The sequence below is a fragment of the Bos mutus genome, chromosome 24, assembly GCF_027580195.1.
Source record: "Bos mutus isolate GX-2022 chromosome 24, NWIPB_WYAK_1.1, whole genome shotgun sequence".
NCBI lineage: Eukaryota > Metazoa > Chordata > Mammalia > Artiodactyla > Bovidae > Bos > Bos mutus.
The window spans coordinates 42,094,913-42,671,628 of NC_091640.1; the positions used below are offsets into that span (position 1 = coordinate 42,094,913).

The 576,716-nt window shown below is 46.3% G+C and overlaps 3 protein-coding genes, 2 long non-coding RNA genes and 1 pseudogene across 12 annotated transcripts; 3 read left to right on the forward strand and 3 right to left on the reverse strand.

The window, feature by feature from the left end:
• Window positions 1–108,965: 108,965 nt before the first annotated feature.
• On the forward strand, window positions 108,966–115,163 carry LOC138985416 (uncharacterized). 5 transcript variants are annotated; one of them, XR_011462478.1, is made up of 6 exons: window positions 108,966–109,104; window positions 112,101–112,169; window positions 112,811–112,967; window positions 113,332–113,453; window positions 113,544–113,714; window positions 114,203–115,163. It is a non-coding gene; the product is annotated as an uncharacterized lncRNA (long non-coding RNA). The 5 variants fall into 5 exon arrangements; XR_011462476.1 differs by having other exon boundaries at window positions 113,530–115,163; XR_011462474.1 differs by having other exon boundaries at window positions 113,544–115,163.
• Window positions 115,164–149,407: 34,244 nt separating this feature from the next.
• APCDD1 (APC down-regulated 1) lies at window positions 149,408–181,907 on the forward strand. The gene is made up of 5 exons (XM_070362036.1): window positions 149,408–149,733; window positions 163,691–163,874; window positions 166,883–167,414; window positions 179,419–179,740; window positions 180,830–181,907. The coding sequence occupies exons 1-5, from the start codon at window positions 149,676–149,678 to the stop codon at window positions 181,279–181,281; spliced, it is 1,548 nt and encodes a 515-aa protein (XP_070218137.1). The 5' UTR covers window positions 149,408–149,675; the 3' UTR covers window positions 181,282–181,907.
• A 16,653-nt stretch (window positions 181,908–198,560) lies between these two features.
• On the reverse strand, window positions 198,561–199,795 carry LOC138985343 (uncharacterized). Its single transcript, XR_011462426.1, has 3 exons — window positions 199,676–199,795; window positions 199,358–199,556; window positions 198,561–198,926 (listed from the first exon to the last, which is right to left on the reverse strand). It is a non-coding gene; the product is annotated as an uncharacterized lncRNA (long non-coding RNA).
• A 77-nt stretch (window positions 199,796–199,872) lies between these two features.
• On the forward strand, window positions 199,873–212,001 carry NAPG (NSF attachment protein gamma). Of its 4 annotated transcripts, none has more exons than XM_005901114.3 (12): window positions 199,874–200,029; window positions 201,891–201,958; window positions 203,655–203,739; window positions 204,551–204,568; window positions 205,228–205,258; window positions 206,224–206,333; window positions 206,441–206,507; window positions 206,769–206,839; window positions 207,920–207,998; window positions 208,885–208,964; window positions 209,406–209,535; window positions 209,916–212,001. In XM_005901114.3, the coding sequence occupies exons 1-12, from the start codon at window positions 199,974–199,976 to the stop codon at window positions 210,057–210,059; spliced, it is 939 nt and encodes a 312-aa protein (XP_005901176.1). In that variant the 5' UTR covers window positions 199,874–199,973; the 3' UTR covers window positions 210,060–212,001. The 4 variants fall into 4 exon arrangements, with proteins under 4 accessions (XP_070217590.1, XP_005901176.1, XP_070217591.1 ...); XM_070361490.1 differs by lacking the exon at window positions 199,874–200,029 and adding an exon at window positions 200,204–200,414; XM_070361491.1 differs by lacking the exon at window positions 199,874–200,029 and adding an exon at window positions 200,462–200,644.
• Window positions 212,002–220,266: 8,265 nt separating this feature from the next.
• Window positions 220,267–476,157, reverse strand: PIEZO2 (piezo type mechanosensitive ion channel component 2). Its single transcript, XM_070361473.1, is given in 55 exon segments — window positions 220,267–223,041; window positions 224,354–224,537; window positions 225,563–225,642; window positions 227,071–227,199; window positions 229,389–229,561; window positions 230,997–231,089; window positions 231,375–231,563; window positions 233,006–233,153; window positions 233,847–234,005; window positions 234,736–234,950; window positions 235,042–235,189; window positions 236,214–236,346; window positions 237,315–237,567; window positions 241,046–241,228; window positions 242,701–242,959; window positions 243,211–243,540; window positions 245,895–246,062; window positions 249,651–249,817; window positions 250,968–251,134; window positions 253,957–254,016; window positions 257,781–257,895; window positions 262,578–262,684; window positions 266,828–266,899; window positions 267,890–268,011; window positions 270,136–270,225; window positions 270,875–271,034; window positions 272,010–272,106; window positions 274,451–274,694; window positions 276,290–276,455; window positions 276,864–276,965; window positions 277,055–277,259; window positions 277,802–278,002; window positions 279,360–279,485; window positions 279,753–279,929; window positions 280,445–280,605; window positions 280,978–281,180; window positions 289,281–289,454; window positions 291,731–291,879; window positions 292,974–293,248; window positions 294,651–294,774; window positions 295,425–295,655; window positions 298,108–298,256; window positions 299,261–299,399; window positions 300,357–300,395; window positions 303,345–303,464; window positions 305,904–306,066; window positions 324,244–324,259; window positions 324,262–324,456; window positions 325,702–325,818; window positions 325,821–325,911; window positions 337,781–337,943; window positions 357,195–357,237; window positions 389,081–389,206; window positions 435,493–435,588; window positions 475,308–476,157. Coding segments are annotated over 55 exon segments (8,313 nt in total). The 5' UTR covers window positions 475,372–476,157; the 3' UTR covers window positions 220,267–222,788.
• A 31,237-nt stretch (window positions 476,158–507,394) lies between these two features.
• Window positions 507,395–507,494, reverse strand: LOC138985473 (U6 spliceosomal RNA; annotated as a pseudogene).
• Between the last annotated feature and the right edge of the window lie 69,222 nt (window positions 507,495–576,716).

Consider the following 576,716-nt stretch of genomic DNA (forward strand, 5'->3'; position numbering starts at 1 on the left):
CGGCCCAAACCCTCCCCTAGTTCTCTTTTGCTCATGACCTGTGTCTAACCATGCAAGGCTTTTTGCATTCAGCCATGGATAGTGGAGATGGGAAAGACTTTCAACTTTGGTCAGTTTACACACAAAGGAAATGAAGTCCAGAGAGGTTGGACCACTTGCCTGCGGTCACACAGTGTGTTACCTATAGAACTGAGACTGGACCCCAGCTCTTTTGGCTTTCAGCCAGTCTCTCCCACTTCTCTGTGCTTCTGGATCAAGTGATGTGCACAGTGAGGATAATTCAGAATTGAATATATCCTGTGCACAGTTTGTAAGCACTGCTGTAGGCAATAAGGTATGCAATGCCGAGTGGGTACAGAGGCTCAGGGATTCTGAGTCCCACCCCTGCCTGCCCATCAGCTGGGCTCCCGGGCCAGTCACTCTGCCTTTTTGGGCCCCATTTTTCTTGTTTTAAAATAAAAAATTTGGATTCTAAGGCCTCTTCCAGCTTCAGAAATTGGAATCCGTTCCTAAATTGAGCCACACTTAAAGAAAGCTTGTGGTTTAAAGGTGTTACCTGATGAACACTGGGTCTTTCTGGATAAGGGTCGTTACACACAGAAGAGGTTGCTCTGATAATTTCAGATTTCCCGTGTCAGTCTGTTTGGAGGTGAGGTGGTTCTCTGAGGCTGTACAGCCTTGGACCACAGAAGCAGAGGGCGCTGGCAGCATCTACACGGAGGCCCATGACGTGTGTCCCAAACAGAATGGCCTGTGGCCTTGCCCAGAAGCCCAGCGCACCCTCATCCATGCTGGGCCCCCGGGGCAGAAGGATGAGATGCTGGGGCCTGAAAGGACAGTGACCATAAACACAGGCCCTCGCCCTGCAGGCAGGGTCCCCCACCTTCAGCTCCTACCTCCATACACCTACCCCACAGACCGGCCAGCGCCTTGGGGCTTCTCACTGTCCACAGGCTGAGAGAAGGCTCATGAGCACGGACAGGCAAAAATGAGGCCCACGCGGTCATCCATGTTCAGCAAGGGAGCGGTCTTATGAATAATTCAGAGCTGCTACAGATCCACACAGCTTTCCCACATCGCCTGCTTACAGGGAGTGCTCCATAGATGTTTAGTGAATGACTGAATAAATTAACATACAAATGAGTATTCTGCAACGGGTTTTGGTATTTCCATTTGCACATCTGTTTGTTAAATGGTCTGAGGATCCACAGCCGCCCTCATAAAACAGTGAAGGCACACACGGCCTGGAGACCACACACACCAGAGCTTACATGGCTCCCTGCTGTTCACCTGGCAGTGGAGACTGGGGGCCCGAGCCCTTCACCTGAAGCCCAGCAGCTTAGAGCCCCCAGGCTCCTGACACACATATTCTGTGCTGAATCTGGGTGGTTCCACCCTCATCCTGGGTTGTGACTGTCTCCCCTGGCCTTGGTCAGAACTGCAGATGGCATGGCCCCCGTGACGCTCACACCCTCCTTCCTGGGACCTGTGACCACACCATGTGTCACGTTTGCAGATGGTTACTCACCAGGATTCTTGGCCTCCTTCATCAATGGGATTCCATCAGAGACCAGACAAGAAATTTAGGCCAGTCTTTACCTGGGCCCTGGCCATGGGGCTTCCCTGGTGGCTCAGATGGTAAAGAATCCGCCTGCAATGCAGGAGACCTGGGTTCAATCCCTGGGTCAGGAAGATCCCCTGGAGGAGGGCATGGCAACCACTCCGGTATTCTTGCCTGGAGAATCCCATGGACAGAGGAGCCTGGTGGCTACAATCCATGGGGTCACAAACAGTCAGACCTGACTGAACACATGCACACAAGATATAGAGCTACCAGCCCACATTCAGTAAAGTCTTGGGAGATGCAGCTGGAAAAATACTTTTGGAAATATACAGTCAAGATATCTCATGGCATGTTAAAAGAAAAATCTTAATATCAAAGCAAAGCAAAAAAAAAAAAAAAAAAAAGCCCTTAAAGTGGCATCTGTATATCCATCAGCTACACAGATGAGGAGGTTGGAATTAGCTGGAGTCTGGAGGGAGGGTATTTCCTTCAATGTCAGTTCCTTCTCCCCAGGATTTAAATGTAGAAACTGTTCAGAGAACAGCTGAGTTGGGGTGAGACAGGAATAGTGCATCTCCAGCAGGCTCAGAGCCCACGTTGCCATCCAGTTCTGGCTCTGCCCTGCTCAGCTCTGTGGCTTTGAGCAAGTGACTTAACTTCTCTGTGCTTTGGTGTCCTTGTTCTCAAGTGTTGTTATGAAGATGGAAGGGATTAAAATATATCCATATGTATTGTTGGAGAAGGAAATGGCAACCCACTCCAGTATTCTTGGCTGGAGAATCCCATGGACAGAGGAGCCTGGCAGGCTATAGCCCATGGAGTGGCAGACAGAGGAGCCTGGTGGGCTACAGCCCATGGGTGGCAAAGAATCAGACACAGCTGAGCATGCATGCACACATATGTAACATGTTCAGAGTTTTGCCTGGAACAAGGCAAGTGTGTTGTGTACATGTGGGCTGTTCCTGTAGGGTCGTACGTAACAGGGCCTTCACACTGACTGGGTGATGCTGACTTCCCAACAGTCCTCCCCATCAAATGAGCCGGCAGGACCGGGTGAGGGGTGAACCCTGGGACCCGCTTTCTCACCTGAGGTTTTCTGTCTGGTACCTTCCGCCTGACTCAGCCCTTCTTGGGTCTCTCAGGAGCCGGTGGCCAGTGGGATTCTGTGAGCAGGTGAGGTCACTGCCTTCTTTCTCATGAACCAGGATTGCTGTTACAGATGGATAAACTTAAAAAAAAAACACATCTTATTTAGTGCTCAGTATTTAAAAATTATGCCAATTGCTTTAGTGGCTCAAGATCAGCCAAAGAAAAAAGGGGGAAAAATTTGCCTTTCAACAGAGTGATCCAAAAAGCTGAAATTCCCCCTTGCTCCACCCTGCACCCATAGGCTTATTTATGGCTTTCTTTTCGGAATTCCTTCCTTTGGTGGTGAAGACAGGCACGGCGCCTTTGAAGTGGGCCAGACATGTTTTCTGCACGTGTGAGCGGCTGTGGTCTCTGCAGGCCTGGTGCAGATAAACCAGTTTCCCTACGATTTCCAGCCATTGGTGAAGGATCCATGTCCTGCAGGACTGTGCAAACGATTTGATCATGGCGGACAAATAAGGGGGCTTCACACGCAGCCTCTCAGCCCCTGGGAGTGCTGGCCTTCAGGCCGCTGCAGGCTCTGTGGCCCAGGACCCGCTGCGCTGGCCCGCAGGCTCAGCATTGCTCTCTGTCCTGTCTGCATCAGAGTGGCCGCCGTGTCGGAAGCTGCTCTGCATCAGTTCTGTGTCGAGGAAGCAAGTCCCACAGCTCAGAGGAACGAGCACAGGGGCCGGGTCTCCACGTGTCAGCCTAGGTCCCAGACAGAGCGTCCACCTCGGGATTCCGTTCCCATTGCGGTGACGGGTTGGTCCTACTGAACTTTTGGCCTCGCCTTTCCTGCTTAGAGCAGAACCTATGATTCTGTAATTACATATCAATTAATGTGACAACTCACAGACCAAGTACAACCAACATGCAGGAGGCCCTTGGTAAACTTTACTGCCGTGACTCTCATGATCACATGTGGCTTTAAACAGGGATTTCAAAGGAGTTCCCTGGTGGCCTGTTGGTTAGGATCCAGACTCTCACTGCTTCAGCCTGTGGTCAGGAAACTGAGATCCTGCAAGCCACAGCCAAAAAGACTCAGAAAACCATGATTTCAGAGAAAAGCAGCTCTGAGATGGCATCAGCGATTCTCCTCTATGCAGTCTTGTCCAGGACTTTCCCTTTCTCTGAGTTAATATTCCTAACACTCTCTGGTCTGCACCCACTGAGGTCCCCATATCATGTCTCTCCTTCCCTACAAAGTCAATACCCAAGAAGTTGGCTTGGCTGACTTTTCCTAACTTTCCTTTAACCACCGACCCTCCACTGCAGTCTCTGCCACTAACAGCCACTGGAACCGTGGCTTCTTCCCACAGCCATGCCCTTGGGAAGCACCTTGGCCCTTTACTGCTCCGGGTCATGTGGCCCCTTGGCTCTGTCTGCCCTGACCACTGTGATGTCCAGAAGGGTGGCCCCTGGACAGATAGTTATTGAACCAGGCAAATACATTGTTCATTTAATTATGTAGCACTTAAATTTAAAGCAGCTATCAAAAAACTGTTCAGTATGACTGCACCACTTGGGTGTGTGTATCTAGTGTTTTCAATTGCAAAGGCTATGAAATCTAAACACAGAGCAAGAATTTCTGATGAAAATTCAGCATCTGAAGGGAGATGTGCTGAAGGGTAAAACACACACCAAGTTTCTGGGATCTGTTTCGAAAAGAAGATCGTAAAATCTCCCAGTACAGTTTATATAGATTACATTTTGAGATCATAATATTTTGGCTGTGTGGGATTAAACGCAATTTATTATTAACATTTATTTCACCTGTTTGATTTTCTTTTTAATGTGGCTACTAAGTAGAACCTTTGTGGATGGCATTTTATTTTGAGAACTTTTAAGATCTAGTCTCTTATTGTTTAGTTGTGAAGTTGTGTCCGACTCTTTGTGACTCCAGGGATAGCCCGCCAATCTCCTCTGTCCATGGAATTCTCCAGGCAGGAATACTGGAGTGGGTTGCCATGCCCTTCTCCAGGGGATCTTCCCCACCACCAGGGATTGAACCTGAAACTCTTATGTCTCCTGCATTGGCAGGTGGGTTCTTTACCACTAGGAATCCCCTTGTATTAATTATATACATACAGTTAATATATTCTATTGAAATTTAAAACCATGACAGTAAAATTGTTCTGGTGAATGTCGAACTTGTACGAAAGTCCTGTCAACCAGATGTGGAATTTTGCTGGCATTTCCTGGGATAACAAGACTTCTGGATTCTCCTCCCCTCACAGTGGAGCTTCTGCTCCATCCATCAGGATGGCCTGGACACTCCAATCAACTAAGGAAATAATCAGCACCATGCTCTCAGGGGATCTGTTGATTTCTGGTCCATTTGTTATTCATAACAGATCAGACGGTTTCCACCCATCTGGACAGGTTTTATTCATCAGTGTGTGTGTCACACGTGTGCACAGAAAAAAGACTTGCCAGGTTTCATTAAGCAGAGACTTCAAGGAGCACATGAGATGCTTTGTTTCTTTTAGGAGAATACCTGGTGCGCACCGCCTTTGATCTGGGCACGAGATTAGTGGTGAGTCAGATGGACCCTTGTTAGTGCGGAGTCAGATGGAGCAACTTTCCGATGTCACAGGTGAAATCGCTGAGGCCGAGCTGCCCAGGAGTGACGTTAGTTCAATAACTTAAAGCCACATGTAGGAAGAGGGAAAGGCCTTCGCATTGAAAGCCTGTCCACGGTTTGCTGGACCAAAGACAGGAGGTGAATTTCAGTTTGTCAATATTGTAAGTGTGCTTTGGGGCAAGACTCGTTGACTGGGCAAGAAAAAAGCATTATTTTACTCATGTACACGTCTCTGAAAAATTTCCTGAAGTTGGAATGAAAGAGGACAAGGTAGAGAGTGTTAAAGAAGTCGTTCAAAACAGGCCATGGTGCCCAGACCTGGACCTTAACCCAGGGAGGCATCAACTCTCCTTCAACCAGGGAATTCTTTCAGGCTGTGTCTGAGGGTATAACTGTGGACACACAGGTCCCAGGGGTGATGGGTGACCCACTGTAGGTGTGTTTCACTGAAGGAGCGACCCCTGTGCGACTGGGAAGGGGGCACGAGGTGGTGGCTGTTTCCTTGCTCATCAGATGGCCTAGGTCAAGCCAGAAGCCATGGGGCAGCTTACAGACCAGGGCAGCTCTGGGTCCCAGGCATCTCCTCGTCATCAGTGTCTCCTGCGGGTCACCCACGTGATCCCAGCTGGAGAGACGGTGATGCTGTCCCTGTCTGTCTCCCCAGCAGGGCCCTCTTCTCTCCCTGGGGCCCAGCCCTGCTGACCTCTGGCTGAGCACCAGCCCCAGAGGTGGCTCACTGGGCTCTGGGACCCGTCTTGCAATTAACCCCAATTTCCAAAACAGCTCAAGTGGTCTGTGGCAGGAACACACCTTTGACGTTTCTGAGAAGAGTACTCTGGGGAGAAAGGCGGTGGGCTCTTCTCTGCCCCAGAGATAATGACAGGAGGCGAGAGTGTGCACTAGAGGCTGGTCCAGGGACATGCTGCTGGGGTGGGTGCCCGACCTTGGTCGCTGTAACTGAAGACCAGGGGGAGTCTGGCTCAGAGAATCTTGGAATCAGGTAGGCTGTCTCTTTACCACATGTATGGTGTTGCCGCTCGGCAGCTCCTGACAGGAGACCAGATCTCAGAACAGTGATGGCCCTGGTTCAGGCCCCAACCCACCTGCTGCTGACAACTCTTGACCTCTGACAACCTACTTACTCACCTCAATCGAAATATGAGGGAAAGAGCAATTCCGGTGTTACTGGTTATTTGGATATTTAAGCCACATGATTTTTGTTTCAATGCCATGTAGTCCACAAAGTGTTACACAAATGTTCTCTTTGTTGATGTTCTTTAAAAGGGCTTTCCTGGTGGCTCAGATGGTAAAGAATCCGCCTGCAATGCAGGAGACCTGGGTCCAGTCCTTGGGTGGGGAAGATCCCCATGGAGAAGGGAATGGTAATCCATTCCAGTATTCTTAAAATAGTAGAACAATGGGTTTCCACTTATCTGTCTCTAACAATGTTGTGGAAGGAAAGACATGGATGCATTGAAAGTCAAACCGCACTCAAAACAGCAGGTGAAAATCACCACCATTCCCTGGTGACCAGCCATCGAAGACACTGGGATGGATGTCACAGGCTTGTCTCTGCCTCATCTGAGGCAGGCCCAGTCTGGACCAGTGGGAACCTTCAGAGAGAAACAGGCAGGGACCAACACACACCGATCCTCATGTAAAAGGGAGAGAAACTCCCCAGCTCAAAGCCAGGGAAGCCAGGTCCTCAAGGCCTACCCCACTCCCAAAAAGAAAGGATGGGATTTGTTATTTTAAAAGATATAAAGACCAAACTCAAGCAGGATCCTGCATGGAAGTTTCTACCAGGCTATGTTTCTCAAAGACTCCTTCTCACGATCATTTCAAATCGGCTGAATTCATAAAACTTTACTGTGCGGTGCTGACCTCCTCTCATTCAAAGGTGTTCTGAGCAGTCTGACACTTATCAGAGCGCTGTGATCTGAGAACGCAGGGCAGCGCTGTGGACTTTGTTTGGTGACTGCATTTGCAGACGAGGTCCAGTGAAAATCTGTCCTGTTCTTGAAGGCCTACCTGCGTGGGGTGGGAGCACTTTTACCTCTGAAGGCAGGCCCAGTGGTGTCCCAGCTGGTGTGGTGATCGCAGGACAGCCTGGTCTGCACCAGGAGGGTGGGGAGAGGATGCGAGGACAGGTGGCAGGGGGTGGAAGCAATGACTCCAGAGGTTTGGGGACAGCAGGGCCCCATGAGAGGCTCCCTGGAGCAGGCGGTCATGAGACAAGGAGGCTGCTGTTTCAGACATGTGGCCCCCTGCAATCTGGCACCCACCCCTCAGAACCACAGTTTGTGGGGCCACCTGGGGGCAGAGGCTGCTGTGGCCCCTCCCCCCCGGGAGGGGTTCTGACCCGTGTGGCCTGCGGCGGGCTGGGACATCAGACAGGTGCTGGGGGTCAGGAAAGGGGTAGAGGTGATGCAGGGGGTGGGGGGTCATTCAGGAAGGTGCTAGGGGGTCAGACGGGTGGGGGGTGAGGCAGGGAGCAGGGGGGTCAGGCAGGGGGTGAGGAGTGAGGCAGGTGCTGGGGGGTCAGGCAAGGGGACTGATGCCCTGGGGAGTCGTGGGTCCTGAGGAGGCACCAGTCTCCCTTTCTGTCTCCAGTTATCCTGCTGAGGAGCTCTGCAGGGACATCAATGCCAGGCCAGCCCGAGGAGACACTCCAGAGACCCCCACACTTTGCGCACAGTAGGGTCTTCATGGGCATTTATCCATCTGAGCTGTTTATTCCTACGTGGTGGATCCTATCTCACCCCGGCCATCCCAGTGGATAGGAATTGACTCCTTGTACCAGAAACGCTCATGGTTACCAGGTCCCCTGATCTTTTTCAGTCACTTGAGACACTTTTCGCTTTGTAATTTAAAAAGCCCACAAGTTCAGTTTAAAGAGCCTCTCAGCTGTGCAGGCGGGAGGAGCCCGGGGACCCCACCTGCTCACAGGCTCCTCAGGAGAGTTCGGACAAGAGGTGAGAACCCACGTTCAGGGAGGCTGAGAAAGCATCTTCCTTCTCCCCGGGGCTGGTGGAGGGGAGTAGAGCGGGGACCCTCTTTTCCTGGACCCCTGGTCTCCACTGCAGGTCAACATCAGCTCCTGGAGGTGACCTTGTTTCTAGTCAGGTGATTGCTGCCAGGAGCCCAGGAGCTGGCTCCCAGGTGGATGAAAGCTGGGCGGAGGGGGTGGAGGCTCCTCCGAGGTGCTGGGGGAGGGCAGGGTGGAGGAGGGCTAGGGTGGGAGGGCTGTGAGCCCAGGCTCCCTATGTGAGCAAATGTTACAGATTTGTGTGCAAATCACTGAGACCTTTTTCTTTTTTGGATTCTGATAATTATTTTTTTCTTAATCTATTTATTTTTAATTGAAGGATAATTACAATATCGTGTTGGTTTCTGCCATACAACATCACTGAGATTTTAACTATATGTATTTCTGCTGCTGCTGCTAAGTTGCTTCAGTCGTGTCCGACTCTGTGCAACCCCATAGACGGCAGCCCACCAGGCTCCCCCGTCCCTGGGATTCTCCAGGCAAGAACACTGGAGTGGGTTGCCATTTCCTTCTCCAATGCATGAAAGTGAAAAGTGAAAGTGAAGTCACTCAGTCGTGTCCGACTCTCAGCAACCCCATGGACTGCTGCCTACCAGGCTCCTCTGTCCATGGGATTGTCCAGGCAAGAATACTGGAGTGGGTTGCCATTGCCTTCTCCGATGTATTTCAGCAGTTTGAGTTAAAAGATCAGACCAGAGGCTGGGCCTGCTAGTGTGAGTCAGCAGCTGGTGTTGCCCCAGCGGGTCAGATCGTTGGATTTGGAAGTGCATATATGGAGATCGCTAGACCTAACCCTTCACTGTTAGATGTGGGATGACCCAGGCGCAGGGAGGGGAACACGTCCTCAGATACAGCCTCCCCTGACTCCCTGCTCCCACGCCTGGCTTCCTCCTGCCAGGTCCTGCCCAGGCAGGCGGCCTCCTGCCAGAGTGATCAGCGATGCCTGGCATCGGGGTGGGGGTGGGGAGCCTTTGCTGGAAGCTGAGCTGGAAGAAGCGAGGGCGGGTCGTGCCCTGCTTCCAGGGAGGAGGTGGGGAGGCAAGAGCCTCTGCTTGTCCCCTTCTCTGTGGCCCCCGCCGGAAGCAGCAGGAGAGCTTTCAGCAGCCGTGGGGAAGTGCACATGGGCTGGCGCTTTGTGTCCTTTCCAGGACATTTGATTAGCTTCCTCGACTTTATATATAGTTTTCCAGGAACAGGCTGATGAGCTTCTCAACACAGGGATATTAATACCCCAAGCAAAGCACATGAAGGAAAACAGCCACCAGGGTGGGACCGTCGGGAGATGGGGAGGGGGAGGAAGAGAGGGACTCATGGCCATGGAGAGAAGGGACACAGGCACGCCAGGGCACCTGCTGTGGATTGCGAATGATCTGTTTTATAAGCAGCTTAGAATCCCAGGATTCTCTATAGCCCACAAGGTGACAGGAAAAGTTGCTTCTGATGATTGAATTTCATATAATGTCATAACTTTATATATTATTGTCTGATACTCAGTGGACAGGAATTTGAGCAAACATCAGGAGATGGTGAAGGACAGGGAATCCTGGCGTGCTGCGGGTCATGGGGTCACAAAGAGTCGGATGTGATTTAGTGACTGAACAGCAACATCTGATACTCAGCATATTGGGGTCAGCATGTGGGAACTACTTAGCAGTAGTTTCCACTCCCAGGTGGAGCAAGTGGTAAGGCACCCGCCTGCCAACGCAGGAGACATAAGAGCCTCAGGTTTGATCCCTGGGTTGGGAAGATCCCCCAGAGGAGTGCGTGGCAACCCACTCCAGTGTTCTTGCCTGGAGAATCCCATGGATAGAGGAACCTGGTGGGCTACAGTCCATGGGGGTTGCAAAGACTTGGACATGACTGAAATGACTTAGCACAGCACAGTACCACTCACAGACAAGCTCCCCCCTCCCACCCCGCCCCTGCAGGTTGCTAACCCTCCATCATGGCGTTGAGAGGACCCGAGACGGAGCCTCAGCTCAGCCCGTGCAGAGGCCGAGCCATCCCTGGAGGGTAGGGCACTGTTTTAGGAAGACAATCTGGGGGCAGCTCCACAGTGGAAAATCCCTGGTTCTGTGAGCATCCAGGGTTAAAAAAAAATGTGGACTTATTTCCTCTAGGAGGCATGAATGAAAAACACGGCTTTTATTGCACAACTGGAAAACTAACCAACATGGAGCTAAGGAAGACTGTCTTTGCTTAACTGAGCTTGACAAGAAAACTATCAAGCCTCAGCTTTGGGTAAGCAGCTTCACTTTTATCCTGGGTGAAAACTTGAAAGTAGCAAGTGAGTTTGTTCTCAGGGACACATGTCACACGCACAGAGTGGACACCTCGTGTATTTGTGTGTGTGTTTGAGTTTGAGCCCCTACAAATGGGATGGTGGGTGTGGAAGCTGGATGAGGCAGGAAGGTGGGGCCCTGGCTGTGTAGGGGACATGCAGGTTTGTGGGACCAGCTGGAGAGAGGAGGAAGGTCTGGGGCTGCGGGCTGGGAAGGTTTGGGTCCCACCCCCAGGGGTCACCCTACCCTGAGAAATACTCCATCGAGGGAGCAGGAGAAGTAAGGGGGCTGTGTCTTCTGGGGTTGCTGTAACTTGGGAGGCTGGGAGCCCAGGTGACAAAGGCTGGGCCATGTGACGTGTGGTCCCTCCCCAGAAGTGCACTGCCTGGAGCGCTGTGGGGATGATCCAGAAGAGATGCCCTATGTAAGCCCAGGGCCAGGATGAGGGAAGCCGGGCCCAGCAGTGCTTATGTGTGTAGGGCCAGACTCCACACATGTGGACACAGTGCCCCATATTCTGTAGGGGAAAAAGTAGGGTCCTGACTGGAGATCTTATAGAATCCTTGTGGACCAGACCAAAGACTATTGCAACGACTAGGGGTTTGAGGAGGGTCAGAGACCAGGGTCCTCTCAGGATCGAGGTGGGTGAAGGTGCCCACACCACGGGAACCACAGGGCTATAGCCAGGAAATTGGCCCACTCAGTTGCCCTCCCAGCAGGACTGAAATGCCACGGAATCTCAGGAGGGGAGGGGGCCCAGACGGCAGGGGTCTCGAGGGAGCCGCTGGGTGAGTCAGGGGCCGAGACACACTACGGGAGGCCGTGTTCCCCACCCTCCTGCCCCCATTCACCTGCTCGAAGGCTGGCAGGTGTGACCTTTTTTGTAATCAGGGTCAGTGCAGACGTTGTGAGTTAAGCTCACATGGGAGCAGGGTGCGCCTGGAGTCCAGACGCCGTGTCCTTGTCAGAGCAGGAGAGGACGTAGAGATGCGTGTGGAGGAGGCCGCCTGGCCGACGGAGGCGCAGATGGATGCCACACGTGCCGAGGACCACCTGGAAGGGGCAGGAAGGGTCCTCCCTGGAGCCTTCAGAGTGGGCACCGCCCTGGCCACACTCTGATTTCTAACTTGAGGCCTCCAAGGCTGGGAGAGAGTATATTTCAGATGTTTTAAGCCCCTGGTTTGTGGTCGTTTATTCCAGCGGCCCCAGGAAATGAGACCGAGAGGTTTATAACACCCGACTCCTGCGGCCTCTAAGGTGTCAACAGATTTATATCCAGACACTCACACAAGGGGAGAGGAGTCCGGGCAGCCTGTTCCTCTCTGGAGGCTAAGGACCAAAATTCACCAAATAGCGGCACGTTGAGGATTGCAGGGCTGCGTGAGGCCCGGTGTGAGGGGGTGCTCGCTGACAGTGGGGGTTCTGGAGAGGAGCCAGGGTGTGGGGGCATGACCACCACTCGGTTGCTGAGAGCGGGTCTGCAGTGAGGCGACTGTGAAGCAAGGCCGTGACTGCGCCCCACCCCCCCAGTCTCCCTCTTGGCTGTTTCCCAGGGAGACCGTGCCCTGGGGGAGGGGGAGATGAGACTTCGGCGGGGTGGGGGAGGGTATGTGAGCCTGGCTGGGACTCACGTGCCACCACAATCCATCAGCCAGGGGAGGGGGTGTTGGGGTCAGGTCCCCCGACAGCCGGCCAGGTGTGTCTCTGAGTCTGTCCCACGTGTATGTCTAGTTCTCGACTCCATCGTCTGGACGGACACACTTGGCAGAATTCCCACGTTGCTCCTCTGACACATGGAGCGACCCACAGGCTTTCGGGTGGGAAAGGCCGAGTGGAAGACTCCAGAACAGCCTCTGGGCGTCCCTGGAACTGCAGAGCTTGGGGCCACTACCAGGGATGTGAAGGTCAGAGTGGTGCAGCCTGCCGTATTTCCGCTTACCTTGCCTGTTCTGCCCATGCAGAAGATGAGTGGGTTTGAGGGACCAACTGTGAATCACTGTGGACCCAGTCAGATGGTGGCTCAGTGCAGGGGCTACTCCAGGTGCGTGTTCTCCGTGTCCTCCAGTGTCTGGTGGTATGCAGTCATTAGGCTGGAGGGCGCTTTTCCCACTGTACCTGTTGGAAAGGACCACGAGAAGCAGTTTGCCTCCCAGCAGGGCTGGTAACACACCTTCGGTGAACTGACTATCTGTCCCTCTGCCACTGTATGATCCATGGGGCCAGTGATCCACGGGGCTCATGCTGGTCTCTGCACCAAGCAGGGTAGTGCACTGGCCTAGGACATCATGGTAACTGATGACCTCACGCTGACCGGACTCCAGGGACTGAGCTGGAGAGAAACAACCCAGACTCCGATAAGACCTGTGTGTGGCAGAGAGTGGACGTTGATCTCACAGAAACTCTGTGGACATCTTAAGGGGCCCAATGCTCCAAAACTTGTCAGAAGGTAAGTTTTATATCTCACACTGCCTCTGCTAAGAAGAAAACACAAAGTCCAGTGGGCTTTCTTGGAGCTTGAAGGCAGCAAATAATTCCTTTGGCCACATCACTCTGACCTATTTGCTGAGTGACCCTCGAGGCAGCTGGTTTTAGTGGGTCTCTCGGCAAAAGAAGGTTCTGCAGCTGATGGCCATTTAACTGGAAATTTAGCAACAAGCGAGGGAGGTGGGAGCCTCAGGGAAACTGATAAGATGTGTCTGCCGTCTCCAAAGGCCACGAGGCAACCCTTTTCATGTTTTACCCCCTAAGCACATGTTCATGGAACTGGGATTGAGTAAACAGGCTTCTAAGATGAATTTGGAGATATTTCTTATCTGGATCCCTAAACAAACAAACTGACCAGCCAGCCAACCCCAGAACACTATAAGGGTTACAGGAGTCTTAGTTCCAGAGATCCTTAAGGCTAGAGCTTACAGAAAATTCACTGAGCACCATTAAGTGTGTCTATCTTTGTAGGGTAGGGGACTTGTTCGTGTTTATATCATGGAGGGAGCACAGTCATGAGACCAGAAGCTTGGTGCTTTCATAAGAGCTCTGATCAAACTAGGAAATCTAAGTTCTCATCTGGGTGTTCCCAGAAGAGTCGCTTACTCACTCTCTCTAGTTCAAAACTTCCTCATCTGCAAAACAAATAGGCGGGTTCAGATCAGAGGAGAGATTAATCTCCCGATTCAGTCCCAATCAACTGGAGACCAGGGGGGCGTGGGGACAGATGTCTGCCTGGAGCTTGTAGTTTAATGAGAACCAGCTCTTCAGACCATGATCTCTGAGGCTCAACTTTGCCACTTGTCAGTTTTGTGTTTGAGTTCCCATTCCCTCAGTTTTAAAGTGGAAATGCTATAGTGTAATACCTCCGTGATGTGGAGCTCATACCAGTTAAACGGGTGTCTATCAGGTTCTGAGAACTGTGCCTGGCACCTGGCCAGAGTTCAGGAAACGTTAACCGTTGGTGTTAGAGTCAGCGACAGTGTTGCCATCATTTAGTCCCTGCTTCTTGTTCCCAGGCGCCATTCTGTGCTCTGATGGCAGAACCCGCTGCCTGCATTTTAGAAATACTGACTCCTGGTTCCAGAACTGGAGATTTTGGTTCCATGGATCCAGTTTGGGAACAGGGATCTGTATTTCTGCAAAGTTTTTCAGATTCATGATGACTGGGAGCCTTGTTTTGAAATCTAGGCTCTTGCCAACACATACATGTACACACACACACACATGCAAACACACACACCTCAGGTAAACACTCCCACATTCACATCTGTGTAATAAAGTCTATTTAAAAACAGAGTTATAATTAGAAAATTCCTGAGTCTCACAATAAAACACTTCCTTATTTGTACCCGGCCTCTTCTAAATGGTTGTGGTGGCCGAAAGTGCCCGGGTGAGGAAGCCCTGATTAGACTTCTTCATCTGACTTGCAAGAAGGCTTTGGGGAAAGACTCGCTTGGAGGAACGTAGGGGATGGTCGGCGTCTGGACACTACTGCTGGGTGATGGCACGTATCTGGCGCTTGGGACCAGTGGAACATACTCCCTCCGCCTTTCCCTCCAGATGTCAGAGGATGTGAGAGACAGCCCAACAGTGATCCCTTGATCAGACTCTGGCCGATTAGAACCTGCAGCCCAGCAGGGCTCTCCGGTGTTTAGCGCAGATGTCCAGGTGTTTCACACTGCCCAACGGGCCTTCGGTCAAACAGGCTGTGGACCTTCTCGTCCTCTGCCCCTTACACACACGTGCCTTGGAGGCCCAGAATCAAGTGTGACAGCTGCACATGTGCGAGTGGGCATCCCAGAGTGGATGTGGTGGACACTGTCTGGCTTCCATGGAACCTGAATTAAGCAAACACCCTTCACATTCCTGCTGGGCTCTGCTGAGCCTTCTCAAGGTTGCTGAAATTGAATTCAAAAGCCAAACACGTGCTCTGGCCGGGCTCATAGAGCAGCTGCCGATTGCAAACACATGGTTCAGCTATGCATGAGGTGCTCGGGGGTTTGGGGTTGCTGATTAAGTGGGATAATCACCAGAAACATCATTCAAATCCCTTGCCCTGTACACAAGCACATTTAAAATTTTTTCTTTCTTAAAAGCACCAAGTTAAAAAAAAAAAAAACTCAGATGAAAATGCTTAATGATCCTAAAGATGGAAGCTAAATTTTGGATTTGAATTTTACAGACATCAGTGGAAAATGCCACATAAAGCAGGATGCTGTGCACTTAGCTTGCTCTTGCAGCCTTGGGTGCAATTTCTGAAACAAGGGAGATTAAGATCCATGACCATAAAGAGTCTGATGAAGGTATCTTTGGGTCACAGGCAAGAAAGAAATCCAGCAGGAGACAATTCTGTTCCATCAGTCAGGGTTGCCTGTGGGTACCAGGTGCCGTCAAGCCACATGCTTGACTCAGAGAACAGTCTTGGGCATAGAGGGGGCCAGAGGAGGGGGTCACAACCTTGCATCCCCTCCAGAATCCTGGGTGGAAACACTTCATTACTGGCAAGTGTCCAAGTCCTTATCTTTGCCAAGTGACTCTCTGAGCAGGTCTGGTCTTAGCAGCACGGGGGAGGATGCTGTGGGTGGAGTTTGAACAAGGATGGTGGTCCCGCCACATGGAGGAAATGGAAATCTGCTGCACAGAGACCCTTGCTGATGACCAAGCCATTTCACCGTTGGGAGTATTTTCTTTTGCTGTGTGCCACTAAGCTAACACCCAGCTGTGGGAAGTTGTACGGGTCAGATGGGCAGAGTGCGCCCAGTGCAGTTTGGAGGGCAAACAGTTTGCGTTACCTGTGCCCACAACTTTTTTGAAGTGACAGGGGTGTTGAACCCCACAGTGGGTCTGTCTGCCCAAGTTTCAGGGTTCCCAGTGAGGCCCTGGTTATCAGCGAGGGCCACTCTGAATTAAAGCAGGGCACCACACGTGAGGATTTGTGTCCTGTTATGACCAACCTAGATAGCATATTCAAAAGCAGAGACATTACTTTGCCAACAAAGGTCCATCTAGTCAAGGCTATGGTTTTTCCAGTGGTCATATATGGATGTGAAGAAAGCTGAGCGCCAAAGAATTGATGCTTTTGAACTGTGGTGTTGGAGAAGACTCTTGAGAGTCCCTTGGACTGCAAGGAGATCCAACAAGTCCATTCTAAAGGAGATCAGTCCTGGGTGTTCTTTGGAAGGACTGATGCTAAAGCTGAAACTCCAATACTTTGGCCACCTCATGCAAAGAGTTGACTCATTGGAAAAGACTCTGATGCTGGGAGGGATTGGGGGCAGGAGGAGAAGGGGACGACAGGGGATGAGATGTCTGGATGGCATCACTGACTCGATGGACATGAGTCTGAGTGAACTCCGGGAGTTGGTGATGGACAGGGAGGCCTGGCGTGCTGCGATTCATGGGGTCGCAAAGAGTTGGACACAACTGAGCGACTGAACTGATGCGGACAATTTTTTTTCACTTTGTTTCATTTCTCCCCGCCTCCAGTGCGAGAGTAGGGTCCACGGTAGCTCCTGGTTGTCCACAACAACGGGTTGTGGGTGGGCTCTGGGTTTACTGGCCTGTGGTGAACTGGCCCCTGGCTTGTGTGGTTCTCCCAGAGCCCTCTGCATCGCCATCATCTTTTATGTTTGCTAACATAAGATTACCCCACTGGAAAAGACCCTGATGCTGGGAAAGATGGAGGGCAAAAGGAGAAGCAGGAGGCAGAGGATGAGACGGTTGGATAGCATCCACCAACTCAATGGACGTGAATTTGAGCAAACTCTGGGAGATAGAGAAGGACCGGGAAGCCAAGTGTGCTGCAGTCTATGGGTTTGCAAAAAGTCAGACACGACTGTTGAACAACAACAACAAAAGTGTTCAGACTCTTGGTATTGCCTTTAGCTTTAGGTGAGAAAGATTAATCTCTGCTTGAGTGAGAGCAAGTTCTAGTGTTTCAGATCATCAGATTTTCAACGTCTGGTATCTTCTAATCACCTTGTAGTAGTGCATTTAATGATGGATTTATTGCATTTATTACAATCACGGACTGCTTCACAGTTACATCAGTAAACAGTGTTTCTACTCAAAGCTCTCCTGTAACTGCTGAGCAGTTGTGAACTTGCTCATCTTCCAGTCTCAGGACAGCGGGTCATGTACTCAGCAGTGATAGATGGTTCTAACTGCTTTTCTCCAAGTGTTTATTTCTGCATTTACTTACGAAGTAGGCATCTGTCTCCTGTGTATATGGCCTCTGTTCCAAATGTGCCAAACATGCCCCATCCAGTTCACATATGATCACTGCTCCCTGAGATGTATGAGACCTCATGGTCCCAGGAGCTGTCAGATCCAGGGGGGACCCTTCATGTGCCCAGGACTTGGGGGGACTGGGTGCTGGTTATCAGCAACTTGGACTGCTTCCCTTGACCTCTGTAATATTTTGCTGTCCTTCTAACTCTGCTGACTCATCTCTTAAATGTCAGAATTTCTCAGAATTCAGCTCTTGGTCTTTTCCTCTCAAGCTGTTGCCCAGGCTGGGCCACCTCATCCTGTATGCCAATGACTCCTGCATCTTTCTCTCAAGGCTGACATTGCCCTGGAGACCTGCCCCCTGTCTCCACCCCCACCCCAAGGGTGTCTATCAGTCTCTGTCTGAGATTGATGTCAGCCCCCTGTGTTCTCAGGTTCTCTGAAAATTCCTCCTCCAGGAACTGTGTCCGTGTTGATCATGAGGGGGTCAGAGGTGTTCAAGATCAAACACTGAAGGTTAGTCTAATGTATTAGAGTGGATTTTCCCTGAAAAGCACAAATCTCTTACCTTGAAATCTTTCTGGAGTGACTGAGAAAGGGTGGCGTTAGGGCCACTTTCTTGGCAGGCCGTGGAGGGTGTTTGCCTCTCTGGGTGAACCATCCTGGGTGTCAGGGACCAGGAGAGTTTGGGAACCAGTCATATCTTATCCTGTTCCTGGTAGCTTGTCAGGCTGGGAGTGAGTGCATTGAGAAGATGGAGACGATGGGGTTCGAGGAGGGTCCCCACCCCTCAGCTCTAGGGCAACCGTTACACATGGCGTTGGCCGCACAGAGTTCCCCGGCTGTGCTACATCCTGGGGTCTGTGCCCAAATCCACAAGGCTGCTGGAAACCCTCACTCATTCATTCATCAAATATAAGTGAAGGGGTGACCTGGCAACACCCCACCCCCTAGGCTTTTACCCGAAGGAACTGACGCAGGGGCTCCAACAGGCAGGTTCACAGCAGCCAGGAGACACAAGCAGCCCAGATGCCCATTGATGGATGGATGGATAAATAAAATACGGTATACATATGCAATAGAGGGGTTTCCCAGGTAGCTCAGTGGTAAAGAACCCGCCTACAGTTCAGGAGATGAGGGTTCGATCCCTGGGTTGGGAAGACCCCCTGGAGAAGGAAGTGGCAACCCACTCCCGTATTCTTTCCTGGAGAATCTCATGGTCAGAGGAGCCTGATGGGCTACAGTCCATGGGGTCACAAAGAGTAGGACATGACTGAGCATGCACACATATACGATGGAACATAATTCCACAGTACATAGAATGAAAACACAGATAAACCTTAACAACGTTATGCTCAGTGAAATAAACCAGAATCAAAACCACAAATAGGAGTCCACTTACATGAAATATTCAGAAGAGGCAAATTCATAGAGACAGAAAGTAGAGGTTTCCAGGGGCTGGGGGGAGAGAAGAGAGGGGAGTTATCACTGAAGGGGGACAGAGTTTCTGTCTGGGATGATGGGAATTTTGGAAACACATTGTGCTGATGGTTGCACAGTACTGTGAATGTAATTAATGGTTGAAACAGCTAATTATATATATATTTCACCAGAATAAAAAAATATGTAAATGGAGGGGTGACAGTTACCATTATGGTTCCTAGTGTGCTTCTGCACACCTGTGAGGGGGCGGTTCCGGGGCAGGAGTCAGGCCTGGTGGCACTGCAGCCTCCAAGTCCAGCCCCAAGGAGGATCTGGAGGTGGGTCTCAATGCTGAGCCGTGAGAGGCATCTTATTAATAATACATGGAGAGAACTTTTTATTTCCCTGGGACTCAGGTGCCAAATTGGTAAGCCCCTTTTCACTCTACAAATGTGGGAGTTTACCCCTTCTTTTCGGAGAAGCCAATGGCACCCCACTCCAGTACCCTTACCTGGACAATCCCATGGACGGAGGAGCCTGGTAGGCTGCAGTCCATGGGGTCGCTAAGAGTCAAACACGACTGAGTGTCTTCACTTTCACTTTTCACTTCTATGCATTGGAGAAGGAAATGGCAACCCACTCCAGTGTTCTTGCCTGGAGAATCCCAGGGATGGGGAGCCTGGTGAGCTGCTGTCTATGGGGTCGCACAGAGTTGGACACGACTGAAGCGACTTAGCAGCAGCAGCAGCATCCCTTCTTTGTGGAGGGGGCAGAGAGGCTGCCTGTGGGCTGGGTGAGTGTTCCCTGGTGACACGCTTTAGAGGGCCTGGCTGTGGAACGTGGTGTGGAGGACCCAGGACACGTGTGGAAGCTGCACGTGGAAAATGGGGTGGAGGCGGCGGGGAGGCCTTGACTCTTGGTTCAGAGTGTGTGCTGGAGCCCAACAGGCTGAGGGTTCCTGAGCAGTGTGGATGGGAAAAGCTGACCTCCCGGGGGCAGGTGAATGCTTCCTGGGTAGGCTAGACTGTCCGGCAGCTCCCCGGAGGCCCACGTGACCCACTTGACTTCAGTGCGGGGCAGGCACTGGCATCCGCAGGTTGTAATTATGTTGATCATGATTCTTTTCCACCCCAGGCTCTCCTTTTTCTTCTTCATTTTTCTCCCTAAAAAAAAAAAAACACACACACACACACACACAGAAAAGCACTCCTCCCCGTTTCCTTCAAAGCTCTGTGGCATCTTCAGATCTGGGTACTTGAAAGCTAAGGCTGATCTTAATTTCCGATGGACGTAACGTGTGTTGGAAATTCTTTTCCACATCAAATTAAGTCTGTCTTGGACTGATTTCCTGGAAGTGTTTTTCATTAGAATAATAGTCCTCAGCTGAGAGATCAGAAGACCTGCTACCACAGAAGGGGAAACAGAAAAAGAGACAGGGTATCGTCAAGTGCGCCCCCCAGGAGGCACCCAGGGGACGTGGCCAGGGAGAAATGCTCCCATCTCCAGGCTGGTCCCCGGAAAGCGGCTCTGGGTCTGATGGGCTACCAGTAACTTCAGTAACAAAGCCTTTTTTTTTTTTTTTCACTGAAAGCATAAAGAAGAGAGAAACTGAATTCAACCAGCCAACCCGCCAATTGAGTAGCCAAGTTCACTGTGCACCTACTGACTGCCCACCCATCTGAGGTGCCAGGCATCTAACCATTAACAAGACAAAGTCTTGAACGAGAGTAAAACTCTCATGGGACTTGACTCGGGGATGAAGACAGAGCTCCTCCGTCTGTGGTGATTTCTTTCCTTGGTGGAAACATGCCCCTCTGTGCAATGCACACGCGCACACACTTGGCCTTGCCTACAAGGGTTCCAGGAGGGCGGAGGAAATCCTTGAGAAATTCTTTCCTCCTCCTCCCGTCTGAAACTTGACTTGTTTACTGCAGCCTGTTAACGGCCTTGAGAGTGTCTTTAATCCCTAGCCAGGGTCTTTAAATGTAATACATCAATAACAGGTAATTACTCACTTTGACCTCCTTGCTCTTTCCCTGTGCCCTGCAGGGTGAGCCTTGGAACTTCCAAGTCCTGTAGCAGATTCTTCCCATCAAAGTGTCAGAGCTCGGAAGGCGCACATCGGGGTACTGGTGCGCTGGCTTTAATCCATCCCCCACCCCCTCCTCTCGTCCCAGCCTCGTGGTCACTGTCGGGGGCTGGCGTTCTACCTGCAGGTTTAAAGTCGGCACCACTGCAGGCCCAGACGAACTGGCCCCGTGCACCCACCTTGCTGCCCCGAAGGGTTGTATGCGGCTGGTTAGTTGCTCCCAGCCTGTCAGGTTGTTCCAGTTTTGTATGTTCAGGAAAATCCTGTTAAGTTCAAAACTTCCTTTTGCCCCAAACCGATCTTTGCTCTGAGAGGCCTGAACACAATGGTCGGAGGAGCTCGCTCCTTGGTTTGGTGCCTGGAGCTCCTGTAGCAAGATTCCCAAGGCGGCAGGGTTTGTTTGTTCTGTTGCCAGCTCAGGGCTGGACGGCCTGGTCCCTGGCTCTGGTGAACTGCTGGATCAGCCCTGTCCTGAGGACAGCGTTGTGCGCCGTCTATGGGCGAGGATGTGTCTCCCCCACGGAAGCCACGTGCATAGCCTGCCTTCCCTTCCTGACACGTGGGAAAGTGAAAGTGTTGGTTGTTCAGTTGTGTCTGACTCTTTGTGACCCCATGGACTGTAGCCCACCAGGGGCCTTCATCCGTGAAATTCTTCAGGTAAGAATACTAGGGTGGATTGTCATTCCCTTCTCCAGGGAATCTTCCCGACCCAGCAATCGAACCCAGGTCTCCTGCATTGCAGGCTGATTCTTTATGATCAGGGAAGCCCATACATGTGGGAATAGCCACACAAATGCTCTAACTTCATTGCTAAAGCATTGCATTAAATGCTGCAGGCTTGGTTCTCTGTTCAAATGACATCCTTACTGCCCACCCCCAGCTCCCTTGTGTGGATGAAGAGATGTCCCAGACATCAGCTGAGGCAGGGACACTAATGACCATAAATGCTGATCACTCAGAGGAAGTGAAGTCATAGTGTGCAGAGTCTTGTCAATACATCCTACCTGGGGCTCCCACAGAAATGACATAAGCAGTGAATGAGGAACCCACTGGAGGCTTAAGGGTTGGCCCCACCAGGGCTTCCCTGGTGGCTCAGAAGGTAAAGAATCCTACTGCAATGCAGGAGACCTGGGTTCGATCCCTGGGTTGGGAAGATCCCCTGGAGGAAGGCATGACAACCTACTCCAGTATTCTTGCCTGGAGAATCCCGTTGGACAGAGGAGCCTGGCAGGCTACAGTCCATGGGGTGGCAAAGAGTCAGACATGATTGAGCACAGCACAGCACAGAGTTAACTTGAGGGGAACACTGAACATATTTCCTGACACTGGAAGCAATACCTACGTTTCTAGACCCAAACAATCAAAACTGCACAATTGAATCCTGTGATGTTACTCAGACGGTTTCCGCACTTGCTAATGATAGAAACTCACTTTGAAGGTAGACACAACAAGGTCTTACAGGATGTTCTGGAGTTTCAGGGGGAGCTGTGACTAACAGAGTGGAAACTTTCACTTTTAAACCTGATTTCATCCTTAACCTTGCTGGTGACCTCTGGCCTCTCACCTACTCTTTTGGTGCCTGTTTTCCAGTGATTGTGATGGCTACGCCATATCAAAGGGGCCTCTACATGTCATGGAGACCTCACATGATAAGAAATATGTTTATACTGAAGAGTGCTGAGGACGTCAAACTCCGTCTCTACAGCATGTCCTGTATTTCAGTGGTCCCCAGCCTTTTTGGCACCAGAGACCAGTTTCATGGAAGACAATTTTTCCATGGACTGGGAGTTGAGGGGGGATGATTCAAGTGCATTACATTTATTGTGTACTTTATTTCTATTATTATTACGTCAGCTCCATGTCACATCATCAGGCATTAGATCCGAGAGGTTGGGACCCCTGCTTTATTGTAATCAATGTGGTAAAAAGAAAAGTCATTTTTTGGATGTTATGGAGCTCCACATGCTTCTGGGCTGAAGCCCACTTTCCACAAGCTGACCATCAGCTCCCTAGCGTGCCCTGTCCAGTCAAAGACAAGCATCCCGAGAGGCATTGGGGGCATTCCATGGGAACGATGACCAGTAGTCTCTTCTGCCCATCACAGAATCTTCTGTAATTTTTTCCAGCAGAAATTAAAATAAAAGAGGATCTCCCTGGAGTGCCTGGCAGATGGTAAGTGCTCAGTAAACACTATTTATCATCATATCATTGTTGGTTTTTTTTGCCCAAGTCCCGGGCAGAGGAACAGCTGGTGGTTGATGTGAGGAACTCCTGGACCAAAGACGCGACCACCATTTTTTCCTTTCCTTTGGAAATAGACAGATCAAGCCACCAACATTCATTTCTCACAAATCAGTGCTTTTTATGTTAGGAAATCTTTTCTCTGATGTGCACACAAAAATCCTCCTTTTCCTTGATCCCTTCCAATTCTCAGTTCCTCATGGAAGGAAAATTTCTATCTGACTCAAACTTGTAGTTAAGTGCAAGAAAAAACTAATGATGTTCCTCTGTTAAGGAAAGAACAATCTGTAAGTTTTAACTAAAATTCAAATGATAAAGTTTAGATTAATCATCTCAGCAAATAGAAGCCAAATATCCATCGCTCTGAGTAGTTGACTACTCAAACATTGAGACAAGAATAATGTAAATTAGAAGATTTAAATATATTAATATATTTAACTTGCCTTTATATATTTATCTGTTGTTGTTCAGTTGCTAAGTCATGTCCAGCTCTTTGTGACCCCCATGGACTGCAGCAAGCCAGGCTTCTCTGTCCTTCACCATCTCTCAGAGTTTGCTCAAACTCATGTCCATTGAGTCAGTGATGCAATCCAACCATCTCATCCTCTGTCGTCCCCTCCTCCTCCTGCCCTCAATCTTTCCCAGCATTGGGGTCTTTTCCAATAAGTCGGCTATTCACATCAAGTGGCCAAAGTATTGGAGCTTCAGCTTCAACATGGGTCCTTCCAATGAATATTCAGGGTTGATTTCCTTTGGGATAGACTGGGTTGATCTCCTTGCAGTTCAAGGGATTCTCGAGAGTCTTCTCCAGCACCACAGTTTGAAAGCATCTATTCTTTGGCCTTCAGCCTTCTTTATGGTCCTATTCTCACATATATTTACTTATTGTTAAAGGTTTTTTTTTTTTGGACCATTTTTAAAGTCTTTACTGACTTTGTTACAATATTGCTTCTGTTTTCAGTTTTGGTTTTTGGCCGAGGCATGTGGGATCTAGTTCCCTGGCCAGGGTTAGAACCTGCACTGCCTGCACTGGGAGGTGGAGTCTTAGCCGCTGGACCACCAGGAACATTCCGACTTACTTTTCTATCTCTCTATTCTGTACAGGCAAGCCAAACACTCAGGCAGGTGAGACTTGCCATGCCTGCCTGAGTCCTGTGTCCAGGGTTCTGAGCTATTTCTGTGTTTTGAAGCACTGTTGTTCCTGACAACTACGGTTCACAAATGACTTGTGTCCAGCCTTTCTCAGAAATCTAGCCCTGGTCACGGGGAGGCCGATCCGGAGGAGAGACGGAGCTTGAGAAAGTGTGGGCTCTGTGCAGAAACCACCGCAACCAAGAAACTCAGCCTGTGCTTCCCTCATCATCAGTTTATTCTGAAATAGACTACTGTTGACCATGATGGAAACTTCCTGCTACTAAAAGAAGTGACGTGTTTGTCCGAGGAGCGAAACAAAGCTGACCCAGCTGGGTGGCCTGGGGCAGTATTGACCATGACTGATGACGACTCAGCTTTTCACTGTCCCAGAGCAGCAGAAGTGAGCCTTACCTGTAAGGTTTTTGCAACCACCTGAGAGGGTGGAGGAAAGGACTGCCCTGTCCCACTCCGGCCTAGCTGTTGGAGACCCATGGCCTGCCTCACTGTTCACACAGGCAAAGCCAAGGTCCCTCCCCGGTGACCTTAGGGGACGCTCTGAAACTGGGGAGATCCTAGAACAAACTGTAGGAACCTGTAGGAATGACGCATAATCATACCTTATAACATTTAAAACGTGAGATAATTAAACTCTTCATAATCCACTTGTGGTTTAGGATGTATGTCTCCTATAAGAATATTCTAATAATGCTTTATACATGGAAAATGTTCACTAAACATCTTCCATCAAAATCTCGCACAGAAGATTCTCTGGGTCCACGTCTGAACTACAGCCCATCGCTACGCGTGTCAAGTGTGGATTTGTTTATGGGAGAGTCTGGGCTGCTGTGCGTACAGGAAGCAGGTGTGTGACTTGGTTTGGGGTGACTTAATGTCACCTCCTCACTGTACTCCACTGCGTATGAAGAATCACAGGATTAATTTCTGGGTGTGGACGAGGGCCGATGGGGGGTTGCTTTATTATGTTCACCCTAGCCTCTCCCCAAGGGACAGTGTGAGCACGTGCTGCAGCAGACGCCGGATGCCAAAAATGCATCCAGAAGTGCCCTGGGACTCTGCCGTCCCCCCACAAAATTTGAGACAGCTCTGTATTCTTGGTGAATGGTGTTTATTTGCTGTTCCAGCTCCTCTTCTGGCCTCAGCTCCCTCTGCCTTTAGGGCTGTCTGTGTCACCCCTGTCTTGGTCTGCGGTGCTGAGCACAGAGTATCTGGTCACACAACTGCTTCTGGTGCCAACACACGTTTTGTCTCCCATTGCTGTTAACTCTGCAGCGAAGAGGGGAGGTTGGTGGGGAATGTCCTGGGTCTTTCAGGTCCTACTTTGGTTTCATAGTCCCTGTAATCCGAGCTCCCCAAACTGAGTGCTTGGGTGATGACTGTCGGATGATGGCTTTATCCTAACCGGTTACTGGACAGTCACGTTTGGAGGTGTGTTTATGCTGTGATTGAAATAGGGGTGCTCAGAAGACCCTGGGGGAGTCTTGCGTGGACAGGCGGTGCTCCTGCTGCTATGAGGTCAGCTCCATGTGATGCCTGCCCCCTGCCCAGAGACCCCTGGTGCAGCTGACCTGTGGTGGGAAACCCACAGCTCTGTGTGCATGAGCCACTGCTGCTGCCCGTCTGAAATAGCCACGGCTGTCATGGGGGCGGTGGGAGAGGGTGGTCATGACAGAAGAAGGGCGGGGGCTCCCTTAGTGAGGCCTCGAGGCTACGGAAGAGGCAGACTGTCCGGAGGTTCATGGTGGCAGCTCTGACTCCATCCACCGTGGGCTGGGGGATCCGAGAGGTGCTTGGAAGGCCTCACGTTCCTCTTATTTAAGAGGTGTGTGCGCACATTTCTGGTGCAGCTATTTATAAGCACACTCATGTCTCAGTCACCGTGCTTATTAAAGGCACAAATACTTTACCTCTTAGCAAAGATGAAAATAGTTTTCACAGATTTCCTGGCAGGCAGCATCACAGCCTCGCCAACTCCTTTCATCTGCAGATTTCAGCCTCATAAAGTATTGATCTGGGGAACAGAGCTCGTTTCAGGGCCACATTCCCGAGAAACATAAAACCAGCTCCCCCAGGAATGGAGTGCCTGCCTCCACCCGAGGAGATCATGAATGTAAGCTAAGTTGTTCAGTCATGTCCAACTCTTTGCGACCCCAGGGACTGCAGCATGTCAGGCTTCCCTGTCTGTCAGCAACTCCCAGAGCTTGCTTAAACTCATGTCCATTGAGTCAGTGATGCCATCCAACCATCTCATCCTCTGTCTCCCCCTTCTCCTCCTGCCTTCAATCTTTCCCAGAATCAGGCTCTTTTCCAATGAGTTGGCTCTTCCCACCAGGTGGCCAGAGTACTGGCACTTCAGCTTCAGCATCAGTCCTTCCAATGAATATTAAGGGTTGATTTCCTTTAGGATTGACTGGTTTGATCTCCTTGCAGTCCAAGGGACTCTCAGGAGTCTTTTTGAGCACCACAGTTGGAAGCATCAGTTCTTCAGCTCTCAGTCTTCTTTATGGTCCAACTCACGTTCGTACGTGACCTGTCATAGCTTTGACTTACATGGACTTTTGTCAGCAAAATGCTGTCTCTGCTTTTTAATATTGCTGTCTAGGTTTGTAGTAGCGTATCTTCCAAGGAGCAAGCTAAAAGAAAAAGTAAAAGTGTTAGCTACTCAGTTGTATCTGACTCTTTGAGACTCCATGGATTGTAACCTACCAGGCTCCTCTGTCTCTGGGATTCTCCAGGCAAGAATACAGAAGAGGGTAGCCATTCCCTTCTCCAGGGGATCTTTCTGACCCAGGGGTCAAACCTGGGTCTCTTGCATTGCAGGCAGATTCTTTACTCTCTGAGCCACGAGGGAAGGCCTGTGATAAAAGAGATCTGGAGTCAACTCCTGGTCTGTTCATTATTGTTTCTTGGGGGGTTGGGGTGGGGTGATGGTTTCTACTTCTCAGAGGTGCTCTGAGGATGCAACAGGACTTCAGCACAGTGCTGGCCACAGAGTAGGTGCCCCCAAAACAGTAACTACAGTTAATAAGTATTGATTGGTTCATTAATCACATGAACAAATTAGCAGGGACCCATGAGATTTTGGCTATCTCCCTTCAGGGTGTGTAGCCTAAATACCAGCTTCTTTCTTCCTAGATCATATTCGTCAAATTCTCACCAAAGTGAGTGCATGCTTAGTGGAGAGCAGCTCAAGAAGAAGCCTACAGACCTGGCCCCGCGCTGCTCCCCTCACAGGTGGTTCCTAAGCAAGTGTCCAGCGAGGCAGGCTCATGAAAAACAGGCTGGCCAGGAGAAGCCTCTCATGTTTAATACATGTTTAACACACTGTAGACCCAGGGAATAGTAAAAATAAATTAAAGGCTGTGATGTCACCACTTTTTGAAGCCCTTAAAAATTCTTTCTCTTTCAACCATGGGATGAGCAAGCATGATTGAAAACTCTGTGATGCTTTAAAGCGGATGACATCTTCTTACGGTTTTTCTGATGACACCTTTAGAAACATGGCATCTTCTTGTGGTTTTTCTGATGACTTGCACCCATTTTTCAGAGTATTGCAGGCATTTTCATTTGTTTTTCCAACACGATGACTGCCTAGAAGAGAAACTTTGACAATAATACACAGCTTTAATTGTCAAATGCATCTTTGATGATATTTATGGGCAGAAATGGAACATTCTGGTGAGTGAAACAGAAACCTTCTTGGGGGATGGATGGTGGAGGAGTGGGATGGAGTTTCAGCATGGAGGCTGGAGGGGACCCCATTGGGCAGCAGCCTCCGACTTTTCCAGGAGAGGCTCCCCTGGTGGCTTCAGACAGTGGGCTCAGAGCAGTCGGGCCCTTGACTTCAAGGACATGCTGTCCAGGACAGCAGCTTGGCTGAATCGTCCCCAGACCTGGAGAGGCATCTACTGCCACACGGTAATAAAGGTCCTCGAGCCGTGCTGCTTCCTGAGGGGCCATTTTAACTTCCTCGGCTCCCACCCCTCCTCCACAGCCTGCCCGTGTCTCCTGTCTCCCATCCAACCTGATCCAAGCTGTGGCTCAACTAGACGCAGCCTGTGAGTTGCGCTCGTTATGGAAGCTACTGGATAAGTGAACACTGCTGACACTGCTCCAGATCCCAGGCCCCGTCTCTTCTCCTCAGCTTCCTTCCCATTCCCTCCTCTCCAAACACAGGGCTGGCGTGAGCGATGGGATAGCTGACGGAACAGAGGACGAGAGCCAGGACTCTCTAGGTCGTGCTCCTCCCCTGGACGCCGGAAAAGGGAGTGAGAGCAGGGGGAAATGCCTAAGTGTCCTCTGCTCAGCCTTTGCGTGTCTTTACAGGTAGTCCTAGAGAGGACTCCCTGCTTCCCCTTTCAGACCCTCCTCATAGCCTCTGTGTGCAGTCCTGGACGAGCCTATCCTTCCTTCACTCCATCTGGTTCAACCCCATCCAGTTCAATCACCTGGAAACCAAGGCTGATCTGTGCTGGGCACCAGCCACCGGGGCCCTCTCTCTGCCTTCGGGAGCTCAATTAACTGCTGTAATAATTTGTTATTATAAATGTACATGTTTATTTTAGAAAACCTGAAAGCTAGAGCAAAACACAAAAACTGGAGGGAGGGGGAAAAACACCCTTGATCACACTGGAGAGAGTCCACTTAGATAATTTTACTATGTGGATGTAGGTACATATATAGTATATACTCCCACACAGTTGACTTCTGTGTTTTAATTACACGTTGCCTTGAATCTTGGTTTATTTACAGGAGCTCTGTCTGGGTACTCTCTGCCTACCCGGGGTCTCAGTGTCTCCATCTGCACCCTCGGCGGACAGCAGCGTTGGTTGTTTCCCTCATGAACATGTTGAAAGGCTGACGCAGAAGTAGACCATTACCTGTGGTCCATCCAGCTTACTTAATCTGTGCCTTATCTCTGCGGCTCCTGAGGCTGAGTCCACAGCACAAAGAATGGCTCCATCTTCAGTCCAGGGCGTCTTGTCCATGGGAGACCAGCCATCCCCAGCCTGGCTTGTTGGGAGGACACCCTCAGCTCTGAGCAGGCAGTTAGTCAGAGCCAGGAGTCAGAGGGCAAGCAGAAATGCAGCCCCTCTGCAGAGGGGCCTCAGGACCTCTTCCCAAGGGCAGGCAGTTGAGAGGAGCCTTATCTGCGAGGGTAATCTTCAGGAGAAGCTGGACGTTTTCTGTACTACAAAGGCGCTGCTTTCTTCCCAGCCCTGACAGGCGCTCTGGAGATCAAGAAAACTGTTGGCCACAGTTCTGAAAACTCCAGATAAAGGCTTTGATTTGTTAATTAAATTTTTGCTATCTACATTTGATATCTCAGCCAAATTGTATCCGCTGCAGAAACATCAAGAAAGTCCCCCACTTCAAAGGGGCGCCCACTCGGTGACCTGTAATTATGGAATTTACTGCTGGGGAAGCGATGTCTGGGGCTCTCCTGCCGCCCTAGCGCCCTGCACACCACCCCCACGGTCCTTGCTGGTTGGCTGATGCCAAGGGGCTGGGCTCAGGGCAGGGGCAGAGAAGCAGGGAGCCCACCTGCCTGCCGGCCCCGCCCACCCTGGAGAACAGGTCTGTTTATTGAAATTAGAGAGGGGCACCTACTGGCTGGGCTTCCCAGGTGGCACTAGTGATAAAGAACCCACCTGCCAATGCAGGAGACTTCAAGAGATGAGGGTTCAGTCCCTGGGTGGGGAAGATTCCCTGGTGAAGGGAATGGCAACCCACTCTAGTATTCCTGTCTGGAAAATCCCATGGACCGAGGAGCTTGGTGGGCTACAGTTCATGGGTCGCAGAGAGTTGGACATGACTGAAGTGACTTAGCAGCCGCAGCAGCAGTAGCTCCTGCTGGCTTCTGGCTCCAGGCAGGTCTCTGTCATTCGTTCCCTGTGGGTGTGGGTTTTATTAAAGGATAAGTAGGGGCCCTTATGCTTCCCTGGTGGCTCAGGCAGTAAAGAATCTGCCTGAGAACCCAGGAGACCTGGGTTTCATCCCCGGGTTGGGAAGATCCCCTGGAGAAGGGAATGGCAGCCCACTCCAGTATTCTTGTCTGGAGAATCCCATGGATGGAGGAATCTGGTGGGCTACAGTCTATGGGGTCCCAAAGAGTCCTTATATAGGGCTGCTTCCCCGGGGGAAGTGACTTACACATGCGCATGCACATTCAGAGTCTGCGGGCAGAAGGCACCCCAATCCAGCCAGGGTGGAGCCTGCCTCCTGCCCTTTATCCTCACCTGTTCTCAACATGCTCAGTGCCACTCCCACCTGCTGCTCTAGTGTCTCCTGCTTAGATCAGGGGTGGACATCTTGCAGCTGGTGGGTGTGGGGTTGGACGGCACCCGGGAAAAGGCAGAGCTCGTGCCATCAGGAACCATAACAGTAATTAATCGCCAGGGTAATAATCATCTTGCTGTAGTGGCAGTGCATTTGAAAGAATGTTCGTTGGATGTATTTTTTTTAATGTCCTGGATGAGCAGGAAGATTGGGCTTTTGAAGACATAAAAGAAACCCGAGGAGGACCAGTCTGGGATCCATGTCAAGGGCACCCATCGTTGTTATTCAGCTGCCAAGTCGTGTCCAGCTCTTTGTGACCACATGGACTGCAGCAGGCCAGGCTTCTCTGTCCATCACGTCTCCTGGAGTTTGCTCAAACTCATGTCCATGGAGTCGATGATGCCATCCAAACATCTCATCCTCTGTCGTCCCCATATCCTCTTGCCTGCAGTCTTCCCCAGCATCAGAGTCTTTTCCAGAGTCAGCTCCTCACATCAGGTGGCCAAAGTATTGGAGCTTTAACTTCAGCATCAGTCCTGAGGGCATTGGTGGTAGTCACTAACTTGGCACCATTGACCTTTCTGGGCATTTTTTCTTCGAAAGTGTTTGAAAAGTGTAAATCCAGGAGACAGAACAATGAGGGCGAACCCCAGGGCCCTGCTTCATGTGTGGACTCCGCCCTTGCCTGCTCTTGAGATGGGGGCCAACTGACCTCTGCTAACCCCCGCCTTCCCGGTTTTAAGGGTCCACACAGACCCTGGGACAATTTTGAGAACCATCGCCGTGGACTCTGAGTTCTCAGGTCTGGCTCCTCAGGCTACCAGTGATTCCATGCTGCTGGCCTGGCTCCGACTTCTGGGCACTGACGGATGGAATGGTACTCTCCCATCTTTCCCTCTGCTTCCTAGCTGCTCTTGGAAGCTAACACTTACTCTAGTCTCTCCAGCTCCTAGGCCCTGTCCTTGCCCTTGCAGGGTCCTTGCAGGAGTGAGCTCACCCTGAAGTTTGCTTGTTTGCAGGCTGAGAGCTGGTGCCAGGCCCGTGTGTGCCCTGCTCACTGCCCCTTAGCCCCTGCAGCCAGGCTGCATGCAGGCCGAGGGTGAGTACCAGCTGGGGTCAGGGCCAGCCCCTGGGAGCCCTGAAGCTGCTCCTGAGCCGGACACCGGGCAGCCTCGGGTCTCAGCCAAGCACGGGCCTCGGAAGCCCAACTCTCGGGTTGTTTCTTCTTCTGGGATGTTGTCTGCTTGAACACAGCACAGGGAGCCAGAAGCGTGGGAGGCAGGCAAGTGTGCCCCACTTTCACCAGTGAGCCCAGAGACCAGAGAGGGCCATGACGGCCTGCCCCCTGGGTCTGGGCACTTGTTCCTGAGCCGGCCCTGCTCTCAGGCCCTGGTCTGGCCTTTGGGCTCAGCCTTCTGCCCACTCTGCCTCCACGCCCCTCCCACGCCCCCACCCCCGGGATTGGCAGGTGCAGTTTCTGTTGCTTCCTGCCCCTGAGTCCTGTCCTGGGAACGTGCCTAAGGGCAGGGCCCCTGGATGGTCAACACCCGCTGAGGAGCGCCTCCTCCTAGTCATAGGAGGTACTTCAGAGCAGAGTAATCCCAGGCATAAGATTCTGCTCTTCTGTGGCTCAGAAATCTTCAGTGTCTTCCCCGAATCAACCAAGTAAAGCCAAAGCCCTAGGAATCAAATGGCTGAACCACTTGCTTTGTGTCACTATGTTCTTTGTCTCGCCCGGCACCAGCTATAGCCACATGAGTGCCCTTCACATGGGTCTAGGCTCCCTGATGACAGCCCCGGGGCCAGGTGCGTCTCAGAATTTGGAACTCCTCATATTTCAGAAAGGACATAAGGTGCACGTGGCATGTACCATACTAAGTATGAGACACAGAGACTGTAAATAGCTTCATGGCCATTCAGGGCAGGTTTTGCTGCCAAATGAGGTTTGAAACCTTTGTGTTTCTGTGCTTTGTGAATTTCAGGCTGGAGGCAGAAGCACCGAGGGCATGTCTGTCGTCATCACCCTGAGCTGGGTGGCCTCAGAGGGACTGAGGGACCTTAACTGGGGCTGGAGGGACAGCAGGCCCCAGGTGATGGGTGGGGTCAGAGGACATCCTGAGGAGCAGGGGCCGGGCACCACCCATCAGGCAGGGACCAGGAAGGCGCCCCAGAAGGCGCATTGTGCTGGTAACCAAGGTTACCCTGGGAAGGACAAACACTGGCACAGCTGGGCCCTGTGGGAGATGCCTGCAGTGAGAGACAGAGCCAGCATCTCCAAGTGTTCCTTGGCTACTTGATGTCTGACTAATTCCCATGGTGGTTGGGAGCTTCTCTGGTGGCTCAGATGGTAAAGAGTCCGCCTGCAATGCAGGAGACTTGAGTTCGATCCCTGGCTTGGGAAGAGCCCCTGGAGAAGGGAATGGCAACCCACTCTAGTATTCTTGCCTGGAGAATCCCATGGACGGAGGAAAACCTGGTAGGCTACCATCCATGGGGTTGCAAAGAGTCGGACACAACTGAGCGACTAACACTTAACACGCACATAGTGGTTGGAATGTTCCTGTGGACACTGGGAGGACTGGGTGGACGGGGAAGCCGTCTCTGGCAAGACTCGGAGAGGCCACATGCGGTGGTGCTGGCACCGTGCTCATCTTCCAGAGAGGATGCTGCCGTTCAGTGACTCCCCCAAGGCGAACAGACAGGAGATACCCAAGGCCGGCTCCCTTGATTGATTCTGAATTTTCCTTCTTTACTAAACCATGGCCCCATGTGCTCTGAGACTCCATGCCAGAGGGGGAGCAGGAGGGAGGGGGAGTACGTGTGAGGGCCGCACGCACCCAGGAACTCAGCTTCAGTGCTGTAGCTGATGGCCAGTCAGCAAGCCCCTCGTATCATAAGCAAGGTATTTCTTCTCAGAGCCATCTGTCCCCAGAATCTGAATAACCAGCTGCATGGGACTGGGAAGCCGCAGAGAAACAGTATTTCTGAAATAATGGAGCTTTGGCTTCTGCAGCTTTATCTGGATGCCTTGAGTTCTATTCCAACCACATTATTTTCGAAATTGGCATAGAGCATTTGCTTTTTCTCCCCCCTACCCCAGTTTGCTGTGTACCATTAAGGATATTTTCATGAGATTGTTTTCACACATGCTTTGGGTTATTAAAAAATTGCTTCTTCCTGTCTTGCCAGAAAATGGAAAGACTTCAGGATAATTCAGTCCAACAAGTGTTTGGATTTTCTAGGCTGTCACAGCGCTCCAGCCTCATACTTTGTATGAACCCAAAAGGGAGGAAAGGATGATAAACTGGCTGAGGAGTTCTGTGTGGAAAAATGAGGAGACTCCTCACAATGGGAGGCGAAGGGACAGGTCATTTTGTCCAGAGTGAGAGAGACGGCGCCCAGTGCTTATGGACTTTTGTCTGGTTCCATGCTACGTGACCCAGCTAACGAGCTTTCCATAACCTGCCTTTGGAAAAGTATCCATAAACATACAGGGTTTCCTAGATTAGGAAAAACTCCTATTCTCATGAATTTTCTTGCGATGCTGTGTCCTTCCCTGACAATTCTGTTCATTCTGCCTTGGTGGTTACACCCCCCCAGTAGGACAGTTGACAACATTTTTTTCCCCCTCAGCCGCATCTTTCAGCCTGCAGGACCTTAGTTCCCTGACCAGGGATAGAACCCAGGCCCTTGGCAGTGAAAGTACAAAGTCCCAACCACCAGACTCCCAGGCTGTTCCCAACGTTGTACAGCTCCTGGTTTGTGTCTGTCTGGTGTAGCCCCATCGTGTAGCCTCAAAACACCTTGAACTTGCTGTGTGCTTCTCCACTTCCTGAAGGCTCAGAGCCAGGTTCAGAATGTGAGGTGATCTGAGCTGAAGTTCAGAACTGGCATTACATCTGAATCTGAGAATCAGGGAACTATTGGTATTTTCCAGTGAGGAAGGACATAGGACCAGCCGCTCCCCTACTGGACCTGTGGTCCGTCTCTCAGAGCCTCATGACCTTGAGCAAGTTACACGACTTTCCCAGGCTCCATTTCCTCATCTGTGAAGTAAAGAGCCTCTAGGGCAGGGCTACACAAGTGAAGTGCTTGGCACGTGCCTGACTGTTGGCCACCGCTGGTGCTGGGAAACAGAGCTCAGGCTCCCGACAAGTCGCGGGAGATTTAAAGCAGATTTTCTCAGAGTTTGGATCCTTGGCCCCCTCTCCATGGGGTGTGGCCTGCTTCTCCTGCAGTGGCTGTCATCCCGGGCTGGCCTCAGATCCCTGGGATTGGCACCTCTCACCCCTGGTCCTTCACAGCTACTAGGAGCATCCTTTGCTCTCCCTGCATCACCTCACCAGGCCCGCTTCTCTGCGGTTCCCAGGTGAGCAGCCGCAGGGTCCCTGCAGGGCCACCCTGGAGGGTGCGTCTGCACGGTCATCAAGGTAACCCCGAGGTGAGTGAGCACAAGAACGCTCCTCCCTCCCACTTCAGCGGTCTTGGTCCCCCTTCTCTCCCCTTCACTGTCACCTTCTGCTCTTAGGCCACCAAGCTGGCAGCACCTCCCTCCACCACCCGCTCAGCGCTGTCCCAGTGTTGAAGCTTCGTGCTTTCGGACGTCAGCACTACTCTGCAGGGGCTGGCTGCATGGGTCTGGGACACTGAGTAAGCCCTCACAGCAGACTCAAGCACTGACCTTATATCAGGAGAGGTCCCTCCCCTGCATGAGGCTGTCAGGGACAAGGACTCCTCGGGCCCAGCAGCTCCAGGTGCTTAGATACAGAATGGAAGCAACTGGTCTCCACCCGGGGTCTGGGGTTCCTCCCAGGGCCCCAGCCACCTTCCACACGTCCATGTTTGCAGAATGGTCGCTCCACCTAGGCCCCCAGTTCCACCAGGTCACCTTACACAGGAAAGCCTGTTCTTGTCCTGAGTCGACAGGGGGCATCTACAGGAGAGTTTCCCTCTGTCTGTGGCAACAGATTTTCAGATTTTCCTGGTTGTGATGCAAATCAGCCATGCAAGATCCCTCTAGATCTGGGCATGGGTCGCCATGGCTGCAGGGTCTCCCTGGACCTGGCCCCTGGCCGCGATCACTGATCACTTTACCGAGCAGTTCCTGGCTCAGTCATCACTGAGTAAGCCAGCCGGACACCATTAGTGGTGTTTGGCTGTTTGGCTAAATCTGCCACCATTTCCTGTGTGACATGCCAGGTCTGTTCTGGTCCCATTATGGCCTGTGCTTGTCCCCACTTATGAATGTTCATTCTTATGGGAGGAGTCATGGTAACACCTCGGTCATCTCACCTGGCTGGTGTCCAGTTCTTAATGGAAACACTTTAGGAGTATCTTTTGTATTTGAAAAAGCAAACAAATGTGCACTTTCTCATATTAATCTCGGGCAGGACAAAAATTCATGTCAGGAAGAACAAAGCGCTCAGAATAGCGTCTGAAATGTAACTCACGTCTAAGGTGTTTCTGTCTCAGAGGGTCGCAATCCGGCTGTCTCATGGAGGCAGTTCTCTGATGCTAACACCCCGGTTGTGATGGATGTGAACAGTGAGAGCAGGTCGTCCCTTGAATGCTGGAACGTGGCTCTTAAATCCATTTCTTCCACTTGGAGACGGGACAAATGGTATCTCTCAGACTTTATCTCAAATGTGTGTCAATACTGTTGTGATTGATACATACAAACCCAGCTGAACATTACTGAGTTCATGGCAGCTTTCTGTCCCGACAATCAGCACATATCTTTCTAATCAGTGTATCCCAGGCATAGCCGCCACTACACAGAACGGGCAGACTCATCATTCAAGTGGGACCTTTGGGCTTGGAAAGTTCTGGAACCCATGAGGACCTTCCGGGGAGCAGAGCCTTTGTAGCTGTCTTGTCCAGGCTGCCCCTCCACAGTGCAGGCCTCTACTGGGGCATTTGAGTCACTGAATCCTTGCATCAAAATGATACATAAGGGACTTCCCTGGTGGTCCAAGTGGTTAAGACTCTGTACTTTCACTGTCAAGGGCCCGGGTTTGATCCCTGGCTGGGGAACGAGGATCCTGAAAGCTTCCCCCACCGCCAAATGATTCATAGAACAGCCCTCAGCCATAACTTATATCTTGATGCACATATAACAAGTAGGTTCCCAGCACCAGGATTTGAGCCTTGGGTGCCCAGGATGGGGTGCTTGTGGAGGACAAAAGGTTCTTGGCTGGCCTGGGCAGGTTTCGGGAGGGTCCAGCCCTGGGTGTCCCCCATGGGTCCTGGCCTGACTCAGAGCCCCAAGAAACCCTGCAGAGGGTGTCAGACCCCAGGGTGGTTGAAGCAGGAGGAGGCCTTTCTGACCTAGTTCCTCCTCCGGGTCCCCACCCTGTGCTCCGCCGGCCCTTCCAGGAGACCCGGCAGGCTCCCAGAGCTGCTGCTGCTCACTTCAAAAGAAAATGTTCCTTTTATCTCTGCAGTGAGATTAGGAGTCCAGGCACACGGACTTGTGTCTGAGCACTTTAAACACACTCCTGGGAAAACATAAACAGGATTTATACGAAATGCTTTAATCCCCCCAGAGAGCAATGAACTCTCATGAAAGGACACCAGCCGGCCAAGAGTTGGGCCAGTGGATGTTTGCTTGTGTCTGTTCCTCACCTGGGCCTTGGGGGCGGCCCCTCACCAACCATAAATGCCGCCCCATATGCCTCTCGAGGCAGGTGCTGAGCGGAGGAGACAGGCCAGCAGGAATGGTCTGGGGCTCAGGGCCTCCTGTTTATAAACAAGCCTCCAGGTTCAGTTTCAATGGCTCTTTCTTCTGCTGGGGAGTCTAGATAGTCCTCAGGAAGTTCTGCCGTCCACATGTTCCTAAAAACGTGAAGTGTCAGTGGGGTTTTGGGGAGACTGAATCATCAGTCCACACGTGTGTTGAGATGTGGCCATGACCGTGAATTCTTCTGAAAAGAAGTAGCTGATTGGTGAATCAGGACTTTGACAGCCTCACAGAATGCAATAAGCGAGTGGATTTCACCACCATCTCCTGCAGTGGTCTTGTTTTGTGTATAAGGGCCCAGAGAGGCCACAGTCTTTCTCAGTGTCCCACAGCCGCTGTGGGACGTGAAACGTCCAGATGTGTTAAAAGCAGGACGCGTCTGTGTGTACATCCTTCACTGTATGTTGTGATGACACGTCAGAGTTTCCGCTTCAGTTCAAGAGACCGAGCAACTTATAGACTCCGTGGTAGGAGAAAAGATACACAGCTGCTCACATACACACCCACACACACACACCCACACACAAGACACACATGCACACACCTATACAGATACACATGCACAGACACACACACATATACACACACACAGGGACACACACACATGTGTGAGCACATTTTATTTTTGCAAGGGAAATTGGGAAAAGAAGTGTTGATGCCAACTCCCACACCCTTAGAAGAGAAGGCAAGCCCTCTGTTCACTTGAAGTGTCTGAAATATTAATTATATTTTCTTAAAACTACTTGAGTTCTTAAAGTGGAGAGGGATTTTAAAGTCAGGTGGGACCAAGAGGAAATGACTTAAATATCTATTTCTCTTCCCTGTGAGTTAATGTCTCCGTTGTCCGTGTTCTATTATGTCTTTGGAAATAATGACTCTGCAGGTTTATTTTCCTTTTATTTATTTATCAATCCACTTTTTTGGCAGCCCTGTCTGGCTGCAGGGGGACCGGCTCTGGGCCTGTCCGGAAGGGCTGTGTGCAGGGTATTGTTTGCCTTCTGTGTCTGAATGAACATCTGGCTGAAACTCTCAGCCCAGGGCCATCGGTTTGTTTTTAGTGGGTGGGAGTCGGGGGGAGCTTATGAGTTTTCTGCCCTTTCACCCTCATTGGCCTGAGAGACTCTTGGCTGCCCTCATTGGTGGAAAAGGACCAGAGGCCCCAATAGAATCAATACTTTCTTCTGTTGCAGGGCCTCTGAGCTGTTTGTGATGGAGCCACGGTGGTCAGCAGCGCCTATTCTGCTGCTGGAGGGAAAGCGGGAGGACCCCAACTCTCAGGATCACAGCTCCCCCGCTGTGTCCCCAAGGATAGAGCACACATCCCAGCAGGACAAGCAGTGCCACAGACCTGCCTGGAGGGGTCGGTCCTGGACAGTGTGGCCGAGCCCCTCAAGTGTGGGGCGTATCTGCCTCGGTCCTGGCCTCTGTGTTGCTGTAAATGGGACTTGAAAGCCAGGCTCTCAGTGGATTAGGCCTGAAGATTAGCAAGAGTGTCCTGTGCTGAGAGGCCTGCGTTCTTCTCCCTCTCCTGAGACCCCGAGGGTTAGCGAAGGACCAGTGTGTCCAGTACTCTGGCGGCAGCTGTCAGACAGGCAACCCGGGTGCGAGAGGTGGGGGTGCAGGAGGGGGCTGTGTCCGCTCACTCTGCTCTCCCCCGCCCCCCGACCCGAGCATCCCTGTGCCCACCACCCCCACCTGGTGTGTCTCCTAGACAACCACCAGGGAGTCAAAACCTGGAAAAGAGGGGCAACAAGGTTCTCTTCCAGAAACAGCTGGGCTCCTGAAGCCACTTAGTGCAAAGGCTGGAGGGACCATTTGATGTTAGGGGTCATGGGTGAGAGTCCTGCTGTTGGTCTGGACAGACGAGCAGGGTGGGGCAGCAGCCAAGCTCCCTGAGGGCCCACTCCCCAGGCCTCTTCAGGGCCTCGCCACCCTCAGCGGCCTCTCCATCCTTGGGGCCTCTCCATCCTCAGGCGCTGGGCTCTCAGATGCCGAGGGGACAGATGTCATTCACTGAGCAGGAAGCAGCTTGCAGGTGCCCTGACGTGGACGAGGCCCTTGTGAGTGAATAGCGTGCTGTTTTCTGCATTCCCGTGGGTAGAGCTGGGAGCCAGCGGGCTGCTAGCCTTGTGGGTGCTGTGGGATCTTCTTGCGAGGATTCTTTGTGTGGTTCAGTCCTCTGTCCTCACAGCAGCCCTCGAGCCCCAGGGACTGACTTGGTGGTGCAGCTCCCCTGGGAGCAGGGGGAACTCGCTCAGGGTCACGGCTGCTAATGTGTGGCTGATGGAGGATTCAAATCCAGAATTTCCGGTTTACTGGGGGTGGCGAGGTGGGGGTGGGGGATGCCAGGGCCACCTCCCCTCCCCCCGTTAGTCAAGGAGGTGGATTTTCCACTCCGTGGTGGGATCTACACTTGGATCAGGGGAGGCGCCCCCTCAACCCCACGCTGCCCGCTGCACGTGGTGACCAGCTGCGCTCCCGCCAGCCTGGGTGGGGATGGAGCAGAGCCAAGACTGCACATCAAAGACGGGCAGGGGTGTGTGCAAGCCTCCTTCCTGGCTCCCTCCTCCCTCGTGCTTTTCCGAGTGCTGGTGTGGACAACCGTGGCTGAGCACTGGGGATCCCGTGGTGCGGACAGAGTCTGTTCTCCCAGCTTCATCCAGTCCAATGTCAACTGGTGACAGGTGGGCAGGCGACTGATGGTGGAAAGAGCGACAGAGGCTTCTTTTTAGGATGTTCTTATGACTTTCACTGGGAGGTAAAGACCTCCCAGTGAAAACTGCTTAAAGTAAAACAAAACAAAACAAAACAAAAAAAAACAAGCAGAGATCAAAGTGCGTTGATTCTTAGTCATTTAACAGCGCAGGGAAAGGAGTGATATGACCAGTTGTTCAAAGGGTCAGAAAGTATAAAATTCCTTTAACAAAATTCTATGGAAGGTGATAATTTAGAAACAGAAACCTATGAGGCACCTGAGTTGTGAACAAGCTGCTCAAGACCCCTGGACAGGTTCTAGTCCAGCGGGGAGACTGACCTTCAACAGTCTCGGTCCCCAAACCATACAGAACACTCTGGACCAGAGAGTGGGGGTTGGGGGCTTTTGGGGGTGCAGACACCTCAGAGTCTTCCCCACGATGACAGTATTTTGGCTAAATGTTGAAGGGTGCCTGGGATGTCCGTAGGCAGAGCCGAGAGCAGGGCACAGGCTGAGAGCAGAGCACCCATGGGTGTGGAGGTAGCAGGGGCCTGATGAGTTTGGGGGCCGGCTCCAGGACCATCATTCTGGAAGTAAGCCATGCTCACTCTCCATGTAGGTGACAGAAAGGGACTCTGACTCATTAGAAGGTAAAATGCCTTTCACTGTGTGGTATGAGGATGCCCCAAGCTTTGGGGGTAACAGACTAGGTTGAGGTCTTGGCTCTGCCACACTGTTCCTTCGTTTGAACCAATGGTGTGATAAACAAAGAACAAGCTAGAAACACTCACCCACACTGGAGATGGTGAGGCCTGAGCTGGGGCAGCAGCTGTAGGGGGAAGACAGCAGAGAGGAGATGTTTTTGAGAAGCAGGAGGTGATGGATGCCGCAGATGTGAGGTTGAGGGGATTTGAGGCTGGCCTTTTGGTGGGACCGTTGGTCAGACAGACAGACACCCAATGACACCTGTATTTCAGGTAAATAAGGAATGGATGCTTTTAGTATCAGGATGTCCCATGCAATATTTGACACAAACTTATAAAGGTATGGGCTTCCCAGGTGGTGTAGTGGTAAAGAACCCACCTGCCAATGCAGGAGACATGAATGAGACGTGGGTTTGATCCCTGGGACAGGAAGATCCCCTGGAGAAGGGCATGGCACCCCACTCCAGTATTCTTGCCTGGAGAGTCCCGTGGACAGAGGAAACTGGCAGGCTATAGTCATGTATACATTTTTTAAATCTGACAATCTTTCTCTCTGGGCTTAAGGTGGAGAAGTCAGCTACACAGAGAACACAGAAGAACAAGTAGTACTGGTGATGAACCCAAACCTTTGCAGTGAGCAGGAGGAGACGTCCAGTCGGCCGCTGTTGGATATGTGCGTCTGAAGTTTGCAGAGCTGTCTGGGCCGAAGTCACCAGCATATTTCTATAGAGGTTGAAACCACGGAATGTGGATGAATTTTCTTAGGCACTAGAGGAAGTGAGGGAAATCGTAGCTCCAGGATGGAACTCTGCTCTTTAGGTGACTTCGAGAAAGTCATTCATCTTAGAAATGCGGTTCCCCGCCTGTAAAAGGAGAAAAATAAAACCCACGTGAGACACGGTATCTTAAGGTGTGACACCACGTGAAAGGCCCTCGGTACTTTGCCTGGCTCTTACATTTATCAACATCATCCTTGTCATCATAAGTGTTACTTAAATGGATCGAACAAACCAGTGGGCAAAGACGAACCAGTGTCTGCAGAAACAAGTATGTTAAAACATTAGCAAAATAATACCCTTATTAAGAAACAAATGCAACAAGAGTAACCACAAAGCCCTGAACTATGGGTTATTTTATGTAGTTCAAATAGTAAGAGAAATCAGAGGGATACATTCTTTACTGCAATAATCTCAATTTTATTAATTACATTCTCCAAAGGATGAAGTGAAGAAAGATAATTTGCACACCATACCAACAGTCTTTAACAAAGTGTTTATTTTCTTTTTCTTTGGCTTTTCTGGGAATAAAATATTTCAAGATGTAAGTAATATTCATTCTCGATCAAATTGCCAACATCCGCTGGATCATCGACAAAGCAAGAGAGTTCCAGAAAAACATCTATTTCTGCTTTATTGACTATGCCAAAGCCTTTGACTGTGTGGATCACAATTAACTGTGGAAAATTCTGAAAGAGATGGAAATACCAGACCACTTGACCTGCCTCTTGAGAAATCTGTATGCATGTCAGGAAGCAACAGTTAGAACTGGACATGGAACAACAGACTTGTTCCAAATACGAAAAGGAGTTCATCAAGGCTGTAAATTGTCACCCTGCTTATTTAACTTCTATGCAGAGTACATCATGAGAGACGCTGGACTGGAAGAAACACAAGCTGGAATCAAGATTGCCAGGAGAAATATCAATAACCTCAGATATGCAGATGACACCACCCTTATGGCAGAAAGTGAAGAACTAAAGAGCCTCTTGATGAAAGTGAAAGAGGAGAGTGAAAAAGTTGGCTTAAAGCTCAACATTCAGAAAACGAAGATCATGGCATCCGGTCCCACCACTTCATGGGAAATAGATGGGGAAACAGTGGACACAGTGTCAGACTTTATTTTTCTGGGCTCCAAAATCACTGCAGATGGTGACTGCAGCCATGAAATTAAAAGACGCTTACTCCTTGGAGGGAAAGTTATGACCAACCTAGATAGCATATTCAAAAGCAGAGAGATTACTTTGCCAACAAAGGTCCGTCTAGTCCAGGCTATGGTTTTTCCTGTGGTCATGTATGGATGTGAGAGTTGGACTGTGAAGAAGGCTGAGCACTGAAGAACTGATGCTTTTGAACTGTGGTGTTAGAGAAGATTCTTGAGAGTCCCTTGGACTGCAAGGAGATCCAACCAGTCCATTCTGAAGGAGATCAGCCCTGGGATTTCTTTGGAAGGAATGATGCTAAAGCTGAAACTCCAGTACTTTGGCTACCTCATGCGAAGAGTTGACTCATTGGAAAAGACTCTGATGCTGGGAGGGATTGGGGCAGGGAGGAGAAGGGGATGACAGAGGATGAGATGGGTGGATGGCATCACTGACTCAATGGATGTGAGTCTGAGTGAACTCCGGGAGTTGGTGATGGACAGGGAGGCCTGGTGTGCTGTGATTCATGGGGTCACAAAGAGTCGGACACGACTGAGCGACTGAACTGAACTGAACTGATAGCAGGAGAAAGAATGTTAATTGTCTGAATTGGCCCACAAATACACACAGACAGACAGACAGACAGACACACACACACACTCAAACCCCTACCTGATCTGTCTTCAGATTTTGCCTGGACACGCCAGCCCCACAATGACTCACTGTTTGTTCTGTACACATGGAATGAAGCAGGACCACCAGGGCTTTTTAATCTTATACCAGAGGTGGGAAACTAATGCCTCAAGGAAAGGAAAAGGGAACATCGAAATGTTTGGAAAAAACTCAAAAAGCTAATTCCTCAAAGGATTCCTTGGACCTCATCTTGGGTACCGTAAACAGTTTTAGAGCAGTCTATGTTCATAATCTATTCAAACATTTATTTCAAGCTTCTGTTTGATGCACATATTCTGTTTGTTTCCCACTGGGTATCGAAGTAGCATCCTGACATGTTCCACCTGTCAGTTAAGCCGCCGGAATTTATAAAAGAGCTCCCAGGGCCTTCCTCTAGTGCAGTAAATTATCACTAGGAAACCAAGAGGTATAAGGATCAGATGAGTCTCTGAGTTTCTAGGTGGGGAGTTGGGGTAGGGATGGAAGGGAAGGCTCCGGTTTAAAGACACTTCTTCCACACTTGCGGCTCCAAGAGAAACACTGAGGAAACAGGAAGCCCCTTGTTCATTGCCTTGTTCATTTCACACCCAGAGGCTTTGCAGCCCATGCAGGAGTTCGGTTCTGTGAGATGGGAATGGGGCAGACAAGCCCACAGCGCACTTCCTGTTACACGATGCTGTAGGGCTTTGCTTAACGAAAAGAACAAAGTTCCAGGAAGGGAGAGCCTGAGATTAACTCTGCCTGGGTGGGACCAGAAGGCTTACCCTGAGTTTTCCAGCTGGTTGCTCAACCAGTCTTAAATGCAGAGGCTTAAGAACAGAAACCTATTGCCTGGTTTGTCATGGTCCAATAGTCTCCTACAGAACTAGCTCAGCCTCCCCTGGACAAGGCCTACACTTACTCCAGCCTCCGTGTGGCTGGGTCCCCTCATGTCTGTCTGCATGACTACAGCCTAAGGCACGGGCTGGCCTCCCAGCGCTGGGGCCCACCGTGCACAGTGTTTCCTACAGGTTTGCTATTGACGTGACCAGATGCAGGGGCTCTGGAAAGCACGGGTGCCCTGGAGGAATTCCTGTTACCTTCTGTCCTCACCCACATAGTCTCTTCTAAATGAAGGGCTCCAAGTGTTTGGTGCCGGTCGTTCTGCGTCTTTGTCGGGGAGATGTCACCCACGGGGCAGGAGGGGAAGGCAGATTCAAATAGTGACAACTAAGTGTAGAGATTGATACCTCAACCAGCGGATTAGAATTGCAAGGGCGTTATTATTGTTATTCCTGTTATTTCAAACTCACAAACCACTGATGGGCCTGTTAAGAAGACTTTGACCCAACTGACCGATTCTCGGGACTATGAACTGGCTTCTCTGAGAAGCGATGGGCCTGTTGTGAGCCCAGGAGGCTGTACAATCACTTTTCTGCTCTTACTCTGCTGTCTCTTCTCATCTAGGGCCCTACACTTTCTTTGGAAACAAAAATCGTAATAAGCAGCATTCAGTGAGGGCATACACACATTTTAAAAACCAACCGACCAGATTTCCTTTCATGTATATTGGTATGGAAAGGTCTGCTATGAGAAACCTTTTGGGAACTATAATCATGTCAGCAATCATTTCACTTAGTTCAGCAGAGAAACAAAACTCATACTTTTTTTTTTTAACTTTAAACTTTTCATTTTGTATTGGGGTATAGCTGATAGTTTCAGGTGAACAGTGAAGGGACTCAGTCATACGTATACACGGATCCGTTCTCCCCCAAACTCCCCTCCCATCCAGGCTGCCACATAACATTGATCAGACTTCCTGGTGCTATACAGTAGGTCCCTGTTGGTCATCCATTTTAAACATAGCAGTGTGTACATGCCTTTCCCAACCGCCCTAACCATCCCTTCCCCCAGGCAACCATAAGTTCATTTTCTAAGTTTGTGAGTCTCTTTCTGCAAAACACAGGCTCTTTTAATTTGATTAACTAAGGCCTACGGAAGAGAATACCAGTGTGGGGGCAAGGTGGTGGGAGATCCTTGGACCACTTTGTGCATCAGTTCTCTCTGGGTGACGTGTCTGTCTTCTTTCATTACTCACCTGATGGAGCCCTGACAATGCTGGGTATGGAACCAATAAAAAGTTTCCACATATCGTCAGATCCGCGGTTTATTCTCAGGTCCATCATCCTTGATGCTCTGTGCTTCTTTTTCAGCAGATTTGCCCTGGATTCCAGTTCTTTGCAGACCTTCAGACACAATTGAACGCCTCTGTGAGGGAGGAGGGAGCTGGACTTGTCACTGCGTGTCCGATCTTCCCAGACTCAGATGAAGGAAGGCGGGACTAGTCCTGGGCCAGACCTCAGCCTCCCCATCTCTTTCGCATCTCACCACCTTAGAAAAGAGAGAAGGACTTCCCTGGTGGTCCAGTGGTTAGGGCTCCAAGCTTCCACTGCAGGGGTCACGGCTGTGACCCCTGGTCAGGGAATTAACTAACTTAATAAATAAAAGAAAATACAAAGAGAAAACCTAAAATACTGAAAACCACTTTGCATCCGGGGAGGAGGCCTCATCAAGGGGCCCCACCCACCACCTTTGTATTCACCATCAGGCCTGTGAATCTCTGGATGTCAGTTTGCAGGGTCACAGAAGGTCTTCCTTACCCAATGTCTATATTGAAACCACCTGGATGGGCTTTCATAAATGAAGACTTAATTAAGAAAGCCAAGACATTTGTTGTTCATCAATAGTTGAATGAGCAAACTCAGGAACTAAAAGCCAACCAGGAACAAATGAATCACCAGCAATAGACTCATGTCAGAGCCTCTGAGAGTTTTCTAGGAAACAAGCACGTTTAATTCAGAATTGAAAATGCCTTTTGCCATCACTAATAAAACATTTTCTAGTGAACAGAGGAAACGATGATTTGATTCTCCACATGTATGTATACACGTTATATATATGTATGATATAAATATGGATGTATATGTACACCAGCAGGTATGGCCATGTGTTATAAGCTTTCTTTATGACCCACTGGAGACCCCATCCCATGGGAGATGGAACCTGAGGTGCCTAGGGGTGCACGCTGGGCACATACACCCTCTTTCTGGTCCAGATCAGCCTTTCCACTCCTGAGTCAAGTGACTCAAGAGAAACGTGTGTCCAGGACGTGGCTGTTTTCTGCAGCTTTGTTTGAAGTAGCCACAACAGGAAATGACCCAAATTTTATTGTAAGGATAAAGGAGAATCATCTTCTCCATTTATGCAGGCCCCCAAGACCATTTTTCCTCTCTTAAGAGTATTTTCTGGGAGAAATAATGAATCTGCATCCTTGCCCTGTTGGGATACATGTGCGTCTCTCCAGGACTGAGCCTGGTTTCCAACCTGAGTGTAGACAGACTCAGGAATTAGTGCCAGGCTCCCTCCCAGGAAACGTGGCACGGAGCAGGAAGATGAGAGAAACCATTGTCCTTTTTGCACCTTTGCTGCATAAACGTGTCGTGTGTTCCCCTCACTTTGTAGTTGTTTCTGGGCCTCCTTCCCTGCAGGTAAATCTGTTGTTTCCTCCAGAGTGAGGCATGATCCCTGTGCTTTTATGGGTCCAGAGGGTCTTTCTCTTGGCCTGATCACTCTGTGCCCCCACCTACCCCGCTGCCTCCCAAGGTGGATGGATAAGCACTCAAGCTGATACGTGTTTGCACCCAGCTCTCTCGTACCTCTTATGAGCAACCGTGACCCAGGACAAGTGGTCTTCACTGCCCTCAATTTTCTGCATCGTGAAACTGGACTAAAGAGTTAAGATGTTTAAGAGTCAATGATTTAGAGAACCTTTGTGATTTTTATCTTCATCTGAATGAAGAGTTGGTAAGAGGGTTTGGATGGGAGTTGGAGAGAGGGGACATCTTCCCTGACAGCCCACCCTCTGCCTGTGGGACAAGTGGGCCTCTGACTCTCCCTCAGACACGCCTTCCCCGCAGAACTGCTGCAGTTACAGCCGTCTATTATCCTTCTCCAGGGCAAGGACCATAGTTTATTCCACTTTGTCTCCCTAATACTTAGTACATAGCTTCATGGGCCGGTCCTCAGTAAATACTGATGATGAATAAGTGGGTCTAGGATAGATGAACACGTGTTGAAAACAGATGGAGTGAAAACAATTAACAAAAAAGGGCTAAAATTCTACTTCAGCGATTCTTGAGGAGGGGGAGCCAGATGACATCTAACAACTCATATGGGTTTTAGTCACTAATTGTGTTTTGATATTTAATAAGCCTTCATGCAAAGATGAGCTCGATAAAGGACAGAAATGGTATGGACCTAACAGAAGTAGAAGATATCAAGAAGAGGTGGCAAGAATACACAGAAGAACTGTACAAAAAAGATCTCCACGACCCAGATAATCACGATGGTGTGATCACTCACCTAGAGCCAGACTACCTGGAATGTGAAGTCAAGTGGGCCTTAGAAAGCATCACTATGAACAAAGCTAGTGGAGGTGATGGAATTCCAGTGGAGCTATTCCAAATCCTGAAAGATGATGCTGTGAAAGTGCTGCACTCAATATGCCAGCAAATTTGGAAAACTCAGCTGTGGCCGCAGGACTGGAAAAGGTCAGTTTTCATTCCAATCCCAAAGAAAGGCAATGCCAAAGAATGCTCAAACTACCACACAATTGCACTCATCTCACATGCTAGTAAAGTAATGCTCAAAATTCTCCAAGCCAGGCTTCAGCAATATGTGAACCGTGAACTTCCTGATGTTTAAGCTGGATTTAGAAAAGGCAGAGGAACCAGAGATCAAATTGCCAACATCCACTGGATCATGGAAAAAGCAAGAGAGTTCCAGAAAAACATCTATTTCTGCTTTATTGACTGTGCCAAAGCCTTTGACTGTGTGGATCACAATAAACTGTGGAAAATTCTGAAACAGATGGGAATACCAGGCCACCTGATCTGCCTCTTGAGAAATCTGTATGCAGGTCAGGAAGCAACAGTTAGAACTGGACATGGAACAACAGACCGGTTCCAGATACGAAAAGGAGCTCGTCAAGGCTGTATATCGTCACCCTGTTTATTTAACTTATATGCAGAGTACATCATGAGAGATGCTGGGCTGGAAGAAACACAAGCTGGAATCAAGATTGCTGGGAGAAATATCAATAACCTCAGATATGCAGATGACACCACCCTTATGGCAGAAAGTGAAGAACTAAAGAGCCTCTTGATGAAAGTGAAAGAGGAGAGTGAAAAAGTTGGCTTAAAGCTCAACATTCAGAAAACGAAGATCATGGCATCCGGTCCCACCACTTCATGGGAAATAGATGGGGAATCAGTGGAAGCAGTGTCAGACTTTATTTTTCTGGGCTCCAAAATCACTGCAGATGGTGACTGCAGCCATGAAATTAAAAGACGCTTACTCCTTGGGGGGAAAGTTATGACCAACCTAGATAGCATATTCAAAAGCAGAGAGATTACTTTGCCAACAAAGGTCCGTCTAGTCCAGGCTATGGTTTTTCCTGTGGTCATGTATGGACGTGAGAGTTGGACTGTGAAGAAGGCTGAGCACTGAAGAATTGATGCTTTTGAACTGTAGTGTTGGAGAAGACTCTTGAGAGTCCCTTGGACTGCAAGGAGATCCAACCAGTCCATTCTGAAGGAGATCAGCCCTGGGATTTCTTTGGAAGGAATGATGCTAAAGCTGAAACTCCAGTACTTTGGCCACCTCATGCGAAGAGTTGACTCGTTGGAAAAGACCCTGATGCTGGGAGGGATTGGGGGCAGGAGGAGAAGGGGACGACAGAGGATGAGATGGCTGGATGGCATTACCGACTTGATGGACATTAGTTTGAGTGAACTCCGGGAGTTGGTGATGGACAGGGAGGCCTGGTGTGCTGCGATTCATGGGGTCGCAAAGAGTCAGACACGACTGAGTGACTGATCTGATCTGATCTGAAAAAGTGTTCCTTTAAGTGGGCTTCCCCAGTGGCTCAGATGGTAAAGAATCTGCCTGCAACGCAGGAGCCCCAGGCCAGGCTCGATCCCTGGGTCGGGAAGATCCCCCTGCAGAAGGAAATGGCAACCTACTTCAGTATCCATGTCTAGAGAATTCCATGGACAGAGGAGCCTGACAGGCTATAGTCTATGGGGTCTCCAACGAGTTGGATACAACTGAGCAGCTAACACTTTTACTTTCACTTTCAGAGGAGTGCAGGAGATGCTGTGTCCTCTACAGGAAGCAGGTGCTAAAAAGAAGGCATGATCTGGTTTCTTCGACTCTGCCTGGAACTGGACTCACATCCCCTCCACCCTGCTCAGAGAACAGAGGCCATCTCAGATCATCGGGAGAAAGCTTGGCTCAGTTCATCTCATTAAAGAGTTGCCTTAAACACTCCCAGGCAGAGGCCCAAGGGGGCTTGGCCTGGAACAGATTTAATTCTTTTATTTAGTGCCCCTGAGGATGTGGGAGTGGCGTTCACCTGGCCTCCGAAGTCTAGGAACCACGTCACAAAGCCTTTGGGTTCAGGCACTTCTGTTACCCTGAAATGAATGAATTGTGCTTGACCCCACCGTCCTGAAAGGCCACGTCGGGCCCGTCGAGGTCGAATGCACTTAATCGTTGGGGATTTCCTGTCTGGAGAGTGAGGGGTGCAGCTCTGCCAAGTGTAATTAAACCTTCGCCCTTAGATGGTTCTCAGCATTTATCCACAGCAACATGTGGTTTGTGTCCTGCCGGGACTTTTAGGGTTATTGCATTGACAGAGAGAGTGGTAAGGGGATGCTTTTTTTCCTTTAAATTTCCCACTTGTCTCTGAACTGCACAGTTTTCCTGAGGAAGAGCTGACCTTCCCAATACCCACAGAGTGCCACCCTGTTCTCCCCCATTTCTCTCCTTACACTTTGAGGGGCTCAAGGTTTCAAGGCTATGCTTGGCTTGGTTGCTTCTTTTCAATTGTCCAAAAAAGCCTGTCCATTCTCCTCTGATGTGGGTTTTCATTTCAGATTTATTAAGGTGTTGGAACACCCTTCCCTTCTGAGTTCTGAGATGATCAAGTGCACATTTCATCTCTGTGTTTGTTTTACACATAAAGCATTTTGGACCACTGGGCTTAAGGCATTTCACTCATATTTGTGTGGAATAGTCCCTTCTTCAAACTATGCTCTCTCATCTTTGCTGAAAATAGAAGCCAATCTATTTCTGTGAACTATAAATACAAATCCATGATAAAGGACAAAATACAATGATGGAAGGAACTCAGGTGATTCTCGCGTTTGATAGCTTTCAACTCAGAAGGTGGAAAAAAAACAAGGCAGATGGGACTGGGTTTCTGGGAGAAGATTCTGACTTCAGCTTCAGCCCCTCCACTCCCCACCCCCTCCCCCTACCCACCCCCCTGTTGGATAAAGGTTGGCCTCACTGTCTTGTGTGTGTATCCTTTTGGGCAGAAACCACTTTCCCGACCACCGAAGGCTCCCGGATGCCTGTCTTCTTGGTCAAGTTCCCAGGCCGGGACATTAGCAGGATTGGGTGCCTGGGCAGCCCTGGAGAATGCTTGCCCTGAGATGCCTGCTCACATCTGGTGTTTAGAGAGAATCCGAAGCAGTCTGCATCCTTCTTGGCCTTGACAGAGTCCATAGTGCATTTTCCCAAGCACTTTGCCCCTTCATTTTTAAAGTGATCTATTTTCTCAGGGAAATTCAGTCCGTATGTCTCTGACTCACTTACGCTGAACTCATCAGACTGCCATCAATTGGTGAAGTCCGGTGGTGTTTGCAGCACCCAAGGGAGCTGTTGCCAAGCTTCGCAGGGTATGGGGTGCATGGCCTGTACTCGTCCCGCTTCAGACCACGTCTCCTCCCGCAGAACCTCACGGGGCCAAAGTAAACGCAACTCTCCATGCCTAGAATCTGTGAGTGATCCCCCTAAACCTGCCTAAGGACTTAATAAGAAAAACCTGGGCTCACTTCCCACCTCCCATCTCCTCTCCGCTTCCCTTTCCTTAGAAAGCACTCAGCGTTGTAAATGAGTCTGGGGAGGCAGATAAATGTAGGGAGTTCTGACATCGGTCTGATGACAAAGGGCCAGCCCGGCCTTGGGTTCAGCTGGGTGACTGCCATTGACCTGACTTTCCTCGCCTGGGGAAGACAAATGAGCATCGCAAACAAAGAGCAAGCAAAACTCAGGTTCTCTAGAAGCCGACCTTCCACAGGAGCACCACCAACCCCGACAGGCTTCCCAATCTGCTGTGATACGTGGACGGTGGACCCCAGCGAAGGGCTGTAAGACCAGAGGCTGACTGAACACAAACACCGACAGCGGTGCCCACCGCTGAGGCTGCACGGCTGAGGCTTCTGCTGCTAACTGCTGCCCAGGGCTCAGCAAGATGCTTCATCATCGCAGAAAATGCAGCTATGTTCAGTTCTGTGGGAGGAAAATAAGTGCCTGCACGTGTTTTAGACATGTCTTCCACGTGGGCGAGGGAAACAGCTAGAAAATTCTGGTAAAACAAAGTTAACCCCCAAAGTTGAGTAACCATGACATACTGCTGCCTCTGATATTTAAAGGCAGAGGATGACAAAAGTCACCTTTTGTTGGTTGTTTCTTGTGAGCCAGGAATGTCACATACCTTACGTGCAATCCTACCCTGTCCAGGGGTTATAGTCACTTCCCTTGTACTCGGGAGGACTCGGGTGGAGGTGGCACCTTTAGGAGGTGGTGGTCCTGACCCCTAGCCTATCCAGCCCCCACCCCCCAGCTGCTTCTCCCAGGACATCATCCATCAGAGATGTGCAAGAGTCTGCTTCTCTCAAAAAGGGAGTCTGCGTTTTCTCTCAAGGAGGCTGTAGTCCAGCCTCCCTCTGCAGGTCAACACAGGACTGAATCAGACACCACCCAAGCCAGGAATCAAGGCTGAACTCTTCAAGGAGAACCATGTGGCAAGAAGGGATGAAGAAACACTCACCACATCTGGAGGAGACTGGAATTTCCCTGATATTTTCTTGAGAAATGATTTTGGAGAAGCCAAAAGTGGAGTCAGAAAGCAGGGCTCCCGAGGTCCTGGGGCACACACACACGTGCCCAAGGAGGTAGCTGGGCTTCAGAGGCGGGGTTGAAGGTGGGAGACCTACCACATCCATTTCCCCACCAGCTGCCTGAAGGGGCATATGAGACTCGCGTGAAGTGCCTTATCCTAGAGTCTGCTCATGGCCAAGGCCCTGTCGTAGGTGAACTTGAATCTGTAAACAGTTTACATTTGACCAAGGCAATGTTTTTCTCAACACGGAATGGCCATATTGGTTTTTCTACATGGCACCCAGAGCTCTAATCAAGGCTGGTCTGCGGGCAGACTTCTGGACAAGATTGTGGTTTTCTCCTATCTGTTTGCTGGGTGTGGTTGGCACCAGGGATGGGGTTATACCGGATTTAAGCACATCTCACTGCACATAGCTCAGCTGGTAAAGAATCTGTCTGCAGTGCAAGAGACCCCAGTTTGATTCCTGGGTCAGGAAGATCCCCTGGAGAAGGATAGGCTACCCACTCCAGTATTCTTGGGTTTCCCTTGTGGTTCAGCTGGTAAAGAGTTCGCCTGCAATGAGGGAGAGCTGGATTCGATCCTTGGGTTTGGGAAGATCCCCTGGAGAAGGGAAAGGCTACTCACTCCAGTATTCTGGCCTGGAGAATTCCGTGGACCATATAGTCCATGAGGTCACAATAAGTCGGACACGACTGAGCAACTTTCACTCCTCACAGAAACTGGTCTTCAGAATCAGGCCAAACCCAGGTCCTGTGGCTGGTTCTCAGCCTTCCTGCTTCTGGTCAGTCCAGAAATTCTGGATTTGGGGGTGAAGCCCTGTCCATCCTTCTTCTAAGCCCCTTAGAAGACCAGATGTTCAGAAAGATGTGCTTCAAAACACAGACCGAAAGAAAATCTTTCTGGACACTTTTCAGTCCCTTAAAATGTGTGTGGGTTTTGAGACAGTAAAGAACTGGCTTTAATCTTGGCAAAGCTGAGGGAAACCAACATGGTTCCTTATCAGCCCAATTATTTATCAGGAGTGAGATAACTTGGAGAGAACTTCACAACCAGCGGAAGGTGCTGGGAGATTGCTCACAAGCACTAACTCTGAGGTCCCTTTTGAAGCCTGTCTTCCCTGGCCCAACATGAAGCCAAGGCCGCCCTGATTCCCATGTGTGGGTGGTGGGGCCTCTGGCCGTGTCCAGTTAGAGGAATTCAACAAGGAGGCAAAGCGGGAATGTCTATTGATTCTTCTTAAGGTTTCCCAGTGCATTTTTAAATTTAGTTTTTATTTTATATGAAACATCTATTGGGTTTTGGATGTTCTATTATAACTGGGGGAGGCTGAGCCAACTGTAGTGTGTGTGTGTGTGTGTGTGTGTGTGTGTGTGTATGTGTGTGTGAGCAAGAGAAACACAGAGAGCCAGAGATAGACACTGAGAGACTAAGAGACAGAGAGCAGAGTGATTCTCCCTCCCTGAAGCTCCCAGAACACATGCTCTCCAGTCTGTGTCTCTGAGCCAAGCTGCGGTTCCCACCACCCTCTGGCCTTTTCAGATGTGACCCAGATGACAAAAGCACGCAGGATTTGAACCCTCGTGAAAACTAGTGTGACCCACTCCCTCCAACGACAACACACGGAAATTAAAATTCCCAGAATCCATGACCCCTCTCAATCATCGGGAAAGTCCCATCTCAGCCCCGACTTGAAGGATGAATGTGTTAGTCCCCCGCAGCCCTGAACAGGGCTCAGAGCAGAGCTTTGATCTTCCTGCATGAGAAGAGTGACTTTAAATTATGAAAGATTGCTTTTGATGATGGGAATAAAACGGGTCTGCTCCCACCATGCAGGCTCCTCGTCCTCCCCTCTCACATTCCTGAACTTCCCATCTGAGTATCCAAAAGCTGACAGCTCAGGGGAGAGGCGGGGGGGTGTGTATGTGTGACAGCTCTGCTGGAGGTGGGGTGGTCAATGGGGGTGGGCACTGGGAAACGCCAGTCCGGGTCTGGTCCTCTGTGCCTGGTGCATGGATGTCCAGCCCACATGATAAGGTGCCAGCATGGGCTTGCTACTGGCAGGGGTGGGGGGAAGGAGGCAGGAAAGGATACAGGAAAGGATGCGGGGGTGGGGAGGCTGTGGAGGGGAGATGAAAGGACAACTTCTAAGGCTCCTTTAAGTTGTACCATCTTGAGCAGAGCCCAGCCTGAATCATGTAAAAACTGGCTGCACGCCCACATCTGGCGATGTTTGAATGGTTTTATAAGCAAGAGCTCTGCACCCAGCATGCGGGTTGTCCGGAGGTAGGGGGGAGGCGCCTGTGAGGGGACCCTGGACTGGTGGCCAGATGGATGCCATGGGCAAGAGGGAGCCTTTCTGGGCACTTGACCTTCTGGTGTGGCCAGGTGACAGGGTCCTGTCCTCCCCACCAGTACATGATCTGCATTGTTTCAAAGCCTCCCCTCCCCTCCTGAATTGAAAGCCACACCTCTGCTCTGGTGTCAGACTGGGAAGTGGAATTTTCTCCAGGTTCTCTGGGAAACACGACCTTTTCCTGGAGCTGTGATTTCATCCATTTTGCCCAGACCCTTCCCCCACATGTCCTCTGCCCCAGTGGGTGATCTGAGATCCTCACCCTGGGGCCCTGGTGTTAACTCGCCTCCATTTGCTGCTTTGGGGCCCAGATGCTGCAGGCTCATGATGGCCCTGACCGGGTCTGAGGTCACAGCTGACCGTGCCCCCATGGGTCCTGTATGTCGGGGTCCCTCCTACAACAAGGGCTAACCTGGCCCAGTTTCCACAGCTCCCAACCCACCCGACACTCGGGAAGCATGGAGATATGGACCTGAGTCCTCTTCCCAGAGGAACAAAAGAAGCGAATGTGCTGGGTGACACTCGAGGGGCGGGATGGGCAGGCATTCAATGCTCTGGCATTGCTTCCCAGAGAGAGACCCAAGGGGGCCGCAATGAGATCACCCTGCAGTCCCCGCCGGCCCCGAGTGTGTGGAAGTCCTCGGCTCTGTCAACTACAAATTGTCACTTATCAAGCTCCATAGAGAACCAGGTCTTGAGGCCTCCAAACTGGCCCTGAAGTCCCTAAGACAACACAGTTACTGGTTCACGTTAAGGCGATAGCATGAGGGTTGCTTCTCGGACTTCTAGCTCTGGCAGGCAGGGTCCTGTAACCACCGCCGCATGCACGCAGCCTCTCACAGGCCTGGCCAGCTCTGCTCTGCTTTCCATAGACAGGAGGAAAGAGAAAGGAAAGGCAGAGAGAAATGGAAGTTGAGAGAGTACCTATTGGACATGGGTTTTGCTGAGCTCATGTTTTCACGGCGAATAACTTAACTACTCCTTTTAAAAGACAGCCTTTGCCATACATCAACATTCATCAGCCATAGGAGCCATATGTCCTCTCCCTCCAGAAACTTCCTCCCACCTGCCACCCCTCTAGGTTGTCACAGAGCCCCGGGTTGTGTTCCCCGAGTCATACAGCAAATTCCCACTGACTATCTATTTTACATATAGGGCAACACAATACTATGAAGCAATTATCCTTCAATTAAAGATAAATTTTAAAAAATCCTCTGAATTTCCTCTTTCCTACAGTTTCTATTTCCCATAAAAAGTGATTTTGGAATTTGACTTAAGCTTTGACTCGGTAGGCCGACCCCCCAGGGACAGTTTTCAATGGCCTGTAAAAGCTGTCACCCACTACCGTAGTCCAGCCCAGTGGACCACAGCCACCCAGCTCAGAAAGCCAGGGTCTGACAGGTGTCACTTAGAGGCTGACAGGTGTTATCCTCACAGGAGGCCGGGACCAGAGATGCAGCAGGCAAAGTTGTCCATGTCTCTGTCCTCCCGTGACTCTGGGTTACAATCCACTTGCATTCAACCTCGTGCCCTGGATCCCTGGTGTGTTGTCTCCAGAAACTCAGTGAGAGGCAGACTGCAAAGCTCTGAGGAGAGCGTGGGTAGGCATGTGTTCTCTGCAGTGGGCCTGGCTTCTTTACACATGGCCCTGGTTGGGATTGGGGGTTGCCTGGGGGAGGAAGTGATAAAATGACTAATAAAATGATCAAGTCTCTAGTGTTGAGTGCTGACTTAATCTGGGCACTGGTTTAGGCAAAGCGATTTGCCTCATTTGCCTTCAACCTCCAAAGACATCTTCCTGACATCCCCCTTGACCAGGCATAGGGAGATGGACCACTGCCTTTGCCAGGACTGACCTGGGCCGCCCTCTGCTTCTGCAAGCTGTCAACCTACCGAGGGGGTTGGTGCAGATACCTATGAGATATACACAGCAAAACGCACGGAGAAGGGGCCTCACACCTAGGACAGGAATCCTGGCTCTGCTATTGGTAAGCTGTGAAACCCCAGATAAACCATTTACACTCTAGCCTTAGTTTTCTCATCTATAAAATGGACATAATAGTACCTATGTCTTAGGGTACCTATGAGTGTTCATTGATTACAAAGCATGTGCGATGTTTAGCACAAGAGTAAATGCTTAATAAAGAGTGGTCATATTATTACTATTATAACCCCAGGAATCATTATTACATGGTTTAAACCAGGAATTCATAACTTTTTCCAATATGCTATTTAAAAATAAAAATGAAGTCAATCAGACACCTAAAATCTTGCCTTCTCTAAGCCTCAATCATAGATCTGGATTCTGACGTCCAGCATCTTGAAAATGGGCCTGAAAATGGGTTCCAGGGGGCTCACTGGCAGAGTCCCCAGGGAGGTGGCATTGGATAGACACTGCTTAGCAGTGACTTCCTGACAAGGCACAGAGGATGTTACACTCATGCACTTGGAACCTGACATTCCCAGTCAACCCGGGGCCAAGCTCTGAAGATGACGTCGGACCTCACAGGCGGAAAACTGGATCTTTGGCTGGAATCCTTTGTGAAGTGTGGGAAGAAGTCCCTTTACAGGAACCCACAGCTGAGGCATGGGATGAGGAGACGGGCCACGCAGAACCAGAGACTGAGCTGGAGGGCTGTTTGGCAGACCAACTCAATTAGAAGAACTCTGCTCAGTGGAAGGTCTTGGAGCGTCTATAGCGTGACCCAGTTTTATTTGTAGGGTTTAGAGCTTCTGGTGGACGCTGTCCACAGTGAGCTCATTCCAGTCTCTAGAGTGACCAGAGACAGCAGAAATGGATATATAATCTTACTTGGAAAATCCTATGGACAGAGTCTGAGCCTGGTGCGCTACAGTCCGTGGTGTCGCAAAGAGTTGTACTTGACCTAGCGATTGAGCACGCACACAATCCTCCAAAACTCATTTGTTTCAGGCATACGCTTAAGTTATGATTGGCTTATTTTGCGTGAAAATCTGTGGATTATCTTAGTAAAGTCTCTCCCAGATTCTCTAAGTTGGCTGTGAAGGGTGGTCAGAGGTCACTGTCTCCGACCTTAACCTGTCCTTGGCTGTCTCTCTCCTCACTGGTCTGGTCACATCATGGCTGTAGAGGTGCAAACACCTCTTGCTTTCTTCAGTTATCTGGACACAGACGGTCTCTTATTTCCAGGTGTGTGGAGGAGAACAGGGTGTGATATTTCCTAAGATGCAGGTCAAGTTGAGGGGTGATGGAAGACATTGAAAGATAACATATAACTGGCTCCAGAGGGGATTGCACCCTGCTTCAGGAAGACCTCCCACCCATCACGGGGAGGACGGGTCATCTTAGAGCCCCCGAGAAGCAACCCCTCATGATGACTCTGGAGCCCAAAGTGTGTGGTGCTGTCCCACACACGGGGTGACCCAACACGTAGCTGTGATGGAAGGGTGCATGGAGAGGGCTGGGGGAGTGGGCGGCTTCCTTGAGACTGTCACGCTTTGTGCTCTGAGCTTCCTCAATCCGTGAAAAGAGCATTTCTCCTCTGAAGGAATTAAAAAAAAGAGTTTGACACCTTTGCCACCAGCTACAACATAAAAATCATGCGGACCAGAGCTACAGGGACCAGACACAGGGAGCAGCATTTTCTCAGCTCAGAGAGGCAGTTGGCGGACAGAAAACCCACTGAGACCCCTGCTAGATTCTCCTGTGTCCACAGCAGTGCTTTATTTTGTGGCATCTAGAGCCACAGAGATCTATTTCGATAATTAGTGAGTCTGAGAAATATTGTGTTGTTTAGTCACTAAGTTTTGTCCAACTCTTTGTGACCCCATGGACTGTAGCCTGTCAATCTCCTCTGTCCATGGGATTCTCTAGGCAAGAATACTGGAGTGAGTTGCCATTGTCTTTTTCAGGGGATCTTTCTGACCAAGGGACTGAATCTACGTCTCCTGCATTGGCAGGTGGATTCTTTACCACTGAGCCATCAGCTAAACCCTTGCGAAATACTAGCAGCGAGTATTTTCCAAACAAAGAAAGGCAATTGCCTTCAGACCCTGCAGAGGACTTCAGCTACTGTGAACTTTTCATTGTGTGAAATCTCGTGACCGAAGGTGTGTGGCAGAAACTTCCCACTGGCCCCCAAGGTCCATTCCCCCCTTTGCTCTCTTAAGGAAAGTATTTACTGAGCTTGTTTTAGGCATTTGGCTGCCTGGATGGAGACTCATCGAGGCAGGCTTTGACTGCCTCTTAGGAGGGTGGTGGGAGTGATACGTACAACGTGCCATCACCCCAAAAGGAACCACCTGATCCCACTTCTGTATCCCCCTCTGAGTGCTGGGGGATGGGGTGGGCATCAGTGTGTGTGCAGAGGGGATAACACACAAGTAGGGGCTCTGAACTTGGGTCCACCTCCCTTTGGGGCTCATGCACTCAGACGGCAGAACTCCATCCTGACTTCCACTAATCCCTGTCTGACATCTAGCCTCTCCTTCATTGTCAGATGTAGTTGATAGACAGCTGTTGTCAACAGAATCTGTGATTTTTACCACCATAGAATTAAGGTAATTTCATATGGCAGATCCGTTTTTGCAAATGTCCTGAAATACCTCCATTCCTCCTATCCTCAAAATTATAATTGACGTGAGGTCTGTTGGGAGACCTGGTTACTTAATGTGCTTGTGGGTCAGTGGTAAAGAATCTGCCAGCAATGCAGGAAATATAAGATATGCGGATTCGATCCCTGGGTTGGGAATATTCCCTGGAGGAGGAAATGGCCACCCACTCCAGTATTCTTGCCTGGAGAATCCCATGGACAGAGGAGCCTGGCGGGCTACAGTCCATGGGGTCGCAGAAAAGTCAGACACGACTTAGTGACTAAACAACAGCAAAGATTACAAGGGAAATTAATTACATTGAAGAACAATATCAACATAGCTGGTTCTTTTATGATCTTATGAGTCTAATTTCATGCAGGTAAAAACATTATTCTAAGGTGGCATCCATCACCTTTATCAGACTGCTGAAGCTCCTGATGAGCGATCAGTTGTTAGGTTTTTGACAGGTCACCTTTAGCAAGGTAAAACTCCATGCAAACCACCTTCTGAAACCCTTTGCTACAGTCACTGCATGTCACCCTCTGGTTCAGCCCACGAGGATGTAGCTGACCCCTGTGTGCTGGCTCCTGCCCCTGGGGTCCCCTGTCTAATTTCTCTTGGCTTGTTTCCCACTCAGGGAAATTGCCAAATGCTCTTCTCCTTAAAACGTTTTTCCATGAACTGCACTGACTCGCCTCCCATTAACAGTGCACCATGTGTCCTGTGTCCACATTCCAAAAAGTCTCCCTTGGCTGAAGGCCTTGCAGAGCACAGATAGTTCCGAGGCCTGGGGCTCGCTCGGCTGGCGCCTTCTGGCCGCTGCCCTCCCCCGCCCGGGCTCAGCTCTGTTGGCTCCTTGCACAACCATCTGGGGAGCATCGCAGAACGCTTTTGAGGGTTCCAAGAGAAGGTTTTCCAAGAAGGGCAGGTCTGGCCTGGTCGGGATGTCTGGTGAGCTTTCTGTAGTTTGTAGCATCTGCCAGTTAAGACCTGTTTATTATTTGTTATACTCTGTGTGCAGGGGACCTGGGTGAGGTCTCACCCAACCAGAACGGACCCACGTGCACCGTTTCGATGGTCCGAATGTTATGGACAGAATGGAGGATAGCACGGCCGACCACAGCTGCTGTGAGAGGCCTGGGAGAGTCAGGGTGACAGGGCCACAGCCCCCCAGAGTCAGACCTCGGTGCTTGTCTGTAGCGTGGCCGGGCTGGCCTGTTTGGGTCCCTGGCAGTGAACTGTCTGTAATCTTAGCTTTCGTTCCCCTGGGACAGAGCAGCCATAGACAGGAGCCTCAGGCCCGGGCAACAACACTCGAAGTTAACGCTTCCCTCTTCTCCACCTTGTCAAATACAGGTTGTCCCTCAGTTCAGAGGCAGCTGGTACTGGGGGTCCCTGCAGACAGCAGTCCTCAGATGGGGAGAAGGGTCCACGCTGGGAGGAGCTGGCCTCACAGGAGGTGGTTCAGGCTCACTGCACACTGGTGGGGCCGATGCCCACCCTCTGCCCCTCCCTCTCCAGCCCACATCTGCCTCTGGCTTGGCACTGCTTGCCCGGTGGTGGGGAAACTCCCCCTGTAGGTCACGTGGTGAGGGGTCCAGGGAAGGAGGGGGCCCCTGCAGAAGGACCAAGAGCCGTGGCCCTGGGGCACTGATGGGAGCCTGAGGGGTCTGTTCAGAGCTGCCTGCATGAGTTCAGGGCCGGGAGGGCTCAGCTGTGCACAAAACAGGCTCAGGCTCTGTTCCCCGGAAGACACATGTGGCTCCACTCAGGTCGCTCTGGATCATCACGCAGTTTCCTCTTGTTGCTTGCTTTGTTTTTGTTTGTTTTTGAAGAATTCACATTTCCTGTGCCCAGGGTTGTCCAAACACCCCCGTGCCCTGCCCTTTCCAGATGGGACGTCCTTTGAAGGCGCCCTCCAACCCCCTCCCACCCTGAGAAGAAGCTCTCAGAGGCCTGACACTGGGGTGTTTGGAGCGTTTTCTGTTTTTCAGAGCCCAGGGCCTTCGGGAGTATTTCTCCCAGTGGGAGGGCAGTCCTTTGAAGGTACTTTTGTTTTGAAAGAGACAAATCAGCTGAAGAAAACAGTGCAAGCTCTCTGGAGGGGAGTGTAGGGGTTCAGAGACGTCAGATGAGAAACGCGGAGACTCCACCTGTGGCTGGACGACACTGGGGCACCTGGGGTCACACGCATCCCAGCACGTGTGTGTCCGGGGCGCTCACGTTCATGTGAGGGGGCTCTCTTTGTGAGAGAGACCATGTACTTGTCCTCTGCCAGGAGGACTACAAACAATAAACCCAGGCCCCAGCAGAAGGGGGCCTCCTCCCCTCCTGGGCCCCTGCTCACCCACAGAGGGGGGTAAATCCCATGAACAGGGGAGCCTGGTGGACTACAGTCCATAGAGTCGCAAAGAGGTGGACATGACGTAAGTGACTCAGCATGCACATGGTGGTTCTACTTTTAATTTTTTGAGAAATCTCTGTACTCTTTTCCACAACAGCCACACCATTTTACATTCCCACCATCAGTACATTGTCTGGAGAATCCCATGGCCAGAGGAGGGTCCCCTCCACCCCAGGAGGATGCATGGCTTAGCTCTCTCTGTCTCCCTTCACCTTGAATCTACCTTCTGGCTACAAGCCTCCCCTGTCACGTGTGTTTCCAGACAGTAGATGAACCTGGGGTTGCCTGACCCATGAGCTCTCTCCCTCTTGGGCTCCTGGGAGCTCTGTTCTCTGGCAGGTGCAGGGCAGGTCACAGCATCCCTGTGTGGTGGGCGGGCACCACTCTACAGCCCCAACTCTCCCTTTCGATGTTTCCCAAAGTCTCAGCTGAAGAAAACAGAGTTGGGAAATGTGCTTTGATCTCTGTCAAATGATCTTGTTTGGGTTTCTACGTGATGCCCAGTGCCTACTTTTCATTTGGTTCAGAATCTGCAGAAAGACTGAAATGGATAACAGTTGAGGTTTACTGAGGATTTACCATGTACCAGGGGAGCAAAGTTTTGCAGAACTGAGGTAAAATGTACCAAGTCTCCGGCTGGTCAGTGCTGGACTGACCGCCACTGGTGGTACTGAATTCCCATACTTCCAGGAGTTCAGAATTCAACAAGTGGGACCCTAACACACTAAACAGCTTCTGCAGAGGAAAGGAAACTATTGACAGAATGAAGAAGCAGCCTAATGAGTGGGAGAAAGTATTTGCAGGTCATGTATCTCATAAGGGTTAATATCCAAAAATATGAAGAACTCACTAACTCAATAGTAAAAAAAAAAAAAAAAAAACTAACCTAAAAAACCCAATTAAAATACAGACAGAGGATCTGAATAGATATTTTCCCAAAGAAGATATACAGATATCCAAGAGATACATGAGAAGATACTCAGCATCACTAATTGACACAGAAATGCAAACAAAAACTGCAATGAGGTATCACCTCACACCTGTCAGAATGGCTATTATAAAAAAGACAAGAGATAACAAGTTTTGGTGAGGATGTGAAGAAAAGGGAGCCCTTGTGCACTGCTGATGGGAATGTAATTTGGTGCAGCCATTGTAGAAAAGAGTACAGAGATTTCTCAAAAAATTAAAAGCAGAACTACCATGTTCGTGCTGAATCATTTCAGTCATGCCCAACTCTTTGCTACTCTATGACGTAGCCCGCCAGGCTTCTCTGTCCATGGGATTCTCCAGACAAGAATACTAGAGTGGGTTGCTATGCCCTCCTTCAGGGGATCACCCAACCCAGGGATTGAACTCGTGTCTCTTGTGTCTCCTGCATTGTGGGCAGATTCTTTACCTCTCAGCCATGGGGGAAGCCCAGAACTACCATGGGATCCAGTAATTCAACTTCTGGGTGTTTATCAGAAGCAGATGAAAACGCTAACTTGAAAAGATACCTGCACCTTCATGTTCATGGCAGCATTATTCATAATAGCTAAGACATGGAAAAAACTGAAGTATCCATCAATGGGTAGAATGGATAGAGAAATTGCAGTATACATATACAGGAGAACATTATTTAGCTATCTAAAAGAACAAAACCCTTCCATTTGTGACATGGATCACAATAATGCACCTTGAGTGCGTTATGCTAAGTGAAATTAGTCTGAGAAAGACAAATGACATATAATCTCACTTATTTGTGGAATCTAAAAAAGAAAAAAAAAAACCTCATTCATGTAGAGAACAGATTGGTGGTTCTCAGAGGCTGGAGTAGGGGGTGGGTGAAATGAAGGAGATCAAAAGGTACAGACCTGCAGTTATAAAGTCAGTCAGTCCCGGGGCTGTGACATACAGCATCAGCGTGGTGACTCTAGTCAGTAATACCGTTTTGCAAATTTGGAAGCTGCCATGAAAGTAGATTTTTAAAGTTCTCATCACAAGGAAAAAAAAAGTTCTGCAATTATGTGAGGTGATGGATATTAACTAGACTGTTATGGTGATCATATTGCAAAATATACAAATATTGAATTATTATATCATACACCAGAAACTAATACAACACATGTCCATTATGCTTCCATTTTAAAAAGAATAAAGTTTAGCAATTTAACTAGAAAAAACTTCCATGGGACAGAGAATGAGGTGAAAGATAAAGGCAGGGAGCTGGAGAGAGACCCAGAGATGGTTGATGGAGTTGGTCCTCAGAGCGCTGACAGGTACAGAGAAGTCCCCACTCCCCACGCCCTTGCCGGCCGGTGCTAGGGCTCACCGCTGCAAAAACCAGAGATTTGTTGACCATACATCCTGGATGTTCTGGGATCTCCCTGATTTCAACTGTTTTTTCTTCCTGCCAGCTACTTCCAACATGACTCCAAAAATAGAGATGATGTAAGTGTGGAGGTTTTGGAAGCTTGAACCATCTGTCTGGACTTTGAAAACATCCTTGTTCAAGGATGGAGAATCATAAACACAATTTCAAAACAGGACTTTTTTTCCTCTCTCATGTCTCCTTTACCAGTATGTGAGGTAAAGGAGAAAAAGCAAGAAAGTTCCAGAAAAACTTCTACTTCTGCTTTATTGACTATGCCAAAGCCTTTGACTGTGTGGATCACAACAAACTGTGGAAAATTCAAGAGATGGGAATACCAGACCATCTGACCTGCCTCCTAAGAAATCTGTATTCAGGTCAAGAACTAACAGTTAGAACTGGACAAGGAACAACAGACTGGTTCCAAATAGGAAAAGGAGTACATCAAGGCTGTATATTGTCACCCTGCTTATTTAACTTATATGCAGAGTATATCATATGAAATGCTGGGCTGAATGAGGCACAAGCTGGAATCAAGATTGTTGGGAGAAATATCAATAACTTCAGATATGCAGATGATACCACTTTATGGCAGAAAGTGAAGAAGAACTAAAGAGTCTCTTGATGAAAATGAAGAAGAGAGTGAAAAAGTTGGCTTAAAACTCAACATTCAGAAAACTAAAATCATGGCATCTGGTCCCATCTTCATGGCAAATAGGTGGGGAAACAGTGGAAACAGTGAGAGGCTTTATATTTTGGGGCTCCAAGATCACTGCAGATGGTGACTGCAGCCATGTAATTAAAAAATGCTCGCTCTGACCTAGACAGCATATTAAAAAGCAGAGACATTACTGCCAACATAGGTCTGTCTAGTCAAAGCTATAGTTTTTCCAGTAGTAGTGTATAGATGTGAGAGTTGGACTATAAAGAAAGCTGAGTGTCGAAGAATTGATGCTTTTGAACTGTGGTGTTGGAGAAGACTCTTGAGAGTCCCTTGGACTGCAAGGAGATCCAACCAGTCCATCCTAAAGGAAATCAGTCCTGAATATTCATTGGAAGGACTGATGCTGAAGCTGAAACTCCAATACTCTGGCCACCTGATGCGAAGAACTGACTTATTGGAAAAGACCCTGATATTGGGAAAGATTGAAGAGGAGAAGGGGATCATCGAGGATGAAATAGTTGGATGGCATCACTGACTTGATGAACATGAGTTTGAGTAAGCTCCTGGAGTTAGTAATAGACAGGGAAGCCTGACATGTTGCAGTCTATGGGGTCACAAAGAATCAGACATGACTGAGTGACTGAACTGAACTGAAGGGAGATGGTGCTAAGAGAGGAAAAAGTGAATTAAAAAATGTATAAAAATACACCAGAGCATTTTAAATGCAGTGTTCATTTTCTCTCTTCAGCTCCTGTGGAGTCAAAAGGCAAGGCCAGTGGCCGACATTCCAGCCAGGAGCTAGGATCGTATGGGGCCCAGTGGTCTGCTTTAGAGTAACCACAGGACAGCTTGGGATGCGGGAGGGGAGCCAGGGCCAGGGCTGGGGGCCTCCTTCCCTTGGTGGTTGAGGGGGTTTCTGATCTCACCTGCCCAGGGAATGGAAAGGGTTATTGGGTACATGCATGCTAAGTTGCTTCAATTATGTCTGATTCTTTGTGAGCTATAGACTGTAGCCCATCAGGCTCCTCTGTCCATGGGATTCTCCAGGCAAGAATACTGGAGTGGATAGCCATGCCCTCCTCCAGGGGATCTTTCCCACCCAAGCATCGAACCTTCGTCTCTTGCATTGTCTCCTACATTGAAGGCAGATTCTTTACCACAGGGCTTCCAGGGAAGCCTGGAAAGTGTTATTAGATTTGGGCAAACCCCACCAGAAAGTTCTTATTTTCTGGGCAGTGTGCTTCTTCCACTTGCATCCCCTTGGACTGAGATGCTCTCCCATGAGCCTTCGTTTGCAGAAGGGAAGGTCATCCCTGATGGTAAAGACAGTCTCTGATGAAGCACTCATCTTAATGAAACAGAGGAAGCACTCAGGCACTGGCAGTGAAGGTGGGTGGGGGCAGGAAGTGGAGCCAGTCCCTTGGTGTTTCAGGCCAGACTTGGGGTCTGTTTTCTGGCACCGCCTCTCTAAGGGTCTTGTGCAGGGAAGCTGGTGTCCTCCCCAGCACTTAGGGTTCCATGGCCATGAGCCGGATCTTGCGTGGCTGCCTGAAGGGCTCTGGAGCCAGCAGAGTCCTGAAAGCTCACTGCAGCCTCTTAGGCAGAATCCCGTGACCTTGCGTGTCACTCAACAGTCCTCTGCTTCCCAAAGGCTCCCCAGCCTTCCTTGCAGCCTCGCCATGGTCAGCAGCTGGTCTAGTGACTTTTCCTCTCCTCCCATCATGATGGCCGATCTAAAGTCTGGGCAGACTGGGGAAGTAGGGAGTGCCCAGCAGATACGGAATTTCTGCTTCTTCCTGTAGATTCTCCCACTGTCTACTGCTGCCGACAGCAGCTGCTGCCAAGCCACTCTCTGGCTCCTGCAGAATTTCTGTGGATGTCCACCCCCTCATCCAGGGGGTCCAACCCCGCCTGGTGAGACACTGAGGGGTTAGTGGAATGCTGCCATGTCCCCGAGATAAAGTGGCAACTTCTACCCACAGTAAGCACTGTGGCAGTGTTTTTGGGAAGAACCTTTGAGGAGAGTGCCTTCCACTAGCAAGCTCATTCTGGATAACGCCACAGAAAGGCTTACCTCGGCGCACATGCCAAATCCTTCATCAAATAGCGACGTACAGTGGGAGCTGCCAAGACTCACTGGACGAAAGCCAGCATGACTTCTCCCTCCAGGGCTATAAGCAGATGGAATTCAGTGTATTCCACACAGTATGAATGAATGAGGCAGGGAAGAAAGTGCCTCAGAGAATCTGCTACAAATACCTTAGACGATAAAAAGACTGTTTCTTCGTATTAATATTTTATTGTCGGCAGTCATTGCCAGTTGGCTGGGCTTCCTGCTTGAATGAGCAGAGCTGTCACTCTGACTCCAAATGCTGCTGCTTTTGAGAAAGCCCACGCAGGCACACTGTCAACCAACCACAGACCAGTCCTAAAGGGTGCCAAGCAGGCGATGCCTATAATCTGAAAAAGTCAGGCAAAGTGTCCAAGATCACATCAAAGGGGAGGGAAAAATGAAGAAAAAAATTGTACCTTCCATGAAACTATTATCTCAGACTGAAGATGCAGATGAAATCTAACCAAACTAAATTGCAAATTAGACTTTTCAAAATGTCTAAATGAAAAAGATAAATGTTGCATGAGATCATTCATTATTTGATCTTTCCCCTGATAGTTCCATATTTATGAGAAAGTGGTGTGTATGGTTTAGCTTGTGCCCGGTAACATACATTTCTCAATGGGGTTCCTTGTCATGTTGGTTGGGAAGCACAGTTGACCATTTGGAGAGACAACTGGTCTTAATTCTAAACTCCTGAGGCATAGCCTCTAGAGGCCCACAAAGATTCTGAGGTTTCTAGGGTTCTGGTGTATAGAGGTAGAGGCTACTGAAGACCAGCATCCACCTATCCTCCCATCTATCCATCCATCCATCTACTCATCCATTTTCCCATCCATCCATCCATTTACCCATCTACCACCCATCTTTCCATCCAACCATCCATCCATCCATCCATCCACCTATCTTTCCATCCATCCATCCATCCATCCATCCATTTACCCATCTACCCATCCACCCATCCTTCCATCCAATTACTTACGTACTCATCAGGACAGGGTTTTGCAGAATGTCTTTGACTTTCTGGTCGTAGAAAAGTGAGCTCTACAGGAAGTTAGAAGTGACTCCTTTACTGACAGGAAGTATAGCATGACACGTTCATGAAAGAGCTGTACTTCAAGGGATCAGGACAAAGGCTCCCAAACGCAGCAGGAGGGCTCAGCATATGACTCACATGTACAACATTAGGACATAAGCTGGTTTGAAGCTGAAAAAGGCCCGTGATTGAAAGCTGCTTGGTCATCAACGTGATGATCACTATGGGTTTCCTGGGGGGCTGCCACGTGATTATGGAGAAGGAACCAAAGGAGGATTGTTCTCCCACCTTCTGTCCTTGTCTGAGAGATGAGGATGCTCCAATGATGGGGAATTTGGCAGCTAGTGAACCGGCTCAATACACCAACATCTTTGTCAATGCTGATGTATATTGTTTCATGTTAATTAAATAATATCCTGTGCCAAAAGATTTTTATAAGAAATGGTGCACAGAGAAAGAAATACAATCTTATTCAATTTAGTGTTTAATACAAGTTAAACAGGTAGCAAACAAGGTAGATTATTCATAAAATAATGAATCATGGCCTTTCACGTCTGCAGAGTTGGCATGAAGTCATTCATTCACTCAGCAAATATTTACTTCCAATAGAACTTTTTCTGTGCTGCTCGGGGTAACTCACACTCCTTCAGCAAGGCTGATGCCATGTGAAAAACGGCCAGTGGTTTCAGTGTTCACTCTGGGAAGAAACACCAGTTTGTGCCAAACAGAAGAAGCCGCTGGCTGCACGTTCCTGTCCTTATAACCCTCTGAGCAGTTATGCTGACCCCAGCCACCATGACCTGCATCGCTGAGATGCCCACGGCCAGTGGATTGAAGTCTGCTCATCTCTTGTGCAAAAGTCCCAAACAGGTGATCCTGACCAGTGACCAGCTCTTCTCCAAGCAGTGGTTCAAACTGTAGCTCTTTTCCTTGTACGGTGCTGTCATCCTCACCACCTGGCTCATCTGCACCTCGTCCATCCAGAAGAAGAGGGGCAGGAAGTCTTAAAGGGCCAGGCCCACTGTCACACATCCACCCCCCTTTCCGCTGGTCAGAACTCAGCTCATTCAACCTCCAGGCCTCAGGAGACACTAGGACAGCCTCGCTGTGGGCCAACAGGGAAACTGGTACAAATGCATTTCTGGAAAGTTTACAGGGTGCTGGGCGACGTGCCAGGGCAGCAGGTTTCCATGGTGTCCACGCGTGCAGAGGGTTCTGGTCACTTGTTGAGTTCACAGGCAACAGGTTCACGGGCAGGGCTGGGAGTGGGACCAGGGCACCTGGACCAGCACGCAGCCCACCGTACCCCAACCTCCTACCTCGGCCTTGTCAGAGACCACTGGGAGCTGCTTCGGGCTCACACCCGGGCACCATGGACTGAAGGAGGACCTGGCCTCGGCAGCCAGGACGTGGGGGATGCGGGCACAGCACAGCCGTGCCTTAGCTGAACTTCTCCTAAATTTTGTGGCTGCGTCAAGTGACACGTACTGGGAAGAGCTGCAGAAGAGAAAGACACCTCTCTAAAGACCCGCATGAGGCATCACCACCTCCCATGATGGAATCTTTCTCTGCATCCAGATGTGCAATTTCCTCCTTTCACCTCCTGCCTTGTAAAGGGACCTCGATTCTAGTTTGCTCTTCACTACGGACAGAGACCAGCTGCTCCTTTTCCAGCTTCTTAGACATGACATAAGGTTCACTTAGGTTAAATTTCACCTTTTTAACTCTCCAGGCTGAAGCCATGTTGGTTCCTTGGCTTGTTTCCCCTCCAGGGGCCCCAGGCGAGAGCTGATAGCGCTTCCTGGTGGTCTCAGAGGACACAGCCATCTCGCCAGGGAACCTGAGGGACACAGAATTCTGGCTAAGGGCCTGGATCTGCCTTTGCCTCTGACTGTGGGACCCTGACTACAGGACCAAGTCTTCTGAACTTGAGTGCCTTGAAGGAAAGGGTCATTTATTTCTAAATTTCTTCAACACCTAAGCTTCTTAGGACTCCTAATAATTCTATTTCTTTTTTAAAAATCTTGACTTAGAGTGCACCAACCCCAAAAGAAAATAAATCTTTGTTAAAAGTGAAGGGACACTAGTTGTATTTTCTGGGCTGTACTTGTCAAGTAAGATTCAGCAGTTCTGATACCTGCATTTGATCACTGTGTGTGTGTGTGTGTGTGTGTGTGTGTATAACTCAGGACTTTCTTTCAATTAAATTCTTATGGAAGAATTTATGGATAACTATAGGTACATGATTCAAAAGTATAAAAACTATGCGTGTGCATGTTCTTAGTTGCTCAGTCGTGTCTGACTCTTATGACCCCATAGACTGTAGCCTGCCAGGCTCCTCTGTCCATGAGATTCTCCAAGCAAGAATACTGGAGTGGGTGGCCATTTCCTTCCCCAATAAAAACTATAATAAAGTGTAAAAAAAAAATCACAGCCTGAGGGTCTGACTCTCACACTTCTCTCCTCCCACCCTTCTTTCCTCCCACTCTATTCTCTATTACCCCTTTTTTCCTATTTGCTTCTTGTCTATTATTCCAGTATTTCTTTATGTGAATACTAATAAATACATTCCTGCCCTCTCCCCAGTTCTTATTCTGTCATCTGCTTCTTTGCTTTTTCAAAATTTATTTTCATTTTTGTAGTGAGATAGACTTGACATATAACATTATATCAGTTTAGGTGTGCAGCATAATTTCACATCTGTATCTGTACTGAGCGACTGATCTGATCTGATCTGATCTGTTGTGAAAGGATCTCCAAAGTGTCTAGTTAATATCACCTCACATAGTTATAATTGTTTTTCTTATCAGTGTGAACTTTTAAAATCTACTCTCTTAGTAACTTTCAAGTGTGCAGCACAGTATTATAACTACAGTCCCCATGCTATACATTATAGCCCCAGGACTCACTACATTATAACTGGAAGTCTGACCCCCTGCACCCACTTGCCTCCCCACCCCCACACCTCCCTGTCTCCTTCTCTGTCTCTGGCTTCTTTTCACACCTTTCTTCAGACCGTGTCCCCATCGTTTTTCACGGCTGCATAGTATTTCAGTGTATACAGCATCATAATTCATTGACCTCGCCTGATGTGGATGGACACTGGGGGTGTTTCCAGTGTCTTTGGATCACTGCAAAGAGTGTTGCAATGACTAGCTTTGTAAACATGCTATTTTGTATGTGTTCAACTTATTCTGAAGTGTAGATTCCCAGAGGCAGAACTGCTGGGTCAAAGAGTGTGTGCACTGGAAATTTTGCCAGGTATTTCCAAACTGCCCAGCGTGGGGTTGTGTCATCCTTACACTTTCACCTTCAGTATATGAGCATCCCACTTTTCCCCAAATCTTAGGATATTTGCCAAACTGGTGAGAAATGACAATTTGGGACAGTCTGGGTTTTGTTTTTCTTGTATTAACAAAGAGGAGCCCAGGGCCTTTGAAGACAGCAAAAGAGTTTGTTAAGTGACTGAGCCTCTCCAGGGCAGGAAGTCTGTTTTATTCACCACTTTTCTCTAAACCCCTGGTGGTTCAGATGGTAAAGAATCTGCCTGCAATGCAGGAGACTGGGTTTGATCCCTGGATGGGGAAGATCCCCTGGAGAAGGGAATGGGAACGCACTCCAGTATTCTTGCCTAGAGAATTCCATGGACAGAGAAGCCTGGAGAGCTATAGTCCATGGGGTCGAAAAAGGCTGGACATGACTGAGCAACATCCACTTTCTCTAAACCAGCAGTTCTCAACCAGGCTGCACACAGGAATCACCTGGGCAGATTTTAATAGGTGCAGAGCCAGGGTCCGCCCAGATCATGAAGACAGAACCCGGGACATCGCTTCAGCTCGTCGCCCCACACCCAAGTTCTCTAGGTCGTGTGTCTGTCTTTTTCCTGTTATGCCCCTGTGGCTTCCGAGGCCAGTTTCTGTCTTCTGCTTTTCCTTAGCCACATGGGGACATTCTAGGTCTTGTTTGCAGCGAGCAGTGCTTCCTGCTCGGGAGCAAAGCTGCAAACAGACTCTCCGTCGTGTGACAGGTCACGACAAGCCCCACAAAGCATACTGAAGCCCTGGCCTTGGAGGCGGGTAGCTCCACCCCCCTGGCCAGTGCCTGCAGGCTCTACAGCCCTACAACAACAAGGTCAAGGCAGGCTCAAGTTCACGAGCATGCTTTTGCCCTCTAAGAATGTGTCCAGCTTTGTTAGGGTAGAACAGCTCTGGCTTTTCAGAGACTAAAGCATGTTCCAACTGCAAATAATCTATACTGAGAGTGTGTACGTATTAATAAACGTAAACAGATATTTCGATAAAATGTAGAAATACGATGGTGAAACTCTTCTGCACCAGTTTCAAAACCGTCTCCTCTTACTGACAATTATAGCTGAGGAATTTGGCAGAGGGATGAAATCTTGGCTGCACCTCTGATCTGTCTTTCAAAAACCATGCAGGCTGCAGGGGATCACGTGGCGTGAGGGCTGTCAATGGTGCAGTGTTCCCGCCACTCTGCCGACACCCCAGAGAGAGAGAGTGGCTCACTTCTTTCTCTTTCAAGCTGGAGGATTGACTGGCTTGAGTGTGGGAGGTTCTTAAGGGGTCGTGGGGATGGGCTGGGGGGTGTGTGCCTTCAGGGTGGGAGGCGGCTGCCCTCAAGGTTAGAGGTGACCACCAGGGGCCTGCGAGGATGCCCTCAGTCAGCCGCAGAGGTGCCTGGAGAGAGAGCAGATGGAGTTTGTAGAGGCCGCTTCCTGACCGCACGGACCTGACTTGGTCCAGCTGCAGCCACCGGACAGAGCGCCCTTTGATGGCAGGGCCAGCCCTGACCTGCTGGCCTGGAAACACCCTCCCAGGGTGCGTGGGCAAGTCAAGGAGAAACAGTGCATTTATCAGTGGACTTGGAGAGAGTGAAGGAGAACTAAGTTTGCAGACAACTGATCATTTTCTGTTCTTTTTCTAATGTATTAATAATGCCAGCGTTTTGTTTCTGAGCATCCCTATGACTTGGAAAGGTGGCATTAAGACTTTGAAAATGAGCAGGACTCTCTGACTGTCTTTAAGGTCACAGACATCACTCCTGCTCTTCTTGTTCTTACCCAGAAAGAGTGGTTCCCTCCCTCAGGATGAAACTCGGGGGAGTCCGATAAATTGGAGGCTTAGCAAGTGAGCGGGACTCCTGCTGCTCAGTGGCCATCCTCTTGCCCAGAGCCGAGACCCTGATCTTCTCCGCCAGCTAGTTTCCTTTCGACCCAAAACACCCATGAATGAAGACCACAGGTTTCAATTGGCCGCACTGTGAATTCAGAAATTTCTTTAAAAACAGGGAATATGGAAAGTTGTATCTGGGCATCATACCAAGAAAAAAAAAGAGAGAAGTTTTAAAATCAGCATTTTTGAAGTAATGGAGCACAGTTTACTTTCCTCCATGAAAGTCCCCCAAAAGATCCTATCGAAGACAATTTCCAACGTGTCTGCACAAGTGTGGAGATAAGACTTTGTTCTCTATAAGGTTTCAGGGGAAAACATCAGACAAGCTGGCTGTCCAGCATCACAAATTCAAAATAGTTACACAGCGTGGATTTTAAATGTCTCATCTGGTTGTCTGGGTTCCCACAAGCCCCAAAGCTAACACTTGTCTGGTTTTCTTTTGGTGACATCTAGGAAAATTGCGGCTTGCTCTTCCTGGCCTCTTTCCCCCAGTGCTACTTATCTGACAGCAAACTTTTCATTCCAGGCAGTGACTTCGTGGCACCAGAAGTCACTGCTCCCCTCACAGCCTTTCTCTCTGTCTCCACGATTCTGAGACTCAGAGGCAAATGGCACTTCTCAGAAAAGACGAGAAAAATAGAATCCGAATAAATGTGTCTCGCGGTGGCCAGGGCTGTTTCAGAAAGTCCCACATCCTCCGGGGCTCGCCTCTCCTGGTCTCCAGGGAGTGGTCCCACCAGTGCCTTTCCTGCATCTCATCCCAGAGTCATGAAGGTTCTCATTATCTTTCCGATGTGAAACCTCAGCTTTCAGAACCAGTTGTTTCAGGAGGAAAATGAAAAGACGTGGGTGCCTCAGTCTACTGGAATAATTAGAGGAACAGAATTCCAAACTGGATCGTCAACAGCCCTCCCCTACAGAGCGAGGACAGCGCCTGGGTGGGTTGATAATGCAGAACCTTCGCTGGCTCTTGGTGGGCCAAGCCTGTCCATCCTCTGCCCGGAAAGAAGCCTCTTTCCTCAGCAGTCCTGCCAGAGAAGCCAGGGTCCAGAAACCTCCGCTGGAGGCTGGCCGATGCCGATGCCACATTTCAAGACCCTGCGTCTCCCCAGCACCCCCAGGAGCAAGCAGAGGGGTGGTGCCCTTGAACTTGGCCCAAAGGCTCAGTGCGTCCTACTCCAGGACTCATGCTTACTGAGGTTCTCCCCTGCAGGTCACAAACCACTTGTGGGTCAGGAAGCTCTGAGAGCACGGTGACCAGCATTTACCAAAATAAATCACTAGAATAGAGAATATCCACGTGGCTCAGGTGGTCTGGCTGAGTTTTATTTCAGGGAACTTGCATTTCAGTTATGTGTATGAGTGTCTATGTGTGTCCTGGATGGTGACATGAAGTGTGGTTCATGATGTGGGTCAAGCTCAAATGAGACTGAAAGTTCATTGGGTTGGCAACAGATTCTCCAGCAGAGGCAGCTGGAGGGGTCTGTAATTGCACAGAGGTCACGAGCACCGGGTTTTAAAAATACAGAAAAATAGAATGCTGACCCTGTACTACGTTTCTCCAACCTCCTTGAGCAAAATCAAGGAGGAAGACTGGGATGGTCAGAAGTCTGCTGGACACGGAGACAGAAGCTACTAACAACTGAGAGCAGGGCATGCGGGCAGGTGTCCCCTCCCCCAGGGAAGCCTTCTCTGTGGGGGAAGTGAGGGCACGTCTTTTGATTTCTCGAGGTGGGTACTGCCACTCTTCATCTCAGTCTTCAGTCATCTGCTTCCTGACATGTCCCTGAACACAGTGGTCCAAATGCCAGATGCCCAAACTTCCTTCAAACTGTAAACGCAGATGCTTTCTTTTAATGTTAGCATTTTCAATAAAATCCTGCAATAAAATAGCTTTCATCTCAGACATCAAGGTCTACCACCCTTCATCCTATATTGAAACAAGCTAATCGGCAAAGTGTGAACACAGTTTAGTGCCAGGCACCCCAGATAGGAGTCCTGGGGGCGGGCCTGGCCTTCACCTCTGCACCCCTTGCTGTGTGTCCTCCTGGGTCATCATCCCTCCTGGGACCTCTTGTCCAAGCCACTAAGTGTCTGAACCACTCCAGACAATTGGAAGGACGCTCCACTGTCTCCAGTCGAGGGAACGCTTCTCTTTGTGGCTGAGGACAGTGTTGCTCGCTTGCATTTCTACTTGCTGTGTGCTTTAGCCGCTCAGTCATGTCCAACTCTGTGTGACCCCATGGACTGTAGCCTGCCAGGCTCCTCTGTCCATGGGATTCTCCAGGCAAGAATACTGGAGTGGGTTGCCATGCCCTTCTCCAGGGCATCTTCCTGACCCAGGGATTGAACCCACACCTCCCGTGTCTCTTGCATGGCAGGCAGATTCTCTACCACTGAGTCACTTGGGAAGCATTTCTACTTGAGGGGGTTTAAATCACAGCCTTCCTCCTGTCTCTGAGGCAAGATCAGCTGACAGCGGTTGGTCCTAATACATGTCTAATGGGCACAAGTCGGGGCCATATGTACTAATTTAAGGTTGAATAGATGCCAGGATTGACTTAACTGGGTTGTCTGAATGGGAGAGGTTGTCTGCATTCACAAATTATTTAGTATTGATAAAGCCACTTTTCTCCCAGAAACATCAACCATTTTCTGACCAATACTTCCATTGCCTCCTAAATTCACTTAATCCCATTCAGTGTAGACACACCCCAAGGCTCTTGACTCCGAGATATTAAAAGATAGGGATCTAATAAATGCCACGGAATGTCAGGTCAGTGATCCCCCACATCCAAGCTTGTCTCTGACCCAGGTGAGGGGCAACGTGTGTTGCTTGAATGTTATAGTTCTAATCTTGCCATTTTCCTTTTCTTTTTCATTGGTCTGAAAGGAGTAATGAGCCCACAGAATCTGCCCTCAAGATCTACTAATAAGGTCTATTATGCACGAAAGCGTCTAAATCCATTTTGAATCTATTTACAAGTTCCCCTGACATCCTCAGTATAATTTGCCCCATATGTTTATAACCTATTGTAGTAAACAATATTTCTTCTATTTGTCACCAGGACGACCTCCCTCAAACTCTAAGGGGCCTGTCCTCCAGCTTAGCGTTCTGAGATTCTGTAACAAAGTTGTGCCCTTCCTAGCCACCTCCATCCTGTGGTCTCGAAGCTTCTTTCCAGGCAGAGGGATCCATCCCCTGGTGGACACAGCTCTCTTTCTAAGACCAGGAACTTTTGAGCACTCATCCCCCTCTGGACTTTTTGTTCAGTGTCCTCCTTGATACTTGTGGGCAGAATTATCCACAGAATTCCAGAGACAAGCTGTGGTTTTGTTGAGAGTCACTCTTTCAGAAGAATTTCCTGTGACCCAGGGTTATGTCTGGGTTATCAGTGAAAATTCATCCCAATTATGGTGGTGGTGGTGGTGGTTTAGTTAAGTTGTGTCCGACTCTGTAACCCCATGGACTATTGCCTGACAGGCTGCTTTGTCCATGGAATTTTCCAGGCAAGAATAGTGGAGTGGGTTGCCATTGCCTTCTCCAGGAGATCTTCCTGACCCATAGATCAAACCTGCATCTCCTGCTTTGCAGGTGGATTCTTTGCAACTGAGTCACCTGGGAAGCCCTATCCCAATTATACACAGACCAAAACAGGCCTCCTACAGCACCAGGGGGTGACCCAAGTCCATCCAATCAGCAGAATGACTCATGGAGGATCTACTATAAATTTACTCTGAGAGGCCCCTGCTTATCATGATCTTACTCTAGTTAGAGGGACTATATACACAAATACTCCAGAAAAAAGTCGTGAGCAAAACAATGCATATCTACACAGTGATATAATTGTGGGAGAACTGGAAAACTGGGCTGTGATTTTATGAAATTCAAAATAATTTGAAAAAATTTTCAGAATTTTTAGAGGAGAAAATGTCATGAGCTCCATGAAGGGGGCAGAGTTTTAACAGGGTCTTAAAAGATGGGGTAGAAAATAAATCAACAATAAGACTCGGATGGTAAAGCGTCTGCCTGCAATTCAGGAGACCTGGGTTCAATCTCTGGGCCGGGATATCCCCTAGAGAAGGAAATGACAACCCACTCCAGTATTCTTACCTGAAAAATCCCGTGGACAGGGGAGCTTGGCAGGCTACAGTCCATGTGGTCGCAAAGAGTCAGACATGACTGAGTGACTAACACACACACAAGAGAACAAAGAGTTTGTGAGGTGTTTCCGAGTCTGCACGGCACTTGGACTTGGGAGAGGTCCGTTCCACGGGTCAAGGTGGGAATGCGTCCAAAGCCTGGTCCTGGCCCGGCCTTCTGGCTGGTGTCCCAGGAACCTGCTGCCCAAGGCCCACCTGTGCAGGGCCTAGCTGTCCAAGCCGATGGCACAGAAATCAGTGTGAACCCTCTGCCCTGACCTGCCCCGCGTGGAGCTACTCTCCTTCTGCCTTGGACTTCCAAGACTTCACCTGCATTCATTCTGGGAAAATCTGGATTAAGTATCCTCAGTGAGCCTAGAATTTGGGGATTAAAAAAAGCCTATTTTGGTTTTTATTTTCCTAGGCCGTGCCTAGCAACTTCTGTTTTTTATTTTTTGTTTTTAGTTCTATTCTTCCCTAATGGGTCTGCCACCATGAAAAACAAAGTACAAAATTTCTCAAGAAGTACCATACTGCATTAAATTGTTAATAAATCATTGCATTTTAACTACAGTGGCAGAGTTCTGGGAGTGGAGATAAGGGAAGAAACCATTTTCCTTTATTCTGGCCAAGTTGGCACTTCTGTCGAAGGCCTGGCATGGGAAGTTCCATCGAAACAATTTGTTTAAGAGCAGAACCCAGCTGGGGCAGGCCACAGGAAAGTCGGCTCTCACCCCACACCAACCAGGGTCCAAAGCCATCATCCCGCAGAGCCTGAGGAAGAAATGCATATTTCCCTGAACTTTCAGGAAAGTTTCTTGGAGAGGGCAAAGGAAAAGTCACAGTCCATCGCTTGGAGTAGCTGAAACTCCCCACAGACATCGCTTTGATCCCAAAGCTTCTCTTCCCACCAGCTGTTTCTCCTCTTACTGGGCCCTGGCCTGGCCCTGAAACCTGCCCTCCCTCCCCAACATCCTCTGCTTTCTGTCTCAACTTCATCCCTCACTCAACAAAACAAAGTCCCCTGAGTTGGTCCAACATGCGTCGCTGGGGACAAAGGGCTATCCACCACGTGTGTGTGTGCTACGTCACTTCATTCGTGTCTGACTCTTTGTGACTCTATGGACTGTAGCCTGCCAGGCTCCTCTGTCCATGGGGTTTTCCAGGCAAGAATACTGGAGTGGGTTGCTATGTCCTCCTCCAGGGGATCTTCCCAACCTACGGACCGACCTCATGTCTCTTAGGTCTCCACCATACCTGCCATCCCCAAAACAGATGCTCCCGTCACCCTATTGTGAGGGAGGGTGGAACTTTTGCAGCACAGCCACCACCTGCTTCCTTCTTCCCTTCAGGGACTCTCTTGCTGCCACTCACGTGGAGAAGGGGCACCCGTCCCTGGGAGCAGCCACCCTGGGGTCCTCCAAGCCCTAAGGGGGTCTGACTTCTTGACTTGCTCTGGTGACCCTCCTGCAGCCCCAGCACAGCACTGACCCCAACCCAGGCCTGGGGGGAGGGAGGCTGGCTGAGCCCATGTTCCCACCCCCGAGCTCCTGGTCCCAGGGCTGTCCCCCCGCAGGTTCCCAGCAATAATCCTCCTTTGCTCCCATTTTGGAGTCCCATTGCCTTCCTGTCTGTCCCTATTATCCTGAGCACCTCATTTTCCTCCAATCCAAACCAAACAGGAGTTTATCAGTCCTGGGAGGAATTTTGCAGGCTCCTGCCTGAGAGATACCAGGGGCTTCCTGTGAGCCCGGCCCAGCGTGGTGGATGGGCTTGGGCAGGTCAGGGTCGTGGCTGGGCATCTGAATGGGCCCAGGGGAGCCTGTTCTTTCCCTGCCCATGCCACCGGGGTCAGGAGAGCCTCAGACACAAACTCCAAAGCCTGGGGGCCAGACCTTTCCTGCGGGCCCAGGTTGCACTGAGGAAGATGCAGTAAAGAACACAGGGAGCCTGCAGCGGTGGGTCTGGGGGTGCTCATTCCTCCAGAGCTGATGGGATACAGGGATGTCCGCTCCCCCACTCCGGTGTACAGGTGCCTGGGACGGGGGTGGGGTCCCCTCCAGCTCTGTCCTTTGGAGGCAGCACCGGTGTGGACAGACTCTTCCTACCTGCTGGACGCTGGGGGAGGCTTCCATCCCCCCCAGGCCCGGGACCCAGTCAGGCTCCCTCCCCAGCCATGCAGCAGTTTCCCCATCTGTCCATCAAGGAGGCTGGGACTCGGTGTCCAGAACCCCTGTGGACTCACTCGTGTCGACAAACCGGGCAGAAGGCTGCACTCACAGGTCAAGGGCAGGCGGCACTGAGTCTTGCCCATGTTGTAGGGGTGAGCTGGGCGCTGGGGACACAGGACGGGTGAGCTGAAGTCTGCCCTGGAGAAGCTCTGGCCCAGAGAGGAGGCGCCCGTCACCAGGCAGTCACAGTCCTCATGTTGTCACCCTGAGGACGCAGCTCCGGCAGGTACTATGTTTGAGGGACACACAGGTGACCTGGGCATCAGGTGTGACCCCAGGGGAAAGCGCTGTGCTCACTCCAGCCCTGCCTGGGGATACATCCGTTGGAGTCAGAGTTAGGGCTCTGAGCACCCCAGGCAGATCCTGGGCTCTGTGTCCACTGGGAGGGTGGCCAGCCTCTGGTGGCTCGTCCAGGCCCAGGGGCAGACTCTGTCCCCCTTTTCTCAGCCCTTTAAGAACTGAGGCAGAAGCTTCATGCAGGCAGGTTCCACTTCCCTCATGGGCTGGTTCCCCTAACCCCATGCCTGTCTTGTAGGAGGGAGAGCTCTGGAAACTTCTGGGTGGACACCCCTGGTTCATCTCTTACTGACTTCTCTGAATCTGAGCCTCTCATTCCTGACATCTAGGGATTCTTGCTTTAGTATTAAACATGTAGAGAGACCAAACCCGCTATTTTATTACATTTCCCCACATTTCAGATTTGGGGGCCGGAAGGAGGGGAGTGGGTTGGAGTCTGCTTAGGCCTGGACGCAGTCCAAGGTCATCGCCAGCCCAAGAGCTGTTGGCATCCCTGCCGAAATGCCCCTTCTCAAAGCTGGCTTCAGTCTCTGGACTTTTCACCTCGCAAACTCTGAGCAGGATGGGTAGGATGTGGTCAGGGGAAGGTGGGATGTCGGGGCTGGGGCCACCGCAATAACCCAGGTGAGAGGTGACGAAGTCCTGAGCCGAGGCAGTGGGAATGTGGGTTTTTAGGAAAAACACAAAACTGAAACTTGTATCTGGTCTGCCTCCCACTAGACATTTTCCACACATTTTCTCACTTACTGTTTGCAACACTCATGAGAATTTCACATTAATTATTATCCCTGTTTTACAGATAAGAGGTTCAGAGAGATTAAGTAAATTGATGCAAGGCTTCCCTGGTAGCTCAGACAGTAAAGAATCTGCCTGTTATGTGGGGGACCCCTGTTAGATCCCTGGGCCGAGAAGATCCCCTGAAGGAGGAATGACAACCCACTTCAGTATTCTTGCCTGGGAAATCCCATGGACAGAGGAGCCTGGTGGGCTATAGTCCATGGGGTCAGCAAAGAGTCGGACACAACTGAGCGACTAACAGACTATAACTAGGAAGTGGGTGAGTCAACATGTGGGCTGTTCTTTTCTTGACACCAAGGAAATTCTAGTGGGAGCCAGGGGTAACTTGTATGTGGAAGACGAAGAAGGGGAGGAGAGAACAAGACCCTGGAGGACCCTGGCTTGGGCAGCTATCAGATGGGGACGGTGCTGCTGGACCAAAACTGGCAGGAGGCCGAGGGCCTGGGGAGGAAGGAGACTGGGCTGTGTGTGCAGCACCAGGAGGTCGAGGTAGAGATTCCTAGTGGACGATTGGAAATAGGGCCTAGGGAAGAGGTCAGCTGGAGACCCAGCCTAGCCATGGGCTTGCTGCTCTTTATGGAAACCAAGGGGAACGATGAGTCTTCAGTGAGTTGGTAAAATGAGAAGAGATGATCCTGAAAACATTAACATCTATGAGGGGCATGGGTGGAGCCAGGCAAGGGGCTGAGAAGGATGGTGAAAATGTACCCAGCGTATCCACAAGGAGAAGGGACTCTCAAATGAAAAGGAGAGATCTTTTCTTTTTTGAATAAAGAGGGAGTTTTCAATACTAACAAACGCTAAAGAAGTCAACAGAAAAAAGACGGAAAAGAAGACTTGGCTGGTTGGGAAGTCACAGACAAGCTTCACCACGACAGAGTGGAGGAGGACGAACCTTGAGAGGGGCCCAGAGACACAGCAGAGAAAGTTGGACACTTGAGCGGGACCTGGAGCATGTGGGTTGTGCCAGGCAGAGGGAGGGAAAAGGCATTCGGGCAAAGGGAACAACATGAGGGGAAAACAGTTCCAAATCAAGACATTTGGAATCCAGCTAGAGCTCTTTGGGTTTTCACAGACAACATGAAGTTGGCAACACAAGTGTGTCAGGCCATGTGCTGTTTGCAACATTTTGGAGAATCTTACGATTTTCCTTTTCACTGCAGATGTAAAAACTGAGATTGGGAAAGCGAATTAGTGTCTTCCAAAGGGACATAGGGTTTATTTCTTTATGAAAACAGAGTTGGGGCTTCACTGGTGGTCCAGTGGTTAAGACTCCACATTTCTGCAGGGAGCGTGAGTTCGATCGTGATTGAGGAACTAAGATCCCACATGCTACACAGAGTGGCAAAAAGAAAAGAAAAGAAAACAGACTTGAGACCAGACTGTAGACTCTCCAGACAGATCTCCTAGAGTTGTCATGATTTAGAAGGATGACAAATGTTGGCCGTTGTGACAAATAACCCCAAAGACAGTATTAGCACCATCAGATCTCGGTTCTCTCCTAGATCCTGGGGCTGGGGGGTTCCGGCAGCCCTCCTCCACAAAGAGACTTGGGGATCTATGTCCCTCATCCCTCAACCTCGTGTCCCTTCACTTTCAGCCACATGGATGGGACAAGAGACCACAGAGAAGTCATACTGGGCACAGAAAGAATGAGATCCCACCTTTGTGACATGTCTGAACCTAGAGATGATCACACTAAGTGGAGTAAGTCAGACAGAAAAAGACAAACACCACACACTATCGCTCACATGTGACTCTTAAAAAACAAAAACTGGACCCGTACACACGGAAGAGATTGGGGGCGGCAGCCAGAAGTGGGGGGAGGGAGAGGGTGAAACCGGTGATGGGGTCAAAGGGCGCAAACTCCCAGTTAGAGGATGAGTGAGTCCTGGGGACTTAATGCACAGCGGGTCGCTCCAAGGGTAAATTTTACAAGTTTTCATCACAAGAAAAACACTTTCTGCGAGTTGTGTGTGGTGATGGATGCTATCTAAATTTACTATGGTGACCAATTCGCAGTGAATACAGATACCAAGCCATTATGTCATACCGCTGAAACTAATATTTGTCAATTGTATCTCAATGAAATAAATAAAAATAAAACAAAGCCCCAAATTTTCTGTTCCTAGAGCTCTTCCCTTAGACTGTGAGCACCTTGCCTTCAGGGTTAAAGACAACAGGAGAGTGTTGAGAGGTGAACAGAAGTGAGGCCCAGGTGAAGTGGGTTTTTGGAGTAAACTCAATTCAGGGGATGCCAGGGGAACCATTACTGTGGTTGGTGCTGTGGGGGCACCACACGGAGGGGACCCCGAGTCGACTCCGGAGCTGAGTGCACAGGGGGATTATTTCATGTCACAATAGTGCTGTGTCAAGACCCTATTTTGGCATATTCAACCAAGGACTCCTTATTTTTTTGTAAGGATAATATAAACATATTAACAGCAATTCTAAGAATGAAAATGATACCTGCACATCATTCTACTCTAGTTTCCTTATTTCCTTGCAGTTTGTTTTAATCTGTGTGTAAATTCTTCATAGAGTGGCCCATAAGTGGCCTGACTGCCACGGCCAAGGCATGTCATGCAGACGAGGCCGTAGGAGATTTCTATTCATTTTGGGGCCATTAGGCTGAGTGGATAGACAGGTGATCAGCTTGCTAATCCTATGATGTGGCAGCAGGCAGCCACACAGTAGGGATTCAAATTTGGCTGCTAATATTTTCATTTCCTTGAGTTAATGAAGAGGCTGGGTTGAGAAATTTAAAGTTATTCGAAACAGCTTAAAAATTCTCCTACGTGCTCTGAGTGATGTTACTGAGTTTTCCAGAAAGAAAAAAAAAAAAAAAATGGAGCTCCACTATCTAATGAAAAGTTCAGTAACTTTCTCAGCTGTGACTGTGGCCTCTGGTCAGTCACAGGCCAGGCTGGTTCTCCTCCACCTTCAGGGAACTGACCTTGAAGACCAGGGACAGAAACTTGACCCTGGTTCCGCTCCTCTCAGGACCCAGTCGTGCGGCTTGGATGATGCGCTTGTGTTTGAGGGAAGGGTGGGACCCCCAAAACGGGAGCCTGCTCAAAACTTGAAAGCAGAGCTGGGTTTTCATGTCGCCTTTATGTTTTATGAGTGTTGGGAACATGCTGGCTGTTTACTAATTATCAAAGCAGGTTTTATGACTTCCCTGAAGGAAAACAAAAAAGGAAAGGATCCAAGTGCATATTCCTCTCGGCCTGGGATGAAAGCTTGACCTTTTGTGCCCTTAGGGACGGGGTGGTTTGCAGCCCTGGAAAATAAAACTCAGGATGCATGTTCAGGAAGGCGGGAGTCTTTGAAGTGAGAAGCCCAACAGGAACAGCTGTCTTGATGGCACTGCCACGCTGGCCTGGCATGACAGACCGGTCCACGCACCGCTGCTGGCTTCCCACGGGGCTTTGCTGATGTCCCGTGGACACTCAGTGCTGATTAACAAAGGACACATTCAACAAGCCCCAGACCCCAGGGCATCTCCTTGTCTCTCCCGGAGAAAATAACACGGCCTCATTCTCCCCACAACCAGAACCAGACTTGCATGGAAGCCTCAGAAACAAGGGAAATACCGCTGAAAATCTCATTATGATGATTTAAGACTCAATCAAGTTTGACTGGAACAAAAACACTTCTGCCTCTTTAAGCTTCTGAGGCCTTGGAACTGGCATGGAGTGGAAAAATATCTTCTGCGAGGAAATTTTTATTTTCTCATTGGGATCTACGTATTAGGTTAAGTGCCATCAATCACCATCGAAAAATTAGCATAAAACATTCTTTTCCCTGGAGAGGATGTGGAAACCCTTGGAGCTCGTCACTTACCATAACCACTGGGCCGCAGTATTTATTTGCATTCTTACTTTGGTCTCTTTTCAATGGACAGGCCCTTTACGGCTTCCTTCCTGTTTCTATCAGCGGAAATTGAACAGTCGAAAAATGGTAAATAACTTAGCTCTCTCAGTTCCCAAGGCTGAGGTCCTTTCTTTTATTTTCTCTTAAAAATCAGTTCGGTTATATGGCTTTCTAAAAATAAAATTTAGGGTTGCCTTTATTGTTCTAGCTTTGTGTTATCCTGTTTGAAGTCTTTATGACAATATGCCATTTCCAGTGAAAAATACGATCTATGGGAAATGAGTTCTATAAATGGACTCACAGGAGTCGTAACATATGAAGTTCAGGGTGGTCCTTATCACTGTGACGGCAGGTAACATATGTCAGTCTCTCGCCTCAGCCCCCTGCTCCACCTGTATGGAGCCACTAGTCTCAGGCAGACATGTCACCTCCGTCAGGTCTCCCTGTGCCGGGCTGGAGTAAGATCCCCTCCTCCCTCCCTCTCCCGCTTCGCTTCACTCTGGGTTACAAGCCTTTCAACTTTGTTTGTGGTTTTCTCAATGTGCCAGATTCCCACCTGCCTCCATGACCCCACATACCACAATCCTCCTCCTGAGAAAAGTCCTTTCCTCGCTATTTCCTTGAGAACATTCAGAAGTTCCCAAATCTGCTCTCCCAAACTTGCTTCTTTATCAGCTTTAATTCCAGTTGTTTGTGTGGATGCCTTGTCCTGAACCGTGAGCTCCTCCAGGGCCAAGACTGTGTCTTAATCACCCCCTGCCAGCTCTGGTGGACACCAGGTAGCCAACAGGTGGCCCGTAAATGTCTGATTAGCAGATGGGTTATGTCCACCAACTATACCTCTTGAGGTTGGTTCCTGGTGGCAGGTTTTGTAGCCTCGAACTGGAGCAGACTCTGCATGGACAGCCTCAGGGGATGTTTATTTTAACAAGCACAGTGATCCAGGGATTAGAAGACACCAGATCGGAGAGATAGCACCTCCCCCACCCCCAGGGATTCTGGGCATAGCAGGTATGAAGGAGGCTCAGAACCACACTCTCCTCCCGTGACTGCCCCCAGGAGGCAACCCGGATTCAAATCATTGGCGTTACCGAGAGAGAGGTGAGTTCAACCAGCGAAGTGAATGTTTAAGGACATCCTCCCAGCTGGTTGCAGACACAGAGGGTTTGGTCTTGGGGTTATCACCTTGCAGAGTAGTCACCAGTGGTGGTGCTGTGCTGTGCTGCTAAAGTCGCTCAGTTGTGTCCGACTCTTTGAGACCCCGTGGACTGTAGCCTGCCAGGCTCCTCCGTCCATGGGGTTTCCCAGGCAAGGATACTGGAGTGGGTTGCCATGCTCTCCTCCAGTGGATCTTTCTGACCCAGGGATTGAATCCGAGTCTCTTACATCTCTTGCAGGTTATTTACCACTACTGCCACCTAAGCTGTCAGAAGACAGGATCCTGGAGATTTTTACTTCTCACAAATGATATCAACCCCCTATCCCCCTAATTTTAACCTTTGCTTTGTTGCTCTTGATAGAAATGATCTGTGGATAAGACTTTGCCATAAAATGGGCTTTCTGCGTCCTAAGCTTCTTTGCGCCTAACCCCAGTCTGGGAGATGGCTGCTCATTGTATCTCTTCTTATTACTTGGTGGAGGCGCCAGAATTAGCCATGGGGAAGGATCCCTTTCTGATTCGTTTTCAATTATCAGAAGATTTGCCAGGGTTTCAGGAGGGGGCCTTGCTCATCCCTGACGCCCTGCGACCCCCTCGAGTGAGCCTCTTTTATCTCTTTCTGGATGTCCTGCTTCCCTGCATGCCACGCTGCGCTGGCTAAATAAACGGGTAAGTCTAGCTTTTGTGTCCTGCTAATCCTTTTATTTCCTAAATCTTATTTAATCTGAGCAGCTTCCTTTCATCTCTTTAACTGTCCCCAGGGTCACCCTCACATCTCATCAGCCGTCCTTGAAAATGCTGGGTAGAGTTGAAAGGGTTCCCGTAGTGTCCCCGAGTCTCGATGGATTCCAGGCAGGCCAGGCCACACTGACCAAGGGGCAGACTGGGGACAGACCCCTCCTGGGCGCCCATGGCCCTGGGTGATGCCCACTGGTGGTGGAACCAGCCACTGACCTCTAGACTCTGTGACAGAAAGAGGCTGTGTTTCTGACCTTGGAAACATGAGGACACGGCCAATGACAATATTAAGTTGGGCTCAAAGAAACACAGTAGGGCTAGTTCATGCTAATGAATTTTATTTTTGTCTAACTCAAATGAAGTTTGGGTTTGAAGGAAATAGAATAGTAATTAATACAATGCCACTGCTTAAAGACACCCAACAAGAAAATCCACATAGATCCAAAATGAACATTTCTGTGTCGGTGCCTACTAGATGCTTATTCGGAAAAAGGATGATATAGAATCATTGAAACACCTGCCCCATTGAGTTTATGATGTTTATCATCACGGTCTTTTTTTTTTTTTTTAATTAATTTAATTTAATTTTTAAACTTTACATAATTGTATTAGTTTTGCCAAATATCAAAATGAATCCGCCACAGGTATACATGTGTTCCCCATCCTGAACCCTCCTCCCTCCTCCCTCCCCATACCATCCCTCTGGGTTGTCCCAGTGCACCAGCCCCAAGCATCCAGTATCGCATCACGGTCTTTTTGCTGAACTTTGTTTTGGTTTGACCCCCGGGTACACGGGCCGTCTTCCCAGTTCTGAGCTTCTGCCTCATGGCCTGTTCCTGCGTTGCTGGATTTATTAGTTCTGCTTTCGGGAGAGTAGCTGGAAATTTCTGAATTAGGAGGTGGAAGTGTTGAGGTTTCACTGAACTTTGACTTGGTCTGTCAGCACCTGTCTGGCTTCAGCTAAGCCTTGGTGACTCCCAGCACTTTTGTAACGCAAACCAGGAAAATTATTTGGCCCTTGCAGGACTGAGTGAGGATTAGAGGGGATGAAAACTGGAGCAGCTGAAGCGAGTGACACACAGGAGGGGAAAACAAATGTCAGTTCCCACCGCCTACAAGGTTCTCTTGGGGGAGGATTCATGAGAGATGCGTGTGTAAGAGACCCAAGCCCCGCACAGACAGTAGGGACACCAGTGGTGTTTGTACACGCCTTGTGTACGAACAGGGTTATAAACTGTGTGAATTTTAAGGATATTGGTGAGGGTGTCCCTGCCTTGCCAAGACCCTGGAAATAATCGTACCAATACAAACGTGGAGGAAAGGCTTATCTCCAAGGCTAATGTGATGAGCGGTTGGATTCTAGTTTAATTAACCCATATTGGGGTCAATCAAGAGAGAGACTTTCTTCCCAGATGAGTCAGTGGGGTAGAGAACGTGAGGGAGGTGGAGAGGCAGATTGGCATGGCAGCTGACTCCCCGGGAAGCAAGATGCTCTCCGTGAAGGGCATACACTCTCTGCCCTGCAGCATCAAGGCTCCATCCTGCTCCACTGTGTTGGCAAGCACCTTTGCTTCCAGAGAGAGAAGGGAGATGCCCCTGGTGGAAATGACACATTTACCCAAATTCTCTGGGTTCTCAAGCTATTGCCCAGGAGAATGGTTCTATTCTGTGAGAAGTTTTCAGAAGTCTACTTTAATCTCAGTGCAAATCTAGAAAAATCACTTGTTTTAGAGAATTTTAAAACATCTGAATTGCACTATGACAAGGCTCAGTTGATAAAGAATCTGCCTGCAATGCAGAAGATCTGGGTTCGATCCCTGGGTTGGGAAGGTCCCCTGGAGGAGGGTTCTTGTCTGGAGAATCCCATGGACAGAGGAGCCTGGTGGGCTACAGTCCATGGAGTCACAAAGAGTCAGACACGACTGAAGTGACTTAGCATGCACGCCCATGGGAGAACACGTGACATTGGGCCGAGGTCTGGAGACCCAGTTCCGGGGCAGCACCTGCTGGCCCAGTGCTGGACGAGCCTTTAGAAACGGCCCTGCATTATCCAGGATGGGAACCAGGTATAAGGAGGGCAAAAGTGTGGTCTGGAAAAGGTCTCCCTTACAGCCGGCCTCTGGGATGGGCCCTTCGTTCCTAACCTGGAACTGAGCCTCTGACTCCTGCTCAAGTCATGGGGCGGCAGCCAGGTGGGTGCCAGGGAGCCCAGCCCAGCTCCCACCTTCCCATGGGAACAGGAGGAAGAAACAACAAAGAAAATGCCAAGAAAATCAGCCTGTCAGCCAGGAAGCCCCGGGGCCTTTGCTCAGCTGCACAGGCCACCACAGATGTGTCAGGCGTTCAGAGGACCCGGGAAGGTGCTGGCCATGGCTCCTGGCGCCCTGGGGAGGAGGCAGGAGAGGTGGCTGAGAAGTCACTCAGATGCTGTCCTCAGGTGGAGGTTTACCGGGACCACCTGGTCTGTAGGGTAGGTTCATGGAGGCCAAAACAGCGACCACCACCCATCTGGGGATGCTGTCTGCAGACCAAGGGGCCCTGTGCATGTGACCCTCTCCGAGACTGAGGACCACTGTCCACACCTGCCCTGCCACACGGAAAGGATCCTGCCAGCTCTGTGACAACACACAAGTGCCCAGTGACTCTCCACCTGTGAGCTGATGGGAGATGAAGGGGGACAACCAGACAGTGGACTGTTCTGGAGTCCCTGTGGAGCAGAGGCGCCTGGCAAGGAGCACTGGTGGTTTGGGCTCCCCTTCCCTCTGTGCGGCACATCAGGGAGACTGACTACAAAAGTGAACCTGCTCAGCTGCTTCTCGGAAAAGGAAAATGCTGGGATGAGGTGGATGGTGGGGAAGAGACAAGGAGGCAGTCACTCCTGGCCGGGGGTGGGGAAGTGTCCTCTGGGGAGCCGCAGGCCCCACCTCTCAGCCTCATTACCACTGTGGCCACATCCCCGGCCGGGTGCCCACATCACTGGGGTCTCTTGGGAGCCCAGCCTCCGCTCCCCGCTCTGTCTTGCCTTGTGGCCCGCCTGGCCGGACAAGGGCCCTCAGTGAGGGACTTGGCCGCCAGCCCCCTGTGGCAGAGAGTCCGAGAGGGAGGTGGGATCGTTTCCAGTAAGAGAAGGAAGTGGTGAAGCAACGCGTGACAGGGGCTGCCCTCTCGGAAGTGTCTGAGGGTGGAGGGCAGCCTGGCCTGGCCGGCTTCAGCTGCCCTTTGGAGATCCCGGTGCAGATGTCTATGGTGGAGACCCTGAGCAAGCCCGCATCCCAGGGCACTGGCTCACGAGATCGCAGGCTGGCTCTGCACCCACACCGTTGGGAATTTGCACCCTGAGTTCAAGGATGCTGAGACACTGGAGGAAAGTCAATCAAGGATAGAAGGGTCACTTTGGCTGGGCTGTGTTCCTCTCGTGGTACATGTCATCGGAGTGGCTGGCAAACTAGTTTTGAAAATGGATCAAACACTTAGGATTAATCCTTCCAATAAACCCTTCTGTGAATGTGAGAACTTATCCTCTATGAAGTTTTATCCACAGCAGTGGGAGCAGTGCCCATCCATGGGAACACACAGAATTTCTCTTGGGAATGAACAATCTGGGTTCCAGGTGACCCCATTACATAGTCTCGGGCCCGAGGCCAGGTTGCCAGAAACAACAGTGAGGTTGGAACTTCAGGGGTGATGCAGGGCTTGCAGCTCCAAAGGGGCCTGCCAGTCAGGGATCCGTCAGTACCAGCTGTTGGGGGGCTGGCCGGGGACCCAATTTCTAGGCACTAGGCTTGTGACTAGACCCTCATCCATTTCTTCCAGCTCCCTAGGCTGCCAGCACCCAAGAGTGGATTACTAAGACTAATTCTTGGTGCATTGGATAAGCCACCAGCACCTGAATGACCCAGGACACCTTGGTTTCCTAGACCTTATGAATTTTAGGATGCTGACAGAACACACACACACACATTCATATGTGCACAGATATTCACACACACTCTCACCCGTGTACTTACACACACCCCACGTAGACACACACACGACATCCGCAGACACGCAGCTCGCTCACACACTCACAGCCTGCCACCGATGCTGCAACCGGAACAAGATGGTCTGCTTGCAGGGACGGGAGAAGGGTGTTTGTGGAGATGGGAGGACGCCAGCAGAGCAAAGACATTCTGAAGCCTCTTTGTTTTCCACATCCCGAGGAGGATAAATCATATCTGCCTGGCAGAAAACTTATTTTCCATGAAAAAAGAGGGAAACCCTGTTGATAATCTAAGTCATTGATGGGTTGTGGAAAGTATGAAAGCAGGAAAGAATCTTTGGAATCACACAGGCATGCACACATGCACAGACACACGCACACACACACACACACACACCCCTCACTCATGCATTTGCAATCTGAGACTCCCCTCAGATTTCTCTCTCTTGATAAAGAAGCTCTTTTATTTTCTACAGAAACCTAAGAGCAGAGTGGAAGGTATCAAACTATCTGGTCCAGTTCAAATTATTTTCCCCTTGAACCATAATTTTACCAAAACATCTTCACTTTCTTACATTAAATATAAAGCAGATTGTAAGGAATGTCCAACCTCATACTTCACACTTTCCCAAACAGCTTATGTTTACCTGTGTTCTGCGTTTGCCCCTTGGAAAGAAATATTTCTCTCCAAGGCCAAGCCTGAGATGAGGGAAGCCCTTGAAGCGGGGTTCCTGGTGAGAACTCATCTGTGGGCAGAAAAACCCAAGAGTGATCCTGGTTAGATGCAAGCTGGTGCAGAGGATGGTGGTCCTTGGAAGTGAACCTCAGAGAAAAAGTGATTCTGGCCTCAGGGTAGCCCTGCCGGGGACCTGGGCCATGAGCAGAAGCGTGAATCATTTCCTCGATTCACTTCCCTCCGACATCTCAGCATCCTTGAACTCAGGGAGCAGGTTTGCCGTCTCCTGGTGAGACTACTGGGCTTTTACACAAAAAAAGCTGATCATCTACTTTGGGAAAACCCTGTCCCTTGGGTCCCCGAATCTTTGGACTTTGAGCTCATGGTGGGGGTGGCGGGGAGCAGTTGTAGAGGCAGGGTCCTGGCTAAGAGACAGGGCAGCCTCTCCAGGAACCACCCAGGTTGTAGCGACCAGGTCCGCCTGTGCCTCCTCCTGAGGGAAGTGGACGGCAAACTCTGTGTCCATCAGACTGTGAGGCCCTCACTCTCCCTTCAGCTTCCATTCTGGAGCTCCGAGCTTCTGTGTCCGCTCAGAGTACTCAGGGAGCTGTGATGGATAAATTTCCAGACGTGGCCCCTAGAGCTCTGAACCTAGTAAGCCTCGAATTTTTAATAACACTGTACACATTTCTGAAGTAGTTTGTCAAGTTCCCAAATCTGACATGTTCCCTTACACATAAAGGAGCATCCTGAGGAAGCAAGAAAAGAACATAGATTCCAAACGGGTGTGCATTTCTCCTGTTGGCGAATCTGAAAAGGCAGGTGACTGTACCTCACTACGGATTTCAGTTCCTAAGGGTTTTCCTCTCCTGTCTCTAACTAACACATTGGCATTAAATTCATCAATCTTTGTGTTTTTAGCCCATATGTTTATCTTGGGCTTCATTCCAGAGAGAATTTCAAAGCCTCTCACAAACCACATCGTATATAAGTGGAAGTAAAATTGATAATAAAAAACGGGGGAAAGTACAGACTAAGAGTCAACACTGCTCAGTTTGAAAAGAGAAGTGTTCATTGTTAAGTGGAAACGTCTCAATCTAATTCTCATACTTCATTCCTTCAAAAAAACAGGATCCTATGAACCCTTTACAACCATTCATAGCATTATTAATGTGACCTCAATGTTCTAAAAACTTTAAAAATTCAGAAAAACTATTTTTTATGGAGAACTAACACATTATCAGGAAAAATATCAGGAACACACATTATCAGGAAAATGAAGATTAGTATAAATGATCGAAGGCCATCAACTTTAATATTTAGGTGAGCTTCCTTCAGTGTGGACATATATGTGAATATCCATAATAAGAAATTGGATATATCATAACTGAGGTTATGCTATTGTAAGCTTTTTCAATTATGCTTTATATGAAATGTTCAGAATAGGCAAATTTATAGAGAAAGAAAGTAGATTAGCCATTGTCTAGGATTAGGAGTCGGAGAAAGCAATGGCACCCCACTCCAGTACTCTTGCCTGGAAAATCCCATGGATGGAGGAGCCTGGTGGGCTGCAGTCCACTGGGTCGCTGGGAGTTGGACACGACTGAGCGACTTCACTTTCACTTTCCACTTTCATGCATTGGAGAAGGAAATGGTAACCCACTCCAGTGTTCTTGCCTGGAGAATCCCAGGGACAGGGGAGCCTGATGGGCTGCCGTCTCTGGGGTCGCAGAGAGTCAGACATGACTGAAGCGACTTAGCAGCAGCAGCAGCAGCAGGATTGGGAGTTGGGAGGGGAAGTGAGGAGGGAAGGCAGGTGACTGCTGATGAGTAAAAGTTTATTAGAGTGAAAAAAATGTTCTAAAATTATTGTGATGGTTGGGCCACTCTATAAATCTGTTGAAGATCATTGAATTGTACACTTTAATTGGGTGAACTTTACACTGTGTGAATTATATATCAGTAAAGCTGTTTTAAATGTTTCAGTTTCACAAAATAAATTCTATATTTTCTTTGCAATTTTCTTTCACCACCTTATGTTGAAAGGAATATCAGTATATGTTAGTTTGTTGCATAAATTGTGAGATTGTAAGGGTGATTACTTTGATATAGTTTTAAAACTTTACAAAATATTTTAATAAAATGATATGTTCTTCCAGAAAAGAAAAGCCAATTCCTGAATGAACATTATAATAATAGATATGGACACGTCCATCCATACACCTATCCATCCATCTATTCTCCCATCCACCCATCCATCTATCCTCCCATTCATGCATCCACCCTGCATCCATCCAACTATCCATCCACTCATCTATCCATCCTTCCATCCACATATACATCCATCCATCATTCCTTCCATCCATCTATCCTCTCATCCATGCATCCACCCATCCACCCACATATCCATTTATCCATCTATCCCTCCATCCATTCATCCATCCATCCATCTATACATCTAACCACCTATCCACCATTTATCCATCCATCCATCATCTATTCATCTACCCACCTATCTATCCATCCATCCATCCATCCACCTATCCATCCATCCACCATTCACCCATCCACCCACTTATCCATCCATCTATCCCTCCATCCACCCACCTATCCATCCATCCATCCATCCATCCCTCCATCCATTCATCCATTCATCCATCCATTCATCTACTCATCCATCCATCCATCCCTCCATCCATTCATCCATCCATCCATCCATTCAATAGCCATCCCCTGTCTGGCCACCTAGAACCCAGCAGTGAACACAAGGCATGTGGCCTTGTCTTCACCAGACGATGCTCTCAGGGGCCGCAGCAAGTGAATCTGTGAACACCTGTCCCTCCAGTCATTCTTCTACCATTCACTAAACCAATTTGTTACTAAAACATGACAAGTATCTTTGAAAGGAAATGCTTGAGGCAGGTATAGAGTCATAGAATTTCAAAAGGTCCATAGCAATTTCTGTAATTCTATCATTTTATGGACATGAGAGTTGACCCAGAGGAGTTCAGTGATTTGATTGAGGGAGTAAGTATGTAGCCAAAATGGAAACTTCTAAATTGCACAAACTCGTGTACACGACCCAGTGAACAAGAGTCATTTTTCTCTCTGGAGGCATATTTATAAGGCAGATTTTCTGGGAGAGTCCCAAACTTAGGTACTTTTATTCTTTTCCAAAGGCCATTTAAAATGTATAAGTATATAGATTTATTTCTTTCCTTTGTTAAGACTTATAAAAAATAAATTCCAAAGTCAAGAGTGGTGTTTTTCTACAGCGTGGTTTTGATTCCTTCGTCAGGCCATATTTTTGGTTTATAAAATACAGTCACTATAACCACATTCTTTTCAAAAAGAGTAGGTGGCTGAGGCTTTGGAGTGTCCTGCCAATGTCATTAACTTGCTAAACCTGAACTTCTGCTTTCTCCAAATCTTTAATTACTCCCTGCCTCTCTCAACCCCGTCAATATTACAAGCAATTAAATTGCAGAGGTAACGTCATCTTGTTGACATCTGGAAGGCATTACCACTTGCCGTCTTCCTCTCAACCAGACCCCAGGCCGAGGCTAAGCAGGACCCCAGCACCAGTGTCTATGAGGGATGGACGTCCAGCCTGGGGTCTCTGGGTCACTCCAGGCCTGAAGATGGTGGTGTCTGGGGAGGCTGTCGGAAGCATGGATCTCCAAGAAACAGCAGGGTGATTCATCAGTGATGCTGGCCAAGACTTCGGGCAGTAAAAAGTACCAGCAACTCACACAGAGCCCAGCCATTATGCTCTAACGCAAGATCCAGGCACCAAGGAAGGATTTGTTCAATGAAAGGATGGATAAATAAATGATTCTTTAGTGGTAAACTTTCCAGCACTTTGTTGGGCTGGCAGGAAGCCACCTAAGGGTAACGTCTTGGATGACATTAATAGAGGCACATATGCAGCCTGAGGTTAGACACCCGCTGACGTGGGGGGGCCATGAGAGAAACAGGGGTCTTGTGACAGAGTCCCCGGAACTCTCCACTTTCCTCTGGCCTTTATTTGCTACGCTGGCAGCTAAGCCTCGTTGCACATGTGTTTATCAGGGGCCCATAGATCCTGAGCTGAAAACTCATCGTGAAGGTGCTGGAGCCTCTAGCTTGCCCCCTGCTTCTGGGACATCTCCTCTGATGCTCTTCCAATTCCCAACCTGTCTTCTTCAATGGGAATCACTGTCATTTAGAAGAACCACTTCTTGCTTAAAAAATAAAAAGGGTCAAACTATCTTGTTCTCAATGCCAATTGTCTTAAACACAAGCCACAGCTGGGAAATAGAAGAGGAGCCCTGTCCAAACCTTTCTTGCATGTTTTCCTTCGAGGACCCACACTTTTCATGGGTCCCATGTGAGACCACATGCACAGACAGGGAAACAGGCCGGCGGACAGCTCGGGGAAAAGCCCACTAAAAATAAACAGCTCATCCTGCTCTGCATTTTTAAAGACTCCTCCATGTAATTCAAGAACCATCATTTAGACGCAGCCCTGATGGAGGCCACAGAGCAGGAGCGCCCGGCTGCTCCTCCTCCGGGGTGAGTCAGCCCTAAGAACAGGTTAGACTACGGCTGGGTCAGGAGGCGCATTTCTCTCCAAAATCTGTTCTCTCTAGATAATAAGGGGGTGAAGAGTTTAAAGCCACCACTTACGATGTTCTGAAATGTTCTCTTAAAAGAGAAAAGCCCCTTGGAAAAAGTTCCCAGGGCTTCAGAGATGGCAGGGTGGGGCTGGGAGGACTGGGCAAGAGCCTCCTCTGGGTAATGGGGTTGGGCATCTTCTCCTCAACTTGGGAACCTAACCGAAGAGGAAAAGAAGCAAAGGAAATCTTTGCTCCAGCATTAGGCATGTGGTTGGCATTCGCCAAGTGTTTGTTAATAATAATGACTGGTTGATGCCAAACCCCCTTTAGAGCAAATTGTCCCAGATCCAAATTCCACAACAAGCCTGAGGATCCAGGGCCCTGGCAGGAAGCTCGGAGGGTTTGGAACGGTTCACACATCGCACAGCCGCCCGCCCGGCAGTGTGTCTCCTCCCAACCCCTGGCTCCACTTTCAGCACCCCCAGATCCAGTGGGGTGCCAACTGGAAGCCCTCTCCCATCTCCTTAGATAATAAAGGGGTGTCACTTTTTCCCCAACTGTACCAGGGTTTCTACATCGCCTTCACAAGATAAACCAGGTTCTACTGGGTTTCTACTCTGGAGGGCATGAATCAAGACAGACTTCATGAAAGCAAAGGACCCCCGGTGAGTGGGAAACGATTGGGAGTCTGGGGTTAGCAGACCCAGACTCTTACATATAGGATGAATAAACAACAAGGTCCTACTGGGTAGCACAGTGAACTATATTCAATATCCTATGATAAACCACAATGTAAAGGAATATGGAAAGAATATATATATGTAACTGAGTCACTTTGTTGTATGATAGAAATTAACACCACTCTGTGAATCAACTATATTTCAATAAAACTTCTTTAAAAAAGAAAAGACAGTAAGGGAGTTGGCAGCTGCTCCAGTGACCAGGTGATGGGGGGAAGGCTGGTCACTTCTCCAAGTCCCTTCTCCTCTGCAGAGGGCAGAGGGCCCACCCTTCTCTGCAACTAACAGGATACTCTCCTGCTTCCGGCCCTGCTCACCTCAGGGAGCGTCCAGCGCTTGGGATAATGTCATCACCAAACATATTTCCCCCACATTTGCAGGGAGCAAAGAAGTCACACTTTCAAGTCTCTCAAAGACAAGGTCATGAGCCCCTGGCTTAATGAGGCCACACCATGATCATGGCCACTCAGCCCCGGGAGCCCACACTCCAGGTGCCCCCATGCCGCCTCATCCAAGAGGAACGGAATCAGATTCTCATTGTCGCTCAGCTTGCCAGAGAGTCATGGGTTTTGCCAACTTCGATGTCTTTTCTGCCAACACACACGGTTATTCACACCATTTCGACTGCCAGAGTGGGAGGGTCTGGGTGGCTCAGCTCACAGGTACGGTGCAGAGAAAGAGGCTGAGTTGTGCATTATTTGAATTTACTCTCAATAACTAATTTTACTGAGCTCTGTTGTGTATTAACATATATGGGAGAAGGAGATTCGTAACAGTGAAGGGGAAAGGAATTTCATGTTTTACAGATGGGGCTCAATTTCTTTCCAATAAGAGCATAGCTCCACCTCCTCCACTGCAGTCAGCAGACGTACTCAGCAAGCTAGGCCCCTTGTGTGGGGTGGGCGCTCTGATGGGACCCTAGAAACTCAGAGGTGAGGTGCAAGACACAGTCCTGTCCTCAGGGAGCTTCTGACAGCTCAGAACACAGACCGCCAAGCAAAATATGACAAAAATGAAATTCCAGTGTTGTTTCTTGATTTTGGTGTTGACTGTATAGATGTGTTCCATTAGTGAAAATTCAATGAATTGTACACTCATCTCTGTGTGTATACCTTGGAGTGTGTACACATATATGTATCATCGGTCTCAGATGGTAAAGAATCCACCTGCAATGCAGGAGACTGGGGTTCAATCCCTGTGTTGGGAAGATCCCCTGGAGAAGGAAAATGGCAACCCACTCCAGTATTCTTGCCTGGAGAATTCCATGGACAGAGGAGCCTGGTGGGCTACAGTCCAAAGGGTTGCAAAGAGTCGGACACAACTGAGCAACTAACACTTTCAAAAAACTAAAGACATGTTGGAAATCTAAAGACTTGTTCCAACATGTGATCGTGTGCAAGGGGAATAGACTTTTTCCCAAATTCTGAGGATCTTTCCCCTAAAACACCCTGCCCTTTGGGGAAGGGGTGTCTGAGCCTGGGCAGAGGTCTGCTCACCAAGGGTTGGGGCATCTCATCTGGTGAGAAGCTGCCCTGGGAGGATCCCAGGTGAGTCCAAGTGTAGCCCCAGGAGTCCTGCCATGGCGCAGGGCTGGAGTGGCCCCTAAGGGTTCGGGTGATGGCCAGACGGTGGTATGTTCACGGTGGGGCTGGTGGAGCGGGCGCTGCCATGTCATCTACACTCCCCATGCCCGCAGCTCTCACATGGGCGGGGCATCTGCTCGTGTCCCTTTGGTGGTCCTCACTGACTTCCTTAAAGGGGGTGGTGAGGTGAGCCCGTGACCACCCCAGCTCACTGCCTGCTCAGGTTTCCAGCTGCAGCTCCAGGCGGGACCGCGGTGGAGGCCGGATGTCTCTGGAACAGAGCAGACAGAATGAGACAGGCTGGCTGGACTTGATGGAGCAGGATCTTGGGGAGGAGAGAGCTGCATGGACAGAGACCAGCTCCCGGTGCAAGGTCAGCTGGTCAGCTGGGGCTCAGGGCCCTGGGGAATCTGAGAGGCGTGGGGGCCTACCCCACATTTTCCTGTTCAGAGGGGCAAGGAATCTGGAGTATTTACCACCACCACCCCACCCCTCTACTCATCTGCAGGGGTGAAGGCTGTGTCGTAAACATCAGCCCTCCAGCATTTCTGACTTACGGTCCTCCCAGGGTAGAAAAAACCCTAGAGGGAGGGTCACAGCTGGGATGAGGGTAAAGCACTGACAATGCCACATTGCTTTTCCATTTCTTCTTTGCATGGAATTGTTTGTTTTTCCATGAACTGGTAATGAACTTTTAAAAATGTATTTTATACATCTATCTACACAATCCGGATATTTTCTCTTTTATTCTCCTGACATAGTGAATGACACTGATTCATTTTCAATTGTGAAACCGACCTTGCTTCCCAGAACAAACCCAATGTTTATGATGGCTGGTCATTTTTATACACTGTTAATATTCATCTGTATACTATAAGCATATATGATTTAAAGTAACCACTAGACTTTATTTAAGACTTTTGGATCTTTGTTTATGAGGATGACTGGCCTACAATTTTCTTTCTTTCTAGAGTCCTTGTCACTGGATTTTGTTGTAAGTTCTTCTGGGTTCATAAAATAAGCAAGGAAGTAGGCTCTTTTTTATATTTTCTGGAAAAGTTTATGTAAGACTCATGAGAAGAATCTTCCAGTAATCCTCCTGGGTCTGGAGATTTTGGGGAATGTGTTTAATTACAAATTCAAGTTCTTTACTAAAAATAGTACTATCTGGTTTTCGACTTCTTCTAGAATCTGGTTTTGGCAATTCATATTTTTCATGTCATATTATCTAAATTGAAAAATAAGTGCAAAGTGAAGGTTGGAAAGATATCAAAGATAATTGAATTTAATTATTACTACAAATGTCTGAGTGATCCGCTGATAGGCTGGTGATGACTCATGTATTTAATAAGTCAAAGGAAATGGCAACCCACTCCATTATTCTTGCCTGGAGAATCCCATGGACGGAGAAGCCTGGTGGGCTACAGTCCATGGGGTCGCAAAGAGTCGGACACGACTGAGCGACTTCACTTTCACTTTCACTTATGTCATTTATTGTGTATTTATTTCCTGAAATTTATTTTCTTGCCTTCCTTCCTTCCAATGGAGTTACTAGTTTTGTTTTCGTAATTGAAATTTTTATGTAATTTGTGTTCTGTTGTCATTAATGCCTAATGAAGCAGACTTTCTCGAGTCATTACAGTTATTACACTGACTTTAATTTCAATTTGGAGAAATTCTTCTGCCAAGAGAACCAACTGGAATGTCAACAAAAGTGTTCAAGAAATTCTTAGATTCAGATGAACTGAAAATGTGACATCATAATATATACACAATGGGTTATTTGAGAAAAATTGTCTCTATCACAGAAAATTTTATGAAATATTTTATTATTTAAATTGCTATCATTTATATTATGACTTTTCACCACTGATATCTACACAGTATGTTAGTTTTTCCTCTTCCAAATTTTAAAATTCTGGGTTACAGTGAAGAAAGTTGAAAATAGCAGTTTTACTGCTCAATTTTAAATTTCTTGAAATCTCTAATTTAGATTATACTGTAGCTTAATCTTTAATGGCCAGAATACTGTCTCTATAGAAATTGGGTTTGCCATTCTTTGTATGTGAATCTTTTCAGTCATGTGAACATTTTAAAAACATTTTAAAAACATCATTTTAAAAACTCTCTTATAGTTTATTGGAATGCCACTCATTGCAGATTTCACATACAATTTCTCTTTTTCCCAACACTTTATCATGAATAACTTTAAAGACAGCAAAGTCAAAAGAATTTTCAGTAGACACCTTGTGCCTACCGCCTGTTCTCTACCTTTGACATTGTTCTATCAATTTCTTTATTCCGTATCTACCCGTCTCTTCATTTCTTATACATACAGAAGTATACATGAATACCCTCACAGCTGAGACCACATCTTCTTGGTTTATATTCATGCTATACATCTTTATTGACATAAGAATCCTTTGGGATTTCTGGTCAGAATTCTGCTGACACCTGTTTCTTTGCCCTCCTATGGTTATTCACCCTCACAGGCTCTCTGAGAAAGGCTTTCGAATCGCTGCTTAATGTTCAAAGTTTTTTCAGTTCCTAAGTCAAACCTGTACTTCCTATAGCAGGTGTGAAAGCAGTGAGCTGCTCACAAATCCCAGCTTCCTTGTTTACATTCTGAAGGCAGATCAGCAGACATAATAAATATTAGTTGTTCAATGTGCCTTTTTATCAAGTATGACCTGGTTAAGTAATACTCAATTTTCTCAGGTATACATTTTTCTCTTTCACTTTGTTATTGTTGTTATTCAGTCACTAAGTTGTGTCCAACTCTTTGGCACCCCATGGACAGCAGCACGCCAGTCCTCCCTGTCCCTCACTATCTCCCAGAGTTTGCTCCAACTCATGTCCATTGAGTCAGTGATGCTATCCAACCATCTCATTCTCTGTCGCCCTTTTATTCTCCTGCCTTCAATCTTTCTGAGCATCAGGGTCTTTTCCAGTGAGTCAGCTCTTCACATCAAGTGGCCAAAGTATTGGAGCTTCAGCTTCAGCATCAGTCCTTCCATTCAGGGTTGATTTCCTTTAGGATTGACTGGTTTGATCTCCTTGATCTTTTTCACTTTATCGTTCCTCAGACTATTAATCTTATTTTGAATTCTCCCTCCTACAGATTCATCATTTGTTTAATTGTTTTTATCTGTCTTTCACGTTTACCATTCTAGAATCAAATTCTGAACTTGTTCCTAAAAATGCCTTATTATGGTCTTTACATATTGTGCTGCGAATGCCTTCAAAAGCAATCTAACACTCAGTTAAATACTGGGCATGTAACTTTCTCAGAATACCACACCAATGTTCTCTGTTAGGGTTTTCTTGCCATTGTTGAATACTGTTGTTTACTCCTTAATCAGCTTTAATAAAAAGTGTACTTATGGCATGTACAGGCTTTCCTGGTGACTCAGATGGTGAAGAATCTTCCTGCAATGTGGGAGACCCAAGTTTGATCCCTGGGTCAGGAAGGTCTCCTAGAGAAGGAAATGGCAACTCACTCCAATGGTCTTACCTGGAGAAGCCCATGGACAGAGAAGTCTGGCACGTTACAGTCCATGGGGTTGCAAAGAGTCAAATACGACTGAAGCGACTGAGCACACACCGCCTAGCTGTGATTTGGGGGTAGGGGGCACAGCATTTTGTGCAGGTTTTGTAAATGTTATCTTTAGGAATGCTCAACCAGCCAAATTTCCAGCCATTAACTAGAAGACAAAGCTAACTTCTAATGTGCCATATTTACCCAGGCTGTCTAGAATCAAATCTCTTTTTCAATAGAAAAAGAGTCCTTACTGAAAAGAAGGTAAAACTAATGTCTTTTTTTAAGCCTACTGACCTTGAGGCTGTAAGAGAATTGGAGGTCCCATAGATGCCCCTCAGAAAGAACCACAGAGACAGCTGAGAACTGACCTGCATCCTACTGCCACCCGGAGTCTGACCCTGGAGTTTGATTTGGCTGCAGGAGAATGAACAGTTAACTGCGGTGAGCATTGCAATCTGCTCAACAAAGACTTCCCTCCTTATTATTTTTCTCCTACTTCTCATAAACCCTCCCTCGAGGACCATTTCAGCAGGAACATGATCAGAGCGTCCTATGAAATGGCTGTGCTTTGGTTACAGAAGCACTTAGGAAATATGGTTTCCCAACCACATCTTGGGAACAAAGAGGTCAGACGCAGTTTTCATGTGTGATGTTCTATTGTTTTGTAGGAGAGGAATCCTGAGTTTGCCAATGTTTTGAATGGCTAAAAGAACAAATGAGACTGGTCCATATAAACCCGCCTTACGGGTTTCACGAGCACACAGATGCACCACGGAGTGAGGGCCTGGAGCAGACGTGCCCTGGGAGGAGAGGGTCCCAGTCCAGAGACGTGCCGGGTTTGACTTCCTGCAGTATTTGTGTGAGGACACAATGCTCTGGGCCTCTGCTGGGAGGCTTCTCCCCACCCTGATCTGTTCCAATCACGCAGAATGTAATGAGTCCTCAAAGGGAAAACAACTTCCATTTCGGCCTGTGGAGCATTTGTTTATAGCTGGGCTTGCAAAGAAGAATCTGGAATTATTTATTGGTAATTTGCACATTACTGAATAACAGATGGTCTGCAGAAGGGAGTCTCTTTTGCAACTTAAAAAATGGTTGGATTTCACATGCCTTCTGTGGAAGGCAACTCGTGTTGCATGAGAAGTCCTTCCAGGGCCGCCGAGGCCAGGCGAGCACCCTGAAGACGGCAGACGCATGTTCAGAACTGGGGAGCCTCTGGGTTGGCGTGGTCCCGCACTGGTCTGAGTGATCGTTGAGACTCCTAGTGACACGTGAGGACAGTGACCCACGAGAGAGGGTCAGAATGGAGCCTGTGACCATGTTTCCCCAAAACAACTGAGTAATAAAAACAATAACAGTTTCTTGTTATTTCCGAGGATCCACTGCACTCAGTGTCTTAGCACAAAAAAGAGAAGAGAGGATGGGAGAGGATGGGGTGGGGTGGGGGAGGGGAGGATCAGGATCGGGGGAGGGGAGACCACAGGACCTAAATCCCGGCAGCTGCCTACACTCCCGGGTGGGGTTGCTGTTACCAACTCCAACGATCTGTGCAGACACGTGTGATGTGCGGTGTCCTACGAGGCCCAGAGACAGCGAGGCCTCTGGGAGCCCTAGCGCTGTGTCCTCCCAGGGCGTCGCTTCCCCCTTAGGAGCAGCTGCGTGAGTCCAGGCCTCAGGCCACGTGCCCTGGGCCCTAGAGCCTGGGGCTCTGAGAGGGGGCTGGGAAGGTGACAGGCCGTGCTGGAGGAGGTCCCCAAGCTGGTGGGGACGTGGAGGGGGCGCCGGGACACACCACTGCCCAAGACGTGGGAGCCCTTTTCTTTTGGACGAGGAGCCAGCCCTGCTGCTCACTCTCGGGGCTCTGGGCCTGGCGGGGGCGCTGGACTCGGGGGCTGTGGAAGGATGAGGAAGGGCTGGAACCTTTTTCTGTACTCAGACTGAAGATGACAGAGGCGGGTGAGCTGCCTCTCAACCAGGAACGCTTAGGGGCTCAGCAGTGAACCAAGCCAGTTTGTTCTGTTCTCAGAAGGAAGACATGCGATGCTACCCTGAGAGTGTGAATTACTGACAGCTGGCAAAAGGCCCCTGGGGTCCCCGTCTATACTGAAGCCCTTCAGACCCCAGGAGGAGGAGCACCTGAGGTGGTCATAAACACACAACACACTTCCGGGGCTTCCACTTTCCAGATGGAATCTGGATGGAATTCGCCCTGTTGAAGTGAGGTGGACTCTAAGGCCCAATCTGACCTTAGTGTGTCCTGCGCCCCCAGAAGACCAGTTCTTCAATAACAGTGTGACAGCTTCTGTTGGTAGAATATTCTTAGTGTCCAAAAGACTTCTCTGTCCTCTGTTTCACAGATTTCTATAATTAAATAACAAGTTTTTTTCCAGAACACATTTATGGAGTTATTGCAAATGGAGTGGTGCTAGCGGTGAACCCACCTCCTGATGCAGGATACATGAGGTGTGGGTTGGACCCCTGGGTTGCAAAGATCCCCTGGAGAAGGAGATGGCAGCCCACTCCAGTATTCTTGCCTGAAGAATTCCATGGACAGAGGAGCCTGGTGGGCTATAGTCCATGGGGTTGCACAAAGCTGGACATGAGTGAAATGACTTGGCACGCACACACACACTAAATGGCAAAGGGCTAAAAACACCAGAAGATCAGCAGAGGACGCTGGACTTTCTTTCACAGGTACATCTAAAATGAGGAAAAGGAAAGTGTATAGGAAGGAGGGAAAGGAGGAGAAAAAGACCCTGAGATGAGCTATTTCTGTTATCACTTGGAAGCAAGTCCCTCTGGAGGCATCAGCCCTGTGAGCTGAGGCCAGCCAGAGAAGGTGACAGAGAGGAAAGGGGACTTGCCTAAGAGACCACGTTCCTTGGTGACACAGCCGGAGAGGGCCCTGCAGCTGCTCAACAGAGGAGACACCCTGAGGAGGCCTGAGGAAGCAGGGGACTCTGTGTCACTAGGTGGCTGCCTGAGAAACCCTGACTGGCTCTGTGTCTGAAGACTTGAAGAAAGCACCATCCATGTGCCTGGGTGTGGGGCTCACAGCCTCAGCCCCGCAGCAGATACTGTGACAGGCCAGTTGGCTTTAGCCTGGGCTGGTGTCATTCCCCCTCAGTGCTATGGGTTTAATCGAGGGGGAGCCCAAGGGAGGGAGAGTGAGACCCCAGCCTCACGCCTTCCAGCTGCCTATGGCTCACTTCCTCAGCACCCTGCCTTGTCTTGTCTCTCTCTCTGGCTGGGCTCAAGGGCTCCTGACTGTGTGGCTTCATGGCTGGGTCCCCTGTCACCCACCCTCAGTCCCTCCTACCAGTGTGTCCCTCCATGTCCACCCCAGCACAACCCACATCCTCTTCTACTCCTCACCCTGCAGCCGGGGCCCCCTTCTCCAGCCCCTCCTGGCTGCAGCTCCAGACTTGTGCAAATTGGGGGTCCCCCATCCCTCCCCATTTCCCATGTGCTCGCACAGGACAGAGCTCATAGGAGGGCCGGTTAATCTTGTCCCTCTTTATCAGCCCTGGTCAACAGAAGGGAGGCCTGACTTGGCATAGGAGGAATTTAAACTGGGAGGGCAGAGAGGTTTGGGGATTATCTGTGGATTTCCTTTATTTGTTCTCTTTCCTCCTCTGCGGCGGCTAATCCAAATTTGATGGGAAGCGAGGCATCAGCTGCCTCAGGGGCCTCGCGGGACCCTTTGTGATGTGACTTTTGTCACTTCTCGCCTTTGTGTCCCAGACCTACATTTCTCCCACCCTCCAGCCCCACACATTGTGCTGCTGTGTTTCCTGAAGTTCCAACTGGTTTTTGACCCAAAGTTGGTGCTACAGGCCCACCTGCAGGACCTCAGCTGGCCTTTTCAGGCTCAGAGAGTAGGTGTACTCCTGGCCTCGGGCCGGATGCCCTCTGTGTTTGGGGGCACTCTGGGGACCAAGCACCTTCATTCTACAGATTCTGCTCCCCACCTGTTAGCACCCCAGCCCCGCAGGGGCCCTGAGGAGAAAGGGACCCCAGTGCTCATATTCTCCTGGGACTTGGGAGGCTGGGCTGGAGGCCCTTGGGAGGCAAGCCCTCATCCCCCAGCCACCCGGGCGCTGCATCAGGAATGTGCCAGCCCTGCCACCTGCCCCCTCAGGAGTTCCACACCCGCTGCATGAAACAACAGCCTGAAGAAGGGTGTTTGATCAGAGACAGAAGGCAAAACCCATTGACGTATTTTTCTTAAACTTTAAAATCCCCAGGGTTGGTCTTTTCTGAGCCTGATTCTGACAGTTCTGACAAGGTTTTAATCAGTACCACCATCAACTAATTTACAGCAAATATTTTCCTTTTGGACTGGGTCTTACAGTCCTCTGGGGCTCCCCTGTTGGCTCAGTGGTAAAGAATCTGCCTGCAATGCAAGAGACGTGGGCTTGATCCCTGGGTCGGGAAGATCCCCTGGAGAAGGAATTGGCAATCTGCTCCAGTGTTCATGCCTGGAGAATTCCATGGACAGAGGAGCCTGGTGGGCTATAGTCCATGGAGTCACAAAGAGTCAGACACGACTGAGTGACTAATACTTTATAGTCCTTTAAGCTCTGTGTGAATTACTATGATTTACAATATCTGAATTTTTCTTTCAATTACCAGGAAGTCAAAGGCAAGTTTCATAAAAAAAAAAAAAAAGACATTTTATTAGAAATTAGGAAGTTGGATTTACATCATTCAAGAATAAAAGCTATATGACCTCACTAATCCCATGGTATATTTGAGGGCTGATTTAATTGAATTAGTCAAGAGAAGACAGAGATAAAAGGAATTATTCCTCTGCTAACAAATGAAAATGAATTGTGGGTAAAGCAAACCAGACCATCAGTTAACTTCAGAGTCTGCTAGTTCAAGTTTAGGGGGAGTGAGTCAGCAGAGCCTGTGCCCAAAACGGGAGCAACCCCAGGCAGGAGCAGGAGGGCTCTAGACTCTGAATTAAGCTCCAGGCAACTGTGTCCCCCGCCCCTGCCCTCCCTCCCCGAAATTGGGCTCTCAAATTCTAAGAGTGAAAGTTAAGTTACACAATTGATTTTTGAAACCAACTTTTATAGAACTTCAAAGTTAAGGAGAGTCATGAGATTTTTTTACTTCTAGTTACAAATTTGTCCTTAAACCTTTTTGACTTACAATTGCATCGATGGATTTAAAGGAATTGCAGCCTGTGTGAGTGTGTCGTAAAAACCCAAGCCGGTCTCCCCAGCTGACCTCTGAAGTAAACAAATGCACTTGGAGAGATCTTTGACCACAGAAGTTTTCTTTCTCTTTGGAACAATATAAAGTGGACTTCTTTGAGAAATAATTTAAGCAGCAGGAAAGAATCTAGTAGTCAGTGAAGAATTTGCAATAGAAATATCCTCGTAACACATCGCTTATTCCAGCTCACGAAGTTCCAGTCTCCCCAGCACTGGGAATGTCAGCTAACAATTTTGATCCTCAGGCTGTGTGCTTAGTTTACCACATTCGCTAATAACTCCCACTCCTCCTCCAGAGGCCATTCTGAGCTGCACCTTAAAGAAGGAACATAATGAAGTTTTACATTTTGATGAGACCCCTCTGTGTGCACACATTTCGGGATTTGTTCATTCCACACATTACACTGACTGCCAAGGGCAACTGGATGGGAAGAGCCCCACCTGTCAAAGCTGGGGCCCCACCTCTTGACACAAGACTCAAGACCCCCAGGAAGGGCCTGGCACGGTTTCTGTAACTTGGAGAAACATATGAAATCACTGCGTCCTCTTTTCCTGCCTTCCCGCCCCCAAATCCAAGGACTTGGGACATCTAGAAGCGGGAGACCCGTTGGTTTGCTGGAGGGATGGGTTATTGAAGCAGCTTTCTCACTGACCTTCTTTTCTCTTTCTTCTCAAACCACCATATACTCCACTGCCTGAGCAATTTTCTGAGATGCAAACAAGTCCACATTAACCCAGTGTGTGAAGCTTTCAGTAACCCTCTGTGGCTTAAAATCATTTCCAAGGATACAATCTTTCATGATCTGGTTCCATTCCAGCTGACCCACCTGAACACCTAGGATGCTAAGAATGTCCCGTCAGTTCCACTCAGTAGACCAAGGCTATTTTATGGTACCTATAGTGCTCTTTTTGCAACGGTAGTGCTGAATTACAGATGCTATGTAGCATGGATAAACCGTGTGGCTGCCAGAAACTTCAGAGAAAGAGGCCCCAAAGAAAGGCTAACTATGCATTTCATTATTACTTCATTAGCTGAGTCATATCGTGTCTGACTCTTTGTGACCCCATGGACTATAGTCCACCAGGCTCCTCTGTCCATGGAATTCTCCAGGCAAGAATACTGGAGTGGGTTGCCATTCCCATCTCCAGGGGAATCTTCTCCACCCGGGGATTGAAGCCAGGTCTCCTGCAATGCAGACAGATTCTTTACCATCTGAGCCACCAGGGAAGCCCTCATATCTGACTACTCAAACATTTTTGAAAGACAAAGAGCAGAAATGCATGACCTCTTAAATCTCATGTGTTGATTGCACATTGTATTTTAGGACTCCTTTTGCTTTTGGTTTTCAGTGGGTTAGGCAGAGTCAGTGATACTGTCGATGTGGTAAAGAGGTGGCAGCTGAAGTTTTGAGGAAATTTCCTGTGCTGCTGTTGGAGGAGTTAGGGGGCAGGAGAGGAATAAGCAGAGGGACTTCTGTTTGTCAGAGTTCCCACTGCAAAGTTCTCTCTTACTCTGTCCATTTCGCTGACCAGTTCACTTCACCATGTCTTCAGAGAGGATGAAAATTTCACCCATATGTCCAAACTCAGCCAGAGTCCCACCCAGTGCAGCGAGGGACCTGTCCCTGTGCTGGCTGCTGGGTCTAGAAGCACGGGACCTGGTCTTTATGTCACAGAGACCAGAATCAATGGTGGCACCAGGTATGCAGACAAGTTACAGGGTTGGGCATGCGCGTAAGTCCTGTAAGGATACAGAATGGGAGGAACTGGGAGGAGATGAAGGAAGCCCCTAAATGCCTCTGGAACCAGCTCTGGCTGTTTCCTTTAGCTAAATTCGCCCAAACATGTATGCGTTTCTATAAACAGCAGTGTTTCTTTCAGTGATTCTGTGGGATTTCTAAAATGTGCATCTATTTAGTCTAAGATGAAATACTGGTTATAGGATGAAAAAAAAATTAAACATGCATTCCTCAGGGCCCCGAGCCCCAACCACAGACTGAACTCCCCAAAAGAGTCATTAAATCACAATGTATGCTTAAAATAACAGATTTGAAAGAAAAAACGTTCCAAGACATTAAACTTCAAAATGATCTCTGACTGTAATCCCTTCTGCTTTTTGGGTCTGGACAGCATTTGCCCCCCTCCCCCCAAAACATCAAGGGGGAGACCGGCCGGGCTCCTGGGAGGGGACGCACTTGGCCTGCTGAGTGAGAACATGGCATCTGGGCTCTGGGTGTCCCGGGGGATGCAATGTTCCAAACTAATGGCGTGTGTGTGGACATCAGTCGGGAACCAGCTTCAAAGCCCTTGGTGGTTTAGTTGCTCAATCGTATCCGACTCTTTGTGACCCATGGATTGTAGCCCACCAATCTCCTCTGTCCATGGGATTCTCCAGGCAAGAATACTGGAGTGGGTTGCCATTTCCTTCTCCAGGGGATCTTCCTGATTCAGGGATTGAACCCCAGTCTCCTGCATTGCAGGCAGATTCTTTACCAACTGAGCTACCAGGGAAGCTCATAGATAACTTTTTTCTCCTGAAGATTCTGAGAAAGTGGAGCGGTGGATATAAGCAAGATTCCCCTGGGCTGGTGAGTAGGAAATTCTCTGAGGAATCAGGAGGGAAATCTCAGGTGTCTTTCTTCAAGGGGCAGCCTGGTCCTTGAGGCAGGGTTCTCAGATCTGGGAACGGACACGAGTTTCCTGTCAAAGTCCCTGGGAGGCTTTGCCTCCACCCCTTGGAGAGATGGGGGGCATCTGGCCTTCACCATCTGCTCCCCAAGAACCTCTGCCCCAGAGAAAGGCAAACTGGGGCAGCCACACTAGCCATGCAGGAGCAGAGAGGTGTGGGCACGGAAAGTGTGCCCAACTCCAGAATCCACATCTCTATCCTAACCGCTGATGGAGCAGACCCAGAAGGTCAGATACGTTTCCACGACCTTACAGTAAAAGCACGATGTTCGAGAACAGTTGCTTTCTGACTTTCATCAGCAGCCAGGTTCTTACAGTCTATCAGAGGAAGTCCACAGCCAGGGTGGGAGCGAGTGTGAACGAGATACCGGGGGAGGGGGCATCATCCCCTCTGTTCCAGGTCAAGCCCAAGGGCAGGGCGGGACCCTGGATGGGGAAAGAACTAGAAGCCATGTCTTAAAAGGAATATTTCAAGCACTAAATGTTTACTGGAGACAAAACACAGAGCGTAGATGACAGGGTTTCCTCCACATGTTTGAAGCACCATTGTCTGGAGGAGGAAGGAGCTTTGTTTTGTTTGGCTCCAGAGGATAGAATTAGAACAGATAGGAAGAGGTTGTAAGGATCCAGACTTTGCATCAATAGCAAAGAACATTCTAACAGAGCTGTTTAGACAGAGAGTGGTCATTCTCCAGGGAGCGAGGGGCTCTGTCTTTGAACCTGTTCAGGAAGGGCTGTGAAAGCACCTGTCAGGGATGCTGGTGGAGGTGCCTCTGATTTGGGAGGGGCGACCGGGCTACTTGGGGGTTCCTTGTAAGAGGGGAGTTCTCCATGCAGAGCCCTGGCCGCTCTCCCTGCTGGTGCTCCAGGGGAGAACAGGGGCTTGATGCCTCATTGCGTCTGCAGGATGAGCTGTTTCTGAGTTGGCAAGTGGGGATACTGTAAACATTCTCCTACTCTGCTCCATGTTTGTACAAACAAATGTGTTTTTGCTGAAACTAATGTAAATACGTGCTTACTAACGAATGCACTCACCCAAGCACTGATGAGCCAACAGACCTCTCTTTTCAACCCAAATAGCTTAGCCCAGTTGTTTTATACATTAACCAATTAAAAAAACAGAGTCCACATTTGTCTTCCTTCTTAGCTACAGAAATTACTGGTAACAAATCTAAAGTCGCAGAAGCTTCCAGGGAAGCAGGGAGGTAGAGGTGGATGGAAGCGGAAACATGTGGGCACACAGCTGAGATGGAGCCCCAGTGTTTTGTGGGAAACTCCCACAGGGTCCAACCCCACTGCAGGAATGTGACCGCTGGTCACCCGTCCCTCTAAGAAGAACAAGCAGAAGGCTGGGTCCTTGTTAAGCTAATGGACACTCTAGTCATTGTGGAGCCAAGAGTGGTTTACCCAATGATACCCCAGTCTACAAAAGAAAACAGTAAAAGACCAATACACCAGAAGTATCCACACCTCAGGGCCATCCTACAGGGATTTAAAAATGAGCAATAATTTAAACTTCACATCACCAACAGCAGCAGAAGGATACGGGCCGTGGTTTGTGGCCCATGGTGATGGCATAATCCACAGGCTACAAGTGACCATCTCAGTGCAGCCACAGAGACCGCTCAGCGAGGACACACAGTGGCCATGGTGACTCCATCAGAGACTGCTTGTTGCGTGAGCATTTCAGGATTTCATCCAACAACCACTTCCTACTGAATTGAGTCTCATTCCTACAGAATGAGACTCCAGAGTCCTGGAGAAAAGCGGAAATTTGAAATGGGAAGTTGTAGTAAGAACAGGCTGATGAACCTGGCAGATCTTTTCTAAAGAGAAGTTCAGTCATTTTCCTCAGACATTTTACAGCAGTTCCTGATGACGTGGTCTTGCCAAAACCATCACTGCTCATCACAAGGGTTTCCCGGTAAATCACATTCACGCATCCTCTACCACTGCCGGGTGTTTGGGGGCCATGTTTCAGGAGGTGAGTGAGAATGGCTTAGTGTGATGTTCAGATAGAAATCGACAGAGCAGGCTTGCTTGTGGACTTGGTGTGGGAGAGGGTATGTATTATATACACTGGTTTAGAAAGAACTCTTGCCTGTAAGTCAGTGAACGTGGATCCAAGCTCAGTTCAATTCAGTTGCTCAGTCGTGTCCGACTCTTTGAGACCCCATGAACTGCAGCAGGCCAGGCCTCCCTGTCCATCACCAGCTCCTGGAGTTCACTCAGACTCACGTCCATCGAGTCAGTGATGCCATCCAGCCATCTCATCCTCTGTCGTCCCCTTCTCCTCCTGCCCCCAATCCCTCCCAGCATCAGAGTCTTTTCCAATCAGTCAACTCTTTGCATGAGGTGGCCAAAGTACTGGAGTTTCAGCTTTAGCATCATTCCTTCCAAAGAAACCCCAGGGCTGATCTCCTTCAGAATGGACTGGTTGGATGTCCTTGCAGTCCAAGGGATTCTCAAGAGTCTTCTCCAACACCACAGTTCAAAAGCATCAATTCTTCGGCGCTCAGCCTTCTTCACGGTCCAACTCTCACATCATACATGACCACTGGAAAAACCATAGCCTTGACTAGATGGACCTTTGTTGGCAAAGTAATGTCTCTGCTTTTGAATATGCTATCTAGGTTGGTCATAACTTTCCTTCCAAGGAGTAAGCGTCTTTTAATATCATGGCTGCAGTCACCATCTGCAGTGATTTTGGAGCCCAAAAAAATAAAGTCTGACACTGTTTCCACTGTTTCCCCATCTATTTCCCATGAAGTGATGGGACCAGATGCCATGATCTTCATTTTCTGAATGTTGAGCTTTAAGCCAACTTTTTCACTCTCCACTTTCACTTTCACCAATTCACTGGGCAACCTAATTAAATTCCACATCTGTTCACCAGAGGGGAACCCCCGGCTGCCTGCACCTGCAGACCAGTGTGGACCTATCCAATGTGAACTCAGAAGCACAGGTGAGATTTTGTGGGTAGTGGGGAGAGTGTGGACCCACGTAACCTGGGTTGGAATCCTGCCACTCGCCACTTAGTCACTCAGGCTTTAGTTAAAGTCCCCAAGACTCAGGTTTCTCAGTTCAAAAATCCCTAATTTTAGGGCAGGGTTCAGCTTTGAATAAAGTTCTGTTTAACTGCTCCCAGGGGAGGGACTTGAGAAGAGGAAGTTCTGAACAACCGTCTCTCTTGGCCGACCCTCACGAAGCACTTCGTGCTTTGCAGACATTGTGCGGAGTGACTTCCCGTGTTCTGTCATTTCAGCTTCAGGACAACCTCGTGAGCAGTATTAACCCCACATCCATAGGGCAGGTGAGCATTAGAAGAGTTCCATGACTCACTTAATGCAACATTATTTCCATTTTTAAGGAACCAGAGATTCATTCACTTCAGTTACTCAGGGAGCTGGCTGGTGTCTGACAGTTTCCCTGGCTCTTTTTGGGGAAATAGCATCACAGCTAGCATATTAACCACCAAAGATAAGAGTGTCTTATGACTGTAGACTTTTTCCTCCCTTTTTTTGGGGGCTCAAAATGCTATTATCCAGACTGATTACCTGCCTTTGTTACGAGACCCAGCTCAGAATGATTTTATTTTATACACAGATCTCAACACCATTAAGACTTGCCAGTATTTTGGGCCTTTGATAGAACCTGCTTTAGAGTCTGAACACTTCTCCACATGGGAAGTCTGGCCGATGGAAGTCCAGCTGGACGAGCAGAAGCCTTCGCAGGGCCCTTTGTCCATCCTCTCAGATCCCACGTGAGTGTTTCCTTTGTGAGATGCTCTCAGTGGCTCCTCCCCGGAGAGCATCCTGTCCATGCTTCCCTACCTGTGGCTCTCTGACACCTTAGAGTCAGACATGCACCTTCTCTCTGGGCAGCGGGATGCTCCTGGCCGGGGAGGCGTGGGGGTGGGGGAGTGGTGCGGGGCTCACCCTTGCCTGAGTTCCCCCGGGCCGGGGAGGGGGGCGGGGCTCACCCTCGCCTGCGTCCCCTGCATGTGTTACATCTCTGGGTGTGTGTCCCTGAGAGTCTGACACAGGCCGCGTGCATCTGCCTTCCGGGTGCCTGTTCTCGGCCACGCTTAAGTTGCAGCATTTGCCTCCATGTGCCATGCCCCTCAGACCACCGTTTATCATCTCATCTCTTTCCCACGGTCGACTTCTCGTCCTTTCCACGTTAAGTGGCATCTCAGCACGATTCCAAGTGAGGTTGGATGTCGGCTTCAGAAATACCATTGCTGAGGGTGAGTATGGTCCCTTCATTTTCCAGCTGGAGACTTGAGTCTCAGAGAGGTTAAGTGATTACTCCCGGTCACACAGCTCCTAAATTGCAGACCCAGAGTAAGCCCTTGTTGGGGAATGAGGAAGACCTGAGCAAGTCGAAACTCACCATCTTGTATCCTGCTCCTTCAGAAGGTTCCCCAAACTCAAGTGGAGCCTCAACAGATCACCAATTTTCCTCTGCTTCTCCTTCCTAGACCTGAGGGCTGCCAGCTGCTGGGAAGGTATATGGATTCATCATTTGCTGTGGGGCTGTTCCTGCACATTGCTCTACGTGTGGGTGGTGGTCCATGTTCTTTGTCTGCCTTCCTTGTTGCACGGAGGGTCTGCTCTCTCTTCTAGCATCTCGATGATCCCTGTAGCACCTGTCCCCACCCCCCGCCACATTTCTCTTGTGTGTGTGCGTGCTAAGTCACTTCAGTTGCGTCCAACTCTTTGAGACCCCATGGATTGTAGCCTGCCAGGCTCCTCTGTCCATGGAATTCTCCAGGCAAGAATACTGGAGTGGGTTGACATTCCCTTCTCCAGGGAATCTTCCCAACCTAGGGATCAAACCCGGGTCTCTTACATCTCTTGTATTGGCAAGCAGGTTCTTTACCACTAGCACCACCTGGGAAAACCCATGTTTCTCTAAGGGGGACGGATTCTGCTTTGGCTGCTGTAAGAAAAACCACAGGCTGGGCAGCTTAAACAGCAACCAATTATTTCTCAGGGTTTTGAAGGCTGGGAGTCCAAGATCAAGGTGCCAGCAGATTGCATATCATAGACAGAAGGGGAAAGCTCCCCTGTTTATTTTCTCAAGGTCACCAGTCCCATCATGAGACCTCCCCGCACCAAGGTCTAACTACCTCCCAAAGGTAATTACCTCTCAATTAATTTTAATTACCTCCAAAAAACCATCCCATGGGGTCAGAGTTCCAGCATTCGAATTTGGGAGACACAAGCCCATGGTCACAATGGATCCCAAGGCTGCACACTGTGCCCTCAGCAGGGGCAGCTCCAAGCAGGCATGTCTGTGGAGTGCTGGAGGGTTTGAGGTTGGCTGTGATGGAGGGTTTACACCATGGAGACCAGCAAATTCCATAAAGCAGGCCTTTCTTCTCTTTGAGAGATGGTCACCAGTAGACCCTTAATTGGGCTACTTAATCATCTTTTCTCCCATGACCTGTTCTGCTACTTTATCATATATTAAGTTCCCCTACTTTATCATATATTAAGTTCCCCAAATACAAGGATCTGTGTCTGAGCTCTCTATGCCATTCTGTTGGCCTATTTCTGTTCTTCGATGAGTGACATACAGTTTTTAAAATGTGCCTGTGTAGCATATCTTAATAGCTCATGGAACACAATTCCACTCTTCTTTTTCAAAGTTGACTTAACTTTTCATTGACAATTAGACATTAGAACATTATGCCACATATATTTCAGAGCCAGTTCACCAAATACATTAAAATACATCTCTGACATTTGATTGAGGTTGTTTTAAAATTATAGAACAGTGTTGGGAGAATTAATTTGTCAAAAATTTGTCATTCTATCCAAGAACATGATTAATTCTCCATTTACTTAAAGTCTGTTTTACAAAATTTCATTAAATTGTAACATTTTCTCATTTTCTAAGGAGATTTTATTCAAAATTTGTTAGTTTCTGATGCTGCACAGATATTGTTACAATTGTGAATGACAGCTTAGTACTTCTTTTTTTCTGTTTTTTAGCTCAAAGAATGCCGTTGAGTTTTAAAATTTGATTTTTGGTAAACTCTCATTGTTTCTGTTGGATATTTTGAATTTTCTATGATCACAGTGTCTGAAAATAATGATATATTTATCTCTCCCCTTTTAACTACACTGCTGTTCTTTCTCTCTCTTTCTTTCTAATAATGGTTACTACCTACAGTACCAGGTTCAGCTGTAGCAGTGATAATAAACAGTTAACAGATCTTGATCTAGAAATGACCTCAATATTGGAACTATCAAAAGATGCTAAATATGTAAAATATTTAAATAAAGACATCAAATGTGTTAAAGAATCCAGTGCAACAGATGGACAACATGCATGAACAGATGGAGAATTTTGGCAGAGAGATAGAAACTATAAAAAGAATCAAATGGCAATGCCAGTAATTAAAAAAAAAAGAACATACTATCAGAGAAGAACTCTTTCAGTGAACTTATCAGCAAACTGGCCACATCAGAATAAAAAAAAAAATTAGTGAATACTGATAGGTCAATAGAAATTAAACCAACTGAAACTCAAAGAACAAAGAGACCAAAACAACAAAGCAAAACATGTAAGAGCTGTAGGACAATTTGGAATCCATGTGATTGGAGAGGACAGGGAAAGAGGATGGGCAAAGGAAATACGTGAAGAAAATTGTTTTAAATTAGAGAATCAACAAACTATAGATGCAAGAAGCTCAGGAAAATGGAAATCAGAAAAACAAACAAATCTAGATACATCATAATCAAACCCCTGGAGACCAAAGATAAAAGAGAAAAATCTTGAAGGCAGCAGCAGAAGGAAAGTTAAATAGAGGGAAAAAAAAATTATAGCCAATTTTTCATCAGAAATTTATCGAGCCTGAGGAAAATCAAGAGATGTCTTTAGAGTGCTGGAAGAAAAAATCAATAAACCCAGCGTTCTGTGTCCAGTGAAAATATCTTACAGAAATGAAGACAGAACAAAGACTTCTTAACAAAACCTGAAAGAATTTACTGCCAAGAAATATTGAAGAAACTTTTTCAGGAAGAAAGAACAGGCTAGCAGATGGAAATGTGGTTGAACACAAAGAAAAGCAGGATGATGGAAATAATAAAAATAATGTTCCATATAATAGGCACTTTTCTTACTTTTAATATATTTGAAAGATCATTGAATACTCAAAGGAAAAATATTAACAATGTGGGGCTTATGACATACACAGAAATAAACTGAATGACAACAATGGCATTTTACACACACACACACACACACACACACACACACACTTGCTATAATAAAAGACTTAAATGGATCCAGAATCTTCCAACATAATACCCAAATATCCAGGACATAATTGAAAACTGCTCATCATGCCATGAACGAGGGAAATCTCAACTTGAATGAGAAAAGACAATTTAATGCAGGCTAGCCCTGAGGTGACAACAGAGGTTGAAATGATCTAACAAAGATTTCATAGCAGCTATCACTAAAATGCTTCAACAGGCAATTTTGAACATGTTTGAAACAAATGGAAAATATACAATCTCAGCAAAGACATAAAAGAAGTACAAAGAAAGAAGGAAGAGGCAAATGGCAGTTTTGTCACGAGTGTGTGTGCTCAGTCGCGTCTGACTCTTTGCAGCCCCATGGACTGTAGTCCACCATGTTCCTCTCGTCTCTGGGATTTCCCAGGCAAGAATACTGGAGAGCATTGTCGTTCCTACTCCAGGGGATCTTCCGAACCCAGGGATAAAACCCAAGCCTTCTGCATCTCCTACACTGGCAGGCAGATTCTTTACCACATGCCATCTGAAAATGTAAAATACATAACCTGGAGGGCCACTCACTGAGTCTGTGATGGTGGTTCTCTTAGGAGGGGCGAGCGAGTTTTACTTGGGGGTCAAGGTTTGAGGCAAGTTTGTCATCTTCTACATATTTCATTTTAATAAAACCCAGAAAGAAAAACTAAATACTAACTTTCTTGTCTTTTATAGGGAGCATTTGGATGTTTGTATATACTTCTGCTTTAAATAAAAAAAGAAGAAAGAATATCTTTAGAATAAAGGCCAGTGAGAACGTGTGCCCTGCAGGTAAAGGGTGCCAGGTCCACTGGGAGGACAATCTCAGTGATGCTAAGAACTGAGAAGATGGTCTTTTAGATTCTTACATAAAAATGGTCATAAATCTGTCCTTTGATTGCTCCAAATATTAATAAAACTGTATACTCTATACAAAAAAGTTCTGTGCTTACTAAGAATAAAGTATGTGCAAGAAAAATGTTGAGTCTGGGTCCTGTCTATATTAAAATTTTGTACTCACTGGGGTGGGTTATCATTCCCTTCTCCAGGGAATCTTCCTGACCTGGGGATTGAACCCACATCACCTGCATTGCAGGCAGATTCTTTACCATGGAGCCACCAGGGAAGCTTTAGAGCACTCACCACAGCAAAGGTTGTGTGATTCAAATAAGAGGCACTTGTTGCTATGGAAACTTTGAAGACTCAGTAACGACTTTGGGATTATTTTATTATCTGATTGGTAGGGTTATATGAGGACCAAGTGATGTAGTTGTAGAATCTACTGCATTCTCTTAACTAATATAGGGGTAGGCCACTATTTTCAGTGTACTTACTAAGAGGTAAGAAGTTCATGGTGATGCAATAGCCACATCCCTGGTTTTGTTTTCATCTGGTAATTTGATATCATGGCCTTGAAGATAAGTATAAAGCACAGGAAGACTAGTGCCTGTTTGGGGCAGAGTATCTGACTAGTTTTTAATCAGTTACTGGGAGAGTCACTGGCATCTCTGGGCTCCTAAGAAAACACAGTTGGAAGATGGGATGTAAATGAGACGGGAACCGCTTCATGCATCTGCGCCAACTTTTCCTGGTTGAATGGTTTTCTAGAATCACATTAGAGCCTATTCATTATTTGGAGATTGAAGGCCAGCTTCTCACAGACCCCTCCACCCAGGGAGCCCTCGCCCTTGAGAGCTCTGAGAGGCTCTCCTGGCAAAACACGGGCTGCTTACCATCTGTCTCTTGGTGTTGAGGGGGGGCGGCTGAGTGGAGATAAGAGATGCCATGGATGGATCTGTGGGGTCAGGCAAGAGTGGGGCCGCCTCCCCTCTCTCATGCCCTGCCCATGGGAGGTGTTAGGGCCTCTTCTTGGCTTGGGCTACTCCCTCTGAGAAAGGGACACAAGGCTGAAATCACTCAGAGCAACAGCCGATCGAAAATCAATTTATACTTAGGTTTAAAGTCCTATATATACTAAAGGACACCTGTGCCATTTCTTACTGTGCAGGTTCTGCACATCTGTGAGGATAGGAGATACCAAGATGGTCTATATAAGGATGAGTAGGAGATGAAAATCTGGAGACTTGAATCCTGAATTGGGGTCTGGTTGAGAGAGGGGAGGGGAGGGGGAGGAAGGGGGTGATCAAGAATTTGCTTTTTTGATAAAAGTTCTTTTTAGGCTGAAAATGCTCTTGGCATAATGAGTTAGATAAATATATTATCATCTGTTTTTCCTTTTATTTAAACAAAAACGGCCCATTTCTTAGGGCCCATTTCTTGGTATTGTTTAATCACAGGGATCTGTGATTTGAGAAACCAATGCCCACCCATCCGTCTAGTTCATGGTTTCAGCTACAAGGCCCAGAGAACTGAAGCGAGAGCTCTGGGTTCCTAGCCCAGGGACCTCCTTCATGGGAGAAGTCACTCAGACCACCAAGCTCTCTGTCCTTTGATGAAAACTTGAGTCAGCCTCCCAGGATGATATTGGATTCCAGCGTAGAGCAGCCAGAGATAGCTGAGGGGAAGGACCTGCATCCTGTGTCACCTCCCCAGACTCAGGTGTCCTGAGTGGCTGCCTGGCCTGTGCCCTCCTCACCCCTTGGGGCCCCTCAGACCCTCAGGTGCAGCAGGAAGGGGCTCAGGCAGACACAGTTCCACCTGAGTGTGCAGCCCGAGCCTCCTGCTCTTTGTCACGACACCAGCCTTCACTGGGTCTTCCAGGGCACCGAGGGACAGCAGAGCAAGGATGCTGATTCTGGGGACATGTCCACAGCAGTTTCTGGGGTGGGAGCTCAGAGACATCATCTGAGAACAAAGTCTGTTCCCCGGGGGCGCATCTCAGGGATCAGTGGGGTACCCGGGTCCACCTCACTCTGCTGTTCACAAAGCAGAAGCAGCCACTCCTTGGACTTTAAAACCTAACTTCTAAAGACCCACAAGTTTCTCTCCATGCGGCTGAAACTCAGTCACACCCGGTGATGGTCCTGGAGCCGTCTGGTCCACACAGGTTCAGGGGGATGCAGCCTTGTATCCTGGTCGCCTAAGGGCATGGCATCAAGCAGGTCAGCTCTAGGACAAGGCTCACTGTCGCTATCTCCCTTGGGTGAATGTTGGTAAGATTTAACGTCTTTCTAACATGCAAAACCATGTTCATCCACACACACAGAAGGGCAAGTGGCGCGTGCGCTTAGTTGCTCAGTCATATCCGACTCTTTGAGACCCCATGGACTGTAGCCCGCCAGGCTTCTCCGTCCATGGGATTTCTCAGGCAAGAATACTGGAGTGGGTAGCCATTCCCTCCTCCAGGGCATCTCTTAACCCAGGGATTGGACCCACATCTCTTGTGTCTCCCACATTGGCAGGCGGATCTTTTACCACTGAGCCACCAGGGAAGAACAGAGGGCGCAGGACAGCCTAAATCCTAGCCAAGCACCCAGCAAGAATTTGCACATCTTGTAGACATATTAAAATAGTTTACTGTTCTTCAGGCTGTACTCTGATGGGTTGTCTTCCCCAGGGGATAAGCACCTTGAGATGAAAGAAACAAACAGGACAGAAGAGGGCAGATGAATAAACTGAATGTCCACACACCTCTCGAGCGAGCCAGTGTGTCTGGGGAGGATGGGTGGTCCCCCGTGGCCCACCCACATCCTTCCTCCTTCTCAGATGACCCCGCCCCACCTCCCTTGGCATCCCAGGCCAGGGGTGGATGGAATGCAGTATCCACAACCCCCTAATGATACGACTCACACTCTCAGGCTCCTGAGATGTGTAATTATGCAGCCAGGGTTCTGAAAAGGCTGGTTAAACATCAGAAGCTTCATAGCAATATTTCCACACTAAGAGAGATTTGCCATGGTGAAAAAAAAGAGGTTCCTTCATGTGGCATGGCGCCCTCCTTGGCGGTAGGGTCACTGAATGCATAAATTTGATTTTCAGACTCAAAGGTCCTGATGCCTTTTGTAACTGGCTGGGTAATCCTCGGCCACCCGGCCCCACTGTCCACTCAGACTCCCCATCACGGGAGGGCAAGCCCCCTTCCAGGAATTCCTGAATTTCCGCAGAGGCTGAAAAAGCTCCCTAGCAACTCGGACAGCTTCACATCCATGCCTGGGTGGGGGTCGGGGGTGGAGGGTGGGGGGGTATTTGCTCGGCCGGTCCCCACCCCCACCCCAGCCCCAGCACACAAAAAGGCTTCTATTTTTTCCAAGGATTACATGCCGGGCAGAGAAAGGAGCAGCGAGGGCACGTGATGTGTGTGTGGGGGGGTGATGGTGTGAATGGCTGGCTGAGCGGGGCTTTGAGCCTGCGGCTAATTTACTGCCTGGGTTTCCTTTCCTGTGGCTTTGAAGGGGCCGTTGTACTCCACCCACCAGAGTCATAATCACCCTGCCTATCCGCCTAACCACCCAAGGAACTCCAAAGCACTCTGATTTATTTGCTATAAAATTGAATAAAAGGGGTGCTCGAGAAATCCTTATCCTTAAAGCCCGTTGCTTCAACGCCAAATTTCTGATAAGGCCTGCAAAAACACCTTATTCCAGCCTGAGAGGGGCTTCTGAGCTCAGCCCCCAGGCTGGCCTGGCTCTGCAGGGAGTGTGAGGGCCCAGCCCCAAGTCTCTACCCCCCATCTGCCTGAAAGACCCCCAGTGTCTCTCCTCCAGCCTTTTCTCTGATTGTGGAGTCCAAACAGGACAAGCTGGGGTTGGTCTTTCTGCCGAACGGTCTGATCAGAGCCAATGCCTTCCTCTGTTCCTGGAGGTTCAGGGCAGCCCAAGAGAATGGGGCCCTAAGAGGATTAAACAGTGGATGAGGAGAGAAGCCGCGAGCAAACTGCAGGAGTCGAAGAGGGGGAAATGGCACAGGGGATCACAGAGTCTGAAAGCCATGAGTACATGTTCCTTTCTCTCATCTCCAATGCTAGTGGCAAATTAGGAACAATGAAGATGCTAAGTTTTGACTCTAGTTTTAAATGGTGAAAGGTCACCAATCTGCCAGTTTCTCTGTGCACTCACAGACCTGATAACTAGAAAAAATGGCTTAAAAACACGTCAGGATTCAAAAGTGCCTTAAAATATGATTTTGCTGCTGCTGCTGCTAAGTCGCTTGAGTCGTGTCTGACTCTCTGCGACCCATCAATTTTCAAACTGGCGTTTTTATGACTCCAAAGTTAAGCTTTGTAACACTGCAGTATGAGAATCAGTTAAACAAAGATTGCTTATACCTGAGATGTGGGGTCCTTCCACACCATCCCTGTCTCAGAAACAAAATTTAAATACAAGATGATTTATCATTTATTAAGAAAAATGTGAATCTGGAAGTTAAAGATGGCTGCATTTGTGTGATGTTAGTGGCATAGAGTAATCAGGTGTGCTCTTTGATTCCATTCTTCTTGTCTGTAATCACTCACCCTGTGTCTCAGTTCTATGACTATAATTTGGACCCAAATGGACCATTCGGCCTGATGACAAACTGCACAGTGTCATTTATAGCTAGGAGGTTTGAATAAAACTTGACATCATTGTGGACCCTCACAAATGCTCCCGACCCTCCGCCTCATCTCAACCCTGTCCCATGATGTGAAAATGGATTCTGGAAACCAGAGCAGGACCCAGGGCCCTGGTCACGTGGGGGAGGTGAGGGTGGGGTTGCAGGGCCCCCAGCCTTGCACGGTTCCCCTGACAACTGCCTGCATCTGGAGCACATTGAATAACCTCATCCTTTATGTGGGCCCATTATGTTCTATCAAAGCCATTATCAATGATCAACAGAGGGCAGAAGATGTTTGAAATAAAAATGTAGAGGAAATACTAATACTTAACAACGAAGAAAGGGATCTACGTGAAACGGCGTTGCTGGTGACGGTGACAGGGAAACAGGTCCTGGGCCTGCTGTGCGTCCTGTAAACTCACTGGCTTGGGCGATACTTTTTGAATCAGGTGAAGATGGGAACTTCCGCTCTCACACATTCGAGAAGACGCACAGCCCATGTGTAAGCCGGTGTGTATCTTGAATGGCGCTCAGAAGGTCATGGCCATGAAGCCGGGTTTTTGGCACATTGTTATCGATGAAGGGAAAACCTTCACAAGAACACCTCTCTGAGAAAGAGGCCCCAAACAGCGCGGATCTAAAGGAAAATCTTTCCCACAGGACCCAGCCCCCCAAAGATTGCTGAGAGAGGGGCCACCATGACCCCACCATTCACAGAGGGCTGCCTGCCAACCTGGGACAGGCTCCACAGGACAGTGACTCCTCGGGGGACCCACCCCAGGTTTCTGGAAATTGAGCCTTAGACACTGGTGCTCCAAGTGTGTGTTTCTACCTCAGGCAGAGACCCGGCTTCTGTGCTGCAGGGACGGCCCCCGCCCCGATGTGACTCCTAGACACAGAGACTGAGTCCATCAGACCATGCTGGCCTTTACCTGGGTGTAGCAGACAGGTGTGCATGTGCTCACTTGTGGGCACTGGACTGGGGAAGGGAGCCAGCATGTCCCCTCCTCAGCGGTCAGGAGGGAAGACGAAGGCACTTCCACCCTTCCTGCCAAAAAATGCAAACTCCGATTACGTGCACGTGAGAGAGAGGACACTGGGCTCAGGATCCAGGTCTTGCTTCCCACCAGCACAGAGCAGAGATGTGGCCGGAAACGCTGGCCTGGAGGGAGCTCCACAGAGAAGCGGCAGCCTGGCACCTGTGTAAATGTCCACCCCAGCGAGAGTGACCCCACCGTCACCTCCACGTTGTTTGAACCCGAGCTCCCCCTCAACCTGAGCCTGTTTCTTGGCACACGTGCTGGCCCCTACCAGGCTGAGCCCCCTCCTCACTGCAGGAAACCTCCCCGAGGTGGGGTTGCCCCCTCACCCCGACATCAAGGGCTCAGCATGGAAATAGCCCAGCTGGGCGCCTTCTCCAGCCAGGATACTCGACAGCCCACGTCCATTGTTTGCAGAGTAGACGCAGAGTCCACGGTCAACATCCAGAGGAAAGGAGGGGCTTTCCCAGCAGGCAACTCCAGCAGCTCTCAAACACCCCGGCACCTTCCCATCTGCCCCCACTTTCTCACCTGCCCCCTACCTTCTCACCTACCCCTCACCTTCTCACCTGCCCCCCATTTTCCCTCCCCCTACCTATTCACCTGGCTCCCCCCTTCTCACCCATCTCCTACCTTCCCACCTACTCCCCACTGTCTCACCTACCCCTCCACCTTCTCACCTGCCCCCCACCTTTCCATGCTCCCCCACCTGCTCACCTGGCCCCCACCTTCTCACACATGCCCCACTTTCCCACCTGCCCCTACCTTCCCACCCTCCCATCTTCCCACCTGCCTCTACCTTCTCACCTGTCCCCCCATGCCCACTCTCCAGCCTCCCCAGCCCCGGGGGAGGCAGTGGGTGCTTTTGGCAGGTATGACCAGGTGTTGTCATGCCCCCAAACTGATGCAAGAAAGCACTCTTGTTAGGTCGATTGATGAACAAGTGGTGTGAGCACTCACAGAAAGCACACTCGCATGTTATCCCCAGGGCTTTAGCTTTCCTGAAACCTAAGCCCACATCCAGTTCTATGGACCATATCATAGAACTGACTTAGACATAAGATGGATAAATTATCCATGGATCTCTATATAGTTCCATAATGTTGCTTAAATAAGTACATGAAGAAATTAACTTGGAAAGTAAACACGTCACCCCACCTGTGCATACTCACAGCGTCACCAACAAGTGTCAGCCCCCCAAAGGTACCGTGATCAGCATCAGAAACTGGACAAAAACCGTCTCTGAGTGACAAAGCCCGGTCCAGGTAGGCCTGTGAGGAGACTGTTCCATTTCCTGTGGTGAGGTGAATTATTTCAGTATTTCTGATGCTGTGCATATTAAGAGTAAGCTTGCTGTTCAGATCTAGCCTTTCCCATTCCAAATCCTACCCCCTAGAAATAACCTAAGAAAAAACTTTAATGATTTGTACAAAATACGGGGAAATTGAAATAAACCCAAATACCCTCAGAATAATTTGCACAAAAGGGATGTCTTAGATCTTTCAAAGTTATGAGAGTGTGGGGTTCAAGGTGATGAGAGGGGATTTGGGGGGCCTTCCCAGGTATAAAAGCCCCTCCGTGTCCTGATTCTCATTTGTAGAAAAAAAGGCTTTTGTCTCCCAGGCCTTCCCCAAATTCCAGAGAGCAGGCTCCAGAAGTTCATGATTAGGATAAGCAAGTCACCTTACTGTCCGAGCTCCTCCTGAAGGAATACAGGTTGTTAGACCCTGATGCATACCTGTAAGATGTTCTGTAGAAACTAAGACCCCCACCCAGGTGTAGGATGGTGACTGCACACTGACTACAGCATGCAAAACCCAGACTGTTTGGAACATCACCCCATTACCTCACAACAACCCATCAGAAGTTCCGCCAGCCACTCGTGCAGCTTTCAACCCTCTCCCCTCACACCGTCTTTAAAAACCCTGAAAGCCATCGGGAGTGTGGGTCTCGAGTATGAGCTGCCTGCTCTCCTTGCCTGGTGCTGGCAAATGAACACTTTGCTGTGAACACCCACTGTCAGAGTCTGGCCTTCTGCGCCGTGAGTGCTTGCCAGGGGGCTGGCTGCCCTCTGAGCTCGTCCATACGGGCTTGTTCACTCCTGAGGAGACATTTCAGAGACAGAGCAGTAGCCGCTGGGGCTGTAGAGTAGGTGGGGGGCCGGTGCTTCAGTGGGGAGGGGGGCAGGAAGGGGCGGGTGTTTCCTGTTCACTGAGTGTTGAGGGCTTCAGATGCCTGTTTTCTCGTCCAGTCCTAAAACCTTAGGAGGCAGAGACTCTTACCACCAACATCCCCACATCCAAACCCACATGTCCTCCTTCTGCCTGTCCTCTGCCTCGTCTTTCTCTCTAAACTTATCACCACGGGGCACAGTGGACGTGTCACTTGGTTCTCTACTCTTTTGTCCTCTCTTAGGACTTCCCTGGTGGCTCAGATGGTAAAGCATCTGCCTACAATGCAGGAGACCCGGGTTTGATCCCTGGGTCGGGAAGATCCCCTGGAGAAGGAAATGGCAACCCACTCCATTATTCTTGCTTGGAAAATCCCATGGACAGAGGAGCCTGGTAGGCTACAGTCCATAGGGTCACAAAGAGTCGGACACAACTGAGCGAGAGAAATCAAACAGAGCGGTCATCCTAACTTGCCCAAGGCAGTGGAGCTGGCCCATCATGGCCCTGGAATTTGAACTCTGAGTGTCCCTACCTGGAACCCATATGCATTCCTTTCACTGTCCTGATCATCAGAAAACATGCATGGGTGCTGAGTGGAACTTTTTTTTTTTTTTTGCAGTCTCCCCACTTCTCATCCCAGTGACTAATGATTCTCCTCAACTATTGTTAACGTTTGAAATAGTTCTCCTTCCCTCTGCGTGTCCAGTCCTCACAGGAAGCAGCTGCCCTGTCTCTCCCCTGAGCCCACCTTAGTTTCTCTTTCTAAAGACGTGATGTCCGTCTCCTCACTTGGGTCCTTGGATGTAGAGGGACAGGTTAACAGAAGACCCTATGGCTGCTCCCCCATCACTGTCCCCACCTTTGCACTAACCTTTCCCCATCTTGTCAACTGACACAGCAGATTTAAAATCACAAATTTTGTCTGTGCGTCCGTTCCAAAGATGGTGTTACGTGGGCAGAGGGTGAAAAACTGCCTGCAGCCCCGCAGCCCCCTTGGTGAGGCAGGAAGCCTGCCAGGCTGTTCCAGCTCCTCCGGGAGTGGAATCAAGACCCAGCAGGTCTGAGCCAAGGTCCCAGCCTCTCTGTTCAGACTTGGTGATGGCACATTCCTCACGTGCCTTCCCATCTGAGTGCCCATGGGGTGCTGCTGTATGGGCAGGGTGCCCTTGCCCAATGACCTTGGATGACCCAGCATCTCTTTTCTGGGGGTGCCTCTCTGCCCCCCAGTACAACGTGAAAGGTGCCGATGGAAAGAGAGCATCACAAGCAGGGGATGGAAAGTGCTCACTCACACCCCAGCTCCAGAAAGTTCCACCCCCAAGAGTCTGTCTTTCTCACTCATAAGAAAGGCTGAGAAAGCTTCCTGCGCTTTCCTCTCTGGAGGCACCGCTGGAGTCGACTGGTGATGGGATTCCTTCTTATGACTTGAAAGGACCAGGCTGCCCACACCCGGCTCCTGAAAGCTGATGATCCTCCTGGTTCAGAACGCCCTCCCCGCGAGTGTCATTCTGCAGGGCCCCTCCATCCTGCCGCAAACACCAGCTCCCTACCCCTTCTGTCCCCAGTGACAGCTCTGCAGGGGCATCTCTGTGATGCTGGATTTCAACTCTGAGCCCTGAGACTGCACACCTTCAGTGAGTTCTGGTCCTTGGAGACCTTTCAACTGGAAATCTCTAGAACATTCTGTGCCTGATGGAGTTGTAGCTGGGCAGATATCAATTACCCACTTTTCCAACGGGGATATAGGTTCTTTGAAGTTTAACAGCACTCAGAAGCATCTTGGAAATGGTACCAAGATGATTATTTTGGTACAAACGGCTGCTGTGACCTGGGTGTCACCCAGGCAAGCTGGTTTAAGACATTCAGAGAGGAATATGAGCCAGTCATGTCTGATACTTTTTTCTAGGTTTAAGGGAAGGAACAAGAAATGCCAAGTTTTCCACATATAATCTCGGTGGGTGGTTTGGAAGAGCCGCCAGGCCCCTGGGGATCAGTGTCACTCCTGACTTAGGAAGTGTGTCCTGAGACATGTGAGAACCTTGCACACAGTGTATGAAGGGCAAATTAAAACGTCCAAGCAGCTGGGAATCAAAGTCTTCCCAGAAGAAAGTGAGTAGGACAGACAGGCAGCGTGAAAACCCTAAACCAAGGAAGGGCTGGAACCCATTTGGACGGCAGTGGTGGCCAGTCCCCCTGAGTCACATGGAGGTGTTTTTGCACCTTTCTCCTTGGCTCCCTGGCTCCCTTGGGTCCCCAACAAGCAGCCTTGGTGCTCAGGGTCTCCAAGCCTGCCTGCCTGACTTAGAATGCGTGCCCCGCCTCCACCCCCGTCTTTCAGCCTGTGAGCAAGTCACTCACTGTGGGAGCCTCCCTCCCACGCAGCAGGCCCCGGAGCGCTGCACCTGAGCGGGGGCGGAGGGGCTGCGCGCCAAGACCGGGTGTGGTGGCATCAGCAGGCCTTGCCCCTGGGCTCTGACTCTGAACAGGCAGGAGAACACTCCTCAGTGGAACTGAGAGTGGGAAGTCCTTGCACGGGGGCTGGGGGAGGAGCGGAGGGGAGCCCAGACTGGGGGCAGTCAGCCAGTTGAGTAGAGATCAGGTGGACTTGGAGGAACCCCTTGAGCCATCAGGGCACATCCAAGGCCAGGATGGAAGGGTAGGATGGACTAGAACTGGGCAGAAATGGTAGAATGGGATCAACAGGGCAGCATGGAGCAGGAGAATGTCCCAGGGAGCTAGGGTATGGATGGTCCTGTGATGTATGTTGGAGGACCAGGCAATGACGTAACATGTGGTTTCATTTGGAGGGAGTCTTGGTTAAGGGAAATGGACTGAGGGCTTGTAAAAACTGCCTGGGTTTGCAGTAATCAGCCCTTAACCCATCTTATGCAGCTCCACTTTTTGAGGGCAGAGTAATAGCCCACATTCAGAGCTCTGGGTGCATCCTCAATCTGCCTTTGGAACAAACTTACTGAAGAGGAACTGCTGATTGCTGCATTTTATAGATAAGAAAACTGAGGGGTAGATGCTAGTTAACTTGCCCTTGATCACATGAGCAGCAACAGGCACAGGCAGGATTCAAAACCAAGTCTGTCTGACATCAGAGCTAAGTGGTGACATAGACTGTCTTTCTCTGTGGCCTTGCATGTCCTGTAACAAGGGGTCACCCTCCTCTTGGGGTCAAGAAGAGGCTTTCAGGGGTTAGAGGGTAAGCATGTGACTCCTTCTCAAAGATGCTTCAGATAACAATAAACCTTCCCAAATGGGACCCTCAAAACCACTCCAGAGCCCCTCCCCTGCCCCTCGCCGGCAACACTCATACACATCTGAGGGACTGCAAAATGGCCACGGCCCTTGTCTAAGGAATACACACAACCTAACTGCAGTAATTTGCTGTGGAATTTTGCCATCAGCCTGTTTCCCCTCTTTTGAAAGTTGAGGTCATTTTCTTCCCATCTCCCACCTGTGGCACTTCTCTCTTGTTTTTGTAGGATATTGTCAGTAACATTACCAGGAGTGGTGTCAAAATCCTACCTTCAATTCTTGGGTTTTATGAATCAAGTTGTTGAAATCATGGGGGAAATGTCTCAAAGGTGGACTTCCTCCCCATTCAGGCACTTCAAACGTTTCTAGTAGATTTCAGTGGACTTCCCATCATGTCAATAAACAGGGCAGGTGAGTGATACTTGTGCACGAACTATTTCTTCTCAGTTAAATATTTTAACATATACTTTACTACAATTTCCACTCAGGGAACCCATTGTAGACCAACTGTATTTTTGTCACCTTAGTCCTACCAGGACTACCAGCCGCTGGCAGTTACGTGGGGACCATGGTAAAGGAATCCACAGTTTTCATCTGGGGACAATTGTTCCATCTGCACTGGTTGACCCCTTCTTATCGACAGCATCAAACAGAGAGGTTGGTATTTGGAGGTTTTGTTAATCCTCAGGAGTCAGGTCTTGTCCACAGTGTGTGGTACAAACGGGACCTCTGAGAACATCTAGTGAATCAGCGGGGCCCCAGGCCTGGTGCAGATGACTAGGCTTCCTCTGACGAAGGGGAGGGCCAAGAAGCTCTTCTCTGTGACACTGTAGAGGTGGTCACATGTCAGTCTACGTTTGTAAAAAACCCATCAGATGTGCAACACAAAGAGTGAACCCTACCGTAAACTGTGGCTTAGTTCAGTAGTAATGTGTGAAGATGGCTCATCAGGTGTAACAAAAGGACCACACCAACACAAGATGTTAGTCACAGGGGAGATGTCGAGGGGAGGGAGTCGAGGGTTTACCGGGGTTCTCTGCACTTTTCCCTCAATTTTCTATAATCCTAAACAACTAATAAAGTGTTTTAAATAAGAACAAAAGCCTCCTCTTAGCCAGTACACAGATCTGCTGCAACAAAATTAAAAACAAAGAGCGGGGGTTAGGGGTGGGGAGAGAGAGAAAGAGAGAAGGAAGGAAAAAGAAGATAAAAAAAGAGGCATTAAATGACATAGGGCTCAATTAGGAAGAACACATAACTTAAGAATTGGAAGAAGTTCAAATATAACTTGAGGGAAAGAAGAAATTTTCCAAGTGCTTCACACTATAGGATTTTGAAAATGCAAGTTAATAAATGATCATGGGATGTGGCTGCGATCTAGCCAAGAGAAATGTAAAGTAATGCCGTATCCGCTGCAGCAGGACCGAGGTTAACTGAATGTACCAGTATCGCGTCACAGAGTAAACCGGCAGTAACACGAGCACCCGCAGAATGCCGGTATCCCGGTCAGGGATTAACACCTAGGGGACAGCGATCCCAGAAGCCGGGCGGTGCACTCAGGAAGGGCTGTCTGTGAAACCAACCCCCCTCCTACCACCACCTCCAGAAGCGGGGGTGGGTGTGGGTTCTCCACTGCCTTAACCCTGACTGTCAGAAAGGTGAGCATGTTTGTCTGGGGCTCGGGGCCACTGCAAGCACTTGGGACACATTAGAAAAAGGCACCAGCTTCAGTTAGAATATGTTGAAGAATAAAAAGACGCCCGTCTGGCTGGACCAGTCACAGAAGGCACCACCTCTGGGCAGTCACCGTACGGTGTCCTTCCCTCCCCACCCTGTCTGGGGCCATGGCTCGGCAGAGAGCAGGCTGGATGTCACCATCCCCCCCACCCCAATGCCTGGTGCAGGGCACAGCCTGCACCCCCATTCCTGCTTCTTCACCCGGAAGGACTCACACACTGGAGTGCAAACCCAGTTCCCAAGCCCTGGGTGCCAATCCCCCTTTGATGCAAAAATGCACTGATGCCCTAGGAGTTTTTGTCCAGGAGACCCCAGTCCACCTAAGGAGGCAAAACCACTCCTTCCTGTTCAATATGGAAATGTACAATACACGCACATGTTCTGAGTCACTTCAGTCGTGTCCTCCTCTTTGTGACCCGATGGACTATAGTCCACCAGGCTGCTCTGTCCACAGGATTCTCCAGGCAAGACTACTAGAATGGGCTACCTTGTCCTCTTCCAAGGGATGTTCTGGACCCAGGGATCGAATGTGCATCTTTTATGTCTCCTTCATTGGCAGGTGGGTTCTTTACCACTAGTGACACATGGAAAGCACCAGTACATGGGCTTCTAAAACTATTAATAAATATAAAGATAGACTAATCAGATTAAATTTATTAGATTAATTACTTGTGTTAATTTACATGTATAAACAGAACAATAATATTTGTGGGTTACACCTGAAGTCTTAAAATAAGATGTTAATATTTGCCATTTTAATCAGTTGGATAGTCATTTGAAGCCAAATAGCTCATAGATCATCTTTTCTGCACATAAAATCACTGCTCTAACATTGGAAGGCAACCCATAAAACAATAGGCAAAATAAGCTTAGAAAAAAACATATAGAGGATTATGGAATTGTACAGTGGCAAAAATAAATTGAGCATGGAAATAGTACCACCACATGATCAACCAGTAGATTAGAAACAGCAAGAAACACAATAGTTAAGGTCAGAAATCAATGACCAATGTAAAAGAGTGCTTTCATATGATCGCAGTCAAGAGAAAAAAGACAAGTCGCTTACAACAGAGACAATGTAACACGTAAAAGTGGATGTCCTTAAGAAAGAAAGTCAGCCAAAGAAAAACTATCAGTGCTCAAAAATATTAATCATGAAAAGAATTTTCCTTAAATTCAGGGAGAAGGGAAACTCCGGATCACAGAGCACATTTTCCAGAAAATTGATACCTAAATTATGATCCTGGTTGTTATTTAATTCTCCAGGAGTTGTCTAAGTTAAGAATCTTCTAGGGAGTATCTGGCCAGAATCAGGCTTGTCCACAGCAACATTCGAAGCCCAGAAACAGTGGAGCAAAGTTGTAAGGGAAAGAGAACATGACCCAAGGATGTTACACCCAACCAAGATGCGTTCAAGTACAAACATCCCCAGCTTGAAAGGACTTGAGAAATACAGCACCCTGGAGTCCTTCCTAAAGAACTACTTGCTGGTGTGACCAAGGAATAAATGGAGAGACTGAAGTGTAACGTTCAGTGCCAGAAGATATTGAAGCAGCCTTCAGGGCTCCAAGCAGAATCAGGAGTCTCTCTTTTCAGCATTTGAGAATGATATCCAGCCAACCAAGCGATAAATCAAAAGAAACAGGGCATAGAATAGCCTCAGTGAAAGAACGGGGAGAAAGAAATCGTTTCAAAAGAGAGCTATGCTACAACGTGAAATAGAAATGTTCTAGAACTCTGGCTCACATCACAGGCTCAACTCATGGGTCTCGGTCCCTGAGGAGTATAGTGATAAGGTTGGAATATGAGGCATGTCTGAGATGGGATAGCTTGGGTGGGGTCGCCTTGTAATCTGAGAGACCAAGAAGGTTTCTGTCTCCATTGGGAGTGGGCACAGCACAGCCTTGAAGGGGGAGGGTGTGTGGAGAGGCAAAGTAGGTAACGAAGCCCCAAAGACCCACCCGCCCATCCTCGCCCTGCCCCTGGTCTCCAGTAGCCTTGCCCGGGGGACCTGCAGGACACACCTCTTCTGACGAGCCAGGCAGGAACCCCTGGAGGGATCTATCCAGGGAGCGAGCGGCTGGTCTCCTCTGGATGAGGGAAGGGACTATCTCTGTGCTGGTCACCCCACACACCACTGTTTCAAATACCTTCACCTGTTCCTGAATTTTAAAGCAGTTACCCCTAGAGACTCTGATGCTGGGAAAGACAGAGGGCAGGAGGAGAGGGGGACGACAGAGGATGAGATGGTTGGCTGGCATCACTGACTCAATGCACATGAGTTTGAGCAAACTCTGGAAGATAGTGTGAAAGACAGGGAAGCCTCGTGTGCTGCAGTCCAGAGGGTTTGTAAATAGTCGGATGCGACTGAGTGACTGAACAACAGCAACCCCTAGAGAAAAGCCAAAAGCCTGATTGGTCCGTTTGCAAAGCAGTTATTCACAAGTGGCACTGAACTCCTGTCCGGCTGACTGATTCACACTGTCCAGTCAGCAGGAATGTCCAGGAGGAGATGCTCAGGCCGCCAGGAAACACCCCTGGGTCAGCATGGTTCACAGAGACCATGTTTGGAGGGGCTGATACTCAGTGGGCCAAAAATGAGAAGGGATTCATTTCAAGCAACGGATATTCATTTAAAAATTATGATTAGTCCCTGTAGGGTACACCTGAAAACAGGCAGAGGCCAGGAATGTACCCAGCCTCACTGATGTGGAGCCCAGAGCAAAGACCAGAGAAAACAGGCATGCTAGGGCTAGGGCAGGGAAGAGCCATGAATGAAATAGAGCAGACGGCATTTGCCCTCTGACTCAGGCAAGATGCCTCCCTGAAGGAAACCGGGGACCAAAGAGATGCTTGGAACACAGCTGTTGCAAACAGCTTCTCACCAAGGCTGGTCCCCACGGCCCTGCAGAGACCACAGCACACATGCTGCTTCTCGCCAGCCAGGAAGAGGTTAAGAACACCGTGTTATTGGTGAGTAAGGAGTTAGAAGAGTTGGGTAGGAATGTAGACTCACAGCCTTTTTGCTGGCTGACCCTCAGGCCTCAGCCGGTCATGTCAGCTGTCAGTGTCTCAGCTTCCTCATCTGTGAGAGGTTGGTCCACTCGTTCAACCCCTCTTGCACACCAGGCATCACCCTGAGCCCTCAACCCTGCGTACTTTAGGGCCAGCAAGCCCAGCGGATTCCACCTCTTAGCATACGAGCATCTGTTCCATCCACGTGTCACATGTCACACAGCAACCACTTTGCCTTTCTCCCTGAATTCAGCAAGTTCCCCAGGCAGCTTCCCCTTCTTCTAATCTATCATCCACATACCTTCCAGAGTGATTGTCCCAACACACAACCTTACTGTGTTTCTCTGCTGAAGCCCCTTTGATGGCTGCTGGTGGCTTCCTAGTCAGAGTCACAGCCTCTTGACCAGATATGAGTGATGCCCACCTGCCTGGTCACATCCCCAGTGTTTCCCAGGTGAACAACTTTCCAGGTTCCCACAGGACTGTCCTGTTTCAGTCATGCATCCTGGGAAACTTCCGGTCCTTGGCAAACCAGGACAATGGGATGGGTCTCACTACCCAGACTCTTCTCTGCAGCCCTCTGCTCCCCCAAGGCTCCCTGTGGGCCATCACTCCTCATATTCTGTGGGTTGAGAATGGTCTTCTTATCTCCTTCTATAAAATCCAGCCTACATCTCATCCTCCAGGATGGTGGGTGGGCACCATCTCAAAGGGTCGCCGCCAACCAGAAGCTCTAGAGCCCTTTGTGACCTTGTCAGAAATGCACATCTATGGGCCCCACCTTAGACATACTGACCCAGAATCTCTGGGGTGGCCCCAAGTGCTCTGGGCTTTGGCAAACCCTCCAGGGATGCTGTTGTACCTGGAGGGTGAGAATCAGTTCCCCAGAAATCTTTCCTAAGCAGGGACCACTCTCCAGCTGGCTCATCAGCCCCCAGCCATGTCCACATCACCATGAGCCTGGTGGTGTTTTTCCTGTTGACACTCGAATGCAGTTATTGGCTGACAATCCACCACCTGTCCAGCAAGTTCTCTGAAGACAGCATTGGCATTTTCTGCTGCTCTCCAGGTAACACCGGTCTATCTTTGCAAATTCTTGGCAGTTTTATTAACTCTTTTATTAACAGAACAGACTTATTAAGTTCTATTTTGCTCCCCAGGTCAAACCATGTTACAGAGAAATGTGTGATCCCAGGGGAAAGGATGTGGGGAAATGACAAAGGAGCAGGTGTCCACATGTTGCCCAGAAGCATCTGTAAGAGTGAGTTTTGCCCTAATTCTCACTAAAAGCCACAGTTCTTGGTTCCCCTCATTTTGTCATAATGATAGACATTCTTTTCCTGATCAAAGGATCATCACTACTTTTCATAATATGTTACCCTTGAGCTCTAAGGCTATGCACTAAAGTTTTAGACATTAAAAAAAAAAAACCCTCTGGGGAACCAAAATTTGATTTTGAATATTTTACAGCCTCTGAGCCGGCACTGTCTTTGTACACTTTTGGTCTCAATTAAAACCCCCACCACATGCCTGCTATTAATAATGACAGCAATTTACTTCTGTTGAAATTGAAAGCCTTCAGGTCCCTTTGAAAAACCTAAATGCATTTCACATGGTTTACAGACATGTTTCAAAGCTTTCTTCTCTTTTATAGCTTTTTTCCTTTGTGTTTTTTGAAGTAGACTTAATCTTCAAAGTCTATGATTGCCATCGGGTGCCTGAAGACAGAGATCTGAGCACACACAGCTGCACACGCGTGTGAGTGAATTTACATGGATACCAGTATGTATATGCTGTGGTCAAATCGTTCTGCCTTCCAGGACAACTTGTTATTGTTCATGTAAATGTGATTTAACTGATTTTTTTCTCTAGCATTTTTCCTTGACATTTTAAAAGCCAGTGAAACTATGGAAAAAAGAAAAAAGAAAAGAAAAAAAAACTTTCAATGAAGAAACATAATTGTTTTCAGCAAGCCGCATGTGACATTTCAGATGTCTGTTTTATACGACATTGTCTTGAAAGAGTAAGCATTTGGGAAGATTTCTTGAAGTAAATCATTAGAAGGAAACCTAAAACAAATCATTAAGGTTCATCAAATACACGAGAAGAAGAGATGGGCTTTGGACCACATCAAATGCCCGAGTTTTCATAGTCCAGTTTCATATCCTGAACACTGAAAAAACAGATTCTGATACAAAAAGATTACACCCCTGCCCAAAAGAAGTGCACATGTTGGCGAGTAGCTGGTGTGGGTGAGGGGAGATGTCTGGAAGCAATTGGGGTGAGACGTCCCCAACACTCAGTAGGAAGCAGACCCCATACCAGGGCCCTTGGTTTCTGAAGGACTTGGAAAAGTTAGGGTCAAAATTAACTTCTGTTGAGTTCAGTTCAGTCGCTCAGTCATGTCTGACTCTTTGTGACCCTATGAATTGCAGCACACCAGGCCTCCCTGTCCATCACCAACTCCCGGAGTTCACTCAAACTAACGTCCATCAAGTCGGTAACGCCATCCAGCCATCTCATCCTCTGTCATCCCCTTCTCCTCCTGCCCCCAATCCCTCCCAGCATCAGAGTCTTTTCCAATGAGTCAACTCTTCGCATGAGGTGGCCAAAGTACTGGAGTTTCAGCTTTAGCATCATTCCTTCCAAAGAAATCCCAGGGCTGATCTCCTTCAGAATGGACTGGTTGGATCTCCTTGCAGTCCAAGGGACTCTCAAGAGTCTTCTCCAACTCCACAGTTCAAAAGCATCAATTCTTCAGTGCTCAGCTTTCTTCACAGTCCAACTCTCACATCCATACATGACTACTGGAAAAACCATAGCCTTGACTAGATGGACCTTTGTTGGCAAAGTAATGTCTCTGCTTTTGAATATGCTATCTAGGTTGGTCATAACTTTCCTTCCAAGGAGTAAACGTCTTTTAATTTCATGGCTGCAATTACCATCTGCAGTGATTTTGGAGCCCAAAAAAATAAAGTCTGACACTATTTCCACTGTTTCCCCATCTATTTCCCATGAAGTGATGGGACTGGATGCCATGATCTTCGTTTTCTGAATGTTGAGCTTGAAGCCAACTTTTTCACTCTCCTCCTTCACTTTCATCAAGAGGCTTTTGAGTTCCTCTTCACTTTCTGCCATAAGGGTGGTGTCATCTGCATATGTGAGGTTATTGATATTTCTCCTGGCAATCTTGATTCCAGCTTGTGCTTCTTGCAGCCCAGCGTTTCTCATGATGTACTCTGCATAGAAGTTAAATAAGCAGGGTGACAATATACAGCCTTGACGTACTCCTTTTCCTATTTGGAACCAGTCTGTTGTTCCATGGCCAGTTCTAACTGTTGCTTCCTGACCTGCATATAGGTTTCTCAGGAGGCAGGTCAGGTGGTCTGGTAGTCCCATCTCTTGAAGAATTTTCCACAGTTAATTGTGATCCACACAGTCAAAGGCTTTGGCATAGTCAATAAAGCAGAAATAGATGTTTTTCTGGAACTCTCTTGCTTTTTTGATGATCCAGCCAATGTTGATAATTTGATCTCTGGTTCTTCTGCCTTTTCTAAAGCCAGCTTGAACATCAGGAAGTTCACGGTTCATGTATTGCTGAAGCCTGGCTTGGAGAATTTTAAACATTACTTTACCAGCGTGTGAGATGAGTGCAGTTGTGCAGTAGTTTGAGCAGTCTTTGGCATTGCCTTTCTTTGGAATTGGAATGAACACTGATCTTTTCCAGTCCTGTGGCCACTGCTGAGTTTTCCAAATTTGCTGGCATATTGAGTGCAGCACTTTCACAGCATCATCTTTCAGGATTTGAAATAGCTCAACTGGAATTCCATCACCTCCACTAGCTTTGTTTGTAGTGATGCTTTCTAAGGCCCACTTGACTTCACATTCCAGGATGTCTGGCTCTAGGTCAGTGATCACACCATCGTGATTATCTGGGTCGTGAAGATCTTTTTTGTACAGTTCTTTGTGTATTCTTGCCATCTCTCCTTAATATCTTCTGCTTCTGTTAGGTCCATACCATTTCTGTCCTTTATCGAGCCCATCTTTGCATGAAATGTTCCCTTGGTATCTCTCATTTTCTTGAACAACATTCTGTTGTTTTCCTCTATTTCTTTGCATTGATCGCTGAGGAAGGCTTTCTTATCTCTTCTTGCTATTCTTTGGAACTCTGCATTCAGATGCTTATATCTTTCCTTTTCTTCTTTGCTTTATGAACATATCAATAAGAATCCTTAAAAAAAAGCTCCAATATTCTTTAGTAAACCATTTTGAAAATGTATCCAATTAGAAGTTGAAAATGAGTCATTTAAGAGAAACAGAAATTAAATGAAACAGGCTAGAATTCCTTTTACTATATTTAATTGGTCAACAGTTTTTGCTTTATAATTTTTAATTGACTGCTAGCAGCTCTATTTGATTGTTGCTTTTTCAGGTAATGTTTTTTTAAAAATGTAATAGTCAATATGTTTATGAAGAGTTCAATAGGTGAAATTATACACACTTTCTTAGGTTAATACTCTAACCTTTGTCCTTAACATTTTATTTTGAGACCAAATGAACAGAGTTCAGTAATCCCCTTGAGGTTTTAAATTTAGCTGTATATGGTTTGAAGAAAGCAGCTTCTGACCAATGGAGACAGGATCATCTTCCATTTTCCTTGCCTGAAGGAAGGGTTCCAATTTCCTCCAACTTTATGAAAAATCTAAAGCTGATGGCTCAACATTTTTGATTACATACCCCTGAGTTTTTAAAAAATCACTCTACTATATCCTTAAAAAAATACACAAAGACTATGATTTCTAAAAGGGTAAAAAGAGGATAAACTGAATAGACTCTTGAACACTATTAATGGCATTAAACGATATCTTTTTGCATCATGCTGGACTATGCTTCTTTGAACATCTAACATAAGAATAAAGTAAGCAAAATGCCACTGTTTTCTTTCCATCCCCCACAGGCATGGGGTGGACATGTGCCCTCTGAATGGCTTTCCCAAGCATGTTTGTGTCCATCTTCCTATCTCCAATCTCAGGTTTGGGAAGAGGCATCACCATGAGTTGGGATGTAAAACCCACTGGTACCAATTATACCTGAGACAGACTTTCCTTTCTGTGTCTTGGGCCTGGGGACAGGAGGGTGCCTGGCCTTCCTAGACCACCCTGGGCTTCAGCAGGAGTACCGGGGGCACAAGGGGCTTCTTCAACCCTCCACAGCAGCCAAGGTGGAGGCCCCAGGATGCTGGAGCCACGGGGCTGGGACCACTTGCTCTGGGCTGACCTCCCAGTGACCAAACATCCAGCCCCTCTCAGAAGGAAGCCCCCAGGGCTGAGGGTTTCCAGCCAGTTCTCCCGGGGCCTCTTCCCCCCACACCTGGGGGTGTTTTCCCTGTTCAGACTTATGTGAGTTTCTATTCCCAATGCATGTTACTTCATCTAACCCTCAGCAAGGTGGAGGCCACCCCAGGTAGATTGGCCAGAATATTCAGAGCCCAGCCACCTGCAGTCCTCAAATAGTCCTGCTCCCCGGGCCCCACCAGGAGACACTCAGTTTGTTCCTGTGTGTCTGATCCACAGCTCCCAGCCAGTTCAGCCCACAATGGGGCCACCTGATGAAGTACATCCTTTGTCACTTGCTTGAGGCTGGGCAATGCCACCATGGAGTTGGGACACAGAGGATCAGGACACCGGAAGCTTACTCAATGCAGACACGAACTCCTACCCTGCCTCCCTGCCCTGGGCTTGTTCAGCACGTGGTTTGGTTTGGTTTCACAGAACCGTGTTGTCTAAGCTACTGACACCATCCACCCTTCATGAATTTCATAGGACAAGCTGGTTCTCCCTGATATGGTTTCAATATTTTCCTTCTTTGTATGAATGCGTCAAAATGCTCCCAGGAGATTGTCAACTGGCTGGCAGTGTTCACTTGGCCCAGTTCTGGTTTGTTTTTTCTCCAGTTTATTCATTTACCATGGGTATCCTGGGAATGTGGGAAGCAGGCACCCCTCACACCCCTGCAAACACACACACACAGACCCACACACACAGAGCGTGGTTGTTTACCATCTGCCTGAAAGATGGCTCCATTGTGTAGTAAGAACAATGTCATTTAATACAGCTATTTTTCTTCGTGTGTGTAATTTTAGGCTGGTTTTTAGCCATTTGGTATATTTCATGAGCTGTAAGTAAAACTACACCCCTCAAAAAGCAAATGAGCTAAAGCTAAACTATTTCATTTTTCCTTTGTAACAACTTTCGTCTCCACTTGAAATGAAATTAACTGAATAAGTTGAAGACCATGCATCTAAATATTATGAGAAGTTGTTCTTTGTGCTCAGTTGCTTCAGTCATGTCCAACTCTATGACCCCCCACGGACTGTAGCCTGCCAGTCTCCTCTGTCCATGGGGATCCTCCAGGCAAGAATACTGGAGTGGGTTGCCATTTCCTTCTCTAGATCTTCCCAACCCAAGGATAGAACCCAGGTTTCCTTCATTGGCAGATAGATTCTTTACCATCTGAGCCAAAATAGTAAACTTCTCAGCAATGAAAGAAGGGATCTTAAGGCATCAATTAGGCTCTGCCCTACTGGTTTGTGTATTTGAGCCAGGTACACTGCTTTTCATAATGAGCTCTAAATAAGTCTGTGATAGCTGACATTTATGTTCAAGTCCCAGGTGTAGAAATAGACTCCTCTGTTTTCCGTAGGTAGCACAGAACTGGAACAATTTTCTTGAGTTTTGGGACAGCCATACCCTCATGCAGTGTAGTTGACTTGGCAGGTCCATCATGACACAAAGTACCATTGCTGGGTGACATCAGCATTTTCCCATGTCATGAAGCATCCCTGGACAACACAAAGGCCGTGTGTCGGTGTGTTCAATAACCGAATCATAGTCCAGTTCTTGGAATGCATCAACTGCCCACCTGTCATGGGAGGACTTGTGGGTGAAGCCACTGACCAACAGAGAAGAGGGACCAGGAGTCCCAGGTCCCTGGCTTGCTGATGATGGAGAAATTGCCACCAGAAAGTGGAAGATGTGGTGATCTGGGGCAAAGTGTGGAATGAAAAGCAGACAGAGCTTTTGGTGACTGCCCTGTCTATCAAGTCTCTTCCCCAGGGGTGGGAACAGGCCAGGGGGAGCCATGGGTGGGCGGTGGCGGGCCCAAAATGTAGAGAGGAGAGGAGAAGCCATCGGCCCACAGACCTAGAGATCTGAGCCACATCTTCCTTGATCTTCCTTTGCTTTCATGTGGGAACGGGGAGGGTTTTGCAACCTGATTTACAGTTCGGATAATTCAGGTGCTGAATTTATGTTACGTAAGGTGGAAAACAGAACAGAACTAGATAACACTGACGAGTCAGAACAGAACCTGAATGCAACGCTCCCAGGGGTGTTACCAAATTCTCCATCCCCAGCTAAACATCATAAATAAAACCACTAGAGCCATCACATAAATCAAAGAGAAATCTGGCTTTGCAGAGTTCAAAATAAACACAGTGAAGCCAAGTCCTGCTGCCCCCTCGCCCCTACCCCCACAGGGAGCTGGAGCCCCGTCCACACAGGCACAGAGGTTCCCAGGTGCCCAGGCTTGGGTGGCTGCTCCAGACGGTGCTGGGGGAGCTATGCTTCCACCTTGGCCCGGAAATCCTGCGTCTCTCACTCACCTCTGGGCTCCTGCATAGTAGAACATCTCGTATCCATGCATCGACTGGGGGTCCATAAAGAGTTACTAACTTGGGCACTGGGCTAAAGCTGATGAGAAAGCTAGACAAAATCTGAGAAAACAAACTAGAGATGCATATAGCTTTCTGAGGTGTATATGGTTAACTTATTTTCAGCTGAATTCTTGTGCTTTTTGAATGATTGTGTGCGTTTAGAGAAGGTTCCCCGCTGCTGTCTTTGTAAGGAGAGAGGCAGTAAAGGCATCGAAATCTGTATACGAAAATAAAGAGATGCTAGGTTAGGGCATGATGCGATCTGACATGAATGAAATACACAACGTCTGTGTGCAGACAGGCACCACCTCAGAGTGCCATGTGTCAGCCAGAGATATTAGCACAGACACGATAAACCTCTCCAATGTCAGGTTTACGTGTCCAGGTCAGGGCCGCCCTGGCTGTCCTCCGGCCTGCACAAAACCACATGAGATCAAGAGGGACCACGCATCTGAAAGCCTTTTGAGGATTATAGCATGTTACACAAGTGTGGAGATTAAGCATGACCGTGGACTTGGCACTGCTGAACTTGGTGGCCCAGAGCACTGTTTAGTTTTGGCTCAGGCTGCCCTGGAGACCTAAACTTCAGGTTGCTGGAAGGTGGTGTGTACGGCCAAGCCTGCATGTCTCGTCACTCTGACACATACACCCGAAGCCAGGACAACAAAGACGTGCACTCTACAGCTGGAAGTTCACAGCCACAGGGCAGCACTGCAGTGGCTATCTGGTCAAACCACCTGTTTCACTGATTACAATGATCTGTTCTAAAAACTAGGCTGTTTGGATATTTTATACATAAAACGAACAAAGCTAGCGGAGGTGATGGAATTCCAGTTGAGCTGTTTCAAATCCTAAAAGGTGATGCTGTGAAAGTGATGCATTCAATATGCCAGCCAATCTGGAAAACTCAGCAGTGGCCACAGGACTGGAAAAGGTCAGTTTTCCTTCCAATCCCAAAGAAAGGCAATGCCAAAGAATGCGCTCGTTCACATGCTACTGCACAATTGCACTCATCTTGTGCTAGAAGAGTAATGCTCAAAATTCTCCAAACCAGGCTTCAAAAGTACGTGAACTGAGAACTTCCAGATGTTCAAGCTGGATTTAGAAAAGGCAGAGGAACCAGAGATCAAATTGCCAACATTCGCTGGATCACTGAAAAAGCAACAGAGTTCCAGAAAAACATCTACTTTTGCTTTATTGACTATGGCAAAGCCTTTGACTGTGTGGACCACAACAAACTGTGGATAATTCTTAAAGAGATGGGAATACCAGACCACCTGACCTGCCTCCTGAGAAATCTGTATGCAGGTCAAGAAGCAACAGTTAGAACTGGACATGAAGCAACAGACTGGTTCCAAATCGGGAAAGGAGTACGTCAAGGCTGTATATTGTCACCCTGCTTATTTAACTTATATGCAGAGTACATCATGCGAAATGCCAGGCTGGATGAAGCATGAGCTGGAATCAAGATTGCCGGGAGAAATATCAATAACCTTAGATATGCAGATGACACCACCCTTATGGCAGAAAGCAAAGAAGAACTAAAGAGTCTCTTGATAAAAATGAAAGAAGAGAGTGAAAAATTTGGCTTAAAACTCAACATTCAGAAAACTAAGATCATGGTGTCTGGTCCCATCACTTCACGGCAAACAAATGGGGAAACAATGGAAACAGTGACAGAGTTTATTTTCTTGGGGGCTCGAAAATCACTGCGGATGGTGACTACAGCCATGAAATTAAAAGACGCTTGCTCCTTGGAAGAAAAGCTATGACCAACCTAGACAGGATATTAAAAAGTGGAGACATTACTTTAGCAACAAAGGTCCATCTAGTCAAGGCTATGGTTTTCCCAGTAGTCATGTATGGATATGAGAGTTGGACTATAAAGAAAGCTGAGCACCGAAGAATTGATGCTTTTGAACTGTGGTGTTGGAGAAGACTCTTCAGAGTCCCTTGGACTACAAGGAGATCCAACCTGTAAATCCTATAGGAAATCAGTCCTGAATATTTATTGGAAGGACTGATGCTGAAGCTGAAACTCCAACACTTTGGCCACCTGATGGGAAGAATTGACTCATTGGAAAAGACCCCGATGCTGGGAAAGGTTGAAGGAAGCAAGAAAAGGGGATGACAGAGGATGAGTTGATTGGATGGCATCACTGACAGGATGGACATGAGTTTGAGTAGGCTTTGGAAGTTGGTGATGGACAGGGAAGCCTGGCATGCTGAAGTCCGTGGGGTCACAAAGAGTTGGACATGACTGAGCGACTGAACTGACACATAAAACAGTGAACTGCAGACCCAAGTACCCAGATATCAACTGCAATAAATGTCCAGATAACCTGTCTAGCAGCCCCTTTGAGTTTGAATATCTCAGAACAACATGGAAATCAATTTTCTACTTCTGAGAGATAAACGGCATTTATTTATGTATTTTTTTAGAGTACGGCCTTGGAGCGCTGTTGACCCAGATGATAAAGAATCTGCCTGCAATACAGGAGACCTGGGTTCCATTCCTGGGTGGGGAAGATCCCCTGGAGAAGGGAATGGCTACCCACGCCAGTATTCTTGCCTGGAGACTCCCACGGACAAAGGAGCCTGGAGGACTACAGTCTGTGGTTCTCAAAGAGTTGGACATAACTGAGCAAGTAACACTTTAGAGCTGAAAACAGCACCTTCCTGGGAGTTAGAAAACCTACTGCTTCTATCCTCCAAAAGTTGTGTGATTTCTAGGCAAACTATTGAATCTCTCTGGCCTTCGTTTTCCCCTCTGTAAAAAGAGATTAGTAATAGCTGAAGTATTTAAATCAAAGATAAACAATATTGAATGTGATATTATGATGATGTAACCAGATGGGAGAAGGCCATCCAGATGTCCAGTTGAAGTGAAACATAATTTGGTTTCATAGAATCAAAATGTACCCAGTGAAATAAAGAAATGAAGTTATTGCACAAGTTTAGTATATCCTTAATTAAAATAGCAGTCATCTTATAGTTTATTCTTTTAACACAGTGTTTCTCAAACTTTTCTTCATTGTTGCCCCCTGAGAACTGCTTTGGAGAAGGCAATGACAACCCACTCCAGTACTCTTGCCTGGTGGGCTGCAGACCATGGGGTCGCTAAGAGTCGGACATGACTGAGCAACTTCACTTTCACTTTTCACTTTCATGCATTGGAGAAGGAAATGGAAACCCACTCCAGTGTTCTTGCCTGGAGAATCCCAGGGACGGGGGAGCCTGGTGGGCTGCCATCTATGGAGTCACACAGAGTTGGACACGACTGAAGCGACTTAGCAGCAGCAGCAGGGAACTGCTTTAGACATTTTTTCTTAATTTGTCCCCCATTAAGATGTGGGTAACGTGGGTACACATTTCACCCTTTGGAGGGCCACAGATTATTGCAGTGGCTGCGTTTTTTTCACACCCTCCCCCACCAAAAGCAATCTGGGATGGGGGGTGGTGCGGTGCAGTTGCGCCAGGTGGTCCAGCGGCAGGGCTCAGTGTCAGCGGGTTATTTTTAGGGCATGCTTACAGAGTGCTGGACCACGTGCAGGCCCATAACCTTATTCCTCCCATCTCACAGCTGTGTTAAACAGCTTGCCTGAGGCCCCAGAGACGAGGGATCTGAGCCTGGAGACTCTGGCCCCCTAAGCAGAGCGCCATCCTGCCTCTCATTTGTCGAGCGTGTCTGAGTGTTGCTACGAGAGCACGAACAACCTAGGGCATGCTGAGGTTGAATGCCAGAGCTTCTGTGTCCTCCTCCTGCTTCTGTCGCCATGTCCTGCCGTGGCCAAGGGTCGTGTCGGCCTCATAAAGACTCTTTCTTGATGCTCTGATCTTATCCAGCCTCATCAACCAGCACAACAAACGCCCATTATGGAAAGTCTTTCGAAGGAGCCAGGGGAGGAGATGTAACATAATACCCAATTTTCTTCCTTTCCTCAAAGAGCCAGATGATCGAGTGGAGCAGATAAAGCAATTCGCAGCCAGCCAGCCCTACAGGAAAGCATGTTATAAGAGGATGTGAAAGTACAGACAGAAATGCTACTAAAGTCCTGTATTGCCTCCTGCCCCCGGAGGATCTCTATTTTCTTTCAGTGGGTAGGGCTTCAGTTTGTCAGCAGCTCCCCAAACAAATTTGTGACACAGGGTGAAGAGACTGTTAGACTGAATCAGCCTTATCCACGTCTGCCCCTGTTTTCAGATGCACGCATGCCAAGTCGCTTCAGTCAGTTTGGACTCTTTGCGGCTCTATGGACTCTAGCCCACCAGGCTCCTCTGTTCGTGGGATTCTCCAGGGGAGAACACTGGAGCTGGTTGCCATTTCCTCCTCCAGGGGATCTTCCTGACTTAGGGATCGAACCTGTATCCTCTTATATCTCCTGCATTGCCAGGCGGGTTCTTTACGGGTAGCATCACCACTTGGCAATTGATTAACACATGCTAACGGATGGATGGGTGGGTGGATGAAGGAACGGTTGCTAAGCTCACAAACATTTGAATGTTTTCTCTGATAACTATGAATGTAAAATGGAAAGTAAACTTTAATTTCTTAAGCTCAGAAGACGGCTGTTCAGAGATGCATCTAAAAGGCATGTTATTTTCAAAATAGAGTTTACTCTAATTAACATGTCTTAAAGACATAACCCAGAAGGCCATCCCTTTCTAAGGACTCTTCGGAATAATTTTATTAGCTCTGCCTCTGAGGAAGATGTGTAGGATTTTTCAAGTTTATTGTCTTTACCAGTAAAGCTCTGCTGTGGGTGAAATACTGGAAACACTGGCTCAGGTGATCAAAGGGGTAGGGAGGTAACCTGGCTCCGTTTCTGTCCTCTGGGCTCTTACATACCGAGGAATCACTGTGGTGTCATGGGCTTGGCATTGACATCTAATAGCAAATTATGAGAGAAGTCTATTCCTGGAGACCTTGCCCATCCTCTGAGGATGTGGGATGATGCTTTCAACCACATTCACGGTCAGACAGGTTCTGAAATTGATGCTTTAATTCCTCTGACTCTTCTTTTTTTTTAAAAAAAAAAATTTATTTATTTGGCTGCATCAGATCTCAGTTGGGAAACGTGGGATCGTCATTGTAGTTCAGGCTCTCTAGTTGTGATGCACAGGCTTAGCTGCCCTCTGGCCTGTAGGATCTTAGTGCCAATGGAACACTGGGGAAGTCCCCCTATGATCCTTCTTAAAACTGTCATTTTTCTTCAAGAACTGAAAGGCCTGGGATCTCCGAAATTCCAAATGATTTGCAGGACCGCATGCCTTTAGATCAATTTCACAGACATTAGGAAATCAAATTGTGGCCAAAGCTTTAAAGGATTTTGGTCCTTGTGTTTCCCAAGATAACACAAGTGACACTGAGCTGCTCTGTGGTCCCTAAGATATAAGACACCTTCTGAGAAAATCCAGCTAAGGTGACCATCCAAGCTCTGTGCCCAGCACAGTCCATCCCTGAAAACCTGCTCACGATCCAGGATTACTGGGGGAGAGCAAAGGACTGGTTTTCAAAGACTGAGCCAGCTACCGAGGCTCCGAGGATCTTCAGTGTTCATGGGAAAAGACTTCTTGGTAAACATGTGAGCGGCCTTGTGAGTGGGTGACTGAATAGTCATGGGTTCCAAGTGCGCCTCTGAAATGGAGCAGCCACTCTGTGTTTCTTCTTCCCCATCAACATGACAAAAGTTATTTATGAGTAGCTCCAAATAGTCTAACATGCTTGCTTATTGATGCTGCTAAGGGCATCTTGTCCAGCTGTGCCTGCCTGGAACTCTCCCAACACCACAGGACCTGCTCAAGACTTGGTCCTTACAGATGCCCCAGGGAAGTTCCTTGTGCTGGTTTCAGGGGGCCAGCTTCTGAGGTACAGCCCATAGTCACCTTATGACCTGCCTGGAAATGCCTCCCTTCCAATTCTGTGACTCTAATCATCTATCCACATGTAATCACTCTAAGACAAACTTAAATCATTTGTTTGTTTGTTTATCACTGTTCTCTTCCAGAAGTGAGTACACTAATATCAACTGCAAAAAATAATATAGAAAATGAGCCCTATACTGAGAACACTCTATCTTTCTAGACCAGCACAAGGCGGTGAGGGAATTTCAGGGAGCAGCAACTCTGGCTGGATGTTGAGGGTCAAGCATTTTAAGCGATGACATCACATGTGGAAAATAAACTGGCAAAACAGATTTGAAACTGGTGACATCATTCTGGCTCTGTTTCTACCACACCAGTAAGGCCAGTTGGAAAGACAAAAATGGTATCAATTTGATGGTTATAATGACACCAAATCATGGCTGACCTGTTGGTTTTCTTCTCCTTTTAAATGACAGGATCAAATAATCATTTATGAAAATTATCACCTAATTGTTCTGCTAACATGCGATGAATGACCTTCACATTTCAATGACCAGTTGCTTGTACATAAACACACCATCCTAACACTCTCTCGTGTCATTGCTTGCTTCAAATATTTCCTGATAGACTAAAAGGCATCCAATGACGAAAGGCATAGAGAAGCTAGACACCTCCCAGTGTGTGTTGTTGGTGACAAGGCTAAGTCCTGTTTAAGCAGTCAAATATGCTGTTTATATCATTCCCAACTGGCCAACATTCACGAGGAAATCAAGTTCCTGCTTTAAACCCGACTGACACATGGGCAACATTCAAATCCCACAGGTCATAACTGACTGCCCAAACCTAGAAACAGACACAAGCAAGGGATGGAGAAGAGTTGGTCCAGAGAGAGATGCTGCAACGCAAGCTCAATTCAGCTATGTTCCTGCTCCAGGGTTTTATGACACAACTGTCCCTTCTTTCACACATGAGTGTCTTTCATCCTCCAGATTTGCAAACATAGGCACATAACCCTCACCACATCCTCATGAGGTAGGCAGGTGGTACATGATATGATTCCTCAAACTAAAGATGAAAGGTGATAGTGATGGTGATAAAAATTAAAGTACATCAAACAGTATCAGCACCATCACATCAAAAGACCTGTGGCTTTCTCAGGGAAAAAAAAAAAAAAAAAGGAAATTGTCACACGTGCCCTCATCTGTTTTATCAAGTTTTACGAAGATGCTGAAGTTCAACTAGTGCTGAGAGTCTATAACACAAAGAGTTGAATTATTGATGCTACTTTGTTCAAAGGGGCAGAAAACTCATGGAAGTCACTCCTTCTAAGTGTTTTATTTATGAAAAACACCAGCAGAGACCAGAATGTTCTCCCGATTCCATGTGGTCCCTGCTTTTCCTCAGGCAGTGTGAGGTGAGATTCAGCCTCCTTTACTGACAAACCTCCTCCTGAGCGCCCGGAAGCCTTGGAGGAGCTCAGAAGAGAGAACTCCAGGCCCACCAGAGTGAGCCCCCAAGTCGGCAAGCAAGGCAGCCACCTTGACCAAAAGCAGCTCCTGGCTGTCCCTGCCTTTGTATCTTCAAAGCCCAGGAAAAACTGAACAAACTCCCAAGACCCACAGACCTTAAACAGAACCAAGCTTTGGGCCGGGAGGCAGGGGAGATAGGGGGAGACCGACAGAGAGTGTGCCCCTGAAAATTTCCCCCTGTCCCCACAAGTCCTCGTCTCCTGGAAGGAGACTGGAAGAGGGGTCTGCATCCCTCCCCGCGCCTGCTCGTGAACCCCCCGGGGGGGAGGCTCTCAGCATCCTCACCGGGGTGGGAGGAGCCTTTTCTCCCCCCTGCCACCTCTCCTCTCCTCTCCCTCAGTCGCACGAACACCCCAAGCTTGGAACGCGGACCTCTCTTCGAACCCACTGGAGACCCCGGCCTTGCAGCGCCCCACTCTTTGTCCCCACACTTGCACAAGTGGGGAATCCTCCCCGGTGAGAGGAGGGAAGACACCGGTCCAGAGCTGCCCGGAGTGGGGAGGGCAGGGACGGGGAGGAACATGTGTTCCTCCTTTCGGGAGGGGGTCCTGGGCCTAGACCTGTGAAACTCTCGCAGGAGAACCTGTCCTAGAGTGGGAGTCGAGGAGGAGGGAAGTGGGGCGGGCCTGGGGGAGGAGAGGGGATGAGGTTTGAGAGGAGGGGCGCGGCAGGGCCGCGGGATAAGAGGAGGGAGAAGATGGGGGGAGAGCCGGAGGGACAGGGGAGAGGAAGGGAGCGAAGGGGCGGCTATGGGGCGGAGCAAGGCCGGCGGACCCCAGCGCCCTTCTATTCCCCCAACGGGTCGGGAGGCTCCCCGGCCCTCCTAGGCCCTACCCTATCGCCCCGCCCCATTGCCCCGCCCCACTCAGCCCCCGACCCGGGCAATCACCCCGCCCCGTCCAGGCCCCGCCCCATTCTCGCCCCGCCCTCCAGGCCCCGCCCATCCAGCCCCTTCCAATCGCCCCGCCCCCGCTCCGCCCCGCCCCTGGCCCTTTTCAGGCCCGCCCCGGCTCCGCCCCGTTCCCGCCCCGCCCCCTCCAGGCCCCGCCTTGCCTCTTCCCGCGGCGGCGCCCTGGAAATATGAAGAGACACAGCAGCAGCGGCCAGTGCAGCTTGGAGCGGCGGCGGCGGCCGGGCGGGCGCGGGGCGGCCGGGCGCTCAGGGCCAGGCGCGGGGCGGGAGGCCGGGAGCGGAGGGGCCAGGCCGGGCATGGGGCGCGCGGCGGCCGCCTGAAGCGTGCCTGGCCCTGTCCCCGCGCCGCCGGGCCGCGCCGCCCGGACTGCGGGCGGGTCCCGGGGAACTGGGTCCCCGGACGGCGGGCGGTGCGGCGCGCGCGGGCAGTCCCGGAGGAGGCCCGGAGATGTCCTGTGTGCGCCGCCTCCTGCTCACATCCCTGTTCCCGGCCCTCCTGCTTCACGGTGAGTCCGGGGGTGGGGGTGGGGGGGGAACGGCAGCCGAGGGTGTCCCCGCGGGGACTCCCTAGAACCGAGGTGACCCCGCGGCAAGGCACAGCCCTATCCTGGGCGCCCTGAAAGAGGCTCGCGTTCCCCGGCGTCGGCCGTGCTCTCTCTGGAAGGGCGCGCGCTCAGACTTTCCGTCCAGGTCCCACGACACTTGTGTCCACTTCGCGGGGCTTCGGACTACAGGCCGTCAAGGACCCACAGGCTGTGCGCCCTTCACAGAGTGTCAGAGCGCAGGGGGCTCGCGCTGAGCTCCAGGCTTTGGGGGGAACCGTGCAGAGGACTGTGATCATTTCAGGGCGAAAGCAGCGCGGGTGTTCTTGCGCGCCCCTCGGAGAACGAGTGTCTCAAGGGGCTGGGCAGGGGTCTGTCCCAGGTGGACCGGTAGGTTCTCTGGTTGCACTTTCAGGGAGTGGGGTCCTCGCAGCAGCAGAGGGGCAATAATTAAAACTAGTCCCCTCAGTTCTCCAGGACCTGAGCTTGCTTCTCTCCTGCTCTCGTGGGTTTTGTTTATGCTTGGTGTGTCACATGTTCTCAGCGGTCCCAGTAAACCCCCAGCTAGAGAGCAGCAGGCTTTACAAGTACTCCAGAAATTGCACTAAAGAAAGTAAGACAGCATTGCTCCGGGATGGGAAGGTGGACTTGTGGGGCTGGGTGGTGGCAAGCACATGTGCTGATCCAGATGTCCTGGGTCAGCTTTCCCTACAGGTGAATGCCTGGCCCTTTAGTAGAGTGTCCACCAAGAGCAGAGCTCTCCTGTCTCCACACCCACCATGACCTCTGCACGTCAAATCAGCAGGTCAGCACCCTCACAGCCTCTTAGGTTTCTGATCCAGCTTCAGAAGGTGGTCAGGCAGTGACCCTTCAGACCATCTAGGAGACGGAGGGGCAGCACCCTGGGAGCCCTGAGCGACTGTTTTCTCTGTCGTCCTGCTCAGGCGGGTGGCGTGGGCAGTACAGTTCCAAGGGCCCTGTGAACCCGTTGGGCTGGGCCAGACCTGCTGGACGGCCAAGGTGTACCCAGAACCCCAGCGATCCCAGACTTTCAAAGTCAGGTTGGAAGACTGGCAGTTCGAGGGCCAGAGAAAGAGAGAAGGTGTAATTACAGGGTTGCGCTCCTCGGCCCATCTGCTTGGAATTACAGAGCAGTCTTCATCTTTGGCTGAAACATGAAACAAATCAGAGCCCACGGGCAGATCAAACGGCAGCTGCCACCCACACCAGAAACGAGAGGCAGAGAGAGAGGATGAAGAGGAGAGTGTCCCCTAAAAAACCTCTCATCGTAGTTGAAAGAAAATGGGCATATGGGTGAATGCCTTTAAAGTGAAAAAAGTATTTGAAATTGGCATGAACAGAATTTTTTTTTTTTTTTGCACAAGGCCATTTGCCTTTTGGACTACAAAAGCCATCCTCAGAGACGCAGCCTAGGCCAACCCATCCTGAATTTTTCCTCGTTTCGAGCTGTGGAAGTTGAAACCACACTTCCTGCACCACAGTGCAAGCTGCGATAGTACCAAGGGGTAAGGGGAGCCCAAGTGCAGCCTCAGTGTGGCTCGAATCTAGCCCCAGATCTCTGGACTCCAGCTGAAGTCAGCCTGAGCTCCGTGGGGTCGGGGTTTACCCAGACCCACAGTGTGCCGAGAGGGAGTCAGGAAAGGGGCATAAGCCAGTGGGGCCAGCCCCTGTGCACGTGTGCGCATGTGCATGTGTGTGCAGGCATACATATGATGAAAGGATGTAAGATAAAAAAACAAGGTTTGCCAAGTTTAAGGGGATGACGAGGATAATCCTACAAAAAGTCATCCCATTTCAAAGTGAACCTCCTGTGGCAAAATTATGCACACTGATGTTGCCCACAGACCAGCTGCGCTCGTGGGGGCTCCAGCACAGAAGAGAAAGTGAGGGAGTAGTACTTCTGGGTATAAATCTCTGTGACCTGAGAGAGGCTTGCTTGTTACGATGCCTTAGGGTAGTGTAGAGCACCAGGAAAGAATTGAGTATTCTTCCTTTCCCCCTTTTCTGACCTGTTTTTACTTACTTGAAGTACTTTTAACAAAATATGAGCATTAGTCCATCTAACCCAAGGGAGTGGCTTCAGAGTGTGTCTTACTCTGTAGTTAGGGGTCTTGCAAGTATTTAAAGATTCTGTAGTAACAGATGGAGCTTGATCGTTTATCTTAAGAGAAGTCATCAGTCTGAAGAAAATTGTCTGCACTCTTTTAGAATGGCTTAATGATATGTCTACTGGTATTGGAAAAGATCCTGATGCTGGGAAATATTGAAGGCAAGAGAAGAAGGGGGTGGCAGAGGATGAGAAGGTTAGATAGCATCACTGACTCAATGGATACGAGTTTGAGCAAACTCTGGGAGATAGTGGAAGACAGGGAAGCCTGGTGTGCTGCAGTCTATGGGGTCACAAAGAGCCGGACATGACTGAGTGACTGAATGGCAAACAACCTTAGGATGCCATTTGTTTATTTATTAATATGGTAGCAATTAGTAGATTAAAACATATTTTCTATGGTGATGCATGTACTTGGGGCCAACTTTAATTAATTTAGTTCCTGACATCATTTGTAGATTATTTGTTCCACCAAGTCTCATTAATAAGATTACAGAGTGCACAAGACCTTCAGGAAGATTCCAGGTGAAGACGCTGGAGAAACTATTGTGTTTGGCATCTGATCTTTGTTCAGTTTGGGGTTACTTTTATTTCAACTCAGGCAAGTCATAAATCACCCCTAGATCCTATTGGTGAGTAAATTAGGATCTGGCAAGACAGGAGCCTTTTGTTTATTTTAGCTTTTTTTTTTAAACTGTAAATGTGGTGAGAGACCCAAGTTCAAAATGTGATGATGTGAAAGCATGCGTGTCAGTTTTACTCTCCCCTCCTTCACCTCCTGAGAACAATTACATTTCTTAGTCCAAATAAAGCTGATTGAATGTCGTGAGGGTCTGCAGCTGAGGGATGTCCCTTGTTGCTGTTTTCTTTGCTTTGATGAAAAGTCACAAAAGTCATCCCGCTCCAGAACACAGATTAACACGAGGCGTTTCAGAGTAAGTGGTGCTGTCGTGTGCCTGAGTGCTGATTCTCTCTGCTGATGGAAACAAAACGTGTGGGATGAAGTTTTGGAGCCCATGTTGGGGAGATGGTCTTCTCCTCAACACCGTTTACTTTGTAGCATTCATTGACTTTTCTGAAATGGGAAGACACTTTTGAGCTATTCTCTTTCACTCAAGTGTAGTCTCTTAAAGTTGAAAAAACAAAAAACAACCAAAACTGTGTGGATTACCAAAAGATTGTTTAACCAACAGAATGCAAGGAAACATTGCAATAGGGTAAAATAGAATCTTTGAAATATGATTTTTACTGAAGGCAGTTCTTGTGACCAAAAATACATTGCCTTTCCTATACCTTTTCCCCCCTAGTCATAAAATATAATCTTGAAAAGAAATAGGACTCAGCTGCTCATAGCAGGGAGCAAGGGTCGTAGGCAGATGGTAAATATTCTTTTGTGGAAGAAACCGACCGGCCTTAAGCATGTGGCTGAGCTGACTCGTTGTAGCTGTGTTCCTTCTTTTTCTCCCTAAGTGAGTAAAGAGCTCAACATCAGTGGGAGACAGGGCTGTGCAAATGCACATCGTTAAGGGACAGACTGATGACAGCCTGATAGAACATTTGGGACTAGAAATGTGAAAAGGTATGTTGGTGATTGTGAGCATCTGCTGGAAGCTTACGTGGCGTGAGTGTCTTTAGGAGCCCCTGCGTGGGGTGGAAGTGATCCTGGGGAAAAGCTCAGGAGAGTCTGTCACCATCCCAGGAGGAGTGCCTACTGTGTCCTGACATTGTGTGCACAGGCCGTTTAGTTCTTCTCGCTTTGGGAATAAAATTATTTTGGAAAGTCGTGTAATCGAAGGAACCTAGGTCAGAGAAAGGATGTGAAGTCACCCTGCAGTGACTGAGGGTCTCCTGTTCTCGAAGGGTTTTCTAGCCTCCTTCTTTCAGCCATTCAGTCACCAGATCTGTCTACCAGGGCCTCCTGGTGCCTGTGTCCCTGCTGGCTGGGGACAAGGCTGGGAGGAGGGGCAGTCCCTTCCTGAAGATTCCTGAGAACACCTGGGGAAGGGGAGAGCTTATGGAGAGCCCAGAGCCAGGAGGTTGGCGTGCTGCCCTGACTGCAGTGTTTCTCCCTTCTGGGAGTCCCACACTCCACACACTCACACACCGTGCACATAGACACACCATACACACACACACACACACACACACACACACACACCATAACATATACACTCACACCGTAACACACACCGTACACATGTATGTACACACACCATACATACACCACATATACACACACCACATACACACACACCATACACACACACACATCACATATACACATACTATAACATATATACACACACCACGTACACCGTCATACACCATGCATAGACACACACACCATGAACACACCATGCACATATACATAACATGCATACACACAGCATACACCACACACACACCATACATACACCATGTACACACACACCATACACACATACCATACACATCCACACACGTGCCATAGACACGTTCAAACACATACCATACATACACCACATGTACACCATGCACATATACACACACTATACACAAACACATACATACCACATACACACCATACACACAGGTACCACATACATACCATGTATACACCATGTGCATACATACTGTGAAGACCCCAGGTGCACACACACACAGTGCCCAAACACCACACACACACACCATGCACACACACATCACACATGTATACACAACACACCTCATGCACACAACATACACACAGACACACACCATATACATAGTCACACACACCTCACACACACACATGGCTGTGGCGAGCAGTCTGTGGTGGCAGCCGTCAGCTCCAGGCCCAGCGGGCAGAACAGCCATCTGTGGTTCAACCCCAGCGTCTGGCCCGGACACCGAGGCCTTAGAAGAAAACGACTTAGAGAATTACCTCGTTTTCATCTGAAGTTAAATGAAAGCAGGAATTTGAAATCTTGACTTTATTGTGTTTCTCATAAAGGGAAAATGCTTTCAGATAAGAAAGTTTAAAGACTGGCAAAAGCAACTCTCTCAGCTTTGATCTCCGGAGACATGGAAATAAAAACAAGAGCATGGTGAGTGTAGGTGCCCGTCTGGAGTGAACTCCAGCTTTTGTTCCAAGACATGGCAGCCGTGTGGGCGGTGGAACAGACTGCCGACCTCACGGCCCACTCGCCATCTCGAGGGCCCCCTTCGTGGGCTGGGCGATGTCTTGGTGGAGTGATCACTTGCATATCCCCTGTTGTCCCGTCGTCTCTCCATGGATTTGTTTGCATCACAACGCTCCACCCAGAGAGGCATCCTCGCTCTTGTGCAAGAGGGATGCAGGTCACGTTGCATCCAGGATACCAGGTGCCTGGTGAGCGGGGACGGGTCTTTCAGAAACCTGCCGCCCTCCGAAACCACCATTGTGTATGTCTTGATGTTACACTTACTTGGCTGTTTTGATATAATTTTTTTAAGCATTAAAGCACCTTTTCAGTGACTACCCAGCTCAGAGGTGAGTTCAGTCCCAAGTGTCCAAGTGTGCCTGGAAGTGTTTCCTTCCCAACTGATTTCTTACTTTATTGTGTGGATGGTGGTTTGGAGTGTTGGGTCCTCAGTCTAGATGGGCAGGTCAGAAACTGCAGGGTATATCGAGGGGCCTCAGATTTTTTAAATGTTACTGAGAACTTGGGGATGTGGCCACACACCATATCTCTCTCCCAAGTTTCCCTTCCCGTGTCAGTGACGGGTCCGGCCTCATATAATACAACCTTGCACCCGGTAGGCCTGCAGCCACCTGCTGAGGGGTGAAGGTTGGCTCTGAGTCACTACTCTGTCTGCCCCCTACACCCGCCCTTCACCTTCTGTCTGATCCTGTCCGTGGCCTGGCTCACTCTTCAAGAACAGCATGGGTTCAGGGATCAGCGTGGGTGATGGAGAAATACTGCATTTGTCCTTGTTGAAGCCAGTGTTCAGGGGTGCTTACTGTGAGCAGAGCCTGGCAACCTGGAGGCTGTAAACAGTCACCTGGCCCCATGGGCCTTGAACTTAGGTCACAAATCCCTGGGTAAATGGTTAAACCTGTGTCTCCTCTCGTTTGGGGAAATCTGGTCTTTTATTTGCTATCTCTGGGAGTTTTCACTGTCTGAACAGTAGACTGTCAATCATGGTAGAAGTAAAGGTCATTCTGGAGTCATTTAGGACTTCTGTTGTGAGTGATTTTGCCCGTGGGAATGAGTTGATCTTGCACATACACATGTAGGAACACACATGCACGCACATATCCAGGCATGTGAACACACCCTCCAGAGCCCCAGGAACTCATGTAGTTCTCTGCAAGAGGTCATCTATGAAGTTGTCCCCCGAGCCTTGAGGAATTAGTTTGTTTTCAGCAAGAGAACAGTCTCCTTCCAGGGTCCTGTACTTGAAAGAAGCTGCCCCGTTGTCATACCATTTGATCTGGGCCCAGGCCTGAGACCTCAGATGTCAGAGACTGTTCTGTAGTGAAGTCACACTGATAGCCACTTCATCAGAGCACCACTGATTGGGCCGGCTGGGTGTGGCTGTATCAGGGCCTGGCTCTTCCTAACACCCTTGACCTTGAAGACTGGTTTTCCTCTGCTCCTTTCTGTTCATGTGCCTGATATTTGAGAAACGAGATAATATGTGAGTCAAGTGAATCTTCAAGTATTTTGCAGATGGTAGTTACCATTCCCATTCCTCTAATTTTTAATTTGTACTGGGGCACAAAGGCACCTGTTCGATGACCAGCCAGAGTCACCTTGAAGCCTAGAAACAGCCCCTTTCTACCTGTGCTGGTGCTGTTTAACCTTTGAGATGCTCTTTTCCTTGTAGTTATTTGCAACAAAACTTAACGAATGAGACCCGATGTGCTAGTCTTCTCAACTGACCAATACATCTAGACTCCTTAGTTCACCAAAACCTTGATGTTATTTGTGTGTGCATCATACATGTGTATTTCCTGACTCATATGAGAAACACAGAGAGGGGGACCCTCTCATGGCCTAAATAGGACTGTCACCTGCTCACCGATGACTACTGCATCCAGAGCACCACCCACAGGCACTGCTGTTCCTAACAGTGACCTCACCGTGCACCACCTTAAGAACCTGAAAGACCGTCATGTCAACTGCACTCAATGTCCAACGGCAGAATTGTCAGCAACCAAATATGGCGACGGGGCTTCCCAGGTGGTGCTAGCGGTAAAGAACCCACCTGCCAGTACAGGAGACTTAAGAGACTCAGGTTCAAATTGGGTTGGGAAGATCCCCTGGAGGAGGGAATGGCAACCCACTCCCAGCATTCTTGTCTGGGAAGTCCCATGGACAGAGGAGCCTGGCGAGCTACAGTCCATAAGGTCCCAAATAGTTGGACACGGCTGAAGCGACTCAGCACAGGACAACACACAACACAGCAGATATGGTGATTAGCCAATGCACTTCTGATTATACCGATAATCTAATCAAATGCAGGGTTTTAAAGTTATTATGCGTGATAAGACATTTACTATTATAAGTAATAAGTACACTCAGGTAGTAACTGTTATCACAGTCGCCGCCTTGGAGTTGGATGTCGATTTAAGCTGTTGGAGACAGGTGAAAGTGGACCCTTAAGTATTTTGCAAGAGTTTGTTTCCAGACTTAGTGCTGATTAGTAATACTCCTGGTTTCCTCTCTCTGTCTTTCCCTCCTTCCTTTCCTTTTTAAATACCTTCTTGGTGAGACCTCTCCCTACCACATGCCAGAGATGGTCCATGCCTCTCTAGAACCACAGAGAAGATTTACTGCTTGTTGAAAGCAAGTCCCTTCGCTCATCTTTCTCACATATTCAGGCAAAATTGATACACTGAGCCATGGCAGAAGCTTCATAATTGATCCTCCTGCTGCTCATCCCTCCAAAAAAGGGAAAAGCAGTCTTTCCCAAATGGAATCCTTATCCTGTGTTAGTTTGCCTAAAAGCTTTGGGTTCCTCTTCCCTGGTCCAGCCCACTCCATGCTCAAGATGACGTACACGGGGCTCTGTCCTTGGCCACACCGGGGTCTCTCCTCCATGAGGCCTCTCCATCCTTCCTCCTTGTGCTGGGCGTGGGCTGAAAACTGTCTTCAGGACACAGCGGCCCCTCCAGGAACCCCCCCCCCCCAAGGCTGAACTCAGAGCCTACTCCCCCTCACGAGCCCCTCCATAAGCCCTGGGGTCTGGTTTCTCCCCCAACTGTAGGATGTGCCTACAGAGTGAATGCCTGGCCCTCCAGAGCCTTTCTGATGGTATGAATGAGTGAGTTGCTAGTTTCAGTCCCAGATTTGGAGCTGACACAGTCCTGGCAATGCGAGAAAATGGGGCCCTGGGTTGGCCAGAAGTCTAAGACTGGTCTTGGAGGGTACCCGATGGCTGATCCTGGGAAGGGAGTCCTGGGGTGTAAGGAGTTGGGGCGGTCCACATGGCCTCCCCTGCAGCTGAACTAGGTGCCTCATGTGGCCTTTTCACTCCCAGCCGTTGATTGAATATTAGACGGAACCTGGCTCAGACGCTAAAGAATCCACCTGCAGTGCAGGAGACCTGGGTTTGATCCCTGCGTTGGGACGATCCCCTGGAGAAGGAAATGGCTACTCATTTATGTATTCTTTTTTTTAATTGAAGGATAATTGCTTTACAGAATTTTGTTGTTTTCTGTCAAATTGCAACATGAATCACTCATAGGTCCCTCTTGAACCTCCCTCCCATCTCCCGCCCCATCCCGCCCCTCTAGGTTGATACAGAGCCCCTGTTTGAGTTTCCTGAGACATTCAGCAAATTCCCGTTGGCTATCTATTTTACAAGTGGTAATGTAAGTTTCCATGTTACTCTCCTCATACATCTCACCTTCTCCACCCCTCTCCCCATAAGTCAGTTCTCTATGTCTGTTTCTTCATTGTGACACTCCAGTATTCTTGCCTGGAGAATCCCATCGACAGAGGAGCCCAATGGGCTGCAGTCCATGGGGTCGCAGAGTTGGACACAACCGACTAACACTTTTCACTTTCACATGGGGCAGGTGTCCACGACTCACACCAGGCAAGCTGGGTGAGTGTTGGCAACCTCATCCAGAGCTGACCCTTAGAGACAGCTTCTCCTGCCTGCTCCCACTTGACCTCTTCAGTTTTGCTTCCTAAGAATCATCAAGGTGATGGGTACTTTGAAGGAAAAAGATAAAAAGAGAATAAATTCCAGTCCCATTTCCCACCCTAGAGATTCATCCCTACCTGGTGGGTAGCCCTGTATCCCAGGGAGGGGTTGTCTATTGAGTCCTCAATCCTGCTGGCCTCCTGGGCAACACCTCGCCTGGGCCCCGATGTGGCTCGTTGTCCAACAGGAGCAGCAGCAAGATGGAGACTGGTCTCTAGAAGCCCTTTGCCTGCTCTCTGCTGCTGCTGCTGCTAAGTTGCTTCAGTCGTGTCTGACTCTGCCTGCTCTCTAGTGATGTGCAATTGGTAGTTTGGGGATTTTCTTTCTTCCTTCCCTTGTTATAAAGCTGCCTGTGGGCACCCTCCCTGGGTGGCGTCCGCCTCCTGCACAACCACACAGGTCCTGAGCACCATGCCCTCTTCCCCCAACCCCGAACCTACCTCCTCTCCAGACCTGGCCACCATCCACACTGGTCCTCAGACATCCAGCCCAGCGAGACCTTGAGAGTCTCCATGTTGGGAAAACTCAGCTTCATTCTTCTTTGTGCTTCCAGCCCCTACGCTGCACAGAGTGGCAGCACGTGGGCACTTGTTACGGTGAGTAGCGCTTGTCACCGGCCTCGGGCTCCCATGCTCCTGTCCATCTGGGTCACCAGTGAGTCGGCTGCTGGGAGCCCAGACCTCTGGGTACTCTGTCCATGCAGAGCTCAGAGTGCACCAGGGTCAGGGGGACTCCCTCCATTATGGTAGCTGTCTTGTTAGGAAGGGCTTTCTCAGGGCCTCCAAGAGCCTGACCATCATTTAAAATAAAAGCATGTGTGCATGCCAAGTCGTTTCAGCCTTGTCCAACTCTTGGCAACTCCATGGACTGTAGCCCACCAGCATCCTTGGTATTCTCCAGGCAAGAATACTGGAGTGGGTTACCATGCCCTCCTTCAGGGATCTTCTTGACCCAGGGATTGAACCCACGTTTCCTGCGGCCCGTGAATTGCAGGTGGATTCTTTACCACTGAGCCACTGGGGAAGCCCTAAAATAATAGCTGCTGCTGCTGCTGCTGCTAAGTCGCTTCAGTCGTGTCTGACTCTGTGCGACCCCAGAGACTGCAGCCCAGCAGGCTCCCCTGTCCCTCGGATTCTCCGGGTAAGAACACTGGAGTGGGTTGCCATTTCCTTCTCCAGTGCATGAAAGTGAAAAGTGAAAGTGAAGTCGCTCAGTCATGTCTGACTCCTAGCGACCCCATGGGCTGCAGCCTACCAGGCTCCTCCATCCATGGGATTTTCCAGGCAAGAGTACTGGAGTGGGGTGCCATTGCCTTCTCCAAAATAATAGCAACTAACATCTAATAAGAACCGTGAACCATATGCTAAAGGAAACGCTCTTGGTGAGTCCTGAGACTGACTCCAGGACCCTGCAGTGCTGTCACCTCCTCCTTACAGGTGAGCGCACGGGAGCTTGTGGGGCCGAGTGATGGGTTTGTGGTCATGGTGCCGTTGTGTGTTTCATCGGTTGTAGGACTGATGTCTTTTCATAAATAAGGTCTTTACAGTGGGTGTGCATCTTCCAGTCACTGTGAGCCTGTGGGTGGCAGTCATGCTGGGGACGTGGGTCTTCACCTGCGTGAGCCTGGACCCAGCTGCCCGTACTGTCCTCACCTCACTTCCTCTCTGTGCGCTCTTATTACTCTCCACCTGTGGTATAGTTGCCAATAGCTTGGTCCTGAAAATAGAGTGAAAGTTTGAGCCAGGTGTTAGAATTCACTTGTAAATTCTACTCTCAACTCTGAGAACAAAAGTGAAAGTAAGTGAAAGTGAAGTCGCTCAGTTGATCTGACTCTTTGCGACCCCATGGACTGTAGCCCACCAGGCTTCTCCATCCATGGAATTTTCCAGGCATGAGTACTGGAGTGGGTTGCCATTTCCTTCTCCAGGGGATCTTCCTGACCCAGGGATTGAACCTGGGTCTCCCACATTGCAGGCAGACGCTTTATCATCTGAGCCACCAGGGAAATCCACTCTCAGTGCTGAGAACAAAACCAGGGTGGAAATCAGGCAGACCAGTAAGAGAGCCGGGGGTGTCCCGTGACATCAGTGGGTCGAGTGTTTATCTCAGAGTGAGGGTGGGAAGTAGCTGCCCTTACATGTTTCCTCACTGAGAAACAGTTATGTGGAAGGGAAGATGCCCACAAAAAGACAAGGCTGTGTTTGAGCTTTGTGGTCGAGATCCTTGTAGAGCAGAGCCATTACTGTCCCGAGTGAAGCTTTGCAGCTGAAGGCCAGATCTCTCTGCAGAGATGAAGCAGTCAGAGGCCGTATTCTGAGGGTGTCTGGGCACGGCTGCTAAGGCCTGTGTCACTGTTTAAATGCAAGTGCTTTTTGTCACTGGTAATAAAATAACGATGCATCTTAACAATCACTGAAGTCTTGGGTTTGATGAAATCTATTAAGTGGCTGATCCGGTTTCAAACCTAAGTAGCCCAGTTCCGGCATTTCACCCATATCCACTCCCTTCCAGCTTTCCTTAGCTTTACGGGGACACATTTGCAGAGTGTAAAGGGGTTTATATAAATCAGTTTTAGAACAGAGCTTGGCTTGGTTGATCTGAGAGCATGGCATCTTGACTGAATGCTGAGTGTCACATTTAAAAGAGAATCTTCTCCAGTTCCCAGTGTCTCGTGACTTGAAGACTTGAATTAAAGTCTATTTTTTTTAGCCACATAACAATTGCTCACACAGTTGACTGCTCAACAGATGACAAGTTATACTGTATTATTTCTTTGTTTCATTCCCACCAGGAGACTCAGGAAGTGCTTCCTATTGTCAGGATGATCACGGCTCTTGGGGCTGGTGGAGGCACCCCTCTCCAGCCTCAAGTTCAGAGCCAACTGAGAGAGGTCCACACAGGTGCCAGACAAATGGGGACTGAAACCCTGGAATTGGGATAGATACCCCACCAGAAGACAGTGCGGGTGGACGTCCATGTAGGATTGCTAACAGGTCGCCCCTGACTTTTCCAGACTTTCCTCCTTCTCAGAGCCACAGCTTACCTACTGAAGGGGCCTCACTGTGGGGCTGGCAGAGGGGCTAATCAAAGTGTATGTGTTTTGAAAACAGGCTGGCTTTGCAAAGAGAAATAGCCAGGTTAGTAGGCTTGTGTCCTGCCTGTTTCCTTCTCCTCTTTGGGGAAGGTCGGGAATGGAGTACCCAGGACCATCGCTACAGCAGAAGGGCCTTCACTGGGATGGAGTTCAAGGCCACAGGAAGGGGCTTCTTACTTAACAGCCCTAAGCATTGGTGTCTACACCACCTGATGCAGATTTCTGAGTTTTAGCGTCACCACATTACCAGGTGGCACTACTGGTAAAGAACCCCCTGCTGATGCAGGAGACATAAGAGACATGGGTTCGATCTCTGGGTCGGGAAGATCCCCTGGAGGAGGGCATGGCAACCCACTCCCGTATTTTTGCCTGGAGAATCCCATGGACAGAGGAGCCTGGTGGGCTACAGTCCATAGAGTCACAAAGAGTTGTACATAACTGAGCACACACACATACACACACTCTAAGTTGGGTGTGATTCACATGGTTTGCCCGAACAGATTTGGTGGTGACATAGCATTTAACATTTATTATGAAACGATTACCACAATCAGTTTTGTTAACACCCATCTTTTATCGTTGTATGTTTGTCTAATAGTGGTTTTGTTTTGTTTTTTGCTAACACAGTGCTGAATACCTAGTGGGTCCACAATAAAGACCCATCAGATCATGAGTTACTTCAGGAGTGACTCTTAGAAGGAACAGCAGGCTTTCAGAAAGACAGCTCCGTCTGTTTTCATTGCCTTTTCCTGAACACACGGTGGTATGCACATTTTGGCCAACCTGGTCCACATGTACTAAAGAGACGTTTGTCCTAGGTCCCCTCTACCCTGGAAAACATTTACAAGTGTTCAGTCTTCTTAAACCCTGTAACATATGTTTGTTTGTCACCAACTTTGAGTGGCAGCTTTGGAAGATCACTGAGGGAAATCACCCCTGCCCCCTTGGAGGGTGAGTGGAGGCCTGGCATCACCTTTAGAGGGTATCCACTTGGAGACCGATGAGCCCAAGATGCATGAGGTAGCACGAGCAGAAGGGAGCCCCTATGGCAGGGTGTCTCCTGAGCTCCATGGGCCTCTCCTGCCATCTCCTTTCACCCTTTTGCTGAGGCCACTGCTGTCTGTGTGTCACTGGCCTGTCCACCTCCCCGACCTCCCTTCCTGCCATTCTTCCAGCCCTGTCTCCAGCCTCAGTGGCCCTGAGGCACGGGCTTCTCTCCCCTGCAGCCCTGCACAGCTGCTCCCAGAGGCGTGGCCTTGTTGGCTGGTTCAGGAAACTGGGTTTGGGCTCTGGCTTTGCTAGGGACTCATCAAGTGACATCATGGAAGTCACGTTCATTGTCTCCCCAGATCCCATATTCTCAGCTGGGCAAGGATCTCCTGAGACCCTTTCCCACTGAGGCATGTGAATTCCAGGAGAGCAGGAATAGCCACAGACCCAGCGTTTCCCACCTGGGGGACGGCCCTGCCTCGGGGAAGTTCCTCCGCCAGTCTCACGTCTCTAGGGCTCCACTGACACCTGCTTCCACGTTTCTGTTTCAGGGCTGGGAGAGGGCTCTGCTCTCCTTCATCCGGACAGCAGAACCCATCCCAGGTCCTTGGAGAAAAGCGCCTGGCGGGCCTTCAAGGAATCCCAGTGTCATCACATGCTCAAACACCTCCACAATGGAGCCAGGATCACTGTGCAGATGCCACCCGCCATCGAGGGCCACTGGGTGTCCACCGGGTAAGCGGCCGGGTGCAAGGGCCCAGCAAGTGCACTTCTTAGGGTTTCTCAGGTGCACAGAGACTTTCTAGAACCCACAGTGATCCTGGGGTTGTCTGAGTTCTCACTCAGAGCCAAGCGACTCTTGGAAGCCTGGGTTGATGAAGAAACAGAGCTCGGTCCTGCAGAAATCTTAGCCTGGGCAGTGGGGATACGGTGCCACTGTGAAGCCACCTGGGAGTGAAAGCGTCCTTGTTTACTGAACCTGAGGACCACTCGTGTATGAAAAGAACCATTAGCAAGTGAAATTAGCAAGGAGTCTGTGTTTCACCAGCCCTGAAACATGACGTGCAAGCTTCTGATGGTCTAAATAGTCTAGCGGTATTCTGGTAAGTTGATATCCAGCTTCAGAGTCTGAGAGTACGTTAAAAAGGACCCACACTGCCTGGACCAGCCAGGGCACAGCTCTTGGCTTCTTTTCCAGGCTGTGGAGCTGAGATTTATCCCGGTTTGAGCTCTGGCTTATCTTCCATTAGAGCTTTTAAAAATAGCCCAGAGGCAGACCTGTAGTCTTCACCCTGCCCATTAAATTGTTGCAAATTCACATGGCTAACTAGGCTAGGGAATAGTGAGATCTGACGCCTTCTGTGCAGACCCTGCCCAGGTGCCTCAGGAAGGGTTCACGGGCATCTGGAGAAGAGAGGAAAAAGCGAATAAGACAAGGGAGACCCAGAGGGTTTTTGTTTTTGTTTTTTCCCTAAAAATGGGGTTTCTCAGAATAACCTCCTCATCAGTATTGGCACAGACAATCTTAATGCAGTGTACTTTTAAATAATTTATCATTTTGTTCAACAAATATTTCTGAAGTGCACAAATGTTTACTGCGCCTGAGCACAGTTCTAGACTTTGTGTGTGTAGCAGAGAGTGAAACAGACACGTCTTCAGGAATTTCACAAATAAACACACGAAGTGTTACAAGGAGGGAAAAAAAACAACAGGTGCTCCAGGAGAATATCAGGGCTCCTATTTTAGGACGGGCTGGGGTGGGAAGGGCTACCAAGATGAGGACACTTGAGCTGAGATGTCCTTGGCCATGCAAGACTGGGAAGAGCTCTTGCTGGGGGGCAAGCAGAGGCTGGACTGAAGAAGCACCACGGTAGCCCTTGTGCCTGGGACAGGGGTGGGACAGCCCCCAGCAGGCCAAGGAGGAGGCTAAGCCGGCTCCCAGGGCCCCTGCAGACCAAGTCTCTTGTGAGTTTGGCTTTTAATGAAAGAGAATTGGGATGCCATTGAAGAGATTTCAGCAAGGGCCCTGCTAACAGCCTGATGCAATGTGACTGAAGGATGCTCTGGCTCAAGGGGATGGTGGAAAGAGTGACTGGGGATAGTAGGGTTCTCGGCCTCCTTAATCAATAGAAATCAATCAGAGGCCGGACAAGAAATTCAGGCCAGGCTTTACTGGGGCCCCTGCTGCAGCAGAGGGGAGCAAAAAGAAGTAATAGGTTGCCTTGCTTGCCCGGGTGGCTCAGTGGTAAAGCATCCGCCGGCCAGTGCAGGACACTCGGGTTTGATCCCTGGGTTGGGAAGATCCCCTGGAGGAGGAAATGGCAACCCATCCCAGTACTCTTGCCTGGGACATCCCATGGACAGAGGAGCCTGGCAGGCTACACCCCATGGAGTCACAAGAGTCAGACATGACTTAGCGACTAAACAAGGATAACAACAATCCCCCAAGGGAAGGGCGAGCTTGTTCCTTACATGGGATGAGGGTAGGGGATATGTTGTTCAGGGTTCGGCAGGTGGGATGGCTTAGGTGGTCTGCCCACCTCTTAAGTGGTGTTGAGTGCAGGGGGTACACACAGTCCCCTGGTTTGCTCCCGGCTCTTCAGAAGGCAGTGGGATTTTTGGTCTTTCTGTATCTTGTCCATAATTTGCCCAACTGCACATGCACACAGTTATTTTTAGTCTCGTAGTTTCTGTGTATCCATTGCTGGAGGAGTGGTGTGTCCAGGTGCAGGCACTGCAGCCAAGGGTCCTAGGTCCCAGCCTGTCTCAACTTGGGGACGACCAATTAAAAAGCTGGAGACTAGTTCCAGCTGGAGATGGCTGAGGGCTGGGTGAGGGGAGTCAGTCCGGGGGCTGATGGAGAAGCAAGTGGATGTGAACTCAGAACTGGATCAGCAGATTCTCAAGTGAGATGAGGTGTGAGAAGTCAGTGGTGCTTTTGTCTAAACCATGGCAGCAGACATGAATGCCTCTTACATGGAAGGACTCCTCTCTCCCTGGGGGATGGGGGGAATATGGGTTTCTTCTCCCTCTGTCACAGAGACAGATGCTCAGAGGACCACTGGGTGCCATATGTCCACTCAGCATCTGCTGGCAGATGAAGGTCTCTCCCCAGCGAATGGCACCCACTTCCAGTAATGCTCAGTTTTGTCTGACTCTTTGTGACCCATGGACTGTAGACCCCGGTCCATGGGATTTCCCAGGCAAGAATACTGGAGTGGGTTGCCGTTTCCTCCTCCTCTTCCTGACCCATGGATCAATCCCATATCTCCTGCATCTCCTGCATTGCAGGTGGATTCTTTCCCACTGAGCCATCAGGGAAGCCCTAATGCCCATCCACCAGTTTGTAAGCTAACAGTAATTTTGAGAACCACTGGCCTTTGGGATGTCAGCTTCACAGCTTGATTTAGCTACACACGGCTCAAACCAGATTTACCATACCTACTAGGTTTATATATAAATAATAGACACAAGCAGGTTAAAGGCCAAGACTGGTGAGAGGAACGTCCCAATGTCACCAAGACTAGGATCTGGCTAAAGGTGATGAGTGGACGGATTCTCTGGCCAGCCCACTGACCGCAGCTGTGAGGTGTGGGGCCAGACCCCTCTGATGACCTCCCCTGCTTAATGTGCTCACAGTATCCCTCCATGTTTCCGGAGCTGTGAGGTGAGGGGTTGGGCCCCTGTGATGCCCCCCTCTTGCGGCTCCGGACTCACTGGGTGTCTGCCCCGCTTTCCCGCAGCTGTGAGGTGCGGTCGGGCCCCGAGTTCATCACCAGGTCCTACCGATTCTACCACAACAACACGTTCAAGGCCTACCAGTTCTACTATGGCGGCAACCGCTGCACCAGCCCCACCTACACGTTGGTGGTCCGCGGCAAGATCCGCCTGCGCCAGGCCTCCTGGATCATCCGCGGCGGCACCGAGGCCGACTACCAGCTGCACCGCGTGCAGGTCGTGTGCCACTCAGAAGCGGTGGCCGAGCGTCTGGGGCAGCTGGTCAACCACACGTGCCCCGGCTTCGTGCCTGCCGGGGGCGCCTGGGTGCAGGACGTGCCCTACGACCTGTGGCAGGAGGAGGGCGGGCGCGAGTGCACCCGGGCCGTGAACTTCGCCATGCACGAGCTGCAGCTGGTGCGCGTGGAGAAGCAGCACCTGCCGCACAGCCTGGACCGCCTAGTGGAGGAGCTCTTCCTCGGGGACGTGCACACCGACACCGCCCAGAGGATGTTCTACCGGCCGTCCAGTTATCAGCCGCCGCTGCAGAACGCCAAGGTAAGGCGCCGGGCTGGATGTGGGGGGCGGAGCTAGGGCTCTCCGCAACACCGACGGGCTGGGCGGGGCCAGTTATCAGCTGCTGCTGCAGAAGGCCAAGGTACCCCGCTGGCCCTGGATGTGGGGGGGGGGGGGTGGGAGTGGGGGGCTGCATCATGGGGGGACTGGGGGTTCCAGCTACCAGCCGCCCCAGAAGAACACCAAGGAACCCTGACGCCCCAGTGTGCCCCAGATGTCGGGGGTGGCTCTGTCACAGAGGGACCACTGGGGGTGATGGGATGGGAGGGCCACAGGCCAGGGGACAGAGACCTGGGTCAGGGCACCTGGGGGCTCACCTCCAGCTCTGTGATGGGGCCTGGTTTTCCCATCTGATGAGGGTGATGGGCCTGGGTTGGTGGCTCAGAAGGGCCTTGGTGGCCATCCTTGAAAATTTCTAAGTTTTCTTTCTGTCCTGACCCTCTGGGAGCTTCTTCTATGAGTCCAAGAGGAAAGCTTGCAGGAAATGGAGGGGGGTTATGATCTTAGCACCTGGAAAGACAGAGGGGCAGCCAGGTGGGGATCCCCTGGCCCTGGAGGTGGGCGTGGGGGTGAGGGCTGTGGACCCTTAGAGCCTCCTGCTCTGTCTCCACAACAACCCTGTGAGGCTTCAAACGACCACCCTCTTAGCACAAGAGCGAGCAGCTGAGGTGTGAGGGGTGGTCTCCTGCCCAGGGTCACTGGTTAGTGACTTTCAGAGTCAGAGCTTGAACCCAGATCTTTCCCGAGACTCCACCCTCTCCCGGTTGGACTGAGACCTAAGTCACTCTGACGCTGGGGAGGATGTGATGGGGACAATGAAAATCTTGAATTCTGACCCCCTAATTACACTTGGATTCACCAGGCACTTCCTTCCCGCAGGCTCGGAGTCTGTGTCTGCAGTAACAGGATGGTTTCCGCCACAGCATCTGGGGAGGCAGGCAGGGGGCCTGGGATGTTGGGGGGAGGGCCAGAGAACCCCTTCCCCTCCCCACCCCCCCGCATCAGACCAGCTTTTCTGGAATCCTCTTTAGAACAGCAGCTCTCCAATCCAGGGCTTGTCTGACTTTTGCTTGGTGGTTTATTTGTTGGATTTTTATTTTTCTGTCTTTTTAAATTTATTTTTAACTGGGGGAGAATTGGGCTTCCCTGGTGGCTCAGCTGGTAAAGAATCCACCTGCAATGCAGGAGACCTGGGTTTGATCCCTGGATTGGGAAGATCCCCTGGAGAAGGAATGGCTACCCACTCCAGTATTCTGGCCTGGAGAATTCCATGGACTATATAGTCCATGGGGTCTCCAAGAGTCGGACACGACTGAGTAACTTTCATTTTCTTGCTTTATAATGTTGTGTTGGTTTCTCATCCGGTTTGTTCTCTACCCTCTGAGGGCGCTTATGGCTGGTGAGGGTACCGCATGGTATTGCCCCCCACCAGACCGCAGTTGTTTTCTTTCTGTGACTGCGAGCTTGTGCCATGAAAGTTGGGAAAGTCACCTTTGTGACGACTGTGGGACATCTGCTAGGAGGCCAGCCTGGAGACACTGCTTCCTCTGGGTGCGTGTCTCAGGGACATCCCCTCCTCGGGCTCCAAGCAGACCCAGGTCAGGTCTGTGTGCTGTGCCCTGCAAGTTCCTGGGCTATCTGGAGCAAAGATGGGACAGGGTCATGGGGGAGAGGGCAGCCCACCTGCCCCTAGGACCCCAGGCACCCTCACAGAAAGAGGGGAGGCATGGGCTCTGCCTGCTCCGCAGCCGATGGAGGGGCCCCAGGCCTGGCTCCTGGCAAGTGAAAGGATGTCGCAGGACCTCTGCAGGTGGCTGCCACGTCCAGACACTGTGGCTCCTCTCCAGACTTCTGGTGTCGAGACACTGTGGGAAGGGGGTTTGCAGACGTGCACTTGGCATCCTCTGAGCCCAGTCAAGCTGACATTCACATTGTCTCTGGGAGTGAGTGAGTGTGTCACTGGCGAGGATGGCCTGCAGCTCGTCTGGAAACTCCGAGGGAGCCAGAGTCCCAACCCGGCCTGGCTGAGCCTATTAGAGGATCGCCTGGGAGCAGAGCCTTTATTCCTGCTTATGGTCCAGCGAGGATGCTAGTGAGCAGGATGGTCAGGGGCCAGGAAGGAGAGGGAGGCCAGACGGAGGCCCCCTTCCCGGGAGAGGCCGCAGATAGCCTGGACCTGACCTGGGGCTGTGTGTGCACATCATGGGGTCCAGGCCCTGCTTCCTCACCTGAGGATGCTCACATGGGCTCTTTGATCTCCTGCACTCTCCTTACACCTGGAAAAGCAGGGAATGCCTGCACCCAGCTCTCTCTTCCCACCTCTGTCTCTGCCACTTCTCAATGCTCTGCGGCTCTTAAAACAAAGTTAAAGGGTAAATCCTTGCTCCTGAGCTGGTGGCTCCAGAGAGGCACCCCCATTCCTGTGCCCACTGGGCTGACTTCCCTCACCAAGCCCTGCCGTCTTTGGGAGAGCCAGGTTCACACCCCAGCTCCTGGAGCACACACATCTCGGAAGTGAGTCGTGACATATCAGCATGGGTGGCAGCTATGAGGCTGATCTTCTTAGGATTTTCATTAAAAAGTCAAGGCTTTGATTTCTGACAACGTTGGACCTTGGAGATGGAGCCAGTCCCAGGGTCCAGGCCTCCCGGGGTCACCAGCTGCAGGCTTGACAGTGTTTTTCTGACCTCTGGAACTAAATCTTTTCTGTAAAAGAAGCAGAATTGATGGGGTTGACATGCAGAGCACCATCAGGCATTGGGAGAGGCTGCCCACCCGGCCTGCAGCAAGGAGCCCTCGGGGCAGGTGGCTCCTGCAGGGAGGGTGTCCAAGGAGGGCTGCCCAGCGATGACGAGGCTGTAAGGTGGCTCCTCCTGTTTTCTCTTCCCTTCTCTGCAGGGAATGTTTCCCCAGATGCTTAAGAAGTAAACTCTTTAAACCCCAGGCCACAATCCCTCTCCTTGTTAAAGAATCGCTAAGGGTGGAGAAAGCCTTGGACCATAGAAACTACCCAGGACACACTGTCGAGTTTTGTTGTTTGTTTTGTTTCAAAGGAAGGTATTGAACAGTGTGAAGAGTGTGATATCATGTGTAAAACTAGCAACAGAAGAAGAAGGTAGGCTGACCAGGGACCTGGTGTTTCTGCAATGTCGGAACAAGGAGGAGGGGACAGTACGGCCAGGGACAGATGTTTGTCACCAGGAACGTTTCTGTACCTTTGTGCTGAGATCTTACGCTATCCAAACTTGTTACCACACTCAAATTCCAAAAAGGCAGGACTCCGAGGCTCGGAGGAGCGCGGTGGCCACAGATGAAGTGGTGGTGGGGCTGGGCGGACGCGGGCCGGTGTCCAGGGCCTGGGCTGTGCTCTCTGCGGAGGCCGGCCCGGCCCCGTGGCTCGGGGAGCTGAAAAGGCCCGTTCTTCTCCTGTTGTCCCTGGCGTGTGCGTCTGGGCCCGCTGCTAGCGAGTGGTCAGGAAGTGTTGCTATCCCTCCCCAGGCGGGCCGGGAGAGCAGGTCAATGGGCTTGGCCTCCAGGGCCTCTCCAGGGCCCTAGGTGCTGCCTGCCCACTGGCTCCCGCAGGCCCGCCCTCCCACTGCCTGGGAGAGGAGGGGCTGGGGGTGCTTCCGGACAGACCACAGGCCCAGCCGCCCCCCATCTGAACCCTTCACCTCCTCTAATCGCCAGTCCTTAGAGACCTGGCTGAAAATTAGCTTAAATGCTAAATTGAGTTTAAAACCACTCGTTTCAGCCCCTCTGGAAACGGGACACCGTGTAAAAATAGAAAATTTAAATCAGCTTGTTTTTCTTAGCTTTATACAACTTTGCTGTGAGGTTCAGAGCCCTCAGCAAATACGCGATGTTTGAAGAGACTCAGGTGAGCCTCCTGGGAGGATTCTTCCGGATGAAGTTGGCTACTTTTCATTAAAAAGAAAAACAGGACCCCCTAAAGTAACCCTGAAAGAAGAGGCTCGGCCTGAGTCGAGTTCAGCTTCAGGGCACGTTCCCCTCTGCCTGGATTCCTGTGCTGCGGAGGGTTAGCCAGGCGCCTTCTTTCCTCGGCAGAATCAAAAGTGATTAGAGCAAAGATTGCCGGGGTCGCTGGAAACACCAGGGCCTCAGGATCAAGCTTGCAAGCAAACGGAATTGGGCTTTTTCCAAAACCCTAGGCCGGTGAGGCCACAGCATCGTAAATCAGAGAGGTGTCTGCAAACCAGACCACTCTCCCCAGCCACGTGCCTGAGGTATTTGTCCTGGAATGTGATGTCGGGGCTGCCTGGCAAGGAAGAAGCCCTGCAGCGTGTTTTGGGGCTGCCTGAGCCCTGGGAGGAAGCAGGGGTTCCCATGTGCTTTCTGTCCTGCATTCTCTGCAGACCTCTGGGCTTGAACAGCCATTTGTCTGGAGGGAGCTTGTCTTTCCAAGGCTCTTCAGGGCATGTGAGAAATACAGGTTTACAGTGACATCTGTGACATCCCAGGGACCTTGGACCAGTGGCCATGGACAGCAGGTGTTCTGCCCAGCTCCGGGAGGCGGGTCTGTGGCAGGAAGGGTCTCTCCTTAGGCCTGTGGTTGGCGTGACTCTTGGTGGGCTGTGAGTGAGTGTCACAGGTGCACTGGTAGAAGGATCCAAAAGCTCACAGAGGAATCCAAGTCCCTGCTCTTTTCTGCCACTGCAGGGAAAGGAGAGGGGTTTGTGGAGGTGATGGGAGTTGGAAGAGGTGGTCGAGGACGGGGGATTCAAGGAGTCAAGACTGAGACAGTGTCAGAAGCCAGCTTACCTTCAGGATGCTGCTGTAAAGAACCGTGACCCTGCCCCTGGGGCTGGGTGCTGCCCAGCAGTGATGGGATCAGCTGATGGGCTCTGGACTCTGGAGGGCTTGCTCAGGTGGACACCCCGGGGCCAAGAAATGTGTTATCACACAATGGCCACTCCTCATGGCTGCTGGCCTCTGCTGTGTCTGTAGAACCTTGTTTTCTGTTTTTTTTTTTTTTTCTTGATTCCTGAGTGCAAGATTGCTTTATTCAGAGAGTCAGCAGACCAGGAAGTTGTTGTTGTCAGGGACCATGCATGCGGTAAGCATTTCATCCCTTAAAAGGGCAGGAGGCCGGGAGGATGGCGTGAGCTCCTGGGTGCAGGAAGTCAACTGTTGGGAAGTCCAGGGGGAGTCCTGGCATTTGGGGTGTTGGCCAAGCTGCGGGGAGAGGACAGGGCAGAGGTCAGATGTGGGGTCTACTGCCTTCATGGCAAACTCGACTGTGAAGATGAGTTGCCTTCAGCTCTTTAAATGCTCTAGGACACAACCAAGTAAACGTTAATTCAGAGTTCCTTCTGAAACCTCCCCTGTAGTCATCTGTATTGAAGAGCCAGCCTTCTTCTCAAGGATCTTTCTATCCGGCTGTTGCGTCTGGGCGCAGTGTGTCTGCAACGGCAAGCTGGAGGCAGGATTTTCTCTTGTGTGATTTATAGGAAAGGTCTTTGGGAGCTCCCAGCTCAGACTCTAAACCTCCTAGGAAACCGTTTCTAGGAAATGCAGTGTTGTTCCCCAGGGGATACACCCAATGCCCCATCCTACCTCCAGGATGCAGTGTTCCCTCGACTCTGCTCTGGAAGCATCAGGCAGCCACACACAGAACTGAGAAGCGGCCGAGCCTCTCTTGCCCTCTCCCATTGTCCTTCCAGCTGGGCCCCTCCGTGGTGCCTGCATCACAGCTACGGGGTTGCCGGGCAGCATCTTTGTGCGGCTGAGTCCTCTTCCCTCAGCACCCGTGTCAGCTCCTGGCCGGCAGTAACCAGGCTGAGCGGGGTCTGAGCGCTGCTCCGGTCTGGCCAGACAGACTGCCAGCCTCCAGGGGTGGGGAGTGGGGCCTAAGGCTTCAGTTATAGACACCCAACCCATTTCTTGCTGCAGGTCACTCCTCATGTTGAAACGCTCTTCCCCCTTAGTCATCGTAAAAGCCTGCTATTTAAGTAAATCATCTGAGGGACTTCCCTGATAGTCCAATGGTTAAGAATCCACCTTGCAATGCAGGGGACACATGTTTGATCCCTGGTTGGGGAACTAAGATCGTACACGCCACAGAGCAGCTAAGCCTGCCTGCCGCAACTAGAGAGTCCTGTGCTGCAAGGAAGGATCCCAAGTACCGTGACTAAGACCCGACCCAGCCAAATAAATAAATATTTTTTAAAAAAGAAAAGCATCTTGGAAAAGAGAAATTTCACACCTGGGGCAGTATCTCAGCCTTAATTTCTGCTTCCCCACGGTTGTTCCTATAAGTCTTTTGAGTTTTATTCAAGCCAAAGTGAAAGTGAAAGTCGCTCAGTCATGTCCAACTCTTTGCAATCCCATGGACTTCCCACCCGGCTTCTCTTGTCCATGAAATTCTCCAGGCAAGAATACTGGAGTGGGTTGCCACTCCCTTTTTCAGGGGATCTTCCCGACCCAGAGATTGAACTTTGAACCTGGGTCTCCTGCATTGCAGGCAGATTCTTTACCATCTGAGCCACCGGGAAAGTCCAATATTCAAGCCAAGGATGGTGGTAATTAACAGCACAAATCAGAACTTTTAAAAAAATCCTGTCCACAAGACAGAAAGTTGTTCTCTTTATCCAACCATGACTGAAACTGTCCCCTTGTTGACAGTGTCCATCGAGAGGCCAGAAATCCCACACTCATTTGTGACATTTGGTTTCTTAATACCAACTGAAAGAGTTGTTTAAAATAGTGACTAGTCAACTCAACAACAATAACAATAAAAGAAACCCAATTAAAAAATGAGTAAAGGGAGTTCCCTGGTAGTCCAGTGGTTAGGATTTCAGGCTTCCACTGCCAGGGCACAGGTTCAGTCCCTGGCTGGGGAGCTGAGATTCCACACCATGTGGCACAGCCACAGAAGATGTACAAATTAGCCCATAAGCGCATGAAAGATGCTCAGCATTTCTAATCCTTAGGGAAATGCAGATCGGAACTGCAGTGGGTTACCACCTTCACACCTGTTAGGATGGCTGTTACCAAGAAAGGAGAAAGTAGCAATTGGTGAGGATATAGAAAAAGGGGACCTTTGTGAGAATGTACGGTGTGCAGCTGCTGTGGAAAACAGTATGGCAAGTCCTCAAAACGTTAAGCACAGAGTTGTTGTTGTTCAGTCGCTCAGTCGTGTCCGACTCTGCGACCCAATGACTGTAGCCCACCAGACTCCTCAGTCCATGGGATTATACAGGCAAGGATACTGGGGTGGGTTTCAATGTCCTCCTCCAGAAGATCTTCCTGGCCCAGGGATCAAACCTGTGCCTCCTGCAGTGGCAGGCAGATTCTTTACCACTGAGCAACCAGGGAAGCCCAAAGACAGAATTACAATCCAGCAATTCCATGTATTGACCCTAAAGAACTGAAAGCAAGGTCTGAGGTATATTGGACAGCCAGGTTCACAGAATCGTTCACTGTAGGGAACAAGTGAAAGCAGAGCAGATGTCCGCCGGCGGCTGATGGCTAAACCACATGCGCACGCACACAGTGGAGTACCACTCAGCCTTAGGAAGGAGATTCTGACACAGGCTGACATGTGAACGAACCTTGAGGACGTTGTGTTAAATAAGCCAGTTACGAGAAGGACTGTATGATCCCACATATACGAGGGACCTCAAGTTGTCATATTCTTAGAGACAGACAGTAGGATGCTGGTTGTCAGGGGCTCAAATGAGGGGGGACAGAGTTTCAGTTTGGGAAGATAAAGAAGTTCTGGAGACGGCTGGTGGTGATTATTGGACCACTATGTGAATGCACTTTAATGGAAAGTTTTATGTATATTTTACCATTACAGGGGCTTCCCAGGTGGCACTAGTGGTAAAGAACCTGCCTGCCAATGAAGGAGACATAAGAGACATGGGTTTAATCCCTGTCTTTGGAAGATACCCTGGAGGAGGGCATGGCAACCCACTCCAGTATTCTTGCCTGGAGAATCCCATGGACAGAGGAGCCTGGCGGGCTACAGTCCATGGGGTCTCACAGAGTCAGACACGACTGAAGCGACTTAGGATGCATGAAGTCAAGTAACTAGTTTACAAATTTGGCAAGATCAATACCCAAGGGTCAGCTTCCTCCCACTCCCTCCCAGCTGATGGATGACAAGCTTCTCCAAAACTACCCAGCCTGCCTTTCTCCGCTGCCAACCAGAAATGGTTCAGTCGGGACCCTCACTCACATGAAGGGACCAGAGTTCAGCAGGTCTTCATCTCAGAGTTCAGGACCCCTGCCCTGTCATTCTTAAAGAAAAACACCAGACACCACCGTGCTGGGCATGGACCAGCCTGGGCCCCACAGTAGTGCCCCCTCCTCTGAGCTGGTTCTTTTCTGAAGAGCAGTTGATCCCTGGTGTCATCGGAGCAGCTCTTCTAAGAACTAAGACCCCTTGTTGCTGCCCCATCCGCCCAGTCGAAGAATTCTGGGCACTTCCTGAATGATATTGGTGTTTGAGGAAACAAACAGATCTTTTCAGGGACTGAGGCTCGTGTCTTCCTAGATTGTCCAGAAATGAGGTGGTCACAAGTGATGTTTTTAAATTCCCAGATAGCAAACCGAGTGGTGGAAGCAGGAGCAAGCAAGTGGAGGCTGGGTCAGCCTGTCGGGACCTGCAGTGCATGTGGGCTGTGTAGGATCTGGCTGGTAGGCAGGAGTGGGGGAGCAGTCAGCAGGCTGCCAGCTGGCGAGCTCCCAGGGGAGTAGCCAAACTGTCGCTCCTTGTGTGTGTTTTGGAAGCAGCCTGGTGTGTGCTCTCAGAGGGCTCTCTCTCTTTCCAGGGTGTCTCCTGCACCACCTGGCATGGTTGCTAATAGGCACCAGCATCAGAATGTTTGTGAAATCTCAGAGACTTGAGTCTGAGTACTGGGCTGGTTTCACTCAGATATTGTGGACTGGGGTGGGGAAGCAGGGACAGCAGGTATAGTTTGATCAAGGTGCTGCTCACAATAACACTAGCCATTAAGGGGCTAACTTCCTGGATGCGGGAGCTCATACAGTGTTACAGGCATTATATTAGCTTTCCATCCCAGACTTTGCGTATCAGAACCCCCTTTTGGGGTAAAAAATACTTGAAACCTTCACTTCCTAGAAATTTACAAGAAAATACATCATGGCAAAATTACTGAATTCAGTGATGCTTTCTTTCAACTAAATTTATCTTTTTCATCCTATCATGCAGCACATACAGCAGAAGTGCTGTTTGTTTGGTCTTCCTACCAAGTACCAGCACGCACAGACCCAACTTGCTGAAACTTCTCTATGTAGCAATTCTCAGAGTACAGAGTGGGACCTGCCTTAATCTGTGCTCATTTCCTACAGCATTTATGCAGGTATAACAGTGCTCATTTTATGCATGGGGACGTTGACATGGAGAGATTGGTAACTTTCCTACAGTCCCCGGCTGCAGTTGCTGGCCCTTGGATCTCCTGCCATGGCTGGAATCATCATTTTTTGTGCAAAGAAGCCCTCGTGTGCTGTGTGCATGTGTCCTTCCAGTCCGTGTCCTTGTGGTGGCTTGCAGACAGCCCCTTGCTGACCACGGGCTGTAGGGCACTTTCTTGTGTATCTCAGAGATCTGGGCAGGAAACCACAGGTGCACAAACACATGGGGCCTGGGACAGAGGAGCCTCTGTGCTGCCTATTGCATCTCCTCCTCAAGCCCCAAACAAACCTCCTCTCCCGAAAACAGTGCCTGGCTCCACTGATGAGCACAAGGTCTGTCAGTGGGCGTCACACTGTCCCAGAAGGAGAGTGTCGAGGGGGCGACTGGAATGCCCTGGTCCCCTCCTTTGCCCGCCCGCTCTCAGGGGCAGCCCCTCTCAGAGTCAGTGCGAGGGATGGAAAGGCCTGGAAGTTGGATTTCTGCCCAGAGAACAAGTGCCTGCCTGCCGAGTGACCACCTGTCAGTCCTGCCCGCAGGCTAGGAGCTGTGCCTGGTGGGCCCCAGGCAGGGGCAGAGCCAGGGCCACCCTCCCACCACAGAGCAGTCACATGGGCATGGGCTTCTAGCGTGGCCGGCACCTGGCAACCCGGGTGGCAGGGAGAGGGGCAGAGAGGATGCCTGTTTGGGGAGGCAGCCCTGGCCACAGGCCTCCTGTGCCTTGGGTCCTGCAGCTGGCAGTGGCTATCTGTCTGGTCACGGAGCTGCCCTCCCAACTCCCAGACCTCAGCTTTTTCTATGAACCCCGAGCCTTGCTCCAGGCAGACAGCATCCACATGGCTGACAGTCTTGGGGCCCCTACTCAGAGGGGGTTTTCTCAGCTGCAGCCCTAGACAGCCCTCGTGAAGAATCCATGTTGATGCCCCAAGGCAGGCCCAGGCAAAGAGGCACTCCCCACAGACAACTGGCTGCTCTCACACTAATTACATGGCTTAAAGCCATAAAGCAGAAATCACAAAGAGCTGGCACACTGTCCAGACCTCGGGCCAGTGGATACAGGTGGGTACAGGAGTGCCCACATCCTCCCTGGCCTCTGCTCTTGCCTCCTTGAGGCCAAGCCCTCATGCCCTCTTTCTTGGAGACCCCTACCCTCATGACACAGCGCCCCGAGTCACCCATGGTAACTGAAGTGCTTTTTTCCTTTTGACCGTGTGTGCATCCTAAGTCTTTTCAGTCATGTCTGACTCTTTGCAACCCCATGGATTATAGCCTGCCAGGTTCCTCTGTTCATGGGATTCTCCAGGCAGGAATACTGGAGTGGGTTGCCATTCCCTTCTTCAGATCTTCCCCACCTAGGGATTGAACCTGCATCTCTTATGTCTCCTGCATTTGCAGGTGGATTCTTTACTACTAGCACCACCTCGGAAGCCCTTTTTCCTTCTAGTGTCTCATAATTATTTTCAGTGGAAAAATCTAACTGTGGTAAAATATAGGTAACAAAGTGTACCATCTTAGCCACGTCTAGGCATCCAGTTCGGTGATGTCAAGGACATTCGGTTTGTTGTATAACCTTCCTCTTCATCCATCCCAGCCCCCAGTTACTTCTGTTCTGCTTTTGGTCTCCATGGATTTGTCCACTTGAGGTCCCTCTATGTGGGATCGTACGGGGGTTTGTCCTCTGTGACCGGCTCATTTCACTGGGTATAATGTCCTCCAGGTTTGTCCATGTAACAACCTGCATGTGTCAGAATCCCCTTCCTTTTTCAAGGCTGAATCCGATTCCTTTGTATGTCTGGACCACATTTTCTTTATTCAGCCACTGATACACAATGTTGCTTCCGCCTTTGGATTATTGTGAATCGTGCTGATGTGAATATGGGTGAACAGATTCCTCTTTGAGGCCCTGACTTCAGTTCTTTAGGGTATAAACCAGAAGCGGGGCGCCAGGTCCTAAGTGAATTCTTTTCCGAAGCAATTACATCATTTTACATTCCCACCAGCAGTGCACTGGGGCTCCGGTTTCTCTACGTCCTCATCAAGACTCTCATTTTCCGCTAGTCTTGATAGTGCATGCTAAGTCGCTTCAGCCCTGACCCTATGGACTGTAGCCCAGCATCCTCCTCTGTCCATGGGATTCTCCAGGCAAGAATACTGGACTGGGTTGCCATGCCTTCCTCCAGGGTATATTCCCCACCTAAGAATCGAACCTGGGTCTCTCATGTCTCCTGCATTGCAGGTGGGGTTCTTTACCGCTGAGTCACTGGGGAAGCCGGGTCTTGATAGTACCCATCCTAATTGGGCAAAGTGGTACCAGCCTTTCTTTTTGACATCAAGTGTCCAGGACAGGTGGTATGGAATAAGATGTAACAGGATTTTCAAAGGGCCTTCAGATCACAGCTGAAATACTTAGGCCTGGCTCTACCATCAGCCCACACAAGCGTGCACTGGTGAGAACAGGCGGGCACACACGCCCCCAGGCACCCTCGGGTACCCTGGTTACAGGGTACGGGGCCCCGGGGGAGGCAAAGGCTGTGCGTTTGCACTGCCCTCTTGGACACCATCTCTTCCCACCTTGTGTCTGGGCTGCAGAACCACGACCATGCCTGCGTCGCCTGCCGCATCATCCACCGCTCAGATGAGCACCGGCCGCCCCTGCTGCCCCCCAAGGCGGACCTAACTGTGGGGCTGCACGGCGAGTGGGTGAGCCAGCGCTGCGAGGTGCGGCCCGAGGTCCTCTTCCTGACGCGCCACTTCATCTTCCACGACAACAACCATAGCTGGGAGGGGCACTACTATCACTACTCGGACCCCGTGTGCAAGCACCCCACCTTCACCCTCTACGCTAGGGGTCGCTACAGCCGTGGTGTGCACTCCGCCAGGGTCCTGGGCGGCACAGAGTTCGTGTTCAAAGGTAGGGCCCGCCCCGCCCCGGAGCTGATGTCATGGGGGCGGTCTGGGGGCGTGCCTGGAGGCGGAGCCAGGGCACAGGGCATCTTCTCTGCAGGGATGCTGGGGAGGAGACCTCCAGCCTCCAGGGCATCATTCACTGCGGCCCCTGGGCTGTGGTCAGTGGCGCCTCTGGTGCCCCAATGTTTCCCCGTCTGGCCCTGGAGAAGATGCCACCCACTGGCAGATGGGAGGTCGGAGGCCTGCAGGCAGGTGAAGGGTGACACCGCCAGGCCGCCGTCAGCCAGGGGGTCCTATGGGCTCTGTTTCTAGGCTTGTGTGAGCTTGTGCATCTTTTTAGGCAGGCGTCCACCCTGTCATGGACAAATAAGACAGTGGTGTGACCCCTCCCATGACAGCATCCCAGGGTTCAGTCCATTTATTATGAAGTGTATCTGACAATGCAGATAAGCCCCCTGGGGCACCTGAGCCCTATAGGGAGGAAGCTAGGCTCCAGGGAGAATGGGCCCTCCATGGTGGTAGCCCAGAGAACAACCCTCTGGGTCTAAGACCCCCCACAGCTCTTGTGTGTACACAGAATATGGCCCCTGAGAGGGGCTTGAAGTTGGTTCGGGTTTCCCTTTAATGGATTTAAGCATATTTTTCTTGCTTGCCACCTAATAAACCTTAGTCGCCCAATTCACAGGCCAGTATTAATTTGCATGACTGCTCGCTCATATAGGTGTGTGACACCAAAACTACTTAAAAACCTCAAAATCTATTCATAAAAACAAATTCCAGTTTTTGTTGACGATGGTGTCCATCCCAATGAGTGGGGTCCCCAGAGACCACTTCCCGGGCACAGTCTGGCTTCCTAGGACAGGCTGGGTCAGCCGCTCTGTGGGCTCAGCATGGACAGCGGATGGGCTGGACCTCCCCTGGTGGTCCCTGCAGGGTGCCGGGGGTGGCCACTGGTCATGTCCACACGTGATACCCTTTCCATCTGAGAGTCCCTCCTGTGGGCCATGGTCTGCGGGGTGGGCTGACAGCAGGGGCCTGGGGCGTGGTGCCACCAGCAGCCGCGCGTCAGGGAGCCATCTTGTCTCCTTGGCAGTGAACCACATGAAGGTCACCCCCATGGACGCGGCCACGGCTTCGCTCCTCAACGTCTTCAGCGGGAACGAGTGTGGGGCCGAGGGCTCCTGGCAGGTGGGCGTCCAGCAGGATGTGACCCACACCAATGGCTGCGTGGCCCTGGGCATCAGGCTGCCTCACACAGAGTATGAGATCTTCAAGATGGAGCGGGACACACGCGGCCGCTACCTGCTGTTCAACGGACAGAGACCCAGCGACGGCTCCAGCCCGGACCGGCCCGAGAAGAGAGCCACGTCCTACCAGATGCCCCTGGTGCAGTGCGCCTCGTCGGCGCCCAGGCCTGAGGACTTCTCCGAGGACCCCGGGGGGCACGGGCACCGCAGCCGGGCCCCCGGGAGCAGCCCAGGTCCCCTGCTGCTGGCCGGGCTCACCGGCCTCTGGACTCTGTCACCCTGGCTCGGCCTCGGCTAGAAGTGCCAAGGGTGTGATTTTTTTTTTTCTCACACCAGGATGCCTTACAATTTACAGACTTTCTTTATGAAAAGAAGAGACACTTCTTCCTCAGATGCACTTGAGCGGCTGAGAATGGTGCTCCTACCCGCCCGCCACCCCCACCTCCCCAACCCGCCCAGCCTGAGTCATGAGCTGTTTGAAGAGTCAGCTTTGAACTCCATCCAGTCGGGTCCCGGGCCTGGGCGTCCTCACCATATAATTGCACTTTAAGACCGCAGAGGGTTTCGGGCGAGCGTGTTGGCAGAGGCAGCGGGGCAAGAACTCCACCATCTTCTCTTCTTCCTTTCCATCATTGTGCGTTTTGGGGTGGAGCTCTGGCTTCAGCTTTTCCTGCTGCTTCTCTGTGGCTGCTTCCTGCTCCTGTGAACCTGCTTTGCTCTCTGAGTTCCCAGCAAGGGATGCAGAGCAGAGTTGGTTGGGACTGTGATCCAGACATTTTTTTTTTTACATAAAGAAGAGACAGGGAGCAGGAAAAGACATGGGTGTAAGGGAACAACTGTGCCAGCCTTTCCGCAGAAAGAGAACGAATCCACACTTTCAGATGTTGATAAGTATCTGTAATTAAAGTTTCAGAGTCATTTAAACTATGGTCATTTTAGCTTGTTGGGAAAGGAGGTGCTGGTCTGTGCTGGTCCCCGGTTGGCTACCGGACGCTCATCACTCTTACCGCCCAGGCACAGAGTGGGGCGGTGCAGATCAGCACCCTTCCCACTGCAGACGGACAGGAGCCACGGTTCAGGGAGAATGACCCGAGTGACGCGGTGCCTGTTTGGTCTGGCCTCCTCTCTGGGGGACCCTGTCCTGGCTCACGTGGTGCCTAGACCTTTACTCTGTCATCTCTGCTGCTTCAAAGACTAAGACTCAGAGACCACATATGGGCGCCATGGCCCTGGCTGTCCAGAGGAGGCAGTGGGGGCGTCCTAGCCGGGTCCCCAGAGACCATTCACCCTGCTCAGGGTTCAGGCCGGGCTGACCCAGCTCTGTCACTGCAGAGAGTCTCAGGGCATCGTCGACAGAGTCTGTGAGGGTGCACGAGTTGCTGTGGCTTATTAGGAAATATGCCCTCTGAACACCGAAGGTGGTGGCCAGGAGAGACCCATGGAGGGAAGCATGAGTCACTGAGAGAAAGCCTGGACATAACTAGAGCCTGGCATGCAAACCATGATTGAGGTCAAGAGTGCAAGCCATGACTGAGGTCAAGAGTCCCACCTGTACTTAAGAGCTGCCTTTATGAGACGCTGTGGTGATAAGTTATAAGGGGGCATGGGGGACCACAGTGCTGTGTCTTTAGGTGATATTTTACATTGCGGTTGAGGGGGCTTATTCCAATGAAAGTACTAACTTAATGTCTGCCCAGTTTAATAAACAGAGATGTCAGAGATAGTCCCACAATATACATTTTACCTGTGGATCTATTTAATTAACACTAATGCTGTCTTTAAAGGATATAATAAAATTATGTAAAAAAACAAAACAAAACAATGTTCACTACAGAATACCTCTGTGATTTACCATAAAAATGTTGGCTTTATAGTCACTCAGCTGGGCTCAGCTGTTCATACTATTTAAAAGTACACTCCATGTGTGTATACACACACACATATATACATACCCATATATATGCACATATACCCCAATACACAGGTTTTAATGTGTATACAGTGTGTGATATGTATGTGTCTTAGGGACAAGATGACATTCATGTGGTCTTGTCACTTTCTGACCCACTACAAATCATGACAGAGAATGACCAGTATAATTTATTCACAAATTATCATCAGTTGGATTTGTGCCTGTCACTCACCATCTCACCCACATACTTCACGTCCTAAAACTAAGCTGCCCGCGTAGCCTACAAAGATTGTCTTATTTTAAGAGATTCTCTATCACCTTGAAGAAACACAGTGGTCTATCTTTTAACAGTCATTCTGTTTCAAGAATTGGAAATTTTAACTTAAGGCCAAGGTGCTGTTTCTGAGGAAGGAATGGCTGACTCTAGAATAGTCCATAAAAGCTGAAAATACTCCATAATCTGCACTCAGGCGCTGGCCAGTCTACCCTAAAGTTAAAAGCTGGTCATATTTGTAGCTCCAAGATTGGGACAGGCAGGGCATGAACACTGGCTGGCTCTCCTCGGCGTCGCTGGCCTCTGGAACTGGACGTCTCGTCCTGGGCAGCAGGCTGGTCACAGGCAGCTCAGAGAGCTGCTTCTTGGTCAGCAATTCAATTTGAGTGTGACCTGGGCTTCAGACTGTATAAAATCCAAGTTGACCCAGGACTCAAGATGGAGCTTTTAGGGTCCCAGTGTCCCCAGTACAGACATGACAAGCACCACTGTCCGTCCAGGGCCCAGCATCCAGCACTGCCAGGACTGTCCATCCTGAATGGTCCATCAAAGGGTTCCAAGGCCTAGCCGCCCTTCTGAGTGACCCCGCGCTTCCCAACACGGAAGAGCCCTGTTCGAAGGGCGGGCAGCCCAGGACCTCGCACACACACACCAGGTGGAAACAGCCTGAGTGCAGGCCTTGTCGCTCCCGGCTGAAGGGAAATCTTGATGACGGTAGAAGCGCTGTTCTCTAGTTCATCAACTCTAAACATCCTCCTGAAAACAGCGATGATGTTCATAGCCATCCACATAAACCCTGTGATGTTCTGTTGCGAATGGTACGTCCCATCCCTATAACACATACTGCTGCTGCTGCTGCAGCTAAGTCACTTCAGTCGTGTCCGACTCTGTGAGACCCCAGAGACGGCAGCTCACCAGGCTCCCCGGTCCCTGGGATTCTCCAGGCAAGAACACTGGAGTGGGTTGCCATTTCCTTCTCCAATGCATGAAAGTGAAAAGTGAAAGTGAAGTCGCTCAGTCATGTCCGACTCTTAGCGATCCCATGGACTGCAGCCCACCAGGCTCCTCCGTCCATGGGATTTTCCAGGCAAGAGTACTGGAGTGGGGTGCCATTGCCTTCTCTGGTATCATACTAGATCCCTGGTATTTCTTTTGGAAAATAGAAAAACCAATCCTTAAATGTATGTGGAAACCATAAAGGACCCTGAGTAGCCAAAGCTATCTTGAGAAAGAGCAAAACTAAAGGAATCACATTTCCTGATTTCAGAGTACATTGCAAAGCCACAGTTCAGTGTGGCACTGATACAAAGCCAGATACACAAAACAGAGACCAGAGATAAACCCATACTTCTGCAGTCAGCTGATCTTCTGTTAATACAAGGGTGCCAGGAAGATGCAAGAAGAGTCTCTTCAACAAATGACACTGGAAAGACTGAATATACACATACACTAGACTGAAATTGGACCCTTACACCAGAGGCAAAACAAAAAAACAAAACAAGTCAAAATGGATTCAAGGCTTGAACATAAGGCCTAAAACGGTAAAACTCTTAAGAAGGAAATACGGGGGAAATGTATCATGATATTGGCTTTGGCAGTGATTTCATGGATATAATTCTAAAAGCACAGGCAACAAAATCAAAAATTTAAAAATGGACTACATCAAACCAAAAAGCGTCTGCACAACAAAGGGGAAAAATCAATAGAGGGAAAAAGCAACCCATGGAATGAAAGAACATATGGCAAACCTTTTATCTGATAAGGGGTTAATCTCCAAAAGGAACTCCTACAACGCAACAGCAGCAGGAAAAAAAAAGCAAGAAACTCTCTTTATAAAAATGGTCAAAGGGGGACTCCCCTGGGAGTCCAGCGGTCAAGACTCTGCACTTCCAATGCATGGGTGCAGGTTCAATTCCTGACTGGGGAAAAAGATCCCACATTTCTGGGGGCAAAAAAACACCCAAAACATAAAACAGAAGCAATATTCAATAAAGACTTTAAAAATGGTCCACATTAAAAAAAAAATTGGGCAAAGGATTTGAATAGACATTTCTCCAAAAAATATTCTATTTTATATTTTCTCTTCTTTGAGTAATTTTGCCATGGAAACAAGTGGATGTGTCAGAAATGGATGGCATAAACATGGAAGTGCAGGCTTCACAAAAGAGCTGGTCAAAGATGAGAAATAGCTCTGATTTCCAAACAAAATTCATTTCAGTAGCCAAGAAAACAGAGTCCCTGGTGCGATAAAGCGCGTTCTCTGAAGAACCCCCTTTGAGTGTGCTCCAGCATGAATGTCTGCCCGCAGCATTCACAACAACCTAGCCAACCTCTGCATTTCCTTATTAGCTTGAAATTAAATAGCAGGAAATAGCCAGGGGCACCAATAACACTGCAGAACCTTGTGCCAACTTCCAGCTGGGTAGACGGCCCTGTGGAGCGAGTTTCTTAATACTTTGAAAAATTCCACTGAAATGAGAGATAACAAACTTGAAAGGCAAGTCCTTTGTGCATCAATAAATCAGACATCAAAGTGATGATTGGGCCAGAGATCTAAAGAAGTCGTGTGTCATTTTCAGCATAATAAAGCTGTGAATATGAATTCAGATGAGCAGCCTGCCTGGAAATATAGCAAACCATGTGCTCTATTTCTGGAGTAGTCCTTCTCCCCGGGGGGGTGATACAGATTTCGATTCCACGGTATCTTGCACACTTGTTCACTCATCTCATCACATTTCCAGACCACAGAGAGCTGTAAGTTACCTTTTCCATTGCAATTCACTCCAAAAGCATTGGAATATTGAAGAAAATGGTGATGATTAAAACAACTAAAAACTCATAGGAGCTCTGTGCAAAATTCTGCCACACAGGCAAACAACTATGAACAAACAAGTTTAAAAACAGTTAATTCATGCTGTCCACCTGAAAGTAACACAACATTGTTAATCAACTATGCTCCAGTATAAAATAAAGAAATGAAATGAAACAGGTATTCAACCTGTTCTTGTTAGGTCCTTGAGGTCCCAGCGTCCTTCTCAGGCTGACTGCATAGTTAACTGCTCCTCGCTGGGGGTCCTGCCACAGCCCCGGGGGGTGCTGGCAGGGCTGTGACTTACATCAGTTACTCTAAGCTTCAGACACTTATTTTGATTATTCTTCACTTATTTTTGCATGACCAACATTAAGTAAACTGATCGTTAGACTATGCCCTGCCACCATTTAGGAATAACAGTGATGTTGCTATAAATAGAGGATTTTATACTCAAAGAAAGTTTTGAATTTGTCTCGTTCCATCATATACTCAATGCAGTGACCCTCTCCTGCCCCCAGCCAGTGTGGTTACTCATGAGGACATCCGGGGTCAGCCTGAAAGTTTCCAGAGTCGTTGCTGAAAACGTCAGGGCATGTCATTCCATTTCTGAACACTTATAATTCTTTAAAGATTCTAATATTGGGATGAATATTAGACCCTAGTTCCACCCATGATCCTAACTCTCTCAGAAGGAATTACTCCTTCTCCACTTGACAGGCTTCCAAACAACTGCTCTCCTCAGGTTTCTTCTTTGGTAGAGTTTTGTTCACATTTTCCTAATATGATTTGGACCCTGTGCTGCAAATCACTGCTCCGTTCTTTCTTATTCAGTTAAATTTCAGTTTCTATAATTAACAATCTCTAAAAATACTGAATAAAATATCATAGATACAGATGGACCAATGAAAATAATCTTAGCACCACTACTTCCCCTAGTCTAGACCAGCTCTGAAAACAGCTGAAAATGTTAATTGCTCAGTCATGTCTGACTCTTTTGCGACCCCATGGACTGTAGCCCACCAGGCTCCTCTGTCCATGGAATTCTCCAGGCAAGAAAACTGGAGTGGGTTGCCATTCCCTTCTCCAGGGGATCTTCCTGACCAGGGATCGAACTCGGGTCTCCTGCATTGCAGGCAATTCTTTACCATTTGAGCCACCAAGGAACACCAACTCTGGTGGAACCAATATGTTAGTTAGTTTTTTATTTTTTTAAAAAGACATTCATTTTTGTCACTGAGGTCCTTAAATATTTAGAAGTTGAAACTGTCTCTTTTATGGTTTAGAAATGTCAGGACTCAACAAACCATTTGGAGAAGGAAGTGGCAACCCACTCTAGTACTCTTGCCTGGAACATCCCATGGACGGAGGAGCCTGGTAGGCTATAGTCCATGGGGTCGTGAAGAGTCAGATATGACTGAGTGACTTCACTTCTGCTTTTCACTTTCATGCATTGGAAAAGGAAATGGCAACCCATTCCAGTATTCTTGCCTGGAGAAACCCAGGGACGGAGGAGCCTGGTGGGCTGCGGTCTATGGGGTCACACAGAGTCGAACATGACTGAAGCAACTTAGCAGCAGCAGCAGCAGCAACAAACCATTGCTATAAGAATCTTGAGAGGAATCACAGGTTTTTTAAAAAAGAAATAATTTGTGTACGTATTGGTTGTCTATGTCTAGAAGCTATTCCAATGTCTGCTCTACCCCCCACCCCCCTCGCTTCTGGCATCTACGGCCGTCATCAAATGTAATCCACAAAATAACAGATGCTGCATGAAGATACTTGTTAAAATATTTTACCATTGACAGATTCCTTGCTTATCACAAGCTCACAGAAGACACTTAATTGCAGGGCCTGTTTGGGAATCACTGGAGTCACCTCCACTGGGTTTCCTTTCCATGTGGAACCAAAAGCTTCAAGGATTTGACATCTTTCCGGGGGAAGATAAAAGAGGGAACATCACCTTGGTCTGATAGCAAGTGATTGTACTTAGCATAGAGGAGTGGTTATAAAGTTCTATTTTGCTTATCTTAGTGCTTTGTTGTTTATGCTTTTGAAAATCTGTATTCTTGGCTTTGCTCTTACTGCCTTAGCTTAGATTTTACTGCATTAGCTTAGCATGGTTAAATAGTTTGAGTTCTTTGACTTGCAATCAATGTTTCTTTATTTACTTATTTTTATCCCACTTTATTCCAAAAATGAGTCAAGGCAGTTTACGGAAATACCTACAATTCAACGGGACCGAATAGAATATAAAAATAGCTGAGTACATCTGGGCAAACAAAATCGAAGGCTACAAAAATAAGAACAATCCAGATGTGACCTGGTTGTTCTCAGGATGTGCTCACAAATCTTAGCCCCTCTTTAGAGGGGAGCTACAGTTAATGTCAGGCTTTCTAGAAGCCAAAGAGGTAACGTGACAAAATTTCATGTGACTCGAACAAATTAATTACTCAGGAAAAAGAATAACCTTTTCTGGAAGCAGAGAAAGAGAGAGAGATTCTCCTCGGGACACTTGTTCAATAAAGAAGAACCACGCGTTCATTCCCCAGTTTATCTAGCACATTACTCCGATTCAGGGCTTCAGAAGCTCCATAATCTTTGCATCCTACCTGCTGAGCTGGGTGCCCCTTTGTGCACTGCTTAGAAGATACTCCAGGTCTGCCCCAAATCTAGTCCCAGTGAGGAAGTCTCTTAAATTTAAACCCCTGAATCCATCTGAAATTACCCTCATGGCCCAGGGATCTTCTGAAAACCTCATTTTCTTATTTGTGTACCTTTGAAGTCTATGGCTTTCATGTTCGATTACTTTGTGAAACACGGGGGTCTTCCTTTCCTGGGCTCTGTGTAGCAAAACTGGACTTTGATCCTTCAGTTAAATCTAAGGAAGAAAAAGGAGTGAAGAAACCTCCCATAAAAGTGAGATGTTATTATGCGCTAATGAAAGGCAGACTGTCTCCTGGTAACAAAAAGTCGTTTTGCCACACAAAGCTGCGTTCCCGTCAAGGACTCTGAATGCTCTGTGCCCAGAGGGGACCCGTAATCATGGGATCCCGTTACCAGGTGTGTCAATAAATGCCCAAGCCCGCAGTCCTCTCTGCTAAGCTTCAGTTCAGTTCAGTTGCTCAGTCGTGTCCGACTCTTTGTGACCCTATGAACCGCAGCACACCAGGCCTCCCTGTCCATCACCAACTCCTGGAGTTCACCCAGACTCACGTCCATCGAGTTAGTGATGCCATCCAGCCATCTCATCCTCTGTCGTCCCCTTCTCCTCCTGCCCCCAATCCCTCCCAGCATCAGAGTCTTTTCCAATGAGTCAACTCTTCGCATGAGGTGGCCTAAGTACTGAGTTTCAGCTTTAGCATCAGTCCTTCCAAAGAAATCCCAGGGCTGATCTCCTTCAGAATGGACTGGTTGGATCTCCTTGCAGTCCAAGGGACTCTCAAGAGTCTTCTCCAACACCACAGTTCAAAAGCATCAATTCTTTGGCGCTCAGCCTTCTTCACAGTCCAACTCTCACATCCATACATGACCACTGGAAAAACCATAGCCTTGACTAGACGGACCTTTGTTGGCAAAGTAATGTCTCTGCTTTTGAATATGCTATCTAGGTTGGTCATAACTTTCCTTCCAAGGAGTAAGCGTCTTTTAATTTCATGGCTGCAGTCACCATCTGCAGTGATTATCCAAGTTCAAATCCTAGATCTTGAGAGCAAAACCATTTAGTGCGCAACCTCAATGAGAAAGGGTCTGTGTGTGTGTGTGTGTGTGTTTTAATATCCAAGGATGTTCTTGCTTAAACTGCTGTGGGAGGGGGCGATCAGGGGGTCTTCACAGTCCCCACCACAAGGGGGTCTTGATGTGGCCAACCCTGAGGGTCTCCCCTCTCCAGTCCAGTCAGGCCACATCCTTCACCCCAGCTCTCTTACAAGGTGGTTGGCAGTGGAGAATCTTTTTTCCTTTTTTTATCTTCAGGATGCTTCCTGCCCAGACAGTCCCCCGGTTCCCAAGTCAATACATCAACCCTGGGCTTCCCTGGTGGCTCAGACGGTAAAGAATCTACCTGCCAATGCAGGAGACCTGGGTCTGGAAGATCTCCTGGAGAAAGGAATGGCAACCTATTCCAATATTTGTGCCTGGAGAATTCCATGGAATGTAGCCCACCAGGCTCCATTACAGCTAGGCCACATTCCATGGGGTCGCAGAATCGGACACAACTGAGAGACTAACACTTTCACTGGGTGGTGTTTCTTTCTGAATAGTCAGCTGACTCTCAGATCAGAAACACCAAAGAGAGGATTTTTAGTTTATGTGGGCACCAGTTGCACCCCTGAGCCACCCCGTCACTGATGGGCCTCCTGGCTCTGATCCGAGGATTCCTCTCTCTCTCCCACTTCTCCCTCTTTCTGCAACTCTTCCTTGTTTTCTTGCAGAGAGTTTTTTTAAGTCTTTCAATGCAAGCAACTTCTTCTCTGGGAAATCCTGTTCCTCCTGAGATGTGTGTGTGTGTGTGCACATACTTGTGCTTGTGTGTGCATGTCTGTGTTTTGCATCACAAAGTTTTCTCTTTGCCTGTCCCAGGCTTTACTGGGAGGTAAAGTTCCTTCTTGGCTGCATTCCAGCTGATCTCCAGACAGGAGGAGAAGGCAGTGGCCTCTAAATGAGTTCAAAGTGAATTTGAAGCAGCATCTACACAGCCTCCTTGCACTCTGCTCCCACGTGAGCTGGAATAGAGGTCATCACTAGCAGCCAGCCCAGGACTTCGGGGTGGGTCTGCTTGTTTTTCTGCAACGTTGAGAAGCAGTCGGCCCTCCCCGGACCTGGCTACAATCTAAGAGCTAACCCAAAGTAGACTCTTTCTCTATTTGCAGTCATCCCCCGTTCTCCATTTCCTTCTCCCAATAAATGTGTTTCCTCGCTGCATCATACTTGCAAGAGCCAGTCCCTCTGTGTACACACCACTCACCCATTGTGCAAACACCGGTCATTCTAAAGAGCAAACTTCACATGGGAAAAACAGCAAAGTTACCCAGATGCTGCTTTCCTCCTAATTATGGCATTATTATTATTATTCCTCCATCTTTTCCGCTAACTTTGAGGATTCAGGCGGAGCCTGCACCATCTTGAAAGCATCACCTGCCGAGTGCCGGGGCCACGCCCACACCTGAGCACAGGTGGAGCACACAGCACCCCTGGGCCATGCCCACACCTGAGCACAGGTGGAGCACACCGCGCCCCAGCTGTTTTGGAGGCTGCCGTATCCATTGTTTATCCTGGTCCTTAGGATCTTGTCTCCCTAATGCTTTCCCGAGCTGTTTGAGTTACATCCACGCCCAACCCACCTCCTGGCAGGTTCTGTCTCCCCAGTGAAAGTGAAAGTGTTAGTCGCTCGGTTGTGTCTGTGCCCCACTCTTTGCGACCCGCCAGCTCCTCTGTCCATGGGATTCTCCAGGCAAGAATCTGGAGTGGGTAGCCATTCCCTTTTCCAGGGGATCTTCCTGACCCAGGGATCGAACCCAGGTCTCTGGCATTGCAGGCAGATTCTTTACCGTCTGAGCCACTAGGCTCAGTAGCACTTTCCGTATTTGTCATTTTTTCTAACGTTATTTAACAGCTGTCACTTCTGCTACCGAGGGAGGCCCTTGGCAGAAGGGCCGGGCTGACCGGCCCACACTGTCCACACCTGGATTGCCAGTATTTCGCAAACACGTGCTGGATTAAGGAGTAAACAGTGAATGTGCCACCTGGCTCCCCCCACCCACCTTAGAGCCTGGCTTGATTCAAAACTGCCCCAGATGGAATTCAAAGTTACAGAATATTACAGAATTTGAACATCGTGTAAACAGATTTCATCATGGCCTTGGCAATCGGCAGAACCCTGGCTTCAGAAAGCTGTCTTTTGTTTGAGTTCAGAATGTTTGGTTCTGTGTAAAACATCCAGACATTATTTTTAAGATGAATGTTACCCTCATCCTAGGTCTAAAGCTATTGTTGGGAGCAAAGACAGTAACTGTAAGTGCCCTTTGGCACAGGGAACCCAGTGCTTGCCTGAGAAACAGAGAGGGGACCCCTCACCCACGAGGCAGAAGGGGGATCTTGTCTTGGAACTATGTCCAGATCATCCTAGCAACACGGTGAAGATCTGTGTCTTTTCTGGTCGGTGCCTGGACAGCAGGGCGGCCCACGCTGGGCCCCGAGGGCCAAGAGCATGGACTCAGTCCCGCTTGACTACAAGCTGGTCCTTGGTGTGGATGGGGGGCAGGGGAAGAGGGACAGAGCAGAAAGGGGGCTGTGCTTCCGGTGAGGGCTTCTGTCTACAACCCAAGAGTCTTGGTAAACTGAAAAAGGGAAAGCTTAAGTTGTTATCTCTTTAAAATAAATAAGACATAGAAGATTGTAAGTCAGTAAGAGGGCTGATTTGAGAGTCTATTTGGAATATCAAAGACGAGCCTGTAGTTTCAACTACACTGCCGGCTGGTTGATGCTTATCTAAATTATAGGTCCCGTCTTGGATTTAAGATTCAAAACCACAGAATTTCAATTCTACAGCAATAAATGCTGTAGCTTCTGAAGACAGGCTCTAGAACTGGAGCGTCAGGGCTGCTCCAAGGGGCTTCTGTGTTCAGGCGGGTCCCTGGGGGCTCTTCACACACCCCTGCCTTGGGCATGGGATCATGCTGGGTTTGCCAGGGGTCAGCACAGACCCCTGGAAACAGGGGAGTCAGAGTCGATCATTGCTAATGTGAAACTCTTCCTAGAATCGTCCACAGACCCACTCAGTTCTCACCAGGGTCACAGCTGACCTGCTGGCTCTGAACAGGGTCAGCTCACTTGTCCTTCTGTCCCCAGGGTGACACTTGGTGAGTGGTAGAAAGCCCACCAAGTCCGTAAGAGGCTGCCCTGGAGCATCCTTCCAGAGGTAACAAGGCCGGTGGAGGAGGACCGAGGGGAGCTGGTCCAGAAGCAGGTCAACATGGAGGGCAGGGCTGGGCTTGTGCGCACACGATGGGCAGGCTGTTGGCCCCCAGGGATGGGGGGAGCTGGAAACAGGGAAACCAGAATCGTGGAAAACAAGAAAAGGGTGCAGGTATAGCTGGCAGGAGCTTGCTGTCTGAGTGGTGGCACATCAGCACAGGAACTAAAGCCCAGGTCCCGGCTCTGCAGAGGGTCCTGGAGGCTTGGCTGGCAGTCTTTCCCCTCCACCTTTTTGCTTTTTTGCTTTTGGTTTTTCCTCCCTTTTTCTAAGCAGCTGCAAAGAACCACAGGAAAAGCGTGTCACTCAAAGTTATTTGTCCCAGTTGTGGTGACTTTAACTGCTCTGGAGACTCCAGGTCAGGATCCAGAGGCAGATTGTGAGAAGCTCAAGTCCTCAAGCTAAGACCCTCTCCTGCCCTCCAGGCCTGGCTCCTCTGTTTCCGCTGCCCCTGGGCTGAGCCATCCTCCCCTTCATCCCTTTCCTCTTCCCAACATCCCCTTCCATCCTCCCACTGCCCCACGTTCCCCTCTCTGGGTGGCACAGCATCAGCAGAGCAGACGGATGGGGAGGGGAAGTGGGTATCCAGCCCCTGGAGTTGCTACATTCTCCTCTGCCCATGGGCACGTGCTGGAGCCTGGTAACTGCAGTACTTAATGGAGGATTTGCAGCCCTGCAGCCCTTGGCCGCCCACGAGGTTCAGCTGCGAGGGATTTCCATGTCCTATGTGCTCTGGGCGGAGAGTCTCAGCCGATGGTTCTGAAAAGCTGTGCGTGGAAAAAGCATGGGAATGACAGGAATGACAGAGGCTGCTATGGACAGAGCGCGCTGCGTGTCAGCCCCGAGTCACAAGCTTTGGACCGTCAGCTGTAAAAGTGACTGGCTTACAGGCCGGGCTGTTGGTGGGCTTGTCCACCGCGGCTCAGCAAACGGTCTCAAAGCTCGGGGGCTGAGAACAAAAGGCTATGGATGTCTTTCTCCATGGTGTGGACTGGATCCTGGGTGGGGCACATGGGGGGCCCCCCTCTCTCTGCTTCATGACATCTGGGATCTGCCCTGCAGTGACTGCCAGTGGGTGGGAAGAGCTCCATGGGCCCCTCACCATGAGCTCAGGCTTAGACTGCCCGGGGCTCCCAGGACCACAGGAGGTGGGCGCTGGAACCGCCCCTCCTCCAACTCTACTGTCCACACAGTCACAGGACCACCTGGGGGCAGCCTAGGAACAGACCCCACCTCTCACTGGGACAGGTGTCCAAGATTTGGTTGCTACTCTGAATCCACCACAGTATTATTCCCATTTTACAGAAGAGGAAACCAAGGCTCAAGAAGCCAAATGATTTCTGTCTTATAAGAAACACAGCCGAGGCCAGAAAGGATGATGAACCCCAGGCCTGCGCTTCCCAGGATATAGCCCAGCTTCCTCATCCTGCAGACCTGATTCAAGATGAGACTTGGTGAGGGGCTGACAGCTCTCCACAGGGTTTGGAATAAAGCTGAGCAAATCATTTTGCCACCGTCCTTTATACTGTGTATTACTCCCTGAAGAGGCCCCTTCTGTCTGGTAAACAGCTGCAGAATCTACAATTTCCATTCTGTTTGAGAGGTTGTTCAAGGTAAAAGAGGTGGAAAAAATACCGAGGAGTAAAATCACCAATTTAGATGAGCGCTACCTGGCTCAGCGCAGGTTTCTATCCTCAGAGGAGAGAAATGTATTTACATTTATGAGAGGAGCCGGGTCCAGTGGGAACCTCGTGTTATTATTAGACTTCCTCTTGAGAAGGATTTGTAAATGAGAACGTAACTTGCTATTTTAGTATTTTGTTTTTCAGGGAAGAAAAACCCTTTGCAAAAACAAATTTAAAAGGAAAAACTTATCCATTTAGAGCACTTGTTTATTTTCTTATTTGCCAGGCTAAATCCATCTTCTTTCATCTTTGATTTCACTGGGGACTGAGGAGGATGAGGGCTTTTCTTCCTTTTTCTGAATCTGAAAGGACTCTTCACATTCTAGCAGGATTGAATCCTTTGGCATCTGCGGCCCTTCTGCTTGCCTGGTTCTCCGGCGGAGCTGCGGGCAGCAGCGCCGCTCAGCGGTCAGATAGGGAAGGGCAGGCAGGGGGCGTTGGGGGACCTGGGCGGGGGAGGTGGTGGATGTGGCCACGGCCCCTCTTTGAACCTTTTCTCATTTTTTAGTGAGCGCCCTATCATAGTGCTGCTATTCTATCTCCTTAGCTACCGAAAATCCCGCGAAAACGGGTCTTTCAGCTGTTTTTGCAATCCCAGTGCAACTGTGGGCTTGACATTTACACGTTTGAGTCAAATCTCCTATGGTACATATTTATGAGTACTTTCTTAGCTTCTCTGTTAACATGTATTCACTGCTCATCACACAAGTAGCTGGAAGTTGTATTTAAGAGAGAGATGTGTTCTTGAAGATTTTCAAACATAATTCAAACTTTGGCTAGTTCTAGGCAGATCTCAGGAAGGGGGTGTGGGCTCACTGGTGCCCTCTCTTCCTGGAAGGGCCAGACGGCCCCTCCCTATCCACAGGCTGCCAGCTTCCTAGCTTTACCAGCTGTGCTCCTGGGCCGGACTGACCCTGGCTCAGGCCTTCACTGGGCAGGTCACCTGCCTGAGGAGGTAACCACGCCCACCTGGGCAGGTGCGCTTTCCCAGGTCCCTCCTTCTGTTCTGTTCCTCCTCCTTGGCCGCCCCAACCACCACCCCCGCTGTTTATTTATCATGTCTCTACTCCTGGATCACACTTGCCACCTCCCTGGGGGTGGGGTACAACCTGGAGCATCCACTCCACAAAGATTTGTTGAGTGAATGCCTAAAGAGCAAACAGGATAAACCCAAGTGGCATCTGCTTCTTCCCAACACCATTACGTTGAGGGCTTCTGGAGGAATTTTTCATTTGGAAGATGCATGTTATTTTTTTAAAAACTTCATAGAAAAAAGTCAAGTGTTAATATTTTAAATTGTATTATTTCAAATTTCTTAATTGACATTTGCACAAAATACAGCCACATGAATATATTCTTGCAAGAGAGTTAAACTATTATAATTTAAGGCTAAAGTCCTTTTTACAAATACACCTATGGGATATAGTATTAAAAAGAGACTTTTCACAGAGTGGAACTAGATCACCTCCAAGCAGTCCAACAAAATATAGAGTAGGACCCACCAAGCCAAGTCAGTAGGCGGTTTTATTCCCTTTGATGCTTTTGAACTGTGGTGTTGGAGAAGACTCTTGAGAGTCCCTTGGACTGCAAGGAGATCCAACCAGTCCATTCTGAAGGAGATCAGCCCTGGGATTTCTTTGGAAGGAATGATGCTAAAGCTGAAACTCCAGTACTTTGGCCACCTCATGCGAAGAGTTGACTCATTGGAAAAGACTCTGATGCTGGGAGGGATTGGGGGCAGGAGGAGAAGGGGACGACAGAGGATGAGATGGCTGGATGGCATCACTGACTCGATGGACGTGAGTCTGGGTGAACTCCGGGAGTTGGTGATGGACAGGGAGGCCTGGCGTGCTGCGATTCATGGGGTCGCAAAGAGTCAGACACGACTGAGCGACTGATCTGATCTGATCTGATTCAAAGGGAACAAGGGACTTCCCTGGTGGTCAGTGGTTAAGACACCAAGCTTCCAGTGCAGGGGGAACAAGTGCAATCTCTGATTAGGGAACTAAGATCCTGCATGCCACACTGTGCAGCAGATTTTTCTCTGTCTTGAGTGATGCTCATCAAGAGGACTGTGCTGGTTCAAGCACCTGCGAAAGTGACTTATTGTTGGACATCAATACTGTAGATCTTCCCAGCTCTACTGCACTCAGAGCTCTTGGGCAGCACTGCATAACTTACCTACAACATAGTGAGGGCATCGCTTTTATGTGGAAAGTCCAGTAAGAAAGCAAAACCGAATTTGACCCTGTCATCCAAAGTCATCATCTCTTTTGTTTGGGAACTTCCAGGTTGTAAAAGTACGTGCAGGTGGTGCCACCTGGTGTTCTTAGGCAGAATTGCAGGACACACAGCCCACAGGCCTCTGACTGCAGAGCCTGAGAGAGACAGGTGGGAGAGGGCCACTTGACAGCCTTCAATCAAACCTAGTAAACTCTCAAGTCCAACTTTCAAATTATTAGTGAAATTTCAAAAAAGCTCCATATGTAGTACAGTGCACTGTGATTTTTTTCTTTAAAAACATTTGGAAATCTATAATCCGTCCATGTACCTAAATGGGCGTAATGTGAGTTATTATTAATACAGTACAGTTGACCCTTAAACAACATGGGATGAATTGTGTGGGTCCACTTATATGCGGGTTGCTCAGTAAATATATTGTGAAATTTGGGGGGATTTTCAACAACTTGAAAAGCTCACAGATGAACTGCATGGACTAGAAATATTGAAAAATTAAAAGTGTATCATGAATGTATAAGATATCTGTAGACACTATTCTCCCCTTATATATGTATAAGGGGAGTGATATTTAATATAAAATTAATGATGTTATTTTCTTACTGCCTTATAGTTTTATTTTCAAAAAAGCACACGACTGTACAGTATGCTTGTCCTGTAATTGAAGAAAAAGCCTATCATCAACAGATGAGTATTATTTAAAAGTATAACAATGCTCCTATTATTGTATTATTAATATAATACTGTATGCCATAAAAGTTTTAAAACGATTCACTCATGAGTATGTAGGCTGGGTTACCAAGCAGCAATTGTATGGATGCTGCTGCTGCTGCAAGTCGCTTCAGTCATGTCTGACTCTCTGCGACCCCAGAGACGGCAGCCCATCAGGCTCCATCTCTGGGATTCTCCAGGCAAGAACACTGGAGTGGGTTGCCATTTCCTTCTCCAATGCATGAAAGTGAAAAGTGAAAGTGAAGTCACTCAGTCGTATCCGACTCTTAGCGACCCCATGGACTGCAGCCTACCAGGCTCCTCCATCCATGGGATTTTCCAGGCAAGAGTACTGGAGTGGGGTGCCATTGCCTTCTCCGATGGATGATGCTAGGCGACCATAAAACATCTGTATTTCTGCTTATTCGTTATCAACACATCAATTATTATCCTGTAACTCTTTCGACCCCATGGACGATAGACTGCCAGGCTCCTCTATCCATGGAATTCTCCAGGCAAGAATACTGGAGTGGGTTGCCATTCCCTTCTCCAGGGCATCTTCCTGACCCAGGGACAGAACCTGTGTCTCCTACATCACAGGCAGGTTCTTTTCCATCTGAGCCACCAGGGAAACCCCCAAATAAATATGAATTTCTTTTTTGCATTAGCTTTTCATCTTTGACATCCAGTGTTAGTAATACTTGTAACAACTACAGCACTTGTACCACATGAGACAATTTTGATGTAGGTTGTCGTGGTCTTATCATTTAGTTGCTAAGTCCTGTCTGACTCTTTTGTGACCCCATGGACCAGGTTCCTCTGTCCAGTGGGATTTCCCAGGCAAGAATACGGGAGTGGGTTGCCATTTTGCTCCTCCAGGGCATCTTCCTGACCCAGGGATCAAACCTGCGTCTGGGTGCATTCTTTACCACAGAGGCACCAGGAAGCCCCGTTTAATGTAGGTCCTGACAGACGATTCATCTTGCAAACAGACCAGGTAAAGTTATGTCAGTAAATACAGCATAGGACTGTAAGTGTATTTTCTCTTCCTTTTGATTTTCTTAATAGTATTTTCTTTTCTCTAGCTCACTTTATTATAAGAATCGAGTACATAATACATATAACATACAAAATATGTTAACTGTTTATGTTTCCGGTAAGGTCTCTAGTCAACAGTGTTTATTTGCTAATTTTTATTAAACAAGAAGAGTCGGAAGGTAGGGAGACAGGAAGATTCTGTTGGGAGTTCTGAGGGGGTTGGGGTGTGAACAGCCATCCAGGTGAGTGGGCACGCGGCGTGACCGGGAAAATGCAGAGTCTATCCGCAGCTCTAGAGGCCTCCTGGAGGTTTGTGAGCAGTAATTAGGTGGCAGTCGTGTCAGCACCTGCTTTGTTTTCCTCCAGTCCCTTCAACTCCCTTCCGGAGTCGCTGGGGGGCGCTGGGGGTTCCCCAGACGAGGAGAAAGGAGGCGCAGAGGGCGGGGGGTGGGGTGCCGGGACCCCGGAGAAGCTAGTGATTGAGCCCAGAATTCACGCTGGGTAAAGGGGGACGCTAACAATAGCAGCGGGAAGGGAACGGAGAGTTCGGCGAAGGTGAAGAATTGTCGGAGCTGCAAGGGCAGCAAGAGGTCAAGGGCTGCCTGAACTGACCCGAGAGGCACAGTGCCTAGCTACTGGTTACCAGTGACTAGCGAGGTCCGGGTGTGGCTCCGGGACCGGTATCTAGATGGTGGGTGGAGACGGAGAGGAAGCAAGGGCCTCGCGGGAGTCACCTGCGGACGCTGGAACCACCGTGAGTCGTGGGTCGGCAGCTGGTTTGCTAGTATTTCTGCGAAGCTCTCGCCCCTGACTTTAGCCGGCTCGCACCGATGAGCATAGGCCCGTGGTTACCGGACAGTGACCCGGATGGACAGTCAGGTTGGCAGATTGACTGACAGACGTTTGGCGGAGATGTAGAGCGAATGATCCAGACTGTTAGGGCAGAAGAACGAAAGGAACAGATCGCAGCGCCCACGCGCGTTCTAGGGAGAGGGAGGCGTGGGGCCCGGCCTGTCGCACTCTCTGCCGACCTGCCGTGGTTAGAACCGCACCTGATACATAACAGGTGCTCAACACACCTGAGCTCAACCCCGGCAATGGATGCCCGAACCTCCTTCTCTATCCACTGCGCCTGCGCGAGAGCCACGCGTGCGACCATTCCGCGCGCTCTGCGCCTGCACAACGTCTGCCTGCATAGCGCCTGCGCGGCTGCTGGGCCGCTTCGCTGCGCTAGGTTTGAGCCCTGCGAGCCCCGGTAGCACGGCGGCGGCGCCATCCCGGCCTCCTCCTCGGCGTTCCCACGCCCACTCGGCGGGCTCTCGGCCTCCACGTCAGGGCCGCGCCGCGGAGATGGCGGCTCAGAAGATAAACGAGGGGCTGGAACACCTGGCCAAAGCAGAGAAATAGTGAGTGAGGGGCTCAGCGCGGCCTTGGGCGAGCGCCGGGGTCGGCGCCTCCTAGGCCAGTCTGAGTCAGCACCGGGTTGGGGGCGCTGCCGCGGGGGCGGAGCCGGGCAGGCGGGGTGGGGTCGCCGCGCCCCGGAAGCGCTGCCCTCCGCCGCCGGAAGTGGTCGTGCCTGGAGTAGTGGGGGCGCCGACGGGTCCGAGTACATCTCTCTGCATCTTCGAGCGGATGCTCCTGGTTCCAGTCTCGTTGGGCAGCTACCTGGCCCAACTATGTTTTAAAATCTCTAGTTTTTCTCAAGTGTAGCAACAAGACGACTTAATGGATATGTCTTGTCTTTGGTGGGATTTTAAAAGTTATGTTATGGTGGACATTGGGGCTTCCCAGGTAACTCAATGATAAAGAATCCATCTGACAGGGCTGGAGACGGGGTTTCGATCCCTGGGTCAGGAAGATCCCCTGGATAAGGGAATGGCAATCCACTCCGGTGTTCTTGCCTGGAAAATCCAATCGACAGAGGAACCTGGCCGGCTACAGTCTATGGGGTCACAGAGAGTCGGACACGACTGAGCGCGCGCGCACACACACACGGTGGAAAACATAATGAGGACCTCGGGGTAGGGGTGGAGATTAGAATTTTGCTTTATTGCGATGCTTTCTCAGTTTTGTGGATTAGAGTAGACAGGCTGCATTTTAACCATTTAAGCTTGAGAGTTGTTTACAAATTTGAATCTTACAGCAGAATTACACAAACATAAACTTTAAATTTATTTGGCCAAGTTAAAAGGAACACAAGAAAGGGTGGACGTCTGCAGGCTATAGGGGCTTCCCCCTCTCTCAGTTAAGGTGCCCCCTCCCCGATTCCGTGGCTTTCACTAACTGAATTCAGAATTTAAGACGGTATTTATTTAGCAATTCTTATGCACACCCAAGTTTGACAGTCACAGGGTTAGTTTAAGCTGTAAGTCTGAAGTTACAGAAAGCATCACGGAAAGGACAAGGAGATGTGGCCTCGGGATTGGTTGTCCTGTGGTCCTGGAGAGCAGCTGCTCTCCTTCTCCAGTCCTGCTCTCCTCCTCCTGTTGCCCTGCCCTCTCTGGTGGCCCGTCCTGGCCACTGCAGCTCATTGCAGCCTTCCTGCTGCCGCCCTCTGTCGCTCTGAGAGTTTGTCTTCAGCAGTCTTCTGGCTTCGCTCTGCAGTCTCCTTGGAGCATCTTAACTGGGCGCTGGTGTGGCCCGTCGATGGCTCAGGTCATCTGTGCCTCTACCGAGCTGCAGTCTTAGGAATCCAGCCGCTCACTGCGGTGCCTCGACTGTCCCAGTCATCTGTGCCTCTGCTGAGCTGCAGTCTCAGGAATCCAGCCGCTCACTGCGGTGCCTCGACTGTCCCAGTCATCTGTGCCTCTGCTGAGCTGCAGTCTCGGGAATCCAGCAGCTCACTGCGGTGCCTCGACTGTCCCAGGCTTTAGTGCGCCACAGGGCTTGTTACACCCTGGATGCTGCTGATGGTACCCTGTTTCTGGTTCAGCAGGGCCGGGGCAGGCTTAACAATTCATACATTTCTAGCGAGCTAGCAGCAAATACTGGCACTGCTCGTCTGGGGACCAGGCAGTGATTACCTCAACTCTCCTTGGATGTTATGTAGACATTTCAGAAGGGGGAGACTGTGTCTGTGACAGTGGGAGGGAAAGTGATGAAGTGTGTAGTTACCAGGAAATTTGGACGGAGGTAGACTAATGGGGACTTTCCAGTTGATGGTTTCCCTCCCTCCCTATTTACAGACCTACAAGGTCCTTACAAGCAGGGTTCTGATTTAAGAATGTGGTTGGTAACTTCTGTTAACTGTATCTTCCTTTCATTTAGCCTGAAAACTGGTTTTTTGAAATGGAAGCCGGATTATGACAGCGCCGCTTCTGAGTATGGAAAAGCAGGTATTTGTGACAGTTGCCCTGCCACCCGCAGTGTGTTATGTTGATCTTGGCATAATTCTCACTCTTAGTGTTTCCTATGGCATCTTAGTTGTTAGAAAAAAACAGCCAAAGACCTGCCCAGACCCTGTGCTTTTCTAGGTGCTGTTTGCAGGTGTCTCGAGTGCCGAGTTGCAAACCCAGCTGCCTCCCTCGCCCATGAGGGCAGAATGTGGGGTGGGCGCAGCTGTGGGCTTTCAGCATCATTAGTGTGTTCTTGAACTGCAGTCAGTTCATACTATATACTTCCAGGAGTTTGTCATACTTTTCTCCCAGCTATTTCTGAATAAAGACTTTTTTGGTTCACTTTGTAAAGCACGTAAGCCTCATTCTCAGCAGTTGTGCACGGCGCGTGTTAGACTCTTATTCTTTACAGCCTTGCTTGGAGATGTGCTGATAGGTTTTCGTCCAATGTTAAGTTTATAGGCATATTTTAATATCTTTATTTGCATATAAGATAAAAGCATCCTGAAATTTCCAACAGAAAGAGAACTTATTAAGAATTCAGCATTTTCAGTTATGGAATGACAGCTTTCAGCGTATCTCTGATGATTTTGGATATAAAGCATAGCACAATTTTGAAATAGGCTGAACACATTTTATTGTGTGTTTCTGCAGTGGTTGTGATCACATGTGGTAGCCTTGGGTAGAAACCACCTAAGAAATCTGCTTTTGGCAGACTTTAGTTTCAGTATATCACCAGGAAGAAAGAAGTCAGGAAAATTGAAACTAATCAGCGCAATGTAGGATATAGTTTCTACAGAATAATTATTAAAATAATTACAGATTCACATGTTACATGGGTTTTATGGACACTTCATACAAGAATGTTTTTGTAACTGGAGAGCATGACATTTTGCAGATCTCCTCCATGAGAGAAATTTAACATGGAACTGTTATATATGCATTTGAGACCATTTCTGCTTTCAGAAATAAGTACTTCAAGTCAGATTTTCCCGTTAAAACATTGTTTGTTTTCTTTAAGGGTTTATGCAAGATACATTTCATCAGTAAAGTTTTATGACAGCAAAATGTAGAAATTCAGGGATGAAATGGTTTGTTGTTTATTTTCAGCATTTTATTAAAGATAATTTTAAGAGTGTTTTTAGCAAGTGATGTTTTCTTAAAGCAGTATACTTTTCACTTATTTGTAAGCAACACTTCATGAGCTTTCCAAAGTCTATAAGATAGTATTTAAAGATTGTGCTAAAAAAGATTATAAAAATATTGAGTGTGCTTATTGGACTTCAGTTTCAAAATAATTTAAACGATAGAATAAGCTTTAACTGAGTACTGTTTCTGTTGTTAACTGTGAAACTGGTGAGGGAAGGAGCTGTCTTTGTGACGCCACCTGTTGTTTGCGTTGTTGCTTGATTGATGTGATCTAGGTTCCTCAAAGTGTACGTGCTGGTGTTAGAAAGACTTAAAAAAAAACTTTTGAAAATACTTGTGGATTATTGATAATCAAAAAAGTTATAAGAAAATGGCTTAGAAAAAAGTAGTATTTATAGTTTTATGAAATTTCCTAAGTATTTGATTAAGTGTTAAGTTTATATTCTAATACCTTACTTATCATACAGATTTCGGTAGTGATTCATTTGAGGTTTTTTTTTTTAATGATGGAAATAGAAAAATCTGTTTTTATTTTCCTCTATTTCAGCTGTTGCTTTTAAGAATGCCAAGCAGTTTGAGCAAGCAAAAGACGCCTGCCTGAAGGAAGCTGTGGCCCATGAGAACAACAGGGCGTATCTTTCACCCTTTGGAAATGGTTATGAGTTTGCTGCTTTTGGGGTACAGTGCTGTTAGCTTAGAAGCCTCTTAGAGCAACTCTGCATGTCTAAACTCTGAAGGTGATTTATGGAGACTTGATCGTGATCCACACTGCTTTGCAGAGCTGCCTTTGAGAGTTTATTGATTCTGGATTTGCTCGATGATGGTTTTACTTGGGATGAAATGAGGGAGATGGAAGAGACAGGTGCTGAAAAGCAAAGAGGTGGTGCAGGTAGACAGAGTGGCTGCTGTATAACTATTTTCAAAGTGTAGTCTTCCTTGGGTATTTGAAATAAAATTTTTAAGTAGTTGAAAACAAATTTTCCTGAGGTATTTTATAATCTTACTGACTAAAAAATGTTTGTTTTACCTCACATGTAGATAATGGTTATAGTAGTCTTGCATTTTTAGTAAAACATCAGGTTAATGCATAATAGAAGTAGCTTAAAAATCTGTGTGGTGTCTTGTCAGTGTTTTTGTCAACTGCGTAGTTTTTATGTAATTGCCTAACATCCTCAGGCATTAAATGACCTCTTTACCTGGTTGACTCCGGGAGATGGTGATGGACAGGGAGGCCTGGCGTGCTGCAATTCATGGGGTCGCAAAGAGTCGGACACGACTGAGCGACTGAACTGACTGAAACTGACTTACCTGCTTTGTGGGGTTTGCCTTTTTGAACAGATTGGAGCAGTGATTTAGTTAGCCTTGCTTTTTAAAATAATGGATCTTTAGAAACTGTTTTGTTTTTTTTTTTTCCCTTAATTGTGCGTTATTACATCTATTCAGCCTTTTTCATGCTGCCAAGTAAGTAAATTTCTTCTATGTGTTCATGTATTTGTAGGTTATTATGTTTTAAGTGTTGCTGCTTTCCCTTAGGTCAGTAAATTTTTCCTAGTTATAAGCCCAGAAATAGTGCATTCATGTGTACTGCTGTAAATAAAATAGTGCTTTATATTTGTTTCAGTCTTCACCTGAACCTTAAAGATGAAGTCACTCCTCACTAAGATATTCAGTGTTTAAATCACCATCATATTTTTAGAACCATTTTGTTTAGTAACCTGTGAAAAAACGAGTGAGTTAGAAACCCTGTTTTTCCCCTCTTTCTTAATATAGCTACTGGTGCCTGTTCAGAGAAGCAGAAAATTTTCTTTTGCTTCTGAGGAGAAAATACTTGTTTCAAAACTTGGATTTAGGTTTGTCAGGTAGAAAGTCATTTAGCTTCTGTGAGCAATCAGTTAATTTTGCATTGGCAAAGAGAATTCTCTTTACCTTGGATGCCTGCTGTTTCTGAGGCATTGTTGCCCACATAGATAAATGGAAGAAAAGTGTTGTTGTGTCGTAACAAGGGCCTAAAGTAAGTATGTGTTGCCTGAGCCAGTTTAGACTGATGCAACTTCTCGTATCTGGTAGGGGGTTTCTCCTCCCTTCAGGATCTCATCTGAGAACTTGTATTCTCTCTGCAGAGCATACGAGCAAGCCGGCATGATGCTGAAGGTCAGTGACGTTGGGGCACATCTGCCCTGTAGGTAAAATGAGTTACGGTGTGTAGTCTTAAGGACGAGACCAGCAAGTGTGATGTCCTCAACGATTTGTCAGCTTAGTGAAGGATGAATGGGCAGGTTTGAAAACAAGCCATGCAAGGTCAGCATGGAGACACAGCACGTCAGCCTAGAGTAGATAACACCTGTAAACTTTACACCTTGCTTTTTCATGATTTTTTCCAGTTTTTAAAAAAGGTTTGGATTGGGGATGCTAGATGTATGGCTCATGTGATGCTGAGACTCAGTTTACTAGTAAGATATGTAGAGTTACTCTGTTGACGGCACTCAGAGTAAGAGGGCTGCAAGCACAAGTGCACACAGGGGGATGGCTGAAATGGAGGAGGCAGGCCTGGACGTGCCGGGGGTGGGGAGAAATGCAGCTTCCAGGAGGGGGTAGGTCCCCACAGCTGCCACTCTGCCCCGCTCGCCAGTGCCGTGTGGGGGCATGAGCCTGCTGATGCTTTTGATATTTTAATATATGAAGCCACCAACAGATCTTCTGTGGACGTGTCTGATTATGAGATGTGAATGGTTAAAGCGCAGTGACCTTGGAAATGAGACCCAGCCCTCGGGCTCCTGGTTTGCGGCCTGGTTTGCACAGGCCTTGTGTATAGCAGGCACTCATGAGTATTCCAGGAACTGTAGCTGCTCAGGAAACACTGAAGAGCAAGTGGGCTTCTCCGTTTGCATAGTTTCTCTGAAACCCTGTGAAGGACTGGGCTCTGCAGGATCAATTGGTGTGTTTCTGGTTTGGCTGAAGGAAGCCTGATGGGGAGAGTGACCTTGCGAAGGCGTTTCATTTTCAGTATGTGTATTGTGTCATGTTTTGGGTCTTTTGCCTTCTTCAGTTTCAGATTGTTAACTCTATATTTCTTAATTCATGCATTTACTGCTTTGTGCCCTATTGTATGGCTAAAGGAGATGCAGAAACTCCCGGAGGCTGTTCAGCTGATCGAGAAGGCCAGCATGATGTACCTGGAGAACGGCACCCCGGACACGGCCGCCATGGCCCTGGAGCGGGCTGGGAAGTGAGTGTGGACAGGGGCTCCGCCTGGGAGTCTTTTTGCTTTGATAAAGTCCGGTGCAAACAAGTTTTCTGTTTCATGTATAAGTCAGATATTCTTATTTCATTTAGGCTGATAGAGAATGTAGATCCAGAAAAGGCTGTGCAGTTATATCAGCAGACAGCCAATGTGTTTGAAGTAAGTGAATTTGTTTCCTCTACGTAGACTTAGAATCTTTAGTTTCATGAGAAACACAGCGGCTACTTTGAAAGCTCCCCTGAGCTCACAAGTGAGCTCTTCTTCTGGGAGCATTGAGATGGGTTCTAGTGGCTTTGGTGTCACTGCCCCCGCTTCCCCTCCCCCTATCCAGTGGGGTTACTTTTTAATCAAATCATTGTTGGGGGAGGAGAAAAATTCCTGCCTTAAAGCCGCCCACACTCTCTTCTCTTGGATCCACAGAATGAAGAGCGCCTGCGGCAGGCTGTCGAACTCCTGGGGAAAGCCTCCCGGCTGCTGGTGCGTGGGCGCAGGTACGTCTCACACCGCTGTGCTCCTGTGACCTCCAGGCCATGTTTAGGCAAGGGCTTGTTGATCGTTTGGGTGCAACCTGGGGCACACCAGGCCCATAAGACAGCAGCACATTGTGTTAAACATTGAAAGATCCACTGCTGCTCTAAGTGCCGTCCCAACATGCGTTGGGGCCTTGTTGGTTAAGACCTGGCTCGGCTGCTCTATGGCTGTCTGGTCTCTTACCTGGGGAGGGGAGGTCGCAATGTCTCTGGGGGACAAGTATCTGTAGTGCTCACCCAGGAACGTGGACAGGTTCCTGACAGCTGGACAGTGTCATCACACAGGTTGTTTACCATTTTATCCTTCAGACTTAGGACCCACAGCATGAGTAGCTGGATCCCAGATAACTAGGATCCTGTGGAATTTCCGTTTTTTACTTCACTGCAGTTTAAGCTTAGTAACCTATCTCCATTATTAATAAAGTTGTGCAGAGGAGAGTGTGTGCGAGTGGACAGGAGAAGGTGACTGTTGAGGATCGTGGTGTGGAGCAGGATGTTTGCTCACCTCTCCCTGTCTGCCCACTCTGTGGCCCCCCGGCCCCAGTCACTGCCTGTTTTGGGCCCCAGGAGCTGTCAGGGCCTGACGAGGCTGGGGTGGGCACTCGAGGGTGCAGACACGGTGGGGGTCGTCCTTACAGCAGCCAGTGCTCCTGCGGCGTCTGCACGGACTTCCAGGGAAGGAGAGGGCTCTGCGATGGTGGAGTCAGGCCTGTCTCTCCAGGGCTTCTCACAGCCACTCTCAGAGCAGCTAGTTGAATCTGATGGATGCTCATTATTGGATGGTCCTTACAGACCCGACTGCCATATGAAGCAGCCTGTCCTGAAGTCCTCTCGCTCTGTCTGCTGGGGGTCGAGGAGGGAAAGTCAGATGCAGTAGTTACACCGACTGCGTGGAGCTCTCGGAGGGCGCGGGGCAGTGGCTAACGGGCCCGATGCCACCTTCATTTCTCTAGAACCTGTGACGTCAGACACGTCACACCATGGTCTCTGCTGTGGGGCACTTAGACCTGCCTTGTTCAGCATTTCTTGTTTTGTTTTCAGGTTTGATGAGGCGGCAATCTCTATTCAGAAAGAAAAAAACATTTATAAGGAAATTGAGAATTATCCAACTTGTTATAAGGTATGCTTTCAAAGTGCTTAGTTTTGGCTTTTCCTTGAATCATATTGATGTAACTATGCCTGAGACTGTGTTCCATGAACATTTGTTAATTTTTTAAAATGATACCTTCTGGACTTCTGTTTTTGGCTGAGATGGAGTGATCCTACTGTTGCCTCTCCCTGCTGGTCAACAGCCAGCACTGCTGGGCAGAGCACAGGAGACAGTGCCCTGAGGACTCTGAGCATTGAGCGGGTGCGAAGGCTTCTGACTTCATATCCCCTCTTCCTCTTAGCTTCAAGAGAGGCACCCCCCATCTTCTAAACAGAGGGTCTGGGGAAGAGGCCCCCATAGAAACCCTGTCTCTCTAGCCAGAGGAGCTAGGGAAAGGGGCCCAGAGAGGAGGGCTGCAGGAGGGGGCTCCCGAGTGTGTGTGCATGTGTGTTTCGGGGGGTCGCCAGGCCCGGAGCAGAGGGGCTGAACTAAGACCAGAGCCGCTGCCCAGGAAGCAGACCGAATGTGTGGCCTGAGCCTGGGCTGGTGGGCGGGTCGGTGCAGGGGCCAGGGGCCAGTGACTGGACAGAGGGAGCCAGGAAGACGTGACGGTTGTCAGAGAAGAGACCCAGGTGTTGGCGTCAGCATATCTAGACCGTAAAGTGGCTGTGACAGCTGCTCCATGCGACCAAGGGCAGCACTGGTGGAGTTGTAGATAGAGGGGCTGGTTTAATAGAAACTGTAAATGAACGAAATGAGAGTTTTAGAGCTGAAACAGAAGGTCTGAAACACAGTGGCGGATGGGCTTCATCTGAAAATGGAGATGAATGTCAGATGCAAACCAAGTTACGTTCCAGGTGTCGTGGAGTCGACTCCGCGTGGATGTGAACCTGGCCTAACCCCTCTTCTGTTTCAGAAAACAATCGCCCAGGTCTTGGTGCACCTGCACAGAAACGACTATGTGGCGGCTGAGCGCTGTGTCCGCGAGAGCTACAGGTGAGGCCCGGCCGTGCGCCTGCTCTGCTGGAACGGGTGCCCTGCCTTCAGAGGCGGGGCTTTTGTTTTCTGTGAAGTTCAGGACAGGGCGAGTACATGGCGAGCCTTTCAGCTTTTGCAGCAGGGTTTTTATGAGTTGGGTTCTTGGCTGTGTTTCTCTCCTGGTGCTTCTGTGGAAGTGAGTGACTTGAGTAATTTTGTGATATTTGCCATATAAGAAAAAAAGAGGAAGTCCTCAGGTGTATGTTTCAGGAAGGTCAGGATGAGGGGTTTCCTCACAGGTGATGTTTAAACTGAGCAGCCTGAGGCCAGGCCCCCTGACACTGGGCCCCAGGTCCTCTGCTGGTAACCATCCTGGGCGTGATCTGCGCTTGTACGTGGTCAGACCTGTGCTTGGGGGTGGGTGTGCAAGGCCCAGCACCCATGTGCGTGTCCCGGCAGCATCCCCGGCTTCAATGGCAGCGAGGACTGCGCTGCCCTGGAGCAGCTCCTGGAGGGCTACGACCAGCAAGACCAGGACCAGGTGGCCGAGGTGTGCAACTCGCCGCTGTTCAAGTACATGGACAACGATGTAAGTGCCCACCCCGCCCCCTGCCCTGCCCTCCTGTCCCCTTCCCTGAGGCCGATGCTCAGAGAGGAGGCTCGCAGGGTGCACGTTGAGCAGGTATACTGTGGGGACACCCCCTGCTCGGTCTGCGGGTCCCCCTCCAGGTCACTGACTGAGTGAGTTTCTGTCAGGCTCACGGGGTCTTGGGGCCCCTCAGGCAGTGGCCACACTGGTCGAGCCCCCGCCCGGCGGCCCAGCAGTGTTGGGTTTTATGGCGGTATTTCCCTCCGAGTGGTGTCCAGGTTTCCAGGGGGCAGAGACCAGGACCTGGCGCACAGGTGAGAGCCGTGGTATCGAAGGTCAGGCCCAGACGTCCAGTCTGAGCTGCGCTTTGTCATTGACAGTACGCAAAGCTGGGCCTGAGCCTGGTGGTCCCAGGAGGCGGCGTCAAGAAGAAGGCAGCAGCTCCCCCACAGGCCAAGCCTGAAGGCACCGCTGCCCCCGCCGCTGAGGAGGAGGAGGATGAGTACGCAGGGGGGCTGTGCTAGGCTCGGCCCTGCCTGCATGACTCACCCCCGGACTCCACGGAGGACAGACTCACAGGGTCCTGGCTCTGATGCTGTAAGACAAGTCTTGTTCCTGGTTCCCGGACCACTGCCCTGCCCGCTGCCTGGAAGCATTTCCTTTCTTTCCCTGACAAGAGCTCTTCTCAGACACCAGCAGGAATTAATAGAGAAACATCCCATCATGTCATAGTGTAGTTGATTTTAAAATTGGCAAACCCATTTCTCGACAGACTTGTTCTAAACAAAAGGGGTCACACGCATGGGCAGTCTTTGCTCTTGGGCTCGTGTCATTTGTTAGAGAAATTGTTTGCATTTTATCTCATAATTGCTGCTAAAAGTGAAGTTTACTGGTTAAACAAAGTAATATTGTAAACATTTGTTTTCATAAGGAGATTTATGCCCTGTGATAATTAGAGACACTTAAGTTATTAAACCCTCAGATGGAGTGTGGGCCAGGAGGCTGTTCTGAGCCTTACGACGTTACTTCTCCCAGAACAAGACGCACCTGGAGGGTCGTGTGGGTGCCTGAACGTTTTGACGGTGGCGTGTCCCAGGGGCCCTGTGCACATCTGCAGTTCTCCCTGGACCGTGGGCATTCCCTCCTGAAGCTCAGCGATGGTCTCACCCGCCAGGCTGTTGGCTGGCCTCAGTCCCACAGACCTGTCCTCTCCCTGAGGACCTCGGCTCAACGTGGAGGCGCTCTCCGTAAACCTCCCGCGTGTGGCTGAGAGAGCAGGACTGGCTTCACAGGTGGGGTGCTGATGTGTGGTTCCTTCCCGGCCTCTCCTGATGGGTTGTCTTCAAGGTGTTCTTTGCCTGAGCTCAGCCCTCTCTCCTGGTGGGAAGAAGCCCAGACCCTGCACTGCAGCTGATGCCACCCACCTGGCCTCCTGGGCTCGGGTCTGCTGGCTTCCCGGGGACATAGAGGTGGTATCATGGGAGGTCAAGGTCACCCTGAGCTCTGGGAGAGTCCAGGGAGTGTCCTTGCAGGGGTGGGTGGGTGGTAGATGGACTCTTTCTGGAAGGTCTGGGTCAGAACACTAACGAACATCCTCCTCGAGTGCCCCCCACCCCCAACCTGGCACCCACATGGTCTGTGGGCAGTGGCTCCTTCCAGCCCTTGTTTGGGGACACTGGTTTCAGTAGCATCTGTGCTCAGTGACGTGTTAATAGTGCACACTTGTCCTTGCTGCTGTGCCCTCCACATCCAGCCACCCTCCAGGAGTCACCTTAACGTGCATTTGAGCTCATTCACAGCCATCCCAGCAGATTCGGCCACACCTAGAAGATGCTCTCAACTGCATTGTGTAGACTGTTATCCAGTGCAGCCTTGGAAGAAAGGCTTCACTTCTACTCTTTTCCTTCATAATAATAGAACAAAAGTGCATACTGAGCCAGGGGTCCTGCAGGGCTTGGGGGCTTGGGGAGTGGGCCTCCCAGTGCAGGGGGCTGGAACCCGGGCATCCCTGACTACCACCACCCCACCCCACGGGTTATGGTGTGTACGGGGCAGGTGGCTGTTCCCCTGACATCAGCGGGGGCTTCCTGTCTGGGGTCTGGCGAGAAGTGTCTCCTCTTCCTGCTCACAGAAGCTGTTCTCCTTGGGGGTGCTCAGGAGCAGGGAGTGGTGGTCACAGCAGGGAAAGGTGTTCTGAGCTCATGTGGTCCCTTTCCTGGAGAGGGTCCACGTGCACGTTCTCAGAGCCCAGCAGTCCCTGTGCTGTCCTGTGTGAGTGAACCAGTCTGCAGAGTCTAATATATTGAACTTAACTGTACATATGCAGCGTGTGGTATTTGTGTATGAAACTGTGCTTTATTCCTGTTTTTTTTTCCAGCTTTGATGAATAATACTAAATGTTATGGAAATGCTGATTATTGCTTCTATGGGAAGATAATTACAAAAATAAAATCTGAAACCATGCAAGTGTGGTTGTTCTTTTTATTATATTTTATGCTTGACTTGTTTCCTTTTTCCAAAGATACATCCTCAGCTACTGCCAGGCGCCCAACTGTGCCAGACGGCACACTGCTAGACAGCAGTGTGTGTTCTGTTAAGTGGTGCTCCTGGGGGTCCTGAGGCCCCATCTGGAGGATACTGTGAACTCTGGGAGCTTTTCAGAGTGCCCGTCACCAGTGACTGTCAGACCGTGCTCTCTGGCCTCGGGGAGGTGGGAGCCTTCAGCACACTTCAGTATACCAGGAGAGTAATTCTTTCATTAAGTGAGGAGGTAAGAAAACCAAAGTGAAGAGGTTGGCGTTTAATACCTGGTGTGCACTTTGGTTACCTGTGGATTCACATGATATCGCTCAGATGTTCCCTGAGTGCGGACTGTGGAAGCCCTCTATGTAATGCGGGCCCTGCCCTCCTGAGGGTGGGGTTCGGTGGGAGGATTTGACCCCATGACGGAAGTTGGGATGAGATCCTGCAGGACACCTTGAGGGCGGGGGTAGCGACAGGTGAGCAGGCAGGGCGGGGAAAGTCCAGGGGAGATGGGGAGGTGGGGCCCCTCACAGCCGAGGCCCAAGGCCTCGCCAGGGCCCCATCACACTTCCACTTCGATTACAAAACACAAAGATGAAACTCTTAAAGAATTCCGGGTGCCCCAGGAACGCCCTTCAGAGCACAGGCACCTCTGGGGGCTGGCCCTGTGCTGCCACGAAGGTCTCCGACTCCAGACCCCGCCACCTGAGCCTAGGTGTGAACGGTGCCTCCTGCAGCAGCAGTTCTCCTGTTTGGACATGCAACCTACCCGCCACCCCTACCCCACGACACTCCTCCGTCCTGGGGCAGCTACCCCGGGGCCTGGGGTCTAGTTCTGGGTTCATTACGGATGGGGGCCGGGGTTGATCCTTCCGCTCCGACGCCCGGGTGCCTCTCGGCTCTGTCCTGCCACCCACCACCGAGAAAACCGCGTTTCTCCTGCGGGTGCTGATCTAGCTTCTCACTGAGCTGGGGGGTTTGGGGAGGGTGGTCCCCTTGGAGGCGGGGCGGACACAGCGTGGGAGCGGAGCAGAGAGTTACGAGAAACCAGACTGAGTTTACAGCGGGAAGGCTGCTGTGGTGGGAGGGGCAGTAAGCAAGTGGCCATCGGCCCCCACAGCGCCCCCACCCGCCCCAGACGGTGAGCCCTGAGGGGACTCGGGGTCGGGAGCACAGATGGTGCACATCGGACGGATGGTCTCTGAGCCCGGGTTCTCGAATCTTCCCACATACAGAGAAGCAGAGGTCTGGTCCTCTGGGTGCGTGTGAGTCACTCAGTTGTGTCCGACTCTGCCACCACATGGACTGTAGCCCACCAGGCTCCTCTGTCCGTGGGGACTTTTCCAGGCAAGAATACTGGAGTGGGTTGCCAGTTCCTTCTCCAGGGAATCTTCCTGGCCCAGGGATCGAACCCACGGACCAAACCTAGGTCTCCGGCAGCTCCCGCATGGCAGGCGGGTCCTTTACCACTGAGCCACCTGGGAAACCCCCTGGTTTTCTTAACAGCAATCCTTTGCTGTTCTGACTACCTGGTCTTTGTGACAAACACCTCCCCACGCCCAGCTAGCTATAATCTGGCTCCCCCATTCACTCCTCAGAGCAGACCCTCAAAGCTGCTTGAGGAGCTGCCTCTGGACTTGAAGTCCGCAAAAACTCAGCTGAATAAAATGTAATTCTCAGCTTTTAGGTTGTTTGTTTGTTTGTTTTTTCAGGGAACAACCTTTATTGTGGGCTGTCCCCTCTCCCTTTCCTTTTTGGCTTAATAACAGGTTCGTGAATCTGCCTGAAATACCTAGTTTCTTACGAGGACCTTTAGCATTTTTTTGTCAGTGTCTTATGAACATTTTTTAAATCAGTTGTAGAGCTGTGCAGGTCATGCAAGATTAAAAGTCTAGCAAATCATCATTTTATTTCTATGATTCCTGCACTTTTCACCTGAATTTGTGTGCGCTTCAGAATATGAGTGTGTCAAATTCATCTCATTTACTATATGTCACTTATAGACCTTACGATAATGACTGCTTTTCAAATATGTTCTACCCTATTCTTATTTGCACTCTAAAATGAGAATGTGAATAAGCCTTCAGAGAAGTGAAATAAAGATGCTGATTTTAATAATGTGGGTTTGTTAAGGAAGTCTCCGCTCAAGGGCTCAGCCCAGCACCCGAGTTTCCTGACCACCAGGTGGCGCTGTGGAGCGGGTTCAGGACGGCCTCAGCGGGACCAGCTGCAGGGTCACTGCTGATGGACACAGAACGGACCGCAGGATGGGTGACACTTGTCTGAACAGCCGATTGGATGAACACGTGAGTGCGCGCACTCACAGACACAGGCTTTATCAACCCTGTTTGTTGTGTCTGCCTGCTCTTACTCGTCCTGCCCTATGTCACACCTGACGCTGAGTGGTGGACAAGGACCAGCTGGGCCTCTGGGGTCTCCGCTCAGCTTTGACCTGGCCCACCTGCCGCATTTGGGGGGGACTGGGGAGTGTTACTGGCATTGTAGTTCAGCCAGCTGCCTGTAGGTGCTGGTAGCGCCCCAGCACTGGGATGAATAAGCAATGTCTCCATGAGCGTGGGCATGGGGTGCTGTCCCTCGTCAGGAACCAAGACCATCCCTCTGCCCCCATCCCCCAGCACCAGGTGATGTCAGAGTAGCAGCAGCCCTGCCTCCAAGCCTGCTGCCCCAAGGTAGCCACATGGAACTGTTAAAGTGGACACAAAGGAAATAAAATTCATTTATTTGATCACACTGTCATGTCTGAGATGCTGGGTGGCCCTGTGTGTCCCTGGCCACAGAAAGCCCCTTGGACAGCGCTGGTCTGGGTGCCTGGCGGGTGTCGGTGAGTCGGATGGGGTGGGGGAGACTCAGGCAGGAACCACACCCGGAGGACATTTCCACACCAGTGGGCAAGGCCCAGTGGTAGTTTGGCAGGTACCAGGCGGCAGAATCCAGGAGGTTCACAGAGAGGCTAGGCTGAGTTTTTAATTCCACGGCTCAGATCCCTCACTTCCAAAAGAAAACAGTGGTGCCTCCAGGAAACAGCAGAGGAGACGCTGGTGTCACCCAGCCAGCAGCAGGTGGGATGGGGGGCGTGACTGTGCACTCCTGGTGCTTCCTCCGGACCGGCTCAGTGCCCGGGGCTGAAACGCCCACCTGTCTGCTGCCCACTGGCCCCCAGGGGCCCGGCCCGGCTACAGAGGGTGAGGGCGTTTCCACCCTGGATGGAGCTCTGCTTCCCTCCTTGGGGTTTTGTTTTATGGAAATTATGTAATTTTCAGTGCTAAAAAAAGCACAGCGAGCAACCCCAAAAGTACAAAGAATAAAATAATTCTCTTCAATCTCGTCTTCAGAAACAAGCATTTCCTCCACGACCATCACTCCAGGCCTCTGGACAAACTGGGAAAGGGACCAGCAGGTACGAATTCTCTACAGGACAGGCTCCTAGTTACTATTTGTAAATGAAACTGTGACCCTTAATCTTCATGGAATTTAGTGAGAGAGAAGGAAAGCTAAAGAAATTTTTGAAATTCAGATGTGTTTCTTTATAAGATATGTATTTCTAAAAGATCTCACATTTAAAATACATTGGATTGTTTATACTTCCACATGTAACTATTTCAAATTTTGACATCTTCTGTCAATTCCCTGCTCTGGAGTATAGGAAAATTAGCACCACCCAGACCCTTTTTTCTTAATATTTTTCTGATTCTATTATTAATTTTCTGTGTTTGAGGTTTGTAACATTGATATCTTCTTCTTTAACTACAATCCCTGTTTTTTTTTGTCTGAAAAACTTACTCTTAAATTTATATTTAAATGCTTCAGAACTTACCACCACTAATTTTAAACCATCATTTTTCCTTTTTTTTTTTTTACAAATGATTTTGACTCATCCCTTATTAACTAAATTTCTCTTTTTCCAAGAAAGGCTCATGGATTTCTTGAATTATTGCCTACACAGTGGCATCTGCTTTGTGTCTTTTTACTTTATGTACAACTTGGCTAAGGTTGATACTTCAGGGTGACCCTTCCCCTAGGAACCTAGTGGATGGACCTGAACTTCTGCTAATATGATGAATTACCATGACTTTTTCTGATGTTAAGCCCACTTGATCATGAATTTTTTTAGTGCACTGCTGAATTGGATTTGCTAAATTGTGTTAAAGATTTCTGTGTCTGAGCCTGTGAAGGCTGTCTTTCTCTAATTTTCTTTTCTTGAAGCATCTGTGATGATGTTGGAATCAGGGTAACATGGGCCTTGAATTGAGGATTCTTCTTTCCTCTACTTTCTAAGAGACTTTATGTAGGGATTGGTATTTCTTTTTAAATTTTTGCTACAATTCACAAGTGAATTCATCTTGCCTGGAGTTTTCTTTCTGGGAAAGTTTTCAATTATGAATTCAATTTATTAATTGGCATAGAACATTTATGGGGGGGGTTGAAAATTTTATTTGAAGCCAGTTTTTGTAATCCTTATCTTAAAAGGATTTTTTCCATTTTCTGTAAGTTGTAAAATGACCTACATTTTTTCATAATATGTAACCTCTTTATCCTTTCAACGTCTGGAAAAGCTGGACTGATGTCCCTTTCTGTGGTTCATCTCCTGGGTCATTCTCACCAGGAGCCCACAGAGCAGTGCCAAGCCCACGCACCTTCCCCGTGGCCCTGGTGGCCCACCGCCGCCCCCAGCCTCAGCGTCTCTGCAGAGCCAACCTGAGCCTGGCGCTCACTCTGGCTGGACCCCAGTGTGGGCAGCAGCCCAGCCAGACTCCCACATGACTGCTATCTGCAGGGCCCCTCTGCCCCTTCTGCATGGGGGTTTTGTTTTCAGGACACTCGCTGACACCACAGGGTCTCTCCTCATTTTTCTGGCTGTTTTATATTTTCTTTGTTTTATGGCGGGGGGGTAGTTGATATGCTTTCTGGGTTTCTTGCCCCAAGGGCGATACAGGGCAGAGGCTGCTTTTCATCAGTGGCTTCAGACACAGGGTGGTGCTCAGCAATGAACCATCTGCAAGGCTCATTAATATTTCACTGCTTTGCATCAGCCCGGTGCCCCAGCAGCATCGCTCGTGACTGAGTAGAGCTCTGTGTGGCTCCCTGAGCATCCTTAGCGTTTCAGGAAGGCCCGGCCCTGGCGCACTCAGTGTATGTGCTGGCGGCCTCCGAGGGCAGGCTCCGGGCAGCCCCTTCGGGGTGGGGAGGGGCAGGCACGCAGCTTGGCCAAGCCGTCAGCCAGCCAGTCAAAGGCACTGGAATCCAGAGAGTTATCCCAGAACTTTCCACAGCTCAACCCGCCTCTGTTCTCATAAAGTCTTCCTACGCGGAGATGGAACAACATGATGGATGTAAAATTTTCCCTGAAAGAAGCTTGCCGTGATGGAGGTGGTACCAACAATCTAAACAGATGAACACATCAGAGAAAACAGCGAGGAGATGGAAACGAGTTTTATTTGGTGGGATCTTAAGTGTCTACACTTGCACACCTGGAGGTCTGTGTCCTGGGAAGGAGTGAGGGCCTGGGTGCTGCGGGCACACTGGGGCAGGCCCAGCAGTCCAGGCATCGGGTCAGTCCAGGTGTTCCAGGCTCCATACCAGATGGTGTTTTTCCCTGGTGACCCACGCACCCCCTAGGCCCTCCCTTCTCCTTTCGCACTTGTCTGGCCTCCAGACACCATCCACCCTTCACAGAAGTTCAAGGCAACACACCCCTTCCCTTAGGGCTGCTCCGTTTGGGCTTCTCTCTAATGCAAATGTAGGGGTTTTTTTTGCAAAATAATTTCCAGTCTAATCCAGTGGGGGTGGGGCGGTGGGGGTGTGATTTCGCCTGGGGTCTTAGAACCTCCTTGGTGTTACTGAGCCCACACCAAGTGAGGACTCACTGCCCCCTCTAGGGTAGAGCCCAGGCTTAGGCTCCCAGCCACGCCACACTTACTATCATTTACTAGTGAGGCTGCCCAGACATTTCCAGTGGTAGGTTACCACTTGGTTCCCAGCCTAGAGACGTCCCTTGTCAGCCATCAGTTTTATAAGGCTGCACAGATTCTTCACTTTTCCCCATAAGCTTGACCTAGTTTTCCCATCAGGCATTTGACCAACACCTGAGAAAGTTAAGTGCTCAGGAAGGGAAGCTCAGGGATGCGGGTATGGACCTTCCTTCTCAGGGCTTTCGCCTCTCAGTTGCTTTTGACGCCTGGGGACAGGCATCCTGTCATGGGGGTAGGGGGATGAAACGTTGGATCCAGATAGGGTAGATGCCAGCTCAGCCGGAGGGCTGGCAGGGTTCACATTTATGCAGAGTCTTCTGCCTGGAATCAGGACCGCTCAGCTCTGCAGGCATCTCCAGAGCACCTCTCAGGACCAGGATGGGGAGGCTGAGTCCTTCAGCCTGGCTGACATCAGCATCACCCTGAAGGTTTACACTTGATAGATCTTCGTCCACAGCCCTCAAGTCTGAGTTGTGGCATCGTGTGAGGTCCAGAAGTCTGTCTTTTTTAAAGGGAACTGGAGGCATCTCTGAATATTACTCCACATCAGGGATCTGTGGCTTGGATGCCCTGTCCCCAAGTAGAGCTCCATGACATGAGCTGGGATGCCTCTCCCACCAGGCTGTGGCTCGTCGCTGAGTGAAGGTTACGGTCAGGAGCTGGGACTTTGCTCACCTGGCTGGATGGACAGGCTTCCCAGCCAGTCTTGGACCTGCGTGACTTCTCCAGCTTCACTCGAGCTTCTGCTCTGGGTTTTGGGGACACCCTTCATGCTTCTGAGACACGTGTTAGCTGTGTACAGCCAGACTGGCCGAGACTTGTGTGAAATGCTTTTGAAATTCAATCATTATGGGCACCCCTGTGGGTCTTACTGATTTGGGGACTCTATTTTAAAAAATGAGGCCCAATCGGAACCTTGGTGTGGAGTGGAATTCACACCTGAAGGAGCAGAAGGCCCTGAAAAGACGCCTCAAGCCGCTTCCCTGAAGTGGCCTCGGTTCCTCCTGGGCAAAGAGTCGGGGACAGGTGAGAACTCAGCTCTCTCTGTTACTTAGAAGGTGAGAGGGTTTAATCCATGCTCTTTCATTCCTGGGCTTTAAATTGATGTACTATTTTAACTTTCGTTTCTCCCTGGAAAAAATTGTGAAAGGAGGCTGGCATTTAAAGCTGGGTATTTCCATGTTAGTGTTTTGCTTTGATATCTCAATGTTGTCATCTTATTTCTCTGCAGAGCCTCACAGACGTGACACTGGACAAACTGCTGGGACCACAGTGTTTGATGGAAACAGAATAAAGGCTAGAAGTTTGGACTTAGGTGTGGTGTAGTGTAGAAACCACTGAACTGATGGAGTTTCAGAGCCACTTCAGAGTCTTCTGGGGACAAAGTCTAGACTGACCAGTGGAGTCCCATGAGGATGCTGGTGTTGGAGAATGGGCTCAGGGCAGTTGGGGGTCTCCAGGCTGGCTTCCCCCCACCTAGGGGAACACCCACAGTATGAAATACAGTGAAAGTCGCTCAGTCGTGCCTGATTCTTTGCAACCCCATGGACTATAAGGTCCATGGAATTCTCCAGGTCAGAATACTGGAGTGGGCCGCCTTTCCCTTCTCCAGGGGATCTTTCCAATCCAGGGATCGAACCCAGGTCTCCCACATTGCAGGCAGATTTTTTACCAACTGAGCCGCAAGAGGAAGCCACATGCTGGGCTAATCAGGGGCTAATGACTGAACTAAGGGGTTTAAAGAAGAAGGACTGGGAGGCTCTTCTCGCTTTCCTGCGTGGGTTTTTCCACAGGGAGGAACAGCAGCACCCAAGCATTCCAGGTCTCTTCCCACTTTCATATTCACGCCCTTCACTAAGCTTTTATCAACATTACAGGTGGCTTTTTTTATTGAAACCATTCTGTAGAGCAGTTTGGGGTTCACAGCAGAAGTCCGAGGCAGGTAAGAGATTCCCAATAAGCCTTGACCCCACACATGCCGTTACCAACATCCCCACCAGACGGGACACTTGTTATAAGTGAGGGCCTGACACAGACATGTCATTGTCACCCAAAGGCCACACATAGTTCACAGTACAGTTCACTCTCAGTGTGGGACATTCTATGTGTCTGGACACATTTCTGACGACAGGTATCCATCCGCCTGGTATCATACAATATATTCACTCCCCTACAAATCTCTTGCGCTCCGCCTGTTCACCCCTCCCTCCCCCTCATCCCCTGACAACCACCAATTGTCTTACTGTCCCTACAGTTCTGCCTTTTCCAGAACATCATATAGTTGGAAGCCCACAGTGTGTAGCCTTTTCAGATTGTGTTCTTTCACTTGAGTAAAATGCGTATACATTCCCTTCATGTCTTTTCATGTCCTGAGAGCTCATTTCTTTTTCGTGCTGAATAACAATATTCCATCATTTAGGTTCTAACGTAGTGTATTATCTGATCGTCTACCAAAGGGCACCTTGGCTTCTGAGATTTTGGCAATTGTGAATAAAGCATCCAGATGCTGGGCCTTCACGGGGCACCAGCTCACTACACCCCCAGGGCCGGGGCCAGCCTCACGGCTCTCTGCCTGGTTCTCCCTCTTCACTGGCCAGGAGGGCCACCGCCCAGGCCCTTGGGGACAAGATGTCTCCAGAGAACACATTTTAAGGGACACGCGTCCATCATTCTCCGGGCAGGGCCTGGTGCTTATTTGTGGCTGAGGATGTGGCTGGTTACAGCCTGCTAACCCCTTCTTGTTGTCAGATAATCCAGCTGAATGGGGTGGTGACGGGCTGGGCTGGGGTCCCAGCAGCCACCTCCTTCTCTGGGTGAGTCCCCCTCCAACACAGGCAGGACGGGGCCTTCTACATCTCTGTGTCCTTCTGTGTCCTCCCTCCTCCACACTCGAGGCTCTTTCTTGAACAATGGGACTTGTCTTCCATCCCGGAGTCCTTGACCTCTGTGCCTATGAGAGGGAGTCCTTCTCCCCTCCTCCCTAAATGTGCTGTACACTCTCTCTCCAGATCCCCTGCTGATGTCTTTAAAAGAAAGAATTCACAACCAGTAACATGCAGAAAGGCTGAGAGGTCCCTGAGTGCTTGGAATTTATTGCTATGATGACAAGCATTTACCCTAAGTCGGGAGCAGGGGGCAGTAGGCTCCAGGTGTTCACAGCGGAGGGGCAGGTCTGCACTGATTCTCCAGAAGACACTGGGCATCGTTTGAACTCTGATACCTTTTAAAAACTCTGTATTCACTGTAATGAGCGGAATGCCTCAAGGAGGCTCGGCATACGCAAAGGCGGGATCGAGCCTCAGTAATGGTTTCCTCCTGGGAAGGTTATTTTTTACCAGTTGCTTCTGCTTTTATTAATCCCCCTGAGCGCACACATGAGAAAACCGACAATACAACCAACCCACCAAAAGTGGGTTCTTAGCTCTGGGCACACAGTACAGAAAGGTCGCTTCTCTTATTTCATGCAACAAGGCAGAAGGAAGAGTATTCTTAAAGTGACTTTGCAGGATGTGCTTTATTCTAAGTCAGTCCCGAACCCAAACTACAGAGGGTCAGTTATTTGGGACATATTCTAGTCCATTCAATGATTCTTCTCAGAAACTGTCCTTTAATATGGAATGAAAACTACATGTCAATCATCAATTTTTCATGCTACATTGTTATTTCATGAAGACGTTGTATGACCCATAATAATAATTTAAGAAAAGGCTGTTTGTTTATTTTCCCAAGCTCAATATACATATTTCTTTCATAATTATGAACTTAAAAAAACCCGTCTCAGATGTAAAAATGTGAATTGGAATATGTAAACTCGTTGAGAGACCTGAAAAACAGGGAAAAAAATGTCACATACTGGAAAAACCACTGCTGTGAGTCATGGAAACGGGAGGAAGCATGGGTGAGGGGGCAGAGGGGAGCTCAGACCTCAGTCAGCAAAGGCGACAGCGTCCAAGGACCCCACCTCCGCTGGGTGGTATCTCTGTCTCCCAGGTCGGGGTTTCACGGGGAGTAGGAACTCTCTGGAACCAGAAGAGCCACCAGCTGGGCCTCGGCAACACTGCGTCCATGTCTCTGTTTTGCTGCTTTTTTTTTGTTTTTCCTGAGAAGTCACTGGTGTTGAATGGAAAGATTTCGTATTACTCTTCAGTTAAGGTAAGGCAGTAAGTGTCACTAAGGTTATCTTTTTGCTTAGAATGAGGCTTATCCTTCCACTGGCGTCACCATGGGTCACCGGCCCCTCCCTCTTTCCCTCTAGAAACATGTGTCGGGGCTTCAGCCCCCACTCTGCTGCATATTCGGGGTGCAGGCCCCTGGCCCCTTTCCACGCAGCATCCCCTTGGCAGCCGAGTGCCGGGCGTGGCGTTGCGATGACCTGGTATCTCCAGGAGGGCACCGTCCACCCAGGAGAAGGTCTCTCCTTCCTCCTCCTGCTGTTCTGGGTCTCTGAGGATGAGACCTGTCAGCAACTCCTCCACAGTCAATCAGGACGCGAGACACCGTGGACTGACACAGGCGAGCAGCCCCGACTTCAGAGGAACGGAATTAACACGAAGGGTGTTTCAACAGCGCCTTGGCTCGTAGCTCTGGGGGCAAAAGGGAGCCCAGCCCTTCTGCTCCCGTCAGCACAGAGACTGTTTCTGCCAAACTGGAAACGCTTAGCTCGCAGGACAAGATTGTGCTTTTCTTTTTTTCTTTGGAAAATCCCCACGTTAACTCGGTTTGCGGTCTGTGGCCAGGGTGTCAGTTTGTTTTCTCCCTGGTCCATTTGATCATGGTTTCTGGCGACCGGTACAGGAATATTAATTTGGCATAGAGATCCTCCTCGAGCTCCAGCTCCCCGGTCTCCCGGACTAAAAAAATGTCTGTGCACAATTTCAGAATCCGATCCACATTGGGAAGTTCTTCAAACATGATGGAGTGAGAAATCCCGCTGAAGAATTCCCGGACAAACTTCCCAATCACCAGCACCACGGAAGCGTAAAGGCCCATGATACTAGGGAAAAAAAGATGAAGAAAAAGAGGCAGAAGTAGTATCTGGCAGTTAAATACGGTTAACAGAAACACACACACACACACAGGAGAAAGCATAACAACACTTTCCCTCAAATGCCACAGAGGATGTGACAGACTTACCAAAGCTTAAATTATTCCACTTTGGTGAAAACATTGACTTTTTGGCTAATGAAAAAGGTAATGCATGCTCTCTTTCTTTTTTTAAATTACACAGTACAGAATTGTAGGACTTGAAAAATCAAAGTCCTTTGAAATCTCACCTTCTGGAGACAAGCAGTGTTAACAGTTTCACGTATGAACTTCTGGTGGTTTTACTGCAGACGTCATATGCATAAGCTACATGGTGTGCATGCGTGCTCAGCTGTATCCAACTCGTTGAGACCCCATGGACTATAGCCCTCCAGGCTCCTCTGTCCATGGGATTCTCCAGGCAAGAATACTGGAGAGGGTTGCCATTTCCTCCTCCAGGGGATCTTCCCCACCAAGGGATCAAACCAGTGTCTCTTGGTAGGCAGATTATTTACCATTGAGCCAGCTGGGGAAGCTACATAATATATGTGGTAGAAATGCAATTGTATCATACACACTTTCTGTATTGAGAACTTTTCCCTGCCTTTCTCAGAGATTTGTGTTTATAATAAAATTCCGAAGAGACAATGATTTCTTAAGAGGCTCTTTCTAGGAAGTGGAAAACCTCAGTGTCCTGTCGGGGGTGCCTGTTAGAGGACTGAAGCATCAGAAGGCAGAGAAGTGCATCAGGCATGTCCCAAATTGATTTCTGACTGACTCTCATCTGCTAAGGTCAGAAGGCAACATTAGCAGAAAAGAGAGAACTTGACCCCAATTTCTAGATTAAACCCCAAATTGCACCAAACTGTGTGGTAGCAGGAAGGAATAGTTAAAAAGCTGGAGATACGGCAAATATGGCTTTGGGTCCTGTGTTTGGTGGCAGGACCACCCAAGGCATTTTTTTACTTCTCTGGGACTCTGATTCCTCATCTTTTAAAACTAAGTTCCCTGTGACAAACCATAATGGAAAAGAATATGAAAAAGAAATGCATATACCTGTATAACAGTCACCTTGGTATACAGTAGCTATTAATACAACACGGTAAATCAACTATACTTCAATAAAATTTTAAAAATATAATATGAAGAGCCAAGGATCTGTGAATTCTAATAACACAGCTATAGAATCTGAGAATTCTAGAAAGATAAAAGACTTCTGTCCTCAGCTTGGTGTGGTGCAGAGGGGGCCTCTCATGACCATCGATTGCAAAATGGCTCCTTACCCATAGCCGGCCAGGAACCCCAGGCTGGGGGGGCTGACCTTGTCGTTGAAGACCACCAGCTCCAGGGCCTGGGCTTCCTGGTTGTAGATTCTGTTCCCAGTCAAGTTGAGAACCCACCACTCACTGTTCGAGTTAGTCGCATTGTCTCTGGACAAAATGATGGTGATGTTCATGAAATTATTTTCTGGAGAAAGAGAAACATGAAATCTGGTTAGCAGGAGAGTTTAAGGATTTAATGCACTTAGTAGTTCCAGGATGGCACAAGCTGGTTGGCACTCATGGCACTGGGTTCCAGGATGAGGGCACGGGAGCATGTCGACTCTATGAGGAAAAGGAGTGGTGGGCCTAGGTGGCGGGGGGTCTCTCTTTTTCTCCAAGAGGCCAGTGCTGCTGCTACATGAGACGGCAACCACGTCACAGGGAGAAGGGGACCACGTCACCGCAGGATCTTTGCTGACAAGTCCCAACGACTAACTAGACATTTAAAAACCGCCATAACTGACTTGTGATGGAATCGATGGGCTCCTTCCTGTTAGCCCTGTTTATTGAGCATCTTCCAGGAAGAAGGTGCTGCAGGAGGGGCTCAGGGGTCACCCAGTCGCACGCAGCCTGGTCCAGTGGCAAAGGCCACCTCTCCAAGCACAGTTTATGGGCACATGGCAACCACCACAGCACCTGTACCAACAAGGTCTGTGAGCCTGGGGAGACCGCTTCTGGGTGGCTTCCCAGAGGAGGTGACCTCTGTCTGAGCTGAGTCTTGCTGGGTGAGAACTTTAATAGATGGAGCCTGACTACCAGCACTCAGTCACCCTTGGGCTGAATCACATCCCTTTCTTGCCATCTTTGTTTTTTTGTTTTTATCATGTGGCCTTTGGCATTAACACTGTAGGAGGCAATTTTCTGCCAAAGATGTGGTTGCTAATAGAAGCAAGTAAATAGGTTCTGATAAATCTGTTAATTTGTCACTCAATATAGATTTTAGTCAATCACGTTCTATATCGATGAAGAAAGGAAGATGATGAACTTGCCCTGGGTGAGTAAGTCCCTTCTTGCTGGTGGACACAGCTGGAGCCCTAGGCTTCTTGTGAACCGTGTCACATGAGAAAGAAACCTGGCAAGGAGCCTGATGGCGGCTGCAAGGGCAAACTGTAGATGTTGATTGCGAGAAAGATTAAGAACTGTTCCGAAGCGATTCCTTCTCATTCTTACCAGACAAAAGCTGCTTTATGGGTTTGGAGTTAGAGTCACTGGGTGCTTTCACGTAGTATGGATAAATCCTTTCTATGGTCCTGGGAATTAAGAAAAAAAAAAAAGAGGTAATTAAGTTCTAGTTGTTTCGCACACTCTGTTGCTTAGTCGTGTTTGACTCTTTCCAACCCCATGGACCATAATCCACCAGGCTCCTCTGTCCATGGGATTTCCCAGGCAAGAATACTGGAGTGGGTTGCCATTTCCTCCTCCAGGGAATCTTCCCAACCCAGGAATCAAACCTACATCTCCTGAGTCTTCTGCATTGACAGGCAGATTCTTCACCACTGCATCACCATGCAAAAATGATTGTTTTTTTTTTTTGCTACCTTTGACCTCATTTCAAACAAATAATGTTGAGAGTCTTCCTATAATTATGCAATGTGCAGTCATCATAATGTATTAAAATATGCTATGTGTATTTTACATAATGTAAATACACGTAGTGTCCATTAACATCAGAAGTCTCCAAAGCTGAATAAATTCACCAGGTTCTAACCAGATGTTCAGGCCACCTCTGTACCAAGCTAATTAATGGCTTAAAGATGGCTATACAGATTTTTCCATACCTGTGACTTTTCTGAAGCAAGGGGCTATCTTTCTTGCTAAGATCCGCCCATTCTTCCAATTTTAATTTTCAGGATTTCAAAACTCTCTATAGCGGAATGGGCTGCTCCAGCTGATATGAGGATGCGGGTGTAGGGAAGAGAGGACTGGCATCTGAGCTCTCAGCCCACGGCTACTCCATCTCTCTAAGTTGCTTTCTCATCAGAAAGCGATGGGGAGAGCCTGACGGGTCTCAGGGGCCCTTGGTGTTCAATGCCTGACATGGGGTACTTTCAGAACCATGTCTGAGGGTTGCATGGTGCTGGTTCTCACCCTCAGCGCTTTGACCTGGGTTGGGGCAGACGGGGGCAGACTGGAGACAGAGCTGGGCACTGGGCAGTTTGGGATTAGCAGCAGTTGTTCACTCCTGCTGGTTCTCACATGAGACTCTAACATCACAGCTTAGATGTCTAGAGTGCAGTGTCGTGTGGCAGGAGAATATATAAGATACAGCTTATATATAAGATCTTAATATAAAAGATACAGATTTTCCCCCTCAAATTTCCATCTACCCCTTTGCCTTCTCACCCCCCTCCATTAGCCAGGGATTCAGTGCCCCAGAAGAGGGGTGATGGAAGAAAAGGGTCTCCCAGTGTCTCTCCTTGGGTTTTGGTGATTATGCCAGCTGGGAATAGAGTCTGTCACCTGGAGAAGAGTTCAGTCCTCCCCAGACATGCTGGGCAGAGGGAGTGGGTGGAGAGCAGGTGGGGCTTTGATGCAGCCCATCTGGGGCTCTAAGCACAGGCTCACTCGAGTCACCAAGTGAGCAGGTCGAGTTTCTTGCCCACCCATGTTTGCAGAGGAGACTCTGCACCAGATACACACGCCTGCTGTCACTGTGTTAACAACGATGACCAACTCACACGGGCGTCCTGGAGCTTTCTGTGTCGCCGCCAGCTATCATTTTAGCAATATTCTCTCGTGTCGCGTTTTTAAGAGGGAAAGAAAGCTTATCTGTTGCTATTTCTGCTTTTGCACCCAGACTCATGTTTCTGTGAAAGAAAAAAAGAAGAGGTCAAGGTCAGTGGTTATTCACAAATCTGCAGGTGAGATTAAAACTCCTGAAATACTCATCTCACCAAGTTTCACTGGGTCCACAATTGTCAACCCCAACCTCTCTGTCCACCTCACCTGGACATCCAGCCTCTCAGATATCCAAGGAGGCTGCAAGCACCTTCAACACTGATCACAGGTGAGGAGGAAGAGTGTGGGGACCCAAAGAGACGTGGACCTGAGCATCTAGTAGGGCTCTGAGGCACGTTCTATTAGCCCAGTGATGTTGGTCTCCATGAGGACTCACAGAATCCATATTTTAAACAGAATATTCACAATGAGATGTCGCCTCACATCTATCAGGATGGCCATGATGGCCATCACTAAAGAGACGAGAGACAGCAAGTTTTGGTGAGGATGTGGGGAGAAGGGAACCCTTGTACCCTGTTGGTGGGAATGGAAACTGGTGTAGCCACTGTAGGGAACAGTTTGGTGATTCCTCAAAAAATTAAAAACAGAACTACTATAGGAGCAGTCCCACTTCTGGGTATTTTTCCAAAGAAAATGAAAACACTAACTTGAAAACATATCTGCTCCACCATGTTCACGGCAGCATTTACAATAGCCAAGATACAGAAGCAGTGTCTGCATCCACATACATGAATAAAGAAGATATGACACATACACATGATGGAATGTTATTCAGGAATAAAAAGAATGAACTCTTACTCTTTGTGACAACATGGATGAACCTTGATGGCATTAGGCTAAGTGAAATAAGTCAGATAAAGACAAATACTGTATAATCTCATTTGTGTGTGGAATCTAGAAATAAAAACACAAAACCTGAACTCATAGATACAGAGAATGAATTGGTGGTTCCCAGAGGTGGTGGTGGTGGTGGTAAATGAAATGGATTATTTCATTTCAGGAATGAAAGGAAGTTAAAGGGAATGAATTTTCAGTTATAACATAATTAAGTCCTGGCTACGTAATGACCAGCATGGTGACTATTTTTAATAAAACTCCATTGCATATTTGAAAATTGCTAAGAGTGGATCTTAAAAGTTCTCATCACAGGAGAAAATGGTTGGTAACCGTGTGGTGAGTGTTCGCTAGACACTATGGTGCCCATTTTGAAAGTACATAAGTATCAAATCACCATGTTGCTCCCTTGCAACTAGAACAATGCCACATGTCCATTATCTCAATTAAAAACAGAATGTTCGATCAGAAATTGGTTTTTAATTTTTGGGGGTGGCTCTTCAAAGGAAGGGCTAAGAAGAGCATTTTTGCCAACACTGAATTCAATGTGGGGAGTTTGGGACATTTAAAAGGAGAAAATAAGGTTAAAGAAGGAGGTCTTTAAAGTCTCAGCAGCCCTCTCCAAAATCCTTCTTTACTGTTTCCCTGTGAATTCAGATTTAAGAACGCTTTCTTGTTTAGCTATCATGGTTCTCTCTTAATTCCAGCCAAGAAGCTGGTATTGTGCACACAACAAGCCTACCCCACGCCTGCCTGGAATCCTGAGAGAAACAAAGCTCATCAGCCAAGGTGCTGGGTCAGGCCCCCAAACAGCCCCACGGACACGTGGGGCTTTCGGATGCGAGGACTTCTCCTGAGATAAGCGATGTGGTGGCCACAGGCTGGCCAGAGGCTCATGTTGCAGGGGGAGGGTAGGAATATCCCTGCTCTCCCCGTCTGGGCCTGCCCAAGGGGCTCCCCCAGCTCAGGCTTAGAGAAAAGAGCCACAGAGGCTGCCCAGTGCTCGGGGCGGCAAGGGAGACTCGGGGTTCCAGGGGCTACAGGTCCTGTGTTATAAGACCAACTCAAGCTCAGGGAAATCTCATGCTTCACCTGGCTCGGTTTCATTTTATGAGTCATGACTATTTATTTTCTTTCCACCTCTCTCTTTTACTCACAGATCTCACTGTCAGAGGCTTTAGAGCTAAGGTTAGTAGAAAAAGGAAAATTGAGATGTTCTCACTGGGCCAATGAGTCTCAGGCAAATCACTGTTTAATAACACACAAAAACATTAGCTGTGGCATTGAATGGATGTTACCCGAGAATTAACATAAACCCAGATCCACGTTAATCTGAGGCTTCTAACCTCCCATGCCCCCCACCCCCACCCCAAGTTCAGGTTGGGGAAAAGGGGGATATTATGCACGGAAATCCAGTAACTACCTCTGAATACTCCATGAAAAAACAACAGAGAAGCTACTATTGGGGTCCTTGAGTTCGTGTATCATTTTCTGCTTACTGGGAGGGCTGATGGTCCATAAAGAATTTGAGTTTCCTTCCAGTTCTGCGACTGTTATGTCTTCTTTTTCATAATTTTCCAGAAATTGCATAGCACCCTGTGTACACACAAACACAGCTGCATAAATAGACCACACCCCCGAGGACATGCAAGAAGGTGACTACCCTTCCCTCTATCTGGCTGTGCAGAGGGATTTTCATCCCAGCAGGCTGTCTGGAGTGTTCTGGCACTAAGAGCTCAGTCACATCACCAGACCCCAGTGGTGGTGCTGCTACTCCCATGGGCATGGGTGCTGGGTCGATTCAGTCATGCCCCACTCTTTGCAACCCTATGGACTGTAGCCCGCCAGCCCCCTCTGTCCATGGGTTCTCCAGGCAAGAATACTGGAGTGGGTTGCCATGCCCTCCTCCAGGGGATCTTCCTGATCCAGTGATTGAACCCGTGTCTCTTACATGTCCTGCATTGTTGCGGGTGGGGTTGGGGAGGGAGGTTCTTTACCACTAGCGCCACCTGGGAAGGCCCCCTCCCCACAAGGCCATGGAATCACTCCAATCAAACAGCACAGAAAAATCAGATGATTTAGTGTCATCTTTTCCTTCCCACTAAAAAAAGAAATGTACCAACTATTGGGGAACATTCTTCTCATAAGAGAGACAAGTTTACTCCACCCTGGACATTGGGCCCTTTCTCACAGCTGTGTATTCCTCAAGACTAGCGCTGACAGTGGGCATTACAGGCCAATCATTTTACAATGGGGAAAAGCATGTTTGCCCAATCACTGTACTTAAATTAAAAGTATCATTTGTAAAGCCGATTTCAACCACGAAGAGTCATGCTGTCATAGTATTAAAAGCATGGAATGCAGAGAGAAGGATGACATCAGCCACACAATTCCACCACCAGAACTTGATTCCCATTCTATACAGTTGAGGATACATGCCTTAATTTTTAAAATAAATTTTAAAATAATGGCATCCTTTTACATCTCTTTCATTTTGAGAAATTTTCATGCTATGAAATCATCTTCATAATTATCATCTTATTAGAAAGGAAGTTGCTTGGAAAACCTGCCATAATTGATTCATTCAGTCCTACTTGTTGAATCCCCAAGCTGCCTGGTTCTTATGAATGTGGAGGATGCTGTCACAAGCAGGCACCTGTGGGGCTTCTCCCATATTCTGAATGACTTCCTTAGGACAGACTCCTGCAGGAGACCTCCCAGTCAAAGGGATCAATGTCTACCACGATTTAAAACCTTTAGAGATTTGAAAAGGATCAGCACCTGTTGTGTTTAACATGAAGATTCTCTGAATTAGAATTATGTTTATTATCACTTATGTCCAATAATACAGACACTACATCTTAGATGATCAAAGTGGCCAGTGGCCAGGAACCTGCAGTGTAACAACTGATCATCCCCGGGAAGTCCTGCCCTCCAGCTGAGGTCGTGGCCAAGTGGTGAGTAAGGTGACGACAGTCAGCTGGCCAAGATGACAGCTGTTCACAGAGACCATCTCCATGCATCTACTTACAGTGTCCTTAGAAAAAGCTTTAATGAATTTATTAAACATTGGCTGGTCCATAACTTTCAGCTGGCTTTGCTGGGCACTCATTGTGAAAATAGGCTGGAAAACAAAGACACACGGGACGGTTACTATTTGAAATTCCTTCTGTGCATCCTGGGTTCTGAGAACAATATTAAACCGTGTATTATCCACAGCCAGTGCAAGGCTCTCTCTTCCATGTCTCCTGCACCTTAGCTCACATATTTGCAGAACTGTCAATATTCAGACAGGAGATGCGGGTCCACAGAACCTCAGTAAGTCATCCGGTGGTCAGGGAGAGGGCTGCGCTCGGCAAGGACTCACAGAGGGGTGGGGGATGGGAGACCTGGAGGGAGGCATGGTTACCTGGTACCCGCCCAGGGTGATTGTGACTGAGACGTCCAGGGGCTGGTTGATAACCCCAGCAACGGATTTGACCAGAGACATGAAGAGTAGCGGGAACCAGACGATGCAGATGAGCAGCACGATGATCATGCCCCCCATCCCGTACTTGACCACCTTCTTCTTCTTCTGCCCCCGGGGCTGCGGGTACCTCTGCAATGGGAGGGTGGCATGCTCAGGTGGTGTCCCCAGGAGAGGCGGGCACTATGACCACAAAGTCTGCCTGGGACTGAGTCCTGAATCTGTTCAGAATGCACCCAGTCCCAGCCCTGGAACAAGGGAGGCAGCAATGCTGGGCTGTGAGGAGCCTGCTCTGTGACCCCCACAGGGTCCACTGGGGCCTGAGTGGTTTTTTCCTTAAAAGGAATCTGTGGGTTTGCTGGGGGCAGACCTGTGGACCAAGGGACCAAAGCTTCTGCTGAATAAACCCCTGGTTTTAAGGGATCAGGTGGGAGAAAGACATTTTACTTTAAATTCCTGAATATTCGAAACTGTGCCTTTCAAGGGGGTCCTCCTCCCCTTGGCGGGTGGAAAACATTTTAACTTTGTTCGTGACACATGTTGTCAGGACCACATGTCCAAGCTGGAATCACCTCCATTTGCTGCATCAAGGGCTCCCCAGCCCAGAGCTCAGCCTGCAGGCGAGTGGAGGGCTCAGCTCTGCCATGTGTCGTGGAGGCTGCTTGGGTCTACATGCCTGTTCCATACTTAAATGCTGCTTCTACGGGACCTGTCTCCTTTCAGGGGTACTCTGGAGGCTGGACTACATATGTATGGTAAACTTTTGAAAAAATCCCTTGAATAATCATGTTGTTGTTCAGTCGCTAAGTCATGTCTGATTCTTTGTGACCCCCATGGACTGCAGCACACCAGGCTTCCCTGTCCTTCATCATCTCCCAGAGTTTGCCCAAGTTCAAGTCCATTGAGTTGATGATGCCATTCAACCATCTCATCCTCTGTTGCCCTCTTCACTTTCTGCCTTCCATCTTTCCCAGCATCAGGATCTTTTCCAGGGAGTCAGCTGTTCGCATCAAGTGGCCAAAGTATTGGAGCTTCGGCTTCAGCATCAGTCCTTCCAGTGAGTATTCAGGGCTGATTTCCTTTAGGATGGATGGAATCATAATTCCATCCACATCTAAACCTTAAAATCCAACCTAGCAGAATGAGCAGACATTTTCACTTTAATTTCCTTTGCACAAAGAGGTTGCCTCCTCTGTGTCTCATTGAAGAGTGGCCCAGAGGGTGAACCTGAGTCTCAGACACCTGGACCACTTTCCTCCAGCACATCTCACCCCCTCCTGCTCCCAGATAAGCCATTTCAGAATGACTGTGTGGTCCAGCACCGTGTCACCTCTTCTCACAACAACACAACAAGCATCTGCCAGAAGAAGAATCATCTGGAGGCTCTTCTCGCTATGGCAGCAGCAGGTCCAGACTCCTAACTCCAGCAGGGTGAAGTCAATGGGGTGTTCATAGGTCCAGGTGGGTTCTGCCTCATTTATTGGGCCACAAAACTTGCAGAAGTTCCTATCAGTCTTATAACCGGCCTGTATCTAAAAGACACAAATACGGCTGAGACACTGCTATTGGCTTACTTTTTCCGACTCCCGCCAACACTTGAGGATGAAGATGTGAGCATAGATGTCCTCCACACAGATCCAGCTGGACAGGCTCAGGGTCGTGTCTGTCCACACCCAGTCCATCACAGCCCTCAGCTCCGTCAGGAAAGGGACAAGGCGGAACCTGTGGAAACCAAGTCTTGTCAGAAGGACAGCTGTGGGCTGGCCCCATCGCCGGACAATCTTGCAGGCTCATGGAGGTCCTGACTGTCACTGTTACTATAAAAATTCAACATGGAATACAACTGCTTTTCATTATCAGTCCGTTAAGGAATGGTATTTGCCTTTTCTTTTTTTTTTTTTTTTTTTTGGCTGATGGTTTTAAAAAACTTTTATAAATACATTTGAAGTGTCTTCAATTTCTTTAAGTCTTACAGTTATAGTTTTCTTCGTATAAAACTTAAACTTCTTTGGCTAAATTTATCTTGAAGTATTTTATTATTTTTGATGCTCTTGTGAATGGGAGTGTGCTGTGTGCTCAGCTGCTCAGTGGTGTCTGACTCTTTGCAATCCCATGGACTGAAGTTCACCAGGTTCCTCTGTCCATGGGATTCTCCAGGCACGAATACTGGAGTGGGTTGCCCTGCACTCCTCCAGGGGATCTTCCCAACCCAGGGATCGAACCCATGTCTCTTGCATCTCCCACACTTGAGCAGGGAGGAGAGGGGGAGAGTCTTTACCACTAGCGCCACCTGGGAAGGCTCCCCTCCTGCCATGGCCACAGAGTCACTCCCAACCCTGGCTGCCCCCCCATACTCCTACTGCCCCCGGCCCCCCATACTCTGCGCGTGGCCAGGATGGCACCGAGCACCCTCACCCCTGGAACAGGAAGAGGTTGACGTAGTTGTAGCTCTTGGTGAGGAAGTTGCCGAGGACCCGAGTTGGGTAGCCGCAGCGGATCTGGTAGGCGGACAGCCCGAAGTACACGCACTTGACGAAGTACCACAGCTGCGCGACCAGGTTCTGGCTGAACTTCCTGGGCGAGAAAACAGAAAAGTACAGGGTGGGATGCTCTTCTGGTACAGAAGGACACCAGTTAGGGTGAGAGAAAAGCCTACTCTTCCCTCTGGCTTCTAAAGGCAGGTCCTTATCACAGACGTCTCAGCCGCATTTGGTTGGCAGGAGTCATTCCTAAGCTAATGACATCCTCCAAAGCTGGGAGAGCAGTGTGGTCACCCGAAGAATGCCCCCAGACCCCACTCTAAGATGGGCATGTCCTCACCCCTAGAACCTGGGAACGCGTGACCTTCCTTGGCCAAGAGGACTTGACAGACATGCTAGGGTTGGGGACCTGGGGTTGGGAAGAAGTGTAGCTGCCCAGGGGGCCCCACAAACAGGCCTTAGCCAGACAGCCTTGCTCGGCTGTGGGCAGGAGACGTGGCAGGGAAGAGATACAGGGTTTGGAGAAGGAGGAGGAGACCCTGAGCATCTCTGGAAGCTAGAAGAGGTCAAAAGATGGATTCTCCAGGGACTCTCCAGAAAGGACCGTCGTCCCGCCCACATCGTAATTTCAGTCCAGTGAGGCCTGGGTCTGCCCCCTGGCCTGCAAAGCTGTAAGACAATGCACTTGCATTTAACCCTGACTTTGCAGTGGTACTGATTAACCCCTATCCTCTCCTTCCCTATGCGCTTATCCTTACAAAACATTTCCTTCCCCTATGGGTTCCAGGAAAGTGGCCCCACAGCTCCAGTTCCCAAGGCCTCACCTCTCGGTCACGCCAGGCAGGATGAAGAACATCCAGAAGTGAATCCCAAACACCAGGATGACCTGGAAGATGACCTTTCCTAGGACAGTCTTCCTGAGGTAGAGCGCCCGGTCCACCACCATGGTCCCAAACTGAATGAGCACCATCACCAGGAAGGGCCCCGGCACCTGGTCCTCGGACAGTGAGGACGTGATGTCGGCCGCAGCCGAGTGTTTCTGGGGAGGAGACCGCAGGCTCAGTCCTGGACGCACCCACAGGACAGCATCGCTCATCCCCGCGGTGTGGTGGCCTCGGTCCCCCACCTACCCCGAAGGCCCAAAAGCCGAAGACAATGATGACGAAGTCCACGGTGTCCGCCAGGAACATAAGCACGTACACATCGGTGACGGCGCTGTAGTCGGGGTGGATGAGGTCGTAGAAGAACTGCCTGATGGGCACGTAGAGCTGCAGGGTCCTAGGGGACAGACGCCCAGTGTGGGCTGGGTGGAAATGCAGGACCCCCAGAGACCCCGTCACTCTGCCCTCTGCTGCCCTCCCGCACAGCTCGCCCTCCCCTGCTCCGGCCTCAGGACACTTCACTGGGGGCAGGGGCCCCTGCTCTGCCACAGACTCTGCACAAGTTCACAGCTTCTCTCCGGAAGCATAATGGAATGGTAGCCCCGGAAACGAGGGGCTGGTTTGTGCCCTGATTCAGTTGCTCTCCACCTGTGAGACTTGGATCCTGCTACTGAACCCTGTGTGCCTTCCTCTTCTGTAAAAGGTGTAACGAGACCCGAGGGACAGGGCTGCGGTGAGAGTGACAGGACCCCGTGGTCCTGCTGGCCCTGGTAGATGCCAGGAGCCCCCTCTCCTCCCCTTTCTGCCCTTGTCCCCAGGGCCAGGCATCATCCTGGGCTCTGGGGCTCAGCCTCCTTCATCCCTGTGCTTCCACTCTGGCTGTCTGCCAAGCCTCTGTCCCTTCTCTTCATGGTCTGTAATTCAAGACCATGTCCAGGTGAGCACAGCCCTTGGTCTCAGAGCTCAGGCTCAGGACCAACCTTGAGGCACCGGCCCTGTTTTCACTCCCGTCTGCTGCCGGTCTGCCTCCCTGATACCTGGGAGGGGGGCCCTGTGACCTTGGCTGGTGACCCTGGGCTGCATGAAGGACAAACCACTTCTTGAATGCACCTCGGCTTCCCTCTAGAGGGTGAGCATATCTCTGAGAACCTTCTGATTTGACTTCACTGCCTGTCTGGTTGGACTCATTCGTGTGCCTGGAATTATATACCATGAGCTAGTGTGTTTAGAAGTGCAATGGATATAAAAATGAATCATCCTATTGGAAAGTGATTCTTGAAAGCAATATCATGGTGGGGCATTTTGTTCTGCCCAAAGCTGATGACACTTTTGATGGGAGAGGTCACTTCTCAAGCATGTTGCCTTTGGCTGTTGCCGAGGAAGTGCCCCCAGTCCCCAGGTATCCTCACTCATTCACTCACTTCTTTATGGTAAAGGCTTTTGCTTTGATTAAGTGTTCCTGCAACTTCTCCATGTAAAGTTCCCGTCTGCTCTTCTGCTTGACGCTCACGACGCTGCTTCCTTTCTGGCTGCTGTTCCGGGTGCTCGTGCTGCCTGGAGACAAGAAGGAACTGAGACGCGCCCTGAGTTGTGCGTCTGTTGCCGTTAACTGTCGCAGAAGCCCACCAGCTCCAAGGCAGAGGGACAGTTGGAGGCTGGTTAGAGGGCAAGATGCACAGATGCCTGTAAGAACAGCAGCAGAGAACTTGGGATCTGCACCCCCTACTCTAGTTCCATAGCCAAAGGCGTCCGTGGGCTTTCACACCCACCTGGCTCCTTCCTGGGTGGCTGTGGGACCTCTGTCCCAGGAAGAATTAGACTGGGGAGCAGTTTTCTCCTGCTCAGTGGGGTCCCAGGTTTTGGTTGTGGGTCTTCTAGCCCAGGTCCAGGACCATGCCTTTTTTCAGGACCAAATTTCTCTAACTGTAAAACCAATATGAGATGGCCTGCCAGTGTTGGCCAGAGAAAAGATGAATACAGAGGGTCTGGAGAGCTGCAGACAGGAGTGCTGGCAACACAAAAGCGCAGTTACCCCAAGAGGGGTGACGCACGTGTATTTTCCTGTCACTGGCTGTTCGGTAAGAAATTAGTAACTAACGTGGGAAAAAACTAGGTGGTTTGACTTAAAGTTTCTATTGATTAAATCTAAGTGCACTTTCAAAATAAATTGTGATGCACAGCATTCTGGGCACACCCGGCAGAACCTCTGGGTATGATTGACAACTACCCTGTGTCCGACACTCACTAGGTACGAGGCAGCGTGCTGGTCACTTTTCACCAACACCTGAAACCTTTGTCCTAGGTGGGGGTTGGAGAATTCAGACAGACACCCTAGACAGGGATGTGAGCGCCCCAGGCCACACAGCTCAGCCAGGATTTGAACTTTGTCTGGTTACAAAGTACATTCATTTCACATCGCAGTATCTGCTGCCTTGACAGCACGCAGCTCCCTTGCCCCTGACCCCTGGCACCAGGGAGTAACTCTGCTCAGGGGTCCTTAGAGCGACACCACGCAGCAATACCTCTCTTGGACCTATTCGAGGAAAAGCTGGACCCCTGTGATGTCTGGGAGCCGCTGCTGGAGCGCTTCCTCCGGACGGCAGCCGGCTGCTCGGGGAAGGTCACGTGCACTGACTCCACGGACGCGGCCAGGTTGATGGACTTGAGCGAGTCGGAGGAGGCCCTCCTGCCATGGCCGAGGGACAGCTCATCGTCTGAGTCCACTTTGTCTGAGCCGCTGTCCACAATGTCATCTTCATCCCAGAGGCCGTGACACTGAGGAGGCAGGAAAGGGACAGCTCAGTCCGCTGTCCAGACAGAGGCTGGGACTCAGCCCCGTGACATCCAGGCCACCAGCGTGTCCCTCAGGATCGGAAACCACACGTCGAACGGGGCGACTGCAGCCAACGACCCTGATGGACAGAGGAGACTGCTAGGAGAGCACGACCTAAGTGTTCCCACCGAACACTGACCAACAGGCAGGCGAGGAAGTGGTGGATGTGTTAACTAACCAGACGGGGGTCCTTTCACCATATACACGCTTATCAGTCACCACATATACACTTCTGATACCTTACAATTTCACTGGCCAATTATACATCAACAAAGGATCCTTCAGTTAAAGCTATGGTTTTTCCAGTAGTCATGTACAGATTTGAGAAGGCTGAATGTCAAAGAATTGACACTTTCAAACTGCGTTGCTGGAAAAGACTCTTGAGGGTTCCTTGGACACCAAGGAGATCAAACTAGTCAATCCTAAAGGAAATCAACTCTGAATATTCATTGGAAGGATTGATGCTGAAACTGAAACTCCAATACTTTGGCCACCTGATGGGAAGAGCTGATTCATTAGAAAAGACCCTGATTGAGGGCAAGAAGAGAAGAAAGTGACAGATGAGATGGTCTGATGGCATCACTGACTCAACGGACACGAATCTGAGCAAACTCCAGGAGATAGTGAAGGACAGGGGAGTCTGGTGTGCTATAGTCCACGGGGTCACAAAGAGTTGGACATGACTTAGCAACTGGACGACAATACATCAACAAAGCTGAAATTTTTTAAAAAAAGATTAGAAAACCAAAGCAAGTTCAGGGATCCTAAGAAAGCTTATTATCTACCTATATGTACTTTTGCAAACTCATCACACCCCAGTGACTCACGAAAGACCCCCCCCCTCCCCAAGCCAAATGGAGCATTAGGGACTGGCAGTTTGCAAGGTTACAGAAGGCAGAGGGAAGATCTTGGTCATAGTCCACATAGGTAAAAGCCTGTGTGAAACAGCCCAGCAAGTGGGATAGAGGTCAAACACACATTTACACGTATGTGTGTATGCATGTATGTGTGTGTTGCAGCCTGGCGGAGCAGAGACCAGAACCTGTCCCATGACTTGAGGGTGCGGCAAACTGCGCCCTTGTGATTGTCCTGGTAAGCATACTGAATGGACATTCTTGGGGCGGACGTGGTCTCTGCTCCACTTCACTGCATACCCCTGTGTCCATCCCCATGAAAACAAAACAAGATGTTCCTGATCAACAGCAGAGCCTTTGCTAATCAAACTCCCCAGTATAGCTATTCCCTGATGATCTCATGTGACTTTTGCCAATAAAAGTGTGGGCTGAAAGGAGCCATTTTGTCCTTCTGTCATGGACAGCAAGAGGGCTCCTTGACTCCCACTTGCCAAATTATATATGTCTGTCGTTCCATTACGCGCTCACCCCTGTTTCAGGTCTTTCTCACCCGCTGTGCTGGGCGTGGCATGTGTGTGCCTTAACTTAGTCCAAGCTTGTTCTGAAAAGGAACTAACAAAGATACTACTTGATAAAATGAATGTAAGACATGTTATATCAATACAAGGAGACACAGTTAAAACAAGAGAAGGAAAGTGAGATTCTGACCATAGGCATATCAATACATCCAAGGCATGCTGTATGACAATCTCTAATGTGTAGACTTAAGTAGCGTATCACAGGTTCAGCTTATATTTCACAGTGTTTGAGACAAGGAACCCCACAGATGCTCAGCAGGATGACAGGATGTGCAGATCCCAAGAAAGTTACCCTGCAGACCCGTCTTCCCAGAGCAATGCAGGTATGGCTTTCTCAGAAGCGGCCTCTCTGGGAGCACAGCTTAGGATCCCAAGGCCTATGCATTGGGCAGTCTCTCACTAAACCAGTGGTTTCAGAGCAAAAACCATGAGAAAAGCAATGCTCCTAAAAGGGGGTGGGCCAAGGTCAGGCTGGAGAGGAGACCCCAAATTCTAGCTCCCCAATGATCTGCCTTCAACTCAGGCAAGACTTGATGGATCCAGTGGTAAGAACCACACACCTTTCAGGCAATTCCCACAAACACAAGATAATCAGGGTGCCTTCATCCCAGGGTGGGCTTCACAGGTGGCACTATTGGTAAAGAACCTGCCTGCCAATACAGGAGACATAAGAGGTGTGGGTTCGATCCTTGAGTCAGAAAGATTCCCTGGAGGAGGGACTGGCAACCCACTGCAGTATTCTTGCCTGGAGAATCCCGTGGACAGAGAAGCCTGGAGGGTTATAGGCCATAGGGTCGCAGAAGAGTCAGACATGACTAAAGCAACTTACAATGCATGCGTGCATCCCAGAGTAGAAATAGGGGGAAATTTCCCCCAGTTGACCACAAACTCCATTATTGAGTACACAGTGTTGAGAAAACAAATGAACAAAACTGTTAACAAAGAAAACAAGCGCACACAGACAGACCTCGCCTGTGGCCCCCAGCCCCTCGCAATCCCAGCGCCGGGTGCTTGGGGACAGCCCAGGGCTGGTAGGTGGGCAGTGCGATCCCAGTGCTGGGTGCTCGGGGACAGCCCAGGGCTGGTGGGCGGGCAGTGCGATCCCAGCGCTGGGTGTTTGGGGACAGCCCAGGGCTGGTGGGCGGGCAGTGCGATCCCAGCGCTGGGTGCTCGGGACAGCCCAGGCTGGTGGGCGGGCATCCCATCCCAGCGCTGGGTGGTGCCCAGGGCTGGTGGGGGGACAGCCCAGGGCTGGGTGGGCGATCCCAGGCAGGCTCGGGGCCCAGGGCTGGCTGGTGGGCGATCCCAGCGCTGGGTGTTCGGGACAGCCCAGGGCTGGTGGGCGGGCAGTGCGATCCCAGCGCTGGGTGCTTGGGGACAGCCCAGGGCTGGTGGGCGGGCAGTGCGATCCCAGCGCTGGGTGTTTGGGGACAGCCCAGGGCTGGTGGGCAGTGCGATCCCACAGCCCAGCGCTGGGTGCTTGGGGACAGCCCAGGGCTGGTGGGCTGGGTGTTCGGGACAGCCCAGGGCTGGATCCCAGATCCCAGCGCTGGGTGCTTGGGGACAGCCCAGGGCTGGTGGGCGGGCAGTGCGATCCCAGCGCTGGGTGCTTGGGGACAGCCCAGGGCTGGTGGGCGGGCAGTGCGATCCCAGCGCTGGGTGCTCGGGGACAGCCCAGGGCTGGTGCCCAGGGCTGGTGGGCGGCAGTGCGATCCCATCCCAGGGCTGGTGGGCGGGCGGGTGCTGGGACAGCCCAGGGCGGGGACAGCCCGGGCTGGTGGGCGGGCAGTGGGCGATCCCAGCGCTGGGTGCTCGGGACAGCCCAGGGCTGGTGGGCGGCAGTGCGGGATCCCAGCGCTGGGTGCTCCCAGCGCTGGGTGGGGACAGCCCAGGGCTGGTGGGCTGGGGCAGCCCAGGGCTGGTGGGCGATCCCAGCAGCCCAGGGCTGGGTGCTGGGGGACAGCCCAGGGCTGGTGGGCGGGCAGTACCTTTAGGATGGAGCGGTGGAAGAATAGCGCCAGCAGCTGGATGAGGTCGTAGAGCACGTAGGCGTCCTTCTTCTCCACCCCGATGATGTTGGGTGGGTGGTAAGGCTTGTCCTTGTTCAGTTCCACATTCTTGTTCCAGGGGAAGAACCCAAATTGGAAGAAGTATTTGACCACAATGGCCACCTGCACAGATGTGAGAAATCAGAATAAATGATGCCCTTTAAGAATAGTTCTAGACGAGGAACAGTGATACAAAACTTATGGGGAAAAGTCTCAGTTCTGGTGCTGGGAATGCACACAGCATGTGGAATAACGAATTCTCCTTCCACAGATACTGACTTCAGGACAAGGCCAGAACCACACCTCCAGGGCCTGTGACTACAGACACATCGGGGCCGTGGAGGTTATTCCTGACTTGGCTCAAATGACTTCTGCTATTGTCAGGGAGTGGGCTAGTTTCTGGGCTTCCCAGGTGGCACCAGTGATAAAGAACCCACTTGCCAATGCAGGAGAAATAAGAGATGTGGGTTTGATCCCTGGGTTGGGAAGGTCCCCTGGAGAAGAGATTGGCAACACATTTCAGTATTCTTGCCTGGAGAATTCCATGGACAGAGGAGTCTGGAGGATTACAGTCTATAATGTCGCAGAGTTAGACATGACTGAAGTGACTTAGCATGCATGCAAGGGCTAGTTTGTGCTGATTCAGTTAGATACTTATACGAATATTCAGCTATTAAATGAGGTCATTAGGACAAATGTGAACAGCAGGATCTTTATTCTGCAAGTATGGCTTTAGTTTGTAATCTTTAGGAGAAAACTGCACAGGCACTATAGACAATTTTCACTTTATTCTGCTCTCTTTCCTCTCAGCATTTTATTGCTCACTGGAAGTTCTCCTCAAAAAGAAATAAAAGCAAATGAAATAAAACCTTGCCAGCCCAGGGTATAAACGTGGAGATGTTTGTAGAGATTGACACTGAAACACTCCTCCAATGTCTACATCATCAGGGTTAATTGCATCCAACTGTATTTCAAGTGCTTACTGTACTGTATGATCCAATGTCCACTCACTGATCATTCATGGCCCTGGCACCGTGCTTGTGTCTGCCTCGTACTTACTGTCTTGCTGGTCAATATCACAGGGCAAAAAAAAAAAAAAAAAAAAATCACAGGGCAGACACCAGACCTCAAAAGCCTCCCCCACCACTCACCAGCTGGGTAAAGTGAAAGTGTTAGTCACTCAGTTGTGTCTGACTCTTTGCAACCCCATGGACTGTGGCCCCCCAGTCTCCTCTGTCCATGAGATTCTCCAGGCAAGAATACTGGAGTGGGTAGCCATTTCCTTCTCCAGGCAATCTTCCCAAGCCAGGGATCAAACCTGGGTCTCATGCATTGCAGGCAGATTGTTGACCGAATGAGCCATCAGGGAAGCCCACTTTGGGCCAATTATTTAATCTCATAAAGGCTGTTCCTTATTCCTTTTTTATGGAATGATATCAGCTTCTATGTTGTGTGAGGTGTGAGATGTGAAAAGACAACTATAGTTCTCAGCACCAACAACTGCTGGTTATAATCACATGCTGACCTAAGACGATTCTCTAACTGACTATTTACATGAAGCAGGGGTCAGGCAGGTCCACTGGAGGGACGCCTACCTCCGTGTAGACGATGGCCATCATCCAGAAGCGCCTGCTGGGCCGGGGGACGGACAGCATGGCCCAGAGGAAGATGAGGATGGGCAGCACGAGGGTAATCATGGAGGCAGAGACCATGTGGTTGAGGATGATGACAAAGTAGCACACCATCTCGGAGCGGGCCACCAGCGTGTTGTACAGTGCGTAGAAGAGCAGCAGGAAGCGAGGCTGCCCCACGTAGAACTTCTCTGACTCCTCCAGCTCGTCGTCATGGAACATCCTGCCAGAACACTGGCCTCAGTTCCTCCCCGGCACTGATTCCACGTGGCGAGACCTTGCCCACCCCTCCCTGCTGCCTGGGTCCCCAGGCGTCCTGTGCTGTCAACCTCCTGTCATGTTACAGAGACAGAGGTGAGCACGCATGTGGCTCTAAATGTCTGGGGGGACCTTTTCCATGTGGTCTCTGCACCCAGTAGCCCAGTGGACACTAAGGGTCACTCCCAGCTCCACTGCTGTGGCCGCAGCTCTTACTTGTTCAGCAGCAGCTCGCTGGCTGTCAGCTCGTGGGTCAGAGGTGGCAGGATGCTGGCCTCCAGCCGATCCGAGCGGCTGTCATCCGGGCTGACTTCCATGTGGGTCTGGCCGGCTGAGTCGTCCCGGGAGTCGAAGGACAGGCGCTCAAAGCTGACAGCCTTGCTGTAGGATGGCGGGGCCTCCACGTCACCGTCCTCCATGGGATCCTGTGGGGATTTGGCCTCCCGGGCCCCCTCGGGCGCCTCCTCGTCCTGCTCAGCCTCCACTTCCTCGATGGTCTCCGTGGTCCCCTGGCGCGAGTACAGCATCGTGCACTGCGTGGGCTCGCTGTCAGGAGACACGGAGGGCGCCGCCTGGCCTCAGCAACCCCTACAGCCTCCTGCGGCACCCGTGGCCACGCACCCAGGCACGTGGCGGGGATGCCTCCTCACTCCCCACGTTCCATCTGCTTTGCTCCTTCTGGATAATCATGTCTGGGTGCAGAGACGGGGGAAGGGTGCTGGGTGGCAGGTCCCGGGGCGCCAAACCCTCTCGTGCATAACTTTTCAGTCCCATCGATGGTCCTAGGCAGCAGGCCCACTGTTTATTTCCAGTCAAGACACAGTGAGCACAGTGCACCTCCCAGAGCACAGATTGTAAAGAAAGGTACTCAGGGAAAGCAGATGTCTCAACTGGCTGGGTCCACAGGTCCACAGAGATGCACTCTACTCTCAACAGACCCCACACCCTTAAGGGGAGGCCCGGAATGGTGGACCATTGGCAAGATAAAGCCTGCCTCATTGTTTATGCTGGCTCCTCCCTGCACTTCCATCCTGTGCCTTTTCTCACTGGTGCCTCTGACACCTGACTGGACGCTCACCATCGTGCTTTTCCTGGCTCCCCACCACCTGGCACGTGGAAGCCCCGCCCACCACTTTCTGCCCCAGGGTCTCTCCTGGGGCTGCACCCACCCTCCCCTCTGACTGCCCTCCCGCTTTCTCCTCCCACTGGTTTTGCACTGCCAGCTCCTCTTCCAGCTTCATTTTCCAGGAGCCCCTCTGTCCTGGTCTTTACTCTACTTCTGTGTCCTGTCTTCCCTTTTGCATCTCTCCTCCCCTTCTTAACTCTTCCTGACAGGTTCATGCAAAAAACACTGGAAACAAAAGTACAGCAGCCATAGCCGTGAGATCAAGGTCTGCCTGCTGTGCTGTGTACCTCAACACACCCGGCCTTGAAGAGAGGGGGAAAAGTCACCTGAAGATGCCGAGTATACGGGGTGTGCAATGATCACCTGTTAGGCGCTGAGAAGGTGCTGCTCCCTAAATGGTGTGTGTGACCAGCTGGGGTCATATCGCTGAGACGCTTAAAGGTGCAGACTGTACCCATTTCTCTTGTCATGGACACTGGTGCACACACATGAATGAATGAATGCATCTGGCTGAGCCTTGAGACTGAAGAGCCAGAACTGCATGAGCTCTTGATCCTAATTCAGGGTTGTTCAGGGCCCCAGGACTTTGGCCCTACATGTGCCTACAACACATTAGGCTCTCAGAATGCCAAGACAATGCTTTTGGCTAAGACTTACCTTGATTAGACATGACCGTGAAACTGACTGGTCACCCAGTTCACAGTTTTCAGACCACTGGAACCAGCCCCACACCAGGTTCTAACTTCCACAGGGACCATAACCTATCACAAGAATGCTCTTTATGGTTTTTGATAAGGTCTGACCCCAAAGTGATTCAGGTAAATCCTGGTACGTTCAGGAATCAGCAGATTGGAATGGCATAGCATGTGCCCACCAGAGGACATCTTCAATGACCATGGCATTCCCTGAAACACCAGGTGCCAGCCTCCTGAAGCTCTGAATGTACATACGTACATAGCTGCTGGAGACAAGGCCCTAACATTGGCTGACTTGCCGACACTGCCCTTAGATTCGGGGTGGGTTATTTGGGTGGTTGTTTGGTGTCAGGATAAGCACAATACAGCTTGTGCTTCTGTGCTCCTGTTGATTTTTCAAAGAAGAGCTTTTGGATTTTAAGCAAGTGATTTCATTTCTATGCATGATTATAGTTTTTATCGTGAGGTTTAATGAGAAAGCGTAAGCCCAAAGTAATCTTTCCCAAACCAAACAAGTTAAGGTCTCCCAAGGTAATACATTCTACTGCATAATAATATTATTTTAAAAACAATGGTTGAATATATTCTAACTTGCATGTCAGTTGGGCTTGTAGCATGTGGACAGATTCATTCTGTATTGACCAAATGTGACTACATACAGGATTTGGGATTAACTCCTACTGTGTAGATCTTTGGACAAAATTCTGAGAAAGTTTCCTACTCTTCCTGACCCATTTTTCCCCCTGAGGACTGCCTACAGGCACCCTCAACCAAGGAGGAAACATGCTTGCTCCTTTGGAAATAGAAAGTGTGAAATACTTACAAAATGGAGGAGAATGTTTATAGTAGGATTTTAAAGAAACTCCTAACAGACAAAAAGCAAAGAGCGGTTAGTTGAATAGAACACTATCCTGGGAACGACCAGTTGTGTCCCAGGAAGGATGCTGGTTATGCTTTCATTAGTCATGCACCTTCTTAAGACAAAAGTGAACGAAAACACACAGGTCACAATAACTCATCTGTGCAATGACACGGAAGGGGCTGACACGGTCACAGACAAAGCATGCACGGGTGAGCACCTGGAGCCTAAGCTGGTGCTCTCGGCGGACGAGGAGGACACATCCATGCTGAGCATTTTACGGAGCCCGGGCCGAGCGCGCTCACTCGTTTTAGGCACAGTTTCTGGTCCATCTAAATCATCAAGGGTGGACTGCCTTGAGAACAGCATGGTTGCTTCCGTGTAGCAGCTAGCAGCGCAAACAGTTACAGAGACACAGTGTTAAAACAGCGCCGGAAACAGGAGTCACACACGTCAGAGACCCAGATACCGCCATGCAGCAGACCACATGCCACTCCAGCACCACGGACAGCGGCCACCGCAGCGGGGCTCCGGGACAGAGAAGGGAAGATGAGACAGGATAGCACTGGGCTGGGAACAGGACTGCTGACAAAGGATGAAGTGTTGCTCTCTGGGTGGGACAGGGAACTAGAATAATGACAAGTCCTGACCTGTCTCTCACAGAGCAAAATTCATCTTTACAATTGTACAGCTGAGGTTTTTTTTTTTTCAAAGACAGGAAATATATTTTATTCAGAGCCCCCCTTCCCCAATCCTGAGTTCAGTTCTTAAGCAGAAATACCTGCTCAAGTAAAATTTATATAAGAATGCCATTTAAACAACATGGTTTCCAAAAGAAAAGAAGGAAGCTCAGGACTGACTGCAACAAACTGAATTTTCCACCCCATTTTCTGAGTGATATTCAGTCGAGCCAAACTGGATGGCTTGGAGAAGAGATGCTGGTTTGATATGCAACTGGATATAAACCAACATCGAAAAGAAAAGAAAAGAAATGGTAAAAAGGCAACAACACAGGAAGTCCAGCAGTGGCAGGGCATCTGGTCTGTTAACTGTTCATTGAGCCCAATGAGTGATTTTCTCTGTGATCACATTCTAGGTCTCGGCAGATGTCAGCAGGGTGAGATCCCACTGGCTGAATCCTCAGCACCTGTCACTCAACACTCAGGGAGGAAACTGAGGCAGATTCAGGGCTGAGCTGCTACTGGGTGATCCCAGTAGCAGCCAACAGCTCAGATGGAGGCATGATTGCAGTTCACATGTGGAGTTGAACCCCAGAGGAGAACACCCCCTGAAGCTGTTGACATGGAGGCTCCTGGGGCACTGGCTTCCAGCCTGAGAGTGAGTGACCCAGCTGACCTTTCATGTTACAGACAGCTGATTTACTGGATGAACATCAGCCTCTAGTGATTGCACCAGGGGACCTATTGTGTGCCGGCCACACAGTAAGTGCCCTTAGTCAGTGACTGTGGGGGCAGAAATGGAAACCATTCAATATGAGGGAGTGACCTCTGGGGTTCCCTTTAGGGGTGGGGAATTTGAGGCGCTCATGGAACTGTTAAAGGGCTTTCAGGTTCTCAGAGCCATAGCAGCCCCCACACCCAAGTGCTCTGTGGGAGAACACCCTGACTGCATGTCACAGCCACATGGCCAAGACAGGACCCAGCAATGGGAGAGGGAAGGGACAGGGCGAGCAACCAAACGGTCTCTAATAAGGATTTTAAAGAACAACCCTAACTCCTTTTGATGCCAACTCATCCTGAATAAAAAGAGGAGATAATGGTGAGATGAACTAGAAACATAGTGGACATTGATTACCTGCTGGGGTTTAGATAAATCCCTTCCCCCTCTTCTGGGTCTCAGTCTCATCATTTATGAGATAAGGGAACTAGATCTTTGAGCTTCCGTACTGTTTCATATTTTCAGAGGGGGATCCCCCAGCCTTTGGGGAGTTTGCAGCAGAAAGAGGCTGTGCACCCTGACCTGCCCGATTTTCTGTGTGGAATCAATGCTCTGACCACAAAGTCCTCTTTACCTTGTTAATTCTTGGGTGATTTCTGCCACCACGCAGCCTGCCCTCAGACCCCACACTACTGGGTTATTTGCAGTGGATTAGCTTGTCGTCCAAGCCAGGACAGTTTTAAAACTGAAAGGGATGAGCAGGAGCTTTACAAAAACAAGTGACAAATCTAACTGATGTCCTCAGGTCATTGGAGCCATCCCAGGGGCACACAGCACACACTTCAAATAATAAACACTCTGCATGTATCTAGGAATGTTCCTTGGAATGTCACCAATGTTTCCTGAAGGAACTTTATTTTCTGGGAAAGTAGAGGATATCTGATTTCATACATCTGGATTTGAAAGAAATCGTGACTGTTCCAGTAAGTCAAACGGAACATAAGCACATTTGTTAGGTTCCTACTCTACTGTCTGCTGAAGGGAAAAGTGGGTGAGATGGGGCAGGTGGGACAACTCCTTGCAGGTTGGGTCCTTAAGGGGCTGGGCCACATAGAGCGTGTGGGTCCCCGCACCCCTGACGGGGGTGATGCTACCTGCCCCAGGGCATAGGTGTGCTGACGGCAAATGCCCACACCGGGGTCCCTCCCAGAAAAGACCACTGCTTCGTCAGAAATCAGCGTGGCTTCCTATGGACTCTGTTGCAGACACACAATTGTTTGGAGATTTGAAAGTTTCCTAAACAACAACAACAAAAAAATGGAAGTTTTCCTTGGCCTTTAAGAAGAAGGAAAATATGTTCACTCCCTTACTAAGGGCATAAATGACCAATATTGTGTCTCCCTTTTCTTCACATTACAAATAATGAGTAAAAGGACATTAAAAATAATTTTAAAGGTGTTGGTTTTCTATTAGTAAGTTTGTTGATGGATTGACCATTTAAAAATGTTGGAGTATTTTGACAGTCTTTGTTAAAAGGCAATCAATGAATTTTAATATCTCCCACCTCACAGGTTTTGACTATGGGGGCAGATTTGTCACCTTGGATCAGATTTAAAGGCAGTTACCTGATTTTGTTTTAGCCAGTCTTTGTTTTCTTTTTCCTCTTATCCCTCCTAAAGTTGTGGTTTACAATATTTACTCACTTTCTTAACTAACCATATTATCAGTTGTTACACAGCTGAAAGTTACTAATCCAGGAATCATGTATGTTTATTTTATGAACAACTGATTTTCAGTTCACGTTCTAATTTTCTGTTTGATTCACTGGGTTGAGAATTTGGTTCTGGAGCCACTATTCTTAAGCCAGGCTCATGCGTAAAATTCAGGAAGCCTGTGAAACGCCTGAAGTTCTATGGGGAAAAATGTGTAATTATGTGTGATTTTCCCCTTTGGGAACTAGTCTGCAGCCTCACACACTGTCATAAGAAGTTCACATCCCTGTCAAATGGGGATGATAACAGTACATCTCAAAGGGTCTGTTAAGGAAGAAGTGAGGAAACCCCCACACAGTGCAGCCCCAGGGAAGGGTCAGTGTAGGGGCCCGTGTGAAGCAGGGGTGTGACCACACAACTCGGAAGGTGGGGCCCACAGAACCACTTCTCAAATTTTTACGATTCCTAATCATACAGTAAAATTTCTGAAAGAAGATGGAGAGCAACAGGTGGCAGAAGACTCTAGAACAGAAGATACTTTGTGGAACAGCGTTTTAAAGGCATTGAAGATGAAGTTCTCGATACAGTTACTCATTTTGTGTCAGGAGGCTCATCTGACTTAACTCCAGCTTGGAAATCCCAGTCCTGGGCCCGTGGGTCACATGGGTCTTTCTAATAATTTATGACTGATATCTGCTTCTCTCTGCTTGGACCAGGGGCAGCGATGCTCTGCTGGGCCATGCCCACGGAGACAGCCCAGAGCAGCTGGGCACTCCCAAGGTTCTGATTAGCTTGCACCTCTCCCATCACCTCTCACCTCTGTCATCCCTGTGGAAAGCAGCACCACTGTGGAGCACGTGCCCTACCTGGAGATGCTGTCGTGGGAATCCAAGCTGTCCATCCTGTGGGCGGTCTGGGCACCTGCAGCAGTGCCAGCGTGCTCGTCGATGGTGTCCAGTCCCGACTCCCTGGACAGGTTCATGATGTGGTTCTGGTAGTACATGTGGATGCTCTCCCGGGTTGGGACGTTGCCCTGTGGAGAGGGAGACACTGTCACAGCCCTGTGCAGACGTCAGCGCTTCTCAGTACGGACAGCCCTCCGCCATCACACACACCTTGAGCAGGATGAAAAGCCAAGTTAGTCAAGCTGAGGATTGACGTCAACTCACTGAATTAATGGTGCCAGATGCTACTGGGTCATGCTGAACAGGGAACCCCTCCTAGTTTAAGGCTGAAGATGGTCAAATGTACAACTTGCAGTTATGAAATAAATAAACCATGGGGATGCAATGGTGACTAGAGTTAACGATACTGTATTGCGTATTGAAAAGTTATTAAGAGAATAGATCTTCAAAGTCTTCTTCACAATAAAATTTATAACAGGTGCAGTGATAGAAGTTAACTAGATCTACTGTGGTTATCATTTTACAATATACATAAATACCAAGTTATTATACTGTAAGCCTGAAATGAATAAAATGGTATATGCCACCCACATCTCAAAAAATAAAATTAAAAAATTAAAAAGGAATCCCTTTTCATATGTTGATAATTTTGCTAAGTGAGAGTAACCTTTCCAGCCGTGAACTTTTTTTTCAAATGTAACCTAGAAACCATCTATGCCTATGTTTTGTCTTAGTCACTCAGTCATGTCTGACTCTTTACCAGCCCATGGACTGTAGCCCGTCAGGCTCTTCGGTCCATGGGATTTCCCAGGCAAGAATATTGGAGTGGGTTGCCATTCCCTTCTCCGGGGATCTTCCGGACCCAGGGATTGAACCTGGGTCTCCTGAGTTGCAGGCAGGTTCTTTACCTTCTGAGCCCCCAAATGTGTATATTCCTAATTTTCCCTATGAGAAGTTTCAGGCCAAACTTCCCAGACTAAAGCGCATGATCCTTTATGAGATACAACAGAATCAGTGCAGCTGGGAACCGTGGTGACGAGAGGTAACAGAGTGAACATGCTGGCCAAGATCCTAGGACTCTGAGTGTGTGTGTGTGTGTGTGGTCTGTATATTATCATTCTGAGTGTGGAAAATACTGAAATATACCAAAAAAGCAGAGGGGTTATGCAAAGACTGGAGAGGAAGGATTTTGTCTGAGCCTCTGTGGAGGTCTGGACCCTGGCTTTTAGAACTTTTGTGACTCGGGCAGAAGCGAAGCAGGGTCTCGAGCAGGGCTACCTTCTTGATCTCTCTGGTCAGCATGCAGCGCTCGATCCTCAGGACAGTGGAGATGTCGAGGTGCTCCCTGGAGATGGAGTTGAGCCACGTTGTGAAACTGTCCACGGTTGCCAGAAACAGGACCCAGGTGAACTTCAAAATATTAAAGATCCTCTTGATGATGTTGTCTAGGAGGAAGAAGAGAACTTGATTTAAAGGGACATTGCACCCTCAGTCATGGTGCTGTGTGTGGAGCAGTGGTGTTTTATCAAAGGCAGCCCTGCCTGGTTTTGTCCTTGACCCTGACATGGAGAGACAGGGCCGTGGTGGGGACGGGAGGCACTGGTGTGCACAGGCATGGAAGTGGTGGGCAGGGTTTTCCACACCTGCACTGGCAGCACCCAAACCAAACTCAGATAGAACTGTTAACCTTTGGTCAACGTCGGGAGCCGCATTAGGCGTTACTGACAAAATGGAGGCATGGCCCTACACCCTCACCCTTTGTTCCGTAGGCACGGACCCGGAATGAAGGAGTTAGGCTTTGTGATTCTGACTTGTTTTTTCCTTTTCTCGGCTGAGTTGACTGAAGAGAATATTAAGGTGCTTATTGTTTTTGAGAGGAGCATAAGAAGGCATAAAGCCTTCTGCAGCTGTGCTCAAAGAATAATTCATAAAGTTAATCACTGACATTTGTTTAAGGACTTTTACAAAAAAGTGTTCCAGGGTGAGCACACAGGCCCCAGCTTGAGGCCATGGGAGGGACTGCTATCTGAAGCCCATTTGTGAGAAAAGTGTTTATAGCAAAGGAGTTTGCTGAATTTAGGGCTTAGGAATAATTAAAATAGTTAGAAGCTAAAGATATAAGGATTGCTGTAATGTTAGCATATTCTACTATAGCTTATAGAAATTAGGGACTTTAGAGATATTATTAGCTAGAAGCCCTTTCTAAGAAATAGTGAGCTTAGGATACTAGGGGCAAACAGGACTTAGAAAGATAAGAAATAAACTGAGGAGTGTGGTATGCAGCCCAGACATTAGCATGAGTTACAGGGTATTCACAAGGACACATGAGAAGAAGTAGATAAGCGAATTGCTGAGGCAGGAACTCCTTTTGAGGGGCAACAATGATTTATGGAGACAACAAATCTGGGTCAGTGGGAACTGAAAATATCAAACCTCTGACCTAATGCTTTTATAAAAGTATAAAAGAGAATCATAAGCTTGAAATAAACAGGCAGTCCAAGAAAAATGAGAAGCTGCCTCAGTTTCTCGCAGACACCGCCCACCCCTTCAAGTTGAATCCCTGGCTGCTGGAGCTGGACTCCGGCAGGTCAAAGCTTCAGTCGAAACAGGTCCATATAGAGACACCAGGTCTAATTAGAAGTACAGCCTGCATTCAAGGGTATTTGCTACTGGCCAGAAACAGTCTGAATCTATCCAAGTAATTGGTTCCTTTAATGCTTTTCTTGTTCTGTTGGTTCAGTAAGACTCTGATGTTTCCCACTACAGCTGAACTGTAGTTGAACACCTTTCAAAGGTATTTCGTACAGAATTCAGTCTACACACTAAGACTCTATCCAAAGCCCTGTATCATCTTCCTCACATGTATTTAATGACACCAAGCTATGCTTACTATAAAATTCTGACTGTGTGGTCAGTCCTCTCCAAACCATAGGAGCCCTGAGATGCCCACTGACCCTGGGCCACCTCCCTCCTCTTGGCTGTGTCTGGGACCCGCCTGGGGAGCTGCGTGTGACCAGCTCACCTCCGACGCTCATCTCTACCCCCGAGTGGTCATGTAGATTTGGGAAACTTGGCTAGTTTTTCTCTGCCTTGGTTTTTTTCTGTGTTAAGTGGGGAAGAGGGCTTTGAGGGAGTTGAACAAGCTAATGTGTGTAAAGCTTATGGCAAAGGAGACAAGGTACTCGAAGCAGGGGCACTGTTACCAGGAAAAGGTTTGCAGGAATAACAGGGTGTTGCCCCACAGACAGCAAGACGATCGTCTGGACGTGGAGGCCCGCTTCAAGGACCGTGCCTCTGAGGGCTTGGAGAGCCTTTGGGAAGTTTTGTGTCAACAGATGGCATCCATGGATGTATTTGTGTCCAGCACAAAAGAGCCTGAACACCTTGCCTGTGGGTAAGTGGTGCACCCAGGACTGCCAGCCCTGAGGCAGAGGAAGCCACGTGTCTGTGGAGCCAGAGAGGCATGTGGGTTCACTACATTCAGAGGGTTTTGTTTCTCCTCTTTTTTTTTTTCTGATGCAGAAATGTTCCCCCCAGTCTCAGGCTTGGTGAAGCCCACATGCCACTGGGCCTGGGCTGGGGCTCAGAAGATGTGAGCTCTGTCCCTGACAGTGTGGAGTCCTGAGCAGATGCGCTGGGATTCAGGTTTCTTCGCTAAAAGGAGAAGTCAGCCCAAGCCCTGGAGGCTGCTCATTTCCCAGTGTACTTACCACTCATGCGTGCTCAGTCGCTTCAGTTGTGTACGACTCTGTGCAACCCCGTGGACTGTAGCCTGCAGGTGCTTCTGTCCATGGGATTGTCCAGGCAAGAATACTGGAGTGGGTTGCCATTTCCTCCTCCAGGGGATCTTCCCCACCCAGGGACTGAAACTACCTCTCACTTCACTCCTTTTCCATGACATCTAAATGCCAATATTTTGGGGGGCCTCCATGCTGATGGTTTCCCTGGGACATTTATAATTTGTTCCCAACTCCCTTTCATAGGCATTTGGGTAAAGGACTTTACACATGGACTCTAATCCGACATCTCATCCCACAATGCAAAGGTAGGTCTCATTTTCAGAGTCCCTTTGCAATTTCACTAGAGATGCAATTTCACGAGAGATGCGATTTCAAGGGATGCTGATTATTGAGTCACAGTCCAGAAACAGGATTTAATTCACTGTTTCCAGGCAGCCTTCCTCACGCACCATCTGGGAAAGAAACATAGTCCCACTCCCAGCCCCCGCCCCCACCTCCCCTGCTGATGGGCATCTTCACTTTGTTACCTGGTCCATCAGACTTCTTTTTGACTGGCTCATCCTCCCGGTCTTCCCACTCCACAGGACCTGCCAAGAGTGTCCAAGAAACATGAGTTACATCCTTTCAGGGTAAATTAACACTGATGCTACACTTCTGGACTGAGAGGAATTTTATAATGAAATCTGGGACGTTCCGCCTATTTGAAGAGCTCCCAGAGAAGAGTTGTCAGAATTCTGAGCTTTCAGATTCTCCTCACTTGACTTCAGAATGAGTATTGTGGAGTTGGGGATGGTAAACCAAATTGTTTGGTCAAATCTTTCCTGCTTCCTGTTGTTTAATGGCCTGTGAGTTGAGAGTGGTTTTTGTATTTTCAATAGTTGAAAAAAAGTCTGAAGAAGAAGAATATTTTATGCATATTAAAATTATATAAAATTCAAATTTTGGTGGAACATAGCCATGCCCACTTGGGGACATACCATCCAAATCTGCTCAAGAAGGCAGGGTGAGTTGCAGCAGGAATCTACAGTGCAAAGCTTATCATATTTACTATTCAGCCCTTTATAGAAAAAGTGTGCTGCCTGCTGTTAAAAACTATGAGGTTGTAATTTTGAACACCTTGAGGATCAAAATACAGAACCCAGAAACATACCTAAGACTAAATGGGAGATTAACACTGTCAAAAGGAGCATTTAAATTAATAGAAAAAGAAAGATTCATTTACCAAACAGGCTTAGCATAATAGATCTCTGCTTCAAAGAATAATAAAAATTCAAAAGGTAAATAAAATTAAGAGGAAAATACAAGAAAACATATGCATAACACCTGGGGGGGAGACTTTCTTAAGCAAGATGAAAATACAGAAATTCCAAAAAGAAACCTACTTGAGAGACCTACTTGACATCAGAAAAAAATTAAACATTACTTAGAAAACGTACACCATGAACTAAAAGATAAGCACTGGGTTGGGAAAAAAGATACTTGTAACACTACAAAAGGATAATATTCCTAATGTAAGTATCTCCTAGATTAATAAAGACAATCCAATAGAATATTATGAAATGTGATAAAAATGTTTAAATCTTGGATTTGAAAGTAAAATTTATTTACTTTTGTATTCAATTTTTTTTCATTTTAATATTTACCAAGAAAATTTGAAATAAAATGTTCAACCTTATTAGTTTCATTAGTCCATGGAATTCTCCAGGCAAGAATACTGGAGTGGGTCGCCATTTCCTTCTCCAGGGGATCCTCCCGACCCAGGGATTGAACTCAGGTCTCCTGCATTGCAGGCAGATTCTTTACCATCTGAGCCACCAAGGAAGCCACCCCTGCCCCCCCCAAAAACCAAGAAAATATGAAATAAAAAATATTCAACTTTATTGGTTAGGAAAATTCAAATGAAAACAAAAGCTGTTTGTCATCCTTGAAAAGACACACGATAAAAAGAGTAGTAACAGCCCATAGGACAAAGCTCCAGGGAAATAGACCTACACCTCAGACAGAGGAGTTTAAATTTCTAAAATCTCTTGGGAAAATATTTATTAAAGTAAAAAAAAAAAGCACCCACTTTAACCCAGAAATTCCACTTCTGATCATCTATTTTGGGGAAAGTGTGTGTTCTTCCTGCTTTTGCCATGCATTTAAACACACACACACATGACTACATATGAATTTTTGTGTGAGGAAATCCTTGATAGTGTTATTTATTGTGGCAAAAATTTGGAAGCAAATCTTATATCCATTAGCGATGGAGGAGTTGGATAAATTATGCATATCCATATTACAGAATATTTTGCAGCTATTAAAAAAGGACGATATAGTTTTATAAATACTTAATTGGAGAAGTGTTCATGATATATTGCTAATGAACATACAGGAGAGCCTGTGCAGCATGGACTCACTTTTGAATCAAAGGAAACAGTACCTGCCCACAGGTATGTATACCCAGGAAAGGGGTTGAAGAGAACACAACCCCTGCAAAGATTTGGTGCCTTAGGGTAGCTTTCCAGGCTATACTGCATCCGCTTCCTTACTGCTTGACTTGCTACATCCTCAGTGTCTTAATTTTGCCTTTTTAAACCAATCAAGTAACATAAAATGAAAGCTACAGGAGGCAGCAGGGAGCAGAACGGTCAAAAAAGAGAACAGCTTTGCCATTAGAGCTCCATTAGAAGCTATGTTTTCCTTTTCTTTTCTTGTTTGAATACATTTTTAATTTCACAAAGAATCAATATACACATTTCCTTTGTAAAGAATTAAAATATAACAAGCCTGAAGGTTTCTTTAATCCTACCCCTTACTCTCAGCCTCCCCACCTCTTCTGCCAGAAGTCACCACAGCAATTAACTGGCTAAGTTTTCTTCCCAGTCTTTTCCTTGTGCATTTATACACGATTACATGCATCCATTAAAAACGCAAAACATTGTCTGGAGGCACTTCGGTTTCGTTTCGTAAGTGGTTTCATAATGTGCATGCCAGCATGCTTTTCACTTAACAGTATGTCAGGAATTGTTCTCCATGGCAGTTCAAAGTAATTCATTTTGCTTTTTAACCTCCTAAATAGTATGCCGTAATATACTGGTCACATAATTTATTTGGTTCTTCTTTACGTGGACATTTAGGATATTCCAAATTTTCGTTAGTGATAATGTTTGATGAATATTGTTAGACACATGTGCTTGTGAATGTGAAAAAAGTGAAAGTCGCTCAGTCGTGTCCCCATGGACTGTAGCCCACTAGGGTCCTCTGTCCATGGAATTCTGCAGGCAAGAATACTGGAGAGGGTAGCCATTCCCTTCTCCAGGGGATCTTCCCAACCCAGGGATCAAACCCAGGTCTCCCACATTGCAAATGGATTCTTTACCAGCTGAGCTGCCAGGGAAGCCCATGTGTATTTGTGCTTATGTGCAAATATTGACTCATGTGAAGCCACACACCTGGAGGTGGGAGGGATCCCCAGTAGGAGACACACACTTAAATTTTCCGATTGACATCTGCTCTCCAAAGTGGAGGTGCTGTTTACAATACCACAGACACGGACGCCTCCTCTAGCTCCAAACAGAAGAGCACAGACGCCTCCTCTAGCTCCAGAGCTATGTTTACATTCTTGCTAATCCAATCGATTAAAAAAACAGAATGTCAAAATATTTAGTTTGCATTTCTCATATTGAGCTACTTAGTGAAACTGAGTTCCTTTTGGCTGTTTCTATTTTCTGATCTTGAATTACTTTTCATACCCATTCATTCACTGGGCTAAATTTTTCTTTTGCTGACTCTCAGAAGTTCTTAATATAGCCAGAACACTGATCTTTAGTCTGATACATAATGAAAACACTTTCCCTGAGCTCCCCACTTGCTTTTTAACTTTGTTTTGGTGTGTTTGTTGTCATTTCCTCCCCTTAGAAACATGTTGCTATCATATGTTTTTGAATGAATTGATAGTGTTGAATACAGCAGTGGTACATATGTTCCATTTTTGGCCCTTGACTGCTCTTTAAGTGTTCTTTCCCTTTTTTTTCTTGATCAAATTTCTAAAGGTTCATCTTTCTTATTTTCCAAGAACAGCTTTTCACTTAATGATCAGGTCGTCTTCTATGTCTTTTTGATGACTTAATAGCCACCTAAAAATTATTATTTTGCTTCTACTTTCTTTGGGGTTATTTTGCTTCTATCTCTCTTCGCATTTTATTAGATGTACCTCAACATAAATTCATGTTTTAATTTATTCCAAGACCTGAGAAATTAAGGGCAAGTAAAAGCCTTTGTGTTCTTTAGACATTAAAAATTTCATTCCTCCCAAGCTTGTCCCTGGTCCGATGCCTGTCAGCTGCAAGCCCTCTCCATCACTCACCCTCCCCGGATTCTTTTCTCCTTCTTTTCTGTTCTTCTCTTGCAGATCTTTTTTTCTCTTTGCGCCTCTGTCGGAGTGCTGTTTTAGGGTCAGTAATCCAGGCTTGATAAACAAACTGAAGGGAGAAAGTTTCATTATTTTCTGAACTTTTAATGAATTGAATTAAAGAAAAAGGGACCAACACCAAGCTTCCTGACTTTCAGAAATATATATATATTTTCTCTCAACATGAATTAAACCTCTCTTTCTTACACCTCTCAATATACTGAGCTGACCAGTGCTCACTGGCCATGAAATAAAATGTGAAAATAGATGTTATAGGCATGTATTTTGTTCAGTATCAGACAATCATGAGGTTCTCTAGAACCACGAATGCCCACTTCTCCCCCATTCTCCCATCCTACTATATCTCTGACACTTAGCTCCTGATTCCCTTGTGTGACACATACTAGGCATAAGCTAGAAGGCTGGCTAAGTGTCATTCATTTTCTCCCGACACATATAAAGTTTGAGTCAAGACCGAAACATCTTTTGTTCATTTACTTTGGGAAATTACTTTTGCATGTTTGATACTCTCTCTTGTGAGTAACAACTATTACCAACAACTTGAGAAAGAGCTTTGTAGATTGATCAGTATTTGGAGAGGAAAGATACTGTGCTGTGAAGGTTAAGAGGTTATTCCAGAATGGGTGGAAGGAGAACAGGGGAGCTTTAGGTCGCCTTCTGTCATTTTCATTCAAGAGCTGAAAACAGTTGCATTAATACATGACAACCAGTAACCACAACAGAGCAATTTTGAATGTCCCGCCCACCAACAGCGTCCCAAGTCATGCAGAAGGAACACAAAGAAAACCCTGAAACGCAAAGTCAGCCACCCACAACCATGAAGCCGGGCAGCATGCTCAACGTGCACCCACGAACACAGCTGGTCTCAGGGAAGCTGGGTTTCTATCATGAAGATAAAGGAGGAGGGGCACTTGTAAACCCCAACACTTTCATTTTATTCTATATTACTTTCAGATTTCTGAAATCCTTGAAAAACACAGTGTAAACAAACCACTGGCATCGTAGAAGTAAAGAGGAGTTCAACTTTTCCATCCGCGGAAATGTAAAGGTGGTGGGTTACTAGGTCAGAGCATTTCCTCACAGGTAGAAATCTGAATCTTACGGGCAATTCACACACATACAAGATCTGTATAGTTTCTGAATAATAAACCCAGGAGTCAAAAAAGTTATCCTAGTTTATGCCAGAAACATATTTTGAAAAGGAAAAGCGAATTGCAATTTGAAGCATAAGCACCAGAAAAAGGAATTTATGGTTGATGTTTATTGAGCATGTTAACTGGAGATTCTATTAAGAATATCTCTGAAGTTTAGGTCGTTAATAGGCAAACTCACTTCAGCAAAATATTGATTCTTTAAAAGAATCTGAACTGCTAAATGAAAGAAATTTTCAGGCTTAAGAAATACATACTGTGACATTTCCTTAAAATAGTGTTATTACAATATTGCTTTTGGATAATGCAAAAATGCCAAAGTGGAAAATAAGAAAGTGATTCAGGATTTGTGAGTGTACTACGTGTACAATCTTTTGCTCTGAAGAAAAATGAAACTCCTGGGAGACGAGAGGGGAGGAGAGAGCAGGGGAGGGTTTAGGACAGAAATGAAGGTATCTTGTAGAAAGGGCTCTGGCCACACCGATGATGCCTCATTAAAATGTTGTTCCTGGTTCTACATGTGGTCCTTCAATGACTGATCCTGCTGGTGTTTCCTCGCTGAGATGAGTGTTTGAAGAAAGGAGGGAAGGGGAGGATCTTAGGACAAGTCCTCATTTGTAGGAAAATGACCTTCATGTCCATGTTTGGAAGTACAAATATTTTACAGCTCCAGGAACACTGGACTGAGGATCAGACTAACTATTTCTGGGAAAAGTTGGATGATGAAGGAGGAAGAGAAGCATCCCAATTCTTACTGAGTTAAGACACTGAATTAAGCTTCTTTCTGAAATGTCTCAATTCTGAAGTCTCAGTGGTAACTACCACCCAGTGTCATGGGTATCTCTGGAGAACAGACACATGAAGAACTAATCTTGGGTAGAAAAACACACGAAAATGTGTATAAATGACATCGACTTCTCCATCTGCTGCTGCCACTAGCCTGTACCCAACTTCATCTCAGAGCTCACCCTCAGTGATTTCATCTTAAATATCAGGGAAATGGGATTCCTTTTACTGAAAACTTCTTACGCAAAAAGCATTTACTTTTTGAAATAGGAGAGGACTTTATTGAAGTGGAGATCTGTAACCGAAGTTGGTTAAGTTTTCTAAAATGTTTTTTAATCCAGTTGTGATCCAGAACTTTATGTTGTTGGTAAGAAGATAATTTTTTAAACTAAGACGGGGGATAATCACATTGTAATCTTTCACATAAATTCTTAAACGTGAATGGAAAGATACATAGGCAGTCATAAAAGGGGAAAAGAAAAGAAATCCAAGGAAGCAGCAACAGAGAATATTAAACTAGAACTCAGAAACCTAGCGTTTTAAAAAGGGAAGAAACCCAGGGGTCTAGACTGTGCTATGCAAGGCAAAGCAGCTTTTAGGTTCAACTGAGAGCTTGAGAAAAATCTAGAATTTCAGGTCCCTCTGGACCTGATATAATTTAAATAACCTGCGTTTAAATAAGACCCCCAGGTAAAAGGGGAGAAGCCTTGGTCTCCCTTGCTAGCCACACCCTTGTGGAGCATTTTGCTAGTGTAAATGTATGCTCCAGTTTAAGGCAGGAGAAGCGGCTTTCTATAAAGCACAAGAGTAGTGAGTCACTATTTATGATTTCCAATTATGAAATGACCACAGCAGAGGTAGCTAGATACTTTCTGTTGTGTGTTGGGTGAATTAACAAATAACTGGAGCAGTTCATTCAGCAGTGTCTCTGACGATGTGGACTGTGGAGGCTGGGTGGACCATCCACAGCAGCTCAGGCCAGTGAAGAGAGACACTGAACTTGGGCAGAAGATGCCAGAAGAGTCCAATTTAGGAAGATGCAGGCTTAACTGGGAGCCTGAAAGGAGACGGAGCAAAACGAGTCGTTTTTTTCTGTTTGTAATTTTACCAGCTTTCTGAGAAATGGTCATGTTTTGACACATCATATCTGATGCATGCAACCATAGGTGACCCTTTTAACATGAGACGTGACTTAGGCAGAACTACAAGAAGATTTGTATCTGCATTTTCTCTTTCTATTTTTTAATCAGCTCTGATGCTGACTGAAAAACAAGAATCACCATAATAAGGAATTTGGCTTCTCAGGACGATTTTTGGAAAAATTTGCCCAATATTTTAAATTCTTCTCATTCCTTCATTGTAAAATGTATAGAACAGGGAAAACGCAGATGTGGGGCAGCAGGGGTCTGCCCATCTAAAGGTCTACGGAGCGGAGGGCCACACACCACACATCAGTAAAATGTCAAATACCTTTGCAGCTCTGATTAAATACTGAAGAATAGTTTTGGGAAGTTTAATGATAGACTTTGGCAAGGCTAAAATGGCTGATGCAAACTTCCCAATAGCTCTCTACAAAGAAGGACAAAGCAAGAGTAATTAGTAGAAAAAAACCCCAAAAACCGATCACTTAATAAAAGACATCAGTATGAGTTTGGCTCTACAATTATACCGACTGGGTTAAAACGTGCTCATCTCTGAATGTGTAATAAAATGTGCCCTGCTTGTAGGATAGGAATAAAGAAAATGATTTATCATTCATGTAATCTGTAAAAATGGTGAAGACGACCCGCTCTCTCCTCTGCTGCCTGATGAGTGAGGATTAGAAGGAAACTCGTTGGAATAAAAATAAACAAGTCATTAGTGTTGAGCAAGCCAGCTGCACACATGCACACGCTGTCATCAAGAAACACACGCGGGCAGCAATGGGGCAAGTGACAGAGCATCATCAGAGCCAAGTGTCCCCGCGAACAACTCAGTTCTTCACTTTCACTAGGGAGACAGGGTGGAGGTAAGCTGCCGGCTTGGGAAGACCCGGCCAGCAAGCAGACACTGGCCTCATGGAGACATCATGAGACTGGCCAGGTGTCCATCTGTGTGCCTTGTAGTCTAACAGTGGGGAAAGAACAGCCCTGTGTCTGCTCCCTTGTAATGGAAATCTACCGAGTTTTCATCCCATATCCAACTCTACTGACAAGCCCACATCTTTAACAAACACTGATGATACAATTGCTGGACACACGCTACTAGGCTGGTGACTCATGTCACCAAGAACGATACGGCAGGTTCTGAAAAAGAGAGGCAGTTAAGTTGAGAACATCAAAACTGGGCTGGAGGTTTTTATGATTTTAATACAGTCTAAAATCTTTAGAAGTACCAAGGGAACTGATTTTCAAAATTCAAAAATGACTGTTTTCAAAACAAAGCGAGGATTTTATTTTCATGGTCGGCTATTTCTCCTATGGAACTGGAAGTCCACTCAAGTGATCCAAAGCTTGAAACGAAGTACACCCAGGGCAGCCTTAATTTTGTTTAGAACACCAGAAATTTTTTTATGCAAATGAACAGCTGGCTGGACCAGTGTCCTTGCAGGAATTCTGGCAGTAACAATTGCAATGCTGACAGCAAGCGGCAGGACAGGACAGTGAGAACCACGCGACTTCAGATGTGAACTAGAACCTCTGGGAGCCACCACGCATGAATACAGCAGAGGAAGTTGAGGCCTGTGGTCAAGGTCTGTCAGAAAGAAAATCTCTTCAACCAACCAAGGCTGTGATGTCCTTATCCCCATAGTTACCTGGAAAGCTGACCTCCGGGGGGGCTCTTCGTCTTCCTTTTTTAATTCTTCCTCTTCTTCCTCTTCACTATCCGTTTCAAACAAATAGTAATCTCCACTCCTGACCACTAAGTAAAACAAAATATGTACTTATTTCTTGGAAGAAATATGAGACAGTTTGGGGTGTATTTATGAAATGCCCCCCAAAGACACATAACCTGTCCCTCAAAGGCATCAGTGGGGATGAGGAAACAGGAGATGAGGAGACCTCACTCTGGGATGAGCTACATGGTCTGCAGAGCACCAGGCCTCGTCCAGGCCATGGAGGGGACCTGGCTGCTGCTGGGTTCATCTGGCATTTTCTTCCTTCTTCACAGGAAATTGTACACGGATACACCAGATCAGGCCTGGAGCAACTAGTTTTGTTACCAAGATGGCCCAGAGGACTGAAAACTATCATCATGTCACAGTTCAGCACTTTAGGACCTCAGACAAGCTCAAAGTGAAGCAGAAGCTTCAGCGTTGCCTGAATGGGTACAAATTGCTATGGCAGAGCCAATAGGGATGATTAGGGACCAGGAGTCACGTGTCACCACCTTCTGCTTCACTTTATACTGTGCAGACACAGGCCATAACACAGGCCGCAAGACATTTGAAAAGTTTTTCTTTATATCACACATTATCATGAGGAGGAAATGGGCAAATAACATAAAAAAAAAAAAAAAAGAAAAGAAAAAAAAGAAAGCACAATCACAAAAACACCACCACCACACTCTGGCTCTTTCTACTCATAGGCTAGGACAGAAGGAGCCAGGAGGACAAGATCCATACGGTTTAGCACTGTTAAGCTTCTGGTCAACAAGAAGCCCCCCAGTTGCTTGCTGAAATTTGAGGAGAACTGTACTGACCACAAGACATAAAGCACAAACCATATGGATAGTCCTTGCCTGGTATTTCCCTTCCAAAGACATATTGTGTCTTAAGCACGGAGACAGTCTAGAGAGCTGAAATGTTCAGAGAGCTCAAGAAGTTTGAGAATGGAATCTTTATCAGTTTGATGACTATTTTATCAGAGAAAAGAGACCCAGCATGTGCATTTCTGATGCGACAAGAACTGCACTGTCACTGCAGGAAAACATACGCATATTTCCAAGTTATATTAGAATTTTCAAATGCTGAGGTATCTTTTGGATGACATCACGTGATGTCTTTAGGTATCTTCTGGACTTATCCACTGTAAGGTCACAGGAAACCTTGGCTTGTTGAAAATTAGTTGCTATCACCAAACATGATAGTGAGTAATTTTGCCCATGTTTTCAGACATATCTGAGACCTTCATCCATGAAGATGCAGAATGAATGAATTGGGCCTTATATCCTTGAACAGAAGCACTGTGATTTGTTATGTTTATTTTGAAGAAGGAACCAAGCCCAGAGGACTGGGCCCAGGCCTGAGGAAATAAATGCAATTCAACATAAGGTAAGAATAAGCAAGAATGAACCAAAGTCACAGCATTACGTTGGACCGAGATGGAGACCATGAAAGTAATGCTTCAGATAAGCTCAGAGATTTGCTGGAAAGTCACACGGACTTGACGTCACGTGGTCATGTGGTAAACACCGAGATTTCCAGGACTGAACATTTTACCCTCATTATTGGCTCTAAAATCAACGATAGCTTCAACTGTATTCAATCATACCTTCAAGAACTTTTGTTCATGGGGCCACTGAAGTCAGTTTTCATCATAAGCAGTTGTACATTGATTTTTATTGTTTGAAAGATGCTGCCAATTTGTATGGGACATGTGCCATTAACACATTAAAAATGGAAGAAAATGTTTTAAAAATCTCCTATTCCTTTATAAATTGTCATTGAAATGAAACTTAGATAATATTTTCTGAAGTTCTATATCTGCTAATGATAAGTAAAGAAGCTCTTATATTTATGTTTGTGAGTTCTGATAGGGGTCTTGCCTCCAGCCTGGGTCTGTGTATGTACCATGGACATGGATGCTGACAGCTGGCTTTTAAAATCCCACCACCTGTAACACCAGGGACTTGGTCCTGTATTTCAGATATTTGACAACAAAGTGAGGCTTGTCACGGATTCTGCTGTACAGAACTGATGTGGAAACAAATGTGTCTCACCAGCATGGAAGGTATCATTGAACAGCAATGATGCGATGGTCTGTGTGCATATAGACATGGAACTGGGAGGATGTCACCTACAGAACATGTTAAGAGTGCAGATGCTCACCAGTAATGTGAATAACACAGCAACATTATTGTATCATCAGTGAGTTTGCAAAGGGTATTCCAAAGACACTTATTCTTACACTTGGCACCTCTAAGAAATATTTAAAAGCCCAATGACTCAAGAGATGGGAAAATGGGCTTTCAATAAAGTGCTTCCAAATCTAAAGATAGGTTTTGGAACTCGTCATTGTCTATAAAATAAGCCACACATCAATTCCTTTCCTTTCCTCCCCAGCTTGTAAAAAGAAATATCTGATTCCAAACTATGAATGACACATATCCTGGCATCATTGCACTGGAAGTTTTATAACAAGGCACAGGTAGTGTAATCCCAGCCTTCAAGAACTTGATATAATGAGGGTGAAATGAATCAGAAACTCTAAAGTCAACAACATTCAGAGGAAGTTCTTTCAAGGATAACCAACTCATAAGGTGGTGATCGAAGACCATATCCAATTCCTTCCAAAATGCAATGTTTACATGAGCAAAGGAAAGTCTCATGATGACCACAGCGGGCATATACCCCCAGTTAAAGGACAAAACATCAGTATGACACCATTTTGAAATGGATAGGTCTCTCAAAACTAGCAAAGGCCCTTTAAAAACAGAAAGATTGGCACAGTTTACTTGTGATTTGATAGAAACTGGCACACAGTGTCCGCACAGGAGACTGTTGGCATGACTGACACGCCAGTAGACAGTGGGTCACACAGAATTTCAGCTTGAATCTTTGTCTTTTGACTTGAGCAGCAGATGAAATGAAACTCTTTAGAACTCATGAATTTTTTTCACACAATAATGCTAAATTCAGTATTTGGGATTACATTTTATTACATCCAGGTATATGGAGCAAAATTTGAATATCACTTCCTGAAATTGGCTTGCTGATTTTAGGAAATTATTTCTTGGGTGAAAGGCCAAAACCAGATCTAAATGATGGTAAGAATTAGGTGAGAGAAAGGATTCTGACTGATTTCCTATTGATTCTGAACACCATCCTGTTGACGTTAGGGACCTTGTGATATTACTTGTCTGATTACATAAACTGCAGTAATCAAGACACAATACAAGGTATAAAAGTCTGCAGACATTACGAGTAATCTGCAAGATAATGAATAATTATTCAGTACTCTAACAAATTCAAAGTGGGCCAGACTGAAATGGATCATTCCATTAGAATATGCCATTGCCAAGAGTAAGCGCTACATCCTTTGCTAAGCAGAGCAGGCATAGCCGCTGCATTTCGCAATTAATAATTCTTTTTTTTTTTTTCCTGTGATAAGGTGAAACACACCAACTCTGTGTGGCTATCGAGTTCTGCTTTTCCAAAACCATCATCTGACTTTCCTCTGAAGGGTCCTGTCTAAGCTCTGGTGACTCTGAGACCACCCACACATCAGGCATTGGATTTGGAGGGTAGTTTTAGAGCTTTTTTGAAACTGAGGAGGCAGGGTGAAAAAGTAACTGTCTTAAGGTATCCCCATCTTTGTGCTTAATAAATTGCCAACTACCCTTACAAAAATGGAATCAATGCTCTTGGAATGGCAGAGCGGTGGAGGCGGGTGGGGGGTCGGTCATTCACATTCACACCCAGTGCTTTTCAAAGAGGGTCATGGACATTCCAAATACAATGATTTTCTTTAAATTCAGAGTTCCAGGAGGAGCTGAAATGCATTTTCAATAAGGGTTTTCAGCCATGGAACAAACACACCTCAGCAGAGCTCTGGACCTCAGAACTGGATAACAAAACCATCAACCCCTCTTCCCTCTCTGAGCCCATGGGTGGTGCTCAGGGACATGTGAGCCACATGGGAGTCGGCTGACTGCTCTGGAAGATTCCATCTGTCATGCTCAGAGACCCACAGAGATCACAGTGTTTCTCCCCTCTGCCCCTCCTATCAAGTCACAAGCATCAAACCATGCATGGAACACATAGGTCACAGGGACACCTGAATTCTGGTCAAGGATATAAGGGTTAGAATTGATGAAATTGTAAGAGGATTGAGAAAAACCTACTGGAAACATGATCAACCCAAGGCCGCCACCACTGCTTTTTTTTGCCTTTTGTTTTCTGTTTGTCTGTTTCTCCTAAAATAAAATATGTCCAAATATTAATTCTCAGGAAATGAGAAAACAAATTTTGAAAACCATGCTTTAACAACTCAATTGTCAAAATCTAGACATATTGCAAAAGTACACCACCCAAGGTCAGGAAAAGAAATTCTACTGACTGAACATTTACGTGGTTCAGCAGTCAATTCCACAAGGTAAATATTCAGTATTCTATTAACAGAATGCCACATTTTCACTTTCTTTTTAGTGACTGAGGGCATATAAAAAGTATAAGAAAATGATTGTCTGTCAAAAATGCATCCCACATTGAATTTTCCATAGAATTAACAAAAAGAAGCACCACCCAGATATTATAGAAAAATTTAGTGGCAAATAATTTGCTAAAATACATCCATTCCAATAACCAGAAATATCTCTTTTGATCATTTTAATGCATGGTTGGAAAATATCAATTTATTATTGATAAATAGATACTATGCACTGGAAGAATACCATGTATTATTTTTCCATTCCTTTCAAATAGAAAAGCATGCAAGCATCTTTTAGAACTTTTAAACTTAACTGGATATAACAAATCTATAATTAGATATAATAAATATATATTTCATCTCAAGTTTCATTGGAACAGATCATAATTGAATATTTTAACTACTGTTATTCAGGGGCTTATGTATTTAATTTTTGTATAAAACTTACAGAAATCAAAGACAACAGTAACCACATATCTTCCCTAAAGGAACAAATGAAGCCAACCCATTCTATTTTTTTCAGAAGCACATGTCCGTTAAATGGAAGCTAATTTATATTAAGGTCATCTTGCTAAATATGGTGCTATTCATAAAGTCATGGATTTATTAAATATGTACTTTCTGAAACAAACACATTCCACCTACAATTGGAACATAAAACTAGAATGAATAGTAATGTTATTTCACAAACTACCCTATATCATGTTTTTACTCAACATCAAGGTACTTGAGTGAAGAAGGAAATATTTCAACATACTCTCGTCATCCTCTTCAGAAACTTTTTGGAGATCTTGGCCTTCCCCTGACTCCTGGGTCAAGCTCAGCATCCTCTCCTTACCCTTTTTGTATTTCTGTTGCCTGGCCTTGATGCGGTCCATCCTGAACAACAAAACACTAGCAGCAGCAATGCCAAGAACACACCCACAGTTACCTACACACTTATGCACACAGCCTCCACCCAGTTACCTACACACAGTTACCTACACACTTATGCACACAGCCTACACCCACAGTTACCTATACACTTTTGTTCAGACAGCCAAAATGGTGTGGCAACAGTTGGGACTTGTGGATGGTTGCTTGTTAGCAACAAGTGTCTCCTTGTTTCTTTTATTCTCCCAGGTTTTGCATTTTTCTTTAAAAAAAAATACTGCCTACCTCATATAGTTGTGAAGATCAAATGAAAAGACATATAAATGTAAAAACTGTTTTGTAAATAGCAAGTTGCCATTTCAAACAGTCTATCAGACCCCACGACTCTCCTGTGTGTCACATCTAATCTCTTACTGGATCTGGGAAAATATTGTGTTGTAGCTCTTTGTCATTTATTCAGGAAGTCTATTCAAGAATATTACTCAGCTGCTTAATAATGCATTTGCAGTGTTATACAGAGTGAAACTTCATCTAATGCATATATATGGAATTTATGTCCTCTTGAATGATATCACAGATATTTCTTTTGGACTTTTTTTTAATTGAAAAAAATTCTTTTTTTCGCCAGTCCAGGTTTGATGCATAAGTGCTCAGGGCCATGCACTGAAGGATGGGATGAGGAGGGAGGTGGGAATCAGGATGGGTACATGTCCCAGATCAGGAATCAAAACTCTGCAATATTGTAAAGTAATTAGCTTCCAATTGAAATAAATAAATAAATTTGCAGTGGATCTTAAGTCTGCTGGACCACCAAGGAAGTCCTAAAACATTTCATTTCTTGGTTTCTTAAAATTTTAAATGTATGGCCCAAGTTTTAAAACTAATTTAAGTGACATTTCTGCTTTGGGCATCTTAAATAATATTTTATTTATTTGTTTGTCTTTAGCAATGATCATTGCCTTCATTCTTTTTTTTATTTGACTTCTCATTTGAGGAAATGGAAAAATCCAGTGATATAAATTATACTAAGAGGTCTCACTTATGGGAAATTAGGAACACATACTACATATGGGTTCAAATTTGCTATTTCTCTACAGCTGATTTAGATAGCTAGAAACAACAATAGCAGTAGCTATACCATATTGTACTTTCATTATATATATTTTATATAACTCATATCTTTGATTATGAAAATAACCATGCCATGGGGTAGTGTGATTCATACTGACAAATATTTTTTTTTGCACAGGGAAAGAAGCTGGGAGATGAGGTCAGGATGGAATGAACTAGTCTTAGAAACTCAGGGAACTTTCCTGGTGGGCTGACAGAGTCTCTCCATTTTCCTGGAGAAAGTGGCTAGGTTTTGAATTCTATGGCCATCAGCTCTTAAACCTGGCCCCAAACATGTGAGGCACTAGCCTTCCACAGAAGTTCCACTTATTGCTAGAGATTTCACTCCAAGAAAATAATTATTTTCAGTGAGCTAATTTAAAACAAAAAGACTTCTCAGATCTCCTGGGTGGAGTTAGTCCATTACTTGATTTCTCCAGGATGGCCCAGTGGGACAGGAGGCCGTGAGCTGGACATGGAAATGTGGGTGTATTTTTAGTGCCAGCTCCGGTTAGTGTGGGTTTTAAGTCATCTACTACATGCGTCAGCAGCTTCTCCCCAGACTGGACTATATTATCTCTAAAGATCCTTCTGAAGTAAGAACCCCATGTTCCTTCACTTCACCCACAGACATGATGGACTTCTCTCTGAGTTAGTGTTGCTGGGAACGACCCTGTCTCATTCACTAGCTTGTTTAATATTTACCAAGATCAGGCAGAACTGAGTCCTAATCTAAAACAGGAAACTGGAATTCAGAGAGTTCAGAAACCTGCTGGGGGCTCCAGAAGAATCATCTAAACTAGGACTGACACTGGTCTTGCCCATGGCAGCTCCTCCCCTTGCTCCCACTCCCCTGCATACTCCTTTGGACAATTTCCACATCAGTCAACACAGAGCAAACGCCTGGGCACGTGTGAAGATCACCACAAATGGCTTCCTTCAGGGCTTGGGGCTCTCTGGGAGCCAGGAGCTGGTGGGACAGGATCAGGTGAACCCCAAATGAAAGGGAAGCATCCTTACTGCCTCTTCAGCTGGTCCATGGACTTTTTCTCCTCCTCGATTCTGGCCTTCACAGCCTTTACAATGGTGGCCTGGAAAAGCTCAGCCCCTCTAAAGGAAAGCCAGAAACAGAATGAATGAGCATTTTTATCGGTGTTGGCCACTTTCCTGACAACAGTTACTAAGGGAGAGAAAACATTTGCAGGGGGAGGGGGGCGCTGCTGCCTGGAGTCTCTGGGCTGGAGCTGGGGGTCCCAAGTCCCATCTAGAAGCCCCATCCTCGTGGACAGACTCACACAGCCTCTAGCCTCCCCTGGGGAAAGGGGCTCCTCCAGCTACACTCTTAAAGGTAACAGATGAATATGTTTTTCTCTATCTTCAGGAGTTTCTCCTTAAAATGGAGGTGGCAGAGATTGGGGAAGATGGACTAGACTCTGGACCAACATGGTCTCTGCTTCTGTTCTGACTCAGAAGGCCCTAAGGAACTACTCCAGGGCTGAGGTCTGGACTGAGGGGCTCAATGTCCAGTCTGTCTTTGAACTTTGAGGGTATCACAGTCCTGGTAAGGTGTAACTCCCTCCAGAGTCTTCCTCTTTACTCTTCTGTTCTAGATCTTAAAGCCTTGGATCACTTTTCCTGGAAGGAACGTGTCTTAATTTCTTGTGGGTTCTACAGGCAAGCTCAGACGGCAGGCCGGGGGCAATGTCACTTCCCAGCAGGTTTCTTAGGAGAAATCCCTTGATTCCACAGCCTGACCCACCTGGATGCCAGGATCTTCTAGGCTTTTATATCTGCCACCACGTGCAGGAAATAGTAACTCATGAACACTCTTCTCTGCAGCAGCAGGAAGGCAAAGCATATGCTGTCCCAAATGATCCCCACCTCCCCACTGGGCAGTTTACAGGAGGAGTCATCATCAGCTGGGGGAGGGGAAAAGAAAAAGAAAAAAATTAAATTGAATACCCATTTTCATTGTTATTTTATAAGCTCTGTGATACGATCACACAGACATACAAGCAAACTTCCAAGGCACTGAGTCCCTGTGAGTGGATTTATTTGCAGTCAAGGGCACAAACTTCAAGTCTGGTAACAGCACCAGTTCAGAAGGATGACCACAAGTGAGCTCTGGATACTCTAGGGCTCAGGAGGAAAGGTCAGGGAGAAACACATCTGTTTGTCCCAACACCAGAGGATATCTCGGCACAAACAAGACATGTTCTGGGAATGGGCCCTTCCCAGGGCAGCCAGCAGAGCAGCCACAGTCTACTGGAAGGAGAGGTGCCAACAGCACGTCTGACCCCAAATCAGAACAAGCTCTAGTGCCTTCTTCATCCTCCTACCAGAAGGCAGGGCGGGGCCGGGTGAGGGTGGGGGAGCACCAGGTTCCAGGCCCCATGGAGAACAGAGGACAGTGGTGCTGTCCAGGGTTCTGACACAAGAGGCACAGGGTGGGAATGGGAGTCCCGCCTCCATCAGGGAGGGAGTCTAACTGCAGACACCCTGTTGCTCCTCCCAGCTGTCCACCCAGTGGGGTTTCTCTGAGCTTCAGGGTGGGGGGTCTGCAGGCAGAGCTCCTCTGATGACCAAGATGCCCACTACAGCAGCCACAGGTGTGCATGGGCATCTGTGACATTTCCCATCATAAACATAGGAAGTTCAGGGAGTTGCTAAAGACCTGCTTGGGGATGGGGATGGGACATTTGTTGAAGATCAAAGATTATCTTGAGGGTGGGGTGTTCCAACCACAGATAGCCTGGCAGCACCAGCCCACAGCTCCATGAAGACACTGAGTTGGGTGTCCTTTCATTTCCTTCCTTCAGGGGCTTTGGCCCAGATATTTAAATTAGAACACTCCCTTCTGTCCCTCTGTTCCCAAATCTGCTTTTCATACTCATGCATTTTGTAGCCCTTGACTGTACAGGCCAGGCTGAATGCTTGGATCAACCATTAACTATTTTGAACCAATTTTTCAATACAGCCACATGCTCCTATCTGAAAAACAAATGGGAAACAAGTATCCTGAAACTCTGCACCCAGAAAACAAGGTTGATGTCTTTCAATCCCAACATGTGCAGGAATTCCCCACAGCTCAGTGCTCTGATGGCTCCTAAAATCCAGTCCCACCCAATAAAGTGCTTGGTGTTTCACTTCTGGGAGTTAAACCCAAGAAGCAAGGAGAGAAGCCTCAGCATGGTGCTCTCTGCACTGGGAAGTACCTCTCTTTTCAAACAGGATACTTAGAGCATCATAGGAACAAGCCTGACTTTGCAATAGCCAATGGGTGAGCACTAATCCAGGACTCAGATTTGGGCAGAGACAAACCTAGACAGCATATTAAAAAACAGAGACATCACTTTGCTGACAAAGGTCCATATAGTCAAAGTTTTGGTTTTTCCAGTAGTCATGTACAGATGTGAGAGCTGGACCATAAAGAAGGCTGAGCACTGAAGTATTGATGCTTTTGAACTGTGGTGCTGGAAAAGACTCTTGAGATTCTCTTGGACAGCAAGGAGATCAAACCAGTCAATCCTAAAGGAAATCAACTCTGAATATTCACTGGAAGTACAGATGCTGAAGCTGAAGCTCCAATACTTTGGCCACCTGATGTGAATAGCCAATTCATTGGAAAAGACCCTGATGCTGGGGAAGATTGAAGGCAGGAGAAGAAGGGGACAACAGATGATGAGATGGCTGGATTGGACATGAGTTTGAGCAAGATCTGGGAGATGGTGAAGGACAGAGAAGCCTGATGTGCTGCTGTCCATGAGGTCGCAAAGAGATGGACACGACTGGGCAACTAAACAGCAAAACAACAGCAAAGTGAAGACCAGGTCTGAAACCCGGGTTTACAGAATAAATGAATGAATGAGTGGATTCCACAGTCACACACTCTCCAGGAATAGCTGTCGGGAAGGATCAGCTCCCAGGTGCTGGTCTCCACCCATTGGACTGACTTCAGGAGAAAGAGTGACCTCCTGTCCTGCCTCACCCCCTGTCCGACAACTCTCAACACCACCCCACAGGCAAACACGCACTGCTAGAGTCCAACTGAGGAACAAAAATCACTTTTACTACCAATTAGAAACTTACCATTCTCATGGACTTGAGAAAAAATAAATTATTCAAATACACACTCATGGTTACATAGACTTGGCTTTGTCAGACTTCTAAACATAGCAATGCATGTGCCTCCCCTCACCCAAAGTCAAATGCTTTCCAGGAAAATTGCCTGGCAAGTTCATCTTTAAGTGCTAGGAAGGGGAGAAGTAGGCAGCCATAGTGCCTACATCACTGTTCTTTTATTTTAATTTTAATTAATTTTTTAATTGGAGGATAATTGCTTTACAATATTGTGTTGGTTTATGCAATACATCAACATGAATCAGCCATAGGTATATGTATGTACCCTCCTTCTTGAAACTCCTTCTCACCTCCCACCCCATTCCACCACTGTTCTTCTAACACTCTGTCAGTTACAGCCATGAGCAGCAGGCCCTGGGATTGAGTTTGAATCAGAGCTAGAGGTGGATTAACTCCTTCAGATCCTGGAAGGTCACTGTTTAATTTCTTGACAGAATAAAGAGCTTAAAAGGTATCTTTGTGGCCTACAAGATTTCACATGACTCTGGGATGATGCATGGGCAGTTTATCCACCAGGAAAGAGCCACACTGTGGCTTAGAAGGTGGAAATTTAACAGAGAGTCGGCCTTGTTCTGTGGACAGGAGGTGTTGGTCTCAACCCTGAACTATCTTAGCTGTTTTTAAGTCAAGATGCTAGTGCTTAGGCAGCCATGAAGCTCCTGTGTCCACCCATGCATCAGGGCACCATAAAACACCTGCACCTTTTGGGGCCTATCCCTCCCATCTGTACCCCACCTGGTGTCACAGAAAATCTTGTCTATTCTATCAATATTTATACTTGCATGGAGTTTTCCCAGTAAGAAAGTCGGTTTCAGCCAACAGGATATAATTTGTGAAGACATCACATGACTGTTTCAACTCATAAAGGGCCACATGCAGCCTGTTCTGGAGTGAAATCCAATCATTCCTCAGAAGGGATAGATTTTAATTGAAAAAATACATTTTAGAGTTTTTTTTTTTCCTACAAATACATATCCTCTTGTCCTTGAGAGGGTGGATGTGAGCAAAAAGGATTCTGCTTAAAACAGCAAAACAAGGAGTAATAAATGGTCATTCCAATTCTGAGTTTGCCAGGATCCTATTTGGGGCTTTTAAGAGAGCAGCATGAGGGGCTGAGGGCTTTCAGTAACCACTGAATGGGTTGTTTGCTCTGAGGCTGGGACCGCAAATGTGTTACACGGCACAAGCCACTTACTGACAGTATGTTTTTCATCGTGATCACAAAGACATTGTAAGTGATCAGCCAGTCCCAGTAGCACAGGATGCTCTTGATGGGTTTCAGCAGCAAGTCGCCCCCGAAGAGCAGGAAGTAGAAGCAGGCCACCAGGTAGCCCATGCAAAAGATGCTGATGCGGGTCATCCCAGTGATGAAGATGATGGTGAGCACGAACCAGAAGAGGTAGCTGAAGATGACCACCTTGGACATGTCCAGATACAACCTGGACAACAAAACCAAGAGACAACACAGACTGCAGCACAGACCAAGTAGGGAGGTTCTAGTAGAGGAAGGGAATGTGTTCACACATCCTCCTCCTGACTCAGCCTGGAGGCACAGGCCAGAGAGGGTGCTCTGATCGCTGGCTGGTCCACAGGCAATCCTCATCCAGTTAGTGATGGACAGAGCAGTGCTTTGGGAAAACGCCATATGCACTTTTATTATCATCAAACTGGGGTCAAACTTCCCACAAGCAGCAATGTTCTCTGCCTAGTACCCGAAGAGTCAGACACGACTGAGTGACTACAACTTTCACTTTTTTGCACATCGACATAGAGCTCACAGGCTCTGTCAGCATTCTCTCTGCACCTTCCTGGGCCGAGCCAAGGTCCCTTCTGTGGGACCACTCCTCACTCTGCAGACAGGCAGATGCTCGGGCCCCATCATCCCCCAGTGGTGGAGCTCCGGGAGCTTCCCCAGCTGGGTATCGGCTGACAGATGTCGTGCCTACAAGCCGCGACCCATCTGGATTCATTTGCTCAGAGTCTCTAGGCTATGGAGGCTTTGCTTTGGTTGTTTTTTTTTTTTTTTTCCCCAAGTTTGGGGAGAAGCACAGAAGCATCAATTGTGCATCAGATACTTGATAACTGAGTTGTTATTTTGTGGGAGCTCTTAAGTCATCTCTGATAAATACATGCTACACTGTTTTCAGTGTGGTTAGGGAATAAGTGGTCCCTAGAAGAATGCTGGTGATGGACAGGGTGATGGAGTTGGTGATGCACAGGGAACCCTGGCGTGCTGCAGTCCATGGGATTGCAAAGAGTCAGACATGACTGAGCAACTGAACTGAACTGAGAAGAACACTGTCACAGAAGTGGACTTTTGGACTATACTCTTCTTAGACTAAAATACTCAACACTTCTGAATAGTTTCATGATTTTTCTCTAAACTATGTTTCACTCATCCTTGATGTCATACACACTGGAGAGTGCATAAGATGTGGGTGTTTCTCAGCATTCCATGGTCACACAGGTAACGTCAGTGATTCAGTCCTGGTGTGGGATCTGAATGCCCAGTCCTCCTAATGTGTGTGACTTGAAGTCGGTGGAACTAGGCTGCTGGCAAGTTTGAGTGAGTGTGTGTGTGCTTGTGCACACGTGTTTGTGCATCATGTGCTTTCCATCCATTTCCCTTCCCTGCCTGCAGCTGTGAATCCTCCTACAGGAGCCCCGGCCCTCACTCTTCAGCCTGACCTGCTTTGGGTTCAGAAATCATAAAACCAAGCCTGTGGGAACAACATGGCAACACCAGCCAACATACCCCGGGGAGGACCTCCAGGGCCCCTGGGAGCGCTTGAGGCCCTGGCTGTCCTGGGGTTCAGGGGCATCTGTTCCCCAGAACTGCCCTGGGCATGTCCATGGAGGACAGAGGATAACAAGGAGGTTTGGCCTCCAGACCATGGCCTCTAGCTGTCTGGCCCCAGGATTCTTGGCTTCATGGTGTAATCAGCGGGTCAGTGCCCAGGAAAGGCAGAGGAGCTGGAGGCATGGGCTTGGGGGTCGTACCTTCCTAGGGGCTGCCCGTGGGCAGCTGCATTACCTGCAGTGGATGAAGTCGGGCACGGGATTGTGCTGGCTGAATGAGGCCGCGTCCAGGTTCATGCAGATCTCCACGTTGTCACCTGCCACGATCCGTACAGCGGCCTTATTCTCGTCCTCAAAGATCTGCCGTTGCAGCGAGGCACACAGGAGTAGCATGAAATCATCTGGGGGAACAGAAGCATCTGTGGTCTGGCCTCGTCCTTCCAGCTACCCTTTCCAGTTTGTAGGTCTATGTCTGAGGTGGCAGCAAGAAGCAACCGCTTTCCCCAGGACCAGGCCCGCCCCCCGCAGCCTCTCTCCTAGAAGGTGGGTGTATACAGGTGTGTGGGGCTGGATAGTGGGGTGTGTGGCAGAGGATAAAATTACTAAAGTAAAAAAAGTGTTTGGAATGCTAACATGGTATTAACTCTGCAGACAAAACAGGGCTGGCAGGAGCCGCTAGTGGCTGGTGATGGTGACGCGTGGAAGCCAGCCTGTCCGGACTGTATGTGCAGGGGTGCGGTCGGGGAGGGGGTGCAGGGGTGCACCACCAGGGGAAAGATGAGCAGGCAGGACCCCAGCACCCCACTTACACACGAGGAACACAGGGTTGGGCCGAACGATGAAGTCAGGGAAGTACAGCCACTTGACGATGTTGTCATTGAAGCTGGCGCCCTTGAACCTCCAGGGGTAGTCTGCAGGGTGTGAGGTGAGAGGAGCCGGTCAGGGAGCCCCTCATGCTGTTGAGCTCCCGCCTCCTGTTGCCAGTGGTGGGGGGACTCACCTCGGCAGGGGGCAGGGGGGATGCCGATGCAGATAAAGTACTGGAAGGTGATGATGCAAGCCAGGAAGCAGCAGTACTTGGGCCAGATCTCAGCGATGGCCTTCCTCCTGCGCCGGTACAGGACCGCAATCAGCCAGCAGGCGTGAATCATGGCGTAGAAATCCATGCGCTGGCCGATCACGTTAACTGACATGAGGAAACAGGTCTGCGTGAGGATGAAAGAGGCAGAAAGTCGGCTTTACAGGGAAGGGGAGTGACATCAGCGGGCAGCCCCCAGGGGCGGTAGAGACCCGCGTTCCTGGGCCCAGACCCTGGATGAGCTCTTCACCTGCTCTGCCTCTGCAGTGTGTTTTCATCATGAAGACAGAAGACTGACCAGGTGGCCGTCAATAAGAATCACTGTTCCAAGTACTGAGGGCAGGCCTCCCACACTATTCAGGTCAAAACAGTGTGCTCTGGCTGAGGTCATACATTCAGAAGGCACTAAACAGACATGCAGGCATCTGTAAGACTGGGCGTCCTGAGAAGCCATGTCCACGGCTGCAGAGCAGGGGACAGGTACCGAGTCCTGGAAACTCTCCACCAGGCCAGGGAACCCTGCCATGGAAGCTCCCCCACACCCCCTCGGATCCCAAGGAGATGGAAATCAGGGCATGGACACGTGCCACAAAGCCCTAGTGGCCACCTGGCTGAAAGCAGCTGCTGGAATTTTCAGAGAAAAGAGAACAGGTCAGCAAGGAAACTCACCTCCAGACCAAACTTGTAGAAGAAGTAATTGATGAAATACTTGGCACAGTTAACAAGTCCATCATCCAGCTGGAGTCTTGTGATGTTGTGGAAGATGGTTTTAGACACAGGGGTTGAGAGGTTGTTCCGACCTCGGTAGTACTCCTGATGGCGGTAGACCGTGACCTCGAAGGCCAGGATGGCCAGCATCAGCAGGTTGTTCTAGAAAACAAGGAAAATACACATGATGCCATGTGGTCATTTACAGTCTCCTTAAAAAGCTATCTCACTTCACTGTGGGTATCTAAAGGGACAGTGTGTGATCAGATCCCACAACCAGGAAACAGTCTTGACTTTAATGCTCATTTTCCCTGTTTTGTGGTAACAAGGGTGGAGTCATCTCCAGTTTGAAAATCAGGCTAATTTTCATGATAACAGGATTTAGAACCTCTATACCAATGACTGGCGATGGTTACACCAGATCCAGAAAAAGTACCACCGAACCAGACAGCTGGGTCCAGTTACTCGGAAGGGTTGTCCAGCCTTCTTTGCAACTAAATGTGAGAAACCCTTATACACCATCCTGCAGGGACCCCAGGAAACAGACTGAGCTGCAGACTGGGGCTCAACTTAGCAAGTTTTTGAACACAATATCTTTGAAAGCTGGCTAGAGAGAGCAGTAGAGTAAAAAATATACTAATCATACTACAAAATAATAATAAAAAATAGGTAACATTTATGTGCCAGACACTATTCTAATCACCCCTTTCAAATATGAGTTGGTTTTATCTTGTAACAGCTCTTAATGGTAGACATAATTTGTATGTTACAAATAATATTGGTCATATGAGAAAACATCAGGAAGCTACACCAAGTAAGAGGAGATGCTTAGTACACTTTCAAATTCCAGTTGAGTACAAAGGCTTTAATTACATCATCAGCATAATCCATCAAAATAAAATGTTCAAACTATCCATCACAGTAACATGTGAATAATCTGAACTATATTGCTTTCCTTATGTTTGTTACAACTATTTGCAATCAGAATTCATTTTTCAAAGACACGCCCTTTGTATGTGGCTACTTCTAAGCATAATAGATGCCACTGATTAAAATCTGTAGAATTTAGACAGCAAACATTTCTTGTCATGCTATACTTACTTCTCAGAAATAATTACTCTGACCATTTGGTGTAATTTACTCAATATTTTTTCTTTGTTGCCTACAAGATATCATTCTATGTATCCTGTTTTGAAGTTTGTTTTTTTTTTCAACATTACAATATATTTTGGATATCTTTCAGTGTCTGATAATATTATAAATCTGCCTTTGAGCAGTTTCGTAACATTCCAGTGAATATATTTGTCATACTCTATTCAACGAATCTCAAATTACTCAGCTGATTTCTTTTCAGCACAATTCAATACTGATTTTAATACTCAGTCATGTGTTTTGGAGGTGACTGCAAACCCCATGTAAGAGGACGAGGCTGCTCTCCAAGGTGAGGTGAGCGGTCTCCAGGGAAAGGGCTGCAGACATGAACTCAGCAGAGGCTACACTAAGGATGAGGAAGCCTTACCCTCAGGTAGACAAGTAGAGGAGATGACTTCCTGAGGCCCACCCATTCTGTGGGGTCAATGGGTGCGCTGTAGAGCAGAGACTTGTTCAGCTGGTGCAGGGGGATGTTCGTCTGGTTTTCATTTGGCTGAAAAGAAAAGAGAAAGGAGTAAGAGATGGCCCCGCAGTCAGGAGAGTTCAGACTAGTCTCCCTCGGGTTTGAGCAAAGGGACACAGGGATGGGGGGAGGACCCACTTCAGGGGGAATCAGCATCAGGAGAGACGGGGCCAGGACACCTCCGACTCACTGAGCCAGCGAAGGCCTGTCGGCGAGGGCTGGGGGACGTGGGTCCCCTGAGGTGTGCCTCCCTTCCCTGAAGGCCAGGCAAGGGGACCCTCCGTCTCCGAGGCTCACCAACGAACAGTTCACAGAGAAGTTCTCAGGCTTGATGGTCTGCAGCTGGTACAGCATCTTACAGACGATGATCACACATGTCCAGACGGTGCAGACACTGGAGGCCAGACGGCGGAGCCTGGCGTACGGCAGAGCAAAAGCCCAGGAAATAAGAAACACGTAGTTGAACAGAGACACCTGAGAACACAAAATTGGAATTGGAGACAAAAATATGTCACATGGCACAACATCTAAAAACCTAGATGTTTTTAGGCAACTTGACTGATTCAGTTCCTCTGAGCTAAGCAAAGGCGGGCTGGGATCCTCATATGTACAAGAAATGGCTGTGGGTGTTAAGATATATAGCTAGTACGCAGACAGGTGTACAACCAGGTGATGTTAAGTATATCACAGTGGGAAACTACTGAGGTGAACAGGCTTCTGGGAGAACACCCAGGGGGTCCTCGGCCCAACGTGGAGCTTCAGGAACCTCTCCTGGGAGAGAACACGCCTGAGTGGTGCCCTCAAGCTGTGTGGAGTTCAGACATACCCACACTGGGTGGGCATGTGGCGCACAGCCACATCCATGAGTCAGTGTCCGTCTCTGCCCTACCCGTGCTCAGCGTGGGGACTTTAAGTCCAAGCGGCCCAAGGCTCCAGCTGGAGCAGACGTCTGGATGGGTCTGGCCTAAAGACGGAATGGCATCACTTGCCTCCTTCACGGACACCCAGATGATGTAGGAGGACACGATCTTGACGATGTGCAGCTCCAGGATCCACCACAGGAACGTCTGCAGCTGGTGGAAGCCCTCCAGGAACCGCAGGAGCAGCACGGTGAGGCGGTCGATCACCAAGTGCCACTTGTTCCTCAGATCTGCAAGGCAGGGAGTGCAACTGTGAGTGGAGGTCTGGCCTGTATTGATGGGTCCCTTGTCCCTCTGATCTGCAAGGCAGGGTGTGTGCACAGCTGTGAGTGGAGACCTGGCCTGTACTGATGGGTCCCTTGTCCCTCTGATCTGCAAGGCAGGGCGTGTGTGCAACTATGAGTGGAAGCCTGGTGTGTACGGCTCGTTCCCCCTGTTTCTAGCTCACTGCCAGGGTCAAGTATATACTGGAGCATATAGAGTATATATTTTATTATATACTTATATAATGAGTATATATTTGATTCACTTGGAGCAAGTCAGTGGTTGGTTTCCTCCACCTGTGAGCCAGCATCCGAGCGGCTCCTGGGCGGGCGGCTTACCTGACGTCTCCTCCTCCTCTTCGTCCTCATCCTCATCCTCATCCTCACTGTCCCTGCCAGGCTCGCCCTTCTTGGCTTTTGCAGGGCATCCCCCCGGCATCTCCTCCCCAGGCCCAGCCAGCTGCTTGACCTCCGCCACCTCCAGGCTGGCGGTCAGCTTCATCATGGCAAGGTCCGGAAGGCTTCCCTCGGGGTGGGCCAGCCTGTCGGCAGACAGCAGACAAGTCAGGGAGGGAAGGGCACTGGGAGCTGAGAGTGAGGGGCACGTGGAGGAAGATGAACAAAATGGAAGTCACTACACAGCCTGGCATGTGGGCTTGTTAGCATCCGGTTGCTTTTTATTTTTTAAAGCTCTTTCTAAAAATGAACTGTAGATTCAGGTTTGGTGAGCTCTTCCAATTCAGGTTCTAGTGATGAGTCAGTCATGAGAGCTATCAACACCTAAACTTGACATTTTTTCCCGCAGGAGAAAATGGTCAGAGTTTAGGATGGAGAAGCATGAAATGGCATCATGTAGAGCAAGCATTTCATGGCTTCACAGGGGGACTTACTCATTGTGGTGGATTGGTAATTTTTTCTTGATGCTGCTCAAAGTAATGGAAATAGAAAGGAAAAAAAAGGAGATGAGAACAGAAGAGTTATAAGGAGACTCAGAGATCACACATCATGCTACAGTCATCTACTATTGCATTCCTGTATGCCGGGTGCAGGGCCCTAACGCCATGTGCATTCCAGGATGGCGGCCACAGCGTGTTTTGACTGGGAACCCTGAGCCGGGCAGCTGATCTGAGAATGGACGGTGCTGCAGTGGTGAAGGGCAGGACACAGAGACTGCTGAGGCAAGTCAGGTCATGCTTTCTTAGAAACACAGCAAACCATCCCCTAGGAATCAAGTCATTCACAGTTTAAGGAGGGATTTTTTTTTTTAATTCTTAAATAAGGTGTAATGTCGGTCAACTTTTGCATGGACCAGTCTCATCCTGTGGCCATCTGAAGCGTATGCAGTGGATGCAAATGCTTCTGGGGGTAAGAAGCCTGTATCACACCCCATCCTCGGGCACCAGGTGAGCTGCGGGACCAGATCTCTTGAGAAGAGTGCGGGAGCCTGGCTGAAGGGGCTGCAGCCTTAGGGAGCTCAGCAACTCTTGGGGGTCCAGCTTAGTTCACGGCGAATAGTAATGAGTATGATCTTGCTCCTCAGTTTTTTAAGAGTATATCTTTTTATTCATATTCAAATGAATGTTTGAAGGAACGTTTGTGGGCAATAAAGTAGACATTAGGAAAAGGCCTATTACAGATCATGCAGGTAGTCCTTCTCATTTGCAAAAATTTATTCATTTCAGCCTGACTGTCACAGGACAGACACTTGATAATGTTATCGTATCTGTAATACTCTGAGTTTTATCTGTAATATCTGTAATTGAGTCTGAGACAATTTTATGTCTCTGGAATTTTACTTTTTTTTAAACAAAATGAAGAAGTCCGGCTAGACAAAAATCTAAGCTCACATGCAACTTGTTGGTTTTGCATTTAAACGCCTGTGATATTGGAGAACTGTGGTCAAGATTCTGCATTGCCCTTGGACTTTCAGAGAGGTTATCCTTCAAAAGCAATTCCTTTTAGCGATCTCAAGCAGGTAGATCACAGAATGTTAGAAAATTTAGTGAACAAAGAATGTTCTGAGGTCGGTGGAAGAAAGTGTGCTGACATGTACTTGCTTATTTTCTTTTTCTTTTCTTCTCTTATTGGATATATGCATACATACAGCTGACTCACATTGTTGCACAGCAGAAAGTAACACAACATTGTAACACAACTATACTTCAAAATATAAATTAATTAATTAAATCGTATGATCCCCCAAAAATCACCTTTCAGTTTGGCTTTGATAATCCACATTATAGCCAGATTTCCACAACATTATTTTCTACTTGTATGTACTTGCTTATTTTCTTAAGCTAGATAATTCACCTGAGAAAATCTGTGATTATAAAATGCCTCTGGATGAAAGTATTCTCAATGAACGGTTAGAGTGTCTACTTTAAAAGACACTGTATGAATCCTTTCATTGTGCTTTCGTTTTTCTCATAGCATTTTTCTGAGACAATCCAGAACAATGTTAAAAGCGTGCTCTTTGGAATCAAAAAGATTTAGATTTAAGCCTAAACTAGACATCTTGCTAACAAGGGGAAGTGGCAAAGCTCCTTACTCTGTCTTTTATTTTTAAAAAATTTTATTGAAGTATAGTTGATCGACTATGTGTTAATTATAACAATGTGATTCAGTTACACATGTACACAGGAACAGGTGTAATGGCCCTGGTTTGTGTATATGTAGGAGAACTAACCATTGCTCCTGTTAAAATATTCTAAATCAGTCTGTTTACAAATTCAGTTGGAACTTCCTGTATTTTTCACACCATCAGAATTTTATCAGTCAGCCACTGTCCTTAACACAGCCCTACCTCACATCTTATAAGGTCAAGTCTAAATTGTGACTGACCCAGAAGTTGGATATAGGTATGTCCCCTCTTTCATTGGAACTCCCATCTAGAAACACAGTATTCTCCTTATTAAACAGCACTGAGCATACAAAAATAAATTTGGGGATAAAGAAAGCTTATTTACTCAATAAAAGGTTCACCCTATCATTCTAATCAAGAGAAGTCCCTTCAAAACTGGACATACTTCATGTGCAGCCTTTTAGAAGCACATACTGTGTAGGGAGAGAGGGTTTGTTAGGTCGAGTGCTCCCTAGGGCACAGCTCTGACTTTTCTTAAAATGTGGGCATTCAGACAAAAGTGAGAGTTCACTGGAAAGAAGACTGAGCTAATGGTGGAATGCTTCAAGTTTTTAATTATTTTAGATGACTGCATCTAGGTCTGAGAACTCCTGAGTCAGTTCAGGGTTGATGGGCATATGTTTCTCCTCAAGAGGAATGCAGGGAGCCAACTCTGTACCATCAGCATCCTTGGCACATTGGTTCTAGGACCCCTACGGACACCAATACCTATGGGTGCTCAAGTCCCTTGTATAAAATGCTATAGTATTTGCTTGTAACCTACGCACATCCTCCTGTACATTTTAAATGATCTCAAGATGGCTTGTAATACCTAATACTATTTGAATGCCATGGAAATAGTAACTTGCACACAGCAAATTCAAGTTTGCTTTGGGGAACTTTCTGGATTTTTTTTAAAAAATGCTTTTGGTTGAATCCATGGATGCAGAAACCACGGATATGGAGGGCTGAGTGTATCAGTTGTCAGAGCCCATCAAACCACTCCTGCCTCTTGGGCGCCCCAGCCACCTCCTCTTAAAGCACATGATCAAGACTTTATCAGAAACACAGAGGGAGAGAGACAGATATAGTGTGGTTCTTTATGTTAAGAGGGATAAGACTGATATGGCTGCTCAAGATTTATGCTTCAAGTCTGTAGCTTACTTCTCTAGCTGGCAGCTAAAAACTTGAGGTTGACATTTCTCTCTCAGGTTGCCCCCAAAACCAGCCCCAAAGGGAGCCCACCCGGCCTCGTTCCTCTTCCATAGAGATCTCCACAGAGATGCACTAAGTTTTTACTCCTCTTTCTAGACGGGCTGCCTCCTCGGGTCTGCTACTTGGTTGTCAGCCTCAGCATTCCTCTTAAGAGGAAAGACAGTGGAGTAGAAAACCTACAAATCTTTCCAAGAGTTATTTTGTTAAGTGGATTTACTGCAAAATACATGCTTCTACTACCTAAATTACTGACTTGATTACTTAAGACGTGAAGTTATGGGAGTGGATAGTTTAATTCTCTCAATAAAGTAAGAAGAGCTTTGGTGAATTAGACCTGAACACTCTTCTCTTTTGGGCACTTGAGGATAACTCCACACACAGCAGGTGTCAGAGCTCACCCTTTGTTACCTGTGGTTATGAGTAGGTGTTATCTCCCCGCCTGGATGATGCGCATCTAAGCACGCTGCCCAACTTGGCTTTTTTTTTTTTTTTTTTGCAGAAGGCAAATACATTGTGAAATCTGTCATGTAAAATACCATCCTTCTATATGATGCTCTTTTAAGTAGATGTATACTTGAAGAAATTGGTGTTTTAATTTTCTCTTAACCATAGATTGTTGTGCCTATTATCACTTCATTCAGGCATATCCACTAGCAGTTAAACCCCCACGGTAGGTGAGATGTTGGCCCTGCGGTGGATTGTACAAGGGACCCAGGGCCTGAGGGCCGGAGGTGGCGGGCAGGGGAGAAGATAAGACAGGCAGGCAGATGGGGCTGAAGGCCAATGTTGGGAGGCGGCAGCAAAGAGAAAGTGCTCCGGGAACTCAGAGGAAGGGCCGGTACACTCAGCAGGGACTCGGCAGAGATGGGTGGTTTGTGGAGCAGCTGGTTCTTGAGCTGAGCTCTTGATTACATGTTCAGGAGGGACGTGGGCTCACAGGCAAGCCCAGGACTAATTCTACCAAAGGGTGACCAATGCCGAGTGCCAGCTGAAGACCCTCGGCCACCTCTCAGTCCACTCAGCAGCACCATTCAGTCCAAACACACCGAATGGCTGGGTTTGCAAAAGACATCCATAGCATACCTGGAGGCCATGTCCACTGTCTGATGATGTCAGTTTCATTTACAAGCTAATAAAGTGCTTAACACCCCCAGAGACCATTTGAAAAAGGAGCCAAGAGAGAAAACGTTGAAGTACCCACCTATTTATTATCAGATACACACGCCCATTGACCTTGGCATGGCTACGCAGGAAGCACAAGGCGGCAGCGGGGAGACAGTCAGAGAGAGAGAGAGGAGAGTGTTAGCCAGAGGGAAGGAGCTGACGGTGTCCTGTGGGCTCTGCACCACCAGGTGTGTCAGCAACACCCTTCATGCACCGCAAAGTGTCCAGACAGTGAGGATCGGCAGCACCGTGAAGTCAGACAGAGTGAGGTTTGAAACACTTGACAGTGACAGCCTCTTCCTCCCTCCCTCCCCCAAAGAATCACACATCTGGTCAGATACCTGTAAGGTTTAAATGTCCAGAGTGCACTTATCAAATAAAATACCACGTAAAACATTAATTCTTGGTCCTTCTCCAGAATTAAAAAAATAAAATCCTTTGAGTATCCGTATTCAAGATACTGTTTTCTGAGGTTTTTCTCAAGTTAAAGTTTAAAAAAGTCATTCTATTTCTGTACGCGTCACAGTACCTTCTAAAACAAATTATTACGACCCAGCAATCCCACTGCTGGGCATACACACCGAGGAAACCAGAAGGGAAAGAGACACGTGTACCCCAATGTTCATCGCAGCACTGTTTATAATAGCCAGGACATGGAAGCAACCTAGATGTCCATCAGCAGACGAATGAAGAAAGCTGTGGTACATATACACAATGGAGTATTACTCAGCCATTAAAAAGAATACATTTGAATCAGTTCTAATGAGGTGGATGAAACTGAAGCCTGTTATACAGAGTGAAGTAAGCCAGAAAGAAAAACACCAATACAGTATACTAACGCATATATATGGAATTTAGAAAGATGGTAACAATAACCCTGTATGAGAGACAGCAAAAGAGACACAGATGTATAGAACAATCTTTTGGACTCTGTGGGAGAGGGCAAGGGTGGGATGATTTGGGAGAATGGCATTGAAACATGTATAATATCATATGTAAAACGGATCGCCAGTCCAGGTTCAATGCATGATACAGGATGCTCGGGGCTGGTGCACTTGGATGACCCAGAGGGATGGTACAGGGAGGGAGGTGGGAGGGGGGTTCAGGATGGGGAACACGTGTACACACGTGGCAGATTCACGTTGATGTATGGCAAAACCAATACAATATTGTAAAGTAATTAGCCTCCAATTAAAATAAATAAATTTATATAAAAAATAAAATAAAACAAATCATTGACATGTGGCAGTCACAGATATTTAAATAAGGAATGGACATTCAGTATCTTACTATTAAGTGTTTATTACATAATAATTATGTTGTAATTATGTTATAGTGTCTATTTTATCAATATATAAGGGAAATGACATTCCTGACAATGTCTACCTAGAAATAATAATAATTACTCATAAGATTTGTCATAAAATTTTTCATAATGCTAACTATAAATTCTAGAAGGCTCAACATGATGAATTCTGCTTTAGACACAAATGACACTTGCCTACAGGGCAGACACAATCCACACAAACAACAGAACAGCAAAAGATAGCTGGCTGTTCATAGAAACAACAGGACCAGAATCAATATAAGGGATAAAATGCACTGATCATTCCCAATTTGGGATTTTTTTTTTTTTTTGGTGTAGCATTTACTAAGGGGGAAGGAACAGAGAAGGCAAAGCATGACAGTCAATCCAATTCTGAAAAGACCTCTTTCTTCATCATTTTGACTTACTAGGGTCCTAGGGACTAAAAATCACGAGTAAGGAAAACACTACAATGGAAAAGAGTTGTGAAAAAGATGGGATACATGCCCCATGCTCCAGGTAGAAATTTGGGGCCTTTAATATGAAACTCCTGCATGAAATCCCTAAATACCAAACTCGGATGAGTCCTTTGAACTCCTCTTTTCACAGAACCAAAAATAAAATCCCATGACCCGAAACCATGCATACTGCTGACATTACTCATTCTTGCCTCACCCTTTACGTTCTCTTGGAAAAGTAACAGTTCAGGGGGTGCTAGGGGCTGAGCATTGGCCAGAGGAGGGCCAGCCATGGCCTCAGACTGACCAGATCACAGGGCCTCCATCCTGTCCAGCCAGGTGAGGGGGTTATGGGCTGGCTGGACAGTAGAGGAAAACAGGAGGACACATCCTGCTATCCTTTTTCAGAAGCCACATAATTAAATCACTTTTACGTATTTAAGGAAACCCTGTTCAACACATTCAGTTTTCCATAATTCCACCAGTCAATCTTAAGGGAAATCAACCTTGAATATTCATTGGAAGGACTGCTGAAGCTCCAAGACTTTGGCCACCTGATGTGAAGAGCTGACTCATTGGAAAAGACCCTGATGCTGGGAAAGATTGAGGGTAGGAGGAGAAGCGGGTGACAGAGGATGAGATGATTGGATGGCATCACCGACTCAATGGACACGAGTTGAGCAAACTCTGGGAGAAAATGAAGGAAGGAAGCCTGGCGTGCTGCAGTCCATGGGGTCACAAAGAGTCGGACATGACTGGGCAACTGAAGAACAACCACCCCAGCACAGCAGAATGTTCACAGTCTGACATTTCATGAACTGTGCCTAATGAATTACTGCTTCATCTTCTTTCCGTGGACCCACTGTTTCCCTTGAGAAGGGGCTCGGGCATTTTCACCTGTGGTGTCTGTGTTCCTCTGAAGGCAGCACTTTGCTCCCTCATCTACGCAACAAGGGTTTTCCAGAAGCTGAATCACAGGCTATTATGTGAAGCAGAGAGGAAAATCTGTATCAGGGCTCATTAGACAAATGCCTGTAATGTTCCCGAGATGGAGCAGGCCTATGGATGTGTGCTGACCGACTGTGGCTCCACACACATGGCCAGGGCGAGACAGATCCCATCAGCTACTTGGAAACACTTTGTATTCGTATTTATTGATGGAAGACAGCAACAGTGAACTGGTGGCAGAAAACACTGCCTTCGCTCTTTCCTTAAATGTTACTCTGGTTACTCGCAGATGGCAGAACCTTTCAGCTGAGGTCCTTCCTTCCTGAAACGGAAGGGAGAATTCTGTACTCCGCTTTTACTCATAGAGACTTCCTTACTACCTGTCAGTGCAACAGAAAACTCACCCTCTGAATTTAGCCAGATTCTGTAAACGTTCTAAAAACACCCCACCACCCCAGATATGAAAGACACATTGCCACTGCAAAGGAACCTCAGTCTGCACAGCTCCTCTGGACCAACTCACACGCCTGTTAAGATCACCCATGAAATGTCACAAATCACTACCTGCATGCATGCTAAGTTGATCAGTCATGTCCAACTCTTTGTGACCCCATGGACTGTAGCCCACCAGGCTCCTCTGTCCATGGGATTCTCCAGGCAAGGATACTGGAGTGGGTTCCCATTTCCTACTCCAGGGAATCTTCCTGACCCAGGGATTGAACTTTTGTCTCTTATGTCTCCTGCACTGGCAGGCTTTACCACAAGCACCACCTAGGAAACCCAAAGCACTACCTACTGTTTCGTAAAGTGCAATCAAATACTCCACATTTTTTCTCATTTTTTCCCACTCAGAGGCTGACTGTCATGGCAAGTATAGGTGAGATTCTCAGTGAGAGGACGGGAGGGTCTGGCTGAGCTTGCGTGCGCTCACCTATAGACGGCGCTGTCCTCCTTGCTGGGGATGGACTTCAGGTCGGTGAGCTCCAGGAACCGGTCGTGGAAGTAGTGCAGGTGCAGGATGCAGACCAGGAGGAAGGAGGTAGGGATGAAGATGCGCGTGAACAGCTCGGCCACCGTGAACTGCTTCAGGCCAAGGTCCTCCAGCCTGTGGAACAGGGCGGGTTTCCCCGGTGGGCTCTCGCACCCAAATGTCCACCGGAATTCAGCTATTTCTCCGTGATTTCATACTGAACATTTTTAAGACAGAAGTCTCCATTTCCCCATATTCCTGAAGCAGCTAAGCTGTTCTCGCCCACTTCCCACCCCGGTCTTCCCCGGCACAACCGTCCACCTTGTGCAAAACGCCCAAGTCAGGACATCCCCTTCCCCAACACACTTTCCTGTCTCCACCATCCACATCCCTTCACCCTCATCTCCTGAATCTGTGCTCTTGTTTCCTCTCTGGTGCCTCCTATTCTCTGGTGCCTCCTATTCCTCTCTGGCCATCCTCGATCACAGGACCTCCCCTGCCACCACTGCTGGCTGGCCACCTGGCTGTGTCTATTCCTGCCCCCACACATCACTGCCTTCTCTGCCAGTCAAGGGTGCTTTAAAGACTTGACATTTCACTGAGAATGAGACGCAAACCATCATCACCTAGGATCCCTCCACCCTCCCTGCAGGGGAGCCTTCCTGCTGTTCAGCACACTCACCAAACCCTTTCCCGCCACAGGCCCTTGCATTTGCTGTTCTCTCTTCCTGGAATGTTCTTCCAGCTCTCAGCTCCCAACCCAGTTTTCTAAAGACAAGCTCCTTCTTATTCTTCAAGAGTTTAAATGACATCTTCCGGGACTTCCCTGGTGGTCCAGTGGTTAAGACTCGGCACTTTTACTGCTGAGGGCATGGGAAATCCGTGCCGGTCAGGGAACTAAGATTCCACATGCCAGATGGTGCAGCCAAAAAATTAATGACACCTCCTCAGGGAAGCCTGCCTGAACCACTCCATCTCTAGCTATTGTGTCCCCATTGTTCACTACCTCGGCTTGTTTTCATTTTCTTCACAGATGTGTCAGTTTGTAATTTATTTCACATAAAGTAGGTTTTTTGGTTTGTCTCCTGTCCTAGAGTGTAAACTCCACTGGACTCAGACTCCCTCTGGCTTCCAGTTGATATTCAGGTGCACAAGAGTGTCTGGCTCAGGCAAGGTGCTCAGCTCTATGCTTCCTCCTCTGGACACTTGGCTCTATGCCTCCTCCTTTGGACACTTAGCTCTATGCCCAGTCCTGGTTTGATTTCCAAAGGAATTTAAGAAGTTTAGAGGAGCAGAGTAGAAAAGGCTAGAGTCCTGTCTATTTCATGCATGAGAAAGAGACCATGGAAACTGCTAGTTTCCATGGCCAACCACTCCTTGAGAGTCCCTTGAACAGCAAGGGGATAAACCAGTCAATCCTAAAGGAAATCATCCCTGAATATCCATGGAAAGGACTGATGCTGAAGCTGAAGCTTCAAGTCTTTGGCCACCTGATGGGAAGCCCCAACTCAATGAAAAAGACCTTGAGGCTGGGCAAGATTGAGGGCAGGAGGAGAAGGGGATGAGAGAGGATGAGATGGTTGGATGGCATCACCGATTCAATGGGCATGAGTTTGAGCAAACTCCGGGAGATGGTGAAGGACAGGGAAGCCTGGTGTGCTGCAGTCCAGGGGGGTTGCAAAGAGTCAGACACAACTGAGCAACTGAACAACAACTCCTTAGAATCTCAGCACCGGCTCCATGAGGGAGGGAGGCGATGCTCTGTGTTACAAGCCTTTGGTTAGGAAGAGAGACCACATGACTGTAAGGAGCCAGGCAGGGGAGCTTCACATGAAACACTAGAAAAAGCCATTTCATTAATAAGGGGCTGAGAATTTACTTTCCAGTCAATTCTTACTGAGTACCTGCTGCTGCTGCTGCTGCTGCTGCTGAGTCGCTTCAGTCGTGTCCAACTCTGTGCGACCCCATAGACAGCAGCCCACCAGGCTCCCCTGTCCCTGGGATTCTCCAGGCAAGAACACTGGAGTGGGTTGCCATTTCCTTCTCCAATGCATAAGAGTGAAAAGTGAAAGTGAAGTCGCTCAGTCGTGTCCGACTCCTAGCGACCCCATGGACTGCAGCCTACCAGGCTCCTCCGTCCATGGGATTTTCCAGGCAAGAGTGCTGGAGTGGGGTGCCATTGCCTTCTCCACTGAGTACTGAGTACCTATTATGTGTCAAAAGCTCATGCCTAGGTCATGAGAAGCCCAAAAAACCAAGATCAATGAGTTCTGTTCTGGAGGAACTTACAGCCAGTGATGACGTCAGGTTTTACTAAAACCTCCTTCCTGGCAAGGTGTTTGGAACAACACACCCTCGCGACTTCACCCGGCGGGTCACTTTCCACCCTGCTCTCCAGCACAGTTACTTACTTTTCTTTTTTCAGTCCGGTCATGTTTTGCCACAAGCCTGGGAAGTTTTCAAACTGATATGTGTATATAAAGATGAGCACCAGCATCGTGTAGATAACCACTGACATCCAGAAGTACTTCAGGATCCGCCTCCACCATTCATAGTGCACCTGTGAGTCAGAAGGTGAACAGCAAACCAGGAAGAAGCATGTTAGCGGAAAACGCACAAAAATACCTGCTCCATTCAACAAAAACAGGTGATTCCATTCACACATGTCTGAAAGCAAAGTCAAGTTCATTTTCAGTTTTTGAGGCTGTGCTGCTCATAGAGTTGGGACAACGTAGATTGGAATCTGAGGGCTTCCCTTGTGGCTCAGATGGTAAAGAACCCGTCTGCCAATACAGGAGATGTGGATTTGATCCCTGGATCAGGAAGATCCCCTGGAGGAGGAAATGGCAACCCACTCCAGTATTCTTGCCTGGAGAATCCCACGGACAGAAGAGCATGGCGGCTACAGTCATTAGGGTCACAGTCAGACACAACCGAAGCAACTTGGCACTCACGCACGTTGTGTTAGTTTCAGATGTATAGCAAAGTGATTCAGCTATAGGTATTATATATATAATATATATGTAGATTCTTTTCTTTTATAGGTTATTACAAAATCTGGGTACAGTTCCCTATGTTATTCTGTAGGTCTCTGTTTATCTCTTTCATAGACAGTAGTATGTATATGTTCATCTCAAATTCCAATTTTATCCCTACTCCCACTTTCCCTTTAGGTTAACTATAAGTCTGTTCTCTATGTCTGTAGGTCTGTTTCTGTTTTGGAAATACGTGAAATTGTGCTGTATTTTAGATTCCACCTGTAAGTGATATCCTATTGTATGTGTCTTTCTCTGTCTGATTTACTTCACTTGTATGATAATCTCTAGGTCCATCCATGTTGCTGCAAATGGCACTATTTCATTCTTTTTATGGTTAAGTAATATTACGTTGTATAAATATACCACATCTTCTTTATCCCTTCATCTGTACAAGACAAGGAAGCCACTCTAACCAACTTTCTGACTTTTTAAGAACCTAACAATTCATATTAGTGAACACGTGGAAGGGGCTCACTCCTCACTTTAGGATTCCTGGCCTGTAGCGTTTGAATCTCATTGACCCCTTTATATGATGTGTTCGTGAGGTCACAGTAACTCAGCCTCACCGAAGGAAGCTCAGGCATACCCCTGGACAGACGCAAGGATGGCAACCCACCTGATACAGGGCCACACAGAAGAGGAAGAGCACCATGTAGATGATCTTGTACATCACGATTTTACCCTCAAAGCTGACGAAGAAGAACATCCCCCCGCAGACGTAGATCCAGTACTTGATGAACAGGGCCACCACCAGGTTCCCCAGCACCTTCATCACGTCCTGCTCATCTGCTTCTTCCTCTTCCTCTCTCCGCTCCTGCTGCTCCTCCTTCGGCTCCTCTTCTTCCTCCTTCTCCTGAGCCTCACTGTCCACCTGTAAGTCCTGTTCATCATCTTCAAGACAGAAGACCCTGCTGTTACGAGCAGCTGGTCCCTGGACCAGAACCACACACTCTTAGCCATGTGAGGTGGGTGCCACACACTTTGGACATTACCATATGATTTAAAATAATTTTAGACAGTTCTAATAAACAAGGCAGAATTTGTAGAACTAATCATAGTCCACTTTCCTAACCTCCCTGAAACATAAAAGAAACACATTTTGTAATACTTTTATACAAGCTTTTCATAATACCTATTTCACTTGCATTGTCCAATAGCTATAATTACTGTAGGATCAAGAGAAATAAACAGACAGCAATAACACAAACCGAACTAACTCTGACAATTTCAGATTCTGACTGCAGTGTGCCTCTAGCAGTCTTTTATTGAATCTGAGTTATTGGTAATAATGTTAACCAGAAAGTATGATTTTATAAAATGAAAAAATTGAGTCGAAGCCAAATATATTTTAAATTAGGTTTCAGGACTAATTATAATTTAACTAAATTTAAAATAGTTTTATGCATTGGAAGTAAAAGCTTATTTGGTCTTACTTTAAAATTTGCTAACATATAGGACTCATCTTTGTGGTCCTAAGGTGACCTGTCATTTGAATAACTTATTCAAAAGATCAGGAGATCCACAGAGTGAGGGGAATGCACATGGGGTGAGAGGTCAGAGTAACTGTTGTTCTTAAATGAACTGTTCTTTACATAAAGTAACTGGTAAATTTAATCACTGTATTAAAAGACATCCAAACTCAAATAGTCAAGATTCAAACCTTAAAGACTTTTGTTGCTGAAAAACAATCAACGTTTAGGTCTAAATGAGAAACTATAAGAAAAAGATGAGTTGGTTTTCTCCTCCTGACAGGGTTAATCTGAAGGTTACCAGCCCTGCCTCTGAGAACATTTATGGCTTCCATTTCAGACAATGCTACACGCCTCACTAATGGTCTCTAAGCTGTTCTATGAGCATTAAATTTTATTGTATTTATTGGCACATCCACGCAGGTAAGGGAGCAAGTGACTCTCATTTGACCCATGGAGTGGGGTCTAAAACTACAGAAGTGATCATCAAAACATCATCTTCCTTTTTTTTTTGACTTTTGTTTTTGAAAAGGCGAGAGGATTTGAATTTGGGAGATCTGAGTCGTTCTCTTGGTACTAACACTCAAGAAGCTGTGACCTTGGAGGACTCAGGGAATGCCCTGCAGCGGGGATCACTTTTGTGTGTATCAGATGACCCAGGGTCTCTGCAGCTCCAGTGGATGCCCATGTGGGCAGGAATTCAGCCCTGGGAAGCGGTCATCTATCCGCTCACATCCACGCCTGGCCTCCCTCTGGTCTGGGGCAGAGCCTCCAGGGATGTCCTCTGGGGCCCTTCTTCCAGTCACATTGCACGCACTAATTACCTTTTTCTTCTCTTTCCTGACTTCCGATTTTGACCTCAGACAGAAGAGCTTCCTTTTCTTGGAGAGCTTTCTGCTCTGTGAGGTGCTGTCTCAGCAGCAGCCAGAATGTGATGGTGAACAGAATCTGGAAGGAGACAATAGAGATCAGAGCATCATGCCTCTGAAGTGTAAGCATGTTCAACCACGACTATGCTTCCCCGCCCTTCAGAGGGAGCACGCTGCATAAGCCCATCCACTCAAGACAGTCAGGCACCCACTACATTGCATCTGAAAGTCGCCAGCTTTTAAATCTCCCTTCCTGAGGACGCTGGCGTGCAGTCCAGTGCCAGGGGCGCCTTCATGCCTGGGACACTCCAGGAAGAGGCACAGGACCACCTGGGCTGGAAACCGACGTGGGCCAGGGGTCTCCTTCCTGCCTGGGACCTCAGCACAAGTAGAAGAGGAAGATGTATTTCTTCTATGAGCCCCGTTACTTCTACAGTGTTCCTCCTTATTTTGAAGAAATCCACAGAAATGGGGGGAAGAGAACATTTCATCCCAGCAAACAGAGTCCCTGAATCCTCCCATTCTTTTCTGGAAGCTGAAGGGGTAGCTTTTCTAAGTGCCCACACAATTATATTAACATTTTCTTGAGGGCAAGGGAAAAAAAATTAATGATTTCAAGGAGCATTGAATACTTGGAACCTACTTTTGCATGTTCCTGCTTGGATATGACTGTTTTGATTACCGTTGTTTTGTCTGAATGCCCTGCCCCTTTTTCCCCTGCCCCCTTACCTTTGAGGCGAGCTCCCCCGGCTCCTTCTTTTCTAAGAAACCTGGGACCTTTTTAATCTCGGGGAGCTCGAAGCTCCATATGTACTGCAGTATGAGCAGCAGGTTTCCATAGACAACCATGAAGGGGGAGCTGATCATAGCATACTTCCTCCGGTTACGGATCATCCACAGAGTGCAGGACCAGATGAGCAGCACAAAGGTCAGCCAGCTGTGGTAGGTGATGCTCCAGGCCTCCAGGGGGAGAGGGCAAGAAAGCGGGGCGGTCAGTACATGATACAGTCCCCACTCTGCTGAGTTAGATGTGGTCTACAAGGAAAAGTTCAGTGACATTCACACTAGGGGGAGGATCATGGTAAAACTGTGGGGGAAACATCCCAGCTGCATAGGGGACGAAGCAGGCAGAAAGGCTGCCCTGTGAGCCGACACTGCCCTCAACCTCCTGGAGGGAAGAGGGTCAAGCAAGGGTGGGGACGGCTTCACTCTGTGCCCTTTGCCCTCCAGCCCGGATGTCTTCCTTTTCACTGGATTTGCTGGATGAAACGCAACCCTAAGTGCTTCCTCCTTCATTCTTCCAAATCAGCTTGGGGTCGGCTATTTTTCCCGGGTGCTGGGTGAGTGTGGCCAAGCTGGGCTCAGAAACGGAAGCTGTGGGACCACAGGGTCAGCAGATGAGCTGGCTTCAGGGGTCCCCTTAGCCCACCCATCGGGAAGACAGACGTGATAGGAATCAGGGAATCATCAGGAGGAGGTGTCAGGTGTCTGCACCCCAGTAGTAAAGCCAGGCTAACGGAGAGCCCAGCCTCAACTTCTGTCCTGTAGGGGGCAGGACATCCTCCAGTCACACCAAACCCCGGCAGACCTAGAACACATCTCAAAGGGCAGCTTCCAGAACATTCTATAAAGTCAGGCTCATGAATATCATTAACCTCAAGAAATCTATCCTCTTTTACCATAATCTTCAATACCAAATTTCTGTGAAAAGGCCTCTGTGACAATCTAGAAGGGTGGGATGGGGTGGCAGGTGGGAGGGAAGTTCAAGAGGGAGGGAACATATGCATACCTACGGCTGATTCATGCTGATGTATGGCAGAAACCAACACAATGTTGTAAGGCAATTATCCTCCAATTAAAAATACATAAACGTATTTTTAAAAAATATTTTCTAGTTGAGGCTGAGTTCAATCATATTCCTGACTATCACGAATTTCAAGGGTTATTGCAAAGGCTGAAAGGTTTTATGTCTGTTTTGCTTCTGGAAAGCAGATAAGTATTGAGATAAATAAGATAAATGAATGAAGTCAGCACAGAACAAATACTTACTCTCAGCAACTTGCAAATGTGTCCTAAATCAAAGCTAGTTTTTTTAAGTACAGAGTTATTTAAAACTGTTGTTTAAAATACATGGAAATTAAAATTAAAACTGCTTTTATTAAAATTCAATGAGAAACTGACAGCTATTATTAAGTCATGAATTATTTTCATGAAAAATAGTATTCCTTGGAAATGGTGCTATCAAAGTGGTAGTCGCTCAGTTGCATTTGACTTTTTGTGATCCCAAGAACTGTAGCCCTCCAGACTCTTCTGTCCATGGAATTTTCCAGGCAAGAATACTAGGGTGGGTAGTCATTCCCTTCTGCAGGGGATCTTCCCAACCTAGGGATCAAACCCAGGTCCCCTGCATTGCAGGCAGATTCTTTACCACTGAGCCACCAGGGAAGCCTGGCGTTATCAAAGGTTGGTAATAGTTAATGCCTTTATCCCAGAAAGAAATTCAGATCTGACCTTGCCACTTTTGTGTGGATGACCCAGGAGAGTAATCTGCACAGATATTGTAATTCCAGGAGAATTTTTTTTCCCTGTACACTATTCCTGTTTGGATGAAAAAGGGAGGAAAACAAATTGGGAACGTTTTGTTAAACTTCTCTCATTTTTAAGGCCTCAGTCACATACGACCCTCAGTTGTTGAGGGGTAGAATCTGCTTCATGTTCTTTCTTGTGTGCAGTTCTAGGATCATCTGAAGGTATGGAATATTCGCACTGTGTGTTTTTGAATAAAGACGCCTATCATTCTAACAGACCTGGCTGCTTAGGACTGCCCTAGAAAGAAAAGATCTGCTGTGATTAGAAGTCTGCTGCTGAGGGGAGCTTCCAGGGAAGATGGTCACAACCGGAAAACACTCTTGGGGACTCAGTGCTTGGTGCTCAGGCTGGTAAGCATTTGTTCCAGTTCAAATGGAATAGTCTCACTCAAATCCAAGATGTGACTATAACCCTCATCATCTGAGAGAAATAAAAGTGGCCTTTGTTAACTGTGAACACCTTCAAAGCCACTTAGAAAAACTACCAACATATCCTTTTAAATCCGAAAAACAGGGGACAGCCTGACTTGATAGGTTAATTTGAGAGACAGGTATTAATATTTAAAATCAGGCTAAGTGGCATAGAGGATGACATGGTTTTGAAATCTATAGTATAGAGATCCCATGAAAAATTAACAGAAGCAGCCATTATCTGCCAAGACATCAGGAAGATGAAGAAGTCGCGCTGGTGGGAGGAAGCAGTGGGGCTTGGAGCCAGCGGGGCTTGAGCACCATTCATCCCGCCAGCGCTAACGTTATTCCAAGGTCAAAGCAAGGTGTGGGGCGGAATCTGAGCAGAAGTCAGGACTCTGGCACATACGCACCATCATAGCGATAAGGGCACAGATGTAGCTCTGCTTCATGATGAACTGGAACACAGACACCATGGCGTGCACTTTGACACTCCTCTTCTCCTCCCGGCTCCGCTCCTCCTCAAACTCTTCTTTCTCATCATCGTCTTCCTCCTTCTTTTCTAGAGGGACAGATTATTTTATATAACAATTTACGCACATAGGTGAATCTCATATAAGAGCCCCACGCACAAATGTGTCCTCTCTAGGAACAGGCAGCTCTCTGTGCTACATTGTTCAGTCGTGTCTGACTCTTTGTGACCCATGGGCCGTAGCCCACCAGGTTCTTTTGTCCATGGGATTCTCTCTGCAAGAATACTGGAATGGGGTGCCATTTCCTCCTCCAGGGGATCTTCCTGACCCTGGGATCAAACCCACATCTCTTTCATCTCCTGCATTGGCAGGTGGATTCTTTACCACTAGTGCTTCAACAGGATAAACTGAGGGAAAAGGGAGAAAGGTCTAGTCAAAGTTTTGGGCCTCTTGGTTTTCTTATTAGACAAAAAAAAACTCTTCCAGAAAACATTCATACACTAACCAGCAAAACTATGGACCGCAATAGTGGAATCAAATTACAAAAAGACTAAAACACAAATATGCATATAGGTTTAACACCACAAACAAGATGACTTGTTTAAAATAATATTTTACCTTCTATTTTTCAAAGTTTATTCCCATTGTGCTCAGTCACTTCAGTCATGTCTGACTCTTTGTGACCATATGGGCTACAGCCCACCAGGCTTCTCTATCCATGGGATTCTCCAGGCAAGAATACTGGAGTGGGCTGCCATTCCCTTCTCCAGGGGATCTTCCCAACCTAGGGATCGAACCTGTGTCTCTTAGGTCTCCAGCACTGGCAGGTGGGTTGTGTTTTTTTACCACGAGTGCCACTTGGGAAGCCCTTACCTCCATTAGGTCACTTATTTTGTACCAAGGACAAATGCACAGAGCAGGATATAGGGGCAAAATCTAGGCAGAATCTAAGGAAATGGGCTTCATCAGACTGACTGTGGAAGGAAAAAACCTCTCCTAGAGATGAAAAGGAAAGAGAACCACATCCGATGAAGGATAAACCAAAGACAAGAGATGCTGAGTTCTGTAGGCCGCCGTCCCACAGGCTCCTTACCGGGTGAGGCAGCGGCAGGCTCCCAGCGGTACTGCGGCGTGGAGTACAGGTCAGCCTTGGCGGGGCCGTTCTCCAGCGGGAGGCTGGGGTGGATAGTGTGGTAGTCCACGGGGTTGCCGTTCACGGTCACCAGCAGGCCCTGCCAGGGGCGTGGGGCAAGGCAAGTGGGACAGCAGCTCTGGTTTCCCACACAGACCTCCCTCCTCTGCTCTGCTAGATGGGCACACTGGACGCTGCAGAGCCGAGGGGAAGCTGAACGCTGTGGGCAGTGATGCCTGCCAGCAAGACAGCCCTGCTCGCCTCCAAACCCAGCCCCACAGAGTCACACAGGACAAGGCAAACCTGAGCCCGCCCACTTCTGCTGCGCCCACGCCATGCCCCCTGCTCTCCGTGTGAAGTGTGAAGCCTGGAAAGGCTGCAGAGGGCTCAGGGCCTGCTCTGGTCTCCTTCAGCCTCAGCTCCCGGCCTGCCTCCAGCTACAGGATCTCCAGACAGACTGGGTTCTGGCCTGGGGCTGCTGCCTGCCCTCCCCCCTCCCCCACCCCAGCCCTGATCCTACTTGCCCTACACCCTGCTTGGCCCTCGGGACGAGCAAAGTCTCAGGTTAGCTACAACCCCACGGTCTCTCCCTGACACTGCAGCCTGCAACTCCCGTGTTGTAGCATCTCATACACTAAATACATTCTCCTACTTTTTCCCTCTGGTCTCTTTGGCTTTACATATAATTTATGTGTAAATTTATGCAGATACATATAAACATAGACACACAGACATACACGTGTGTCCACAGACGTGTGAGACTTCTTATTCAAACCATAGAGCAGGCATATCTGCAGAGCAGAACGCCTTTTGAGAAAAAGCCCTCCAACGTGGCTTTTTAAAAGTTTAAATACATTTTATATGTTTATACTTGAGCTCACGTTATATGAGTCAATGTTTTAACAGCAATAAATCAGATATAAGTTCTGCAAAATAGTATTCAAAAACGTATGAAAATTTTATAGAGCATTAAACTACACTCAGAGGAGCTAATTCCATTTATGTGCCCTTTCCATCACTGACATGTGCAGAAATGAAAATTCAAGGGTATACTAACATCGGACGGCTTGTAGTCATCCTGAGTCATGGATAAAAGCTGCAAAGGAATACAGGACAGCATGTTAACATGTGAGCAGAAAGCGATGTGATGTTTACACACAGCTACAAAGTTTCAGCACACATGCACTCGATCCTTCAGCCGGGAGCATGCAAGTGTGTTAACATCACAGTGCAAAACATAAAGGGACAATGATGCAGCTGGAGGCTGCTATTTATTGTAAACATTTCCAGTTTCTGATGCTGTCTTTCATCACAATAAACAAGCAGTCACTAACCACATGACTGAAAAAGCTGATGTTGTTTTTCAAGTGTTTTGTTCTCACAGAATTGCTGCTTGGTCCTAGATAGCATATTCAAAAGCAGAGACATTACTTTGCCAACAAAGGTCCGTCTAGTCAAGGCTATGGTTTTTCCTGTGGTCATGTATGGATGTGAGAGTTGGACTGTGAAGAAGGCTGAGCATCGAAGAACTGATGCTTTTGAACTGTGATGTTGGAGAAGACTCTTGAGAGTCCCTTGGACTGCAAGGAGATGCAACCAGTCCATTCTGAAGGAGATCAGCCCTGGGATTTCTTTGGAAGGACTGATGCTAAAGCTGAAACTCCAGTACTTTGGCCACCTCATGCAAAGAGTTGACTCATTGGAAAGGACTCTGATGCTGGGAGGGATTAGGGGCAGGAGGAGAAGGGGACGACAGTGGATGAGATGGCTGGATGGCATCACTGACTCGATGGACGTGAGTCTCAGTGAACTCCGGGAGTTGGTGATGGACAGGGAGGCCTGGCGTGCTGAGATTCACGGGGTCGCAAAGAGTCGAACACGACTGAGCGACTGAACTGAACTGAACTGAACTTTAGACTTCTAGGACCCTTTGAGATGTCTGTAGGATTCTGAAAGTGTTGACTTTTCAAGAAACTGAAGTTTCATAATAAAGAAAATTTGACTTGTAGTACGGATTGGGATTAAGATTTGCATGCTGTCCACAACAGAAGAATTATGACATGGCTGTGACTTTCAGCTGTATTAGAGCTGGGGGGTCCAGTTTCCTCAGTAACAAGCATCTGCTGAACTAGTGGTTCTTTCACTTTTTGGGTCAGAACTTGCTCACTTTCTTAAAAATCAGTAAAGATCCTGAAGACTTTTACTTATGAAAGTCCTACCTATCAATATCTATTGTGCTAGAAATTAAAATTGCGGCATTAAAAATATTCATTTGTTCATTCATTAAAAATTGGCTTGTTCACATGAATAATTTTATCTAAATAGTTATCTTCAAAAAAAATAGTGAAAAGAATGGTGTTGTCTTATTAAAATACACTTTTGGGAGAATGGCATTGAAACATGTAAAATATCATGTATGAAACGAGTTGCCAGTCCAGGTTCGATGCACGATACTGGATGCTTGGGGCTAGTGCACTGGGACGACCCAGAGGGATGGTGGGGGGGAGGGAGGAGGAGGAGAGTTCAGGATGGGGGAACACATGTATACCTGTGGTGGATTCATTTTGATATTTGGCAAAACTAATACAATTATGTAAAGTTTAAAAATTAAATAAAATTTAAAAAAAAGAAGTATATTAAAAAAAATACACTTTTGTGTATCTTTAATGTTGGACTCAAAAGACCACTCCATTTATTTTCCAGTAATTGTCTGCCAAAAGCTTATGCCTGAACCCCCCAAACTGTCCATCAGCTGTTCTTGCACGTGGATCTGTGGTACATGGATGGCAGCTGGGTCCACTCGCCAGCCAAGCACTTCTCCTCGAGGGATCAGGACTTCAGGGGGTCTTCCACTGATGTCACTCAGAATATTGAAAAAGCGTGTGCCCCAAGGTTGAGATTTAAGAAAAGCAAAGACTATTTCTGGTTTACCAAGAATATTCTTAGGTGGAACTGCCCTTTCTGTTCTGTTTCCTGTGTACACGTGGCCGTCAGGTTCGTGCTGCTGCCATGGGTGGAGCTCTGGTACCATCAGAGCAAGTGTCAGCACAGCCGAAAGGCAGATCTCTTAAATGTTGTTACAAAAATTGTTTTGAGCCCATGGATCCCAGGAAAGGTCTTGGGTATCCCCAGCCATGGTCCACGGCCCTCACCTTGGAATCTGCCATGCTGTCTCCATGGATATCATGGCTTAGTGGCCAGAGCAGGACGGTCTGGTATGCGTGTGATGGGACAAAAGGGCTCTAGGACACTAGAGGTCTCCAGGCACCATGGCTGTTCCTCTAGGCTGCAGTGCCCCGAGAAGTTCATTCACTGTTTCCCCCATCTCTCAGCCCACAACAGGCAGGTGCACAAATGGGACCACGTGTCTTAGAGAAACTCTGCCACTGAGTCAATCAGAGAATCTCCTGCTTGATTCCTAATATGACCCCACCAGAGAAGTGTGAGCATCTGTGGTCCCCACATTGCAAATAGGTCACTGTAACAAGTCAGTGGCTGGGGCATGTTGAAAATAGTGAACAAATGGTGAAAAGCTTAAGAATCACCCAGCCGTGCTCTTGGCCCCGGCGCCCACACTGTGACCCTGACACAGGGAGGTGGGATCCCTCTTCATGTCCACACAGACTAGCTGGTGTCCCATGAGTGGCTGTGTGAGCGGTCCTGGTCACCATGGCAGCCGACCCAACATAGAATCACTCTCCACAGCGCATCCCAGCACCTAGGCTGTCACTGCCCAGGGCCAAGGGATTGCTTTGTTTTATTTTGCTTTAAAGACAAACTTATCTTTAAAAATTAAGACCATTCTCTCTTTCTGGGATTGGGAGGCTTCAGGGGGAAGCACTGAACTGTAAAAGGTTGGGTCTGACAGAGCCTGGGATTTCCTTTCCAAGCACTGGGCTCCCCTGTCTGACCTTAACCTTCACCATCAAACAGCCCCTGTAAACTGAGCAACCTGGGTTTGCATGTGGACTCACATGGCCTGTATTCAGCAATATGATGAAAAGCAGAAAATAAATGAGAGACAACCCCTGTCCTGGCGGCTTACTTTCCTCTCGTCCGTGGGGTAGTGGGTCGCATACCACAGGCTCCGCCTCCTCTCGGCCGTGATGGGCGCAGGGCTGCAGGCCAGGGCTCTGTCCTCCTCCTTGGTCCTCTCTTCCTGCACCTGAGATGCAGAATAACCCACAGGAAAGCCCTGCTTCCGGAGCAGGTCCCTCAGCAGCCTGGGAGCCCAGACAGAGCTGCTTGTCTCTGCCCCCGCGTGCTGATCTCGTAAAGTAACGTACACCCTACACAGGCTTTCATCCAGACACTTCACAAATGGCCAAAAGCCCACTCCATAAATGCAGAGACAGCAGACTCGCTTGTGAATTACAGGAACAGGTGCCCATGCTCCGTTAGGAGCCTCCATGTATGTTCTGACCTGCAGGAGGAGGGCCGTGCAAGGTCCACAGAGGCCACAACTGCCCATGGAACCTGCCAGGGGACTCTTATGAAAGAGACATTCACTAAAGGCAGAACCATCTAGAGCTTACACGCAACATTAAGCAAAAACACAGCTACTGCCTAACACTGCCACTCGCCTAATTGAACCTTGGCCTAAATCAGACAGTTGGTCCAGGAGAGATGGATAGAGACAGGAAGGATCAGTACGCACTTGGTGGTTGAGGATGGTTTCCAACAAAGATGCCCCATGAAAGGGCGCTTATACTCATTGATCTGCAGGCAGAGGGACAGCGCTCAGTGTTGCTGCCAATTCCTGGGGTCTGGCATCCACACAGAGCACCAGACCCCAGGGAGCCCGAGTCATACATTCAGCTCCAGACACTTGCTCCTCTCTTTCTCAAGCTTACATCATAGACTTTTACTGCAGAACTCATGTTTTTCATGAAACCTACCAGGCCACCTGGAACCATGATATTAATACAGCCAGGCACCTGCCCTCCATCACTGCCTTGGTGAGGAAGTCCTGAGTGCCAGCCCCATTTAAAACACTGACCCCCCACGGGTCGATCTGGTATGGATGAGACCCTGCTCTGCACACACCCGCAGACGCTATAGAGTAGGACCTGCTGTGGACTGTATGGCCTGGAATGTGGCCTGTCCTTCCCACTCTCTGCCTTCCCTGGCTCCTGGACAGCCTGCGGCCAAGGAGGTCGAGAGCCTCCGGGGCCCGAGAGGCTGGAACAGCCCAGCAGCTCCTGCCTGAGGCACCAAGGGAAAGCCAGGGGCACCTGGGACTCTTACGAACCCGAAGGCATTAAGGTCATTTCCATCATTGCCTACGACGTTGTTCAGAGTAGTTCTCACATTTTAACTTCTTTCACAGTTTTATGTATGTGTCTACATGTACCCATGCCTGTGTGTTTGTGCAGGAAGGAAACACAGCAACACTGTAAGGGGTCTACTGGCACCCTCATATCTTAGAAGAGGCTCAGAGGAAAAGGTAACCAAGGTGACTGGGATTCTCTGTGAGCCTGGAATCATCCTGTCACCACTGCCGTCTCGGGGTCCAGGGAAAGTGAGACCTGAGACCCCTGCAAACAGGACGCCTGTATGTGGGCCAGGGTAAGGGTCCCTACACAGAGGGAGGCAGGCAGACCCCCAGCAAACAAGGACGCCTGTGCCGTTGGCTGCTCACGTATTTGGGGGCTGCCTTTCTTCTTGTAAAACGTTCAGCCCCTCACTTCCTCTGGGCCAATGCTCTACCTGTGGTCCCAGGTGGGGTTCTGAGACGCTGGCTCGCTCTCAGTACACACTGGTGGCCTGGCTGCTGACCGCATGGATGGAGCTGGAGGGGACCAGGTGCCAGCCTGGGATCTAACCTCTGCCCCCATTCCAGCATCCCCTACCCTGCTCGGTGCGTGGCCGTGAGGCGGTGTGTAGCAGCCCTGTCTATGCCACCTGTCTCCCTCACAGCTGAACTTCTCACAGTCATTCTGGGAGAATGAAAGGGACTGAAGTTGCTGTCACTGAAAAGGAAAAGAGAGGGACCACAAGCCATCCTCCCTGATGGCGCCCCAACGTACCACATTCTATGAATAACCCCACAGGGAACAGCCCAGTCCTCAGCCCTGCCCTGTGACCCTGCGGGTCACAGCACCACCGAGAGTGGGGACATCCCCATCATATCATCAGAGATCAGAGGTCTAAGCTTTAGGAAACTCCAGTCGCCATGACAACAGTCTGGGTGGTCAGAGACCCTTGCACTGTCAGCAAACATGGGCTTGAATCTGATTTCTACTGTTCATCAAGTGCGTGATTTACCTCTCTACCCTTGGTCTCATCTCTAAGATGGGTACAGCACCTGTATGTAAACAGCCCAGTACCTGGCCTAGCAACTAGTGAGTGCTCAATGAAAACGAGGCTTCACTGCACTCACCACCAGCCCTCTGAGCAGCCTGGGGGATGCTAACACAGGGAAGCTGGTCTTTGATCTGATAGAATCTGTACTTGCTTAGGGCTCTGTGTGGAAATAAAACACTCTGATAAGAATACTATAGTTATTTCAGGATATACTATAGCCAGCAGTATAGGAACGAACCCTTTCCCCAGAGTCTCCTGCTACTTTGCAGACAAGACCATGAAAACTTCTGGTCCTTACAACGGGCTCCTGCAGCCAGATTCGGATCAGAGTGGCCAGCGTGTAGTACATCACCAGCAGGACGATGGGGTTGGCATGGTGGTACCAGGACAGGTCGGGGTTGGCAATGATCTTCCATGTGCTGGAACAGTCTGTCTGAATGACTGATTTGATACCAAACAACCTGTTTAAAAACAAAGAGAAATATTAAAAAGATGCAACAAAGATCTGGGTCCGATCCACAGAATACAACCAACTTGTCTGACACATTCACGAGCTGTGCTGTGCTTAGTCACTCAGTGGTGTCTGACTCTTTGCGACCCCATGGACTGCAACCCACCAGACTCTTCTGTCCATGGGATTTCCCAGGCAAGAATACTGGAGTGGGTTGCCATTCCCTTCTCCAGGGGATCATCCCAACCCAGCGATTAAACCTGGGTCTCCAGCATTGCAGGCAGATTCTTTACTGTCTGGGTCACCAGGGATACCCTATATATAATATATGCATCTTTAGATCATACATTTGTATGTTTGTGTGTATAAAATTCATACCAACATTACCCAGATGGCCTTTCCTCTGGTTCAAAAATCTAGTTAATACTAAACCTTTGCACACTTATTAGAAATTTATGTCTCAATTGTCAATAAGTGTTTTCTTAATGTAGATTTCTACTATATAATCAGATATGATTATATAATGGGAAAGTGTATAAATGTGATTCATTAAGAATTTCATTTTATATGAATTTTTTTCTCAGAAATGACTCTACTAAGTGAATGAAACATTTACATGTCAAGTGAGTCTCCCTGGAATGGAATCTTTCAATCATTTGTAGCTTTTACATGTGAACTTCCTTTGACTTTGATGTCCCATTTTTCGCTGCTCTAAGGTTTTCCAAGACTATGAATTCTCCACTTGTAAAACCTCTGAGAGATATTTCAGTTATTATCATGAGGCCAGGGCGATATTAGTGACCATCCCCACCCCGACTCCTATCAGATTCCTGCTTCTCTTCCTCCTCCTTCTTGGCCGGGAGCACAACTGTCTCTCCACTCTCCATGGAGCCCTTGCTTTGTGATTTTCTCCCTTCCAAAGCACTCCCAACATTTGACAGCACGTGGTGGTTATGACTTGGCTGGGCGTTTGTTTCTCCTCACACATGTTGGCAGATTTATAAAACCTCCACCTGTTTTCAAGTTCACTCCAGATCATATCTGCTGGTCTCTGGTAATACAGAAACCCAGCCATTTGCAGGAAATACATAATACTGAAAATAACACCCCACTTTAAAACATTAAATTGTGATAAAATACAGATAACATACCCTGGGTTGGGAAGGTGCCCTGGAGAAGGGAACAGCTACCCACTCTAGTATTCTGGCCTGGAGAATTCCATGGATTGTATAGTCCATGGGTTGCAAAGAGTCGGACACGACTGAGTGACTTTCTCCTTTCAATCTCCTATATGGATCTCACACGTAACACAGAATCTATCATCTTACATTTTTAAATGTACAGTACAGGGGTATTAACTGCATTCACACTGTCATACAACCAATCTCTAAACTGGTCATCTTGCAAAACTAAAACCCTGTCCCCATCAAACACTAAAACCCCATCCATCTTCCGCCTCAGCTCTTGGTCACCACCATCCTACCTTCTCTCTCCATCAGGATGATTATGCCACACACCTGGTAGACTCTAAGTGGAATCATTCAGTATCTGTTCTTTAGTGACTGTTTATTTCACTCAGCATAATGTTCCCAAGGTTCATTCACTGGTGTAGCAGGTGTCAGAATTTCTTTCCTTTTGAAGGCTGAATAATATTCCATTGTATGGATGGATCACATTTTCTTTATCCATTTCTCCAAAGATGGAGACTTATACCTTTTGGCTATTATAAGTTGCCATGAACACAGGTGTACAAATACCTTTTTAAGATCCCACTTTTGATATTTTGGGCCATATACCCAGAAGTAGAATTGTTGGAGCATACGGTAGGTCTCTCTTTACTTGTTTGAGGAACGACTGTACTGTTTTCCACAGTGGCTACAATCAGTTTATGTTCCCACCAACAGTGCACAGGGCTCCAATTTATGTACATCACTGCCATCTTTCAAGTTTTTTGATGGAGCCATCCTTGTGAGCGTGACCTTAGACACTATACTTTTAATTTAGCCTTTTCTTTCAAGAGCTCAGAGATCTTTATGATCTGAGCCCTTCATACAGACACCTGGAGGCATATTCTCCAATCAAATACTCCCTCACTAACCAGTTGACACAATATCTTCACAAAACTTCACGAAGAAATAGTCAAGAGGTGAATCTTATTTCAGGAGCTTTTTATTTGTAACTCCAAGTTTTTACCAAAATCACTTTCTTTAGTCTGCAAAACACTGTTTAATATTAAAATATATATATCCATGTGTCATGAAGATCTGCTGGTGCCAAACACCCTCAGTTTCACCTAGATCAGATTAGATCAGATCAGTCGCTCAGTCGTGTCTGTCTCTTTGCGACCCCATGAATCGCAGCATGCCAGGCCTCCCTGTCCATCACCAACTCCCAGAGTTCACCCAGACTCACATCCATCGAGTCAGTGATGCCATCCAGCCATCTCATCCTCTGTCATCCCCTTCTCCTCTTGTCCCCATTCCCTCCCAGCATCAGAGTCTTTTCCAATGAGTCAACTCCTTGCATGAGGTGGCCAAAGTACTGGAGTTTCAGCTTTAGCATCATTCCTTCCAAAGAAATCCCAGGGCTGATCTCCTTCAGAATGGACTGGTTGCATCTCCTTGCAGTCCAAGGGACTCTCAAGAGTCTTCTCCAACACCACAGTTCAAAAGCATCAATTCTTCGGTGCTCAGCCTTCTTCACAGTCCAACTCTCACATCCATACATGACCACAGGAAAAACCATAGCCTTGACTAGACGAACCTTTGTTGGTAAAGTAATGTCTCTGCTTTTGAATAAGCTATCTAGATTGGTCATAACTTTCCTTCCAAGGAGTAAGCATCTTTTAATTTCATGGCTACAGTCACCATCTGTAGTGATTTTGGAGCCCCCCAAAATAAAGTCTGACACTGTTTCCACTGTTTCCCCATCTATTTCCCATGAAGTGATGGGACCGGATGCCATGATCTTCGTTTTCTGAATGTTGAGCTTTAAGCCAACTTTTTCACTCTCCACTTTCACTTTCATCAAGAGGCTTTTGAGTTCCTCTTCACTTTCTGCCATAAGGGTGGTGTCATCTGCATATCTGAGGTTATTGATATTTCTCCCGGCAGTCTTTATTCCAGTTTGTGTTTCTTCCAGCCCAGCGTTTCTCATGATGTACTCTGCATAGAAGTTAAATAAACAGGGTGACAATATACAGCCTTGATGAACTCCTTTTCCTATTTGGAACCAGTCTGTTGTTCCATGGCCAGTTCTAACTGTTGCTTCCTGACCTGCATACATGAATTTCTCAAGAGGCAGGTCAAGTGGTCTGGTATTCCCATCTCTTTCAGAATTGTCCACAGTTTATTGTGATCCACACAGTCAAAGGCTTTGGCATAGTCAAGAAAGCAGAAATAGATGCTTTTCTGGAACTCTCTTGCTTTTTCCATGATCCAGCAGATGTTGGCAATTTGAACTCTGGTTCCTCTGCCTTTTCTAAAACCAGCTTGAACATCAGGAAGTTCATGGTTCACATATTGCTGAAGCCTGGCTTGGAGAATTTTGAGCATTACTTTACTAGCATGTGAGATGAGTGCAATTGTGCAGTAGTTTGAGCATTCTTTGGCATTGCCTTTCTTTGCGATTGGAATAAAAACTGACCTTTTCCAGTCCTGTGGCCACTGCTGAGTTTTCCAAATTTGCTGGCATATTGAGTGCAGCACTTTCACAGCATCGTCTTTCAGGATTTGGAATAGCTCAACTGGAATTCCATCACCTCCACTAGCTTTGTTCATAGTGATGCTTTCTAAGGCCCACTTGACTTCACATTCCAGGATGCCTGGCTCTAGGTCAGTGATCACACCATCGTGATTATCTGGGTCGTGAAGATCTTTTTTGTACAGTTCTTCTGTGTATTCTTGCCATCTCTTCTTCATATCTTCTGCTTCTGTTAGGTTGATAAAGTTCCACCTAAGAACATCTTTATTTGACCTTTATGTTTTTCCATATATACCTTTAGATATAAAATCACTCCTTGATTTTTTTTTTTTTCCAGGAGAATGTGAAGGATGATGTCCTCTTGCATTTAGACCAGTATAATTTCTGGTGAGAAGTCTGTAATTCCCTTTCACAAGATGTACTTTCTATTGTGATGCTGTTACTATTTTTCTCTATCATTGTTACTCACAATTTAATTGTACTGTGGCTTGGTGTGTCCAGCACCCTGCATTATGGGGTCACAGGGCGGGGCAGGTGTGGGGGGGAAGGCCCTTCAGAATGGGGGGCCGCCAGCAGATGGGGACAGAACCTCCTCCTCCAAAACCCCATGGTGCAGTGAGCACAAGTAAAGGCCAAAAATCTAACTGCTGGCAGGTGGGAAACAGAATTAGTTTTACACATGAATAAAAGCAAGGGAACACTGTCAAGAAGGCAAGGCAGGTCAGATGTCCACAGAAAATGAGGTTTGTGCTTCCACTCCCCTGAAGGCATTTCCTCAAAGTTCGACAAATGACTTTGCTGGAAGGAGACTGAATCTAGCTCTCAGTGGTCCTCCCAGCAAGATGCTCCCCTGTCCTTACAGCAGCCCATGTGGGTGAAGACAGACCACTTTTACACACGTGGTCTTGCTACTCTGGCTTCCAACCACCCTCCCCTCTGTATTGCATCATATGAAAAACACAGCCAATGTTTAACGTCTTTTTTCATTAGTTTCCTACTTATGCTTTAAACACATTTCCATGCCAAACCCATAGACATTTTTGAGAAACTGGAGTTTGACAGTTTCCGCACAACATTGTTTTCTTAAGCTTGGAAAAACTTTGCATGGAGTCCCCTGGGCTCTGTATCACGCTTTTGAAGTCCTTTTTGGCACACGTGTGTCTTAACGGTCTGCCAGGTTGTTGTAATTGGGCTTAACCCTACACGCGCGGAACGCTGCCTTATAATAAAAGCATTCTGTCCATGGGACAGTTTTGCACAGGTAGAAGGTGTGTTGTCTTCAGAAGGGGGACAGCTAATGAACACACTGAGGCCATGTGGAAGTTCCTTGCCATTTCACCATTAAAGGCCCACTACCCTACTTGAGATGATGCCACATCTCAAGAACATTTATATCCTATGAATGTTATAGATTTATGGCCTATTTTCTGTGTCTAAACACATTTTCATCTCTGAGAGCAGTGTAAAAATGAGTCAGAACCAGGATTCCCAGGACCAGTTGGTCATCCCAAATGGCTTCTCATGACAAGACCAAGTTCGGCCCCTAAAACATGCATCCTTCCGTGTTGGGAGCACAGGAAGTAGCTATAATGTAAGCATGGATTTGAATAAGCCCTACATAGTTAATAACCAATGACGTTACAAAGGCAGAAAGGAGACCCAAGCCAACTCTGCAGTTCCGCTGATAAATCAGGCACTATGTTGAATGTCTGAGGCCAGCTCTGCTGAGGATCTGCTATTGGCTCCATTATACATGTAGATTGAGGCACAAATGAATACAAAGGTTTGTATGTGTTAGGGCTTATGTATCCAGGTCTGCTGGCTTCAAATCACACCACTCCATTTCTCAGGTGCAGTAAGTGGTGAAATAGGAAAACCCCAAGGGTATCAGGAAACCCTCAGGAAAGGGCATCAGTCATAGGAAGATTTCACTACAGGACACATTTAGTAAATTTGTCCTTTTAAGTGCTGAGTCCTGAGTCTATTGAGCATTATAGTTATTGTCAAGGATGTGCAAACAAATACGATACTATCCCTGTCATCATAGAGAATTCATGATGGTGGGAAACTATTCAAATATGGTGGAATGATTTTAGGAAATGTGCTCTGAGCTGTTCATCCTTTGGAAGGTGGTTATCAAGTTTTCCTTCTATGGAACTGCTTTGCCTGGATGGTGGGTGCAGAGCGGTGATTTGTGCCACCCCTTTCTGAGCATCAGAGCAGCAGGCATTACCTCTGAAGGGCACAGGGGCACCTCACTGACCCCATGGGAGGGATCTCACTCCCCAGTGGAGTAGCCAATTGCTGGCTCTTACATTTTAATTTATCTGAAGGTCACGAAAGAGAAACCTGCAAACTAGTGACCAAGGAGTTTCATTTAGTGTCAGAAAGGTCAGAGATATAGAAGGAAAAAGATTGGATAATTCATCTATGGAGGCATGCTCAAACAGGGAAAGCAAGAACTCTTCTGTAAGAAAAGTTGTAGCGTAAGTTACTCCAGGAAGAAGCAAACATCTAGAAAAGGAAACAATTGGAAGAAATCTAGCTAAAGCCCAGATCTTCTCCTTTTAAGTCCACATAAAATGCTTCTGTGTTTTCTGGGATAAAGCCCTATGTTTCTCAGGTTTACATCATAGGAAATGGCTTTCCATGAAGTGTCCTTGTAATGTGATGCAACAAAAAGTATAAGCTTTTCCCATTCTTGGGAATTTTCTATTTTAGGAAAACATGAATATATTTTAATGGACACGTATCATGGAAATATGGTAACGTTAATCAGTTTCAAACCCAATGAATCATGGAATGGATGTTAGAGCTGGGTTTTTTTGTTTGTTTTTTTTTTTTTTTTAATTCAGGGAATCAGTTATCAGGAAGGTGAGTGCAATTTTCCATCAATATTAATATATAAAGTAACAATAATAGTAACTTCAGGTTTATTGTCAGACACAACACAAGTGAGAAGACAGTGAGGGAACATCTTTAAAGTAGCAAAATAAAAGCTATTACTCTAGAATTCTATACCCAGCAAAACTATCTATCACCAGAAAGTGCACTACAAAAAATGTGAAAAATTATTTTATGCAGAAGAAAATAATCATAGATGGAAATGTGGACATGTGGACTAAATAGGGGAAAAAGACAGTACAAATTCTCTGAATAAATTCAGTAATTATTCTCTGCAACAAATTAAATAACATCATTACTGATTCTACAAATACTCAAAAGAAAACAAACTCAACATTATCAGCAACTTTATGCTAATAAATTTGACATATTACATGCAAAGGAAAATTCCTTGAAAGACACAAATTACTAAAACTCATTCAAGAAGAAATAACCTGAGAATCTTATATTTGTTAGAGAAATTGAATCTGTGCTTAAATATCTTCCCATTAAGAAAATTTCAGACTCACATAGTTTCATAAGTGAATTCTTCTTAAGGAAAAATTTAAAAATAATAATAAACAATTCAACACCAACTCTTCTGTCATACAAATTCAATCCCAGCAGGCTTTGCTATAGACATCAACAAACTGATTTAAAATTCATATGGAAACATAAAGGGCTTAGAATAGCTTAAACAACTTCAAATTAAAAGAAAAAAAAGAAAAGAAAAAAGAAAGTCTGACACTGCTTAAATTCAAGACATTATCAAGCTACAAGTAATCAAGACAGTGACATAAAGATGAAGAGACAAATTGTATAGAATAGTCTATATATAAACCCAACCACATAATCATGGTCACGATTTTCAACAGATGCAAAAGAAAACACAGTCATTTCAATAAATGATTCTGGACTACTTAACACCAAAGGCAAAACAAACTCTAAGAAGAAGGTATAGAGGAAATGTTTGGGAATTTGGGCTTGGCAAATAATTCTTAACTACCACACCAAAAGTATGATTCACAAAAGAACAACTATGAAGTGTATTTCATCAAAACTAAAAACTCTGCTCTTGCAAAGACACTAGTAAAAGGATGATAACCCATAGACTTGGGAAATATTTGCAGAAACATATACCTGATATGTTGGTGATGGTGACTGCAGCCATGAAATTAAGAGACACTTACTCCTTGGAAGGAAAGTTATGACCAACCTAGATAGCATATTCAAAAGCAGAGACATTACTTTGCCAACAAAGGTCCATCTAGTCCAGGCTATGGTTTTTCCTGTGGTCATGTATGGATGTGAGAGTTGGACTGTGAAGAAGGCTGAGCACCGAAGAATTGATGCTTTTGAACTGTGGTGTTGGAGAAGACTCTTGAGAGTCCCTTGGACTGCAAGGAGATGCAACCAGTCCATTCTGAAGGAGATCAGCCCTGGGATTTCTTTGGAAGGAATGATGCTAAAGCTGAAACTCCAGTACTTTGGCCACCTCATGCAAGGAGTTGACTCATTGGAAAAGACTCTGATGCTGGGAGGGATTGGGGCCAGGAGGAGAAGGGGACGACAGAGGATGAGATGGCTGGATGGCATCACTGACTCGATGGACGTGAGTCTGAGTGAACTCTGGGAGTTGATGATGGACAGGAAGGCCTGGCGTGCTGAGATTCATGGGGTTGCAAAGAGTCGGACACGACTGAGCGACTGAACTGAAACTGAACTGAACTGATACCTGATAAATGATTCGTGTCCTAAACAACTGTCAGAACTCAACTGTAAGAAAACAAAGTTAACATAATTTTTAAAAATGGGTAAAAGGTGAAAGATTTATACGATCTGAAGAGAGTGTGATGAAGAGAAAGTAGCATCGACATACAGTCCATAGCATTGCAAAGAGTTGGACATGACTGAAGCGACTCAACATGCACGTGTGTGTAAAATAGATAGCTAGTGAGAAGTTCCTATAAAACACAAGGAGTCCGGCCTGGCACTCTGTGATGACCTAGAGGGGTGGAATGGGGGGAGGGGAGGGAGGCTCAAGAGGAAGGTGATACATGTGTAATTATGGCTGATCCTCATTGTTGTACGGCAGAAGTCAACACAACATTATAAAGCAATTTCCCCTCAATTAAAAATAAATTTTAAAAAACAAATAAGAATGGGTAAAATATTTTAACAGACACTTCATCAGAAAGATACATGAATGTAAAATCACCTCATGAAAAAGATCCTCAGCCTCATTAGTCACTAGGGAAATGCATTAAATTAAAACCACAATGAATTGCCTCTACACAACAATCAGAATGCCCAAATTTAAAAAGATTGACTCTACTAAAAGAGGATGAAAAAAGAAATGAACTTTCACACTGCAAAATGAGACCTGCCTCCTGCCCCCACCCAGGATAATAAAGTATTAATTATAACAATAATAATAGCAACAGTAATGTTTAAAAGTACATACTACATTATTTTGTTTATAGAAAGTCCTAGAAAATTCACTCTAATCAAGTCAGGGAGAGCCATCAGAGTTTACCTGGGGATGGGATGAAGGAGGATGAAGACAGGAGAGAAATTACCAAGGGGATGATGGAGCTCTTGGGACAGATGGGTATATTCATTCCCTTAATTATGGTGATGGTTTCATGGGTATGATTATGTCAAAACTGATCAAACTGTAAGCTTTAAATTATCCAGTTTATTTCATATCAATTATACATCAAAAAAGCTGTTAAGAAAAACAATTTTACTATTTCCACCAAAAATGAATAACTAGCAACTTTATGAAAACCATTGTTAAGTTTTCTCAGGAAAAAAAGCTTCTTTAGCGAAACTCTGAAAAGAAAAATCAAAGCCTCTCAGTTCCCATTTCCAGAGCTAACCTCTTACTTCTGGGTCAGTTTGTTTAGAACTAAAATGAACACACTGCTATATTTAAAATGGATAACCAACAAGGACCTACTATACAGACATGAACTCTGCTCAATGTTATGTGGCAGCCTGGATTGGAGGGGGTTTGGGAGAGAAAGGATACATGTATATGTATGGCTGATTCCTGTTCAACTGAAACTACCACATTGTTAATCGGCTACACTCATACAAAATAAAAAGTTTAAAGTTTGGAAAAAGAAAAAAATGCAGACAACAACAGCCACAGTTACTGCATAAGTAACATTCTGAACTTCAGAATGCCAAGCAGTTATGAAGCAACATCCTTCTGTATATTTATCCTCAAAATGCTTTGCAAGTCAGCCAAATTGGCTTATCTACAGTCTAAAAAATTAACTAGGTGTTACTGCATTGAATTAAAGTCCAGTCCATGAATGAGAATCTTAGCTCTAATAAACAAGATGGTCACACTTTCCAACAAAACGTTTGATAGCAAAATAATTGTTTCATTCCAAAATGCCCTTTCTTAAAAGATCACTTTAATTTTTCATCAGCTGTTATTTTAACTTGAAGGATTAGTCCATCTTCCCACCACAAGAACTTTTACCATCATTAATTTGCTATTAATTTTTAAAGTTGAAAGCACTTAAATATACCATCCAGGCTTAGTTTGTAATATGTTCATTAATACTAATCATTTGGAGCAAAATGTAGAAAAAAAATAACTGCCAACTCTGCCTGATCTCTATTCCTCTTCATATTCTGAAAGATTAAATGTAGAACGAGTCATCTTTTCACCTGGCAAGCTTCAGTGGGCTACATTTTATCTTTGAGAGCAGGGACAGCACTTGGGCAGAAAGGTCCTGCCTTGAGGTAATCCATGCAGGTGAGCTGCTCTGTGAAAGCTCCAGAGCTTGACTGCCCTCCAGGTCAGCAAGGAAACCAGGTCACAGGACAGGGTGGGTCCTTCCTGGACACTGGAAGAAGACCCTGCCTGAGAGGCATGCTCAAGAGCAAAGGCAAGACACAGCTGGTCCAGGGTGCACCTCCAGAAGCCCAGGCTGGGAGGTTTCAGGTTCAGGTTGGACAGACGTCCAGTGTGGAGGCTTGTCTGCCTGGTCAGGGGCAGTGGCTACTTTAAACACGATGCCAGGTGTCACTTGGGTGGCAGGGTGACACCCCACCCAGGGACCCCCTTTCCCAGGGGTCTTGGGTCAACACCACACCCTCTCACAGCCCCAGGTGACCATCAGGTTGTGGAGATTTCCTGAATGGACTTGAGGGTCAAGTATTTACATTCTATTGATTTTCCATTTATCTGTGGAAATTCAATTTGTTTTCTCTTGTTCCCAGTTTTTGCCGTTTAGATGAGCACAGATAAAGTGGGTCTGAGGTTAGTCACTTAATCCAAAAAGAAACAAGAGTTTGGTTGCTGTTATGTCACCTACCAACTGGGCAAACTAAAGCATTGACTCCCTGGTGGTGACACCCTTAACAAAAAGGGGAAGTGTTAACCACAGGTTCATTTACATTCCTCAGCGTGAAAATGACCTGCTTGACATTAATTTTCCCCACACTGGACTGCTTTCAGATGAAGTTCTCACCAACCTGCCTCCATTAAGAACAATTTTGTCTTTCTGTGCTGTTTCCATTAGCTAGGCTAAGACGGCTCTGATGAGGAGGCAGCACCGTGGCTGTCCCAGTAAGGCTGCAAACGCACTAGAACAAGCCACATTAGACAAGCACCTGCAAAGCCAACGGCACCAGACACAGCACAAAAGTGACTGCATTCTGTCACTTTCTAGGAGCCCATTGGCTTCTCCAAACTAGAAGAAAAAGACACAGCATCAGGGTCATTATGACTCCTGACACATTCAGTTCAGTTCAGTCGCTCAGTCGTGTCCAAATCTTTGTGACCCCGTGAACTGCAGCACTCCAGGCCTCCCTGTCCATCACCAACTCCCGGAGTTCACCCAAACTCATGTCCATCGAGTTGGTGATGCCATCCAGCCATCTCATCCTCTGTCATCCCCTTCTCCTCCTGCCCCCAATCCCTCCCAGCATCAGAGTCTTTTCCAATGAGTCAACTCTTCGCATGAGGTGGCCAAAGGATTGGAGTTTCAGCTTCAGCATCAATCCTTCCAAAGAACACCCAGGACTGATATCCTTTAGAAGGGACTGGTTGGATCTCCTTGCAGTCCAAGGGACTCTCAAGAGTCTTCTCCAACACCACAGTTCAAAAGCATCAATTCTTCGGCGCTCAGCTTTCTTCACAGTCCAACTCTCACATCCATACATGACCACTGGAAAAATCATAGCCTTGACTACACGGACCTTTGTTAGCAAAGTAATGTCTCTGCTTTTTAATATGCTTTCTAGGTTGGTCATAACTTTCCTTCCAAGGAGTAAGCGTCTTTTAATTTCATGCCTGCAGTCACCATCTGCAGTGATTTTGGAGCCCCCCAAAATAAAGTCTGACACTGTTTCCACTGTTTCCCCATCTATTTCCCATGAAGTGATGGGATTGGATGCCATGATCTTCGTTTTCTGAGTGTTGAGCTTTAAGCCAACTTTTTCACTCTCGTCTTTCACTTTCATCAAGAGGCTTTTGAGTTCCTCTTCACTTTCTGCCATAAGGGTGGTGTCATCTGCATATCTGAGGTTATTGCTATTTCTCCCGGCAATCTTGATTCCAGCTTGTGCTTCTTCCAGCTATTACTGACATTTTAATGACCAGTATAAGAATGGGATAAATATAATAAATAATACTGTACTTTTCATGGTTTTTTTTTTCATTCTTCTTATGTGTTACAGAATGGTTAAATATTGCTGAAGTTTGAGGCTTTGGCTTTTCTTTCTTATACTGTTTTAACACTGGAATAGACATGTCTTTCCTTCACTAAACAAAGTGCATTTTCTTATTGTGATTTGTTGAAACAGGACATGGAAAGGGCGACATGGGACAAGTTGTGTATTTATTTAATAGAGAATGCTGCCTCCACAGGGAATGGCCTGAAAATCTCTCCCATTCCTTCCCACAATTCTTGTTCATTTTCAAATTGCAGGATCTAAGGTGAAAAAAAAAAAAGCAGCAAAACAACAAAATGAATTTGAGCAAAGAAGTCCAAGCCTTGCAGTATAGAAAAAGTGACTGTGACTGTCACAGAGAAAATGCAGAGGTTGGAATGACAGCCAGTCAGAGATGATGAGAGGCGACTCTGAGGGCTATTCAGTCACCCCTATATGAGTGCTCACCATGCACAAGTATTCATGACACACAAAGAATAAAACCTACAGGTTCCATCACGCTCTGTCATGATTACGAAAACAGTAGACACTGACTCCCCAGCCAAGCCCTCCACCTGGCCCACGTCAGAATGTTTGCTGGGATTGTCCAGATAATTTTGGTGAGAAAACAAGGACCGCCCCCCCACCCCACCCTTTGCCCAGGACTGTTTTTACATGAGTTCACCTCAGAATTACCTGCATTGTCATCTTTGCAAGGGAACAGTCAACAGTGAGCTGACAAAATTAAAACTGGCTTTTTGTAAAGTCACCAGTGAGTAAATGTTTGTTTACAGCATTCAACACATTTCAGCTCACATTCAAGGACACCACAGAGCAAGTCAGGTCCACCTGCCTCGGTCCCATCCTCCAGCCAGCGCACATCCCACATCTTCAGTGCAGAAAACCCACAGGACACAAGCTGGCTGGGACTGGTGGCTTTATCACAGAGAGGAACCCAGGTGAGGACTCTGAACGCTGACCCTTGCCTCCTGGCCTTCAAAATGTAAGGTGTTTGCTGTCTACAGAAATTCCCAAGGAAACACAAAACCTTTGGAAAGTCCCATACTTGGGATTAGCTAAGCCAAATTTTGTTTAGTCTGCCATTTTCCTTAGGGAGACCTGCCAGGATATGTTGGAACTGGGCTCTATTCCATTAAACAAACTGTGCTGAGTGGTATGTTATCTGTCTTTGGTAAGTTATGTGGATTAGCTTTAAAGCTTTATTGTGCTGGATCAACTTCACAAGATGGGGCACTGAATTTTTTATGGTTTATAACCATGTGAACCATATACTCCAGTGTCTCATATCCTACTCTCATTCTGCCTTAACCTTCCCATCACGTCACGTCCTACTGTTTGTGACCCTATGGACTGTGGCCAGCCAGGCTCCTCTGTCCCTGGGATTCTCCAGGCAAGAATACTGGAATGGGTAGCCATTTCCTTCTCCAACGGATCTTCCCAACCTAGGGATTGAACCCTGGTCTCCCACATTGCAGGCAGATTCACCATTTCAGAGCCACCACGGAAGCCCAACCTTCCCATAGGTAAGCTCATAACTATCAGAAAACAGCCCTGAACTTTGTTTTGGAGAATTTGGACAGTTCTGTGCACAAACAGGTGGGAATCACTAACTTTTCCCTGGGCAACCCTCCTCCCTGCCCCTTGTCTATGTCCTCCCAGTCTCCCATCTGCCCTGTCCACTTCTGGTCCCTACCCACCTGCTCCACAGGCTTCCTTGGCTATAACCTTTGAGGAGCTCCACCCAGTTGTGAGTGGAGTTGGAAGGAATCATATGATCTCTTGGGACCCCTGGGTTGAAAGAAGACATCACCCTAGAGAAACACAAGCCCACAGAGGTGTGCTCCACACAGGAGCCGGATTTCAGGTCACAACACCTGTGTGCAGACCTGTGGAGTAACATTGTGTGGTCCCAGGACCAGGGAAACCTCCATGCCCTCCTGCAGAGCAGAGCACTAGCCAGCCCAGCAGAGGCTCCCACACAGCTGAGGGACCCTGGGGCTGCTTCCGCTCATTATGAATTTTTCCTAAGTTCATAAGTAACATGGATGCTCAAGAGAGCAAAAATGAAGAATCTAAATCTCCTGGGTCAGAAATCAAGGACTGACTACATTACAGCACAACTACACAGTCAAACACAATCAAAAGCTTTGCAGTTCATGAAAAATCACACTTTAAAGGAACATTTCATGACATGAAGAGATGCAGAAGTTGCACAGAGCAAGTTACAGAACATCCTGTGCACCATGCTGTGCAACAGTCAAGCATCACGGTTCAAAGTCTGCTTGTAAAAAGCACATTTATGCACAGGAAAAGCACTGGGAGAATACAGACTGAAAATGGACAGTATTTCTGGGAGTTAGGATTATTTTTTTAAGTGTTTTTCCTGATTCTTTTTTACACTTTCCCAAACAATCACCAAAAAGCATCCTAATGATAAACAAATCAATTCAATATTTCTAAAAGTATTCTAAATATATTCTAAAAACAAAGCTAACCTTCACCAGAAAGCCTATTTGAAAGCTTACAAGAAGACAAAAACGACTTGGATTGTTTTGAGGACAGCCACATCCGAAGCTAGATACATGGACTGGAGTCTCTGTGGTTATGAAATTTGTGACAAACGCCCACGCAGGATGACTTTTTCTTCCTGCTTGTTTGCAGTTTGTTTTCTGCCAGCTCAGTTGGTGGATAGCAATGCGTTGAAATTACACCTTAAGAAAAAGCCAGCATTTAAAATACGTACATTTCCAAGCTTTCAAAGGCTAGAAGGCAATGTCCTACTTTCATCAAGTTAATGGAGGAAGAAATTACAACAAGGCAGCTCACATGCAAACGTATGTGTACACACACACATGCATATGTGTATATATAAATGTATATATATTGCATTGCTTAGCACAAACTATACTCTGATAAACCACCCAACTTCTAATGACTCTGTAAGAGTATGGCAGTGAAGCTTTTAAACTTTTTAAAGGTATTATCTTCAAAGTGTCTATAATAACTTACAACCATAATTTTAAGTTTGAGGCAATCCCAATAAAAGATAAAGATGGTAAGTTATTACACTATTAGGACTGCTATTATCCACACACTTGGTTGGCAAGTCTGGTTTACCACCTGTTGTAACTAGTGAGCTAATAATGGCTTTTACATTTTTAGGTGGTTGGGAAAAATCAAAATAGTATTTCATGAAATGTGAAAATATTTTGAAATCCGAAGTTCAGTGTCCACAAAGTTTTGCTAGAACCTAGCCAAAACCTTAAAATCTTGTACAGGGCTGCTTTTGCACTAAAATGGCTTCTTGGAAGAATTGTCACAGAGACCATGGGCCTGCAAAATCTGAAATATTTACTAACTGATCCTTTACAGAAGAGGTGTTTTCAAGGTGGTTCAGAATAGTCTTTGTATTTCCTATTATCAGTCTCTAGATGGCAGAAAAGAGCCTTAAATTGGGGTATATGGAGTGACCACACCCCCATAGAAGGTATACAACTTAACATTTCCAATTAAATCATCCCTTAAAAGTCCAACAGTGCAAAACATTTTGCTCTATGTGTTCAATAAAATAAAAAATTAAATTTCTAGTAGAACTGAAATATTCATTTAGTCTGGAACTAACGATCTTGCAACAGTAAAATCATTTTTCTCTATGTGTTCAATAAAGCAAAAATTATATGTCTAGAAGAAACTAAAAGACTCACTTAGCCTAGAACTAATGTCTGCACTGAAATTTTGTATCTATCCACTTCTGCTTGAAATAAATATTATGTAAATCCACATCATTAAAGAGACTTCTCAGTGCCCCCCAGCTTTATTGAGGTACAATTGACATGTGAAATTGTAGTATATTTAAAGTGGACAGCATGATGATTTGATATAAGCATAGACTGTAAAATGATGCATAGCACCTCAATCAAGTTAATAATCACTTCACATAGCTACTCTTTTTCTTTTCTTGTTTGTGGTATGAAGGTTTAAGGTCTATTCTCAGCACATGTCAGTACAATGTTATTACAATGCATTGCTACTACTACAGTGCCCCTGTATACAGATCCTCAGAGTTACTAATCTCATACCTGAAAGTATGTACCTTTTTCCACCTCTGCCTACACTCCCCACCCTCCAGCACTTAGCAACTGTCTGTTTCTTTAGGTTTGACTTTCTGTTTAGATTCCACATAAGGGGTGAGATCATACAGTATTCATCTTTCTCTGACTTATTTCACTCAGCACAATGCCCTCCAGGTTCACCCAGGTTGTTGCAAACAGCAGGACTTCCTTCTTTTTCACGGCAAGTAACACTCCCTGTGTGCTGCGCTTAGCTGCTCAGTCGTGTCCAACTCTTTGCGACCCCATGGACTGTAGCCCGCCAGGCTCCTCTGTCCGTATGATTTCCCAGGCAAAAATGCTGGAGTGGGTTGCCATTTCCTTCCACAGAACATTCCTTATATATGCATACTATTCTTTCTTTTGTCATTCGTCCATCAACAAACACATAGGTGTTTCCATGTCTTGGCTCCTCTGTTTTTCATGTCCTTGAATCCTAAAGAATTCACCCCGTATCTTATAAACCAATGACATTTTCCCAGATAACCACATACAACCATGCACCTAAGAACTAACAGGAAGTCTGTACTATCAGCTAATAACCAGTGAATATTGAAATTTCTCCATTTAATTTCAAAAGGATTTGTCCTTAAATTGAGATGTGATCCAGAGTTGGGCTTCTCATCTGTCTGCAGGCTTCCTTGCTTCTCCTTTGAAGTAGGACGGTCTCTGCCCACACCCTCCACACACACTTCTTTTTCAGAATGCTGGTTTTTTAAGAGACCAGGTCGCTTCCCTTACATTCTACAGTCTGGATTTAATGACTGCTTCCCTGTGGAGTCAAGTAAACCACATTCCTGCCCCTTATTTTTCCTGGAAATTGGAGGTTAGGTCTAAAGCCTTAACAATACAATGTCTCGTTCCCCATACTGCATCCAGCCTAGAAGTCTGAAAGGTCAAGGGACCCCACTCTAGTAAAATTTGTTTGGATCAACTGGTCAAGGTGCTGACTACCCCAGAAGGGGCTTTTCCATTTGCAATTAGCAAATGATCAGCAAGCTTACATTGTCATCCTTGCAAACAATCTTCATCCCACAAACTTCTTTAAGTCATGGTTTCAATTTGTGAATAGATTTAAGTATCTCATGAAGAACTGATAAACAGTAGTTTTCTAATTCTAGCACTCCTTTCCCTTCATTAACTAATGACATCCTGTCAAGAGGAGTTTTCCCTCATTAACAGAGAACAGCCTAAAATTCCTTCCAAAAAGTCAAAATAAATGCTGGGTTCTTTACCTTGAATTCTCATTTTCATATAAGACTTTGGGATAATAGTCAACTTCAACTGAAGCACATAAAATCTCTCTCTCTCTCTCTCACCTTTCTCTCTCTCTTGCTCATCCACACACACACACACACACACACACCATGGACTCATGCGTTTTTACTTTTACATTTTTATGGTCACTCAGTTCTTTTTGACCCTCAATTTGTCCTCTGTTTGCCCTCAGGAGCTCCCTCCCACAGATGCTCTGACATATTCTTCTTATTCTTTGCTGTAAAACATTCTCCCTGGTCTCATTCCTCAACCAAGACCATGTATCTGCTCTTTGCTGCAAACAGCAGCTTCCCTCCACTTCACCCCAGCAGGACCCCCACCTGAAGCAACACCTCTTCCCTCCAGACTGTGGCCAATACAATCAAGGCAGAGACTGTGTCCCCATCCCCACCAAAGCCTGGCTGACCCACCAGTGGGCATCAGAAGAAACTTATCAGATGCTCAGGGCCCAGTAGGATCCTCCTGAGGGCTCGAGGATTATCTTATGGAATCATCAAATGTCCAGCAATGCCTCTTACCTGGCATAGTAGTCGTTGGGGGAATGGCTTCCTGGAAGAACTGGAACTGGTACAGATAGAGTCCAATCAGGTGTCCCATGGTGAAGATGGCCAGCAGGACGTAGAGACAGCTGAACAGCAAGGGGTCGAAGGTCCGGCACCAGGACCACCAAGTGCACAGGCCCAGAAACACAAAGAAGTACACGGACGAGGTCAGAGAGGGCAGCATCATCCCTGTGGGGGGGGAGGGGTGCACGTGTGAGAAATGTGGAGAGGAGGAAACCCTGCACAGCTCAGCCTCCGTCACTGTTGGGGATGATAAAGAATGCCTCCTATGCTTGTAGTAAAATTCATCACACTCTCTTGATGAATCAGAATTAGTGCTATTTGTATTGTGGAAAAAAGTCACATGTAAAGTGAAATTTGTAAATATGGGGAAGTATCAGATGAGGAGAAATCCTACCTGTGGCACTTGAGCCCCAACAACAAACATTCACTTCTCCAACCAGTAGAATTTAGCATGTTTACTTGCCTGTTTCCATCTTTCTATTTCTCCCCGAGTTTTTCAGGAATACTGTATGTCCATTCTAACTGTCCTCGATAAATTTTTAAAATAATGATTTACTTTTGCTTGTCTGTTGACAAGGGTTCATGATAATATTGCATTCAGTGGCAGATAAAACCTCACTAAATCTTTGTCCTGCCCGACAAAATGTGATTTGCTCTATCACTAAAAGTGAAAATGTCAAATGAAATCATTCCTTCATAGGCATTTAAAAACTTTGCAGGGAGCATTTTGAAACAACTTCTCATTAAAGTCCTGAGTTACATTTCTTGAGAAATACTCTTCACTTTTCTAACTTTTAACTCTCCTATGGAAAAACAGTTGCTTCATCTCATGAAACTTCACAAAAGCAGGATGGAATAAAGTTTGCAGCAGCTCTGGGGCAATGGGGATGGGGCAAAGATGGAGATAAGATTTTTATGGAAGGAGCAGCCTGCAGCCAACAGGGAGAGGTAGTGGGCGTGTGTGCTGGGAGATTACCATCTAACTGGGGAAGAAAAACATTCTATCCTGAAGAGTTAAATTAAGAGATCTAATGACTCAATGTAAACAGACAAGCTCCCGAAAGCCCATGTGTAGCTCTGGATGGGGACAGAAAAGGGGCCCTTGTCACAGATCACCACCCACAGGCTCTGAGAGAGGTGAACAGTGGTCCTGTTTGTCACATAGAAAACAACGCCACCTAACTACTAAGGGAAAAGACTGCTTTACAGAGGTTAACAGAAACCATCTAATACATAAAACCTACAACTGAATGGGAAAAGCTGTGTGTGTGTGTGTGTGTGTGGTTTGTACACGTGGCCAGTTTCACAAAAGCTACAGTTACGATTTTGTTGCTGTGGAATAGAATAGTTTATTTCTTTCATCATTCGCCAGCTGGCTCCCTGTGTGCCCCAGGACTTGGAGGTTCTCACCTGATGAACCCAGTAAAATCTTCACAACAACCTTCCCTGCAGTGGTTATCATGTTGCCAATAAACTCCTTCAGCTTAGAGGCCACAGAGGCCAGCCTGCAGAAGAGTTTTAATTTTCGCTTTCCTCCAAGTCACCTTCAGCACCATCTCCTTCATCTAAATCCTCTTCATAGATCAGGGCCTCTTTAGAGTCTATTTTTTCTCCTCCAGCCTAAATAAATGAAAAACAGAAAACATTGCAGTCTCTGCCTATCCACCCAGAATATTATATGGTTTCTAATTTACCAGTTGGTCAGTGAGGTGAATTTGAGAAATGAGGAAAAAATGCAGACTACCACTCAACCACGTAAGCCCCTCAGGTATCTGGTGGTCCCTGTGTGAAGCCCAAAGAACTTTGATCTTTCTTCAAGGCATAAACAGGAAGCATCGCTAATCATAGGGTCCCTAACGGCAGGTCATCTCACCTACATGAGCTCATTTTTTTTTACACACAGAAGCCAAGACTGTCTGAAACATCTATTCATAACTTAGCTTTCAGCAATCTGGGTTTGGTTCCTCAGATTTACTTAGTTTGCCACTAAGGTGATGGGAAGTTTGATGAATGGGCTTAAACAGAAAGGATGGGCCAGATCAGCACTGAGGAAATCCCTTTTCTTTCTGGAGTTTATCTTTGTTCACTATTTTAGTATTTCCTGCCTTTGGGAAGATGAGTGGTCCTGGCTACTTGGCTAAATAAACAGTCGCTTCCTATCTCATCCTTTTAGAGAATTGTGCACGGGTCCCATCCCAGGCCATGTGGGACCTCAGGACCATCACTAGATATTCAGAAGGAAACACATGCACAGCACATACACACTTACATGGATTATTTTAAACTGTGTATATCATGGGCTTTTTTGTTCATTTTTAAAGAATACATAAGATTTTTTTGGATAATTACAATCTTTCCCTGGAAGGGTTAGGATTTTTTTTAAAGGAATTATAAATATAAACCATTCCCTTAAGACAAAAGGTGCCTGTCTCAAATTCAGGACAGGCTTCATCTTGAAAAGACAGCAGCTTCTGCAGAGTCAGACAACTCTGAGGCCCAGATCAGACATTGAGTCCAAGCAGTACCCATTTGCTTCATTTTCCCATTTTAAAATTTCTTTCTTTTTAAAAATGTTTATTGAATGAAAGATCCTTTAAACTCTATGGTGCTTTACAGTTTCAAAGATTTCACACATATGATTTCATCTAATTCCATAATAAGTCTTTTTCCCCCTGCTGCTGCTAAGTCTACTAGTTTGTGTCAGACTGTTTATGCGACCCCTTTTTTTAGTTTGCAGCATTCACAGGCTTGTTGTATTTTTATAGTTCTCCAGGCAAGAACACTCAGTGGGGTGCTTATCTTTCTCTGACTTATTTACTAACTACTAGTTTGTTCTCTACATGTGTATGTCTGCTTCTTTTTGTTTCATTCACTAGCTTGTTGTATTTTTTATAGTTCACATATAAGTGATATCAAACAGTACTTATCTTTCTCTGACTTATTTCACTCAGCATAATGCCCCTTGTAAAAGTTTCATTCCATGGGAGGGTTGCAGGAGCAAATGGTATTAGAGGATGAGATGGCTGATGTAATCACTCCAGTCTGTGTGTGTGTGAGGTATATTATATATGTATATATATATCAATCTGAGTGACTGAACTCTTCTCTATCCATTCTTCTGTAGATGATCATATCTTCTTTACCCATTCTTCCGTAGATGAATGTTGCTTCTGTGTCTTGGCTGTCATAAACAGTGTTGCTGTGAACACTGGGGTATCTATTTCTTTTCCAATTAGGGTCTTTTTTTCAGATATATATTTATATATATATATTTTTTTTTCTTGATATGCTTAATTCAGAATTACATAATATTCACTGCTGGTGTCTGAGCGTCCATCTCACTGGAGGAAGATGGGCACAGGAGGCTGGTGCACAGCTCAGTAAGTGCTGAGTGACCTGAGGGCTTAGACCTGCTGTTTGCCTAGGTGGGTACAGGCCACTTGGGATTTACATTGGCTGTTAATGAAGCCAAGGCTACAGGATGCACTCCCACCCCTGTGCACACACACACACACACACACACACACACACGAGGATGTAATCCTAGGCTATTCAAGTCCATATACCCAAACCGGGTTTTGCATTATACTGTATTTCATCATAGCACATTTGTACTTTTTCCAGAAGGAAGAAGAATGTCTCAGGCTTATGCGTGAGGATTTTTCAATCTGCTCAGAGCCCAGTGTGCATCAATGTCACTAGTAAGAGACAGAAGAGTACACATACTAGTAAGAGACACAAATAAGTCAGCAACTAAACATCTCACAGTGACACTTGCTATTCCAAGAATTAAAACAGAGTGATGTGATTGAGGGAGTCAGGGTGGCTATTTTAGATTCTGAGTTCAGGGAGAGCCTCTCTGAGGAGGTGACATTTAAGCTGAGCTCTGAATGTCACAGAGCCACCAGCCATGGGAAAATTCTAACCAGAGCCTTCCAGACAGCAGGAAGGGCTGGCCAAGCCTCCATAACGCGTCCCCAGACCCACTTTCTCTTCCACCTGCTCCTCCTCCTCACTGTCAGCTGATGCCCCTGCATCCCACGCTGTAGAGACATGGGGGCTGAGCTCCAGTCAGTGCCAACACCAGCAGCCCCACCTGTGCACAGGTGCTCGGCCCCCACCTGGGATGATGGGAGAGCTACAGAGCTGCGGTACCAGGAGGAAAGCCCACCCCCACATCCCTGTATCACCCACAGAGGGAGTTTCAAAGCAAAATTCTCCGAGAGGTGGCTGGACTCAGAGCAGGACTTGCCTGATGCTTCACTTCTCTTGAACCCAAGCTAAGAGCACTCTGATCACCAACCACTCAACCAAGTGAGGGGGACAATGGGATCTCTTTCCCAGAGCAACTCCAGCAGCTGCAGTAGGGGAAGAGCAAGGGGGTCCTGCAGCCAGGAGGCTGTGCTGGTGGAAGAGGGGGTGGGGAGTGGAGCTGAAGAGGGTTCACGTCTTGGGCGAGCATCTCATAAGTCCAGTCAGCAGACCCCAGTTGGTAAATTTCACATGGTAGGGGGAGGGATGAAGGAGAATCAGAGGGAGTTCTTGTCTTTGTGGATGAGACCAGGATGACCAGTCACGGAACAAGTTGGGAAGCCAGTTCTAAGGTGGAGGTATCACAGGGGCAGCTAGTGAGGAACCTGGAGTGTGGACAGAGGTGAGAATTGGAGAGGTCTACCTGAGGGTCACTGTCAAAGTGGGTTCTGATGAGGTGACCTGGAGAGAACATAAAGCTGCCTACCTGTTGGAGTTGCCACACCTGGGACCAGTCTCTCCCTCCAACTTTATCCTCATCTCTTGGCCCAGAAACATCACACACAGGGAACCATGCAGAGAACCTGGAATCCACAGGCTCTCTGCCTTGGTATGTGCTGTCCCCACACCGGGAAAGCCCCTCCCCAGCATCCAAGGCCCCGGCTCCCAGGCCAGCTTTCTTTCAACTTCTCCATCTCCCAAAGCTGAGTTGCTGTGGGGACTGATCCAGGGATGCTGTTGCTATGACACCCACATCACCACACACATGGGCATTTGTTGCTTAATACTACTTGTACAGCAGGTGAGCAACGTCCTAAAAATGCCTCTAGAGGAAGAAAATTAGTCCAAAACTTTCAGTCTCTACTTGACCAAGGAGACAAAGAGAGGGAACACAGCTAGGGTTGCCTGGGTCACAGTCAGAAACACACTCCTAACTTTCACAATAAATGACTTATTGCTCAATTACGGAATCGCTACGGATGTAGATTAAATCAGATAGAAATCTCCAGTCAAGAACCTTCTCGAGTTTAGATGAATGCATTTCCCCAACCTCTCCTGGGCGGGACAGGGACCCTGTGATTTTTATAAACAGACCAGTGTACTTAAGTTTTTTCAGCATTTTTGTACCAGAATCCCTGGGGCTTTCAGTTGAAAACACTTTCTAAACCTCCCAAACTGAGAGGGAGCCAAAAGTGAGCCCCACCATCCCAGCTGGGGCCAGAAGTGCCATTAGTCACGTCAGGCTGGTCTTCTCCCCGAAATGATCCATCTGGAGCAGCATAAACACCAACGCCCTGGAAGCCCCTCAGCTCACTCACCAGCAAGCAGGCTGGGCTGCTGGAGCTGAAATCTGTCCCCACATTGGAACTCAACTGGATCCTGGCCTTGGAGCTAAGAAGGAGTGCATGCTAAGTCGCTTTAGTCCTGTCTGACTCTTTGCGACCCCATGGGGTGTAGCCCGCCAGACTCCTTTGTCCATGGGATTTTCCAGGCAAGAATACTGGAGTGGGTTGCCACGCTCTCCTCCAGGGGATCTTCATGACCCAAGGATTGAACTCCCGTTTCCTACCATCTCCTGCATTGGCAGGTAGGTTCTTTACCATTAGCACCACCTGGGAAGGGATTCCCTCGTGGTTCATCTGGTAAAGAATCCACCTGCAATGCAGGAGACCTGGGTTCCATCCCTGGGTTGGGGAAGATCTCCTAGAGAAGGGAATGGCAACCCACTCCAGTATTCTTGCCTGGAGAAGCATGTTTAAACTTTGTCTTTCAGTTTCTTCCTAAGAAGGAGTAGCTGTAAATAAAGATTTATTTTTCTAGTTCCTGAGCTATCTTAGAAATGAAAGATAAAGAAAACCTTTATAGTTTAAAAAGCCTAATAAAACATTACATATCAGCATTGTCCAGGTTGAAGTCTATACCTTATGTAAAGAATTGTAAGTGCTTTGACTCATCTTCTTCAAAAGTCCCTGACTTCAAAATGTGCCAGATGTACATCAGGCAGCATCTCATGTCACATGAGGACACTCCAAGTGCCTCGGAGTCAACTGGGTGCGAGGTCATGGTTCCCTAAGCCTGGACCCAAGCCTCCATGCCTCATCCCATCACCGCGTCCAGCCCTGCAGCCTCGTCCCCAGCAGTCAAGCATTAGCAGTTACTCCCACTAAGTTTTGGACCAGGAAGACACCACCAATTACTTCTAGTAGAACCCAGACATTCATTTTCCCTTATCCCCAAGCACTAAATGAGTCTACCTGTCTTGGACTAAATCCAAGGCTTACCTGGGGCTCTTTAAGAGGCCAGATTACCAGGCTCCACCTCACAGTTCCTGAATCAGGAATTCAAGGAGCAAGTCCCAGGAACTTGTCTGATTAAAGGACTGCATGAGATGATGTGGAAGCAGCCAGATTAGAATCCACACTCTTCCTGATACCTGTGACCATGGACAAACTCATCCTACATAGAAGCCTTGTGTTTGAGTTGGATGCGAGGCAGACTCCCTTGACTGGAAAACACTGAGGTGACTTATCTAATGGATTCTTTTTCTGATTTCAGACAAACTTTAGGTGTTAGCCCAGCACTCCTCAGACCGTGGACTCCATCCTCCTCTTCCTTGTGTCTTAAACCATGCTTGAAAAGATGCTTTGATGGGAGAGCATCAGGGGCACAGATAATGAGCCAGCAGATCCAGAAGCAAAGGGAGCGCTTTCCTAAAATGTTGCAAGTTATTTACTCATTGTTTATTATTGAAAGTTAACAATTTATCTTCATGGAGTGGAGTCATCGCAACAGAAGAGTCCATGGAAGGAAGAGGCAAGTGCTGTGACTCATCACCATTGTCCACCATCCTCCACAGTGTCCCCATGGACACAGTGCCCAGAGAGCTCCGGAGCCATGCTGGCAGGGGTCACGTGCATCATGTAAGCCTATTGTAACAACATGGTGCAGACGAAGCCAAGATTTTTTTCTGTTACTAAGCTTTTTTTAGGAAGATTACTTTTCCAAATGTATAAGCACAAGTTAAATTGTTCCCTGTTCCATTTGGAAGCGTGTACGCTTTCAACCACCTCCTATAGAGCAATACAAGTTCAATAAAGGAGGTTAAGACAGGCCAAGTTAGCAGGTAGCAACCCACTAGGCTATCCAGGACCACAGGCCTGGGGATCTTTAATAAAACAATCCTGGTACCACCAAACATTCGCCTGCCTCCCAGAATTCTGACTGAACATATCTGGGATGCAGTCTGCACCTGGACCTTTACAAACTCCCAGGTCAAGGTCAGTTTAAGGTGGTGGGGAAGGAAGAGCCTGAACCCACCTCCTCCCATGGACATGACAAATATGTTCGTGGGAGGACATAACTACAAATATGCAGTTACACATGGGTTGATTTTCCCCGGAAAGGACCTGAGAACTAGCTGAATATCTGGTCCACAGCAGAGGACAGGAAGGGCCACACCTAGGCAGGCAGGGAAGGCACAAGGTTGAACTTACCCCAAGAGAGGTGAAATGCCCAGAGTGTGACACCTGCTGAGACTGTGTGTAAGGGACAGTCATTTGCAAATCCAAAGAGGTGTACTGCAGGGTGGGGGAAGGAAGACACTGCCCAGACACTGAGGCACCACTGTGCTCCCACCTAAGTCAAGTCATTCTCCCCCTGTCTCCCCAAAGCAAGGGAGCAAGTCCAGCCCCCACACCCTCTGGCTGAGCCCAGCAGGAGCATACACAGTGCATATGGAGACATGCCCTGGTGGCCAGTAGGACTGGAGACCCTGAGCCCCACAGGACAGTAACAACCGGAGAGAGCACTCTTATCAAGCCACCACCTCCAGGCACCACAGGCCAGCAGACAAACACAGCCCCAAGCTTCTTGTGAAAAAGATCCATCTGTGGAACCTAGAGCCTCAGGTTTCCCTCACACCTGGAGGTGAAGGAGGGGCCCCCGGGAAAGTGAGCCATGAGATATCATCCTCGAACCCCCGTGGCCTTGGTGCTGCTCAGCCAGACTCCAGAAGGAGCTTGTGTAACCCTCAAGAGTTCCAATTTCTGCAATTGTTGCCCAGAGGACACCTCCAGACTCTACATCTGTAGAGCAGCTGGGATTATAATCGTAGCTCTGGGACTGTATGTGTCTCCATGCTTTAGAAGCTGCTGCTGTTTGAAGCCCTGGCTTCAACCTGAGTGCTGAAGGAGAATCTCTACCCCATCAAGCACTGACAGGTCTCAACATGCCCTCAACAATAGGGCTGCTTCAGGAATAAATTAGGTATATCAGTTCAGTTCAGTCGCTCAGTCGTGTCCGACTCTTTGCAACCCCATGAATCGCAGCACGCCAGGCCTCCCTGTCCATCACCAACTCCCGGACTTCACTCAGACTCATGTCCATCGAGTTGGTGATGCCATCCAGCCATCTCATCCTCTGTCATCCCCTTCTCCTCCTGCCCCCAATCCTTCCCAGCATCAGAGTCTTTTCCAATCAGTCAACTCGTTGCATGAGGTGGCCAAAGTATTGGAGTTTCAGCTTCAGCATCAGTCCTTCCAATGAACACCCAGAGCTGATCTCCTTTAGGATGGGCTGGTTGGATCTCCTTGCAGTCCAAGGGATTCTCAAGAGTCTTCTCCAGCACCACAGTTCAAAAGCATCAACTCTTCGGGGCTCAGCTTTCTTCACAGTCCAACTCTCACATCCATACACGACCACTGGAAAAACCATAGCCTTGACTAGACGGACCTTTGTTGGCAAAGTAATGTCTCTGCTTTTCAATATGCTATCTAGGTTGGTCATAACTTTCCTTCCAAGGAGTAAGTGTCTTTTAATTTCATGGCTGCAGTCACCATCTGCAGTGATTTTGGAGCCCCCCAAAATAAAGTCTGACACTGTTTCCACTGTTTCCCCATCTATTTCCCAGGAAGTGATGGGACCAGATGCCATGATCTTCATTTTCTGAATGTTGAGCTTTAAGCTTTAACTTTTTCACTCTCCTCTTTCACTTTCATCAAGAGGTTTTTTAGTTCCTCTTCACTTTCTGCCATAAGGGTGGTGTCATCTGCATATCTGAGGTTATTGCCATTTCTCCCAGCAATCTTGATTCCAGCTTGTGCTTCTTCCAGCCCAGTGTTTCTCATGATGTACTCTGCATATAAGTTAAATAAGCAGGGTGACAATATACAGCCTTGACGTATTCCTTTTCCTATTTGGAACCAGTCTGTTGTTCCATATCCAGTTCTAACTGTTGCTTCCTGACCTGCATACAGGTTTCTCAAGACTGACACCAAAATATTCTTTATATCATTTATATTGGATTTGTTAAACCATATAGAAGAGGCCACTTGCAGCAGACTAAGTCAAGACTAAAATTCCTATTTGAATAAACATTTATCATAAATTTGGTTTCATATTAAACTACTCTTTGTTTCAAAAAAATAATAAAGCCTGAAATCTCATTAAATAGCTAGAAAGAGCTAGAAGTACATAAATATGCAGATACTATCACCTTGGTGAAATTACTGATGTCATTGGTGTTTTATTGCACAGATAACCTTTCTACACAATTTAACTCTCATAACACAACTCATGTTTTTTAAAGATGTAAGAATCTGAATCTTTCAGTTATGATTTGTCAATCTGCTTCTGAATTAAAAGGAACAAATAAACAAGACCACAAGTATGTCAGTTGGCAAAGAATCTTTCATGGCACTTAGGGAGTTGGTTCTTGACCGAGGTTTGCTTTCTGTAAAATTCAAAAACAGGACAAAGCCTCCTCCCCAACTCCATGCCCACTGGGTTTTTTTCGGGAGAATCCTTGGATTTGTGATGCCCTTTAAAACAGTGAACTTAAGCCTCATTATCAAGTCCATGGAGATTTGGGAAGAGTCCTGAGCATTCTCCAGGGATTACTTACTACTCTGAAACAAAGCTGGATTTGAGAAGCAATTCTCCCAGGCACCAGAGGGTTGATTAATCTGCCATTTCTCCACTGAGATAAATGAGAGAAGAAGCAACGCCAGCAAACACTGTCCTCTCAAAGGATCCTCAAAAAGCAAGCAATCTAGAACACAATCGCCAAGATTTACGAGTCGCAGGAAGTATGCTAGGGACTTCAAAATAAAATAAATTCTACTGCTTATTTTGGCTGTGTATTTATATTCTTTTCAGACTCCAGACAGATGGTTCCCCAGTAAGAAAAATTTCCTCCTGGATTCATCTCTGGACAGTCACTCTAGCCGGCTCCCCTGGGCCACCTGGGGCTGGAATGTACTGAGACTATGGAAACTAATATCTAAATTAGGTGCAAACAAATTTAACCTAGAGGGAACTCAACTTTATAGTAATGATATTTAGCATTTTCAGTATTAAGGGTTTTTCTGGTGAGTGAGACAGTGAAGAATCTGCCTGCAATGCAGGAGACCTGGGTTCAATATCTGGGTTGGGAAGATCCCCTGGAGGAAGGCATGGCAACCCACTCCAGTATTCCTGCCTGGAGAATTCCATGGACAGAGGAGCCTGGCAGGCTACAGTACATGGAGTCACAAAGAGTTGGATATGACTGAGTGACTAACGCTTTCACACTTTCATTTTCCAAGCTCCCCAAAAATAATGCTCAGAGAATCTACCTCTTTTTATCATTAAATAATGTAATCAATTAGGGTTAGAACTGCAGATGATGATTGCAGCCATGAAATTAAAAGATGCTTACTCCTTGGAAGGAAAATTATGACCAACCTAGAAAGCATATTAAAAAGGAGAGATTACTTTGCCAACACAGGTCCGTCTAGTCGAGGCTATGGTTTTCCCAGTGGTCATGTATGGATGTGACAGTTGGACTGTGAAGAAAGCTGAGCGCCGAAGAATTGATGCTTTTGAACTGTGGTGTTGGAGAAGACTCTTGAGAGTCCCTTGGACAGCAAGGAGATCCAATCAGTCCCTCCTAAAGAAGATCAGTCCTGGGTGTTCACTGGAAGGACTGATGCTGAAGCTGAAACTCCAATCCTTTGGCCACCTCATGCGAAGAGTTGACTCATTGGAAAAGACCCTGATGCTGGGAGGGATTGCCAGCAGGATTGGGGGCAGGAGGAAAAGGGGATGACAGAGGATGAGATGGCTGGATGGCATCACTGACTCGATGGACATGAGTTTGGGTGAACTCTGGGAGTTGGTGATGGACAGGGAGGCCTGGCGTGCTGTGATTCATGGGGTCGCAAAGAGTAGGACACAACTGAGCGACTGAACTGAACTGAATGTAATCAATAATATATAGGGTGCAGATATTTAAACAAATTTCAAATGGGAGAGAGGTATCATGAGCCCATCCTGGAGAACAGAGGGGAATCAGGAAGGAAACATGATTTTACTATCGGTCAGTGACATCGTGTCTCTTCTTCACCAGATGGGTGACCTTGACCTAACACCCCTTATCTTCAGTTGTCAGTGCAGGTTTTCCTAGTTTTATGGCAAAACAGTGTTTGAACTGGAGACAGAAGTTCTTTCTGTAGGAAGCTTTGTAATTCAGTCATGGTTGTCTGTTACCAATGGCAAGGAAGGAAGTCCTTTACTGAGTGAGTTGGCCTCAAACACACCGTCCAACTTATCTTTCTCTCATTTTAAGAGGCTTTAAATTTTACATTTTTGTGATTGTTCTACTTCCTTTCAAACTGGAGAAGAGCAAAGGGAGGCAAGCACATGGCCCTTTATTTAGTCTTCAGGACAATCTCCACTTTGCGGAAGAAGAAAGAGGATAAACAATTTTCCCAACATCACACAGCTTCCAAGTCTGACTTCAGAGTCCACTCAGCTCACAGTAACTATCCCTTACCCTCCATCTACAATATGAGGAGAACTGAAAACAAATCTTGCCTTATCAAAAATAATAATGAAAAGTCCTAAGTCCGGAGAGCTTGAGTTAATGGATTTATTTTCACTGAATCTGGAAAAAACAGGGTGATTGTTTAAACCAGATAGTGTTTCAAAACTGTAAATACTATAAAAGAAATTTCAAATGTAAAAGCAGAGGTTAAATTTTTAAATTCTGTCTTAACCAGAAGAAAAAGCACCTTCATAGTTCTATTTCTAGGACACTGACAAACGTTGTACAGTTTGTGAACTTGAATGCAAGAGATAGGTAGTTAGGACCTTGCTGTAATGATTTTTAACACCATGTACCCTTTTTAACATTTACCTTAAAAACAGCAGAATATGCATATGCCACAGAATTGTATATTTTTTACTCACAAGGATTTTAGGCAATATCATCATTTCTAATCTGCAGAGGTTTATGGAATCATATTCATTCTTTCTTCATTGTTGTATTTTAATAAATATCAAGGGAAAATGCTGTTCATTTGTGAAGCACACACATTATTTGCCATAACTGAGAACTTTCTTTCTTTGATGTCATCATGGTTACCAATCTCAATATAAGTAATTTCAACTAACTTCAGTTTTATAGGTTTAATTTCTTGCCAAAGCTTATGAATGAGTACTTACAATTGTCTTGGGTCAAATGTCCAAATACAGTCTTTTAAGGAATTTTTTTCCCTGTAAATTTTATCTTTCAATTACCAGATCAATTACTTTTTAAGTCACTGTTACCTAGACTCATATGACAAAGTGCAGTTATTAGAACAAACAGGTCAGTGACAGAGCGACTCCCGCTTCTATTTGCCACAGAGTGAAATCTGACGTGTCCCCTGATCCAGCTAAAAATTCACAAACGTTTTACTCATTCTTACACTCTTCCAAATGCATCTATTTTTTTCTCCGGAGTACTTTAAAAATACCTCGATGGAAGCTTGCAGATTTAACCACTGACTCAGGGTGGCACAGTGCACAGACTGGAAGCTTCTTTAAAGGTAGAATTAATTTTTTTTTTTTTCCTCTGACAACTGCCAGGTGTTTCTTCTCTAAGAATGTTGCAGTAACTAAGTATCTAGGGCATGGGCCAAGACACAAACCTGAAAGGTTTCCAGTGTGAGTTAAGGGCGGATGGTAATGAAGAGACACCAGGTCAGGCCCAGGCCCTTAGGGTTAATGCATCTCACAGGGTAGCCCTCACGTCCCCGGACTTGTTTCCACGTGGCCGAGTGCGGGTGAGAATGCACATGCATGAGGACCACACGAGGTGTACAAAGCAACCACCCAGCATAGGAGGGCACGAAGATCTGTGCATATCTCACTTTTCATGTCACAACCTACAAGGCCCCAGAAATCAAACCAGGAAGAGGCCCAGACTCAGACTTACCGATTCTTCGTTCTCAAATTCCGGGTTGCACTGCGCGGCCTCTTCGGCCACTGGCTTCTGAACAATGTTCCTACAGACCAGCCAGATGGTCAGGCTGGCGATGAACATGCCCACGTCAGGCACAAACACTCGGATCCCGTTGCCAGCGTCGGCTCCCTTTAAGCTATGGAGGGAAAAACAGGGAGGAGGAAATTCAGTTGTTTTGATGTTGCAATGGTTAAACCATCACAGAGTATGTTTGAATCTTCTTAAGACTTAAAGAATGCTCAGTTTCTGCCTGGAAGGTATCAGAAAGCTTTTCTCTGACTCCAGCCTTACATAATCTACTAAGACTCAGGAAGCTTTCAGGGAGTTTCAGAAATAGCATGAAGAACCCGAAACCAACTCTCACTCCTAAAACGTACTGATGAACTAAACTGTTATTAAATAAGCCATGTGTCCAGGACAGAGACAGGTGTTTGCAACCTGGTAGGAGCTGTTAAAGACTAGATGTACATGAGCAGCCCTGGAAGTAAATCCAAGTTTAGAGGGAAAACAGAGGAAACATTCAAGCCATCCTTGAACAGGAGCCCTTCATTACTTTGAATGCTGAGTCGATTTTGTTTTCCATCCTGTTCCAAGAAAAGGCAGGTCGTTAACAGAGAGCTCAGAAGATTTGGTCCCAGTGTCAGCAGGACCTGGTGGCTGTGTTTCATTGGGACCTTCCCCTTGTCCTGTGCTCCCCTCTGTCTCGAAGAGATAACACTGTTCATCTTTATTGCACAGGACTCAAATGAGAGTGACCCAATGTGTATCAGAGCTAAAACTTGTTTAGGGAAAAGCAGCAGAAGATAGGAAGTTATCTCATGTGAAGATACGTATTTTTCAAATACACTTTATGTGATGAAATATATAGTTGTCATTTACATTGGATATATGATGTATTTCGGTAAAAACATAATAAATAGCAAGACCTCTACCACCTAGAAATAATCATGTTGACATTTTAGTGAATTAAAAAATCATATGATATTGCTTCTATGTGGAATCTAAAAAAATGACGTGAACTATTTACAGAAGAGAAATAGACTCATAGACAAAGAAAACAAACTTCTGGTTACCAAAGGAGGAAGGTGAGGGGGAAGGGGTAAATTAGGAATTTGGGATGAACATATACACAGCACTGTATATAACAATAAGACCTACTGTATAGCACAGGGAACTCTACTCAATAGTTTGGAAACCATAAGAAACTACTATCCATGCAATCTTAGAGTTAACAAAACTAGGCTCATACTTTATCTATTGTTTTTGAAAATAATTTGTTCATTTAATACATCACTCACGTCTTCACAACTCACTGAAGATTTTGAAACCTTTACCACACTCACAGTCAGATAGTAGTTACTTAACTAGTCCACTACAGTTGCACATTTAGAATATTACCAATTATTTGGTACCATAATATGAATGTAAGTCAAGTCTTAAGTGAAGAGTCTCCTAATCCAGGATTTCCTACGAAAAATTCCTCAGACCAGTCTGACTGGCTTTTTATAAAAATGGTCTGGAAAAGGACCTCCCCATTAGAAGCCTGGGTTTTATACACAACTCTAAGTGAGAAACAGATTTAAGGGCCTAGATCTGATAGATAGAGTGCCTGATGAACTATGGACTTAGGTTCGTGACATTGTACAGGAGACAGGGATCAAGACCATTCCCATAGAAAAGAAATGCAAAAAAGCAAAATGGCTGTCTGGGGAGGCCTTACAAATAGCTGTGAAAAGAAGAGAAGTGAAAAGCAAAGGAGAAAAGGAAAGATATAAGCATCTGAATGCAGAGTTCCAAAGAATAGCAAGAACAGATAAGAAAGTCTTCCTCAGCAATCAGTGCAAAGAAATAGAGGAAAACAACAGAATGGGAAAGACTAGAGATCTCTTGAAGAATATTAGAGATACCAAGGGAACATTTCATGCAAAGATGGGCTTGATAAAGGACAGAAATGGTATGGACCTAACAGAAGCAGAAGATATTAAGAAGAGGTGGCAAGAATACACAGAAGAACTGTACAAAAAAGATCTTCATGACCCAGATAATCACAATGGTGTGATCACTCACCCAGAGCCAGACATCTTGGAATGTGAAGTCAAGTGGGCCTTAGAAAGCATCACTACGAACAAAGCTAGTGGAGGTGATGGAATTCCAGTTGAGCTATTTCAAATCCTGAAAGATGATGCTATGAAAGTGCTCCATTCAATATGCCAGCAAATTTGGAAAACTCAGCAGTGGCCACAGGACTGGAAAAGGTCAGTTTTCACTTTAATCCCAAAGAAAGACAATGCCAAAGAATGCTCAAACTACCACACAATTGCACTCATCTCACACGCTAGTAAAGTAATGCTCAAAATTCTCCAAGCCAGGCTTCAGCAATACATGAACGGTTAACTTCTAGATGTTCAAGCTGGTTTTAGAAAAGGCAGAGGAACCAGAGATCAAATTGCCAACATCCGCTGGATCATGGAAAAAGCAAAAGAGTTCCAGAAAAACATCTATTTCTGCTTTATTGACTATGCCAAAGCCTTTGACTGTGTGGATCACAATAAACTGTGGAAAATTCTGAAAGAGATGGGAATACCAGACCACCTGATCTGCCTCTGAGAAACCTATATGCAGGTCAGGAAGCAACAGTTAGAACTGGACATGGAACAACAGACTGGTTCCGAATAGGAAAAGGAGTACGTCAAGGCTGCATATTGTCACCCTGCTTATTTAACTTCTATGCAAAGTACATCATGAGAAATGCTGGGCTGGAAGAAGCACAAGCTGGAATCAAGACTGCCGGGAGAAATAGCAATAACCTCAGATATGCAGACGACACCACCCTTATGGCAGAAAGTGAAGAGGAACTAAAAAGCCTCTTGATGAAAGTGAAGGAGGAGAGTGAAAAAGTTGGCTTAAAGCTCAACATTTAGAAAACGAAGATTGTGGCATCTGGTCCCATCACTTCATGGGAAATAGATGGGGAAACAGTGGAAACAGCATCAGATTTTACTTTTGGGGGCTCCAAAATCACTGCAGATGGTGATTGCAGCCATGAAATTAAAAGACGCTTACTCCTTGGAAGAAAAGTTATGACCAATCTAGATAGCATCTTGAAAAGCAGAGACATTACTTTGCCAACAAGGTCCGTCTAGTCGAGGCTATGGTTTTCCCAGTGGTCATGTATGGATGTGAGAGTTGGACTGTGAAGAAAGCTGAGTGCCGAAGAATTGATGCTTTTGAACTGTGGTGCTGGAGAAGACTCTTGAGAGTCCCTTGGACTGCAAGGAGATCCAACCAGTCCATTCTAAAGGATGTCAGCTCTGGGTGTTCTTTGGAAGGAATGATGCTAAAGCTGAAACTCCAGTACTTTGGCTACCTCATGCGAAGAGTTGACTCATTGGAAAAGACTCTGATGCTGTGAGGGATTGGGGGCAGGAGGAGAAGGGGACGACAGAGGATGAGATGGCTGGATGGCATCACTGACTCGATGGACATGAGTTTGAGTGAACTCCGGGAGTTGGTGATGGACAGGGAGGCCTGGCATGCTGCAGTTCATGGGGTCACAAACAGTCGGACACGACTGAGAGACTGAACTGAACTGACTGAACTGAAACTTCTATGAACAGAGAAACATGGATGTGATGAGACATCCCTTTACCTCCATAAATAAAACACACATGGTTGTATGAAAGGTTTTAAAAAATAGCAAATTCCTTGCATTTGGGCTAAGAGTAAGAGAAATCAAATAGGAAAACTTCATCCAAACGTATAATACTGTGAACACTTCATCCAGATTTTACAATTACTTATAAAATTTATAATCCAAATCTATAATAAGTAAATCTGATGATTGATTTCATCATAAGAAAACCATAGAGGTTTCACCTACTTTGCAAGTACACCTAACGCGATCAGACAGAGCAAAGGAGGATTCACATCATCAGAACGAGAATTCAGAGATCAAGGAGAGAGGCCAGGAGATGAAAGCCAGGCTGGGCGGGGAAGTATTTCCTGGATGGGGCTGAGGTCGGGGGAGCCGGCAGTCCCTCCTGAGTGGATTTGGGGGATAAATTACTGCAGCTCTTTTGCCGAAAACGAATTGATCATGACATTTTATGAGAAGCACAAACCAAGCCGACTGGCGGGAAAGAGTTCTCTGAGGAACATACCCAGAGTCCCACCCGGCACAGTGGACCCAGGAGCCACTGTTCCTGCACCTCCCCCACTCCCGCCGCCCCCAACCTTCACTCTATACATGGCTCTCAATTTGCAAACAGTGGCTTCGAGTCAACAGCCTCAGCTTTGTGCTCCTAGGTCCCCAAGGAGACACTCGATCACCCACAAACATGAAGAGAGTAAATGAACCCCAACTGCAAAGCAATTACTCCCCAGCCATGAAAGAACGCAGCTCCCAGAAACAGGACTGGGCTGTGGTCCAGCTCAGAGTGGAATCCATCAGCCATGGAGGTGCCAACCTGTTAGCTGGTGCTGTTACCCGAGCTCACAAAGCAGCACATTCAGAGCACTGCCAGCTCACGGGCTCCAGGAACCTCCAGAAGATGACGGTGTGGGCTGCGGACAATAACCAGGTCAGAGTCCACCTGATACCTCCCATGGGGACCATATTATCACTACAGTCTCTATCTTCACTGTCTAGACCAGAGTCAACTGAAGCACATTCATGAGAGAGCTAGTCCTCAGAAATACTGGGAATTAAAGCAAAACATGACCAAAAAAAAAAAAAAAACACCTGCCTCTGGTCAAATAAGTGTTAGAAAATCATGACGGTTATTATTATAATAAAGGACTTGAGAAGTTCTGTAGAAAAACAGTAAATTGGAGTTTGTATAAACCTCTGGGCTTCCCAGGTGGCTTAGTGGGTAAAGAACCCACTCACAATGCAGGAGACACAGGAATCATAGGTTCGATCCCAGGGTCAGGAAGGTCCCCCGGAGAAAGGTACAGTAACCCACTCCAGTATTCTTGCTTGGAGAATCCCATGGACAGAGGAGCCTGGTGGACTACAGTCCATATGGTCGCAAAAGAGTCGGACACAACTGAAGCAACTGAGCTCGCGTGCAAATCTCTGCTTCCCAAATTTATCCGAGCACAAACCATTTCTTAACGTTTTATCTAAAATCTACTACATTCTGCTGACCTACTGCTCATGGTACAGGTTTTAGAAAATGCTGAGCTGGAGTCTCCTCAATGGTCTAGATTTTTTATCACAATGAATGAATACTTTGGAAACTGTACTTAGATGTAACTAATACTCATATATTTGGTTTTGAATAAGCCCCTAATAACTACAGTGCCAGCAACACCTGATTTTTTTCCCTCATCCCCTCTCCCAGCTGTCCACCCCCTCTCCCAAATGTCCACTTGCTCTTGGGACAGACTGGAAGAGACCAGAAAGCACACGACAACTCACAAAGCTGCTCATTCAGTCCCAGCACGTGCCCAAGACCATCTGCAGACACCCATCTTCCTATGGGAGGTCTCTACCCAGTGCCTGACCATATCTCCACACGTCTCCCTTCACCACCTCCTCTTCTGAATGACTGTCACTTTACCTCGGGGTGTCCCTTCTGCCAACCAGGCCAAGCTAAACTTCTAGAAGCACAGTTTGGACTTGCTCACTGCACCAGTGATGAGAAAGGCCCATATTCCCAAGCTCACCTACGGGGCCTCTGTATTGCAGACGTGTGTGCCTTGTCTCTTGCTAAGACTTCCTCGAACCTCAAATTCCAGCCGTGCTGGCTGCACATCCAAGGACAGGCAAGTGTTTGTCCCTCTGAGTCAGAGCACGGTCTTCTCCCTCGGACCACAAAGCCCTCCTCACATACACTTCCACGTCATCCTCATCAGTCAAGACTCCCCTCCCTCATCTCCACCTCAAAGCCTATCATCTGTTTCCTTTAGACCCCTAACACTTTATGTTGGTCACTTATTTGTGAATCTCTATATCCAAGAGGACTATATATATATATGTATATATTATATTTGTATGTGTGCATGTGTGTGTGTACATGTGGTACAGTGTGTGCTCTGAATACAGGCTGGCAGAATTAATGCGATCTCCAAATATTTGCTCTTTCTTTCCTATGACAATAGTTTGTGCAAAGTCCTGCTGAAGAATTAGATCAGGTGTCTTCCACAAGTATCTCCATAATTCAGTTCAGGGAAGATAAAGTACAAAGGGCAGGACAGTTACTAGTGTCTGTGGAGCGTCTGAGGACCGGAGGTTGATGAGTAACAATCTCAGTTCTTTGGATGTGAGTTAATGGTCACAATTGGAAACTATAAACCATTAAAAATATATATGCACTTTTTGCATACACCAGAGAAAACATTTCAAGAACAAGAACTATTAATTGTATCCAATGAACATGAAATGGCTTAATTTGGTCAGATTTTTTATTTATTCCAAAAATATTTATTATGCCTCTATTGAGTGCCAGGCCCTCTCCCTGAGCACTGAGTGTTGGTTATGAAAGTGTGTCTTAAACACAGAGATAAATCAGGAAGAGGTGCTGCAGCCAGGTCCTCCTTGCTGGACTCGGACTCTGGTGAAGCATCTGCAAAACCAGAAGGGCTGAAGGGTTTGGAGCAAAGGACTCTCCACCATCACCAAGGAATTGAGCCCAGAAGGAAGTCACAATCTGGTCGCAGGAAGTGGGGCTGGGAGGTGGCCTTTCCATGGTGAGGGTGAGGTATGGACATGAGGTACGGACATGAGGTATGGACGTGACAGGTCACCCTGGACCCACGTGGGGTTTGTGCCTGAGAGAGGTCTTGGCTGGAGGGGCAGAGTGAGAGATTTCTTCTCATGTAGGTTGGCTAAAGTCCATGGAGTAAGTCAGATGGTCCAGGGACTGCACAGAGTATAAATATTTATGGAAGGCTCTGTAAATGAATTGTCGGTGTTCATTTCAGAACATTTAATAACAATTAAAATGTTTTAATAGTGTAATTAATTAATTTATTTTTGGTGGCACTGGGTCTTTGTTGCTGCACGGGTTTTCTCTAGCTGCAGAGATCGGGGGCTAGTCTCTAGTTGTGGTGGCCGGGCTTCTCATTGCCGTGGCTTCTCTTGCTGCAGAGCACAGGCTCTAGGGTGAGTGGGCTTCAGTAGTTTTGGCTCCCAGGCTCTAGAGCACAGGTTCAGTAGTTGTGGCGCACAGGCTTAGTTGCTTTGCAGCATGTGGGATCTTCCCAGATCAGGGATTGAAACCACGTCTCCATTGGTAGAATTGGCAGATGGATTCTTATCCACTGAGCCATCAGGGAAGCCCAACAAATTAAATTTTATTTCAAGTAAATCCTGTGTTTGAAATCAGGCTGACCAGGTTATATGAAGAAGCCCTGTTCTAATATATTAAGGAGATTGATGTATACATTTCCCCATAAAATGTTATCCTATATCGCATGACCTTCCGGGCTCAGCTCAATTACATTTTCTGTATAGAAAAGCACAAGCTAAACAACTTAAAACCTCATTTCTCTTCAACAGGCAGACATTTCCTCTCCAAACCGGTTACAGTCACATGATCCTATTTGTGCAGGGTGATTATTCCTCTTGAAAGGGAGTCTAGGAAGCTGGAAGATGGGAAAAAAATTCTTTATCCATCAAGAGGAGAGAAAATGTAGCCATAAAACACTGTGAATCAGTAAGTTAGTGCAAATGTATGTGCAACCTGGATCTACACCAATAAACATGGATGCATCTCACAAACACAATATTGAGAGAAAAAAAAAAAAAGAAGTAGCAAGCATACAGAATATTGATCACTTACGGACTCACCCGTAAAGAACTCCATGAAAGCAACAAACATGTTTCTGGACAGAGAGAGGAACACAGTCACCTGTGTTGCAGCACCTAGGTTCTTAACTTTGAAAGCTGGTTGGCATGCACAAAAGTGTATTTTTAATATTGCATATTATTTTTTAAAATCAGAAGTGTCATACTGCTCAGAATTCCTCATGTAGAATATATCATGAAAACACAAAGTCGATTACCTGCCTGGGAAAGAAAATGACCAACTGCTGCAGTCTCAGCCATGATTATATTTGGTCAAACTCAATTACCATCCTCCCATCTAAGTCCGGGGAAGCAGTGAGGTTGGGGTGGATGTTCATGGGCAACCCACTTTGCTTTTGTAAGTCTCAGTTTCTCACCAACAAAATGACTTCTCAGGGTCTTCCCAACTGTCAGGTTTCATTGTGACTCAGAAAATTCAAAATAAAGAGACAGGGAAATTGAGAAGGGAATTGAGACTGGGAAAGAGGAAGAGTGTTGGAATTCCAGGTATGGCTGAAAGAAGAAGAGTGTTGGAATTTCAGGTAGGGCTGAAAAGCAGACTTAGGAACAAACACAAACGCTGTTACCTTCAGAAGCTGGAAAAGTACAACCCCATTCATGCCACTCCTTTGGGAGCCAGCCCTTTGGTTCAGAGTTGGTAGGAAGGTCAACTTCAATTGAATTCCAATAAAACAATTAGAAGGCAAATGAGCATTATTTAGATGAATATGAACTACTGAGATGGTTGTACCTGGTCTTCTGGTGGCCTCTGGAGCCCAGGCACTGATGCTTGGTCACCATCCCATAGCAGGGGAGCTGCACAGGGACAGGGATGCCCCAGGCACCCTCCCTGAGTCTCGTCGGGGCCCCACTTCAGCACCAATGCAGACTGGTTCACCTTCTCTTTCCTCCGGGACCCCTCATTTCCCCAGCAGTGTCAACGATTGTGCACAGTCTAGCTCCTGAAATACAACCTTTGTCTCACACTCCCTCCACCAGCCCACCCCATGGTGATCCTCTGATTGGTTTGCACGGCCCTGTGAACAATCAAAACACAGGAGGTAAGAAGAATCTAGTCTAGTCTCTCTGGAGCTGGGTGATTCACTCCAGGAGTTTGAAGGACACAGTCTCAGGGTTCCTTCTGCTTGACCTGAACTGCAAAGATTTTGAGTCTAACCTGCACGTGCATTTCTGTGGTAAAGCAGGCCTCATGTGTCACTGTGACAGACACACAAGCATGGGCCCAGGCACAGCGAAGCGGGCATGGACCTCCAGTCTCCCTCTTGCCTAAGCACCACCCGCAGCTCATGGCTCTCTCAGCTGCAGCCACGACTAACCAGTTTGTAATCAAATAAATGCAGTGGCACCAGCCAGCATTTTCCTTTTCATGAACACAGCAAAGGAAGAGAGGAGTACACTGCATGCAGTAAGAGGAGCTGTTGCTTTGGAAACTGGATGTATTTGCATTGTACTGGGTTGTGGCATAAAGTGTACAGGTGTAGTCACAATGGAAAAAAAAGCTTCAGACTCACTCTCTAGCACAACTCAGTTCCATCAAACAGATAGGGGGCAGTTGTGCCGAAGACAGATGGAGAAAAAACAGATCCTTCCTCCAAATCTCTTGGAGCTGAATGTATTACAAAGTTCATACTTTTCCAGATCTCAGGAAGGTGCCTCACCAGACTATGTAACCGTGGCAGGAGGCTCGAGGGCAGTGTCCCCTTCCCCAGCACACACACCTCATCCCTTCACACTCAGTGCAGTGCTCTCCCCCTGGCTCCCAGGTCAGTTCAGGTCAGGTTTTTGCCACCGAGAAATCAGACTAAAATACCAAGTGTTGAGAGCATACTAGAATTTGAGATTGCAGGTGAAGGTTGAAGATCCATACTCCAGCACATCATAACAAACTAGAAACACTAAGCTCTGAAACAAACCAAAATTGCTCAGGAATAAAATGTTAATCAAACAAATGCAAAAAACTCTGAATTTTCACCTGTCCAAAGATGCACCCTATGCTCAGTAAATCCAAGAAATGAAAATAAAAATTTGTGAAGTAAAAATTATAGTGTCTTGGCCCACACTGTGAACAGAATCACCAAAGCATCTTTCTACATACACTTCTCCGTGCAGCTAAAATGTGATTGAGTTTTCAAGGTTTTTTCAGAAAGCACTTTGAGTAATTTAGGGTTCACTAACTAAAGAGGCTGAAGGCAGAGGACATAATCAAGGGACATATCACATAAATTTGTCCACACAAAGGTCTGTAGGCAAAGGTTTAGAGCAGCTTCATTCATAATCACCAATAGCTGAAAACATGCCAAACACCTACCAGCTGCTCCCTGGATAATTTGCGGTGATCTATACAACGGAATACAATTTGCAATGAAAGTAAGGATGCTTTCAACTTCTATGGTTGAACCTAAGAAGTATTATGTTAAGTGAAAGAAGCAAGATATGAAAACCACAAACTATGAGTCCATTCATATGACAACCTGGAAAAGGTGAAACCAGAGAAAGAGAACTCTGATCAGTGATTGCTTGGAGCTGGGGGAGGTAAGGGATTGATGACAAAGGGGCAGAAGGAGACTTTCCGGAATGGTGAAGATATTATAAATCTTGAAATGGAGGTGATGACATGGCTGCCTAGGTTGTCAAAGTCATAGAATGAGACACCTAAAAAGGGGAGAATTTCCCAGGCTGTAAATTACACCTCAATAAACCTGATGAGGGAGGCACTGGAGAAACACAGAGTGAGTGGCAAGGGTAACTTGAGAGGAAACCCCAAATCTGAGACAATGTAATTGATGGATAAAGAAGCTTTGGTATATGCACAGAATGGAATATTACTTAGGCATAAAAAGGAGTGAATCTGAGTCAGTTCTACTGAGGTAGATGAACTTAGAGCCTATTATAGAGTGAAGTAAGTCCGAAAGAGAAAAACAGATATCATGTACCAGCGCTTATATATGGAATCTAGAAAGATAGTACTGATGAACCTATCTGCAGGGAAGCAGTAGAGACACAGACACAGAGAACAGACTGATGGGCACACTGGGGGATGGAGAGGGTGGGAAAAAATTGAGAGAGTAGCACTGAAACATATATACACTACCATAAGTAAAACAGATAGCCAAAGGGGATTTGCTGTATAGCACAGGGAGCTCGACCCAGAGCTCTGTGACACTCTGGATGGGTGGGATGGGGTGGGAAGTGGGAGGGAGGGGACATATGTATATCTATGGCTGATTCTTGTTGATATATGGCAGAAACCATCACAATATTGTAAAGCAATTATCCTCCAATTAGAAACAAATAATTAAATAAATAAATGGCAGGAAAACCTAATAAGTACTTGATACAAATGTCCTGTATAAACCATCTGCATCTATAAATGTGTAACTGTTGAAAATGTACTGAATGGCAGAGAGGGTCCCAGGAAGGAAGGTGGTCCCCAAGGTCCCTGAATCTCTCTCCTCAGTATTTCCATGGAGCTGCTCCTTGGCCATTTCTCCCAGGGGACTTTCCCATGCAAACAATTTATGGCAGGGATAAAATTAACCACGTGGGTGTGGAGGAGACAGTTTCTTCTGCAAATCCCTGTGCTTGAAATTCTGGGAAATTATGTTTTAACAGTTCAAGGCCTATTACAAAATCGCTGATTTATGAGATTGGAGCTAGGTTATTGGGAGACTTTCTTCTAAACACAGATTCATTATTTTTATAAATAAGCAAATAAAATAAACACTTCTAGAGTGAGCAGTGGCCACTGAGGTTTGCATGCCTGCAAATCTGAACAGTGCACGTTTCTGTCCTGTTCTTGGGAAGTGGAAGAGATTAAGAGCCCCAAGGATGCTCAGGAAGTTCCTGCTTCCTTGGGTCCTCAGGTCCCGTCTCAGGACCCTCCTTGTGCAAACACTGACCCCCAGGATCCACCACCACGAAAGCAGCCGCCCACACTGGGTCCGTATGCTCTGGCCCCTGATGATGATGAACACAAGGCTGTCCCTGTTAACCTTGAGCACTGGGGAGTCCACTGAGAGTGGGTCAGCAGTTCAGGACAGGGTGTTTCTTACCCATCTTTTCCACTCTCTCCACGCCCGCCCCCCACCCAGGTCTACATGTATAAATGCTCCTTTCCTAACTTACATGAGAAATCATCATTTTTTTACAGTAAGTTCTTATAGTGGCACTGAATGTTTCCATAAGGGCTGGAATGAAGTTCTCATCCTCCCAGGGCAGCTGAACGAGCCCTTCAGCGAAGTGCCTGCTATGCTCTGGGCCCTGCCCGGCCCGGGAGCGTCCTCCAGCACACGGCATCTTATGTCCCACGTGTTTGGGTTCCACAATCCAGGCCCCTCCTTACCGACAGGGAATTGCCTGAAGGAGAGCTGAGTCTGGCCTGAGCGCCCACCTGGTTCCTCCTCCCCTACCTGGGCCTCAGCCAGCTATTGTTTGTCCAGAGAGAATGTGTGTCCAGAAACCTGGGGCTCCCCTGGCTTGTCCAGCAGAGAACACCCGGACCTGGTGGGGCAGCTCCATCCTACTACAGAGCCCCCACGGAACTGGGCTGGGTGGTACTGTGGTTACACAGCGGGCAGCCTCCGGCCTGAGTGGGACTGGGGACGTGGGGCCTGACTCAGGCGGTCAGAGTAGGAAGCACCCCTGGGACCCCACGGTGGGGGCAGCACTTCCTCAGACCCCGTGCCTGGCAACAGAGGGAGTGGGCTTTGTTTCTGTTTGTCTGCTTTGGTTTTATTTTTTTCCCTAAAAGTCACTTAGGCAACGTGTGGATAAGGACACGCAGCCCTCCAGGGGTGCAGGGGGGCAGTGAGGGGATAGACACTGACCACCAAGCCCCTCAGCCCAGGGACCCCACCGTCAGTGAAGAGTCAACCAGAACAGCATCTCTGCCATCTTCCTTTGGACCTTATGCTCCTCTTTCTGGAATGTGCTGGAGTCTACCGCTCTGAGGGTAAAACCAGTGCTGCACTCAGATGCCTGAGGACTGGGCCCCGCTGCCCCACAGCACAGCGCACGTCCATCAGCGTCCCAGCGGGAGACACCAGCGCGTCCACAGAAACACGCTCACTCCAGGATGAAAGCAGTGACCTGCCTGGACTCCTCAGTCAGTATATCTCACCAGTCAGAGCAAAGAGTGGACATTTCAAACCTACCCACTTCTTGCGAGGACCGGGTGAGACAACCTTCCCTCTGTGTGGGGCAGGCGGGTCAGGACGGCCACGTGAGGGTACCCCAGGCTGCTCTGCCTGTTCCCACCTGGTGATTACAATCCCTGGGCTGCTGGCTTGCTCACTGACCAGCGTTTTCACTTGCTCTCTGGATGACAGGACCCCAGGCCACTTCTCCATCCCCAGGAAGAGTGAGGTGGGCATCAACCTCAGTAGTGACCACAGGAAGGGTGTGGAAGGGGGACTTGTACATCAGAGCCTCTCAGAGGCAGAAGGGAGTCCGTCATGGGTGAGGCAGTGGGTACAGGATGGTCTGGGGAGGGCAGGGTAAGAGATTAATACACCGGCCTCAGACGAGTGGGGTCCTGTCTGACCACAGCTTCCCGAGCCCCCTTGGCACCAAGGGATGTGATCAACTGAGGTGCCATGAGCGCTCCTGTTGTGTGATAAGACCTTCAGAGGTCCGCAAGGCTTAGGGAAGAGGAGGCACAGGCTTCACAAGGCGAAAGACTTAATGCCACCTGGTCCTGCATAAAGAAGTCACTTAGTCCTCTGAATCCTCATTTACACACCACTGAGTGAATGAAACCACTAGACTCTGGAAGGTGTGCGACACCGTCACGTTTGCTACTTCCAAGATTTCGTGTATGTTTAGAAGTCTGTGTGGCTGTAAGCATGTAGAGATAAGTCGGGGGAAAAAAGAAGAGCCAGGAGGAACTGTTTCCACTTTGTTCACCGTGGGTGATGGGGTTTCTGAGGATTCTGATGTAAAACCCACACAGCTCCTCTGAAATCTGCCTCATACAAACTGTCGCTTCATGAAAGCAACAATGCTCGGTCGCGAGCTGAGGTGTTTACCTGGCTGGGCTGCGGGAAATAAATTTCACTGCAGTTACAGCTATGAAAGAGCTAATTTCAGGATCTCACGATGCAGAGCAAATGAGAAATCTGAACTGAGGCTTGGGAGTATTTGCTAGCATGATTCCCCAAAACATTCCATTCTACAGACTCAACATCCAGATATTACCTCCGTATCAAACAGTGTGAACTTCCTATTATTCACGGTGCTGTCTGCACCAAGGTTTGAAAAAGTTCTCAGAGATCTATTACACAGTTCATTTGCTCATGTCATTAATGAAATATAAAACGTTCTGGCTTGGTACCTCACATTTTGTACAGAACAAGGTGCCAAGCTTACCACCTGGGAATTTGGGATTTCAGTTCATGAATGCACCATTCTCCACAGGACCTGATCTTTATCACTCATTCATTCAGAGACTGTTTATATTAAGTCCTAGGGACCTGACTTAGTGAAGTTGGAGATTACAAATCAGAAAATCTTTCCTTCCAGACATATTTTGAAGGAAAAAGGAGGAAGGATTACATCTTTTTTTTTTCCTAGAAGAAAAATAGATCTGTTCACCAAATACTTACTAAATGATGTCATTGTACTTGAATTAAAAAAAAGTTCCTTTCCAAGTTGGAAGTCAAAGTTAGGTAAAGCTCTCAGCCTAAGAAATGGATATCACCTACTTTTATTATACACACACAAACAATACACACACATATATACTCATGCACACACAGACACACACACACATGTGTGCATATATTAATCATAGCTTTTACTTTCCATTTCGAGTATAACCAAGGTATTTCAGCCGATCAAAGAAAACAGCAAAATTGATCAGCTGCATGAGTAAAGTCCAATGAAATGGATTATATGATATCATAGGATATAAAAGTCTCAAACATAAGATCTAACTTTTCTTTCAATTGTATGGGAGTTAGTGACACACGTTATGGACTGAATGTTTTCGTTCTCTCAAAATTCACCTACTGAAATTCTAACCCCTCAATGAGATGGTATTAAAATATGAGGGTCTTTGGGAAGTGATCAGCTCATGAGTGTTGAGACCCAGTGAATGGGACTAGTGCTCTCATAAAATGCTTGTTTCTGAAACATTTATTAAATGCCTATCACTGGACAACCCTTGGGCTGGCACTAGCAGGTGTAAAATGACAAGACATACACCTCAGCAGCAAGGGTCTAGAATGACGCACAGTAAGTCCACACAAGATCATGAACACACTTGGTGGCTTTGTGACAGGAGGTGTTGGAAGACAGAGGAGGGAGCCTGAGGGTGGTGGCTGTGGACCTGGGGAGGTTTGGGAGGAGGTGGGGTTGTTGGGTACCAACAGCTGCCATGTCCTGAAGAAACCACAGGCAGGAAAGCGGGAAAACAATGAAACAGTTTACAGACATCTGCTAAGCTCCCGGACGCTGCTGCCATGGAATCAGGTCCTCACGTGTCTCCCTCTATCTGGTCTTTTAGTTTGCTCACCAGGACGTATCTCATGGCAATATTACTACAAGGGCAGGCTCATTCCCTAGGTTCCCTCCTTCCTCCCCATCACAGAATGTACAGCAGAGGACAACTTGGCTTTCTTTTTCTTGGAGAAAGCTTTGAGGTTTGGCTGACTCAGTCACTTTTTTTTTTTTTTTAACATGTGACCACTTAGAAATACTGTTAGCAAATAGACTGACGGGCAAACTTTAAAGGACACAGTACTAAAAGGATCAATATCGCTCACAATGGCTCTAAAGGGCCAGACAGCTTCATTTAGGATATAATTGGAATTCCCTTGAAGAGAAAGACGGTGTTAAAATTGAGAAGAAATCAAGCAAGGCCATGTTTAACAGCACTGCATGACACAGTCTTTGCAACTGGCAATGCACAATAACCCCATCTATCAATATCTATTCTGTATTTCAAGACACTTGATGCAAGGCAGAGACAACTCCTGCCCTTACAGGAGAAAACATGTGACAACACAGGAAAACAAAGGGTGATGTTTTAAGATAACATCTAAAACTGGGGATGTGCACCAAACTTAGCCTACAGTTCAAAAATACAGCTTTCACTCAATATATCCCTTAATAATATTTTAATGTATACATCTTTTCAGAAGCATACCCATTTAGAGAGGCATTACGATATGCAAATTTTACTCCCTGACTTTCTTCAAAATATTCATAAAATAAGAACAGTCGATAAGACTTAAGACTAAAGACAATGTTCCCAGAGCTACAGGGATAGGAGATATAAACAACACAAAAGCAAAAAAAGCTATAATTCAAGCATTCAGTGTGGCTGGATGTAGAAAGCCAGGCAGACCTTCTCTTGAACGCAGGTCAATGCATGTGGCTACAGCTCTCTGGGTAGCTGCTTGGTTTTCTTTAGGTTTATTTACCTGTGAGATGGGGTCACAAAGTCTGGCCAGTAGCCAGTCCTGCCAACTTCCTGTTTTTTTAAATAAAGTGTTATTGGGACAAAGCATGCTCATTGCCTTCTGCTACCACAGAAACTGTATGGCCTATGGAACCTGAAATGTGGCCTCTCCCTCTTTAGAAAAATGTTTGCTAATCCTTGGTCTGTGGGGCTGCTGCACAGACTGAAAATGATGTGACACAGTCCTTGGTACATGGCAATTGTTTTCATTACATCATTATTCAAGTAGGCAAAAGGTTAAGGTCACACAAACTAGAAAGAAAGTGTTTCAATTGCCGAATCCTGCAGATCAATGAATCCTTAGCCATTTAAGAAGAAGCTCTTTCTCTTAGAGTTCCACTCAGGAGATGGCAAAGAACCTCAGCCTGAGCTCCACTCTATGGAAAAATGACTCAGGATTAACGCAGATTAGAAGGACACCAAGTTACCATTTCTCACCCATCAGGCTGGCAAAAAAACCTCGAGTATGACAGCACGTTATGTTGGTGAGGCTCTGGGGAAATAATTGCCGAAACTGCTGCCAAAATTTTAGGGAAACTTGGCAATGTTCATCAAAATTCCACAAAAATTTACTCTTTGATTGTACTCAGGAATCTATCCCTAGAATACCTGGCAAAAATACAGATGTGCACAAGGTTGTTCATTACAAGAGCCAAAGGCTGGAAAATGCCCAGATGGCCACCCTCAGGACAGATGGTGGATGCCAGGTCCAAAATCCTGGATGGTCTTGGTACCTCCTGCTGTGCTAGAAGGACAGAAATGAGAAAAGACCAGGCAGCCCTTGACAAAGGACAAGAAGTCACCATGAAGCTGTCCCCAACAGCCAAAGAGGAGCGATTTGAGTTTATGTGAATCAGAGGGTAGACTGACAAGGTAAACAAAGCCACAAACAGACACTTCAGACAAGACAGCGGTGCTGCAAGACAGAGGAGCTGGTTTCTTCAGAAGCTAGTGACAGGAAGAGAAACCCAATGAAGTTAGGAAAGACTCGGGGGACACAATCTCAATACGGAGGGGGAGATGTGGCAACAGAACAGAATCAGTGGTGACAGTGGAAACTGGTCACACAGTGGTGACCATTTCATGACGTATAAAAATATCAAATCAATACGTCATACACCTAAAGCTAATATAATATTGTATGTTAATTATAACTCAATAAAAATTTTTTTTACTTTTTAAAGTTGAAAAAAATTTAATAGTAAGTGTGGGCTTTAGGAGCATGCTAATTCAACCAGTGTCTATTAGATGACACTTTTGAGATGATCAGGAAGTGTATGCACTGATTGGTATTAGATGGTGCTAAGAACTGGCTGGTACTTGTATTCAATACCAGTGTGGCATCATGATTCTGCAAGAGAACATCCATTTTTTCACAGACATACACTGACTTAGGTAGGGATGATGACACAGTATCTGAGGTTCTCTTTACAGTATTTCAGTCCCATCCAACCCTAAAAATGGACAAAGCAAGTATAGCAATGTCTTCCTGAAGCCAGGAGAAAAATAACTGATGTTCAATTTGCTATCTTCTCTCCTTGACAAAACTTTGGGTCTTGAAAGACTTCTGTAAGTTTACAATAAACCTTGGTTTAGGGATAGAGTGAACAAACAAGCGGGCTTCCCTTGTGGCCCAGTGGTACCCGCCTGCCAATGCAAGAGACGTGGGTTCGATCCCTGGGTCAAGAAGATCCCCTGGAGAAGGGAATGGCTACCCACTCCAACATTCTTTCCTGGGAAATCCCATGGACAGAGGAGTCTGGCAGGCTATGGTCCATGGGGTCGCAAAGAGTCAGACACAACTTAAAGACTAAAACAAAAACAACAGCTTCTTTGGTTATCTTTGACATTTGTCGATACACAAAAGAAGAATCAAGAGAAAGATGCTTTGGGGAAGGTCTCACACACACGAAGCTGCATGTGATTTTTCAGCCTGAAAGCTTGTCCACCAGATCTGCCTGCCCCAAACCAACTTCATCCAATAACCTCAAGGACCAACCACGAGAACTCACTGAGAGATCGATGGTGACGGTGCTGATGGCATTGACAAGCAGGCAGAGAAATAAACAGACTTTTGAGTCAATTACAAATGGTAACAGAAATGCCATCACAGTCAGCCTGGTGATGAGGTATCTGTTCTTACTCACTACTGGAGAAATAATGCATTTTAAGGTATTTAATTTTCTTTTCATATGCTCTAAGCACTCCATCAGCTTGATTGATACACATAAAGACACATTTTGAAAAATGAGTAATACTCTCCTGTTAAATGTAATGAAATAGTAGCACATTGTAAGCTGTACTCTCCAAAATTCAACTCTTGATTTCATGTGGTGTTTGGAAAGCTAGAGGGCTGTTGACATTCTAATCACTGGACACCATGGCTTTACCTCCTCAAGGCACAGGATTTACATTTAAGTTTTAAGCTAAACATTTTATTCAGAAGTCTTCTGAATGCAAAAATGCTATTATGCTGAAAAGAATCTACCTTTAGAGTAAAAAAATTTTTAATTACTTTTCTGTCTCAATAGCTGTTCCGATGCTGCAAGTTCACTGTGAGATGTTAAATTGTCCGTATGGTGTCATTAGGGCTATACTGAGCCTATCTGCACATTTTCTGATGTTATCATGAGTCAACTTTTTTTCTTTTCAGGACATGCTGGTGCAGAAATGCTTTTAGCTAAGAGTGACATGATCTCAGCCTTTCACTTGGAGCAGATAAGATCAGATAATTTTAATAATTGGGAAGATATCAATATAAATATAAATTTCTCTGTACTAAACCTATAGAACTGAATATAACATATGACATCAGGAAGCAATAAGAAAGTCAACTCTCTTCTCTGCAATGCCCTAATTCTACAACTTATCTTTCACACTGGTTCATAGTAGAAGAAGCATTTTCACATAAATTGCCCTATTTAATCATCAAATTCAATCTGTGTGCAGGCAAGGATGGTATAAATCAAAGGTTTACTTTACAAGGAAACTGAGGCTCAAAAATGACAACTTACTCAAGGGCACAGTCACTGAAGTAGTGGTGGTGAGATCACCAATGGATAATCAGTGAACTGCTGGAATAAACAGGTCATGAGTAACCAAGCCCAGCTCACCTTTCGAAGCCGATTTGTCGGAAAGTCTTCTCCCAGGTTGAGCCTGCAATGGGAGGAAGGGACACAATTAATGCACATCAAAGACTCAGTTCTGTCCAGATTTATACAACCTAATAGAGATTTGCTTGTACTGATACATGTAAGTGGGGTGACTGTCTTCCCTCTCAGAGACCAGTCTGGGTGAGCACCCCCTGCCATGGACAACACCCATGCCTTCCACTGCTGACACGGCTGCCCATTAATCATCCTCTCAAAGTCTACAGGTGTCCTGAGCATAAAAATGAGTAACACTCTCCTGTTAAAAATAATGAAATAGTAGCACATTATAAGCTGTACTCTCAAAAATTCAACTTTTAACTTCATGTGGCATTTGGAAAGCTGGAGGACACTCTGATGTTCCAATTCACTGGCCATCATGCCTTTACCTCCTCAATACTGAAGCATGGGATTTATGTTTATTTTTAAAGCTAAACATTTTAATCAGAAGTCTTCTGAATGCAAAAGTGCTGTTTCCAATGACATGATCTGAAGGGTATCCAAGTCCCCAAAAGAAAAGCTGGGTATAAAAATGATTTTCTGTTATTTTTTCATGTTTCTCCTTACACTATAAGCGTGACTATTTTCTGAGTACTTTATATAAAGAAAATGCTCATGTTAATCAAAGACCATGTTAATAAAAGTCTGCATTTATAAGAGTTCAGGGTTCTGCTAAAGAAAATCAATCCTGAATATTCTTTGGAAGGACTGATGCTGAAGCTGAAGCTCCAATACTTTGGTCACCTGATGCAAAAAGCCAACTCATTGGAGAATATCTTGATACTGGGAAAGACTGAGGGTGAAGGAGAAGGGGATGACAGAGGATGAGATGGTTGGATGGCATCACTGACTCAATGGACATGAGTTTGAGCAAACTCTGGGAGGTGGTGAAGGACAGGGAAGCTCAGCGTGCTGCAGTCCATGGGGTCACAAAGAATCAGACACAAATTAGCAGCTGAAGAACAACAGGGGTTCTGCTCAGCCACACTGTCACATTTTCCCAATGCATTGTCTGGGGCAACAATAACTTGACTTCAGTAACTGTTCAAGTTATCACCTCTGCTCGCCTCCCAGACCTAAATCCATGAGCTATGTCATGTACTAGTTGCTTTAATAATCACAGAAGATAATCACCACCTTTCCATACAATTTGGTCCTGCAAATAGGAAGTGGAATGTTCAGCACTGGGTCTCCAGAGGCAGCTAAGAAGTTACACTGCTTCTTTTCCTGAAGTCTAAATAAACCAAGAGGGCATTTAGGTTTCTTTCTAGAGAACTCTCCCCCCAGCACTTTATTCTCAGGTGGCCACTCAGTGCCTCCAGGGCATTAGACAGGATGGTTTCCAAGCTAGTCTAAGTGGGTATCTCACTAAGGGACTTGAGTTCATACTACTTCGTTATGATAGAACATTTTCAATAACTGCTATAAATGATGCAGGATAAATTTGGGATCTGAACTATACACACCTGCATCCACACACAAATTTAAAGCAGATTCAGATTTATCTCCTCAGAGGAAGTTACTCTTGCCCAAGTGAATTCCAACAGACTTTGCTGAGTAGGAGGAAAGCCGTGGAATTTTCGTTAAGCAGTCCAGGAATTTCTCATGGCCTGGGGGAGTGGGCCCCATAAGAATGTCATGTGTCCTGTGAGTCACATGCTAGACAGTGGAGATTCCAGGCTCAGGAATTCTTGGACGACAGTTATCCTGCCCTTAAGATGCTAGCCATTAAGATGCTGGTCAAAAATTATAACCTGAATCAGAAACCACGCTGAATTTCAGGGGAGCTGGCAACAGCCCGGCCGAGACTCAGGTGGGAGAGATGAAGAACCTTGTGCCAAGTGAGAAGCAGACAGTCTGTGCTGGACCCAGTGGGGAGGGTCGCAGTGGGAGCCAGGGTAGGGAGGCATTCAGATGCTATTCTCCTTGACTTTCCTTGCTTTCATTGAGAAACAAGCCACCTTTAAAATTTTTCCACATTTCCATTTTTCCCCCTAGGTAGTCTCAGTGCATTCCTATATTGATTTTTTAAAAATAGACTCAATTTATTATCAAAGTAAAATAAAAATAAGTGACTTTGCTCTATTGTACTATCAGGCTTTTAAAACATGGAAATTTAAGTAAGAAATAAGTTTCATATTTCTGAGAGAAATAAACTTATTCAAAAGGTTAGAATAAGGTAAAAGTTTTGGGGACAAGACTTCTAGTGCTCCTTAAAATAAACATTATTAACCCACTCAACCAAGCACGGTGGAGATGGGGGAGCACACTTTTCTTCATCACTAGAAGTCAACTTAATTAGTAATTTGAGCATCCTACATACCATAGACACTCATCATTGTCTGCTGGTGATCCCCTACTAAGCACCTTAATATGTTAGGTATGGGACTGAATATATGAAAATATGGTTTTTGCCCTCAAATACCACATACTCCAGAGGTTTGGGCTTTTGTGTCTTTTGTGAGCACAGTCACGAGGGAACGAGAAACACACAATAAATGGAACAGACGTGTCCAGATCCTTTGGCACCAAGCATATTTTTGACAGCCCATTATTCAGTTGCTGGGGAATTCTTTTAAAGCCATTCCCCGTGTTTTACATGGTAAAGTAATATTATTCTCCTATGCCAGAAAAGTACAACACGGAGAGAAAAGTAGGAAAAACAAAGTCGCTGGCAGACTGCCTTGATTCAACACTTTTAAAAATGAGATTTATAATATGGAGCAGTCTAGAACACGTTACCATCTTCAGGTGAAAGCAAAGGACAGCAAAAACAACAGGAAAGGAAAATACAGCAGAGATATGGATACAGTTCACAAGAGGGGGTGTTCCTATCCAATTTAGATGAAGTAGTTAGAAATAATGCATTGCAGTTCTTCACTTGTAAAAACTGGTTACCAAAGGGGAAAGGTGAGAGGGGAGGGATGCATTAGGAGTTTGGGATGAACATATACAAACTACTGTATATAGAATAGACAACCAGCAAGGACCTGCTATATAGCACAGGGAACTCTGCTCAATATTCTGTAATAACCTGTAAGAGAAAAGAATCTGAAAGAGTATCTGCATATATGCCTATAATGAATCACTTTCCTGTGTACTTGAAACTAACACAACATTGTAAATCAACTATAACTCAATTTTTAAAAACCCATCAGGTTACACTCACACCTCATTAGGTGCCAACTTCATACATATTAGTTCATTTAATCCATGAGGTCAGTACCACTAACTCCCTGCTTTCAGGTGATCAGCTGAGGGGGGCAGACCCCAGATCCAGCACCATATTTATCTCCCTCCCTCACTGCTCTGTCCGGCATGGGGTTCTGTCCTCGTCTCTCCTTCCTTCTTCCTTTTCCTCTCCTTTTTGTCCTTCCTATCATTTGTCTCTTGCCACAATCTGGCTACAATGTGAGATTCCAAATGTTTTATTTTTAGCTCCATAAAGTTTTGTGTGTCTGGTTATTAACTTGAGAAGCATGAAGTGTCTACAGCAGACGTTCTACAGCATCCAGCCCTCCTCCATCAGCGGGACCAGTGAGCTATTCCTGCGGGAATTTTGTTAGACACGCAGGACGCCCCGCAGGAGCTCAGTCCACACAAAAACACTGAGAGTCGTACGCCAGACAAGTGGAGTAGGGCTGCTTGTTCTTTATTTTGTCTGATTTTTCTGCAGTAGTGGTTGAAAACTGAAGGACTTTGCCTGCTACTTGAAACTAGACAGCTGAGTTCTCCCAGCCCTGCCTCTGGTCTGTATTTTTTTTTTTTTTAAACAAATTACCCTGGGGTCTTTACAACACTAGGGGGTTTTCCAAAGCTCCCATTCAGTTTTTAATTTCATTTTTTCATAAACGTTATTCAAAAGTGTAAAAATTTCTATCTTTATGTTGTAGATTAGTTACTCACTTTGTTATGTTTCCCCACTGATTACTTTTATCAATCATTTAAAATCAACTTGTTACTCAATCTCTAACACAAAAAATGTAACTTGGTTTTTCCTATAAGTTTCAAAATGCAATTAGAAAACTGGTGGTCAAACAAGGCACCGATTTTCTCCTAATTGAATAGTCCTACACCAAGTATGTCCCAGACGTTAACAGCCGCTTGAACTTGGACCTGCACCTCTGCTTTTTTCAAAATAATTAGCAGAAAAGGACTAATAATTCATGGAAGTGGTAGATTTTTTGCCAGCATATTCCTATAAAAATGGAAGCATTTTCATATATCATAAGAACTGCCAGACAGCTGAACATGGGACCTGGCACAGAAATTGGTGACAGAACACTCAAATACCAGGAAATTATATCACTTATGAGTTTTCTTCATTGACATTATTTTTAACTCTTTAAAGGAAAAGTTTTCCCTATCCAATCAAAGAATCAAGATTCTACCACACATTGAACGCTGGACAGGATGTGAAATTCTAAGAGGAAAATGGAATCTTCTCAGTTGATTAGGAGTGACATTTTACTCTGCAAGTGTGAAGAGGTTCTTGTGTTGAATTGTGCCTGAGCTCCATCAAACCACAGAAATGGAAGCTCCGATGGGTGGTGTGTACACACGTGATGCACTTTTCGCAGACAAGGAGCAACTTCAGCTTTTTGGATGAAATGGTGAGGTCTGCAAAATTTTCTGAGTCCTAATTTCCAGAAGATATTTATCATTAGGGGATTAAAAGTAACTGTAAAAGATAAGGATAAGGAAAAAAATTCTTTACCACTCCTTAATTAACACTTTTTAAAAATATTAAATGACCTATACAGGTATAGTTTTTAAAGATCATTTTTGCCTTTACCTAATACTCTTGCTTTGTAATGTCCATTACTCCCTGCTCTGACCTTTAGTATCTATATGACACTGCTTTAGTCATAATGTAACTCTTTCCATGTCAATAAATATGGGCCCGTGATCAATTTAATGTACATAGAGTGTTACATAATTTAATAAACTGCGAATTCCTTATCAATTTCTGGTGCTATATAAATTATACCTACATTTTTGCTATTACATATAACAATGTTTTGAACACCTCTTACATATATCTTTGAACATCTATTCAGTTATTTAAGATAAATTTCTCAAAGTAGACCTATTGCACTGTGATGTATCATATGTAAAATTTTGGTTAACGCTATAAAAGTTTTTACCCTCAAATTTTATTCAAATATATATACTTGACTGAATTGTTTTATGGATCTTTTTGTTTCTAATAAGACATTTTCTTTGAATTTATATTTTCAGAAATAAGAACAAATTAAACAAACATTCTTAGGTTTGTACACAATGTCAGTATTTTCTTTTGTGAACTTTCTTTTGCTGAGTTTGCTGCGCAGCCTCAGGGATGGGGTCTCAGGCCTTCGCAGTCCAGGGTCACATGCAGGGGAGGGAGGCAGGCTGCACACTCCCAGGTGTCTCATCTGGGCATCCCCATCAGGCCTCACTTCTGGTTCCCAGTAATGATCTGATCCACCCTTTAACACTCTCAGAAGTCAGGATCTTTTCTTTTTTGCTTTTGGGCTTCCCAGATGGTGCTAGTGGTCAAGAACTCACCTGCCAACACAGGATAGATCCCTGGGTGGGGAAGATAACCTGGAGAAGGAAATGGTAACCCACTGCAGTATTCTTGCCTGGAGAATCCCATGGACAGAGGAGCCTGGCGAGCTACGGTCCATAGGGGTGCACGGAGTTGAACACGACTGAAACCCCTTAGCCATGCATGCACTTCTTTAGACAGACTCTTCTGAAGTGCAAGTTCTTGGCCCCAAAAGACATCCATGGAGAGCCCTGTTCTCCGCCCAGAACCCTAAGTTTGTTCAGATGAGGAGACTCATGGGGAGTTTCAAGCCTCAGATGGGTTGAGGGTGTGGGGGGTGGGGGAGTCCTCTCTCTCCCCGCAGGCTCACAGAGAGGCTGATGTAACAGTCCTGGGATAGGCAAGCGTCTTCTCCAAAATCATGCTCCTTACTGATAAATATTGCTGACATTACAGGCACATATAAGAATGTCTGACTAATCTCCTGGCACAGAGCACAATCCCTGAGCTTGAAATGTGAAGCAGCTGAAAAGCCATCAGTCAGCTTTTAAAGATGCAGCAAGTACCCGCCTTTGAAAAAGTCTCTCCATACTGTGCTTTCAAACACGAAGTGTCTGGTGGCACCTGACACAAAGGCTGAAGCATTCTTGGACTCACAACAGAAGCCCCCTCTCTGTGCTTTTCCAGGAATCCAGATGGACACTGTTCATGGCAGACAGAAGCTTGTCTGGGCGCTGATAACTCTAGCAGGCGGGCTCCTTCACTTTATTTTGTCCTCTCTCTGCTTTTGGTCAAAGTGAGACATAAAAACTGCATTTCTAGGGGAATAAAACATTTATGATGAGGGCGGGCAACCCAAAGAACTCAGACATGGGTAATGTATATAGTCTGGGGGGTTCAGACCTTTAGGAGTCCCTCCTTGATTGCCATGCCCTCCCTTCCCGTGGAGGCAGGGTCCCTAATGCAGTCCCTTGGAAGTGACCTCCAAGGGGAGGAAGTAGGGCCCCAGGCGGATGGTTAGGAAAGGAGACAGGATACCCCCTGCCACCCGCCCAGGCCTTGGGCTTTGAAACAAACACCAGTGTTTCCTTCAACAGACAGGCAGAGGAAGGCTAGGACGGGAAATGGAATGTCTACAAAGCAGAGGAGGGTGGTGAGCTCTGCTTGGGGGTGCAGGCTGACAAAGGGAAGTCCTGAGCATGGCCACAGACTGCTCCTGAGGGGAAGAGAAGCAGGCGATGGGCTGCTGGCAGGGCACGTGCACTGTTCCTGTCGTGACATCTCAGGAATGAGGTACACATGCCCACCGGGTCCCTGCATCCCCAGTTCTCTGCCTCACATGTGATCCTCACTCCCCTTCACAGGAGAAGGAACCAGAGTTTTAGATTTTCAATCCCGCATCCTTACAACACTATACATAAACAATGAAAGGGCTTCCCTGGTGGCTCAGACAGTAAAGAATCTGCCTGAAATGCAGGAGACCCGGGTTTGATCCCTGGGTTAGGAAGATTCCCCTGGAGAAGGAAATGGCAACCCACTCCAGTATTCTTGCCTGGAGAATCCCATGGACAGAGGAGCCTGGTGGGCTACAGTCCATGGGGTCATAAAAAGTCAGACATGACTGAGCACTAACAGTTCCACTTCACTTTCAAACAATGAAAAGGGGGTGTTGCAAATGGAAAAAATGTGATGAACTCGGAGCAGGTGGTTCAGCCAGCACAGCCCCCGATCTGAACTCGGTTACATCCGGGTCCACGGAGCTGGCTTGACAAGAGCCGAGAGAGCCTGGTGATTCTTAGCGACCCGAAGAGATCCGGGGCCACCGTCCTACGAGCTGCCTCACTTCACAGGCCAGAACATCTCTTCCCGGTTGTGATTCAAAGTGCAGGAACATTTGGAAAGAGCTGTGAAACCTTTGAGGGTTTCCCAGGTGGTGCTAGCTGTAAAAAACCAATGCAGGAGACATAAGAGACGCGGGTTCGATCCCTGGGTTGGGAAGATCCCCTGGAGAAGGGCATGGCAACCTACAGTATTCTTGCCTGGAGAATCCCATGGACAGAGAAGCCTGGTGGGCTACAATCCATGGGGTCGCAAAGAATCGGACATGACTGAGCAACTTAACAAGCACATGAAACATTTGGGCATGTCTGGCCCCTTCCTATCCGTGAGAAACTTATAGCACTTCACCTTCATCCCTGCTTAATGATTTAATTCGGATGCATTAACAGAGAGAGGGAAAAAAGAGTCCTGGTTTGTCTTTGTGCTGGCTCAAGATTTACAGAACTTTCAGAGGCTTTGGCTGACTGCAGCCTCCCAGCTGCTGCTGAAAAGGTCTTTGTGTAAACACCCCCGGCAGTAACCACAGCTGCAGCGCACGGCAGAGCCACAGAAAAAACCCCTGTTTATGTGACGAGCTGGAGTGTCTTGCCTCAGCGCCCTGCTGAGATGCAGGCTCCGCAGAAGAAACCAGGTGATGGGGATGCTCCTAAGTGATGCTGATGCCCTGGTCTGTGTGATGGGGACCCGTCATTATCCTGTGTTTACTGGAGTCCAGAGTGGTGCAGAGTCACCCCAGGGGCAAAGGCATCCTGGATGGTCTTGACAGGATTCCTATGCCTTTTCCTGGACCTTCAAGGAAGGCTGGAGAGTCTGAACAAAAGAGAAACAGCTCTTCCTGACTGCTCGCTGTGAACCGTAATTTTGCATTTCCGAAGTTTCACATTTGGGAGCCATTTCAAACGAGGCACAAGCAGGAAACTGGGCTCATACACTCATATTTCACCTTTGAGAGTCTGGGAAAAAGAGGGTCCAAGGTGGGTTGGGAGAAGAAAGGGCTCTCACCCGGCTTTTGGCCCCATTTACAACCAGCCCTCATAGGAGAGGCTGCTGTTCCCGCCCACAGATTATTTTATTTTATCGAAGTATATTTGATTTACAATATCGTGTTAGCTTCAGGCGTAAAGCAGAGTGACTCAGTAATACATATATACATATTCTTTCTCAGATTCTTTTCCCTTATGTTGTTGTTGCTGTTGTTCAGTCGCTAAGTTGTGTCCATGTCTGACTCTTTGCAAACCCATGGACTGCAGCACGCCAAGCGTCTCTGTCCTCCACTATCTCTGGAAGTTTGCTCAAATTCGTGTCCATTGAGTCAGTGATGCTATCTAACCATCTCATCCTCTGCTGCCCCCTTCTCCTTTTGCCTTCAATCTTTCCCAGCATCAGGGTCTTTTCCAGTGAGTTGGCTCTTCATGTCAGGTGGCCAAAGTTGCTTCAGCTTCAGCAACAGTCCTTCCAATGCATATTCAGAGTTGATTTCCTTTAGGATTGACTGCTTTGATCTCCTTGCAGTCCATGTGGCTACCCCTTGGCAAACCCTACGATATCTCCTTAAACAAAGAACTAGCAAGATGATAGACATGTTTATACCTTTTAATATTTACAACTAAAAATGTCTTCCAAAATCCCATTAATTTACAACTTGAAACTTATGAAACTGATATAGTGGACTGCTTTTGCTTATAAAAGCCATTTCATAGGATGCGTCCCTGGTGACTCAGGGTGGTGAAGAATCTGCCGGTAATGCAGGAGACCCGGGTTTGATCCATGGGTCAGGAAGATCCCCTGGAGAAGGGCATGGCTACCCATTCCACTATTCTTTCCTGGAGAATCCCATGGACAGAAGAGCCTGGTGGGCTACAGTCCATGGGGTCACAAGAGTCAGACAGGACTGAGGACTAAGCACATAGGACTCAACATACCAGAAGCACATTTTTTAAAGACCCTTAGTAGCTGCACTTCATTACTTTACTGAGCATGCGGAAAGTGTGGAAGGAGCAGCTGCTGCAGCTGAGCACATTTCAGGCCCTGAGTAAAAACCTGGGAGCAGAGCATCCATGGTCTGTGCCCGCCTGTGGTGTATAGTCTAGGGCCGAAGAGAAGCAACAAGGACAGCAATGTGATTAAAAGTTACAGCAAAGTTTTAAGAAGTAAAAGAAAGGAGAAGAATGCTTCGAACTAAGAGGTGGGGGGGGCGGTCACCTGGAGTCACAGTCGACTGTCCACACAAAGCTCTCAGCCCACACTAATCTGGGACCAGATGCCACGTTCCAGGACTCACAACTTTCCTAACACTTTGGACGACCGGGTTGGTAGTATGTCCTAATGGGAAGTGATTCACTTAACACAGCATCTTAGAAACCCCCTCTTCCTCACATTAGCCCAGGCTCAGGTCCTTGGAGAGGCCCCAGTCACTCTCTGAGAAGGAGAAGCAGGGTTCTGCGCCATGACTCAGTGCTGGGGGCTGGCGCTGGCCCTTCAGCAGCTTCCGGGAGGAGGGAAAAATGATGCTCGCTCCCCTGCAACAGAAAGGCCTCACCTCACTTTCTGTCCGAGCAGTTTTAGGATCTGCTGCTGCTGCTGTTAAGTCGCTTCAGTCGTGTCTGACTCTGTGAGACCCCACCATCCCTGGGATTCTCCAGGCAAGAACACTGGAGTGGGTTGCCATTTCCTTCTCCAATGCAGGAAAGTGAAAAGTGAAAGTGAAGTCACTCAGTCCTGTCCGACTCTTCGAGACCCCATGGACTGCAGCCTACCAGGCTCCTCCGTCCACGGGAGTTTCCAGGCAAGAGTACCGGAGTGGGGTGCCATTGCCTTCTCCAGTTTTAGGATCAATTCCTCAATTGCAATGCCTCTATTCTTTTTTTTTTTAAGAAAGTCATGCAAACTTTACAGCTCATAAACCTTCATTGGATTTATAAAGGTGGAGCTGGCTTTGGAATGTCTCCTGGAGCTTGTTCTCATGAAACTGCTTTTTAGCACACTCCTCAAAAGAGAAAGAAAGAATCCTAGAAGGGAGGTTCAGAAGTGTTCAGACTGAAATGCGCTCTCAGTGCAATGCTGCTGTTGTCAAAATCCTGGCCTTCGTTGTCTCCTCCTTTCTGCTGATGTGTGGGCTGGCTAACTTTCCTGGCTGGGGGAAGTTCAAGGTCTGGCATCAAAACTGTAAGATTTTTGCCAAGACTAAAATACCTGGGGCTCGAATTTCAGCCCCTGAACTTAGGAAGGAAGCTGTCCAATGTCATCACTTCAGGCCAGCAATCAGCAACTTGACCCACAGAACATACCTGTGCTGGAGATAAGAGAAGCCAAACGCTGCAGCCGGGTCCCACCAGGCTCTGCTCAAAGGGTTGTGTGCACACAAGTCAACAGAGCTCCCATCCGTGGGGAACCTGCCCCCGCAGCCCCCTGCCCAGCAAGGCCTCCTCTCCAGCACTGCACCCTACCCCAGCCCTGCTTCATAAACCTCCCCCTCCCCGACCCTGGGACTGCCTTCTCCTCTACATCCTGGAGACCTGGGCTGCTTTTAAGCTTGTTTAAAGATCCATTGTAGCCTACTCTGCTTTCTTTACAATGAGAACTCCTAAAGCAGACTATCCAGCTTAGTGGCAGCAAGAGAAGTGGATGTTTAGTTTATGAAAAGCAAACTAGTTGCTAGAAAATGACACGTAACAACCAGGAGATGGCACGGAATTAAATACATCTCCTCGAAGTAGGTGAGTGGAGCCACCTATGCCAGGGGCTCTCAGGTGGGTAAACAGAGGGACGCCCCAAAGTGTGGAGTACCTGAGGGGTCTTGGGGTTCTTCACGCACGCACACAAGAAGGCATAATGGACTCTTCTCTGGTTTTGAGTTTGGCTTCTGGACAGAGGCATTCTGACCTTTCAGAAGTGCACTACCCCACCAGCTGTGCAATGACAGCACCTTCCTGTTCTGAGCCTGTGAGCTTTCTGTCAGGAGAAAGGGGCCAGAGCCACCCCATGCCGAGGCTGGGAGGAGACAGGTGACCGAGAATTCTGGCAGATTTTGGCTAAACTGTTTAGTTGCTCAGTTGTGTCTGACTCTTTGCGACCTCATGGACTGTAGCCCGCCAGGCTCCTCTGCCCATGGGATTCTCCAGCAAGAATACTGGAGTGGGTTGTCATTTCTTTCTCCAGGGGATCTTCCCAACCCAAGGATCAAACCCGCATCTCCTGTATTGCAGGCAGATTCTTTACCATCTGAAACACCAACTTAATCTGAAAAATAGCACTTAAAGATCTCATTTTATATTTTTATATTCATTTCATATTCAATTCCACTTTATAATTGACCAAGACAGGAAGCAGGGCATCACCGGAGTAATAGAAAGAGCAAATCTGGGGTTGGAAGACTCATGGACTATGAACTTGTAAACTTGACCCTTGGCCTCAGCTTTCTCATCTGTAAAATGGGTTTAATAATACCTGCCTCATGTGGTTCTTAGCATTAAATTGAAATAACACTGGGACGCATGCTTTGCAAAGAGCCCAGTACTACAAAAAGCTAACATATTAGGCATCTAATAGATATTAATAGCAGCAAGGTCTGACCACAGGCAAACACCCATTTTAAGCTCTGACTTGTGCCAAAAATCCAGGGCCAGACAGAGGAAGGAAAGGCCCATAAATCAAACAGTCCCCTTAAGAAGTATCCTTAGGAAGTCAGCAAAGACTTGAACATTTTTAGCTTCCAGTTAAATGAGCACTGAACAACTCCAGAAGAGTGCTAGAAATCAATTACTTAGACTTGAATAAAATACATTGTTCTAATAGACAATAATGAACTTATTGAAAGATTCCTCTTAACCAGAAAAGAGGATACTCAGTGCATTTTAAAAATGAATTAATAGGTGAATTCATTTTATAAGTTAAGGTGATTTTCTAGAAGGAAATTTCCATAAAAGAGACAGCTAGGTAATGGTTATTCACACTTCAAAAGCAGGCTTACATTATTTTAAAAAACTTTTTAAATTGAAGCATAGTTAACTTCCAATGTTGTGTTAGTTTCAAGTGTACACCAAAGTTACACACACATATGTGTATATTCTTTTTCAGATTCGTTTCCATTATATGTTATTACAAGATGTTGAGTAGAGTTCCCTGTGCTATACAGTAGGTCCTTGTTTAGCTATTTTTATATACAGTAGTCTCTATATGTTAATCCCAACCTTCTAATTTATCCCCCACCCTTTTTCCCCCTGGTAACCATAAATTTGTTTTCTGTGTCTGTGAGTCTATTTTTATTTCATAAATAAATAAGTTCATTTTATCATTTTTTTTTAGATTCCACATACAAGTGATATCATATATTTGTCTTTGTCAACATGGTTTCAAGAGAAGACTCTATAAAAAGTGAGAGATTTAGCAAATATTATAGGCTGCAGCAAAACTTTAATTCCCATGGATGCCTGTGCATTATGACCTTAGAAAAGCTGAGATGGACAGTGACAACCCAGGAAGAACGTACATCACACACCACAAAAGTGACAGCCGTCTAACAGGAAGGGTGACCGTAGACAGAGACTCTGTTTCGGACGCTAAGGGTGCTTCTTAGCGCTAAGGGATGCTAAGGCCTGGGAGATGTGTGCGTGTCAGCTGACTCCCAGCTGGACCCCAGGCCACAGTTGTCCTCTTCAGAGACACAGCCTCCAGGGGTTGTTGGCCAGCTTCTCCAACAGGGAGGACCCCCAGAAGGGGCTACAATGCAAATCTATTCACCACCACACTGAACGTAGATGATCTCAAGATTGCAAGGGGTACACTTAACACCTTTGAGATACAGGCAGTGTTTTAGCTGTATTGCTAATCTCTGCACTTTTAACATGATTCCAACATATACTAAAAATTAAAATATACATAGAAGTGTTTACAGAATCTCTACAGTATTAAGAATCACTGTAATAATGGTCATGCACACACAAATGAGCTACTCTGATATTCTGACTGATAACTCTTCATTTATCACAGAGATGAGTTATTATTAATTTTGTTAAATTATAACACCAAGAGATGTATCCTCAAGAAAACCTGTGATGTATGTTTTTTGATTAATGCAATCTTTGAATACCAGCAAATGTCAGATAATCCTAGTAAAAGCTGGTCTGGTCCTCCAGTTGTATTGATGATGTTTTTTATCTATTTTTTAAAATTTTAATTGGAGGCTAATTACTTTACAACATTGTGGTGGTTTTTGCCATACATTCACATGAATCAGCCATGGGTGTACATGTGTTCCCCATCCTGAACCCCACTCCCACCTCCCTCCCCATCTCATCCCTCAGGGTCATCCCAGTGCACCAGCCCTGAGCACCCTGTCTAATGCATGGTATCGATGATGTTTTAAGATTGAAACATTTTTTTGTCTTCTTGATTGGAATGGGTTCCAAAAGTGTGTTCATTGGAGAAGGTGAGAAATGGAAGGCAATGGCACCCTACTCCAGTACTCTTGCCTGGAAAATCCCATGGACGGAGGAGCCTGGTAGGCTGCAGTCCATGGGGTTGAGAAGAGTCGGACAGGACTGAGTGACTTCACTTTCACTTTTCACTTTCCTGCATTGGAGAAGGAAATGGCAACCCACTCCAGTGTTCTTGCCTGGAGAATCCCAGGGACAGGGGAGCCTGGTGGGCTGCCATCTATGGGGTCGCGAAGAGTCGGACACGACTGAAGTGACTTAGCAGCAGCAGCAGTATGGTACAGACCAGAAATACTCAGAGTGGGGTGCGGACCGTGTATCTCCCAAAGAGGGAAATAACCCGAATCAGCTATAAGATACTGGTTGATTCTTTATCCAAACTCTCATGTCATTTCCCAGTAGTAATTCACAAGATGTGATCCTCTCTGACAACTTTCACTTATGGAGAATCTGACTCTACATCTTCTTTTATAACGTATATGTGTGTGCACAAGCGTGTGTTCACATGTGTGTTACAGAACTATGAAGCATGCAAATACACCAAGTGGTATGGCTTGGATAGACATGTGCAGATGTTTGGCTCCCTCCATGATAGGATCTGAGGGTGTTACAGCCTGTTTGTAAAAATCAGCTTCTTAGAATCATGTTGATTATATTCCAGCACCTATACCTGCTCCAGAAAACAGACTATCTCCATCTCAACGCAAGGCCAAGCAGCCTTTAAGAAAGCTTAAAGGCTGAGTAACGGAACTCTGAGTGTTAACCCAGAGATCATCATTTATTGGTTGACAGAAATGGTAGTTAGATCTATTTTGAGATAAAATTTCCCAGGAAGCAGCAACCTAAGTTTTAATCCCCCCCACCCCTCACTGGCTAATGACTGAGAAATAAGAAACTTTTTTTTCTCATTTCCTCCCACTTTGTAGCCGCCTGAATCGATACTAATGCAGGATATGGGTGAGAGTCCATGTAGCTTTGCCCTTCACATCAGCAAGCCTCCAGGAACAAGAAAAACCAAGCAAATGCCATCAATAACAACCTAAATATGCTGGAAATCATGTTTAAAAAGTGAGGCCGGACAAGAACTTTCTGTAGCTAGAGGTGTCCTTCCTCCAGCACTCTCCCTAAAGGCCAGCCAAGAATTCTCCAGAACCTCATTCCCACCCCTTTGTCCACAATCGTAGGGCAGGACGGCTCCAGGAGGAGAGGGAGCCATCCGGCCGGGGGCCCCGCAGTGACCTGCCCTCCGCCTCCCTGCTCCACCCGAAGGGGAGGTCTCAGAACAGGGCTGAGCGTGCTCGAGACACCAGCCAGAGCAGCAGAAAAACTGCCACCTCTGAACCACTAACAGGGCCAGCTTGTGCAACACAGCAGGTGAGGAGGCGTTTTTCCTCCCAGGACTCAAACAGAACATCGTCACAGACTCAGAACAGGGTGGAAACCATGCAGGTGGACAGCCACTCGCCAACCCAACACTGTTACCTCTTCAACTATTTTTTTCAACTAAGGAGCAGGTCGTGTGAATTACTGGAAATGCGTCTTTACCTATGACCAGTACCCTGATAACACCCTCATCTGTGTTGCCAAGAGAATGTCCTTCCTGAACTATAGATCCATTTACACAATAACCTACTGGACATTTCCTCTTACAGCTACACAGATGCATGGATCTGGATTTCAAACACAAAACTGATACCCACCCTCCCCCCCTCCCCAAGTCAAATCTTCCCCATGTGGTCCTTAGACTGTTGAAACAGTACCTCCACCCACCCAGTCAGTCTCTTTCTTCTTCCACCACACTGAATTAGACAGCACTGTCTTTCTCGAAGCATCTCTTCTAAAATTCCTCTGCAGTCTCCTTAGTTCAGGTTCTTGTCACTGGCCCTTCCTCTTCCATCGCCCCACCGGCCATCACTCACATACACACACCCACACAAAGGTGTGCACTGTGGCCAAGATGATCTTTCTAAAGCATCACTCAGGGACCTCCCTGGAGGGCCAGTGGTTAACCTGTCGCCTTCCAATGCAGGGGGTGCGAGTTCAATCCCTGGTTGAGAAGCTAAGATCCCACAGGCCTGATGACCAAAAACTAAACATAAAACAGAAACAATATTGCAACAAATTCAATAGAGACTTTAAAAATAGTCCACATCAAAAAAAGTCTTTAAAGAATCATTCATTCCTATTTCTGCCATAAAAAAAAAAAAAAAAACCTCAGAGGCTCCTGCTTCTGCTAAATTCAGAACTCGTCTAAGTGATATCCAAGACCTAACAATGCCTGGGTCACTCTGCATGCCCGGCAGCTGCTGGGGTTCCTCAGGCCTTTGGGGGATGACTTTATTCATCAGATCATATGTTACTGCAGGAATGTGCTTGCATGCCTTCTCCTCACCTTAGAAGAGGAGCTCCCCAGAGCAGGGGGAGCTACAGCAGTCTTATCTGTGGTTCCCTGGGGCTGACACACGCCCAGAACACAGAAGCCCCATATGATCAACCAAGACTTATTGAATAAATGAATGAAACATCAATAAGCTAGGAAGCGCTTTCAAAACCATCCTCTCCGATCTGGTCTTCACAACAGCACTTGAGATAAGAAATCATGACCTTTAGGATCTGCAGTGGGACCAGAGTCTACTACTCTGATGCCACCACTCTTCACAGAAGCCCCGAAGCAAATAACAAGGGGAAGCTCCAGTTTGTTCCCACGATGGTCAGTGGTTTTAAAAAGCATTCTTTGCTGTTGCTGTTTAGTCGCTAAGTCATGTCCGACTCTTTTGTGACCCCACAGGCTGTAGCCTGCCAGGCTCCTCTGTCCATGGGATTGCCCAGGCAAGAATACTGGAGTGAGTTGCCATTTCCTCCTCCAGGGGAAAAAAAAATCTTATTAAGGTATAATTTACATAACTTAAAACTCATTCATTTTTGTTTAACTCTTCAAGTTCTGACAAATGCATTCAGTCCTGTGACTACCACATCTGTCAAGATACAGAGAAGCTCCATCAGCCCCAAAGTCTCCCAGCCACTGGTGACTGCTGATCTATTTTCTGTCCTTGGAGTTTGACCTTTTCTTGAACATCATTCATGTCACATATGGGCTGGAGAATCTAAGACTGGCTTCTGTCCCTCAGCATCTTTCACTGGAGAGTCAGTTGTGTTACTGTGTGGATCAGCACTGTGTACTTTTCACAGCTGACTAATACTCCATCCAGGGTCTGCAGTTTGTTGATCCATTTACCAGCTGAAAGACATCTGGGTTTTTCCAAAGCTTGGGTCAATTATAAATAAAGGTACTGAGAGCATTTGCTTAGAGATTTTTGTGTGAATATAAATTTTCATTCCACTTCAGTAAATTTCCAAAAGTAGGAGTTCTGGGTTGAACAAGCAGTATGTGGCTGACCATCAGATATACCGGCAACTGGTTTTCAAAGTGGCTGCGTGACTCTGCATTCCTAGCAGCAATATGTTTGAATTCCAGGGGCTCTGCATCTTCATCAGAAGTTGGGGTCCTTCCTTCCTTCCTTTCTCCCATACTAAGAGATATGGAGCAGTAACTTCATATTTTTAATGTTCATTTTCCTAATGACTAATGATGTTAAGTGATTTTCATGCATTTATTTGTCATCTGAGTATCTTCTTTAGTGCAGTGCTTGCTCAAAATTTCTGCCCTCGTTAAAGTTGAAATGTATGTTTTCTTGGTATTGAGTTTTGAGAGTTCTTCATATATTCTGGATGGAAATCCTTTACCACATATGTGATTTGCAAATATTGTTCTTTCAATTTGTGGCTTCACTTTTTAACATCTTATTGGATTTTGAGAAGAAGTTCTTAATTTTGATGTAAGTTCAGTTTATCCATTTCCCCCCCTTTTGAATCATTATTTTGGTGTCATATTTAAGAAATCATTTCTTTTGTCCAAGCCAAGGCCTCAAAGATCCTATTTTTTTAAAAGAGTTTTATGGTTTTACATTTTAACTTCAATGATCCACTTTGAGTTAATTTTTATATATGGTACAAGGTAAAGGTTAAAGCCCTTATTTTTCATACGAATTTTAAAGTGGAATGGATTTAAATATGGGTTTAAATATGGAGCCCACATTTTTCCGGTAACAATTGTGCTTTATCCACAAAACTGCTTTTGCATCTCTGCTGAAAACTGACCATGTACGTGCAGATCTAGTTCTGTACCCTCTTGCTCTCTCACTAATGTGTACATCTGCCTTCTCACCAGCAGCAAAGCGGCTCGACTACAGTGGTTTACAGTATTCTGAGCACCTCCTATTCACCTGTTGATGAGAGCAGGATCCCTTGCCTCGACAGAATGAGATGGTTGAATGCACAACACACAACACTAAGCAGATTGGACTGGCAGAGTTTCTTGGTCACAAACACTCCTGACCCTGGGAAGGAGGATGTCGCGTGCTCTGAGGGGCCACAGGGGTCACAGAGTGAGCAGGGCTGTGGGACACATGCTCATAACATCAGGAAGGTAGGGTACCCCCTGCTTATCACAGGAAGACGTGATAGACTGGTTGGAATAACTCTTCAATCTACAATGTTTCAGCTCATGAACAACTATCCAGAGTGTGCGCACAGGAAGCAAAGGAGTCCTGAAGCAGAGGCGCTGAGCAGGGGGCGGTGGCGGCTGCATTTTCCCATGTGTCCACTTTGCTTCTCCGTGACCTCCCTGCCTGAAACGCCACCATGCTGACCTTGATGTTTCACTTCTACTTTTCTGGGTTAATTTTCTTCGGAGCATTATTACAGCTGGAATATTATAAAGCTTACTTATTTTATACATCTCCCATGTTACAGAATACGAGCTCCATAACGGTTACAATTTCAATTGTTTTTGCGTTTACACTGCTGCATCCCTAGCAGCTGGAACAGTGCTTGGCACACACAGACAACAGATAACTATTTGTTGGATGGATGGATGGACTTGAGCTGTGCTTTTAAGACTCTTGACATCCTTGGAAGTGGGGGGGGGCCTACTCCTCTCTCTGTTGATTGAAATAAAGTGTCCAGAATGATTTCATGGAATTCATGTACGAGGTCTTACATGACTCGGTGCCTGCGGTAAGTTTTCAATGGAGAAGTCTTATCATGATCCAGTTCCATGATTCCAGACCAATCCCAACATCCTTACAATAATACCCCTTAGTTTTACTCTACTAGAAACAAAAAGCCTACTTTTCCCAGAAGCACATTCAGGGACTTCAGGCAGCCTATAATTTAAAATAAGTTTTAAGCAACATTGTAAATCAACTATACTTCAATTAGAAAAAATTCTAACAAATGAATAAGTGCTATAGCCATTAAAATGTAGACATATTCTAGGAAATAAATTTGGTCCCTTTGACTTTAAAATATAAATAAAAATACCAACTCTATGAGGATTGTATATTATCGAGTATAAAGTTTACTGGTATAGTTACTAAAACATCATAAATTTTAAAATTACATCATTAAGGAGACTGTTTACTGCTTTGACTCAAAGCCAAGAATAAATAATATTTCCAAGAGTAAAATAAATGTCAGTTACTGTTGACAAGAATGTCTATCTATAACTGAAGCACAGAAAGAAAGCATTGAATGTATTTTGTTGACCAAAAAAAGATACCTTGATTATTCACCCTTAAGGGTAAAATGTCTGTTGTTTCATTTCACTAGCCTATTGATTCAAAGTTTAAAGTATAAACTAGTGTCTTGGCTGTTTTAAATGCAACATGTGTTTTCGTTTGTTTTGCTTTCAAAGTCTTCATGGTGAGATGGTGTGCTCACCTGCATCCAAGTCCATGGAAAGGGTAAATGATCTTATAGAGATGTCATCAGAGACTTCACAGCCTGTCTGGATTCTAAGCTTTCAATTATCCAAAGGCCAGCTCTTAAATAATAACTTATGTTTTGGATGACTTAATTGTTTGGATAGAGGGAAGTGTCACATGCCCCAGTTCATTACCAACATGTTGGAAGATCACACGGAGATAACCCAGGGCAGGTATGGCTAAGGTGCTATGTATGTGACACATCCACCCAGATCTAAAGAATGAAGTCTTCAAATTGATTCTAAAAACTCTCTCAGTTTGTCAACTTCTCGTTAACACCTGCACTTACCAATCCTCTCCCCCATTCCCCATGAGATGTCCAACCAGCTCATCTAGTTGGACAAAACAAAAAAATAAAAAACTATTTAACTTTATGACTGATTTTGCTTAATTAGGTTTTTATAGATCAAGAGTGTATCTGTTTTTGTTTCTTTTCATTGTGAAAATTGAGGTGGTTTTTGGAGAAGACTCTGAAGTCTGAAAAACCAAAATACAAGTAGAAAATGTAGGTTTTGGAGGACTTCAAAATCCAGATGCTAACAGCCTGAACTGCCATATATTGACATGTTCAACCACCTTCATTTCAGAGTAAGACATAAACTAAGTGTATGTCTCAATACCAAGCCACAAATTGATAAAGAACTTCTGCTAAAGGAAGTTAAAATACATTTTGGAAGCCAGATCACACTTAATTTTTAAGTGTTTTTATCCTTCCTTCTTCCACAAATTGTGACAATGTCAAGAAGGACTGCCATCTATTTTGAGAAAACAGAAGATAAATGCAGAAAAAAGTTAAATGTCTTCCTTACTGTTCTCTAGTATAATCAGTTAATGAGAAAAACCACCTTTAACGTTTTCTGGATGTGATGCACCAAGGCAAGACCTTGCATTAAATTTGATACGTATTCGTTGAAATTCTTCAATAGACTCTCAGCAGAGACACAGAAATGTGGCTTTTACTTCACAGAGTCAGTTACTGTCTTAAGGGCTGTTAGGAATCTCACAGTCAACAGATTCTTTCCAGGGATTTGTTGTTGTTGTTGTTGAGTCACTAAGTCATGTCCGACTCTGTAACCCCATGGACTGCAGCACGCCAGGCTTCCCTGTCCTTCACTATCTCTCAGAGCTTGCTCAGATTCCTGTGTGTTGAGTCAGTGATGCCATCCAACCATCTCATCCTCTGCCGCTCCCTTCTCCTTTTTAAAACTTGATAGGAGGAACGTTCTTGAGTATGTATGTATCCCCAGAGCCAATTCTAATCTTCAGAGTTCATGAGATGATAGAGGTGGATGCATTTCATGATAGAAGGGCACTTTCATGGTTGTCACGACAAATAGCTACACCTTCGGGTATCTACTTCCACATCACTTCCTCCAGGAAGTCTCCCATCCCAGGCCAGACTAGGTACCTATTAAGTATATTTCCACTGATCTTTCTACATCCTCAATATCAGCACTATATCCGACTCTGCTGGTGGTGGTCATTCATATATTGGCCCCCACCTCACACCAGTGAACTGTAAGGTCTGTGAAGGCAGGACAGTGATGTCCATAGGCTACCATGAATGTACACAGTAGGCATTTAATAAAAAATTATCACATAAATTAATATATGACAAGACTGTGGGATTATAAATAACCTGAATTATTTAAAGTTAATTTTCTTTGTAGTTGTTGTAGAGTCTACTTTATGGAGAAACATTGTCAAAGTTAACAATGCAAGATATCATAATATCATTGTTACAATTTAAATATGACATTCATTTGGATTTCTCAATTAAGAAAATAAATACAGCTCAGACAGTAAAGAATCCACTTGCCAATGCAGGAGATGCATGTTTGATCCCTGGGTTGGGAAGATAAACTGGAAAAGGAAGTAGCAACCCACTTCATTATTCTTGCCTGGAAAATCCCATGGACAGAGGAGCCTGGAGGGCTATAGTCCATCGGGTCAAAAAGAAGTGGACATGACTTAGAAACTAAACAACAACAATAATATTTTTTGAGGAGTAAATAAAAAATAAACATGAGGGGAACACGTATACACCCATGGTGGATTCATGTTGATGTGTGGCAGAAGCAATACGATATTGTAAAGTAATTAGCCTCCAATTAAAATAAATAAATTTAAATTTAAAAAAAGGAAAATATCCTCCAAATTCTGCAAAACTAAAAAGGAGGAAACATGTGCACTCACTTCTGATCATGGTGGTTTACATGTCGTAAGTCCTTTGATTTGATTATCATCCATTGGCTAGTGGGGAAGAGGAAGAAATCACCACATACGAACACTGGGAAACCAGCTATCCACCCATCTTCCACTGCACTGCTTCTTAAATGCTTTTGGGATCTTCGAGAATGATCACCCATTTAAAAATAAGAGATGATAAACTAAATAACAATGCAAGGTAATGAAAGAAAAGCATTTGAAACCATAATTATCAACATGCAATATTTATAACATCCATCTACAATATAACATTTAATAGTAATATCAGCTCCAATACTGTGGCCACCTGATGTGACAAGCCAACTCATTGGAAAAGACCCTGATGCTGGGAAAGATTGAGGGCAGGAAGAGAAGGGGATGACAGAGGATGAGATGGCTGGAGGGCATCAGTGACTCAATGGACATGAGTTTGAGCAAGCCTGGGGAGACAGCAAAGGGAAACTTGGCGTGCTTCAGTCCATGGAGTCACAAAGAGATGGACATAACTTAGCGACTGAACGACAATGAACAATAATAGTGATATCTTTAGTATTTTATTCACTATATACTCATGTCCTACAATGGGGATCTTAGGAAATGTTTAAATGTCTCTAAACATGAACATAAGAGATAAAGTATACTAGCCACTTCTTCGCCAGTCTTCTATGTCCCTGAAATATATTTTCAATGCATGAAATCAAGAGGAATTTTCTGAATCCAAAATTGTTTATAGGAAAAATGTTTTTTATTTATGAGCCCACATGCCTAGGTCCTACAATACACACCTAGTCAATGAGTCTAAAGAATAACTAAACTATTTTACAATTACCACTTCCTAGAATGGCATGACTGTTCTTGGCCCAGCTGTACTCCCTGATGCCCTTGAACTACCCTTCCATCACACCAGGCGTTTGGAAACACACAGTTACAGCTTTATGTTGCCCATCTATAATTTTGAGGTTGAGTTTACTCCCACACCACACAGACTAGCCTTAGAGCTTTTATGGTAAATAATTTACACTAGAAATGCTGCATCATGAAATTGAGGGTAGGGAAATTGTTATTTAAGCAAACACAATCGATCCCAAGTCATCTTGAATTTCCCGGATCTTGCAGCCAGCTCGGAGGGTGTGGGTGGGAGCAGAGGGGCCTGAGGAGACTGGCCCGGGTGTCATTCACTGCGGACCTCTCTCCCCAACCACCCAGGTATCAATCAGGCCTACCCACCCACCCACCCCGCATCCTCTCCCCTCCTCGCTGCTTCTAAGGCCAGCTCTGTCTTTCATGTTTACACTCCCAATGTCCCCAAATCCAAATGGAAATCTGAGTTTTTTTTTACACCAGGTGACTTTTTTGATGGATGTTTTTAGAGAGCAATAAAAGGCTTCAAGTGGACATGTCTTTCTCCTACTTCCTCATGAACCGAAAAGAAGGGAGGTGGTAACCACTACAGAGTAAGATGTACAGTGTGCATCCAGGGCAGGGAGTCGGGCTGGGCAGGGAGAGGGCGTCCCTGCCCTGGAGCTGCACTCACAGGCCCAGAAGGTGAGGACCCACCCGTGGAAAAGTGGTCCCCAAACAACGAAGTCATCGGATTTCATCTCTGTCACCTTTCCGCCAAGCTTCACCCACGTGACTGTGTATAATTTGTGTACAATTTGGTTCTGGGTTATTTCTGCCCCTCTAATAATGACAGAAACTTTAACAACAGCAGTAGTAATAGTTCATAGTCACCGACCACTTGCTGTGGGGCAGGTGCTGTACCCCGTGCATGGCCCGTGTTTGTGGACCTCACGGCCACCCGGCGAGATGGTGATCACATCACCTTCACTTTACAGTCCAGGAAACTCAGGCACAGACAAGAACAACTTCCCCACAGTCCCCTGAGGTCCTACGTTCACTCATATAGTAGATAGTATACAAATTCTCATGAAAAATGTTTCTCCTGTAAAATGAGATATTGTCCTGGAAGAAATGCTGATAAATGATAAAAGAAGACAGAGCTCAACAGCCTTCACTGCAAGTGAACCAGGACACCAAGCAGCCCTGGCCTGCGAGATTTTCACCCTGATGGGGTCTCTCTTCCCCACTGCGTTCCCCACCCCTATTCACCACCCCCGCCTGGGGCTGGCTCTGGCCAGTAAAAACTAATTGTGTCCATCATTCTAGGAGCATGGACTCATCTGTATCAGGTCACCAGAGATCTCTTTCAGCATGCTCTCCACCAAGGTCTACTGATCACAGGTCAGGCCCAGACTGAGGGGCGTTTGCCCTGCTGCTGGACGTCAGACTCCTCTCAGTGGGCACATTCGTCCATGTGCAGTGAGTTGAAAAAGCAATCTGCCTCCATTACCAGGGGCTGTGGGAAATACCACTTAAGGCTAATTCCTCTTATAATATATGCGAGTGGAAGGTGCGCATACAATCTAGAAGCTTTTAAACTACTTCCCTTAAGAGAAAATCAGAGAGTGGTCCTCACCCTGGCGCAGAGGGCCAGGAGAGAGCTGACAACCTGGTCCAGGTTTTTGCTTTCATTGTTGTATTTTGGGCAGATTCTGCTTTCAGACGCTGGCAGAGGAGAGGAGTGTGACAGGGCCAAGAGGAAGCTGACGCTACCAGACGCCACCCTTCAGAGACCCCCGGTCAGGGAGCACAAGGATGCAGGCAGCATACATACATAAACGGCTCTCAGAGGACGGAGGCCAGTGTCCTTTTGAGTATTTTGTCTCTTGTTTCATAAGCATCAGCTCTTGCCTCCATAGTACTGTGTCCAGTGAAGACATAAAGAGGAACATAAAGAAATGGACTTAATTTTAGGAGGATGGACCCGCCAGGTGACTCAGTAAACCTCAGGCTTCGTCTCTGACCAGCATGACTTATGAAGCACCAACTGGGGATGGAGGTTCCAGAGACAAGCCAGCGTGGGCTCCAGGAAGCAGGGCACCGAGGGGATGCTCCATACTCCGTGCTCACCCCATGTCATCAGGATGGGATGCCCAACTTCCAGTCCCATGACTGGCCCTGGGTGTTCCCGTTACCTGCTAAGGTTTCAGATGCTGGGTCACAGCATCAGGACCCTTGTGCTCTGAGGATCGAAGGGCAGCAGGACAAAGTACCTCTGAGGCCTAGAATAACCTCTTGGTCAGTGGCTTCCAAGCTCATGGGATGAGAAAAGTTGGAATCCTAGGTGCCCCTCCCTCCGCAGGAGAAGAAAGTAGCTGATCCGAGGGGTCTGACCCTCAGGGTAAAACAGATTTAACAATGAACTCAGCAACTGAATGAAGCAAAGAAAATATGCAATTCATTATAAGGACAAATCTCCAAAGAAGAGAAAGCCGTGGACTGAACACCAGAAGCTCTTACTTAAACTCTTGGAAATTGCACTAATCCAGAGTCTTAGGAAGTGCAATGGGCTTCCCCAGTGGCTCAGATGGTAAAGAATCCGCCTGCCAATGTGGGAGAGCCGGGTTCAATCCATGGGTTGGCAAGATCCCCTGGAGAAGGGAATGGCAACCCACTCCAGTATTCTTGCCTGGAGAATCCCATGGACAGAAGGGCCTGATGGGCTACAGTCCATGGGGTCGCAAAGAGTTGGACATGACTGAGTGACTAAGCTTGCATGCATGCAGAAAGTGCAGTGGAGAAATTAATCCCAAGCTGGTGAAAAACAAGGGGCTCCACAAGAAGGAACAGAGCAATCAGAAAAGATCCTGGCTCACACGGCAGTGGCTCCGCCCATTCACTCACCCTCTCAGCTGGGCTCTCCATCTCCATCCTCAAAGCCTCCCTCCTCCCCATCTCCTCCACCCCTCCTTGTCCCACCTCAGCCGCATGTGCAGACCGGGCGCTACAAGTCCCCGGAGAAGCGAGATCACGGGTGGCCCTGCTCTGCAGAGGCAAGACTTGGCCATCAGACTGGCCTCTGTGCAAGAACAAGCTGGGTCCCCATCTCCAGATGGATCCAGCCTGGAAGAGGGCAGCCACTCACCTCCTGAAACCCAGCCTGCATGGTCAGGTCAGCTCTAAATTGAATGGGACCGTGTGCGTGGAGTGCCCTATGCAAAGGATACCGGGGCCCATTTGTAACAAGGATAAAGGAGGCATTAATTAGAAGAGGGATACAATGACAGGAGGGGCTCTATACAGAGTAGCCGTCATCACCGCAAAGCTTCCCTTCACAGTCCGGACAGCAAACATTTCTTTCAAGCAACAGCCTGCTTCAGCACAGCCCCTGCATCATCCAAACGGGACCTGTATCTCCCCCCAACCTTGGCTTCCCCACCCCTGCAGGTCCCTCACTGAGGCAGACAGACTGCTTCTACAGGCTCTGGCAGGACATGACTGAAACAGTCCAGTTTTGATGGAATGAAAATATTTTAGTAAGCTGCACAACACGTGTCTGAGGAGAATTTACAGAGGTGCCGCCCGCACCCCCGCCCCACGATTTCCTCACTTACCTGGAAGTGAAGGGGGAGGGGCGGGGCAGCAGGTCCCCCTTCTGCACAATGGCATCTTTAACAAATCCGCCAGCCGCCAAGCACTAACTGGGCTGGTCTGAAACAACCTTTACTGCTGCCAGTGGCTGTTCACAGGGCTCTTGGGGGAGAGAACTTCCAATGGCTGGATATTTATAAAGGCTACCGTTGTCACCAGACTCACAGCTCAGATTCCTGGGGGATCCTGGGAGCTTTTGCCATAACGAGGTTGAGGGCATATGAGTGTTAGACAGGGAGAGGAGTCGTTAGGAACACCAAATTAAACACGTATAAATGAGCACTCAGTGGTTTGGAGTCTGAAGACCACTTGAGTGAGATGGGGAAGCCGGACGTGTCTGGGTTCCTTCATTTTAATTTGACAAAGTCTGGCACACAGAGGAGGCATTCAGACGGCACAGGCACTCTGTGCCTTTTCATTTGAAGTTTTGCTACTTTACATCTACGGATGCCAAAAGAAGGCAGAACGTCAAATGTGGGATATCAAAACAGCGGAGTTTGTGTTTACAGCTCGGATGGTGTAATCGAAACTGCAAATGCTAGAGAAACAATAACACGAATAAGGTGAAGTCAGCCCCAAATGAAAAGTCAGTGTTTCCATTACCACGGGGACTGGGTTTTTCAAGAGTTTATATAACTTGATCATTAAAAAATGCTCCAGGCTGAAAACCTGGTCTGTGTCAACCTTGGACTAAACTAGTTTGCAAAGCTCTGAAGTTTGTTTGCTCTCCTCTTTTATCCCTTTTCAAGAATGTATGATTTTTAAACACTGCACATGAAGCTGAACAAAAAAACTCTAGACCTGCTGCACCGATGCTTTGCAGCATCGCTGGTTTTTAGGAGACACTGGTGATTTCTCTTTGTAGATTCACTCTCAAGGTGCTCGTGGGGCTCACATCCCACCTCTAACTCATTCTTTTGTATCTCCCGTCTCTGTGGTGACTTCCTCAAATATGCTGGAACTTCACATTGGAACATCCACTTTTGTGGAAATAAGCTTCAAAGTAGAATTTAACTTGTTAGGCATAAAGTTTACTGTTAGATTTCTATTATATTGACCTGGGTGGAAGAGAATAGAGCTTTTATATGGGACGTCAAAAAGGAAAGAAGGACAGTATGATAGATTTGGACATGTCCAAGACACATCTCCGGGAAGAGTAACAGCAGAAAGCACTGCGCGTGAATAGAATGATCCCTAGGAATATACGATGTCTGGAAGCCCATGTATTCAGCTGTGAGGTTAGGAAAGGCAGGTCGACTCTCCAAGACTGTGCTGCAGGGAATGGCCAGTAAGACACATGTCAAGAGGCCAGATCTGACTGGTCTCTACTTTCACCACTGAGCAAGGCAGCCCAAGACACCAACATAGGTTCCATCCAAAGGGTCTAAGTAATGTGGACTCTGGCCTGGGAAGACGGAGAAAACACGCGTACAAGCTTCTGTGTGTGTGCATATGTGAGGTGTGCGTGATGTGTGGTGTGTGTGTGGTATATGTGTGGTGTATGTGTGTGATGTGTGTGTGATCTGTGTGTGTGCTTTGTGTGTGGCATGTGATGTGTGTATGTGGTATGTGGGTGTGACATGTGTGTGATGTGTATGTGTGTGATGTGTATGTGTGTGTTGTGTGTGTGGTATGCATGTGAGATGTGTGATGTGTGTGTATGTGGTACATGTGTGTGTAGGGTGTGTAATGTGTGTGTATGATCTATGTGTATGTTGTGTGTGCATGATGTGTGCTGTGTGTGTGATCTGTGTATGTGCGGTGTGTGTGTGTGATGTCTGATCTCTATGTGTGTGATCTGTGTGTGTGTGTGCGTGATGTATGATGTGTGTGTGTGCTTTAAGCCTGTATGTCTTTCTGTCTCTATCTATACCTTATGGGAGAGGCTCCTCCACATACAGTAAATTCATTTGTAAATCTGAAAAATGGAATACAGTCTTAGCATTTCACATTTGATTTTTGTTTTGACCTTTGTAGAACTGTTGCAAATACTATTTTGAATAAAAATAGAAAGACCTAGACTTTGGATCAGAGGAAATTATGTGTTCACATCCTAATCTAGACACCCTCCAGCACAGTTCTGTCTACACCATCGCTCAGCACCAAACAGTATTTGCAGACACAGGCAAGCTATATATTTGTAAACTCAAGTTTGAAAAATCTGATCAGTTGTAATATATCTTGTGATTAAATACTTTCAGTGACAAAGATAACTTATTACTTATGAAATATCATTTTTAAAACAAAGAGATATTTTATTTTCTACATTGCTACAGTATGAGATATTACTCAAGAGAAAGAAAATATATCCTGCAACTTTACTATAGTCATTGATTATTTCTAGTAATTTTCTGGTGGAGTCTTTAGGGTTTTCTATGTAGAGGATCATGTCATCTGCAAATAGTGAGAGTTTTACTTCTTCTTTTCTAATTTGGATTCCTTTTATTTCTTTTTCTGCTCTGATTGCTGTGGCCAAAACTTCCAAAACTATGTTGAATAGTAATGGTGAAAGTGGGCACCCTTGTCTTGTTCCCGACTTTAGAGGAAATGCTTTCAATTTTTCACCATTGAGGATAATGTTTGCTGTGGGTTTGTCATATATAGCTTTTATTATGTTGAGGTATGTTCCTTCTATTCCTGCTTTCTGGAGAGTTTTTATCATAAATGGATGTTGAATTTTGTCAAAGGCTTTCTCTGCATCTATTGAGATAATCATATGGTTTTTATTTTTCAATTTGTTAATGTGGTGTATTACATTGATTGATTTGTGGATATTGAAGAATCCTTGCATCCCTGGGATAAAGCCCACTTGATCATGGTGTATGATCTTTTTAATGTGTTGTTGGATTCTGATTGCTAGAATTTTGTTAAGGATTTTTGCATCTATGTTCATCAGTGATATTGGCCTGTAGTTTTCTTTTTTTGTGGCATCTTTGTCAGGTTTTGGTATTAGGGTGATGGTGGCCTCATAGAATGAGTTTGGAAGTTTACCTTCCTCTGCAATTTTCTGGAAGAGTTTGAGCAGGATAGGTGTTAGCTCTTCTCTAAATTTTTGGTAGAATTCAGCTGTGAAGCTGTCTGGACCGGGGCTTTTGTTTGCTGGAAGATTTTTGATTACAGTTTCAATTTCCATGCTTGTGATGGGTCTGTTAAGATTTTCTATACGGAGTGAAGTAAGCCAGAAGGAAAAACATAAATACAGTATACTAACGCATATATATGGAATTTAGAAAGATGGTAACAATAACCCGGTGTACGAGACAACAAAAGAGACACTGATGTATAGAACAGTCTTATGGACTCTGTGGGAGAGGGAGAGGGTGGGAAGATTTGGGAGAATGGCAATGAAACATGTAAAATATCATGTAGGAAATGAGTTGCCAGTCCAGGTTCGATGCACGATGCTGGATGCTTGGGGCTGGTGCACTGGGACGGCCCAGAGGGATGGTATGGGGAGGGAGGAGGGAGGAGGGTTCGGGATGGGGAACACATGTATACCTGTGGCGGATTCATTTTGATATTTGGCAAAACTAATACAATTATGTAAAGTTTAAAAATAAAATAAAATTAGAAAAAAAAAGAGAAAGAAAATAAAATTTTGATGTCAAAACATTATATATACAGAATATATAGCATTATATAATTGGATTATGGAATCTCATCTGCATGCAATGTATCAAATAATTTTTCCATGTTCTTCCTCTCACACCTACCTTTTTTGCTTCAAATTCAGCTTTTATTGTGGGGAAGGTAGCAAGTTGTTCAGAAAATACTTAGTTAAAAAATCCCTCCTTCTGGCTCTGGGAATGCCTGATTAAGACCTACCCAAAGGATTTTTGATTCAGGAACAGTAAAAAATAATACTGCTAACACTTCTACTAAGTTCAAAAAGACCTGCATCTGGCCACGTGTAATAAATGCTTCCTATCATATTAATAACATAACTAAAGTACCATTATTTAAACATTGTATTTTATCAAGTTTTTAATAATGATGTGACTTTCATCAGACATTAAAACCACATTGTAACAATGGAATATTATTCAGCCACGAAAAGGAATGAAGTCCTAACATAGGCAACAATGTAGATGAACCTTGAAAACATTACTCTGAGTAAGAGAAGTCAGACACAGACCTCATGCAATTCTGTTTGGATGAAATGCCCAGAGCAGGTAAATCCACCAGAGTCAGAAGGTAAATTAGGGGTTGCCTAGGAATGCGTGGAGAGGGAAAGAAGGATGTATAGTGTTCATGGGTGCAGGGTTTCTTCTTGGGGTGATGAGAGGTTTCTGGAATTAGAGAGTAGTAATGGGTGCACAACCTAAGAACCACTGAGTTGCATTCCTTAAATGGGTGAATTTTATGGTATACGAGTTCTATCTAAGTCTTTTTTAAAACATATCTTAATTCATAGATCTTAAACCAAAAATCACTTTGATAGGCATTATTATCCAAGGACCTGGGCACTTAATAAAATGGCCAAAATGAACACTAACTTAGCTCTGTGAAGTTTAGCTCTCTGAAAGTTATGCAGTGAGGGATACTGAATAATCTATAACTCTGGATTTTATTAAAGAATCTCTCACTACATTTATGCTAACATTCTTTGATCCATGAAGAATTTTAATCTCTTTTTATTTTACTGGGAAGGGTTGGTTTACTTCTTTTACTTGTGGTTGCACTTATGAAAGATCAGGAAATTTCAAACCCACAAACAAGTTCCTCAGTGAAAAACTGACAACATAAAACTATTAATTTAGTCTTTTCCAAATATCTCAGGATTTCTTCAGGTTTAACTTAAAACATATGGATTATATTCCATCTCTTTGAAATCCTTCTGGTTTTTTTTTTTTTTTCAAATAACAAACACACATCCTACAAAAACAGGAGTAGAATTTATCTGATAGTAGATTAATTTTAGAAAGATGATACTACCTAGATAAAGCATATATGTGTTGACTTTTTCAGATCAAAACCTTAAAATATAAGGTTTTGTGCGTAAGATACATCATTTTATTATGAATAGCAAAAAGTAATCCCAGTTTGAAAAAGAAACTGTCGTTTACTTTTTCCCCATAAAGATGAGTGAAATCTTACATTATGCTTTAGAAATGGATCGAGGTCACTGTTGTATAATGTTATTCAACTTTTATACTCTTATTTACCCTGGTACATACTGTACCTGTCTTATCTCACTAGCTGTAATGAAAGTTCTAGGGTCTGTGTGTAAATCTCGATTTTTTTTTTAGACTACACCCAGCCATAGTGTGTTACATACAGATTGGAGTGTAGTAGCTAATATGTGTTGAAGATGCATTAATTAAGGCGTTCACATTACCCCATTGTCAAGGCACACGAATTTCTTTGTATATATTTATAATGCATGAGGTCAACAAATGGCCAAAAACTGCCACAGTTTTTTTTTTTAATGTGTTGCCTAGATTTTCTATGAATGTCACAACACATAGCTTTGTTAGGCACGTTCACAGCATGATAAAAAGGCCCCATTATACTCACAGTTGTAACCAGGTGTGATGCGGTGCTGTGCCTCCAGACTCGCCAACGTGATGTGGAAAATGATGTGCAGCAACAGGAAGGAGAGACTGGTGAAGCACAGAGACTTTAACAACCGTCCCGTGTGTCCTGGGGAGGAGAGCAGGGAGACGTGAGTGAAGCTAGGATGACCACACTCATTCTGACCTTCCCACAAGTTCACATAGGAGATGTGTCTACATCATCTGTTCTATGGGCTTCCCTGGTGGCTCAGACGGTAAAGAATCCACCTGAAATGTGGGAGACCTGGGTTCGAGCCCTAGGTTGGGAAGATCCCCCGGGAGAAGGGCATGGCAACCCACTCCAGTGTTCTTTCCTGGAGAATCCCCATGGACAGAGGAGCCTGACGGGCTGCAGGCCATGGGGTAGCAGAGTCAGACACAACTCAGTGACTAAGCACAGCACAGCAATCTGTTCCATAGAATGACTCAAACGTATATGAAATGTAACAATGACTCTCTTAATTATTAGTTTAAAGCTAAAAGCAACTTATTACCTTTATAAAATTATATGATTAACACTGATTGAAAATGCGTTTATCACAGGATGCTTGCTTGCATGTTTGTGTGCCCAGTCGTGTCTGACTCTTTGTGACCCCACAGACCGAAGCCTGCTAGGCTTCTCTGTCCATGGGATTATCCTGGCAAGAATATTGAAGTGGGTTGCCGTTTTCTACTCCAGGGGATCTTCCCGACCCAGGGATTTGAACCTCATCTCCTGCAGCTCTGGCATTGGCAAGGGGATTCTTTATCACTGCGCCCCTGGGAAGCCCTTATCATAGGATATGTTACCACAAAATGGAACCACTAAAAAGCCTCTGGTCCAGAAAGCTTCATAAGGGAGTCTGCCAACTTTGAAGGAACAGATAATCCCTATCTTATAAAAGTAGTTCCAGAGAATAGAAAAAGAAGGAAAGTTGCCTAAAACATTTTACAATTTAGAGTAAGTTTAATTTCAAAATTAGATAAGGCTAGAGAAGGGAAGGAAATTATAAGGCCATTTTACTTATGAATATAGACACAAATTATTTGAAAACAATATTTGCTCACCAGCTGAAATAGCAAAGTAAAATACAACACTAAGTGAATTAAGTCAGACAAAGACAAATATCATATGACATTACTTATATGTGGAACCTAAAATTTTAAAAATGATACAAATGAACTTATTTACAAAACAGAAACAGACACTCAGACTTAGAGAATGAATTTACGGTTACCAGGGAGAAGCAGGGTAGGGGGGGCAAGATAGTTAGGAGTTTGGGATCAACATGTACAGAGATAACCAAAAAGGACCTACTGTAAAAAAAATTTTTAAAGTAAAGTTCAAGGCAAATATATAGACAATAGAAAGGAATCTGAAGTTAAAAAAATACATCAAAATAAGCTTTGTTGCAGAAACACAAATGTGGCTTAATAGTAACAAAATCTGTAATGTTAAGTCATACACTGGTATGCTGATTTGATGATTTTATTAATGGATACATAGAATAATTTCATTAAGTTCAAAATCTGTTTATGACAATATAATACTCTGAAGACTGGGAATAGAAGGAAATGGCCTTAAGATAATAAAGAATTTATACCATAACTAAAGCAAATATCTTGTTTCTGGTGGAATTGTGGACGTAGTTGTATTAATATCAGAGAATCACCAAGGACGCCTGAGGCCCTCATCATTTCTATCACTAGGTATACTGGCCAGTGTCGTAAGATAAGAAAAAGAAAGAAGAGTTGTAATAACCAGAATTATTTGCCAGTAATGTGATCAAACGGAATCATTTGCAGATGACCTTATCATCAATATAGGATGTCAAACTTAATCCACAGACCAATTATTAGAAAAAATACACAACAATGATTCAGATGCAACATCATCTTGCAAAAGTAAGTATAGCTCCTCTGTGTTGGCAACAATCAAATAGAAAGCAAGATACAGCGTAAATTAGCAAACAAAACTATATTGTAATGGCTTTGTCAAGGTGTCAGTATAATCTAACACTGATCAAATGTCGCTGTGAGTTTACAGATACTGCTAAAGTCTGTAATGAACTGACTAACATATTTTTTGTTGATAATCTGGGTGGGCCCATTCAATCAGTTGTAAGTCCTGAAAAGAACAGATAATTGGCCTTGAAGTTGAAGCTTAAAGGTCTAAACTGTTTTAAATATAACTAAAATGCTTCAGTTTGTCTCATTTTTGATTTTCAAGTTTAGTTAAGGGTCTGTCAGTTCTGTTGAACTTCTCAAAGAACCAACTTTTGGTTTTGCTGATTCTCACTATGGTTTTTCTAGTCTCTGTTTCATTTAGCTCTGCTCTCATCTTTATTTCTTCCTTCCTGTTGCTGGTTTGAGTTTTAGTTTGCCCTTCTCCTTTCCACTCCTTAAGGTGTAAATCTAGGTTATTGATTTAAGATTATTCTTTTTTTTAATACAGTTGTTTACAGCTATAAATTCCCCCGTGAACACTGCTTTTGTGCATCCAATAAGTTTTAGCATGTTATGTTTTGTTTCCATTTGCCTTTAAGTATTCTTTTTTTTATATATGCATAGATTTCTCTCTTTAAACCATTTTAAAATTATTTATTTATTTATTTAAGGCTGTGCTGAGTCTTCATTGCTTTGTGTTGGCTTTCTCTAGTTGCGGTGAGTGGGGGGCTACTCTTCACAGTGCGTGGGTTTCTCAATGTGGTGGCTTCTCTTGTTGCGGAGCACAGGCATGGTTTTCAGCACATGGGCTTGGTAGTTGCGGTTCACAGGCTCTAGAGCTCAAGCTCAGTAGCTGTGGTGCACGGGCTTAATTGTTCTATGGTATGTGGAATCGTCCCTGACCAGGGATCAAACCCGTCCTCTTCATTGGCAGACAGAGTCTTAACCACTGCAGCACCAGAGAAATCCTTTAAATAATCTTAAATTTCCCTTGTAGTTATCTCCTGGACTTGCTGGTGTTTAAGAATGCATTGTTTTCCATAGACCTGTGAATTTTCCTTCTGTTATTAATCTCTTAGTTTCATTCCATTGTACTTTGAGAAGACACTTTGTATGCTTTCAGTTCAGTTCAGTTCAGTCGCTCAGTCGTGTCCAACTCTTTGTGACCCCATGAACTGCAGCACGCCAAGCCTCCCTGTCCATCGCCAACTCCAGGAGTTTACTCAGTCTCAGGTCCATCGAGTCGGTGATGCCATCCAGCCATCTCATCCTCTGTCGTCCCCTTTTCCTCCTGCCCCCAATCCCTCACAGCATCAGGATCTTTTTCAATGAGTCAACTCTTCGCATGAGGTGGCCAAAGTACTGGAGTCTCAGCTTTAGCATCATTCCCTCCAAAGAACACCCAGGGCTGATCTCCTTTAGGATGGACTGGTTGGATCTCCTTGCAGTCCAGGGGACTCTCAAGAATCTTCTCCAACACCACAGTTCAAAAGCATCAATTCTTCGGTGCTCAGCTTTCTTCACAGTCCAACTCTCACATCCATACATGACCACTGGAAAAACCATAGCCTTGACTAGACAGACCTTTGTTGGCAAAGTAATGTCTCTGCTTTTCAATATGCTATCTAGCTTGGTCATAACTTTTCTTCCAAGGAGTAAGCATCTTTTAATTTCATGGCTGCAATCACCATCTGCAGTGATTTTGGAGCCCAAAAAAATAAAGTCTGACACTGTTTCCACTGTTTCCCCATCTATTTCCCATGAAGTGATGGGACCAGATGCCATGATCTTAGTTTTCTGAATGCTGAGCTTTAAGTCAACTTTTTCACGCTCCTCTTTCACTTTCATCAAGAGGCTTTTGAGTTCCTCTTCACTTTCTGTCATAAGGGTGGTGTCATCTGCATATCTGAGGTTATTGATATTTCTTCTGGCAATCTTGATTCCAGCTTGTGCTTCTTCCAGCCCAGCGTTTCTCATGATATACTCTGCATATAAGTTAAATAAGCAGGGTGACAATATACAGCCTTGATGTACTCCTTTTCCTATTTGGAACCAGTCTGTTGTTCCATGTCCAGTTCTAACTGTTGCTTCCTGACCTGCATACAAGTTTCTCAAGAGGCAGGTCAGGTGGTCTGGTATTCCCATCTCTTTCGGAATTTTCCACAGTTTATTGTGATCCACACAGTCAAAGGCTTTGGCATAGTCAATAAGCAGAAATAGATGTTTTCTTTTTCAATGATCCAGCGGATGTTGGCAATTTGATCTCTGGATTCTCTGCCTTTTCTAAAACCAGCTTGAACATCTGGAAGTTCATGGTTCACGTATTGCTGAAGCCTGGCTTGGAGAATTTTGAGCTTTACTAGTGTGTGAGATGAGTGCAATTGTGTGGTAGTTTGAGCATTCTTTGGCATTGCCTTTCTTTTGGATTGGAATAAAAACTGACCTTTTCCATTCCTGTGGCCACTGCTGAGTTTTCCAGATTTGCTGGCATACTGAGTGCAGCACTTTCACAGCATCATCTTTCAGGATTTGAAATAGCTCATCTGGAATTCCATAACCTCCACTAGCTTTGTTTGTAGGAATGCTTTCTAAGGCCCACTTGACTTCATATTCCAGCAGTCTTTTTAAATTTCGTGAGAATTTTTTCATGATCTAACATATGGTCCACCCTGGAGCATATTTCATATAAACTTGAGAATAATATGTATCCTCCTAGTGTTGAGTGGAAGGTTTCATATTTATCTGTTAGGCCTAGTTAGTTTATAGTATTGTTCAAGTCTTCTTTTTCTTCATCATTCTTCTATTTAGGTGTTCTCTCCAGTATTGAAAGTGGGCTATTGAAATAGCCAGTTATTACTGTATGATTATCTATTTCTCCCTTTAAGTCTGCCAATTTGTTTAATGCATATATTTTTGGGCTCTGCTATTTGTTGAGTAAATGTTTATAATTGTTACATGTTCTTGAATTGACTTTTTATCAATATACAATGTCCTTTTGTAAATATTTTTGACTCAATGTATATTTTGTCTAATATTAATGCAGCCACCTCAGTACTTTTTTGGTTATTATTTGTAAAAGACATCTATCCTTTCACTTTCAACCAACTCTTCTTTGGATTTTAAGTGAATCTTCTGCAGACAATACATAATTGGGTTATATATTATTCTGCTACCTTTACCTTTCATTGCAGAGTTTAATCCAATTATATTAAAATACTTACTGATAAGGATACATTTCTGTCATTTTGCTATGCTTTTCTGTATGTCATAGCTTTTTGTTATTCGTTCCATTACTTCTTCCTTTTTTACTTTTGAAGAATGTTTGCCTATATAAGATTGTCTTCTAAAACATAGAAAATTTAATCAATTAATTAATTTTTACATTGAATATATTCTTTTTGAGGTTCTTTTACATTGTAAGTTTTTACAAGATATTGAATACAATTCCCTATGCTATAGAGTAGGACTTTGTTGTATCTATCTTGTTTCAACCCTGTAACTTCTTCCAAACTAACAATAAGACTAAATTAATTAATTGGAGTATAAGGCCATCAAATATATACTCTTTCAAAACACTTTTTTCCCCTCCTGATCCTGCCCCAAAGACTCCTGATTTCAAACTGGCTCCTGCCCTGAAGACATCAAGTCTCCCCCACCCCATTCCATCTCTCTGACCAGGGGAACTGGGGAAAGGGGTCTCAAGAGCTGAAGACTAAATGGGAATCCTCTAATTCTGTTATAAACCAGTACAAGTTCTGGTCTCACCCCCAAGCTACACATGTGTGCAAACAGAGCTTTGAGAACCGAACTACAATATAAAGAACCACGTGGGTCCCAGACTGACCCCTGAGGAGTGCATGTGCAGGGAAGGCCCAAATAGAAAAGAGAAGTTTTGAGAACTGACATTGGAACCACCAGTCACAGAAAGTGAGACAAAGCTTGTGAGCTGAAACAACCAGACTGATTACCTGTTGGAAACAGAGAAACAAAGGGGGAAAAAAACCAACTTTCTCCAGAGGATTTAAGATGACCCAATGATTTATAACATAATACTCAAAGTGACCAGGATATAAACCCATATTACTTGGCATAGAAAACACCAGGAAAATCTGACCAAGTCTCAAGAGAAAAGACAATAAAGTCAACCTTGAAATTATCCAGATGTTTAAATTATTAGAAAATGACTTTAAAACATCCATTACAACTACACTCCATGAGCTCAAGGTAAACAATCTTGAAATGAATGGAAAGATGGAAGCTTTCAGTAGAGAAACAGAAAAAAGGAGAAATTTAGAATTGAAAAAAATATATAATATCTTAAATTTAAAATTCATTTGATGGACTCAGTAGTAGAGTAGAGATGATAAAGAAATAAGCCAGTAACTTGAAGAGATTAATAGAAATTATCCACTGTAAATATCAGAGAGTAAAAGAATTCATAGGCCTCAGATCAAAGGATCAAAGGTCCATGTTATAGTCACTTCTGTCATTAGGTTTACTGAAGGGGAGGAAAGAGAGGCTCGTGCAGAAAAAAGACTGGATGATAGTCAAAAGTTTCCCCAATTTTTTGAAGACATAATCTACACATTCAACAAGCTCTGCAAATCCTAGAAAGGATGAACTTGAAAAAACCATGCCAGACTCAGAATAACCAACCTGCTAGAAACCCAAGGAAAAGAAAAACTCTGAAAGCAGAGAGAAGAAAATGTCACATTATACAGGGGGACAGCAGTTTGAATTACTATGTGCTTTTCATCACAAATGATGAAGACCAGGATAGCTGGAATGACATCTTTAAAGTTATGAAAGAAAAGAATTACAAACCCAGAATTCTATACCCTGTGAAAACATCCTCCAGGAATGAGGGCAAATGAAGACATTTTCAGATGAAGGAAAACTGAGAGTATTTGTCACCTGGAGGTCTGCTCTAAAAGAAGCACGAATGTAGCTTCTTCAGGCTGAAGGGCAGTGAAAGGGAAATGTGGAACTCCAGTCATGAGTAAGAGCAACAGGAAAGGGTAAAAAGATATTTGTTCTCTTATACACACACATACACACACTCACATAAACACACCCCAATTACAGCCATGCTCCAATTAACTCAGGGTATTTCTAGAAATGATCTCTGTTTTTCTGGTTTTCGAAGTATTTTGTGTGCACAGGAATAATTGAGGGTGTTATGTTGCCCATGTGTTTTGAGTAGGCACTCTTATTTATACAAGAAATATGAATTATCCAAAGCTATGTCACCTAATAAATAATCATTCATAATGAGAATCATAAGAAAATGGGGTATATATTTAAAAGAAATTAAAAAAAAAAAAATATATATATATATACTACAAAATGATTTCTCAAAGTAACTCAGATAGCAGATTCACAAAATAGGCAATTCATGGCCAGCATGACATGGCACCAACCTGCATAATTATACACTGTTTTCTCTGGTTATTAAGCAGAAGAAATTCAACATTAATGGAAGGAATAAATAACAAGGAGGAAAAAGTAGAGTTTTTCCAATCAACTTTAACTTAGGTTTTATTGATTGATTTTGTTTATTTTTAATGTATTTCCTCAAATAGAGCTTTAAAAAAGACAACAGTTACTCCATAGATTCCATCCAAGAACTGGCATTTAAATATAAATCTAGCACCTCATTTATTACACTCTTGAAAGAATTCAGAGGTTATTGCTATAATCACCACTTCTGATCTATGGTTTCAAGTGATGTTAAAGGTGACTTTTAATATGAAAGATCTATGATTCCCATTGTTGTAAGCTAATCTGGAAATTTTCTTATTAAGAAGCAATGCATCCCCCTATTTGAGCAATTCTTCCAGAAGAGCTCTGAGCCTTGTGCAATCTTCTTTGCAGTAAGAATGAAACAGCAAAAAAATTCAGTGATATGGTTTTGTGGATAGTGGTTTAGTCACTAAGTCTTGTCTGACTCTTGTGACCCCATGGACTGTAGTCTGCCAGGCTCCTCTGTGCATAGGATTTTCCAGGCAATAATACTGAAGTGGGTTGCCATTTCCTTCTCCAAGGGATCATCCCAACCCAGGAGATGAACCAGGTTTCCTGCACTACAGGCAGATTCTTTACCAACTGAGCTGTCAGGGAAGCCCCCAAGTTAATGAATTAAATGAAAATTCTGTATAAATACAGAGTTTTGAGAGGTTTTTTTTAAATACGTTTTAAAGTCTCCTTTAGCCTTCCCCAAAATACTTTTATTATCTGACTACAATTTATTTAGAAAGACGTAGTAGAAGCACCATGTGGCCTATATACATGGCATTTAGAAAAGCATACTTGGAAAGCAAGTATTTCTGTTTTATGAATTGCCCATAATTTTAGGCTCCAGACAGAAGAAGTGAAAAGCAAGTTGATACATAAAACTTTTTTTCTTTTTCTCTTCAAAATGAGATTGAATATAAATACATATTAGATGGGCTTCCCAGTGGCTCAGTGGTAAAAGAATCCGCCTCCAATGCAGAAGGCACAGAAGATGTGGGTTCAATCCCTGGGTCAGGAAGATCCCCTGGAGGGGGATCTCCAAATATTCTTTCCTGGAGAATCCCATGGACAGAAGAGCCTAATGGGCTATGGTCCATAGGGTCACAAAGAGTCGGACACAACTGAATTGACTTAGTATGCATTAGCTGGAAAGAGCGTGCTGCAACTTCAAAACAAACTTCAGGCTTCAAGGCTAAGTATAAGAAGGTGCTAACACTCAACATCTGACTTACAAGAAGTTTTGTGCCATTTCGTTGGCACAAAACTAATACGAATGGAGAGAAGAAATACACATTGACCACATATGCTGTTTGAAATCTCAGCGAGGCCATCATTCTAGCACTGCTCAGAACCCTTTTCTGCTAAAAAGAATGAGTCAGAGAGGCTTTCTGGGAACACTGCAGAAGCTATGGAAGAATAAACGACGAGCTTATTCGCCCAGAATTCTTCCCGCCTGAACCAGAATCTTCCACGGCATGTCTCCAAGTGGGACTTGGAATTCCCCCGTGCCCCGCCCCTTAATCCTCCTTTGCAAAAGCTCAGATCTCTATTTCCAATTTTGTTGTTGGCAGATTATTGAAGCCAAAACAATATTTTCCCCTCTCCCTTCCCATTTGGATCTATCATTTATTACTCTGGCTTTATGTACTATTACTTAATAAGTTTTAAAGTGTTGTAACCTCTTCTAAAAGTTTCCCCACACCAAAGCTGATATGATCAGAGAGAAAACAGTGCTTGGGGTATGCAGGGTCAGGGGGAGGTGGCTGAGGGGCCAGGGAAGGGGATGTGAAGCCTCCAGTATCATGTGTCCACTCCTCCCATGCTTCCAAACTTACCGCTTGTGACCAGGTCTCATTGCTCCTACATCTTTCCTTACCACCTTGACCACAAGGACCTCCCTCTGACCCCTACATTGCATAGTGTCTGTATCTAACACTTGGCATCTTACAGTGTGAGCTGCTGTCCTGGGCTGGTTACCAGGAGGCAGCCTCTGAGTTGGGGCTGCTGTGCAGACAGTTACTGGGAGAACAGCTCTAGGCAAGGACACGACAGGGGAGTGAGGGGCAGGACTGAGGCAGGGGAGATGCTGGCCTGGAAAGCAGCTCCAGGGGGCCCTCAGCTGGTCCTTGGGAAGCCTGGAGTGGGAATGGCCCTTCGCAGATACCTAGGAGTGAGGCAACAGGGCTAAGTGTTTGCACCTCACCCACTCCATTGCCGACCAGAAATTTGATGTGGGCTGTCCCTACAGATGAATGTTACCTGCAGCTTCCTACAGGTGCAGACAGTCCCTAGGGAGGAACCAGCTGCAGGCCTACAGTCAGGAATATCCACAGGAGACTGGCACCACAATCACAGCATGCTGGGCCACTGGGCCTTCTGATTCTAGACACTGATTGGCCTCAGACAGACCATGAGCATCCTAGAAGCAAGGACTTTTTCCAGCACAGGGAAAGCTTCGCAAGAACCTCACGGCCAAATATCTGTGAGGCAAGAAGCAAGTGGGAAGGCATGAGGTTGTGGGGATCTTCCAATTCCAGAAAGTTCCAAGAGCCAGGGGCTTCCAGGCGACAGAGTAATACATGGTAAGAACTACTTTCTTGGCTCTAAACAGGTAGAGATCATAGGTAAAATGTGAAGAGGATCACCAGAAACACATAACCAGTCAGTCACACAAGATAAATATTTCTAAGGTTAGAAATGGAACAGAAATGAAAAGCTGTGTGCAGGCATCCTTGAGGCAGACACTGGAGACCAAAGTGGACTTCCTGGGGAGCATTTCATTTCATGCTCAGTGTCAGCATGGAGGCCACTGTAGGAATCACTGATTAAAACAAGGGTTTGGGTTACAGCTCCCCAGTTTTCAAAAATGATGCTGGAAAAGCATTTATGGTTTATAAGGAGCTTAGGGAGGAGAGAGATTGTAGGTATGACTAGTGAGAAAGCCTGAATACCCAGCATCATCCAAGGGCACAACTTAACTCTCCATCCCCAGGGGTCCAGGTGGGAAAAACACAAAAGAGTCAGAAGGAGAGGTGAGCACAGAGGTGTGGAGGAAGGGCTTGAAGAAGAGCAGAGAGAGAGAGAGAGAGAGAAGGAATGAGACAAAGAAGAAGACCTTTTCTTTCAATACAAAGAAACAAAACATGATTCAAAAGCATATGAAGAGGGACTTCCCTGGTGGTCCAGTGATTGGGACTCTGCCCTCCCAATGCAGGGGAGGCAGGTTCAATCCCTGGTCGGGGAACTAAGGTCCTATATGCCTCTCAGCATGGCCAAAAGATTAAAAATTTTTTAAAAACATGATGAAAAAACATAAAGCCAGAAAAGATAACTGGGACATGGATTCACCAAAGCAAAAATTAAAAATTGTGAAACATGCTGAAAATGACTTTAAACTAAGTTGTTTGGGATCCTCAAAAAAAATAATTAAATCTTGAAATGTAAACAAGATATTATTTTTTACAAACAAATGAATAAGATGACACGGACAAAAGCAACTATATCCCTTAGGAATTTACAACATAGTCATATAATTAGTGAATTACATCAATAGATACACTAAGCTGTATCTATTGCTTGGTTGGATACCAAGGCAAAGATAAATTTAGTGAAGTGGATGGCAGTACAGAGTTCACTCAGAACTCAACACAGAGTAACAAGAAAGAAATTAAACAGTAGCTGGGAGATACAGAGGGTAGGCTGAGAGAATTCTACTTATGTGTGGTTAGGAATTCCAGAAGAGCAGCATAAACAGGGAAATAAATATTTTGATGAATTGTCTTCTGTTCATTTATTTGTTAATTTATTCATAGACAAACAAGTGTTTGATGACTCCTATGTGAGAGTCACCTTGCTGAGACTTCAGCCTTCCAGCACAGAACAAGAACACAGTGAGATCAGACATGCTACCAAAGAGCAGAGGAAGTGCCTGGTGTACCATAAAGATGGTAAAAATTGGACAGAAATTGGAAGTAACAGCTTTGTTTAGTTGGAAACAATGTATGTAAAAACACACTGGGGCATGAAAATAGGTTGGAGGAGCCAAAGATTTCAACTGAATTAAAAATTCTAACAATAAATCCTCCAGCTCCAAGGACCAGACCAGTAAAGATCTTAGATGAGGGCACAGTTCTGCCCTCCCCGTGCAAAAGCACAGACAATATGTGAACAAATCCATAAAGGCCATGATCCAGTAAAACCTTATTTGTGGGCACTGAATCTGGAAGTCAGGTTAACATGCAAATGTCATGATTTATCTCGATTTTTTTCAAGCAGATCATCTTAAAAACTGATAGGTAGAGGTAGATTGGGCTTCCCCGATAGCTCAGTTGGAAAAGAATCTGCCTGCAAGGCCAGAGACCCAGGTTCAATTCCTGGGTCAGGAAGATCCGCTGGAGAAGGGACAGGCTACCCACTGCAGTATTCTGGCCTGGAGAATTCCATGGACTGGATAGTCCATGGGGTCGCAAAGAGTCAGACACAACTGAGCAACTTTCACACAGAGGTATATTTGACCCTGGGGCTGTAGTTTGTGTACTTCAGCCCCACAGAAGCTGAAGCAAAACGTTTGCAAGTTAGAAAAGCAAGAGACTGAGTTCTGATATTCGAGAAATTGCCTAGCAGGCATCCCCCTGGTTCCATGATGTCTGAAGGTCAGTCCCACTCACAGGGAACAAACAAAGCAGGTGTTGATCCAGCCTGACCGGGTCATAAACACTGGCGCCCACCGTTGGCCTTCACATGGCTGCCTTCCCCAGAGAGGACCCACCACACACTTTCACTTTCTCTAATTTCACCGTTTCCAAGAAGAAATCGAGCCAACATTCAGAACTCCAGTTGTAAATACACACTGGATTCATAATGTCATGAGGTAGTTGTCTTGTTGCGATGTTCTATGAGAGGGGGGAAAAAGAAAGCTATTCAGGTAGAAGTGTATTAAAACATACAGGACGTTGTATAAGCACACTGAAAATTTCCTGCTAAAGTCTGAAAGCCTGAACTATGGACAAGAGGCCAAATTGAATAACTCAAGTTCAAGCACCCAAAGAAAAAGGCTTTCCTAGCACATTCTCACGGCCCTGCGTGGGTGGGTTTGGCGGACAGCAGGCCAATACAAACATCCAACGTGGAGATGAAGAATTCTCTTCATGGAATCAATTGATTAACCAGCCCCACTCAGAAAGAGGAAGGCGTTTCCAAGGGCACAAGCTCTGAGGCCTCTCGTTGAGCGGCCAATGCCTTTGCATGAAGTCAAGGGCAGGCTTCAGCCAACAGATTCAAAGGCAGGGGTCAGGAAGCTGCCCTGCCCTCTGCAGAGCTCCCGACTCTCCTCTGCCATGAGCCTTGTCTTTCCTCTTGGAGGCAGGACAGCCCTCAGAGGCTGAATAAGGCTGGGGGCATCAGGAACGTGTATGATATTTACTCACGCTGGGAAAACTTTTCATGTAAAAGTGAAACCTCTGAGCTAGGGCTTTGGGCCAATTCGGTAAACCACCTATAGGACTAAGAGAAGCGAGTTACCACTATTTTTTGCTGCTTTTACTTTTTTTCTTTTAACCACGTTACAACTTCTGCCCCTGGGAACCTAAGAGTCCAAGGTTTTTGGATGGTCTCTGTGTTTCTCTTCCCAGGCCTGAGAAGGTGAGGTAGAGCATGGTTCATCCACTGTCACATCGTCTTTCTGCACAGATGCCCTGCCCAGGCCCGGAGCTCCAGGTCTCCACCTGGCACATGGGGAGGGGCTATCAGTGGTCATTCCCGGGGTGCCAGCAGTCCAGGACTGACCTTACTGCTCACTGCTTCCCTGTAGGTGGAAACCCTGCCAAGTCCAGAGGAAAACATGCAGAAAGAGGGAGTAATTTAGATATCCACCAGATGTGGCTCCTGACTGGAGATCCTAGCCCTCGTCACCCCTGGTTCTGGGGTGTCACATGTTTGTCAGACTACTCAGTGCCCCAACTTCAATCCTCAGGGACTGTACTGCAGCCCAGGTGTAGCAGAGGGCAGCCATTTGGGAATAAATGCTTCAGTCATTTTTAAGATGATCCAAAATATAAGAAGTGTGGTTGGCTGTCCACAGGTTTACTTTCAACCAAGCAGCAGCCTTGGGGCGTTGGGTCAGAAAGGATATGGAAGGAAAAAAATATAAAATAAATAATACACACCTAAAATCTGCTCTGCAAAACAAGCTGTCAAAATCCAGAGGGAGCACTTTTTAAAAGCAATTTTGAGGTTCATGGGCGCATTTCTGAGAACTTCAGTTGTCTTAGTTTATCATTCGGAGGCGGAAAGCCCCTTCTACATGTTGCTCCCCAAATTCTCACCACCTTCCAGCGAGGAGGCTTTGTCAGATGAGAACCCTTGGCAACACGTCACCCTAGGGGACAGATGTGTGACATCCTACATTGACCAGAGGCCTCCAGAAGGCAGGAGTGAAGTATCATAGCCTTGGAACACTCCTGAACGTTGGCACAGTGCTTGGCACATCCCGTCTAATGTCACCAGAAGGACGTGAAAGATGTGAAAACTGTGGGAGAGGAGCTGCTCCCAGAGCAGGGATCCCAGTGCCTGTGGGTGTGTACAGCCGACCAGAAGACCTTGTAGGGCTCGTGAACCACTAGGCCCGTTTGTGGAATTCTGCACCAAGGGACCTGCAAATGGTAAGGAGTGAAGAACCACCAGGTGATGGAGTCCATTCCCCTGGAGGCCGGCTGATCTTAGGGAGCATTCTTTTGGTTGTTAGCCTCCTGGGTCTCCTGCACCAAGCTCTCCCACAATCGCTCATTCTTCCAGCTGTTAGCTTCCTGCATGGAGCTCTCCTGCAGTCCCTCTAGGAAAACAATGACTTGGAAACAAGGCTTACCTTCTACCCCATGGGACTCTGCCCTGTCCTTCCCTTTCACCTCTCTTGCCAGGAAGCCCAGTTTGGTTCCACACTGATTGAGCATCAGCCATGAATAGTCACCGCCTCCAGCTTCACATTGATGGAGAGTCAGAGCCTCAGTCAGGGGTGTCTCTACACTCCAGGGAGTGGTCCAAGTGCAGACTAATGACCATCCACATGCCTCATCGAGCTGTGTTCACATCTGCTCTTGGCGGGTGTAAGATGTCCAGCTTTGCTGGCTGGGAGTCTTCCTGTCCTGCTGACCCAGCAGGAGAGACAGTTTGTATTGTTACCATCTTGTTCCCTTGGGGAACACACACAGGTGACCATGACTAACTGCCTCGTGACCTGGTGTGTTTATCTCCCCAGCCCCGTGCTTCCCTCTCTGGCTGCAGGGCTGTGGGGCAGCCATCAGCCAGCCCTGCTTCTCTTTGTTCTCTGCACTCTTGAGTCCTGGACAGTGAGTCATCCACACAGGGGGCTCCAGGGAGAGGCACAGACTGTCCGCAACTTCTCTCCCCAGAAAGAGCCCAGCACACTTTGGAAAACCAGCCTTTTTGTTAATTTTTCATCCAGTGACTCCCATGGTATTTTTTCACCTACCTAGGAAACTGGCAAGAAGACAATGAAATTTCTGTCTGTAGATGGTATATGCCTCTCTGTCCCTTTGGCTCAGGCCCGAGATGTGATGTTTAGGTTTTCATTGGTCATTTAAGCTCTAACAGACGCATTCACCTCAGGGACTCCTTGTCACAGGACCCTGCTGTGTGCATTGGTTGCAGTCACCTTTATTTCTCTTATCACCTGATTCTCTCTCACACAAACACAAACACATGAGTGCAAGGATCCTATTTGCCCTGTTTGTGATTACTGTATTTCGTATGCATAAAAGAATGCTTAGCAGGCAGTTAGCACACAAGTATTGGTTGAATGAATGAACAAATGACGGAATGTCACAGATAAACTGAAGAAGTCATATGTTAATTTACAGTCGTTGACACAGGGTGAAGGACCGAGGGGAGCAGAACATTAGCGCATGACAGTGAAGTGTCTCTGCAGAATTCAACTCCTTGAGCTCAAAAATTTACCTAGTGTTAGCCTACTGGCCTGCATCCACACCCCAACATCTGCCGTGAAATACAGCAGCCAAATTCACAAATCCTCCTTCCCATCACCTTCAAGTTCATTCATCTTTTCCTTCCTCCTTAACTTCCTTTCTCTCTACACACACACACACACACACACACACAGATCTCAAGATGTGTCCCTTTCAGTTTCATAGATTACTTTTCTGTTGACCACATCTTCTTAGTATGAAGATCCTCCCCTAATGGTTTAGAAAATGATTTTAAAGTATCTTTCTTTTTTATTACACTACCTATTTTTTTCATTTTAACCAGAACTTATATCATTTAGAAGACAAAATATGTGCAGAGATTTAAAAAATGTACTCAGAAATGAAATGGCAAATTGAATCCCCAGACTTAGTTCTAATAGACTCATTTATTAAGGAAAATCAACACATCTAGCTTCCATAGGTTACACTTTTTTTGCATTAAAGCTTTAAGTCACTTGTCTAGGCTGCATACAGTGAGATGAATAGATGCTAAGAGTAAAGTGCAATGAGTTTTGGCAAATGTTTGCATCAGTGAAACCACCACAACAAGACCCAGAATGTCCTTCATGTTCTTAGCAGCCAGTTCTCACCTTTACAGAAATCTAAGAATCTCAAAGAACCCCAAGTGCAATAAAACAAAGAAAACTCAGCCTGGGATACATCACAGCCAGACTACTGAAAGTCTAAGAAAAGAGAAAAAGCTTAAAAGAGCTGGAAATAAATAACACATTATGTAAAAGTGGATAATGACAAGATATATGACTGATATCATCCAAAAACTGTGGAAGCCAGAAGAAGTTGGAATGACATATTCATGGTGCTGAAACAGAAAAGTTCTTCAATCAAAAATTCTATACCCAGTGAAGCTGTCCTTCAAAAATGAAGGCAAGCATAAAAGCCATTTTAGGACAAAAACTGAGAGGATTTGCAACCAACAGATTTTCTGTGTAAGAAATGCAAAAAGAAGTTCTTCAGGAAGGAAAATCACCCAACAAGCAACTCAGATCTACAGGATCCCAAATTGTGCAGAAATAGCAAATGCAGGCATGAATATATCCTCCCCCACCCCACCCCCCAGCAGAGTTCCCCAGCCCCTGACTGCCTTCAGAGGCACAGCTTCCTCCTCACCTGGCAGATATGGGGTGTATTTGACAAGTGGCCAATACCTGCATATACACAGGAACATGTAAACACAGGTCTCTGTTACCACCAGCTTTCCCGGCCACCATTGAGTAGGCATCACACGTTCTGAATCTAGAAATGTTCCTTTCAGAAAAGGACTCCTTTCTTCAGATCAGCTACAAAATTACCAAACTCGCTTTGCCTTCTGAGGCTTCGATGTGTTCCAGACACAGGGATGACCTGTGCTGGTCACTGAGACGCAGTCCCCACACTGAGATAGGCAGCACACTAGGACACCAGCATATATCCAACCAAGAGATGTCACAGCAATTGTCAAACACAGGCCTGGGACTTCCCTGGTGGTCCAGTGTTCAAGACCCCAAGCTTCCATTGCAGGGGCACAGGTTCAATCCCTGGTCAGGGAACTAAGATCCCACATGCCTCAAAGTATGGCCAAAAAGTAATAAAAAGAAAACAAACAGGCCTACCTCTTCAGGAGGTCATTCCACCAGTGACTACTTAATTCTTGTGATGGTGCCCCTTCCTGGCTGCCTGCATGTTTCATGTCTAACGATGCCCACTCCAGTCCTGGAACTCCCTGCCCATGCACATCTGTCTTTGCACACCCCCATCTCTCTCTGGTCCACTGGTTTTTGACCTTTGGTAACTGAAACCTCTGGACTACTAGCTAGCTCTGACTTTTGAGTTTCCACGTTGCTTTTGTGGTTCAGAGCTCCATCATTCACATAGCTCTTAATCATTCACCATCCATCCTAACCCTTGATGGCTGCACACTTTATGCCAGCAATATATTGGTTGCCATGGTGACATAGGTAAACAACACAAGGTCCCTGCACTGGAAGCTTTCCTGTTTCCCAAGGGGTGAGGGGACAGATGATTGAGTTACATATCAGAGAGGGTAACAAGGTGTTCTAGAGGCTTAAGGCTCGAACAAATGTGCAGCTTTTCACCAGTAATTAAAGATTATCAGGTAAACCAGAAAAATACAAATACTATACAGTATCACTTATGCGTGGGATCTAAAAAAAAATACAACAAACTAGTGAATATGACAAAAAAAGAAGCAGACTCACAGATACAGAGAACAAACTAGTGGTTATCACTGGGGAGAGGGAGCAATAAAATAGGGATCAGGGAGAATAAAGTTATTATACGATTAAATGAAACTGTTATCAGACACAAGTCCATGTGCCCAACACACAGTGAGGCCAAATCTGGAGCAGAGAAAGGTGTATTGCAGGGCTCTGCAAGGAGGCATAAATGCATGTTAATTCTATTCATTTTGCAGTGTATTTGTATTCATATAAATTTAAATATCTCCTTTCCATCACTACTAAATTTCTTATCACTGCATATATTTGGATAATGTTTATTTTAAATATGCTAGTAATTGTGCTTTAATGCTCATATGTTAGAATTAAGATTCTACTTTAAGTAGAACTGAACACTTTGCAATGGGCATTCCTATTTCTTTTCTATCATTTATTTTCTGCTGTTCAGATGCTATAACTGCATAAGGGGATCCCACCTCAAGGCCTTCGAGGGAGCAGCCCCCTCCCCAAACTGCAGTTAGGTGCTCTTTGACTTGTATCCCCAAGAAAAGTTAAATCCACAATCCTTGATATATCTATGTTCACAAAAAAATATATGTAAATATGAATATAACTGAAACAGGTTCATTACCAATGGTTTCATTATTCTTGTTCTTTTGCAAAAGGGAAAAAAGAAGTTCCAGGGGAGACATTAGAGGGCTTCGCTCCATTCTTAAAGGTAAAATATTTTCAAGAGTGTATAAATCTGAATAATTGTTCCTTAGAACTTCAGAACATCCTTTCAGCATCTTCAAATTCCTAAGGGCTTCATGGTGACATCTAAGTATTAGCTCAAAATGTCCACCCACAGTGTCTACTGATCAGGTTTTCTCAGGTACAACAGGTTCGTGAACAAGTGTCCAGGGGTCATCCGCTTCCTCAGCACAGAGCTCAGCCCTGGTAGGTCCCATCTCTCACCTCCAGACATTGTGAAAAGCCTATTACACATTTCTAGAGTCTAACAACTTTCAATCAAGCTTGATTTCTATTTAATAATTAGACAGATATGAATATTTGTGTGGGCAGTTTAAATATAAATTTCTGATTTTCATGAGACAGTCCAGGATGACAGTCCAGGTGGTGTTATAGGTTGATGTTTTTATATTCTTCATTATATGACACTATGGACAGAGGAGCCTGGTGGGCTACAGTCTATGGGGTTGCAAAGAGTGGGGCACAACAGAGCGACTAACACATGCACATATAAGCACATGAAAACATCTTTAAACCAGAAAGTAGACAGCCATCCTTTCCTACTTGTTAGCTTATAAACAAATATAATATTTGTCTTTCCCTTACATTGGTTATCAACACATTCTTTTAAAACATTAGGTTATTCACATATTCTAAAATTTTATGATCAAATCTTCTATTTGTTCGTTATCCATTTGAAAAGTTATTTGACATAATAATGGTCCCCAAAGATGTCCACACTCTATAATCTCTATCTAATCCCCAGAAGCTAAGAGCATATTTCCTCATATGGCCAGGCCTCATGCTGGGCAAAATGTCCTCACTTTCCTGCCTGAGACACACATGTGGGTAAGAAATGCTGATTCCTGATTGTCACTGAGATGTAATCATTTGTTATGCAGCAAAAGCTGTCTGATACACTTTGCATCTCAGCATCTTGTTGACTTTCTCCACAGCACTAATCACAATCTGTAATGGAATTACTTCCTTATTTACTACAATCACTGGAGAGAGAATCCGTGAAGGCAGTAGGCATCTCAGTGAGCCTGATGCGAGCCCAAGAAGTGCTGGTGCCATCGATGCAGGAACTCACTTGAGGCCGAGTCGATCTATTCTCCATCTGACCCAATATTGCACTCTCTAAAAAAAAAAAAAAAAATGCTTCTCTATGAAACAAGTTAGAAACTTCAGTTTCCTAGTTTTCAAAGTTTGGGATTTGGGGACTGATTTAAAACCAAACAAAACAGAAAACAATTCTTCCCTCGACAAGAAAAGACAACACAGGAAGAGGCCACTTGCTAAAAGATTAGATGTGACTTTTAGTTATATTCTGTGTAATCCCATAGAATTTGTCATCTTTGACCCTTCTCTGCCTGATGGGTCCCATCAGTGTTTCAGCATCACTGACAGACACTAAGGCTCCAGGGAATCTGATGATTCAAATGTCTGCCCCCTGAGGTTTCCTGCAGGAACATTCCTGCTCAGCTGAAACTGAGCTGGCACTGGGAGTATAATAATGTCGCATCATTCGTTCAAGTCAAAATGCAAAATTAGGTATTTTTGATTCACACATTTGCAGACTCGCTTTTTTCCTGTCTGTGCCTGGCCCTAATGAATTGCTGGAGTTTTCTAGAAAAATAAACTCTCACAGCTCTTAGGGTTGTGGACAAGATCACGGCAGACATCAGTGTCTGAACTGCTCAATAACTGCAGAGTGGTGTTTTGAAAACATTAAAATCACAGGTGTCTTGCCGACCACAAAACAAAAGTTAGCAAAAGAGACAGACAAAATGACAATTGATGTTTCACAAAGTGAGCCCTTTCTTTCTAGACAATTAACTGGTCTCACTAATCGAATCCTTTCTTGAAGCCCGAGGGCTTGCAGGCAACATTAACACTTGGAAATCATCATTTCAGAAGCAAGTTCTATCCTGCAACTGGGTTCTTCCATCTTACACTTCAGGTTAGTTCTTGTTATCTTTAAAACTGAAAAACAAGCAAACAAACCCAAACAAATCTAACCCAAAAGAAAATCAAAGAAGTCAAGCAGGTAAACAAGTAAGAAAGCAGATGGTATTATAAGCTGTTTCACCACCAGAAGTGGACATACTCGCTTAGCCGAGAGACTCTGACAGCAATTTTGCCTCCAGGTGGATGTGCAACACACCCACTGCAGACACAGACTCTATCTTCCTGGAAGTAGGTCTAAGAGGGGTTTCTTGGCGGGGGGTGGGGGCAGGGAGGTGGCCACTCCACACCAGTGCCAGGTTTTCAGCTCCTTAACACAAGGGTGGTGAGAACTCAGGCTCTCTCTGACCAGAGTCCCCATCAGCACAACGGAGATGACAACCAAACTATCCGTGTCCTTTTCAGTTGCAATTAAAATACATAACACTCTGGAAGGAGTGTCATTTAAGTACTAAGCTATCTATTAAATATGTATTTTTTTTGTTATTTTGGAGCCTCACAAATATTACAGGAGATAAATAAGGCAGGATCAGCATTTGTTGTTCCAGAGGAACTACTTAGGGTCTGAGTGGACTGGCCAGGGATGCAGACAGACCACGCTGGGTCTTGCAGACTGCCCCCTACCCCGTCTGGAACATCAGTTCAGTTCAGTTCAGTCGCTCTGTAGTGTCCGTCTCTTTGCAACCTCATGAATTGCAGCACCCCAGGTCTCCCTATCACCAACTCCCTGAGTCTACCCAAACTCATGTCCATCGAGCTGGTAATGCCATCCAGTCATCTCATCCTCTGTCGTCCCCTTCTCCTCCTGCCCCCAATCCCTCCCAGCATCAGGGTCTTTTCCAATGAGTCAAATGAGGTGATGAGTCCAATGAGTCCAATGAGTCAATGAGGTGGCCAAAGTATTGGCATTTCAGCTTCAGCATCAATCCTTCAAATGAACACACCCAGGACTGATCTCCTTTAGGATGGACTAGTTGTATCTCCTTGCAGTCCAAGGGACTCTCAAGAGTCTTCTCCAACACCACAGTTCAAAAGCATCAATACTTCGGGGCTCAGCTTTCTTCACAGTCCAACTCTCACATCCATACATGATGACTGGAAAAACCATAGCCTTGACTAGATAGACCTTCATTGGCAAAGTAATCTCTTTGCTTTTTAATATGCTCTCTAGGTTGGTCATAACTTTCCCTCCAAGGAGCAAGCGTCTTTTAATTTCATGGCTGCAGTCACCATCTGCAGTGATTTTGGAGCCCAAAAAAATAAAGTCTGACACTGTTTCCACTGTTTCCCCATCTATTTCCCGTGAAGTGATGGGACCAGATGCCATGATCTTTGTTTTCTGAATGTTGAGCTTTAAGCCAACTTTTTCACTCTCCTCTTTCACTTTCATCAACAGGTTCTTTAGTTCCTCTTCACTTTCTGTCATAAGGGTGGTGTCATCTGCATATCTGAGGTTACTGATATTTCTCCTAGCAATCCTGATTCCAGCTTGTGCTTCTTCCAGCCCAGCGTTTCTCTTGATGTACTCTGCATAGAAGTTAAATAAGCAGAGTGACAATATACAGCCTTGACACATTCCTTTTCCTATTTGGAACCAGTCTGTTGTTCCATGTCCAGTTCTAACTGTTGCTTCCTGACCTGCATATAGGTTTCTCAAGACGCAGGTCAGGTGGTCTAGTATTTCCATCTCTTTCAGAATTTTCCACAGTTTATCATGATCCACACAGTCAAAGGCTTTGGCGTAGTCAATAAACCAGAAATAGATGTTTTTCTGGAACTCTCTTGCTTTTTCAATGATCCAGCGGATGTTGGCAACTTGATCTCTGGTTCCTCTGCCTTTTCTAAAACCAGCTTGAACATCTGGAACATCAGATCAGATCAGATCAGTCGCTCAGTAGTGTCCGACTCTTTGTGACCCCATGAATCGTAGCACGCCAGGCCTCCCTGTCCATCACCAATTCCCAGAGTTCACTCAGACTCACGTCCATCGAGTCAGTGATGCCATCCAGCCTTCTCATCCTCTGTCGTCCCCTTCTCCTCCTGCCCCCAATCCCTCCCAACATCAGAGTCTTTTCCAATGAGTCAACTCTCCGCATGAGGTAGCCAAAGTACTGGAGTTTCAGCTTTAGCATCATTTCTTCCAAAGAAATCCCAGGGCTGATCTCCTTCAGAATGGACTGGTTGGATCTCCTTGCAGTCCAAGAGACTCTCAGAGTCTTCTCCAACACCACAGTTCAAAGGCATCAATACTTCGGCGCTCAGCCTTCTTCACAGTCCAACTCTCACATCCATACACGACCACTGGAAAAACCATAGCCTTGACTAGATGGACCTTTGTTGGCAAAGTAATGTCTCTGCTTTTGACTATGCTATCTAGGTTGGTCATAACTTTCCTTCCAAGGAGTAAGTATCTTTTAATTTCATGGCTGCAGTCACCATCTGCAGTGATTTTGGAGCCCCAAAAAATAAAGTCTGACACTGTTTCCACTGTTTCCCCATCTATTTCCCATGAAGTGGTGGGACCAGATGCCATGATCTTTGTTTTCTGAATGTTGAGCTTTAAGCCAACTTTTTCACTCTCCACTTTCACTTTCATCAAGAGGTTTTTGAGTTCCTCTTCACTTTCTGCCATAAGGGTGGTGTCATCTGCCTATCTGAGGTTATTGATATTTCTCCCAGCAATCTTGATTCCAGTTTGTATTTCTTCCAGTCCAGCGTTTCTCATTATGTACTCTGCATATAAGTTAAATAAACAGGGTGACAATATATAGCCTTGACGAACTCCTTTTCCTATTTGGAACCAGTCTGTTGTTCCATGTCCAGTTCTAACTGTTGCTTCCTGACCTGCATACAAATTTCTCAAGAGGCAGATCAGGTGGTCTGGTATTCCCATCTCTTTCAGAATTTTCCACAGTTTCTTGTGATCCACACAGTCAAAGGCTTTGGCATAGTCCATAAAGCAGAAATAGATGCTTTTCTGGAACTCTCTTGCTTTTTCCATGATCCAGCCGATGTTGGCAATTTGATCTCTGGTTCCTCTGTCTTTTCTAAAACCAGCTTGAACATCAGGAAGTTCATGGTTCACATATTGCTGAAGCCTGGCTTGGAGAATTTTGAGCATTACTTTACTAGCGTGTGAGATGAGTGCAATTGTGCAGTAGTTTGAGCATTCTTTGGCATTGCCTTTCTTTGGGATTGGAATGAAAACTGACTTTTTCCAGTCCTGTGGCCACTGCTGAGTTTTCCAAATTTGCTGGCATATTGAGTGCAGCACTTTCACAGCATCATTTTTCAGGATTTGGAATAGTTCAACTGGAATTCCATCACCTCCACTAGCTTTGTTCGTAGTGATGCTTTCTAAGGCCCACTTGACTTCACATTCCAGGATGTCTGGCTCTAGGTCAGTGATCACACCATTGTGATTATCTGGGTCATGCAGATCTTTTTTGTACAGTTCTTCTGTGTATTCTTGCCATCTCTTCTTAATATCTTCTGCTTCTGTTAGGTCCATACCATTTCTGTCCTTTATCGAGCCCATCTTTGCATGAAATGTTCCTTTGGTATCTCTGATTTTCTTGAAGAGATTCCTAGTCTTTCCCATTCTGTTGTTTTCCTCTATTTCTTTGCATTGATCGCTGAAGAAGGCTTTCTTATCTCTTCATGCTATTCTTTGGAACTCTGCATTCAGATGTTTATATCTTTCCTTTTCTCCTTTGCTTTTCGCTTCTCTTCTTTTCACAGCTATTTGTAAGGCCTCCCCAGACAGCCATTTTGCTTTTTTGCATTTCTTTTCTATGGGAATGGTCTTGATCCCTGTCTCCTGTACAATGTCACAAACCTCATTCCATAGTTCATCAGGCACTCTATCTATCAGATCTAGGCCCTTAAATCTATTTCTCACTTCTGCTGTATAATCATAAGGGATTTGATTTAGGTCATACCTGAATGGTCTAGTGGTTTTCCCTACTTTCTTCAATTTAAGTCTGAATTTGGCAATAAGGAGTTCATGGTCTGAGCCACAGTCAGCTCCTGGTCTTGTTTTTGCTGACTGTATAGAGCTTCTCCATCTTTGGCTGCAAAGAATATAATCAATCTGATTTCAGTGTTGACCATCTGGTGATGTCCATGTATAGAGTCTTCTCTTGTGTTGTTGGAAGAGGGTGTTTGTTATGACCAGTGCATATTCTTGGCAAAACTCTATTAGTCTTTGGAACATACTTCCTCTAAATTCCTGGAGGCTCAGACGCCAATTGCTGTTTGTTTCCCCAATACCCTCTCCCAAGCCCTCCTGCTGTATTATGTATTATGTATTATCTGTTGATGTATCCATCTCCCCCACTAACCCATAAGAGGCTTGGAACACAGACCACACATTCAGCTCTGGACTGTCAGCTCCCAGACAAGATAGGGGGAGAAGCACCAATTAAATGAGTCTGGAGTCAAACCAGCCTCGAGAAAGAGAAACAGGAAAGACCTCTGCCCTAGAAAGAATTGTCAAAAGTGCCTCTGGCAGCCCTCAAGCTGATGGGAGCCCTTCCCAAGTTCTGTCCAGGATTTATGGTCACTAGACTTGACTCTGCCCGAGAGCGCTCCAAGGCTATTCAGTGACATACAACCAACATGCAGGAAAGATTGCATCAGCATCCACTGCCGGGCTGTGTGCAGAGCAGCAGAAGCCCCGCCTCACATTGATAATGCAGACAGACTCCAAATAACTAAAGCCGGTGCAGAATTCTAGGGGTCAGCGGGATCTGAACAGACCTGGGAGTGTGGGTAAGACTTGGAGAGATGAAGGGAACAGCATTTGGGAGGAGGGAACAGAAGGGGCAGCCATGCCCCTGAGCTCTGGGCTCCCATTCTAGTGTGAGAGGGAACCCACCAGCCATGCAGATCCTGGGGGCCACCAGGCAGTCATGGTCCTGCTGGGAGCTCCAGTAACAAGGTTCAAGAGGTTAAAAAGAAGAACAGGAATCAAATTGACAGAGAGAAGAAAATTTTCTGGTTGTTCAGTTGCTCAGTTATGTCCACCTCTTTGTGATCCCCATGGACTCCACTACGCCAGGCTTGCCTGTTCTTCACCATTTCCCAGAGTTTGTTCAAATTCATGTCCACTGAGTCAGTGATATCTTCCAAACATCTCATGTCACCCCCTTCAATTCTTCTCCTCAATCTTTCCCAGCATCAAGGCCTTTTCAGTCCTTCAGTAAATATTCAGAGTTGATTTCCTTTAGGACTGACTGGTTTGATCTCCTTGCTGTTCAAGGGACTACTCTCAAGAGTCTTCTCCAGCACCACAATTCAAAAGCATAAATTTAATTTTCAAGATAATATAGGCTTTGCATGAGCACCTAAAAGTCATCTGCAATTACCAGCAAGTTCATATTTATTCATATGGTTTTCTTTAGAAAGCAGTGTTGGTATCTTTTAAGAAAAACTGGAGCGAATTTAATTTAAACATCTGTCTTAGGTAATTGGTTGATGGATGAATGGGAGTTCAGTGGGTTTGAGTTCCATGTGGGGTATCCTTTCACAATTACGCTGTACAAATAAATGTGAAAATCATTAACATGAACTGAAAATGGCCATTCAGCATAACTCCAAGATGGACAGTGGCCTTGATGTGTCATTTAGAGCTTCAGTTCAATACTGAAATTTCAGTTTATGACTTGGTAAGTGGTTTTTCCATTTGAGAGGGGTAATTTTTTTTTCTTTTTAACCCCAGAATAGACTTTAAAATAATTGTTAAGAAGACAGTTTCACTAGTGAGGTCTCTTTTTTTAACAAATTCTTAAAAACAGTGTATGAGAAGGCCAGCACAGAACCTCTGGGTTCTCACAGAACCTCACAGGACCTCTGGTCTCCTCTGGGTCCTCGACGAGGGGCAGGCAGGACTGGTTCTGCCATTACAGACCCTTGGAAAGACCTCACCCAGGGCTGCACACACTCAAGAAAGGATTCCATAAAGATGAGCATCGAGAAAATGGTATTTCAGTAAACAGTTGCATTTTTGTTAACTTGGGTTTAGTTCTGGGCACTGAAAAATGCATTGCTACTTAGCAGGATTTGAGGACCCATCTCAAACAGAACTGGGCAACACAATCTTGCTTTTGTAATTTTTTTTTAACCGGCCCATCAGGATCTTGAGTAAGCTCATTTTTTGTCCCCTCCCCAAATTAATTTCATACATCACGATTTTTAAAGATATATTCCATTCTTAATTCTTAGCAGAAATAAACGTCAAATACTGCTAAAGATTTTTTAATTGTCCTGTAATTTCTTAAAACATAGCTGAATTTTATGACTCTGGGATCATACTAGTTTAACATTTTAATAATCTTCACAAAAGTGATATTTAAGTTGTACTATTTTTATAATTTTTCCAGAAATAATATTCAAGTTATTTAACCAGCAGTCTGACCTACACATAGAGAAGGAAATGGCAACCCACTCCAGTATTCTCGCCTGGAGAATCCCATGAACAGAGGAGCCTGGCAGGCTATACAGTCCATGGGGTCTCAAGAGTCAGACACGACGTAGTGACTAAACCAACCAACTAACCAACTGACATACACAGCAACTACTTAGAACCAATGCCAGTTGTATCACTGGGGCAGGTTCTGGGGGCGATCTGGTGAGCCAGGTGTAACCAGCTCATCACTATCATAATGCAATGGTTTGGAGGAGGATCCGGGAGCTGGGACGTTGGGGTAGTGGGGCACAGAGGCGAGCGAGTGGGTGGCAAGCTCAGGGTGGTGGCTGTTTATTAGCCTATCAGGTGTGTTTTCATACAATTTGTAATCCAATTGGCTGCACAGGTGCATCCCAGCTGAACATCAGCCCGGTCCTTTATCCTCACATCACATCTCCCAGATGCAAAGACAACACTCTCTCTCTCTCTCTCATACACACACATTCAGTACAGTCAGCTCTCATCATGATACAGTAATAATCACAAGAATTTACTGTTTGGGAATCTGTCTTGTGCCAGGCATACCTGACATTAATTATCTTATTTAATCTGAACCACAAACCAATGAAGTGAAAAACTTCATGAATGGCAGAAATGTAAACCCAAATGAACACAGAGGCTGAGCGCCTTCTGTCCCACTGTGGATCTTCAGGTCTCCAGGACAGTCTAAAGGTTAGAGGACTACATTTGAAACAAACGAAGCTGAGGGATCTCTTAACGAGGCCACAGGGATTGCTGCAAAGGAATAAATGCCACTTACACTGCTACGGCCGTTCATTTCCGTGTCTGCAGACAGAGGTAATAGCATCCGCCCATTACATCCTTTATCCCACCTGGGAATAGGATGTGCTGAGCATCAGCCCCAGCTGTCCTGGTGCAGGGAACTATTCTCAGACTGGCCCAGAGCAAGTGTACAGACTTTGGCCACTGGCTGGTCTAAGAACATCAGGGCCAAACACACTGATGCTGCTGGGAGGACGTTGAGATACAAAGATGGGTGTGTGTCCTTGAAAAGGATAGTATGCTCAAAGCCAGAAGGCAAGTGTCTTTAAATTTTAAAACATTATTGCACATAAGCAGAAGTATATATGTACACATGTGTATGTGTGTGTGTGAAGTGTACACACCCAAGACCTTGAATTGTCTACAGAAAGGCTACTCTTCCAAACTACCCACCCTAGATGCTCTGAAGTCAGATATTCAAGAACCCTCTGGAGCCTGGCCATTAAGTCATTCCCACAGAGCCCACAGGAGTCTGAGCAGGACCATGCTGGTGATTCAGAAAAGAGAGGAGAAGGAAGCCCAGCCATTCTCAGCCAGGATAGCATTTGACTCTCTGTACCCCGCAGGCCAAGTACATGGGGATGGGGCACAAGTGACCAGTGCACCTGCCAACCTTCCACCTGGTCAGACGAGAACAGGTAGGGAGGTTATAACAGCCGACAGTCTCTGCCCACCCACTCTGAGCCCAGCTCCCAGTCGCTCTCAGCAGCCCCCAGCCGGCACCGTCTCTTATCTGCACCGTACAGACAAGAAAACTGAGGTGCGGAGGTGCCAAGTGACCGCCACATCCTAAGCTGGTCAGCAGGGGAGGTGGATCTGATTCCAAGTTCATGGACTTCCCAAGTCTGGACACTCAGCCACTGCGATTTTAGATTTGGGGGCTGACTCTGGCAGGTGGGGGATCCTGGTTAGTGGGGGATCCCCTCCCTTCCAACAACTGAACACAGGTGTGGCCTGGGGTCTGTGCACAGGTCTCACCTGTCACCACATGTATCCAGTGTGATAAGCATCAGAGTCAGCATCATGTTGACTTGCATATGTGCTCAGTCACTTCAGTCATGGCCGACACTTTGAGACTCCATGGACTATAGCCCACCAGGCTCCTCTGTCCATGGAATTCTCCAGGCAAGATTACTGGAGTGGGTTGCCATGCCCTCCTCCAGGGGATCTTCCCAACCCAGGGGTCAAAGCCATGTCTCCTGAATCTCCTGCATTGCAGGCGGATTCTTTACCACTGAGCCACCAGGGAAACCTGATCAGGAAGTAGAAAGAACATCAAAGACCTCCAGTATGAACAGGAAGCCATTTTTGTCCCTGAAGAAGGTTGACATAGGCTTTAAAGGTGAGAGAATGAGAGATCAGTGTTTCCAAAACTCAGTTCCTGTGCGACACGGGTGTGACACACACCTATAAATAAAAGAACTCCTAACAAGGCATGCACCAATGCCCTGACCTAAAAGCCCATGGGGTTTCCCTAGGAGCAGCAGTAACATCTGTGCTCCAGACATCTGTCAGAGGCAGAAACTCAACAGCTTCCCTCCAACCTCTGCATGTGAGTGAGAAGTCCACGTCTGCAGCTCAGCCTCGGAGCACAGGCTGGGCTCCAGCAAGGCTGGGCGCCGGCAGGAAGAATCAGAAACAGCCACTGGTGCGGACAGTCAGGGCCACCTGGAGGCCCAGGTACATGACGTCGCGCTGAGCGCCTTGGCCTGAAGCAAACGCATTCTTTTGTTGCCCTGCAGAGCCTGGGTTTTCACCGTGTGGATGAGATAAGCGAGGATATAGCTGAGGTTCTTTCATTTGCTGAAGCAACTGTTAGTGCAGGGCTCGCAGCCTCTCTTGGCGTCCTCTTCCTGAGGCTGAGTAAGTGGAACCGACTCCAAGCTGCAGCAGTAAGACTTGCTCTGCTTCTGAGAAACCTACTGGTTTTTATCTCACGGGCTCCGAATTCTTCATGTAACGACTTCCCTCTTGGACTTGGCTGCTTCAGTGCTTGGGCTTTCCTGTGACTCCACCCCTGCTAAATTCCGCAGACCCTTGGGAATTCACTTTATTCCAGGTGTATTTGTTTTCCTATGCTCTGTATCATGCTATATGTTATTAGGTGGATAGGTAGACAGTAAGCCATTATAAAACTTCTGATAAACTTGAACGCACTGGTTTCACTAGTGTAACCAGTATCGTTCTATTAAGTTTGCCCTGTGGAATAAGTTGGGAGAAAGTAACAATAAAATTAATTTCCAAAATATAAAAACAGCTCATACAGCTCAATATTACAAAAACAATCAAAATATGGGCAGATGACCTAAACAGACATTTCTCCAAAGAAGACAGCCAGACAACAGGCATATGAAAAATGCTTGATGTTGCTAATTATTAGAGAAATGCAAATCAAAATTACAATGAGGTATCACCTCACTCCCACCAGAATGGCCATCATCAAAAAGCCTGCAAATAATAAATGTTGGAGAGAATGTGGAGAGAAGGGAACCCTCCTACACTGTTAGTGGGAATGTAAATTGGTGCAACAACTATGGAGAACAGTATATAGGTTCCTTAAAAATTCAAAATACAGCTATCATATGATCTAACAACCCCACTCCTGGGCATGTGTCTGGAAAAGATGAAAACTAAAATTCAAAAAAACACACGCACAATATTCAAAAAATTACATTAGCCAAGATGATAGACAATCTGAATGTCCATTGACAGATGAATGGATAAAGATGACGTGATACATATACACAATGGAATATTATCCAGGCATTTAATAAAAATGAAATAATGCCAGCTGCAGCAACATGGATGGACTTAGAGGTTATCATACTAAATGAAGTAAGTCAAAAAGAAAGAGACAAACATCATATGATATCACCTCTATGAGGAATCTAAAAAAAAAATGATACAAATGAACTCATTTATAAAACAAACTCACAGACACAGAAAACAAACTAATGGTTACCAAGGCGGAAAGGGAAGAGGGAATAAATCAGGAATTTAGGATTAATAGAAACACACTACTATATATAAAATAGATAAACAAGAACCTACTGTTTAGCACAGGGAACTATATTCAATATCCTGTAATAATCTATAATGAAAAAGAATCTGAATATATAATATCATACATATATATCATGATGCGTGGTGGTAGTGGCTTTGATCACTCAATCATGTCCAACTCTTTGCAACCCCAGGGACTGTAGCCCAGCAGGTTCCTCTGTCCATGGAATTTTTAGGCAAGAATACTGGAGTGGCTTGCCATTCCCTTCTCCAGGGAATCTTCCCAGCCCAGGGATCGAACCCAGGTCTCCCACAGTACAGACAGATTCTTTACTGTCTGAGCCACCAGTAAAGCCCATACATATATATGCCTCCTGTACACCTAAAATGCTGTAAATCAACTAAACTTCAGTTTGAAAAATACATAAATAAATAAATCTGGGTGAGAAGTAAAAATACGACAGACAGCATCACACTTAGTTTTCATCAGCTCAAATACGGTAAGAGGTCCTTGGCATCTTAGCTTCTGTATAACTTTCTTCTCCAGATTTACTATAAAGCAGCATAGCCATAAAAACCATACCACTTATTCACATAGAATTCATCATGTTATATTTGGATAATGTAAAATACTTGCAGAGAAGAACCACAAGCCTTCAAACCGCTGAGCTGGCAGTATTATGTCTAAGGTGTATTTTCTTTCCCTGATTTTTAACTCAAACTTATTTAATGACAGGAAATTAAAAGGTAAGTATACCCCTGGCAAGTGTAAGCCAGGGCCCTGATTTCAGACTCTTCATCCATTCCAAAAGTTTAGGCCCAATCCCATTTCGCCGTTTCCTCCACCATTTTCAACACCCATGAATGAGCTCTGGGATGCGGTTCCCTGAATGAAAACCTCCTGCATGAGGACTGGACTGCACCTATGGGGGAGGGGGCATGGCACTGTGGTTACTTAGCAACACGGTAGTTAAGGAAGTATCCGGAATCAGAACCCAAAACATGGGTGCCTCTGTTGGCTCTGCCACTTCTTATTAGTGGTACTTTAGATGAATTGTGCAGCTTCAATGTCTCCATTTGTAAAATGTAATACAAAAGAAATGAGCTCCATGCAACCCTTAGGTACAGTTGAGACAGACAAATTAGATCACATATGATGCTTTTAGAAATTACAGACTTCAAAAACTTATGGCTACCAAAAGGGAAAGGTTGGGGGGGGGGATAGATTGGGAGACTGGGGTTAAGAAATGCAAGCTGCTGCTGCTGCTGCTAAGTCGCTTCAGTCGTGTCCAACTCTGTGCGATCCCATAGACGGCAGCCCACCAGGCTCCCCTGTCCCTGGGATTATCCAGGCAAGAATTCTGGAGTGGGTTGCCATTTCCTTCTCCAACAAATGCAAGCTACTATATATAAAATATATAGTGAACAAGGACCTCCTGTATAGCACAGGGAACTCTGCTCAATATTCTGTAATAACCTATACAGGGAACAGAATCTGACAAAAAAAATGGATAAGTGTATATGTATAACTGAATCAATCTGCTGTACACCTGAATCTAACACTGACACTGTTAATCAACTATGCTCCAGTATAAAATAAAAAGTAAATTAAAAAAGAAATTATAAAGGGCAATGATTAATTTTTCAATTTTTTTCCATTTCTTGACGATAATAGAGAAGACAGTAAGGATCATGACCACCACTGCAGACTTGACCAGAAGTGGATGGATAAGTGAGTTCTTACACAAAATACCAGGCCCAGGGGGGCACTGCCTAAAGCACAACTGATTCACAAAATTAGTCCTCACAAGACTCACACTGTCTGCAGGATTTCACAGTGAAGATGAAAAGAATGGAGAAGGGAAGTTAAGAAGAGAAAGAAAGGAAGTGGGAAGGAAATGCCCTTGGACACTGAGAGTCATGAAGCACCAGGCACGGTCTGCACACAGGCACAGGGGCCGGGCTGCTGGGCACGGATTAGGTGGCGGAAGCACACGCTCTGCAGAACGTAACAGCCAGGCACTGACTGGACTTCTTCCCACAAATGAAGCTTTCTATAGGCAGAAGGGGAAAAAAGCAGTGCCAAGTTCCAGGATAGGGTAGAGACATCATTTTAACAGACTTCTTGAAAACACAGGCTGCTTTGGAGAAGTTTCTGTGATGTCCCACAATCTGGCTTTATGTTATAGTACTTCACTCCTTGCAAACATTCAGGCGAATGTTCTGAGTTCTCCTAACTCATTCTGTCCCTTCTTCTCCTCTCCTGGACATAAATAACCCCCTTCTGACTTTGGATCTATTGAAAATGCACCCTAACACACTCCCACACATGCAAACACACACACTTTCTTCTCCACTCCATCACCACCCTCAGGATCAAAACTTAGCAAAAACCAGCTAAAGTACTTGATATGTTAAGATCCCCTAAGGATATCTCTTCCTGACGCTTTACTACAAACAGGAAATACAATTGCATTAACCCTCCCAACCCCTCCCCTCAAGACGCACAGACTCAGACCCTTTAACAGAGAGCCTCACAAATCCAACAGCCTCAGATAAACTGCCGCCTGGAGAATCACGTGTTCATCCCACCCAGATGGCGTGGCTTTGCTTGCACATTTCAGAAGACATCGCAAAACACACAGGGCTGTTGGCCAAACACTGTCTGAAAAGCAGACTACAAATCAATGACACCCAAGTAAAATCAGAGCTTTCAGGAACTGCCCTCCCATCCTCTTTAGTTGCAGAATATATAACATACATTGATATATCATTTATATCCTGGTGGCTCAGACAGTTAGGAATCTGCCTACAGTGCAGGATACCTGGGTTCAATCAGTGGGTCAGGAAGATCCCCTGGAAAAGGGAATGGCTACCCACTCCAGTATTCTTGCCCGTAGAATTCCATGGACAGAGGAGCCTGGCAGGCCAAAGTCCATGGGGTTGCAAAGAGTAGGACACAACTGAGCGACTAACAACTCAAACTTTAGCTACTTGTGCTGTTATTCATCATATTTATCATATTATTGACATGATCTCACACTTATCCATCATAATATTCATCATATTATTGACATGATGTTACACTTATCCATTGACTCTTAATTTCCAAGTATAATCTCAGAATTAGATGGGAAACTCCTTGAATTTAAAGACGTTGACTTATTTACATTTCTTTGTACCCTGAGTCCTAACTTAGAAAATCTCCAGTGAAGACTTCAGAGATGATAGGTATCCTGAGAATACAGTGAGAAGGTAACCATCATCACCGCTATTAATGAGATGACCGTGTCTCATGTCTGTGGTGTCATTAATTTAGTTACTTCCCTGGAAGTTTTGCTGCCATTCCTGAGTGAGAGCTTGAGAGGACTTGACCTGGAACATTGAGATGCTCAGGACCGCATTGTTTATATAGAAAATGCATTGTCTACCGTTACCTATGTGCTTATATAGATTACTTCCTAACTTTATACTTAGGATAGAGTACTTCCCTTTCTGAAATGTTTTCTTCTACCCTCGGAGCTCTACCCCTCAAATAAACCTCATTGTGGAGGTGAAAATTGTGTTTTAGTTTCATCATTAAGTTCTTGCACTTAGGGCTACTTTCTTTTCTAGGATGTTTGATTGGATTCTCTCATTCTCCTTTCCCCAAAATGTTTGTTTTTCATAACTTAAATTCAAATAGTACTCACAATAAATGATTACTTAAGATTACTTTTTTTTTTTTTTACAGGAAAAACAGTATCAATGAGGCCAAGTAAGTGGGGTTAGTGGGAACTGCCTTAAAGGCCCTGAAATGCCACAGTTGTAACTGTTTTGGACAAAGCGGCTCCCTCTGGTGGAAACAGAACCTTCTCTGGATGGACTGGACCGCATCACACAGCCCAGAACCTGGGGTGTCTTCTGAAGACATGACAATGGGGGAGGAGGAGTCTGCTGTTGGCATTTGGATGGTCCATGGCAGGTGGGAAAACTGAATCCCTGAATGGTTTATCTTCAGTTAAATTGCTCTAATCACTGACCCCAATCCTCTGGGGTGATTGGCCTGGGGGAACCTGAATGGTGAGGTACAGACACATATGGGCACTTGGAGATTAGGTACAACTCACACGCTCCTCAAATTCAATCCCGAGGCTCCAAGATGGAGGAGAAAGAACAAGCCGACCAAGTGCAGGAGCTGAGAGGCCCACACAGATTAGAGGTGGGGTGACTGGGCCTCATGGCCCTCGACCCACGGAGGAACAAAGACGCGATTTCAGAGCGAATAGCACACAGAAGCCCTCCTGAGACCCAGACACTCACTCTAATTGTTGCTAAAGGTCAGTGGATTTTTAAACTAAATAGTTGGAACTGGAGGAAATCTCATGTTCGTCATTGTTTATTTTACCACATTATTTGCCCGCATCTGTGGTTTTTTTGTGTTTAGACTAAATTTGTTCATTTTCCTGCTCCGTGAATTGTATGGATCTTCTTAACGTGAGAAACAGTACATATTACTGAGTTGCTTTAATACCACTTAAAAATATATAACTATTCTAAAATCTAGAGAACTGAGTAAAACAGCCTATAAGGAACTCATCTACTTGTTACATCTTCAGGTAATTCTTGACACAGTAACATTTCCGCACTCAACATCTATATTGACACTTTGTGCAAAATTCAGCCCCATCAAAAATTATAAATTGCCTGTAGCACAGGGAACTCTACCCAGTGCTCTGAGGTCCCCGAAATGTGAAGGAAATCCAAAAAAGAGGGGCTATATGCATACATACAGCTGATCCACTTTGCCATACAATAGAAACTAATACAACACTGTAAAGCAACTATACTCTAATAAAAATTAATTTTTAAAAAGTTATAACCTGAAACTGAGCAGAAAGAGTGTCTCCTCCTCATTCCAACCAGGTCCCACTGTCCTGGTAGTGGGGCCATGTTCTGAGCTCCTGGCAGATGGTGACTGTTCACACATCTATGTTCTCTCCAGGAGAGACTCGGTCTTAAGGAGGAAGGCATTGCTGGGCATCCTGTAACCATCGCCCCTGAGAGTCCTAATGGGTGTTCATTCAGGTCAACCCTGAGCCCCACATTTCAGTGCAAAACATATACATTTAACTTTCATCAGGGCGTCCCAAGTGGCACTAGTGGTAAAGAATCCGCTTGCCAGTGGAGGAGATGCAAGAGACACAGGTTCGACCCCTGGGTTGAAAGATCCCCTGGAGTAGGAAATGGCAACACACTCCAGTATTCTTGCCTGGGAAATCCTATGGACAGAGGAGACTGGTAGGCTACAGTCCATGGGGATGCAAAGAGTTGGACACAACTGTGTGACTGAGCACGCATACACACACACACACACACACACACACCTCTTGTTGCTTGCGGCAGTGATGCTCAGTGATGATGCCTTGAACACTGAGTGGATAATACTGACCACTGGTCCTTGGGGAAACACAGTAGGATCCTGGAAGCCTCTGGTTATAACATTTTCATCAACCGATCAATATGTAACCTGTTTAGAGACACCTTATTCAATACCTATTGCAGATTCATCAACATTGAACTCACGGCCAACAGCACTGTGACTCCTGCTTGAATGTAGTCTCTCTGATAATGTATTTCACCCACAAGGCACATCCCAGCCTCCTTTTTGTTTCATTTTAAAAAACTGAATTCAGATATGTATCAATATAAATATTGATATATATTATTTTCAGATTATTTTCTATTATAGGTATCACAAGATATTAAATAGATTTCTCTGTGCTATACAGTAGGTCTTTGTTGTTCATCTGTTTTATATATAGCAGTTTTTATCTTCTAATCCCAAACTCCTAATTCATCCCTCCCTGATCCCCTTTCCCTGTGGTAAGCATAGTTTTTTTTTTCCATGTCTGTGAGTCTTTTTTTGTTTTATAAATAAGTTCATTTGTATCATTTCTTTCAATTCTACACATAAGTGATATTATATGATATTTATCTTTGTCTGACTTCCTTCACTTAGTATGGTAATCTCCAGGTCCATCCATGTTGCTGAAAATGGCATTATTTCATTCTTTTTTATGGCTGAGTAATATTACACGATGTATACATACCACATTTTCTTTATCTATTCATCTGTCAACGGACATTATGGTTGCTTCCATGTCCTGGCTACCGTAAACAGGGCTGCTATGAACACCGGGGTGCGTGTATCTTTCCAAATAGAATTTTCTCCAAATATATGTCCAGGAGTGGGGTTGCATGATCATATGTCCAACGTCCCTGAGCTCAGGAAGTGCCGTGCCCTTCAGGACATTTTAAGCAGCAATATCACCAACACAAAGTACAAAAGCGTGGTCTACGTGGCACTAACTAGTGTCCTGTTCACAGTCTGAGCGGAACCCAAAAGGAGACCTGGTCTTGACCTTCCTCAGCCGCACATGCACGGCTGGTAACTCCAATTTCCTGCCACTCCTCAAGGGTCCAACAATGACCATGAAAGCGCTGTGAGCGTCACTTGGGGGTCACAAATGAATTTTAGCAGGTAGATGAATTAACAAACACAGAACCTGCCAATGATAAGGATTAACCTATTCTAAAAAATTAAACATCCTTTTGTATTACCAACTGGAGAGTAAATTTCTGGATTTTGGAGCTATGTTTACTTTTGTTCTCTGTGGTATCGCTGGTTCTAACATGTTATTTATAAAGAGTAAATGCCTCATCAATAATTGTCAGATGACTGAATGAATGAATGAAGGAATGAATCAACACTTCATGTGGACCCCCACTCAGCATAGGTCTATCTTCCTGCGACAGGTGGTCCCGAGAATTAATACAGGGGACTTGTTAATTCAGACTCTTGTCGGAGCATTACACAGAGTCCAAACAACAGCAAAATTCTGGACCACAAATATGTTTAATTCCCCAGATAACTACCCCCCACCCCTCTCCTTCAATGCAACAAGCCAGTGTCTCATTTCCAAACAAAAATCCAAGCCCAGCCCCACGTCCAGAAGCCTGGCCTCTGGCTCCCTTTGGCTTGTGCGTGGGCCCACGACAGGCCTTTGTAAATGCCCTGGCTGCTGAATATTTGATGAGCAGCATCTGGCTGAACGACAGAGCAGTCCCTGCCATCTACAGACAGACGCAGCCCACCAGCCCCCATCACATTGTCAGCTCCTCTGATGGACAAGTGTTTGCTTCACTCTCACCTTCATAAACAAACAGCCAGCACAGCCAGCATGCACAATCATGCCTTTCCAATAAGCTGGCTGTTGAATGAGCCTGGCAGCAAAGAGATGATTAATCCTCACCTATTGCACAGTCTGCAAGCAAGTAATTGAGAAACAGAGGAAAACAGAGCGGTACGGCATCTGGGACCGGAAGACCTGGTCCCGCGGCTATGGTGCCCATCGCTCTGCTGTCCAGACCCGGCCTGGCCATTAGCCCTTCCACCACTTGCCTCTGTGTCTCCACTGAGATGAAGTGGTGATGGATCTCTGTGGCCTCGGGGTGGCCAGGTCTCTCTGGGGAGACGAAGCAGGAACTTACAGGCTAACCACTGCCTGGTGGTCACTCAGGGCTCATCTCAAGGATGCTGGGGGGTTAGGAGGGGAGTTGACGGGATTGTGTTGAGTAAACAAATGGGACTCATCTTCAGGAGCCTGAGTGTTGCTGTAAAACATGCCTTTTCTGTGCTCTCTTTTTCCCTGCAGGACCACTGCTGCTGCCTTCCCCATGGGACCCCTTCCTCCAGAAGCACTCGATCCTGTACTGGAGTATATTTTTTTTTTTCTTGGTCAGCAAAATAGGGGTCAGAATTCAGGCTTCACACACTCTCTTGGCCAGGACCCTGTGTCAGAGGCTCTTAGATGATCAGCCTTTAGTGACCCTCTCTTAGATGTCTATACACAACATAATCTATAGAATGAGATAAAGAAATGTGAATGGTCTTTTAGTCAACACATGATAAATGAATAACTTTTAAGTATTCAGAAAAAAATATCTTTGGGATCCTCTTCTCTGCTTAATGCTGAGAAAATATCCTAAATGGTGTTTGCAGTACTATAACCATCCACTTACATTGTCACAAGGCAGCTGGATTATATGAAAAAATCTCTCCATTTATTTTCACTCTGTATTAATTTTATAATAAAACCAGTAGAATGTGGGAAATGCCTGGGTTGGTAACTGAATTATTTATTTTAGAAGCTTTCACTTATTGGATCAATTTTTTTTTTAATGTTCATTTCAGGAATTATTCATGAACCTCTGTGTGTTTCTCAGCTTCCTTTTCTGTAAAACATAAATAGTATGGATTCCTATTTCATGGGGTGTTGGGAGGACTCAATGAGCTGTAGAAAGCTTGGGGGAGCCGCCTGGCAGACACAAGCCCTGCATGTGTTACCTAGTGGTTCTTCCAATTAGCAATTAGCACTGTTTGAAACTTAAATGTAAGTCTTCATCTGAAAGGGTTCTTTTGTATGAATCTGCAAACATACGTGGGTCTGTTTAAGAGAAATGGATATACGCAAAGCCAAGCCTAGACTCTAACAAGTCAATCCATCAAAAATTAGTCTCGTCCAGACTGTGAAGTAAATCAGCTTCAAAACTGAAGCAAATGGACTCCAGATACACAGAGAAGCAAATCAAATCAGCTGAACCTTTTCGAAGGGAAGATACATTTTTCAAGTAAAAGGGATGACCTCCTCCTCTGAGCTCTTTAACCATTTATTCAGCACAAGCACGGGACATGGTATCCATGAACTTGACTCCACAGCAGATGACTTAGTGCTCTGTCCAGGACCAGCATATGGACTCAACATGGCGGGGAAGAACCAGGACCCTGGGAACTGAAGGAACCTGCTGCCCAGGAATGTGCTGTTAATGCACACGCTGTGCCATTTCTCAGCGTCCAAATGCCCAGGACAGCACTGGTACAGGGCAGCAGTGTGTGTCCATCAAGTGAATAAACAAGAGAGTCATTTCCAGCTTGAATCAGCAAACTGACATCCAGTTCAGGCCCCTCACCCACCCCCGACCTTGTCATGATGAACAGCACCTAAATCACAGGTGAGGTCACACTGCAGATTTGGTTGATCACAGCCAAATAAAATGCAAAGTTCAGGACTTCTGAGAACATCTCCTGACTCATACAATAATATGACCCCGTGTTTCCTGAGATGAGAATTATATGTGTGCCTGAAAGTTCTGTGTCACTGAATGCTCTTTGCCAAATTCAAAATAACCACCCCCCAAAAAAGAACAGATAAAATAACCTAAACATCTTACCATTAATTTATTCAAAAATTCAAGAAGCAATCATCTCATCATTTTGGTAGCATTCTGTTTGGTTGAGCTGATATTGATAATAAAGCACTTACCCCCAAATAATTTGCTCAATTAAATATTTCCTTGCCTTTTGCTTTATGATGACATAATAAACCACAGTAATAATAAGCTTAATGGTATAAAGAGTAACAGTGTTTTTAACAAAAACCAGATGCCAGCAGTTTAAAATATCTGCTACTATTTCCTCTCTGATGTCTAAACACAGCTTTACAAGTTACAGACCGCTCTGCCTCTTCACATCGGCAAATGCAACATCATTTTTCTTTTCTCAGGAGCCTTCAGTGACTCTGGTAAAGTGTTTCCTGGGTCACATGAGGGTGAGGCCTTCTGGTGATTACTTCACACACACACACATACACTATCCTATGATGATTACAATTTCCTCTTAAACTAGGACTCTGTTCAGAGCTGAAGAGAATAAAATATTTTTTCTTATTATTTTCAAATAACTTTGTCAACAGTTTACGGAAATGAACCCGACCTGCTAAATTGCTCGCCTTTGTCCTCAAAGCACAGTGAAGCCTCTCTTTGACCACCCGCGTTCTAACGCTATCTTCCTCCCAAATGTTGAAAGAGAGCCAAATTATGAGAAAAAGACCTTTTTAATGACTTCTGAATCATTGTAAACATAAGCAAACACAGCAGGGAAATTGTTACCTTGCTCAAAAAAATACAAAAAAGTTATGTAGGAAAAAAAAATTTTAGAAACCCACCCCTTTAACAAAGGGAGAAAATCTTCTCCACAAAAACCACATGTTGAATAATATTTGGAGGGCATATCCTGAAAGTTTGGTCCCTTTGATTTCCTTTGGCAACCTGAGTGCCTCAGCCATGCCGGGACCCTCAGGTGAGCTTCACCTGCTTCAGAAGGACCCGGCTTCCGTGACTGAACAGAGAGACCTAGGAAGACCCACCCAGGTACCCAAAGCCCTTCCCTCCCCTCCACCCCCAGGGCTCTGTTCCCACCTATGAGTCGTTCAATCTCAGAGAAGGCTTCCGATGACTGAGGGTCCCTGAACCAAACAACAGCTTTGCAGTTAGAAATAATTACCCACCGTAGACTACCCTTGTCTCTGGTCCTTCAGCATGTTTGTGTGTGCATGTGTGTGTGTGTGCATGTGTGTGTGTGAGAAAGAGACACAACATGTCACCTGTGAACTGATTAAATGATGATGCTTCTAAGATATCTTCACTGCAGGTCAATGACTAGTATTGCCCAAAAAGCACTGTAGTCTTGACATTTGGAGAAGTCCTTCTCAAACAGCCCCCAATAAGTAAATGACTCTCCCTACCACAAAAAAAAAGGATGGAGAAGACCTTTCTTACCCTTCCCAGCCTGCAGGAGGGCACAAGAGCTAAGACAAGATGCTGGCAGGACTGAGCAAGGAGACAGAAGCGATTTACAGCAAAGTCCACACCCCACACCAGATTGTGGCTCTCACCCCAGACCCCGGACACTTTACTGATAAAGTAAGAGCTGTCCTTGCATGCAAGGATATAAATAAAACTCTCTGTTGAAATCAACCAAAAAAGACTCGGGACTTTGAACATCTACAGAACCAAAATCTAAGAAAGTATGATCAGGTGCGTGGAACCAGACAGTGAGTCCCAGCCTTACGGCGGAAGCGCTCCCTGATGGATGGAAAGGCTGGTGAGGTGGGACGGGAACTGGTCAGGAGTCTAGACTGTCCTAAAAGTGACTGAGGCTCACCAACCTCCATGGCAGAAGGAGAGTGCAGTCATACCAGCCCCTTACCATGCAGGTTCCTAGCTGGTTGAGTGAATTTATAACCCAGTGGGTTTTTCTATTCCAGAGTGGAGGGGGGTTCCTGCCATTTCAATCAATCACTTTCCATCCTCTAATTAAATGAGGTCATGTGTAGGGAGCACTCACTGCAGCTCCCGACATGTAGGAAACTGACCTGCTCTTAGCACCCTCAGTCCCTAGGCCTCTGAAGATACTCCACCCGACTTTCTGGTCTGGGCCAGGTAGGCGCAGCCAGATGGCTGTGGTCAAGACTTCAGGTAGATCGAGCTAATCAGTACCTCCTTCAGGATGCTGCCTTCTGGTTCCCCCATCTCACTTTGCCCAGCGTCTTAGTCTCATACATCCGTGCATCCACATGAACCCATCACAGAAAGATGTTCCATTTTTTTGTCACTCAGGTGTATCATCCAATTAATCTTAAACCTCCTCAATGATCATGAGGCTTGACCTTCAGACACTGTTTTACACTCAATACTCTGGGTTTTGTCTTTTTTTCTTTTCTAAAATTGATATAACTAATTCATCTCCAGTTTTTTCCCCATCAAAGTTGACTCCAAATACTATCACATCAGACCCACCTTAAAAGGGCAGTGACTTGCCACCATGGAGCCTGCATGCATGTATGTTAAGTCACTTCAGTTGTATCCACCTCTGTGTGCCTATGGGCTGTAGCCCGCCAGGCTCCTCAGTCTGTGGAATTTCCCAGGCAGGAATACTGGAGTGGGTTGCCATGCTCTCCTCCAGGGGAGCTTCCCAACCCAGGGATTGAGCCCATGACTCCTGCAATGGCAGGCAGATTCTTTACTACTGAGCCACCTGGGAAGCTCACCATTGAAGCTACTTAAGGCAAAGTCCAAAGGAGACTGCAGAGGATTAATCTGAGATTGGTTTAAAAAAATGACAGCATCACTGGAATAAGTCCATGGCTTCCAAAGATAGCTTCTTTGACAGAGCTACCCTTCAAGGAAACACACAAGAGCCAGCGTGCTTGGGAGACCATGACAGTGAAGAACCATGCTTTCTTCTCATTGTTACTCTCCACAAACTCAAACATAGTGTTTGGTGAAGGGCAGTCTTTCAATTAACATTTGTTGAAAGAAATAAACAGTCACACTCAATAAGATGTATTTTCTATATAATATCCACATGTCATCAATCTGCACTGAAGCAAATTAAAATGTCTCCTTTCAACAAACCCGTATCATCTCTCCAGACCGTTGTGCCCAGGGCCTGGTACTCTATCAGCCAACAAGTATTTACTCAGTGATTAGGCTTCCCCTTGTGCTTGTAATACTGAGAACAGTGTTCTGTCCTGGGCACAGGTCAGACAACACAAGGGTTAAGAGCATGACCACCTACACGGTACCTGTATGTCCTGGGCTTGTTAACAAGAAAGCCTGGATATCACACAATTCTTAGCTGATATTTAAAGAGCGCTAGGAAATATCTTGAGGTTAGGACTAGCTATGAGATTGAGATTTCTAAATCTAGCTCACTCTGATATTCAAAGTAATAACATTATCCTTCAAAATAACAGTCATGTTATCATTAGTCAGTGTGTGCTGAGTACACACAGTATACGGACTTTTACCCCCTACGTTCCATCCAAACAAAATACCAACTGTTCCACCACAATGAGGATATGCATTATGCATAGGCATAGGGAACTTAATACATACACGTCTAGTTGAAGAACTTAATGTCTCATCAACTTGGAATATTTGGGCCACCTGAAGTTAACTACATATTAGTTCCTATTTAATGGAGTGATGTCTCAATTTAAATGCAAAGCCCATTGCTAAGCAAACAGCAAGCGAAGATTTCCTGGCCTTTCTTCAGTATCTTAGGCTTCAATAAAATCCTTAACGTTGTAAGGAAAGCATACAACATTCTGATTTCTTCAATTATTCATAATCTTCTGATCCCCAGTAAATCTAAAGTAGCAAACTCCCAGGACCTATTACCCCACACCCAAGCTTCTGTCTCCAGAGGAGAGACAGGTGTGAGTGATCAAATGTCCTGCAACGTTTGCTCTCGTGGAGGCCGAGGGAAGCAGAGGACAAGGCCTGGGTTCCTAGATGCCAAGAACTCTAGACTCTGAAAACAAATGCACTCATTCATTCATTCTGTAAATATTGATGGATGGACGGCTAGACACCAGGCGCTGTCCCCGGTCCTGGAAACACAGTCGCGAACAAAAGAGCAAAACCCTTGCCATCTTCAAGGTGGTGCATAAGGAGGGACTCCATAACTAACTGCACTAAAATGGGCTCTGGCTCAGCCTCTGGGGAGACCTGAGTAGACGGGGGACAAGGAGAATGTCTGAGGAGCCAATACAGTTGGGAGGATGGAGATTCCCAGCCCAAGGAGAGGGGCTTCACTGAGACCACCCTGAGCCTGAACTATACTGACATCTGACTCCTGCTGAGAAATCCAAGGAGAAAGAAGGGAGAAGCAATCTGCATACTGACTTACTAAAAGTTCCCATCCTCTGAGCCCTGATTGTGCATGCCCACCTGTGTGTGTGTGTGTGCAGGAGTGTGTGTGTGCGTGTGTGCATGTGGGGGCATGTGCATGTGTGTAGAAGTGTGTATGTGTTTGTGCATGCACATGTGAGCATGTGCGTGTGTGTGCATCTGTGCAGCAGAGGCCCTGAACGGCAGGCAAAGCAGATTCCCTAGAGTTCTCTCCCAGATGACACTGGACCTTCCTACCCATCTGTGAGAAATGTGTGTGACCCCAAGACTTCTGCAAAGCCACACAGCATCACCCTTCCAGGTCCACCAGGTCCACCACCGTCTGTGTGGATGCCACACAGGCATCTTCCTGGACCATGTGACTTGAACCTTGGACCACAGCTCCACTAGAAATGCCTGGGCTGGGTCCCTCCAATCACAGAATTAGAACTGCCAGAATGTGAGTCCTGTGAGTTCATAAAGACCACATGGGGCCTCCCTCCCTCCAGTCCCTGTGCGATTCCAGACACAGCAAATAGATAAGGTTGTGAGTCTCGGCCATGCCCCTTGGCGCTGAAAGACAGGAAGGATGGGAGGACAGGACACACAACCTCAAGCCCTGTCCCCAGGTACCAGCTGGAAAGATGCCTGCAGGCTCCCTCTGAGCTGCTGGTCCCTCAGCCCCAGGTGGGTGGGGCGTGTGGAGCGGGTAGGCAGACACCTGTGCACACGATGCTGTCTGTGTTCTGGCCTGCGACACTTTGGGGATTCAGACATTTCTTCCCATACACAGAAACTGCCCTGCGTGTCTGATCTCATCCTTCACCTGTGTGTTTCCTGACTGAGTCACCCTCTCTGTGCTCGGGCAGAGATGATGGGCCACGTTACACATGCCCACCCCCACAGAGACGGAGGCCCTGGGCAGAGCGGGACTGGGTCACTTGGGAAGAAGCAAAGCCAGGCGTCATCACTGAGTGTGACAAGGAAACCCCATGACCTGGTTCCAGATAAAACAAGGGGACACCCTGACAGAAAAGCAACAGATCATTTAATTGAGGACAAACAGGTACTCATTTCTAAAGCACTTAATTCTAAAGGTGAAACCTTCTTTCTTTAATACATGAGCTCCCAGCCATGAGGTAGGAGTTGCCCGTGTGTTGCCATCTTGGTTACGAGGCCAGAAGCTATGCTGTTTAAATGTCTTTGTTTATGTTGGACTCTAGGAAGGAGGCTTGGGTGGGCGGGGTCTCGTAAACAACATATTTTTGGTCTGATAAGGATTTGTTTAGACTCACATCTCTCTAGCCCTTTTTCACTGTGTGTATTAAGATTTAAGCAAATTAAAAGAGCTATTACTTAAATTCTTCCTAAGGCAAGAAAACCAACAGTGCATCTGCAGTCCTAACCATCAGGATGAACAATCAATTTAACAGTCGGGGGGAGAACAGGAAAGACAGTCATGATTTACTACTCTGTTTACACCAGGACTTTACTGCTTTTCCTGAGAAGTCAGCACTGTGAGCTGGCACGGTGGAGCCACGGCCATTCCCATGTCAAGCCCGACTTCCTGTCCTTTGCTATAAACACAGGGCCATCATTCTCACCTAAGACATAGGGCACAGTCCTGATTTCTTGTAACAGCATCGTTTCAAAAAAACAATTAATTCGATTAGCTCAGTGCAGTTTAATTTCTCTCTTTGTGAAGAACTTCAAATCAGACCAGCTTCCTTGTCGGAGCCTCAAGAAAGAGTCACTGTTTCTCTCTATGCCTTCAGGTTCCTGGAGAGCACTGGGGAAGGAGCTACAGGTTTGCAATCGCACACTTGAAAAACTAGCACTGGAATCTGTGTCTTTCTGTACCTGACTGAGGCACACACGACAGATCCAGCTGACGTGTGAAGCCGTTGCAACCGCCGGCTTCCTCCCCAGGCCTCCTGCTCATGTCCTAGCTGCACTTCCCACTGCCTACTCCCAGCACAGAGAACCTGCAGATTCACTTCATTTTCATGACCACACGTTGAGTTCCAGAACCTTCCAGACCCTCTGTAAACCTACAAACGCAGGCCTGCTGGGGAATATGTGTGGGAAAAACAACTGCGAGTGATAGAAACTCATCACCACCAAGTGCCCCAGCTCCCCACTGGACTGGCATTCTCCCTTCCCATAGCAACACCCCAGGGACCCCCAGATGCGCCCCGCCCTGGAGCAGAGAGCCAGGGGCTCTTACCTTGCATGGTAGCTTTAGTTGGTTCCGAGAACAGGGGGATGAGCAGGAGGTAGATGAGGTAGACGAAGGAGAGCCCGTTGTACCGGAAGGCGCAGGCTGCGGGGAAAGAAGAGGGCGTTAGTGATGGTGACGGTGGCCTCGGGCATCGTGGCGTCTGGCGGCTGCATGACCACAGCACATCTTCCATAAGAAAGAAAACACAGCTGCATCTGTCTGTGCCCATCATCACACGGAGTGTGGTGAGAATCGGGGAATGACAGTGCTCCCATCACCTAACCAGGAGGCAACACCAGCACCCCTGTGACAGGCACGAAACCTGTCACAGAGGAAAAGTGCCTCAGAGACTCAGGGCGATGGGCTGTGAGTATGTGAGGTGTTCAGAGGAGGCTATGGGTAGTAGGAGAGGTGAGACTGAAGGGAAAAACGAGAGAAGAAAGTCTGTCAAATGCTCTGTGGCTGGGCTCGACCCCAGTTATCTAAGGAACCCTGTCTGACAAGAACGGGCCCCCAGGCTCAGGGACCCACTCACTCAATGGCCCGTTGAACAGATTCACAGGATGAAGAAGTGTGGGGATGAACGTTCGTCAGAGAGAATGTGGAGCTAACATCACTAGTCCCTGACCACGTGTATAAGAAGACATTTCAGGCAGATTACACTGGAGACACATGCCTGGGACACATGAGTTCATGTTAGTGTCAGCTCACACCAGCATTGCCCCACATCAAGCCTTATCTGTGCATTACCTCTCACTCTCACCACTCTCCTTGCACAGATTCTGTTTTTATTCTCTCTACACATGACAAAGCAGCAGGAGTAGGAAGCACAGCCGGGCTGAGGTTGGAGCCTGTGAGCTCGTCCCACTTCTGCGTCTCCATCAGGAAGTCTGGCAGCCTCCACTCCGCATCCTCACCTGTCTGACTCGTCCCCAGGAAACCATCAGGGCCTCAGGGGGCCAGAACCTTGCTTCCACAGGATGCTTGTAACTGTTTTGGTTTTATATAACCTTGTTCTGTGAGGTATCAAATCGTTCACACTGGAAATGTGTACACTGAGGGCATTCCCAAACACGAACTCTGAAGAGGGAGAAATGAGCCCACTCCTGGGTTCTCAGGGCAGAGCCTTTAGCTCCCATTATTTATCGCAAAGTCCCAAACACTTAAAGAGATGCAGGGACAACCCAAGGAGGGTAGTCAGTTCAATTGCTCAGTCGTGTCCAACTCTTTGAGAATCCATGGACTGTAGCACACCAGGCCTCCCTGTCCATCACCAACTCCCGGAGTTTGATCAAACTCATGTCCATGGAGTCAGTGATGCCATCCAGCCATCTTATCCTCTGTTGGCCCCTTCTCCTCCTGCCTTCAATCTTTCCCAGCATCAGGGTCTTTTCCAGCGAGTCAGTTCTTCACATAAGGTAGCCAAACTATTGGAGCTTCAGCATCAATCCTTCCAATGAATATTCAAGATGGATTTCCTTTAGGATTGACTGGTTTGACCTCCTTGCAATCCAAGGGACTCTCAAGAGTCTTCCCTAATAACACAGTTCAAAAGTATCAATTCTTTGACGCTTAGCTTTCTTTATGGTCCAACTCTCACATCCATACAATATGTGACCCCCTGCTCCCATGAGTGGGCTGGACCTGGGGCTCCGAGTGACCAGAGACAGTGAAAGTACCAGGATCCCTCTTGGGGGCCTCTATCCTGGGTACCCCTGGTCCCTGAGGGGAGCCAGCCACTGGGTTGCAAGTTGCCCCAAGGAGAGGCCCCAAAGGAAGGAGCCGAGGTCTCCAGCCAGCAGCCAGCCTGCACTAGAAAAGGAGGAGATGGGTGAGCCTGGAAGAGGGCCTCACAGGCTGCACCCTGACTGACCTTGACTGCCCTGACCAACCTCGACTGCATCCTGACCAACCTTGACTGCAGCCCATGAGAGCCTAAGCCGGAGGCGCCTGCTGAAACTTCCTGGATTCCCCACTCCCAGAAACTCTGCAGCAGGGTTTGTTGCTTTAAGCTGCTAAATGTTTGGGTAATTTGTATGCAGCAACAGATGACTAATACCCAAACTTTCATTTAAAAAAATCAAAGCACTTCTAAAAATCCACCTTCGTTTATTTTTGTCTGAAATTATCCAGTTTGACTAATGACAGTGGCCTAATTGCTGAATTTTCTGCTTTATTTTATGTGTGAAGTTGCCACCCAGGAGTCACCTGAGCTTACAGGCAAAATATGCCTTTGAACTTGTCAGCAAGGCACACTCAAGCTAGAAAAGCCTCAGAAGGTAAACAGCAACGCTCTCTTACCCAGTGTGATGTTGTCGTGGTCCACGACCTGGAATCACGGAGCACACCCCCTGCCTTTGTAAAAAGTTATCAGATGCCAGTACCCACACCTCTCAGGGGCCACACAGGCACATGGAACCCTGTCCTCTGCCTCAGGGATTTACTGTGGACACTACAAGTTTTTACAATACAGTTCTAGGGGAAAAAAATTCTTCACTCTAGCTAAGAATGCACTCTTTCCCACTATTTCTACCTGGTTTCAACTATCCAAAATTATGTAGAAAGTTCCCTCAAAGAATGACAACAGGAATTTTCCCCAAAAAAGACCTTGCTAGGCTTAGAGAGATCACAATTAGAAACTGCATGATAACAAGTTATCAAGTAAAGAGCACTATCAACATTAGTACAGTCATTTGAACTATAGACAACTGGACTGGTCTCATTAACAAATTTCATTTTCTAAAGGTGAAAACAGATAGTTCAGGAAAAACTCTCTAAGTAGGAGAAAACATAGATGTCACTTTGACAACTTAGAGTTTAATCAGTATAGAAGGGAGAAAATCTCTTGCAAATGTGAAATTTTTAAGATGGCCGCATAACATTTATAAAAAATACTTGTGTTGCAATGCAGGTGTACTAGTTTACAATGTATTATATGATCACAAAGAGATTTATGCACACTCTAACTTCCACAGTAATTGAAGGTAATAATCTCAGACTTTACTAAAAATAAGTGCCCTCAGAGCTGAATTTTTAGCAAGAATGTGTCCTGTCCTCCTCCACACCCTTCAGCAAGGCCAAAGAGGCCCCCACCATGAATCGCCTGCAAGAGGACTGAGCTTAAATGTTTAGAACCTCCATCTCAACTAAGTACATTCTAAATACTCCTTAACGGCCTCAAAATGCTTTGTTTATTTTAACTTGCCAGACCAGTAGATACACATTATTCAGAATAAGCAACCTCACTACCAAGAGACAAAACAGTGCTGTCAGGTCAGTGATTCTAGAACTTCTTTTTGTGTTTATACTTTCAATAATTTTCCTTCTGCTCTCCGAAGCCATCAATGGCTTTTAAAAGGATGTCCTCTCAAAACCATGGTGATTTTTATAGAAAACAGTAAAGACAAGAGAAACAGCTGCAAAGTATTTACAATGCAGCAGAAAAAAAAGCCCAACAATTGCAGATTTTTCCTAAGGAAGCAAAACCATCAAAGAAACCAGAGACAGGAAAGACTGCCAAGTCACCTTATTCATTGTCTGTCTGTGTAAAATTCTTTCCCCCAGGACACACTCCTGTGTTTCCCATCTGGTGAAACATAAATGTCACGTGGTGATGCTTTAGGACAGCTAACAGACAGGACAAGATCCCTCTCTTCCCTCTTCCTGTATCTCCGACCTCCACATCCAGCAGAGGTCTGGTTCCAAGTGCTTCCTTCAAAAAGTTGCAGAAATGAGTTCTTCTAGGAGGACACCAGGGAGTCCCTTCCACTACAGTTCAGAAGGCGGCCACCTGACCACACACTCTTACCACGCAGCACCTGCCCTCTGCTCCCTACGCCGCCACCACCGAGTTCACACGTGCCAGACACAAAGGGGAACAGAAGTATTCGTCAAATAAGAAAACACACATACAGGCAGTCCCTATATTTTAACACTACTTTTTTATCTAGAGATGTATGAAAGCTGACTGTTCTCGGAAGTCTGTCAGTCAACACTGAATCTATCAGTTATATGTTTCAGATACTGTAAGAAGCAGAAATTCCTCATCACATAAGTTCAGTTCAGTTCAGCAGCTCGATCCTGAGAGTAACAGCATGGATGGTCTCTCGTGACTGCAATGAGTAAATAAAGCTTTTATACCAGTACATAATTCCTTAAGCTTTCTGAATACTCAGAAATAGATCTGTTTCATTGAGTCTGAAGGGCCCTGCAATTAAGTCCACAGTTCCTACAATTCCTCAAAATAGAACCTGCTCTCTTACTATTGTGATGAAGAAGAAATTAGGCTGGGTAAGTAAGTGCAGAGAAAAGGTGCAGCATTGAAACTGTTTCTTTGCTCACCTGCCATAATCTCTTGACGAGGAGAGTTAGTGTTCTAGATGGGGACATCCAGAGTCACCGAGGTCTGTGTCTTGGTATTTACTGATTTCTTTAGAAATCACTCATCATCCTTCGCATAACACTCATTCTCATGTGAGGAAGGTACCCTTTACCTAAGTCAACTCACTTTTAGGTAATGCAACAATTTATAACTAGACCACTATACCTGTCTACTAGTCTATTACTAGCAGAATGCAGATTTATCTTTTAGTTTTTTTAAATATTAATTACAATTAAGCTTTAGTCTATAAAGATTGTATCTAATCTATAAAGATTAAATCTATTCATCTTTAAGAATTTAAAGCTTATTTTCCTCAGAAAAATTTTTAAAGAGAGCTGATAATCAGTCATGTTTAATTTTAAACTAACTTTTAAATTCCAGTTTTTAATTCTTAATTAATTTCATTAATTCTGTCTCATTTTTAATGAACACTACTTTTCTGTAATTTTCCCAAAAGGTAACTTATCTTCCTAATTTATACAAATTCTACTAGACTACCAGTTCACAGTAGTTGGATTTTTACATCACTGGTCCTTTGAAAAACCTAAGAGAGGTGCTTACAACCCTAATAATATGGCAGTGTTTCTTGCTGGATTTCTTAGATTTTAAATACTAAGTCTGATTCACAACTTAATCATCTATAAGATCCATCAAGATTTCAAATTTGGAAAGCTAACCCTCCATTAATCAGTATGTCTAAACTATTAGGATGAACCATTGAACTTGATATAACAAAAGTAGTTATAACAAAATATATAGTAGTTAAAACAAAAATATAACAAAAGTAGTCAACTATTAGGAAGTTCATGCCATTCAACCTGAAATAAATCAGGACTGATTACTGGACTCCATTATAAGTGGAGACCAAGTGGTATCTTCATCTAGAAATAAGAGAGATCAGTGTTCAAAGGCCACCCACATGCTGGTCCCTGAGTGATCTGAGACAGCTATAGAAAAGGAGACATGAGGGCTGAAGAATATGTGTGTGTGTGTGTGTGTGTGTGTGTAGGCGTGTGTGTGTGTGTGTGTGTGTGTGTAGGCTTCATGTAGGCAGCACCACTTTTAATAACAGGATTAATTTACTGCCTGCCACAGTTTCCTTCTTTCAAGAACTCAGTAAAATGAGATTTCTTTTTTTGCAAGCTTTCACTGTAGGCTTCAGAATATTCTATATTATTCTTGGCAGCATCCTCCCCAGACTGCTGTGTGCATTAGCATGAAAAGAAGTCGGTTCAGCTGCCGACATTAAGTCCTATTTCTTCCACCCTCAGCACACGATGCTGCCCGACGTGGTCTCTCCTTTAACAACTAATATGGCTGAAAAATGATTAAAAAGCACTGTTTTTATGTTGATAAATTTACTTTGACATTCTGCCTGCTTCTTCCTGGGAACACCCTCTTCCCTGACATATATGGAGCCATCGCTATTGCCTTCAAATATTTCTGGTGCTGGAGAAGTAGACACACCTTTTATGGCATGAATTCAGCCCTCGACTATGTCTGGGCTTTATGCTTCTGATACCACAGTAACGAGGAACAGCCACTGACCACAGTGCGAAATGCTTGCTTCCAGAACAACGTCCAACACAGTGAGGAACTGGACTAATGCCTCAAAATCAGCTTCTCCACCAGATAGCCTGCTTGGGTTTAATTTGGACTCACAGCCTTTGATTTTGCACTCAGTCCTTTCCTCATCACTGCAAATGCCAGTCCCACTCCAAGTCCACATAACTGAGGATGGGGTGAGCACCACACACTCTTGGCAGTGGACAAACCACAGGACACCCAGACCATGACCCCAGCCTCATCCCATCCCCAGCTGCCTCTGCCTTCTGCTCTCTCTCTTGTGCATGCATGCTAAATCCCTTTAGTCGTGTTTGACTCTTTGGACCCCATGGAATGCAGCCAGCCAGGTTCCTCTGTCCATGGGATTTCCCAGACAAGAATACTAGAGCGGGTTGCCACTTCCTCCTCCACGGGATCTTCCTGACCCAGGAATTGAACCTGCGTCTCCTGAATCTCCTGCATCGCAGGCAGAGTCTTTACCTACTAAGTCTCCTGGGAAGCCCCTGCTCGCTCTTACTACCCTTCTTTTCAATACCCACCACATTCTCTTGCCTCATAAAATTAAGGCAGTCTAAGATCACTGGTGAGATGCTCTACTGGGGAAATTGATCATTACAGGAACATGTTTAAGTTTACGATACAAGCTTTAATCAGCTCATGACCCTGACATGAGAGCGTGTTTGATTTTTGGTCACTAAATGAACAAGTTTTTGATCTCCTATATTTCCAAGTGTAGATGACCTTTCCTGACCCATAGCTATGTCCTGGATTTGCTAGATGACCCATAATTGTCAGAACTTTCCCCAAAGTCCTCAGAGTAAGACTGTTTGGGCATCCCAGTCTAACTCCACAAAGCAGGTCTGAGTCCTGAGCCCACTGAGCCCAGCTCAGCTGGATGCTTCCTATCAAGATTCTGTTCAGGCTGGGTTACTTCCACAGATGCCATCAGTAGGTCACTGGGCCATTTCCACAGGGACAGGCGGTTGCAAAACATTCCATCCTTGGCCTGTGCCCAGGAAGAGCTCACACAACAATGCATGTCCTTAGACATGCCCCTTCTACCCACCCCACCCCCATTAGCCATCCCCAAATGCACAGCACCAGGCCTTCAATCACACTGGAACACAGACTCCCTCCTGTTCACTATTTTATTTCCAGTTTCTATTCCCATTTCTAAACATAGTAAGCAGTCAGTAAATATTTATTGAAGGAGTAAATAGATCCCTGCCTCTTTCTTTGCAAACCTGTAATGCCCTCTGTACAACCGTGGGTCCCAAATTCCAGAACATACTTCAAACTTACCCAAATGCCTGTCTCCTTCAGATAATGCCCCCATCACCCAATAAAAAATAATCTTCTCTGAATAAAAAAGCACACCTTTCTTGCAGTAACCAAACAATTCGGTAAGACTGCCACACTGGGAACTCTGCACCACAAAGAATGGTTGTTGCTCATAGGAGTTAACACAAAAAGATGTGCACAAAACGATGGGTCAAAACCCAGCTTAGACAGCTGTGTACAACACGGCAGGCCTATGAGGTTGACATTAATATTTTTAAGGTCCCCCATTTTCAAGAAACTAAGGTTCACAAAGGATATGCAGCTTGCCCAAGGTCAAGGTGAACTTGGATTTAATCCCAGTCAGGCTGAGTCTTACCTCCTCCACTCCCCAGCCCTCTATACACACAGAAAACATCTGGAAGAACATCAGACCATTAACCTCTGGGAGGAAGGGTTGAAGGAGGGAGAATAGTAGTCACCTTTTAAATAATAACATTAATTTTTCTCATAACAGGTATTTGTACATTTTGCATTTTAAAATCACACTGTGTGCATGCTAAGTTGCTTCAGTCGTGTCCAACTCTCTGTGACCCCATGAACCATAGCTGCCAGGCTCCTCTACCCATGGGATTTTCCAGGCAAGAATACTGGAATGGGTTTCCATGGCCTCCTGCAGGGGATCTTCCCAACCCAGGGATTAAACCTGGGTATCTTACATCTCCTGCATTGGCAGGCGGGTTCTTTAACTAAATCTAAGGAAATGTAATCGCTTGCATTTCTGAATACCCATCACATTTATGATCTGGCTCCATGTGACCTTGAAGTATTTCACCCTGTAAACCCATCACCCTTTTGAATGGACTGTAAGCCCCTTAAGAGCAGGACTGTGTGTCAGCTGTGATTTTGGGAGCCCAGCAGAGTACCTCTCACATGACAATCATGTGACAATGGTGCAGAATGAATGAAGGAATGAAACACTGGACTTCTCTTACCCTTGGAGACAGAGATATCTGAGAAAAGCTGTCGTGTCTGACAAGTGGTGTAAATGTTCGATGGCTTTCACCAAACAGATGACTCTGCAATGCTCAGTCTGGCTCACATAATGACATGGCTACAAAGAAGAATATTCAAAAGCGATGAGACAAATATATCTGTTGGAAAAACAATATCTGGGTAATAATTTCCACTTAGGCATCCAGGAAGAGGCAAGAAACAAGAAAGCTTCTTGAATCATGAATCTTTCTGTCATGATGAAGTTACACTCTAGGGAGCTTCTCTTGGAAGAAAAAGGTATATGAAGTTAAAAGTCCAATTCTTAACCATTTCCTTCTTACAGATGGATTCAATGCAAATTCTACATCACTGCAAGAGGTTCTATAAGGCTTTGGTCAGCTTTGGGGGATGGAAAGACGTTTCTTAACCATATATACCACACAAAGAAAGTGAGGAAATGTGCTTTCAGTGTCCATCTTTAAACACTGACTCTCACAACCAGACTCCTAGTTGGTGGCAACTAAGAGGAAGTCAAAATGTGAACCTGAATAGAGCTGCATTGGACAAATCCACCAACATCTAAGCCTCAACTTCCCGTCTCATGGCTTTCTTGGTGGCTCAGTGGTAATGAATCCGCCTGCCAATGCAGGAGATGCAGGTTTGATCCCTGGGTCAGGAAGATCCCCTGGAGGAGGAAATGGCAACCCACTCCAGTATTCTTGTCTGGAGAATTCCATGGACAGAGGAGCCTGGCGGGCTATGGTCTATGGGGTCACAAGGAGTCGGATACAACTGAGCAACAATTTCCTGTCCCAGAGAAGGAAATATGCCAGGAATGATCTTTTAATGCTACTAGAGGCCAGTTGAATTAGCAGTACTTAAATCATAGGTAGGATGAGTTGAAAGGACTTTGCAGACCTCCTAAGCTGTCCAGGGGCCACTTCTCTTCTGGACATGACTCCTTGGTTGGTTTAGCCCTAACCGGGCATGATCTAGGGGTAAAGTTCAACTTCCACTTGGGGTTGGAGAAAAATAGCTGGGAGTAAAAGGCTTCCAGTTGACTTCTTTAAATCGAATTCACTCTCAGGACCTCCAGTATTTTCTTCCATTTCTTCAGTTAAAAATGCAGACTGCACTCAGTCATGTCCAACTCTCTGCAACCCCATGGACTGTAGGCCACCAGGCTCTTCTGTCCATGGGATTTCCCAGCAAGAATAATGGAGTGTGTTGCCATTCCCTACTTCAGAGGATCTTCCCGATCCAAAGATAAAATTTGCATCTCCTGCATTGGCAGGCAGATTCTTTACCTCTAGTTCCACCTGGGAAGCCCCCAAATGGGGAGGAACCTCTCAAAATAAAACTTCAACTAATCTGGCATAAATCACACCATAGCCCACAACCAAATAATATCCACCTCCCTCATCAGTCAGGATTAAAGTTTCTCGTGAACAGGTAACCAGGAGCCAAAGGAAGGGGGATGAAGACCACTGGTGGTGATCACTTTCTACAGAAAAGGGTACCATGCAGAGGTGATTCTGCATTTCTAAGCTGACCCACCCTTCCTTGGCACAAATGAATCCTAAAGACCAAATAACTCTTTTTTTCTCCCCCCGCAGATAGAGAACTAAAGTTTGTTGCTGTATTTTTTCATTTTCAGCTGGAACCTGTTAATTTTTGAAGCAGACTGCCCAGAAATACAACCTGGAAAGGAAAGCAATCTCCAGCCTTCTTCATCTTACTCTTTTTCTTTTGAAACATATCCTGGGGCCCCCAAAACTCATCTTCTGGAAGCCTCCTCCAGACAGCAATAATTGGGCCATTGCATAGGAAAAAGCACTATTTGGCCCCAGCAAATAACATCAAATACACAAGCCAGGATAAGGAATGTAAGATACACAGTGGATTGAACCAATCTGTAGCTTGCTAGGAATCAGAGGTGTCAGTGTTTGTCACAGAGTCACCTTAACGGTTGTCACTGCCTCTATTCTGTAGACTCCACGGAGGCTCCAGGTGAGCCCAGGTGATCCCATCTCCGGGTGAGCCCAGGACCCACTCCACCTGCCAGACCACACCATTCACAGCCTGAGGGTCCAGCCCACAATGTGTTTAAAAAAAAAAAAAAAACACTTTTTAAAGCAGACTTGAATTGGAATGCTTACTGGCACACAAAAATCCTGCTTTGGGAAGGAAAGAAGGAAGGAAGGAAGAGGGGAGGGGAGGAGGGAAGGTGGACCTCCCACAGTGAAAACCCTGGTGGTGAGGGTGGTGACCTGAAACCTGTGAGCCACTCAGGACAGACTATAAACCATCCCCCTGCATCCCCAGCACCCAGGACGATGTCCTGACATAGCAAAAGATGGATAAACACCTGTTCACTGAACTGCATTGATGTGACATACAAGAAATAATATTTATTATAATATACACAGGTTCCTGAAAATGGATATGTCAAAAAGGAGAAATACTAAACTTATTACCATAAAAATTGATGTGAAGATGACTTTTAAAAACATCATCTTGCTTCTTCTAGCAATAAGAAAATTCAATGTGGAAGTCTTAATAACAGGTTAGTGAGACTGATAAGAGGAAAAAAGAAATAGGAGGACAAGGAAGTTATTATAAATAATCGAACAACAAGAACCAATTTGCAAGTTTGCCAATAACTATTCTGAAGGAAGTAACTGATATGAAAACACTATTAAATGGTGAGAATGGAGTCTTGTTCCTCTAACCAAACTGTGTTGCAATTTTTAAAATGAGGCAAATAAATAATTCAGTCTTTTTAACGGGAAAAGGTAAAGGAGCTGAAAATGTCATATTTAACAGAAGTAGGATTTTAATTCAAAACTACATGCCAGTCCCCTAAGTATTTATATGGAATAGCATAAGTCTTGTATGTTCTGGATAGAAATGAGTGGCCAGTCCTTCTGTGGCTTGTCGGGAACTTGCCCACATCCTGCTCAGGGTCACCGTCAGCCCTGATCACTGACAGAGCCCAGGTGACTGCAACTCCTGGCCAATCTGCTTGCTTGACAGTGTCCTCTCCCAAGCAATACACTTGGTCTTTGTTCCTTTGATTCTAAACATATTTTTCTGACTCTAGACAATGGAGGTGTTTCTTTTCTCTGCAAATTAATAAGAACATGGAGCTGGTGCTAGAGGAGTCTATAAGCTCAATAGACGGGGAGAAGAGGCCAGGTGGACACCCTGGTGCCTCCTGCAATGGGTGAGGCTGCTGGTCCCTGCTCTGGACCTCTCTGCATCCCCGAATCACTCCACGCTTCCTCCCTTCCCCCAAAGCCCTTCATCAAGAGCACCTAACTCCCCACAGCAGGTCTTCAGCTCCTGTCCATCCCCCTCAGGTGTTCATCTTCCTCCAGTGCTGGACACAGGTGTGGCAATAAGAGGGTTCTGAGGGCTATGGGGACCACACACCCTGCTGCTCCTGCCCTTCCGCCTGCCACCTCTGCCCACACTCAGAGTCCAGGTATAACCGCCTTCTAGCAGACCCTCCCACTGCTGCTTCTTTCCCTGTTCTCTTGCCACCTTTGTACCAAAACCCACAGTGTCCTGCATTTCCATCTTGACTGATTCAAGTGCCATCCTCAGGAAGCCATCTCCTGAGCGTCTGATGCTAAAGGGGATCACCTCCTGGGCTGTGCTCCCAGGGGCCTGTGCAGACCTCTGCATGTACCCACTATGTCTCGACTGTCCCCCAACACTTTAAGTTCTCAGAGGCATCAGCTCCATCCTAGGTTTTCCTGTATCTTCAGGAGCCCAACAGAGAAGGTCCTGAGATGAACACACAAGACCAGAATTCCCAGTGAGTCCAAATGAGGTGGAATTCCCATTCTGATGCGTCTCTGACAGCGGCCTGACCAAGGAAACCTAGATGATATGAAGTGTGTTGACATATCCTCATGTGAGAAATCCAGAGAATTCTCCATGGCTGTCTACACTAATCAGCATGCCCTCATCTCTATGGGGCAGAAACAAAGAATGTCCACAGAGAGCCCATAGATGTCTACTTTCCTAGTTATTTGAGCCCAAGCATAATCCATTTAGCAATCATCTTCCTCATCACAGGTGCCATTTCTCAGCCACCAATAAAGAAGACTTTGTCAATCAAGGTCCTAACAGAACACAGGAGACACAGTCAAATCGGGTGATGAAGGACTACATCCAGGGCTACAGTCTGGGTTCAAAAAAGGTACAAAGGACAGCAGAGCAGCAGGGGGCAATCAACAGAGGAGAGAAACCTGCACCCAACTTCTGTCCCACCCCACCCCCCTCATCTCTTGCCAGCACCTCTCCATGGCCACCCAACCCAGGGGAACAAGGACAGAAAAGCATCCTAATGCAGTCCACACAGACCAGTGAGGGCAGAGCAAAGGATAGCCCATGGGAGCGAGCCAGGTAACTGCACCAGCAGCACTGAGTTTTCTTTAGTTATCACAGACACTGCTCCCCTGATGTTCTGTGTATGTCAGTTCCAGCAATTGGCAGTTTGCTCATGTTCATGACATGCCCATGTGTGTGTACCCGGGTCAGTGTCCTGACAACTGGCCACACGTCACAACCTCCTGAACCTCTGAATCCAAACTCCAGCACCCCAACAACGGTGGCTTTTCCAAGTTGGTAGCCATCCATGTAAATTCTCAGAGCTTAATTCATCTGAACTCTTCTTTCTTTCTCTCTCTCTTTTTTTTTTTTGGCTTGTGCGGGGTCTTTGTTGCTACACTCGGGCTTTCTCTAGTTGCGGTAAACAAGAGCTACTCTCTAGTTGCAGTGCACAGGCCTCTCATTGCAGTGGCTTCTCTTGTTGGGGAGCACAGGCTCTAGAGTGTGAGGGTTTCGGTAGTTGCAGCTTGCAGGCTCCAGAGCACAGGTTCAGTAGTTGTGTGGCACGGGCTTAGCTGCTCTGTGGCATGTGTGATCTTCCCAGACCAGGCATCAAACTGGTTACCCTTGCAATGCAGAGTGGATTCTTAACCACTGGAACACTAGGGAAGCCCTGAATTCATCTTGACAATAGAATTCTCAACAGAGGGACTGAGGACCTCCCTAGTGAGACTTAAAGTCTGTCCTTGGGTTGAACTGGACAACTGGGTTGTCCTTGGGTTGAACAGGTGTGATGGAGCATCTCCAACAGAAGAGATGTAACTGAGTTTGAGAAATTATTCTCTCATTGATAGATGAGATTCCAAAGCCTGGTGGCTGATAAGTGTGCACAGATCACCAATGGCCTCTGGGACCTTCTCAAATGCCTTCCTATTCCAGGACTTGGAAAATAACGAGGAAAGGATGTACAGTAATCTGATGACCAGAACTCCTGAAATTAGTTTTAAAAGACAAAGATTTCAGGTTGAATGATGGGGGTGGGTAAGGGACATCTCCTCATCCTGGGAATAATGACGATCGTCCAGCATTTCAGAATAGCAGCTGTGCATGGGGTGCCAGCCAGTCCCTCGTTATGTCCATGACAAAGCTTTCCCCAGCTGGCTCATCGTCCTGATGGCAAAGCATGTGGATGGGTGGAGGATCCATCCATCTTCTCAAACAGTCCATCTGATCACGAAGGTTTCAGCAAGAAGGAGGGGGGGCCTCCTTTTCATCCACAGAGGTGAGGAGGAGGCGAGCAGTGTTTCAAAAGCAATTCTGTCTCCTGTGCCGGCCCTCCATGGCCACCACAGCTAAGGCTCTGATGAAAGCCCAGAGCATCACAAGTCTTACCAAGAAAGCCTATTGATCTCCTGAGCCTTGATCTCAGAGGGATCATACAATTGTGACAGAAGATGTCAGACATTTCCCTATTGCATCACAGTGAAGAGGACAGCACACAAGTTTAATTGGAAATTCTGAAATGGAGCTCGAGGTATTGACCAGCCAGGCAGAGCCCTTCCAACGGGAGGAGGCAAAGCAGGAAGGTGGCCCCGATGCCCAGACTCTGTTGATCTGTGCCCCAGCTCAGCTCAGTAGCCAGGACTCGTCCTCCTATTGATTCCCCATCTCTGAGCCTCTGTCTCAGGGCCCTTTTCCTGGAACAGACGATAGCAGTCCCCTTTGACCTCTGATAAGCTGACTGCCAAGTCAAGCTTATAGATTAAATGGCCAAGAGACAAAGGAGAGGGAGGGAGAAACACAAATGGCCCCTTAAAATCAAAATGAAAACTAAGTATTTATATTTGGCTTTAAGCTTAAAAAAAATGGGAGTGTGAGGCTCCCTCCATGCAGGACGCACTGATCCCAAACAGTCTAAGGGCTTCATTTAAAATCAAAACGAAAACTAAGTATTTATATTTGGCTTTAAGTTTAAAAAAATGGAAGTGAGTGTGAGGCTCCCTCCATGCAGGACGCACCGATCCCAAACGGGTCTAAGGGCTTCACAGAGTCCACTAACTGCACTGACGGAACGCTGCAGAAACCTATTCTAGACCTGAAGGGGCAGGGTGGTTGGGGAGAGGGCAAGGGCAAGGTAAGTCAATTACTTCCGGGCAAACTGCCCAATAAGCTTCAAGTATAAATACAAGCAAAAATAGATGCACAAGCATTTTATCTTTCCAATCAGACTTTCCCAACCACACGTCCTGCTTTCTGTGAGAGGCTGCACGAGGCACAGGTGTCTTTCAAACAGGCCCACATGTTTGCACAGGAAGGTCCATTTCTTAAGAAAGCCACAAAAAAATGGTACAGATGAACCTATTCACAAAGCAAAGATGGAGACACAGATGTAGAGAACAAACCTATGGGCATCAAGGGAAAGAGGGGGTGGGATGAATTGGGAACTTGGGATTGACACATATACGCTATTGATGGTGGTTTAGTTGCTAAGTCCTGTCTGACTCTTGCAACCCCACGGACTGTAGTCCGGCAGGCTTCTCTGTACATGGGATTTCCCAGGCAAGAATACTGGAGTGGGTTGCCATTTCCTTCTCCAATACACTATTGATACTATGTATAAAATAGATAATTAGTGAGAACCTACTGTATAGCTCAGCAAACTCAACTCAGTGCTCTGTGGTGACCTGAATGGCAAGGAAATTCAAAAAAAGAGGGGATATGTCCATACATACATAGCTGATTCACTTTGTTATACAGCAGAAACTAACACAACATTGTAAAGCCAATCTATTCCACCAGTAAAAATTAATTTATAAAAAAGAAAGCCACAAGCATACAGCTTCACGGATCCCTGTGTTAGTACACATGAAATGTTACCCCTCTAGTACCTGTTTAAAATTAAACAAGAAACATCCCCTAATAAATGTGTAGGTGCAGTGGAGACAAATTACTAGAATGGCGGGCTTTGAGCCCTGGCATTAATAGGAGGTGTTACATTGAAAATGTATTTATTCCAAGGCAAGATGATCTAAGAATTCATCTGAAGAAAGCTTTTCTGGCTATGTGTTCCCACTGACAGCATAGACAGGAGATGGGTGCCTATTTTGGGGTGACAGGGAGGTTAACTGAGATGGGAGCATGCCCAGAAGGGGCTGGCCCGTTGCGAGCATGACAGAAGTGTCTGCTCGTGTTCATAAAGCAGTTGTTGTTGGAAATCTCCTGGCAGCCGCAGCTCAAGAGCACAGAGTTCCCTGGTCAGAGTCATTCCTCAGACTCACAGATGCCCTTCTTCCGCTGTAAAAGCCCCTGAAGCCGGCCTGTCCCATCACAGAGCAGGAAGGGGGAGATCAGCAGGTTTGCATGCACTTTAGTGAAACACAGCCAGGGGTCCAATACAGGACTCTCTGGAGTGGGCAGCATACGTGCTCCTAGACATGGGGTCAGTTTCACTCAGACCCACAGCTGAAAGTCAGCTTTCAGAAGGAGGTTACGGGAAGAGATTGAAGATGGAGAGTCACGGAGGATATTAAAAACACATCGTCTCAAGTACTCTAGCAACAAAAGCAAAGAATTGGAAATAACGGTAAGAAATAGCTTAAAATATGCTTTAAAGTCCACAATATGCAATACTGTTCATCCACTTGAAGCCATGCTGCTGACAAATTTTTACCAAGAGATTGTTAAATAATTATAGCAAATTACAAACCACGTCTAAACATCTGCTTTGATTTTATGAGATGTCACATGAAGTGATAAGAGCTAGGGTAAGGAAACATAAAGATAGTAGGAATAGTCATCGTTCAGGAATGCAATTACAATTGATTTGTATGCTGTATTTACAGATTTCAGTCTCTTTTTATATTTTCTGGAATGGACATAGGTTATTTTTGTAGCCAGGAAAATAAGTTATTAAAGTTGTTTTCAATTCTCACAAAAAAAAAACAAGACACATTTCTTTCCATAACCAAGAATCAACTTTACTGGACAGGGCAATCTGGATTCAACTCTGAATCTTGGATAAACACGAACAAAAAGGGTTTTGTAAAACCAGGAAACAGTCGCAGATGAGTTCAGTCGGGGCCCATCAGTAATGGAGCCTGTGTCATTAGGGTCAGAACTAAGAAAATGACAGAGCCTGGGCACCCCCACCTGCCATTCCCAGCCTTGGACCCACACACCCATCCTCCACAGAAGGAGCAGGTCTCACATTTTCTCTTGCCTTTCTCTGTCGAAACCTGTTCTCAGAAAAATTGATTTAATACGTGTCCATGGCGATCTTTAAAACCCCAGCATTCTCACAGACTCTAAGGCCTGACAAGCCCTACAGCCTTCAACACTGACTGTATTTGGGGTCAGGGCCACTTGGTGTCCAGATTTCAAATCAGAGATGATTTCTGGAAACATTCTAACTTCAGCAGCTTTGCTTCCCCTTGATACATGGCGGAAAAGTAGCCTGGAGGAAACTATCTTTTTCCCTGGTCTAGAAGGTGACTTGCCAGCTCCAGAAACCTGAGTAACATGAATGGAGAGGCGGGGACCATTTGGAGCAATGGCCCAACACCCACGAGGTTGGTTCCCAGCCAACAGACCTTGTGATCAATAGCTGATAGAAGAGGAAGATCCTAAAACAGGTGTAAAAATCACTTCACCTTCATGGATACAATTTAAGGAGCAAACAATAACTGATCATGGTTTAATTATTTTTTAAATCTTTTTAAGACTTCATTTAAGCTCATCAAGATGACAGTAGGCTAGTTCTGATGTTCTCAGATGACAGTCAGATCTGGGGCGCCAGATAGGTGTAGCGTGTTAGTCACTCAGTTGTGTCCAACTCTTAGCGACCCCATGGACTGTAGCCCACCAGGCTCTTCTGTCCATGGAATTCTCCAGGCAAGAATACTGGAGTGTGTTGCCATTTCCTTCTCCAGCGGATCTTCCCAGAGATCCCACCTATGGATCGAACCTGGGTCTCCCACATTGCAGGCAGATTCCTTATTGTCTGAGCCACCAGGGAAGCCCAGGGCACCAGATGTGAAATTAGCTCAGTCGTGTCTAACTCTTTGCAACCCCATGGACTATACAGTCCATGGAATTCTCCAGGCCAGAATACTGGAGTGGGTAGCTATTCCCTTCTCCAGGGGATTTTCCCAACCCAGGGATCAAACCAGGGTCTCCTGCACTGCAGGTGGATTCTTTACCAGCTGAGCCACAAGGGAAGCCCAAGAATATTGGAGTGGATGGCCTATCCCTTCTCCAGGAGATCTTCCTGACCCAGGAACTGAACCGGGTTCTCCTACATTGCAGGCAGATTCTTTACCAGCTGAGCTATCGGGGAAGCCAGGTATCAGGGCACCAGATATTCTTGCACAAAATTCTCCCTTTTCAAATGCTGGGCAGATGCCCCCAGGATGACTTCCTCTTTCATATCAAATCTCTTCCCTCCACATCTTAAACTACCTTACACGAAACTTTAAAAGGTTTGCATCTTCAGCAATATAGTGGGCTAAATAAAACGCTTCTCTGACTGTAAGTATCCTGAAGGTAAATAATACATCTTTTTTTGTTGTTCAAACCCATACACTTAGCCCCTGGCACAGAACCCAGTGCACCACAAATACTCAATGAATAGGTATCAAGTGACAGAATGTTGCAGGTACAGCAGTTTAAGTCTAGTGAATTCCGTGATTCCAAACTGATGACTTTCCACTATTTTCCAGTGGCATCAGTGAGTAAGGGGCGTCCCTGGTGGCTCAGATGGTAGAGAATCTACCTGCAATGAGGGAGACGTGCATTCGATCCCTAGATCAGGAAGATCCCCTGGAGAAGGAAATGGCAAGCTACTTGAGTATTCTTGCCTGGGAAATCCCATGGATAGGGGAGCGTGGTGGGTTACAGTCCATGGGATCGCAAAAGAATCAGACACGACTGAGTGATTTTCACTCACTGAGTGAGCAAAGCGACTTCCTTCTCTTAAAGACCTAGTGGCGAAATGCAAGAGCCTCATGCAGTGGCAGGAGCCAGGAGGTGGCAGCACTGTCCCAGCAGCTCTCCAAAACTAGGTGACTTCCGCAGGGGACTTCCCAGAAGCCCTACCCATCACCATATGAAAACAGATGCCACCACCCATTGCCCACGGGCACCCCAACATTCCTACCGAACTCCAGCTGTATTTTTGCTTCTCTTAATAAAATGAAAACATTTCTTCTTGATTTTTCAGTACAAACTTTAAACAGGAAAGAGAAACAGGAGCTAGATGAGGACCGATCATTCTCTATAAATTATAGAATATCTGTAAATACTGCCTGGAATCATTGTCCAATTCTCATAAATGTATCTCTCCTTCGTAAACATTTGTCTGCAAATTTAGAAGCACTTAATAAAACATCACACGAAGCTGGCGTGACAAGGAGCCATCTCAGGAGCCCCGTCAGCTCTTCCTAGGAACCTGGGAATCATCCACCAGACAGGGATCCGAGGCCCATCAGTGAACTGGTGCACGTTCAGGGGTGGAGACCAGGATTCTGTGGTCCCTACACACCACTCTTGCTCAGCCCTCCACGGAAAAGACTTCCAGTTCATGCTGGGGGCATGCTCGTCCCCTCTGACGGAGCACCTCTCTGTGGTCACGTTGAAACGGCTGCACAGCAGAGACTCGCAGAGAAAGAGCCACAGTCTACTTCCACATGCGGCTCACAGTGAAAGGATGAACCTACTGAGCCCCAGCAGTCTAGACACCGGCCTCCTTCCCTTTCTCCTGGGGCCCAACGAAAAAGAAGTAATATTCCCCTTCCTTGCCAAATGGGAGATCCAAGCTACTTACAGAGAGAATGCCCTGGCTCTGTGCTCTGGAATCACTGGTGTTTGAACTACGTGGTTTTCATTTTAAAAGTGAGGAAATTGATACCCAGTGGGGCCGAGACACTTGCCCCAGATCGGAGCTAAATTAGAAACTAGAACCCAGGTCAGAGCCACTTGGCCCCTCCTGATTATCCCACACCCCAGCTCCCCCTGCCATTTCTAAAATTAACTCAATATGTGGTCGAATACATTTCTGAACAATATGGAAAACCTAACAAACTCATAAAATGCTGGTGAAAATTATTGCATTCATACCAAGTGAGAATCAAATGGCAGTGGGAAAGAAATGGGCATATCCTGCCGTGTGGTTAATAAAAGCTAATAACCTCGACGTGAACCCCTGCTCACAGGATTCCTGGATCCCAAGTTAGGACGTCAACCAATTTGGAAGATTTGGTCCAAACAGCCCTGAAATCCCCTTGGTGCAGATCAGAGGCGAGATAGGATGAACTGGCCTCCTTTTCCTGCACTGACTTCCCCAGACTTCCAAAAATAATACTCTGGCCCAGCTGTTCAGTAAGGCCCTCAGTTTATTTGTAGTGAGTTGGAATAGGAGACCATAAATTAAACTCAGATGCCGTGAGGGAGAAATGTCAATCCTTCCAAACCCAACACTGAAAAGCCTTTCTTGTTTTCAAGTAGAATGAAAGAACGTCGGGCAATGAAGCTTTGACCTGACACCCCCCAAGTCTGAAGATGAAGGGCCAGAAGAATGGACTTGTCCTAAGCCAGCAAGCCAGCTCAGTCCCTCGTTTTAATCCCCAGGTACCTGAAGACATACAGAAATTTAAACAAGGGCAAAGCACAGATGTCTTCTGACCTCAGAATATTCATCTGCCAGGAAATAGGATTCCTGAACATCTAATAACACAATCATCTTTTTGAATGGTAAACAGAGATGGTCACACTATAAGAACAGACTTAACGTATTTACATGAAAATGAATGACTGTGTTGTTGCCGTAGTTACTATGACATCCCCTGCATTCAACAATCTTACACACACATCTAGTTATCTTGCTAGTATTTCTGTAGGTCATCTTTTTGGAAGATAAAGTGGGCATATTTTGAATTTCAATAGTTAATATCACGTGGGTGCTGCATGCTAAGTCCCTTCAGTCGTGTCCAACTCTTTACAATGCTATGGACTGTAGCCAGCCAGGCTCCTCTGCCCATGGGATTTCCCAGGCAAGAATAATGAAGTGGGTTGCCATAACTCCTCCAGGGGATCTTCCTGACCCAGGGATTGAACCCAGGTCTCCTGCATTGCAGGCATATGTTTTACTGTTTGAGCCACCAGGGCAACCCAGTTAATACCATACTTTCCTCAAGGGAAAAAAAAAAGGGAAAGCCCTGTCTAGGAGCTCCTTGTTAAATGCACCCTCAACACTTCCAAATCGGTCTGTTGTCTTTGCCATTTATGTTTCAACAGGTGAGGTATGCGGTCTTCTTATCATTTTAATTACATTTTTATCATGAATGGGTTTGACTCTATTTTTGTATGACTTACTGGTAACTTGCACTTCTTTTTTGTAAGTTATTGATAAATATTTTCCATTTTTCTTGGAAGCTCTCTCTCTTTTATTGCAGCCAAATTATCACATCCTCTAACAAACCATGGAGAGCAAACCTTTGTTCATTATACACATTACAAATGTTTTCTCCCCAGAGATATTTGGCCTTTATATAGCTTTATGAAGTTTTCATCATAAAAAATCCTTTAATTATTTTATATTAAGAAAATTAAGAGTATTTTAAATTGGATCAATATAAAGCTTTTAATTGTTGTTGTTCAGTCACTAAGTCATGTCCGACTCTTTAAGACCCCGTGGACTGCAGCACGCCAGGCTCCTTTGTCCTTCACTATGTCCCACAGTTCAAACTCATATGCTCAAACTCATATCCATCGAGTTAGTGATGCCATCCAACCATCTCATCCTCTGTCACCCGCTTCTCCTCCCGCCCTCAATCTTTTCCAGCATCAGAGTCTTTTCCAATGAATTGGCTCTTCACATCAGGTGGCCAAAGCATTGGAGGTTCAATTTTACCATCAGTCCTTCCAATGAATATTCACGACTGATTTCCTTTAGGATTGACTGGTTTGATCTCCTTGCTGTCCAAGGGACACTCAAGAGTCTTCTCCTAGACAGAGATAACATGGGAAATTGAAGCCCCAGTACCTGGACCATTTTTCCTCACTGATCTGAGCAGGAAATTACATCTTGCTCAGCAGAGAAGATTAAAGGTTTGGACTCGGAGGAGAGTTTCCATAATTATTCAAAAAGAATGAGGTTTTTAATTGAATACACCCAATGCCTTAAGTCCACAATCATTTGATTGTTTTGTTGAAAAGAAAAGCCTAAGTAAACCAAAAATGCATGCTGGATTTGTGACTTGGAGTCACAGAACTGCTCTGAATTCAATCACTCTGTCACAAAAAATGCTGGGTCTCACCTTTTCTTCTGTAAGAAGAGGCTCTCAGGATCTGTCCTGGAGGAGCCCCAGGAAGAAAATTCTAGAATATGGGCAGACAAGCTCTTTGGTGAGTATAAGCTGCCAAAATCACAGGAAACAGACTTCAGGATACCTGGCATGCATCATACAAGTACTTTCAGCTTTCAAAGCACTGGATAAGTATACATGGAAGTTTAGTAACTAATCTATTGCCATGGATCTGAGATCCTAACCCCCAGCTTCACTTCCCACCTCTTCCTAAACCCCTTCCACACACCAGACTCCCCTAGGAAAAGGGAACTTTGGATCATCCAAGATAACATTTCATCTCGGAAGAACTTTAAATGGTAAAAGTTTCTCTTTTTCTGAACCAAAATTCTTTGGCCCTCTTCCAACCACCTGCTCCTAACTCTTTCTCACATTCATGCCTCCAAAGGCAACATCCGTGGTATCTTGGTTATGGAGCCTTCAGAAGTCTGGAGACAATGCTCACTGTCTTCCCCATGGCAGGCTCTCTCTCCTTTCCCAGACGGCTCCTGACCTGCCAAGCCCCTAGAGATATTCCTTTCATGGGAACCACAAGTCTGAAGTCTATTAGCACAGAAATGCCACTTGCAAGCATTTGGAAGAACAGCTTGACTAAGAATGACACCCGTACAGTAGACAGCGGGGTCAGGAAATAGAAAAAGACATGAGATTCAGACCCCAGGGCTTGCCATGATTGAGGAAGTGCCAATAAATCACCCACTTTCTTTAATCAAGATTTGGTTTGTTTCCAGAACTTGCAACCAAAAAATAAAGCTCTGAGCCAACACACTGCAAATCAAAATAGACTCATATCCCCTGTTGGAGAGTCAGTGTCTGGGGAGAAGGAAGCCGGAGATCAGAGTTCTCCTCGAGCCAGTGGACCAGACAGATACCACGCTCTTCAAACTGATAAGATGATGTCCCATCTGTAAAATGCTTCCAGGGACAGATAAAGCTTGACTCAGCGGTTTGTTTCAGCTCTTAGCAACTTCATGGTCACACGCTCCCACACTTTAGCCACCACTTGGCAAATCTCTCCAGCCCGGTTTATCTCAGTCTCCTCAGCTTCTGAGTAGCCAAGGAAGCCCTAGGAGTGAGGTTTGAACAAAATGTACATGACTGTCTGCACAGGGCTCAGGTCTCCCCCGCAGGATCCCACAGAACTCAGAAGGCAGCTTGCCCAAGCTAGGGGATGGTTTACTGAAGGCCAGTGCTTCCTGAGGTTTGACTGTAAAGCTCCTTAACTGCATAAAAATTGTCTTATAAGATACGAGCAAAATTATGTTGGACAACAAGGAGCAACACATTTAGACTGATCCTCCCTCCAGCTGAGACTTGGGGCCTAATGAACCACACGTGGTCCCACACCACAGACCCACGGGGCCCTTCTCGAAAGCAGCAAGAGCCGGGTTATGTGAAAAGTTCAGGCCTCATTTTTCAGCACAAGGATGAAAAGTCAGCCACGAATACACTTCTAAAATGCCTTTTGATCATCCTGCCTACGCATCTCTGAAAAATGCTGCTTTAGGCCAAAACTCACATGGCACTGTGTTTACCCACAGGCCATCCCCTGACTGCTCAGCATCCCCAGCTCTCCCTCTGCAGCCAGTGCACAGACAGGGGACCACAGAGGACAGGGGACAGGCAGGGCTCAAACGTCCTGAGGCTTGCCTGTGGGTCCTCTGTTTCTCTGAGTCTCCCTGGGGTTTGCACAGAGCCGTTCTGATCATCAGGTCCAGACTTGGACATCAAGGTCATGCTGTGTTTATTCATTTTGGCTCCTGACCCAGTGCCCGGCAGAACGCAGGCACCAAAAGTTGCTGATGGAGCTAAAAGCATCCTGGAAACATGCTTTGAGTGGCACTGAGCTTCACCTGAGCCTGTGCTTCCAGACCACAGCCCCCAGAGAGCACTGAGCCCTGCTCACCCTCTGGATTCAGGGTGTCAGAAACAGATCCAGGTCGCACATGCAGTCAAAATTTCATCCTTTCACAATTCATATGGTATACCTATCATGGTAGAATATCTGTATACAGGAAACCTCCCTGTATTTGCTTCATTTGAGCTATTCAATCTAAACCAATCCACAGGTATGCAATGAAAAATGTAGATGCTTAGTTATTTTTCCCAACAATGCATAAGATAACCTCTGGTGGTAGGATGTCTGCTATTAACAGCTTTGCTCACTTCCTGGAAGGACGGTTTAATACCCAACTGCTATGGCGCCGGGGCTGAAAGTCACATTTAAACACATATACAAATAGATGTCAAACTAATGTTATTAAAATAGCAATATCATCAAAATAAAAGAAAGAAGGAAAGAAAGAAAGTCTCCCCATTTCATCTTCCAGAAAAAGCTCAGTTCACAAAAGCCTTCTCCCGCTGTCACCCAGTGAGATTCAGGATCCCCCTTGTTTACCTTGCACAAGCATGCTCCACCTTCCCATTCTTTGTGGGAAGGTGAACTGATTGTCCTCAGTGACCGATCAAGAAGAAATACCCACTGACACGACTTAACCAAACTGTAGTCAGACACTGCCCCCCATGGGGCCCAGGACCTGACAGTGGGAGTGGGACAGTCCTCCCTAAGGGGCTCCAGAGAGCAGACTGCCCTCGGGGAAAACCACTGGGCTGTTCTGTTAAGCCCTGAACCCCTGTAACTTGTTTACCGCTCCCCCCACCCCATGAAAGTGAAGCTCTATCTTCCCAACCTATGAGATGCTGGTGGGTCTTACAGCCAGAGCATCCGCCCTTCTCCCATGGTCCTTGGGATAAAGTCTCTCCTTGTTGAAATCCAAACTGGGTTTTGTATTTCACTAAGGAAATGACTCAAATATTAGCCAACAGGTTAGCTCCTTAGGCGTAGTGTGTGGTGGGGCAGGTCCTCCCCACCACCCACTCCCTCCCGAGGCCCAAGGTGGACAGAACCCAGGAGGTGTCTGGGTGGTGTCCTGCCATCCTTGCTGTTTCCGACTGCTAGCCCCTCAGACAGAATTTCTCAGCCTCGTTCTCTTTCAGTACGTATCACACCACTCCTGGGGCTCTTGTGAAGTATTTGTGTGGTTCAACAACTCCAGCAAAGCCAAGTCCTTGACAATCTTGTGCAGGTATTGTGGAGTTGGCTACATTCAAGTCAGAGATGCGCTGAGTAACCAGACACCATCCAGGTTGATAACTTCTTCCAAAAGCGTGGAAGGAGTCATCGCACATGTCTAGTTGCATCACAGCCTTAAAATACCACCTGAAGATGTTTGGGTTGAAGGAGATTCTATCACTAACATGATGCTTCCCACACACACAAAGTCTAAACCCCTCCACCTGCACTCAAGGTCCCCAAATCTCCTCTCAATCTACTTTCCAAGTTCATATGCAACCCTAGTTGTGCTACTACAGGTCTCTTTGCAGTTACCCAGAGTCATGTGCTAAGGATCTTCCTAAAGCTACCAGAGAACATGCGATCTTATGAGGGATCACGCAAGCCACAGACACTCAAGTCCAAGGCCAGAAGCCCTTGTGAGAAACACGGAAACACTGTTCAGCATCCCTCATAATGCCACCTGTTCCTAAGTGACCTCCCCTCTCTCTGTGCAGCTCACAGTCAGAGGTCCTCAAAGAGGGGACAGCTTCAGGTCAGGCTGTCCCCAGCCCATCCCTTCAGGAGCATCTCCCCAGCCCCAGCTCTGCTCTGTGCACCTCTGTCTCATTCTGTTGCCAGCCTGTGGACCACTCGGGACTGAATCATGATTTCGGTCCTCAGGGCCAAGGAATTGGTTTCATTCAGAAGGAACAGGCAGAAGACAAACCCCAGAGGGTCTTTCAAGAAGTAATCACGAGTCAACTCCAGGTGAAGGTGTCTGGGCCTGCCTTCCTTTTCACCCTGAACCCTGTCCAGATGCCAAGGGAAGCAAGGCTCCATCTCTGATTCCTCCAGCCCCAGGGCTCCTCCCTTGACCTTCAGATCCAGAGCTCCCCAGCTTACCTGATCTTGTTGTTTTATTGTTTGTTTATATGTGCCTTGCCTTCCTCCATAAAGGATGCAAAGGAGCCTCTATAAGCAATATTAGAAACAACAAAGGCTAGAAATCAAAAAGAAGATGCTGCAAGGTCCAATGTATATAAAGCATTATGCAAAGGGGAGACTGTTCAGAAAAAAAAAACAAAACACATCAAGACAGAAATATGTTGTGCTGCTGAAGCCATCTGGAATTGGAAAAACATGCTATAGCAACACTCTGGAAAGAAAAAAGCATTTTAGTAAATCTGCAGTTACCCACCCACACAATATGAAATGCTATCAAGTTATGACTTCATGTGTTGAATGAAGGCTCAGTTTCTGATTAAAGCGTTTAATTATTCCTCACAAAATCCAAAAGAAAAAAATGAACTAAATGGCTCATTGATATTGAAAAAACTAAGTTAAATTGGGAGTAAAGTGACTTTATTCTAAAACTCACTATTGAAATGAATTTTCATAGAACTGGAAATATTTAACACATGGTTAAAATGTATTTCAGAAAACTTAATCTTTCTAAATAAATGGCACAAAAATATATCAGAACATTGTTTCAAATTAACTAAGACACATTTTATTGAATTCTAGTAAGCGACAGACAACTCAAACCTTTTGCTTACAAAACTGGGAAAATAAACTGAACCTCTTGCATCATGGCAACCCCAGCTCTTCAGATTCTCCTCCACCAAGTTGAAAGCCAAGTCATATTTTAGACCTAAAAACACTCTGCCCAATGAAAAGACATTTTTATGCTGAACTTTTATAGCTGGAGAGGGTAAGTCTATCTAAATTTATGTGGTCTCAGGAGATATATTTTCTCAACAATTTTACAAAGATTTGATTAAATGAGCTCCCTTGGGTGAAATATGCATAATTTATCTAGAAAACCAATAGACAGTCATTGTAATAATTAATATGTTATTTTCTACAGACCTAATGATGTGTCAATGTAGACCTAGCAACGGCAACATCATACTCTTCAGAGCCAGAGGCTACTCATAGGGGAACAGGAAAACGTGGGAAATCTCACTCAACTCTGGTGTAGATCTAGAACTGCTCTAAAGAAGAAAGTCTACAGAACTGAAAAATAAACATAATAAGCTAAGAAAGTACCCTATAAAAATACAGTCACTGTCTGTAATCATTGCCATCTTCCAACATTTATTATAACAGACTTTAAAAGAATTATGAAAGTGAAAAATGACTAATGTCCAGAGTACGATGATACCTTCAATATCAGGCCATGTCCTGTTTGGTGGTATGTGATTCTAGAAACTTCTAGGGGTGTGAGGGCTCCCATGAGGGCCAAGTTCCTCTGAGCCCCAGAGACACTGGAGGAAGCTCTATAGAAAAACTTCCAGAAGGTGGCTTCCAGAAGGCGTGAGGACACACTTCCATAACACTTGGCTGATTTGTTCCTTGGGTGTGAATAGATAAAACTTGCAGACTTCTTTTCCAACCCCGTGGTACTGAGTCAGAAATTATTTTCTGTGTGGAAGCAGAACACAATACCTAAAGTGGAAGGAGATCTGGTCAAATCATAAGGAGATCTTCAGATGGGAAAACCTTCAGAAATCAAGAGGAGACAGATGCTGATCAGCTAAGGGAACCTAAGGGCTCAGCGTGGTTGAAGTTAGGTGAGTCATGATTGTATTGAGCACTTAGGGGAAAAGCTGGCCTTACCACCTAAGGGACCATAAAACGTTCCTTCAGTCTATAGGGCTCACAGCACAATCTGTGAAGGCAACACACAGGATTTTTCTGACTGGTCAATGAGCACACATTTGAGTCCTTGGGAATCCTCCAACAATACAAGTTTTGTTTACAATGCTTTCCCAACATTTCACTCATCACCTACATCGCTAGGTCCTAAAATTGTTTCCAAAGTCTAAGAATCAAGTCTTTCTAGTTGAGACAGAACATTAGCCTTTGAATATTTATTGGTCTATGGGATCCAAACGTGGCATCTACTTGAAAGATCCAACTAATGTTTCAAAAAGGTTGGGTGGGAAGAGCTTGTGGCATTAATGGGCTTCTTCTTCTTCAGGTGTCGGTCTTCACAAGGAAGAGCATCACCAGGTCCAAGAGGGACGTGAAGTCAGTGCCTCTGCTTCCAAGAGGCTGAATGTCACCAGGCAAGCCATGCTCAACCCCATACTCCACCGCCAAGGGATACAGAGGCTGCATTCAAAGGCCTTCAGAGAGCAGCTTCTCAGCTTCGCCTCCTTTGACTCAGAGCACTAAGCGTTCTTTTTATTTCCTAGCTGCAAGGCTGAAAGTTTACATTGTCAGCATACATGTAGCAATTTTTATATTTCCTTCAATCCCCATAAACTTCTTGACACATTTCACCCAGCTGATGTTTCTTTTTACCTCTGTAAGCCCCTCCTCTGCTCATTCTACTTGTGTGAATTATTTCTCCAGGCAGTGTGATCACTGCAAATGGGCACACTTGAGGCAAGGCTTACCCACGTCACCCAGCCACAGGTGACCCCAACCGCTCTGGTCCCCAGAGCACAATCTTAACTACTCTCAACTACCCTCTATGGGTTCTGGAGGCAGGCACTGTCCAAAGCTTGTCCTCTTTCACACCTGTTCCCTTTTCATTTCACGGCACAATGGAGGTGCCTGGAGTGAGAACCCCAAGATGTGGTAGCATCATTCATCTCCAACTAGCCTCATATGGGAACAAACTCTTCCAAACAGCATTAGAACATCAGAAAAAAAATAGTAAGACTCAATCAATTGCACCCAAACTTTGGAACTCGTTCAAAGGCCAGACAATGGTGGAAAGTTTCATAAAAGAAATAATGTAAAAAGAAAAAAAAATACCATCAAGAAGCGGAATGAGAGGCATGAAAGATGCCTTACATTCCCTTATTTTATTGTAAGATTGTTTCTTAAGGATGAATCACTGATACAACTTCAGATTGGGTACACTGTTTCATGTGAGTCTTTAACATAAAGAATGAGTCAAATAAAAACAGTCATCTGTCAGGTGGGGTTAGTTACATGAAGAAGAGACTTAAGCACCCAACTCTACAGGAAGAATCTGCAGTTCAAGTAAACATCTTAGATATCATTGCAGGCAGAGTGGGACCCAGGGCAAGAGACACAAATGTTAATCTACAGGAGGATTTTTAATTCTTCACCTTGACAACAAACAACACAAATAAATCTATCCTTGGGGAAGCTGGCATCATGTCACATAGTTATATAACTGCTGTTCTGCCTTGAGAACCTCTAAAGGGAGTGAGGGGGAAGCCTGAACAGTCTGATTTATAACAAACTAAAAAAGATGAAAAGAATAGTTCTTTGGGTGGGTGGAGGAGCAGTAGAGCAAATATTAGCATCTGATTACAAATAAAACCAAGTTACTATGACTCACAACTGACAAACCCCTCTTCAAAAGTAATTCAGCAATGTATAGCAAATAGAATAAAATGTGCATATTCTTTGATCAGCTCCTAAAAGTCGATCTAAAAAAGTATTACGTGGCAGCCTGGATGGGAGGGGAATCTGAGGGAAAATGGATATGTGCATATGTATGGCTGAGTCCCTTTGCCATTCACCTGAGACCATCACAACACTGTTAATTAGCTATATCCCAATACAAAATTTAAAAGTTTTAAAAAAGAAAATCAACCTATTATGGCTTAATTTAAAAATCATCAAATGATAACTGTCTTTGCCTATTTATGTTTTAAAGAACTATATTTGCAACTTTCTCTGCTAAAAGCTAATTTGGCTTCTTTGGGTTATATTAACAATGAAATATGAAGGTAGCTGAAGCACAGAATGAGAAGAGGACAAGAATGTGGTTCTCGACATCAGTGCAGCATTTCAACCAGAGTATCACTGGACCCAGCTCTCCATCACAGACACACTGAGGCTGCCCGTGTCCTGCCAGCTCCAGATCACTCTGGGGAGTAAATGGAGCAGGTGACTGTGTTAAAACAGCTTTCCTTTCCTTAGCTTAAAAGATATGAAACTATTCATCTCTGAGTTTCTAACAGCAAATAAACAACTGTATGGATGTGAAAGCAATGAAAAATCAACCATGACCTGAAATTATTAACAAGTTGATACTTCATAAAGTCATAGTGGCTTTGGTAATCAAAATATAAGTTTGGAGGCCAGGTTTGATCCATATTCTTATTTGGAATTGCTGTTAGATGACTCTTGAGAGTGCCTTGGACTGAAAGATCAAACCAGTCAATTCTAAAGGAAATCAACCCTGAATATTCATTGGAAGGACTGATGTTGAAGCTCAAGCTCCAATAACTTGGTCACTTGATTTGAAGAGCTGACTCACTGGAAAAGACCCTGATGCTGGGAAAGACTGAAGGCAAAAGGAGAAGGGGGCAACAGAGGATGAGATGATTAGATAGCATCACTGACTCAATGGACAGGAGTTTGAGAACTGCGGTGATAGTGAAGGATGAGAGAGCCTGGCATGGTGCAGTCCACAGAGTCGCAAAGAGTTACACATGACTAAGTGACTGAACAACAACAATTCCAATGTGTTGACTAAAAGGTATGGTTTTCTAGTCATCCTTTCTAATATTGAAAGAAAGTGTGTGTAGAAATATTACTGGAGAATCAGGAAAATATTCCTTAGCCTGGAGCACCTTGTTTCTAGAGAGTGTAATTAAGGAAGAGTGTTTCCATGACTTGGCAAAGGCCCACAGCTCCTTATGAACAGGATGGAGACTTGGTCTTCAGACGTTCAGACCAGGCCACTTCCCAAAACACGTGCTGTGCAGATCCCCAAGCACAGCGGTGTGCTCCTACTGAGATGCCGGAGCGGCACCTGCCCGCAGGTGGGCACTGTCCTGGGGCAGCAGGAGGAGACAGGACTTGGGTTAGCTCAGATCTATAACCTGTTCCCAGGGCACTCTGCTTCCAACTTCTCAGCTTGCTAAGGTCCTCCATCCATCCTCCTCTCCTGCACCTGTGGCCAAAACTGCTGACTTGGAGGATTCAACCACAACGGAAAACAGATCAATTCGTGTGGTTCCAGGAGAGCTAAAAACATCTTAAAAAATAATATGCACTTCAAGGATGATGCTCTGGGCAAGCTCTACCATCTCAAGTGAGTTTTTCTTTCTCTATTCACTGCAAAGCAAGTAAAAGGTATTAATTGTCCTACTGAGGAAATTCACATTTAGGAAAGTTGCAGAGCATTCAGATCAGACCATCATGAATTTTACATTCAAAGATGTAAAAACCCAGAGCGTAAGATGCTAGACTAAACTTTTTTTTTTCAGACTTCTGAGATATTCAAGGGAAAAAACTTAGCCCGTGAATTCATCATCAATCAATCGGCATTATTTCTTCCGTGTTCACTGTCGGTCACAGCCCTGGCCGGGCAGCTGAAGGGCAATGTTGGGACACATCTTTGCAGTTCAAAAACCTACAAATACCTGTTTACTATCTACTATGTGTTAGGTAGTAGGTTTAGTGCTGGGGATGGCATGAAAGATCACACAGGGTACTGGAACTTGCAGACACTTGGAAGGGAAGAGAGAGATCATGTAACTCAGTACATAAGTCTGTGATTATATAAAGCCAAGTGGCAGAGGAACACAGAGGAGATGGCTCAGCCTGCCTAGAAAGAAGGACTAAAGGTGAGCAGATGTCCCCTTGTTTCCAAGGCAAAAAACAAGCAATGGCCCAGAGGCCCCGTAGCCTATCCGACTTGAGGGGCATCCAGACATTCCTTCAATCAGGCCTTCTTCTGTAGCTTCCTTGAAGTTGACTGCAACTGCAGTTTAAGGAGTAGGTCCTCAGACTCCCCCCAGACAATAATAATGCCTAAATTCTGAGCCTACACCTGACAAGGAGACCCACATTTTATTAGGTATTTACCACAGGCTAGGCACTGCACCAAGAGCTTCAAAAGTACTGTCAGCAATGCTCTGAGTTAGATACTACGACTAACAACTTGGTTTACAAGGGAAATCACTGAAGAACAGAGAGGTTAAGCATTTTGATGAATGTCACACAGCTAGTATGACAGGCCAAGATTGGTATCTAAAACATTCAGACTTTACAACCCAGGCATTTCCCCTTAGACATCAGAAACCATGCACTACAAATAAGAGAAGGAGGAAGAGAAAGAACTTCTGTGTTCTTTCCTGTGTAAGGAGCTAGCCCTGTGAAGATGTGCGTCTTTTGGCACCAGAGCTCTTCTTGGTGAAACTCCAAATGCCCAGGGGCATTCTGGTCCCCTAAAAGTAGCCATGACATCTCACCCAGCGTCCATACCCCACGTTGTCCCATTCACCCAAGATGCCCATCCCACCCCAGCTGGGTGACAGGAGTGTAACAAGCTGATTGAACAAATCACATAAACACAAGGATGAGGAACTGTTGTCTTATTTTTCCACAAATATCTACACTTTAGATGAAGGAACTTTTAGCTCACACAAACGTGGTGGGAAGTGAGCAGAAGCACAGGAGCCCCTCCTAGAGGTGGGCGTCTCTGCAGGGAGCAGCTCCCTGAGTTTTCCTGGCATCCTGAATCCAGAACCGCCACTCGGAGGCTCCACGACCAACAGCTGGGCCAGAGCCAGCTCTGTGTTTCCCCTTCCTTACCCCCTCACCCCCAGACGCTCCCACACAGGTTCCTCAGGCTCCTGTCTGTATCAACTGGGGAACCCGGGCCGCCCCTTTGGAGGTTAGAGCGCCTCCTCTGGGTCACAGTCTGCCCCTCACATGTGGGAGCTGCTGGAACTCCAGCCTAGAAGCCGGGGGCGGAGTTCCGCGAAGATAGATCCGCAGGTCTGCAGGCACCTAAGCCACCCTCCCCATAGGAGGCAGAGACCGACATCTGGACATATATTCCCCGTCTCTCCTTCTCACCCCTGTGGCAGAAGCCCCTTCCCCGATCCTCAGCTGAGCTCACACCAGCCCAAACGAAGATGACATTCCCCAGACTCCCGAGCAGTCAGAGGTGAATGACATTATCAGGGTCAGGCTCCTGGGATGTGCAGAGCAGTGAATCACGTGACCTCCAGGCTGTGTCCTGGGAAGGTGGGAAAGGGGTCCCTCCCGTGTGTCCTCCTTCCGTCCTCCAGCTGGAGTGGACGTGTGACCAGTAACTTGAACCCCGGGAAAGGATGCAACTCCTGCGGCAGAACAGAGCGCTGACCGCTGTCCTGGACCACCTCCCAGAGCACAGAGAGCATGCGCACTGCATCCCGACAGTGAGGCGAAGAAAGTTCATTCATTTCAGCCTCAATACCCTGCTAACCTACATTGACAAGGGGACGCGTCTTTGCTTCGAATGGACTGAAAGGGCCATCTGTCACCTAAAGAAAGCATCTCCTGGCTTCAAGCCAGGCCTGCGCACCTGCTGGGTCAAGGCCACGCCTGGTGGGGAGGTGGGCGTGGCCATGGGGCTTTGGCTGATTGCTGCGCTGAGGTTGGACGGTGATGGACGGGAGGAAAGCTCAAGGTCTCTGGACCACTGAGTAGATTGCGGGAGTGGGCGGAAGGCTTCCAACAGTGGAAGGCACGTGGCTCAGCACACGGGAAGGATGGACAGGGCCCAAGAGGCCAAGACAGAGACTTGAGGCTCCCTGGCACTGCAGGACACACAGGGTGTGAACACAGGCAATGCTTCTGTAAACTAGGGTGAAAGGGCAAAGACAAACGTAGGTGGACATCTGTGGATGTGATGTGTGATCTGGACAGAATTTCAGTTTTGGGCAGTGGTACCCAATGTCTCACCAGAAATGTGCAGGGTCAGCAGTGCAGGAAAGCTTTCACTGAGCACACAGGAGGTGTCTGCAGGGCAAAGACAGGGCCTGGCAATGATGGAGTCAAGTCTAAGGGTAGGGAAGGGGCAGTTCAAAGGGTCAGAATCCTCTGAGTTTGGTCACAGAGTGAATAACTCCCTGTGAGAGAGGTGGAGGCTCAGCATAACCTCCACCACCATCCCTAGTCCCCCGTGACTGGTGAAATCGCCACAGAAAACCGGGACTAACCACATGGATACACAGCTTTGTTCTTCTTAATGAAAAGTGTGGAAAACTTGAAACTCATACAGAAAAAAGTTGAATATCCCCTCATCCTGTTGCGCTGTATGTAGTCGCTCAGTTGTGTTCAATTCTTTGTGACCCCATGGACTGTAGCCTGCCAGGCTCCTCTGTCCATGGGATTCTCCAGGCAAGAATACTGGAGTGGGTTGTCATGCCCTCCTCCAGGGGATCTTCCCAACCCAAGGATCAAACCCAGGTCTCCCGCATTGCAAGTGGATTTTTTAACCATCTGAGCCACCAGGAACACCCAAGAATACTGGAGTGGGTAGCCTGTCCTTTCTCCAGGGGATCTTCACAACCCAGAAATCAAACCAGGGTCTCTTGCACTGCAGGCAGATTCTTTGCCACCTGAGCTGGCAAAGGGAAGCGCTATAATATTCTAGTTTAATGCAAAAGTATGACCACCAGCAAAGCGGAAAAGAAGAATCCAACAATAGCTTATGAATCAGGAACTAGCACCATCCCGCACAATGAAAGAAGGCAGATAAAAATCTGTATATTCTGCAGGAGCCTGGGAAAACATTTTAAAATTGCTAGTATACTTAGTTGTTTTAATCTACCAATAAATAGGAAAATGCATATTTGCATGTTATCATTCCTAAATTCCCATTAGATAATTATTGGACAGTTCAAAAATTATGAAATTGCTAAAACTGTATGTCTGATATGCTCTTTACACAGACACTTAGCATGTGGTCTTCTCATTTTCTTGATCCTGCCATGTCTGAGTGGGTCTAAAAGGCCATGTGAGGGGCTGATGAAAATGACAAGCTTCCTCTAGGTTTATCTCTTACAGCCAAATATTTTTTAAGTGTTTTCCAATTCAACCTTGTATCTAGCCTCCATTCAATCAGATATTTGCTTTATTTTGTTGACCTGATTCCTCATCCTCAAACAACTGTTTATATCTGCAAATCCTACAGAAGTTAGTTTTACATTCTATGCATCCTATCATCATATGTTTCTTCAATCAAGCACTCATTAACCATCTGGCTACACTTACACTATTCTAAGTTCTCCTGGACATTTATGGAAAAATTATAGTGTGATATACATGCTGTTACTATGCAACTTCATAAACAACTAACTTGTACTAGCACGAGATCTAAAAGGGAAAAGGCCATGTAAACACAAATAAAGGAAAAAAATAAGATCACATTAAAGGCTATGAAAATGGTGGTATAGCATCAGGAAGACAAAAGTAAACTGTCAGTACAGTTCTAGAGAGAATCTATTATTTAATCAGAATGTGATGCAGATATACAAACTACTAAACAAACTGGCAGAAAAGTCCTGATTATTAGAAATTCTCCTGCCACACACAAACCAACTTGCAATGGAACAATCTGGCTCTAGATTTCGGTACCAAACTCTTTTCATACAAACCCTATCTACACAGCCCAGGCTCCTATGACTCACGGTCTGTTAACTTCTGCCTGGACCTCCCTCACACCTTCCTGCCACTCTCCTCCCAAAGGCAGCCAGGATCCCTCCCTCTAGGAGAACCTGCAGTGTGTCAGGCGTTACCCAAGACGTGCAGGGCACACTCTCTCACAACTAACCAAGGAAGGAAGTGTTAACATCTCCAATGTGCAGAAAGAAGACAAAAACAAACAGGCTGAACCAGCTCTGTGATCAGAGGCAAGATCTGAATGGAGGTCTCTAAAATTGTGGAGTCACCAAACCCTCTCCCCAAAGTTATCTCTGATGATAGGCACACATGGCCTGTAGAGGGACAGACCAATGACAATCTATGGGGTGGACACATGGCTCCAGCTTTCACTGCCCGACTAACAAAATCCTCTTGCCTGCCTATGTTTATGAAATATTTTATTTTAGGTTTAAGCTATACATTCCTGATCCTTTTCACTGGCACTCTTGTCCTTGCTGAAAGTAATAAATAGTATCTATCTGTCTAAGCTTCAGAAGGTGTGACAGAAAGGAAAGCGATTTCAAACTGCCAAAGCTCGCTTCATCAGCTGAGACCTCCTCCTCCATCTAAGAGCTACAGCAGAGGCAAGGGGGAGACCTTGCTCAGGCTTCACTGGTAATTCTTGGAGTATGTGTAAACGTGGCTGCAAAATGACACATGCTGCAGGGGCAATATATTACGCAATAGGGAGGAAATTATATTCAGATATGGCCACATGCATGCATATTCCAAAAATGACTCCATGGTTTTGCTCACTTTAAGCCAACTATCTCTAAAGGGAATTTTGGAGATTCTTGCTGGATTTATGAGATTATCCAAGTGGGACTTGCCCACATAGCACTAACTGGTTGGCTGGTTCTTTTTGTAACTAACAGTCTCCTATGTGGCTCTGGTCACTTCGTTTAGGGGCATCATAAGTTCATGGTGCCCTGTGGCTCTGCCCCTCCTGGCCAACCCGTTCTGTCCAAGCTAGGTTCCCCTCTCCCCAAAAAATAACGTTAAGTCAGCTCTTCCAGGAAAGACATGAGGAGACTCCAGGCAACAGCAGCCAAGACGGAACGAGTGGTCAGCAGCATGCCAACCAGCTCCCAGCCCTGGAATGGACTCAAATGTAGACTTAGAGTTGAGCGGGATGGTGGAGTCAGGCTAAAAGATAATATACATAAAAAATTTCTAAAGTGCTCAATGGTGACCAGATATTATTATGATTATTAAAGATTGCATAATATAATGGAAGGGTTTATCTAGGTTCTCCTTTGTGTACAGTTTGAGGAAAAATAATCAGGGTGGCTACTCAAGCAGTCACAGACAGTTTTGGAGATCTTCAAAATGTTCATTTACTATTGATATAGGAAAATCTGTCACTGGATGTCTACTTTGGATGCTAAACAACATATTACATCATACTGTATTATATTACATTATGCTACGTTATGGTTTTGTTCTGCTTTAAACACTCAAGAGCCACCTAATGCCGGCTTGAAAGAGGACTGATTTCACTTATTGTTTCTCTGTAACAGGACAAGAAAGAACTCTTAAAACATCAGATTAAGCACAATGGCAGTTAATGTTTAGCAACCATCCTTAGGGGAAGAGAGGTGGACATCCATCTGCAGAAACATTTCAACATGGATGGTGGAGGGGTGGATAAAAGACAAAGGCCTGAGCTTCTGCAAAGGCTTAGCTTTGAAGACTGCCTCCGCCAGTTACAAAAATAGACGACTAAAACGTAAAAATCGATTCTAATGGCAAGCGGATCACTGCACTCTCCATGTCCAGGATATTAGGGAAATCTGAATATTTGATTTAGTAGCACCCTGGGAGCCGGGGAGCCTGAAAACCCTCAAATAACCTTGAAAATATCCACTTCCTGTAGAAGAGAATTGAATGCCTACATCAGGCGACACCCACCCAGCAGCCTCGCGTCCTGCAGTTAAAGTACAAAGACTAGAAGGCGCGCAGCAGCCGTCGGAAGTGGGTTGTCTTTCCTCACCAAGCGGCGAGGGGTCAGTGGCGGGAGTCAGTGCTCAGGTCCTCCCTAGAGCTCCGCTCTCATCCAGGCCGTGGGGCGGGTTGGCGGGGTGGGGCGGAAGTCTGAGGTCCGAGGTCTCAGACCTTCCCCTTCCTCTCCAAGGGAGGGGGAGCAACGAGAGATAACCTAAGGCCCCACCCAGCGCCAGCAGCCCGCCCCCACACACAGTCACACTCGCACGCCCCAGGTGCGCAGCACACACACACACACACACACACACACACACACACACACACACACACACACTCGCACACCCCGGGTTCCCCTCCCTGCATCCGGAAGGCTGAGGGAATCCTGAGGATTGGGCTGGAAGGGGAAGGCGGCGAGGCTAGAGCCAGGATGCTGGACCGCGGGCGGCCGGGTCGTCCTCGGTTCCGGGATGCCGCTCTCCCGCCGGGAAGGTCGGGGACCCGTGGGGCGCACGTGCGAGTCCCCTCCCCTATCGAGCCTGGCTGGGCCCCAGTGCGCCCCCGGCGGTGACCGCATCGCGGGGCTCAGGGGCGCTGGGAGGAGGCCAGGGGAGGGACGAAGCGGCCCCGAACGATGGCGGGATCCCACCCACACGACCGTTGTCCCCGCTCCTACAGGCGCCCCGGGGAACCTGTGGCTCTCGCCTCGAGCCTCGGGCTCCAAATCTGGAAAGTGCCCGGTGCCCGGCCCTCGAGGGCTCAAAGCTAACCCTCCCGCAGAACGGTTTTGCGGTGTAGACCCCCAAGATGAGTTGGAATGACGCGACCCCACCCCAGAGGCCGCGGACCTCCAGGGGAAGTCGGCAGGCTCTGCAGCTGCCATGTTCAGCGCGAGGTCGCCGGCCATCAGCGGGTAATCGCTGCTGTCCTGTCGCTCCGCTAGGTGTGCGTCGCAGGTAACCACCGGCAGTCCCCAGGAGCTGCCACCCCTCCGAACCTGGTGGGGTGGGGGGGCAGGGAGGTGGGGCCGGAGGGACGCGCAGGATGGGGCAGAGCCACTCCCCACCTCACTGACTACACGAGTCGGCCCCACACCGAAAGCCCCCGCTTAAGCCGGGCGCGGTGTCAGGCCCTGCAGAGACACGCGGTCCCTGGACAGGACGCGACCTGAGAAGCAGCCGCACAGTGTCCCTGATCGATTTCCCAAACTGGCGGGGACAGACGCCCATAGGAACTTCGTGGGAGCCGCGCTCCTCGCCGGCAGAGCGATGCTCAAGGACAAAGATGCCCGCAGAAGGGTCCTGCCCGGAAACTCGAGTGGCAAAGAGGCCGCGACCGCCTCCGCGCTGGCCCCTCCTCCTGCCCAGGGACCAGGCCTCTCGCCTCTCCGCGAGCCTTCTCGGTTTTCCGCTCAGGTTTCTTGTGTGTTAATACTCGGCCCCATAATCCCCCCAGGAGCTGGGGTCAGCCCTCAGGAAACCCACCCAAGCCCCCTTCCGATAACGTCCCTATTTAGCACAGGTGTGACCTTGATCCTCCACCTCTCGCAAAATGGACAAAGGTGGCTTTTTCCGCATGGGTCTGGCTCTCCTTGCAAACGCAATTGCTACTTGCTAAGACGTGTCCTCCTTTCTAGCTCCGGTGCGAACAGGTGAGGGCTAGGCGCCCACAGTCACCTTAGCGGGGTTCAGTGTGGCACTTCTACTAGAGGAGAAATTGGGCCCCTCTGACTCCAAGCCCGCGCCCCGCGGGTGTCTTAAGACCTGAAGGCCGGTGGCTTTTCACGCCCTACCGGCCGCATAAAAACAGTGAGATCCTTGCCTGGGAATCCGGGAGGCTCCCTCTGGCCTCGCTTAAACCTCGGAATCCCACCGCAGCTACAGATCAGTCTGGACCGCGCGGGAGCGGAGCTGGGCCTCCGTTTCTGCAGCCTCTGCGTCCAGCAGTTTTGTTGTAGAGGCTTTTGTGTGAGTAAAGCCAGCAACTTCAGGGCACCGCTTCCCTGCGCGACCCGAGTCCTTCCCTTCTTCCCCCCAGGGGCTGGGACACGGGATGGGGCAGAGGTGGCCTAGAAACCCTCTGGATGCGCCGAGCGTCCTTCGTCCAGGGACAGGGGGAGGGTGCTCTTGTACAAACCTGGGAAGGGGTCTACAACTACCTTCCAGGCGGATTCGCATCCATTGTGCACGAGTCAGCACTCCACAAAAATTTCCGTGTGTTACTAAACTCAGCTCCGTCTCCAGCACTGGCCGATCTGGCCGCCCTGACTGTGAAGCTGGACGGTTAAGACCCTGATCATACAGACCCCATTCGTGCGCCCCAGAGCGAGAATTGAAACTGCCGGGCTTCGGCACCCAGACCGCGGAGCTGACTCCCCGAACCGGGTCTCGGGCACTCGAGCTGGTGATCCGGGTTTGCTCTGAAGCCCGTCCCCTCCCCAAGCGCCCCCTCCCCTCTCGTGGACCCTCGGAGAGAGGGAAACACTCACCTACTGCCAGGCAGATGGGGAGCAGCAGCCTGAAGACAAGCCCGCACACCACTTCCGAGGCCATCGCGTCGGTCCCGCGAGTCCGAGCAAAGGGTCTCTAGGACTGGGGTGCCAAGCCCATGCCCTCTTAGGGCCTCCTGCGGCCGGCGGCTCGCAGCCGCCTGGGCATCGCCTCGGCTAGAGCCGCGGCGCCGTGCGCCCCGAGGGCGCGCTCTCCGCTTTCCTGGCCGCGCCTCTCCGCTCTCCCGGCCGCCGCTCACCAGGCCCTAGGAAGCCCCTTCGTCGGGCGCCCGACCCCTCACGCCCGGCCCATCCAGTGTGGACTCCCCGATCCGGTGCCGGAGGTTTCTGCAGCGGATGCCAGAGGCTGGAGCCGGGGACCAGGCACTTCGAGAGGGTCCCGCGAGGCGGCGCGGCGAGAAAAGGGGAGAGGAGGGCGTGCTGTCCTTTTGGCGACTCCCGGGATGTCGCTCACGGGCAGCGGGGAGCCTTCTCCGTGGAGTCTTCTCAGAATAGAGGTGACGGCGCGGCCCTCGTTCGGCCTGAGCTCTCGGAGCGGCCCTGGCCCCGAGCGGCCCCGCGGTGGCTCCCTCCGCGGTCTTCGGTTCAGCCTCTGCGCCCCCGGGCTTCGGGCCGGAGACAGCGGCGCGCTGGCGGCCGGACTCGCGTAACCATTCCCGACTGCTCGGGGCTCCCTGACGGGTCGGCAGCGGGGCGCGCGAAGGGGCAGCCTCCACTCGCTCCTCCTCGGCCTCGACTTAAAGGAATAAAATGAAAAACGAACGCCGCCCGGCGGCCAGCGCGCCCCCGCCCCGCGCAGTGCAGCCTCGCCCTGGCGGCGCAGCCCCGGCTCCGGGCGGGCGCTCACTTCTCCACCTTCAATGAAACTTTCGAAGCCGCGCTCGCGGACGGGCGTGCGCGCCGGCCAATGGGAGGTGGCTCGGGGCGGCGCGGGGTCCCGCCCCTGGACGGCTGGAGGCCGGCGCGGGGACCCAGCGCAGGGAAGCCCCCGCCTGCGAGCGGTGGGCTTGGCGCGCTCGCTCCCCGGACCCTCAGCGCCGCTGGATCCTGTCCTTTTGCAGACTGAAGGAACTATCCGTTCCCCAGGGCGCGGCCCTGAGCTCACCCCCGCGCCCGGGGAGTCCTTCAAGGCTCCAGGAATTGTGCACAGGCGACAGGAAAGCAGAAGTTGGCGCGACTGTCACTGTGCTAGGTCCACACGTGCCCACATGCACGCACTGAGAGAAAGAAAAGCAGAATTCGTCCAGACCAGTGTCCCTGCGCATTCTGAATGGAGCGAGAAGTTTCAGCTTTGACGGGGCTCTGGGAAATCCTGCGTCTTTCCAAATTCATTGGGTCATTGGGAAATCTGCGAGTGGACATAGGGATCAGATGCGCGCCCACTTAGTAGATTTTGGAGACGTCTTGTTTTCGCCTCGGGTTTGTTGCTTGTCGTGGCCCCTGGGAAGAGAGTATACTGTTTCTCTTCTCTACTCATAACCCCTGTTTTCTCTTTCTCTAGGTAAGATCTAGAGACACCTGGTTCTACCTGGGAGATGCTCTTTTCTCAATTATCCAGCAGTTTTGTCACTGAGGGGACCCTGGAGACCTGAAACAGGTGATCTGACCTATAGGGAGGACCCTTCAAAACTGGCATTTCCATCAGGAGGACAGAGAGGCAAGAATTTGACTTCCACCAGCCTTCTGGGCTTGAACTGGCGTTTGATGATGGAAAAGTCTACTGATGGAAATTTACACAAACCTTAGTTCTCTGTGATAACCAACAAGGTCTCCCTTTAAAGATACAATAACCTTGCCTTTTGAGCCCAGATGTCTTCACAAATTCCCTGAGAAAGACAAATACACTGTGAACCAACACTTTTTTATGAAGCCTGATGCAGTCAGATCTTGCAAAGACACAGGGAAACTTGGACCATCCTTGTATTCTAGAGTCCTCGAGAAGTTTCGCCACCGGAACTCCGAATGTCAATGTACATTACACTAGGCCTAGAAAAGATAACAGGAACTTAAGCAAATCATTGTCCTCTCCCAGGAATTGTGTTTTGTAGAAGCCTGATGACAATCTGCACCTATTTTCCAAGTCTAGCACTGTGATGCTCATAGGTGGTATCCTCTGGCTCTCCCTCAATCTCTCTGGTACAACTTGTTTTGGGAACCCAATTAGGAGGTCACAAAGCCCTCCTGAATTTTATGTAACACTGTGTCACCACATGAATTCTCAGTTTACTCTGAATATTTCGTCGTGTTCTTGGTAGGTTTCCAACACCGTCGTTTTCTTGTTGTTGTTCAGTCATTAAGTCATGTCCAACTTTTTGCGACCCCATGAACTGCAGCACACCAGGCTTTCCTGTCCTTCATTGTCTCCCAGATAACTCAAACTCATGTCCATTGAGTTGATGATGCCATCAAAACATCTGTTGCCCCCTTCTCCTCCTGCCCTCAATCTTTCCCAGTATCAGTGTCTTTTCCAATGAGTCAGCTCTTTGCAACAGGTGACCCAAGTATTGGAGCTTCAGCTTCAGCAACTACAGTCCTTCCAATGAATATTCAGGGTTGATTTCCTTTAGCATTGACTGATTTTATCTCCTCACAGTCCAAGGGACTCTCAAGAGTCTTCTCCAATTCAAAAGCATCAGTTCTTCAGTGCTCAGACTTCTTAATGGTCCAACTCTCACATCCATACATGACTACTAGAAAACCATGGCTTTGACCATGGTCAAATAGTCAAACAGGTCTAGGTCCAATGGTCTATGGTCAAATGGTCAAACAGGACTAGGTCCAATAGACATCTAGACCTGTCTAGATGTCCTCCAAATCACTGTCTCATATACCCGGTTAGGAGAGGCACGATCTTCCCTAATCCACCTCCTGCTTGTCCTGTCCCTCTGTGTACCAAGTTGACCATTTGGTCTTTAGAGACTTTAAGACCTAGATCCCACTTCTTCGTCCACCCACATATACACTCAAGGAGTTTCAGTTGTCTGCATTTTACTAGAAGGTGTGCTCCCCCTGGCTGCATGCTACAGGCACCTGGGATCTCTCCATTAAACCAAAGCCCTTGATTTTGACTCTGACTTGTTCTCGGCCCCCACACCGGTGTGTTTGGGAAAGCCAGGAGATGGTGCTCAGGTGTGCAGTCAGAGGAGAGAACCACTGTACTCATTCACATGTCAGAACTTCGGAAACAGACCATGGTTTTCAAAACTTGCCTCGCCCAAGCAACGCCACCTTTCTGGAGCTGTGTTTTCATACTTCGATGATACAGGTCTTCATGGCAGTAGTCAGTGGTGTTGTCTTTACAAGGGCTGTTTTACCCTAAAATTTCCCCAGTATGAGGAGCAGTAGCTAATATCTAGACCAGTTGATTTTTAAGGATTTTCTGGCCCACAAGACATGGCTGCCCTTGGTGAGGAGCCCTGTTTGGCCAGCCACTTTCATCCTCCATCTGAGCATGATCTTGCCTGAAACCTGGCACAAAGTAGAAATGCTTTAAGGAGAAAATCAACTCCATTGGATACTCATAAACACAGCATTTTGATATCTGATGAGCACCTAAAGCATATAACGCCAACTTTTGCCCACATGATGAATCAGGCACTGGTCACTCCAGGCATCTCTGCATCCACATGGATGGGTCATTACTGACACTTTAATGCCTCAGATTCCTCTTCCATACCTTAAGGAAAGCCATACAGACTAGCTCATATGAAGCGCTGCGTAGATGGAGAGAACCCTCAGAGATGCCTGGAGCACAGTCATCGTCCGATGAATAGTAGCAGCTAATATTAGTATTAATGCTATTGCCATTGCTATTACTGAAAAACAAGAACTATTCCTGCATTTCTGAGGCTGTTATGCTGAAATACCATAACCTGCTCTCAGAAAGATGTCCTGGCCTTAGTAATGTGTTAAAAACTGCTCCCCCGCCACCCACCAAGAGACATTCTTCTGAGTGTTTGAGATTTAGCCACAGAGAATATGTCACTGTGGCTTCTGTGGGTTTCTTCTCAGCTGTGGGTTTCGTCTCACCTGTTAGGCTTCATCTCTTCTGAACTTGGTCTGATGCTCTCCCAGTTGACAAAATCACTCAGAAACACCATCCTTGTCCCAAAGGCTAATTTTCTCTACTGTGCTCAAAATGCAAACACGGAGTTAATAACCTTTTTCAGTCTCAAATGGTAACTTCACCAGTGTTTCCCAGAGGAGTATGAAAGTTGTCAACTTGGCATTTTCTTCCCCCAGTGAAATCTGCCAAGATCCATAGGCGCCATTGAGCCTGCAGAGAAAGTGTTGCCTCCAGCCAACTTAAGGTCCTCTTCTCCCATCAGTAATGTGTGTTCTGTCGACATATGTACTCACTTCATATTTTCAGAGATTCGCATTTCTGTGTTTTCATTTGTAAGCCATAGTATTCATCTAAAAGTGATTTTAGTTAGAAGCCACGTGGTTTTTGGCTCTTAAACTTGAAAAACTTGGAAGCAGAATGAAAGCCTGTCTTCTCTTTGCTAATATATTCTGTGGTTACACTTTTTAAGCTGTCAGTTTGATGTTTACAGCTGAAGTATTTTTAAGGTCTCCGAATTCCAAAAACCTAGACACCTTCTAATAATTTGTGGGAGGCATCATTGTGCTCTGCTTCTTCTATAGAGGTTCTCCCCTAGATGTTCTCCCCCACAGTCATCTACAGCAAAAATGAACAAAATCCCTATGTGTATCCCTGCTTTACCATCTGTGGCATCTGGCCCTTACCTGCCATCTTTCTGCAGGATGTACAGAAGTTTACACCTTGGCCTGAAGTGCAATTTTTAAGTTGTCATGTGGATTCAGAATCTGAAGCCGACTGCTGGTTTTGTGTCTGATGATCAAGAACTTTGAAAAATCAGCCAACTGACATGTCCATGCCTTAGTTTTCAATCAGATTCTAGGTTTTCAGGGCATGGGTGGAATTCCACCTGTAAAGCAAGCTATGAAGCAGGCTATACAGCAAAATATCGTCTCCAAATTGTGTTCTGGTTACTTGCTTCAATTACACACACACACATACACGCACAGACACACATACACAAATATCTATTACAGGGTAAGCAAGATCTCATGTGAAAATAGAGGAGCATGTACAGTTCTATCTGTTTTTGCAGGGCTGACACATAAAGGAAGCAACTATGAATCCATGGGGAGGGTGCTCTGTGGAGGCTGGTGACTCACCTTGGGCACTGGTGCCCAGATGGCTGACTCTAAAACATGGGAACCACCATGTATTATTCACAGTCGACACCAGGTTTCTGAGCAGATTTTTATCTCAGGATTGTTTAGCTGCTTTCTGTGTCATTTCTACTGAAGCCTTTGGAGAGGCTGAGGGCTTCATTTCATCCAGAAAGACTAAATTAAACTCTGGAAAGAGTCTAAAGGGAATTTGGGGAGCAATTTAACAGTAAAACGTAGTCACTCAAAGCAAGTTACTAAACAAAAAATTTGCAAGTTTTTTTCTTTACTTGGATCCACTGAAACAGGAAAAGTTTCCTTGTCCATATTCTATAGACATTTATTAGTTAATAAATGCACATTTCAAAATGACTTGGATTCCAGTTGCATTTCCTGGAACTCCATCAGGATTTCTTAAATGGTCTTTGAAATGTGAATATTCTTGGTGAGTCAAAGTGATTTTCATTCTTGGCTCTTAAGAACTTTGGGATGTGTGTTTGTGTGGGGTGTGTACACGTTTGGGGAATGGCCAGTTCTAGTTACTGACATTAGCCTACATTAGCTTGCAACTGGGACTGTCTCAGGCCCTTCAGTAACTAAGTCAGCAAGGGCAGAGCTTCCTTCACTTATTCTCCTGCAGCGCCACCTTTTGGCTAAAAGTATAATGAAAAATACAAGTGCCCAAAGCGAGATATTAGGCACAACCAATAACCCTCTCTTGCAGCCAACAACAGGCTGATGGGCTCAAACACTCAGCGGCGCCTTCATGCAGAGACCATCTGGTAAAGACAGACATGAATCAATCACTGTAGATAGGGAACCAGGCCCATGCACAGAGGACTGAGCGGAAGAATCAGGTACCACAGGAGAGCGTGGTGGTGAACCTCGCTTGTTCTCATTTCTCCAGAAGGTGGTGCTTGCTGCACTTTGAAGTGTGGCTGTGGATTCTGCAGAGTATAAGCTCCGTGAAGGCAAGAACTCTCTTCTGTTCATTGCTGTGTGGCTGGAACCTGAGATAGGAGGTGGCCCAGAGCAGACCCTGAGTAAATGCTTGTTGAATGAGTGAAGGACTTATCCAGACGGGTAGAGAAGGAGCAGCACCCCAGGCTGACTTTTCCACGACTTTTCAGCAGATGGATGGCGTCAGCCATTGTGAGCCCACAAGCAGAGCAGACGTTATTGACTCTGAAAAGCCCAGTCATGTTTCTCGATCGATCAGCACAAACATCTCCAGTTCGTCCAAGGATGCGATAAACATCATGGGTTTTTCCAAGATTCTTTTAGATCCTTCAAACAAGTGTTTGCTTGTTTTTTTGGGGATGTGAGGAAATGGTCCCTCTTACAAAAATAAATAAAAGACACTAGCTCCTTCCCCGCAGACTGAAGAGATTTGCTTCTGGGTCAGAATCCCCTGGTGGAGAGGGGTCTGAACTTCCCTGCCCACAGCTACCCAACGTTCAACTTTCCTTGCCTTCCTAACAGGGGAGGAAATGCCTCTTGTGATATTCTGTTTGAAAAAAAAAACTGAGAAAAGTGGACATTTTAAAAGCAAAACACACTACAAAATTTAAAAGCAATGAGCCAGGAATGGTATAGGATGGGTTGGAATTCTCGGAACCGAGTTAGATGTCTGCTGACCCAACACCGAGGACGACACCTGGACACACAGCTGGAGGGGAGGGGCATCACATCAAGTTCAAGGCCCTCTAGGGGTGGGGGAGGGGAGAGCTGTACCTGGTCAGGTGGGTCCCCCACAGAGCCCCCCAGGAGGGAGCGGAGTACCTTCCCCACAATCCCATCCCGTCCCTCCTCACAACTGTGTGTCCAGGTGTCATCTTCGGTATTGGGTCAGCCTACATCTAACTCAGTTCCAAAAATTCCAACCACTCATATGATGGAAGCCTGGGAAGTAAAGGGCAAGGGGCTGAAAGAAGAAGAAAGCTGCGGCCAACGGGGGAGTCGAATACCCTCGATTCTGTGTGTTCATGTGCATTTGAACGAAGCACAGGTGAAGAGGTTGTGAATGTCTCCCTTTCCTTTGCCTCCAAATTGGGCTTTTCACCCCACTTCCCAGCTCACGTGGCATCTTGGCTGGGCAGGTGGACCTCTCCAGATGGCAAGCGTGGAGCAGAGTCAGGATTCATCTTCACCAAGATGGTGGCACTTGAGCCCTCGTGGGCAAGCACAGTGTGCAGGCCTGGGCTCAACCCTGGGGCCCCAGAGACACAGCCCCTGCATGATCTGCTCATTGTGGACCCACCTGTGAGAGCTGGGATGCAGGGTTTCAACCATCCTGGAGAATCCTGGGGAAGGAGGAACCCGCATTGTGCAGCAATGTCACCCTGCCCCCGGCCTGAGCTCAGGTAGGCACACCTGCCAGAGTTGGCACTGCCACCTGGCTGCCTGCCCTCCCTTATCCTCCAGAGTCTCCTTCTTTCTTCCTTCCTGTGGAAGCAGGGGGTTGAGTCCAGGAGGCCCTCTCAGTCTCCACAGTAGAAAAACAAGATGTGTGTTGTGGGCGTGGAGGGGATTTGAAGTTAAACAGACCTACCTTCAAACCCCAGCTTGTGCACTTCCAAGCTTCAAGACGTGACAGTTGCTTAAAATGGTGTGGTTTTGTTTCTGAAACAAACAAAACAAAAAAATAATGAAGGTGAAGTGTGGCCATTGGGGCACTCAGCTCACCACCTGTGTGGAAAGCAAGGATCTGGCCACTTGGGTAAACAGCCCCTGGAAAGAACCAGGGTCCAGCCTCTTTCCCAGAAATGGTGCAGAGTGCGGAGGTGTCACCCAGACCTTGGGCTACAAGGATGATACCTGGCAACCTCGGTTCCTTTCCCTTAAAAGCTCAGGGTGCTTCTGAGATATTATCTCATGAGTTTGCAATTCATTCCTGGGAGTTAGGTTGGAAGGGAGCCAGACAAGTTTCTAACCCGAAGATTTACTCAGAGCCGAAGATTGAAATGCCCTCTCTGCCAGTAGATGCACCTTCTGGGCGCAGAAACACTGCTACTCAGATCACACACAGGGAAAGTTAATGTGCAGATGAAGGTAACCACATCTTCCACAAGCTACGTGTTGTAACAAAAGTCTTCCTCCTTGATTTCTTGATGATGACAGTGTCTAGAGGGTTTTGCTCCCAGAAGCGCGGTGGGAGATTCGTGCCTACCCAGGTACTGAGTTGTCACAGATGTCGGCTTCCTCCCTGGGCACCAGGCTGTGATGGAGCACAACTGCCTTTTGAGAGCTCACTGTACAATGAACCCCAAAGTGACAGAGCCAGAAATCTGCAGTCCCCTCAAATACACAGGATAAGCCGCAGTCAACATAACCCCACTGCCCTGACGGAAGATACTAACACATCTAAACAACATGCCGCTAAACAGAACAGACATGTATGGAGGGCGAGGAGCAGTTCATCCCAGTGACCAGATAAACGCTGTGCCGTGAAACAGGAGGGGCGATCAATACCGTCAGTAGCTGGTCCCATTAGCAAGGCATTTCCTAGAGGGAATGTTTCCTTGGACGGTAGCTTTTGGCACAAGGATACGCAGGTAAACATGAAGTCCCCAGGCTCACAGAGTCTGGGCCGGGGTGAGTCTGGGCAGAGAACAGAGCCTATGGGGAAGAAGACGGCCCAGCTGAACAGAGCCTGGAGGTGGGGAGGGGAGGTTCCGCTGCAAGAGGTTGGCCAAGGGGGAGCCCTCGGGAGAAGAGGTGAAGGGGGGCAGCTGGGAAGATGTAAGGAAGGCTGGGGACTCATACACCCCAGCTTACACCTTGAATTTGACATCAACCATTCAGATGAGGAAGAACACTGTGGACCGGCAGGAACAGAATAAGGATGAGTTCTAGGCTGATTCGAAGACTCTCACACATATTGTTAAGTGAAAACCCAAATGGCAGAATATACCTATAGAATGACCCATTCTGTGTATAGAAGTGGGCCAAATAATAGCTGAGTCACATTTACAATAAAATAACCCAAATGATTTACAAGGATAAATAAAGGGTGCCTCTAAGTGTAGGCTGCAGTCCATGGGGTCGCTAGGAGTCAGACACGACTGAACAACTTCACTTTCACTTGTCACCTTCATGCACTGGAGAAGGAAATGGCAACCCACTCCATTGTTCTTGCCTGGAGAATCCCAAGGACAGGGGAGCCTGGTGGGCTGCCGTCTATGGGGTTGCACAGAGTCGGACACGACTGAAGCGACTTAGCAGCAGCAGCAGCTAAGTGTATAGAGGTGGGGAGGGATGTGGGAAGAACCAGATAAGAATCCTCAATATTCCAGTTTTATGTTGTTCGGATTCTTGAATCACCTAAACTTATCGCATAAATAAATTCTACTAAACAAAAACCATTAAATGTTGTATTTTAAAATTGTATATAAGATAGTATTTTAGTAAATTCTAAAACAATGTAGTTCAGTTTAACAATGGATAAGAGCATACACTGTTAAGTAAAAAACACAAGGTATAGAACAGTTAATTTAGTGTCCAGTCTTTTGTGAAAGGAAGGAGAGGAAGTGTGTGTGTGTGTGTTTGCTTATTTATGTAAAAAAAAAAAAATAACAAGATGGATCATCAGAAACTGAGGGCTTATATGGGAGCAAGACTTCTCTGAGTGTACATTTTAATATAATTTTGATATGTAAATGGAACATATGAATATTTTCTATATTCCAAAAAGAAAATTTTAAGTATCTCTTTTCAGTAGTAAATAATTCTAGAACAGTAGAAAAAACAATGGTTTTCATCAAAAAGAAAATGCTCAATAACACTTTATTGATTTCAGACTATTCCCTTCTAATGTCGTTGAGGGCAGGTGACAAACCGCTCACAGGATTAGCTTTTAAGACAAGTAAAGCAAAGTTAGTCAGTCAGTCGTGTCCAACTCTTTGTGACCCCATGGACTGTAGCCCACAAGGCTCCTCTGTCTATGGAATTCTCCAGGCAAGAATACTGGAGTGGGTTGCCATTTCCTTCTCCAGGGGATCTTCCCAAGTTTGAGACAAGTATGTCGCATGAATTTTTGGCCCTTTAAAGGGCTGTGAAAGCAAAATGTCTTTTAATTTTAAAACAGTCTGTGCCTTTTCATATATGCATATTTTTAAAGTGACTCTAAGCTTTAGGACTTTTCATGTCTCATAACTAAAGGAAAGCTTTTTCTGACTTTCAAAACTATAAAAAGTTGAAAAGATTAAGATTATCTTATGGGGTTTGATGAAGTTTGTGAGAACTATGCAGCAATTTTGTGGCAGCGCAACCTGGAAGGCACCTAGGGTTTGGGTTGGTAATTACAAAGCTATGGTATTTCACATCATATTTGCACAGTTTTGTAACTGCCTTGTGCTCTTCTGCAGCCAAGAAGAAAAGTAGAAAACCGGTTTCCATCCCACTTTTTCCCAAAGAAAAGAGAAATAACACCACAACAGTGAGACCACTGTATTAAATTCACGTGAATTTGTAAATTCAGTGGATAAAGGTGCTCTCCTGAGCTTCGACCCTCCCTGGCCACAAAATGTTCACCTAATTCTCCATCCCACTTTTTCTTTTCCTACTCCCATTCTCCCTCTGCCTTCCTCCCTCATCCCAGTTCACAACTCTCACTATCAAGTTCAAATTCAACCTCCCCGGAGCATCTTAAAAAATGGGAACCGGCGGAACAAAAGTAGCTGAGGCTGTGCCATGAGAAAAGATGACAGAAGGAAAGATTTCTGGGGGAATCAAAGACAAACAGTGCTTCAGAGACACAGGGATCAGTAAGCACGAGTTCGCTGGCCAGTGCATCACCGGCCGCATGGACCACTTGCAGTTTGCATGTAAGGGGACAGCCCTGTGCTGCCCGCTCTCACCTCTCCTTCTGTGCTTCCACTCTCTGTCCCTCCCTCCTCTGTGACCCCACTGCCGCTCTCAGTTCAAACTGCAGCCACGTGTGCTGCATGATATAGCATCAATACTAGAATCTCAGCCCATCCTCTCTGGCTCCTTTCACCCCCAAAGACCCGAGTGTGTCATTCAGAAGGGAAATGAGTGACCTCAGCCTAAGGAAGAGAGGCGGGAAGAAACCGTCGAAACTGCAGCACCTAGAAAACATCCTTTGGGTTCTCTATATGCATGACTACACTCAATCCATTCAAGATACAGACACCAACCTCTAACACACTGACCCTATATTCAACTGATGTTTTATAAGAAAAGCCATGCTTCAGTTGCTGCTGCTAAGTCGCTTCAGTCGTGTCCGACTCTGTGCAACCCCATAGACGGCAGCCCACCAGGCTCCCCCGTCCCTGGGATTCTCTATGCAAAAATACTGGAGTGGGTTGCCATTTCCTTCTCCAATGCATGAAAGTGAAAAGTGAAAGTGAACTCGCTCAGTTGTGTCTGACTTTTAGCAACCCCATGGACTGCAGCCTACCAGGCTCCTCCATCCATGGGATTTTCCAGGCAAGAGTACTAGAGTGGGGTGCCACCAGTTGATGGACTAGGATTAATGTGATCTGCAAAGTAGAGGAAACCACACAGTCACCTCTGGTCCCATTCTTGTGTTTAAGTCACATGGTGACTCTCCACACTGCCCTCCAGGCCTGCGAGCCCAGAGGGAGAGAGGCAGGCTCCCAACCGGCCCCGAGCCCCACTGCATTGGGCAGCCGACATCTTTAAGTTCAGCGCTTGGAACACAGATGGTCTTCATAAAGTCTTACACCTATAATAGTAGCTTGTGATGTGTGACCCAGGCCCCAGGCACGTCCTGGAATGCGCACCCTCTCCAAGAGAGTGGATACTCAGTGTCTCTTGGAAGGTTTGTGTTTCACAGGCTGTGCCGCTTGGCACATCCCGGGATGTTCTGGGGGAGTCCGCCGCCTCCTCCCTCCACAGGCCTCTCAGGATTGCCAGCTGAAGAGATTCCCTGTGACTCAGACAGTCCTCCATCCCACACCTCCTGCAAAAACCATTAGGACTCTGCGCGAGGCTGAATAAAACTCCAAAGGATTGTCAGGTGATGACGCCTTTTTCCCTGATCGTCAGTCCTGGAATAACCTTTTCCGTGTCCAGGTCAGGCAGTTCCCCCTGGAAGCGCCAAACAGGAGTTCCAGCCTGAAAAACAGAAACACTGGGCTGCCCCCGAGAAGGAACCCAAAAGGCCCGCCCCAAGGGAACGAGGCCACAAAGCCTCCAACTGCCTGCCCCTGCGTCCTGTCCTTCTCCTTCAGTCAGACACTTGGGTAACATGTGGCATATTCAGAGATGCTCCCTGAGCACCTACTGTGTCTTGGGCAGCCTCCTCCCCTCTCTCCCCACTCTGTAGGTAATCTCACCTGCCCCTGACTCCGTGAGATGCCCTGTGTACCTTCTCACACACCTGTACCTGCCCCGCCCCCACAGTCAGCCCTAAACTCCTTCAAGGGGGCAGACTGTCTCATGTGATGCAGGAAGTAGGTCCTCAGCCCGCAGTGGGCACTCGGGGAAGAGCTACTGAGCAAAGGTCCACTGGACGGGGGCTCATCAGCTCTCTGCTGGAAAAGAAGGTGGGAACAGTCTGCTTTGAGCTCTTCCTGTGTATCAGCCTTGTGTTCAGAAATGCATCTAGAAAACGACTTCTTCTAGTCCCAGCAACAGCTCTGCAGGACAGAAGCTACCATCACTGGGTCACAGACAAGTTTGCCCGGAGCAGGGCAGGTAACTGGGATGAAAATCCATCTCTGGTGGCAGAGACACCCCAAGGCTCCCCAAAGGAAAGTATGGGTGACCTGCAGCCAGCGTGACCCCTCACTCTGACCCCTGCAAGACTGTAGTGGACTCAGGGCTGGTGGGACATGAGGGGGAGGGTGACATGTGTCTAGGCTGAGTAGTGAGGTGCTGAGGGAGATTACGGTGGGCATCTGGCATCAGCTCATCTTTAGGAAGATGCAGAGGGGGCTGGGGGACAAGGTCAGTCCTGCGGTGGACACCAGACAAGCCCTGTGGTGGACGCCAGCTGCCCTGGGCATACCCTTGGAGGGGGAGGAGCCCACAGGGTTACAGACAGACAGGCTCACCCAGCTGTGGGTCAAGAGGATGATCCCAGCAGCAGTGGGGTTGGTCCTGGAGATAGAACGTGAACCAGATTTAGTGAAAACTGGCAAAAAGATGGATGAATGCAGGCTGATGGGCAGAGAGGGAGAGGGCTGGGTGCAGAGGTAGAGAGGCCCTTGGCAAGGGACTAGATGAATGTGACGAGTAAATAAAGCAACATGATCAGTACTGCTTTAGAAGAATGAGTTTGTGTGTGCTTACCAGGCAACCTTCTCTTTAAGGTTATGTGTCAGAAGGCAGGCTGGGCGATCACAGGGCCCCCAGCTCATGGCTGCAGGACCCCTGATGAAACCCCAGCCACTGAGCTTCCTGCTCCCCAACCCCAACTGCCTGTCCCTTGTCAGGCTTCCCTCTGGCTGAATTAACCCTGAGAAGCCATTAGAAGACAAGGGAAGAGGCATGGAGCCAGGTTCAGTGAGGACCCTGGACCCTGTCACTGATGGCAAGGCTGTGGCCAAACATGTATTGGTGATGGAGTCTTAAATTTAGGGGATTTGATAGAATAAGTGCTCATCTGGAGTTTGAGAAGGAGACAAACTTCGGCTCAACTGGCTCTCAACACAGGAAACAACACAAACCCAGGTCAAGGAGCCTTTTTTGTGTGTCCAGAAGCCGGAGGCCTTCCAGAACCAAGCCACTGCCCCTACAGGTGGCTGCTCAGGTCAGTGAGTGGCGGACAATACTGGCTCCAAGCATTGGAAGCCAGGTGATTTGCAAAGCACCACTCAGAGCTCCCATCCAACATGGGGGTCAGCAGGGGTGCCTGCAGTGGGGTACCAGCTGAGGCCAGAGCCAGGGTTTTGGAGTCAGGCCAGCTGCCATGGGGTGGGATTTTCTCCAGCACAGGCTGCCTGCTGGGTGTGGGCATGCGGCCGCTCCAACCCAGGCTGCTGTGTAGACAGATCCTGCAGACTAAGCTTGGAACTCAAGGATGCCTGTGATGCTGGTGGGGGACGGGGGGCGACGTCCAGACAACCATCTGTGGCACACCCCCCCACCCCGATGGCAGAACCTGACAGACACAGGGACGGCTTCACAGACTAAAAAAAAAAAAAAAGACATTCTCTTTTTGTGGGAATTGGGCAATCTGAATTTTGTTTGTTTGTTTGTTTGAAAACCTCACTTCTCTCTTTCTAGGGAATTCTTAAAAGGAAAGAAGGGCTGTGTTACCTGTGGAATAAAATCTTCCTGTCACAACACCTGTGGTTTAAGAACAAATGGGAGAGAGAGAGAGAGACTGTAGAAGCCACTAGGGCATGAGCTGGCCCAGGCTTTGTGAACAAGAAACCCACAGCTAAACACAAGAAGGAATTTCTGGCCCAGCCCCATGAAACATGCAACAAAACCCAACGCTTAAATCTAGGCTGCTGACTCAACAAGGTGCAAAATTGAGTGGGCACCATGACTGATGGTCCTGTCAAGCTCTCGGCAGTTTTGGGGTTTGTTTGGGGCACAGCACCTCAGAGCCCATAAGTCACTGCTACCAAAGGCTGCGGGTGTGGGGAGGGGCTAAGACCCCTCTAAGCACACAGACCTTCTTTGTTGAGCCCAGCAGATTTCATGGCAGCAGACTCTCAAGCTCTCATTCCTCTTTGAGTTTACTTTAAATTTGACTCAGAAAAGAAAGAAATTAAACATTTCACAGATCATTTTAGGCTCACTTTTCATCCAGACTTTGTTATAGAAAAACAAATTCATTTTCAAGGAACACAGTCAGTCAATTCAGTTGCTCAGTCATGTCCGACTCTTTGAGACCTCTTGAACTGCAGCAGGCCAGGCTTCCCTGTCCATCATCAACTCCCGAAGCTTGTTCAAGCTCATGTTCATGTTGATGATGCCATCCAACCATCTCATCCTCTTTTGCCCCCTTCTCCTCCTGCCTTCAATCTTCCCCAGCATCACGATCTTTTCCAGTGAGTCAGTTCTTCGCATCAGGTAGCTAAAGTATTGGAGCTTCAACTTCAGCATCAGTCCTTCCAATGAATATTCAGGGCTGATTTCCTTTAGAATTGACTGGTTTGATCTCCTTGCAGTCCAAGGGACTCTCAAGAGTCTTCAACACCACAGTTCAAAAGCATCAATTCTTTGGTGCTCAGCTTTTTTTAGAGTCCAGCTCTCACATCCATACATGACTACTGGAAAGACCATAGCTTTGACAAGATGGAGCTTTATTGGCAAAGTAATGTCTCTGCTTTTTAATATGCTGTCTAGGTTGGTCATAGCTTTTCTTCCAAGGAGCAAGTGTCTTTTCAATTTCATGGCTGCAGTCACCATCTGCAGTGATTTTGGAGCCCAAGAAAATAAAGTCTGTCACTGTTTCCATTGTTTTCCCATCTATTTGCCATGAAGTGATGGAACTGGATGCCATGATCTTAGTTTTCTGAATGTTAAATTTTAAGCCAACTTTTTCACTTTCCTCTTTCACTTTCATCAAGAGGCTCTTTAGTTCCTCTCCATTTTCTGCCATAAGGGTGGTGTCATCTGCATATCTGAGGTTATTGATGTTTCTCCTGGCAATTTTGATTCTGGCCTTTGCTTCATCCAGCCCAGGATTTCAGGTGATGTGCTCTGCATATAAGTTAAATGAGCAGGGTGACAATATACAGCCTTGTCTTACTCCTTTCCCAATTTGGAACCAGTCCATTGTTCCATGTCTGGTTCTAACTGTTGCTTCTTGACCTGATACAGGTTTCTCAGGAGGCCGGTAAGATGGTTTGGTATTCTCATCTCTTGAAGAATTTTCCACAGTTTATTGTAATCCACACAAAGGCCTTAGCATAGTCAATAAAGCAGAAGTAGATATTTTTCTGGAATTCTCTTGCTTTCTCTATGATCCAAAAGATGTTGGCAATTTGATCTCTGGTTCCTCTGCCTTTTCCAAATCCCAGCTTGAACATCCAGAAGTTCTCAGTTCACATACTGTTGAAACCTAGCTTGGAGGCTTTCATAATATATGCTTTGCTTTAAAGAGACATAAGGTGACAAAGGTCTTTCATGATTCTAAAAGTGTTATCAGAACAATAAATCTATCCATTTGACTAATAGACCAGTTCTATCAGTAATAACGTTCTTTGGAGAAGGCAACGGCACCCCACTCCAGTACTCTTGCCTGGAAAATTCCATGGACGGAGGAGCCTGGTAGGCTGCAGTCCATGGGGTCGCTAAGCGTCAGACACGACTGAGCGACTTCACTTTCAGTTTTCACTTTCATGCATTGGAGAAGGAAATGGCAACCCACTCCAGTGTTCTTGCCTGGAGAATCCCAGGAATGGGGGAGCCTGGTGGGCTGCCGCCTATGGGGTCGCACAGAGTTGGACACAACTGAAGTGACTTAGCAGCAGCAGCAGAGAATAATCTGGGGCTTCCCTGGTGGCTCAGAGGTTAAAGCATGTTCCTGGAATGTGGGAGACCCGGGTTCGATCCCTTGGTCGGGAAGATCCCCTGGAGAAGGATGGCAACCGATTCCAGTACTCTTGCCTGGAGAATCCCATGGAGGAGCCTGGTAGGCTACAGTCCATGGCGTCGCTAAGAGTCAGACACAACTGAGTGACTTCACTTTCACTTTTCACTTTCATGCATTGGAGAAGGACATGGCAACCCACTCCAGGGTTCTTGCCTGGAGAATCCCAGGGATGGCGGAGCCTGGTGGGCTGCCATCTATGGGGTCGCACAGAGTCGGACACAACTGGAGCAACTTAGCAGCAGCAGAGAATAATCTACATCAAACATCTAAGAGAAGAATACAAATTAGCAAAACAACGTGTGTTCCAAAAGTTTAATTATATTTTAGTTATTTATGCTTAAAATCCAGAATAGGAAGAGGTGGGTTACAAGTATAACAATAAATAAGCCAATTCATTCATGATACTTTAATCCATTACTGTACAACTAAATTAGAGCACTTAAAAGTCTAACCACCCTAAAGCAGTATTTCTAGAACAACTAGCTTTAGGTTCCAATTCAGGTTATTAGGAGAAATGCTGATCCCACGCGTCCTCAGCCCCTCTCAAGAGAGCTGGAGTGTGGCGTCTGAGGGGCACAGAGCTCCCTCCAGGGTGACTCCCACCCTGGGGTACGGGTTGAGGATTCATTGCTGAGACCAAAGCTCCGGAGTGGGGAAAGGTCCTGGGAAGATGAGGCAGGTCATTGCTGAGACACGGGCTGGCGGGCGGTGAGGGGATGGTCCTGGGAAGAAGAGGCAGTCTTCTCCTGCAGGAGCCTGAGAAATATTTAGTTGAAAGACTGATTCATAATGCAAAGTGAATGTGCTTTCCCGTCATGCACAAATTCATAGATTATTTATCGCTGTTCATCACATGCCTTCTCTCCCACTAGGCTGCCAGCTCCAGGAGGTCAGGGGCCCTGTTGGCCTCACTCTGCAGGGCATCAGCTTGCTCACAGGGAGAGCGGAGTCTGGTAATTTGGAAGGATAGTAGGTACATGCGCCATAATTACTTACATTTCTAAGATCTGTGAGTCTTGGAATTTTGAAAAGGATGAATAAAATGGGACTGTGTAAGAGGAATAAGAAAATATATTAATAAACTCTAACTCAAAAAGATACATACATCCCAATAGCAGCACTGTTCACAATAGCCAAGACATGGAAGCCACGTAGTGTCCATCATAGACAGCAATGGATAAAGAAGACGTGGTATATATACACACAATGGAATATCACTCAGCCACAAAAGAATGAAATAATGCCATTTGCCAAAACGTGGATGGACCTGGGGACTGTCATACTAAGTGAAGTAAGTCAGACAAAGGCAAATATCATATGATATCTCTTATATGTGAAGTGTAAAAAAAAATTATATATATACATACACACAAATGAACATATCTACAAAACAGAAGCAGATTCACAGATATGGAAAACAAATTTATGGTTTTATGGTTACCGAAGGGGAAGTGGGGAGGAGGAGGACAAATTATAAGTTTGGGATAAACAGATACAGAACACTATATATGAAATAGATAAACAACAAGGTCCTACTATACAGCACAGGGCACTACATTCAATATCCTGTGGTAAACCATAATGTGAAAGAATATGAAACACACACACATATGTATATATTTTTATAACTGAGTACTTTACTACACACCTGAAACTAGCATTGTAAATCAACTATACTTCAATAAAAAAGACAAGATATTACAATATTTCATTGATGAAACAATGAAATTACTTGTCCTTGTGCATTGTAGAAATCGTTGAACATTAAAGCTTGAAGGGATTCTGCAGGTTATCTGCTCTAGCCTCGTCACGTTCATTTTCCTTTGAATCGAGACACTAATGTGAGCAGCGAACTCGTCCTCACATCAGTTACCCCTACAGAACTTCAAACTCCTAAGGAAACACCATGCAATTCTGGAGAGCAAGAATGTTTGAAAATACGTGATGCAAAGCACGTAGGCCTTTTTAGGGTCAGATCATGTAAAATGACGATTGAACTAGGCTTATGGAAACACTGTGGACTAATCTCCTAATCTTCTACTCAAATGTTTAATTTAGCTTCATTTGGTTAATTTTAGCTGAAATTTTTCTAGTATAAAAAGGCCATCTTCAAAAGATATAAAATAATGAACTTCGATAGGGAAAATCCCATAATTTTCAAATAGATCTGTGATGGCCCAGAGTGAACCAATGAGACATAAAGAAAATAATGGAGTCAAAAGCATAAAAATTAGTGTTTGTCTTTCTTAACATAATCCATGGTTAAGAACAGAGGAAATACTGATTCAGAATATGGTTTGAATAATGCTTAATAATCAGTTGAGTGTGCAAAGGTTTACATGTTGCCAAAGAGGCTAAAATAAAATAAGAGAAAATTTAAAACTAATATACTGAAGAATTCACTTTGGCTTTTCAGATGAAAAAACTTCTACTTACTGTGGAAATTATGACTTTATTTAGAATGACAGATTTAAGGTTAAATGTTTATTGGCTTCCTATGCAAAGAATTAAAGTACAATTTGTCTTTTACTAACTTAATTATTACAATTATAAATTAATAGAGTCTGCCTTCCCCCAAGTCTCTCTCCAGTGTTTAGATTCTGACTCTCAGCATTTGGAAAGTCATTCATTTCCATCACTCAGTTAAAAGGCTTCAGGAGCTCAGAGAAGCTGGGTCATCAGTCCAGAATTCAAAGCAAAGTTAACCACAAAATGCAAACTTGCTTTTAAGTACACAGGGCCATTTAGAGAGGTTACTGTCATACTTACTGCAAATTGAATCATACAGAAGTCAATATGTAAAGACATATTGCCTTTGTTCAATAAGGATGTTTCCTCAGCCATGCCAACTTTTTACACAGATCTCTGCACAGTCAGCAAATCAACAAGGAATTGATATCTACAAAGCCTTTAATTCACTTTTGAGGTTAAGGTTGAAGGAAATTGTAACCATAATATGACAGCCTAAATGTGCAGTAATCTAAGAAAACCTTGTTTATTTAGCAGAAAGCATAGCAAGGGATGTATTACAAGAAATCCTATAGGTAGCTGCCTTTTGGTTTTTGCTTGTTTTCTTTTCTAATAAAAACAATCTTATTTATACCATGTTGTAGAAAACAGTATTATTTAGTCATTCTCTAAGCCAGAAAAACATGTGTTAATATATGATATTAATGTAATCACATCATTAGCTTTATATTGAGGGGTTTACAGGAAATACTGAGTTAAATAATATAAGACTTAAGAGTTTTATCAAGGGAGAAAAATTTAGTTAAAAATGTAAAAATGAGCAGTTTTGTTTTTAATTTTTAAAATTATGAAAGTAATTTAACAGATTTATAAGAGACCTGGAAAATACAGAACAAAGTTACATATAGTTCCACTAAAAGTAAAGAAAGAAAGTGAAGTCGCTCAGTCACGTCTGACTTTGCAACCTCATGGACTGTAGCCTACCAGGCTCCTCTGTCCATAGAATTTTCCAGGCAAGAGTACTGGAGTGGGTTGCCATTTCCTTCTCCAGGGATCTTCCCAACCCAGGGATCAAACCCAGGTATCCCACATTTCAGGTAGATGCTTTACCATCTAAGCCACCAGGGAAGCCCATTGAAGCCCACTGAAGCCCATAAAGCCCACTATATAGTTCCACTATATGTTACAATTATTTTTTAAGTAGATAAATTAAGATTTTTAGTTAGAACTTCAATATCAAACTCTGAAAAATCAATAGAATATACATAGAAAAGTCAAAGGATAGGAGAAAAAGTCAAAGCCCTTTCTCCTCAAAGGATATATCAGAGAAGGCAATGGCACCCCACTCCAGCACTCTTGCCTGGAAAATCCCATGGACGGAGGAGCCTGGTAGGCTGCAGTCCATGGGGTCGCATAGAGTCGGACACGACTGAGTGACTTCACTTTCACTTTTCACTTTTCATGCATTGGAGAAGGAAATGGCAACCCACTCCAGTGTTCTTGCCTGGAGAATCCCAGGGAGGGCGGATCCTGGTGGGCTGCCATCTATGGGGTCGCACAAAGTCAGACACGACTGAAGCGCCTTAGCAGCAGCAGCAGCAGACCTGAAAAGCACTATGAACCAATTCAACATAATTAAAATTTATTTTTCATGCAATAGCACGAAAACAATTCTATTCAAGTTCCCATAGACTATAAACCAGGTGACCATGGGACATATGTAGGGTGCAAACAAGGTGCAAAAAATTCATGGTCTAATGGTATTTAAATCATATACAGTCTGTTCTCTTATCACTGTGGAATTATTTTAGAAATCAATATCAAAAGATAAAATAAGCACATTTAAGTAGATCACACTGTTCTCCCCCCTACTCACTTTCTTCTCATGTTTATTCATCACTCTTGGACACACCTAATATGGTCACTGTTTGCCTTTGGACTGAACCTGCTAGGCTCCACCTAAACTATGTCTAAGCCACTGCCAGTCTTTTAGCTGAAAAAAGCTTGAGCATGAGGAGAGGCCTGGGCCTTGGAGCATGTGCACATGATGGCATCTTCTAAGATGGTTTTCTTTCTCAAACAACCCATAAGGATATAGCCCAGTGCAGGGACAAGTGAACCAGAGGACCAGAGCTGGACTCGCTGAGTTTCCAAATCCCTCGAGGTTTGCTCTGTCAGAAGTCCAAGCCGGTGAGCTGCATCTTCTGTTCTCTATCAGGTCCTGGTTTTACTTAGAACCTTGACTTTACATCCATCCACGTGCAGAGGACTCAGTTACCTGTGGGCTATAGTCGTTCGTCATTGTTCAAAGTCAGTAGTTTGATGTCTGTTAAGGAAATCTTTGGTTTGAAAATAATATTGTGCATAGTTGAAAAATCACCTGATTTAGAGTCAGAACACTTGGCCCTGAGGGCCTGGTTCCTAGGCAGAACAATGGTCCCCAGAGACATCCATGTCCTGATCCCCAGAGCCTGGGAATATGTTCGGCTACAAGGAGAAAGGGAAGGAGAATTTGCCATTAACTGATCTTAAGGTAGAGAGTTGATTCTGGATGATTTTGGTGGGCGCGATGTAATCACAGTGTCCTTACAAACAGGAAAGAAGCCAAAGGAAGAGAGTGAGATGTGATGACGGGACAGGTAAGGGAAATGCTGAACTGTTCACTTGGACACTGGGGGGTGACCACCTGTTCCAGGTGAAGGCACCCCTAGGGCTGGAGCATCAGGGAAACGGTCCTCCCCAGAGCCGCCAGAAGGGACAGGCCTGCCCACACCTTGATCTCAGCCCAGAGACGCCTATGTGGGACCCTAAACAACTGGACTGTGAGATAACACATTCTTGTTGTCTTAGACCTCTAAGCTTGTGGTAACTTGTTACAACAGAAATTAAAAACTAGTTAGAAGGGAATTCGCTGGCAGTCCAGTGGTTTAGGACTCCGCACTTTTCACTGCTAAGGGCACAAGTTCAATCCCTGGCCCAGGAACTAAGATTCCACCTGCTCTGTGGCATGATCAAAAAAATTTTTAATGTAAATTTTTTTTTAAAAAAGAAGCTAGTAGAAGCAGTGAGGCATGAGTCACAAAATCTCTTTGAGATCTTCTGTGTCAAATAAAGAGGTTACATTAGGGCCTTCAAGGCTCTGAAAACAGGGAACATCCTGAACTATTTAGCCCTTTGAGTCGGCAAGTCCAAGGGTATACCAGAAGGGCCACATGAGTTGCTCCACAGAAGGCCAGGGAGTAGGCGGGGCTTTGAATACCCTGCAGAGAATGGCCAGTGACTGCATCATGGGTCCAGCGCAACGCTCATGCTGTGCATCTTTACTGTGCTTACCAAGCGCCAGGCCCTGAGCAGGGTCTTCCCGTATATTCCCCAACAACCTGGTAAAAGAAAGAAAGTGAAGTCGCTCAGTTATATCCAACTCTTTGCGACCCTATGGACTGTAGCCCACCAGGTTCCTCTGTCCATGGGGACTCTCCAGCCAAGAATACTGGAGTGGGTTGCCATTTCCTTCGCCAGGGGATCTTCCTGACCCAGGGATCGAACCCAGGTCCCCCACATTGCAGGCAGACTCTTTATCCTCTGAGGCACCAGGGGAGCCCCACAATCTGGTGAGTTTGGTATAAAAATGATGCCCGCTTTGCCTGCATGAAAACTGATTCTCATCCTCATTGGTAGTCTTTGGTCCCAGGCCACACACCTGCCAGGTAGCTGAGGTGTGACCTGAACACCCACACCTGCATATGGGGCCCTCCATGGTTCTGCTTGGCTGATGGCTGTTATATTCACCAAATATATCACTTATTGAGTCCCCACTATGTGGCAGGTGCTATTGCAGGTAACAAGGTTATGCTGCTGCTAAGTCACGTCAGTCGTGTCCGACTCTGTGTGACCCCATAGATGGCAGCCCACCAGGCTCCCCCATCCCTGAGATTCTCCAGGCAAGAATACTGGAGTGGGTTGCCATTTCCTTCTCCAATGCATAAAAGTGAAAAGTAAAGTGAAGTCGCTCAGTCGTGTCTGACGCTTAGCGACCCCATGGACTGCAGCCCACCAGGCTCCTCCGTCCATGGGATTTTCCAGGCAAGAGTACTGGAGTGGGTTGCCATTGCCTTCTCCAACAAGGTTATAGCAACAACCAAAAGAAGATAAAGCCAAGCTCTCAGTGATCTTACAATCAGCAGCAATTCACATACTCAACAAACACTCATCAGGCTCTCATGATATGCCAGGCATCATGAAGAGGAGTTTATTGAATTCTGGAGCCTACGAAAGCTAGTGCCGCATCACCAACACAGACCAGGATGCATCTTCAAATCATCTCACCCAAAAGCATTGTCTGATCTGTGGAGTCCTGTCCATAAGGACTGAATTGTTCACCATAGGCAGGAGCTCTGTTCTCACTAAACAAAGAATGGGAAATTGAACAATTGCTCAATTCTATCACAGCCTTAAAGGCTTTCCTAGCTACTCAGAAATGAAAAGGAGAATAGTGTCAGAAAGAAAGAGATTTTATGTATATTAGGTACATTGAGTTTACTTCATTTTAATGTTCAAGTTATAATAGAGATACTATAGTTAGAATATTTTCAGTTTCTAACTGGAAAGGACATCATTTAGTAGAAGAAAAGCTATGTATCTCATACCAAATGTTAGAAAGGCAGAATTCACTAACTTTGCTCTTATGCAGATTTAAGAGTGATGACAGAGATTTTGGGCTTCTCGAGTTCCTGCCTTTCATCATCGTTTGCTCATTAAAAAAGCCTTTAAGCCTACAATGTCACAATACGGTAATATTTATTTATACCATCTTTTATTCCAAAAATAATTTGTGTCAGAAAAATGTCATAACTTTAAAGATTTAGTAAGTAAATCCACTAAAGGCATAATTTCAGCAGATTATCTGAAAAGGCTTACTCTTTTTTTCCTAAAGCGTCGCAAATCTTCACAAGAGATTATCTTTAAAGAATGTCTTTAAAATTTTTTCTCCTCATTCTAAACAGCCATGAATCACATCAGAATACCACAATGAAACTTTGTTTTCACTAGACTTTAAGCTTTTTTTAAGCCTATTTTGATAAGCTAGTCTTAGAAGAGGGAGGTTGACTCTGGCAAAAGGAACAGCACATTCCTACTCAATAAATTACTAAAAATCAAGTGGGCACATATATTGAAAGCTAGGAGTGAGAAACTATCACAGCTCTGATTCTTTTTCCCCCAAATGGTGATACCCTAAATCAAGTTCAGTAGAGAATATAAGCTTAAGAATTTTAAATAAGAAAAAATATCTTGGTTATACAGGGGATTTTTCCATACCAGTGAATTTTAAGTTTCCCTCAAAAGTGAATACTTGAAATTATTCTCTGAGGTTATACCTCACGTTTTCAGTGATATGGACTCTCTCCTTGGGCAACAGAGTTGTTGTTATTGTGGTTCAGTAGCTCAGCCAACTCTTTGTGACCCCATGGACTGCAGCATACCAGGCTTCCCTGTCCTTCGCCATCTCCCTGAGTTTGCTCAAACTCATGCCCATTGAGTCAGTGATGCCATCCAACCATCTCATCCTCTGTCATCCTCTTCCTCCCCTCCCTTCAATCTTTCCCAGCATCAGGGTCTTTTCCAATGAGTCAACTCTTCGATTAGGTGATCAAAGTATAGGAGCTTCAGCTTCAGCATCTGTCCTTCCAATGAATATTCAATGTCCTTTCAATGAATATCTTTCAAAGGGATTGTTCCTCCTACGAAAAGGAAAAAAACTATTTGATAGTTACTTCTCTCCTTTGAAAGTTAACCTACAAAGTAGGATTTACATATAAATGCACACTACACATACACCCTACCCCACACACACACACATATGCATGTGTGCGCACACACACACACACACACACACACACACACACACACAGAGGCTACCTCACAATTGCTCTACATAGCCCAAAAGTCAAGCAAGAGGGAAAAAATAGCAGCTGACTTCGGATTTGCTTTTGGAAGAAAGTGCCATATGTTATAAAGACCCAAACTGCCAACAAAATTAAGAAAGTAAAGGGATTAACTTTGGTTGAGGGTCCACATTGCAAATTGTCTCCAGGTTGCTGGGTGGTGGGGGCTGAGGGGTTCCAGGCAGCTAAGACCTCAGTTCAGGATGAGTGCAAGGCTGGAGAGGAGACCCCAGGGAGGGGCCACTCCCTTACCATAGAAAATATAGGCCCTACTTAAAGTCCTAATATATTATATTTAGAAAAAATTATCAGATTTGTTTCTTATGCAGCATTCACTACCAAGATGTTTGGTTTGAAAAGATAATTACAGAAGGAAACGTTGCTTACCTCATCTTCTTTGGGAAGAAAGAATATTACATTATAAGATAAAGAAAAGAAAGACATTTTTAGTCTTGGGACTCTGAAGTTCAACTGCAGTAACTCTAGAAGAAGGGAAGGATTTAAAAAAATAGAGGGAGGAGGGGAGGAGGGTTCAGGATGGATTTTCTTTTAAAAATTTAAAATAAATAAAAAATAAAAATAAAACCAGCTTGAGAAAAAAAGAAGAAAAAAAAATAAAATAAAAAAATAGAAGCTTCGTCAGCAGTGACAAACTCTGCACAGGACGGAAGGAAAAGCAGGCATTCTCCACTGTTTAATGAAGATTTCTTAGCAACTGCAGCCATCTCAAGCCTTGGCAGTACCTGGCTCATCTGAAATGTTTGTCTATAAATTTTTGTAGACTGCTGACCTAAGTGTTATTAAAAGTTCCTGTACCCATTAGGTCTGGAAAGCCAAAGAGAAGGTAAGTTTTATTGCTAGTTGAATTTTAAGGTCTGTATGATTGATCTGAAGTCCCCACATTGAATGTGTACATGGTAAACAACTCTACATAGAGATTACTTTTAAATACATATCTGTAATTAATATATAAGTGTATTGAAGACTTCAGGTGGGTAAAAGGATGTTTGGATTTTTAAGATATCATTTTGCCAAAGTCTTTCTAGTCCCAATTTAGTTTAGTAACAACCCCCTGGACCTGAACACTTCTAATGGGGATTGTATTATGAGTAAGTATTCTTGTAGGAAGAATAAGAACCCTTGTTGTAGGAAGAGTCCATCATGCACGGTTAGCCCTCCGCATCCACAGGTTCAAGGAACAGGGGATGGAAAACTCTACAAGATTCACAGTTGATTGAATCCATGAAGGAGGAACCCGAGACTACAGAGGGACCTGAGCATCCGTGGAGTCTGGTATCTGCAGGGCATCCTGGAATTGATCCCCTACAGGTATCGAGGGATGACTGCATTTAATTTAAAAAGTCATCACAATTGCCATTTGTAGGAACTTGCTGTATGTAGAGTTCAAGAGGCATTTACACTGATAGATCCCCTCACTGCCCTTGCTCTTTGGGGGACGAAAGGCAAAAGGAAGAACATACTCCCGCTTAATAAAGTACCGAAAATCTAGTGGGCACAGTTAATGAGAGCCAGGGAGGAGGGAATATCACAGGTGTGACTCCTTTTCCCCTAAATAGTAAGATCCAAACCATCCCAGGACCTAGTCTGGGGTACCTGAGAGGTAAAGGAAAACCCAGAAATCTACCACAGTGTGGTTCAATATTTTTGTCTGTTTTTAGTATCAAAGTAATGCTGACCTCATAGGAGTTGGCAAATATCCCCTAACTTTCAATTTTTTTGGAAGAATTGTTTATAATTGCTATTATTTATTTCTTTAATGCTTAGCAGAATTTGCCAGTAAAGACACCTGGGCCTGGAGTTTCCTTGTCAGATGCATGAGTAAATCTAGTGGAATTCAGTTTCTCATTTTTTTCTGGATCAAGTTTTGTCAGTTTGTCTCTTCCAAGGAATTGACTGTTTCATCCACATTATTGTTTGTCATAAAGCTGTTCATAAGTCTCCCTTATTATTCTTTCATTATTGTGATATCACCTGTCTCATTTCTGATATTTGTCATCTGTGCATGCATTTTTTTCCTTATCAGTCTGAATAGATGATTGTCAGTTTCATTTTCATTAAATTCAAAGACTTTCTATTCCTTCCCCCATCCCGCTTCCCCGCCCCCTTTATTTCCATGGACTATTCGGTATGCCACTTAGTTTCCAAATATTTGGGGATTTTCCTGATGTTTTTCTGTTATTGACCTTTAAATTATTTTCATTGTGGGAAAAGGACATACTTTGTATGACTTGGATCCTTTGCGGGGATTTGTTTCATGGCCCAGAATACGGTCAGTCTTGGTACGTGTCCACGTGGAGCTCTGCGCACTCTGCCCGATGCCCGGTGAGTTATGAGGTGTCCTCGCTGGCCGCTGGGAGCAGGAAGCGTCCCCACCTGCCTGCAGCTCCAGCTTCATTTCCTCTTTTCCTCTCGGGTGGGTCTTTCCCCAGCGCCTGGTATTTTCCTTACTTCACTCAGTGACTCACAGTCAGATGAAGACTCCGGGCAGAGATCTCCGTGGCTCAGGCTCAGGGATCCCTCTCTTTGCTGTCTGACTGCTCAGCCCTCCCCAGACTCACAATCTCTATTCTTCTCCAGGCAACGCTCCCCCTCTCCCTGGTCCCGTCACCTAGGGCAGCCTCCTCACTGACAGAGTGGGTGGGTTCTCATATCTGCTTCCATAGTCAAAGTGCTGTGACATGCTGTTTAGAAGAAAAATCACCCAGCCTCATAGAGATGCACGATGGATGTGGAAAACACAAGATTATTTTAGAATTTTCTCAGATTATTATAGGTATTTTTCATGGACAGTACACCCAAATCTGACAAATGGTAATTTCTCATAGTATAATTGCAGTGAAGAATCAGTAATGATATTGATGAAAAGAAACCCACCTACACTGTTGGTGGGAGTGTGAATTTGAGCAGCCACTGTGGAGAACAGTATGAAGAGTCCTCAGAAAACTAAAAATAGAATTGCTATGTGATCCAGCAACCCCACTCCTGGGTGTATATCTGGAGAAAACTATAATTCAAAAAGATACATGCACCCCAGTGTTCCTAGCAGCAGTTTTCAATAGCCAGGACATGGGAACAACCATATCCATTGACAGAGGAATGGGTAAAGAAGATGTGGTATATGTACACAATGGAATATTACTCGGGCATAAAAAAGAATAATGACATTTACAACAGCATAGATGGACCTAGAGGTTATCATGCTGAAGTGGAATAAGTCAGACAGAGAAGGACAAATGTCATATGATATCACTTAAATGTGGATCTAAAAAAAATGATAAAAATGAACTTATTTACAAAACAGAAATAGCCTCACAGACATAGAAAACAAACAATATGGTTAATAAAGAAGAAAGTTAGGGAAGGGATAAATTGGGAGTTTAGAATTAACAGATACACACTAACATATATAAACTAGGTAACCAACATGATCCTACTGTATAGCACAAGGAACTGGACTCAATATCTTATTGAAACAAATCTGAAAAGAATATATTACATAATATATGCTATATATATTAAACATATATAATTGAATCACTGTGCTGTACACCTGACACTAACACAACACTGTGAATCAACTATACTTGAATTTTAAAAAATCATCGTCTGTGTTTCAGTTGGAATGGATCGTTTTCTATATAAGATGTTGTTACATCATGCATTCATCAGCTGGCAAACACTGATTCACAGAGTTATGTTGACTTTATAAGTGTTGATACATTTCATTACACAATGTAAAAAATTGACAATTGTTATTTTCATTGCAAATCTCATCTTTCTTTAAAATTGCCAAGTGTTCAGGTTCACAGGCCATGGAATGGACAGAGAAGCCTAGCAGGCTACTGTCCATGGGGTCAAAAAGATTCAGACACAACTGAGCGCGTGCATGCACATACGCGCACACACACACACACACACACACACGAGCACAAGAGCACACATGCGTAAGTTAGTTCCGAGTTTTCAAGATTTTTGTTTTTTAATTCAAAACTTTGAGGTTTATCATTGGCAACAAATACTGCCGGTTGTTTTATTTAAGGTAAGAGGTTTAATTCTTTTGAGGACATTTTTGGCCAAAACCCAGGTCTGGGAAACTGAGGTTTGTCAGGAATGTCTCAGAAACAGTCACATTGATTGCATTCGAAGGAACTGAGTGAGAGTCTTGTGCAGGGCTCCCATGCTTCCCACTCAAGCAGACTGAACTTCCCACCTCTCCACTCAAGGTATCCAAAAGTTATGCTCAGGGACACAATGTCACAGAGTTAGTACTGCGTGCAGTTTCACCCACAACGCTCTCGGGTGGGACATTCCTTTTCTCCGTGAGCCTGTGGCCATGAAGAGCACAGGAGTGACTTCTGGTTTGGTCACAAGTCCTGCCCAGTGGCTAACATTTCTTCTTTTCTTTTAAGTACCAAAGTCAACATAGCTAGAAAGGGTAAATAGCATTTTAGTTTTATTAAGATAATAGTTTTCCCCTCATGAATTTTTTGAAAAATTCAAAGAAACTCCCAGAGTCTACCCTTGGAAATCCAACTCTGAGAGTCTCTGGTTTAGGGAACTTGCCTAGGGTCACACTCTGTGCCAGTTCATGGAATAGGTTTCCTGGGTGGAGATGACCCCCAGCGCTTTCCCTGACTCCACCCGAGACATCTCCTCAATCTTGTATCTGCTACTGGGAAGAGTTAAGAATGTGCTGAAGTCAAGGAGATAAATTCGATGTTTCGCTGCATCCAAGTCTTACCTCCAACACCTTTTTCTTGTTAGTTTGATGTCATCCTGCCTTCCTCTAGGTCAGAGTTACAAGAGCTAAAAGCATTGCAGTTCTCTGAGTTAGAGACTAGGTGCCAAAAGCCAGCTAAGCTATCTCAGGCTGAGTTTTCTTTCTTTTCATCCTGAGGCAACAGAAACCAAAAAAAAAAAAAAAAAAAAAGAGGGGTCTAAACAAAAGACATCCAGACCAGGAGGCTTGAAGCTGCTGCTGAATTTTAATGTTCAGACACATCATCTCGCCAGAAGTTTCACTTCCAGCCGCTGACAACAGACAGCCCTCGAGCTCTTTTGTATTATGTCACTCATCGTCTGGTTGGGGTGAAAAGAAAGGGATAGCTTTTCAGAAGGAAAGTATGCATTTACTTTGAAATTATTCTGTTATACTTATTGAATCACAAGTTAAATTAAGAAAACATGCATGTGTGCCCAGTTGTGTCTGACTCTGTTCGACCCCATGGTCTGTAGCCCACCAGGCTCCTTTGTCCATGGGATTTCCCAGGCAAGAATACTGGAACAGGTTGCCATTCCCTTCTCCAGGGGATCTTCCCAACCCAAGGATCCAACCTTCATCTCCTATATTGGCAGGTGGATTCTTTACCACTGAACCACCAGGGAAGCCCATCATTTGCCTAAATGTATGTAATAGACCTGCATATGGAAGTGAAAATAAAATTTACTGCTGGAGAAGAGACCTGAATGTGTCCAAATAAAGTTTCTCCAGCTGATTGAAAACATTTTTTTTCTATTTCTGGTAAGAATTCAGATTAAAAAGCCTCATATTCAGCTTCATTTGTGGCTCACACCCATGCCCCTGTTACTATGGCAACTGAGATCCCAGGTCTCATGGGATCAGTGTCACCTCTTTCTCCCCAGGTGGTTCTGGCTTCTTGGAGTCAGTTCTGCTCCAATCCCATTCCTGAAGTCGGTTCAGACGAGCCCAGCCGTCTGTATTCCACAGCTAATAAATCCAGCAGACTTCATGGAAATACCATCTACAAAGTGTCTCATCTCTAAAGCTGGGCTGCGCATAGTATTTTTGGATTTGCAATTAATTATCTCCAGCCGTTGGAGAGCAAAGAACACTCCAACCTAAAGCATCAAATGAACATCCTCCATGCCCTGGGGTCGCAGAGTTCACTGAGCTCGTGTGACCTTGAACTGCACAGAATCCCTTAGCGACATGAAAGGACATTCCATCCAGCATTGCTAGCTTCACGGGAAAATGCGTCCCAGAGGCTGTGAGTTCTGAGCCTACGGTCACACTCCTGACTCGCTCTTGGTCCAAGACTTGCTCTCAGGTTTTGTACTGTACGTTTTATACGGTATGTTTTTCTTAAATGTTGTTCCACTTTTTTAATGAGGAATCCTAGAAGCCACAAACTACCTCAGGTGTACACAGCGTGTGTCTGTGTGTGCGTGTGTGTGTGTGTGTGTGCAGGTGAGGGAAGACAGGAAGTGTAAAGAAGCAGCATATAAATTAGGGAAAACCCTCAAGTGCACCAGTTCCATCAACCCCATCTTATTAGTTGTGGAATACAGTGCTTCTGCCAGGCCGCTGGGCTAGAGACGGTGTCACCAAGGGAAAACATGGGCCTGTGATTCTGCTCAGGGTGAGTGGTCATGAATGGTGGTTTCTGTCCGTCTCCGTGTGGATGCTCGAGATCCTGATGAGAGGCTGTGTCTCAGGCCCTGAAAGGGGCTTGGGGGCTGAAGTCTGGTGTTCCCTGGTACCTTACGATTGTGAACAGGATATTCATTACTCATTCTTGACTCTACTAACTAAAAGTTGGGCAGCATTTCAATACTCTCCTTGTGCAATTCTGCAGCCAACACTCAGTGATCGAGGGGCTGTGCTTTACGGATTCCACTCTCCTCCTCTCTTATCCTCCCATCCAAACCCCCTCACCTCTGCCTTTGTCAAAGGCACTGATGGTGTCTTCTCCACAAGAGGCTGGCTGGGAGTGTGAGGAAGAGGCAAAACTCAAAGGTAATTTTGTCCTCTTGTTGTTAAATTTTTTCTTAATTTTTTAATAGTACGATAATTGCTTTACAATGTTGTGTTGCTTTCTGCCATACAACGATGAGAATCAGCCAAAGGTATACATATGTCCCTTCCCTCTAAAAGTGTGGAAACATTCATGAATTTTCACGTCATCCTTGCTCAGGGGCCACGCTAATCTCTGTATCGTTCTAGTTTTAGTATAAATGCTGCCAAAGCAAGCTCTACTTTGTCTCCTTATCCCTGTGAGCTGAGAACAGAGGGACCATGAGCTCGAGGTCATCAAAATACACACGGTGACCTTGAGGCGGCTGTCAGGACCTGCCATCTAGGGGGTGGCTCTTAGAAGAACCACTCCCCACCCTCTGCTCTTGTTGCTGGTGGAGGTCACTGTGAGCCCCACAGATGACCTGGATATCACAGACATGCGCACATGCACACGTGCACACACGCTCTTCACACTACTGACTGGGGTCACACATGTGCTGACATGGCTGTGTTTCCAAGCCTCTTCGACCTCTGCTCCCTCCTCACCAGCCCCTGCCGATGCTTCGTCATCCTTCAGAGTTCCCGGCAGAGGCCTCCTCATCTGCTCAGCCTTCTCTGCTGCCTCCAAGGCTGGATTGGGCACCTTTCTCAAGGGCACCGAGACTCCTGCTGTGAGAGTGTCTACACGCACCCAGTTGGCTGTACTGGAATAGGATGTTCCTGGGTCTTCACTACGTTGTCTTTACCTCAAGAATCTAGCACGTGAGTCGTTGTTTTTGTCATTGTTCAGTCACTAAGTCATGTCCGACTCTGTGACCCCATGGACTACAGCATGCCAGACTTCCCTGTTCTTCACCATCTCCTAGAGTTTGCTCAAATTTATGTCCATTGAATTGGTGATCCTATCCAACCATCTCACTTAAGTTGGTGTCCCGTAACTTAAATAATGATTGAACAGTGAGTGTGTGAACAGTCGTATTTTGCACAAATACAACCCCTCGGGGGAAGGCCTTCTGTACATCAGAGGTGGGCTACCTGTAATGGGAAACTCCCAGAAGGGATTCTCTGAATGGGTCTGTCCAACATCCTGGGCAAACAGTGAGCTTCAGTGAACTCAGCACCTCCATGCTCATCACCACCTGGAACCCTGCATACACACACACACACACACACACACACACAGACACATACACACCACTTCCTGGGAAACTGTGGTTTTCAGCCAAGCCTCTGCTTTAGGCCACACACCCACATACCATACAACGACTGTTGCTATGAAGTATGGACAGACAGATGGACCTAAATAGCAGATGAACTGGCTTTCCTCTGTTCACACTCTTTGGGAGCCACTGCTTGTGAGTTCAGATCTGTGGTGTTCTGTCTTTTTTTACACTGTTGACACTTTTCTTCATTCTCACATCTCTTACTCTGCTTCCTTGCCAAGAATTTACTGTTTGTTTGGGGCTTTCTCATTGGAGGCCTTCACTGAGAGTTTTTAAATCCTCCTTTCTTGGAAAATGTGCTCATTTTGCAAATTCCTACTTATCAGGTCCAAGAAACTCTGAAGCCAAGAATCATACAGTCTCAGCATTTCTGGGCTCTTTTTTGTGAAGCTATCAGAGCATTCTCCTCCCTTGTATGTTTAACTCTGTTCCCCTCAACCTTCTGCAGGGGAGTTCCTCCCCTGGCAATTTCAAATTAGGGTTTTTTTCCTCATGTAACAAGACTAGGAATACTCTGTTCTTTTCTCTGTGTTCTGCTAGTACAAGTGGCAGTCTGAGCAGAAACAGTACAAACTGCAACAGCCTCAGCCTTGGGCATTGGCTCCTCCACCTTCCCGTGGGAGTGCCCACCCGCCCCTGGTTGCCAAGGACTTCTGGGTCTAAAACTGGCTTCCAAGGGACTTCCCTGGTGGTCCAGTGGTTAAGACTTCACCTTCCAATGCAGGGGGTGCAGGTTTGATTCCTGTCAGGGAGCTATATCCCACATGCCTGGAGGGTCAAAAAACCAAAACATAAAAAAACAGAAGCATATTGTAGCAAATTCAATAAAAACTTTAAAAATGGTCTATATCAAAAAATATTTAATAAATAAATAAAATTGGTTTCAAGATCACATTGTTTTCTTTGCTGAAGGATACACAGCAGCTGGGACTCTGGTTTTTCAACAACACAAACTCACCTCAAACTTTATAAAGCAAAGCGGCAAATGTCCCATGATGAACCTGGAACCTCAGAGACCAGATTAGAGCTAAGCCTCAGGCTCGGGGGGATGAGACCAGCCGATGCCATGTCGTTGCTCCTCTCCCTTCTCCCTGGCGCGTCTGGTTCTTCCCTCTTCCACGTGGGCCTCTCTGCTGCTCGGTCGGCCTAGCCACCACCTGTCCCTTCCCTTCGTATCATGGGATAAGGGCACCCAGAAGAGACTGAGGCTCTAGATCTCTCCTTCCAAAATTCTCGAAAGAGACATTCGTGTTAACCTGAACTGACCTCATTCCCAGGGCTAGACAAACACAAGCCGGCTGGCAGGTGGGGTTACCTAATCGATGCAGTAGTCTCCATGACAGTCATGTGAACAGAGGTTGGAGGCAGCAACTTTAAGGGAGGGATTCCTGGGCAAACATTCTTGCTGGTCTCCATTACAGCTGCTGTTGATGAATCCTGGACAAAATAGTCCACCTCTGTGTCTCCACTGTAGGTTATACTGTCAGAGGTGTTTTCTCTTCCTTCCTAGGCCCAGCTTATACCAACCCTCTTTTCCCTCACACACACACACACACACACATACATGATGGACAGAGTCTATTTCCAAACGCAGGCTAAAGAGCTGGTCTCAGGAAATCACTGCCTGAACCATGAGAGAATGAGTCAGTGTTATCAAGTGAAACTCTTTTTTTCTTAAACATCTAAGCAAAGGAAGTTCATTTGGAAATGCTAGCCCTTGACCTCTAACCAGTTAAATATTTTGTGTAAAACTTCATTAAATTCTTATCTTACCCAGTAAGCTGACTTCATGATTTCTTTTGTAAAATATGCCTAACAGCCAATAGAGATAACAGTGTTTGTGATTTCTGGAACAGCTGCTTCTTCTCGGTCATATTTCTCCGTTTCCAGAACCATTTCTAGCCAGTCCTCCCTGGACACACTTTACCCGTCACAGTCAGAGGAAGTGGGCAGCATTTTGTCACCAGGGCAGAACCAGGGCTGAAAAATGCCTTATGTTAAGAGTAGTCCTTAGACCATGTCTCTCAACTCCTCCATCTCCCACCATGAATTTTTTTTTTTTTTTTTTTTGATTTTTTTTTTTATTCTTCCAATTTTATTTTATTTTTAAACTTTACATAATTGTACTAGTTTTGCCAAATATCAAAATGAATCCGCCACAGGTATACATGTGTTCCCCATCCCGAACCCTCCTCCCTCCTCCCTCCCCATACCATCCCTCTGGGCCGTCCCAGTGCACCAGCCCCAAGCATCCAGCATCATGCATCGAACCTGAATTTCTAAATGGCATGGATGGATTCTGATTCTGTACAAGAGAGACATTTCAAGAATGAAAGTAATCAGTGGCATCCTTGAAATCAAAGAAAGGAAACAAGAAGTGTTCACTAAACAAATGATTTTTAGCTTTTCCTTCACTTCGAAACTTCACACTCCTTGTCCTGGACAATTGAAACCTCACTCCAGTGATGAAACTGTAACCAAGCAGGACCCTACGGGGCCTTCCCAGGACAGACCGCCACTCCATGCCCTTGCCTATCTCTTGTCTATAGAAAAATGTTAGCCTCCTAGGCCTCCCATGAGATCCAAAGAATAAATATAATCAGGGAAGTGAGAAAATGCAGAAAGGGGAAGGATCAAGCAAGAGAAAATAATACTAGTTTAACCATTAAACAGAGTCCAAGACCTTCACTTCCTCTTCAGTGTGTGTGCACTCAGTCACTCAGTCATGTCTGACTCTTTGGGACCCCATGGACTGTATCCCACCAGGCTTCTCTGTCCATGGGATTTCCCAGGCAGTAATACTGGAGTGGAGTGCCATTCTGTCCTCCAGAGGATCTTCCCAACCCAGGGATAGAACCCACGTCTGTTGCATCTCCTGCATTGGCCGGCAGCTTCTTTACCACTAACACCACCTGGGAAGCCCCAGTTCCTCCTCAAGGGCTGTAGATAATATTCTGAGCCATGTCCTTTGACTGTTATTTCCACGAGATGTCTCTTTAGAGGCAGTGCCATGAGTTCTAAGATGAAGCAAACTGATCACAAATCACGGTCAGGATGAAGGCGTGTGGGAGGGGCCTCGCTGGCCAAGAGCCACCCTTTCATTCTGCAGGGGTCGTTGGCTGGTGACCAGGGCCAGCCTGAGTCCATAAACCTCTCCTATAAATACCTGCCACCCAGACAGTAAGGATGTTTGTCAGGAAGCGGGTGTGTGCATCAGTATGAGAACTAGAGGCACTTCTGGGGAGTCAGAGGAAAAAGTGGTTGACGACATACCTGTGGGTTCCGATGCAGAGATTATGAGGGAACTTTTATTTCTTACAGTCAGTAGGACACATCTTACATGAATCATAGATTTTTTCATCCTAATCCTTTACTACACTATAAAAAGACTTTTGGAAATATTGCTTTTCAATAAATTACAGTTTTTTTCTAACCCTTAGTCACAATATTAAAAGAACTTTGGACATAGGGAGATTTAAGGCTTTGGAAATTGGTAAGGGCTTTCTTAAAACCTGTGCGTGGCTTGCCAACAACCACCTGTCACAGTGACTCACTCCAGTGCCGTGGGTGTGGTCAGCACACAGGAGGGACAGCTCTCAGGGCAGATGTGAACCAGGGCTTCTCTCCTGCAGAACCAACCATATGATGATCCTCGGGCATCATTTCCTGGGCAGAGCCCCAGGGAGCATAAAGGTGAAGACTAGACAGTGTGTCTCAGCCTCTGCCCCTCCCCATCAGTGCCCCGGCCCCTCCTCAGATGCTGCCTGTCCCTGTTCCCCTGGTCACCTCATGCACCCCCTGCCCCATGGAGGCCTTTCCTGCCTGAACCACAGTAGAACCTTCCTGCTCCAGTTACCCTGAGTCTGTCTCTCTCCCTTTGGGCAGAGATGCTCTGTCTCTGGGTATCTAGAGCGTGACTATCTAGCTTCCATCCTTGGGAGACCTGATCAGAGGCCTGGGAGACACCAGGGCTTGAGGGCGACATGGCAACCCCCCGTGGTGCTGTCCCTCCCACACCAGCACCAAGACCAGCCTGGCCTCCTGCCCTTCAAGGCCCTGAATCCCAACTCAAACACCTGCCTGAAGCCAACCTGGTCAGGCCTTGCTCTGCCCTCCTTTAAAAATTTTTTATTTTATACTGGAGTAGAGTCGATTAATTACATTGTGTTAGTTTCGGGTATACAGCAAAATGATTCAGTTATACATATACTCATGTCCATTCTTTTTCAGTCTTTCCCCACGTAAGTTATTACAGAATGTTGACTAGAGTTCCCTGTGCTATACAGCAGGTCCTTGTTGGTTATCTATTTTATACACAGCAGCAGTGTCTTTATGTTAATTCCAAACTCCCAATCTATCCCTCCCTCTCCCCAACCCTTTCCCCCTGATAACCATAACTTTGTTCTGTCTGTGAGTCTGTTTCTGTTCTGTGAATAAGTTCATGTGTGTCGATTCGTTTAGACTCTGCGTATAAGTGTTACTGTATCATATTTGTCTCTTGTGCTGCCCTCTCTCCTCCCCTACCTTGTATCTACTCACACTGACGTGCTATTTCCAGCCCCCAGTATTTCTAAACCAATACACAAATACATATGAGTCCAAGTTCCCCTGCCCCTAACACTCTCAGAAGTGAAATAAAAGTAAGTCTAGTTCTCTGCCATGGTGGAAAGTGCTAGACACTTGCCATGCCACAGAACTCAGAGGGACAAATGAACCTGTCCCAACATGATACCCATGAGTGTCTCGGAACTGAGGTCTGACAGCAACGGAGGAACCACCGGCCCTCTCTCCACAGCCAGAGGGGAGCCTGATCCTACAGAAGAGAGAGAAAGCCAGAAACAGCAGCACAGAAAACCCAAGACAGCTCATCTCCATGCAAGAGTCCTTGACTGGTGCCCACAAGGAGGCCCCATCGAACGAGAAGGTTCCATGGTGATACCCTCAGTGGAGACCTGTCAAAAAGCCAGTTCCCCCTGCCTCCTCCCCAGGCTGCTACTGGTTACAGTGTCCCCTGCAGAGCACCACCCCCAAGGCCTAACTGCCATCTCTCCAGACTCCGCTCGACTCCTCTCCACATTCCTTTTAATATTTCATGGCTCTCTTGAAAGAGGGAGGAGCAGCGTCTGTCTGTGCATGCTCCTTTTAATCGATTTGTTATGGCAATTACAATTTTTTTTACTCCAGAGGATGCTAAGGAGACTGCTACTTCCTGGAAAGGGAGTGTTTTAGAAGAGGGTGAAATGCGACTGTCCACCCCACGGCGCCACTTGTGGGGTCTCCCTGGAGACGCCCCTGCATCTCTGGAAAGCCAGGGTCCTTCCAGCTGAAGAGCTGATGGCTAAGACCTTGTCTGAGATGAGCGGAGGAATTGGGCTCATTCAGTAGTGGTTGAAGAGGAATTTAGACAAAGGAGTATCGGGCCACAGGCTTCCCTCTAGAGAAGATGCAGAGAAAGACCTGTTTCCATGAATGTGGACTGTGGCTTCCCTCCGTCCCACAGAATACATGCTAAGCCATGGACTCCAACCCCGTCTGCCAACAGTCAGGGAGCTGTTCATCACAGCACATCTGATGTTTTCTTCAAGTTTTCGCTCCCACATGTGGGAACGACTGTTGCAAGTAACACTGATTAGGGCTTCCCTGGTGGCTAAGTGGTAAAGAATCTGCATGCCAATCCAGGAGACTTGAGTTCGATCCCTGAGTCAGGAAGATCCCTCAGAGAAGGGAATGGCAACACACTCCAGTATTCTTGACTGGAGAAATCCATGGACAGAGGAAACTGATGGGCTACAGTCCATGGGGTCTCAAAAGAGTCAGACACAACTTAGCAACTACAACAGCAACAACAACATTGATTAATTTTACATTGTTATACTCCAGAAATTTCATAAATTCAACATGAAAATAATATCCAAAATAGAACTGGATATTCAAATATCCAAAAATTGACTTAGAAAAATCATATAGAATTATGCTAAATTAACCTTGAAAGCATTTCATCTTTCCCTCCTTCCCTTCTTCCTTCAGAAGGTGACATGATACAACCTGAGTTTTCACAGTCACTATTGCTGCTTTGAGGTCAAACCACAGAGACTGTTCCCATCACACTTGTAACCATTGTCAATTTTTAAATGTTCAATGCATAACCTGTGTCAAAGCACATAGTGGTGGCTCTGGACAGTATCTGAAATTATATAACATAGAGTCACCCTGACGGAATTGGTGCATAAAACAAAACTATGACTTTTCTGTAAGAACAAAAGAGCCCCCACCCCAGCTTTTTTTCCAAAGCATAGCAAAGATTTGATTAACCCAAAGAACGTGCTGCTGCTAAGTTGCTTCAGTCGTGTCCGACTCTGTGAGACCCCATAGACGGCAGCCCACCAGGTTCCCCCATTCCTGGGATTCTCCAGGCAAGAACACTGGAGTGGGTTGCCATTTCCTTCTCCAATGCATGAAAGTGAAAAGTGAAAGTGAAGTTGCACAGTCGTGTCCAACTCTTCGCGACCCCATGGACTGCAGCCTACCAGGCTCCTCTGTCCGTGGGATTTTCCAGGCAAGAGTACTTGTGGGGTACCATCGCCTTCTCCATGAGGAACGTGGAGTGCTGATTAGTTGAATTTTCTGATGAACTGATGGGTTAATCTGATGGAAAAACAGAGGAAAATGAAAACCATCCATGTTCCTGTCTTATTAAGAAAGTATATAATATGCAACGCAGATCACTTTGATGATAGTATCTTCTTCCTGCTTCAAGTCATTGTCAGAAATACCTTCAGGGACAGACAGATGGTGTGCCAGCTGGGCTGATGGACAGATAGGCCTGGGGGCCACAAGGGAAATTCAGGAGAGGAAGGACCTGGGGGACATGAGGGGAGGGCAGGGACACTGGACAGTTCTGCAGAATCAACTCCTTCAGCTGAGTTAGATAAATGAGATTCTGAGCCACCTGGAAATGAGAGGAGATGCTCTCAGACAGAAGTCTCCAGAGTCCTCAGCCAGGATCAAGGGGTGGGGGTCTGGCATCACGGGATGGGGGGGTGAGAGGAGTGGGGGATGGGAGGATGGGGAAACAGAGGGACCCTTGCTCTTTTCCTCTCACAGCGGCTTACTCATCCACTAGCACATCTCACCGTGGTCGACTCACACCCTGTATCTGCATGACTGTCCCTCACAAGATAAACTTGTTCTCAAGGAAAGATTTAGACCACTGGCCCAATCACCCTCAAACACAGGGTGATCTTTCCCAGAGCTCCCGTTCTGTTACTAATCTAACTCTCATCAGACACTGACATCTGACACTGAAAGTATGTGAATGCTTGATTTTTCTCCCAAGTGACCGGGTTCTTCTTGCTCCCTGCCGACCCCCAGCAGGAAGGCAGCGGAGCCCTGGGATTCGGAACCTGGAATCACACTCTCAGGCTCTGAGCAGCTGAGCAGGCACCAAGCAGCAGGTCAGCCCCTGGACCTGCGATGCAGCGGGTGTGATGACAGGGCCCGAGGCTTGCACCGCTGCTCAGATGGAAGTGACAGAAAGCATCCTGGTGACAATCTATAGATGAATTTACTCTTGGTTCCCTAGTAAGCAGATTCCTCTAGCCATTAGTCTAAGAGATCTGGGCCTTGGAGTTGGGTGGATTGGAACCAACACAGGTCTGGATGTGAGGAAAAACATCAAATGCACTATTCATGGAGCGTGCCTTTCAGCCCCCTGCTGGTCCACCCTGATGGCTGGGCCAGGCAGGGGTCAGGGTGCCCTACCGGCTTATGCTCCCCAATAACCCCAGGAGGACTGACCAGAACACTGAGCCTCGAATACATATGCAAGATTATCTTTGCTAATTTTTCCTACTTTGTGGAATTTTTATCTAGAAATCAAGGAAGGGGGACCCTTTGGAGATGCTGTGTTAATGGATTCCACGTCTGACCCACAGAAGAAGCCACTCACTGTCCACACCACTGTCCAGGGTGACTTGGCTGCTCCATCAGCACCTTCATTTCTCTTCTTAAACTTTCCTTGCTTGACTTCTCAGCCGTGTAAACCAATGACAATTTTAGGGCCAAGCAGGGAGGAGACAATGTTGATGCTGAGAATAGACTGGTTCAATGACCAGGGCAGTGGGTGTAGCGGATGGAGGTCATGATATCCTGCCTTTCTGACTACACAGAGAGTCATTAGAGTTTCATGGGTCACCCAGATTCTAAAACCAAACTCAGCTAACAAGCTGTTAGCGACCTTGTTTGCTACTTCTGTTCTCCAGGTAGAGCGTAAACACAAAAACGCAAGGATTTTCAGTTTTTATTCCTTGTGTGTGCACATCCCTGGAAACTGAATTTCAGCCCAGAGCTACAGTGATCATTAGTGGTGAGGGGGCCTCACATGGCAGAAAAGTCATCCTATTTACATCTCATAAAAGCAGATTAATCCACATGCTGGATGTCTATATACACAGTAAATAGCAGTGCACGTTTTCACCAATTTTCCACCATTAAAACACCAAGTGAATAATCTCCTGATTGCATTGCTCTTCATCCTTGGGAACTATGGTTTACACCCACTGAATTTTCAGGAAATTTAAAAAGTGAAAAGTTGGCCATTTGTCTGAAATGAGAGTGTGTTTTAAAAAAGAGAGAGAGGGAGAGAAGAAAAGGCTCCCCAGAGACTATTTTAATGCTGTTGAGCATTTAGTAAGAAAACATTCCAAAATAACCAACATCTGTGGAACTGTGGAGCCTACAATGCTGTCACTTAATTTCAAAGGAGAAACTGGCTGAATCCAGGAGACGACACAGCACAGCGCCGGCCGCGCCTTCCTGGTCAATGTCGACATTAAAAATGCAGGCACATCATTGTGAATCGCTTCTGCTGGCAGCGCGTTCACTGCAGAGGGTTTGCTCTTAACTGCTTTTCTACTGCCAGCTGGGCGAGATGGCTGCGTTTTCCCTGGTGTGTCCATGATGAAACTGGAAGCCCTGCCTGTGAGGGTTCCAACCAGCTAAGATCATGTTTGGGGAGAAGCCAAGTGCAGACGCAGCATTCTGCCTCCAAGGTCACTAAAGCGCAGGAAGTTCAGAGAGACACTGCAGGGAAGGACAGAGTCTCAGGGTCGTCACAGGCTGCCCAGGTCGGGCGGCTCAGGTCCCATGAGTGTGGGAAGGCTCCAGAGGCCGGGGAGGCCAGTGGGGCCAGGGAGGAGGCTCCAGGCTCGACTTTCCTCCACCGCTGGCCTCCACGTTCTTTCTTTCGGGAAGCTCTCAGTGAAGATGCGCTAATTTGGTTTTGTCTTCTGACAATATTCCATGTCTTTCTTCCAGAAATCCTCATTAAAATAAAATAGCACTCCAACTTTTCCAAAACTTTTTCCACATTTTTGTCTCACTCTCATAACAACATAGAAATAAATGCAGGGGGCTTATCTCCTCCAAGAGGCTCCCGACCAGGCACCCGCAGAACAGAATAGAGCGATTTTAATACCCCGACCATGGCCTCAGGACTACACAAAGGGACACCAAGCCACGGGCACTGTCCCCGTCACTCTGCTCACACTGCTCAGACGGAAATACAAGTCTGCAGGACTCCAAATTCAGGTTTGAAAACAGAAAAAAACTTGTAAAGCAAAACAGAGTAGACACAAGCCTAGAAACAGTGGCAAAAAGTCTCAAACACAAACTCTAAAGCCCCCCAACAAAAGCAAACTTAAAAACTGAGTTATCAATGGTGAGGAGGCATCTTTCCATGTAGAGAAGTGGAGCTCAGGATGGATGCTGGGCGCAGAGATAGTCCACTGGCACTGCTCTGGGAACAGCTCACGTCGCTGGCGTCTCGGCGAGGGCTTGGCACATTTTTCCTGTAAAGATGAGTATTCTGGGGCTCTCTGGCTGTCACAGTGGCATCTGCCCCATTCCAATTGCAGCGAGGGGGCAGCCATTGGAAACACATGGACAAAGGATCCTGACTGTGGCACGTCATGTTTCTTCTCAAGATGAGGCAGACGCCAGATGCAGTATGTGCCTCATTAAACCCCTTATTCATGCCTTTCATCCTCCAATCAGTGACATCGCCAAGAACAGCTTGAACTGAATTTTGGAGGATCTTTGTTCAGCTTCATAAGGCCACCACATTGGGTGAAATCTTTATTGGAAGACCAAAAACATTTGTGATTTTTTATTTTTTAAAAGATAATATTGAATGATGATCATTTGTTAGCATATTCATATGCACTTACTAATATTTAGCATGTGGTGGTGGTGGTGGTTTAGCTGCTCAGTCATGTCGGACTCTTGCGACCGCATGGACTGTAGCCTGCCAGGCTTCTCTGTCCATGGGATTCTCCAGGCAAGAATACTGGAGTGGGTTGCCATTTCCTTCTCTGCATTTGTGATTTTTTAAATCTTCCACTGAAATCTAACCTTTGTCAGAGAACTCTCTACAGAAGTTGTTTTCACCATGAAGGAGCTGCCATCCTGGTTGGCTAGGATCAAAGACTTGAACTTACAAGTACTTCTGACTTCAACAGTACATGAACTGTGAACTTCCAGATGTTCAAGCTGGATTTAGAAAAGGCAGAAGAACCAGAGATCAAATTGCCAACATCCATTGGATCATCAAAAAAGCAAGAGAATTCCAGAAAAACATCTACTTCTGCTTTCCTGACTACGCCAAAGCCTTTGACTGTGTGGATCACAATAAACTGGAAAATTCTGAAAGAGATGGGAATACCAGACCACCTGACCTGCCTCCTGAGAAATCTGTATACAGGTCAAGAAGCAACAGTTAGAACTGTACATGGAACAACAGACCGGTTCCAAATTGGGAAAGGAGTACATCAAAGTTGTATATTGTCACCCTGCTTATTTAACTCATATATAGAGTACATCATGAGAAATGTTGGACTGGATGAAGCACAAGCTGAAATCAAGATTGCTGAGAGAAATATCAATTATCTCAGATATGCAGATGACACTACCCTTATGGCAGAAAGCAAAGAAGAACTAAAGAGCCTCTTGATGAAAGTGAAAGAGGAAGGTGAAAAAGTTGGCTTAAAACTCAATATTCAGAAAACTAAGATCATGGCATCCGGTCCCATCACTTCATGGCAGATAGATGGGAAAACAATGGAAACAGTGACAGACTTTACTTCCTTGGACTCCAAAATCACTGCAGATGGTGACTGCAGCCATGAAATGGAAAGACGCTTGCTCCTTGGAAGAAAAGCTATGACCAACCTAGACAGCATATTAAAAAGCAGAGACTTTACTTTGCCAACAAAGCTCCACCTAATCAAAGCTATGGTTTTTCCAGTAGTCATGTATGGATGTGAGAGCTAGACTCTGAAGAAAGCTGAGCGCCAAAAAATTGATGCTTTTGAACTGTGGTGTTGGGGAAGACTCTTGAGAGTCCCTTGGACTGCAAGGCAATCCAACTAGCCCATCCTAAAGGAAATCAGTCCTGAATATTCATTGGAAGGACTGATGCTGAAGCTGAAACTCCAATAACTTTGGCCACCTGAGGCAAAGAACAGACTCATTGGAAAAGACCCTGATGCTGGGAAAGATTGAAGGCAAGAGTAGAAGGGGATGACAGAAGATAAAATGGTTGGATGGCATCACCGACTCGATGGACATGAGTTTGAGTAGGCTCTGGGAGTTGGCGGTGGACAGGGAAGCCTGGTATGCTGCAGTCCATAAGGTCACAGAGTCGGACAGGACTGAGTAAGTGAACTGAAGTGTACCTCTGACTTCAGGCAATCTCCTAGAGCTGTAATTTCTACATCTAAAACTGCTGGTTTTAGAACAAGAAACCAAGTTACCTCATGGGTTGATTTCCAAAATATATATAAATGATTTCCCTAGGGTATTATGAAGGCCTGAGTTTGTTTACCAAGAACTCCTAGGTGAGTGCAACCTTTTCCTATAATTAAGAAGGAACTGAGGAGCCCTAGTGAGCCAGACTTGGGGCTTCTAGTAGTTTGGTTTTTATCTCGTAATTTTGTTTATTTTTTCTTCTACAGATCAGCCATGTTTCAAATGATTGCAGTTGATGCATTTCTATGTTATTTACATCTTATATTGAGAACAATTTAAACATTTCTTGCTTTAAAAATTGAATTCAAAATCAAGAACAATCTTGAAAATAAGAAATGGTATTTTAAATAGTTACCTTAATGTTGATGCATTCAGTTAAACGCAATTATTCTTAAGAGCTCACATACACAAAACAAAAAATTGCAAAGTATAAAATTAAGTTCTCTAAGTTCTCTGCATTTTACAAATTACCTGGAGTGTTGATTCCCATTGCCTGGTTCCATGAAAAATACAAACCTGCCTTCACTACTTTAATCCATATTTGAGAAGCTCCAATTCACTTCATTTTCACTTTTATGAATCTACTTGAATTGACTTCTAGTTAGTACCAAATGTTGCTGTGGAATGTTTCCCAAGGATTTTTTTTTTTTTTTTTTCAGGTGAGACAGTCAATATTAAATACTATGAGATAGTCGATATTAAATACTATAAGACAGTCGATATTAATACTATCACTAAGTCAGGCAATTTTTGTCCAACAAGTAAAAGGATCAATTTAAAACATCCTGAATAACGGCTTCAGCCTTTACTTAAACCTTTCAAAAACAGAAAGAAATGTGTTTATAAGAATATGTCAGTTTTAACAAGATGTATGGCATACCTCCTAATTTGATCTTTCTTAGAGCTCAAACTAGAGACTTTTTCAAGATTTGAAACTTGGGCATAGGCTTTCAGAAGTTTCAGTTATTAAATAATTTGAAGAGAATCCTAAACTGTGCCTAACCCACCTCTGGAACCTAACTGAAGCCCATGTGTCTAGATTCTTTGGGGGCAGCACCTCATGACCTGGGAACCAGTGGAATTACTTGTTCATTAGATGATTCCTTCCTGTTTGAACTTCTTCCTTTTCAGGGATATTTTTCTTTGGATGGTGGTAGCAGAACAAAATGATATGCGTGACAAAGGGTTTTAATACATAACGATCCCCACCAACAGGGCCACTGGGGTGGGGAGAGTGGACAGAGGCTCCCTGGACTCACACACTGCCTTCTCAGCCTGGCTCTGCAGCCCCTTCTCACCCAGTAGGGTTCACCATCAAACAGAGAAGGTTGAAAAGTGCTATCAGCTATCTCCTGCTGCTGGCAGATGCAAGTTAAGAAATGAAGTTCCTGGGAACCAAATCAGGAAAAGCGTGGCATCGTCAGGCAGCACTCCTAAACCACATGCTCCGCCTTTAAGACTTTGTACAGAATGTGTCCACCACCATGTCCCTGTGAGATACGTCCTCTCAGTCACCAAGTCATTTTCTAGTAAACTCTCAAGTGAAACTTGGTCTCCACCTTTTCATCCACTGAGAGCCTCAAAGTCTAAAGGACGCATCATTTTGCAAGTCACAGGTCAAAGGTGCCGTGTGAAGAGGGCTGAGGCCAAGGGTCAAAACTCACGAGAACAACGTCGCTGCCTTAGAGCTAGATGTCTTTAGGCAAGTCCCCTGGGGGCTGAGTTGTCTGCAAGAAGGGCCACTTCCTATAGTCCCTACAAGAAGTCTTAATTGTGGAAGTTACTAAAGACCTGTGTATTAATTGTCCACCTGATATTTTATAGCCAAACAGACAACACAGCACAACCAGCTCATGCAGGATTTCAGCCTTTTTAGAGCAGAGAGGCCCACACCATCCACACCCACTAACCAGTACTGACCTGTCTACAGGGACTGTCTCCACAGCAAGAGGTCATCAAGAAGTATCCCTGGGCCTGAATGGAGGTAAGAGAAAGCCCTGGTCACAAGAAGAGGAAAAGATATTAATAATTCTGAGTGAGTTTTAATGTTTTGGATTTTAGGATGCAGGCATGTACAATATTTCTTGAACACACCTGTTGTCTCCTTGGCTGAGTGACTCCTCTCCTCCCAGAAGAAGGGTAAGAGGGGTCTGGGGGGAGTGAACCATTGAGCCAGAAATGGTTCATCTAGTTCCTTGAAAATAAAAGACAAGCTATGTCCTCAAGGGGCCCTATCAAAGGAAATAAATATTTTGCAAAGATGGTCCTTTTTTTTAAACTCTAGCTCTTATTTTATTTTCTTTAAAGAAGCAAACATGAGCCATATAATCACAGCATACAGAAGTAAATGATGATGACCCCTACGAGGGAAAATGTAGGCACTGCTGTGTGTTTATGGGGGCGTCTGATCCAATATAGGAGCCCCAGGAAAGCTTCCGGCAGGAACGGCCCCAAACTGAGACCAGAAGGTGAGGTTAATACATGGTGGGGGGTGCGGGGGGGAAGACTGGCAGAGGCTCAGAGCAAACTGAGGAAGGGGAGTTGAGACCCAGGTGGGAAGAGGAGGAGGAGAGGGGCCGTGATGGGGAGGGTCATCCGTGGGGCAAGGTCTTGGGAAGCAGTGCCGGATGGGGTCAAACCACCATGAACTTACTCTTGAAGATTTAGAAGCCAGCTCTCCAAAGCTGCTCATGTACCTGGGGGCACAAAATAATAGAGTGCTGGGGGGAGGTGCCCAAACCTCAGCTGACATCCCCCCACTGTGATCTCCACCTGAAAATAGGAAAGGCTCGGCTCTCTTCCCATGGAACGAGGACAGACACACATCCCATCCACCCCCCAAGTGTGTGTTGGGCGCTGTCACATGGCGCAGAGGTACAGGCACGTAGGTTTAGCTTCCCGTGATGCATCGGTGGCTGCATGTCCCCACAATTTACCAATCGTATCATCTAGATTTAACTGATAAACCACCAACTGATGACGACTGTCGTGATACAAGCTGAAGAAAAATGAGGGACTCATACTCCTAACAGGAGCCACGTGTGCAGGTAAGAATAGTTATCATTTTGTTTTTATGTGGACCTTTACAAATTTCATTTAAAATGTATAGGGCCTGGACAACAGAATGCTCTCAGGCTTACAAGGAAATACATCAATTCACAGAGTGTTTTAAAACATTTTGTCGATAGTGAAGTTTCATTAAAAATGCCTGTGGACCTTGATATAGATGGCCAATCCCTACCTGGGAGCAGGCAGCCCACCTGGCCTCACTGACCAGCTCTCCCACCCTCCACACCAGGAGCTCTGGCACACATAGGTGACAAGTGTGGCCGCAGCAGTCACTGTGGGACAAGGAAGCCAAACAATGCCTGGGGTAAATCACAACGTGACTGTCTGGAGGAATCCCCCTCCTGCCCAGCTCTTCCCACGCAGGCACGACAGCAGCAGGACACCTTCCACATCCTTGGCCATGGTCAGCCGCCGTCCACCCTGGGGCAGGCCTGCTGCTCACCTTCGTTGGATGATCACCAAGCTCCATGATGGCCCTGTGATGGCTGCTCCTTGATTTGGCTCCTGGAGCTCTGCGATCTGAAGTCTTACCTTGTTCTGGATGGAAGCCCTGTTGATCACAGTGTGTTGCTTCTATTCTACACCCTGAATTCACTGGCCTCCATCCAAACCAAACCTCAGCCCCAGTTTCCTCAATATTTGGCCCATGTTTAAAGCCTCCCAGCCAGCCTGGCTTGAATCTCAAGTCTCTTTACCCACATGGTACATAGCTCTGCTTTTAAAACCAGCAAGCCCACCATTGACCACTCAAGAATCCAATAGCCTTGCCCGATTCTGTTGTTTTCAGTACTGTTTGTTTAAAAGAAGAAAAAAAGATTGCTTTGTGACTCAAATCACCTAAGCTTACTAGAAGCTGAATGACCTGGGCAATCTTTTTTGAGGCTTTGACAGCTAATCATTGTAGGTTGAGCTGTGTATCCTGACAGACACATGGATAATATTAACAGAAATCATCCCACAAAATTTCTTTTAGAGCTTAATGCTGCAATTTGCTAAAGTTCTCCCTCACTTTCTGTAGAAAAGGTCATGGTCCCTTTTTAAATAAAAATACTCTAATGCTTTCCACATACTGCTTTTGTAAGAAAAAAATGCATACTTTTTTTCAAAAAAAAAAAAAAAGGAGGACAGTGTTTGTATGTGGCAGGGCATCACGTAATTTGAATCCCAACATCACAGAGTTAACGCCACGTGTGAAAAATGTTGATTCCGTGAACATGTTTGCACTGTACATGTGGGAGGAACATACCGTGTGTCTTACACCCTATGAATGTGACACAGGAAGTACACGTGAAAGCTGGCATCTCTCTACTACCAGGGTCCCCAGACTTGGCTTCCTCTCTGGATGCAGGGCAAGTATGCCTAAGTCCACATGTTGATTCTCCATCAGCCCTGAGCATACCCTCCCTCAGATACACAAGAGGGAAAGGCTGCAGTTGTTTTCCTTTCCTGATAGTCATCACAGCACCGGGGGGATGTAAGCAGGAGGTGCTGGTGGTCCGAGCTCTGGCCAGAGTCAGATCAGGGACAGGAAAGGTGTGGGGTGTGGTGGTAGGGCTCTTGTACATGTGCAGGGGCTGGGGGCAGGACTCTGCCAGCTGCTGGGTTCAGCCTGCAGTTAAGAGGTGAGGGGCCGGGATAAACAGTGAAAAACAGCGAGGTGTTGTTTTAGGGATGGAGGCTGCCAGGCCACCTGGCCAGAGAAGTGATGTCTTGAACCACAAGCAAGAAAAACAGAAAAGGAAGAGGCTGGGCACGTCCATGTGTGCTACAACTCCAGGCAAACACCGCTGTGAACAGAGACTTGGGAACAGGAGTGGGAGCGGCGCCTGCCTTAGCCTCACAGGTGGTCCACCGGCACAGGCCCAGCCTCACTGCCCATGCTCAGCCCCGGCTCACCTCGTGGTGCAGGGCATGACTAGACCTCAGCCCGTTCTCCTGGGTGAAGTTCCCGGGGTGCCATTCTAACCAAGGCCTTTGTGGGTTTTGAAGCCAAGTTTCATGTTCATAAATCAGGTAGCAAGTCAAAAGGCTGATTTCTAAATTCCCTGAGGGATCACTGAAGGAGTTCACCTCCTGGAAGGTGAACTGGAACATGTCCTGGTTAATTCACAGGCTCATCTCACTAACTCCATTTATTTATTTAACAAGTGCAGTTCATGAATCTAAGGCACCGTGGATCCCCATGTGCACCCTTATTTCAAAGTCCTCTAAGGAAAATACTAGGTAATACTGTCAACAACAGTGAGAGGCATCAGTGGGAAAATGCACACTGATTTACCTTTCTCTTTTTGAAATATAGTTGATTTAAAATGTTGTGTTACTTTCAGATGTACATCAAAGTGATTCAATTATATACGTAATTGAAACAATTTCAATCAAAAAAAAAGAAAAACATAAATCAGTGTGCATTTTTCAGTTTGTTTTCCTTTCCTGATGTTTATCACAGCACCGAGGAGACGGCTTTTTAAAAATCCTCTCCCATTCTAGGTTATTACAAAATACTAAGTAGAGTTCCCCATGCTATACAGCAGGTCCTTGTTGGTTATCTACCGTGTATACAACAATGTGGACAAACTTGTGCTGGGTGGTAAATTAACCCAGGGTGTTTGCAAAAGTCTCTTTAAAAGAAAGGCTGTTTACAAATTGATTTACTAGATGTTCCCTCTTAGTCATATTCTCAATTCACACCTCATAGGTGCATGGAGGGACCAGGTTTTCTCAACAGTGAAGACATGTGACGAGGATGTGGATAACAGACCACAACGTGGAAATGAGGACTGTCCTGAACATTTGAGCTGCCCAGCCCCAGACGCCAGCTTTCAGTTGTTGATATGCGAATACAGTCCCCTAATCTGAATCTGTTAAAAATGCTTTAAATATTGCTTTCAACTTTGCCTTTCTTTCCAGGATGTGGTGACACTAGAGGAACACGTATTTCCTTTCTTTCACTTAAGGAGTCTGAGTTTTCTCTATTAGAATGTAGTCACAAGACCACCACACCACTCCCCACCCCACCCCTTCGAATCACTACCACTCCCTCTGGTTAGTGGACTGAAATGTAGGGGCTAGGGTAGAGGGGTCAGGGCAGGGTCAGCATGTATGACTCCACACATAGGTGTGAGATCAAATTTTCTATTTAATCATCAGAAATAACATTTAACCAGTTGCTATGCCTCAGAGTGGAGATTCCCTGGTGGCTCAGATGGTAAAGCATCTGCCTGCAATACAGACCCGGGTTCAATCCCTGGGTCGGGAAGATCCCCTGGAGAAGGAAATGGCAACCAACTCTAGTACTCATGCTTGGAAAATTCCATGGATGGAGAAGCCTGGTGGGCTACAGTCCATAGAGTCGCAAAGAGTCGGACACGACTAAGCGACTTCACTTTCTTTCTTTCACTTTCTTATGCCTCAGAGTAGAAATATGCTGACTTGAGTGTATCCTATTTTATACCTGAATTGTAATTTTTATTTTCTATATCTTCCTTTATAAAATTAAAGAAAAGGGAATGTAGGCCGTTTGCATAAATGCATATCCGTTGTAACAAAATTTTAAATTAAAGTGATGACTAAATCAATAAAATAATGATAGCAAAGACACAGCAATAAAGATAAAACCCAACTCATGGTGTGAGGTCTTTTATTTATATTTATGACTAGTCTAGTTTTTTTAAAGGCTCTGAGCATTTTGGCCACAGATTAAAAGAAGGACACAATAGTTAGATGACCTGAAATGCCTGAAAGAAAACACTCACCGAGGTCAAGGGCTAGTTAGAGCAGCTCCTTGTGCACGGGGCAGACACAGAAAGGCCATCATGGGGCACACGCAAGCGTGCTAAGTCACTTCAGTCGTGTCCAACTCTCTTCGACCCCATGGACTGTAGCTTGCCAGGCTCCTCTGTCCATGGGATTTCCCAGGCAAGAATACTGGAGCAGGTTGCCATTCTCTTCTCCAGGGCATCTTCTTGACCCAGGGATAGATCCCATGTTCCTTGCATTAGCAGGCAGATTATTTACCATTGAGCCACCTGGAAAGATCAGAACACGGGAGGGTCACCTTTAAGTTTTCAGCCATCATCCACGCTCTAAAGGCAGTTACGGCAGTCAGATTCTTTATCCCAATAGAATTATATGTGGATGCCTGACAGCACCAGAATGATGGACATGGCTCCCCCTTTGAGGGGAGTGAGGTCTGCAGTCCCTAATGGGGGCCCCAGCAACTGAGATCAAGTCCAGAAAGGCTAACCCACAGCTGCCCTTCTGACAAGCCCCAGAAACCCATTTCTTTAGAGGTGATATAAACAACCAGGAATGTTTAAAATCAAGAACAAACACCCACCTTGTAATTGAAAAAAAAATCAATAAAGCTCTCATAGAGTATTTGACTCTGAACAGTAAAACTACCTGATGCTCTCACCAAGATAGAACAGTTACAAAGTGTGTGTCCAGGCAACTCAGGGAGTCGAACTCAAAGGCAATAAAATGCTAGTCTAATCAAAATGCTGTCTAACATAACTGATATAATTGGGTAATATTGTCAACTGACCCTTAAAGCTAATTAATGACATAGAAAGGCTTTTTAATCTTCATCTGAAAGAATGCCTTTGCTGTTGTTGTCCTCCGTGAATAAGGAAGTCACTCAAAAGAGAGGCCTTTCCTAAGTGAGCTAAAAAACATGAAAACCTTAAAGAAGGTAATATTTGACCATGTTAAGATTTAAAGGCTTTGTATGGGCTTCCCTGATGACTAGGTGGTAAAGAATATGCCTGTAATGCAGGAAACATGGAGATGTGAGTTTGATCCCTGGGTAAGGAAGATCCCCTGGAGGAGGAAATGGCAACCCCACTCCAATAATTTTGCCCAGAAAATCATTTCAAAAATTAAAAGACAAATGAAACAGTGGGAACTTAACATTTAAAAAAGAAAAGGTTAATCTTAATTAAATAAATTTAATCTTAATTTAAATAAATTTTAAAAGGCAAACTTATAAAAATGAAAAAAGGCCAAAACCATATAATTTTTGTTATATCACGTGGGCACCGACTCCATCCACTTTCTGCATTTTCCATCCTCCTGTTTCCATTGTTGCTCCTGTGGAAACTTACTTCCTCCTGTTCTTCTCCTCTTCCTCTTCACTGTTCAAAACCTACTCTGGGAAAGAAGCTAATAAGCTGACCGTGATGATGCATGGATGAAAGGCTTAGGTGTGTACTCAACAGGGGACAAGTGTCCTCATGCTAAAAGACCACCTCCTCATGCAGCATCTACAACTTTATAGAGAAGAAAGAGGACTTAATTTTTAGGAAGAGCAAGCTTCCCTGGAGACCCTCTATCCACTGGGTGACCAGTTGCTCTGTCTACATCTAAGGCAGATGCTCTTTCTGAGTGTTATTAACAACCGTAAATCTCTCTTCAGAAGATAAATCCAGGAACTGGCTACATCTCCATCCTCCTCTGACATCTGAGCATTGGCTCGGTCTGAAAGGAATCTGTGCCCTGTGGCTCCAACACCAAAATGTCTAAAAGCAAATCTATCAGCCCCTGGAAATAAACACACATATACAGACATAAAAATTGCAGAACCAAAACAAACTAAAATATTTTTCTTTGGTGGCACCCACTGTGCTAATCAAATCTCATCTAAAATATTTTATCCAGAACCCCAGGCACAGAGATGGAGTTTGAACACAATCATGATCCAGAATCAAAGAGTAAACACAAGGCTGTGACTTCAGCAGAAGGAGGACTTGGGGGCAGGATGTGGCTGCAGGAATATTTCCCCTTCAAGCCACTGGCTTCATGAAGCCTTTGGGAAGAAAAGTCTAAGAGGTCATTTTCATCATAGGGTCTACATGAAAGAATTTTTAACTTAAATAGCCACCAAAGGTACTATAACTATAGGAGGCTTTGGTTTGCTAGTTGATATGAGAGTGATGGGCTTCCCAGGTGGAGCTGGTAATAAAGGATTCACCTGCCATTGCAGGAGACATGGATTCAATCCCTGGGTCAGGAAGATCCCCTGGAGAAGGGAATGGCTACCCCCTTCAGTATTCTTGCCTGGAGACGCTCATGGACAGAGGAGCCTGGCGGGCTACAGTCCATGGGGTCACAAAGAGTTGGACATGACTGAGCACACAGCACACGCATATGAGTGTGTTAAGTTCAGGCTCATAGATAACCCACCGTCTAAGAAAGTCAGCTAATGCTCTAATGCCTGACACCACTGCATTGCTAGGTTATGACTCTTTGTTATTACCACAGCAAATAATAATTTAAAAAAAGAAATTAGTCCTCAAGGGTTTCTTTTACTAAGTTTCAGGACAGTAAATAAACAGCATTATAGAACGAAAATTCCCATAAGGAATAAATACCTCGGCTCACAGCTGAAGGATCTGTGTAAATTCCTAAAATCTAAATTTGAGAAGCTTTAGAGAGAGTAGGTCAGGCAACAGCATCGACAAAGGCCAGAAGGAAAAACATAAATACAGTATACTAACGCATATATATGGGATTTAGAAAGATGGTAACAATAACCTGGTGTACGAGACAGCAAAAGAGACACTGATGTATAGAACAGTCTTATGGACTCTGTCGGAGAGGGAGAGGGTGGGAAGATTTGGGAGAATGACATTGAAACATGTAAAATATCATGTAAGAAACGAGTTGCCAGTCCAGGTTCGATGCACGATACTGGATGCTTGGGGCTAGTGCACTGGGACGACCCAGAGGGATGGTATGGGGAGGGAGGAGGGAGGATGGTTTAGGATGGGGAACACATGTGTACCTGTGGCGGATTCATTTTGATATTTGGCAAAACTAATACAATTATGTAAAGTTTAAAAATAAAATAAAATTTAAAAAAATTTAAAAAAAAAAAAGAAAGAAAGAAAAATCCTGTGTTGAACGTCTTCACTTCCAGCTACCATTTCTTGCTGTTGGTCAGTCGCTCAGTCATGTCCAACTCTTTGCGACCCCATGGAACTGCAACACATCAGGCTTCCCTGTCCTTCACTGTATCCCAAAGTTTGCTCAAACGCATGTCCACTGAGTCAGTGATGCCATCCAACCACCTCATCCTCTGTTGTCCCCTACTTCTCCTGCCTTCAATCTTTCCCAGCATCAGGGCCTTTTCTAATGGGTCGGTTCTTTGCATTAGGTGCGAAGCTTCAGCTTCAACATCAGTCCTTCTAATGAATATTCAGGACTGATTCCCTCTAGGATTGAATGATTTGATCTCCTTGCTGTCCAAGGGACTCTCAAGAGTCTTCTCCTGCACCACAGTTCAAAAGCATCATTTCTTCAGCGCTCTTCCTTCTTTATGGTCCAACTTTCACATCCATACATGACTACTGGAAAGACCATAGCTTTGACTAGATGGACTTCTGTCAGCAAAGTGATATCTCTGCTTTTCAATAAGCTGTCTAGGTTTGTCATGGCTTTTCTTCCAAGGAGCAAGCATCTAGAAAACTCAAAAAGAGAGATCAAGCACACAGGGGTTACACAGATTTAGACTGCTGCAGAAATTTGGTCAAGAGACACAAATAAGAGTGTAGCCTTTTATTTAGAGGCATAACAAAGCTAGTGGAGGTGGGGGAATTCCAGTTGAGCTATTTCAAATCCTGAAAGATCATGCTGTGAAAGTGCTGCACTCAATATGCCAGCAAATTTGGAAAACTCAGCAGCGGCCACAGGACTGGAAAAGGGCAGTTTTCATTCCAATCCCAAAGAAAGGCAATGCCAAAGAATGCTCAGACTACCACACAATTGCACTCATCTCACACGCTAGTAAAGTAATGCTCAAAATTCTCCAAGCCAGGCTTCAGCAGTATGTGAACCATGAACTTCCAAATGTTCAAGCTGGTTTTAGAAAAGGCAGAGGAACCAGAGATCAAATTGCCAACATCCGCTGGATCATCAAAAAAGCAAGAGAGTTCCAGAAAAACATCTATTTCTGCTTTATTGACTATGCCAAAGCCTTTGACTGTGTGGATCACAATAAACTGTGGAAAATTCTTCAAGAGATGGGAATACCAGACCACCTGACTTGCCTCTTGAGAAACCTATATGCAGGTCAGGAAGCAAGAGTTAGATCTGGACATGGAACAATAGACTGGTTCCAAATAGGAAAAGGAGTACGTCAAGGCTGTATATTGTCACCCTGCTTATTTAACTGATATGCACGGTACATCATGATAAATGCTGGGCTGGAAGAAGCACAAGCTGGAATCGAGATTGCCAGGAAAAATATCAATAACCTCAGATATGCAGATGACACCACCCTTATGGCAGAAAGTGAAGAGGAACTAAAAAGCCTCTTGATGAAAGTCAAAGAGGAAAAAGAAAAAGTTGGCTTAAAGCTCAACATTCAGAAAACAAAGATCATGGCATCTGGTCCCATCACTTTATGGGAAATAGATGGGGAAACAGTGGAGACAGTGTCAGGCTTTATTTTGGGGGGCTCCAAAATCACTGCAGATGGTGACTGCAGCCATGAAATTAAAAGACACTTACTGCTTGGAAGGAAAGTTATGACCAAGCTAGATAGCATATTGAAAAGCAGAGACGTTACTTTGCCAACAAAGATTCGTCTAGTCAAGGCTATGGTTTTTCCAGTGGTCATGTATGGATGTGAGAGTTGGACTATAAAGAAAGCTGAGCGCCGAAGAATTGATGCTTTTGAACTGTGGTGTTGGAGAAGACTCTTGAGAGTCCCTTGGACTGCAAGGAGATCCAACCAGTCCATTCTAAAGGAGATCAGCCCTGGGATTTCTTTGGAAGAAATGATGCTAAAGCTGAAACTCCAGTACTTTGGCCACCTCATGCGAAGATTTGACTCATTGGGAAAGACTCTGATGCTGGGAGGGATTGGGGGCAGGAGGAGAAGGGAACGACAGAGGATGAGATGGCTGGATGGCATCACCGACTAGATGGACAAGAGTTTGAGTAAACTATGGGAGTTGGTGATGGACAGGGAGGCCTGGCATGCTGCCAGGATGGTCCTGGGTGATACCTGCTATCAGAGCACAATTTACACCTTGAGCATTTCCACTCATAGACTGTGCAGTGCACTTTGGACTATAAATTACGTGGTCAGCCCAGAGAGGCCAAAGGAAACGAGCATGCTTCCTTAGGACCTCGAGAAGCTCTTATACTTCCTTACATTCTGAGCAACTGCTGGTGTAGCTTTGGGGATGTAAGAAGTCGTAACTATGCAGGCAACCATACAATAATCTACACAGTGCCCCTGTGGGCCAGGAATGACATCACGTCACTACCACACCTACATGGAGCATCACCACCTTTTAAAGGGGAGGGTGGGGGGCAGAGAGGTGAAGCACTTGCTCAGATTCAGCCAGGTAGTACCTGGCCCAGAGGGACCCTGCCCTAGTATCTCACAATGCCTCTCACATCAGTCCCTAGAGTCTGCCTCTTTGTCAGACGTTCACCTGCCTGTTGCCACCATAAATCTTGTGACAGAAGAGGGTCATACTTTCTTAAACTTCTTTGAGATAACAGCTAAGATGAAAGCATAAGCCTATGTCTCTTATTTTTTAAGTCTCTGGCAAAGGGGAGAATAAAGACCTCTTATTCAGTCCAGCATCTTTTTTTTCAGTTGTTTTAAGTGGATGATTTAGGGACTGTTTGGTTTTGCCTGCTGTAGTCATGAGCGGAGAGGGAAGACGATTTCAACAACTATTTGAAACGGCGGCAACCTTCCTCCTGTGTGCAGCCCAGGCCAGTCCCGAGGAGCTGGTCTGTGAGCCTCTCCAAGCAGGAGGTCATCGGAGCCACAGCAGCCGCCAGGGTCCACTTAAAACTATGCGGCCTCAGAGCCCTTGAATGGCTCCGGTTTTCCTGTTCTTTCCCAGAGGAGAAATCCTGAAGGGAGGGGAAAATATCATACTTTCAAGATGAGTCTTTCAAACCCTTTGCCCTGAAAGCCGCAGATGCAGGCACATAATTTTTACTAATATTTGGCCCCATGTTGCCACTCTGTCAAAGAGCAGACGGTACCAATATTTTATATTGATTCTATTATTTTTTCCAGGGAAGTGTATCACAGTCAGCCAGGTACACATTCCTAATGGCATAAATTAATCTTGTCGACTATGATATTAAGTTCTGAAGAACTGCTGACTGTTCTTCAGAAAGCCAGGAATGTTTCTCAGAGGAAGGTTTCTAAACTCAAGCCAGATTTTTCACGGTTCACATGTCAGGCAGTTATGGTCAAGGGGCAAGAATTGAACAGCCAGGGATGCCTCCAGGCTGCCCAATAGCATTTGTAACTTTGACACAACTGGGGAGACAGGGGGCCCTTGGCAAGGGAGGCCAGAGGGCTGTGAGCTCCAAAATCCCAACTTCTCCTTTGTCAGTTTCAAAGTGATCAGCTGGCTTGTCCAAGAAATGCAGTTTCTCTTAGAACCACAAGGATTTCAAAGATCCTGTTGATTCGGTGAGTCAGGGCAAAGTGAAGCCCTGCAACCTTGCTAAAGATGAAGCAGGGCTTTGTGGAACACATGTGATCCGGGAGGGCAGAGAGCGAAGTCCACGTCTAACACTAGAAGTAGAATCCATGGGTGGCGGTGGGAGGGCCCGAGAGAGCAGAGCCTCCAACGCCCGTAAAGGTCCCTTTCACTCCCGCGGAGGGACTCTAGCCCTCCCTCCTCATGGGGCTGTGGACAGAGGAAGATGGCCAGCTATAAACAGGTACTCTGTCCCGTGCACTTAGCCCCGGTTCCTCCTTCACCTGCCTATCACCTGTTGGAGTGGAGACGTTTTTCTTCCATGTACAGTGAAACCAGCATCTGAATTTAAAATGTTTCGTGCGTTTCTGATTCAGCTACTGCAGTTCATGAAGCTGGAGCCCTGGGGTAGTGCAAATGGCCCGTGACAGTGACAAAATGACAAATAGCACAAAGGAAGATGTACTCTCAGCCAAACGAGGAGGGGATCTGAGCAGCGGAGGATGCTTTGCAGGTTGGACCTAAATTTAACACACTTCAGCTTGATAGGTTTTTCAACATACTGCCAAGAATGGGTCCAGCCGTTTACCAGAAAGGTTAGAAAAATAGGAATTTGAGGCAATGGATGACATTTGTCAAGATGGATTATCAGCCAGAGCCAGGCCTTCAGTAGCAATCAGAGCACAGATGTAGAGTCAGTTTCTCTCAGCAGAGCTGGTCAGGCATGGTCCAGCCGTGGCCCAAGGTCGATCCTCTGCCGACTCTACTTACTGCTGGGCTATTGCTGTTGGAAGGGAGCCTCCAGAGCTGTTAAAAGATGAAGGTTTTCCTAGTGCTGGGGAGGGAGACAGTAGTGAGAAGAGAAACCAGAATGTGATGGGGCCCGGTGGCGGTACAAGATGAAGCCCTCATCTCCTAAAGCTGAAAGACAGTCAGAGGGGAGCACCAAGGCCAAGATTTCGTTGTAGGAACAGCAGAGCTGGGACTTCCCTGACAGTTCAGTGGATAAGACTTCACCTTTCAATGCAGAAAGTTTAGGTTCGATCCCTGATCAGGGAGTTTAGATTCCACATGTCTTGCTGCCAAAAAAAAAAAAAACAAAAAAGCAACCAAAGCATAAAAAAGAAGCAATGTTGTAACAAATGCAATAAAGCCTTCGAAAGTGAGGACTTTCTTTAAAAGTAGAAAACAGTGTTATGTTTTCTATCTAATCTGCCTCTCTCCCTAAAATAACAAACAGTAATACATTTTGTAAGAAATTATAACAGATGAGCATGCATGCATGCTAAATTGCTTCAGTCCTGACCAACTGCTTGTGATCCCATGGATTGTAGCCCACCAGGCTCCTCTATCCAAGGGATTCTCCAGGCAAGAACACTGGAGTGGGTTGCTACGCCCTCCTCCAGGGTATGTTCCCGACCCAGGGATTGAACTCACGTCTCCTGAGGCTTCTCCATGGCAGGTGGATTTTTTACCGCTGAGCCACCAGGGAAGCCCATAGCAGGTCAGAACATATAACAAATGCCTTTGGTATTGCGCCCTTTAGAAGTCAGAGAATAAAATTTATGGAAAGGAGTTTTGGAGCACTCTGAAGCAAAATTCCACAAAATAATAGTAGAAAAATGATTCTGAGTTGCTGAAGGGTACATTCTTTATCTCAAAGCAATAAACAACCTCTTGGTCTTTTCAGAACCAGAAGCCAGTATACAGAAGCAAATCGCTAACAATTAATGTACACATACAAATTTAAAGCTCTTTGAAATATTTCAGTCTGTGAAAATATTGATAATGAACAGCATTGAAACAAGCCTCAGCCTGCCTGAGATTGGCTCTAATGTCAAAAATTTTTCAATCTCTTTGAAATAGAAGAGCTTTATAGAGGAAACCAAAAAAATATAAGTCTATTAATTTGTTGTTGTTTAGTCGTATCCAACTCTTGCACAACACTAATTTTATTCAATCAAAGTGGCATATGTAAACATGGTATTTGGCTAAAAATTAAATTTTCCTTATATTCTGTCTTGAAATTTGGGGAAGGTCAGGATTAAAAAGTCTTCTAACTGCCAGATAAAACTGAAGTAACTGACAGATTTAATCTATTTGAAAAGTAATTGTAGTTCTAAGAAACTTTTTCCTCTATTTTTAGCAGACTGTCCATTTTACCATCTCAGTAAAATCCTTTCTAAAGAGCCACTCCAGGCACATGTGTGAGGTCTGTAAACAACACAAAGAAAAATTAATTAACTGCATACATTTTTTATGTGTAAATATTAAAAATATTTCAAGTAGGGAAATTCTGAGTACTCTGAAATTAGAATAAACCTCTTGGCCATGATTAACTTAGGGTATTTTTTGTTCTTATAGGTTGTTTTTTTTTAATGTTAACAGAGAGTTGAGAAAACTTAAAAATGCCTTTGTTTAGCTGGAGAAGATTCTTGAGAGTCCGTTGGACAGCAAGGAGATGAAACCAGTCAATCCTAAAGGAAATCAATCCTATATATTCATTGGAAGGACTGGTGCTGAAGCTGGAGCTCCAATACTTTTGCTACCTGATACCATTTCATTGGAAAAGACCCTGATGCTGGGAAAGATTGAGGTTAAGAGAAGAAGGGGATGGCAGAGGATGAGATGGTTGGATGGCATCACCAACTCAACTGACATGAGTTTGAGCAAAGTCTGGAAGATAGCAGAGGACAGGGAACCCTGGCATGCTGCAGTCCCTGGGGTCACAAAGAGTCGGACACGACTTAGCGACTGAACAGCAACAACATGATATAAAACAGTCCCAACTGAAATTCTAGGTTAAAGAAAATATATACTGCCTGGGATGAAAAATACACAGAATGAGATAAACAGTAGATTAGACACCATGGAAGAAAAGACTTAGAAACAAAAACTGCCCAAAACGATGAAACACAGAAAAATACCGTGAATAAACAGAGTAGCTGTGAACTGTGGACCAACATCAGGCATTCTAATACATGTGTAATTCCAGCCCCTGTAGAAGACAGCACAGAAAGAAATATTTGAAAAAATAATGTCTCAAAATTTTCCTAATTTCATGAAAACTGTAAACCCATAGATCCAAAAGCTCAATGAAATGCCACAAAAGGACTGTGGTAAAAATCAGACCAACACATTTGATGATCAAATGGCCAGCAACCCAGTAATTTTATAGAAAAAAAACTTCTTCAGGTTTTTAAAAATTATATTTCTATTACAACCATGTTGCATTGGCACTAACATCTCTACCTAAAGACCTTATAAATTTTGTATATGTGAAGTCAGTTTAGTCTCTCAGTCATGTCTGAATCTTTGCAAATCCAAGGACTGCAGCAGGCCAGGCTTCCCTGTCCATCAACTACTCCCGGAGCTTACTCAAACTTATGTCTATTGAGTTGGTGATGCCATCCAACCATCTCATCCTCTGTTGTCCCCTTCTCCTCCAGCCTTCAATCTTTCCCAACATCAGGGTCTTTTCCAATGAGTCACCTCTTCGCATCAGGTGGCCAAAGTATTGGAGTTTCAGCTTCAGCATCAGTCCTTCCAATGAATATTCAGGACTGATCTCCTTTAGGATGGACTGGTTGGATCTCCTTGCTGTCCAAGGGATGCTCAAGAGTCTTCTCCAACACCACAGCTCAGCTTTCTTTATGGTCCAACTCTCACATCCACACAAGACTACTGGATAAACCATAGCTTTGACTAGACCAACCTTTGTTGGGAAAGTAATATCTCTGCTTTTTAATATGTTGTCTAGGCTGGTCATAGCTTTTATTCTGAGGGGAAAGTGTCTTTTAATTTCATGACTGCAGTCACCATCTGCGGTGATTTTGGAGTCCAAGGAAGTAAAGCCTGTCACTGTTTCTATTGTTTCCCCATCTATTTGCCATGAAATGATGGAACCAGATGCCATGATCTTAGTTTTTTGAATATTGAGTTTTAAGCCAGCTTTTTCACTCTCCTCTTTCACTCTCATCAAGAGGCTCTTTAGTTCCTCTTAGCTTTCTGCCATAAGGGTGGTGTCATCTGCGTATCTGAGGTTATTGGTATTTCTCCCTGCAATCTTGATTCCAGCTTGTGCTTCATCCACCCCCACATTTCACATGATGTACTCTGCATATAAGTTAAATAAGCAGGGTAACAAAATACAGCCTTGATGTACCTCTGTTAATATCCTCTTATATAAAAAGTACTAATTTATAAATTTGGGAGTGGGAGAGGCTGAAAAAGAAATATGAACTAGATTATCATCAATGTACCATCAAGCTATTAATTTGGGCCATTTTTATGAAAGTAAGTATTATGGAAATCCTGTAACTTCAAAACCCTCTCTTACTGAAGGGTTCAGAGCCTTGGCGCCCAACCTACACAAGTCTGCATCTGAATCTACCACTGTTTTGCTGGTGGTTTTTTGTGGGTTGGGATTTGGGTTTTGCTCATGGTTTGTTGACTTTAAAGAAAAAAACCAGAGGAGCAATGTGGATGTTTATTTTACACAAATAAAATAAGAAAGAAAAATTGAGAGTGACTGGTGAATTTAGAGAAAAAAAAAATCCAAGGGATAAAGAGACAGGAATTCACAAGGGAAAGTTGCAAAGTGAGGTCTGCCCAGATACTAGTGGATGGTTTTGGATGATACCAATTTATTCATAAATCTGCATGACTATTTCTGACCTTGTGTGGTTAAATAGGAAAAGGGACAGAATGTACTAATATGAAATGCATAATTCAATGCATCCTGTATGGCAAGTCCTTTTTGTACGTTATCATGTGAAATTCTTATTTACAAACATGTCATGGATGAGTTAATGAGTTATTAGTTAACAATCTTATTGTTACAGAATAAAGACTGAGGTCTTCAAAAGTAACCATATAGACCAAGATGTAAGCCACTCAGTGTAGGAAGTAACATCAAATACAAGACACAAAGCAAGGACTATCTTCCCAGTGGAGCCTGGCTCGTCTCCATCCCTCAGGACGCATCCCTGAAGGTCATGAGCCTTCAGAGAGTCTCCCTGATAAGCATATATTGTTGGCTCCTCCCCATCACCCTCCAGAATTTTTTTCAGAATTCCCCATGATTTGAAATTATTTCTGTATTTGTTCACTAGCTTATTGTCTAAATTGAACCTGTTGAGGAAAGAGACGATGCTTTCTTTGCTTATCAGGCACCACTGTGTATGAGTACTGCTCCTGCCAGCGCGACCGCAGCAGCAATACTGCAACACCAGACTGAGTATCGCATAAGGACTGTACTTACACAGTCCAGAAAAAAGATGGAAAATGGAGCATGAAGTGGAATAGGTCCATTTTTGTCAGTTTGATGAAAACAGTGATAAAATAAGTCACAATACATTTACTGCGATAAGAAGAGCAAGATGTTGTAAATTTAAAACAATTTCAGTTACCAATCAAGCCTGCGCTTTAGCAGGTTTTCCATTAGAAACAGACTATTTCCATAGAAATTGCCCCTTGCGTTAGAAGTAGCCGTTTTCTGAACTTGTCCACGAAATAGAAACAGACTCAGATACAGAGAACAGACTTGAGATTGCCAAGGGGGACGGGGCGAATAGGAATGGTGAATTGGGAGTTTGGGATTAGCAGATGCAAACTAGTATACATAGGATGGATAAAAACCAAGGACCTACAACACAGCACAGAGAACTATATTCAACATCCGGTGATAAACTGTAATGAAGAAGAATATGAAAAAGAATATGTATGTGTAACTGAGTCACTTTGTTGTACAGCAGAAATTATGCAACATTGTAAATCAACTATAGGACTTCCCTGGTGGCTCAGTGGAAAAAGAATCTGCCTGCTAAGACAGGAGACATGGGTTAGATCCCTGGATCAGGAAGATCCCCTGGAGAAGGAAATGGCAACCCACTTCAGTATTCTTGCCTGGGAAATCCCATGGACAGAGTAGCCTGGTGGGCTACAATCCATGGGGTCACAAAAGAGTCGGACATGACTTAGCAACTAAACAACAACAAAAAACCATCAACCATACTTGAATTTTTTTATAAAGAAGCAGCCATTTACAATACATGAAACTGTTTCTCATCCAAGGAAACCTTATTGGCTAAGCAGTGCTGCATAAGAGATGTAACTAAATAAACCTCCGCTTCATGTTTTCTAAGAAGTCTGTGCAGTGTTTTGAAAGTAATTAAAATTCTTGTGGCTTTCAGATATTTGATATCATCACACCAGCTCTCTCACCCTTATTTGCCTAATTCTCCCATTCCAATCATCATTCTGGTTGCCAACTGCCTCATGGTTTCATTTGATGAAGTGCAGAGCTCTGTGAGTATTTAACATGAAACATATGGAGTGCACATGCCCAGAGCAATTAAATCAATGGGAAATTCAGAATGCACTCCACTCCCTACACCTCAGAGCTCCAAAAATGTAAATTAGTCACACCCATCTAAGACAAGGAGTGCTTGGAGTGGGACTTTTTTAGAAAAACAATCACAGAAGGGTTCCTTTAAAGTAACAGAGTTGTGCAAAGAAAATGAACAACAGTGTAAATAGCTTTTTCCTGTCTGCTGCTGCTAAGTCGATTCAGTCGTGTCCGACTCTGTGCGACCCCAGAGACGGCAGCCCACCAGATTTCCCCGCCCCTGGGATTCTCCAGGCAAGAACACTGGAGTGGGTTGCCATTTCCTTCTCCAATGCATGAAAGTGAAAAGTGAAAGTGAAGTCGCTCAGTCGTAACCGACTCTTAGCGACCCCATGGACTGCAGCTTACCAGGCTCCTCGTGTCCATGGATTTTCCAGGCAAGAGTACTGGAGTGGGGTGCCACTGCCTTCTCCTGTCTAAAGCTCAATAAATTAGGAGTATTAACTCGATGGACGTGAGTCTGGGTGAACTCCAGGAGTTGGTGATGGACAGGGAGGCCTGGTGTGCTGCGATTCATAGGGTCGCAAAGAGTCGGACACGACTGAGCGACTGAACTGAACTGAACTGAACTCAACTCAACTCAACTCTAGTTTTCCAAAAAAGATGGAATCTGCTCAATAAATTCCTTCTGGAATTCCAAAAGCCATTCTTGCTTCTGTACGTTAACTGATGGCTTCTTAACCCAAAATAATTTTTTTCCTGAACATTGAACTTACTTACTTCAGATAACATGAAACAGTGAAGAAAATACTGTGTTGTGTTTTTTTTTTAATCACCCATGCCTGGTTTGGAATCTTTGCTCTATTGCAAACTTAGGGTGAGCTTCATTTTATAGGCTTTTTAATGAGATTAAAGCAAATGAAAGACCTCCCAGAAATGTGGGATCTTTTCAAGAGCCAGGATGGCCATCTATTATACTCTGGGTTACTCTGTTAACATTCTACAGGTCTATTCCCATCCCACCTGGAATCTCAGATCAAGCCATCGGAGACATTCCCTTCCCTGGTCATTTGCCACCTCCATCCTTAAACTGAACACCTAGGGAAGGAGTGTCTCCTTGTTCCCCACCTAAACCAAGTTAACCCCTCCAGCAAAGAAACTGAGCATCCTCACTACCTGCCTTTCCCAGTCCTGGACCAACATCCTAGACCCATGGTCTGGAGGGAGGTGGGGATGGGGGGCATGGTGGCAGCCCCTTGGCTAAGATGCCAGACTCCCATTGTTCTTATCAAGGTTCAGTTGTTCTTGAATAAAAGTTTCTCAATTTTTGTATGCCTTTGGTCATTTTCTAGAGTCCTGCAATGCTTCTCCATTTTATCGTTGCTTTTGTGGGAAAAAGTCTGCCCTGCTCTTCACAACAATACCCTGGAGGTTCATTGTACACCTTTGCAGCTTTCAGCCCCTGAGATTTGGGAATTCTTTGCTACTCAACCCACTCTCCTCCCCTCCCTCCCTTCCTCTCATTCAAGGAAGTCACAAATATTGAAAACATTCAAAGCTTAATTCCCATTTCTAGTTTCACCAACAAGAGCTTGGAGTTTGTCATCCCATTTCACCCCAACAGAAAAAAAGATGAACACACTTAAAATCAATAAATCTCGGTAGATGCATCGTAATAGTGAGGTCAAAGGGCAAACCCCCACCAACATCTGGAGAGACAAGCAAATACAAAAAAAAAACCACAGCCAAGGTCCGATTACTTAAAGCAGAAGATTCTGAACCAACAGGTGGCACAGAACAATGATGACTTTGTAGTCCTTGCACCACAGCTTTAATAAGAGCCAGAGTCACAGCATCTTCCTAGTAAACCATTCATCTTCTCTATATACAATTAACCTCATTAACCCTGATCAATTTTTGCCTTAAATTTATTTCTCTTTGTATGTTGTTATTTCCAGGATCAAGAGGAGTGACCTAGGAAGATGGTACTGTAGCAGATGAGTCATGATCCAATTTATTTTCCTCTCATGGACAGCCCTGTGAAAATAGCTATCAGCCTCCTGGGTGAGGAAGGAATTCTGTGGGATGAGAAACAGAGGGTCACTCCTCTGAGGACTTGATGTAGTTCTCGGCCCGGGTCTGGTTGGTGTGCTCTGCTCTCGGTTAGTCTCTGGGGTGTGGCTCGGCGTGCGCAGCCTCCGTGAAGTGACCTGGGAGGCAGCCGGTAGTTCACGGTCCCTAATGCCTTCCCTTCTCTCTTTCTCACCTGTGTTACCTTCAGTCTCAGGAGACTTTTGTGCACGACGAGTTCCCAACATCATCTGTCCCTGGAAGTGGCCTTAAACCTTGTCCTGCTCCACTGCTATGGCTTTGGGAGAGCAAGCTGCTCCTCTGATGGTACTTCTATTTTTAAGGCAGACAGAGTTCACTGAAATCCGCCGCCACAGGACTCCCATGAGACTTGGAAAGCCCTGATGTTTGTATCTATTTGAGTGGAATTAGAATGAAAATATAATTGGATGGTGAGCAAAATAGGCCTTGATCATGGGGGTGATGGGAATGAATAAAAGCTGCTATGAAATCCTATTATAACCACATCTTCATTCTCACTCTTAAAGGATAAACTAAGAGGCTGAGGGCGGGCTTCCCAGGTGGCACTTGTGGTAAAGAACCTGCCTGTCAATGCAGGAGATGCAAGAGACGTGGGTTAGATGCCGGGGTCAGGAATATCCGCTGGAGAAGGGAATGGCAACCCACTCCAGTATTCTTGCCTGGAGAATCCCATGGACAGAGGAGCCTGGCGGGCTACAGTCCATGGGGTCACAAAGAGTTGGATATGACTGAGTGACTTAGCATGCACGAGGCTGCACCAAAGCCAGCAGTGCCCCCTCCTATTTTGTGAAGCATGCGGGTCTACTTTACTTGTCAAATAATCCAGTAGAATGCGGTTATGGCATTTGCCTTCCCATTTTTCCTTTAGTTTCATAATTTTTAGATTTTGTTTCATTTTTTTTCAAGATGTCTAGGTACATCCTTAGCATATTCTAATTGTTTTTTAGAAACCCTCTTCATCTTAGTATTAATATTTACATGTGACTCTTATGTTAATACTTACATGCTAATTTTTCAAACTATTAATATTTTCTCTTTTTTTGGTTTTTCTTTTAGTTTCTGTAAAGTCTTTTTGACATAGAGAAGTTTTATTCTCTTGGAAGTAAATTTATTTACCCTTTTCTAATGGTATCTGGATTTTCTGACTTCCTTGGAAAAGTTTTCATCACCACAATCATCTTCTACTACTGACACACACATATGTACATGATCATAAATACTAAATAACTGTATTTGCTAGTAAAATCTTTTCAATTCTTAAATATACAAATTTTCTACATTTGGAATTCATTTTTACACTAGAGTGAACAACAGACTGGTTCCAAATAGGAAAAGGAGTACGTCAAGGCTGTATATTGTCACTCTGCTTATTTAACTTATATGCAGAGTATGTCATGAGAAACGCTGGGCTGGAAGAAGCACAAGCTGGAATCAAGATTGCCAGGAGAAATATTAATAACCTCAGATATGCAGATGACACCACCCTTACGGCAGAAAGTGAAGAGGAACTAAAAAGACTCTTGATGAAAGTGAAGGAGGAGAGTGAAAAAATTGGCTTAAAGCTCAACATTCAGAAAACTAAGATCATGGCATCCAATCCCATCACTCCACGGCAAATAGATGGAGAAACAGTGGAAACAGTGTCAGACTTTATTTTGGGGGGCTCCAAAAGCACTGCAGATGGTGATTGCAGCCATGAAATTAAAAAACACTTACTCCTTGGAAGGAAAGTTATGACAACCTAGATAGCATATTGAAAAGCAGAGACATTAGTTTGCCAACAAAGGTCCGCCTAGTCATGTCTGGATGTGAGACTTGAACGGTAAAGAAAGCTGAGCACCGAAGAATTGATGCTTTTGAACTGTGGTGTTGGAGAAGACTCTTGAGAGTCCCTTGGACTGCAAGAAGATCCAACCAGTCCATCCTAAAGGAGATCAGTCCTGGGTGTTCACTGGAAGGACTGATGTTGAAGCTGAAACTCCAATACTTTGGCCACCTCATGTGAAGAGTTGACTCATTGGAAAAGACCCTGATGCTGGCAAGGATTGGAGGCAGGAGGAGAAGGGGACGACAGAGGATGAGATGGCTGGATGACATCACTGACTCTATGGACATGGGTTTGGGTGGACTCCGGGAGTTCATGATGGACAGGGAGGCCTGGCATGCTGCGATTCATGGGGTCGCAAAGAGTCAGACATGACTGAGCAACTGAACTGAACTGAGGTAAGAATAACACCATAAATTTCTCTGTGTTCCTTGCCCACATTTATTTACTCTTAATCTCTTACTAGATTTGTTCTCCCCTCCCTTGTATGCTTTCGGGCTTCCCTTGCAACTCAGCTGGTAAAGAATCTGCCTACAATGTGGGAGACCTAGGTTCGATCCCTGGGTTGGGAAGATCCCCTGGAGAAGGGAAAGGCTACCCAGTATTCTGGCCTTAAGAATTTCATGGACTCATGAAATATATAGTCCATGGGTTGAAAAGAGTCGGACACGACTGAGTGACTTTCACTCACTCACTCCCTTATATGTTTATATTTGCTGAAATATCTGGTAGAAAATTGTAGATGGGATTAACCTATTCTGCTAAATCTGATAGTGTGTAGGTACTAAAAACTAGAACATTCTCCTATATGACTACAGACACAAGGATCAAATCTAGGAGACTGGCAGCACTGACACTATCCTATTATCTAACTCATGGTCTATATTCCAATGTTGCCAGTCGTCCCCATCTTGTTCTTTATATATTTTATTCTTCTGATCCGGGATCCAATCAGGCATTAAATTTAGTTATCTCGTCTCTTTAGCATTTTTAATGTGGAAACTTTCCTCAGAATTTATTTTTCTTTCATGACCCTGAAGTCTTGAACAGCACAGGACAGTAGCTTTATAGACTGTCTCTCAAACTGAGTTTTCCCTGTGTCCTAAAGCTTAGTTTCAGCTTCTATATTTGGGGCAGGAATTCACAGAGATGATGTATCTTCAGTCATCACAACAGACACCTGGTATCAGTCAGTCCGTCTGTGGTCGGTCACGTGAGTTTGGATAACATACCTGCCAGTTAACACGACCATTTTTTCCCTCTGTTGTTGCTGTTGTTCAGCCACTCAGTAGTGTCCAACTATTCACGACCCCATGGACTGCAGCATGCCAGGCTTCCCTATCCTCTACTGTCTCCTGGTGTTTGCTCAAACTCATGTCTATTGAGTCAGTGATGCCATCCAACCAGCTCATCCTCTGTTGCCCTCTTCTCCTTCTGCCCTCAATCTTTCCCAACATTTCCCAGGGGCTTTTCCAATGAGTCAGCTCTTCAAATAAGGTGACGAAAGTATTGGAGCTTCAGTCAGGATCAGTCCTTCCAATGAATATTCATAATTTTTCCTTTGCAATTAGTAAGTAATCTATGGAGGCAGACAGATATCCAGGACTGGTAATAGCTTTTTTCCTCATCTATATCTCACCCACAAGTTTTAGAAAACCTTAGTGATTTTTTGTCTGAATCAAATACTAATGGTCACTGTTTTTTTTGGGCGGCTTCCCTGGTGGCTCAGACGGTAAAGAATCTGCCTGCAACGTGGGAGACCTGGGTTCAGTCCTTAGGTCGGGAAGATCCCCTGGAGTAGGAAATGGCAACCCACTCCAGTATTCTTGCCTGGAGAATTCCACGGACAGAGGAGCCTGGCAGGCTACAGTCCATGGGGTGGCAAAAGAGTAAGACACGACTGAGCAACTAACACTAACTAACATGCTGGCAGCAACATTGTCCTTCAAACTCTCCCATTTCTTTTTGTATTTATTGGTTGTCATTTTACTACAGGGAAGAGCTGTTCTTCTCCCCAAGTCACTCCATTTCTCCCTCCCTCCCTTTCTCTTTTCCTTGCTTCCATCCTTCCTTCCAGCCTATGGACTCCTGGATTACTTTTCTACCAATGGGCTATAGTCCATTACTATCTTTATTATGTATTCTTTCATTGTTCTGCCAGATTCTACTTCTTAATATTTTATTTTTTGTCATCAATATTTATAAGTGATACTGATCTATAGCTTTTATGTTCTGTGCTACCTTCATCTGGTTTTGGTATAGCTTTTATACAGGTGTTCTAAGAGTAATCAAAAAGCTTTAGAACAGTTGAAAAGATTTGAAAATTTATGTTTCTTTTAAGCTTGGAAGAATTTCCTCTTCATTTTTTTAAGAGGTAGATCTTTTAGACATCTTTCCCCCTCCCACCCTTCCTCTTTCCCTTTCTCTCTGTCTCTCTCTCCGTCTCTGTCTCTCATCAGTTTTATGTTATTTATACTTTCATTTTGGAGAAGGCAATGGCACCCCACTCCAGTACTCTTGCCTGGAGAATCCCGTGGACCGAGGAGCCTGGTGGGCTGCAGTCCATGGGGTCGCTAGGAGTCGGACATGACTGAGCAACTTCACTTTCACTTTTCACTTTCATGCTTTGGAGAAGGAAATGGCAACCCACTCCAGTGTTCATGCCTGGAGAATCCCAGGGACGGGGGATCTTGGTGGGCTGCCGACTATGCGGTCGCACAGAGTTGGATACGACTGAAGTGACTTAGCAGCAGCAGCAGCATACTTTCATTTTATCCTATATTTGATCTTGTTTAGGACAGATTTCTGTCAAGGACTCATAATGATTTCAAGTTTGTCTAAACTGGTTATTTTCCTATTCTTATTTCTCTTGTGGCATTCTTACACTCTTCCCCTTACCAATTCCCTGATTTATTTATTTGTTGGGCTTTATCTGATTAATGTTTATGTATCTATTGAAGGAATAACCCTTTATATGTACATCAATTCTTTTATTTTTCCTTTTTCTGACTTATTTTCACAACTTTAATAATTTTCCCTCCTGCTTCTCCTAGGTTTGCTTTCTGTTACTTTTTAACAACCTAAGTTTTATGATAAATTCTGCTTTCCCCTGAGTGTAGGTTTGGCAATAAGTTGTGGATTTTTATTTGGAGTTTTCCCATTATTGTTATTTTCTAAATGTTCTGCAATTTCAGGCTTGACTTCCTCTTTGATCCTAAACTTACTTTCCAGATGTTTGTATAATATCAAAATGGAAGGGGTTTTATTACATTGTTTTCACGGTTGGCACTTACTCATAATATCATTGCATAGCCAGAAATACACAATGTTTACTCTGTCTATTCACAATTTTATTTCTTTGTAACATAATACTTTGCTAGTTTTTATAAATATTTCATGAACATTTGAATTGAAAATTCAGTGTCAGTTTATGAGGTATACATTCAGTGTATATTAGATTTATTTGGTAAGCCTTATTTTTACACTCAAATATTCTGTGTATGTACTGATTAGATACTTCATCATCAAGGACTGAGAAAAGGCTGTTAAACTGACCCACTTGTGTGAGGGTTTTTTTTTTTAGGTGTAACTTTGTTTGTTTGTTTGTTTTTAATCAGTGAAAGAAACTGGGTTCTATAAGCTGAAGTTGTGTACAAAGCAAGTCTGTGCATCAGATGCAGTCCAGCCCAGGGCAGCCTCGCCCACATGCTGGCTGGTCCTCAGCGTAATTACCCCTGTTGGCTTCTCCCACTTGCTTACAAGAACCTCATAATAATATGATGAAAGTCTAGTAAACATACCTGCCTATTCTGTGTTCCGTAATGTTGAAGAAAAATGAAAGTTTTGTCCTGGGTCATTTCTGCTTTAGGTCATGACAGCATCTAAGAAAGGTTTCAGCTCAGGCTGTAATTTATGACTCATACTTGCAGAGATTTTAGAAATCACTCACAGCCAAAAATCAAAGTTATTCAACCTAGTTTTCCCCCTTTGCACTTATAATGTCAAATATAAAGTGTTAGAAAAAGAGACAGAACAATGAAAAAAATAAAATGTTTTCTTCTGTCAGAAGGTAAATACTATGGCATCCAGTCCCCTCTCCCAGTCCCCCTTTTTCTGAAGAGATTTTTGCTGAACACATAGGGCTTTTTATTCTTTTTTAACTTGTGACAGGAAGAATAACTTGGGTGACTGTTCGACCCTTACCGGTTGGGTAACTTTATTTGGTAGAAAAACACAGCCTTGCATTTGAGAGCAAGGGGCAGAGACCAAGGGGTGAGTAACACCCTTCAGGGAAAGACCAAAACGTCAGGGTCATCACTAACCTTTAAGTCCCCCGCACTTTTCTCCAGAGGCTCTCTCTTCCTGACACCACAGAGCACGTGTGAGGGCTCAGAGAAAATCGGGGAAGGTTCCTAACTGCCTCTACCCAGATGTGGCTGGCCCACTACTCCGGTCATATATGTGGGAGAGGGACTGTCATCAGAAAGGGAGGGACACTCAGAGGAGTCAACGGAGCCATGCCTCTGGTGCAGGGCACAGGAGAATTTAACTGATGTGGTGGGAGCAGGGGTGGGGGTCGGGTCAGGTAGGAGAGTGAGTGCTTTTGGTTTTCGGTCCTCTTAAACAAAAGCCCATATGCCAGCTGTATGCATTTGACACCTGTAAGTGTTTCTTTGAATAAAAGTTTTTCATTGAAAATTTGGAAAACCACTGATACTGGTCTTTTCATTCAGGGGAAGAAAGTACAGTAACTGCCCACAAGGCCCTCAGGTATCGAGAGGCAGCTTTCGACAGGTTTCCAGAGCCTCAGTCAGCTTTCTTTCCACTCTGGCAGTAGACAGATGCCATGCGTGTACAGAGACACGTGATGACTATGGGCTAGCCCAGTAAAAATGAAACTCCATGTCTCGTAGCAAAGACGGGTCTAACTTGTCTTCTCTTCATCTCCCAGGAAGGCAGGAACACATCAAACCACATAAGTAAAAAACCATAATTGCCATTTCATTGAATCTCTGAACCAAATTAGGTTTATTTGGAATATTTTCTTTTTGATATGAAACTGAGTATTTATTTAAGAAGTTATACAGCACTGGCTTTTTCAGTAATACAGTGGAAGGAGATTTAATTTTCCAAACTGCGTGCATACCTGAGTTTTTTGAACTCTCTTAAATGAGTCAAAGTAATGCATTCCAACAATTACAATTCTTGGGTTAAAACTTAGGATCCTTTATGACAGGAGAAATACCCTGGTGATGCTATGGGGACTCTTGGCGGGGGAGGAGCAGGAAGTTAACAGCAGCCAAGCTCTGCTCAACACAGTCACTCACACACACACAAAACATACATATACACATACACACATGTGCATGCATACACACATACACACATATACATGTGTATACACGTATATAGAAGCATACATATACATGTATGCATGCATACATTCACACACACACACACACAACCACACACTGAACTAAGGTGCTAGACCCCAATGCCTCTGTTTCCTGGTGGGTTTTGGTTTCAGCCACCCGTCTCCATGGTGGGAAGAACCCACACTGTGCTGCCTTAGCTAATACTCCGCATCCATAGTGCTCAGTCTGTTTTCCTGCATCATCACGATGGCTCCCAGATGCTGAGCAGGGAACTGAAGGGGGAGGAGTTGACCTTTGTGACCCTGAAGCCGGTTCTCAGTTCTGTGCACATCATCACACTGCTCTAACACGAGGACAATTACTGACTTCCAGGCAGAAGACTCTGTCTAGCCTAATGCGGCCAGCAGGATGGAATGGATCATTTCCCCAGGAGTTCTGCTCACCTTCTTAGAGAAGAATGTGGAAGCAGGTGTCAGGAGAAGCAGCATAGCTAGAAACCAGGAGTGGGGGCAGGATGCCCAGTGGAGGGAGAGGAGAGGGTACCAGGAGGGGGCTTGCCTGTGCCCTGAAGCCAGCCTGGAGCATCTGGGTCAGCACAGCTTTAGTTTTTTAACCGAAAAAATGGGCCAAATGGTGTATCTGCAAAATACACTGTTTTTGCTTATAATTAGCTGAACCAGGCCTTCTTCACCTGGTACCTATCAGAGGATGTGGTAGTTTCGGCATCTTGGAAAGGGAATACCTAAGAATGTACCCACCTATGACATTGAATACTAACTTCCCCACAGACAGCCAGACCTCTGCAGAAGCACAACCTTGGCATCACCCGCCATGACCTCCAAGGACAGGCTTGGAGTGAGTTAGGACACAAAAGAGGCATTTCCGTGAGTCCCAGCAGGAGCCAAGGGCCCCAACAGAACAGCTTTGGCAGGATCAGTGAGGGGAGATTGACAAGGTTGGGAGGAGAACAGGGAGCCCCAGGGGCCCAGAAGGACTGCAGGACGGACACAAAGGCCTGAGCTGGCAGAGAAGAACAGCAGGGCTGTAGGGGAAGCAGCCCACCAGTGGAGAAGCCCAGCTGGCCCTGAGCCAGGGAGCATCCCAGGTCCTCTCCCCTGACTGCCCCCTCCACCCCCAAGGGGGTTCTTACAGCCAAGCCCAAAGGGAATCAGAAGTCAGAGACCCCAGTACACACAGGGCCCTCCAGGTGCAGAGGACAAGGGGGTGACAGGCAAGCAGACGCCAGAGGAGGGAGATGCCCGCTCATCCATCTGAATCCAGAGCCCGCATCTGTCCGTGGAGGGGCTTGGGGCCACAGGTGAGTCTGCGCCTGGCTCCCCGCGATTGGCTAGGGCTTAGGGCCGAGGGTGTACAAATCCACCCTCCTCGGAGGTGACAATGCCGCCTCTCAGGGGCTGGAAGTCACGTGCTAACCCACCCCACACAAAGCCTCAGCCCTGGACTCCAGTGCTCACTGACAACCTGGCCTGGGGAAAGCCTGAGACTCCCAGGCCTGGCTGTCCTCTGCTGGCCACACACAAAGCCCAGGTGGTAGAACCAGGCCCAGGCCATGGACACAGAGTCACGCAGGCCACTGTGGCCAACCCGGTTCCCAGGCCCTCCTGCCACATGCACGGGTCCTCTGCCCTCCTCAGATAGGGGTGGCTCCTGCCCAGTGCATCAGACAGACTGTCAGGGGTCCCTGTCATCCACTCGTGAAAAAGCCTTACAGCAACACTACAGCAAGACAACAACTTCCCCTACAGACGGTGAGGCTGCCAGATTATTCCAGAAAAGCCCCTGAACCCTCGTGATGGCTGGGGGAGGGGAGCGGGTTGCTCAGCTCCACTCCAGGAACCAGCACAAGAGCCTCTTTGTCTGTTTTCCAACCTGGAAGCAGAGCAGACCCTGCAGACTAGGCACCATCCCAGCTCACAACACAGCTCAGAGCAGGACTCAGAGCAGGGCTCAGAACAGGGCTCAGAGCAGGGCTCAGAACAGGGGTCAGAAGAGGGCACAGAGGAGGGCTCAGAAAAGGGCACAGAGCAGGGCTCAGAGCAGGACTCAGAGCAGGACTCAGAATAGGGCTCAGAACAGGACTCAGAGCAGGGCTCAGAGCAGGGCTCAGAGCAGGACTCAGAGCAGGGCTCAGAACAGGGCTCAGAGCAGGGCTCAGAACAGGGGTCAGAAGAGGGCACAGAGGAGGGCTCAGAAAAGGGCACAGAGTAGGGCTCAGAACAGGGCTCAGAGCAGGGCTCAGAACAGGGCTCAGAGTAGGGCTCAGAACAGGGCTCAGAGCAGGGCTCAGAACAGGGCTCAGAGCAGGGCTCAGAGCAGGACTCAGAACAGGGCTCAGAACAGGGTTCAGAACAAGACTCAGAACAAGGCTCAAAACAGGGTTCAGAACAAGACTCAGAGCAGGTCTCAGAGCAGGGCTCAGAACAGGACTCAGAGCAGGGGTCAGAGCAGGGCTCAGAACAGGGGTCAGAGCAGGGCTCAGAGCAGCGCTCAGAACAGGGCTCAGAGCAGGGCTCAGAACAGGACTCAGAATAGGGCTCAGAACAGGACTCAGAGCAGGGCTCAGACCAGGGCTCAGAGCAGGGCTCAGAACAGGGCTCAGAACAGGGCCCAGAGCAGGGCTCAGAACAGGGCTCAGAGCAGGGCTCAGTACAGGGCTCAGAGCAGGACTTGCAATGGTACAAATCTTTGCTCTGTCAGAAAATGCACTCCATGTTGTTTCAGAGCTGCCAGGCATCCCATGGAGATTTCTCTTGATCTGTCTATACTCTTGGTATTTATGGAAGGTCCAAGTGTCCAACGGGGATCAGGCAGCCACCCCAGGGCTGTTCAAACCATCAAGTTCTTGAATTAAAGAGAAACATTCTCTTCTCTCAGAAACTCTGTCAGTTTCGTTAAGTAGATTATTTCTTGATTTAGGAACTATTTCTAGATAGACCTGTCCTCAGAGGAAGAAGGTGGGAGCCCCACTTCTCTGGCACCACATGGCTGAGGAAGGAGGCTCACCCTAGTCCAGGCAGCAACCCGGGGGCACCAGGGGCAGAGCACCGGGCCCTGAGGACGTGCTGCCCCCCGGGGGCTCAGTAGGAGTTGTGTCCGCCTGGCTTGGCCAGGCATGAGGACAGAGGCAGGAGGTATGTGGGCCCTGGTTCAGGGGGGCACTGCCTAGAACAAATGTTCCCTCCAGAAAGAGAGAAAACTCATCTACAAAGTGGAATCATGAAATTGAAGTTATTGGGGGAAGTTGACTGCAAGTGGAATGAATGTGCAATCCTGCAGAAGAGTCCAAATCCGTCCAAAACCACATGCTCCAACCATTTGGTGAAACAAAGCACCCTTTAAAATATCATGGTTCCAAGAGCATGCAAATCACAATAAATATTCTAAGACCTTCTTTTGGGATAGCATAGCTCCTTGTGGAGCGGTTACTATTCTCAATTAGTTTTCTCATATTTATCACCCATCTGGGGCCAGCTCATTTCTGAGCCATTAACTTGTTTCTTTCATTTCATACAGTTAATTGAAATAAAGAAACATTGCAGTGAGTCAATAAGGGGAAATTGTTCTCAGAACGAAGACATGAAGATTTTGTTGTATTGTTAGTACTGTCATTATGGTTAATTATAGCGTCTTAGTGGCAATGCAGAACTAATGGGGAAGCAGGATCCTGGGGGCCAGGACACCACAGTCATCTTCATCTACGAGGGGAGGGAAGACAGAAGGACGGAGGGAGGGAGAGAGGAATGAGAGTCAGGGGGTCTTCTTTCTTGTACAAACAAGCACAGAAGCAAGCGCTGGGCCCGTTTGTGTTGCTGGGTTGAGGCAGGTGGATGACGGAGGAGAAGACCTACATCTGTACAGTACTGTGGGCCAGAATGATTCCTCCAGACCAAGACCAGTGACCAGATCCCAGCAGGAGGAGAGGGAAGCTGGCCGCAGCTGTGACGTAGCCCTGGCTTCCTGGCTCCCAAGACTGGGTCGGTGTTACCTTGAGGGCTCTTCAAGGACATGGATCAGCTGGGCTGTGACAAGAAGTACAGGTGGCCCCCCCCATCTGTGATGAGGGGAGGGCTCAGTGAAGGCAGGATTTACAGAAGTCCTGGAACTTGTGGGTGGAGGTGGACAGGGCAAGGTTACTACAGGAAACCAGCCATGGGCCAGGGCGGGCAGCTGGGCAGTGAGGAAATGTTAGGCCAACATTTCTCATAAACAGCAAACTTTTGAACTTTCCGTACTTGCTTTTCTCTCAAAAAGATCAGCAATTGAGTACAAAATGATTGGGAAAGATCTATTTTCTAATAGAAAAATGACTTTTCAAGAACTATGATTTTGTGCTTTCCCAGGGAACTTGGAGGCGAAAGCCAAACATGAAGGAAATCTTCTAATTCAGGGAGAAGCCTGGCGGTCAGCCCAACGCATGGCTCTGAGGGCTGCGAAATAACATAGAGTTTCCGACATCGCCCTGAGGAGAGAAGGGCGTTCCTCAGCTCCCAGTTGTCTCTGGTGTGAAAGTAGAGAAAAAGTGAATCGTGCCTCTGCTGGACAAGACTGTCTACCAAATGTCCGAATGTTACCAAGGGGAAACAAAAGCCTAGAGTATTGTACAATGGGGGTGGGAGGACCCAAGTCTTCCAGAAAATCCCCATCCACTGTGAGTGAGCCATGAAGATTGTGTGGGCTCAACTTCAGTGCCTTTGGGAGAAGGGACAAAAACCACCATGAAAATGGAACCGAATATCTTGGTTTCTTCTTCCATCTTATGAAATGCTGAGGGGTGAAAGCCAGAGAGTTGAGAGCATTTTTTTTTTTCTTTTAAACTGGATGAAATGAGTTTTTGGATTCAAGGAAATAACTTGAAAATGAACCATCGTGCAGGATTATCATTGGTCACAAAGAGCTCTTTCCTGGATCCATACACAGATTTCTCTCTGGGCAGATCACGATGAAGTTTGTTCTATGTTGGTGTTGCTTTTCTCCAGGGATTTTCATGAGTCAGCTGGGAAGTTGAGCAGGGACTGTATGAGGTTTGGGGTTAGATACTTACTAAATGAGAAGGGAAGTATTTATGAAAGCTATCATTGCAAAGAAAAAGACAAAGAATTCAAAGCAAAGGCAGAGACCAGTCTGCCCACTGTTGTTCACAATGCATTAGCGGAAACCATCCACGTAGTTGGCCTACTTTCCTGAGAAAGCACATTAACAGACTACGTGAAGCTCTCTGATGAGCCTGAGTAATGTCTTCGGTTAACAACACCCATGTTGAGTCTCCATTGTCAGTTCTTCCCTTGGCATTCATCAAGGCATCTCCAAGCTAGACCGGAGACTTCTGTGGCTGCAATAAAAACATCAATAATTAAAATGACTTAGGTTGTCCCTTCCTTTAACATTTCCTATCCAAAAGGCCATAAATCATTCCAATAAAAATACCTCATTTCCGTAAGCCTAGGGTCTGTGTTTAGGTTTCCGTGCTTCCATCCTATATGTGCATCTGATGCGGCAAGAATTTAACTGGTGGCCATGTGACAATGTCCTAGACAGACAACCACAGCTCAGGGCTTCAGCCCAGGGGAGGTCACAAAAATTAGATTTCATAGGAGACCACCCACAGCTTCCTCCTTCCACCAGGTTCCATGCTGTGAATCAGATTACCAGCCACAGTCAATTAACTCTAGTTGAGAAATCCTTTCAAGATTAGACAGTGTGGGAGCAAAAGTAGCAAGAATGTAGCCCTACTAAGTGTCTGGACCCACCATCTTTGTTTTATCAAATACTTAGACATAACTGTGCATGGCTAATTCTATTTTCTCTGTTTTACAGTCTTGACAATAATTGTCCAGTCACTATGTCCAACTCTTTGCAACCCCATGGACTATAGCATGCCAGGCTTCTCTGTCCTTCACTCTCTCCTGGAGTTTGCTCAAATTCATGTCCATGGAGTCACTGATGCTATCTAACAATCTCATCTTCTATCACCCCTTCTCCTCTTGCCCTCAATCTTTCCCAGCATCAAAGTCTTTTTCAATGAGTCAGTTCTTCTCATCAGGTGGCCAAAGTATTGGAGCTTCAGCTTCAGCAACAGTCATGAAATTAAAGATTTCATGAATAAAATTTTTCTTTAAAAAAAAGTGAACGATGACTGTGGTCTAATTATTAGAAAAGGACATAAGATGTCAACTGTCTCAACCATTGTCTTCAAAGCAAGATTCTGACCAGGTATTGAAGCTGATGGGAAAGCATCCTAGAGTTTAACTTCTTTAGGGAAAGTGATTTCTTAAATTGCTTCAGTGTCCAACTATGGATTATTCTATACATGTAAATTCATTCCTGAAATGCGGCTCACTTCTGAACAGGCTCTTCTGGTTCTACTCAACCAACTCCATCCAGATGTTACCTAGTGATAGCATCAGATAATACACACACAGTGTGAGACCATGGCATAGCCCATCCATTCCTTCCAGGCAATTTCTCACCTGCTGTGTATTGTAACAAGATGGATGTTGAATTAATAATTATATGAATTACAGGCAGCTTGGCAGAGCAGAAAAGGACTAGATTTGGGATCCAGAAATAATTGAATTCAAATCGCAATTTAATTACTTAACTGATTAGCCTCATTTTATCGAAGAAACTGCAGGGCTTCCTTGGTGGTTCAGTAGTAAAGAATCCATCTGCCAATGCAGAAGACCCAGATCTGATCCCTTGATTAGGGAAGATCCCCTGGCGAAAGAGATGACAACCCGCTCCAGTATTCTTGCCTGGAGAATTCCATGGACAGAGGAACCTTGTGGGCTACAGTCCATGGGATCACAAAAGTCAGACACAACTTAGTGACTCAACAATGACAACAATCGGAACAACTAAAATTGACTTCCAATGATCAAGAAATGAACCCAAGAAGAGTAGAGAAAAGCTGATCTACACTGCACTGGAAACAGGCTAGGCTAAAACTCATTCATTCTAAAATGGGTAGATAGAAAAAATATCATAGAATCTATGTCGATTAGGAATGGGTTTGGTTATGCACAGCAGAACAACACAAAATACTAGTAAGCTAAGAATAAGGTACAAATTTTCTTATTATATAAAATAGTTCAGAAAAGATCTGTATGGTTACTCAGTGGATTAAAAAAGGAAATAAAAACTAATGAAGGACTTCTAGTTCCTATTTTTCTGCTCTTCAATGCTTCCTTACATCTTCAGAGTGAAAAGGATCTGTTAAAGCTCTAGTCATTACCTCTACATTGCAAACAAATGAGGAGGAAAAAGTAAAGGAAAACTAAAAACCTACTTGCTCCTCTCACCACCGTTGAAAGAGCCTTCTTGATAGTTTTATATAGCACCTGTGCTTGCACCTGACTGGCCAGAAATTGTCACATAACTGTGTTTATCTAAAATGAAGAGTACCATGAAAGGCTGTTCTGGCAGGATACAATGTGTAGGCATGTGACCCAAAGGACAAAAGGAAGAATAAATACTGAAAACCACTGATGCTATAGTCCTCAGATCCTATGAAAATGGCCAGGAACAGCCAAAACAAATTGAAAAAGAACAAGTTTAGAGAACTTACGCTATTACCATAAAATCTAAATAATCGAAAGAGAATATTATTGACATAAGAATAAACATACACATCAATGGAACAGAACAAAAGTATCCCAAAACAGATGCAAGCATCTACAGCCATTCGATGTTCGGCAAAGATTCAAAGCTAAAAGATTCAATGGGAAAGAAAAGTCATCTCAAAGAATGGTTGCTATAATAACTGGATATCAGTTTGGGAGAAAAATTAACCTCAACCACTGCCTCACAACATACATGAAAATGACACAAAACAGGGCTTCCCTGGTGGTTCAGTGATTAAGAATCCACCTTGCAATGCAGGGTACACAGGTTCAGCCCTGGTCCAGGAAGATCCCACATGCTGCTGCTACTGCTAAGTCACTTCAGTCATGTCCGACTCTGTGTGATCCCACTGGGATTCTCCAGGCAAGAGCACTGGAGTGGGTTGCCATTTCCTTCTCCAGTGCATGAAAGTGAAAAGTGAAAGGGAAGTTGCTCAGTCGTGTCCGACTCTTAGCGACCCCGTGGACTGCAGCCTACCAAGCTCCTCCATCCATGGGACTTTCCAGGCAAAGTACTGGAGTGGGATGCCATTGCCTTCTCCGAAGATCCCACATGCCTCAGAGCAATTAAGTCTCGGAGCAATTAAGCCCGTGCACCTGAGCTCTGGAACCAGAGAGCTGCAACTACTGAACCCATGTGCAGCAGCTACTGAAACCTGTGTACCCTAGAGTTTGTGCTCCCCAACAAGAGAAAACACTACAGTTAGAAGCCCACACATCTAGAGAAAGCCCACATGTAGTAGTGAAGACCCAACACAGCCAGATAAATAAATAAATACAATAAATTTTTTTAAAAGGATACAAAACAAAAACCTTCTGTGATACACACACAAAAAAATCACTCAAAATGGATTACAGAACTAGGTGTAAAAACCAAACTATACAATTTCTATAAAAAAAGGGAGGGGTGAATCATTGCATCCTATGTCAGAAGTCCACTTATTGTAGATTTCTTTCTTGAATAGATGAAGAATTCTCAAAATAGAATAATTAAAAATGGATGAGTAATTTGAACAGATATTTCGTGTATGAAAATATGCTAGTGGCACATAAGCACGGGAAAAATATTCACTATCATTGGCCTTTAGGGAAACACAAATTAAAACCTCAAGAGCTATCCTTGCAAACCCATTAGAATGTCTAAAATGAAAAGGATTGATTACAACCAGTGTTGGGAGGAGATGAAGCAATTGAATCTCACATAAGGTGCTGGTGGATATTTAAAATGGTACAATCCAGTTAGAAAGTCATCTGACAATTTCTAAAACATTAAACATGTAGCCAGTATATAATTCAGGCCTTCCTCACCTAAGTACTTCCTCAAGAGTAAGGGAAACATATGTTATAATGTAAACAAATGTGGGGATATATTAACATTCATCGCAGCTTTATCTGTAAGATAGCAGATCTTAGCAGATGAATGAGTAAATGAATTGCAGCATCTCCTTACCATGGAATACTGCTGCTGCTGCTACTGTAGCTGCTAAGTCGCTTCAGTCATGTCCGACTCTGTGTGACCCCATAGACGGCAGCCCACCAGGCTCCTCCGTTCATAGGATTTTCCAGGCAAAAGCACTGGAGTGGGGTGCCATTGCCTCCTCCCATGGAATACTACTTTCCAGTAACAAAGAGTAAACTATTAAAGCACTCAGTTGTTGTTTAGTCGCTAAGTCATGTCCAACTCTTTGCAATCCCATGGACTGCAGCATACCAGGCTTCCCCATCCTTTACTATCTCCCAGAGTTACTCAAACTCATGTCCATTGAGTCCATGACACCATCCAACCACCTCATCCTCTGTCACCTCCTTCTCCTCCTGCCCTCAATCTTTCCCAGCGTCAGGGTCTTTTCCAATGAGTCAGCTCTTCGCATCAGATGGCCAAAGTAGTGGAGCTTCAGCATCAGCATCAATCCTTCTAATGAATATTCAGGGTTGATTTTCTTTAGGATTGACTGGTTTGATTTCCTTGCTGTCCAAGAGACTCTCTATCCCTGAAATGCCCAGGAGTTTTCAGTAAAAATCTGATAACTAGTAGAATCAATAATCAAAATTGGCAAAATTGATAATTATAAATAAAATATAAAATTTTAAAATGTTCAACAATATCAGTGAATAGCTAGAAATATTATAACTAAAACTTCCCTTTTCAAAACCAGCAAATCATAATGTATGTATGCTGCTGCTAAGTCACTTTAGTCGTGTCCAACTCTGTGCGACCCCATAGATGGCAGCCCACCAGGCTCCGCCGTCCCTGGGATTCTCCAGGCAAGAACACTGGAGTGGGTTGCCATTTCCTTCTCCAAAGTGTGAAAGTGAAAAGTGAAAGTGAAGTTGCTCAGTCATGTCCGACCCTCAGCAACCCCACGGACTGCAGCCCACCAGGCTCCTCCGTCCATGGGATTTTCCAGGCAAGAGTACTGGAGTGGGGTGCCACTGCCTTCTCCTAATGTATATATAAATACACACATATCATAGACATGAAGTGTCTAAGGCTTATAAGGAAAACAAAACTAGAAATGTGCACTGAGCAAGTTAATGGATTAAGTAAATTGATGAATCTAGTTCATCATTGGATGGAAAGACTCAAAATGGAAAAGATTCTAAAATTCCCTTCAAATTAATTTATAAATGCTGTGCAATTCCAGTCTAAATTTCAATGCTATTTTTTGGAGGAGAGTGGTATTTGAAAACTGTCAATCTGATTTTTAAATGTGTCTGGAAGGCAAAGTGTGGAAAGATTCTGAAAAAGAACAACAATAAGCTCCACTGATGCTATCAGATATCAAGGTATATTTAATAATTTAAATTAAATGAAAATAAATCGATTGTTTAAACAGTGTGATTATTGCACAGGACAGAAAAATAAGTGGAACAAAAAAGAGGACTTAAAGAATTACATTGAAGTATATTCATGGCATTTCAGCTCTATAGTGGAAAATGAATTATTGAATAAATAATGGGAGGACAAATGACTGGTCATTAGAAACAAACAAAAACAATGTGTGCTGACTTGAGCCTTACAATATAATGTGCTCCAAAGGGATTAATTTGGGATATGAAAAAGTGACCACGTGAAAAAGTACAACCAGGGAAACAGCTCAGGTTGTTGATGACCTGGTAACAGGAACTTTTTCCTCAGCACATAAATATAGAGACTGTTAGAGAATGAATGATAAATTAGGCTATATCAAACTTTGAATTTTCTTCAAACATTTTGTATCAAAGACGAATGACAAACTGGGAAAATGTTTCCATTTTATAAGCCAGCAAAGACCTCTAACGTTAAAGGTACAAAAAGATCTTACCAATCAAAAGAAACATATCAATAGAAAATTGGATAAGACATGATAGGCAGTTTGAGAATGGCTAATAAATGTAAGAGAAGGTGACCAATTGTATTGTAAAAAAAGAAATTCATAGATAAACATAAAGGTTGTGCCTATGTAGTTAGCAATTTATTAAATATTACCATATGCATAATTGGCTATAGATACTGTAAAAAGGGCTTCCCAGGTGGTGCTAGTGGTAAAGAACTTGCCTGCCAATGCACTAGACAAAGGAGATGTGGGTTTGATCCTTGAACTGGGAAGATCCCCTGGAGACGGGAACGGCAACCCACTCCAGTATTCTTGCCTGGAGAATCCTGTGAACAGAGGAGCCTGGCAGGCTACAGTCTATAGCGTCACACAGAGTCAGATATGACTGAAGTAACTTAGCAATAGCACTGTAAAAAACACACTTCTGGGTCATTTTGGACATTGTATGTCCAAGCTATTAAAAAGTATAATGTTTATCATAAACGTGCTGATATGTCCCTAAACAAGCTGAGAAGGAAAAGCAGCTTATTAAAAAGCCATTATAATGATTCCTGTTATTGCAACTAGAGATTATCATACTAAGTGAAGTAAGTCAGAAACAAAAAGACAAATACAATGTGATATCATTTATATGTGGAATCTAAAATATGACACAAATGAGCTGTTGTATGAAACAGAAACAGAATCACAGACACAGAGAACAGACTGGTGTTTGCCAAGGGAGATGGGGTTGGGTTTAACAGATGCAAACTATTATGTATAGGATAGATAAACAATAGGTCCTTCTGTAGAGCACTGGGAACTATATTCAATATCCTGTGATAAACCATAATGGAAAAGAATATTTACAAAGACTGTATATATGTGTATAACTATATCACTTTGCTGCACACCAGTAATTAAGACAAGACTGTAAATCACCTATACTTCAAGGTTAAAAAAAGAATAATTTCTGTTTAAAAAAAAAAAGGAAACGCGCGTGCACTTGCCTATGCAGAAGAAAGTCCATGGTGCTGTCCTTCATGGGGACCAAGGGTGTGACAAAGAGAAGGTGACGCAGGATTGGGCCAGGATGGACGTCCACCCTGGCTGCCACCCTCCTCTCGTCACATCCCCGCTCACGGTGCTCTTTGCTGTGGGCTTCTGAGAGCCAGGACGCTGCAGTCCACGTCTCCCACCGTCCACATCTCCCACCATCCACGTCTCCCAGAGGCAAGCACTTTGCTGGAGAGGAACCTGCCGGAATTCACAGGGCCACTGCCCCACCCCCCAGGCTCTGTACCTCTCCTGCCCCAGGCTGAGCACGGGGTGCCCCTGACCCTTGACCCCTTGCTCAAAGGAGAAGCAGAGCAAAGAATTAGTGATAAAGGACAACATGGGTCTTATTAGGGAGGGTAGAAGATGTCAAGCCCCATATCTTTGACAAAACTATTTGTCAACCAGTAATATTCAGAATAATTCTTCCTGCAATACCTTAAAATGCCTAGAGAAATTCAAGATTTTTCTGAAGCAGAGTGATTTATTTGAAGGGACCATGCTGACCCTAAATCTATTTTGACCCCTTCCCACCCTCTCCTTTCTCTTATCTCATGCCCCTCCCTCCCCACCTCATCCATTCCTCCCTACCTCACCTGGCACCCCTCTACTACCTCAGCCCCTCACCCCTTCTACCCCCAGCTCACCCTCCACCTCCCCCCCAGCCCCTCCATTTCCCCGTTCTGGAACGCCCTCCCTTCCTTTCCAGAGAATGCCACCCCTCACACTTCTCTCCCCTCCTGCATTATTCTACAATTAGTTCCCACATTTTGGCTGATAAAATGCCTCCCAAATTTCTCACTGATTCAAAAAAATCTTATAAGTAATTTTTTCAAGTTCACAGTAAGTAATATTGATGAAAATGATAAAATTGACACTGGCTGAAACCTCATAATGTGTTCTGCTCAGACACCGGCTGGTGCATGACAATAACTTGATGTCACTTTTAGAACTGCAACGGTTAACCTATAAACATTTGTATTCAAAGAAAATAGTGACTACAAATGGCAATCCAAAATAGGACTGATAATCCAAAATGTTGATGGGAGAAAATGTTAGTTAAATGAATCAAATTTGTATCTAAATCTGGTAGGGTAGAGGGATAAATTAGAAGGTTGGGATTAACATATACACAATATGATATATAAAGTAGATCATCAACAAGGACCTGCCTTGTTGTGTAGCACAGGGAACTCTACTCAATATTTTGTAATAACCTATATGGGAAAAGAGGGGCTCCCAGGTGGCACAGTAGTAAAGAATTCCTCTGCCGAGCAGGAAACAGGTGCGATCCATGAGTCGGGAAGGTCCCTTGGAGGAGGAAACGGCAGCCCACTCTCTTGCCTGGAGAATTCCAGGGACAGAGGAGTCAAAGATTCAGACACAACTTAAAGACTGAGCACAGCACGGTCACATGGGAAAAGAATCTGAAAAAGAATGGATACATGTACATGTGGATCACTTTGCTGTATACCTGAAACTAACACAGCCCTGTAAATCACCTATCCTCCAGTATAAAATAAAAATTTGAAATATATTTAAATAATTATTTCAATCAAAATTATATGGAACTATGGAAACTGTTTGTGCTATTATAAAACATTGATCCAGAGTTTAGTGTGACATAATGGAATCTGTTTCAAAAGCCACATTCTTGACCAAAAAAAAAAAAAAGTATCAATGTTGGCATAATTGTGATTTTTGAAAGTTTGTATTTTAGAATGCTCCAGGTCAAAATGGGCTGAGACCAGGAATTTCCTGTTGTTACACTGGTCCCATGCATCCACTGGGCCAAGAGTGGCCTTCCCTTTACAAGGAAATGGAAGAAGCAGAGGTCTCTGGGTGTTCCTGTTACAGAGTTTCAGGAAGAAATGCAGTCAAGAAAGAAAGCCAAAGAAAATACACATGTAAGTGGAGCCGAAGACCTCTTCCAAATAACATTATCTCCACAATTTATTTTACCAAATGATGCTCAGTGCAAACCACAGAGCCCGGCAGGAAGTGTCAGGATCTCAGGTCCATTGTGCTGCCCTTAAGCGGTGAGGCACCAGCTCCTGACCAGATTCAGACAGTGCAGGAACAATGAATAATGGTTTTGCACAATAATGTTTGATATTAAAGAGACCAAAACCTAGAGAGAAAGGAAACTGTAGAAAGACTGCATCATTTATAAAGTTAAACCATCTCCTGGAATGTGTCTACAAGCGCAGTTATGGAGTCGGGAGATCTTAGCCACTAGGATCCCGCCACTGGGTTCTGCCCTTCTGCAAACCGGCAGCTGGCCTGGACAATGCTCTTAGTATGAACAGCAAAGCTACCATAGTGTGCATGGGGGAAGTCATGCTTCTTTATCCCTGTCCTTAAAGGAGACACAGCTGTTACTTGCAAAAACTCGATGTATTTCTAGTGGCATTGTTGCCCAATCATGTGATGAGATTGCTGGATTTCATCATTGTGCACTATGTTTGCTCAGTAATTACTTTGGAGGACGATGAGCATCTCTCTCTGTTTTTCTTTTATCCTTGCCTCTCTTAGGTAAACTGTTAACTTGTTTACACTCCCATCTTTTCACATAACCCTTGCTAAAGAAAAAAAAATCATTGTACATTCAGCTATCTCATCACAGACTCAACGGACATGAATTTGAGCAAACTCCAGGAGGTAGCACAGTGGTAAAGAATCTGCCCACCAATGCAGGAGACACAAGAGAGGTGGGTTCGATCCTTGGGTCAGGAAGATCCCCTGGAGGAGGGCATGGCAACCCACTCCAGTATTCTTGCCCAGAGAATCTCCATGGACGGAGAACTCTAGTGATTTCGTAAATTTTCTTTACTGCCTCTATTTTCTTTACTGCCTTAAGTCTTGGGTGCTGAGATTTTTTTTTAAGTCTTCTAACCCTATCTGGCTTCTTTCAATTTCCCATTGAATTACTGAGTTCTCATGCTTTATATATTTCAATTTTTAATGGAACTTGTTTTAGCACAGAGTTTCACGGAACTTATATGGACAAAATGAGAATTTAGCAGTTTCATGGAGCTTATATGGACAAATGAGAATTTACCATGTTATTTTAAAATTTTTACTTATGTATTACACAGTATTTAAGAAATATAAGGTTATAAAAACAATGCAACAAATATTTGAAAACCAAAACATTAGCAACACAGTTAATTCATCTTCATGATCCCTCCCCTGGGCTGTCTATCTTCCTTCCTCCCCAGCTGAAACCTTTGTACTACTTCTAAAGTTTATATTTCTCATAAATTTTCTCATACTTTTGTTAGCTATGGGTCCAAAAATAATATACTATGGCAGTATTTTATACAGTGGAATTTCATGAACCAATGAAAATGAATGTTCGTAAGACATCTTTCAAGTCATGAAAATATCGAAAACATTTAGGAAAAATAAACAAGTGCAGAAAAACATATGCAGTGTGAAAACCATTGATAACCTGTTGTAAAACAAGAATTGTACTTTATCGGTATAAAATATTTCTTTTCTCTCATTTAAGTCTTTTGCCTTGAATTATTATCTTTAATATTTAATATGCTAATATTTGGGTTGTAGCCATTTTCATGATTTACAAGAGTCCACGTTCAAGCTTTTATTCTTTTGAAGGCAACTTTGTTTTAAATATGTTGCCTTACACTGAACACTTTGTCTTATATCCAGTGTGAAAGACTATCCTTTCATGAGGTAGTTCAACCAACTAGCACATAGAGTTGAAATACTTAGTCATCTTTTTTGTGTTCCTCTTTCCTTTTTTGTTTTTGAACTTCATCAACTATTTCCTTTGTTTTCATTTACTCACCAAATAAACTATATAGCCCTTGCTTTTATCATAACCAGTGTTTTAATATAGATAAACAAATGACAGATATATATACACACTAACATAAACAATGTATCTTGCCTTCTATTTTAACTACCAGTTACTTTTAAGCTTTTCAAAGCCATATTTAACCTATATTTCTTGTTAACATTCTTCTTACACTGTCTTAAGAAAAGACAGTAGATTTTTGAATTATACTGAGCAGAATGCTTTAACACACTTTACTACTCCACTTACTCTTCTCTCTCCCACTCACCACTGGACTCTATTAGCATAATTAAGAAGATATTTTTAATGTCTCAATTGCATTATCATTTTGAATGTACTATTAAGTTTCTAAATCTTATGAAGTGTTTTTCATTTGTTTCTGTTGTTGAACAGGTTTCCTGTTTGCCTTCTCTCTCTGTCCTCTGTCTTCCCCCTTTCTGAGTTTAATATGGACTTTTCAGTGTCCTCTATGACTCACCCTGGAATTGCTGAGTCCAAATACAGATGACAACGAAGATCCCTAGAATCTCCCCATCCAGGATTGCTCCAGCCCCAGCTGTTCCCCCAGGACAGGTCCATGCTGGGACTGAGCATCTCAGATTTGGCCCAGAGCAGACCTGCCCTCCTGGGTACAGTGACCCAGGACCTTGGCTCTTCTGGTCCACGGATGCTAGACATCCACATATGTGGGAGGCTTTGTCTCTCTTCCTGTCCCTCCTCCTTTCATGACACTTCGGATGCTTTAATTAATGCACACGTAATAAAGGTGTAAATTCATGTGCTGAATGAATTAAAAATATAAATGATTCTTGAAACAGATTGTGGGTAACTCCCCAGAAAGGTCAAAGAGAGAGAAAGGAAGTAATTCAACAAATAATTAGTGTCTCTAGTTCATAGTGGAATCCCCTGTGTGCAGTATGTTATTTTTTTAACGTAATCTCTTGGCCTTCCTGGCATAAGTTCTCAGGCATTTACTCTGCAAAATATTTATTTGTTCAAAGTTTCTCATAATAAACAGGAAGGCAGAGATTTGCAGAGGTTTTCTTTATGCTTTATTTTCTTTGTGAGTAATTAACAAGCTTTCTAGATTACCAGACGGATTTTAGAAAGATGACACAGATGGTATTTGTTAGTATTATGCTTTAAGTTTTGATCAGTTAAAGCAGAAAAATGGGGAACTGGGCAACCGGCCCAGCTATCCGTATCGTTCACACGAAGTTGATGGATAAGAGAATAAGGCAAGCACTGTGTTATCCTGGCAAATACAAACAACACACAGAGAAACTCAAAAAACTTTAGATGTGTCTCTGAAAGAAGGAAAGAAATCCAGAGAAGAAGGTGGAGTTAGCGGACATCCCTACATGTGCTAGCTATTACAGGGCTGGTGTTCAGCCAAACCCCCGACAGGGATGCAAAATTAAACTTTCAGTCAATTAATTACGACCTAGGTTTTGAGAAAGTCGGTCTTTTTGAACAGAGGCATTCTCAAAGCACCCCATTTTCTTGGTCCCTTGAGCAGAGTGGGCTTTGCAGCAAGAAACAGCTAACCTCAAGGCCCAGCTTGAGAGAAACCAGTAGGGAAAGACATGCCAGCCCTGTCGCTACCCCCCATTTTCTCTCTGCTGAGTTGGAACCACACTAAAGCCTTCATCCTCAGAAGCATCACCCACACATTCTTTGTCATAGAAATAAAGCAGAGTGGAAATGTTGATAAGAAACTTCACATCAACCTTTCACAGGATGGAGGTGTGACCCGGCAAAGAAGCACTTTTCTCAGAGTAGCCAGCACCCTTCCTCTCAGCCCAAACAGAGTTTCTTTTCCAACATCTGGAAATGCTGCAGGGGTAAACCTCCAAACCCCTCGCAGACATGGGGCCTGGGTCTGCCCTCGGGCCGAGAGGAGGCCAGCTGGTGTCCGCGATGACCTGGAAGCCAAAAGGCTTTCTCTCCCACCTGTCCCGTTCATCCTGCTAGAAGGCAGCTTCGGACCTAAGTCGCCCTCCCTGCACTCTGCTCTCCTATGGGGGTGACAGACACCCCCAAACTCAAGGTCAGAGCTTTGCATATTTGGTTAACAAGCTCTGTATGCAAAGAGAGTAAAGAGTGATAGGGTACACCATTCCTGTGACAGGTAACGTGTGTGCTCAAAATGATAGACACTGATTCCCATGGCTCTGAAGGCCAGAAGCCCAAAGTCAAGCTGTGGACTGAGCCATGCTCCCCGCAGAGGCCCCAGGGGAGGCTCACTGCCGTTCTGCTCCAGCTGCTGGGTGGCTGCATCAGCCCACCTCTGCCTCCTGGTCACCTTGCCTCTTCCTCTTCATGGGAGTCTGTCTCTCTCTCCAGGACATTTGGGATAGGGATAGGGTTTGAGCCCACCCAGATAATTCAGGATAAAATCCCTGTTTGTGTGTTTGCTGAATTGCTTCAGCATCCAACTCTTTTGCGACACCATGGACTGTAGCCTGCCAGGGTCCGCTGTCCCTGGGATCCTCCGGGCAAGAATACTGGAGTGAGTTGCCACGCCCTCCTCCACAGGATCTTCCCAATGCAGGGATTGAACCTGTGTCTCTTATGTCTCCTGTATTGGCAGACAGGTTCTTTACCACTCACTCTAAAGTCCCTACCTTTCACTTAATGGAATTAGGAATTAGGACCTGGTATCTTTGGGAGGCCATTATTCACCCAAAGTGACTACAAAAGGTAAGAAGAGCTTCCTTCGTTTATTTCAGTCTTCTCTTATTACACTGGATGTCTTGGTCTGCTCAGGTTGCCATAACTGGATGGTTTCAGCAACTAAAGTTTGTTTACTTTCTCGCAGCTCTGGAGGCTCGGAGGTCAAGCTGAAGGGGCCAGCCTGGGGAAGCCTCTCCTTGAGGCTAACAGATGGCCACCTTCTCCCTGTGCCCTCACATGGCCTCTTTTCATTCGTGCTAAGTTCATGCTGGCATCTCTCTTTATAACAGCATGCATCCCACCATGAGGCCCCATCCTCACAGCCTCATCTGATCCTAACTACCTCCCAGAGATCCGTCTTCAAACACCATCACTTTAAGGGTTAGCCTTTCAACATGTGAATTTTGAAGGGACACAAACATTCAGTCCCAAACACTGCTTGGAACTAAAAATGCCCAACTACAAACTCCAAGGGCCCAGGTGGTGCTAATGGTAAAGAACCTGCCTGCCAATGCAGGAGACATAAGAGACACAGGTTCAATCCCTGGGTCGGGAAGATACCCTGGAGAAGGGCTTGGCAACCTACTCCAGTATTCTTGCCTAAAAAATTCTATGGACAGAAGAGCCTGATGGCCTACAGTCTATGGGGTCGCAAAGAGTCGGACATGACTAAAGCAACTTAGCTCAGCACTACAAATTCCATGAAGGGAAGTAACCCAGGACTCCATACTCATCACTGAATCTCTGAGTTCAGCTCTGTCAGACATGGAATTAGCTGTGGGAAGAGCAGCTTTTGTTTCTCTTTCAAGAAGGGAAAATAGCACACTTGCTGGCTCTTGGCTAGGGGTGGGATAAACACTTTGCAGAACAAAGCTTATTGTCACTGAAATGTTTTCCCCCAAACCTGCTGGGATCTCACTCACAACACACCTATAATGAAAAAGTACAAATATCCTCTAAATTACCCTATTTTATAACATCTAGGTCATAATAGTTCTTGAGACCCAGAGGTTTCATAACTTGCCTAAGAATCCAGACCATATGTTAAACATTTCTCTCTGCAATTTTGCATTCTGGATATACATCTGGGCCTAATCCGAAAACATCATGTACTCATTCCACAGGGCAATAAATTTTATGACAAACTGAAGAATGCAAAACCATAATCTAACATTAAAGCATGTATTTTTCACTTCTAAATAGTTTAGCCGCTTATCCTCAGAGATCAGAAATGCAGCCACAGAAGCCAACTTCCCTCCCTGCTTTCTGAGCAAGGAGATTCAGTGATATCCATCCTTCTTACACTTCTCTGCAGCCTGTGAAAAGTAGCTTGCTGTTCAACCGCTGACTCATGTCCAACTCTTTGCAACCCCATGGACTACAGCACACCAGGCTTCCCTGTCCTTCACTATCTCCCGAAGTTTGCTCAAACTCATGTCCGTTGAGTGGATGATACTATCTAACCATCTCATCCTCTGTCGCACTCCCTCTTCTCTTGCCCTCAATATTTCCTAGCATCAGGGTCTTTTCCAGTGAGTCGGCTCTTTGCAGCAGATGAAAATCACAAGCATTTTTATTAGGCCTGTACCTGTGAAGGTCACTACGGAGCATATGTTAAACTCCCAAATGAGAGAGAGCCAGAGAGAGGAGAGACACACAGAGACGGAGACAGAGTAGAGTGTGCTGCAAAGACTTGGAAGGAATCAGGAGGACCGTTCCTGGAGCCAGCTGGCCCTGCAGTGGGACCTTTAAACTGTTTGTGAAATGTGTTTTCTATGATTTATGGAGAAATTTCCCCAAGATGCTGCCCAATTCTTTTCGTGATCATTTGGACCATCTTCTGTCTTTAAGGAAATAAAAGCAATGCATCATTTAGAAATAAGTTACAAACAGCAGAGACTAAAATCTCTCAAGCTGTGTACTTGCAAACACACACACCACGTGTTGCTTGAGATAAACATGCCATCAACCAGCCTCCATCCCTACCATGTCCACAGGGGTCTCTTCTTGTTCCTAAATTGATTGCTGATTGCTGACTGCGATAAAGGTGGAAGCTTCTTTTGGGGTGTGTTTTCTTTCTTTCCATAAAGAGCACAGGAGACTGACAAGTATGAAGGGAAAATAATTCATAAACCTAGCATTCATAATCGGTTACTCTTAGACAATTAGCTATTAGGATACACAGAAAGAATCGACTTGTTTTTTAGGAAGAACCCCATGGGATTTCTGAACCATAACCTTAAGTGTTCTTTTACGAGCTTCGCTGGTAGCTATCCTGATCGACATTTGTGAGGAAGTGTGCCTGTGATGGCCCTGATGGATAGGAATATGCTGCATTAAGGCCACTCCCAGCTCAAGAATAAGTTGCATTCACATTGCTCTCTCCTAACTTGATTGTTTGGCATCAAGTCTTTTCCCCAGGTAACCACAGGCTGGGGAGTTTCCCTGGCCAGCCTGAAGAAACCCTTTTATTCCTGACCAGGCCATGGGTCCTCCAGCTGTGGCTTCAGCAAAGAAGCAGCAGCAGAAACGTCTACGCGTGCTGCCTGCTGCTCATAAATCCAGGACCCAGAACTGAGGCCTGGCTCTCCCGGCCGCATCTTTGTTGACACACGTACTTTTCAGGGGCAGAAAGCCCTAAAGTTGTCCCAAACAACAAGATCTCTGAGGACCACAAGGTGGGTAAGATAACATGGTCCCAATAAAGGACAGCCTTTTTCTGTTGTTGGAAATACCAAAAGAAAGGAAGAAAAATTGGTTTCAATTCATTATGTTTTTAAATACATTACTTAAAAATGAAAAAGAATGTGTTATCAAAACAGTTAACATCATAGGCCACAGTATGGATGAAGAACACATTCATCTATGGAATATATGGCTTTTCTCACCATGGAAGTTCAGAGATCTTTATGTGAAAAACTTTTAAAGTGATAAAAATGTGTGCTAACTCTCACAAGTGGAGGATAGACCCATTTTAAAGGCGAACGTTTGCCCCTGAGTTGGTGGCTCCCCACTGCTGTCAGTGACTCCACTGTGGTGTTTCTGCTCACTGTTGCCTGTATCATCAATTTCTATTTACTATCATCCACTTCTAAGTGGAAACACAGTTTACTGCATAAACCACAAAAGCCTCTTGTTATCCTTCTCAGGCAGGCATTAATAATGCATTCTGCCATCCTGCTCATAAATGCAAGTGCATTTACAAACTTCACATTAACCGTGGAGGCCTCCCAGCACCCGGGGCCCCTGGCATCCATCAGAGATGGGAGAGGTGGGTCTTGCTCAGCGATCAGGAAGTGTGCATCCCCCTTATTGACTAATTCATGGACTCTGAACATTAGGACAAAACCTAGAAGTCATCTACCCAGCTACCAATTCAAAGCAGAGACTCGCCAGGCCCCAGTATCTCTGGGAAATCTTCAACAAGGAAGATATTTAGTGCTTGGTTTTGTTGTGTTTTTCTAGATAATGAAATGCCTACATGATGAAAAGTAAATCCAAGATGTTCTGAATAAACAGCGAATGGATGTGATAGTGGCAAACTTTCTCATCATAAGCAAGTTTAAGTTTTAGGAGTAAAACCATCTGAAAGAGTTATATAAGAAACGTGTATTTGGCTTTTATTTTACATAGAGTATATTTCAGAGCTAATTCTACTTGATCTGTTCTTCAAGGAGCATGACTTCCTAGAAAAAAAGGCATGGATAATGCGGAAATGGATTCAACAGGAGTAAAAATGTCCCAATATTTAAATACAACAATGCAAATGTGCATTTGGGGCTTAGGTTTGAGTATTTTAAAACTAGAAGAATCTAAAACTATTTCAGGAAAAAAATCACATCCTCATTTCAGCTGTTCAACATCCTTGTTGCTCTCATCTGACAAACTGCAGGTAGAACAGAGTTTTATATTCACAGGTAGCAATATTATTAATTAGATTTTTCCAGGAAGAGATGTTTCTCTAAATCAGTTAGAAAAGTTCTCTCTTTCCTTGAAGGTACGTAGGTATACTTCCTTGTAAGCCTAACCCAGATACCAACAGATTAGAAAAATGTCCTCAGTTTATTTCAGTCAATGAAGGATAATTTATTCATAGAGTACTCAGAGGGGAAAAAAAAAAAAGCATTCATTCACCCATTTGACAAAGTGTCTATTAAGTGTTTTCTATGTGCCAACCACTGTTTTAACTGCTTCAAATTGAATGTGAGCATAAAAGTCCCAGAGCTCATGGGGCTCTGACATGGACACTGAAGGGCTAATTCCAGTTGACTCGCAGACGTGCTGAGGGAACCACGTGGAATCCTTCACACGTGGGGACCTCGACCTTCTTGTGGATAAGCGAAGAAGCTCTTGGCTCTAAACCTCCCAAATTCTGTACAAATAGAAGATGCCCACACAGGTGAAGATGATTCAGGAGGTAAACATTTTCCCATTTAAGGAGAGGAATTTCTGCAAACCCACTTCATTCTCTTCCAAACCCCTTCAGACACTACAAAGGTAAATGATCCATGTCCTAAGGATACAATGTGGACAGATTCTAAACTGGCTTTAAACTCAATAACTTTACATCCTAACCAACGGGTTTATAGATCTACCATAGAATTATTTTCATGGACACCCCCCCAAAAAAACCTAAATGAAATGCAGCATTTATGTCATGAAACTACCCAACTATTCGAACTATTTAAGAGGTTTAAGTCATATCAGCATTACAAAATCAAAATATTCAGTCCTCACTAGAATATAAATTCCACAGGGGCGGGGGTTTGTGTTTGTTCTCTGCAGTCCCCTAATCCTGATGGCTTAAATACCACCTCACATAGTAGGCATAATAATTGTTGATTAAATATTTTTAATGTAGACAGGCTTTATATCTACATGTACTTGGATGAATTGCCAGTTACATGAGTGCTAAATCACTTCAGTCATGTCCAACTCCGTCCATAGGATTCTCCAGGCATGAATACTGAAGTGGATTGCCATGCTTTCCTCCAGGGAATCTTCCCAACCCAGGGATCAAACCCACATTTCTTATCTCTCCTGCATTGGCAAGCAGGTTCTTTACCACTATTGCTACCCGAGAAGCCCAAATTGCCAATTAATATAAGGCAATTGGTAACTCCAAATGGCAAATAGATGTGGGGAAACAGTGGCAGATTTTATTTTCTTGGGCTCCAAAATCACTGCAGACAGTGACTGCTGCCACGAAATTAAAAGACGCTTGCTCCTTGGAAGAAAAGCTATGACAAACCTAAACAGAGTTTTAGAAAACAGAGACATCACTTGGCTGACAAAGGTCCATCTAGTCAAAGATATAATTTTTCCAGTAGTCATGTATGGATGTGAGAGTGGGACCATAGAGAAGGCTGAGCACCAACAAATTAATGCTTTCAAATTGTAGTGTTGGAGAAGACTCTTGAAAGTCTCTTGGACTGTAAGAAAATCAAACCAGTCAATCCTAAAGGAAATCAACCCTGAATATCATTGGAAGAATGCTGAAGCTGAAGTTCCAATACGTTGGCCACCTAATGAAGAGAGTCAACTCATTAGAAAAGACCCTGATGCTGGGAAAGATTGAAGGCAGGAGGAGAAGAGGATTGACAAAGGAAGGTATGGTTGGATGGCATCACTGACTCAAGGGACATGAGTCTGAGCAAATTCCAGGAGATAGTGAAGGACAGGGAAGCTGGCGTGCTGCAGTCCATAGGATCACAAAGTGTTGGACACAACTGAATGACTGAATAACAACAATAACCTTCAATTCAAGCTAGTTAAGCAAAGTAAGGCTGAAAATCCATTACTTAAGAAAAAAACAATTTCAACTCCAGAAAGATTCTCTATGTAGTGATACTCCTAGTAACTGCTTCCACAACAGCTCATGTTATAAGAGAAAATGTTATTTTTAAGTGATTAATCACTTAGGGTCTGGATATCAAGTATATTGGTTGCAGTTTGCTTTGACTCTACTTGGAAACATTAACAGAACATGCAAAGGGAACAGTAACATCTAGTTCCCCCTGCACTGTACTGTTCTTCTCCACTTAGTCCTATAAGCAAGTCACTTCTTTCCACCCGTAATTTGGAAAAGACCTGATTTTGTGTATTGGAGAATGGGAGTGACCCATGTCGAACTGACCACACAGGCAGTGGCAGAAAAGTCACCCCACGTGGCCCCTGGGGACATGGAACCCCAGCCCCGACAGAAGGAGGGTAGCTTCTGGCGGCTTTGGCTCTGAGGGCTGCAGGCGAGCCTGTGGCTGCTGCTGTAGTTGGAAGCAGTAAAAAGGTTTCACGGGTTATTAACTTTCAACAGTTGGGCATTTTTAGCTTGAGAAATTACTGGAAGACTCAGCCTTGCCATGTCTTACCCTGAACCAACACTGGCCATGAAAACAAGATGGGCGGCATCTCTGCACTGTGGGTTTTACAGTGCAGCAGAGAAGACAGAAAACTAGGCAGATAAAACCATGAAACAGGAGGAGGCTCTGACAGAAGAAACTGGATTGTGCTGAGAACATACCCCAGGGAGTCTACCTGGTCCCCGAGTCAGAGGAGGCCTCCCCAGGAGAAGCTGACAAAGATGAGGGCTGGAGAGCTGAGAACGCCAAGCAATCAAAATATGACTCAGGGGTGGCCTCAGCAAATATTCCCACCCTGCACTGAGCTCTCAGGAGCCCAGACCCGGCTCAGGGTTTCTAAGAAGGAAAAGAGGGTGGATTGGTATAACAAAGCAGAGAGAGGGTTAACATTTCAGCTTGATAAGGACCATTTCCTTCAGCTTCTACAAAGTTTGCAATTCAGGAATATTGATCTCTCTAAAGTAGATGTTGGCCTTAAGTAAGCAAGAAAAGAAAAGCATAAACAATCTCTTCTCCACCAAACAATTTTGTTTTATTATCTAAGTACTCCATGCCTTTCAGAAGGCTCCACATCAGCCTCCAACAAGAATAGTGAAATTCTTGGGGGGGAAAGAAGCAATAAAAGTGCTTTCAGACACACAGATACAGAGAACAAACTAGTAGCCCAGTAGGGAAAGGGGTAGAGGGTAAAATAGGAGAAGGGGATAAAGAGGAACAAACTGCTGGGTATAAAATCAGATACAAGGGTGTGACGCACAGCACAGGGAATACATATAGCATCTGAAATTATTAGATGATATTGGCTAGTCTATAAAAATACTGAATGCTAAATAAAATACTAGAACAAAAAGTGCCTTACTAATGAGGTGTCAAATAATTGTGATTTTAACTTTAGGATTTCTAGTATGAATGATTCTAATTTTCTTGACTACCTAAATCAGAAAGCTCTAGAGTATGGTGTCTTTAAAAATAGTTTATGATGACCTGCTTATAAGCAATTATTTACCTCTTTTCCACCTCAACCTCCAGAAAGAGTGTGTGTGTGTGTGTGTGTTTGTGTGTGTGTATTTGGGAGAGGAGGCTGTTTAGCCATTGAATCTTAAACGAACTATCTCAGTGCATCCAAGCCCCTTTCTAACACATCTAACCACATCCATACTAAATTTTTAAGCACTTAATTCACACTGGTTCTACATCACCTAACAATAGAAATAAGAGATGTTGAAATAGTTTAAGTGTTCCTTTAACAGAATCTAGAATTATTTTCATAAGAAATGCTAATAACACTAAGGCATTCAATAAAATAGGTATAAATAAGGGAATATTCCAATATGATCCCAAATTACTTGCCATCCGGTCCTATTTTGAGCCAAGTTCTCTCATTTCAGAAAATCATTAAGTTGTGGGGAGATTCAAAATGCACCAAAAGAGAATAAATTAGAGAGCAACAGATGATGACTGGTTCTCTTTTATATGTACCAAAAGATTCATGAGCCCACTTTTAAAATCCCTGCACATGAAGAACCCAATAATAAAGTAAGCTGAATCAGCAAAACCTGTGTTTGGGGATGGTGGGTCAGGGGAGTTGGTCTCTAACAATTATTTTAGTCTCCATTTCTTTCTGTTTTATGATAATCAGAGCAGGTATAACTGAATTCCCAAGGAGAAGAAAGTACTTGCCCCAGAAAACCTCATCAGTTTGTTCGAACTTTCACAGATAACTTCAGGAGGGACCTTCTTGTAAAGAAAGATTATAATGATTATAATCATTCTGCACCAGCAGAAGAGAATAGTAAGCATGTCAACGTATTTGGTTTTCAGTCAAGTACTGTATAATGATAAAAGGTTTCTGTTGTTGGCAATGGTTAAAGTTACTGAATGAATGAATATTTATACATTTATGTCGACCACAGGTATAACAACTGATCAAGAACTGAGAGTACTTATAGCGATATTACACCTAAAACAAACACTTGAAAGTTAAAATGAATCAGCTATTACTCTTATAAGCTCAAAGATATGACAGATGGATTAAGCAATGTGTAAAAAAATTTAAAAAGAAGCAAACCAGTTTAAATTTTTATTTAATTTTATAATAAAATTACAAATCATTTATTTAATTTTAAATTACTAAAAAGAAAAGAAAATGTATATTTGAAATTATGATTGGGATATTTTAAAGACATGGAAAAATCAACAAAGAAAAATAAAATTTCACCACATAAAGATGAAAAATTCCCAAGCATCTAACAAGAATAGTTGAAAATTTTAAACAAACAAAAGAAAAATATTTGTAAGCAAACATAACGGAGGATCGATATGTAAAAATTTTATAAAAATCAATAAGCATACTAATGCCCCCAAAAGATACATGGATAAAGGCAGTG

What these genes read in the sequence shown, in the direction of transcription:
- NAPG (XM_005901114.3), top strand. Translation starts at nt 199,974, where the DNA reads ATGGCGGCTCAGAAGATAAACGAGGGGCTGGAACACCTGGCCAAAGCA. An exon ending in GCCCTGGAGCGGGCTGGGAA is followed by an intron (nt 206,334 to 206,440) that starts GTGAGTGTGGAC and finishes TATTTCATTTAG; the next exon opens with GCTGATAGAGAATGTAGATC. An exon ending in CTGCTGGTGCGTGGGCGCAG is followed by an intron (nt 206,840 to 207,919) that starts GTACGTCTCACA and finishes TTTTGTTTTCAG; the next exon opens with GTTTGATGAGGCGGCAATCT.
- APCDD1 (XM_070362036.1), top strand. Translation starts at nt 149,676, where the DNA reads ATGTCCTGTGTGCGCCGCCTCCTGCTCACATCCCTGTTCCCGGCCCTC. An exon ending in CCCGGCCCTCCTGCTTCACG is followed by an intron (nt 149,734 to 163,690) that starts GTGAGTCCGGGG and finishes TTTCTGTTTCAG; the next exon opens with GGCTGGGAGAGGGCTCTGCT. An exon ending in GGCCACTGGGTGTCCACCGG is followed by an intron (nt 163,875 to 166,882) that starts GTAAGCGGCCGG and finishes GCTTTCCCGCAG; the next exon opens with CTGTGAGGTGCGGTCGGGCC.